The sequence below is a fragment of the Aotus nancymaae genome, unplaced genomic scaffold (assembly GCF_030222135.1).
Source record: "Aotus nancymaae isolate 86718 unplaced genomic scaffold, 86718_ANA_hifiasm-v0.15.2.pri h1tg000008l, whole genome shotgun sequence".
In the NCBI taxonomy this organism is placed as follows: domain Eukaryota; kingdom Metazoa; phylum Chordata; class Mammalia; order Primates; family Aotidae; genus Aotus; species Aotus nancymaae.
In genome coordinates, this window is record NW_026988419.1 from 45,302,720 (window position 1) to 45,879,435 (window position 576,716).

The window sequence follows — 576,716 nt, forward strand, 5'->3', positions numbered from 1 at the left end:
TAAACATTAAAGTAAAATGGAGTGTACTTTGAAAACTATCCATTAAAATTTATAACAGTTGTAAAAATGACTTTTTTGCATATTTTCCTTTGTATTTTATATTAGTTAAATGATTTGATAGAATTGCATTTTAAAGTACAAATGTTTAGTTTCTACTTATGTGCAGAATATGGCTATTTGTTTGTTGACTTATTAAGCACTGGATTTTGTTTTCAGTATAGTTTTAAGTGAAATAAATTCTTCCAATTCAATAAAGTGTGAAACTTCCAATAGCAGAACACAATTTACAAATATACGTATTTAACCTAAGTAATTTGTATTAAAATTTGTGTTTTCTTGCTCTTTTTTTATTTACCACAACTAACTTTATGTATTTCACTAATGCTAAGTAATTTATATTATTTAATAATATGAAATGAGAATCTTTATTAAAGCTATTACAGCAAGTTCTCAAATAACATCATTTTGTTCAATTCCCTCTTGCGTTTGGAGTTGGAAGTGTGTGGAATTTGTATGTTCTTCCCATGTCTGAGTGAGTTTCATCCAGGTACTCTGACTTCCTCTCACATCCCAAAGATGTGCACATTAGGCACATTCATGTGTCTAGATGGTCCCAGTTTGATTGAGTGTGGGTGTGCATGTGTACACCCTGTGATGGGAAGGCATCCTGTCCACAGCTGATTTCTACCTTGCAAACTGAGCTGCAATTTTGAACTGAAATAAGCAGGTGAATAGTGATCTTATTTGTTCTTGGTAGTCTTTCTTAAATGTATGTATAGCTCACATTTATTTAAATATTTGATACTAGAGATGTTTTGAGCTCTTAGTTTAAAGTTTGACAATGCTTTTGTGAACAGAAATATGATGTAGGAATTTGTTGTTTATATAGAGTAGCTTTTGATAAATTGTTCTGTTAAATGTTTCTTCACTTAATGCCACAGTGTCCAAAACCTTTTGATGATGTTAAGAGAAGACTCACTGTATATATTATAGCTCATCAATTTTCAATTACATATGCCTTTCTAGTATACATAAAGAAATATAAATTTCCATTCTCATTTATTACATAACAATTTCATTGATCTTATTAAATATTGCCTTGCCTATGTGATGCTAAGTACATCTATTGCCTAAGCTTTGTGAAATAACAAGAAATGCCCATTATCACAGTAGTTAATGACAGGAAAAGCCATGATTCTTTAGGTAGCATGGAACATTTGTTAGGAAGATAGACTCTGCAGTCATAGTGCCTGAACTTTATTTATTTATTTTTTATTTTTTTATTTTTTTTGAGACGGAATCTTGCTTTGTTGCCAGGCTGGAATGCAGTGACATGATATTGACTCGCTGCAACCTCTGCCTCCCAGGTTCAAGCGATTCTCCTGCCTCAGCCTCCTGAATAGCTGGAACTACGGGTGCATGCCAGCATGCCCAGCTAATTTTTATATTTTTAGTAGAGACGAGGTTTCACAGTGTGGCCAGGATGGTCTCGATCTCTTGTCCTTGTGGTCTGCACACCTCGGCCTCCCAAACTGCTGGGACTACAGGTGGGAGCCACTGTGTCCGGCCAGTGCCTAAATTTTAATACTGACTTAATTGCTTACTAGATACATGACCTTGGGCAGGTTAAACAACATTTGAGCCACAGTTTCCTCTTCTGTAAAAGATAACTAATAACATCTATCCCAATAGGTTGTTGGGGGTTTAAATGAGAAAAAGCACACAGAGTATTCAAAAGCCTTTAGTACATGTTGAAGAATCAATAAATATTAGCTTTTTTAAAGTAAACACTGGAAGTTTTAAGCATTCTAAATAATCATAATTTCTAAAGGGTATGGACTAATTTAGAGTTTACAAATGCTATCCCATATATTGCATAATTTTATCCTGTTTGATAATCTTATGTGTACGTATCAAAATTCTTATTGAAGGGAGGAAGGATTAGTGTATTAGCCCATTTTCTTACTGCTACAGAGAAATACCTGAGACTGAGTAATCAATAAAGACATAGAAATTTAATGGACTCAGACGTCCACATGGCTGTGGTGGCCTCACAGTCATGGCAGAAGGTGAAGGAGAAGCAAAGGTATGTCTTATATGGTGGCGGGCAAGAAAGCATGTGCAGGGGAATTTTCCTTTGTAAAATCATAAGATCTCATGAGATTTATTCACTATCACAACTAGAGCATAAGAAAACCTGCCCCCATTCAGTTACCTCCCATTGGGTCCCAATAATCCCATGGGGATTATTGAAGCTACAATTCAAGATGAGACTTAGGTGGGGACACAGGCAAACTATATTGATTGGATTAAGTTGCTATACTGTACTAAGTATCAGACTAAGGGCATTCATATAAGGCAAGTGCTATTATTAATATGATTTGGGAGATGAGGAAACTGTAGATTACAGAGAATAAGAAGTTTACTCAAATACCCAACTATTAAATGAAGAAAAAGGAAGAGATATATAGTCTGAATTTTGACTATTTCTTTGTGATATTGTTACCAGGAACTGTGGGAATCCTCAGTCCTTGTCTAACTTGAAAGAAAAAATTCAGCCAAAAGTCACAGCAAGAGTTAAGTAGCAGGTTTTGTTGAAGGAAGATAAAGCACATTCCTAGAGTGAAGTGAAAAATAGCTCCAGGCTGTTAAGTTTGGAAAAAATAGTAGCAGTCATGTTTATTTATAGAGACAGTACACTGTGAGAGATGGGACCGAGTCTGCTTAAAAGAATGATGCAGCAGCAGCTAGTACTGGAGGACTCTCTTTATGAAAATCTTACATGATTATTTTTGAAGGGCCATGAAGGGATGTTACTTGCAAGCATGTTGGAGTCCCCTTTGAACACACAGGCTCTGTGGTTGTAAATGCAAGTAGTGTACATGTTGCATGTCTTACTAGCATTTAAAAGCTCCATTAGGCCAGGCACAGTGGCTCATGTCTGTAATCCCTGCACTTTGGGAGGCCGAGGAGAATGGATCACCTGAGGTTGAGAGTTCAAGACCAGCCTGGCCAACATAATGAAATCCAGTTTTACCAAAAATTAGCTGGGCATGGTGGCACACACCTGTAATCCCAGCTATTCCTGAGACTAAGGCAGGAGAATCACTTGAACCCAGCAGGCAGAGGTTGCAGTGAGCTGAGATTGCACCACTGCACTCCAACTTGGGCAACAAGAGCAAAACTCCATCAAAAAAAAAAAAAAAAGCTCCACCCAGGGATGTATTTTTTACTATTATAATGGTAAAAGGGGCTACTCTGGAGTGAGTTTTTGGAGGAATGTGCATGCTCTTCAGCGGAGAAAATCCCAAGTGTGGTCTTCTCCAGGTAGGGCCTGATAAATTCCTTTTAGGGCTGAAGGAGCCAAACCACAAGGTCAGAAGTAGCCAGCATAGCCATGTATATCATTCAGTTCTCATACTGCTATGAAGAAATACCCAAGACTGGGTAATTTTTAAAGAAAAGAGGTTTAATTTATTCACCTTTCTGCATTGCTGAGAGGCCTCAGGAAACTTATAATCATGGTGGAAGGCAGTCTTCACAGGGCAGCAGGAAAGAGTGAGTGCTAAGCAGAGGGGGAAGCCCCTTTTAAACCATCACGTCTAGTAAGAATTTATTATTACCATAAGAACAGCATGGTGGAAACCACCCCTCTGATTCAATTATCTCCACATGGTCCCGCCCTTGCAACATGGGGATTATTACAATTCAAGGTGAGATTCGGGTGGGCACACAGAGCCCAACCATATTATTCTGTCTGTGGCCCTTCACAAATCTCATGCCCGCACATTTCAAAACACAATCATGCCCTTCCAACAGTTCCCCAAATTCTTAATTCATCCAGCATTAACCCAAAATTCCAAGCCCAAAATCTCATCTGAGGCAAGGCAATTCCCTTCTACCTGTGAGCCTGTAAAATCAAAAGCAAGTTAGTTACTTCCTAGATACAGCTGAGGCATTAAGTAAATACACCTGTTCCAAATGGGGGAAATTGACCAAAACAAAGGGGCTACAGGCCCATGTAAGTCTGAAATCCAACAAGGCAGTCACTAAACCTTAAAGTTCCAAAATGGTATTCTTTAACTCCTTATCTCACATCCAGGTTACACTGATGCAAAAGGTGGGCTCCCACAGCCTTAAACAGCTCCACCTCTGTGGCTTTGCAGGGTACAACTCCCCTCCAGGCTGCTTTCATGGACTGCTGTTGAGTGTCTGTAGCCTTTCCAGGCACCCAGTGAAAGCTGTCAGTGGATCTACCATTCTGGGGCCTGGAGGATGGTGGCCCTCTTCTCACAGATCCACTAGGCAGTGCCCTAGTGGGGACTCTGTGTGGGGGCTCCAACTCCACATTTTCTTTCTTTGCTGACCTAGCAGAGGTTCTTCAGGATGGCTCTGCACCTGCAGCTAACCTCTGCCTGGACATCCAGGTGTTTCCATACATCCTCTGAAAGCTAGGTGGAGGTTCCCAAAACTAAATTCTTAACTTCTCTGCACCACAGGCCAAACAACACATGGAAGATGCCAAGGTTTGGGGCTTTCATCCTCTGAAGCAACAGCCTGAGCTGTAGGTTGGCCCTTTTTAGCCACAGCTGGAGCCGAAGCAGCTGGGATACAGCACACCATGTCCTGAGGCTGCAGAGAGCAGTGGGGCCCCAAGCCTGGCCCAGAAACTACTTTTCCCTCCTAGACTTCCAGGTCTGTGATGGGAAGGGCTGTCACAAAATTCTCTGACATGCTCTGGAGATATTTTCCCCCATTATCTTGGTGATTAGCATTTGGCTCCTTATTATTTATCCAAATTTCTGCAGCAGGCTTGAATTTCTCCTCAGAAATTTTTTTTTCTATCACATCATCAGGCTACAAATTTTCCAAACTTTTATGCTCTGCTTCCTATTGAACACTTTGCAACCTAGAAATTTCTTTTGAAAGGTGTCCTAAATCATCTCTCTGAAGCTCAAACTTCCACAGATCTCCAGGGCAGGGGTCAAATGTCACCAGTCTCTTTGCATAGCAAGAGTGGCCTTCAATTTCCAACAGGTTTCTCATCTCCATCTGAGACCACCTCAGGCCAGACTTCATTGTCTACATCACTATGAGCATTTTGGTCAAAGCCATTCAATAAGTCTCTAGAAGTTCCAAACACTTCCACATTTTCTTGTGTTCTGAGCCCTCCAAGTCTCTAGGATGTTCCAAACTTTCCTACCTTTCCCTTTGTTCTTCTGAGTCCTCCAAACTGTTTCAATCTCTGCCTGTTACCCAGTTTCAAAGTTGCTTCCATATTTTTGCTTATCTTTACAGCAGCTTCCCACTCTCTGTGGTACTAATTTACTGTATTAATCAATTCTCACATTGCTATGAAGAAATACCTGAGACTGGGTAATTTATAAAGAAAAGAGGTTTAATTGACTTACAGCTCTAGATTGCTGGGGAGCCCTCAGGAAACTTAGAATCATTGCAGAAAGCACCTCTTCACAAAGCAGCAGGATAGAGTGAGTGCCCATCAAAGGATGTAGCCCCTTATAAAACCATCAGATCTGCACATGTACCCCAGAACTTAAAGTATAATAAAAAATTAAAAAAAAAAATCAGATCAGATCTCGTCAGAACTCACTCACTATCATGAGAACAGCATGGTGTAAATTGTCCCATGATTCAACTGTTTTGACCTGCTCTTGCCCTTGACACATGGGGATTCTTATGATTCAAGGTGAGATTTGGGTGGGGACACAGCCAAACCATATTACTACCATTATTTTTGCTTACTGTTAATGTGCAGCTCCGACTATCAGTGGGTAGCATCTCTAGGACTTCTTTTCCCAGGGGGCTTCCTTGCCTTCTCATTTCTGGCTATCTGCCCCGTCTAACAATATGTTATTTTATAATACATATAAAATAATACGGGTTTTGTCTATTAATTCCTGCACTGGTTTTATGTATGGTAAGATTAAAATGTATAGCCATCACATTAATGAAAGAACAAGCACAATATTCCTTGAAGTAAAACTTACAGTTTTTATTATGGAGTTAACAATGTGCTACATTCAGTAAGTTTTCTGAGCAAACAAAATTTCTGAATTACAATGAATTAACATAAATATAACTTCAAATATATATAATATAATTTTAGCAATTATTTTAGTCTTTATCTATTAATAAAAATCTTATTATTTTTTACTTTTTAAAATTTATAAAGTCAAATTACTAAATTTTTGGCTCTTGTATTTACTTCTACTTTGTAATAGATTTATAATGGTAATAAGTCTCAATTTCTTTCTGGATGTAGAAGTGGTATAAGTAATAAATATAAGAAATTGAATATTGTCACAATAGTGCTTAGAAACATGCTGAAGAGATACCTGCATTAGTCTTTCCTTTTGGAGTTTTTGAGAACTCTTTAAAAAAGAATTAGTAAATGAAACATACTGTAACTTCTTAAGCTCCTACTAGATTCTTCTATGATGTTGATCACTGCCCAGAGCCCACATTTATTTGTCTTTACTTTATGTATACTAATTTTATGTGTACAGAACATTTTCTAACATCAATAGGAAGTCTTTCTCTAAAGCTATGTAATAAATTCTACATACTTTTTTTTTTTTTTTTTTTTGAGACGGAGTTTCGCTCTTGTTACCCAGGCTGGAGTGCAATGGCGCTATCTCAGCTCACCGCAACCTCCGCCTCCTGGGTTCAGGCAATTCTCCTGCCTCAGCCTCCTGAGTAGCTGGGATTACAGGCACGTGCCACCATGCCCAGCTAATTTTTTGTATTTTTTTTTAGTAGAGACGGGGTTTCACCATGTTGACCAGGATGGTCTCGATCTGTTGACCTCATGATCCACCCGCCTTGGCCTCCCAAAGTGCTGGGATTACAGGCTTGAGCCACCGCGCCCGGCCTCTACATATGTTTTTATGTTAAAATCATTTAAAACACGAACTGAAATTAATTTATATGGCATGTTACTATTAAAATCACTTAAATCTAGAATATTCTTTTTGCAGTAAAAACCTGATTATTTGCTGTTTACGTGGATATTGAATGATATAACTTTTTAAATGCTTTAACTTTTCAAAAATGAATATATGTTTCAGATAAAAAATCTTTTTAAATATCTTACTGTCACTTCTCTGAGTTACTGTCACTTCTCTGACTTTATCTTACTGTCACTTCTTGGGTAAGTTGCACTGGAGTGCATGGGGCATGTTTGATGATTAAATATCTTTTGGTGATCCTATATCATTTTTCCTAGCACAGCCTATAGGAGAACAGTAAACTAGACTGAGGTGAATGCAAGGCAAATGTTTTTTGTTACAATAGTTCATATAAAATTACTAATGATGACTTTTATGCCTAACTAATCAATTGCAACTCTGAGTTTATCAAATATTAAGAATATTCATCTGTGGTATATTATTAAGCTGAGTTTATCTTTTGCTTGCAGTTTTTAAATCTATGGTAGTATAAAACACACTGTTTAATTTAAAAAAAAAAAAACCTTTCATTGGGAAAAATCTCTTGACATTGGTGTTCGCAAATACTTTTGGGATATGACCCCAAAAGCACGGGCAATAAAAGCAAAAATAGACAAAGGAGATTGCATAAAATTATAAAGCTTCTGCACAGAAAAGGAAGCAATTTACAGAGTGAAGAGACAACCTGTGGAATGGAATAAAATATTTGCAAATGATACATCTGAAGAAGTTAATATACAAAATATATGAGAAGTCAAACAACTCATAGCAAGAAAACAACCTGACTTAAAAATGGGCCAAGGACAACAAGAGACATTTCTTAAAAGAAAACATACAAATGATCTGCACATATATTACCAAATGCTTAACATCACAAATTTTTAGGGCAATGCAAATTAAAACTACAATGGGATATAATGTCACACCTGTTAGAAAAGGTTTTACCAAAAAAGACAAGTGATACCAAGTATTGGTGAGAATATGGAGAAAATAAACTATCTGTCCATTGTTAGTAATATGTAAATTAGTACAGTGATGATGGAAAATAGTGTGGATATTTCCTCAAAATATAAAATAGAGCAATTCCACTTCTGGGTATATAGCCAAAGGAAATGAAATCAGCATGTCAAAGAGATGTCTGCACTCCCATGTTCATTGCACTATTATACACAATGACCAACATATGGAATCAAGCTGAATGACCATCAATGGGTGAATGAATAAAGAAAATGTAGTATATACACACAATGAAGTACTAGTCAGCCTTTAAAAAAGAAGAAAACATCATTATCTGCATGGATGAACCTGAGAAAGTTATGCTAAGTTAAATAAGCCAGGCATAGAAAAGAAAAATTACTGAAAATTTTTTGTGTATTTACCAAAAGATGTCACTTATATGTGGAATCTAAAAAAGTCAAACTCACAGAAGTAGAGAGTAGAATGATGGTTACCAAGGGCTGGAGTGGGTAGGAAGAGATTGGTAATGTGGAGTTGTTCTTCAAAGGGTAAAAAGTTTCAGTTATGCAGGAGAAAAACGTTCTGGAGATCTAGTGTACAGCATGGTGATGATAGTTAATAATGTACTGTATACTGGAAAATTGCTAACAGAATAGATTTTAAATGTTCTTATCACAAAAAAATGGTAAATATGTGAGATGTTATTTACATTAATTAGACTGATTTAATCATTCCACAATGTATACATGTATCACAATATCACATCGTACCCAATAAATATATACAATTTTCATTTGTCAATTAAAAGTAAACACAATTTTTGAATAATCTGTTTTAAGTTGTCTTAAATAGTTGTCTTAAGTATATAAGTTTTCTTAAATATATAAATAGTATATAAAGGCTATATACTATAAGCCTATGTGGTGACATTTAACTGTCATGCTAGCATGTTTCTCACAGGATTTTTCTAGGTATAAAATGAAAGTAGACATATGAGTGTTCTTGTTAAATAAAGATATAATATCTATTATTAACATTTTGAAATTGAATGTTTTAGTAAATATGAGTTCGTTGAAAGTTATATATGCCAAACTCTAATTTTATAGTGTTCTTGGATAAAAATATATTAAATGCTATTATTTTATTTTTATATATTCTATTGCATTTTAGATTTGGGGTACATGTTAAGAACATGCAGGATCATTACATAGGTACATATATGGCAATGTGGTTTGCTGCCTTCTTCCCCATAACCTATATCTGGCATTTCTCCCCATGTTATCCCTCCCCAACTCCCCATCCCCCCGACCCTCCCCTAGTTCCCCCACCCACAGACCTCACTGTGTGATGCTCCCCTCCCTGTTTCCGTGTGTTCTCATTGTTCAACACCCGCCTATGAGTGAGAACATGCTATTTTTGACAATTTATGTACATTTCAAAATGTAAAGCTATTATTACTCAGACAGGGTGGATGTAGGAAAATTGTGTATGTGTACATTCTATCTGCTCCTATATATGTATGTGTTTGCATATTTATTATATATAACATTTTAAAATACATAACATATCATATTGAATGCATTTCATTTCATACATAACATTCATATATATATAAACAGATGAGTAGTTATCAAGATATTATTGCAATCATATTTTTGGTATCACAATATTACATCTAATTTACCCATATCTATTTAATCAGAGTTTTCATTTGTTCTTTCCAAGAATGTAAGAGTATATATAAGGTAATTTTTCCCATTTTGTGCATGAGGAATTCAAGGCTTAGAAAACTTTGAAACTTGCTAATAGTCACAGCCATTATTAAAATTCAAATTTATCTGGTTACAAATACTTATTTTTTTCCACAATATCCTGCTATTTTGACTTTTTAAAATGTTAAAGCTTACAATTTCTTTTCAGTTAATGATTTTTCCTACTTTCTTAATATATCACACTAGCGGTATATTCATTCCAATCTATAAAAGTAGAGATAAAATACTTAGTGATTTTATTGTAATAGGTGGGAGTTGCTGTGGGTAAGAACAGATTCCATGTAGGGAAGTATCAGGCTTGTTTGGTTTGAGATATATTATGTTCCATATGCCTATCAGTTTTATCAAGTATGCTGTTGGATATATAAACTGGAGCTAAAGGAAATGGTCTGGACAGAAAATGTGGGGATAGTTGGCATTAGAGATAGTATAAAATATCAGAACATTGAATGAGACTAGCCAAAAAGAGAGTGTAGTTAGAGACTAGAAAAGGGCTAATGACTGAGGCCTGGATCACTCCAACGTTGTGTTCTGAGAGAACAGAATCAGGAAAAAAAAAGAATCCCAGTGAACCAGTGAAGCAGGATGAAAATTAATGAAGTGGAGCTTCCTTAGAAGCCAAGTGAAGAAACTTTTATAAATGAGAGTATGCTGTAAACTAAAGGAATTCCAATGGGTTCAAAAGAGTGAATACCTTTATTGGTGGTTGAAGAGAGAAATAAGAGAAGAGGAATTAGAGCCTGAAAATGTAAAGACGTCTTTTTGAGTTTTACTACAATGAGAAACAATGAAGTACAACAAAATTTTATGGTGTTTTTTAGAAATAAAATAATTTAAAAATTTTTGTTTATATGCCAATGGGGCATGGTCCAATAGAGACGGAGAAATTTATGATGCGAGAGAGGTTAATTGTAGAACTAATATCCTTGAGTAAAAGATGAGTTCATGTTCTTTGCAGAGACAAGGCTAAAGCTGGAAATCATCATTCTCAGAAAACTGACACAAGAACAGAAAACCAAACACCACATGTTCTCACTCATAAGTGGTAGTTGAACAATGAGAACACGTGGACACAGGGAGGGCACATTACACACTGGGGCCTTTCGCGGGGTGGGGGCCTAGGGTAGGGATAGCAGAGGGTAGAGGGATAGGGGAGGGATAGCATTAGGAAAAATACCTAATGTAGATGATGTGGTGATGAATGCAGAAAACCACCATGGCACATGTATACCTATGTAACAAACCTGCGTGTTCTGCACATGTACCCCAGAACTTGAAGTATAATGAAAAAATAAATAAATAATAAAATTAAGTAAAAAAAGAAGAAAAAAGAAGAGGATGAAATCTAATGATCAAATGAAAGAAATGGCTTTCAATAAGATCAACTTTATATGATATGTTTTATAATTCTATCTTTAAGTATACACCCAGAAGTCTTAAATTGGTTTCTATACATTCAAACATATTTCTAATTTAATGCAAATTAATAACTGTCTATAAAATATTTTGCTCATATTCCTTTTAAGTTAAGATCCATCCCAACAATATAGCAATTCAAATTTAATAGCTGAGTACAATTAAATGGAGTTCAGTGTTTAGACATGACACATGCATTAAAATGATTCATTCAACAAATACTGGCTGAACATTTACTGTGTCCTTTAGTTCTTTTCTAATAAGGATTGCTTCTTGTCAAGAGCATGGACTAAAATAAGGTTAATGAGAAACCATTAGATTTTTTATCTGTGTATAACTGCTTTAAGATTTTGACGGGACTACACCAATGAAATAAGAGTCAATTCATAACATCAAGAGTGAGACAAATTTGCAAAAATACGTTTTTAAATTAAAAGATTTAAAAGTACAAACTAAAATTATTTGGGTTTTTAGGGTAGTTACTGTAGAGGGAATTATGATATAATTTCACAATGTCTGATTTCTTAAAGTATCAGAATTTCCTTCAAGGTTAATTTTGCTTCCTGGAAAGATGTCAATAGTTTCATTTTATATGTGCTATGAATTGATTCACACAATATCCAGCCATCTCTTCATTATATAACAGTCAAAACCTATTTTCCAAAAAATTTAAGCAGATATACAGAGAAAATAGATAAAATTTATCCTAAATTGTCAAAGGACTATTTTCATAAAAATAAGATAGTGTAAATATTGGTCAGAGTCAAAATTGAACACTAAATAAGTACATACTAATACCAAAGATACATACTAACATCAAAGGTACAAAGATACATATGTGTACAAGTGTTATCTTGAAATATTACACTTTTGTGTAGTTGTACTTCTTCCGTAGATGTTAAATTGCATGTTTGGTATAAAAACATAACAGTCATATATGTCCACTCTTGTCCAATTAATTCGAATTTTCTATGCATTCATCAAATAGCACATTTTATATTTTCTGATAGCTTTATAATTTTTATTAAATACTATATTATATTTAAAGTAATACAATATGTCTAAATTGGCTTAATATTTTACATCTGTTGTCTCCTAATTTACCATTTATATTTATTCATGTGCATTTATAAATATGCACATCAATTACTGAATGTCTCTCATACCACAGGAAAGTTATTTTCACTAATTTGAGGCATTTGATTGCCCCTCATTCATTTTGCGCTTGTGACTATCCTTTCTGACAGCACAATATCTTCAATACTTTTATTCCCTTCATATGTTATTATCTAGTTCGTATATTATTATTTAGCATTTTTATTTCTCTTCTCTTCAAGACATATGCACCTTCTCAAAACCCCAGTTTTCTCATGGTCCAACTTGAGAAGCTATCTGCAAGAAAAGTTTCTCTTTATTACAACCTGCTTTTAAATTTCATATGTATTTATACCATATTTGCTTGTATCTGAATATCACACAAGAGTATAACTACCAGATTATAAGAATCTGCTGGCATATATTGGCTTTCAGTAGATACTGGCTAATTGAGTGAATGAATGAATATTTGTACTCAGATATAAAGCTATGTTCTACATTAATGAGAACTAAAATTCAGCTGCTGCAACAAAGAATCAGAATGACAGTAATCTGAGATATAGTGAATATCAATATGTCAAGAATTCAGTCTCCTTTTAATTTATTACTCTGGCCTTTTGGGGGGCATCACTCAAATCTACCTGGTCCACAAGGAATCTTAACTGAAGCTGTGTTCTAGCTATTTTGAAGGTCCATTCGTTACAAGGTCATGCATTTACCTCTTGATGTAGCATTAGTCAGAATTAGTGACATGTCCTCCACCTCCTGCAATAAAGTGTGGAATTCTAGTCTTTGTTCTTGGTAGCCCACCATGCAGCTAAAATTTATGGTTCCATCACTAAAGCAAGAGAGAGAGAGAGAGTTGCAGCAACCTCTATTTATTCACTTGCTTATAATCCTTGATTTTCTTTTTGCATATTTCTTGACCTTTGAACTTTGAAATTTGGAAAAAAAAATACATTAACCACAGTATTGAGAGTCTTAATAAAAGGAAAAAAAAAATGCAACACAATTAACTCACTTGACCAAATGATAAAATATAGTAAGTTAAATTGTGAATGACTGCACTGGAGAAAACCAAAGCATTTTTCTTTGTATTTTTTTCTAATTTTGATTGATACTAATCACGTTACATAAATACAAAGAAAATAACAAAATTTTTATATACCAATATTCTAACATATATAGACATTTGTGTATATACACATATACATACTATATATGCAAACACACACACAAATACACACATGCTGCTTCTCTACTCTAATACCTCTTCAAAATTCCATTTTTCTAGTATCCCAATTTGTGAAGTTTGTTATAGCTGTCTATGTGAAGCACTCTCATTTATTATTTTTTCTGGATTTCCTTCTAATAGGATGTTTTAAGCTTCTCACGTCTACTGCAAAAGATAGGTCATGCACCTATCCATACATTTTTATGAAAAAATAAAGGAAGGCAGAAAGTAGGAAATTACTTCTAAAAAATAGAATTATTTAAATGGGTGAGGATATGAAGTCATTGGTTATTTTTGTATGATGATTTTGAAAACATATAGATGAAATAATGTAATATTTTATATTATTTTAAAATATTAAAATTTATCACAAGATTATATAAAAACAGTAATGAAATTAGGAATATGCAAAAAACTTCATGCATTTTTAGAAGAGACTTGTGGCTCATAATTCATAAAGTTTATGTACAAAGCCATAAATCATTTCCAGCATTTTTTGTTATTCTTCAAAATCAGTCTTAAATAAGAATAGGTAGAGTGTCAGCCTGCAGCAAACACATATGATACGGTGTTATTCTGTTGATCAGTGCTTTAGAAGACCGACTATTTTATCTACTCCTCAAGGGGGCTTTTCTGACCTGTCATGCATGATTGAAATACACTGCTTCTTCAGCCTGGAAATTAGTTTACTGTGATGCCTTCTTTAATGTTGTACAGCCACAAATCCTCTAGGAAGTTAATAAAATCATTCTTAGCTGCTGCTGGTCCAGTCTTATTGCAGGGATTAAACTGCCCTGTTCTTAATTGCAGAGTACAGATTGCTGTGGCAGCTTTTTCCCTTGTAATAAAATGAAGTAGTCTCTGAAGAATAATGATAGAACTAGGCAGGAATCATTCACCTCTTGTCTTCTAAGGGGAATGCTTTTTGTTTCCATGGAGATGCATTTTATATATGATGAAGGGTACATGGGAGAAAGGGAAAAGTTAATAGGTGCAGGGCTTCATTCAGAGGGGTTAATACGACACATGGACTCATTTGGTTTCACTGGAATCACTGTTAATGCAGTTACATAAGTAGCATTCTCTCCCAACAGTCAATTAAACATCAACAATTTCCCAGCAGCATAAAACTGGTGTTAAACATATACACTTGATTTTGTTTTCTCCATTTAAAGCTATAATTAAGATGCTTGCCCCTAAGTTTTAGTACTCAGACTAACTTTACCAACTACAAACTAACTATAAACTCTTATCTTTGGTAAGAGGAAGATTGTTTATATTCACATTAAAATAAAAAAGGAAGATAGACTAGAGTGGCAAAATACTGAGATACTTTAATAAATGTATACATGTTTATATATAATCAAATTTTTTTCTCCCTTCAAGACTAGACACATCATAAAATAATGTGCTAAAATGACATATTTAATGTTAAATATATAATGATAACTTTATCATCATCAACATCAATATTGTTATAATCCAAAATATTGAAACCTATTCAAAAGTATCACTTAATGGGTTGCTTACTATATTCTAAGCATTTTTAAAGTTTAAAATATATATTCTCATTTAATCCTTACAATAACTCTACAAATGAGGTACTATTATCTTAAGTTTTGCTCTCACTGTAAAGATGCAATGTAACTTCACCAACATCAGAGCTAACTTTTACAAATACCTTCATCTTATACATAAAATAAATAGACTGTAGTTTTACTAATTAACAGTGTATGGATCATCCACTTTACAGTTATTTTTGTTGACATGAATGATTCCACCTTTTCTTTTTGCTAGGATGCAGCACACTGTAACTGGGTTTTTACTTGGGTGCTGGTGAGGCACAGCTCCCCCAAGAGAATGCTGTGGGTTCTTGGTCTCCAACGTCTTAAAGAATAAGCGATGGGAACACTGCAGGTGTGTTGTATGCTTGTAAAAATCAATATCAGACCCAAGAAGTGTTGCCGAAAGGTGATTGTATTTAGGGAGAGAAAAGAGAAGGAAAAGAGAAGAAGAGAAAGACTTCCATGAAGAGTGTGGAAGGGGATTCCAGAGGGGAAAATTCGGAGGGAGCTCCCACCGTGTGGGAGGGGATTCCAGAGAGCTGGAAATCTGGAATGGGTGAAGGAGCAGGGGAATTTATCCTGGGAGAAATTCCCACCTTCCCAAGTTCCTCTGTCCAATGAAAGGAGTTCCTTTAAACTTCCGCTGGGGCGATTGGCTCTTAGTTTCTTCCTGCGCCCGCGAAATTCAAACATAAACAGTTAAAACTCCCAGATGGAGAGAGACGGGAGAGGACATGGCGCTGTGAAATTCTTGCCCTTAAAACTATTCCCCCTCATGGACCGGGAAAAAGAACACATTCCCTCAACATTAGACATATTCTTAGCAGAAGCTTCAGACAATGAGGAAAATGGAAAGTAGTTTGGTTGAAATCTTAAGACTTTCCAGGCATTGAGATACTACTTAATGCCTTCAATGTTATTTCAGTTCTCTATAAATCTTGGAGACAAGATTTCTCAAATGAGAAAATGTGTATGCAACAAAAATGAAATTCAGCATATTCAAGGACTAGTGCTTGAAGCCTATTTCGAACATAGGACTGTACCCTTGTGACTCTCTCACAACACCTCTTCAGATTATCCAGGTTTGTGTTACGATGCCATTTTATCTATTCCTCTTTTAGGTGGGGTATTGGGTCATGGTTTCAAACGACTGTGAAAATTGTTCCTGATTTTCTACATTCCGTTCTAATGCAACTATTCTGTGGTTCACATAATTGAAATATTATGTGTTATTTTAAATCATCATATTTTTTGTTGTTTCAATATCCTATAAAAGTATTTTAATATAAAGTATTTGTTTTGTTCAACAGTATAATAATACATAGTAGTATGTATCTTATTTGACATTTGACAACTAATACTCGAAAACACGAATTTATTTGTTTGTTCATTTATTTATCTATTTATTTTAGACGGAGTCTTGCTCTGTCATGCAGGCTGGAGTACAGTGGTGCAATCTCTGCTCACTGCAACTTTTCACTCCTGGATTCAAGTGATTCTCCTACCTCAGTCCCTTGAGTAGCTGAGTTTACAGGTGAATGCCAGCACATCCCTCTAATTTTTGTGTTTTTAGTAGAGACAGGGTTTCACCATGTTGGCCAGGCTGGTCTCGAACTCCTGACCTCAAGTGATCCACCCGCCTCAGCCTCCCAAAGTGCTGAGATTACAGGCATGACTCACTGCACCCAGCCAATACTTGAAAATATTTACGAAGATAAAACCAAATCATTTAGAGTTCTTATAGGTCAATAAAAACTGAAATACATTATCAAAGCAATAATATTTGGTTCTTGAAAAAGTAAATATTGGGTTTCTTCTCAATTTTCTTATTTTAATGTGATGCTAGAGTTGAACAGAAAGATGGGTTAGATGATGACTATTCACTTTTAAATATGATCTCTCTGAAAGGTTAGACTCCGGTAACACCTCTCAGCTAAAACGAAGCTGATTACACTGCAAAGTGAATTTGCAGCACATTAATCATAATTTATGAATATGTTGTAGAGACTATTTTTATAATGACTCACTGAAAAAAGAGAAACCCCGAGTCCCTACCTCATTCATCTTTCTGTGTTTATGAAGCTCCTAAAGTAAGAAAATTAAAGGGCATCATAGGGAACAGAAGCAGCTGTTTGTGCTCTTGTGCTCACAGTTAATATAGTCATGACTCTCACTACTCCTCCAAATTATGGAGTTTTTTCAGTATTTTAACAAGCAACCCATGTGTACATTACTTTTCCATATCAGCATACATACCTTATGCTTAGTGAGGTTTAAAAAAAAAAGAAACATACTAAAACTTGATCATTATATATCAGTTTACATTAGCATACTTGGTCATAAATGTCCAATATTTTTCTTTATAAATTATCAAACATATCTCTGTAATACCAAATTTGCAAATTGTATGTTATGATATATCTCTGTTTAATAAATAGAGCTGTTTTAAAAATATGTAGCTATTTTAGATATTTTAAAAAATTTTTTTTACTAGGTATAGCAACATTTTGATATTTGTCAATGCAGAAACAAAGTGGTACTTGGGCCAGAAACTTGAGTAATGCTTAAATGTTTTCTAGAAAGACAAAGAAAAGAAAAAGATTTCAGCATGGTGAATAAATTGCATTAATATAGGCACAAATGTATGGAAAAGTGAAGTATAAACATATTGTGCTTCAGGAAGGTGCAAGGAATTTCCGGGGAATTAATCTAAAGTTACAAACTGTGACAAGAGTAAAAGAAATAGGAAATCTTTTAAAAACTGTTACGTATTTTGAATATTAATTCTTCATCCGATACATAGGTTGCAAATATTTTCTCCCATTTTTTAGATTGTCTCTTAACTGTTGATCATACTGTGTGCTTGAAAACTGCTAAGGTAGTATATTTCACGTTTTCCTACTAAAAAATAACTATACGAGGTAATGGATGTATTTACCAGCCTGATCCAGCCATTCTACAATATGTACATAAACCTAAACATCATGCTGTACACCATAAATATACAGAATTTGTATTTATCAATTTTAAGAAAGCTGAATAATACTCTTGCTGGTTTTGAATCCCATTAATCTTTTTTGAAGACTTTGGGGCCATCTTTTTGAAATGTGGACCTCAGGTTGGAAAGGGTCTGTTTCCCCTATATCTGGGGAAATTTGGCCTCAATGCCTGGCTCCAAGTTGTAACTTCTTGCTTGTTTTGGAGATATGAGAAGCTTTACTTTTTTCTGGATAAAACAACTAAGCTGTATTTAATGAATCATATCTTCCTGGCATATAAACACGTGAGATTTCTTACTGTCTTGCAGTCTCTTTAGTGGATTGCCAGTGAGGTACATCACAATCAGGTTTAGTTCTTATTTAATAATAAAACTATTTTCTTTCTTTTTAACATTTGTCAAGAAGATTTGTAGAATGGCATAATATTTTATTTTTATTTCTCCGATGCAAGAATATAAAAAGCTTTGTATGCCTTACTTAAGCATGTTGAAGTTAATCATTAGAAAATCTTGTTGAAGTTCTGAAGAATGAAAATATGAATATATAGGTGTTTTAGAAATAAATTATGGGCATAATACAGATAATTGGTTTTATAGGAAAGGCTAAAGACAAAGAAATACTTTAAGAAATAAAGTAAGAGCTTATACAAAAGGTTAGAGACTAGATTAAGCTAGTGATTCTGGAGACAGAAATGTCTAGGATAGATATAAAAGTCTATGCAGGTAAATTTGACAGGATACAATGGAATAAACACCGTGAATGTTATAAAGTTACCAATAATTTGTGATAAATATTAAATGATAATAATTTACAGTTATTTAATGACCATTATGTGCCAGGAAACTGCTGTGATTACTGACATATATGAAAATCACTCTCACCACAATTCTTTGAAGCAGATTCTATTACTGTGTTACAAATTAAGATACTGAGACAAAGAGTTTGAGACATTTGCTGAGGGTTACAGAAGAGACCTGAGACTTCATGGTAGTTATTGCAATAAAGATTGAAATTAAAATAAATATATCAATTAATTGAACATAAATAGAACACTTAAGAAAGAATAACATGGGAATATGAAACTAAGGTGTTACTTTGATCAGGTCTGCCTGCCTGCTTGTTTTTGGTCATTTGCCTCTTGTTAATTTTTTTCCCTTTTCTCATGAACTTCAAGACTGCAGTAGTTGAGGGACACACCACTAAATGCTGAAACTTTTCACTGGCTATGTTATAGTTAACATTCATAAGTCACCATGGTAACAGTGGCTTCACTTGCTTTTCAGAAACTGGCCAGCTCCTGGTGAGCTCAAACAGGTTGAGACCACTGATCTTTCAACTGGGCCTGCACAAGTGCTCAAGAGATCACGTTTTTTGTTGTGGGAGAACTAAAAACCCCACCCTCAGATCATATTGATGCCACCACTTTTTGTGCATATATTCAGTGAAATGCCATGAACTCTGGCTATTTAGTGTCACGAGGGAGATCACACAGACAGCCTCATTCCCTTCAGTCACTAGCACGAGACTGAAAAAAAAATCAAGTCAGAATAGAGATGTACTGAGAAGCCAGACCAGAAACCCGACTGGGAAGCTGCCGTTGTTTCTTTTAAACAGAAGTAGTGAAGAGTTTTTAAGAGTGATGGAACATACTTGAATATTTGAGAAAGTAATAAAGCTATTAACAGCTGTGCAAGAATCTAATACAGTGGAATACTGCACATTAAAAGCTGAGCTGGCACATACAGATTAGGATGAAGGTCTCCTATCTTTTTCTAAATCTACATTTTGAGATTTTGTGCTATTTGGATGGTCATTCTACTTCGGCAGAATGAAGTTGTTACTTCATTTATCCCCACTGACAATTACTTTTCCCCATACCTTAGACCATCCCACTTCCCTAACCCATAAATGTCCCTAAGCCTTATCTTCAGCAAGGTCGATTTGGGTGTTATTCTCCCACTTTCTTGCCTAGTGCCCTTGTGAAAAATAGACAAAACCTTTTCTCTTTTACAAAACCCATGTCACAATAATTGACTTGCTGCAGGCAGGTGGGATGAATCTGGACCTGGCCAATAACAAATATGAATAAACTTGGAAAGTTGATGTGTATTAAGACCAAGTAAGAATGAATGTCAACAGAACCACTAATCCAAGAATATTCTTTCACATAGAATAAATCTTGGAAAATTGACTTACTTAAAATTCTACAGCTGACTAAAAAGAATGTGAGACGAAGAGGTATGGGGTGTATTCACTGGAACATAAAATACAAACAATTAGTGTGAATGAGAGACATGCAAACTAACAAATAAAGAGCCAAGTAGAGATAAGAAACTCTGGGAAAGAAACTCATAAAACTCATAGTAACTTTGAGGACTTTTGTCTTATTTTTTTAGACAAATCCTAGTAAATACTTCAACATCTAGATAATTATAAACTCTGTTGCAGAAATAATACTTGAATGTATTTGTAAGTGTGGATATATGTAGGTATGCATATGCATGTGTCTGTGAGTGTGCATATACACAGAGGCACATATATACACATGTGTATATACATACATGTATAATGTGATATATATAATATTATTCTAAATCTAAGTGAACATCACATACTGTGGAGGAACATACCTGTTAGAAATCAAAATTTCATCTCTGTTATTGTCCTCTCCGGATGTTGCCTCCTTGAAATAACAGCAAAATCTGTTTTTTCATGAGTTTTTAATTAGTTTTATTGGTTATCTAAGACGTCATTAATTAATCTACCTTGTGGCACTATGATGCCTAAGGGTATTTAAAAATTTGATTTTGTTTCCTTGAATAAATGATTCATAAAATCAATAAAACATTGTTATCCCTATATGACCAAAGGAGACATGCTTGCTACAAAGTAGTTTTTTTCTTTCTAGAAATTATGTCTCTTTAACTTTTATTAAGTTCAGGGGTACAAGTGAATGTCTGTTACATAGGTAATTGTGTGTGGGGGTTTGTTGTATAGATTATTTAATCACCCAGGTAATAAGCCTATTACCCATTGGTTATTTTTCTGAATCCTCTCCCTCCTTTCACCCTGTACACTCTGAAGAGCGCTAGTGTGTGTTGTTTCCATGTGTGTCCATGTGTTCTCATCATTTAGCTCCCACTTACAAGTGAGAACATTGGTTTTCTGTTCCTGTGTTAGTTGCTAAGGAAACTGTCCTCCAGCTTCATCCACGTCCCTGCAAAGGACATGATTCATTCTCTTCTATGGCTGCATGGTATTCCATGGTATGTATCATGAAAATGAATATTTTCATGAAGATATACTCTAGGATGTCAGCTGAGGAGCACATATATAGCATATAAATCATCAAATATGAGCAAAAGTCATTAAATATAAGCAAATTGTTATGTAATTTGTTATGAACAATGGAAAGAACATCTACATTAAGTTTAAAAGATAAGATATAGAAAGGAGTATGACATCAACATCTCAACTAACATCAAAAGAAACATCAGTCTTATCCACAAAAATAGCCACATGAGTCTAGTGTAATTTTATTGCGCCCTGTAACTTACCAGTACAAAATTTACCCACTTTTTTGCAGATACTTTAAATTAACCTAACAAATGAAAGGCATACTTTCAGAATTTGGAATAACAAATATATTGCCAGCTCAAATTAAATTACATATACTTCACTAAATGAGTTTTAGAGAAACGTCACTGGGAAATAACAGGGAATATAAATCAGTCTTCCCCTTTTTAGTGAGGCAAAAGAAAAATAATAACATTACATTCCAGAAAGAGAGCAAGTCTCCACTGTTGATGGAAACATTTAAAGAAAGTAGATCTTTGGCAAAGATCAGAAAAACTTGGATGAATCACTACACATAAAATGATGCCTTTTTTACACAACAGTCATAGGACTAATTAAAAACTGTTGATAAACTATTGATAGCAGTTAGTAAAGCGTATGGCTTTATATATACTTTTGTAAATATAAAAAAATTAAATAACCTGAAAGCTGATCTGCTGAAATTTCTACAATACTGGCTAGAAAATGAAGCTCTAACTGTTAGAGAGCACGTGTGTCTGTGTGTGTGTTTGTGTGTGTGTGTGTGTGTGTGTGTAGGTGCATGGGAATGTGTTTAGGTACTTGTCCTACTTAGTAGACCAGAAAATTGGTATTTCATGCTCATCCAGGAATGGGATAAATGTCCTTGGGTTCATTCAGGGTCACAACTGGAACTGAGATTGCCATATGAAGGAAATAGTTTTAACAGAGCTGCCTCCAGTGTTCTAGAAACGAGGAAACCCCTGGCATGTAAAATTAAAAGGGATCATTTTCTAAATCTGTCCGGGATATGAGAGGGAAAGTGTCTCTTCCTTGGGGCTAGCATTCATATTATCCATATAGTCTCCAAACTTAGACGTTGACAAATGTATATAAAGTGGTCCCAGGCTGTGACAAACTAGGATATTTGCCAGACATTACTCCAAAGGGAAACAAGTTCATGCAAAGCTGAACTTAATTATCACAGGTGCAACTTATTTGATGAAGTCATAATTTCTCACACTATAAAGCATATGAGTAATAACTCACCATAGAATCAGCAAAGTAAACAGGAAATTTAAAGCTAAAATAATGTTTAATAAATAACACAGTCTTATAAAGGTTTAAATAAACATGAAAATAAGTTAAAACTGCAATAAAATAACAACTATAAAATTATAATAGGAAAATTTGGAAAAAATCAGAAATTGCAATTATTTAAATCACTGAATTAGAATTTTAATCCATTAGGTTAACCTCAGGTTAGGAAGATAAAATTAGTGAACTGGACGATAGATTAAGGAAATTTAACTAAGAAGAAATTGAAAGACATCAAAGTAAAATGAAAAAATTCAACAATTTATTAAGTGTTCCAGAAAGAGACAAGGAGGAATCAGGTTTTCAAAAATGATTTTTGTTGTTATATAGAAATGCTACTAATTTGCATATGTTGATTATGTATTCTGTAAATTTGCTGAATTGATTTACTGGTTCAAAACATTCGTTGGTGGAATCCTTAGGGTTTTCTATATTTTCTATATAAGATTATGTCATTTGTAAACAGGGACAATTTACCTTTTTCTTTTTCAGTTGTGAATTCTTTTATTCTTTCTGTTGCCTAATTTCTCTGGGATTAGGACTAGGACTAGGACTTCCAGTATCATATTGAATAAACAGTGGTGAGAGTGGGCACTTGTGTCTTGTTCTAGATTTAGAGAAAAAGCTTTTAACCTTTCCGCTTTGAGTATGATGTTAGCTGTTGGCTTATAATATATAGCCTTTTTTGTGTTGAATTACAGTCCTTCCTTATCTAAACGTTGAGAATTTTCATTATAAAAGGATATTCAATTTTGTCAAATGATTATCATCATCCATTGAAACGAACATGGTTTTTGTTCTTAATTCTGTTAATACAGTATATTACATTTATAGATTTGCGTATGTTGAGCTATTCTTCCAACTAAGGCATAAATTCCACTTAATCATGGTGAATGACCTTTTGAATATACTGTTGAATTTGGCTTGCTAGTATTTTGTTGAAGACTTTTGTTGAAGTAATGCTCTAGAAACAATACTTCATATATATCAGGGAAAGGGCCGTTGGCCTATGGTTTCTTTTTGTAGTGTCCTTGTCTGGATTTGGTATCAAGGTAATGCTGGCTTCATGAAATTAGTTTGGAAGTATTCTCTCCTCCATAATTTTCCTTAAGTGTTTGAGAAGGATTGGTATTAGGTCTTTAAATGTTTGGTAGACCACAGCAGTGAAGTTATCAGGTCCTGGGCTTTTCTTCAACGTGAGACTTTTTATTACTGATTCAACCTTTTTACTCATTATGGGTCTGCTCAGATTTTCTATTTATTATTCAATCTTGGTAGGCTGCATGTGTTTAGGAATTTATCAATTTCTTATATGTTATTCAAATGCTTGGCATATGATTGCTCTTAATTGCCTCGTGATTTTTTTATATTTCTGTTATATTAGTGGTAATGTCTTCTTTTTAATTTCTGATTTATCTAAATTATCTGTTTTTTTAATTAGTCTAAAGTTTTATCAATTTTACCATTTCAGAAAATTAGCTATTACTGTGAATGATCTTTTCTATTGTTTTTCTACCTCTGTAATATTTATTTCTGCTCAAATCTTTATTATTTCCGTGCTTCTGCTCACTTTGAGTTTAGTTTGTTTCTCTTTCCAGGATTTATTTAAGATATTTTTATTTTTATTTTATTTTTTTTTTATGCTTTAAGTTCTGGGGTACATGTGCAGATCATGCAGGATTGTTACATAGGTATACACATGCCATGGTGGTTTGCTGCATCCATTCCCCTGTCATCTACATTAGGTGTGTCTCCTAATGTTATCCCTTCCCAACCCCCACACACCCTGCTAACCCTCCCCTAGCACCCCCACCCCCAACAGGCCACAGTGTGTGATGTACCTCTCCCTGTGTCCATGTGTTCTCATTGTTCAACACCCACTTATGAGTGAGAACATGTGGTGTTTTGTTTTCTGTTCTTGTGTCAGTTTGCTGAGAATGATGGTTTCCACCTTCATCCATGTCCCTGTAAAGGACAGGCACTTATCTTTTTTATGGCTGTATAATATTCCATAATGTATATGTGCCACATTATCTTTATCCAGTCTTTCACTGATGGGCATTTGGGTTGGTTCCAAGTCTTTGCTATTGTAAACAGTGCCACAATGAACATACATGTGCATGTGTATTTATAACAGACCAATTTATAATCCTTTCAGTATATGTCCAGTAATTGCATTACTGGGTCAAATGGTATTTCTATTTCTAGTTCCTTGAGGAATCACCACAGTGTATTCTACAATGGTTGAAATAATTTACACTCCCACCAACAGTGTAAAAGTGTTCCTATTTTCCCACATCCTCTCCAGCATCTATTGTCTCCGGATTTTTTAATGATTGCCATTCTAACCAGCGTGAGATGGTATCTCACTGTGGTTTTGATTTGCATTTCTCTAATGACCAGTGATGATGAGCTTTTTTTCATGTTTGTTGGCTGCATAAATATCTTCTTTTGAAAAGTGTCTGTTCATATCCTTTGCCCGCTTTTTTGATGGAATTGTTTACTTTCTTCTTATATATTTTTTAAGTTCTTTGTAAATTCTGAATATTAGCTCTCTGTCAGATGGGTAGATTGCAAAATTTTTTTCCCATTCTGTTGGTTTCATTTTTCTTAATACAGGCATTCATTGCTATAAACTTTTCTCTTAGAACTGCTTTTGCTGCATCCCATAAGTTTTGGTATGCTATGTTTTCATTTTTATTTGTCTCAGGAATTTTTTTAAATTTCCCTTTTGATTTCTGCTTTCCCTGAATGGTTGGTTGTTCAGGAGTAAATTGCTTAATTTTGACATATTTGTGAATTTTCCAGTTTTCCTCCTGTTATCAATTTCTAGTTTCATACCATTGTGATCAGAAGCAATACTTCATATACTTTCAGGCTTAAATTTGTTAAGATTTTGTTTTGGCACCTGACATATGATCTATCCTGTTGAGTGTTTGAATATACCACCTGCACTTATAAAGAATGTGTATTCTGCTGCTATTGAATGGAATGATCTGTATGTCTCTGTTAGGTTTATTTGGGCTACAGTGTCATTCAAGTTTGTTGTCTTCATATTGATTTTCCATCTGGGTGATGTACCCATTGTTGAAGCTGGGTTTGTTTACAAGTTTTTAAAAAATTGCTATTTCTATGTTTTTTCTATGTCTAAGTAATAAATATTTTAAAGTAAAGCAACTTTAAAGGATTACAATGGAAGTTTTAAATAATCCCAATGTTAAATTATTATTCTATAACTTGTATTCAAGGGATTAAATGAATAAGCACATCATTGTAACAAAAAGAATATGAAATGAAATATACAGGGCTGACTACAAGCTTTGCTTCTGGATGTTCTTAAAGTGCTGCAGTAGACAATATGCTTTTGTAATACTAAACAAATTGCTGATATGTAATACTCAAAACAAACTATAAAATGAAAAGTCCAAATTGAGGCTTCATGTATTATATAATATATCAGTGTATGCCAAGTTTTTTCAGTGTGCCAGTATTTTCAAATGAAGAATTTTATTTGAATGTTTTGTTCACATATTTCATACTTCAATTTAAATCCCTCAGAGCACAAAAGAAGGAATTGGACTAAGACAAAGTGTAATATCACAATAGGGCAGTCCCTACAAAGAGGAACATTTAATACCTCTGAAATTTCGGTATACTCTGAAAGCAATGTGAATATCAAAGTTTTGTTAAATGTCATTATAAACATTTAAGCTGCTACAATCATGGCTTTTGGCTATGTATTCATTTTTCTCCTACCATTTGGCTATTAAACTTTCATTGCTATAATTTCAAAGGCATTGAGTTTAGAAATCTCAATATCAATATAAAATTATAGCAAAACAATGATGTACAATAATTTCGGTTAATGTGAACTAAAAGGGTAATGTTTCTTTGCTAATTTAAAGGGTAAGAGTTCTGTAATTTTTTAGGATTTAAATCTATATAAATTTACTTATGTAATCTGCTATAGTTTTCTAGGTATTATTTTTTCTCTGCAAGCAGTGAGAAACTTTTTTGAAAAGCACACTTCAGATTTCATATCTATGAATTCAAAAGTGAAACTAAACTATGATTATGAAAAATTAGAATTTAGTTTACAGAGATATTCACTCAATGTTTATTAATGTTACCTTTCAAAAGTTATTTTAAATTCTTTAATATTTTCAGCCCACTGTTGAGACCTGCTGCTAGAAAAAAAAAAAAGATTCCTTTCAAAATATTACTATTCTTTGGGTGGGCACAGTGACTTACACCTGTAATACCAGCATTTTGGGAGGCTAGGGTGGGAGGACCACTGGAGGTCAGGAGTTTGAGATGAGCCTGACCATCATGGCAAAATCCCATCTCTAAAATTAGCTGGGGATGGTGGCATGTCCCAGCTACTTGGGAGGCTGTGGCAGGAGAATTGCTTGAACCCAGGAGGCAGAGGTTGCAGTGAGCCCTGTTGGCACCACTGCACTCCAGTCTGGGTGACAGAGTGAAACTCCCTTCTAAATACATATATATATGTGTGTGTGTGTGTATATATATATATATATATCTCCCATATGTATACATGTGTGTATATATATGTTTCCCATGTGTATATATACATATATACATACACACATATATATATAAAACTATTCACTGACAATATATTGTTCCATAATTCCAAGACATACTTGGAGATATTTCAGGTTTAGTTCCAGAACAGTGGTATAAAGTGACTATTGCAATAAAGCAAGTCATGGAAATTTTTTGGTTTCCCAGTGCAGTATACCATAGTCTATTAAGTGTGCAGTAGCTTTGTATCTAAAAACACAATATGCCTATCTTAATTTAAAAATACTTTAAGATTAAAATATTCTAATGATCATCTGAGCCTTCTGCAAGTTATAGTCATTTTGCTGGTGGAAAATCTTACCTCTATATAAATGGCTGCTGACTAACTGATCAGAGTTGTGGTGGCTGTAGATTGGGCTGGCTGTAGCAATTTCTTAACATAAGACAACAATGGGCCGGGCGCGGTGGCTAAAGCCTGTAATCCCAGCACTTTGGGAGGCCGAGGTGGGCGGATCACGAGGTCAAGAGATCGAGACCATCCTGGTCAACATGGTGAAACCCTGTCTCTACTAAAAATACAAAAACTAGCTGGGTGTGGTGGCGTGAGCCTGTAGTCCCAGCTACTCGGGAGGCTGAGGCAGGAGAATTGCTTGAACCCAGGAGGCGGAGGTTGCAGTGAGCCGAGATTGTGCCACTGCACTCCAGCCTGGCGCCTGGCAACAGAGTGAGACTCTGTCTCAAAAAAAATAATAATAATAATAAATAAATAAAAATAAAAAAATAAGACGATGAAGTTTGCTGCGTTGATTGACTACTCCTTTCATGTAAGATTTCTCTGTGTCAGTTATCTCAAACTCTGCTGCTGCTTTGTCCACTAAGTTTGTGGAATATTCTAAATCCTTTGTTATCTCAACACTGTATACAGCATCTTCACCAGGAGTACATTCCATCTCAAAAAATCACTTTCTTTGATCATATATACTAAGAAACTCCTCATCTGTTAAAGTTTTGATGTGAGATGGCAACAATTTAGTCACATATTAGGCTCCACTTCATATTTCTAGTTTCCTTGCTATTTCTGCCACATCTACAGTCACTTATCCCACTGAAGTCTTAAATCACTCAATTATTCATGAGGTTTGAAATAAACTTCTACCAAATATGATAATATTGATATTTGGACCTCTTTTCATAAATCACAAATGTTCTTAATGACATCTAGAATGGTGAATCTTTTCCAGAAGATTTTCTACTTACTTTGCACAGATCCATCAGAGGAATCACTAACTATGGAAACTATAGTCTAACAAAATGTATTTCTTAGATAATAAGACTTGAAAATCAAAATTACTTTTTCCACTCATGGGCCACAGAAAGGATGTTATGTTAGCAGGCCTGAAAACAACAATAATCTCCTTGTACATCACCAACAGAGCTCTTGGGTAACCAGGTGTCTTGTTAATGAGTAGTCATCTTTATAAGGAATCTTTTTTCCTAAGTAATAGGTCTCAATAGTAGGCATACAATATTCAGTAAACCATGCTGTAAACAGCTGGGCTGTCACACAGATTTTGTTGTTCCACTTACAAAGCACAGGCAAAGTCGATTTAGCATAATTCCTAAGAGTTTTAGGATTTTCAAAACAGTAAATGACAAATGGCTTAAAGTCACCAGCTGCATTTGTTTCTAACAAGAGAGGCAGCTTGTATTTGAAGCTTTGAAGTCAGGCATTGACTTCTTCTCTCTAGATACAGCAATCCTAGATGGAAACTTCTTCCACTAAAGGTCAGTTTTGCATACATTGAAAATTTGTTAGATGGGTAGATTGCAAAAGTTTTTCCCATTCTGTTGGTTGCCATTTCACTCTAATGATGGTTTCTTTTGCTGTGCAGAAGCTCTTACGTTTAATTAGATCCCATTTGCCTATTGTGGTTTTTGTTGCCATTTCTTTTGGTGTTTTAGTCCTGAAGTCCTTGCCTATGCCTGTGCCCTGAATGGTATTGCCTAGGTTTTCTTCTAGGGTTATTATGGTGTTAGGTCTTACGTTTAAATCTTTAATCCATCTGCAGTTAATTTTTGTGTAAGAGGTAAGGAAGGGGTCCAGTTTCAGCTTTCTGCACATGGCTAGCCAGTTTTCCCTACACCACTTATTAAACAGGGAATCCTTTCCCCATTGCTTGTTTTTGTCAGGTTTGTCAAGATCAGATGGTTGTGGATGTATGGCATTACTTCCAAGGCCTCTGTTCTGTTCCATTGGTCAATATCTAGAATCTACGAAGAACTTAAACAAATTTACAATTAAAAAAATAAACAACCCCATCAAAATGTGGGCAAAGGACATGAACAGACATTTTTCTAAAGAAGACATTTATGCAGCCAACAAACATATGAAAAAATACTCGTCATCACTGGTCATTAGAGAAATGCAAATCAAAATTGCATTGAGATACCATCTCACACCGGTTAGAATGTTGGTCTTTAAAAAATCTGAAGTCAGCAGATGCTGGAGAGGATATGGAGAAATAGGAATGCTTTTACACTGCTGATGGGAGTGTAAATTAGTTCAACCATTGTGGAAGACAGTGTGGTAATTCCTTAAGGATCTAGAAATAGAAATACCATACCATTTGACCCAGCAATGCAATTACTGGGTATATACTGAAAGGATTATAAATAGTTCTATTATAAAGACAAATGCACATGTATGTTCATTGCTGCACTGTTTATAAAAGCAAAGACTTAGAACCATCCCAAATGCCCATCAGTGATAGACTGGATAAAGATAATGTGGCACATATACATCATGGAATACTATGCAGCCATAAAAAAGGATGAGTTTATGTCCTTTGCAGGGACATGGATGAAGCTGGAAACCATCATTCTCAGCAAACTGACACAAGAACAGAAAATCAAACACTGCGTGTTCTCACTCATAAGTGGGTGTTGAACAATGAGAACACATGGACACAGAGAGGGGAAGAACATACATCAAGGCCTGCTGGGGGCTGGGGGAGCTAAGGGAGGGATAGCAGGGGGTGGGGGGATTGGGGAGGGATAACATTAGAAGAAATACCTAATGTAGATGATGGAGGGATGGATGCAGCAAACCACCACGGCATGTGTATACTTATGTAACAATCCTGCATGATCTGCACATGTACCCTAGAACTTAATTATAATTAAAAAAGATTTTTAAAAAAGAAAATTTTTTAGTTCAGCCGCCTTCATTGGGTAGCTTGGCTAAATCTACATAATTTGTCTCACCTTCTACAGCAGCACCTACTGCTTCACTTTGCACTTTTATGTTACAGAGATGGCTTCTCTTCCTTAATCTCATAAAGCAGGGTCTGCTAGCTTCCAACTTTTCTTCTGCAGGTTCCTTACCTCTTTCAGCCTTCATAGAATTGAAGAGTTAAGCTTCAATTAGTTTTTTGGATTAGATTGCTCTGGATTAGGTTTTGGTTTAAGGGAATGTTGTGGCTGTTTGATCTTCCATTCAAACCACTAAATCTTTCCCCATATCAGCAATATGGCTTTTTCAGATTTTTTTTTTTTTTCAGACAGAGTCTTGCTTTGTTACTGAAGCTGTAGTGCAGTGATGCAATATCAGCTCACTGCAACCTCTGCCTCCTAGATTCAAGTGGCTCTCATGCCACCATTCCTAGCTAATTTTCTTTTTTTTAAAGTAGAGACAGTGTTTCACCATGTTTGCCAGACTGGTCATGTACTCCCACCCTCAAATGATCCTCCCACCTCGGCCTTCCAAAGTGCTGGAATTACAGGCGTGAGCCACCACCATGCCCTGCCTACCTAGAGTAGCACTTTGGATTTCCTTCAATACTTTTTATTTGCTTTTACAAGTTGGCTAACCAGTACAAGAGTCCCAGCTTTCGGTATATATTGGCTTTTGACATGGCTTCCTCACTAAGCTTCATTATTTAAATTTTTGATTTAAAGTTATAGATGTGAGATTATTCCTTTCACTTAACCACTTAGAGGCCATTGTAGGGTTATTAGCTGACTTTATTTTAATATTGTTGTGTCTCAGGTAATAGGCAGCCCTGAGGAGAGAGAAAGACAGTGGAATGACCAGTCAGTAGAGCAGTCGGTACACACATAACATTTATCGATTAAATTCACCATCTTATGTGCCATCCCAAAAAAAATTATCATAGTGACACCAAAGATCACTGATAACTATAACAGATATAGCAATAACGGACAGATCAGAAATATTGTGAGAATTAATCACAATGTGACACAAAGACATGAAGTGAGCACATGCTGTTGGAAAAATGGTGCTAACGGACTTTTCGAACACAGAGTTGCCACAAACCTTTAAATTGTAAAACATGTAGCATCTGAAAAACACAATAAGTGAAGCACAATAAAATGAGACATATCTGTACTACGGGCTATTTATATAGCTTTACTCGTAAGTTGTGTGTTCAATTTCTTACACATTTTTATTTGGTGATATCTTTTTAGAGTTTAAGAGTTTATGATATTAAATATTCTAAAAGTTGTCTTAGGAAAAGCATAAGTTTTAATTTGATAAAGTTCTACTTACCAATGTTTAATATGCCTAGAGGTTTCCTTTTCTTTCTAAGATAATTTTGCCTACTTGAATCATAAGGATAGTCTTTTATATTTTCTTCCAACATTTTATAGATTCAGATTTAATATTTAGGTTTGTACTACAACCCCAAATAATGTTTGTATATGGTGTGAAGTAGGTTTTTCAAGGTTTATTCAACTTTTTTCATCACTTATTCCAACACTATTTCTTTTCCTTTTTTTTTTAAAGTGAAAGGAAGTTTATTAAGAACATAAAGAAATAAAAGAATGGCTACTTCATAGGCAAAACAGCCTCCAGCACTATCTCTCATTGAATTTTCCTATTGAATTTTTCTGGTGCCTTTGTCAAACACAAATTGACCACATATTGGTGATTCTGTTTCTGTGCTCTCTACTCCCTCCATTGTTGTACTTGTCTATCCTTACGTTAATACTACCTTGCTTGAATTTCTGTATTGTTATAGTACTAAAATCAGATGTTGTTATTCTTCCAATTTTGCCTTATTTTTCGATGTGGATTTAGCTATTCTAGGACCTTTGCATTTTTATATAAATTTAGAATCACCTGGCCACTTCTATGGCTGAACGGGATGTGGTTTTGACTGGTATTACGTTTATTCTGTTGATCAGTTTGTGGAGAATGAGTGAATTAACAATACTGATTTTTCTAATTCAGAAACATAGGATACCTCTCCATTTATCTAGGTATTTAAAAACTGCTTTCAGTAATGTTTCTAGTTTTAATGTGGGAATTTTGTGTATCATATGTTATATATATCCTTTTATTCTATTATAAACATTATTTTTTATTTTTATTTTCAAGTATTATTCATATATGGAAATATGGCTGATATTGAATCTCTATACTGAGATCTTGCTTATTTCAGTTATTAGTTTTAGTTGTTTTGTATTTGTAGATTCCATGAGTTTTAAGTAATCAGATAGTCTGGGAATAAGTATAATAAGTTCTCTGCTTTTTTATACTCTATGCCTTTTGTTTATTTTTCTTGCTTTATGGTACTAAGACATCTTTCAAATGTAAATAATTTTAGTAAGAGTGTATATCCTTAAAGTATATCAGACAGTGATCCTAGAAGGTTGTAGTAAACATTCATGATACCCTTTCCCCTGTGGTTACTGTTTATTCTTTGTTGTTTATTCTTTTTCTCCCCACTAGCTCCTAAAGCTCCCCAGTCAGCTGTTCCCTAATTTCTTTTAAATTATTTAGAATGACGGTGCATACAACTATATAATACTTAATTAACTCTTCAAATTAATGGTAATGAATTCCCCTATTTATTCCTTTGTCTAGAAATAAAGCTTACTTTGGTTTATTGACAACATTTGTAAACGCAATGTAACGGTCTGAGTAAGGAATATTACCACATTCATGTGTCCAGCTGACCTTGAGTAATGAATACACTGTATTTTCGATGATTAGTAATATGTGAGAATGCCAATGGTTACTCCAAGGTTATCATCCCTGTTCTAGTAATCATCACAGAGACCTGCTTCTGATGGAAAAGAACTGATGCTGGTTACCAATTTCAAAACAGTAAAAATATAAGTATCCAGATCTTAAAAACTCATTGAGAAAATTTAAGTTTCCGTTGGACACCTTGATTCATTAGTTTGCTTATGTATTTTTAAACTCAGAGTATATCTAAAAGCCTGTTTCTGCTTAGAAAGATGAAAGAAAACATTTTCTATACCTTTTTATAATTTAAGTTAGAAACATTAAAAACAGATAATTTAAAGATTTATCTAAAGTACTTGAAGTTGTAACAGGCGCAATGCTTATGCCATAAATTTGGGTGAGCAACTAATGTCATGTTATTTTATATCCTGCAAGCAAATTAATTCTAATTCTAAGAGTCCACTGAACCTCTCTGCCTTTATGGTCTTAACCAGCTATGGTAACAATGATGAAAAATTCCTTAGATTTTTCATCATAGCAAAAAGAGAGGTCCATCAGCCTTTGTTCATCTCCTCTTCACCTGTAGCCTCTGAAATGCCCTTTGGCCAAGGCTTCATCACCTTTGAAGTCTAGTTATCCAGTTGTTTCTGCATTCAGTTTGAACAGTGGACTCTTTGCTGATGCTGAGAAGTAGGGTGCCAAAGGTTGAGCTTCTCTGAGCACATCAGGCATCATCTTTCTTCTTCTACTTAATACTAGAGTACAACTGTGTGACACTACAAAGCCTCAAATGTGTACACAATCTACTTTTACAAAAATTCTTTCACGAGGAAGATACAGTTTCTAAAACTCTATGTGTAATTCAACACTAGCCTTTTTTAAAATGAAGATGAAAGTATTTAATAGTTAAATGTTAGGCATAGATCTTGAAAGCTGACAAAAATAGATGGCATATGTCTATGAACAAATGAATAGAAACTGTTTTACTTATATTAACATGAATATAGAATAAACTAAAAATATAAAGATAAAATATAATCACCAAAAACTCCTTAATATTAAGAGATATATATGAATAAAAAATCTTAAAACATTAAGTCATGCAGATCAGTTATAACATTATTTTTAAATATTTTACATGTATAGTAATAGTGATTGTGGTATTAATATTGTCATATTATATTTACAGCTATGGATTAGAGCTCTAGCAGGTCAGCTATGACTAAGTGTAAAAGACTACCAATAGTCTTTGTAATTGGCAGCAGTTATTTCTTTGCAAATATATAGAGGACATGATTTAAAAGCTAATATATGGATATTATACTCTGTATGCTGAACAAATTTGTCTTTGAACAGTCACATATTCAGCCTTATCTCTTCATCCCCCATTCTCATTCTTCCACCTGGAGGTCCTGGCCTCAGAGCCATGGCAATTATCTCTAATACTGATGAAATGATCCAGGCGTGTGGTTTACCTGCCTTCCAATTCCCTCAATCATTCATCCACAGACCTTTAGCTTTTCTCTTCCAAAAATATTTTATAGCATGTCAGTTAGACATATTATTTGGGAATGATAAATTGTGAAAGTTAAATGAAATGTGAAATGCTCTGCTCTGGGATCCATATCATACATAGAACAAAAAGAACATTGTTCCAAGGCTTTGTCATGTAAAGAGTTCCAAAATGAAAATAATTTTCCCAGAAGGCTGTGTGTATTTTAAGTCCTTATCCTTCATTAAATACTTCACCCAGACATATCTAGTTATGATAATGTCAGAGATTGATCAGATCAGAGTATGAGACTAGGTACCTTGAGCCCACTATTTTTATTATCAGCGTCCATTTTCCCTTAAGACCATAGTCACTCATTATCTTGCACCATATATACATACACTTAGCTCCAGGTATTTGATTACATGGTTATTATACTGCTTGCATGATGGGACAAAATTGATTCATACTGGACATGTCATCATCTTATGTTTTAGACCCAAATATATTACAACAAAGTAAATCTCTAGCTGTGAATTAAGTTTATATGCACATTATGATTTGTCAGAATTTGTGTAGGAGAGAGATAGATCTTACAGAACTTATGTGGGATTTGTTAATACTTAGCTGTGAGTAGGACATTGAAAAAGTCAATAATTTTGTCTGATTTATTAGACTTGGAGCAATAAGCTTCTTGCTTACAGGCTGAATTTAAAATGGAGTCAAAGCCTCCTTGAGCCATGAAGTTCCTTGGAACTAGATACCTCCTACACAGTGGAACAAAAAAAATAAAAGAATCCTGGCTTCTTCATACAGGGAACATCATGGTGTGCTTGCTGGAGAGAAGGAAAGAAGGCTAGAAGAAAGCTTCAGGAGCAAATCTGAGGTTAATCTCTTACCTCAAGGGCCAACTTTGACCTCATTGATTTTAGGTTCTTTAACAAGAAGTTTCCAAAATATTTAAAGAGTTTACAAAAGTGAATCTCAAGGAGTGGCCAAGATGCCAACTAGAAGCAGCTGATTCGCATGGCTATCACAGAGAGAACAGAAGGGACAAGTAAATAAAGCACCTTCAACTCAAACATCCAGGTATTCACATTGGGATTAATCAAGGAAACAACTTAACCCACAGAGAATGAAGAAAAACAAGACAGGACACTGTCCACCTGGGAGAAACATGAAGCTAGGGGATTCTTCCCTGCCCAGGGAAGTGATGAGTGAATGAGCAACCCCAGGAAACCTGCTTCTCCAACAGAACTTGGCAACGCTTAGATCAGGAGATCTTGTGAACTCACTCCTCCAGGGTCTTCAGTCTTTAGTCTGACAGACAGCTATGTGGAGTCTCGGCAGAACAGCCCCTCAGGCATGCATGGAAACACTGGAGACTTAGATATCTGAGCTTTCCAGCAAAAATAACTGCAGCTCCAGCAAAGTGGAAGGTTAGACTCCCATACATAACACACAGAAAGAGGCTGAATTAAAGGAACTGAGCAACAGCGGCTTGCAGGCCCCACTTCCATGGCACCTCACAAGATAAGACTCACTGGCTCAGAATTCCAGCCAGCTACCAGAAATGGCATTGCACTTCCCTATGAAGGAGCTCCTAGAGTGGGAGGCCTGGGCTACCATCTTGCTGTTCGAATTCCTTAGCTATTCTGGTTCCTTAGCTGTTCCAGCCTTCAGGCTTTGGAGAGTCTGAGCCAGCCCATGGCAGAAAGGATCCCCCAGCACAGAACAGCTGCTCTACCAAAATTTGACTTTAAGCAGGTACCTGATCCCTTTCCTCTTCACTAAGCAGGACCTCCCAATCAGGACCTCCAGCCACCACTGCCTGAGCTACCTACCCAGCCAGCAGAGATCTGAATTCCCCTGGGACTGGCTCCCAGAGGGAAGAGCTGACTACCATCTTTGCAGTATGGGTAATTCAGTTGTGCCAGCCTTTTGGCTTTGGAGTGTATGAGACAATCAGGGGCTGAAGTGGACCCAGCACAGCACAGCTGTTCTACTAAAACTTGACCACACTGGATTTTAAAATGCTTCCAGATTCCATTTCTCCTCACTGGGCAGGACTTCCCAACTGGGGTCTACAACCTCTTGATTTTATTTTTTTAAAATAAGTTTTAAAAATACATTTTAAAATATTTCTTAAATCGAATCAATTGGCAATAATAGAAAAATTGGAAATTCACATTAAAAATTCACATTTCCAGCTTTACTTCATAAATTGGATCCAACAACAGGAGCCCATGTTGCTGCTTCTGAGTGAATGCTTTGTTGGATGGCAAATTAATCATGAAGCTGAATCAGGGATTATAAATACCTTACATTATAAAGCTGAAGCAGGGATGAAATGAAAAAGGAAAAAAAAATTAAATGCCATTGTTGCAGGACTTTTCCTTTGTTCAGCTAAAGACAGGGTCCTTGTCCCATGGCCATGAAAATTTAGGCTTGCAGACAATTTGAAAGGTGAGTAAGGCAGGGTTTTATTAGGTAAAAGGAAAAAAGGAGGGAATCAAAACTCTCCAGAAGGCCAGAGTCCCTGCTGGTACACTTCCGGAATTGCAGCTGAATCCCAGTTTCCACACAGGAAGAGAAGGGGCCAGCCTCCTCCTGCTGCAACAGCATGAACTTCTGTGTCTCCACCCCAGTGTGCAGGCCTGGTGGAGTTTTTCTGGGGACCCCCACCCACCTGTCTGTCTCACTCTCCTCTCTAAAGAAGTTCATCTAACTGACCTTATAAGCATAAGGTTAAGGATAAGGACGAAGACTGGTCTTAACTGCTTCCTGCTAATAGGGGTAGTGTTTTGGGGAAAGGCAGTCAGAGTTCCCTCAGAGACTCATCTAAGGGTACCTGACAGAAGGCTCAGGTTGCATGGCCATTTGGAGTCTGATGGCCTGAAGTGAAGAAGAGACAAACCAGGTTATTAGAAAAGACAATTTTGAAACTGAAGTTTGATTTTGGGAAGGCTGTTAAATATCTTCAAGGTTTAAAGTACTTGATATTATGAAATAGAATTCTAAATTACCGTAAGTTACTTATTTTGCCAAAATGATGACTCAGAAATTTTAAAGAAGCAAAAATCTTTTATAACCCTTTACAAATTTTGCCAAATAAAATAATAACTTAAGAAAATACTGTTGTACTTTTATTTCAATGATCTATTTACAGAAAAATCATATAGTAGTTTTTTGAATTTAGTCAATATGTGCACTCAGAGAACCTCTTCTGCAAGATTAATTTCCATACTCCTTCCACCACTTGTTTGAACCTTCAGCTTTACCTTATCTAATCCAAACAATCATTTAACCCTATGCAAAAATTTACATTTACATTTCTTTTTATAACTTTTCACCAAAAGAAAAATGCATTTCACTCTTCTTACACACCTTGCATGTAAATCTATTTCCAGTAGTCTCAATTACGTGTTATAATGGTAAGTCCTAGCAATTTTTATCGTTAATGTAAGACCTGCTAGATTGTGTGCTAGGTGCATAATTCAAGGTGTGGTTAATTCCATATGTCCCCAGGGCTTACCATTTGTAAAGCTGGCAAGTCAAATGGTTTTCAAAACCCAGAATAAAACCATAAAATGTTTAGTAAACCGTGCATCTGTCCTGCATAGTTTAGTTCACCTGCTTACATTTTAATGACACCTGCATCTTACTAATAATCTTTAAGGCTGTTTTTATTTCTCAAAGATTAAAGTCACATGAACTAAAAGGCACCATAGCTTTTATCTTCCCTTTAAAAAATATTTGATCCAAGCACTTGTCTTTCTTAGGCCAAATTAATTAGAGCCCTTTTTACAGTCATTACACACATCACACATACAGGAAGGAGAAAGTCCATGTCCCACAAGATTACTTTTCACAACCAACACTTTACAGAGACTATAAAGTGTTAGTTGGGGGCCCTGGCCTAATAAAAAGTCTTCTAAAAAGAAAAAAAAAAATTATAAAAGTTAACTGTTGATGGGGTGGAGAAGAGTCAAAAAAGAAACAGTTGTAAAACATCTGGGGAGGAACCTCTTATTCTAATGCAAGTGGTTCCTCCACCAGAGAGACAGGTTTAATTGCTGTGGGACAGAGCTGGCCTCAGGAAGGGAAGACTCCATGGGCATGTGAGAGAAAACACCAGCCAGCCAACCGGAGTGGCTTGGGCCATGTGGCCCAGCTCTGGCAGGGATTGGAGAGTGGAGAGGAGCTGCTGCTCACTGGTCCATCCCAAAAAAGAAAGGAAAGTCCATGGAGACCAAGCTGACATCTCCACCCACTGGGAGAGACTGGGGTGGGGCCACTGTTTCCCTTATCTTTAGAAATACAAGGATGAAAAAGCTTAGAAGTAAGAGTGAGATGTTTTGCATTCCCATTTCACTCATCACTTCTCAAGTATATGTTGTATGCCAAAAATGTTGCAGGATTTTCCTTAGTTCACCAAACGATGGGGATTTTGTCTCACAGCTATGAAAATGTAAGCATGTAGATGATCTGAAGGGTGAGTATGGCAAGGTTTTATTAGGTAAAAAGGGAAAAAAGGGGGAACAGGGACTCTTCTTAAGGCCAAAGTTCCTGCTAGTGAGCTTCCCATCTTGCAGCTTGAATCCCAGATTCCACCGAGGAAGAGGAGGGGCCAGGCTCCTCCCCATTGCAAATAGGTGTGAACTTCTGTGGCTCCACCCCAGTGTGCAGGTTGGCTGGAGTTTACTAGGGAGCCCTTCCCATCTGTCAGTCTCATTACAATGGTACACAGTAAAAATTAGCTATCATTATTGTAAAACCATAAGGAGAAGCATAGTGCTTCTTTCAAAGAGTAAATAAATGAGTCCACTTCTATCCTTAACCACCACCAACTAGCCCTGTCACCCTACACCCACCAAAATAAAGGTTGACAATAAGAGTAGAAGAATAAGCAAAATTAAAGATATATTAATATTTAAAAAATTTAGTCAGTGATATATTGTGACTGGATATGAACAATTGTGTCATGTAATATTTCTGGACTTCTGTAAAATTGCATAGCTGCAGAAGGTGGTTTCTAAGGTCTCTCTTACACTTTAAAATTTAAATTCTGTCTTTCTCTCCGAGGATATAACATGAAATGCTAGATAAAGGAATAGATCATTATTCTTAAGACTAAACGAATAAAAGAGCAAGAAGAGAAAAAGTATTAAATGATTTCACTGAAATATATGTCTAAATTTTTATTTTAACTCTATTTATATACATAAGTAAAAATGAACAAGCTAAGCTATTGGAATAAAAGTTAATGATTCCTTTTATTTGCATCTTACCAGAACCTGAATTCCATTTAGTTCAATAAAAATGATATACATTGCCCCCATAATTAGAAAAAGCTTGGATGATAGTAGCCATGGAAATAGGCTTTTATTTCCTGTTAGGACTCACTTGGTCTCTCATCTTGCTTCTCTCTATGTGTTTCCACACTGGGGACAGGACCACAAACAACTTTACACTAACATGTTGAAAATCCCCTTGACAGATAATAAAGGAAATCTTATTACCATCTAGAGTATGAAAAAATTCATGATTGAACTCCAGTGTACCAGCAAGGTTCTTTATAGTCAATTGTCTGTTACCAGAGGAAAATTCCACTAATGGTGATTCAGGGAGTCATTGAGAATCTCTCCCATTACATGTTTATGGTGTTTGAACTAAATGCCTTTACAAGCCAGAAAGGTAAATTGGTAGCGTGTCCATGAACTTTACTACCTAAACTGGGACACTAGTGAGAATGAAAGTGTTGGCATTTGAGAATGAAATGTAGTGACAAGGGTACAACAGGACGGTTCTAGGCCAGCAAGGATATATGGTCACTTCATATATGACTGAATGAGGGAGACAATTGTTGTGGAGAAGTAGGAAAACATTTTCCAAAGAAAAGGGCATTCCCACCAAAGCAGCAATGTGGGCTGCTTGTTATAGCTAATTTGTCAAGAAAAACTGAGAACATGAATTTTTTATATGTAAGTTTCCAATTTCCATTTGCCCTGTAAGTTAATTTTAGCAATAAAAATATTCAGATTATTATTATTTTAATTTTTAAAGGCTAGTCAAGTGAAGCAGTGGGAATGGAGAAGGAACAAAGAAATCTGTAGCTGGTTGTGATCAATTAGTTGTAAACACCACTGCACTCGGACCAGCCCAGATTATTATTTAATATAAATTATTCTAACAAAAACTTCTGATATAAGTATAGTCCATATTACTAAAAATTATTTTCTATAGGTAGTTTTGCCTATTGTGGATATTTTCATAAGATAGTTAACAAGCGAGTGCATTTTAGAACAAAGAAATAAGTGTTCTAGGTCTTTTCAGTCAGAGTTCACAGTCTCACTTGGCTCATAAAAAACAATGTTTTGTCTAATTGTGGACAATTATACAAGCCTATTATACTTTACGTTTCTTGTCCTCCAGGTAAGAAAATCTTCTTCATATGGCATAACTCTGAATTATGAGTATGCTACAGATTGGGTTCTCTGGGAAAGAGATTCTGAGGTATTGGTTTATGTGCTGGATGTTGTTTATCACGGAGCACCACCTATAAAATAGCAAGAAAGGTGTCCAGATGGTTCAGAGGGAGAAGCTGGGCTGTGATGTAGATCTCAGCCTCACTTAGCCCAGTGGGAGAGATCTGAAGATGAAATGGCCATCAGTGTTGTCTGGTGTTGGCCTTGATCAGTCATTGAATCTCAGCCACCTAAGAGCTTGACCGGAATGAGCCTCACTCTACATCGCTTATTAGGTAGTCCATACTTTGCCCCTGATTTGAAATGCCACTTTCAATATTTATGATGTTATATGTGTGTCTGCCCATCATTAGGTCTCAGTAGTTTCAGTTCTCCCCATAGTTGTTGTACATTTAAATTCTGAACAGAAAAAGTATTGCTTTAATTTTTTGCATATATAAAAGAAACATAATAATTGTATATGTTAATCTTTTATAAAGCCCGTTTTGTTGATCTGTCTTAAAGATTATGGTAGGCTGTCATTTAATTGCTTATTTAATTCTCATATAAAGTAAGTTTCTTGAATTATTTGAATAGATTAGAAAATCAAATGCACAAACTATTTAAATCCTAAATACCTATATTTTCTCATGAAATAATGTATATGTATATATGTGAATAAATATATCGATGTTACTTATTAAAAATTCCACATTTTGTAAAATTTCATGCTGCCTCTGAATATATTAGACTTTTATATTATAACAACACATTTTTAACTTTCTAATCTCATTGCAACTGCCGATTTATCCATGTTTGGTAGTAGAGTTTTAACATATGAGGTTCATACCACAGAATAAAAAGTTATAGGCCTGTTGAAAACCAAAGAAATAAAATTGGTATTAACTGGGTGTGGTGGTGTACATTTGTAGTTCCAGTAACTTGGAAGGCTTGAGTCCAGGAGTTTGAGGCTGCAGTGAGCTACGATTGCACCGCTGCACTACAGCCTGGGAGACAGAGTAAGACCTCGTCTCTAAAAGTAAAAATAAATAAATAAGTAAGATTGGCAGTGACTGATGTTAACTGGCCACTTAGTAAGACTGTCAATAAAGTGTGATATGTAGATTAGTCCTTGATTAGTTATGTTAATTGGGGTCAAAAATAGCAGGATCTGTTTGAACCCAAAAATACATTTATAATGTTTAATTATGCAAATAACTCTCTTTCCCAATCTAACCTTTTAACAGAGACTCCTAAGAAGTTTTATTTTTAAATGTGTCATAATTCAAAATGCAGTCTATCTTTCTACCCCATCACCATCTTTGTGGAAGTCTAAAATCTGTTATTTGACCATAGGCACTCAGGCAAGCAAATAAAAGGGTATAGGAATGAACAAAGGAAGTATAAAGGAGTGGCAACTCTCTCGAGTGAGTTTAGGAACTGGACATAATTTAACTAATCTCTCCCATTCATTGTTGCCCTGTTTTTCACAGAGGGTACTGCATGACAGGTAAGTCTAACAAGATGAATTATTGATGTTATGTGTTAGAAGACCAGTTTATTGATTGTTTGTCCATCATTGTCCTGACAAGTTCACTAAAGTTTCAGAGAATAATGTGTTCAAGCAGTAAATAATTTCTTACAATAGATTTACACAGCTCTAAAGATTTTCCTATAGAACAGCCTCAAAGCCATTTTAAAAAATATCATGTCCACAAAGTTCATTGCTGCTTTAGACTTTTGTATCTGCTGTCTCTTTTTATGGAATACTCCCCCATGCCTTGACCCTTTTTAATACTCAGCTTTAAATTAAATATTGGCTGCCTAGAAAGACACAATCTAAGCTAATGTAGCTTCGCAACACACAATTAAATCTGTAGCCCAATACCCCATAGAATTATCAACGAAAGAAGTGTCTTATGAGCAGTCATCATGATGTGGAATTATCTTATCTGGTTGTTGGCTTATTCACTGTCTAACTCTCTACAATAAAATGTGAAGGCATGTCCATTCTGAAACCCTTGTTCCTAGAACAGTGTTGTCAGTTGATGTCATAAAATTTTCGTAGAACAAATAAAGGAACACAGAAGAGAGATCTTGCCAAAGTAGAGAGATCATTGTTACACACCCAGGAAAGTAGCCACAAGCCTATACCTTGCTGGCTGTGACTACACATTGTGGGTTGCTGGCAGAAAGATTGAAAGCATCGTTATCCATTGAATTAAAATAAAAAAAAAACTGTTGTCCAAGATATATAGATGATCACATCAGAAAATCAAACATAATATTATAACTATATTTTTAAAGTTTAAAAATTAAATGTAACAAAATTTTAGTAGTATTTATTTATACTTACTGTAATTTTAATATTATTTTTAATAACTGTGTCTATTGTTTTTATAAATGGGACTAATTGTCTAAATTCAAGAATTCCTTTTGACTGAAAAGAGCAATGAAATGTAACTTATTTGGTAAATAAAAGTCTAAGAAATTTATCACATTTTTGAACTATATTTTAACATTGTAACTTGCTAATTAGTGTGAGTTACAAAGAAATTATCTCACTATTAATTTTATTAGAAAATAATTTGCTTTTTACTTTTAATTCTCATTTCAGATGATAATGGAAGAACAAAGATGCTACTAGCATTTTATTTTAAACCACCTCTGCAGTGGTTTTATACAATAAATATTTTGACATTTTTATTCCTGGAACTGGAATTGTTTATGATAGTCTTTTTCCTTAAGCATGACAAAGTATTCACTTAAGTTGAAATCTGACATTTCATTAATTTTTTGAGAGCAATAGAAGACATAATAAATATTCAAACATGCAGACTGCAAGGAAACCCCTGCACATATTTGGACATTCTTTGGACCTACTGTAATATGAGTAGAAGTAATATGGTAACTTTAATGTGTGTTGAACATGGACCTAATGTTTGCCCACGACTTCAATAAATACATTTATTTTAAACTATAAAATAATATTTTTAGCATTAACGTAGAAAATATTATTTTATCAAAATTATTAAAAGTGCTTTAAATTATTAGCATAATAAAAAGTGATTAGGCCAAAAACAGAGTATATAATATTTTGAATAAATTATATGTTCGTTAATATTCTAAGTGTAGATCTATTTTGGATATAATTTTAATGAATACATATTTGTCACTTTTAATATAATTTAGATTTTAAAAATATAATAAAAATACTTAATTATAGAAAAGCCTTTTACTTGAGGGATATTTCTATTTAGAGCTGCCTATTTGTCTGTACTTTGTGCTGTCAGTCCTACTTATATCTGGTATTCCTGTGGTAGAGCTGTTCGTTGTGGAAAAGTCTGGAGAAAATCTGAGAATTCTTATAGACACTCATTGTATCAATTAAACACAATCAGTTTTTGAATGATAATAATAATGAAAATAATATTAATTGAAATACCAAGTAACATGATTGCATAAAAGAGAGGAAATCATTCTATCTTTCAAATGAGTGTTATAAATGTCAATGGAAAAAGTATTCTCTTATACAAAAAACTATTTGTCATAATTATGTCACTTATTAGTTTGGTTCCTTTTTATATGATAATTTCTTTTTGCAATATTTGTTGTCCTGGACTTGGTAATTGCCATTTTCAGTGACAGAGGAGACATTTATATCTCCTTTTGGAAAACTTTCATGGCTATTTTTTGATCAAATCATGAGATTCTGTATACACTCCCTATGTTAAGCTTCTTATACTTTGATCTTTTCAACCATCCCTGCTTGGACATAGCTGCTTTCATTGGAGATTTGTTTCCAAAGGCAGCTGACTAGGCAAGCATTAGAATTCTGCCCAAAGACTCAGGGACTTGCTAGCTAACCCATTGTGCTTTTGTAGTTCTTGAGCAGAAGTTCCTCACATGGAATACAGCTATGCAAATACTGATATAGACAGCAGAAGGCCAAATATAAAAGGAAGCAGACTACAGAAGGGGCAATCAACACAGTTATTAGAAAAAAATTATAGAAAAGGTAGAAAGAAGATACTTAAGAAAATTTAAAAACTTTCAAAGTTGGATTTGCATTTTCAGAGTTTTTGTGGCATCTCAAACATGCCCAACAATACTTGAATGCAGACTATGCCAATAAGATTATTTCCTAGAGTTCCTAACTGTTCTCTATATCCTTAAAATAAAACTCCACCTTCTAAAGTAACCTATGTCTGTTTAATGCAGAAAATTAACAAATAGCAAGCTAATATAATCAACCATTCGTATTTTATGTATATTCTTGGTGATCCCTAATTATTTATAATTTAAGGCCTGTGATGAACAAAGAAAGATATAACTGTTATTGATCTCAATAATGAATAGATAATATTCTTGCTTTGCTGGAAATAAAATTTTAATGCTATTGAACTCAGTTCATCCATTTGGCATAAGTACTTCAGTGTATTTTGGACAATTTTAGATTTTCCTTCAAAAATAGTGCATTTCATTACAGCAGCAACTTTAATTTTTTATCTACAGTTATATACATTCAGAAAATAAATTATTTCCTAAGCAATATTAGTTCTCATAATTTTCTTACATATGCAAAATTATGTCATTTGCTATTTAATTGACATTGCCCTATTTTATATGTACAAATATCATTCATTTTTATTGAGCCAATTTGTCCTATATAAATAAAATTACTCCCTATAAGGCAATTTCAGAGGTCATATAATTTTTTTTTTCAGAACTTCAATGGAGAATCTAGAATACTTCATTAGCAACTCATTTGTAGTAATTTATTTATCTGAAAATACATCCTTAGATTATAATTTTTTGTTTTTAGTTGCACACAGAGTATTTCTTTGATTTCCTATTCATGATAAATTATGCATTTTATTGTGTCACATGGTGGTAATTTTGTTTAGAATTAACAAATATTTACAAGTATAAAAATAACATTCTTACAAAGCAACTTAAGTAGTGCTGGAAATATCAAGACTTACATTAGCAGCTGCAAATAAAAAGTGCTTTTAAATGTGAGGAGAGAATCACATGGAGCATGTTATTGCTATATCTTGCAACACTGTGGCATTGTCTTAATTTTTCTAACTTGCCAAACTATTAGTACCTTGTATGGATTCCCAGTACACATTGCTTTTCAATCCCAAATTTATTGCAAATTTCACCAATATGTCATTTCATTGTTACCACTATCATCATCAAAATCACCCATAATTGATACTAAAAAGATATTGAAGAAAACATCTCAGTACAATATATTTGTAATTGATCTCTATTTACCATTTATCTCATTTTATTTGCCCCCTCCAAGCAATTTTCTTATCTCCTAATATTGAAATCTTGATTTTTCTTTCCTATGGAGGTCATTAAATAAACTTTTCACTTTCCAGAAATCTTACCTTCCAAATTTTGTTTATACTTCCTTTATTACTTCTCCAAGTAACCAATGCCTCAATAAGGTTTTTATCTTACAATGCACAGATACACAGATTTTATTGTGAAATTCTAGTGCTTATACATTTTATATCTATTATATTTTGCTTTTACTTATTTTACACATATATTTGTATGGTGTGTGTATGTTAGTGTGTTTATATACACATATATTAATATTTAGATGTGTGTGGGTGTGTGTGTGCACATGTGTGTGTATTTGTGTCTTTTTAACTAGAGCATCCTTTCACTTTCTCTAGTATTAAGTTCAGGTCCAGCAGAGTGATATGGTCCCATATTAAGCAGGTAATTAATAAATGGATATGGAATATGGAATTAAGACTTGATCAAAGAAGAAAAGAAGTAGGCACATGAAAACTAAAGTCAATCTCCAGATAATATTGTCTGTGAGTTTATGTATGTGCATGCATATAATATTGTTTCATTAGATTCAGGGAACATTCTTTCAGTGACACATCTTCTCAGAGATGTCATATACATGTTCCATATATGCGTCTTTGAGAGCTAGCAAGAAGGGTGCAACACTTGAATTTGACCTGGAATGTCTAAGCATTGTTCAGACATGCACTCTGTGATCTAGAAGAAGTACTGGCCACATGGAACTTTTCTAATTGTAGACTATGGCATGTGCTTGCAGCCCAAACTTGCACTCAGGACTACATATAATGGAATCACACATTGCCACAGAAGGCATTTTTGATTACTCTTAGTTGATAATTCCTATCCTTACATATATGTTACCAAGATATTTTTTAATCAGGATTGTATAGCATCAAGACTAAAAAATTTAAAAATGGAATTATTATCATTCTTGTTATATCCTTCTATGACACACTGAAATGTCATTTAGGATTTGTCTCCCAAATATTATGTCTGAAAAAAATCACAATAGAGAAATTTTTCTCCATAAGTTTTTGTTTCAAACCCTTGATAACTCTGTAGTTTTTCACTAAATCCTTTTTGGTTTCTTCAGATTACTCTTAAGAACTTCAGTCTATTGTTTAAATGTATAATTGACACTCCATTAAAAAGTCTACAGGCTCAAAATGATTTATTTATAGTACAATTTTCTTTCTTTTTTTAACTTAATGTACTCGTTGTTGTTTTATATATATACTTTAAATTCTGAGGTACATATGCAGATCATGCAGGATTTTTACATAGGTGTACACATGCCATGGTAGTTTGCTGCAACTATTCCCCTGTTATCTACATTAGGCATTTGTCCTGTTATCCCTTCCCAATCACCCCACCCCCTGCTATCCCTCCCCTAGTCACCCTATCCCCCAACAGGCCCTGGTGTGTTATGTTCCCCTCTCTGTGTCCATATGTTCTTATTGTTCAACACTCACTTATGAGTGAGAACAGGCAGTATTTGCTTTTCTGTTCTTGTGTCAGTTTGCTGAGAATGATGGTTTCCAGCTTCATTCATGTCCCTGCAAATAACATGAACTCATCATTTTTGATGGCTGCATAGTATTCCATGGTGTGTATGTGCCACATTTTCTTTATCCAGTCTATCATTGATGGGCATTTGGGTTAGTTCCAAGTCTTTGATATTGTAAACAGTGCCACTATAAACATACATGTGCATGTGTCTTTATAATAGAATGATTTATAATCCTTTGGGTATATACCCAGTAATGAAATTGCTGGGTCAAATGGTGTTTCTAATTCTAGATCCTTGAGGAATCGCCACACTGTCTTCCACAATGGTTGAACTAATTTATACCCCCACCAACAGTGTAAATGAATTCCTATTTCTCCATATGCTCTCCAGCATCTGTTGTCTCCAGATTTTTTAATGATCACCATTCTAACTAGTGTGAGATGATATATCAATGTGATTTTGATTTGCATTTCTCTAATGACCAGTTATGATGAGCTTTTTTTCATATGTTTGTTGGTTGCATAAATGTCTTCTTTTGAAAAGTGTCTGTTCATATACCTTGCCCACATTTTGATGGGGTTCTTTGTTTTTTCCTTGTAAATTTGTTTAAGTTCTTTGTAGATTCTAGATCTTAGCCCTTTGTCAGATGGGTAGATTGCCAAATTTTTTCCCATTCTGTTGGTTGCTGGTTCAATCAAATGATAGTTTCTTTTGCTGTGCAGAAGCTCTTAAGTTTAATTAGATCCCATTTGTCTATTTTTGCTTTTGATACTATTGCTTTTTTTAAATTAAGGTACTTGTTGTTTTTTTATGTACGCTTTAAGTTGTGAGGTACATGTGCAGATCATGCAGGATTTAGTCATGAAATCCTTGCCTGTGCCTATGTCCTGAATGGTATTGCTCAGGATACAAAATCAATGTACAAAAATTACAAGCATTCCTATACACCAATAACAGACAAACAGAAAACTAAATCATGAGTGAACTCCCATTCACAATTGCTATAAAGAGAATAAAATACCTAGGAATGCAACTAACAAGGCATGTGAAGGACCTCTTCAAGGAGAACTACAAACGACTGCTTAAAGAAATAAGAGAGGACACAAAGAGATGGAAAAACATTTCATGTTCATGATTAGGAAGAATCAATATCATGAAAATGGCCATACTGCCCAAAGTAATTTATAGATTCAGTGCTTTCCTCATCAAGCTACCATTGACCTTCTTCACAGAACTGGAAATAACCACCTTAAACCTCATATGGAACCACAAAAGAGTCCGCATAGCCAAGACAATCCTAAGCACAATTAAAGAAAAAAAAAAGCTGGAAGCATCATGCTGCCTGACTTCAAACTACACTGCAAGGCTACAATAATCAAAACAGCATGGTACTGATACCAAAACAGAGATAAACCAATGGAAGAGAACTGAGGCCTTGGAAGTAGCATCACACATCTACAACAATCTGGTCTTTGAAAAACCTAACAAAAACAAGCAGTGGGGAAAAGATTTCCTATTTAATAAATAGTATTGAGAAAACTGGTTAGGCATATGCAGAAAGCTGAAACTGGACCCCTTCCTTACACCTTATACAAAAATTAATTCCAGATTGATTAAAGATTTAAACATAAGATCTAATACCATAAAAACTCTATATTATAATTTTCTTTCAAAAATGTTTCCTCCCCTGAAGTTTTAAAAATATTTCTGTAATATTTCACTTACAATTAGTTTTAGTGTTCAATAGCACAGTAAGATCACCATAGTTCATAAGAATTTATAGTACATTTCAAAATAGCTAGAAGAGAAGATTTGGAACATTCCCAAAACAAAGAAATGATGTTGGCAGCTATGGATATCTCAATTCTTCCCCTTATTTGATCATTACATATTGTATGTATGTATCAAAACAATACCTGTACCTCATACATATGAACAACTACTATATATCAATAAAAACAGAGGCTGATTTAATATGAGTAATTTATATTTTTTCATATTAGCACTTTATTTAAAAATAAATGAAAAGAAATGATTTCTATTAAAGATTATCTGCGTTTTGGTGAAACTTGATTTATAGTCTTTCTTCATTTGTTTGGGTTGTCATCATTTGTAAGATATACCACACAGAAACAAATAACTCTAACTTAATCATTAATTCAATCAAATCTAAGTTTCATATCTTCACAGATTAGCTGATTGAATGTACTGGCTGATGTAGTCCATTATATCCCTGAACAGTTACCTGAAGGACAATATCTGTGGGTTTGAGGATAAGTTTTAATTTCAGTGTTGAAACAGAAAATTATCTACCTGAAGAAAATATGTGATGGGTCGTTCAAAAATTTAAATATATCTGAGTTTTCAAGTTAATAATTTTCAAATCAGACTTTTATAAACTAGAGTGTGTCCATTGGCATCACTTGCATTGTTTTATGAATATAACTCATGGCACTTTGTGTGAGCAACAAAATTCTGTTACTTTATTTGGAGGAAATAATACATGGAGACAAATTAGTACAAATAATACTGACACCTCTCTATCAACCTTCTGGCTTATAAGCCATCAGAAAATCAAACGTTGTGATTAATTTAAATAATACAAGCAATCTTGACCAACACAGTTGTCCATTATTGCTCATCATGTTGGAGCATCATTTCCTGGAAAAATATGAAAAGCAACAGCATTAAAACCATTTTGCCACCGCTGTTGATTCTTGCTGCTGATTGCCTTTCATTTTTATTTACTGATTCATAAATTCCTATCCTAAATGTTAAAAAAAGAAGCAATATTTTCACCATTAGTCAAAAATTTATATTATGCTAATACTTAAGATTAAAAATAACCAAACTTTTTGTTCCAGAAACTATTCTGAGCTTGAGATAATAAATAAAGAATTACATTCATTTCAAGTATGCCAAAAAGTATATTTTAATCCTGTTCAGAGTATGGCATAATTTTATAATATATGATTGCATTGTTATTTAAGGGCTATGAATTTTCCAATAAAGATAATTGATTTCCTTTAATGTGATTAAGGTCTTTCTTAATTTTTTCTGAGCCTATTTCCTCACAAAAAGTAAACAAGTTTCATGGTGATATATATTATAGTGACTAATGAAACAGGTATGTTATAAATGAAAATAATTTCATTCTGCCATGTATTTTTAAAAATCCATCATATACTTATAAATTTGAGACTTATTAGTGTGGAATGCCCAATATCAATCAAGTGATTCATGTGTATTTAGAAACAAAAATGTAGAAGACATTTTAAGAAAACAAGAAATTCAGAAATCTCTTTGATTATCTTTTAACTGCTTTATATGATTTTGAGTAGATTATTTAAAGGAATGTATAAGCATCTAGGCCATGAAAAAACATTCAAATGCTGAAATATATTCTGCCTCTTGTCTCAGATATTTTATTTTGTAGTTGCTTTAACACCTTAGTTCATTTTCAGCTAGTCTTTTCTTTTATCATAAAACATTTTCTTCTCAATTAATACTATCTTCATCAAACATCTCATACTGCCGGCCATCGATGACGTAAACTTGAGAAACAATTAATTTTGGGAAAAATGCATGGACAAAAACTTTAAAAGTGCTAAGACAAATCATAATATGCAAAATTCCAAAACAGAATGACAAAATAAAAACTCTCCTGAAATCTTCCAAAGCAGCAAAAGGTAATTATACAGAATAATGTTCCATTTGAAAGGAATATAATTTTTAGGAAGAATGCACCTCTAATGTGCTGGAAACAAGATGTTATTTTTAAGAATTTAGGGAGAAGATAAGCACAGCAGTGCTTATAAAGCACTTACTATGTGCCAGAAACATTAAAGGGCTTTACATTTATACATAGTGTAATCCTCGTAACAACTATTTAGTAAGATGTATCCATATTGTAGAGATGTTTAATGGTGGGGAAAATGCATATAAAATTTTATGAAATAGAGACAGATAATAGTGATTAAATACATTTAAATATATCTTTGTAACTTTTATAGGGCCAGATATTTAAAAATTTTATAGAACTAATTCTTCCTAGCCTGTTTTGAGTCTTTGCTCAATGTCCATCCTCAGTGGCACCCTCCAGAGTACTGTAATTTAAATTTCATTCTCACCACTCACTTACAGTATTTATAATTCAGTATAGTCTTTTCTGTTCCTCTTGTTTTCCATAGTTCTTATCACTATGTAATATGCAATAGAAATTATATGTATTTATTGAATGTCTGTTTTCACAGATCACTGACCTTTTACGATATAAACTCCTTGAAGAAAAGGAGTTTATATGTATGTTCTACATCTCTAGAACATACAACATTGCTCATAACATACTCAATATGTATCGGTTTGATGTCAGGAAATATCAATTAGTAAATCATCAAAAGATGAATTAGTATTTAATGATCAATGTTACTTCAAGATAGGGTTAAAATACATTTTCCCATATTCTTATCTAAAATATATTAATATTATTTTTCTTGTGTAGAAAAGGCATATGCATTTATGTATAAAATGTGACATTAGCACTGCCAATATAAACCATCGATGATCATCTAGCTATTGAATAATTTCTCTTTTAGTTTTCAATCTGGAAAGGACCTCAGTTTGTATTAAACAGAGATGGTAATAGTATTCACCGCACAGAGTCACTGTAAGAAATAAATGAGACAGTTTATACATAGCGCTTGCTACTCAAAAAAATATTTTAACTATTCTTTCATTACACCAGAAAGAGTGACAGGATCATCTGCATAGTTATTTTGGGGATATTTATAGAAGTACTGGCATTAATGTAGAATCATTTTCCAAGTTCATTCAAGTAGATATGTAACTACTGAATACTACCTTTTAAAATTCCCTAACATGGCAATATATAATGTATGTAAATAGACTATAACTGCATCTATCATGGCATGCTACCAAAACTGCAAAAATGTATCAGCACAAATATCTGTTTTCCCCACCAACAAAATTTCATCAGTCATTAATTCCTATGCTAGTTGATAATAATGCTTTTGAGAACAATTGAGGTCAAGAATGGCAATAATGTTGATTCTGTTTGGAAATGTGCGAAAGAATTTTGATAAAATCTAACCTGATCTTTGCATTTTTTTTTTCAGACTTCTTCATGGCAGAACAACGCCAATTTGGATGATATCATTATATTGTAGCCCTTAAAATACTTCTGTAAACAGAAGTTTGAGGTGCAACTTATAATATTTCTCATACAAAGAAAACGATAGGGCTATCTTGACAATTTGGCAACTCACAAGTGAAGACAACTTAAACCTGTCATTCTACAACAGATTTTATTGTATTTTTTATGTAAACTCTACTCAGCCACTATTTTTCAGCCTTTGATACAAAGAGATACACAGCACAGTTTAACAATTTAGTTTGTAAGCAAAAAGCTAAGTCAAACACAAAAATTGTTCCAAGCTTTTAAGGCTGTGAAAAAAGTTAAACATTTAATTTGTATCTAAAATAATGTTTATTGTCCAAGTTTTATAAATTTGTAAATCAACATTCTCTTAATACTAGAAATTACATGAATTGGCTGATACTTTAATGCTCTGAATAAATATGATAATTTTGTATGAAAGTATTCAGGAAGCTGTGATTCTTAAACATTGCTATATATTAGAAACATCTGGAGAACTTGTTTGAAATGCTTGTTTTCTGTGCAGCTACAAATCTCCTGTAATTCAGGTTCAGTAGACCTGAAATGAGGTTTTGGGGAAATCTGCATTTTTAATAAGCAAAGTCATTAATTGTGATGCTCTTGATGGTAGACCACAATTAAGAAAGACTGCTTTAATCCTATCATTCAACAATATAGCATTTTTCTTGGTGCAAGGAAACAAGAAGCTAGTGTATGTGAATAAAGATATATAGGTGCTTTTTAGACAGTAAATTTACCTAAAGTAAGAGCTTTTGACACAAAATATCTCTCCGTCAAACTAATATACCATTTGGAAACTTTATAATATATAAATAAATAAATAATGCATCACTGATTTCTGCAAAACAAATGCTATACTCTTAAGAATAGAAACCTGCTTTGAAAGTAATAGGTGAATCATTCACTGTAGTTATCTTACAATCAGGAACATCAAAACCCTCTTCAGTGTTGAGTTTTCCAGTTTGGCTTTCTCAGAGATTTCCCCTTTATCTTTCCCTTTATCTTCAGGAAGCCAATTCTCACTGAAGGGCCCAACATCTGTTTCAATGTGACAGAAGTGGGGGATTCATTTCATTGCATGAAGTGCATTTCCAATAGTCAGCTAAGGATATTTCAGGATCTTGTTCAAATGAATTTGTATCACTCTCCCCTGCCTAATACACAGTAACTCAATATACCTCATCATCTTCATCTGAGAGTCCTTGTCTTTGTTCACTAAGGCTATGATCTTCTGAGTTGAAAGATTCAACTTCAAATTCTACACTAAACTGATCTGAAACTGAATCCCAATCCAACCAATCACTTGAATGTTCACTTACACTAGTATCAAGATTCAGATTCAATGGCGTCCCTGTAGATTCACTGCTACTGCTTCTTTTACAACATATCTCCCTTGTTACACACAGAGCCAGGATTTCATCAAAGGAAAGGCCAACATGATCAGATTTTGGCATTTTCTTTGTCATTCACCAGATAATTAATCTGAATTTTCTTCTGTCTCACTAATTGTTCTCCTTCTAGATAAGGTAGATGGTCTAGAAACCAAATGTGAAGATGAAGGTTTCTTTTCCTGCAGCTCTTGCACAGGATCCTTTTGATCAGTCTCACCTTCAAAGTGACACCTGCAATGATTCCAAAGACTTGTGTGTTGAGGAAAATGATAAAATTACACAAACCTCACAATCACAAGAAAGTGAGGACTAGTCTCAGCCATCAACTTCTAGTAGCATTATTTATAGCAGCCAAGAAGATGTGAAAGAGTTTGAAAGGGAAGAAACACAAGACAAAGAGGAAAGTATGGAATCTAGTTTGCCCCTTAATGCCATTGAACCTTGTGTGATTTGTCAAGGTCGACCTAAAAATGGTTGCATTGTCCATGGCAAAACAGAACATCTTATGGCCTGCTTTACATGTGCAAAGAGGCTAAAGTAAAGGAATAAGCCCTGCCCAGTATGCACACAACCAATTCAAATGATTTTGCTAACTTATTTCCCCTAGTTGACCTGTCTATAAGAGAATTATATTTCTAACTATATAAACCTAAGGAAAAAAAAAAAGAAAATCTTAGGTGATATGGATTTGAGTTGAGAATTATTACAGTAGCGAACAACACCCAGCATCTCAGAGGCTTTAAACAACAAAGATTTATTTCTTGTTTATGTTCAATATGCATCATGGGGACTTTGTTTATTACAATCACTCAGAGACTTTGGATGATGGAGTGGTCACCTTTGCACATCGTATTAGTTCGCATGTCAGAGGAAAGATAAAGGATCTAAGAGTTCTTGCTGTAGCAAGTTCATGCTAAGTTCTGACTTCAACAATTAAATGTTTGTGCCTCATTGACCTAAACTAGGAATCAAACCACTTACAAACACAAGAGACAGCCAGGCCATACTACTCTGAGCCTAGAAGGTAGGAAGGTTGGGGGTTAGAGTATTGGAAATATTTGACAAACAGCAATTATGACTACCACAAGTAACCAACCTGGGAACTGCTCCATATCTGAATATCATCAGTGAACCATCATGCTGTTGGCAAAAGGCACTTGATGACTCAGAGAAATCTACATGTGAAAAATACTGTTCATTAGCTGGTTAGACATCAGCACTATGTCTACTCTAAACAGATGGCAGAAAATGTAAAATCTGCTGAAATGGAAGGAGGAAACTAATTATTGAAAGACGTTCTGCATGACATCAACAGCGAAATATGTCCTTTTGACTAATTTTTTTTACTAGATGATGAATTATTTTCTGACCAGAACAGCTTCACTAATTTTCGTGTAAACAAAATTTATCATCCCCAACTGCCTTTTGATTAGTTTAATTAGATTTTCTGCTTCACTGTCACTAAACAAGAGAAACTTAAGGAACGGGTCAAAGATTTGCCTCACAACTCAGTTACTCAAGACAGAATAATATTAAATGTATTCAGATGGTTGAGCATAACTAATTTCTGACAACATAAATCCTTTCCCAAAAATACAATCTATCCCCCCAAAATTTTAATAGATTCTCCACTTAAAGTTTTGTAATTATGCATTATCTTTTGGAGAAATATTTTCATCATCTTTAAAAAAACCCTATTATTTATGTAATTTTGTTTTTATCCTATCTGCCAAAACACTGCTTTTGCCCTATGCAATGAGGACACAGTATAGCAATTGTCTTGATTTTTATTATTTTATTAACATATATAATACTTGTCTATTCAATTCTTAAGGAGGAACCAATGTCAGTAGGCAGATGTTTATCAAATTGACAGAACATTCTTGTTTAAAAAAATGTTCTTGCAAAATAATGATTTTAAAATGTTTAGTTTAGAGAGGAGTTTCAGGTTCCATTTTTTAAGATTCCCCATGTCTAAACTATGAAATATATAGAAGTGATTTTAAGGAACTATTTATTTCAATAATCCTCTTTTATTGTTTTATGAATTACAAAGCAGTATTTGGCCTCAATTACTTATGAAAATGGAAAAACACAAGTTTAAATAAGACACAATGTTAATAATTACGAGTTTGAACAGATTATTGATGAACTGGTAATTCTGCCATATGGATAATGCATAATTTTGGTTTATGCTTTCCTCATGCTAATCAAAGTTCTTGTGCATTCTGACTTGATAATAAGTTCAGTTGCATGTGGGGCAGTTAATGAATTTGCAATACAGTCATTGTAAACACCAAGTAGAACAAAGTCGGTGGAGATTCTAGTCACAAATCATATATCACTGATAACAATTTTCTCACTTCATTCAACCCTTCACTACATACTCTACGAAATTCCACTTTCTCTGTGTCTCTGAGACTCAGAGACAATGCTTCATATTTCAGATTTCTGTTATGGCAGCACGCCACTTCTGGTATCCAAATCTGAGCCAGTTATCTATTAAAAAGTTCTTAAACTCCAGAATATTTTATTATATCACAATTTTGAAACTCAGAAATGAAAGTCGAATGTACTAGGAATGGCATGTTTCCATTCCTTAGTGACTTTTAAAAGTTAAAATATACAAAATACATCTTAAATTTAAGTTAATTAAAGTAAGTGTTCGTATGTATTTGCTTTAATAAGTGAGAAGAGTACCAATTTATATAGTAGATTCTAATCAGAGATATGACATGTAATTTCTAGCATAATCTTTAAAAATTGTTAAAGAATGTAAAGGAAAAAAGATAACAAAGAAAAAGCTGAAATCTAAGGCTAATTAGCACAAAAAAGATAAGATAAAAAAGATAAAATGGAATATAAGTCAGATGTGTAAAACAGCAAAAAAAGAAAGATGTTAAATTTATATAAATATACCAGTAACTACAATAAATGCAAGTATTATAAATATTTCAGTTAAAAGAAAAAGATTGTCTGCTCAAGAAAATTCAAGCTATTTTGTTCTCAAGAGAAATATCTTAAATATAAAATACAAGAATATGAAAGGTCAAAATATTTTAAAAGTATTTAATTATTCAACCAAAAGAAAGACAATAGCTATATAAATATCAGATACTTTTCCCATTTCTCATTGGGGAAAATTTTCCAGGCAAGCAAATACTTTTCTTGTTAGTAAATACTGCAATTTGTGGATGTTTTGTGATGGTTTTTAAAGTTAATAAATGTAAGGCCCACTAACAGCCACACAGTCTAAATATACTTGTAAAATCCACAAAGGATTAACAGGCTGCTCTGATGCTTTTGGTAGATGTAGAATTTGGTAATCTGTTAGTGATTATATTGCTGGGAAGCTACTAGCAAGACTATTTGTAAAATAGTAAGGACTATATATGTATCTAAGGCCCTATGGTAGACTTAGAAATATTGATTTAAATGAGTTTTAGGTTAGTTGACTTTAAATAAAAAATAATAATAAAGAATAGACCTTATACAAAAATTAACTCCAGATGGATTAAAGATTTAAACATAAGACTTAACACCATAATAACCCTAGAAGAAAACCTAGGCAATACCATTAAGAACATAGGCCTAGGCAAGGACTTCATGAATAAAACACCATAAGCAATGGCAACAAAAGCCAAAATAGACAAATGGGATCTAATTAAACTTAAGAGCTTCTGCACAGCAAAAGAAACCATCATTAGATTGAACCACAACCAATAGAATGGAAAAAATTTTGCAATCTACCCATCTGACAAAGGGCTAATATCTAGAATCTACAAATAACTTAAACAAACTTATAAGAAAAAAATAACCCCATCAAAATGTGGGCAAAGGATATAGAGGCATTTTTCAAAAGAAAACATTTATGCAGCCCATAAACATATGTAAAAAAGCTCATCACCACTGGTCATTAGAGAAATGCAAATAAAACCACATTGAGATACCACCTCACGCCAGTTAGAATGGTGATCATTTTAAAAAATCAGGAGACAACAGATGCTGGAGAGAATGTGAGGAAATAGGAATCCATTTACAATGTCGGTGGGAGTGTAAATTAGTTCAACCATTGTGAAAGACAGTGTGGTGATTCCTCAAGGATCTAGAAATAGAAATACCATTTAACCTAGCAATTCCATTACTGAGTATATACCTAAACGATTATAAATCATTCTGTTACAAAGACACATGCACACATATGTTTATTGCAGCACTGTTGACAATAGGAAAAACTAGGAAACAACCCAAAAGCTCATCAATGATAGACTGGATAAAGAAAATGTGACACATATACACCATGGAATACTATGCAGCCATAAAAAAGGATGAGTTTATGTTCTTTGCAGGGATATGGATGAAGCTGGAAATCATCATTCTCAGAAAACTGACACAAGAACAAAAAATGAAATATCACATGTTTTCACTTATACGTGGGTGTTGAACAATGAGAACACAAGAACACAGGGAGAAGAACATCACACATCACTGTCTGTTATGGGGTGGGGGGGACCAGCAGAGGGATAGCAGGGGTGTGGGGGTATTGGGGAGGGATAACATTAGGATAAATACCTAATGTAGATGACAGGGATGAAATCTGCACATTCTGCACATGTACCCCAAAACTCATAGTATAATTTAAAAAGATAAATATTTAATAACAGTAAAAAGACTTTAAAATTTTATGCACCTAATGATAGTCTTAAATACACCATTCAGGAATTGACATAGGTGACAAGGAGGAGGATGTAAACCTACAGTAATGTTGAAAAAACCACTTTCTTCTTCTAGAACTGAGGGAGAAAAGAGACCAAAATTCATTAACAATATAACACTTTTGAAGAATAAAATTAATCCAATTGACCTGGTGGATATGTACAGAACATTACACCAAACAACTGTAGAATGAAACCTTTTTCAAGACCACCAGAACATTAACCAGAATTGGCCAAATCCTGGGCAAGAATGCAAGCCTCAACAAAAGTTGAATGAAATGATGCAAATTATGCTATCTTACCACAATGATATTAAACTTGAATTCAGAAATAAATATCTATTAATAGTAAATACAAGGTTGAAAATTAAATTGTGAACTTTAAAATGAAAAGCTATGTGTTAATATGGAAATTTCAATGGAAAATGGAAAGCATTTTGAAGTGAATGCTGATAAAAATGGAACACATTTAAACAGAAGGTTCAGCACTAATGCGGTATTAAAGAGAATTTTATAATCTTTATTGACTACCTGAAAAAGAAGAGAAAATGGAAACCAGATTTAATCATTGATTCAAAAACTTAGAAACAGAGCAAAAATTAAACACTGTGAAATAGAAAGTAGGCAATAATAAAAGTAAAAGCAGAAGCTAAGGAAATATCCTATAATGTACAACAGAGAAAATCAATATTATTAAAGATTTTGTTGTTGTTATATTTTTAGCAAAACTGACATGAGATGGAATAGAAAATCTGAATTTTTCTTAATTTTGTGTTTGTTTATGTTATTTATTTATTTGAGACAGAATCTCACTCTGTCACCCTGGCTGGAGTGCAGTGGCGCAATCTTGGGTCATTACAATATCCACTTCCCTGGTTCAAGTGATTCTCCCATCTCAGCATCCTGAGTAGCTAGGATTACAGGTGACTGCCACCAGGTCCAGCTAATTCTTGTACTTTTAATAGAGACAGGTTTTCATCATGTTGGCCAGGATGATCTGGAACTCCTGACCTCAAGTGATCCACCTGCTTCAGTCTCCCAAAGTGCTGGGATTACAGGCATGGGCCACCATATTCCTCTTGACTGTTTTAAATACCTTTGCCCTACCTCACCTCCATGGGGTTAACCTCTTTATAAAATCATTACAACCATCTGTGCCCAGACATGTGGTGATAACACCTTGACTCACCTACACAACTCATCTTTGCTTTTTGCCTTGTCCTTTATCCAAAACAATAGTCAGGACACAGCAGAAACCAGCTTAGCTTTAAAGTGTGTATAGCTCAGAAGTGTAAGCCTGAGGAAGTTAACATCACATATGGCAACCTTTGACCAATGGGCACACAGACACCAGTTAATGAACATTTATTATATCCAGGACTAAGACAGACAACTTTCAGGTGCACTCTTCACACCAACTTAGCAACTTCCAGGGGATCAAACTACAACTATCTAGAGTGGTTAACAGCTTGATTATGCAGATTTGTATCAGTTTTCCTCTTTCTCTCTCAATTTCCCTAGTCCCTCACTCCTGTTCTATGGACTACCTGACCTGTTTCCAAGTCACTGTCCTAAGATCTCCTTTTCTTTCTTCCTTCCTTCCTTCCTTCCTCCCTGCCTCCCTCCCTTCCTCTCTCTCTCTCTTTCTTTTTTTCTTTCTCTTTCTTTTCCTTCCTTCCTTTTCTTTCTTTCTTCCTCTCTTTCTTTCTTTCTTTCTTTCTTTCAAGACTATCCAATACAAAATACAATTTTAAGAACTTTGGATCTGTAATTTTAAACATCTCACCGAAAACTCCAAGACATATATCTTTATAAATGAATGCTGCAAATTGTAAATAAATTTTCCCAAAGAATAGAAAAAGAGGAAACATTATCAAACTCTTTATTTTTATGTATTTATTTGAGACAGGGCCCTGCTCTGCTGCCCAGTAGGCTCGAGTGAAGCAGTGCAATCATGGCTCACTGCCTCAACCTCTCAGGCCCAAATGATCATTCCACATCAGCCTCCCAAGTAGAAGGGGACCACAGTCAGGTGCCACCATGCCCAGGTAATTTTTTGACCTTTTATGGAGAGGGGATCTCATTATGTTGCCCAGGCTGGTCTAGAATTCCTGAGCTCAAGCAATCCTATCACTTTGGCCTCTGAAATTGTTAGGATTACAGGCATGAGCCACTATGCCCAACTAAATTTTCAAATTCATTAAAAAATGTGAACATAACCTTGATATCAAACCTTGACAGTAATAAAAGAAAACTTTAGGCCAATATCTTTCACAAAAATGGATATGAAAAATTCTAAACAAAACACTAGCAAATTGAATTCAGAAATAAACAAGGATAACACATCACAACCTATTTAGAATTATTTCAGTAATGAAAATGTAGTTCCTTAAACATTTGAAAAGTTTATCAATGTCATTTATCATTTACCATATCAAAGGAAGAAGAGTCATACAATGAATCCAATATGCAAAATAAATATTTTTAAAAATTCAAAAAACTTCCATGATAAAAATATTTAGCATGCTAAAAAATTTAGTTTTTTTACAGAGGTGTCAAATTATGAACGTCCAAAACTTTTAAAGCAAATGGCATACATAATGATAAAATGTTGAAAACTTTCCCTCTAAATCTGAGAATAAGGAAAAAGTACCTGCTCTCATTAAAACAGAATCAATAATAGGAAAAAAATAAAATCATGTGTCAACTGATAGGATGCAATGAGAACACAGTGTCACCTTTGCAGTATTCCTGCCAAGATAAATAACCTAAAAATCAGACGAATACTATGGAAGGAACTTCCACAATAGAAATGCCTTATGATCTTCAAACGTGTAAAGGTAAAAAGGATGAAGGAAGAGATGAAGAATAAATCAAGACCAAGAGAGATTAAAGAAACATGATAAACTGTAACTAATTTGTGATTCTAAACTGGAGTTTTTTTAGAAAAGCCATTATTTGGACATTTGGTGAAAGCTTAATCGCATGAGTTTTAGATGAAGTAATATATCAATACTTATTTCCCACTTCTGATGGTTTAATATATTTGTTTATGATAAATTTTTTGGTAAGAAAGTATTCTCGCCTAATAGGCTTTAAAGTTTTGTTCTTAAATGGTTTGGAGACAGAGGTGGTAGCGAGTACTCTCTATTGCATGTGCAACTTTTCTATAAATTGGCGATTGTTTTTCAAAAGTCCTAGAATTATCAGGAAGGTCTTTATTGTTAAGGTGACTTTACTGTTTTAGTTATTTGAATAATTTATCAATTTCAAATTTGGCTCATTTAGAAAGAGTCAAAGTGTCTTTATCCAGTCTATCGTCAATGGGCATTTGGGTTGGTTCCAAGTCTTTGCTATTGTGAACAGTGCCACAATAAACATAAGTGTGCATGTGTCTTTATAATAGAATGATTTATACCTTTGGGTAATACACACCATGGAATACTATGCAGCCATAAAAAATAACGAGTTCATGTCTTTTGCAGGAACATAGATGAAGCTGGAAACCATCATTCTCAGCAAACTGACACAAGAACAGGAAACCAAACACCGCATGTTCTCTCTCATAGTGGGTGTTGAACAATGAAAACACATGGACACAGGGAGGGGAACATCACACATTGGGGCCTGTTGGGGTAGGGGACTAGAGGAGGAGTAGCAGGGGGTGGGGAGATTGGGGAGGTTTAGCATTAGGAGAAATATCTAATGTAGATGACAGAGTGATGGATGCAGCAAACCACCATGGCACATGTATACCAATGTAACAAACCTGTACGTTCTGCACATGTACCCCAGAACTTAAAGTATGATAAATAAACAAATAAACAAATAAGAAAGTGTCAATGTTTGTATATATGATCTTTTCCAGGATTTTAACTGAATCAAATTCATCAGTGTTTTAGAATCAGCTTTTCAGACATAAAGAATGGGTATTTACTTTTTAACTGCCTTACCTTTATCATTAAACAGATTTTTTTCAAATACTTTTGATTTTTTGCTTTATGCTCTAAAAATTTATTACAGTTATTAAATATATTCATAAATCCATATTTGTATAATAATGTAATTAGATATGATGCCATCAAAAAACATAAACAGTGCCTTAAAGATTTTGCTATTTAAACTTAATAAACTCTGTCCTTAAAGGTGTGTTTAATTATAATGACTATGTGTGTTCTAACATGTAATATGCTGACTTATCTTTTATCAAAGGCAGAATTTACTTTACAGTTTTCTTTATTCTTTTGCTAAATTTGAGGAAAACAATTATATGCATTGTATATTATTAACTTTTTTATGCTGAGAATGATATTGATGTTTATAAGACTTTACCAAACTCTTAAATATTCACAAATCAATCTATTAAGAATATTTCCGGCCGGGCGCGGTGGCTCAAGCCTGTAATCCTAGCACTTTGGGAGGCTGAGGCGGGTGGATCACGAGGTCAAGAGATCGAGACCATCCCGGTCAACATGGTGAAACCCCGTCTCTACTGAAAATACAAAAAATTAGCTGGGCATGGTGGCACGTGCCTGTAATCCCAGCTACTCAGGAGGCTGAGGCAGGAGAATTGCCTGAACCCAGGAGGCGGAGGTTGCGGTGAGCCGAGATTGCGCCATTGCACTCCAGCCTGGGCAACAAGAGCGAAACTCTGACTCAAAAAAAAAAAAAAAAAAAAAAGAATATTTCCCTCACATAAATTCTACATATTTATTTTATTATAAACAAGAATATTTCCTGATCAATAATATTGGGTATATGCTGTGGGAAATGAAAGCGGACTGTTCACTAGAATAATAATGTTATTAAAATTTAGAAACTTAGCTAATTGAACTTTGAATGCTCAGTAGGATCAGTATTGTCATGGTTATAATTACTTCCACACAATATCATTTCTCCTTTTAATATGCAGATTGTGTGAATGATATGACATAATTATCGTGAAATTGTTTTGGTTATTTTAACAACTATTGCATGAATTTCGCTTTCAATGATGAATGACTGTCATTAATTTATTAAGAGTATGTTTATAAAATGCTTACTATTTTCTACACATAACGCATGTGGGTGTTTTAGGTTGAACAAAAGCACTTTTAGGACAATCATAGAGAAATACTAATGTCTTCTTATGATTTTCAAAAAAGTATCTTTCCTTCTTCAAAACACCTAAAACTAAAAGTAATTTTAATTTTTAATTTAAAATAATTAAATATGTATTGAGTGCCTAACATCTACAGTTCTCTTCCACTGTATAATATGCAAAAAGAGACCAAGTGTACTAGTAGATACATAAACTTTTAGTTTTCCCTTATTTTATAAGAGAAACAGTATAACATCAGCACAATATGCACGTGATAATTTTCATAACAGTGAGGCAAGCCAATTAGTACAACTGCAGAGGAGGAAGAGATAAGATTATAAAGAAGGCATATGGCCTTGAAAACATTTTCAGGTCAAATCAGTAGGGTGACTTACTTGCGTTTTGTATTTCTAAATCTATGGAAAGAGAGTTGATGCTACTGTCTTCTCAACCCATTACATGAACTTCTCTAAAGCGTCTTGTCTAAATAATATTTTTAAAACATATTAAAAATACCTATTCATGCAAAGTTCATTTATGTGATCAAATTTCTCATCATATAATAATTGAACAATTCTGATTATATAATATATATTATCCATAATATAACAATTCTCATTATATAATTGAACATCAACAATTTTGATGTCAATATATTAATCAAAAATTAATTTAAAGGGGAGATTTTACATATAAAATAATGCAAGTTTTCAACAGATATAGCAAAACAAATTATGAAAGTGTTGAGTAGTGGTCATGTCAAACACGAAGATCATGGCATCAAAATGAATAAATAAGTTAGAGAGTCAGCAGGATTAAACTAATCAAGAGTAAGATTTGGTGGAAGAGTAACCAGACAAAGCAGGAAAAGTAATCCAGTTTGAGGGACCTCTGGGCGAGAGCCTACTGCCTCATGTAGGATTTGAGAGTTTGATTTATAAAAAAGACCAGTGTGGCTGAAGTGACGATAAAGAGCAGGATGAATGTGAAATGGAACACAATAGTAGGGGTTGGATTTTGTGGGGGAAACCATTGTATTTGTTTCCCAAAATACATTTGAAATGTTTTATTGAATTCTACCTTTAAAAGAAGAAGGCCTATACGTAGCTAATAAGGTTTATAAAAATTATATACACACATATTTTAAATAGGACCTATTCCTGTCTTTAAGGATTATAACATTTAAATCATGTTGTATTAGTCCATTTGTACACTGCCGCTAAAGACTTACCCAAGACTGGGCAATTTACAAGAGAAAGAGGTTTAATTAGACTTACAGGTCCACATAGCTGGGGAAGTCTCACAATCATGGTGGAAGGCAAGGAGGATCAAGTATCATTTTGCATGGATGGCAGCAGGAAAAAGAATGAGAAAGATGAAAAAGCAGAAACCTCTGATAAAACCATCAGACCTAGTGAGACTTATTCACTACCATGAGATCAGCATGAGGGAAACTGCCCCATGATTCAATTATCTCTCACCAGGTCTCTCCCACACCATGTGTGAATTGTGGGAGTACAACTCAAGATGAAATTTGGGTGAGGACACAGCCAAACCATATCATTCTGACCCTGGCCCATCTCAAATCTCATATCTTCGTATTTCAAAACCAATCATGCCTTCTCATCAGTCCCTCCAAAGTCTTGACTTGTTTCAGTATTAACTCAAAAGTCCACAGTACGAAGTATTATCTGAGACAAGGCAAATCTCTTCCAGCTACAGGTCTGTAAAATCAAAAGCAGGTTAGTTACTTTCTAGATACAGTTGGGGTACAGGGATTGGGTAAATACAGGCATTCAAAATGGGAGAAATTGGCTAAAACAAAGAGGCTACAGGCTCCATGCAAATCTGAAATATGGTGAGGCAGTCAAATCTTAAAACTCCAAAATGATCTCCTTTGACTCCACATCTAACATCCAGGTCATGCTGATGCAAGAGGTGGGTTCCCATCTCTTGAGCAGCATTGCTCATGTGGCTCTGCAGGGTACAGCCTCCTTCCTGGCTGTTATCATGGGCTAGTGTTGAGTGTCTGTGGCTTTTTCAGGCACACAGTGCAAGCTCTCAGTAGATCTACCATTCTGGGGTCTAAAGGGTGGTGACCCTCTTCTCACAGCTCCACTAGGAAGTGCCCCAGTAGGGACTCTGTGTGGGGGCTCTGACTCCACATTTTCCTTCTGCACTACCCTAGCAGATGTCCTACATGAAAGCCCTGCCCCTGCAGCAAACTTCTGCCTGGACATCCAGACATTTCCATACACCCTCTGAAATCTGAAATCTGAAATCTAGGTGGAGGTTCCCAAACCTCAATTCTTGACTTCTGTACACTCATAGGCTCAACACCACATGGAAGTTGCCAAGGTTTGCCACTTGTACCCTCTGAAGCCATGGCCCAAGCTCTACATTGGCCCCTTTCAGCCATGGCAGGCGCAGCTGGGAAACATGACACCAAGTCCCTAGGTTGCATACCCAGCAAACTGGGGACCCTGGGCCTGGCCAACAAACCCGCATTTTGTTCCTAGGCCTCAGGCCTGTGATGGGAGGGGCTATCATGAAGACCTCTGACATGCTCTGGAGACATTTTTCCTATTATCTTGGGGATTAATATTTGGCTCATTACTTATGCAAATTTCTGCAGATGGCTTGAATTTCTCCTCAGAAAATGTGATTTTCTTTTCTATCACATTGTTAGGCTGCAAATTTTCCTAACTTTTGTGCTCTGTTTCCCTCACAAAACTGAATGCCTTTAACCGTACCCAAGTCACCTCTTGAATTGTTTGCTGCATAGAAATTTCTTCCACCAGACACCTTAAGTCATCTCTCTCAAGTTCAACGTTCCACAAATCTCTAGGACAGGGGCAAAATGCTGTCAGTCTCTTTACTAAAACACCACAAGGGTTACGTTTGCTCCAGTCCCCAACAAGTTCCTCATCTCCATCTGAGACCACCTCAGCCTAGACCTTATTGTCCATATAGCTATCAACATTTTGGGCAAAGCCATTCAACAAGTCTCTAGAAAGTTCCAAACTTTCCCGCATTTTCCTATCTTCTTCTGAGCCCTTCAAACTGTTCCAATCTCTGCCTGTTACCTTGCTCCAAAGTTGCTTCCACATTTTTCAGTATCTTTGTAGCAACGCCATACTCTACTGGTACCAATTTTCTCTATTAGTCTATGTTCATGCTGCTATTAAGGACATATTCAAGACTGGGCAACTTGCCAAAGAAAGAGATTTAACTGGACTTACAATCCCACCTGGGTGGGGAAGCCTCACAATCATGCCAGAAGGCAAGGAGGAGCAAGTCCTGTCTTACATGGATGGCAGCAAGCAAAGAGAGAATGATGAGGATGCAAAAGCAGAAATCCCTGATAGAACCGTCAGATCTAGTGAGACTTAGTCACTACCAGGAGAATGATATGGGAGAAACCATTCAATTCTCTCTCATCAGGTACCTCCCAAAGCACATGGGAATTATGGGAGTACAATTCAAGATGAGATTTGGATGGGGTCACAGTCAAACCATATCACAAGTTAAAATGCACTTTGTTTCTTTTAATTTCACCCCTGTCATCTCTTTTTTAGTAATATCTTATCCTTCTAGTGATTAGACAGGTTGAAGGGTACTGCATGTAATATTTATGTGATAAAAACTTTACTTTTTAAAATATGAATTTAGAAATATGATGAAAGCTTAATGTTTTCTTAAATATGGATTTGGATATATCACAATTTAAAATGTGATGCATCATGAGTAAAATTTCCTCTTGTGGGTTTTAAAAGTATGTCCTTCCTAATTGTAATGTAAAATCCACAGTCAGCTGCAAGCTACTCATAATCATATGGCTAAGTATAAGTGATTGGACTGTTAGTCAATCTTACGTATGTAGAAAAATGCTTTGTATCACAATTATATTTCAAGAGCAATTCAATTATAGTCTTTTTCACAATCAAGGAAAGATGTTCTGAATATTCTGGATTATATTCAATAACTGCTTCTCAGCTTCACATTAATATAGAAGATAAATGCAATTCATCACAGAAAATTTGAATTTTTATAAATTGCAAATTTGGAAGGTTGTCTTTAGGTAATATATTTATTTATAGACATTATTTATCTAAATAGTTTCTAGTCATAATCACTGACTTTATATACTTCTGATCTTAATGAATGCTTATACCAATGCTATAGAAATAATAAAATTTCTATTAAAATTACAGAGAATCTTTCATATAAGAAAATTAAGTGGCTTGACCATGATCACAGATAGAAACTAGTAATGGAGAGAAAACCAATGTCCATTTTAAGATTGCTAATTCATTTTATTTATAGTAAATTTATTCATTCTAAATATAAATTTATACTAAATTTTAAAAATCAGTTTTCAATAAAGAAAAGAACTGAATAGGCAAATCAAATGTGTGTGGCTAAATAACAGTCAATACATTTATAATTTTTCTTTTCCCCAGGCTGGAGTGCAATGGCGCGATCTCGGCTCACCGCAACCTCCACCTCCTGGGTTCAGGCAATTCTCCTGCTTCAGCCTCCTGAGTAGCTGGGATTACAGGCATGTGCCACCATGCCCAGCTAATTTTTTGTATTTTTAGTAGAGACGGGGTTTCACCATATTGACCGGGATGGTCTCGATCTCTTGACCTCGTGATCCACCCGCCTCAGCCTCCCAAAGTGCTGGGATTACAGGTGTGAGCCACCGTGCCTGGCCCTTTTTCCCCTTTCTATGTCATTATAGATCTTCAGATTTGGTCATCTAACATTCTTGGCCTCAAAATACTGTTGATATATTATTTCATTTGAAATATCTTCATGATACTATCAATTGTTTTTTTTAAATTTCTTTTGATCCATTTTTAATCCAAGAGTATAATTTTCTGAAAATGATTTAGGATTAAATTGCTTTAAAATAATTTACATTTATAAACTACTGTATGTCAGACAGGACTAAAAGTCAATTGATGGGGGCATGGTGGCTCACACCTGTAATCCCAGCCCTTTGGGAGCCCGAGAAGGGCTGATCACCTGAGGTCAGGAGTTCAAGACCGACCTGGCCAACAAGGTGAAACCCTGTCTTTACTAAAAATACAAAGATTAGCCAGGTGTGATGGTGGGTGCCCATAATACCAGCTACTTGGGAGGCTGAAGTAGTGGAATCACTGGAACCTGGGAGGCAAAGGTTGCAGTGAGCCAAGATCATGCCACTGCACTCCAGCCTGGGAGCTAGGAGACAGAGCAAGACTCCATCTCAAAAAAAAAGTCAATTGATGGTATCTTCCAAGTCCCATCTGTTTTTGTTCAGTACCTCACATACCATACCAAAGTATTTATCCACGTGACATCAGATTATAATGAACCTTAAGGAGGGTTTTGAAGAAACAACAGGTGAATGAAAGTTTCTACTCTTTATCCTGAAGATCAAGATGAACTGCTTCTGCCTATTGTTTACATATGGCCTTCTTTTTTGACAGCTAATGTCCAAGTCTTCATAGTGTTCCCTTGAACTCTATGCTGATTTGTCAGCTCGAGAATTTATTACCAGATAAATTAATGTGATGATGGGTTCTTTAATTTGTGACTCACATGGCTTTATTGATCAGAATATACTTAATGCAGTACTAACCATTAAGAATAATGTCAAATTATGGTTAATCGTATCTGATAATAATTACAACAAGAAGAAAAACAAGAAGAAGGAAAAAGAGGAGGAGGAGAAATAAATGCAATTGTTCTTCACTCAAAAACTTTCCTAGAGTACACAGGAAAAAGAGGAATCCGTTCATTGCTATTCAGAATTCTGCTTGTCTGGGAAGGGTAAATGGATCTCCCTTTAGTTGACAAGCATTTTCTGTAGGGTTAGTCTGGGCCTCTTCCTCTGGATTAATAAAATAGATGTTTAATCCTTACAGCTCAGTTTGTGACAAGCAAAGATAAAACTTCCTTCGTTTAGAAGATATGAGGGCCTATTTGTGCAATATGCATTTCAGAGTAATTGGGCTTTGCAATAGGCATTCATATACACAGAGGTTTTAGAAAAAATAAGCAACATTCAAATATAGCAAGATTCTACTGCTTTAAAAGGGCATTTCTTGTGTTATCATCTATAACTTCAAAGAAGTTTCTTCTCTAGAATTTTAGTTTTACTTGTATTCACTTGTATATTCTCTTTCCATTTCTTGTTCTGTTTCTTTAATAAGTACTCCCTGTGCTTTATATATGCAATGGGTTTAAATGTCAATTATAAAGTCGGAATTTATGTGCTTTGAAGTAAGTTTTCAAAAACAGTTAACAAAATACAAAGATATTTGTCCTTAGAAGTCAAGAATTTAGACACTGGAATAGCCTGGGGAACATAAGAAAATAGGAAATTTCAAAAAAAAAATTAGTTCTTAAGAATGACATGAAATAAAGTTAAAACATTTTGCAATATTCATCCTCTGTATCAGTTCCCTTTGAAAACTTCCATAAGAGCCTTTTACATTTAATACGTCTCTAGATTTGATCAAAGAAAATGTATTTTAAATTACACAATTTTAAAGAGAATTTGATCACTTTGCTTTTTTTTTTTTAAATCAAACTACTAAAAGTTAAAAATGGTATCAAAAGAAATAAAGTTTTAGGAATTAATCTCAAGCCCGTTTTCAATTAATTGCTCAATAATGAGTTCATTTCTGTTTAAAGATGTTTGCAATAATTTAAAACTTTATTTTTTTTATTTTGAAACAGAGCCTTGCTCTGTCACCTAGGCTGGAGTGTAGTGGTGTGATTTCTGCTCATTCCAACTTCTGCCTCTTGGGTTCCAGGGATTTTGTGCCTCAGCTTCCAGAGTAGCTGTAATTACAGGTGTGTGCCACAATGCCTGGCTAATTATTTGTGTTTTTAGTAGAGATGGGGTTCCGCCACATTACCCAGACTGGTCTGGAACTCCTGGCCCCAAGTGAAAAAACTTTATATATGCAATAGGTTTAAATGTCAATTATTGGAGCCTCCTAAAGTGCTGGGATTTCAGGCATGAGCCACTGCACAGGCCTAAACCTCTTTTTTCCTGTTCTGAATAAATTTATATTAACTTACTCACAAAATTATTTTTAGATATTCTTACTCTTATGTTTACTTATTGTGATTAATTTAAATTCAGTATATGTTGAGAATGAGAAAATAATTTTAGGATCCTTTTATATAAAATGAGTATATATATATAGATTTGCATAGACATATTTAAATTATAAATCAGATGTTAGAATAAAGTTAAATGTAGAAGATTTGAGCCAATTTTACAACAATAAATATGATTTACCTATTGAATTTACTACTAAGGTAAACAATTGGCTGAACTTTTTCATGAAACTTTGTGAAATCCTTCTTTTCTCACCTTTGTGGTAATCCAAAGATACCGTTTTTTTAAATACATATATAATCAATTCACTATAGGAGTTGAAGGTACAGAATGGAACAACGTCTTAGGAATTTCAATTCAACTGTTTTTTCCAGTTTTAAGGTTATATAATCCAAAATTCCAAATTACCTTGGCTCAACCAGAAATCTGTAGGTTCTGATTTAGGACATTAATATAGCAAAGGTGATTAATTCTAGATACTTTAAGAAATTCTTTTAGTTGTACAATAATGGACTTAGGAGAGCAAACCTTTTGTTTTCTATTCTTGTTAGTTTTAGGAGAAATATTTTGCTCTTCATAGAAAGGGCAATTCTCATAGAGGTTAAGATCTCAGGATTAGACAGATCTACAGGATTAGAAAAGGCAAATGGCTAGAATTTTGGCCTGAAGAAAGTATTATAATACATGCTAAGTGTATGTTTCATATAGGTAGAGCAAAAGGAAATCATCATCAGATGATAGAAAGTTGTGCACAGAACACCTCCAAACTAAGAAGCCCCATATATATTCAGAAAGTGCTGGGTGTATAGGCATATTCCTGCTAAGTAGCCAGACTCAAAAGCAGAGTGCTCTAAGGATCTCACTGAGCCCAAGTTCAAATCATTAATCTCTCTGTAATCAATAACTAATTTAGACAGGCTAGGACAAAGTACCTTATATGTTCTTAGACTCCTGGTCAAAAAGCTACCCTATTAATATATTAATACCTTGACCAGAGGTCAGTACCATGTTTGTGTGCTTCTTATTTCAGTAGGAAAGCCAAAGCTAATTCCAGACCTGCTAAAGTTAACTTTCATAGCACACTTAAGCCTCTGACCAATCGATGGTCAAGACCATCTTATAACAAAAGTATCATTTTTGTTTGTCAGTATTTTCCTTGAAACATCATATAACCAGATAGAAAATCAAAAGTCCCCTACAAACTCCAAACATTTGTGCCACCCAGTGTTTAGGACTGGTATAAAATCAGACAGCTGAAAGATCCAATACCAGCACAAACTTGTTTGTACTAACAAAATATTTCTTTTTGTACTAGCTATAATTTTGCACCTTACTCTATTTATTTATGTTCTACATCTGCAGAATGACTAAGAAAATATAATTAATCTCTCATTAATCAAGTCTAAGTCTTCAGGCCAATTCTCTTTCATAAGGATAATATCATGAGCGGGTTTTAATTCAATCTTCCAATACATAATGTAAAGATTTCCCAAATTCAGATATCCGAAAGTCCTTTCAAAACTCACTACATTCCACAGGGCATACTCAACTAGGCTTTTGTTTAAAGGCAAATGATGCACTGCAAAAAGAGAAAGACAATATAGTCAAGCATTGGGTTCCAATAAGCATCTCAGCAAGTTCCCAGGGTTTTTATTGATACACACACACACACACACTTTAAACTTACTCAGTCTTTAGCTTGAACCATGAAGATATGTACAAGGAATTTAGCTTTGGGAGAACTCAAAGCAGGAGTTCCAAGCAGTACTTCTGTGCCTCTTTGGTGATATAATCAGCCTGGCGGACTTAGGCTGGTTGCAAACTATCAGTAAAATAAACTACATTTGCGAGTTTCCAGTATTGGAGGTAGTGCCTAATGAGAGGTGTTTTGGTTGTTGGGGAAGATCCCACATGAATGGCTTGGCTCCACCCTCACAGCAATATCCATTATTGGTATTAGAAGGACTTGCTCTTCTGGTTTTCCTGAGAGATGGTTGTGAAAAGGAACCTGGCATCTCCCCTCTCACTCACCCTTGCTTCCTCTCTCACCATGTGATCTCTGCACACACTGGCCCCCCTGCCAGTGAGTCAAAGCTGCCAGACGTCCTTACCAGAAGCAGAACAATGAGTCAAATAAACTTCTTTCCTTTGTAAATTACCAAGCCCCAGGTATTCCTTTATAGCAACACAAAAACAAAGACAGTTGTCTATTTAAATTTTCAACTAAAGAAAAATCATACTTTTAAAGAATTAAAGTTGCTGTATTCAGTCTTACTGAGGATAATAACCTCGGAGAGTCTTTGAGAGAATTTCTGTCAGCTCTGATGCAGCATTTTGCTTATAGTTTTTATTCAGGCAGTTAAAATTCAGTACATGCAAATTATATCAGAGCTTGAGTTTAAGAGTACATCTAGTTATAGTTTGCAGGAGCATAATTGCTAAACTTGGCAGGCACTTTTTTACGTGCAAGAAAAGGCAAGAAGCAGAGTTATTTCTCTTTTAAGGAATGTAGTGTCTGAGGCAAGAGACCTGGGGTACTGTGCGCTGTAGCCTGTTTATCATCTTCAAGGCATTCTTTCAAGGAGATACACCTTGTAACAGAGTCAGGGAGACAGTGAAATTATGCTGGATGCAAACTTTTCTTCTCATTTTTCTCAAAAAATCTGAAGTTTTATATTTCCTTACTTTATAAGTTTGCCTAAAAATTTTCAGATACTATAAATCCACTCACTCAACCTATGAAATTTCAAAGTGGTCATGAGTCCAACTCTGAAAAGGAAAATATTAAGCAGCAACAAAGTTAACTTCTGTGCAAAGATGCGTGTCCTGCAAGAATCACCCACAATGACTTTCATTTATTTTGACCTCATATCACCAGAGCACTGACCCAGTAACAGCTCAATATCAGAAAGATGAGCTGATCCAGAGGAAGTAAAGCACTAACATTGGCATCCAAATTGTTGTGCATTGAAACATCATCTCAGCTTGCACCTGGCACATTGGCTGTACTTGCTGATGCTGAAACTGGAAACTGCCACATGGCATAATTTATCAAAGTCTAGAATGAGGGACTTTCATTATAGGATATAATGCAATCAGAATCAGCCTGTAATTATGAGGGCAGTTCCCTGAATTCACATTGACACTGAAATGACAGTCCCTGTATTCACTCAAATATCTCACTCTAAAAACTTCACATTAAATGCTAAAATAATTTCTGTGCATTTGAAACATCAATTTCGGTGAACTTACTACCAATCATCCCTCAAAGGATATAAGAGGAAAAAAATCATAATTACAAATATGGAATAAACTGTAGTAATACTTTATTGTCAAGAATATAAAAATAATTGGTATAGGTCATAATAGGAATAGATGACGCTTGCATAGTATTTCTTCTTTGTCAGAAACTGTTCTGAGTGCTTTATACATTTAACTTCTTTATTTTCATGGGATAGTCAGTCTCTAATGATAGTTGCCAATGATCCTCACCTCCTGGTATTCACATTCTTGTTCAGTACCATCCTACATTTTACTGGGTTTATTCTGTGACCAAGAGTATACAGAAAAAGGGGTGGTATGCCATTTCTGTGATTAGGTTATTTTAAAAGCTTCCATCTGGGCCCTCACACACTCTTTGTGTTGCTTCTCTCATCATTCACTCTGGGATGAGCAAACTATAATGTGTGAGCATCTTTATGGAAAGGCAACAAGGAAAAGAACTAACGCCTGCAGTCAACAGCCAAGGAGTGTGAAGCCTTCCAACAGTCACGTGAGCTATGTAGGAAGTGGGGTCTCCAGCCCTTGTCGAGCAAAGACAAGATAGTAGCTTGAGCTGATAGCGTTAAATCTGTGAGCAACACTGAGTCAGAGGCCCCAGCTAAGCCAATCCTGGGCCCCTAACTCTAAGCAATGGTGTGAGAAAATATGAGTTTGTATTTAAGCTGTTAAATTTTTGAATAATTTATTACACAATAATGATAAATAATACATCACAGCAATTCTGAAAGGTAGTTATTATATCCTCAGTGTCACTTGTTGAAAGTTTTCTTTGCCCATTCAATTACCTTATCTCCTTTATTTTGTATCAATTGCTACTGTGTGTGTGTGTGTGTGTGTGTGTGTGTGTGTGCTTTGACTCTGTTCTCTTTCATTGATCTATCTTTGCATAAATTGATACTTTTAATCCATGAACTTGGTATAATGTCTCAATTTCCTTAGGTCTTTTAGGTTTCTATCAGCATTGTTTTGTAGTTTTTAACTTAGGGGTCTTTCGTTAGATTTAATTTGGATAACATTTGATTTTATGACATATCCCTCACTAAGGTTCTCAATCTTCTTCACTGCTATCAAATACTATGCCTTTCAGTATGTCTTTATATTTAATATTATTTGCTATTATTTAAGAGTAACATTTTTGAGAGAAATTCATAATGTTCACAGTTATCAAATATCATAATGAAATATAAACCTCCTTATATTTTAGTAAGTAAAACTTGAGAGCCATTAAACTGAACTATACCACATAATCTTTAAAACTAACCTCTTAAAATTTCATCTATTCTTTTTCTAAGCTGTTTGCAAACATATTTGATAGTTTGCAATATATCTAATATATTTATATATTCAGTAATTGTTTTGTTTTAAAATATTGGTACCTAATACTTTTAAATTATGTGTGTATTCATTATACATAAATTTAAAAGCTGGAATTCTTTGCTGATCTAGGAATCAGTGCTGACTCATTAATATGTAGGTATAGAACTCATTAATGTGTAATACGATGTTAAACAATCCATCCTTTGGTTAGGTGAGTGTTAAAGGACAGAAAAGGAATTAGAGTCAAGTCCAGAACTTGGAAGTGGTGAAATAACCAATAGTTACAAACCGATAACCATCACGTTGATAGATGGTGGTTAACTGAGAGTAGTGCAGAGCAAAGCTACAAAGTCAGAAGAATTCCTGTGCCAGCAACAGGATACAAGGAAATGCAATGGTCTCAAACAAAAAGTTTCCCTGATCTGAATCATTATTTTCCTTTGACATCCAAAAGTCTTAACAGTGGGCACAGGAAGGAGAAATAAAACGTGTTCACCTTTGTGACCTCCGTACCTTCATGCTTTCCTTCATTATGCATATGTTCACAAAATCTCCCAGGAACTTCTTTCAAAATATATATGAACAGACTCAATCTGCAAAGAAACTAGATCATGTGGATTCCAAGCACACGTGTGTTTACACAATAACCCCAAGTGGCAAACACTAACTAAAGAGTATTACAGCTGTTATCTAATTTGTTTAACCCACACAGAACCCTGAGAGAAGTATTACAAACTTCACTTTTCAAAATAGGGAAAATGACTCTCTATAATGTAATTGATCAGGAAATCTATCTAGTTCTTGAGCTTATAACCACTCTGCTCTGCTGTGCCCTTTAGTCACTAGTGGTTTACTTAAAGTCATATCATTATTATGGTGGAAACACTTGCAACATGAATGGCAGAATTCCCATAAGAAGAACACTATGACATCTGACCAGCAGAAGTCTCCCAAGAGGTGCTTTCACACCTGTTTCCAACGTGCTCATGGTCATATCCATACAGCTTCTTCTTCCAGCTCTGCCCTCTGACACCATGGGTGTGTGATAACTCCAACGCATCTAAGTACAGGGAGGTAGGTATTCCTTCTGGACCCTCTAAGCATTCATGGTGTTATGATGATTTTGGGGGCATCAACTTTCCCTTAAAACAGGGAACACAGTGGTTCACTTCACATTGTAAGCTCTCTGCTTTGGATGTTCGCTCCAGGAAGAGATGAAAAAAAAAAAAAAAAAAAAAAAAAATCATAGTTGTACCCTCATATTTTAGGGGAAAAGTCTGAAATATATCACCAGAGGTCTGCAGAATGTGTTCACTGTTAACAAATTGATGAGCTTAATTGGTTTTATTCTGTGATTTAAAAAGAAGTCCATTTTTGTCCATCTTAGTGACTCCACTTAACTTTTAATTTCACACTTTATTGCCTTTACTTTTGCTGTTTTCATCACTTGAACTATTCAGTTATCTTTGTTATGCTTGGTTAACAGCTATTAATTTTGTCAAGTCAGTCTTTGTTCAAGCAGCTATTCTCCCTGATTTAGTCAGTATATTATTCCATTTCACTTCATATTCCAATAAAGAACAATATGAGACACTAGAGAGAAGAGAACCCCCACATAAAAAATTGCAATACTAAATTCATGTTTACCACAATTCAAAACCAGGAGATAATTCACCTGTTAGGAAAAGTTGCATTGGAAAGCTACAAGGATCTCACTGATAAAATTATTGCTTTTATATTAAGTATTATAGATGTTGTGTACAAACAAATAGTGCTGAAACTTTTCAGCTTCTGACTGTTAGCCCTCATAATATTCAGAAACTTTTGTTCTTCTGTATAATGACAATTCCTGTAATATAGCTAGTTTTTAAAAAAAAAATTTTTCTGAGACATTGAGAGCTTTTTAGCTAGCAAGACATAAATTTATCAAAGTTTATTTGACACAAGTCATTATTAGAAAAATAAATTAGTTGTTTATTCAACTGTGTAAATAATCACTACTTTAATTTCTTTAGTAACCCTGGAAGTGTCAATACTATTAAAGCATTAAACTGAATCATATAACCTACAAAGACTATTTGATGAGAATTTACTAAGTAAAAAATAAATCTCTAACATAGCCTTCTAACTTAGTCTTCTAATTTCATACCTGTGATTTCCAGGGAAGAACTTACCTCTTCTCTTTCATAGTGATACATTAGGCTATATTCACACTCTCAAAGGAATTACAAGATTTCTTTGTTTTTTTTTTTAGACCATTTACTATGTGAAAAAGATTAACATTGACATAAAGAGAGTTTTTCAAGGACCTCTAATAAACAGGGATGTGATGTTTGTTGACAAATCTAAGTACCATTATATGTGTAGGACACCAGAGAAACTGGAGATACTAAGAATATAATTCATAAATATAAAAATGTCTTCAAAAATTTCTGTGTAGTATTTATTAAGGATCACAAAATAAATCCTTAACCAATAAATTACTAAAAACAAAATATTATTTTCAAATTGTAAGCACCTATTTATTTTTGCTGAAATATATTTGAAGAAATACACAATGTTATTAATATATTGATATTAATACATGTATTAATATAGAATTATTTAAACATTTGCTTAATTTATATTTTCATAACATTATTATGTTCAAAAATATATTAACATGAATAACCTACAAATTTGATTCATTGGTTTATTACACAAACCAAAACTAATCGTATGCCCACTAAGTGTATGGCTCATATACTCAACACATTATAGAGAAAGAGCACAAATAAGGTAAACGAATACAAGTTACAGTTTATTTTTAGAGGAATAAAACATTACGGATGCTCTGCAATTTTCCACTTGATTTTCACTGTCTATTGTCTTAATCTCTCTGATATTATTTCAAAAATGCTATTTACCAAAAACACAGAATAATGTTTAGAGGCCTTAAAAATGTTTGAGGTCATATATCAAGTAGGTTTTCTTTTTCTTCTTAAAAGCTAACTGTAGAGTATCTCTACTTGCCTTTTAGGTCTATACTATTGGACATATTGACCACTGGCTTGCTATTAAAAGCAGTCTGTTTATAAGTCACTTCTGAGCATTCTCCAGATCATTAAGGCCTGAACAGTATGGTATGCAGGAGTATCTGGTTGTTATACATGAAAGGAAAAAAAAAAGATTTACTCTACTAAACATATTCTGCAAATAAAAATTATTGCACAAATTCATGTCATAAAGGGTTAATTAAAAAAAAGAGAGGGGGACAAAAACTGCTAATGTCTCTCCAGAAGCCAGCACTGTTTGCTACCAAAATTCCCTTTTTTTAATTGAATTTTCATATTGAAATCTTTGACACAGGATACCAGAAACTAAGCCATGAGCCATGTGGAATGACACGCAGCTGGAAGTTCCTTGCAGACTTGCTGAAGCATGGCTCTTTTTATCAAAGGCATTTGGATCTTTTTTAATAAGCCTTGCAGTGATTTAAGGAATTTGATCACAGCAGTTATCAAGCTCACACATCATACAGTTTCATTAAAGTCCTTTTCACTGCCCATTAACATCAGGCAGACATGAAATAAGCATTCTTTGTGATTACTTAGAGAAATTTTCTCATTTATTCTAAGTGTTTTCAGTGGATTATGTCATGTGTCAGAGATTACTGTATAATTTTGGTGTCGTTTATTGTCTTAATGTGGTGACCCAAGGTATGTCACTGTTTCAGTGAACTGTGTGGCACCACAGAAGATAGGCTTCAGAAGAAGACATTTATGCAGCCAACAAACATATAAAAAAATGCTCATCATGACTGGTCATTAGAGAAATGCAAATCAAAACCACACTGAGATGCTATCTCATGCCAGTTAGAATGGCAATCATTAAAAAATCAGGAGACAACAGTTGCTGGAGAGGATGTGGAGAAATAGGAACGTTTTACACTGTTGGTGGGAGTGTAAATTAGTTCAACCATTGTAGAAGACAGTGTGGTGCTTCCTCAAGGATATAGAAATAGAAATACCATTTGACCCAGTAATCCCATTTCTGGGTGTATACCCAAAGAATTATAAATCATTCTATTATAAAGACACATGCACACATATGTTTATTGTGGCACTGTTCACAATAGCAAAGACTTGGAATCAACTCAAATGCCCATCAATGATAGACTGGATAAAGAAAATGTGGCACATACACACCATGGAATACTATGCAGCCATAAAAAAGGATGAGTTCATGTCCTTTTTAGGGACATGGATCAAGCTGGAAACCATCATTCTCAGCAAACTGACACAAGAACAGAAAACCAAACACTGCATGTTCTCAATCATAGGCGGGTGTTGAACAATGAGAACATATGGACACAGGGAGGGGAACATCACACACCAGAGCCTGTCAGGTGGTGGGGGGCTAGGGGAGGGACAGCAGGGGGTGGGGGGTGGGGGAGGGATAGCATTAGGATAAATATTTAATGTAGATGACAGGGTGATGGATGCAGCAAACCACCATGGCATGTGTATACCTATGTAACAAACTTGCACACTCTGCACATGTACCCCAGAACTTAAAGTTTAATTAAAAAAAAGAAAAAAATTTCTGTATTAACTGCATGTCAAAATAATAGTATTTGGGATACATTGCGTTAAATAAAAGATATAAAAATTTATTTATTCTCTCCCTTAAGCTTTTAGTGCCAACTGTGAAGAATCCTAGCAAAGGATATTGAGTATATTTTCAGATCTTCATTGCTTTTGATGAAAGAATCAGAAGAATAAGAGCTAGCATGAATTCTGAAGAAAAGCTAAGTAATTACATATTTTTATATATAAATACTGCTATTTATTGTAGCATTTTTAAAACTTGGGATGTTCTAGATGCTGTCTAGTTTAAACGTGAGAGATTATATGAATTACCAACTTTATGTTAGTTAATCATTTACACATAAACATATTTTTGTCATCAATATAGTTTTCATAATTTATCTTAAAATTTCTTGCTTCGCTTAGAAAACTGGTACTTTTTATTGAAGTTTTCTATAATTGAAAATATTTCTGTGAGAATTACTATAAGAGGAACATGTGTTTAAATTGGAAGCCAGTAACTCAGTATGTGGTCTTAACAACTGACAATTTATCTAAGCCTGTTTCTCAGCATTGGCGTACTTAACATGCTTTCCAACCTCTGTTTGATGTACATAGGCAGGAAAGTAAAAAGGTACATTTCCCAGATTCCTTGCAAGTATGGCTGTGGGTGTCACTGAGATAATTCTAAAGAGATGCATTTTTTGGTGACTTAGATTTAGGAAGTAAATCACCAGAGAAGATAGGTTAAGCCTAAGGTGCCTATTTTCTTTCAGTAGATTAAGTAGAAGCAAACCACAGGTCAGCAGCTTTCTGATTCCTAGTCTCCAGCCAAGGCAGTGAAGTGAATTCCTAGAGCCATCAATTTTTCTGGTCATTATCTTACTACAAGATTGTGACTAACATAGTGTGATTCTATAATCTGTGACCAAGTTACCCAGATTTGCAATTGTCAGAGATGCAACCCTCAGTAAGCTGGCTATCTGGTATTTTGCCAAAAGTGATTCTTTGGGACCCAACTTAATGATGGATCCTCCAGCCTTTTCCATAGTTCTATAATCACTCATTTTCCATATTTAATCTCTACTTAAATTACGTGGAAGGATTTCCTTTGTCCTCAATCGAGCTCATACTAAACATTAATTTATTGAGCTACTATGATGATTAAATGAGGGTGATAAATATAAAGCAATTATAAGAGTCAAGGCAGGGTGATCAGTGAATGTTAGAAAAATTAGCAGGACAACTGCTTAATGAACATATTTTATTTGTATGAATATATCTGTTTTATTGCTAGAATGAAATCAACAATACTCTATGTTTTGTGAGAATTTTGAGTTAGAGAAATATGATGTCAATAACTCATTTATACTTATGCTTGTTGAATTATGCTTCTCTTGATTATATCCTATTTTCACAAAAGCCAAATGCAAACACAGCCAAGCCAATTAAAATATAGAAGAATCAGTCTATATGCATCATTGCTGGTGTGTCAGCAATTGATTTACACTGAAAAAAATAAATTAAAAGTGTTTTATTCTTATAACTGATCAATATTAGTCTGCTGAAATTAATTGATTTCATAGTATATATCAATATTACTATATTTTTCTTTAAATTTTAAATTGAGTTTAAAACAAATATTTAAAATAACTGTGTTCGGCTATTCCTGAGCATCTAATGAAGAATTACAGATTGAAGAAATAGTTTCAATAATTGATGGGAAAATAAATAAATAAATTACTGTTTATATAATCTTACTACTCAGATTAAAGCTCAAGAAAAGTTAAAAAAAAGCTAATCACTAAGTCACTCAGGAAACAACTAAACAAAGAAATAAACATAAGAAATTAATTTTTTGAACAGTCAAATATTTAACATTATGAATCATACATATATACATATGTGAATGTCACATGTGTACATATATACACTCTCTATACATGAGTTATCATCATGTATAGAGAGTGTATATATGGGGCAGAAGTAAGTGTACCGTTCATCTCTTGCGACAATATTATCATCTATAAAGGCTCTTTCACTCACATTTAGTTGTTTGCCCCTCATCATTAGTTTTTCCCTGTGTACTTTCCTCCCCTCACTAACCACGCTGATGTGTTTAGTAAAGATTTTAATATGCCCATACTTTCATTTTTTAAAACAGTACTGTCAGTGATGTATATGCTTTTAATTTGGACAAATGATATTCACCTATACATTGTGTAAGGTTGGCCGCGTCATGGAGAGTTCGGACACGCCTCCTCCCCTCGCCGGGAGCTCGGACACGCCTCCTTCCCTTGCCGGGAGCTCAGACACGCCTCCTCCCCCCGCCGGGAGCCCGGGAAAAAAGCCCCGTCAGGACTTACCTGATACCATCCAGGCCCCACTCCCTTCCATTTGGGTCCCACTCCCCTCCATTTTGTCCCACCCACCTTGGCCACAGCCAATCGGATGCCTCCACTCCCTATAAAACCCCGTGCCTGAGCGGAGTCCGCGCGACTTCTCTGGCCCTTCCCGTGCGGACCGCAGAACCTCGTCCGGGAGCCTGAATAAATTCCCTTGCATTGGATTATTTTCGTGCTGGCCTCAGTTTCTCCGTCTCGTCTTTGGCAAAAACAGACCTTACACATTGTTTTTTTCAAATTTTAAATTCAACACCAAATTTTAAGATCTGTTTTGTATGTTTATCTAGTTCTTTGCCCTAACTTCTGCACAGTATTCTATTACAATCCATATTTCCATTTCCCTGTTTAAAGATACCTCAGGTGCCCTCAACAGCCATGGAATAACAGACAATGAGAATGTCCCTTGGCCACATGCTCTTGCAGGATTGTAGTGTCATAGGAAACACACAGACACAAATCCACTAAGGATTGGTAGTTTGCCATTTATAATAGCTTTTCTAGTTTACACTTATATTAGCAAGATAGCCTTGCTTTCAATTCTCTATATTCTCACCAACTCTTGGTGTTAATTCACTTGCTATTTTTTCATATCTGATGCATATGACATAATAACTGTAAGGTCTGTTCTCGCCGAGTTTAAAGTGAGGAAACTGAGGCCAGCACAAGAAGATCTGATGCGAAGGAATTTATTCAGCCTCCCGGACAAGGTTCTGCGGTCCCACAGGAGGGGCCGGAGAAGTCGCATGGACTCCTCTCAGACAGGGGGTTTTTTGGGAGTGAAACAGCTTGATTGGTTGTGGGAGAGCAGGACTGCTATTGGGTAAGTTACAAGCCTTTACCTAGGACTTGGCTTGTTGTTGGTTGGAATTACTTGGCTGCTATTGGTTGTTAAGACTTGGCTGCTATTGGTTATTAAGACTTGGCTGCTATTGGTTGTTAAGACGCTAGGGTTACCACACCTTGTTTGCATACTGGGCTCTTTTAAGGGAAGGTCAGGCTGTGTGAGCATGGGAGAAGGGAAAAAGCCTGAGCTCGTCCGGGCTTGTCCAAGCTTTTGAAAAGAAGTTGGAGTGGGGGCGGGGTCTGCATCTGTGCTCCCAGTGAGGCAACCGGCCTTACAATAACTACTAAGAAATCTTTTGATAATTAAGAGACAATAACTGCAAAGACATTTCAAGCATAAATTGAGATTAAGCAAACTGGATGAACAGTCACCCTATAACACTGATGTTTTAATTACATTAGAGACCGTTTAACATCTTCTCATAAACAGGTTAGCCATCAGAAAATCTTTCTGATAAGTATTTATATGTTTTGAACATTTTCCTTCTAGTTTACTGTCTTTTTTTTTAATTAATGGATAAGATTTTCCTATATATTTTAGTTTCTGATCTCTTTGTTTCAGTCATCCTCTCCAAGTTGGTAATTCATCTCTTGAATTATCTGGTGTGCCCTTCACCAAAGAGAAATATGAGCAAACCCATTTCATTCCTGAGGGAGTTAAATAAAAATACTTCTTCACATTATGGTAATAAAAGTAGTGTCTTTTTTTCTACTTAAAGTGTTTTGCCTTTCACATTGACTTCTTGGATCCATTTAATGTGCAGTTATACTGTTGTGAGATCCAGAAAAGCTTTATTTTTCTGCAGATAGCAGCTGGTTTCTCAATCCCACCTCTTGGACAAACCATTCTTTCCTTACAAATTTATTAAGACATACCAATCACATACAATTTCCCTATAGGGAAACCACAAACCACATAGTTTTTCTCCAACTTGCAAACCACTTATGTATGGGACTTTGAGCTGAAAAGTTAAATGTTTTATTTTTTCTAAGAAACAAAAATAATAATAACAATAATATTCAACAAAAACTTCATGTGGTCCACAGATAATTATGTGGCCTTTTAAAGAAAAAAGTTGTTGACACCTGTTTAATCCAATGTTTTTAGGTTGTTTGTATGAAGAAATATATAAAATGCACGCCAAAGCTTGAAACTTGCTTGTCAAACCAATCAAGATCATGTATGGATACAAAAACATTTTATAAATTATGAGATTATATAAAATATAAGGCATGGGGATTAATTCTGAGGGTAGAGAGGCAAAACAATGACTAGCTTTTGAAACATAGTAGATTGCATAGCAAAGTAGTCTTCAAAATAATTTAGCATTGATCTTATCAAAATATAAGAAAAGAAATCTTCAAGAATAACATAAGCTGCATTTCAAGATACATTACAATGCTATACATGTTTTCCATTGATTTACTCTTTATAATATGTAGTCAAGAATTAATCAGGGTAGTAATTAATTATACAGCATGAGAATCCCTAATCTGAAAATCTAAAATCCAAAATGCTAAAAAAATCCAAAATGTTTTGAGTCTAACATCACATCAGAAGTAAAAAATTTCACACCTGATTTCATGTGATGGGTTACAATAAAAAATGCAGTTAAAATTTTGTTTCATACACAAAATTATTGAAATAGCATTATAAAATTACTTTTAGTATGTGTGTATAAGTTGTATGTGAAAAATAAATGTATTTCATATTTAGACTTGGGTTCTATCTTCAAGATAGCTTATTATGTAGATGCAAGCATTATAAAATATAAACAAATCAAGATCTGAAATATTTCTTCTGGTCCAAAGCATTCTGAATAAGTGATACACAACCTGTATCAGCTACATAGACATACATGTTTGATCACATTAATTTCATTGAATTTATTCTATGCCATGTTGGATGAGTATGCAAATTTTCTTTTAACAACATTTTGGTCTTGTATAAATTGATAGGTAGATTGATTGATTTAGTTAGATAGTTACTCTTCAGTCACCATGATTTTCCTAAAACTAATACATTACTTAATATCTTATTGATTAATTTAATTACTTGGATTCCCAGATATATGCTTTCCACTTATGTCCTAGATTGTTACTCTAAATAAATTAATAATTATCTAAAACAATACATCTTACTCTTGCCAATAGTCTGAAAAAAATATTTTTACTATACATTGTTATTCTTTACATGTTCTGTTAGGCATATTATTATATTTTGTGTTATTTTTGTGAGGACAAGTTAAGTTGCAGATGGCAGACATATAATAGCAGTTTAAAAAGACATATAAGTTTATCTCTTGTTAAAAATTTCAGCTTTTATAGTAACTCTATTCCATAACAATCAGGAAAGATAGTTATGATATCATGTCATAATATGAAGCTCATTTCACACTCTTTGCCATTCTTAGTTCATGCCCTTGTCTATCTGATATAAAATAGTTTACCACCAAGGTATTCCAGCCAGCAGAATTAAATACATGGCTCCATATAACTTTAAGGGAAGCTGGAAAAAGTAATCTTTGTTTGAAAAGACATGACTCTGGTTTTAAAATGTCATTAGTATAAAATTAGTGGGGAATTAATCTTATGAGGGGTGACCACATATCCCACTTTGCTGCATAAGTTAAGCACACTTGTTCTTCCAGAATCTCTTCAGATTTAAGACCCTTTGACTTTCAGAGACCCATAAATTACATGGCTACCCTAATAGTGGAAGAAATTAGCAGTCTTTCACCAACTAGTGTTATATTAAAAAGTGCTATCACTAATACCAGTATCAATGTCTTATATTTGTATCTTACTATCCATGGTGAGTAGCCTGAATTCCCTAAAACCTTTCTACATCACCTATATTTATATATTTCTTATTTCTCAGATATGATATATCTGTGCTTTACTTTCCATAGTGAGTAGCCTGAATTCCCTAAAACCTTTCTCCATCATCTATATTTATGCATATATTTTTATTTCTCAGATATGTGGTCAATTTCTTTCCTTTGCCTTCTGTTATAATACAAATTTTTTCCTATTATTCTCTATTTTTTTCTACATAGCTATTACATAATTTATACCAATGGAAATATTCTATTAATAATAAATTACTTATAGATATTTGCAAGTCAAAAACCTCACTGTTATTTTGTTGTTAGTATCACTGAAATATATTCCAACATCTGCCATGACTAACAAGGCTGCAGTATGCAATAATTTTGAAGTCAACATATTACCATGGAAAAGATGGTGACCCAAGTCACTTTCTAGAATCTGTATTAAACACTACCTGTGAGTTCATGTCCTTTGCAGGGACATGGATGAAGCTGGAAACCATCGTTCTCAGCAAACTGACACAAGAACAGAAAACCAAACACTGCGTGTTCTCACTCATAAGTGGGTGTTGAAAAATGAGAACACATGGATTCAGGGAGGGGAGCATCACACCAGGGCCTGTCGTGGGTTGGGTGCTAGAGGAGGGATAGCATTAGAAGAAATACATAATGTAGATGGCAGGGTGGTGATGTAACAAACAACCATGGCACGTGTATACCTATGTAATAAGCCTGCACGTACTGCACGTTTACCCCAGAACTTAGAGTATAATAATTTTTTTAAAAAAGCCACAGGTCGGGCCAGGCGCGGTGGCTCACGCCTGTAATCCTAGAACTTTTTGGAGGCCAAGGCGGGCGGATCACGAGGTTAAGAGATGGAGACCATCCTGGCTAACATGGTGGAACCCTGTCTCTACTAAAAATACAAAAAAAAAAAAAAAAAAAAAAAAAAAAAAAAATAGCCAGGCGCGATGGCGGGCGCCTGTAATTCCCAGCTACTCGGGAAGGTGAGGAAGGAGAATTGCTTGAACCCGGGAGGTTGAGGTTGCAGTGAGCGGAGATCGCGCCACTGCACTCCAGCCTGGGCGACAAAGTGAGACTCCGTCAAAAAAAAAAAAAAAGAAAAAAGAAAGCCACAGGTCCTATTAGTGTAGATAAGATTTTTATCAGTGTGATTTTATTACAAAAAGGAAAAGAGTCATATTTCATGGCTACTTTTGAGTATACATATATACATTACTGAGGTTAACAACACAATAATTCATATGATTTTTATTTTCCTTTCTATTCCTTTTGAAATATTTAGTCTTTAAAATAAGCTCAAATATTCTATGTAACTGTCATAAAAACTTTAGCATGTATTACGAATTTTACAGCAGTCTCTTGTAGATAAACAACCGTGAGGTGATAGTTTTTGTTAGTTTAAGATGTAAGTGTTTGCCAGCATAAGTATTCAGTGGGACAAAAGCATCTGATTAACTGTGCATAAATATAGTTTTATAATTATGACTTACAGTATGTTAATTTTCTCAGTCTGTATTTTAGAAGACTTGTAAAAATCATCCTCCAAGGACCAACAATGATTGCCATGATAGATATTGCAGTGCACAGAGAGGACAATGTTTCATGTGTCTGTGGGTGTGTCTCTAGTGCACACCACAGACCAAGTTCACAAGCTAATTACTTGTATAAAATATTTATTAAAGAATAAAGGATCATAGAAAAGAACACATTTATGGTATGAGCGTGTTTTGAATCCTGGTGATTTTCTTTTGAAGTATTCACTTGTCTGCTTCATTTTGATTCTGTGTTTCTTTTATTATGCCAATTTTAGGTGCCCAGAAACCTTATAGAATAATGCAGTTCTGGATATCCCAGGGTGTTTTGGTTTTGTTGCATTTTTATTCAATATAGAGATCCATACTTGAGTTCCAATTCCTGCATGAAAACAAGAATATCTAAAAGCAACTTTGTATCACTTGGAAAGTTCAGTGTAACTCCAGCATTAATCTGTATTCTGAGGAACCTACAGCCCGTACTGCAACTGTTTCTGCTTTTGTGCCTAAAAAACATAAAACCGTTAGACCCTAGCATAAAGAAAGTAAGAAGATTTATTGTTTATTATATAAATCGTTAGGTGCCTAACAATATAACTTGTATACACAATTGCAATACTCAGAAATATTATGTTATGTAACTAATATTACACACTAGAAGTGCTGTTTATATCAGATTTAGGAATAGATATGTAACAGCAATAATCGTATCTTGCTTAACAAATATTTTGAAATTGAAATATTTCCAATGGAGATTCAAATATAGAACAGAATGTTTTCATATACTCTTCACCAGTGCTCCCTAATGTTAATATTTACATAACAATGTTAACCTCAATAACCACAATACTATTTATTTTGTAGACTTTTCTTAAATTTTAGACTTTATTTTTTCTACTAATGTTTTTTCTATTCTAAGGTCCAATCCAGGATACCAGATGGCATTTAGTTACAATGCTCTTTAGTCTCCTCGAAACCGTGATAGTTTTTCAGTCTTCTCTTTTCTTTCATGACTTTGACTCATTTGAAGAGTACTGGTAAGGTATTTTGTACAACATTCCTTCATTTGAGTTGTTCTGGTGTTTCCTCTTGATTAGACTTGGGTTGTAGATTTTACGAAAAATACCACAAAGGCAAAGTGGCTTTCTCACCACATACCAAGGGTTATGTGATGTCAACAGGACTTATTACTAGTGATACTAACCTTTGTCACTTGGCTAAGCGAAATCTGACAGGCTTCTCCAGCACACATGGAAAAGAATTAAGCATCATCTCCTTGTGAGAGGGATATCAAAGAATTTGTGGACATACGTTAAAAATCACCTAAGTAATTAATACATATTTTCAATGACATATTTTGAGCACTTGTAGATATGCTGTTTCTCTTTAAAATTTCACACACTGACATTGCTATGGTAAATTTCTATGTCTTTCATCCTATCTGTATTTACTATTTGAATATTATTCTTTGGTAAGAAAGCTTTGTCATTTCTCCCACATAGATCTATCTATTCTATCATTTATCTATATTAGTATGTATTTTCATACATTTATTTTATCCTTTGTGATACAATTTAATGCTGTTATTCTACTTAAAAACCAAAATGAACTCTGTGGTACTAATTTGGAATTTGTGATATTGGTGCAAACCTGATTTTCAAGATGATAGATTAGATAGATGGATACATAAATAAATAGATACATACATACATACATAATACAGTTGCATATGTACATGTATATATAAAAATGTACATTGTCCCTAGATCTTTGCATTGAGAGGACATTGAAACAATACATGTACTTTAAATGCCATACCCCAATTTAAGAAATGTGGCAGTGTGGAAACAAATGGCTGTTTCCAGGGCTGAGATACAAGATAAGCCTGGAACAACTTTTGCCTGAAGTCCAGGAAATTTTCAAAGGCAAAGAAAATAGAATATTTAAAATATAAAATCGTGCATTAAAATCATATTTACATTGATTAGTAGGCATATGTAAACAGTGTTTTATCATTATTTTCTCAATGATGGTAAATGTAGATCTATGATCCTAAGTAGGACACAATAGAAAATTCTGTATAAAAAGATGTGAGGTTTGATAGTCTCCCTATATGTATTCACATGTTCTTCAATACAGGGAATAGTTGAAAACCTATTTGACAAATGTAATTTATTTTAGATTTAGAATTTTATCCCTATCCTTCCCCTCAAAATTTTAGTAATATTTTTATGTTTATAAATCAGTTTTAGTGTAACTTTTTTTTACAGCACTACAGCAGTTATTGCTTAGCAAAATTTTACTATTTAACATATGTTTATGTATAATTTTTATGTGCTGTTGGATATGAGCAATCAATAAAGCAGATACTGTGCCACTTTCAGGAAGTTTACAGTCCAGTATTGTAAGTAGACATTCAAGTGGTAATGACCTGGGTGATAAATGCTAAACCAAAAAACTCCAAACACACAAAGATAAGTAAAAAGTAATGTTCTAAGGTGATGTAACTAACAATCTTCAGTATAGGAGTCCCTGAGGAAAGGATGTTAAGGTGAGAAGAGTTTAGCCAGACAGTGGGGTGGTGGGTGGGTCACGTTCCAAGCATGGAAGCACAAGTGTAGGAACAGTTTTAGCATTAAGCACTTTGCGAAATAAGCTGATCTGTACACACAGTTCTATCTGGTAGTTATACTCTCTTGTGCTCATATGGTAGTTGTAGTAAACTACTTTCCTTCAAACTTTTTTTGTTCCAAAGGGAAAATATTTTAACACAAAATTCTCAGTAAATATAACAGATTGAAGTAGAAAAAAACATGTCGAATAAACTTACTCCAATTTTATATTAAGTATATGTACTTCTAATATTTGAGTATATACGCACATGTGGTTTTAAATGTTTTATTTGTTACAAAATAATTTTTAATTTGTAAAATGTCATTCATTCACCACATATAACATAAAATCTATGCCTCTATTTTGATAAAAACATTGTTGAAAAACTTTTAAAATACTGTACAACTTTCTCAATGAATGCCCTTTTAAGCATGACTATAAGGCCTAGGAAGAAACAAATAGCATGTAAATTAAAAAATAAAATGTTTTAAAATTCTTGATATCTTGTGTGACTTTGATCTAAACATTATTGACAGGTACTTAAGATGTGGATTTGTTTCTTTGAATAAAGTGCTTATTCAGACAATATCTTAAATAATTGTCTTTACAAACAAAACAGTCGTATTTGGTAAGCAACAGTGACATCCAGTGACTACTCAGATTAATTCAGGGAATATTATTTAGATTTGCCCAAAACAGGGGGAAATTAGTTATTAAATAATTAGCTGCATACTTTTCTCTGTTTGTTTTAAATTTTCTAAGACATATCCTTAAAACATCACTCACTGAAAATAAAAACCAGTTAATTATTAAGACAATGAAAATAATAAGCTTCCAAGAAGCAAAGAATTATAGAGGAGACACAGCTCATAGTAGCCTTAGCTCTGAAATACCGCTTCTTCTTACAATAACTGGTTCTATGGTCTCAATCTAACTATAAGCAAGACTGGAAAATATGTGACCTATAATTAGTAAATATTTTATGGTGACTATGTCTGCAACAATTGTCATTTATTTAATTTGATATTTGTCTTTTAAATTAATTTACAGGACATACTTATAGGCAGTAATGACTTTGTGTAATTTATGATGATATACATATTTAGCTGTTATTTATTTGCCTTAAGCTATTTCGTGGTATCCTTTGCCATACAATAGAAAGTATACATAAAAACATATACACCTTTTGCTTTATAGATTCTGAATTACCTCCTTTGTTTAGGAAGATCTATAGCACTTCAAACTTTTACTATTATTCTACTGCTATTTACTAAAATTTAAATTTTTACTATTATTCTACTGCTTTTCTTTACATTTAGATATTAACTTGATTGACATTTATTCTTCAATGAGTCAATAAAGTAAAATTCTGGCTTTTCTTCGGCAGATAATTAAATAATCCCATCAACAACATTTATATAAACAATTCAGTTCCCACTGATTTGAAATATATTCTTTAAAACACTATATTAAGTTTTTTGTAGACTTTATATTTCTTCCAAAAGTGTTTTTTAAGCAGTTACTGTGTATCTTAATAAGGCAATATTCTCTTTTGCATACAATGTTTTCATATGCTTTTTTTTAATGTGTAGCAAAGCAAGACTAGAACATTGTCTTCGTATTCTCCAAATTTTAGTAGGTGTAATTCTTCTGAACTTTAAAATCCTATATACGATCTAAGGTAAAATAAAATTTGTATGGTATCTGCTTGAAATTATTCATTAATTTTGCAATAACTTTTATTCAGCTACATGGTTTCCCTTTCTCCATTTTGTATAGGTCTCATTATACATCTATTAATAATAATTTTTAAAATAAATATTGATGTGCTATTGTTACTATGAAATTTATTTCTAGATATTTTATCTTTTAATATTTAGGTATTTATTGTTGACTATCATAATGGGTTTTTTATTTCCATTTTCAAATAATAACAGTTAGTAGAGATAAAAAGTTGCACAGATTTTTGCATATTAACCTGAGTCAATGACATCTCTTTTTTTAAAAAAATTACTCAGTCTCATGTATGTTTTTATAGCAGTGTGAAAGCAAGCTAATACATTAAATTATTAAATTGGTACCAGGAGTAGGATACTGCTATAAGGATACTCAAAAGTGTTAAAGTGACTTTGGAACTGGGTAATGGACAGAGGTTGGAAGAGCTTGGAGGGCTCAGAAAAAGACAGGAGGATGTGGGATAGTTTGTAACCTCCTAGAGGCTTGTTGAATGGTTTTGACCAAAATGCTGATAATGATGAGGACAAGAAAGTCCAGGCTGAGGTGGTCTCGGATGGAGATGAGGAAGTTATTGGGAACTGGAGTACAAGTCACTCTTGCTATGCTTTAGTAAAGACAGTAGCAGCATTTTGACCCTCCCTTAGAGATCTGTGGAACTTTGAACTTGAGAGAGATAATCTGAAATTGAACCATATTTTTAGAAGGGAAGCAGAGCATAAAAACTTGGAAAATTTTGCAACCAGATGATACAATATAAAAGAAAAACTCATTTTTAGGGGAAAAATTCAAGCTTGCTGCAGAAATTTACACAAGTAAAAAGGAGTCAATTGTTAATCATCAAGACAATGAGAAAAATATCTACAGGGCAAGTCAGAGATCTTCACAGCAGCCCCTCCTATCATAGGCACCAAGGCCTAGGAGGAAAAAAACAGTTTCATAGGCGAGGCCCAGGGTCTTGCTGCTTTGAACAGTCTCAGGACTTAGTGTCCTGCATCTGAACTGTGGCTAAAAGAAGCCAACATAGAGCTTCGGCCATGCTTCAGAGGATGCAAACCCCAAGCCTTGGCATTTTCCATGTAGTGTTAAGCCTTCAGGTGCACAGAAGTCAAGAATTGAGGTTTGGGAACCTCCTTGTTTTCAGAAGATGTAGGGAAATGCATGGATGTTCAGGCTGAAGTTTGCTGCATGGGTGGAACCCTCATGGAAAACTTCTGCAAGAAGGCAATGTGGAAAACCTATGCAGAAGGCAAATGTGAGGTTGAAGCCCCCACCCCCACCCCACCCACAGAGTCTCCTCTGGGGCACTGCCTAAGGGAGCTGTGAGAAGAGAGCCACTGTCCTCCAGACTTCAGAACTGTAGATCCAACAACAGCTTGCACCGAGAGCTTGTAAAAGCCACAGACACTCAAAGCTAGCCTGTGAAAGCAACCGGGAGGAGGGCTATACCCTGAAAAGTCACAGGGGCGGGGCTTCTTAAGGCCATGGGAGCCCATCTCTTGCATCACTGTGACCTGGATGTGAGACATGAAGTCAAAGGTGATCATTTGGGAACTTGAAGGTTGAATGACTACCCTGCTAGGTTTTAGACTTGGATGGAGCTTGTAGCCCCCTTGTTTTGGCCAATTTCTCCCATTTGGAATGAGGATATTTACCCAGTGCCTGTACTCCCATTGTATTTAGGAAGCAACTAACTTGCTTTTGACTTAACAGGCTCATAGGCAGAAGGGACTTGCCTTGTCTCAAACAAGACTTTGGACTTGGACTTTTGGGTTAATACTGAAATGAGTTAAGACTTTTGAGGACTGTTGGGAAGACATAATTGGTTTTGAAATGTGAGGATATAAGATTTGGGAGGAGCTAGGGTCAGAATGATATGGTTTGGCTATGTCCCCACTCAAACCTCATCCTGAATTTTAGCTCCCATAATTCCCATGTATCACAGGAGGGACCCAGTGAGAGGTAATTGAATAATGGGGGCAGGTTTTTCTCATCCTGTTCTTGTGACAGTGAATAAGTCTCAGGAAATCTAATGGCTTTATAAAGGGCAGTTCCCCTGCACTCACTCTCTTGTCTGTCAACATGTAAGATGTGCCTTTGCTCCTCCTTCACCTTTCACCATGACTGTGAGGCCTCCCCAGTCATGTGAAATTGTGAGTCCATTAAACCTCTTTTTCTTTATAAGTTGCTCAACCTCAGGTATTTCTTCATAGCTGTATGAAAATGGACTGACACAAAAATCAACCTAGTTGGTCTTTCCTTATTAGATACCAACAATTCTAAATTATGTCAGTGATAAATACTCCTCCTAGGGAAAAAAATGTGTTGGCTTAGGGCCGGGCACAGTGGCTCACACCTGTAATCCCAGCACTTTGGGAGGCCGAGGCGGGTGGATCACGAGGTCAAGAGATCGAGACCATCCTGGTCAACATGGTGAAACCCCGTCTCTACTAAAAATACAAAAAAATTAGCTGGGCATGGTGGCGCGTGCCTGTAGTCCCAGCTACTCAGGAGGCTGAGGCAGAAGAATTGCCTGAACCCAGGAGGCGGAGGTTGCGGTGAGCCGAGATCGCGCCATTGCACTCCAGCCTGGGTAACAACAGCGAAACTCCGTCTCAAAAAAAAAAATGTGTTGGTGTAGTTGAAAACAACTTCTACACTTATTGCTGATATTTATTAATATATGTGACAGGGTGGCAGATTGTATTTTCCAAAAACAGATATAGTAATATGCTCTTCCAGAATTTTGTCACTCTCCTATCAAGAAGTGTAAACTTCTTCCTCTCTACTTTTCCTTGGGTGAACTTTTGTAACTACCTCAATAAACAAAATGCAGCAGAAGAAATGCTCTATTTGACTTTTTAGGTTAAGCTGTAGAAGCTCCTTCTTGAAAGGGAATGCTTGTTTTTGACTCCCAGCCACCCTTACTGGGAGGAAGCCAAGTGGTCACTTGCAGAGGACACATGTAGATGTTTCTGATGGCACTTGACCAAGATAGCCTTAAAACGCTATGTTCCCCTCGTCTTGACAAAACATTATACAGTTTTCTTATTAACTGCCAGCCTCTAATCTTCCTCTTCTTACAGCATTTACTTTCTTTGGGATTCAATACATGAATGGTTATCTGATATTAACAATTGAGAGAAATAAATTAGATGTAGTTATCAGATTAGCAGAAAGAAGTATACAAACACTTGGGAAAAATTGCAACTGATGGATGGGCAGAGAAAGAAGAACTTGAAATAAGACTGAGGCAGAGACGGATAATCAGGTGAAAATTTCTAGAAAGAAACAATGACTAATCTCAAGTTATATGAAGAGTTCAAAGTCTGGAGGTCAAGATGGTCATTGAAAACTGTCCATTTGACTTAATAAATATGAAAACTTTAGAAAGAAGAACTTCCAAGAACAATGTGAGTCGAAGATATTCAATATTTATGCCAGCTTCCCTTTATTATTTTTTTCTATGTTGCAGAGACAAGAAAGCTTAAAACAAATTCCAGATTATCTCATAGCTAGAATTTCAAATGTGTTTCAGGCTCCATAATCAAATGAGCTCATATGAGACTTGAAATTACAAATGAGATTATTGATTGACAAGAGAGGCATAGTGCATGGTTTTCTAATTGGTGGTCAGTATTGTAAAAGAGGCAGCATGGTTCTAAACCCAGCAGGTGTAATAGTAGGGTGTGTGTGTGTGTGTGTGTGTGTGTGTAGACAACAGCTATGAAGATAACTTATCAATGAACAGGCAAGTTCCTTATTATGGGAAGAGTTGCTGAGAAGTTGGCAGCACAGTTCTGCTATTAGATGTTTATATGTCTCTTTCTTAAGTCCTCTCAATGATTTATAATCCATTTAGAACACTGGATAAATACATTTACCCTTAAACTACAGTATATTCTGTTTGCTTCAACTCAACCATGACCTATAAACTGAGACAAAAAGGTATGGATAGAGAAAAGATTGCTGGTGGAAGTTTGGTGACACATTTTCTAGCTGTGTCCTTTTTCTCTCGAAATAAAATCCTCTCTTAAGAGTAAAGAGGAATGTGTTGGAGTAGGGGCATGAAGAATATTATAAACATTTTAACAGTGAGCTAGTATTCAAAATCTTTTGCCTGGTGGTTGTAGCCTCTTGTTTTGAAGAGAAATTTTAAATTCCTGAGTTAATGGAATGTAACTAAAATTATTGTGATGGAAGCAATATGGTAGAATCAGTTAATACTAAAGTTTTCTGCTACAAATGCCTTGAAGTGCTGAACAGAAATATACATTTTCTGATAAAATATATTGCTATGTTTAGAGAAAAATAATGTAAAATACTCAGGGTCAGGGGAAGAAAACAAAATGAGGAATAAAATGAAAATACTGAGCTGGTATTATGGCCGTGTCTGGGTATTAAGTTTCGTTTTACATACCCGTGGGGACAGAAAATATGTTTTGAGTCTATATGACACAAAACATTAGAACTGATGCACCTGTAAAATATTGAGACTCTAGGAAAGGTTACACAATTACTGAAAAGGAAGGTTAGGGAACTCTCTATCCACCTGCAGAAGTAGATCAGAAGACTATATGCTGTGGTTAGAGCCAGAAAACAAGTTTCCCTTGATAATTTACAGCAATGAGTATGTTTCTTAGGTGAGTTCGTGGTTCAATTTGCACAGTTCTAATGGCTTAGAAATGCCAGTAGGAGGGGAAAATAAGCTTAGAAGCTGGTTTCATTGAAAAACTTAAAAAACAGATAAGACTACAGCTTCATAAAATTTTGTGTAGACTTTGCACTGCACAATGGTGTTACTTTCAAGAGAAGTGAATCATATCTTTAACATTATAGTTGTATATTTTCTATTACTTTTTTTTCAGTTTTGGCAGTAAGTTACATTGTTTTAGTATATTATGACAATTATATGAAATGCGTTGCCTGTAGAAATGATAGCAAAAAGTTCCCCCTGTGGGTTGATAACAGTCATTTAGGATATCTAGCATATAAAAATGTATAATCTCTCCGAAAATATACAAAATCCAAGACAGAATTTTCACAAATAATGTCGCTGTGAAGGTGAGTACATTTCCCAATTATTAGCATCATAAGTATTAGCAGACATAGCCAACAGTCTTAAGAACTTCAAAAAATAGGAAAACCGTGTTTAGAAAAGACCAGAAAAATAATTTATATAGTTATAAAAGACAAAACAAGAAACTAAAATTATTAAGCCCAAAGCACCAAATTTATAGAAAAGTCAGATTTGAAAAGGAATTAAGTAGGACTTCTAAAATTAAAATATAGTTATTGTAATTATAAACGTATTGATCTACTCAAATTTCAGATAAAGCACTGAGAGAAGTAATGAACTGAATATGAGGCCTAGGAAAATAACCTAGAATGCAGCACAGGGAGAGAAATGACCTTTACTTTTCCATTTTTTTGAAAGATATAAAAGCCAACAGAAGAGAACTTTTATATACACTAGCCACTCTATCTGCCCATGTTTTGCAACTGTATCCATATACTTGCTAGGATTGTCTATAAAATATTGGGATCCAGTGTCAAATGAAAAAGTAGGCCCCTTATTATATTATATTTCAAGACGGTGACAACAGAGAGTTGAGCCAAGCACAGATCTTTTCTGAGCACAGCATCTAGTGTGACTGCAGGAGCCACAAGTTCATCAAGGTAATTGTTAGCGCAGCCTTTACTTCTGTTTTTATAGATGAGCTACCTTTCCACCAGCTAAGGTGAAGGCATCTATCTGGTCATTGATTCAAGCTCTTCTTATCTATCAACATTATTCTCCCAAAATTAATTTATTCATCCAGTGAAATACTAGTTAATATTTTTTTCAAAGAAAATGGAAAGCCAATGTTAGACTGCACATGGAAGATGTAAAAGGTACAAAAATAGCCAAAAAACTTTAAAGTGCTTAAAACAGAAGGCAAAGATGAAGATGTAAAAAATAAAGACTTAAAGGTAAGATTTCAGAAGAAAATGTAGAATTATATTCTTCATATTACGGGAGGTAGAATTTTTTAAATAAAATTTAAAATTCATAAATTATTAGGAGATGGAAATTGATACAGTTATTTACCGCAGTATTAATCACTACATTACCAAAAAAAAAAAAGAAAGAAAAGAAAAAACTACTCTAAACAAGCTAAAATGTCAAGACATGTATTTGGAAAAGTTATCTCCAAGTCACATAATCAACAAAGGATTTTGTCCAGAATGAAAAATAATTATTCTTTAAACAAGAATAAGGCAGAGCAGAAACCAAATTTTGTAAATGGTTAAAGAATATGAACAGGAACTTCTCAGAAGAGGAAAACAATAAATATCAACACATCCTCACAAGAAATCTGAGAATTGAAAATCAAGTAAAAAATGAGACATTATTTCTTAAATATTACTTTGGCAGGAATTAAAAACTCTCACCACAGTTTTTAGCAAGTATGTGAAGAAATAAATACGCTTCCAGAGTGCTGTGGTGAGAACACTTTGTAGAACCATTTAGCAACATGTTGTATAACTGAAAAATGACTTATTCTACAATCTAGCAATTCCACTCTTGTATCTATTCAAAAGAACAAGTTGCAGTAAAAATAAAACAAGTAGTAAATACATATGTATATATTTTTAAGTAAGTCACAAAAGAATAAGTAGAATATAATTTGTGTATCTCTTAAAACAGGAAAAATGTATCAATTATTTGTATAAATAGATAGTGAATGTACCTGGGGAAAATTCACCCCAGCTTCTGATTATTGGCTACTACTAAAAAGGGAGAAAGACTGTAGAATGGACTGGAGTTAAGGTCGTCAGACAAGATAAAATCAGTTTGGGTTCATATTGACTATAAGTGGTAACTGCAATCCACAAAGCATAAACAGAACAAGTATCAGCAGAAACATCTGAAGATGAAAAACAGCTTCTCCCGTAAACCCCATCTACTATAAAGGAATCTTCATACTCACTGAAGATTGTTTCCATACTTTGGGGCGCACAGGAAATTGAGCCCTAAACATTATCCTAAAGTAAATGCCTTAATCGGTTGTGAATATTTGTGAAAGGAAAGGTATAGACACTTCATAAATTTAAGATAAATATGAAAAATATGGATTAAGCTTGTGATTTAAGGATTTTATTACTTATTTGGGGGGTAGGAAGACCGAGTACTTCCTATATGCTTTTATTGTTTAGTGTGGCTTGAGTTATCATGAGTGTCACCTGGATTCTGAATGATTTTTACATTGAAAGAAAGAAAAATGACTGTTACCAAGGTAGTAGAAATGATTTTCTTCCCAGTCCAGGTGGGCTTTGGCAGGCATCCCACTTTCTAAGCTGTCTAATGAGTCACAAATATATGGATCTGACACAATACTAATAGAACTAGGAAAAAAAGTTATGCTGTGAAAATGCTCTTTTCTGAATTTATTTTGCTGTAAATGGAACTGAATTTGCAGGTACAGTACTTCTAATTAACCTTGCTTTTCTGTGCCTGTAAAGTGGACAGCAGCTGTTCATCACTTTGTTTCTATGGGGACATAGAGTATATGATTTTTTATTATATATTACATGTTATGGGATCGATTAATCAAGCATTTTCTGCTTACATTTTGTAATATTTTTCCGAAGTAAAACAAAAACTCTATTTAAATTTCAAGTTTCCTTGCTTCTTTCCGCTTTCAACTCTACTCATTAAATACTGAACATACTATTGGCCACACTGAAATTTTTATTCTGTTTTCATTTGCTCATTAAACATTTCCCCTAAGACCAAATTTTTCTTCAGTTTTCTGGTGAATCTATCTGCAGTTATGACTATATTCTTCTAAAACCACATTGATTCAGTCAAAAGTTATCATGCCAATAAAGAAAATTTGAGAAAGTTATGTGTGATACAAAATGAGCAAAAACTATGTCATATGTATGAATGTGTCTCCTTTCTTCTTTGGTGAAAAATATACCAAAATGTAAGTTCCAAGCAAACAGAATTTTTCCTTTGTTTGTTTACTGCTATAGTCCCAATAGTGGCACATAGTTGGCCAATAATAGCTGGTGAATGAGTGATTCAGTGAATTCACTGTTTGTATTATTGTGAGGTGAAAGGCAGCAGGCATTATGGTAACTATATGTTAAATATTAAAAGTTATTAATCAAGCTAGTATATTGTTACATAAAATATTTCCATCCCAATTAGACAAATATATTCCATAAAGGCAATTGAAAGATATGTTTAAAAGCTGTAATTTTTATGTTAGGAAAGTTGACAAAATACTGAGATACTTCACATTTTTTCTGCATATTTGAGTATTTAGTTAATTGGCCATGATACTTGGATTAATAATAAATGAAAATACATAGATAATTTATAAGTATATGTTCATTCCACAATGATCTTTCTTTACTTCATTTCAGCAAAATATAACATAATAATTATGTTGCAATCATGATTGTCACATAATTTTGTTGTACTTTAAGTGTATGCAATTTGAAATATTTTTTCAAAAATGTAAATTAAATCTAAACATTTTTAAACATCATCTTTTCAAGATGATTTTTCTTCTGAGGAATTCAGCATCACTTATGAAAATGCAAATGCAAATTGCAAATTTATTATGAATATGAAAATCTAAAGTAAATACCCAAATGAAACTGAAATTTCAATATTATTTTAAAATGACTATGTTTTATTAAATGTTTCAAAAAAAACAAAACTATCATCAGTTTTAATGTTTATCCAGCTGCCAATGGAAAGAATAATTACTATACTTCACATGCTGCTTATAGACTTACATAGTAACAATTTGAGTTAAATGAATCGCTTTGTATAGGAAAAGGTTCTTTACCCTCTATATACAACTGGTGCAAATACCTCACTTATTTGTGTATTACTTTAGAAAGGAATTAGAATCGGAGAGATCGAAGATGGCTGATCACTAGCAGCTCGGGCTCGTAGTTCCCAGTGAAAGCGCAGAGAACGAGAGGACGCCACACTTTCAGACGAATATTTGTTGCTCTCAGACCAGGAGATTCCCAGCAGAGGAGCCCCACGTGTCGCCAGGGCGACTCTTGTGGCCGGCGTGGCGGTTTTGCTGGTGCCTTAGCACGCCAGTTTTTGGTGCAGAGTCCGGAGATTCCCGGGCAGAAAAGCACCATCAATCTTAACACTGCTATTTTGGCTGGCACAGTGGATTGCTCAGATTTCGGCGCTGGGAATCAACAAGTTGGACGTCTGCTCAGAGACCTAGTTAGAAAGTTGGTAATTACAAAGACGACAGACGGATAAATATATAATGAAGGGAAGAAATCAGTGTAAAAAGGCAGAGAATACTCAAAATCAGAATGCCTCTCCCTCTACAGGGGGTCGCAATTCCTCATCAGTAACGGAACAAGGCTTAATAGATTACGAGTGTGTTCCAATAACAGAAGCAGGTTTCAAAACGTGGGTGATAAGAAACTTCTGTGAATTAAAAGAACTTGTTCTAACCCAATACAAAGAAACTAAGAACCTTGAAAAAAGGTTTGATGAAATGTTAATGAGAATGGACAATTTAGAGAGGAATATAAGTGAATTGATGGAGCTGAAAAACACCACACGAGAACTTCGCGAAGCATCCACAAGTTTAAACAGTAGAATTGATCAAGTAGAAGAAAGGTTATCAGAAGTCAAGAACCAGCTCAGTGAAATGAAACGAGAAGATAAGATTGGAGAAAAAAGGGTGAAAAGGAATGAGCAAAGTCTCCAGGAAATATGGGACTATGTGAAAAGACCTAATTTACGTTTGATAGGTGTACCTGAATGTGATGAAGAGAATGAATCCAAGTTGGAAAATACTCTTCAGGATATCATTCAGGAAAACTTTCCCAACCTGGCAAGGCAGGGTAATAATATTCAACTCCAGGTAATACAGAGAACACCACAAAGATATTCTTCAAGAAGACCAACCCCAAGGCACATAATTGCCAGATTTATTAGGGTTGAAATGAAGGAGAAAATATTAAGGGCAGCCAGAGAGAAAGGTCAGGTTACCCATAAAGGGAAACCTATCAGACTTACAGCAGATCTCTCAGCAGAAACCCTACAAGCCAGAAAAGAGTGGTGACCAATATTTAACATCCTTAAAGAAAAGAACTTTCAACTCAGAATTTCCTATCCAGCCAAACTAAGCTTTATAATCGAAGGAAAAGTTAAATCCTTTGCGAACAAACAAGTACTTAGAGAGTTCACCACCACCAGGCCTGCTTTACAAGAGCTTCTGAAAGAAGCACTATACATATAAAGGAACAACCAATATCAGCCTTTCCAAAAATATATCAAAACGAAAAGAACATTAACACAATGAAGAATTTACACTAACTAATGGGCAAAACAGCCAGCTAGCATCAAATGCCAGTATTAAAGTTATATATATTCTAATCAGATAAAAAGCCAAAACCCATTGGTATGCTGCATCCAGACCCATCTCACATGCAATGATACACAAAGACTCAAAACAAAGAGGAGGAGGAAGATCTATCAACCAATCAGAGAGTAAAAATAAACAAATAAATAAAAAGCAGAAGATGCAATTCTCGCCTCTGATAAAGTAGACTTTAAAGCAACAAAGAGCAAAAGAGGCAAAGAAGGACATTACATAATGGCGGAAGGATCAATGCAACAAGAAGAGCTAACGATTTTATAGATCAAAGAGACAGAAAATTAACAAGGACATCCAGGACTTGAACTCAGACCCGGAACAAGTAAACTTAATAATCATTTATAGAACTCTCCACTTCAAATACATAAAACATACATTGCCACCTCACACCTATTCCATAAGTGACTACATGGTTGGAAGTGAATCACTCCTCAGTAATCGCATAGCATTTCATTGGTTTAAATGAAATATTGGTTGTCTGCTTGTTTGTTATTTTCTTCCTTTATTCCTTCCTGTTTACATCAAGTATAATTATTGGTATAAAAGAGGTTTTCGATACCCATTACTAAAATGCATTCTAGCCTGGGCAAGAAAGCAATATTCCCATTCTCTCTCTCTTTTTCTCTTCCTTTTTCCTCCTCTTCTTTATTTTTTCTTTCTTTCTTTCTTTCAAAAAAAAAAAAAAAAGAAAGGAATTAGAATCAAACTAAGACACTCAGCACTTTTGGGAAAATAGTGCTTAACACTGTATGATCCATTCCATTATTCCTGCTACTTGGGACTAAAGATTTGACAGGGTAATTATTGATTTTTTTTTTTTTTTTTAATCTTAGCTGAGAACTTTTGCCACTGAAATCTTCTTGTACACAGAAGCAGGGAAGTGGTATAGCTTTCAATGAAAAAGCTTGAAACAACAACTTAATCCAGTGATCGAAGTTAACATTGATCCAGACAAACCAAAATGAAGTGCTCCCTTGATAAAAGAAAATAAGAACAAAACAACCTCACTTTCATAATAATCCTAGAAGATACAAATAACCTGAATTTAATTATGTGGAAATAACAAGTGAATCCAAATTAAAGGCATTCTAAACATGCCAGTTATCCTCAAAAGTATCAATACTAGGCAGTCATATTAAAAACTAAGCCGGCCGGGCACGGGGGCTCACGCCTGTAATCCCAGAACTGTGGGAGTCCGAGGCGGGCGGATCAGGAGGTCAGGGGATCGAGACCATCCTGGCTAACATGGTGAAAAGCCGTCTCTACTAAAAATACAAAAAAAAATTTAGCTGGGCATGGTGGCATGCGCCTGTAGTCCCAGCTACTCCGGAGGCTGAGGCAGGAGAATCGCATGAACCCGGGAGGCAGAGATTGCACTGAGCCGAGATCATGTCACTGCACTCCAGCCTGGCGACAGAGCAAGACTCCATCTCAAAATAAAAACCACAAACAAATAAAAAACTAAGCTACATCTCTATGTGGTTATATGGAATATACCTAAGATATATGTTTCAGGTTTTAAAAAAGTTAGAGACCAGTATGTTACTTTTGAAAAAGAAAAAACTATACGTTTATAATTCATTTCAAAACAACAAATGAACGGTTAGTAATTGTCATCTCTGGGATCAGGTAGAGGATAAGAAAAAGATGTTTATTTTCCACTTCCCACTTTTCTGTACTGCATAATTTATTTTAACCAGAATGTAAATTATATTTAAAATTTCTTAAATAAAATGTATTTTAAATTCTTTTGAGTACTATCAACCTTTGTTTTTGAGTCTCAGAAAATAGGAAAATATTGTCAGGCCAAAAATAATACTCTTGTCAATTTAGTCAACACAAGACTAATCATAGCTTATGACACTTGGAGTCTCATTCTGTCCCTGTAATTAAGTAGCTATAGGTGTTTGGGCAAGGCACTTGAGTTTTCTGAGATTTAATTACTCATCTTCATAAATGAGTTTTATTGTAATTTTAACTTTCCTCTTAAAACATAAATTACAATTTATCATGTTGTCAACAGAGGGCAGTAATTAACCACAAGTAATCCCTTACTCGCCGAGCATGCATGAAACATTTTAACAGAATTTAAAGGAAGATCATATTCAAAGGACAACCATTTTCTTCTCTATTCCTAAAAATTTTGATCACATTCCAATTTTTTCTTATCCAAACGAAGACTTCAACCAACCAAACACTTCTCATTTCAAACAACATCAGTCTTTTGGATTAGAAATAAAAACACAATAAAAGAAGAAAGACTATAAACATAATTTTGTGATGACAGAAGGGGCCTTGTCAATGGGAATCCAAATGTCACTCTCTGCCTTCTAATCACCTGCACAGTGGATGAAATGCATTAGTGCCCACTGGAATGATCACAGACAAAGGAGAAACAGATTTGAGTATGAACTATGCTTGGCTACTTACTGCCAGTAAGTACTAAACCTCTGGCCAATTTAATTGAGCTTTCTAATAATTCTCAAACTTATTTAGATTTAAAATAGTGACAATAGCTACTTTAGAGGATTGTTTAAGGATTAAAACAATTATTTGAAAAGGTATAACAGTACTAGGTATGTAATAGGTGTTCCATAATGTTTATTATTACCATGCTACTTTTATCATTATACAAGATTTATTTGTTTTAGGACAATAGTATCTAATAATAGAAAGAATATTGCATTTTATCATTAAGTTTTTGTGTATATACACATATATACAAAATATGTACATGTTTATGTAACATATGTAATATATATATACATATGCACATATGTTCATGTCATGTAAAATGAGCAAAAAACATAATTCGCACACACAAAAAGAAAAATATCCCATAAGAAAATTAATATTCAACTTCACTGTTACTCAGTGGACTGCAAATTTAAAATTTTGGCAGGTTTTGTCTATAAAACTGAGGAAAAAATCTGTGTTATTAAAAAAACTTACTATCATAAACTGCAAAGTGCAAGAGACTAGAAATTGACATAAAATATAATTATTCACCATGGGATTCCAATTTTAAATTTTTTAAGAAGTAAATCCAAATATAAGATGAATACAAATTTTTTTTTTACATTTTAATTATTGAACAATCAGTAAAAACCTCCCCAAAATACACCAGCACAACTCTGTATAAGTTAAAAGTCAGAAATAAACAGATTTTTACATGAAGCTTTGGAATCACTTATTTCTAAGCAGTTTTAAAAGGAGATATGTCAAAAGGTGAGACTTTCTGCAATTTGTTCTAATTCTCATTCAGAGTAAAAGTTACGATCATTGCTAGAATTCACTTTATTGTAGTAAAATAAAAGATGCAAGAAGAAAGTGGCTTCATTTGTCTTGTCCTTTGCTGTTTTTTAAAAATTCTTGAACAGTGTTTGCCATATGGTTGGTGCTCAATAATTATGTCTATGTGGTATGTTTATATGCTATTTTTTTAATGCTTTTTTATTTTAAATTTTTTCTAAGAAACTTTAAGTAAAAATATTTTAATAAAACATTTATAAACTTACAGGAAATTATTTTTAAATGTCTAAAATAAAGGTTATCTGTTAATATTTTTATGATTCTTACCTAAAATCAATCAAACTCTCTGTCTGCTTACCATTCTTGTTTTTGTAGATTTGTCTTGTATTATTAGACAAAGAGAGATAAATAATCACAAAACCATTAGCTTTGTGATTGATAGTGAGCCATTTTTTCTCAGAGTTCCAAAGGGCACCAGCCAATACCTTTTTTTTTTCTTCTGGTTCTTCTTAGAAAAGATTAGTGAAAACACAAATATATACTTAATAAAGAGAGACAAAAATAAAAATAAAATATTTTGAATAAAAATTATTATTTGGGCTGTGTACGGTGGCTTATGCCTATAATCCCAGCACTTTGGGAGGCCGAGGCAGGTGGATCAGGAGTTTGAGACCAGCCAGGCAACATGGCAAAACTCTGTCTCTACTAAAAATGCAAAGATGAGCCACGTGTGAGGGCCAGGCCTGTGGTCCCAGCTACGTGGGAGGCTGAGGCATGAGAATCATTTAAACCTGGGAGGCTGTGCACCCTAGTCTATGTAGCAGCATTGTCGGCCTCTATACACTAGATGCCAGTAGCAACTGCCCCTGATGGTAACAACTTAACATGTCTCCAGAATTTGCCTAATGTTCAATGAAGAACAGAATCATTCCCAATTGGGAAGCATTGTTCTACTTTGAGCCCCACTCTGCAAACCTGATTGCATCTGGGGGATTCTACTTAACTGTCTTTTCCTATGCTCTGTGTCTCCCATTCTCCCTTTGAAGTAATTACCTACGTGTTAGCTTTGGGGCTCTCAGGTAGCCAAGAACATGCCACTGTACTCTATCCTAGGTGACGGAGCGAGACTCTCTCTCTCTCTCTCTCTGTATACACACACACACACACACACACACACACACACACACACATGTATACATATATTATTCAAATTTAGTTACTCATAGAAGACATTTGGAAATTCAAGTGATCAGATAGAATATAGAATAAAAAAGACAAGGTATATTCAATTCTTTTGAACTCCTACTCTGGTATCATTGAGAGATATCATTGAGATATATGGTCATGAACATAACCTTTGAACTACAATACAGATACATATTAATATACCACTGTACACATTATATATACAAGTTAGTCCAATCCTCACTCAGAGGAATGTGTACTCTGGTCTAAGTCTTCATTTAGAATAAATTTACCCATGTCTGGCACATTTCTTCCTTTAGTCAATACTCAACCAATGCTACTCTGCCTCTACCACTTTTTTATGAGACTGTGGTAGCCTAGAGGAAATATTACCAGGTAAACATTTCTATACTTTTAAATTGTCCTGACACATTCCAAGAGAAGAATCTTCCTCCCTGGGAGATAAATCTTCTAATAGTATCAACTACTGTAGGAAGATGTAGCCATTTACATAATAAAATATAGAAGTCCATGGATCTGTGGCTACAACCTGACTGACTTCATAAGGTGGGACCAGCCTAATTCCTTCAAGGTAAAATATATTATTGATACCAGTGTGGTAGCAGAGATACAGGCCTTTTAAAATATATTGCCTATGAAATTCAGATATTTTATAGTTATTTAAAAGATGCAGCTTTCTAACAACAGATTGTTGGTTTAGTAAGTAATCAAACATATTTGCAATTAAATAACATGGAACTAATAAAAGTAATGTATTAGAAGACTGTGCAACAGTTTAAAAAAATATTAAGTCATTCAAAACGGACCACACACTGATAGACAAAATATAATCCATTAAAAAAAAAAAACAGAAACATGTATCTGTAGAGCTCTCCATGACTGAGAATATATGGAAGAATTCTTTACACTGCTTATAGTTGGGAAATATATATGGATAATATGTATTATTTGAATTTTGTCTTTATGCTTTTCTTATTTTTTATAATTAGCAGATATTCTTAATCAAGTATTTTATTTTATTTCATTTGAAATGAAAATCAGTTGAGAGAATGACAACATATCATACCCAGATAAACTTTTCTAAGAAGCTACCTGAGAGCCCCAAAGCTCACAGGTAGGTAATTAGTTCAGAGGGAGAACGTGAGACACAGAGCATAGGAAAAGACAGTTGACTAGAACCCCCCAGATGCAGTCAGGTGTGCAGAGTGGGGCTCAAAGTAGAACAATGGTTCCCAGTGAGGAATGATTATGTTCTTCACTGAATGGGAGGCAAATTCTGGAGACATGGCGTTACCATCAGGGGCAGTTGCTACTGGCATCTAGCATATAGAGAGTAGCAATGCTGCTACATAGCCTACGGCGCACAGGACAACCTACTGCAACAAAGAATTCTTCATTCTAAAATGTTGCTAGTGCCCAGGTTAATATATCTGGGGGCAATTATACAATTTAACTGCTGAGAAGGACAATACATTAGAGAAAGTCAGCTACATTTTTACCTGCTTTGCAGGACTGAAACCTTACCAAAATGAAATATTGTTCTCAACTAAAATGAACAGAGTCTAGAAACTGCGTAACTCAATTCAGTTGAAACTTTTGTGATGCTGAAGGTTAAAATCAAGGAAAGAATGAAGATGACTGGCTGGTCCTGTGCACTTGAGAATCTGGGCAGGATTGTTTTATCTAATCAGGCAGACTTTCTCAGGCCAGGATCCATCAAGGGCTTAGTTCCCTGCGTACAGTCTGAAACAATAGGAAGAGATTATAAGGGTAATTCTTCCTGAGGTCAAGGTTCCTTAAGCCTTCCTAATCAATAAGAGAGATAAGATAATCTAGGCCACAAGTAATTATCCCTCAAATTCAATTCATAAAGAGATAGAAATCAGCAAATGTGTATGCTTACAGGAGAGATCAGAGTAAAATGGATCTATCCTTACATATAAGTTTCCTGGGAGATTCAAAATGAAGTTGTTTTATATGAGAAGACCAGCATTTCATGCAATTTGCTACTGTCCTTCCTTGCAGGACAGGTAAATTTTGGTCAATGGACCTATGAAATTATTCAGTGCAGTGATCACAGAGTCACTGAGCACAATTTTGGCTAAGGGAAAAGTAGTCCATCCTAGGGGCTAGAAGGCTTGCTGCTATATTAAATAGAAGGAAAAAAAGGCCCAGCTTCTCTGGTTTATAACACGCTATCTTCAAACACATGAGCATCATGCATTATATATACATTCATACAGCACAAATAATAATACTTAAGACAGACATGACAAAAATGAGAGTTAAAATAACACTGAAAATAATAAAATTAGTTAAAAATAAAATATAGATGGGATTCAATATTAAATGCTTTTTAATGGCATACAAGTAATAGAGATTAAATAAATAAGAATGTGTTACAAAATAATTAAAACGCTTACTAAATGAAAAGCCTAAAACCAGTTTAAAATATAGAAAATAAACAAAAGCAAAACAATTCAAGTTTAAAACATTAAAGAATAAAACATAGAATTGTTAAAACTATAAATTCTAAGACATAGCATTCCAATGAAAAGGCAAACATGTAAAGATGTAGAAACCATAAAAGCAAAGACAATTGTCCCCTGAGACTTGACTTTCTTCGAAGGGGGTCTTCAGGCAGATATCCTAAATGAAATCTGTACATACTAAAACTCTGGTGAGCACAACAGTGGTTAATTTTCAGGGACAAGGCTGTGAATTTATTCTCAGCAGTTTTGCTTCTCCTTTCCATGGTCTTTTCTCTCTTTGTGTTCACTCACCCAAGATTTTGTGTGTATAAACTGATCCCTTACATACTGTAAAGAGAAAGGGATAATTAAGTTGCAAATCCTTAGTCCTAAAAAGTATAGTGAGACAATACTTCATAATGGTTAAACCCCAGGATTATAGAGTTGGACTTAACACTTGTAAAGTTATTTAAACATCCCGTATGCTATCTTATAGCTTTGTTAAGAAAATCAAGTGTGTTTACTTCATTAATTTTTTTAATAGCTTAGAACAGTTTTGGTGAATAATGGTTTTATGATTCTTTGTTAGGTAAAATGTTACTTTTCTCTATGAAAATTTAACTTTAAGAGAATATGGTGACCAGACCAATCAATCAATCATTCTTCTTTATCAGGTGCATTTCACACGTGCCAGAACCTAGGAGAAGAGATTGGACAAATGTTTCAGCACTTTTTAAATTGCCTATTGAATTCTCAAAGAAGGTTACTTTTTTTTTATCCAGACTTTTTTCTCACTTAGGAAAGTTCCCAGAAAAGATAAAGCAGCAAGCTGAGCAGGAAAACCATGTTCTGAGATTTCATCTTCCACACGGAGTTGGGGAAAGAGAGGAAGAAACGAAATTTAGTCAGCTAGTCCACCCTATCCCACATCTATCTTTCACAGAAGAAGAAAAAGCATACACAAAAAGGGAAATAACAAATTTCTCTTGTGCCGCAAAATAATTTGTTCCAAGATTTATATTTAATGTTGCAAGACTAACGTGATGTCAAGCTTACATATGGAGTGTTATCATAGCTTTCAGTTTATTTAGTTTACACGATTCACATTCTCTGTTGTTGTTTTTTTTAAATCAAGGCACAGCATAAATGAAGTTTGTTTGCTTTCCTCAAGAGAAAGAGAAAATACAGGCAAAAAGAAGCTTCTTTTGAGAGTGAAATTCGGAAGGTGGCATTTGTTGCCAGGCATGCATAGCACAGACAGCTAAAGAAAGTTGTAGGTTAAAATTCTTAAATCTTGCCAAAAATGGTCAGCTGCTTTGTGAGAAAAAGCTATTCAAAAAAAAAATCAGTACATTTAGAAAAAGAGTGCTGTTAGTTCCACATGGTTATTATATTAGAAGTTTATTGGTTATTGCATCTTATACAGATAACCAGGAAAGATATTTTTTACTTTTCATGCACATTGACTTTGGAAACTACAATATAAAAGAATAACATCATTTTATAAAAGTAAAAGAATACCTGCCCTTTTTATGATGTGATAAAAATGATCAAATGAAATAATGTTTAATTTTAATTCATTTTTACAAATATTATCTTGATAACAAACTGTTATTTTTCTTTCATTTAGATAGTTAGAATTTATAAAATTAAGCATTTTGGAAAGAATGAATTGTAAAAATGTCTCTCTAATGTTTTTCTATTGCTGTCACATGTTCTCATTTATTTTTAAGTACTTGAAATTGAAGAAAAGTGCACATTCTATTATATAGGATTTTATGTAAAATGCAATATTATTTAGTATTTCATGTAAGATATATATAATCTTGAATAGTTAAAGGCCACATTCTTCTTTATAGCCTTTCCCTATTGCATTCTTCTACCCTCCTTTCTAGAGGAAGCAACAAATGTAACTATGTGTCCTTTTATTACATATATAGCTATATGTAATTCTAAAATTATGTAAATAGTATTCTGAATTTTTACTCTGGTTTATTTTTTGTCCTGGCTATGTGTATATTGTATTTAATCTAAATGCTGTATTACTGTATTTTATCTAAATAGTCTTCTATCAAATGATTATGCCACAATGTATTTATTCAGTCCACATTGATTAATTTTTAAATTGTTATGTCATTCTATCATAAATATACATACACATGTATGTTTACTGCAGCACTATTCATAATAGCAAAGAAATGGATCAATCTGAATGCCCATCGACAGTATACTGAATAAAAAAAAATGTGGTTGGTGTATATACACCATGGAATACTATGCAGCCATGAAAAAAATCAGATCATATGTTTTGGAGTGACATGGATGCAGGTTGAGGCCATTACCCTTAGAAAACTAACACAGGAACAGAAAACCAAATACTACATTTTCTTACTCAGTGGGAGCTAAACATCAAGCACATATGGACACAAAGAAGGGAACAGCAGACACTGGTGCCTACTTGAGGGTGGAGGTTGGGAAGGAGGTGAGGACTGAAAAACTATCAGATACTGTGTTTATTACCTGGGTAATAAGGTAATCTGTACACTAAACCCGCATGACATATAATCACCTGTATAGCCAACCTGTGTATGTACCCCTGAATTATAATGTTAAAAAATTTTAATTGCTTTCAATTTTATGACTTTATAAAAATATACCAGATGTCCTTGGATAAGGTATAAGGAGCGGGTCCAGTTCAGTTTTCTGTAAATGGCTAGCCAGTTTTCCGTACATGGCTAGCCAGTTTTCCCAACACCATTTATTAAATAGGGAATCCTTACCCCATTGCTTGTTTTTGTCAGGTTTGTCAAAGATCAGATGGCTGTAGATGTGTGGCATTACTTCTGAGGCCTCTGTTCTGTTCCATCAGTCTATATCTCTGTTTCGGTACCAGTACCATGCTGTTTTGGTTACTGTAGCCTTGTAGTATTTTGAAGTCAGGTAGCATGATGCCTCCAGCTTTATTCTTTTTGCTCAGGATTGTCTTGGCTATATGGGCTCTTCTTTGGTTCCATACAAAATTTAAAGTAGTTTGATTTTTCTAATTCTATGAAGATAGTCAGTAGTAGCTTGATGGGGATAGAATTGAATCTATAAATTATTCTGGGCAGTATGACCATTTTCACGATATTGATTCTTCCTATCCATGAGCATGGAATGTTTTTCCATTTCTTTGTGTCCTCTCTTATTTCCTTGAGCAGTGGTTTGTAGTCCTACTTGAAGAGGTTTTTCACATCCCTTATTAGTTGTCTTTTTAGATATTTTATTCTCTTTGTAGCTATTGTGAATGAGACTTCACTCATGATTTTGCTTTCTGTTTGTGTATTACTGGCGTATAGGCATGCTTGAGATTTTTGCCATTGATTTTTGTATCCTGAGATTTTGCTGAAGTTGCTTATCAGTTTAAGAAAATTTTGGGCTGAGACAATGGGGTTTTCTAAATAGAATCATGTCATCTTCAAACAGAGACAATTTCTCAGAATCTACAAGGAACTTAAACAAATTTAAAAGAAAGAAAACAACCCCATTAAAAAGTGGGCAAAAGACATAAACAGACAGTTCTCAAAAGAAGACATTTATGAAGCCAACAAACATGAAAAAAAGCTCATCATGACTGGTCATCAGAGAAATGTAAATCAAAACCATAATGAGATACCATCTCATGCCAGTTAAAAGGCTGATCATTAAAAAGTCAGAAAACAATGGATGCTAGAGAAGATGTGGAGAAATAAGAATGCTTTTCCACTGTTGATGGGAGTATAAATTAGCTCAACCATTATGGATGACAGTGTGGTGATTCCTCAAGGATCTAGAACCAGAAATACCATTTGAACCAGCAATCCCATTACTAGATATATACCCAAATGATTATAAATTATTCTACTTATAAAGACAAGTGCACACTTATGTTTATTGCAGCACTATTCACAATAGGAAAGACTTGGAACCAACCCAAATGCCCATCAATGATAGACTGGATGAACAAAATGTGGCACCTATACACCATGGAATACTATGCAGCCATAAAAAGGGATGAGTTCATGTCCTTTGCAGGGACATGGATGAAGCCGGAAACTATCATTCTCATCAAAGTAACATAGGAACAGAAAACCAAACACAACATGTTGTCATTCATAAACGGGAGCTGAACAATGAGAACGCATGGACACAGGGAGGGGAACATCACACACCAGAGCCTATTGGGGAGTGGGGAGCTAGGGGAGGGACAGCATTAGGAGAAATATCTAATGTAGATGATGGGTTGATGGGTACAGCAAACCATCATGGCACTTGTATACCTATGTAAGAAACCTGCACATTCTGCACATGTATCCCAGAACTTGAAAAATAATTATACATATCAAAATAAATATACATTATATATAATATATAATTATAGTTTAATCATATATATTCTTTCTTATATATATGATATATAATAAGTGCATAAATGCAAAGTGTAAGTTTTTTTAGACTATTAGAGATATAATTTCTGGGTTATAGATTTTACATGATTTAAAAATTATTAGTTTTGGCCTTGGGAATTTTTTTAATTTAACTGAGAAGGACAATGGATATTTATTATTATGACTAATGAAATATATAAAAGATAACGTGACTACTGAAACAGAGGGTAGTGTGGTATAGTAGTTAGGACTGTATGCTCAGAATCCAACTATCAAGATTCAGATTTCACTGTTTTCTATTTCCTATTTGAACTTACACAAGTCATTTAAATCAGTTTTCTTCATCTATAAATTGGAAAAATGCTATTACCTACCTCACATGTTGTTGTGAGAATTAAGTAATTTTAAGGCATGAAGAACTGAGAAAGATGTCTGGCATTCTGTAAGCCTTCAATAAACATTAACTATTGTTACCATGCTTATTTGTATTATTGTTTTTTATATGTAACCACATTATCGTTATTATTGATTGTTGGAAATAGATGCTCAGTGCCACAAAGAAAAATTAGCACTGAGGCAAAGGATTTTTCAGCAACACAATTTTTACTTCCTGGACTGCAGGAAGGGCACTCTCACTAGCCATCTTGCCATGAGAGTACATAGAACAGAGGGAATACACACAAACATTCCTTACTCATTTGGGATTGTCCTTATTGCTGTGTTTGATTGCAGTTGCCTGGAGCCAGACCTCATAATCTAAACTAAAACCCGACTGGCTAACAACTTAAAACTTTTCTAAACAGGTACAAGCAATGGAGAGCTGGAACATGCCTGTGAGCATGACCAGCATAGAAATCTTGGTTAAAGTACAAGGACATAGAATGTACTACGTGCCTGTAAGCATGGCATGTTTAACAGCTACATAGGATAGGGCTTAACAAAGTTATGAGCACACTTATTCTTTAACAAGAAAGAAAACTTTAAAAAGGAACTTTTCTACTTCCCACATTCATCAAGGAATGAGAGGGCTAGAAGATTGTGAATAATGGAGGTAATTCTCCAGATCTTTCAATTTAGTCGAAGTGTCTTGACTAATGACACCAGTGTCAATATGTCTTCTGAGCAGCTTCCGCATACCACTCTCTGACACTCCTGAGAATGAGCACATACCCTGCTGTAGGGCAGCTTATCCCATCTTTGAAAACTACAATTGTTAAAGAGTTATCCAGATTGTAAGCTAAAATCTGTGTGCCCAATATTGTCACTCACCTAATTCTCTCTGGAGCAAAATAGATTACATTTACACTCTCTTCCACATACTAGCTTTCTAGTTACAGTAATATAAAATAATGTAATATAATATGTGAATACATACTCCCCCCACCTTCCAAGCTTATTCTTCCTAAAGTTAAATATCTCAACTTGCTTCAGACTTGTTTTGAAGTACATATATTTTTAAGGTGTCTAAATGTGTATCATTTAAATAACATGCCTTTTGACTCACTCCTCTGCACACACTCTGCTTTAACAAGGCTCTCCTAATGTTTGGTCCACAGATGAAAGCAAAAGATTGCAAAGTGCAGTGGGAATATTACTTTCCTTATGCTACATGATTTGTATCAATTATCATGACCTAAGAGTCTGTGATATTTTTATAACAGGTATGTCTTTGTATAGGACTTATTTATTAAAGGTAATCATATAGGAAACCCTTGTTATGCACCTTCAAAAACTAAATCAATTAATGTATATCAATTTACCTCTTTAGATTTCAGACATATAGATATACTTACAAGGTTCTCATAGAAAGAGGAAGAGAAATAAATAAAATAGTATTAGGAAGAAACCACATTAATAAAAGTGATATCTAAATAATATCACCATGCTGTGTAGTAGGATGTCTGATTCTACGCTTGAACTCGGGAGGCAGAGGTTGCAGTGAGCCAAGATCGTGCCACTGCACTCCAATCTGGCAACAGAGTGAGACTCCATCTCAAAAAAAAAATAAAAAATAAAAAAATAATGACACAACCTTGAAAGTAACCCATCTTCCAGGGGGTTCCTTAATGTTGCCACTCCTTTTTAAGGACAAACTGAGGCAAGGAGCGTGTTTTTTTGTTCTATACAAAATCTAACAGACTGTGGGTATTGGGTGACACATATGTTCTTGGTAGCTAAACTCAATTATGTCTTTTCCCATATATGTTGCTGATGGTTTTAATAAATATCAAAGTTCTCCTGTTGCTTCTGTGAGCCACTATGGGTATCAGCTTGGGAGTGGCCATAGATGACAGCAGTTCCATGACCTAAGTGGGTTTCACTTGCTTTTCCTTCCCTAGTGTTCTTGCCCCACCCCAACTAGTTCCTGCTGCTTTTGGCTTCTTAGAAGTGAAGGGCTCAAGACAAGGCTTCTAAGCACCCAGCTATCTCCATACGTGAACAGTCTAGCTGGGAAACTTAAAGGGCAAGGGCCACACCAGATGTCTCCTCTTCTTCTGCCAATTGTTGCCCATTTGCTGTGTTGAACTTTGTGTAGAACTTATGCATCAAACTCTCTTCACTAATGATTTTTGCGTGCCTTCTTCTCCCTAGTCCCTGGCTGCTTCTGCACACCCTGTGAACACTCTGTGCCTGTTTTCCATGGTTGTGGAGAATGAGTGAACAAGTCAGTACGTAAAACAGTTTTCCTTATGGTATTGGTCACAGTTATCCTAGTGTTTATATCTGCATTATTCTAACAATACTCTATAATTAAAAGTATAATTTTTAAAGTCAAAAAAAGTCTGATTCTAGAAAATTAGAATTTTTTAAATGTAATATCTCAGACAGAACACATTTTTTCAGCCCACAGAAGAAATGTTTTCTTCTGTGTGAGACATTACATTAAAAAATAAGTAGCAGTATATTATTGTGAAAAGCAATGCCTAAACACAGATCATATAAAGATTAGCTGCCCTTATTTTTTTAGTGAATATGTTCAATCTGATGAAAGAAAGTTTGCCTAAGATGTTTACCTTTAGTAAACATTATTGCCTTAAGGCAAATTATGACTAATACTTCTTTGAAAAATTTTCTGTGAGGGCTAAGTAACCCTCAAGCAATGACTAGAGTTTCATAGTACCACATGCTACAACTGCTTCTCAATAACCAAGCTCCTCATTTTCAACTTAGCAAGAAATGCCTTATTAATAATAAATATGGCATTGATCAAGCAAAAATTACAGTAATGCTGGCACTCAACCTTTGCATGTGGGTATTTGTTTTGATATCCCTGTCAAAATTTAACCCGTTGAAAAGATGGAATTTTCCTACAGATGGACTCAGCTTGCTTGTGAATAGGAAATTCCTGAAAACCCTTTTGCTACTACTAGGTTGCATAAAAAGAGTTTAATCTGCAACATATTTCAAATTGATCCTTGTTTACTTAATTGCTGTTGAAGGTTGTTGCTTACTATAGGTAAATTCAGGAAAGGATTCTTTCCCAGATTACTTCATATGCTGCAAGGAAATTAGTAGGAAGAAGATGGGGCACAGGGAGATGGAAGACATGGGGTCTAGCAGTCCAATTTAGTCCAGTGGTTCAGGGTTACATAATGTCATCATATGCGTGCAGTCAAGATAGAGAGTGTATTGTTCATTTCTGCCTAAGTTACGCTTGGTAGCAAACTACTCACACATTTACAAAGCTTTTACCAACAAAAAATTCATTTTCAATCACCTTTGTGGCTCACCCATGTTGGTGCTGCTTTTCCTCTTTATTATGATTCAGTATGAAAGAATAGCCCTAATCTTGGCCAGGCGCAGTGGCTGACACCTGTAATCCCAGCACTTTGGGAGGCCGAGGCGGGCGGATCACGAGGTTAAGAGATGGAGACTATCATGGCCAACATGGTGAAACACCATCTCTAATAAAAATACAAAAAATTAGCCGGACGTGGTGGTGCGTGTCCGTGGTACCAGCTGCTAGGGAGGCTGAGGCAGGAGAATTGCTTGAAACCGGAAAACGGAAGTTGCAGTGAGCCAGGATCGCGCTGCTGCACTCCAGCCTGGCGATAGAGCGAGACTCTGCCTCAAAAAAAAAAAAAAAAAAAAAAAAAAAAAAAAAAAAAAAAAAAAAAAAAAAAAAAAAAAAAGAATAGCCCTAATCTTGAACATAACAACCATCTGGCAGAAAAAGTGGAAAAAAATATAGAACATAAAACTCATAAACTTGCCATGAAGCTCATAAAAATTCTACCCACCTGTTGCGTATATATATTTCTGCTCATTGTATTTGCCAAAGCCAATAATGCAGCATGACCTTATGTTAGAGAGGAGGGAAATATTCTCTTCTCACTCATTACCAAAGAGGGACCAAAAGGGAAGGAAAGCAAATATGTATGTTTGAACAAATAATATAATCTACCAGGGAGAGGAGAAGGAAAAGAGGCTAAGTATGTCCCTTCTCCCTCACATCTATCTAATGGTTCCTGATTTCCTGTGAGATGGATTTTTTTAAATTCTTAAGAAATATAAAAAGTTGAGATACTTAATGGTTAAAAAAAAACTATCTAAAGAGAAATTAATCATGCAGATAACCTGAATGATATACTTAATAGTAGATATCTCAACTATTGTTAAAATGAACATTATATTAAATTTAGCTAAAAATGAGGTGGCTGGACTATAGTTGGTAATATTTTGATTTACTACGTGATACATTTTTTTTTTTAATTTCTTTTTGTCCTTATCCTTTATCCCTGGCAGATAAAGATAAGAGCAAAAAAGAACTTCATGTGGCTTGCCAAATGGATGTTTCAACCCACAGGAAAGAAGATTTTCTTGAAAGGCAAGGCTTTAAATTGCAAGAAATATGATCTGAAGTGAGAACATATTTTTAATTTTAAATCTTGTCTATAATAGACACAACCAAGCTATAAGAGCCCTCTTATCAGAGGACAGTCAGAACAGAGAGCAGAAAATGGGCCAGGGGTCTTTCCCAATCACTCCCAATGGTTCAGATGCTCTTAAGAGAAGGGAAGGAATGACAGCAGGACATATCTGAATTACCTAGATTTGCCCCAAAGTGACCAAATTTTAACTGATAATTTAGCTAGTAGTAAATTACCTAGAAAAAGCAAGATTGCGCTTTCCATATCAGCAAATGTAGAGATATGAGAGCTAAATAAATTTCAGTAATGATGAAATAAATATAGAGGCACATTTAAAACCATGTTTGCATATGTCTTACCTATTACATAGAGTTTTGATAAATATAATCTGATATAACCTAGCTGTCTTTCTTTTCTACATATGAAATCTGAAAATGTCCATTTTTTTCATTTGCTGATCTGTTTTCAGAAATCCATTTTTAGAAAAAGTGAACTAGAAACAGCATACGGCTCAGATTCTGTATGTAAGGATGAAGACTGGAATAAAGAGTGAAGCTCAAGGACTCACCCTTCACCCAATCCAGTTAAACATCTTTGCAGTCACATTTTGTATGAAAAGTAATTGTTTAAAATATGAAATAATGGAATATCTAAAGTTTTACACTTTTTAAGTAGGCAAAAATGCATGAAATGACTATTTGATGTGATAACATTTAATTTTGTTTTGGATATTTATCAAAACCTCTGTCTAAAGTTCTAACATCCTTCCTAGTCTTAGTGTTCTCTATCCTGCAACAATGTGTACCCTTCTCACCACGATCAGTCAGAATTACCTAAATTTGCTGAAACATCAGATATGTTTTAATAGCCAGCATTCTTAAAGGATAAAGTTAGGAAATGTCTCCTAATAGGCAGGGCAAGTAAAGAAAGAAAAGATTATTTTTATGTCTTAGTCAAGAGATATTAAAGCTCATATTAAGAGCTGAGAATGTTATTTGACATATGTGAGTTGGAAAGAAAAAATAACAAAACGTAGTGGGAAATGAAAAGATCCAGATACTTATTAGATACAGAGAGGTTTAAGATACAAAGGCAAATAGGCAAATTGTTGGTGAGAATATTTGTTTTATCCAAATAAATAAGACTTAGAGTTATATACAACAGAATAGTAAACTAGCAAAAAAAAAAAAAACCCAGAGAGGAGCTGAGTCTACAGGGTCCATAGTTACAGTATCAGGCTAACCTAACAATATCGTAACAACATCAAGTTCTCACATTATCTTGAGCACAAGCATACTGAAGTTTTGTAAATTACATTTAAAAAATGGTAAGTTTTCATTGATGCTAAGCATAGCTTAACTATGAAATGGATGATCTCTGGAGTTAAAAATATGGGTTTTTCAGATAGGGTTCTTAACATTAAAAAGAAACCTTTTAAAAATAACTTTAGGACAAAAAGGGATTTATGCCAAGGATGCCTGTTCCTGAGTACTTTGGAAAACTTGAGCTAGGCCTGGGGATGTACTGCCACTGCAGAGCTCGGGCATCATGCTCACATCACGTGCTTCTCACTCTTGCTCTTGCTTTCACTTTCTCTCTTGTTCTTTCTTAGAAGTTACCTGTTCTCCTCCCTTTATTCTTTTTCTCGATGCCCTATCAATTAGCTTTCGCCATATAACCATCTTACACACAGACATGTGGCTATCAGCCCTTTCTCCATCTGGCTTTTCAGTTAAGAGTCTGACATTTACTATTGTCAACCTAAAATAACTAAAAGAGTCAGAATCTAGTTTAAAGAGAATGTATTCAAACACGAAGTTTGAGAACTAGCTGTTCAGGAAGTACAGATTCCAAAGAATGAAAGTCAATGTTCAGAAGTATAGAAGTTTGGGATCACTTAAAGAGTCAAAGTTTAGGGAAGCTTAACAGAATTTCAGCATCATTCTATGTAAGCGTTAATGGCATAGTTGCAATTAGGTAATTGGTCCAGGTGGTGCTTTTGTCTTGGGAAATGTATATTTAACATTCCACACTGAAGATGTAACTGTCATGGAGTCTGAGGTGCCATCTGGTCTGAATTAGGTACCAGGCAATAAAGGAGGCAGTTAATCTATAACAAAGATGAGTAATTGGATATAGGGCCAGGTTTGATCTCTTGTCTCTCCAAGTCATTTTTAGAACAATAACTATAATCCCAGCACTTTGAGAGCCTGAAGTGGGGGGATCAGGAGGTCAGGAGTTAAAGACCAGCTTGGCCAACATCAGGATACCCTGTCTCTACTAAAAATGCAAAAATCAGCCAGGCCTGATAGCACACACCTGTAATCCCAGCTACTTGGTAGGCTGAGGCAGGAGAATCACTTGAACCTGGGAGGCAGAGGTTTCAGTGAGCCAAGATCACACCACTGCACTCCAGCCTGGTGACAGAGCAAACTCCAGCCCCCAATAAAAAGAGAGCCAATCTACAATCTAAGGGGCAGAATTGCAAATATGCTACCTGACAATCTCCGGGGCTTAACTTTTCTCTTGACATAATAAATTTAAATGGTACTGAAATTTTATTTTATTTTTACACAGTGTACTTTTTCCATAGATCTCATTTCATGCTTTCAAGAAAGAAAAACTGACTGGCTGAGCTTGTCTCTACCTGAGCTATAGATTGGTCAAAAGTTTAATCAAGATCCATTGTGGAACAACAACAACAAAAAAGGCAACATTCCTCCACAATCTGAGTGAGATGAGAGCTTTGATTGTGGCTGAGGGACAGGGCATGAGGTAATAGGAGATAAATTATTAACATGTTATCAAATCCAGAACATGAGTGAGAAGGCAGCATAGAGGAGGATTTAAGCATTTGTGCTCTAAAATCAGACTGCATGATTAGAATCACAGCTCCACATACTGAACTCAATCTTCCTAGACCTGGGAAATGGGCATACAAAGAGGATCTTCTTTATAAGCTAAACATGAAAATTATATAAGAAAACTTATGTTCCAGTCACCTAATAATTATTCAATATGTATTAAAAGCACACAAAATGAAAGGTTACCTTTTACAGAAAAGTCTAAGGCAAGCAAGAAAAATTGAAAGCACAAAGCATCTGAGATGGAGAAACAAGAAACTGGTATATTTTCTGACCAGATGTCTTCAGTGTTGCTGGCAAAGTAGATTCTGCCTACTAGATCTCTGGTGATCTTAATCTGATATGACCATAATTCCAATACAGAAACAGTAAGGATTAACCTTAATGATAGGGGCATACAGCAGAGAGACTCTGGTTGACACTTTTAAATATTTATGTGATGTGTAGAATAATAATAGAATACAACAGTCATAATGATAGTCAAGATTTATTGGAGATTTGTTGCATACTGGGGTCTGCCTTAAGTACTTTTTATGTATTAAGCCATTTAGTACTTATATCAAGCTCAGAAACTTTTATTATCAACATTTTAGGAACAAAGTAACTGAGGTATAGAGAAGTCAAATAACTTGCTACGCTAGCAAGTAGCTAAGGTAGGGCTCAAAGCCTGACCTTCTGCAATAGATAACGCATTACACTGTCTCACTAAGAGAGACCTCCGATAGTAGCCCTCAGACTTTTTAAAAAAACAAATATACTGACAGTGGGTGAAACAAATGAAATAACTTGAAGAGAAACAAATTGCAAAACAGTTTATTTATTAACAATGTAATAATAAATATGTAATTTTATAAAACACCCTAACTCTAGAAGGAAAAAAGCATTCTTTTTAAACTGATTACAAAAACAATCCTGGAATGTGAAAGAAATAGTTATTCAAAATGATTGTATCTGAAATCTTGGGTGTAAGCTGTTTCCTTCATCTGTTTCCGCCACCAAAAAAAAAAAAAAAAAAAAGAGGTTTGTACTATATAGAGTCATCAGAGTTGCAGTAGTGACCTAACAGGAAGCTGGGCTGTTCCCAACTGCCAGTGATCTCAAACAGACTCTGAGGCTCCCTCTTTGCTCCAACAGACAGCAGCGTCTTTAGGCTGCATAATAGTCAAATTCTTACCTCCCTCTTTCACTGCCAGTAAGATCAGATTGCATTTCTTTCAGTATTCTTCAATCCCCAGTTTCTTGATCTGTTTCTAAAAGAAGAAGTAGAGAAGATAAATCATCTCTTCAACACCTGGAAGGAAAAAGAAAATAACCTCAACTCCGTTTTGAAAAAAACATTCCAAGAACTTTCATCAGAGATTTTACTTGTGAGTACATGGCGATATACTGTCTAGCCCATGAGAAATAACTTCAATTTCCTTTTCTTGGGGGAAAAGCAGGGTGCTGAGAGACAAAGAACTGATAGGGGAGGATCACTGTTTATTTGCCTAAAATGAAAATCAACCCTTCCCTGTAAACAAAGTAAACTCAAACTGCAAAGAAAACGAGTTCTCAGCATTTTGCATTTAGTTCTTAAGCAAATTTATGTGCGATGTTTATGACTTTAAACCAGAACATTTTTGTGACTAATTGGTGTATGTAGCTGTTTTAAAATTTGAAGATTACAGGAGAATTCAGTACTAATTGTGCTTGGTTAATTGGAAGTTTTTGAAAGTTTGGTTTACCTTTCCATTTTATTTCATGACATATAATAAGGAGACTGTCACTCTTCTGTGTAAAGAATCTTCCTTCAATACCATTAGTTGATGATATTTAAAATGATGTGTAAACATTCAAATAATTATAATCTAAATTGAATACTTTATGCCAGCATTAAGTAATCTCTCTAAGGAAATATTTTACAAGTCTCCAAAGACTGAAGTTTTACGAACAAGTCTATGTTGTGCAATTTTGTAAATTAAAACAATAGATAACATGCCTACATGATGTACTGTTATGTTATGTTGGATATAAGATGTTTGATTCTATTAAGACAGGAAAGCATGTAATGCAGCACTAAACAACCACAGAAATATAATGAGACAAACTATTATTTAATTATAAAAAAGCAGTCTTTAGTATAAAATAATTGCCAAATATAAGGGCCAAGAGTACTACCATGTGGGAGAGGAGAAAAGATAAGCAACAGCCACACTGTGACTCAGTGCCCTGGAAATTAGTCACAAAATGACTTTGTGTAAAGTGAGATAATATGAATACAAAGGGCAAAACTCAAGCAGGAAACATACCGCACGTAGAGTCATATTTCTTGTGTAAAAGCATAATATTTACATGAAAGGGGGAAGGTTGTGACAATTTTGAGAGATATTGCAAAAGTTTTGAGCATGACAAAATCTTCATAACACATTTTAAAAACTATTTTAAATCTGTCATTCTGGTGCATGACTATTGGAATATATAGTATCCATATCTCATCTAATCCATAAACTAAAGAGGGAATAGTCCCTGAAATTTATTTGAGTATGAAATGTTAGTTTATGGCCTCTAGCTTAATAAAAGTATATAAACTATAAATAGGGATAAACAAAGATTGAAAAATATTAATGTAAATACAGATAACTGACAATAAAGTAAAATTTTAAAATAAGGGTAAAGCTTTAAAATACTTATTTTTACTGATTTGAGTAGTCATATTGGAAAACCATGTTTTTCTATTTCAGATGATCACAGAATCTCCTTAGAAAGGTTTAATGGCATACATACTACTATTTGATTCCTATTTCTATTATGTATACTGAATTGGACAAGTTTTTGTCTTGTTTTGGTTTGTTTGTTTGTTTTTAAGGTATAGTCTATTATCTTTCATTTTACCTCCAATGACTAAATCACATTCCTTTTGGAAATGTGGTTTCTGTTCACATGGAGTCTGCCACCAACTGGTATTTGATGGTCTGATTGATTGACCATATATCATTTGCTTGTTGATTGTACAACGAGTTTGACTAAAATCTGTCATAAAAATTTATCGTTAAATTAAATAACTACATAAAATGAGAATGTATTTTGTAATAAACTCAAATTTTCAAAACATTAATTCTCTCAAAAAGTAATTTTCTAATCTTATTGTAAAGATTTACTTTAATGCCAGAATGCCTATCCATGTAACCAAATAGTAAATATGCTATCAATTCCTTAGGAATGGTTGGTTGATTAAATTCAGTGTCACAAAATTAGATATATTTCAATTGATATCTCTACCTAATACAAGAAAAAAATTCAAAATAAACATCCTTACAACATATAAAAAGGAAGAGACAATATAAAAAGTGAAAAAAATTATTCAGACTAGGATTTTCAAAAAAATCTTATTTTTCTGTATAAATTAATTAAATTGAACTATAATATAAATTAAAATGGGCTAATTATATCATCAATGTATTTCAGTATGTGGACATGATCTAAGAATTGTTCTACAATACAACTCATCTATTCCCAATAAATGCCTTCTACAATCAGCCATACTTTTGTCTTCTATCTACAGCAATTAACTCATTTGAGGAATTAAATTTGGCTGGTTGCCTTTTCAAAACACAAAAATATTTTCATGCATTAGTGTCAAAGGTAGATTCTGCTGTCTTTTGTAGAAATGTAGCAGCACTATAATTCTTTCTGATTGCTACAATGTGCATTAGGAGAAATTTGAATTCCGTAGACATGTGTTTCTGGATATCAAATCTCACCAAAATTAGGGAAGGGTTCAAGTATTTCCAGCAAGTTTTCTTCATACTAGACCATCTCTCCTGGCTCTCTGACATCCCCACTGACTGCTTTCTAAGTGTTATGTATCAACTCCAGAGGCCCAGTCTTCCCACTACCTTCTGCCCCTGTCTTCGCTTCTCCAAGGGTCAGGTGCCAAGTAGAATCATAGCCTGAGATTCAACTACAAGCAACTACCAGTTGCTGAGGGCAACTTCATCACCTCTACTTTTCTTCTTCCTCAAACCAACAATAACAAAAAGTATGGACCCTTGTCAAATCCACGGTTTTCTTTTCTCTTTAAGCCTCCCTTGGGATGTTATGTCCTTTCTTAGTTGGAACAATGAGTTGTTAAAATGATTTCAAAAACAAAAGAATGTAAGGACACCATGACCCATAATAGAAGCCCCAATGCTGCAATACTACTTTCACAATTGTTCCATCTGATGGGCCACAGGTCTCTGTGTAGACTTAGAATTATTGCAAGGAATTCCCCAGTCAACATGTGAGTAAAAATTATTATATGTTATTGATTAGGACATAATAAAGCTATTTCAGCATCAGAAATGTGAAAGTATTCATCAGCGGGACACTGCTAAAATGTAAATACTGTTTTTATTACCAAGCATGATGTGCCTTTGACACCCTGGAACTAGAGCCATCACCATGCTGCTGCCAAGCTAGTCTATCTCTCCTCCTCTTCTTGATCCTTATCTGTTTCTGTTCAGTCCTTGAATTCTATGATAATTCATCTGTAAGCATCACTTCCTTCCTCATTCCTCATTTCCCAAGGCTTAAAAACAGAGTAAATCTCAGAAACAGGTAAGTCTCCAGAGTAATGGTATTTATTATTAATATTTTGGTAATACTTAAAGTCCACTTAGGAAGCTTCAAAGATTAATTTTCATCTCAGAAAATGAATCACAATGGTTATATTAAAATTTAATACAACTTTTCTCTAGTTTTCTGAACACATGGAAAATACTTCAAATTAAATTTTTACTATTTCTGTCTGCTAATTCTGTTTTTGATGTCATTTAGACTTTTCTCATTATGAGTTATATTCTACTACTGAGCACCTCGTAATTCTGATGTGGTTTCCTAATATTATGAATTTTACCTTATCGGGTATTGTATTTGTTGTATTTCTATAAATATCCTTGAACTCTTTTCTGGGATGTAAATTACTTGAAAACAGTTTCGTATTTTGTAGTTTTGCTATTAAACTTTGTTAGGTAAGACCAGAGAATTGTTTATTCTATGGTTAATGTTTTCCTACTACTGAGGCAAACAACTGAGTATTATACTTAATGCTTCATAAATTGAGAGTTTTGCAACTTGGGAACAAAAAATATTCCCTACTTTACATGTGTAGGCCCCTCTAACACTTTTATGTGGTGCTTCACCCTGTCTTTAGACTTTTATGAATGCCACAGACCAATATTGAGCTGAAGATTAGAAGTCCCCCTGAAGATCTCTGGATCTCCCTTTCTGGATAATTCTGTCTTTTCTGATGCTTGGTCCTGTATACCCTAACTACCACCTGAGACTCTTGTCTAAACTCATAGAAACTAAACTGAGTCTCTTCAATCAGTCTGCTGGAACAATGTACAAATGTGGGGCTAAACCCTTGTTTCTCATCTCTGTGAAATCACTTCTCTCCACTGACCAGTATAATTTCTTATATTTTTTTCTTTCTTTCTTTCTTTTTTTTTTTTTTAGATATTTCAGGTAGGTAGAAAAATCCAATCCCTGTTAATACATGGCAGTTAGAAGTAGAAGAGCTTTTAAAATTGTATTTTCATAACATCTTAAAAAACAAAAGATGAATATAAATTTAAAAAATTTAAGGGCAAAGAGCCTGTAAATTTAATTTGCCTAAATAAGATAAACATATATTTATTGTTTATTGTAGCCCAGGAGCTATCTTATATGAGTACATATGTGAGTACATATGTGTTTATACAATGAAGAGCATAAGATCACTATTTCTAAAAAAATAGTTATTTCATCTTATATAAGGATTTTATTGGTTCATTATGTTTTCTGATAACAGCCATTCAGGAAGCTAATTTCTCACTCTCTTCTATATATTAGATGACAAATGAGCTCCACATGCTTAAAATCAGTCAAGTAGTCACTTGTTCAACAGGCACTTCCCACTTCCCAAACCATGAGTGCTCATTGTTATTTACCTAGATCGTAGAGCTTTTATCAGAAATTAATTGCTTTTCCTAATAGTTTCCTATCACAATTTCTTGTAATTATATTTTCTCCCCTGCTTCCTGGCTACTTTCATATAAAGAAAGCTGAGTAAAGTGAATACAAATTAAAATTTTCTCTTGTTGTGAAAGGAAAGCTTCAGGTGCTTCCTATTCAGTTTTTTAAACCACTTGAGGCAAACAGATAATCCCAAATAAATGACAAACATAGTAGACATAATTTATATTTATATTAGCATTGGAATTTGGTTTTATAACTATATGACATTATTCCAGATCTTATACATCTCCTTTGAGTTACGTGATTTTAATCTCATAATAGCAAAGCTATTTAGCCAATGAAGACAGGAAATCGGTACACATTAAAGAAATGATCTGGTGCTAATGTGGGTTTTCAAAAAAATTAAGGTAAGCATTTTTCTTAGAAATATCCAGGCCTTCCTATTAGTGCCAATAATTTCAATCTAATTCTAGATTTCCCAGAATCTAACTTTTTTAGTATGTTTTTCTCTTAAGGAACTGCTGAAGAATGTGTCCAATGAGAAAAGATGTTTAATCAGGGGGAATTTGGACTATCCTCATTTCCCATAACAAGAGAGATCTGTTTTTCTATATGTGGTCAGTTATGGATAAAACTCTTTTCAAGCCTTTTTAAAGTTTGCAAATATTAATAAGAGCCCTCAAAAAAGCAAAAAGTTTCTGAGGTGCCAATGTTTGCCGTATCACTATTCTGTCAATATTAGTCTCCCCACCACCACTTATCTGCATTCGATATTATAATCTAGTATAGAGATAAGGGAGATCCAAATGACCATTTGGTTTCCATAATAGGTGCTGGAAGCCTCTTCTGTAAAAGACATGGGGAGACCATGGATGATCTCCCAGAATGTAAGTGAAAAAATATCTCTCCAAGTATATACTTGCCCTTCAGAAGGGAGATCATACCTTTTTTTCCAGATCTCTCAGAACCTTTACACCATCATGAAAGATGTATTTGAGACCTACTTTAATATCCAAGGATAACAGTATATATAACTAGAATCAAAAAGAGTGTCAATCAATGATATATCCTGAAGAAGTCAACATGAATATTTTAAAAACAGATAAAACTTGACATGGGGAGGAAGTTAGGACATGGGACATTAAGATATTCTATGGAAAAAGAAATCTCCAATAAAGAGTAAGACTTTATCTTTTTGAAAGCCAAGGAAGAGATTAAACCATTTTAAGATCTCTTTCAGTTCTATCATTATACTTGAATAAGCAGATTCAATTTTCATACCTTTACGCTGAGCATTAACTGTACTTTTTACATATTAATCCTTTAAAAGATATGAAAAGTGTACCATGTGATAAATTGTAATCATTTATAAATTAACCTAGTAATGAGGATTTGATGTAACTTACAAAAAAAAATCAAATCTCTGATCACCATTCCCAGAAAATTGCAATTGAATATGTTATGCAGGGCATTAAACAAGAAAACCTTATCTAATTTCTGATTATATGATTATGTGTTGGGTAAGATTTTGATAGGAAAGAGATGAATGTAATTTAAACTAAGTGGTCTTTATGAAAATGTAAAATAATGAGCATTAAGTATGTGAAACAAAGAGAAAAAAGTTAACTATTTATTGAATTCTGTGATAAAGTGGCACCAATTGCCTGTCATTCTCAGGACCCCTAGTTCTCATCTTTCATGGCTTTTTTTTTGGTTTGAATGAAAGTGGCTGAAGATAACTTCTTAACAGCTCCTGAGGGACCATGACTCAGCTGTCAGGGCTCTTCATTCCTTTAGAGTGATTCAGAGTTTATCAGGATGTCATCTGGGCAGATGGTTGCAGTCACCAACAGCTGTAGTTCCTCTCTGGAACCAAACTCAGACCCCTCCCAGATACTTGTCATTAGAAGCAATCATGAATTCTTAGCTTTTTCATATTAAGGGTTATTTTTACTACCACAAATACTCTCCTTAATAGGAGTGAAAACGTTGACTATTTATTTGTCATGTTTATTGTACTTAAAGATAAAAATTTTAGCTAATATTTGAAACTATTACATTTTTTCTAATCAGAAGGTTTTCTAACTCATCATAAATCTAAAACCAAAAGGTTCTAGAAATCCAGTCTCTTTTCCCCAAATATAATATGGTAACATTTTTGTGAGAAATTCCCATACCTGGGCTAATATTTGGATCTCCTTTTGTTATATGACAAGTTGAGATCATCAGAAGCAGGAAGTTGAGAAGTCTCCAATATATTTATCTAGGCAGAGATAAAATCTGATGGAAACAGGCCTTCAGCGGAAATGAAGAAACTGACTTGATATTTTTAGTTACTGATCCTTAAAATTTTTAAAAAGGTAATATCAACCTGAATTCCAGAACCTGTTAGGAAAGTCTCAACTGTCCTTCCATGTCTTTGCAAACTGTCCTTCCATGTCTTCCATCTCCGACAAGATGTCCCATTCATCATTAAGAGATTAATTTTAATTAAAAAATTAATTCATTTACCAAGAGATACATAGGTAGCTAGGTACATAATTGGAGGAGCAACTCCTGAGGAAACAGATGTTTTGCTCCTCAATTGCCATTTGCTTATGTAACTCAATAATGGGTATCTAGAAGAGCAAATACAAAAAGCAGGTAAAATAGTCAAAAGTAGCCACAGGTCTCTCTATCTCTCCAGATCATTCTCATTTTTAATATGTGTGGTAATTATACTAGAGAAATACACATTTAATATTTTTTTCTCCTGTCACACCAAAATTCATTGATTTAACTTGCATTCATTTTTCATTCTATTTCCTTTCATTTGGAGCTACTAGCTTTCACAGTTATGCGAAATTGTATTCTTGAAAACCTCCATTTGGTTCAGATATATAATAATAACTTTTATTTGTTTTTTTCCCCTCTTGGAGAAATGCCAATAACATAATATAAAGAGCTTTTCTCTTAAACAAATTGATATGTATGGAAATCAGAGTAATTATGATGAAGAAAGGTGAATTCACTCAAAGAAAACAATGTGAATTCACTCAAAGAAAATTATGTGTTTCTTTTTTATTTCATTTTGTTCATTGTATTTTTAGTAGTGAAGATCTATAGTCTATCACATTCTCTTCATATTTCAATTGCAAATTTTAAGAAATGTGTTTACATGTTTACATTTACCTTGTTCTTCACTTTCTAATGATCTCTTTATACCTGTCTCTCCCTTCCCCTTATTGCCTCTCAGTTTTATTTCTCCACTCCCAGGGCTCACACTCCTCTCTTAACTGGCAGCAAATATTAATATTCCCTGTTATTATGTAGGAGAACATTATTTTTACCTATCAAAAATATGAACACCAAAAATAATTTTGTTTTAATTAAGTTTCTTAACTTTGGCTCAAAACATTAAATATAAATTTGTTTTAATTAATTTTCTTTTTATTTTCTGTTTTAATTAAGTTTAAATAGGGTTCTTAACTTTGGCTCAAACATTAAACACTTCCTAGTTATGGTTTAATGAAATGCTAATCTCTAGAGATTGTAAGTAATCTGAAATTGACTTTAGGTGATAAAAATGAAAATATTTGTGAGAACTGTATGTCTGTCTGAAGCTTGCAGTTGCCCTTTCCTAGAATGGTCCCAATTCCTATGTCTGAGTTAAAACCCTGCCAACATACAAATGTGAGACTCGGGGAGGGGGGGAATCAATTTCTCAGCTCCAGTTTTCTTATTCAAAAAACCTGGATATTTCAGATACTTATTTCTATGATTGCTTTTAGCTCTAGCATTATGTAAATGTGTGTCCTTGCCTCCATTTCAGTTTTAAAAATATTTAAATAAATAGTTTGCATATGCCTATATGCTATTTGGTGGTAATATAAAAATACACACTCTTTTTGCCTGGTATTGCTATTTCCTCTCCATGAGACTTTGTTTTGTTTTGTTTTGTTAATACTATGAATAACAAAAATACTAGCTCTATGCAGTAAACAGTTTTATTCTTAGAAGAGACTTCCCTCCTTTATAAAACCATGTACAATTACTTTTGTATTTCTTTTTTCTTTCTTTCTTCCTTTTTTTTTTTTTTTGAAACAGTTTCTCTCTGTCACCAAGGCTGGAGTGCAGTGGCTCGATCTCTGCTCCCTGCAACCTCTGCCTCCCTGGTTCAAGCAATTCTCCTACCTCAGCCTCGGAGGTGCTGAGATTACAGGCATACACCACAATTGGCTTATTTTTGTATTTTTAGTAGAGACCGGGTTTTGCCATGTTGGCCAGGCTGGTCTCAAACTCCTGACTTCAGGTGATCTGCCTGCCTTGGCCTCCCAAAACGCTGGGATTACAGATGTGAACCACCACACCTGGCCAATAGAAACAATTACTTTTTCTTATCAGTGAAATTATGACAATCTAAAATGTAGAAAGCATTGTGATTTGATTCATGAACTGACTGAGGTTAAGAAATTTTACATCAAATAATTCTCCAGAAAATTATGACTTCCTGTTAAAAAGAGTCAAATCCAAAAAAGAAGTTTCCCTTTAGCTAGTCTTTTTTTTTTCTTTCTCTGAGATGGAGTTTTGCTCTTGTTGCCCAGGCTGGAGTGCAATGGCGCGATCTCGGCTCACTGCAAACTCAGCCTACCGGTTTCAAGCCATTCTCCTGCCTCAGCCTCCAGAGTAGCTGGGATTATAGGCTCATGTCACCATGCTCAGGTAATTTTTGTATTTTTAGTAGAGATGGGGTTTCCTCCATGTTGGTTAGGCTGGTCTCGAACTCCTGACCTCAGGTTATCTGCCTGACTTGGCCTCCCAAAGTGCTGGGATTACAGGTGTGAGCCACTGCGACCGGCCAGCCTTGTTTGTTTGTTTGTTTGTTTGTTTCTTTGTTTTCAGACAGTCTCACTCTGTTGCCCAGGCTGGAGCTCGCAATGGCATGATCTCGGCTCACTGCACCCTCATCTCTGAGGCTTAAGCTAGCCACTCTTTTAGTAAACATGAGTAGTCAACAAATCTGCAATTACTTAGGAGATTTGATTCTTGTTGTTTTTAAGTCACTCTTTGTTTGCAATATTAATTTATTTTTCAAGTTTAGAATGTTTTGCTTCATTGTTTCCTATACTTTATTTTAATCTGAGTATATCTTTATAATCTCAAAATTTAACTCTTATGGTAATAGTAATAATAATAATAAGCATTGCTTTAATGCCAGGACAATTTTAATGATAAGAAATGGGAATTTGGCATGGACTTATATTATCAACATTATCTTCTCATTTCCTAAGCACGCTTCTATCAATTTTTTAAATTGGTCAATAGTTCATTTATGAAAGCAAAAACAGCAAAACAACTGTCAGGTAATATTTGGCTGCTAATAGAAAACATCACAGCACAAGTAGCATAAATAATTACCTTAAATTTATTATCCCACATTATACAAAATACAGAAGTAAGCTGCTTCAAGACTGGTTCCTTCAACAAAGAACCAGGTTTTTCCTATGTTTTTATTTCCATCATTCCAAGCAGATGAATTTTATTTTTAGGCCATCTGCCTCAATGTTACAAGGTAGCAGCTTCAGCAACAGGTGTCGCTTACAGACAGGACAAATAGGAGGAGGAGCTACCCTGTGGTTCTTCCCATATAGCAGCATTCATAGCAAGGAAGATTTTCAAAATCATTCATCCCCAAGCATGCAGCTGCATTCTCAACTTATTAACCAGAGTTCATATAGAAATATCTAAATAAACACTGTAAAGTTAATGGAATCACTGTGATTAGTGTGATTCCATTAATGGTGATTTACCAACTAATGGTGATTTACTCCTTAGGTGGGCATAGGCTAACCTTCTCTGAGAGTTGGATTTATGAACATATTAAGGAGCCTTCTCACTGTCTAATGTAACAGAGAATGTTTCATGGGCAAGCAAAAAAGATGACTAAAAATTTTCGTAAGTAGAAGAGAAATGATGATAATGTATTCATGATCTCACTGACCTAAGGTATTTCCTGTTACCAAATCATCTTTTTCTCCATGAACAACAATTTTTGCTTGGTTAATCTTAAAGTATGCATATATTTTTGTATACAGCATTTAAAATTCATATCACATGGATTATTCCCCAAATTATCTTCTAGTCATTATCATTGCCCATTTAATTTAGTGTATATTATATCGGGTAGATGGATGTGCCACCATATCTAATAACTTTCATTATGTTGGAAACCTACGTCGTTTAAAATGTAATTTTATTTTCTCTAGTAAAATAAACGTGAACGTGCACATAGCCATTTTAATATTTTAATTCTCAAGTGCGATATTACTAATTTGAAGTATTATCTACATTTCTAAGCACTGAAAGAACACATGTAGAAAAAATGATTAGTTTATGATTAAGTAATAAACCACTTACATATTTCCTCTTAAAACCGTTCTAAGTCTTGCCTCTTTTGTTCTTTATCTCTGTCCAGTTGATACAATCCAACTACAAACATTTGAATATGTAATTCCTGTATCTGGAGGGCAGAATTGTTGAATTTTTAAGGCACCAGAAGTTACTATTCATTTATGGTTGGGATGCCAGCAGTCCAGAAATCTTTTAGTGATAAATTATTAATGCTCCATTTTATTTTACCTAGAAAAAACATCAAACCTTTACATTTTTAAAAGTCTACTACTTCTTGTCATTCTGAAAAGAAATCTCAATCTCTTTCTCACATACAAAATTGAATCATGGTCAGAAATTTTTCATCTTCCTATCTGCTCTTCAGTAACTTTCTCATCTCTCTGTCTCTTTGTCCCCTGCCCCCCATCCAGCAAAACATGAACACACGCATTCATTACACACACTTTGCAAATATATTTGTATCCACCACCAAGAAAACCTATCTTAATGGAAAATAAATCTTTTCTTCAACCTGTAGTTAAATTCTTTTCACCTGTGCCTGGGATCTCACCTGCTATTCATTTTACTTTTCTTATAGCTTTTAACTCTCCCTCTTTAGCCATATAAAACTATAATCTTCACAAAATTTTTTCCTTCATATTCTGTCTGTTAATTTTCAGCATAGATTTATAAAATAACATCCAAAATTTCTGTTTTCATAGCCTCCGTTTCTGTTCCTACCCCATCTCACTTACTGGTGCATTGTCATTAATGGCATCACCAGTAAGCTTGTAAAGTGTTTATTAGTGTGAGGGGGCACCATTCGTGTCATTGTTAAACCCATGCATACGTTTACCCCTTGCCTTCCGGAACACTCTGTGCTGTAGACATTGGTGACTCATGACAATTTTTGGAAATACTCACTTCCCTTAGTGTTTGTGTAACTGCAGCCTCCCAGGTTTTCTCCTGCTTCGCTGGCCATTTCTTCTCAGTTTTCTCATACTTGTTTTTTCTTTGTTGTTCAGAGTTCACTTCTAGGATATTCCTTCCCAATCTTCACACTCACCTCATAGTCACTATCAGGCTTACATGAGTTAATATTTGTAAAAGCTCAGGAGTGTGCTTGCTCCATATCAAATGCTGTATACACTTGTTAAATAAATAGATCTCATTTACCCCACGAAATAATGATTGTTTATCTACTGATTCTCACGTTTTTGTCTCCAGCGGAGACCTCCATATCTATATATGGGGCTTTTTATTTCATGGTTCCACTGGAGGTTTCACAGATATTTCAAACTCAAACTGCCATACCTTGAATTAATCACCTACCTAGGGCTATGTGTTTTTTATTTTAGGCTCCCAAATCAGTGCCTGGAACCACCAAATGACTCTTTTGCTTAAGTCAGATGCTCACTGTAGGTGGCCTTGATTCCTCTCTTCTTTACTTGCCTCATCATTTTAATCATAAAAGTCTCTTGAATTTACTGTTGAATTATCTCAAAAATTAGACCAGTATTTTCATTATTGTATCACAAATCATAGATACTTCTCATCCTAAAACTTCTGGCTTTCTGATATTCCTGAATATGCTTCAAATTGCTCTGTAAAAACTTTCACGTATGCATGTTAGGATAACTTTTTAGTTTTATATCTTACAGTTTTTGAGTGCATGTGGTAAATATTTTGATGTTATGATTTAGAATATGGAGAAGATACATGATAATGTATCTGAATATTTTTATATGATATATTGCTTGTTTGGGTCACTTGTGCTTCAGAATCTGAATCATCTTGAATGATCTGTCATTATTTAATCCTATCTCTTAAATTGCCTTTTTTAAATTAAAGGTATATATATATATATGTTTGAGACAGAGTCTCAGTCTGTCACCCAGGCTGGAGTGCAGTGACACAATCTCAACTTACTGCAACCTTCACTCCTGAGATCAAGTGATTATCTTGCCTCAGACTCCCAAGTAGCTAGGACTACAGGTTCATGTCACCACACCCAACTAGTTTTTGTATTTTTAGTAGAAATAGGGTTTCACCACGTTGGCCAGGCTGGTCTCGAACTCCTGACCTCAAATGATCAGCCCACTTCAGCCTCCCAAAGTGCTGGTATTACAAGTGTGAGCCACCCCACCTGGCTGGTTTATTCATTTTTTTAAAGAAAATTTATTACATAAAAGAACTCATATCTTTATTTGACTTACATCTGTAAAATTTCTCAGATTTTGCTCATTTGTGTCCAAATTTATCATTTTCTTTCCAAGTTTTCAAAAGTTTTTGATATTTCATTTTACCAAGAATATATCTTCCAAATACTATTTCCTTCCAGTTTACAGCTGTCGTATTATTAAGAGCATTATTCCAGCTATACTGAATGTGCAGTGGGGCCTCTTTGATTTTGATCATAGTATGATACGATTTATTGACACACTATATATTTTCCATCTTATTTTGCAATTTTTTGCAAAGGAGTCTGGATCTTACTCTTTCTGTTTAGTATCAAAGCTCAAATTGTTAAGAGCTTAAATGAGGATGATGTAATGGGTGTTGGCTGTGGTGGTAAAGATGTCAGGAATTCTCTGAATAAAAGTGTTGAATGTAAAACATGTTTATTTAGTTTGAGGATAAACTAGATTCTGCTTTCACATGAACAATCCCTCCCCTCCTCCACCATTTCTTTATTTGCTGTTGTCTGATTTGGAGTAAATCACACCTAGCCTTTTGAAAACAAGTAGGCCATTTTTTTTCCTAGTTCTCTATCTACTTTCATCAAACCTTATCTGAAGGCATTTTCTACTTCTGGAAAAAATCACAGATGTTGGAGTTTCCAATCGTGGATTAAATTTTGCTGAGGAAAACGCACTGAAGGGGTATCTGCTGTGTTATTGACACGTTATCTTCACTCATCATAAACACAAATAAGTTTAATGGCCTCATTTAAAAAATGGAAAACTGAATCTTATAGATGGTTAGTGTATTTTTCCATTAAAAAGTTGGTAATCGAACTTAGATTTTTCTCATGCCTTTCCTGTGTCCATTCTATTCATCTCATTTTGTCATGCTACCTTGCCCTGTATCTGAAATAACATCAATATGTTTCTTTGCTCCTTCTCATTTTGTTTTAATTTTTAAGTTATTTTGAAAGAAAGCATACAAGAGCACACCTAGAATTTTATTATACCGGTCCTTACTTTGCATCCTCACACTCTGTAAAATATTTCTCTAATTTACTCAGAGACATTATACTGTCCACAATATCAGACACTTCAGGTTTACTGAAATCCCAATGAACAATTGATAAAGTTTGATAGAACATGTACACATGCACACACACACACACACACACACACACACACTCCATTTAGGCAAAGGTACAAATAAACACTTTCCTATGCTCCTAAAAAAAGTGTAGGTTAGCATTATATCTCCAAATGACAGTTTTCAATACCTACTAATATTATTAATGTTTAAATTTTAGACCCAATACTCCTTCTCCTGTTAATTTACTATAAACAAGTAAGTTTCAAAGTTTGTAAATATTAGACTACAAATATACTTTTGCATGAAGCTTAATAATTGCAAAAAATAGATATTACTTCATTGTTCCATAATATGAGAATGGTAACATAAATTTTAAAAAATCCAAAAAGATATTATGTAGCCATTAAATGAGGTTATGCAAGTCAATTTGGAAAGTTATCAATATTTTTTTATTATACTTCAAGTTTGGGATACATGTGCAGAATGTACATTTTTCTCACATAGGTATACACGTGCCATGGTGGTTTGCTGCACCTATCAACCCAGCATCTACATTAGGTATTCCTCCTAATGCTATCCTTCCCCTAACTCCCCAACCCCCACGGGCTCCCATGTGTGATGTTTCCCTCCCTGTGTCCATGTGTTCTCATTGTTCAACTCCCACTTGTGAATGAGAACATGCAGTGTTTGGTATTCTGTTCCTGTGTTAGTTTTCTAAATATGATGGTTTCCAGCTTCATTCATGTCTCTGCAAAGGACATGAACTCATCCTTTTGTGTGACTGCATAGTATTCCATGGTGTGTATGTGCCACATTTTTTTATCCAGTCTATCATTGATGGGCATTTGGGTTGTTTCCAAGTCTTTCCTATTGTGAACAGTGCCACAATAAACATACATGTGCGTGTATCTTTATAGTATAATGATTTATAATCCTTTGAGTGTATACCCAGTAGTGGGATTTCTGAGTCAAATGGTATTTCTGGTTCTAGATCCTTGAGGAATCACCACACTGCCATCTACAATAGTTGAAATAATTTTCAGTCTCTGATACCCTTTTTTCCACTTGATGGATTCATCTATTGATTCTTGTGTATGCTCCATGATGTTCTTGTGTTGTGTTTTTAAACTCCATCAGGTCATTTATGTTCTTCTCTAAACTGGTTATTCTAGTTAAGAATTTCTCCAACCTTTTTTCCAGGTTCTTAGCTTCCTTACATTGGGTTAGAACATGCTCAGAGGAGTTTGTTGTTAGCCAGATTCTGATGTCTACTAGTGTCAGTTGGTCAAACTCATTCTCTGTCCAGTTTCGTTCCCCTGCTAGCGAGAAGCTGTGATTCTTTGGAGGAGAAGAGGCATTCTGGTTTTTGAAATTTGCAGCCTTTTTGTGCTGTTTTTTTCTCATTTTTTGGATTTACTTGCCTTTGGTTTTTGATGTTGATCTTTGGATGGGGTTTCTGCATGGACGTCCTTTTTGTTGATATAGATGCTATTCCTTTCTGTTTGTTACTTTTCCTTCTAACAGTCAGGCCCCTCTGCTGCAGGTCTGCTGGAGTCGGCTGGAGGTCCACTCCAGGCCCTGTTTGCCTGGGTATCACCAGAGGAAGCTGCAGAACAGCAGAGTGCTGCCTGTTCCTTCCTCTGGAAGCTTCCTCCCAGAGATGCACCCACCAGCTGCCAGTGGGAGCTCTCCTTTGTGAGGTGTCTGTCAACCCCTGCTGAGAGACGTCTCCCAGTCAGGAGGCATGGGTGTCAGGGGCCCACTTGAAGAAGTAGTCTGTCCCTTAGCAGAGCTTGAGCACTGTATTGAGAGATCCACTGCTGTCTTCAGAGCTGCCAGGCAGGAACGTTTAAATCTCTGCTGAGGCTGCACCCACAGCCATCCTTTCCCCCAGGTGCTCTGTCTCAGGAAGATGGAAGTTTTTTTCTATAAGCCCCTAGCTGGGGCTACTGCCTTTCTTTCAGAGATGCCCTGCCCAGAAAGGAGGAATCTAGAGAGGCAGTCTGGCTACAGCAGATTTGTGGTGCTGCAATGGGCTCTGCCTAGTTCAAACTACCCAGCAGCTTTGTTTACACTGTGAGGAGAAAAATGCCTACTCAAACCTCAGTAACAGCAAATGCCCCTCCTGCCACCAAGCTGGAGCATCCCAGGTCAACTCCAGACTGCTATGTTGGCAGTAAAAATCTCAAGCCAGTAGATCTCAGCTTGGTGGACCCCGTGGGGGTGGGATCTGCTGAGCTAGAGCACTTGGCTCCCTGGCATCATCCTCCTCTCTAGGGGAGTGAATGATTATCTCTTGCTGGCATTCCAGGTGCCACTAGAATATGAAAAAAAATATTTTGCAGCTAGTTCAATGTCTGCCCAAATGGCTGCCCAGTTTTGTTCTTAAAACCCAGGGCCTTGGTGGCGTAGGCATCTGAGGGACTCTCCTGGTCTGCAGGTTGCAAAGACCGTGGGACAAACATAATGCATCTGGGCTGGAGTGCACCGTTCCTCATGGCACAGTCCCTCACAGCTTCTCTTGGCTAAGGGAGGGAATTCCCTGACCCCTTGCACTTCCTAGGTGAGGTGATGCCCTACCCTACTTTGGCTTGCCCTCTGTGGGCTACACCTATTGTCTAACCAGTTCCAATGAGATGAGCCCGGTACCTCAGTTAGAAATGCAGAAATCACCCACCTTCTGTGTTGATCTCACTGGGAGCTGCAGACCAGAGCTGTTCCTATTCAAACGTCATTAATATTATCTCATTCAATGACAAAGGAGTTTACCAAACAATATATGTTCAGTGATCATTCGCATATGCTCATATAAATACAATCACATGTATATGCACACTTACACATATTCATGTGCATAAGAAATCATACACAACAGAAGTTGTTTCTGAATAGGTAGATTGGTGGTTATTCTGTATTTTCTTTATTCTGCTTTATATTTTATGATTTTGGAAAAATGTATTACTTTTCCAATTTAAAAAGATGGTTTTAATTTTTTAAATACTTAAAGAATAGAACAGTTAAATATGTAGCTAAAAAATAAGCAGAATACTCCAATTTTGAAAAAAATTTAAATAAAAGCAGTTTGTAAGAAATCTTCATTCTCTCAATCCTTACTACCTTTGGAAGAAAGTATTTAAGTGTATTATGAATGGTAATAGTAAAATTTTGTTTAATTATAATGAATACCAGTTTAACAATATCACATAGAGTACTTTCTTTAGACTTATGTTGATACACCACTTAGATGAAAAATGAACTATTTTTTGTAAATGGCATCAAACATAAATAAAATAGACAATGTCTAAATGATTTCATTGATAAACCTTTTTTTAATTTTTCCCATTACAGTGATGAGAAAAAATAATATTTTTGGGTGACAGAGAACATGTAAGCTTATCATGGTCATATAAATCATATCAAAAGAAGAATATGCTATAGATATTTTAAAATAGAAAAATTGATATTATGAAAGTTATTTCTAATCAAAAGGTTGCAAAATATACAGAGAAAAAATTCTGCAAAAACATTTATTTTTCTGTTTTTGACACTTGTAATAACTGTAAAAAGAAACTAATTATTGCATCAATAAGGTGCCGATAAAATACATCACATTTTAATGATTTATTGTGGGACTGAATTCATTCAGACACAATAAACACCTTACATAATAAACCTTGAAAGCAATTTGGAATTCTTTGGTAGACTGCACAGTATATTAGAGACTCTATAGTCATGAGCTAAGCCAGAAACTACAATACAAACAACTAAGTTCATTGTAGCAGCCTCTCTAGTACTGGCCTTCTGTGCAACTCTATACCACATATCTCTCTACAGACAGTAGTTAACTCAAATCTGTAAAGATATTGACTCCTTAGCAAATCAGTTGTGGCCTGATGCTGATGTGACTCCATTACTGTCTATTTAATAGGAGTTTTGAGAATACACTTCATGATTACAGAATTCGGGCAGATTTTCTGAGAAACAAAGGCAGAAGAAAGGAAAAAGTGATTAATTAGGTAATAATTGTCTTCTCTATAATAAAGGATTAATTTATACTTGAGATCCATTACCCATTATATTCACTTTTATTGATACCATTTAAAATAATTTTAGCTTAGATATTTACTTTAAATTTCTCCAGTGACCTTTTGCTTTCTGTAAGAGAAAATACAAAATAAAACAATTTTTACTAAATCTTTAATTCATAAAAGATTTATTCCACAAATATCCATTGAGTTCCAGTGGGTACCAGAAAGAACAAACATGATTCCCACCTTTCAATGTGAAAGAAAAGACAGAGTAAGCAAATAAATATATAATGTGTAACACAGGAAGAGGCACAGTGATTTAAAAAGCATAGGAAGGAAGAGAACATAACCATCAACTATTTTATGCTCTGAAAGATACCATTTGAGTAGAGATTTTATACAGAAGCAGTATTTCCATTCCATTCATGAGATTAAGTCAGGGCAGGATGCCTCTCCAAAAGTGGAGAGATAATAATGACAATATGGGTAGGATTTATCAGAAATTTCTCTCTGCTGCCATTGGGAATATCTTTCCACCATTTTTCATATTAGTGGTAATGACTGATCATTTTCCTAAAATATTGTGATACATATTACATATTTAGATTGGGGCCATTAGAACGTTTAGTATATGAATTTTATTATGCACAATTATGAAAAAGATCCCCAATTTCAAAATAAGCCTTCTGGGTACTTTCATAGGTAGTCTGAACAATTAACTGAATCAGTAAGCAAATCTATTTCTCAATTTCAGGTTACAAGAATTGACTTCCTGGGCAATGTCTTCTGCTCTCTTACATGTGTTTTGCAATTACAGTTGAGAAATGACGGTAGAAAAAGAATTAGACAGTGAGGATCTGTTTTTCCTGCCAAGTCTTTCCTTCTTATTGTGAGCAAAAAATACACTTTCTTATTGGAGGACACTTCTAGAAAACATTCATCTTCCCAGACCAGTTCTTCGACTTTAAAAAAACAACCACAAACAAACAAACACCATAATTTGAGCAAATGATCATAAAACGTACAACATAAGAAGCTGGCGATTTCTCTATTTTCTACAGAAATGTGATAGGTATCACCAGTACTAAAGGTTAATAATGTCGCAAGAAACAGAATGGAAGTCTGTAGCTATGGAGAAAGGAAGGAATTGAATTGCACATAAGAAAGTAGACTCTAGGGTTAATATATCTTCAGCCCCAGCCTACTGATAGAAGGGCAGTAACCCTGCTTCCAAGACAAATTTACCAACCAAGTTAGAAGCACTTCCTTGAAATACTAGGAATGTTCCTGCTCTGAATTGTGTATCCCCAAAATGTTGGAGACCCAACCCCCAATGTGACTATATTTGAAGGTAAGACTTTTAGGAGATAATTAAGTTAAATGAGATAATAAGTGTTCAATTCCAATGCAAAAAGACTGATGGTCTTAAAGAAGAGAAAGAAGAGAAAGAGATACAAATTTCTGTTGTTTAAGCCACATGGTCCTTAATATTTTGTTATAGCAGTCCTAGTAGACTAAGATAGCTCCTGAGAACTTCACCCACAAAATCACTTGTATCCTTACCTGATGAAGATCCATTCTAAGACTTTGTTAGCTAGGTTGAAAGTGACAGCAAATAAAAGCCACCCTGAACTGGGTCTGATGCAGTACTCTTGACAAACCTCAAATCTGGACCAGTTCATCCTTATGCAGTGAGGCTTTTTTATTCATGTTTGCTTGTTTCTACCAGCTTGGCTGTCAACATAAATTTCATTTATAATATTGTATGTTCAGAGTTCCAAAAAACTGGTCCTACCAACATAGTTTAGAATATGATGCCGTTATAAGATGATGACTGCCTCTATCAAATATTTACGGCCTTTTTCAAATTCTTATCATTTTTATTAAAATCAATTGCACTAATCAATCTATACATCAGTGTTTAAATATGACTTTTACTAATTTTCTTTCACCAACACTACTTTTAAAAATCTGACAGCATAGAGCAGTGATTAAAGGCATTTGCTTCAGGGTCAGATATAGTTACACTGCCACTTACAAGCAGTTTTTTGGACAATCTATTTTGTTATTTTGAACCATTGTTTCTTAAAACGAGCATAAGATAACATTTTCTTAAGGCAAGTGTGAGATACAAATGAGAAAAACAAAATAATAATAAAGATTCAACAATGAAAACTATTTGCATTAAAGATTGATAGAATTAGAAGGACAAATTGTAATTCAGCCTCCCTATAGTAATAAAATGGCACCTACAGAGCACATCTAAATAGACTTAATCTACATATAACAATTAATTCCAGATAATTTGAATTGACTATGTTTGAAAGGAGACTCACATGAAACAAGATTTGCTCTTTTAAACTCTTTAGCCAAGATTTTTTAAAAACTGGGATATAAATGCTTTGTATTTCCTTTCATGTTTGAAAGGAAAAGAAATATAATACTTAGATTTTCAAGTTTCACTTTTGTTTTTTTTTAATTGTAATTTAGGTTCTGGGGTACATGTGCAGCTCATGCATGATTGTTGCATAGGTACATACATGGCAAGGTGGTTTGCTGCCTTCATTCCCCCCATCACCTATATCTAGTATTTCTCCCCTCATTATTCCTCCCCACCCTCCCCACTTCTGCTGTCCCTCCTCTAGCCCTCCAACTGACCACAGTGTGTGATGCTCGCCTCCCTGTGTCCATATGTTCTAATTGTTCAACACCCGCCTATGAGTGATAACATACAGTGTTTGGTTTTCTGTTCTTGTGTCAGTTTGCTGAGAATGATCATTTCCAGATTGATCCGTGTCCCTATGAAGGACACGAACTCATTATTTTTTATGGCTACGTATTATTCCATGGTGTGTATGTGCCACATTTTCTTTATTCAGTCTATCAATGATGGACATCTGGGTTGGTTCCAGGTCTTTGCTATTTTAAACAGTGCGGCAATGAGTCTTTATGTGTGCATGTGTCTTTATAATAGAACAATTTATAATTCTTTGGGTATATACCCAGTAATGGAATTGCTGGGTCAAATGGTATTTCTATTTCTAGGTCCTTAAGGAATCACCACACTGTCTTCCACAATGGTTGAACTAATTTACACTCCCACTGACAGTGTCTTCCACAATGGTTGAACTAATTTACACTCCCACCAACAGTGTAAAAATGTTCATATTTCTCCACATCCTCTCCAGCATCTGTTGTCTCCAGATTTTTTAATGATTTTGTAATGACCATTCTAACTGGTGTGAGATGGTATCTCAATGTGGTTTTGATTTGCATTTCTCTAATGACCAGTGATGATGAGCATTTTTTTCATATGTTTGTTAGCCTCATCGATGTCTTCTTTTGTAAAGTGTCTGTTCATATCCTTTGCCCACTTTTGAATGGGTTTGTTTGTTTTTTTCTTGTAAATCTATTTTACTTCTTTGTAGATTCTGGATATTAGCCCTTTGTCAGATGGGTAGATTGCAAAAATTTTCTCCCATTCTGTTGGTTGCTGGTTCACTCTAATGATCATTTTCTTTTGCTGTACAGAAGCTCTGGAGTTTAATTAGATCCCATTTGTCTATTTTGGCTTCTGTTGTCATTGCTTTTGATGTTTTAGTTATGAAGTCCTTGCCTATGCCTATGTCCTGAATGCTTTTGCCTAGGTTTTCTTCTAGGGTTTTTATGGTGTTAGGTCTTATGTTTAGATCTTTAATCCATCTGGAGTTAATTTTAGTGTAAGGCGTCAGGAAGGGGTCCAGTTTCTGCTTTCTGCTCATGGCTAGCCAGTTTTCCCAACACCATTTATTAAACAGGGAATCCTTTCCCCATTACTTATATCTGTAAGGCTTGTCAAAGATCAGATGATTGTAGATGTGTAGTGTTGCTTCTGAGGCCTCTGTTCTGTTCCATTAGTTTTTGTTTCTGTTTTGGTACCAGTACTATGCTATTTTGATTACTGTGGCCTTGTAGTATAGTTTGAAGTCAGGCAGAGTGATACCTCCAGCTTTGTTCTTTTTGCTTAGGATTGTTTTGGCTGCAGGCTCTTTTTTGGTTCCATATGAAGTTTAAAGTGTTTTTTTCCAGTTCTGTGAAGAAGGTCGTTGGTAGCTTGATGGGATAACATTAAATCTATAAATTACTTTGGGCAGTATGGCCATTTTCATGATGTTGATTCTTCCCAACCATGAGCATTTTGGAGATGTTTTTCTATCTATTTGTGTCCTCTCTTATTTCATTGAGCAGTGGTTTGTAGTTCTCCTTGAAGAGGTCCTTTACATTCTTTGTTAGTTAAATTCCTAGGTATTTTATTCTCTTTGTAGACAAACCAGTAAATCTGGAAGAAATGAATAAATTCAAGTTTCTCTTTAGACATTCCCTTGTTTAGACTTGTACTAATCCACTCATTCTGGCTTTGACTGTTGGGTGAACTTCTGAGCCCTATTCCCAGATGTGATATGCAAATCTCCAGGTTTCTAAACTTTAGGAATAATTTCCTTCTCTAATGAGGTTAATTAGGGTTTGGGCTGAAACCCAGATTCCTTTATATTTGCGGATAGAGTGATGTAGAAGTATTTTATGATAATAAATATAAATGAAATTTAGAGTTTAATCTAGAACTAGAAAACATTTAGGCAACTCACTGAATCAAAAATTGCAATAATGATCACACTTATCTTGGTAAATGAGTTCTACTTGTAGAATTAGCAAACCAGAGAAACCAGGTTTTATCCTGTAGTTTGCGTTGTGATAGTTCCAACATCTTCTTCAATCTGAATTAAAGTAATATTAAAAAAATATACACAGAGCGAGAAACTTAAGTAAATTATTTATTCATTATATTTTCCTGAGTTGGGCTTTGGCCTCTGTTTCATCTACTTTGTTTATTTTCAGGATGCTCTGGGATAACATAGTCGAAGTTCTAGTTCTACCTTTGTCACTTACTAGCCATCTACGCATATGATGCTGAAAAATATATTATGTAGCACTAAGATAAATTCAATGTACCTGCATAGTACTCTTCAAAATACTTGGACAGTATTATTGTCAATATGTAGCCTGACAGATAAGAAACCACTTTGAAAATAGTAAATCAGTCTCCGTTGCCGCCACTCTTCAGTTTGCCTGAAGCACGGGCGCGGTTTACGAATTCTAACAGAGAGGCCTTGAACATCAAAAACATCAAGCCATTGTTAAGTACCTTCAGCCAGGTACCTGGCAGTGAAAATGGAAAAAAAAAAAAAAAAATGTACCCTTGATCCAGCTTTCAGAGGTGTTCTAGAAAAAGAAATTATAAATCATTCATCATGTGAAAACATTTTAGCTATTATTTCTCTTGCTATTGGGGGAGTAACTGAAGCTTAATGGTGAAGAAAACAGACTGTAGAGCCAGACTGCCTGGGTATTTGTACCACATCGACACCTTTTGTATTGTTGGGAGATGTTTTGGATTGTCTTCCTTTGGATCAGTGTGACACAATATTTACTTTTGTGGAAAAAAACTGTTGCTACTTGAAAATTACATTCTATTCTGCTGGGAAAAATTACTTACTACATATGTGCAATGATCTCCTAAGAAGATTATCTAAATCCCAGAATACAGTCTTTTGTGGACAAATTCAGCTCTTTTGGGCTAGGCTTTTCCCTCTATCTGAGAAATCAGGTCTTAACTTGCAGAGTCAGTTTAATCTGGAAAATGTCACTGTTTTCAATACCAATGAGCAGGAAAGCACCCTGGGTCAGAAGCACACTGAAGATAGAGAAAAAGGAATGGATGTAGAAGAAGGTGAAATGGGAGATGAGGAAGCTCCAACAACGTGCTCTATTCCAGTTGATTACAACCTGTATCGAAAATTCTGGTCACTTCAGGATTACTTCAGGAACCCTGTGCAATGCTATGAGAAGACTTCATGGAAAATTTTCTCAATTATTCTGAAGAAGTTTTAGTTGTTTTTAAGAGTTACAAATTAGATGATACTCAGTCCTCAAGAAAAAAGATGGAAGAATTGAAAACAGGAGGAGAGCATGTATATTTTGCAAAATTTTTAGCAAGTGAAAAGCTGATGGGTTTACAACTGAGTGACAGTAACTTTCGTTGACACAACCTGTTGCAGTATCTCATTTTATTCCAATATCTCAAGGGGCAGGTCAAATTCAAAGGTCAAACTATGTTTTAACTGATGAACAATCACTTTGGATTGAAGAAACTACAAAATCAGTTTATCAACTACTATCTGAAAACCCCCTCGATGGAGAAAGATTTTCAAAGATGGTAAAGCATATAATAAACACTGAAGAAAGCTGGAATTCATGTAAAAATGAAGGTTGCCCAAGTTTTGTGAAAGAAAGAAAATCAGATACAAACCTATGAGAATAATTCGAAAGAGAACATCACCTGAGGACTTCTTAGGGAAAGGACCCAGCGAAAAAATTCTGATGGGAAATGAGGAGTTAATAAGGCTTTGGAATCTTTGTCCTGATAATATGGAAGCCTGTAAATCAGAGACAAGGGAATATACGCCCACTTTGGAGGAATTCTTTGAAGAAGCCATCGAACAGGCAGACCCTGAAAATATGGTTGAAAGTGAATATAAGGCTGTGAACAATTCAAATTATGGTTGGAGAGCCCTGAGACTATTAGCACAGAGAAGTCCTCACTTCTTCCAACCAACCAACCAGTAGTTTAAAAGTTTACCAGAATACCTTGAAAATACGGTAATAAAGCTAGCCAAGGAATTACTGCCTCCTTCTGAAGAAATAAAAACAGGTGAGGAGGAAGATAATGATGCTTTACTGAAGGAAAATGAAAGTCCTGATGTTTGGGGAGACAAACCTGTAATAGGAGAACAAATAGAGGTATTTGCCAACAAGCTGGGTGAACAATGGAAGATTCTGGCTCCCTACTTGGAAATGAAAGACTCAGAAATTAGGCAGATTGAGTGTGAGAGTGAAGAAATAAAGATGAGAGCTGAGCAGCTCCTGGTTGCCTGGCAAGATCAAGAGGGAGTTCATGCGACACCGAGAATCTGAGTAATGCACTGAATAAGCATGGATTAAGTGACTTTTCAGAAAATCTAACTAATGACAATGAGACAAATAGTTAGATTCTTTTTTTTCTTTTTATTAAAACTGTGATAAGATTTTGTTACCAATCAGCATTTGATAACAGGTCTACTGGTTTTAGTAAACAATAAACATTTGTATACCAACAACGACAAAAAAGCAAGAGAAAATAGTAAATCATTATAAAAATGATGTTTTATAACAATACATCTTTGCACTTCTAATATTATTGCTTTAAATGAATGTGGTATATATTCACCATATAGCCAAAGTACACAATTTCATCCTTTTAATTTTAAGTTATATATAATAAACTTAATGTCAAAATAATCTTTATAGTGATGACTCAATATCCCAAAAATGTGGGACCCAACAGGGGCATTAATAAAGAGATAAAGTAGGTTCTGTGCCAACTTGTCAGAATGTGGTATGTGGCGAATGTACAGTTACACAGCTTTAGACCTCCCTTGGGAAACTGCCCAAACATTTGCATTCCCACAGTGTATTTATTCAGGAAATACTCTTTTCCTGAGAAAAATCTGGCTCTCAAACCTCTCCCTGAGACTATGCAAGTTTTCCATTGGGGAAATAGAGTTGGAAATCTAGTAAAGAATGTTTATTAACCAAAATCTACTTGCAAATCCTAGTTATTGTCAATATTTTGTTGATTCACAACTGAGAATACTACTTACCAAAAGTAAACTTGAAAAATAGAAAACTATCAGAATTCCTGTAGAGTTTCTTGTCCCCCTCTCCTCCACCATAGTTTTATTCTAATATTTTCTTTCTTTATTCATTTTCTTTGCTATTAGTGTGCTGTAAACTTACCCAAAATGAAAAACAGTCCAAGTAAAATAAAATAAAACAAAATGAAAGCACATTGGTTAAAGATTAAAAAAAAAAAAAAAAAAAAAAAACAGGCTGCCAGGTTTTAGTGGACAGAAGGGTAGGCCCCCTGGAGATGAGCCAAATTCAGTGGATGGAAGTAATCAACAAGAGGACAACGACATTAGCCATGCTGAGCAGAAAATTAGAAAGATTCTTCAAGTTATTTTTTTTCTTCTTTTCTGGTTGTCAGGTTTTGTCTCTCCTGTCTTCCACTGGCACACCATAAATAAGCAGCTAAAATGAAATTTCTTTCCTTTAGAAAAGTACTCACTGAGCTTAGAGATTAATAGTAAAACTTTAAGAAAGAAAAAATTCAACAATATGCAATAAAGAGAGAAAAATCTGAACTGGAAACTTTAAATTATATAAGTACCATGCTTTTAGTATACATGTAAGCACCATATATTTTTTCAAGATTCATTTAAAGATGATAAAATAATGTGTATACTACAAAACGGATGATAAAATAGATCCATAACTGCCAACTAGCTGTATCATACCTTTCTCAAAATGTTGAACTAGAAATCTAACGTTATAATTTAATCCTATTACTCTCTTTAATTCTATGTGAGCCTCTTGATCTCTTTTTTTTTTTCATCCCATTCATCTCATTCTTGTCAATATCCGTTGCCGTTCCCTTTGAGGTTTTTTTCTTCAAACCACCAAAGCCAAATTGCCAAAATATTTTAGCTCCAGTGGATCTGAATCTTTAGAACATGCCTTTTATGTTGATACCTGTACTGCTTCACCTTACCACTTGCCGTCTTGCAGTTCTTAGCTCCCATGCTTAACCAAATTCAAACAAAAATGTCTCTCGGTTTGACCTTTAAACTCTTTCCAAATCACTGTTATGTTTCAATTATATTTTTAGACCTTCAAAAAGTCTGAGATGACATTCTTAACACAGAATAAGCTCTATAAATACTGAGCTTCTATTTCTACAGTGTACCCAAGAGGTTTTCAAAAATTACTTATAAAAATCGTGATAGCTAACATTATCAAGCTACTCTCCATTCTAATTCTTTTCTATTTAATCCATTATAATACTATGTGGTAGGTTCTAGTAAAGTACCCATTTTATAGATAAGTAAATAGAGATAGAAGCAAATATAGTGTCAAATTTATATAATTAGTAAGTTACAGAACTGGTGCTTGTATGGTCTGTTTTAGTTGGCTAGGGCTGCCATAACAAAGTGCTAAACTGAATAGTTTACTATTTCCTCATGGTCCTGAAGGCTAGAAGTTTGAGATCAAGGTGATCAGTAAGATTGATTTCTTCTGAGCCTTTGTTCTTGATTTAAAGATGTTCAGTCTTTCCTCTATGTGTGTCTGTGTCCTAATCTCCTGTTTTTATAAGGATACCAGACATATTGGATTAGAGCTCAACCCCAATGGCATTTATTCTTTTTTTATTATTATTATACTTTAAGTCCTGGGGTGCATATGCAGAATGTGCAGGTTTGTTGCATAGGTATACACGTGCTATCGTGGTATGCTGCTTCCGTTCCCCCTCCCTGGCCGTTATCTACAATAGATATTTCTCCTAATGTTATCCCTTCCCAATCCCCCCACCCCGTGCCAACCCTCATCTATACCCCCACCTATTCTTAGTAACCTCTTTAAAGGTCTTGTTTTGAAATACAGTTGCATTCTGAGGTACTGGGAGATAAAACTTTAACATATAAATTGGAAAGGGGACACAATTCAGCCCCTAAAACAGTCTTACTACTAACCCCCTCTTCTTAACCACTAAACAAACTTTAAAAAGAAAGGAAAAGCTAGAGAAAGAGAGAGGGAAAGGGGGAAAGGAGAAAAAGGACAAAGGCAGGAAGGGCGAAAGAAAGGAGCTACTTGGGATGGCAGCATGGAGCATTACATGGATTGATTTAATGGTTCTTAGTTTCCTGAAGGGGGATAGCCATCTCTACTACAGTAATGCACCTGCCAGGCAAACCAGAATAATCGTGAAGGCAACTGGAGGCAGAGTGCTTTCCTGAAGATGCTGGAGACAAAATAACTATTCTTAGGAAGGTAGCTTTGTGTGGCAAAGTGTCCATGAATTCTGGAGTCACTGAGATATGAGTGCAAATATTACTCTGTTTAATTCTATTTAGAAAAGTTATATCCCCTTTATGAACCGCAGTTTTCTTGAGATGTCCATCATACTTCTTATAGGCTAGGATTATTGGGGGAATTATAGTTCATATGAAGTTCGTAGAAGAGTTCACAAAAAGTGAAAATCTCAAAGTTCTTCCTTTTTCTTTCCTTTCTTGGGTCTCTCTTAGTAGATTCAGTATAGACCACTTACCTGTCTTCCACATATTCTTTCATTAATATTAATATTATAAAGACTAAAATAGCAAATTATGCATTTCTTCTACCTAATTACCTCTTTTCTAAGCACACATTTTTTTTTTTTGCTATCTTTCCCACAGATTCACATTTCTCTTTTGCTTAAATTTCAGCAATCATTCTTATGATGTCTTCTTTGACTTGAAAAATACCTATCATTTCAGCAAAATTTTAAAAATGTTAAATCTATGTCATTTGTGTTTCATTTTTGTTAAACATTCATTAAAACAATTTGAAGTATTTCATATCTTTAAAAAATGAAAGAAGCAATACAAGACACAATTATTAAAATATTTACGGCACCATTTCACAGTACTTGTTTCTCATCTCTTTATTTTTGGTGGAATTGATAGAAATAAAACACCATGCATATATCCAAAGATCTATACTGCAGGCTAATTTTAACTCACAAAGTTTATTCTAATTTATTAATTATTTATCAAGTATTACTTGTATCAGTCATTGTTTGGGGTATTGAACATAGAGTTGTGAATCTTACGTAAAGTGCCTGTGCTAAGAATAGAAAACATCTGAGTGATAAAGACAGCACACATGTAAGCCATAAATATATAAATGGTGATGAGTGCTATTCAGAAAATAAAGCAAGACATTACTGATATGAATGGAAAATGGTGCAGCTGCCTTGGAAATAGTCTGAAAGTACCTCAAATGGTTAAACATAGAATTGTCATGTGATTCAAGAATTTTACCCCTAGTCATATACCCAAGAGAAGTCAAAAAATATGTTCACACCAAAACTTGTCTACAAATGTTCATAGCAGCATTGTTCATCATAAGCAAAAAGTAGAAACAGCACAAATTTTTATTAACTGATGAGTGAATACATTTTATTATATTTATACTATAAAATATTTTCAGCAATAAAAAGAAACAAAGCAATGATACATGCTACAGCATAAATGGACCCTGAAAACATGCTAGACACAGTAGGCCACATATTATATTATTCCATTTAACTAAAATTTTCAGAATAGGCAATACATACAGATAGAAGCCAAACAATTGTTTTCTAGTGATGTAGAGATGGGGAAATTTAGGGGAAGATGGTGATGCCTAAAGGGTGGAGAATTTCCTTATGGGGGAATGAAATTGTTCTAAAATTGAATGTAATAATATTTGTACATATCTGTGAATAATTAAATTATTTTAAAAATTAAATTTGTCTAAACCAAAAATTAGTGCTCATTAAAAGACACTTGTAAGAAAATAGATAAGCCAAGAACTGAAAAAAATATTTACAATATATATGTATTTGACAAATAATTTATATCCATTACATATAAAGATTTTTCTACAACTCAATAATGAAAAGATAAGTAGTGTTTAAAAAAATTTAAAGGACAAGTAATATTTTTAAAAAGCAGATTATAGAGATAGAGAGGAACAAAGAAACCGATGGTAGTTTCTTAAATATGGTACTTGATGAACAACTTTTGGAAGAGAGAATATCTGACCGGAATACCCGACCAGAGGTCCTGAATAAGAAGGAAGTCTGCCATTTCAATGTCTTGTAGAGGCGTGTTCCCCGCATAGGAGATAGCAGTTTAGAAGTACTAAACCAAGAATGACCTTGGTTATTCAAGAATCAGCAGTTTCAATAGAACCAAAGGATTGATAGGTAGAAGTCCTAAAGCTGAGTGATTGCTGGAAAGGCTTACAGGAAATTAAGTTGAAAAAGTAGTTGCAAATGATGTATTAGAACTCTTCCCCTTGGTGAAATGATCCTGTCTCATAATGATGAGGATGATAATAACATAGTTAAACATTTCCCAGCTCCTGCTTCATGTGTCTACCTGCACTTACACAGTTAGAAAAGTTATAACGTCAGATGTAAAATCAGTGTAGGACTAAATTTACCCATAATAAAAACACCAATCAACACTTACTTTAATTTATCTAGTTGTATGAATAGCACAACTCATTCAGGATATCCTTGAATTCTCTTTCACATTCTTTATCTACTCAATTACTCAATTTTACCAATACTTTAAAAGTCCCTCATATCTGCTTTTCTCTGTAGTTCCACTAATAGCACTCTGTTCTTAATTTCAATCTAATCCTTTGCAATATTCTAGCTGTTAATTTTACTTATAACATTGTCTTCTCAATATCTCTCTGTGTATTCTTAATTTTAACAAATGAGCAAGCACGTTATACATTATTGTATTTTTATGATCCAGAAAATCGACTGACTTTATTTCTAGCATTATTTCTCAAGATGTGTTTAGCATAAATTCCTTAAGGACTCCAGGCTTTGTCTATATTTTCACATCTCCCTTAGTGTCTAACATGTCATCATGCACAACTAGTCACTAACACATTTATATAAAATATCCTTGCTTAAACAACATTTGATAAATTAAAGGAGATTTGTCAAGGTACTCTGAAGCCAATATATCAAAAAGAGGAGCCTAATGTAAGAATCAGTATGCCTGACTAATTATGATGGTGCAAAAATCATGCTTGATTTTTAAATACTATGAAAAATATATTTTTACTTTCATTTTCAAATATACTAAGTCAACTTTCCTCTAAAGTTTTCTTCAAACAGAATGTTTTTCTATGCTTGATATGTTTAAATAAATTCCCAAAGCATTATTGACTGAACTGTCACAATAAATCTTGATGAATCACACATGACAAATGATGTCTGAAGAAAATTTTGAAAAAAATCAGGTGTGAGATTGTACCTGTGATAGGTTTAACTAATTCAGAAAACTATTATTATAAATGTATCGAGCCACTGACTCAACAATCTTGTTTATCTATGAACTGAATTTAGCTGACTGGCTTCCATACCAAGAAAGTTTAAATAAATTATAAATACGGGAATATTGAACAGTTAGAAGAAAGAATGCACAATTTAAAAGACATACCTTTAAATTATGCTACAGTTGTCTGGACAATGAAATATCATCCAAATAGAAAGAAAGCAAAAGAGTAAAAATATTATTATTCTGTAGAAAAAAGTAAATATATTTTAAGGCAGGAAAGTACAAGTCAAACCATTAAATAAAATATTCTAACTGCACTTTTAAATTTGTGGACTCTGTGATAATGAACAGTTTGTTACACCTATACAGTGGCTTTCAAAAAGACACTTTCTTTCCAAACGATCAGCACAATGTAATTCAAGATCAAAAAAATCAAAGTCCACCAAGTCACGTGGTCGCATTCTGAAACTCACTAAAAACAAAATAAAAACATGATCCCTCGGACTGTATTTGCAAACATCCTATCTGATAAAGAACATATATCAAAATATACTAAGAATTCTTAAATCTCAACAATAAGAAAATAAACAACCTAATTTAAAAATGAGCAAATGATATGAATAGACACATAATCAAAGAAGATATACAGATGGTAAATAAGTATATGGAAAGATACTTATCATTCTCATCAGAAAATTGAGAGTTAAAACAATAATGAGATACTCGTAGACAAATGTTAAAATAACTAAAGCCCTAGAAATTGGCAGCCCAAATACTGATGAGGAGGCAGATCAACAGGAAATTTCCTTCATTGCTGGTGGGAATACAAAATGGTACAGACATTTCGGAAGAAATGATTGCTAGTGTCTTACAAAGTTAAGCATAGTCTTAACATACATTCCAGCAGTCATCCTCATACATATTTACCCAACTGATTTCAAAACATATGTCCATGCAAATAAACCACACACAATATTTACAGAAGCTTTATTCGTAATTACAAAAAAACTGGAAGCAACTAAGATGTTCTTCAATACATTAATAAACAACTGTTATAAACCCACATGACGGAATACTACTCAGTGATAATGAAAAATGAGAATGCGCTATCATGCCATGAAAAGATATAGAGGAGCCTTAAATGCAAGTTTCTAAGTGTAAGAAGCTAATTTGAAAGCACTACATAATGTATGATTCCAACTCTATGACATTCTGGAAAAGACAAAACTATAGATACAGTAAAAAGATCAATAACTTCAAAGGGAATAGAGGGAAGGATGAAAAGGATGAATGGATAAAGTACAGAGAATATTTAAAGCACTACATAATGTATGATTCCAACTATATGACATTCTGGAAAAGACAAAACTATAGATACGGTAAAAAGATCAATAACTTCAAAGGGAATAGAGGGGAGGATGAAAAGGATGAATGGATAAAGTACAGAGAATATTTAGAGTGAAATATTCTGTATGATACTGGAACTCTTCTGTGGATATGTGTCACTATGCAATTGTTGAAACTCATAGACAGCTATAGCACAAAGAGTGAATTTTAATGTATACAATTTAAAAGTATAACTTAAAAGGCCAGGAATGTGGAAGGAATGCAGACTGTGACAAGAAAATCTCGCTCTACTATGAATGTATAAGGCAACCTCACTGAAGGAGTTTGGGGTGGAGGAGGGCTGATCTAAATAATTTTGAAAATAAATGGAGCCTGTAAGTCTAAAGGGAAACAGAACTGAACACAAACACTGCCCTCTGGTTAATAATGCTGTATCTCATGGACATATGGGTTAACAATTTTCCTATTGCTGTACATGTATATTATAATAGAACAATTAATTAAAGAGTTGGTGGATGGTGGGAGTCAAGTTTCTCACTATTGGGAGAAAGTTTTACAGATAGGTCAGAGAGGGCTACAATAATTCATGTGTCGCATACATGCATAAGAACTAATGTTTGGCTTAAATAGACAAAGCTGGTTCCTTATTTATGTATTTATTTCATAGAATTTTTTAAACAACTTCATTGAGATATAATCGCTGTACAAAGAACTGCACAGACTCATCAAATTTTACACAATACTATGAGCAGTTCTTTGTATAGCGATTATATCTCATTGAAATATATGCATATCTTTGTTAGATAACATATTATGAGTTTGTGCATATGCAGACACCCATCAACACAATCAGAATAATAGACATATTCAATACCTTCTAAAGTTTTCCTTGCATCTCTGTGTTTTTATTTTGTTTTCATTTTCTGTTTGTTTTGTGATAAGAACACAACATAGATCTGCCTTTTTAAGAAATTTTGAAACACAAAATACTATGTTGTTAACAATAAACAATACGTTGTACAGCAGATCTCTAGAATTTACTATCCTAGAGTAACTAAAACTTTGTACCCATTGAACAACAAGTACTCTATTTTCCCCACTCTCCAGCCCCTAGCAACCACTATTACATTCTCTGCTTCTGGAGTTTGGCTACTATAGTTACTACCTGAAAATGTAAAACTTCCCGTCAAAAACATAGGGTAAATCTTTTTGACATTGGTCTTGACAATGACTTTTTTAATATGAGACCAAAAGTACAAGCAACAAAAGCAAAAATAGACAAGTAAGATTACATGAAATTAAAAAGCTCTGCATGGCAATAGAGACAATCAATGGAATAAAAAGACAAACTATGAAATGAGAGAACGTATTTTCAAATTATATATCCGATAATTTCCAGGATATATAAGGAACTTCTTCACTTCAATAGCAGAAACATTTTTTTTAAATGGACAAAGGAGTTGAACACATTTTTCTCCAAAGAAGACATACATATCAGGTATATAAAAAGATGCATAGTAGCGTTATTTACCAAGGAAATGAAAATCTAAAGAATAATGAGATATCACTTTATGCCTGTTAAAATGGCTGTTACAAAAAACACTCAAAATGTAACATGTTGGCAAGGATGTGTAGAAATTGGAATGCTGGCCAATTGTTGGCAGAAATGTAAAGTGGTGCGGTAGCTATGGGCAATAATATGAAGATTTCTCAAAAATTAAAAATAAAACTGTCATACCATCCAGCAATTCCACTCCTGGGAATTAAAACAGAATTAAAATCAGAGTCTTGAAAAGATATCTGTATTCCAACGTTCATTGAGATATTATTCACAATAACCAAGACATGGAAACAATTCAAGCATTCTTTTTTTTTTTTTTCCTTTTTTTTTTTTTTTAGACGGAGTTTCGCTCTTGTTCCCCAGACTGGAGTGCAATGGCGAGATCTCGGCTCACCGCAACCTCCGCCTCCTGGGTTCAGGCAATTCTCCTGCCTCAGCCTCCTGAGTAGCTGGGATTACAGACACGCGCCACCGTGCCCAGCTAATTTTTTGTATTTTTAGTAGAGACGGAGTTTCGCCTTGTTGACCGGGATGGTCTCGATCTCTTGACCTCGTGATCCACCCGCCTCAGCCTCCCAAAGTTCTGGGATTACAGGCGTGAGCCACCGCGCCTGGCCCAAGCATTCATTAATGAATGAATAAAGAAATGTGGTATACACATATATACAGTGAAATATTATTCAGCCTTAAAATAGGAGATCCTACTATTTGTGACAACATGGATGGTATAGTAAGTAAAATAAGCCAGGTGCAGAAAAACATGCTGATGTGTTCAAAGTTAGTATACCTGGCCGGGCACGGTGGCTCACGCCTGTAATCCCAGCAGTTTGGGAGGCCGAGGCGGGTGGATCACGAGGTCAAGAGATCGAGACCATCCCGGTCAACATGGTGAAACCCCGTCTCTACTAAAAATACAAAAAAATAGCTGGGCACGGTGGCGCGTGCCTGTAATCCTAGCTACTCAGGAGGCTGAGGCAGGAGAATTGCCTGAACCCAGGAGGCGGAGGTTGCGGTGAGCCGAGATCGCGCCATTGCACTCCAGCCTGGGTAACAAGAGCGCAACTCTGTCTCAAAAAAACAACAAAAAAAAAAACAAAGTTAGTATACCTTTACAGATAGGGTGGGATACACACATGTATTTCTTTAATATGCCAAAAAGAAGGCCTAAAATAAATGACATCCCAGTAACAATGAGCATGCCTAGAGCTCAGACCTAGATTTCTAATGCCAATCTCTAATAAAAGGAATCAGGGTTTCTTGGAGAAATGGCTGTGATTCTAAGAGTGGGGCATAAAATATACAATATGAGCCTGGGGCATCTAGACCTGACAAAAAGTAAAAAGTTACTCAGAGAAAATTAAAAACTCATATTGATGGAGCTATGGCAAAGAATTACAGGAGCCAACTGAATGCTTTCTCAAATTTGCCAAAGCCAGGGGACCATATGAACAACAATACAAGTAAAGTTATACTGAATTATAACACAAGGTGTAGAATAAATATCCATGAGTCCACACTGATATAAGTAAAGGATTAAATAATTTAATAAAGAGAGGAGACAAATACCTGGTGCAAAAGTATTCCAAACAATTTGTATAGATACTGTCACCGTAAGGAGAAGAACCATAATTCTACATTCTTTTTAAGTGTTGGCTATAGGTAGTGACTTTCTTCCAACCAGTACAGTATGGATGGCTGCCAAGATGGCCAAATAGGAAGGGCTCTAATCTGCAGCTCCCACTGAGATCAGTGCAGAATATGGGTGATTTCTGCATTTCCAACTGAGGTACTGGTTCACTCAGTGGGACTGGTTAGACAGGGGGTGCCATCCACAGAGGGCAAGCTGAAGCAGAGTGGGGCATTGCCTCACCAGGCAAGTGCTAGGGGTCAGGGAACCCCCTTCCCTAGGCAAGGGAAGCAGTGAAGGACTGTGCCCTGAAGAACAGTGCACTCTGGCCCAGATACTCTGCTTTTCTCAGGGTCTTCACAACCTGCAGACCAGGAGATTCCCTCAGGTGCCTATGCCACCAGGACCCTGGGTTTCAAGCACAAAACTGGGTGGCCATTTAAGCAATGATCTAGCAGTTATATTTGTTTGGTGCACCTGAAAGTGACAGGGATATTGAAACCAAGTTGGAAAACACCGTTCAGGATATTATCCAGGAGGACTTCCCCAACCTAGCAAGACAGGCCAACATTCAAATTCAGGAAATACGGAGAACACCACAAAGATATTCTTCAAGAAAAGCAACCCCAAAACATAATCATCAGATTCACCAAGGTTAAAATGAAGGAAAAAATGTTAAGGGCAGCCAAAGAGAAAGGTTGAGTTACCCATAAAGAGAAGCCCATCAGGCTAACAGCGATCTCTCTGCATAAACCCTTCAAGCCAGAAGAGGATGGGGGCCAATATTAAACATTCTTAAAGAAAATAATTCTCAATCCAGAATTTCATATCCAGCCAAACTAAACTTCATAAGGAATACATAGGAATACAAATCACAAGGAATGTGAAAGATCTCTTCAAGGAGAACTACAAACCACTAGTGAAGGATATAATAGAGGACACAAACAAATGGAAAAACTTTCATCCTCATAGATAAAAAGAATCAGTCTCATGAAAATGGCCAAACTACCCAAAGTAATTTATGGATTCAATGCTATCCATCAAGCTACCATTAGCTTTCTTCACAGAATTAGAGAAAAACTACTTTAAATTTCATATGGAACCAAAGAAGAGCCCATATAGCCAAGACAATTCCGAGCAAAAAGAACAAAGCTGGAGGCATCAGACTACCTAATTTCAAACTATACTACAAGGCAACAGTAACCGAAACAGCATGGTACTGGTACCAAAACAGAGATGTAAACCAATGGAATAGAATAGAGGCCTCAGAAATAATACCACACATCTACAACCATCAGGTCTTTGACAAACCTGACAAGAACAGGCAATGGGGAAAGAATTCCATAAACGGTGTTGACAAAACTGGCTAGCCATATGCAGAAATATGAAACTGGATCCCTTCTTTACACATTATACAAAAATTAACTCAAGCTGGATTAAAGACTGAAATGTAATACCTAAAACCATAAAAACTCTAGAAGAAAACCTAGGCAATACCATTCTGCACATAGGCATGGGCAAAGACTTCATGACTAAAATACAGAAAGCAATAGCAAAAAAGTCAAAATTGACAAATGGGATCCAATTAAACTAAAGAGCTTCTGCACAGCAAGAGAAACTATCATCAGAGTGAACAGGCAACCTACAGAATGGCAGGAAATTTTTGCAATCTATCCATCTGACAAAGGGCTAATATCCAGAATCTACAAAGACTTAAATTTGCAGAAAAACACACACACACACACACAGACACACACATACACACACACACATCAAAAAGTGGGTGAAAGATATGAGCAGACACTTTTCAAAAGAAGACATTTCTGCAGTCAACAAACATATGAAGAAAAAGCTCATTATCACTGGTCATTAGAGAAATGCATAACAAAACAACAATGAGATACCATCTCACTCCAGTTAGAATGGCGATCATTAAAATGTCAGGAACAACAGATGTCAGAGAGGATACAGAGAAATAGGAATGCTTTTATACTGTTGGTGAGAGTGTAAATTGGTTCAACCATTTTAGAAGACAGTGTGGTGATTCCTCAAGGATCTAGAAATAGAAATACCATTTGACTCGGCAGTTCCATTACTGGATATATACCCAAAGGATTATAAATCATTCTACTATAAAGACACATGCACACGTATGTTTATTGTGGCACTATTCACAATAGGAAAGACTTGGACCAATGCAAACGCTCATCAATGATAGACTGGATAAAGAAAATGTGGCACATATGCACCATGAAATACTACGCAGTCATAAAAAAGGATGAGTTCATGTCCTTTGCAGGGACATGGATGAAGCGGGAAACCATCATTCTCAGCAAACTAACACAAGAAAGGAAAACCAAACACTGCATGTTCTAATTCATAAGTGGGAGTTGGACAATGAGAACACATGGACATAGGGAGGGGACCATCACACACTGGGGCCTGTCAGGGGATGAGGCAGTGAGGGGAGGGGTAGCATTAGTAGAAATACCTAATGTAGATAATGGGTTGATGGGTGCAGCAAACCATCATGGCACATGTATACCTATGTAACAAATCTACACATTCCACACATGTATCCCAGTGCTTAAAGCATAACAATAATAATAATAATAATAATAATAAAGAGTACCATACAGAAAGTTGGGGGTAGGAAGTAACTTCATAGTGGAGAAACCTAACAATCGTTACCCCAGCCAGGCATTTAAGAGCAATATCAGCAGTCATAAATCATGTTGGTAGTATATATACTGTCTTAATGTGACAAAAAATGGCCTTTACCTCTGTGATCTTCTTCCTCAAACACCATAACCCTGGTCTAATTATGAGTAAAAACATCAGATACATTCTAATGAGGGGATACCCTGCAAAATACCTGACCAGTATCACTCAAAACTGTCAAGATCATCAAAAATAAGAAAAGTCTGAGGAATTGTCATAGCCAAGGGGAACCTAAGGAGAGATGACAACCAGAGCAATTTGGTATTCTGGATGGGTTGCTAGAACAGAAAAAGGATTAGGAAAAAACTAAGGATATTTGACTGAAGTGTGGACTTTAGTTAGTAACAATATCAATTTTGGTATATTAATGATAAGTACACCATACTAATGTAACATGTTAATAAGGAAACTGCGTGTGAGTTGTATGAGAAGTCTCTGTATGCTCTTCTCATTTTTTTTTTTTGTAAATATAAAACTATTTTAAATAATTAAGTTGATTTCTTAAAGGAGATGTTTCTATTAGAAAGCCAGGATTATGGGCTTATCAAGCAGATTTTTACATCAAATTATCTGCTGGTCTATCGGGGGAGGAGATCCACAGATGATGTTTTGTAAACCTCTGTTTACCAATTTTAAGAAAGTTGGAGTTTTCCAAAGGGAAAAATATTTTGTATGGTATATAGAAGTTGGTGCATGGATTCATCCCTACATTAAATCTGTTATCACCCAGGACCAGACAGAATTTTTGAATAAAAATTTGGATATTTAATTCCTCCTGTAATTCATGTACTTTATTTTCCTTTTGCTTATTTTTCTTTTTTTAAAATTACATATGCTATTATTTAGCTATGGCTTGCTATGGTATATAGTCATAGTTTTATCTGTCCAACACCCTTCCCTTCTGAAAGCAACAATTTCCTCCTTCTGGGAGTTAAACTTGTCCCCTCCACCACCCAGACCATATAGTTTCATGAATATTTGCAATGTGACTGCATTTTCTTATCCCTGACCCCAGAGTGGTTGTGAGTCCACCAAATCCATGAGGGTCTCCTACAATTCCCAGCTCAAATGGATTGGTCCCAGAGGTGGCCCTTGTTTCAGGCTGAAACTATCAGAGCTAGTCTCAAGCTCTTTAAGCCTGGGCTATAAAGAGAAGTAGTCACGCTATTTTGATGGAAAAACTCTTAAGGTTTAAAACCCAGAATAGTCCATTGATCATGCACCATGCTATGCAAGAAGATTGGGTCACACCAAGAGAAAATGAAGCTGTCTAAGGTGTGTAGTCACAATGAGAAATACCTGGTGGTGCTTGGCTCACCAGCTCTAGTTGTTTCTGAGAACCAGTGCAACCCTGACCTTGTCGTCTCAGATTCTTCCAATTATTCTAGAATAAATAAACTGATGATTCAGATTTGTCAGAGTTGGTTTATAATCCTAGAACCCAAGGAAAGTCTAAAGTACTAAGTTTATGCAGTATCCGAGGCTGCCATTTTTTAAGAGAGGAACTTCTTGGATTTAGAGGCCTGACTCTCAATTGCTTCAGTAGGCCCTCAAATGCAACCTGCTTCCTGAACTGTGTGATATGAAACATATTCTGTATTTTATACTCAAAGTCTAGCAGGATCGTATATTTCAAATAATCAAATGGAAACAAATAAATCACTGAAAAATATGTGTTCGAAAATGAGATAAGGATTAGAAGTTTACTTTAAAGATTCTTCAAAATCATGTAGCTATATAAACAGGCATACATATATATCTGTGAATTCAAATAGTTTATGGTATGATTTACAAGATATATGGCATCTCTAATGACTAAAAATCAAATGTATATTAACACTTGCAAAGTGCTGTGAGACAAAAAGGTTATTTATCTCACTAGTGATTTTAATGCAAATTAAAGCATAATAACATGTATTACTTGATTATTATATGGCTACCCACAATGGTGTATATTGCAGCTGTGATCTGCCACAGACAAAACCAGATAATTCTCTAGATTGTTTTTGATGGAGTTTCTGTCCCTGCATTTGTGAATATTTGCTGATAAGATCTCGCTTTCCTTCCTGACTGGAATGGCACTGGTGGCTGAGAACAGGAAGGAAACAAGTGTTCTCGGTTTTTCTTTTCCTGTGTTGGATGATCATTACACTTTTCCTTCCACCTTTAAATCCAAAGAAGAAATCATCTTTAAAAATATATTTAGAGGTGATTTCTTGCTTTCTTCTGCTTTTTTTTTTCTTTCTTTCTTTCTTTTGGCTATAGATCTTTAAATGATGCTGAAACAGGAAAAGTCTCGCTCTCCTACTGAAATCTGTTTCCTTCGGAGTGTAATGAGTGATGGCTTATCACTTAGAGTCACTTTTCCGTGAAACTCTTTTGAATCAGATAACTCCCCAAACTGGGGAAATAATGAACTGGGAAAAAGGACTAGCTGAATGTCAGACATTTCTTTAGTCTGCTGTTCTGACTGTCGGCTGTCTCATAGAAAACCTGGTTCCGAAATTGAGGTAAATAATATATTTTTTAAAGGAAACAAAGATGAAAATTCTGAAAATGTGTTTCCTTAAAAAAAAAAAAAAAAAAAAACAAAGAACCAGAGCAGAGGGAACGATAAATCAGAAATGAAAAGTTGCATTAAAGAAATAATTTAAAAAACGCAAAAAATATATTATTAGTTCTGACTCAGAATAGCTGTGAGAAAGATGTGGAAAGTGAAACTGCATGCGGAAATGGACCTTACTTAATACATTATTCGCCATATGATCAGTATTTACCCATGTCTTTCAATTATTGCCCTTTTTATTTATGGTTCCAAAGTTGAAATATAACCCGTTTGCTTGAATATTAATAAATATATGCACTGAGTGTGTTTGCCCATGATTCTGAATACTACATATACATTTTAAATATGACTCATGGAGTATGCACAGAGAAATGTATGTGTACACACATACAATGTCATAGAAATTTGCATTTGAAGTATGCATATGATGTTTACTAGCCTGTAAATGAGTCCATATTATGACTCTGTTTATTAGATATGCATGCGTTCTGTATTTCAGAGATGGTTTACACAATGAAGAAAGTACACGCACTTTGGGCTTCCATATGCCTGCTGCTTAATCTTGCCCCTACCCCTCTTAATGCGGATTCTGAGGAAGATGATGAATACACAATTATGACAGGTAAAATATTAGAAGCATTTATCTTTTTAAGCTAGTCAAAACTCTCGATTTTAATCTAAAATTATATTATATTTTTCCATTGTGGAGAGAAATTAGTTGTTATTGAAGCGATATTTTTCTTTGGAAATTTATTATACTGTGTGTGTGTGTGTGTGTGTGTATGCACATTCGTGTGTTCTGAACAGTCCAAAACCAAGTAACTTTAGCTGAAAGACTTCTCTGTTTTATTCAGTGTACTATGTTAAACACTGGAGTAACTCTGGGCTATTGCAAGGAGCAACGTGTTGTAAAAACAACTCTCTATGAAATTTGATGCCACCCTTTGACTAGGAAAAGTGTGGGGAAGGAAAGGGAACTTCAGACATCTGAGGCTTCAGCTGTCCTTCTGCTTCTTGCCTATATTTCCAAAATAAAAACTTACCAGTCGAGACTAATATAAAAATCTAGTCAAGCAGGACACCAAGGGATCTAGTAATAGAAGTTAGCTCCAATCCCATAAAACTCTGTGTCTAAAAATGAGAATATTAACAATAAAAATAGAGCAAAGAAAAGATGGTATGGTGATGGTTATCATGAAAAAATAACTTTCTTAAAAGTAACATTTTGTAGCAGATTAGTAAATTATTAACAGAAATCTCAAGTATTGGTTTTAATGAGAGAATATTAACAAAATGATAGCTTTATTTCACATAGCAGTTTAAGATGTAAAAAAGATTTCCATAAATGCATTCTTACTTTATATCTCTCATACTGCTTTAAAATGACTGTGTTCAGTGTGCTTTAGTAAAGTTTAAATAAATACATCTTCTGGACCTGAAACTGTGGAAGGTGCTAGAGAAACAGGTATGGCTGAGATGAGGTGCTGAAGAATCTCTCCATTTCCTAGAAGAGTCTGAAGGGTGGACAGTCTATTTCTGGATAATGTAGTAAACAAAGTGACAGAAGCATGCAGAGAGTGCTGCTGTTGATGGGAAGGGGACGGAGATTCATTCAAGCTTGGCTCTCCGAGGGCTCTTGCAAGGTGACGTGGTGTTACAAAAATTTCCTAGCGATGAAACATTATTTAGTAAAGTAAAACTCTAATGTGCCTTTTTGAAAACAGGAATTTGAACATTGAGTTGAGTTTCAATCCTTCATTTGGCTTTTTTCTCAAAAAGGGATAGGTTAAAGTTCTAACATTCTGGAGGTTACAGAAACAAGGAAGGTGGAGGATAAAATAAGTCCTAACAGGGAAAAAGCAGGCAACCTCACTTGAGGAAAGTGAGAAGCAAATTGATCCAAGTGTTCCCTGTATTGTCCCAGTCTAATTTTCCTCAATTGGACTGAGAAAAATGAATACTGCTTAACCAGGAAGTTCCTGAAATTGTTGCTGATGCCACTGTCAACCAATAACCCAGAATCAAGTCATCAGTAATTAAGCCAGAATTTAAAATTACTATAAGATAGCTGCCAAACCTAGATGGATAACAAAGAATTTTGATATTTAAGCTAGACTTAAAGACCTCTTGGCCGACTAGTTTCAGTTTTATCTGGTTTTGTTCTGTTTTTATTTTAAATTAATTTTTACAGTAACCAGATCTCACATCTGAAAAAAAAAATTCTATTTTGGTGATACAATTTGTCACATGATGCTAAGATCATACCATCATTTTATAGAAGTATATTATTTAATCGAAATAAGCTACTATTATTAATAGAAAAATATATCGAATTTTATTGCTTCTCTCACAATCAGCAGGGAGAATAATCCAGAATTAACTTCTAGATAAGACAAAAATGATAATAAAAACAGTGGTAATACGCTTTTTAAAACAATTCCATTGGGCTGGGAGAGAGAAAATTAAGAGTGAACATTTAGTGAAAGGTGGGTATCTTTTGTAGGATTTAGAATCAGACAGACCTGAGTTTGCAGGTATGGTTTGCCACCCAGTACCTTTGTGAGATTCAATAAGTTATTTAAACTTTCTAACGCCCAGTGTCTTAAGCTGTAATGAATAATGTAAATAACTAATTTCCTATAGTTTTAATATAAACAGTGGAAAATCATCTGGCACATTTTCTGACACAGAGAAGGCAAAAGGTATCTGCCTTTGTTCTTTCCTGTCAGAAAAAAAATCAAATCCTTTCATTAGAGGCAAGCAGCATGTGGACTCTTAGACATTAAGTTACCTGAAAGCCCTAGATTCACAAATAAGTTCTAAGAGGATGAGTATTCTTACAGTCAAGGGCATGACATGTTCTCAGGCATCAAATATTACAGTAAGCCTTCTATCCAACATCCCAGGACATGGAGTGGTGGGGAGGGGAAGGCAAGATTGTAACCTTCAGACTATGAGATGTAAAATTCATGGTATCAAGTGTGAATGATTCAATACAAACCATAATTCTATTTATATGGCTGGATCAAATTAAATTCCTTTTAGATTGCCTGTGTGTGTTTTGTTTCTCATGGCTGCTGTCAGATAATTATTACCTCTGTAAACACTTCCTTCAAGTCTCACTTTCAAGTCTCAAGAAAGTTATCGCTGCCCCCTTCAGGATAATTTAGGTATCCTATTGTTCACTCGCACAGCACCCAGGACTTTCAGAATATCTGTGTAAGTCCTGAGTGTCTGTATGCTCCACGAAGGAGGAGCTGCTGCACAGCGCCCAACACATGGTCAACACACAATTATTAACATCCAAAAGGGTTTATCCAAAATAAGAAATGAAAACCAAGGCAGATTTACATCCCTTTTGGGTGGGGTGGCATGGCACAAAGGTCACACACCAAGCCTTGTCATTGCTTGAGTCCCGGGATGCTGCGCTCAGGTGTGGGCCACAGGATCACTGCACAAAGAATATTCTAACACAGGATTTCTAAAAGAAATACATTAAAGTGTGAATAAAGACAAATAATCACCTAATAATTAACAAAATATAATTCGTAAAAGTTAATACTCGATGTTTTTCTTAGAAAATTTCTGTACAATTACCACCAACCTCTGTCATTTAAGCCATTTTTAGTTTCATAAAGGTGAATGTTTGAAAAAAAGAATGCTGTTGAGTGGAGATTATATAATTAAAACTGTATGCTTGATCCAAATGCTAGTTGAGGAATCTCAGTCACATATCTGTGACAGTATCACACAGGTATTAAGAAGGTGTGAGATATGGGTTGTAAAACCATATTGGGGTCAATTTAAAACCCATCATTTATGATATGAATTTAAGCCATTTACTTAATTTCTTCAGTGCTGTTTTATAATTTATAAAATGAAGATAGTAACATCTAACTCACTATTATGATCATTAAATGGTACAATTACAAAAATGTCCAGAGTATTGTAATTACTCCGTGAGCAACATTAACCATTATTGCTGCGTACGACTACTACAGCTAGTTTTTGTTCCTTTGGTTTTGTGGTGCACTGCCACCACCTGCTGGCCCAATTAGTAAATAGCAGATTGAACTTGGGTGAGTACATCTTTAATGCAGGAAATGGAAAAAAGATTTAGCTTGATGATAAACACTATCAAATATATCGAGAATAAAAAGTAGAGAAGTCATCAATTAATATCTGATAAAAATTATTGATTTATAAAGATTATTTTTCTGAATATACATGGCAACTGAGAAATTAGGTGAAATTCCCTGTGTTCTGCAGATACACATTTGTATTCAAGTTTTCTGTCTGAAACACTGCTTCAATAACTTGTTTCTAAAGTTCTAAAGTAACGTTAACTTGGGAATGAATAACATCACATTGTATGAGAAGTTCTACAGCGATTTGAGATCATGATGTATAGCTGTAAAATTTTAAATGCCAGAATATTTTTATTCATGCCTTGATTAAAATTATGTGAATTCTGAGGTCCAATATTTAAACAGCTGGTAGGTCATATTTTTATTGGTGTCAAAAACAAACATGCCTACAGTTGAGAAACCCATGATGCTAAATTCTATGATACTTACTGTGACTTACTGTAAGTCAGATGCATAGGGTCTTCATACCAAACTTCCTGGCTTCTCTTAATAACTCAAAATGTCAGCTTGGCATTCTAAAATCCTTAAGTAAAGACAAAAAAGTATAAACAGCATTTACAATTATTCACAAATGTGCAACTCAGAAAAAAAACTTTCATTCTTTTTAAATTCAAACTGACAATTTTTAACTTCAGTGATAGAGAAAATGTGTTTTAAGAAGTCATTTTGATTGATATAGTTTTCTATTTTTAGAAAACAATTTTATCAATTCTCAAATTTATGTTATTAATTTCTATTAGAAAGTAGAAAGTACTTGTGTATCTAATTTAAGAAAAATGAGAGAATTTCACCATGAAGTACCCATATTTATAGGCACCAGAAACTGTCTGTATGCTAGAGAGAACTTTTAAAGCAAATTATCATATTTTAGATAAGTTCATCAACATAAAATGTTAGATAAAGGATTTGAAAGAAAAATGACATTTAAACTTGTCAATGTTTACCAATATTTCTTAACTCATTTTGATAAAATTATTTGTATATAGAGTGTAGATATTTATTGAATTTAGTAAAACTGTTATTGGTTTAAAATTATTAAAATATATCATATTGGTAAACACAAGCATTATATTTTGCCAATTGAACATAATTCTAGAGAAAGTTGAAGACACACAAATGCATATGTTCGGTTGGGCGCGGTGGCGCACGCCTGTAATCCAGCACTTTGGGAGGTGGAGGCGGGCGGATCATGAGGTCAACAGATTGAGACTATCCTGGCCAACATGGTGAAACCCTGTCTCTACCAAAAATACAAAAATTAGCTGGGCATGTGGGCGCGCCACTGCAATCCCAGCTACTCAGGAGGCTGAGGCAGGAGAATCGCTTGAACCCAAGAGGCTGAGGTTTCAGTGAGCCGAGATTGCGCCACTGCACTCATGCCTGACGACGGAGCGAGACTCAGTCTCAAAAAAAAAAAAAAAAAAAAAAAAGAAGCATATGAACACAAAACTCAACTTTAGTTAAAGGTTTGACCAACATTCTTACTTGCTAATTAGCTATTTTATAACAACTGTGTTTGATGCTGAAAGTATCCCTGTATCATAATAATTATCTGCCATATGTTATTCTAACTTAAATTTTGGATCTGAAAAACATACTCTTCTATCAGTTCTGTCATCTAATTTGTATCAATTGAAAAAATAATTAACTTATCAAATAGATCAAAATGATTAGATGGCATTATGTAAATTTAACTGGAATTTTTAAAAACTAAAAGCAGTGTTAGTAGTTGAGATAAAATATACATGTTCATAAATAATTAGTGTCCCATGAATCAAACAGCAGCAAGTGCCAATTTATATATAGAAAGCTATAATTTTAACCCTTCCAAGATTGGAAAGACTACTTACAGTTTTATGACTCATATACAAAATTAACAATACAATTTCAATCATTTTGTTACAAAGAGTTTTAAAATTAGTAAAGTAAGACTAATACTTGCTATTAATTCAAAATTGATAATTAAAATAATAATACATTATGGGTGGAATGAAATTAATAAAATTATGTAATTTAACTTTTATTACATGCATATTTTCTCTTTCAAAAAAATTCATGTGTTGACATTACAGGAAATTTAAAATGGATTTCTATTTAGACAATCATACATCCACAAACTTATCCCATACTTTATGCTTTAAAAATATTTTATGTGAAAATATTAAAGTCTCATCCATTCTTTTTTTTGTTCAAAGTAAACTATTTTAGAGTGCATGAACACACTTTTTTTGAAGATATTTATACTCATCTGTTTAATATAGTATTGCTTCCCTCTAAAGGGAAAATTGGTTTAGGTCATTTACCAATTTCAATATTCCACATAATAATCAATTGCCAAAGACAAAGAAAATATATGGACTCAATATACAGAAAATATTCAAGCTGTATTATACAGCATTTTCATCACTATTCTTTTGGTTGCACCAACCACAATTTTCGTGTCTATCTTTACTGGTAAACAAATAGAATTTATTTAACATTAGATTTCTATTAATTTTATTGGACGTGAAAAAAATAAAATGTTTTTAAAATCTAGTTGAATTTATACTATGTGTATGCCCATTCCCAGGATAGAAAATTCTGTTGTTGCAATTAGTAGTTAAATGTTTAAAGAAAAAAATATGTAATTCGAAGTCAAAATAATTGCCTCATTCTATGTAAAACATAGAAAGCATTATTTATGTTATTTCAACATTATTAAAACCCAAGCATGGTATGGTAAGTAAAAAAGAAAAGCACCATGCAGTTTATGTTTTGTAACATCAAACACATAAATTTTCATAATTAGGGAATGGTTTAATATGGTATTATACACATAGATGTGTGTGTTTATATATATATATATATTTATATATGAATGTGAATATGCTGTTGATTTATGTATGAAGAGTGACACAACTATGGGTTAAGGAGAGAAACTCAAAGAATTGCCCATTGTCTGAGTTAAAAGAAGGGGTCTATTGCTGACACATCCACCTGAATGAAGTTACCTTACAAGTACTACTCAATTCCCTCCTAGTTTGCTTAGTGAGATTTAAGCAATACCTCTCAAACAAGAGTCTAGAAGTTGTGTCTCATTTGGTGAATGTATTAACTTTATCTACCTTTTTGATAACTGAATAACTTTTTATAGTTTCTTATCAGCATGTGTTATGGCATTTTTCCTTAAAATCAGGACATATTAAAAAGGAAATAAAGAACATTATTATAGTGTTGATGAAGGATGACACGTTATATCTCTTATTTTTACCTTATAGACACTGAGTTGCCACCACTGAAATTCAGGCATACATTTTGTGCATTTAAGGCGGATGATGGCCCATGTAAAGCATGGATGAAGAGATATTTCTTCAATGTTTTCACTCGACAGTGTGAAGAATTTATATATGGGGGATGTGAAGGAAATCAGAATCGATTTGACAGTCTGGAAGAGTGCGAAGAAATGTGTGCAACAGGTAGGTTTCTGGGAACCCTTATTACTCAATACCCTTTAGGACTACTGAGTCTAATTATGGACTTGATAATTTAGGGAAAAATGTAACTTCATGCTATTTTAACATTTCCAAGGAAGCTTTTATTTCCACATTACTGACAATTCTGAACTTTACCATGAATTACCCATATTTATAGGTACCAGAAACTCTCTATATGCCTGAGAGACCTTTTAAAGCAAATTATCATATTTTAGGTAAGTTCAACATGTATATTCAACTATCGTTTTTCATTTTTTCATATCAGTGATTACAAAATATATGAAGCCTCATTTATTGTCTTATACTCTTATCCATAATAAAGACAAAAAAAAAAAAGAAGAAAATCTCAACTCATGTTTACAGAATGGTGGCGTATTTTTGAAATAAAATGGGTATAATTCAGCAACCCAAAATTGCAATCTGAGTTGGCAGAAGAAGAACTGTTAGTCACATTGACTTAGTCTTTCCTTTGTCAACACAATGGTCTCATGATATCAAGATCACGAATCTGAAAATTGAAGTTCTATGGCTACTAATAATAAAATTCTAAGCTGCATGAAATAGTTGAACTACATATGAAATTTAAGGGTTTTTTGTTATTGGAACCTTGAAATACTACAGAAAATAAAAACAGAATGCTATAAAAAAGAAAAGTCATCCCTGATGACCTTTGTAGGCTTTACTAAACCCAACATTTTATATTAATATTACTAAGTTATAAATTTCAAAAGTACATCATATTATATTAAACATTTATTATGCATTAATCCTATTAAAATTTAACTTTTTTATAAATTTTGCTAATTACCTTATTCCATGTGATTTTATATCTTCTCACTAAGATAAATTAGAAATAATTACTGACCAAAATTTTGAATGCTTTTTTTAATCTCAGATTATTCTCCCAAATTGTAAGTTACTCAAGGAATATAATAAGTTGGGTTGCTTTTATTTCCCTAGTCTCTAGTCTAAAATTCTACCATAGCATGTTTGTAGAGCTGATTGGATAGAATTTAGGTGATACAGAAAGTATATCTCTGGTTAGTAACACTAGATGTCTTGTTTTATGCAATTCAGGCAGCTCTGCATGCTCACTCTGCTACTGCTTTCTAAACAGCTTTTACTAAACAGCCTTGGCATCACGGTGCTCTTGGCCTGTGGGAAAATCTCAATGTGGTGAAAAGAGCAAACTTCTCTCCTCTGTGACTCTGTAACGTCTTTTGTTGTATGCTCCAGAGCTTTCAAAAGAGAACAGACATGAATATATTTTTTTAACCTCACAGCACTGATTTCCCTATTTCCTCTCCATAGATGCCCTAGGAATGTTACTAACACAGTTTAGGCAGCTCAGTGGTCCTCAGAAGTGCCTTTGGTTTTTGTGATTGCCTGGTCATTTTCCATTCATCACAGATTTCTCTACCCCATTTTCTTTCTTATACATTGGGCCAAGTATCCTTTTGTGTTGAGTTGAAAATCATTCTTAGTTGTCAGTATTTTGGCCAGAAGCCTGGTTGCTCATCCTTAGTAATCCTCACTCTTTCATTTAGGAGGCTATTTATTTTCATCAGTGAGTCTCCTCTCTGAAATACACACCTGTTCTTTGTATATGTGTATAATTCAAGTCTTATGGTTTATCATTGTACAAAAGTTACTCTTTTCTTTAAAAGTTACTCAAATTTAATCATTTTGCTCATCAGTGATGGCCCTGTTTATCATTTAACATATCATTACTGGTCTTCATGTAAATATAACTCGCTTACCTCCATCTCCTCATTATCTATCAAAAGTCACTTGAGGTTGGGCATAGTGGCTCATGCCTGTAATTCCAGCACTTTGGGAGGCCAAAGCAGGTGGATCACCTGAGATCAGGAGTTTGAGACCAGCCTGACCAGCATGGTGAAACCCTGTCTCTACTAAAAATATAAAAATTAGCCAGGCATGGTGGCATGTGCCTGTAGTTCCAGCTACTCAGGAGGCTGAGACAGGAGAATTGCTTAAAACCAGAAGGTGGAGGTTGCAGTGAGCTGAGATTGTGCCACTGCACTCCAACCTGGGCAACAAATGAGGATTCCATCTCAAAAAAAAAAAAAAAATATCACTTTCTATTATTGCATCAATATCTGAGTGTTACATACAGCTCATTACTGTTAAGGATATAGCTGATATATAGAAAATGTATGGCTGGACTTTTAAAAACACACCTAAGAAGAGAATTTCATTTACAGCCATGACAGATAACTAGAACTGTACTTTTCTCTCACAATGTAAAGAACTATGAAACTGGACAAAATGTAAAAAACTAGTGTTTGTAAATATCGATCAAAAGGCAGTGAAGGATTGCAACCTCTGGGAGAAGGTAAATACATAACATAAGCCCTCCAATCTCCCCTGCTTTCTGTATGAAGGCATTCTGAACAAGAGTTATGGGTAAGAAATCCAAGTATATAATGGTGGACTCTCTAAAGAGAGGAGATGGCTATTAGAGATTAGAAAGCTGAAGTGGTTGTGGTTTTTCTAACAATGTGTGTGGTAGGGTTTGGCTCTGTGTCCCCACCCAAATATCATCTTGTAGCTCCCATAAGTCCCTCATGTTGTGGGAGGGACTGGTGGGAAATGATTGAATCACAAGGGATGAGGGAGTGGGTGGTCTTTACCATACTGTTCTCATGATAGTGAATGGGTCTCACAAGATCTAATTGTTTTAACAAACAGGAGTTTCTCTGCATAAGCTCTCTTTGCCTGCAGCTATCCTTGTAAGATGTGACTTACTCACACTAAATTGGTACCAGTAGTGTGGGGTGTTGCTGAAAAGATACCTGAAAATGTGGAAGTGACTTTGAAACTGGGTAACAGGCAGAAGTTGGAATACTTTAGAGGGCTCAGAAGAATACAGGAAAAGGTGGGAAAGTTTGGAACTTCCTAGAGATTGTTGAATGGCTTTGAGAAAAATGCTGATAATGGTATGAATGATAAGGTCCAGGCTGAGGTGGTCTCAGATGGAGATGAGGAACTTGTTGGGAACTGGAGCAAAGCTGACTCTCATGTTTTAGCAAAGAGACTGGCAGCATTTTGCCCCTGCCCTAGGTAGAAGGGACTTGTCACATCTTGGGGGAGACATTGGACTGTGGACTTTTGAGTTAATGCTGATATGCATTGAGACTCTTGGGGACTGTTGGGAAGGCATGATTGGTTTTGAAATGTGAAGATATGAGATTTGGGAGGGGCCAGAGGTGGAATGATATGGTTTGGCTTTGTTTCTTCACCCAAATCTCATCTTGTAGCTCCCATAATTTCCACATGTTGTGAGAGGGACCTGGTGGGAGATGACTGAATCATGAAGGCATCTTTTCCATTCTCTTATCATGATAGTGAAGGGGTTTCACAAGATCTGACGGTTTTAAAAATGGGATTTTCTCTGCACAACCTCTCTTTTTGCCTGCTGCCATCCATGTAAGATGTGACTTATGCCTCCTTGGGGAGGCCATGATTGTGAGGCCTCCCCAGCCAGGTGGAACTCTGAGTCCAATAAACCTCTTTCTTTTGTAAATTGCCCAGTCTTCAGTATGTCTTTATCAGCAGAGTGAAATCAGACTAATTCAGTGTGGAATATGATAGACCTGTGTGAAGAAACACCCTAGAAATCTGGATAGGGTAGTCTTCGAGTTTTTCATTGAATAATAAAAAATTAATTAAGTGAAATTCTGTGAGTTTGGGAAAATAATTATCAAGGATCTATAAGTGGAACAATTGGTAAAGGGCCCACATGACTAAGTAACATTTAGTATTTAATTTAGTACTAGGCCTAAATTAGACCTAGAGTAAAAGGTACTTTAGGCTTGCCCTAACAAAGCTTAAAAACAAACTTAAAGGATTCGGTTAATCCACAAGTAACTTAACTACCTGCAAAAATGAACTTCAACATTCTTTAGCCAAAGACAATAAAATTCATCAACCAACAGTATGACATTCAAAAATATCCAAAAATACTTTGAAATACTAAACGTTCAAAGAAGAAGCAAATTGTGATCAAAACGTGGAGAAAAATGACTCAATTTAAAAAGACAGAAATAACAAAGGTGATTGAATTGGCAGACAAGGACTTTAAAATGGTTGTTATAAATATAATAAATGAAATAAAACATGAACATAATATAGAGATAAATTGAAAATATGAAAGAGAACTAAATGGAAATTCTGAAACTGAAAAATATATAAAAATTTTAAATCACAAGATGTACTTAAGACCATAGTAGACACTACAGAAGAAAAGATTAGTAAACTTGAAAACAGAACAACAGTTTAACATCAAGCACAGTGGAAAATAACAGACCAAACAAACAAGCAAATAAGCATATGGCCTAGCAATTAGTGACACAATATCAACAGGTCCACCAAAATGTATAATTGAAATCCTGAGAGTCACAGCAGAAAAAATATGTGAACAAATAAAATACCAAAGAATTAACCATACTGGATAAAAATTATAATATATAGAACCAAGAGCCTTTACAAATAATAAATGATAAACAAAAAGAAAATAAAACACATAAATAAATATTGGAGTTAAATTGCTGAAAATCAGAGATAAAAGTAATCTTAAAAGGAGCTGGGGAGAGAATACATTAGATGTAAGGGAACAAAGACCAAAATAATTACAAATTTCTTACAAGAAACAATTCAAAAGAGAATAAATTTCTTAAAGAGTTGAAAGATTCTATCTACCAATAACAATAAAGCTGTGAAAACAATCAATAAGTCAATTCTATTTGCAATAGCTACAAAAAACCAAAATGCCTAGGAATACATTAAAGTAAGAAGGTAAAAGATCTCTACACAGAAAACTACAAAACTCTGTTGAAAGAAATTGTAGATGACATGAAAAAATGAAAAAACATTCCATGTTCATGGATTGCAAGAATCAATATAATTAAAATAACCATAATCCTTAAAGCAATCTACAGATTCAATGTAATTTTTATCAAAATACCAATGTCATTTTTTTCACAGAATTAGAAAAAGTAATAGAAAAATTCATACAGAACCAAAAAAGAGCCCAAATAGCCAAAGTAATCCTAAGCAAAAAGAAGAAAACTGAAAATGTCAAATTACTGGAATCCAAATGATACAAGGCTGTAATAACCAAAAGACCATCATATTGGTATAAAAATAAATATAGATCAATAGAAATAGAATAGAGAACTGTATTAGTCCATTTTCACTCTCTGATAAAGACATAACCGAGACCAGGCAATGTGCAAGAGAGATTACATGAACTCACAGTTTCATGTGGCTGGGGAAGCCCCACAATCATTGCAGATGGTGAAAGGCACGATTCCCATGACGACAGACAAGAGAAGAGAGCTTGTGTATGGAAACTCCCCTTTTTAAAACCATCAGATCTCCTGAGACTCATTCGCCATCAGGAGAACAGCAGGGAAAAGACCTGCCCTCATGATTCTGTTATCTCTCACCAGGTCTCTCCCACAACACGAGGGAATTCAAGATAAGATTTGCATGGGGACACAGCCAAACCATATTACCCCACCCTCAGCCCCTCCCAAATCGCCTTTCTTCACATTTCAAAATTGATCGTGCCTTCCCAACAGTCTCCAAAAGTCTCAACTCATTTCAGCATTAACTCAAATGTCCACAGTCCAAAGTGTTCTCCAAGAGGTGGCAAGTTCCTTCTGCCTATGAGCCTTTAAAATTAAAAGCAAGTTTGTTACTCCCTAGCTACAAGGGGGAGACAGGCATTAAGTAAATACAGCTGTTCCAAATGGGAGAAATTGGCCAAAACAAAGGGTCTTCAGGTCCCGTGCAAGTCCAAAATCCAGCGGAGCAGTCAAATCTTAAAGCTCCAAAATAATCTCTTTTGACTCCATGTCTCACATCCAGGTCATGCTGATGCTAGTAGTGGGCTCCCATGGTCTTGGGTAGCTCTGCCCCTGTAGCTTTGCAGGGTACAGCCTTCATCCTGACTGTAACAGTTATTTATATTTATTTACAGCCAACTGATCTTTGATAAAATCGACAAAACCACACACACTGGTGAATGGGCACTCTATTCAATAAATGGTGTTGGGAAAATGGATAGCCATATGCAGAAGAATAAATGTGGAACAGTGTCTCTCATCTTATACAAAAATTTAAATAGATTAATGACTTAAATGTAAGGCCTAAAACCATATTAATTCTGGAAGAAAAATCTAGAAAAAACTCTTCTGGATATTTGACCTAGGCAAAAAATTTGTGACTAAAACCTCAAAAGCAAATTGAAAATAAACAAAAATAGACAAATGAGAATTAAAGTTGATCCACAAGTAAATTAAAATCTTCTGCACAGCAAAAGACATATCAGAGGGAACAGATAACCTAAGGAATGAGAAAAATATTTGCAAACTATGTATTGGACAAAAAACTAATATCCAAAATCTACAGGTAACTCAAACAATTCAACAAGAAAATAACAAACCATTAAAAAAAATGGACGAAGGACACAAAAAGATATGTTTCAAAAGAAGCATACATGCAGTCAACAAGCATATAAAAACTGCTGAAAATCACAAATCATCAGACAAATGCAAATTAAGATCACAGTGAGATATATTACCGCAATCAGAACAGCTATTATTGAAAAGACAAAAAATAACAGATGTTGAAGATTAAGAGAAAAGAAAATGCTTATATATTGTTGCTAGAAATGTAAATTTGTATAATCTCTATGGAAAACAGTATAGAAATTTCCCAAAGACCTAAGAAATAGAACTACCATTTATCCAGCAATCCCACTACTGGATATCTACCCCAAAGCAAAGAAATCATTATATCAAAAAGATAACTGTATTCGAACGTCTAGCACAGCACTATGTACAATAGCGAAGATATAAAATCAACATAAGTGTCCATTAACAGATGATTAGGTAAAGAAAATATGATATTTATGTATACACACATACCCCCCATGGAATACTACTCAGCCATTAAAAATAAAAATCATGTCTTTTATAGCAGCATGGATGGAACTGGAGGCCATTATCTTAAGTGAAATAACTCAGAAACAGAAATTCGGAGGGCAGCCAAGGAAGCTCCGGGAGGAGGAGCAGGACCACGAGGAGGTGGGAGGCAGCGGCCACCTGGGGACCCGCTCCGCGCCTCGGCCTCTTCGCCCCTTCCCCAGTCTTTCTCTCGCCCGCTTCTCTCACACTCCCGGCCGGCGCCTCGGCTTTGTGCGAGGAGATGTTGTAGCCCTTGGCCGTCGAAGGAGCTGGACACTTGTCTCCCATCTCCTAGCTGCTCCCCGCCCCTGGAGGAGAGACGTCCTTCGGCTCGGCGCGTCCCGCGTCTCCCGGCTGCTGGGGAAGCCTCTGCGCCGCCGGCACCATGAGTGAACAGAGTATCTGTCAGGCAAGAGCTGCTGCGATGGTTTATGGTGATGCCAATAAGAAGTGGGTGCCAGCTGGTGACTCAACTGGGTTCAGCAGAGTTCATATCTATCACCATACAGGCAACAACACATTCAGAGTGGTGGGCAGAAAGATTCAGGACCATCAGGTCGTGATAAATTGTGCCATTCCTAAAGGGTTGAAGTACAATCAAGCTACACGGACCTTCCACCAGTGCCGAGATGCTAGACAGGTGTATGGTCTCAACTTTGGCAGCAAAGAGGATGCCAATGTCTTCACAAGTGCCATGATGCATGCCTTAGAAGTGTTAAATTCACAGGAAGCAGGGCCAACATTGCCTAGACAAAACTCACAACTACCTGCCCAAGTTCAGAATGGCCCATCCCAAGCAGAAATGGAAATTCAAAGAAGACAACTACAAGAACAGCCACGACAAAAGGAGCTGGAGCGGGAAAGGCTGGAGAGAGAAAGAATGGAAAGAGAGAGGTTGGAAAGAGAGAGGTTAGAAAGGGAAAGGCTGGAGAGGGAGCGACTGGAACAAGAACAGCTGGAGAGAGACAGACAAGAACAGGAACGGCAGGAACGCCTAGAGCGGCTGGAACGCCTGGATCGGGAGAGGCAAGAAAGACAAGAATGAGAGAGGGAGAGACTGGAACGGGAGAGGCAAGAAAGGGAGCGATAAGAACGGTTAGAAAGGGAACAGCTGGAATGGGAGAGAGAGCGCAGAATATCAAATGCTGCTGCCCCTGCCTCTGTTGAGACTCCTCTAAACTCTGTGCTGGGAGACTCTTCTGCTTCTGAGCCAGGCTTGCAGGCAGCCTCTCAGCCGGCCGAGACACCAGCCCAACAGCGCCTTGTCTTGAGACCACTTGCACCTCCACCTCCTCCACCACTCCCACCAGGGCCTGCACAGGCTTCAGTAGCACTTCCTCCTCCCCCAGGGCCCCCTCCACCTCCTCCACTCCCATCCACTGGGCCTCCACCACCCCCTCCTCTCCCTAATCAAGTACCCTCTCCTCCTCCACCGCCTCCTGCCCCTCCCCTCCCTGCATCTGGATTCTTTTCGGGATCCATGTCAGAAGACAATCGCCCATTAACTAGACTTGCAGCTGCAATTGCTGGAGCAAAACTTAGGAAAGTGTCACGGATGGAGGATGCCTCTTTCCCAAGTGGAGGGAATGCTATTGGTGTGAACTCAGCCTCATCTAAAACAGACACCGGCCGTGGAAATGGACCCCTTCCTTTAGGGGGTAGTGGTTTAATGGAAGAAATGAATGCCCTGCTGGCCAGGAGGAGAGGAATTGCTGAAAAGGGATCAACAACAGAAACAGAACAAAAAGAGGACAAAGGTGAAGATTCAGAGCCTGTAACTTCTAAAGTCTCTTCAGCAAGTACACCTGAACCAACAAGAAAACCTTGAGAAAGAACAAATACAATAAATGGCAGCAAGTCACCTGTTATCTCCAGACGGGATTCTCCAAGGAAAAATCAGACTGTTTTTGACAACAGGTCCTATGATTCATTACACAGACCAAAATCCACACCCTTATCACAGCCCAATGCCAATGGAGTCCAGACGGAAGGACTTGACTACGACAGGCTGAAGCAGGACATTTTAGATGAAATGAGAAAGGAATTAGCAAAGCTAAAAGAAGAGCTCATTGATGGCAGGAACTGAGCAAGTCAAATACTGCATAAAGAAACAGACTAAGGAGAGATAGGACTTTAATTTGGAGAAAAAAAAATCCTACAAACAACAACTGTTCACAACAGCAAACCCCTACATTTTATGAGCTGTAAGAAGAAAATGTAGACAAACAGGAGGGAAAAACCAACCGACTCTGAAAGCCTTCAGACATTATGACTCTGGCGATAAGCTCTTTCCCTCTCAGTTTACTGCTTTTTTCTGGCCTTTACAACAGAATGGAAGAGAATCATATAAGAGTTCCTGTAACAGTTATGCAGAAAATACTAAAACACATCAGGCAAGATCATCGCGCATTGAAATATTTTCATGTCAAGATAAAATCGCACATTTTCCGCAATTCGTTGCTAAAATAAAGAGGAGAAAGGCTTAGGAAGTTTTTTTGCAGAGAGTGCTGATGAAGAATTGAGCAAGTTTGCTATTGTATTGTAATGTTTCTCTCAGGTTTGCTCTTCCTATCATGTTTGATATTCCATGAATAATTGAGATCAGCCCTGTGTAAGTTAAGGTCATAATACGCGGAACAAATGGAATCATAAGTGCTTTCAAAGGTTAATATTTATAAGAAAGTGTCCTAAAAATGATTTGTTCAGCTTGAGGAATTTTAGAATGATAGGAAGTCTCTCGAGTTAGCCTTCATGCAATTTTGTAGATTGAAACATAAAATTTGTCCAGAATTTAAAGATTTAGATGCCTTCCTAAATTGTTACAATGCTTTACCAAATCTATGACTTCTACATAACACAAACCAGTGGTCAAATGTAAACAATATATTGTAGATTTACTGTAGGTTTTCAATCTTTTTTAGATTTATGCATGTGGACATTTTTATAATGTAATTACAATCACCGCAAAGTTAGCTCTTTTAATTGCAGACAGTAATGCATGTCACACTAATATGTAGTGGCCTTTTCAGGGCCTAGTCCCAGGGAAAACATTTTGTAGAGTATAGGGGAGTGGGAGGAAAGGGAGGAATAATTTTTTATTTAAAGTTGATTTCTGCACTGTTTCTCAATTACCTGCATGAATAATAATGAGGAATATTTTGTGACTTTAATTGGTAAATATGTTACAAAACCAAGTACTTAATCTTTTATATCATGTCTTCAGCTATTTGTATTTTAGCCAGTAATTTCAATGGTCTGAAACATGATTCTGAGCTTCACATAATATCTTACTGTGGAACTCAAAAGTTTGATCACTGAATCTGGCAGTTATTATTACCTAGGTACCCCTGCTGTTACACAGGTGTTTAAATACATGGTCCTGAATGAAGCTGCTTTTGAATTTTGTTATGTTGAAATACAAGAAATAACAATGACGGCAGCAATTAAGGTCACAGAAATCATTAGGTAAAGAAAAACCAATGAGGAGTTCGGCAGTTTTCTTTTAATAAGTAAAATGGGACTTGGGTGGTGGGAAGAAGGAATTAGACGCTCTACCCGCCATCCTGCGTGTGTGTGCACTCGCGCACGTGCTGTCTATATGTAAGCCACTCCCTTTTCTTTCCTTTGAAACTGATGAGGTTAAAATAGGGGAGAAATCCTATATATTGCAATGATAGCTTTCTGGAAAATATAAGAAATCAAACTCTTGGGGCCGGGCGCGGTGGCTCAAGCCTGTAATCCCAGCACTTTGGGAGGCCGAGGCGGGTGGATCACGAGGTCAAGAGATCAAGACCATCCTGGTCAACATGGTGAAACCCCGTCTCTACTAATACAAAAAATTAGCTGGGCATGGTGGCGCGTGCCTGTAATCCCAGCTACCCAGGAGGCTGAGGCAGGAGAATTGCCTGAGCCCAGGAGGCGGAGGTTGTAGTGAGCCGAGATGGCGCCATTGCACTCCAGCCTGGGTAATGAGAGTGAAACTCCGTCTCAAAAAAAAAAAAAAAAAAAAAAAAATCAAACTCTCCAGGCTCTCCATCCTGATTTATGCTTGAGTCGTTATGTGCCATATTTGCTTTGAACTCTGATTATCAGAAGTTTTACTAAAATTTTGAAGAAATAATTCACTTTCATCTTCTTTCCAGATTTTGTACATCTCAGTTCATAAAGCAAAGCTTGTTTATAATGTAGTTTTCTAAATGCTGCACATCTGCAGCTATTACCACTACCAAGACGTTTGGATGAGGGATTTTTTTTCTTTGTTAAAGTAGTTCCTGTTTCTGTAGAAATTTCATTTTTAGATTAAACTGTGATGGATGAGCTATCATAATTCAAGTATACATTTCTTTTTTCTATCAGATAGGCATTGTCATGCAGTAGCAGTAAAAACATCAGAGGCGCAGCAAGCTTATGAAGTTCTGTTTTCTAAAAGAAGTAGGAGGCATTTTCATCTTTATTATTGTACTTTTGGTTATGCAAACACTTTGATAATATAAAGTTGTATCCCCTATAAATCTGGTCAGAAACCTCTTTTGATTTTGTTGGGTACGTTAACTAGTCTATAGTAGGTAGAGTACTGGGTACAAGTGGTCCAAACTAAGATAAGAGACTAAAATAAAATGCTAAATCTTTAACTGGGTTTATGCACTAAATGTTTTGTGCCTTGGTCTAATATTAAGATGACGTCTGTGTAAAATGACAAAAAGAACCTGCGTTGAATCACGCTATATTTTCCGTCATCCCAGATTGCTAAATGTGTTCTTTCCAAGAAGTCTGAACGAATTATTATATACATTTTCTGTCATGTGCACATGACAGTTGTGTCATTGTTAGAGATTTCAGTAATTAAAATGGGAAACAGAAGCTTAAGTTATTTTCCTTATCAAAACTATGTTCCTTGGAACCACATTATTATGATGGTTTTTGTGCTCTTGTACATTGGATGTCTTAAGCTAAGTACAGTTTAGGGGATCCTTTCTAATTAATTACAGGAAGGTACTGCTTTCCTCAACACTGTGATCTGACCTGTGACAAATCTGTACTATACACTATGTAAATGGCTAACAAGTCAATTGCAAACAAACTGTACAAATCTTAGTGCTGGTGCTGAAATCTCTTCAGAATAGTTATGATTTAAAAGTTTGTTTATAAATTTGCAAGCATCAAGTGTCAATCAAAACTGAAGATGAAACACTAATGAATGTTGAATTCTTATGCTTTTAGGTATACTTCCTTTTTAGAATTTTCAGTTTTCTACTATTTTTACTGTAACTATTTCATTTAAATTTGTTTCACTTAAATTTCCTACACGCTAACTTCATTTATGCGATTGAAATAAAATTGCAGTATATATACATTGCTTGTTTGTGACACTTAGATAATCTTCTGAAATAATTTGTTAGTAAGTTATATTGGATGTGAAAAACACCTTTTAAAGTCCAAGACTTCACTGCTTAAAAGTTTACATGTCACATCACTATTCTTTAAAGATTTCATAGAAGTCATGAATACTAAGTAATGTATACAAAAAAAAAAAAGAAACAGAAATTCAAATACTACCTGTTCTCATTTGTAAGTGGGAGGTAAATAATTTGTACGTGTGGTTATAGTAGAATAATAGACAAATAGACAATGGACACTTAGTGGGATATAAGGATGAAAGGGGAGTGAGGGATCTAATAGGTACAATGGACACTATTTGGGTTATGGTTACACTAAAATCCACTTCACGACTATGAAATATAACCACATAACAAAACTGTAGTTCTATTCCCTAAATCTATGAAAATAAAGAAGAAATAAATTTTTAAAAAGAAAAAGTAAAGAACTAAAGGAGAAAAAAACCTGCCAATCACTAATCTACTCCTTAAAATAAGCACTTTTCAAATCAACATTATCTGCGGAAATTTATTCCTGGTAGAGCAGCAGTACAATTAGTATTAAAGGACTTAAAATTAAAGCACACAGGAAAGAAGGCGGAAAAAAATGAGATTATTGTTACAGGTGACAATGACATAAGTTGCTTGACACTAGACTGTAATGGATTAGTACATTATAATCCTTAAAACAACCTTTAAAAAAAACGAAACAGACAAAAATAGTGAATAGGCCCATAATGAAGAAAAAAGTATCATTAAATACTCAATTACAATAATTCTAAAGAAGACATAAAAAGAGGGAAACAGAAACAAAGAAGAATTGAGAAACAGAAATCAAACAGCTAGTGATGTTTATACTAAACTTTAATGGTAATTAGCCTAAATTAAAATTTAATGGTTCAGTCACTCCAATGAAAAGGCATATATTATCAGACTATATGCAAAAATAAATCAAGAACTATGTGTTGTCTATAGGTAAGGCCCTTTCAAAATAAGGACAGAGAGATTAAAAGTGAAATAATGGAAAAATATATACCATGTAATCACTAACTATAAGAATGATTAGTAAAAGTAGACTACAGGATAGGAAATACTACCAGGTGGAAGAAAGATATTTATAAGAGGGCCCATTAATAAAACATACATAACAATCCTTAGTGTCTATGTGCATGGTCCTAATTATAGAACTCCAAAATTTTTAAAGAAAAAATTGGCAGAAGTGAGAGTATACAATTCCTTAGTTCAGTTTACATACTTCAAGACATGTTTTTCAGTAATTGACTGAAAAAGTAAACAGACAATCACTAAGGATATAAAAGATTTGGACAACGCTCTCTACCAACTCCACACAATTGATATTTATCTGACACTCTCCTTGCACACCCAGATGAGCATATCATTATTTACATATGGTACACTTTTGAGTAGATTTAGAAACAAAAATCAGTAAGTCAGTTTGAGGTATAAGTATTATATGCCAATGTCTATCAACCAAATGCAAATTCTGCGATGTTTTCACTATCGGTCTTACATCTTAATGTTCATAATGAAATATTAAAACTAATTCATATAAGTGGAAATTCAAAACAGTACTAGATTGGAAATTAGTCTAATATTCTATCATTACTCCTTAAAAAGCATGGATAAAGTGTTTGTCCTGTCTAAATCTAAGAAAACTTGATACTTTGCTGCAAATTTTTTCTATTAGTTGCTCTCATACTGCTATTGGCATACAAATTATGGAAACATTTATGTAAGGCATTTAGATATTCAATTTTTTTGTTTGTCTGCTTGCTTGTTTGTTTTTTCTGGTCCTTGATTCATTTCTTAAATTTCTCATGGACAAATTAGAGAGCCCATTTAAGAAATATTCATTTCTTAAATTTCTCATGGACAAATTAGAGAGCCCATGGTTATTATTATTATTAGATTACACAGAGATAATTATTGGTATTATAAGTACACTTAAAATCCTAGTGTGCTAACCCACATTGAATTAGTTGGCATGTATATTAGCTAAATTAATCCTATTTAGAATGAAAAATAAACCAACAAAATAGATGTTCCCTAAAATATTGTATGAATCAAGTATTCATGTTTCCACCCTATGACTATTGTCCATAGGTAAATAAGGAATCAAAATTGCTTGATATTCTAGTTTTATGTACTCATTATATGTGTATATTCCTTTCTTCTCCTTATCAATTAAATCATAACATATTAGTTTTATATTTAAATATTTTAATGTCATATTATATGACAGTCTACAATCTATTTCAAAGCATTAATATTAAGTTGGTTAGTTGCAATGAAAACAAAGTAAATAAGCTTACCTCAATAGATATAGCTATATACACACAAACACACACACACACACACATAACCTCTTTTTAAAAAGGCTATTGAATAAAACATAGTATAATTTGAAAAGAAGTTTGTGTCCATTTATTTCCCTTTCACAGACATTTTACTCTTCATAGAAGAACTATTTCAAGAGAAAAAGGATGATCCAGTGACTGAAAGAGGCTTATAACCCAATTCGTATTCTTTCTCTCTTTCTTCCCTCTTCTTGCTCTCTCCCTTTCTGTCATATAACTAACTAACCTGGCCATATAACTGGTCTCTGGTTATATAACTAATTGTAACCTGCCTTGACCAAATACTTTATCTGTAAAACAAATGATTCCACAGCAAAATAAATATCACTCAACTTTCCTAATGTCTATGTGAACAAATTAAAATTACATAGACTTATTTTGTCAATTTGATTTTCGTTACCTATCATTTAAATTAGAACTTAGAATTCATACTTGGAATATGGTAGGACAAAGACAACTAGCATTCTAGGTTTTGAAGGAAATGATTCTGTCAATTCAAATGTTAAACCAAACAATGTGTCCCAGATGACTTTTGTTTCATTTTTTCTCTACCTTAGTAATAATAATGAAACTTGCAATTGGGTTGAGACAATGAAGCAGGGGAAAGAAAAAGGAAAGGAAATAATTCTGGTTAATTTCACTCTTATTCCCAGGTAACTAACAAATTATTTCTATATGCAAAATAAGCTGCTTGAATTACTTTCATATTTCACATATTTAAATAATTAGTTTAATTATAGATATTCTGAACAGTAAACTTAGTCACTATGAATTCTCAGCTTTGTAAGTGTGTTAGAAAGTTTTATCATAGTTCCTAAAACATTGCTATATTGAAATGAGGTGGCTTCATGATTACAGGAAATAGAAAAGATGATTTTTTAGAGTAAAAAAAGAAATTTAATTTTTATTAAGACATTCTATATAAGAAAAATTTTAATGGTGATAAATACATCACTAGTTTGTTAAATTCAAATTCACAGTATTACATTATAAATTGTGGCAATTGATATGCATATGTTCTTTTGATTACAGGTAACGGAAAGATGATAAAGACAACATTGCAAAATGGTAAACATTCATTTGTCTGCAAATTTGAAACATTTATGTAAGGCATTTAGATATTCAATTTTTTGTTTGTTTGTTTGTTTATTTCTTCTGGTCCTTGATTCAGTATAGATATTCAATTCTTAAGTTTCTCTGAGGTTGATCAAAAACCTGTTACAGAGATTCTTCATAACCAATATGAGAGATGGATCATAATCACTCTTGAAATGATTTATTGTGTGTTTCAATTGACATAATCAATAATAAGAAAAATATAAACATTATTATTTGTCAGAGGAGGCTCTAAACACCATATTTACCCTATTTCTAATGCAGCATGATATATAGCTTTAGTTCAATCATAGTCCAGAGCCACACATGCTATTTTAACATCTTCCAGATAGAGATTTATATGTTCTGAGTCTTACTTTATTTCTCTGGTCTCTAATCACTTGTTAATCTCAGCATTGTATGGCTTTAGCAAGTTTTATCAAATATTCCCTTGAATGGATGCCTGTCTCTGAGTTGCCAGCAGTTAGTTTTACATGCAAAAGTACATGAAGATATTTAAAAATAAATATCTAGCATTTATGTGTGCATTTAATTGTGTAATTTAAATCATATTTTTTATTGTTTGTAGCCTAAAATAATTACTTTTTCACAAATATATCAGCACGAGAAAAAATGTTATCAATGGATCAGGGAAACCAACCTTCTTTTAATAAAGGTCTAGAAACTGATTTGGTCCAATTGTCATTTATGGCATTTACATTTCAATGAGAAAATACTGAACAAAGAGATTAAATGTTTAAGAACAAAAAGACCACAAAACTCAAAGTGCATTTTAGTTTTACTTATTTTCATTTATTTATGTGGGAAAGACTTGAAAATACCTGTGACCCATTGATAATCTTTAGACTCAATTCACTGACCAGAATTGTAATCAAAATTTATAAAATAAAGGTAATAGCAAAGTTTGTACAAGAAACATAAGTAAATGTATGTACTCTTACTTACAATTTTTAAAAACAGTTCCTATAAATATTAAACTAATCTTGACAAAAATGTTTAGTACTTCAATTAAATGAAGGCCTTATCTGTAATATCAAATAAAATGGCATATTTATGATAAAGAAGTTTTTGTCCACAAAGTAAAAGAAGATATTTTTGTGAAAGAAAATACCAATATCTAAATATTAGGACCTTTTACCAAAAACATAGAATTAGAAAAAACGTAAATACAGGTAATATTTTTATGTACAATTATGCTATAAATTATTTATAATTCAAAATTCAATCATTCATAATTCATATTATATATTAAAGTTATAGAATAAAGCTGTATCTACATGAGTGTTCAAAATGCTTACATGCTAACACCTATTCATAAAAAAGACTTCTATCAATTTCAAGTTAACTTTGTATTATGCTTCCTAGCATTGGACCATTATACAGAAATTTGAGATTTAATACAATCCCTTTGAAAGAAAGTTTGGTCCAAGACAATTACCAAGTATTCAGATCCAAACAAAAGTTAGCAGTAAAAATGCTGTGGCTTATCCAGTCTGTGTTACTCAATTTCAATTGAGCACCAACTTAGAGCAAGGATTATGTATGCAAATACAGTAAGACAGTCAATTTGTTTACCTGAGGAATATGGAAAATTAATTTCTTGATTCACAACTGTATTTTAAACTGCAGGCCAAAAAAGAATTATTTTGCATGTGTGCATTTTCAGCTTTGTCTTCAAATAAGTTCATGTTTCCCAATGGGGCTTCATATGAAAAATAACAACATTCAGCTGTACAGTTTTTTTTTTGTTGTTTTGTTTGTTTTTAATTTTTGTGGTTACATATTAGGAGTTGTACAGTTTATTTTTTTGTTGTTCTGTTTTGTTTGTTTATTTTTAATTTTTGTAGGTACATATTAGGTGTGTATATTTATGTACATGTACAGTTTCTTAATTATACTTATCAGCATAATCTGTTAGACTTTTATGTTCTTTATATGCAATATTTTTCACCCATCCACTTTTGGCAAACAAAATTCTTGCATCTTCTGTTCAGGTCATTTAAAATTTCATAAAAAGTACAAATTAAGACTAAAACAAATCAAATGATAGTAATTGAATGTATTTTTTACCTTATAAAATGTGAAAAAATTTTAAAGAATTGTTTTACTCTTTTCCCCATATATTATTACACTTTGCTAAAAATCATAAGAACGGTCACTCGAAAGAACAAAAGGCAATAAAGAAGACACAAAGTTAACTTTCAAATTAATATATTGAAAAGTTAAATAGACTTAAAAGTATATTATAGTAGAAAATTTTACTTAATAAAATATCTTTCAATAAGGAGTTGGTTCTTTTGTAGATCTGCAACTGTTGCAGAAATCATTAATATTATTAAATACGTGTTTTTTTTTTTTTTAAACACTCATGAGTATTGCTTCTCTGATGTAGAAGAACATGTTCCTTTAAGATGAGAAAGGTACCACAGTTCATTTTTGCCTATGTGGTAATATAGTCGCAGGAATAAAAAAATTGAGAAGAAATTCGAGTTCTGTTCTAAAACATTCAAGCACTGTGCCTTGTGAGCATAATAATTTTGAAAATTAGCTCACTTCTTTTCACAGTCCATGCATGTAGACAGAGCTGGTGATGTAGATCACAGTGGCACAAACCTTTGTGACAGCTGAGTTTAGCCTGTTTTGGAGCACTATCAAAGAAGAGGTATTAGTCCTTTGCAAAAGCCTCTCCAATCCTTGAACATGTATTTCGTTTCTGCCTCTGCATTACTGAAGTCATTCCAATGCCAAGAAGCAGGAAAAATATGACACAGCAGTAGAGGATGTCCTACCTAGTACAGATATTAACTCCCACATAAGAACTCAGGAACTTCTAAGGCTAGCCATGAAAACTTCCATACCCACAAATCTTCTTTTCAACTTTTAAAAATTTAAACCATCCTTAGTGATGCAATGCACCACACTGCTTTTTCTGAGAAGCCACACTCAATAACTTAAAATGTTCACAGACCTTTCCTAAATGTTAATACACATAAACATATTAAAAATAATTAAACCACATTTTTGCCACAATATTTTTTAATTTCAAACCAAGAGTGGTACATAGTAAAATAATCTTTTACTCCTTAAATTCATAAAAATGTCATAGTTAATTTCCTATTAATTTACTATGGGAAATTTAGAATTTGAAATGCCAATCCCAAAATATGATAGGCAATTTTATTAGTGTATAGTTGTGAATATAGTTTGATTTTTGCTTTTAATTTTTTATACTTATGTCTTAAATAACTTAACCAGTTATTATAAATTATATTAAACTCAGTAATTTATTTACAAAAAAAAGAATATTGCTTTCTGACATTTTTATGATTTATAGGAAAGCCAGATTTCTGCTTTTTGGAAGAAGATCCTGGAATATGTCGAGGTTATATTACCAGGTATTTTTATAACAATCAAACAAAACAGTGTGAACGTTTCAAGTACGGTGGATGTCTGGGCAATATGAACAACTTTGAGACACTGGAAGAATGCAAGAACACCTGTGGAGACACTTGTAAGTTTGTTTCTCATTTCATTTTAGTTCATTTATGGACATCCTTTTAAAACCAAGGCATCTCAGATGATGTTCAAGTTTACTCTGGTTTTATTTTAGCCATGCAAATTAAGATATATTTGTGTTCATTCAATCTGAGATTTGTGACTATATAGATTTTTAGAAAGTATAGAAAAAGAAAATTAAGAGATTATTTTCATAGCTCTAATACTTTTTATGTTACATTATTTAACTTTTCTTCCTGAAAATACTACAGTACAATTTTAGCAAAATATAATTCTAAAATCTTTCACATTTATACAAATATGAGAGCAAACAGTAATTGAATATCACCTAAAATCAATTAGTTTTATCTGCCTATAGCATTTATTTAAGGGATGACTTAAACATCAACTGTTACGCTTTTTTGACAAAGAACTACTGTTACCCATGGAAATACTGCCTTACAATATATTTAAAGATTCACTGTTTGCTAATTTGACATAGCAATGTGAATGGAATCGCCAGAAGTCTTTTTCAACATTGTGCTATGCATCATGAGTACAAATATGAGATTTTGACAATGTTTATCTGTTTTAATTGGCTGTATTTTTTTCCAGTGAATGATTATGGAGCCCAGGTCAATGCTGTGAATAACTCCCTGACTCCACAATCAACCAAGGCTCCCAGACTTTTCGGTAAGAATTTTCTGGATTTTATTGCTTCCAGGAAACTATTGTCATGGTAACAATGAAGTAGATTATGTATTAGAAATACATTTTTAAATATATTTGTGTGTGTGTGTGTGTGTGTGTGTGTGTGTGGTTACTTAATGAGTTTGTGGAAATACTGAGATTCAAATTGTTTAAGACATTTAATCCCATAAAAGCAACAATTTTCCTAATCTATTTTAAAGTATGCCTTGAAGTAAGCTTTTGATTATGTACCACATGAAAAACTTTCATATGATATTTAACTCTATGCCAAATTTATTTTGCAAAATAGTACTAGGAATTATCATCGTCAGTGTAAAATGGTAAATCATTGTACTGGCAGCAGAGCATCAAAGGCAGTCTAAAGTACTTTTTTTTTTTTTGAGACAGAGCGTTGCTCTATCGCCAGGCTGGAGTGCAGTGGTGCGATCCCTTCTCACTGCAACTTCGGTTTTCCGGTTTCAAACAATTCTCCTGCCTCAGTCTCCCGAGTAGCTGGGACAACAGGCAGGCACCACCACGCTCGGCTAATTTTTTGTATAAAGTACTTTTAAAGTCAGTATGGCACTAGGCAAGATCTCTAGTGTTACTCACAAGGAAGATTAGAAATTAATTGAATAATCATACCTAAATGTTATGTCATTCTGGAGATTATTTTTTTGAATTCTGCAGGACTCTTTTTTATGTTCTAGTCTGTTAACCTATTTATCAGATTTAAATGAACATTCAGGACATATTTCCACAAAAACGCAGAGCTGAGAAAATAGTGAAAATACTGGGAAACATAATCAGAAATCACAAATATCTGGGTGGTTAGAAATAACATAGAAAGCTAAAAATTATCATTGTAAAATTATTAGATCCTAGCTAAATTATAAAAGTCACATGTTCTTATTCAGATATTGAAGATTTTGCTTAGAAGCAGTCCGTGTGAACGTGTCAAGTGTAAACTTGGCATATTTACATATAAACTTAGTGTGAATGTAAGGAATTCTGTAGCTATTAAAATTGCAATCTTAGGATTAAAATAGTAATAATAATAAAGAAACACAGTGTCTGGGCCAGGAATTCTGTACCCTGGCCATTTATCAGAATTAGACTGACTTTGAGCTACTCCTCTTTACAACAAGCAAACGAACAACTAAGCAAGCAAGCCAACAGAACGCAAACAAAACTGCCCCGGTGGATTTGACGTATTAAAATGTTGACTGAATTATCTAGAAAGAGTCTGTGAATGTCAGCTGAGTCCCACAGTGATCTAATCATTTGCGCGTCTTGCTTCAGCACTAAGGTCACACCTTGGAAATCACAAAGAGGATTTGAAACATGATTAAAGAGGAAATGGAAAGTGTAAAGAAACATGAGATCTATTAGGGAGCATAATATGTGCTTTTAATAATTGAAACACTATTATGTGAAAGAACAATTAAGTTCTGTACATGCTTTACCCTTCAGTCTTGCCTATTTCTGACCCTCCCCAGATCCTCATGTCTATCCTCTCTTATCCCCCTCAACGGAGGGTAAGCATGAGGATTAATGTGTGAGGGCTAAAGCATAAATACCTTTCTATAATATGTTTCTTTCTTATGTGAGATCTTTAACAAATTGATGGCTCAGGGATTAATAAATTCCCTAACTTGTAAGCATTCAATTAGTGTTCAATTAGCACTTAAGAGGTCATTAAGTAACTGCAAACTTTCAGTGGGAGTTGGAAAATACGATGCATTCAAAATGGCTTCAGGTTCTTAGATTCAGTAGGTAGAGAAGTGAATTGAATGCCAGATGAACTTGAGTATAATTTTTAAATACTACTTTGTTTGTAATAATTAATACCTTTGTGATTCTGATTTTTTATCTGAAAAATTAAGCACTCTTATGTATTGTTTCTTTATGTCTTTCCAGCTTTATATTTTTCACTCATACTCTGTTTTACTCAGCTAAGTATGACATCTTCAAAAACATGTTAAATCTTATTGCTGTAAAAGAAAATTTAGAGTGATGAAATCATTAACAGGTTTAAATATACGTGTGACATAGTGTATCAAAAGGTATAAAAATATATAAAATCAGATTGCAACATGTCTGAATATTTTTGTTTGAGTTATTTTACCAATTTAAGTGGAGATCTGCAGTCATTTATCATCAAAGTGAGTAGAATAGGTTAGGGAATAGTTTTGCCTTAAGTTTTTTGAAATATAAAATTTATAATTTTTGGTAAGCATACTATCAAGTTAGAAAGAGCAAAGCGAAAATAAGTGTGAGAAGTTAATATTAGTGAGTTTTAAATACCCTCTGACGTGTCTTCTCTAGTTTTTCATGTAGATGCACATTGAAAATTATAATGAATAAATAAATGCTTGTAAAAGTAAATTATTAACAAAGTAAACAGTAAGAATTGACAATATGAATTTAACAATATTAATAAATTTTATTCAAAATAATAGACATTTAAGGAATAATATTTTCATAGTAACTGCATTTAAAATTAGGGCAAATGCCCCCTTTATTTGTCTAGAAAACTGTTTTATTTTTGATTGTGTAAGTTGCCCTCAAAATCCACATTCCTCTAGCCTATTTGACCCCTTTTCCTCTTTTACTAGGAGCCTAATGTCTTTCTTTTTCTTTCTCTCCTTCTTTCCTTCCTTCCTTCCTTTCTTCTTTCCCTCTTTCCCTTCCTCCCCCTTCCCTCCTTCTCTACCTCCCTCTTTCCCTTCCTTTCTCCCTCCCTCACTTCCTCCCTCTCTTCCTTCCTTCCCTCCTTCCTTCCTTCCTTCCTTCCTCCCTTTCCTCTTTCCTTCCTTCCCAATCTAAAACATGAAACAATGTTGCAGTAACTAGGAGACATTTGATATTAAGGACGGCTTAATGTGGATTGTCAATGACGCTATGTCTCCATTCTTTTTAAAACCTACATGATTTCTAATCTGCCCCAGCCAAGATGCAGAAGTGGGAATGCAGATGTCCCTGTACAGTCTAAAACCTAGATGACCCCTTGTCACTTCTGTCTGAGGGGTTTGATGAGTTCTGTAGACTCCTCTTAATTTGCCCAATCAAATATAATTATATCTGTCACTGCTTGCAATTATATTATTACATTCTAATATAATTTAAGAGAATGAAATTCTTTGTTTACAAAGAACATTGTTGTTCAAGGGTTTTATCAAATGTGCACAGCTGTCTGTGGATATCAGTTTATTTTGAAAAGCTGTAAATCCTTTAAAGTTTCAATTCAATGTACAAGAATGATAATCTGTCCCACAACACAAATGGAACAGCATTCTTTTTAAAATTCTTTCCACTAAATAATAATCTTTAAGTAGCATATTTGAGTATTCTAAAATTCAATTCTCATTAAGTGAAATATTTATAAATATAATTTTAATGTTTTTCTTCATATTATAGAAACATTTTAGAAGTTTTGTTAAACATTATTAGAATATAATGTTTCAAAAATTGCTATTTATTTTTAATTGGAATGTTGTAAGTGGCTTTCAGAATATGTTTTTCCAGTAAGCTTTCTTGATTCAAGACACTCGAATACTTACTAAACACATCTCAGGTTTAATTTTTCTTTGTATTTCACATTTCAATATTAACAAGTTATTTAGGTAATCTCAAAGACTGAGACTTACTCTTCCTTAAAGAGATTTTATGTAATGATTTGTAGGCATATCCCTGAGTGTAAGTGCCTTATTTCGGTTTAATTGGCTGTATTGAGTATATCCATGTAGTTAAAATAAATGTGTGTTCTCTTCCATGTGTAAAAGAAATATTTCTAAAGCAATTTCCCTAAATGTGTGCAATTCTGCACATAAACTCTAGAATTGAAAATCATCGCAATTGGCTCCTCTTGGTTTACCTGATGATTGAAATAATGATATAGCAGATAAAAAACCTTTGAGCCTGAAGGCATGGGTTAAATTCCCAGCTCTTCAATTAATAGCTGTTCTACCCTAAGATATTTCTTGACCTCTCTGAATTTCATCTTCTCAATGTAAAATGAGGATAGTAATACTATAGTACTAACCTGATAAGTTGTGTTATGAGGTTAAATCAATCAAAATACATAACTTTCTTAGGACAGTGCCTGATATCTAGTCAGTTAGTGTAGCTTTGCTCATTATTATTATCCATGTGATTCAGAGCAATACACTTTACTCACCAGGCTTTAGTTTCTCATTTGTAAAACAACTCCTTTGTAAGTTCCCATTTGCAGAAGAAATTTATATTTCAGACACTCGTAAAATCTCTGGTTATTCAGATAAATGCATCAGTAAACATACAGTCTTGAAATCATGGCTAATATTTTAAGAAGAACTCATAATAGAACTAAATTAATGTATATATGGAAGCTCAAAGAGTTTGAATGTGTTTATTAGAAACAGTTGAGATTATTGGCACAGAGAAGTATCATGGGGCTTCAAGGTCAAAAGTTGTTTATTTGTATAATTGTTCCTTATCTCTTCAACACCTCCAACTTTCCAAACTTTTTGAGTTCTGTCACTGTTTTTCTGATTGTTCCAATTTGAACGATTAGTAATTTTCTTTGTATCACTTCTATTCTTCTGGCCATTCATTAAATTTCATTGCTTTTTATGAAACATTTATTTCTGTCTCTTCCATTTTCACTCCTATTTATTGTGTTCAGATCACCAATCTTTCATGGTTAGATTTCCTAAACAATCATATGTCATCTAATTTGGAACACTAATGATAGTTAGTGTTAGAGAGTGCTAAAAAGTTAAGATATATGTCTATTTTAAATATAGACATTACTGATACAATGTTGCAGTAACTAGGAGACATTTGATATTATGCATTGACATAAAATTGGAATTGTCATTTTGGTGACTCTACAAAAATAGTTTTATATTTAAAAGTATTTCAATATTTTTTAATTACATATATATAGAGAAATATAATATTCTCCCAAAATAAGCATAAACTAATAGGGGCTTAGGCAAAACAGGCTGTATAGACATGAGACAAACAGATAAATAAATAGATATCAGAAAGCTGAGATATAACTCAGATATATTTTTATATATATTACAAATAATGTAATCATCTATCTAACATAAGTAAACTAAAGCATATTGGAGAGAGAGAAAAAAAGGAACAGTCATATGTAACAAATTATATATGACATTTTTATTTTTAACATCACTGTCCTATTTCTATTCATCTATCATGTAGTAATTTAGCTTCATCTATTTGCATAAAATTTGTCTGCATCATCCATTAGTCCTCTATCTATTGCAGATATTTTCTGTCCCTTAAATATAATTTTTTCTGTCCTTTCAAATTGGTCTCTTCATTATCTACACACAAGTTATTGACTCTCATCTAAAGGATGTTTTATGTGATTTTCCCACCTAAAATTCACTGACCCTCCTCATCTTCTTAACCAATCTGCCTTTTCACTATCAGAAGAAGGCCTCCTTTCTGTCTTTTTCCCCTGGCTTCCTATTACGATTCCTTTAATACTTGTATTATTAGATATTTTGTTTGCTCTGCCTCACTGTCTAGATTACAAGATTTTTTGGAAGAAGATAATGTGTTATATAGTTTATAGACTGCCCCCACTCTCAGCATTGATCATAGTGTTAAGCATATAAAGATGACTCACATTTTTTATTTATTAATTTTGTGATCCACAGTTACAAAAGAAGGAACAAATGATGGATGGAAGAATGCGGATCATATTTACCAAGTCTTTCTGAACGCCTTCTGCATTCATGCATCCATGTTCTTTCTAGGATTGGATAGCATTTTATGCCTATGTTAATATCTGTGCTTTTGGCATTTCCTTAATATTTATATGTATATGTGATGCCTTTGGTAGCATACCGTTAATAAAGTTTTATATTTTCATGCATAGTAAACATAGTCTTCTCACTGCATCTCACTGGTAAATGTCTAACTAGCAAAGAAAAATGAATGTTCTCAGGAGTTCATACTAGTTGCAAGCTTTTGACTGGACCTAACTATTCATGAAAAAAATAAGCCATTTTTTCTGATTTTTATACATCCCTTTGCTCCCATACATCAACTCTTTTTTTTCCCTTCAGATGGAGTTTCACTCTTACTGTCCAGGCTAGAGTGCAATGGCATGATCTTGGCTCACTGCAACCTCTGCCTCCCAGGTTCAAGCGATTCTACTCCCTCAGCTTCCCTAGTAGCCAGAATTACAGGCACCCCCCACTCCCCATGGTTAATTTTTCATATTTTCAGTAGAGACGGGGTTTCACCATGTTGGTCAGGCTGGTCTCGAACCCTGACCTCAGGTGATCCACCCACCTCAGCCTCCCAAAGTGCTGAGATTACAGGCATGAGCCACCACGTCTGGCCCCATACATCAACTCTTAAGAGCTGCCTTGGAACTACATCAGCTTTACAATATTCTGGGGGGAAAAAATCTTTGGGTAGACCTAAAAAGCTACTGACAACCCAATTCTGCTATTTGCTCACTGACTTTGAAAGGGAACACCTATATACCTGACCCAGTTCCACATGGCCTTCTGCCAGCCTCCAGGTCTAGGGAAAGTAATTGGATGACATCCTGAAGATCTTTTGCTACTTGAAACTCTATCCCTCTCCTAAACATATTCAGTGTATGACCTCCTGGCATACATTCCATTTATGTGCAAAATACAGAAAATAAAATCAATGCATCTATAAATACATTTTTAAAAGGTTTTGGTTATCACTAGCCTTCTGAAACAGGTATTATGTTCACAAAGGGCCTAATGGACAGCCAAACACCATCACTGGTACAGCCAATTTCTAAATCTTCTTGAGATTGTTATTACCTCCTTGCCCTCTTGTGGAAGACGTGATTGCACCTAGAGGAATACTGCAACCCTGAGAACTTTCCGGAAAGAAACTATACCCACCAGCCAAAGAGTTCCACATCCAGCTGCATACCACAAGTCATCACAAGTACTGTTTACAGTTCTTAAAAAAGCAAAACAAAACAAAACAAAACACTTCATCCACAGTCCACTTATGTAGTTGTAAAGAAGTATTTTGCTTTTTGTAATGTGTTCTAAGACCAAGAAGCACAGGAATATCCCTCATAAACTAAAGATGCCTGTCTAGTAAATCTGGAGCCTCATACTCTGCTTTTCTGACAAGTTGGCTTTCCAAAAATAGATAACAACTTTTGGACAGCACCCAGCAAGTTTTCTACTTCCTGACAGGAATGCTGATGAGAAACAAAAATGTGACACTTCATCTCTGCCAAAATCAGTGCCATCCAAATGCAGTCACCCTAGATGACCACTGTCTACCTTTCTAATCCCTTTCTTCCTGGACCATCTTTAGTCTTAACAAAGATAGTTTGTTGCCCCAGTAATAAAAGTCCTCCAGAGAAGTGTTTCTCAAGCTTGAATAATATACAGATATCTTTAAAAGGAAAAAAAAATCACAGACTTTCAAGTTGTAAACCAAATTACTTAAAATAACATTCATTTTGTGTGAACCAGTAACACAGAATAAATTCATTATGATCATTATACAACTATAAATCAAAAATTGTTTACATATTGATACCATGCAAACTACAAACTAATAAATTAATAACACTAATTTGATAAGACTTCTTTTGCTTAAGAAAAATAAAAATCCTTACTGTAATATGATTTTAATAGTGGCTGGTATAGGGCAGATTAGGAATGTGGTAGGAATAGCTTAGACAAACTTGAACTACTCTATGTTGTGTTAATTCTCTACCTTTTTTCTCCTCGAGTAATGGAAAATCTTTGCAGAAAAGAAGTTAAGAAGTATCAATACAAAATGGTGGCTAGGTGCAGTGGCTCACTCCTGTAATCCCAACACTTTGGGAGACTAGGTTGGGAAGATCACTTGAGCCCAGGAGTTCAAGACCAGCCTGGGTAACATGCAGAGACCCTGTCTCTACAAAAAATAAAATAATTAGCCCAGTGTGGTGGCCTGTGATTGTAGTCTCATTTACTCTGGAGGCTGAGGCGGGAGGATTGCTTGACCCAGAGAGGTTGAGCCTGCAGTGAGCTATAGTTGAGCCACTGCACTCCAGCTTGCATGACAGAGCAAGATTCTCAAATAAATAAATAAATAGATAGATAGATAAAATGTGTTGATTATGAAAATCTCAACCTTGCCCCTTCTAGGAACACAGTGGAGTGAGGGTTCTAGTTTTCTATTATATCTAATACCATTACACAGATCTGAGTGACCAGTGCAAATGTGATCACATGGCTGCAAGACTGGAATTTTGGTGTGGATATTTCTAGAATCAGTCTATAATGACCGTGCCAACTCAATAGCTGTTGCCGTCAAGTGTTCAAGCTCTCTAAATACCGTTTGAATCAGTACTGTTGCTCCCAACACGTTTTTAGCTTCCTTCTGGGGTGATCTATTTCCTGTTCAAACTTAGGAAACTCCAACTTCATGCTTGTAACTGTGGACTATGATACATTTAGCATTTTCAGAACCTGAGCTTCCGAAAAGAGGGAATTGGGACGTCAGTTCTAAAGGAGAAGTTGTGACAATTTTCTTTTTATCTGATAAAATTATTAAAATATTTTTGCTCACGTATTATTATTTTCTTAATTTTCCTGTTAGTTTTCAGAATGACGTATTTTAGTGGTTGAGTGCATTGACTTTATGGAAAGAAAGACATGGTTTTTAATTCCAGTTCTGCTATTTGCTGACTCAGTCTGTGGCCTTGAAAAAGATCACAAAACTTCCCTTGGCTTCAGGTTCCTCATTGTTACATGTAGCAAGAAATATCTCAAAACAATTTGTAAAATGGTAATGAGACATAAAATTCTTAACCCAGTGTTGGGTACACAATTAGAGCACAAAGTATTAATTTTTGAGGTTGTTTTTAATGATGATAATGATGATGACCCAGTTTCATCTGAGGTTTATAGCAAACAAAAAATTCAGGAGTATTATTTGTATACATTTTATTATTGATCATTTTTAATGCAGCTGAAGTCTGTAACCTTTATCTGAGGTATCTGCATTTAACATATTTTATGCTAAAATTATTTGAAATAACATAATTATTTGAAAATTCAAACATAATTATAAAATACATTTTTTTGTCTTTGGATCTTATATCTAATTGATGGATTTATAAACCTATATTTTCAACTTTATTTTATGACCTAAAGTACAGATCTGTGTATTTCCTAATTTCAGTTCATTGCAACAAACATTGAGTGTCTCCTACATGGGAGTAACTACCATAGGTACTGAGAGTATAAGAATAATAGGAGTGCACTTTTGTCCTTTACAGGTGTGTTTGTCAAATAGGGAAGGAGATAGATGAATAGATGACTTCAATGTGTATATTACATGCTAAGACAGAGACCTGCACAAGGGTTATGGGAGAAGAGAGTCACAGTAATATTTTTCATTCGTTAAACAATGTCAAAATTAAAATAGTCTGTCTTCTCAAAACCTGAGCTCTATCTTCATTTCCACTTCGAATTTGTTTGCCTGGATGCTGGCTAATCCATGGGCATAGTCTACAATTTTATCTTTATATTCAGATATTTTTCTAAGTAAAGCCACAATGAAACAAGCCACCAAAATATACAAAAAAACACGACTATTATAAATAGAATTTATTCTTTAATGTTTTATAACATATTAGAAAAATACTACATTTTCTGAATATAAAAACACTAGAATTATTTGATCTCTAGCTCCCTCCCTGCTCAAATTCAATCTGGTGCTTCATTTTAGCTACTCCCATGGTAACTGCTTTGGTTATGGTAATTTTATATTCTTCTTAATTGAAAGTTACTGGATTCAACCCAAACATACCTGTCTGAGTTTGCTTCATGTATTCAAAAAGATCAGAACTTCTCTCTTTGATTCTTTAATAATTTCAGTGGCTCATTAATGTCTGCATTATATAATCCAAATATAATATATTCAAGAACCTTCTTAATTTGACCTAAATGTGTTTTTCCAGCGTTGTATACCACTATCCTCTCTCTATGTTGTGTTATCCAGATAGCCTGGAGTTTAAAACGTATTCCCAAGCAAACCAGAAACATTCTGACCTTTGTGCTTTTTCCTTTCTTCACCCATATGCTTCTCTGTATCCTCTGCTTATTAAAATCCCATTCTTCCTAAAAAGCTGATAAAGAGACTAAATATTAATTTTTACTTTTAATAAATTTTGTAGGGTTTAAAATTTTACACGTCATGAAGGAAGTTTTCCTAATGCATTATAAGACATAATTGTCTTAGGATAAAGTATACTCAATAGCTGTATAATATGTAATTTTACCATGGCTTTTTTTGTGGCTTTGCTTAGAAAAGTCCCTGAATGAAATTGACTTTATGAACTCTGTCCATGGATTAGGCAGTATCTAGGCAAAGAAATTCAACCAAGAAAACATCTAACCAATTTCTTTCCTTCTCTTTTAATATGTGGAGGGAGTTTCTGTCTGGGCAAGGTTTCACTCAGTCTATTTCTCATGACCTTTCCATTTCAAGTTCACTGGCAACCCTCCTTCTACATTTTATCCTAAGGTAAGTGGCCCAGTATAAAATGGGGGAAGAAAAAGCTCCAGAGTGCTTGGTTTTCCATTCCCTGCCCCATTTTCTTTTCTTTATAGAATATTGATTTTCGCGAATTTAATGCCACTTCTCCTGATCAGTGAATAGAGATACATACTCTTTCTTGTTTACAGAGAGAGAGACAGGTTTACCACATATTCCTATTCAGAAACAGATTCTAACGTCTAATCTCTAGCCTTTTATCTATTGCCTCAGGACACTGGACTCACTCTAACTTATTTCTGTTATATATCTTGAGGATTATAATTGCAGACAATTTGAGAAAAAAAGAAATTAAAAGAAGAAAAACTGGCCATATCCACATTAGGCAGAAACAATCACTGTTGGCATTCTAGTATATTTCATTTTACTATTTCCTTGTATATTTTTTTCAACTTATCACAAACTAAATAAAGTTCAAGACTGGAAGTAGCTGCTAGAGAAGCCCTAACAATATGGAATAAGCTCAGCATGAAAGTATCTTTTTGTAAAATTGACCTAGCAAATGTTTAAGCTCCCCACCTAATAAAGCTATCTCTTTAGTAATCATCCTCACAATTGATTGCATATCCTCTTAAATATTTGACCAGTGGATACATATATCATTTCTATTCTCATTTATGTGTGTTTGTATATGTATTTGTATGTATTTGTGTGTTGGCACAAAAATATATATGATTATATTTTGTCGATTCTAACATGCAGGTTTTTCTACATTTTAACATAGTTTTAATCATGATGTAATCATAGTGTATAATAGTGTAATTATGTTTTATTTATTTATTTATTTTTTTGAAGTGGAGTCTTTCTCTGTCACTCAGGCTGGAGCACAGTGGCTCAAACTCAGCTCACTTGGAACCTCCACCTTTGGAGTTCAAGTGATTCTCCTGCCTCATCCTCTCTAGTAGATGGGACCACGGGTGTGCAGCACCATGCCCAGCTAATTTTTGTATTCTTAGTAGACACAGGATTTTACCATGTGGCCAGGCTGATACTGAACTCCAGACCTCAGGTGATCCACCCACCTCGACCTCCCAAAATGCTGGGATTACAGGTGTGAGCTACCACAACCAGCAGTATTTTTCTTTCTTCATGAGCAGTACATAAAATAATAGTGCATCTTCAAATCAATGACATTGAGACTTTATGTAAGTGATATTTCACAGAACATTTGGCAAGCTATAAGCAATTTCTTGTCCCACATCATACTCTTCTACTGTTGTTGGTATGGGGAGGAAAAATGTGTTGAACAGTAGATAAATGTATAGCAGTAAGGTCCGTGTCTTGCTAAATGGTGTAGGCACTTTAAACGTGGTGGTAGGTATATAAATTTGTAAAACCGTTTAGTGGAAAATTCAGCAACATCTGCCAAATTATAAATTAAATATAGATTTTGCATAATTCTAATTTCAGAAATATCTCCTCTGGAAGCACCTGAACCAGTATACATGGGTGCTCATGAACTGTTGTCTGAAAACAATGAATTATAATAATCTGTATGTCCATTTGACTACATATACTCATAGTCAACTCATAAAATGAAGTACCGTACATACATTAAAAAGAGTGAGGTCTATATAAAAATGCAGAGACACAGCCACAAAATATTATCAAGTATAGTAATAAATATAGAATATTATGCTAATACATTTACATATGCAAACAATTTGGACATATATAAATCATTGGTAGTGATTAAAGGGCAAGAATCAAATTATCGATAAATTTTTTTACATTTTTTATACTTTCATACTATTTCAAAGTTTTACAAAGATAATTTACAGTAAACATATTTCCCTTTAATACAAATTATAGAAAAGTAAAACCTAAAAAAAGATTTGCTAACCAACTTCCTAAAAAGTCTCAGAAGACAAAAAATAAATGTACTTAACAAGTTGTAAGATATTTCATAAAACCTCATTTGCTTAGTAAAACAAAAGGCTAAGTAGGCATGCCCAATGGGAATCATCAAAAAGATACCACAGTAAGGATTCAAAGTGAACATAAGATTCAAAGTTTATTGTATAAATCTCAAAGCAAATGTACGTTAACAACCTTGCCTGTAAAACTGAATTTAGAGCACCGCCTTGCAGTTTAGCAGTCACACTGGATCATGATAGTTCCTCATTTAAAAGAGAGAAGAAAAAGTGGATCCTGAATTCTGAAACTTATCGAAAACCCTCTAGAGAAAGGTACCCAACTTGTAATTAATGGCCAAATCAAGACAGAATGCATTTGATTATTAAATTCTCTTCAGGAAAAAAAGCAAAAATCAGGTTAGTATCTTTTTTATTCTATCTTAAATTTTTGCGAATAATTATAATCTCAACCAAAAAAACTCACATTTTGCAAAACCTTTATATTTTCTTTGATTGTAGATAGCAAAGTCTGGATTTTAAATAGATGAGTGCCCATCTATCTATCAAGTTTCTCTCTTCAAGAGGTGAAAACAATTCAAATGGAGCTAAAATGTTTTTTAAAAACCATTTGCTTCATTATTTAGATTTTATTGTGATTTATGCCATAGCAACCCAATGATAGTCTTACTGCTCACAGTTAAAATGATCTTAGGTGAAATGAATTTGTTTACATATCAGGTAAAATTTATGTTCTGAAGAATAATTGCCTTATGATTCCTTAATTGACAATAATTTATCACATCTTTAAAAAACTTCTAAAAGTTAACTACATATAATACAATATTATTCATTCTCTTTCTCTGGATCCTTCTCTATTTTCATTTAACTTCAAATTTTAATACACTATTGAAATACCATCATTTCTAGAGGTTAGGAACCTTACTGTTGATCTGGGTCAAAACTCTGTTGGGTAATTTAACTAGTGAAATTTTCTCTGCTGGCATCTAATCTGGTCAACTGTCTGTTTGCTCTCAAACCAACCCCCTGCTTTCACCCTGCCTCGTGGTTTTATGGGGAATCTTTCTCCTCTAGCTTTTGAAAGGATTTGGTAAATGGTAGGCATTGTTGGGTGACTGGATAGTCAAAGGAAGACGGAAGCTAGTAATGTCTCTCCACCACATCTGTGGTATATCTTCCATGGTTTCGGCTTCAATGGAAAGGGCCATATGGTTCTAGCATTCACCTTGTGTTCTTGGTCTACGAGGCTCCTCCTCTCATATCTCCAATGTAGGGACTATAGCCCCACATTTACTAGATTTACTAGGCTAGCTTGTTCTCATTTTGAAATAACCTTGATGTTATGATTGGGCCATGTTTATTATAGGTCATATGTGGGGAAAAGAGAAGAAGTTTGCTCCCTGTCATCAGAACTTTCTCTGTTCTGGAATAAGAGGGCTTGACATCTGGCATTGCTATTAAGACATAACAACTAACATTTGCAAAGGATACAACTTACAAGCACATTCACACATACTATCTGCAGCTTACTATGGGCAGATACATCTTATGTACAAAATGCTAAAATGAAATTGATGTATAAGTCATACATCATTTTATCATACACATCTATTTGGAAGTTACTGTGGGTGTTTAAACAGGAAAAAAAAAGATAGCAATTTCCTCTGTTTTCTGTTTCTCAAATTAGGCTAATTGCATCTAGTACATCTCTTTTGTTTCTGAACATAGGTGATAACTGGAAGCTTATGAGATCAAAGTGGTGGCAATTAATAATCATTTTATATTCTATACTGTGCAAAGGAAATAGTCCATATCACATACATTGGAAAAGTTTGTACAATAGTACAACTTCATTACAATGTAACTCTCCTAGACCACTAGAAAATTCCTCTTATATGAATGATTCTTAAACACCAGAAATGTCAACATTTTCTAGAATATTTAGCACACATTCTCACCACTCATTTTAACTTGGATTTATGATGGCATATTGCCATGTAAAAGGATACAAAATACAGGCATGTAGTATAAATAAGGCTAGAGATCTAATGTACAACATGAAGACAACAGTTAATAAAATATATTGTGTTATGGACTTTTGTTATATATGTAGATTTTAGCTAATCTTGACACATACAAAAAATATAACTCTGTGAGAGATGGAAATATTAATCTGCTTCACTGTAGCAACTATTTTACTCTTTATATCTATCCCATAACATCATTTTGTAAAGCTCACATATACACAACAAAAATTATTCTTAAAAATCATGCATTATAATCCCCACATAGGATAAGGTAAAACAGAAAGGGTGACATAGGATTTAAAATAATATTTTCATTTTACAAGTCCTAAGATGTCTTCTTAAAAATCACTGCATATAAGGAGGCTGAGCAGGAGAATCGCTTGAACCTGAAAGGTGGAGGTGGCAGTGAGCTGAGATAGCACCACTGCACTTTAGCCTGGGCAACAGAGCAAGACTCCATCTCAAAAAAAAAAAAAAAAAAAAATTACTGCATGTATAACTAGTCAAAGACCTAAGTAAAGCTAAAGATTCTTTATCTGATTATAGTTCTTAAATTTTGGAACAAAAATATCACCGATCTCAGATTTCTTCTCATAAATTATTCTCATAGTATTAATTCCCTTATATTTCTCAGAATAATTTTTGGTATTTGAGTTACTATATCAAGACACTCTAGTATTTATTTAAATATCCAGAAGGCAGGAGGTGGTAAAAAAAAAATGCTTATATCAATTTGAGATTTCTTTTTAATTTTTCTCACTGTTTTATTTCTTTTTTCTTTTACAGTCTGTTCATCTGGGGTTTATTTCCCAAAAGACAGCTTCCTGCTTAATGCACAATCTATTCACCTTCATTAACTACTGGATTCCTCAAAGTACTATTTTCTATTAAGATTGGACATTTAGCAAATCTTCTTCATCTGTATTTGCTTGTATCACATCTCACCACTTGGCAAAGCCATTGAAGTTTTTTTACATTGATTCCATGACATACAACAACTTTCCTGCAGTACGGGTTTATTAACATCAAGCAATTTAACCATGCTACTGAAGAGCACCCAGTGCCTCTCACTGACAGTAATTCCCAAAGAGCTAAAAGCTAACACTGAGCTGAAATTAATTTTCTCTTTGATTTAGCAAATGAGTGTTCTTTTTATTGCCCTAGTTGTATTTTTCTCTTCTGTTTTTGAAAACCATTGATTGATCCCATTGACAAATCAGCTTATCTGTCTGATCCAAATCAACCTTGCATTTCACTGGTTTTAGCAATGTTGCTTCCTTTGTATAAACATTTAACTCATCTGGAACTAAGCTTCGATTTATGAGAAAAAAAAATACTACCAAGACAAACATCTCATCTGGACTCATTCCTTGAAACTTAAAACTTGTTATGGCTTAATTCCTTCACTTTAAATTATGATTGTATTACATCATTCATGATGTGTTATTCAAGACAAGAAACTTCCTCAGCTTTGGTGTTTTTGTTACATCACAAATAAAAACTTTGCTTATTAGAATTTTTTAAAGCTAAATATTTGTGAACAAATGGTATGTGAATGTACGTGTGTGTGTGTGTGTCTGTAAGAAATTTTCAGCAGTTACGTTGTTGAATAGTGGTTTTTATTATGTACAAATTGTTCATATAAAGAATAATCATAACACTTCTCTTTGGCAAATGAGATTTTTTAATTCATTGGAGAAAGATCTCAATATAGAGGACACAGGGTTTTGTTAAGCATTTTCCTAGAATTGAAATGCATGAATTTTATTAAATATCCCTTTATTCATTCCGATTACTGCTTACATATGCCTGCAACAAGACTGATCTATAAACAGTATCAATATGAAAGCCTCAAATTCACTTTCATATATGGCTTACCGTGTTTTCCTGATGTTTTTAGAATTTCATGGTCCCTCATGGTGTCTCGATCCAGCAGACAGGGGATTGTGTCGCGCCAATGAGACCAGATTCTACTACAATTCAGTCATTGGGAAATGCCGCCCATTTAAGTACAGTGGATGCGGGGGAAATGAAAACAATTTTACTTCCAAAAAAGAATGTCGGAAGTCATGTAAAAAAGGTATAGAAGATACTCTTCCCATTAATCGATTAGTTTTTAAGATAGCAACTGAATTGAAATTATAATCTATTAAACTATGAAATTAATTATCTTTATTATAAGAAAATATGATCCAGCTAATAAATGTCCTCTTCAAATACATTTAGATAATATTGCTAGATATGTAACTGTAATTTCTTTTAATGTCTTCATAGAAAAAGAATCAATTTAAAACAATTTAAACATACTATTCTTTTTTTTTTTTTTGAGACGGTGTTTCGCTCTTATTACCCAGGCTGGAGTGCAATGGCGCGATCTCGGCTCACCGCAACCTCCGCCTCCTGGGTTCAGGCAATTCTCCTGCCTCAGCCTCCTGAGTAGCTGGGATTACAGGCACGCGCCACCGTGCCCAGTATTTTTAGTAGAAACGGGGTTTCACCATGTTGACCAGGATGGTCTCGATCTCTTGACCTCATGATCCACCCACCTCAGCCTCCCAAAGTGCTGGGATTACAGGCGTGAGCCACCGCGCCTGGCCAACATGTTATTCTTTTAATGTTGAAATACTCACTTTGGGAGGCCGAGGCGGGTGGATCACGAGGTCGAGATCGAGACCATCCTGGTCAACACGGTGAAATCCTGTCTCTACTAAAAATGCAAAAAATTAGCTGGGCACGGTGGTGAGTGCCTGTAATCCCAGCTACTCAGGAGGCTGAGGCAGGAGAATTGCCTGAACCCAGGAGGCGGAGGTTGCAGTGAGCCGAGATTGCGCCATTGCACTCCAGCCTGGGTAACAACAGCGAAACTCCATCTCAAAAAAAAAAAAAAAAAAAAGAAAGAAAGAAATACTAAGCATTTATTTTAAAAGATTATACCCAATTCCTTTAAGCTTTCTTGAAATGCACAAAATGTTAACCTGTTTATTGATGTCTTCTGAAATATAAAAGTGATGTATGTCTATAATAGAGTCACAAGAGTATAAAAATGCAAACTAATACTCTCTGTAACTCCATCAGCCATATACAGCCACATTTCTACTTTTTAAAAATAAAGGAAGCATGGATTTGTAACAGAAAATGAACTAGTAATAAAAATGAACAGCATGCTTATCCATTTTTATTAACTCATATATGCAAAATAACTTCTTTAAAAATAGATTGTTTTACACAAATACAGAAGCAAAGTAAAGGCTTTTAAATCAATAACATCTTTTGGATTTAAATGTTGAAAGATACTTTGAGAAGATTTTGGATAAAATGTTTCATTGTGTTACTTTATCACACATTAATTTATTCCTCTTCCTCTTATAGGTTTCATCCAAAGAAAATCAAAAGAAGGCCTAATTAAAACCAAAAGAAAGAGAAAGAAGCTGAAAGTGAAAATAGGATATGAAGAAATTTTTCTTAAAAATACATAAATTTGTTATAGCAATTTAGCGTTAATTCTTAAATATTTTATATGAAATGTTTCACTTTGTTTTCTATTTTTCCTTTTACTAAAATAATTTTAATTAATATGGTCATTAAATTTTCTATGGTTATTGCACATTTGTGTCAAAGTTGCTTTTCTAATCTTGTGAAATTGCTTCTTCTAGGTCTATAATTTATCAACTGGCTACTGTGAAATTACTCATTCTCTGAATTCTTCTCTATTTTCATTTAACTACAAATTATCATACTGCCGGCTACATCAAATCAGTCCTTTGTTTCCATTTGCTCACCATCTGTTTGAGAATATGATCTTGTAAATGATGATCTCCTTTATAGCCTGTAACCAGATTAAGGAATACCGCTTTACAAAATCAAGCACTTCTTGAGTTTCACATCTAAAATGGTGACAAACCCCTGCTTCTGATAAAGCTCATTCAATTGTGTATTTGAAAAGACTGATAATAACAGAATTCTATTATGTGCATCCTCCTTATACATAGTTCTTCTCCTTTGTACTAACCAGTACTTCCATCAATATTCAGCCAAACCGCTTTGAAAAGTCAACTCTGCATAATATTCCTGCCTGATTTGGATTGGTTTAACATTTTTTGTTTGTTTGTTTGACCATAGCCCATTCTATCAGTCAAGATGATTGAATAATTGGGTGTTAAACACAACTCATGATAAGGAGAAACTTTATGGAAACAAGAAGTTTTATAGCAATCAAAAGGAAATTATTTTTTATGTACTTCCTAATATTATGCTTCACAATATTTTCTCTTACTAAAAATAACAAAAATATTTAAACCTGCTGAAACCTATTCAGTTATCATTAGGATTTGCTCACAATGCAACTAATAGTTTGTGCTAAAAAAAAAAAAAAATAGGTTATTTCTGTTGAAGAGAATTATCAGCGAGAAAGTCTACTAGAACATTCATGTGCTGGTCACTCTTGGGGAGTTAATACTTCTCTGGAGTTAATTCACTATATCCAGATCAATATCTTTCCTCCTGAGCCATGTGCAGCCTGGTATCTCAACAACTTTCAAGACATGTCAGTTTCTGTAGTGTTCACCTCAAATTTGACATTCAAATCTGAACTGATTTAGACACAGCCACCTCATTCATTTGGTATAGCTTCGTGACTTCTGGCTAGCAATGATAATTCTGCCTGTTCCTTAGGCTTGAAATTTTGAACTCAATTTGGATTTCTTGTTTTCCCTCATATACCACATCTAAACAGTCTCCAAATCCTTATGCCTTCTTTTTCAAAAAAATTTACCCAACCCTCAGGCTTTTTACTCTTTTTTTTGTTTGTTTTGAGACAGATGAAGGGCAGTGGTGCAATCATGGGTCACTGAAGCCTCCCACCTAGCTGAGACTACAGGTGCAGGGCACCATACTGGCTAATTTATGTAATTTTTGTAGAGACAGGTTTTGTCATGCTACCCAGGCTTGTGTTGAACATCTGGGCTCAAGCAATTTTCCAGCCCCAGCCTTCCAAAGTGCTGGGATTACAGGAATAAACCACAGCGCCCCAGTTTTACTCTTTCCTGCATCCTTCCTATCAGTATTAATTCCTCAGAAATAATTCCTCCACCATTTCAAAATGCTCCCAGAACTCACACTAGTTGGTACTTAACTACAACCTTCAACCTCATCATTTAATTTTGATATATATTTTTGGAATTACCTACAATACTTTCTTTCATGGCTACTTTGATTTAGTTAAGAATACTCGCTGTTCACTGAATGTTAATCACTCAGCTTATTCAAACAGATTTCCTATTTAAAAATATGATCCCCTCCAGATCATTCATCTGAAGTCAGGGTCCAGCTGATGCCAGCTACAGATCACTGTGTTTCAATATGGAATATGAAAAGTCCTAACATACAGTTACAAATCATTATCTACTGTGGTATAAAAATTTCATCATTACATACTAGTGTTAGCTTTGTTTACTTAAGGAAAGTATTATATCTTGATTCAAATGTTCAGTACATAAATAATTGCCTTAGATGGAGTCTTTGCTGTGGAATTTGAGACTTTCGGAAATCAAAAGCCGTTGTGAAACATTTCCTGTTGTCATTTATTTAGAGATAGCAATAGCTTCGAATAAGTGGGAAAGTCTACTTAGGTTAAGTGGTAAATAGTCACCAAGGTTGTATAAATAGCACACTGGTGATTTGCCTAATTCAAACAATAACCACTGGTCCATTGGTTCATTACTTACTCAAGAAAGATATATACTGAGATGACTTGCAATGTTTAATGCATGTGAATGTTGTTTTTACTGTGTTTTGAAAAAAGATCTTGATGGTATTGTCTTCCTTTATTTTGCATAATCAAATGCATCTAACTGCGAATTATATATGGAATTACATTATACAGCATATACATATATTTACCTTCTTTGTTCATTCTCTGCATTCAAAATTAACAGGTAATGCTGAAAATCACTCAAATGATTTTTTTTATATTATAAGAAGTAAAAAATATTATTCTAAATAATGAAACCTGGCTGTTGGCTGTTGTACAAATAAAGATTTTTTTTTTTAGTTAGAATCTTACTCTGTTGCAAGGTTGGAGTGCAGTGGTGAGATCTCGGCTCACTGCAAACTCCCAATTCCCTGTTTCAAGCGATTCTCCTGCCTCGGCCTCCTGAGTAGCTGGGATTTCAGTCACATGCCACCACATCCAGCTAATTTTCGTATATTTTCTTTAGTAGAGATGAGATTTCGCCATGTTGGCCAGGATGGTCTGGATCTCCTGACCTAGTAATCTGCCAGCCTCAGCCTCCCAAAGTGCTGGGATTACAGGCGTGAGCCACCATGCCAAGCTTATAAAGATTTTGCTACATAAAAAAGAATTCAATGATCAGTAATTATCACAAAAATACAGAATCTTAAAACAAAAGAAGTGTTCCCACACTCTGCTTTTATTTCCTTAAATTGGAATTGTTAACAATTGCCTTTTAAGTATACAACCATATATTGTAATTTATTTGTCAAATTAGTACACTATGTTTTGACAATCTATACATTCTACATTTACTCCGCTACATATGTATTTTCCTCACTCACTTCATATATAATTATACAAATAAAGACATGTATATTTAAACATATATCATATAACTATACTTTACATAACTTCCAATCCTGACTATTGTATTTTGTCTAGCACATCTCTATACCAGAAGAAAGAAGATAATGACATTAAACTAGCTAACTATTTAGGCCATTTGTTAGATTCTTTCACCAGCTGCTCCTGCTCTTAACTGGTTTTAATCAAATTAGCATTTTTATTTAGTGTTTCCAACTTTTGACTTTAAGTGCTTTCTCAGGGACTTTAGCTTAGATGTAATTTAATCACTTTTACCACCTTTTGCTAAGGTAGAACCGAAAACCGTGCTTTTGTTGGTCCTGCAGGCCCAGCTTCTGAACTACTTTCAACCGTATAGCTAGTTTCTTGGTTAGAAGGGCTCAGAGTACTCATAAATATAGAAAGGATTTAGATAGTAAGTGCATGGTAATTTATTATACAAGGTGGGGGAGAGAGAGAGAGAGAGAGAAAGCATTTTAACCATATAATTTAATAAGTAAAACGGAGCATTAGGACAATGAATAAGATTTCCTCATCAATTTTTGTCACAGAATATAAAATTTCTAGCCCAATCAATTTGAAACAAAACAGGGATACATTTAAATCATAAAACTGAAAAGACCAGAGGTATTTGACTTTAGTATAGATAGATTCAGAAGTGGCAAGTTAGGTCAATAAAACTCAGTCTATCTTTGGCTCATGATTCTGCTGCCCAATATATTTTGCTTTTATTTTCTAGTTGCACAGGTTTCAATATGACTTTCAGAATTTAAGGTCCACATCTTTTCAGGGTAAAGTCTTCTTAAAAATTTTGGATTCTCCTACCTCAAAGAACTGAGTTAAAGTTCTGACTTCAGGCTCATTTACCCAAATGTCTCATGGTCAGCCTTGAACCTAACATCACGTTCAGAGAAATATGACTGTCTGATTGACCATGTTGATTCACTAGTCCACTGATAAGTATCTTTTTGGTGTAAACACTATCCGAAAAGTGTAATCTGACCAGCAGGGATAGGACTACTAGAGTGAGGCAAGTGAGGTAATCTCTTCAGGCACAACACTTAAGGGAACATTAAAAAATCTCAGTAACCAAGATAAATAATACTGTAATGCAGCATGTTAAAAAAATTAAAATTATAGCAAAAATCCATGAGGAATAAAATATCAGAATTTTTTAAAAGAGGATCAATAACCAACTCATATTGGAATCTAAGGCAAAAGGAAAAACCAGTAATACTAACTTTTAATAAAGAAAAATTATTTGATAAAAGTTAATGCTTGTTTCATGTTTAAAACTTTTAGCAAACTAAAATGAGATCTGATAATATGAGGATACATATCAGCCAAAAACATACAATAACGTGATGCTAAGTGTTAAAATTTTAAGAATATTCTTATTAAAGTCCACTACCTGTGATACAGCATATTCAAGCAATCTTAATTTATAACTAATGCAAAACGGCAAGAAACAGAAATTAGATATAAATATTGCATATTTTAGTTATCACAATATGCTTGTCATAATTGAAAATGCAAGATAATCTAAAGCATAACAATTAGAAATAATACTGGAGTTTAACAAGATGGCTATATGAAAGTTCAACATATGAAATTGAAATGGGAAAAGTTCCCCCGTCCCCCTCGGGGCGTGTGACAGGGGGAGGGGCTTGCTTCTTCAGTGTCTCGCTGCTCAAACCTCTAGGGGAGCACACAGACTGGCAGGCAGGCCAGGCAGTGGGGCTCCAGTCCCACAGCGGTGACTATGGTTGGATGTTTACAGCTCCTGAAGACCCGGTGGGCATGTGTTACAGGGAGCTCTTTCAGATCTGCTTTTTTACTTTTGCTGTCTGTAAGTGTGTGTTAAGCAGCTCCTAGATCCCCTTACTTATCACAAGGACGGAGAGATTTGTGTATCTCAGGGTTTCTTGCCTTAGTGTGCTGCAAGAATCAGATCACATGTGGGCTTGGAGAATGAGTGCAAGGTCTCATTGAGTAGAAGTAGCTCTCAGCAGATGGGGAAGCCAGACAGAAGATGGTTTTCCCCTTGCATCCGGCCATTGGCGGCCTGCACTCTCCTCCTACTGTTCTCGCCAAACTCCAAACGGTTCCACCAGTGGATGGCTTGCCGTCCTGCCGCTGTGTGTCATGTGCTCTTCCACCTGCGTGCTCCCCTCCACGTCCAGCCGTTTCTGTCTTTTTCCACCGATCGCTCCTCTGGACGTCCAGATGCTTGTGTGTCTGCCTGCTAGGGCCTCAGAAATTTTTATAGGCCCTGGATCGGGGCGTGGTGGGCCAGGGTAGTCTTGGAAAAATGCAACATTTGGAGCAAAAGCAGGAGTGCTTGTTCTCACCTAGGTGGTGGGCACAGGCCCAAGGGTGAAGCCTTAGCTTGGGACCCGCCTTCCTATACCCAGCACTTCCCTGTCCCACGCTCCATATCATGCTCTGCCCTTCCCAGCACTCCTGTATCAAAATCAGTAGCATTTCTCTACACTAGGGAAAATGTACTAGCCACAACAGAACAGAAATCCTAATATACCAAACAGTAAATCCCACGAAAGATGATTTTAAAAACGTTGAGAAAAAAAATGTTATATAGAAAATTCAAATACATTATTGAAGTACATAAAAAGACTAAATATTTCCTATGTATTATAACATCTATAGATACTATTCACAGGGAAATCAGTCAATGATAACACTACATTATAAGAAAAAAACTGTTGATAAACTAAAATAAACATTTTTTAAAAAATCAAGACATAGACGATAAAGTTAAAAAAAATCTAAGCTACAGAAAGAAAAAGTTATAAGGATGGAAACCAAGATACAAAACGTAAAAGTTGGCCATTAATTCAAGTGCCCCACCTTGAAGGGACAAAAGGATCTGGAAAATAGCAGAGGTAGAGGGGAGGGACATCTCACAGAAAAAAGTAACAGAGATTCCCTTTATGGAAATGGTGCATTGTGTCCAACAAAGAGCAACCACCTGCCACACCCCCTCCACACACACATGAAATTTCAAATACTAGCAATGAAGAGAAAAGTCCTAAGGACAGGGAAAAATGTGGAGGGATAAGTCACACACAAAGAAATAGAAGGAAAAAGGAATTGTACATTTCGACCACAATAATGGAAGCCACAAGGTAGTTGGATGCAGAAGTCTGAGGGATGAGGAAAGGCTGTTTACTTGCTAGAAGTCCATTTGTACTAACTGATCTTTGAATTATGTGTGTGTAGTGCTTTGCTGAAAGACAGGAAAGAGGCTTTGGGAAAACGTTTTAGAATACAAACTAAGAGAAAAAGTTTTATCATATAAACTAAGAGATACTGTTTCTAATACCAATAATAACCTAGTGGATGAATTTTCTTTTGACCATTTAATTTCGCTGGCCCCATATTTACTTATACTTAGAACGAGTGTTTTGCACTAGACTGGCTATAAAAACAAGTTTTTTAGTTTGGGGAATTTTAAGATTTTATGGCAATGCTCTCTATTTAAAAGTATCTAATATCAACATATGATAAGGCAAAAGAAAAATGGAGAGATGTTCTGTGATTAAAAAACAAAAATCAACATTGGCCGGATTCTACTGTTAGTAATATCCATAACCCCCTAGCATAAGGTTGTCATTTATAGCAGTCTTCTGTATTCTTCAAAACTAGCCTATGTTGATGGACCTTATCTTCAAACTGAGTATAGCTGCTATTTCCTCTTTCAGTGCCTGATTAATTCCCAAACATCAAAAGATTTTATGAGAAGCTTCCAAGTAATTACTTTACAGGAGGTCCTACATACTTCGAAGTTTTCTGAATGCCTTAATAATGACTTTTATAATCAAAAAACAGTTTCTGAATTCATTAACTTTTTCTTTTTCAATATTATATATATTGTAGGGAAAATAATATATATGGATCTGATGTATTCTAACTCATCAAGGCATTTCAAGCTCATGAGAAGTTTTAAAATAATTTTTAGACCCTTTAGTCTCTTAATTATTCTAAAGAAGCAAGCCAAATTTAAGAATAATTAACTAGAATTAAATTTTTCTAGCACAAAATGTTTTATTTCAATCAACAATTTATTCTAATAAATTTTAGACAAATCCTAATTGTAGCCAAAATCAACTCATTCCTGTCAACATTACTGATGATTTGCTTTTCTTTTTCATTGTAAGATAAAATCAGCCAAGTCAATTATGAACTTGAATGTTTTTAGGGACATAATCCATATTTAATCTGTATTTGCACAAAGGGTAAAATTCTAATTTACTGAATGCTTTTTCTAAGCTGCAGGTGCTCTCAAATTAGAAGCCAGAGGAAACTGCTACTTCCTTCTTCTTAGTCAATATTTGGAATCAGAAAGCAAGAACTTTGACTTTCCAAGAGTCTTTTTTTAAAACATATTCCCCACTCTCAACAGAATGTTCCACAAAATTTGTAAATCACTCTAGGGAAATTTCCAGAGTTTCAAGATGTGAACAGCTGTGAGCTACCTAACTGATCATCTTGCCAAGAAATTGCTGCTCCAGAGATGACAAAATAAACAATTACCATTTTTTCTTCAATATGTCTGCTACTGTTCAATGAGAAAATATTTAAAATTCTAAAGCTAAGAACTGTATATGTTAGGAAATTTTTTATTTAGCTCTTTACATATTCTTTATTAACTATTTTCATTCTTCACAAGCTAAACACACACACACATACACATACAAACACACACATACACACACACACACACATACACACACACAGAGTCATTTAATTAGGGAGACAACATTTAAAACCATTGCATTCCACAGTTTCTGTCATCTGTACTGGTTGTTAATAAACTGGAAAATGCACATGAAGACTATTTTAAGACTATAGTGGGAGAAAAATCAAATACCACATCAAATATGATTATATTACAGGGTTTAAATTCAAATCAGCTTAGATTTGAATTCAGTAGGCCCTGATATCATTAATCCTCTTGCTTTGTCTGTAAAATGATTGGGAGGAAATGAGAGAATACATACGAAAGGACTTAGCACTGTACTACATTGTAAGGATTCAGTAAAATGGTAGCATTTGGTTTATACAATTTACTATTTAATGTTTCAATGGTTTAGAATACAGTCTCTGAGCTGTAACAACAATTATTCAAATAAGCTAGGCAATTAACAAATCAAAGTCAAAAATTTGAGGTAAATTGTGTCTGCTAAGGTAATTCTATAAAATGAGAAATGAACATAAATATGAAGTGGTTTTACTGTTAACAGGATTAAATGAGGGACGTAAAAAAATTATGCATTAGATAACTTTTAATTTTTGTAAATAATTTGTTTTTGACATAATTGTTTAAGAATTGCTAATGGTTTTTTAATATGAAAAGTTCTCTAACGTGGGTTTTAAAAGGGCAAAAATCAGTGAATTGTTCTTTTTATTTACAAACATATAAAATTTGTCTTAAAATATTTGCATATGTCTTATGTTCCTGAGAAATTTTAAAAGTTTAAAAAATGAACATCATTATTGCTTGTCATCCTCCCAAATATTCAGAATCTATATTATTATTCATACATGAATAATATGGGCAATTTATGATATGGATAGACATCAGAATTCAAAATAGAAAAGTAACCAAGTTAGTTGTCAAAGTTTCAATGTGAACCTGCTGAACATTGTTATGTTTTCCTATTTTGCTAATATTCACTATTTTCTTTTTCTTAATATGGAATTACCTAACTTAAGCCCCAATAGTCCATATAATTTGGCGTAAAGTCCATATAATTTTCTTCAAAAAATATCTGAAATAGTTTACCAAATTAGATATTTTTCAAATAATGAAAAAATTGGTGGTAACATGTTGTAAAGAAGGAAGACAGGTTCAATAACAAAACAACTAAAGCTCAGTTCTACCAATTTCCAGTTGAATAAACTAATAAGATTCCATTCCCTCATCTAAAAAGTGGAAATAAAATCTCCACAGAATTAAATTTTAAAAATATAAAAAGTATAGCATATTTTTGGAAACAATCCTGGTTTTCAACAATGTTACTTTTCTGTCTCAACTTTCCCTAAAATAAAGCAGAAACCCTTCAGTGCTACCAGATATTAAGTACTTGAAAATATTGTCATGAGCTGCATTTCGGTCAATGATGAACCACACATATGATAGTGGTCCCATAAGTTTATAATGGAGAAAAAATTCCTATCCCCTAATAATTTCCTAGCTGCTGTAATGTCATAGCACAACAGATTACTCATGCGTTTGTGGTAACGCTGATGAAACCTACCGTGCTACCAGTCATATGAAGGAACAGTACACACAATTGTGTGCAGTACATAATACTTGATAAATAATTTTTATGATAATAAAAATTAAGTTGTGGATGTATGCATTTATTATACTACATGTTTTACTGCTATTGTATTTTATTTTAACTTACATATTCAATTTGGAGTTTTTCTGAGACAGGGTCTTGCTCTGTTTCCCAGTCTGTAGTGCAGTGGTACAATCATGACTCACTGCAGCCTTGAACTCCTGGGCTCAAGCAATCTTCCCACTTCAGCCTTCCAAGTTGGGACTACAGATGTGCACCACCAATTTTTAATTTGTGTGTGTGCATGCGTGCACGTGCGTGTGTGTGTGTGTGTGTAGACAGTCTCACTATTGTCTTGAACTCCAGGCCTCAAGCAATCCTCCTGCCTCAGTTCCCAAAGTGCTAGGGTTACAGGGGTGAATCACTAAATCTCACCTTATTATTATTTTAAAATGTGTTCCTTCTACTTATTAAAAAAAAAAAAAGTTAGCTGTAAAACATCCTCAGGCTGTTCAGAAGAAGGACATTCCAGAAGAAGGCACTGTTATCAACAGAGATGATGGCTTCATGCATATTATTGCCCCTGAAGATCTTCCAGAAGGACAAGATGTGGAGATAGAAAACAGTGATATTGATTATCCTGACGCTGTATAGGCCTAGGCTAATGCATGTGTTTGTGTCTCTGTTCTTAACAAAAACTTTAAAAAGTAAAAATAAATAAATTTTAAAAACAGAAAAAAGCTTATGGAGAAAAAAATATTTCATACACCTGTGCAACGTGTTTGTGTTTTAAGCTAAGTGTTATTACAAAAGAATTCAAAAAATTTTAAATTCAAACTTTTTACATTAAATTCAATTTTCTTTAAATTAAAAAGTTTATTGAATAAAAGACAGTAAGCTAAAATTAGCTTATTGTTTCAGAAAAAAATATATGTTTATTACAAATTCATTGTAGCCTAAGACAACACTATTCATAAAGTCAACAGTGGTATGTAGCAATGTCCTAGGCCTTCACATTCACTCTCCACTCACTCACCCAGAGCAACTTCTAGTCCTGCAAGCTCCATTTGTGATAAGTGCCCTATACAGTATTCAGTACAGTGACATGCTGTACAGGTTTGTAGCCTGGAAGCAACAGGCTACACCACATAGCCTAGGTGTGTAGTAGTCTATACTCCCTAGGTTTGTGTAAGTACACACTATGATGTTCACACAATGATGAACTCACCTAACAACCCATTTCTCAAAATGTGTCCTAATTATTGACATATAACTATAGAATAGTTGACATAATTCAAAATCAAATTTGTTTTTATGCTTCCTTACAGTTAATCCAAAAAAGAGAGTCTTTTAATGGTAGCATTTTTAATTTCTGAATCTAAAAATGCCATGAGAAATGAGTTTTAAGAGTATCATATATAGGGGAGTGTGATTAAAACTAAGGATATTAACTTCAACTAATACTTTGTAGAAAGTCATAAAAATATTTTCTAGAAAAAGTTTTTGGGCTTTTGTCCTTACCCAAACCTCCTCCAGACCCACCAGCATGTTCCTAAAACATGCTTTGGATTATATGACCCATTGCACATTGAGTAAAATACAAATCCCTTACCACAATCAACATGGCCGTACATTCCATGTCTTCATGTATGCATGTGTGTCTCTCTTCTTGCTTACTGGTCTCCAAGCTCCAGGAGCAATCCAAGTATAGCACTTGAATAAGTTTTGTCTACCTGCAGCAGCATTTTTAGTAGACTCTGTTTTGATGTCTTTCTCACATACTTAAAAATTGATGTATAGTAGTCATACATTTTATGAGGCACATATGGTCTTTTGTTAGGTGCACAGAATGTGCAACAATCAAGTTATGGTGTTTAAAATATCCACTAACTTGAGTACTAACCATTTTCCTATGTTGGGAACATTTCTAGTCCTCTCTTCTAGGCATTTTAAAATATACGATACATTGTGGTTAACTATAGTCACTCTACTTTGCCCTTGAACACTGGAACCTATTCCTTCTATGTAAGTGTATGTTTGCAACCATTATCCAATATTTTTTTTTAATCCCCCACTCACCCTTCCGAAACTCTGCATTTGAAATTTGATGAAATACATATTCTCCTTTGACTATATGGGCTTTAGTTTGTAGAGTCTGCATTGATTACCTGCCCCTTGTAACTATATTTATCAAGTAAATCAGAATGTTTTCTTAGAAATCTTCCCTAGTTGGTGAGATTTTTTTCATTAGAGAAAAGGCAATAGAATTTCATTTTTATTCTGGTCAGAGAACAACTTTTTGTAATTTGAGAATGTCTAACACTAGATGGCAGGATGACACTATAGATTCCTCAAAACTGTAAAAAGAAAGATGTGACACTTTCTCAAAGGTGTTAAGGGTTCTGAGGCAAATCAATTGTCTAATACTTTAATATACGCACTACATGCACTACATACAGTAACATAGTCATTTATATTTAAAGTCTCACTGTACATTGAGTGATAGTAAATACGAATAAGCCTTTAAAGAAAATACAGAAAAATATCAGTTTTTAATGTTTTTAAAAGTTATGTAAATATGATAATAGCTGAAGAAAATAGTTTGTTAATACCGGAAAGACATGAATACTATTTGGCATCTTTAGAACCTAACGATTAAATTATTTATGTAAAATATAGGGATTGGTCATTTAATCAAATACTACTGAAGTGAAAATGCCTAAATGCAAATTTAAATAAACCTTTTATTTTTCATAATCAAGATTGATATTCAGCAAATAAACATTTCAGAATAAATCCACATTAAATGAATATCTATTTAAAAGGGAATCTTTTTTGATGCCAACTAAAACCATCCTAGAAATAGTAAGAACTATTTTAAACTCTTCTAGGAAAAAAAATTTGGGTTTCCCAAATAAATTACTCACTCACTCTTAGTATTTATATGCTACTTGTCATTGCTCCAGGGATAATATGGCTATGTTCACCATATACTGTATAATTTTTTTCTTCAAACCAGAGCACTTTTGAGTTTGAAAGTATGAATTAGGACTGCCCCAGAAAACTAGGACATATGATCACCCTATTGAAGGTATTTCCCCTCAGAAAGTTCATCGTGTACTCCCATTTAAAGCATGTATAATTTTGTTGTATTTAAAAATCCATTTGAATTAGTCCGTGACATCACTCATTTGCCAGTACTAACATTTTATTCTAACAATAGCCACACCTCTAACACTCATGAGGATCTGTAAGAAAATACTAAATTCCCTGGAAGAACTTAATCCATCAGGCTATACGAATTTTAAAAATAGAAAATGTTTGGCCAATTATTTTTTATGTTACTTGACTTTCATGAGGAAATATATTTTTAAATACTAAAAGAAATTCTATATGTAGGCTATAAAGTAGTTTTATTTATCTGTATATTAACCTGGTATACATTTCTGCATATCTGATCTGATATATATACTGTTCATTTCAAACATAGTTTTCTGCACTTTTCAAATTCTTATTCATAGTACATGTTTTTAAAATAATATTGTGATTTTCTTTAAAATGATAATTATGTGCACAATTAAAGTGAAAATCAGTCCTGATTTTTGTAATAGATACAGCATATTCATGCTCAACGTCCCAGACATTGAAACCAGATTCTTTTACTAAATGCAATTTATTTTTATTTGTTTTGAAAAGCAACTTGAAAAATGCTGACAGCAATTCCTAGGTAAAATAATAAAAGGTCAAGTCAACTTATTTCCTTGCTAGAAGTAGTTTTTTAATGTAAATCTTGTAAACACATAAGCTTCTGATATAAAGTTGATGGGTTTCTCCTCAAATTATTGGTGCATTTTTCATAAAGCAAGTTATGTATAATTTTGCTGGCTGCGTAAATTATCACCAAGTATAAGTAATTACTTTCAGACAATTAAAAACACAGAAGAATTATTAACATAAAATAATAACTTAAAAACGTCATAGAAATCATTTAAAAAGTCTTTCTTTTGACTTATTCTTACACTCTCACCAGGGAAAGTCTGTACTTAATGTATTTCCTGTAAAAGTGTTCTGTTTTATTTTGTTTGTTCTTGTGGCAGAACTATACTCCAAGGCAGTATCCATACAAATTCAAAATAAATGGTCAGTTCGGTCAGTAGAAAACTAAATTTGTCAAATCACATTTTGGTCTGGTTTAACTAACATATTCAATATAAACAGTAGCCCAGAAACTTGGAGTTAGCTGCCTCCTAATTCTGAGTCAACATGCATTTCACATAGTAACCAGTTGGAAGAAAATGGTGCTTGTGAGCCTTACGTGTGACCACAAATAAAAGAATAAATCTTGCACATAGGATTCTAAAATGAAAATGTGTGACTGTCATTACATGTATATATTTCTACAGTTGCACACCATTTCTCACTTCTACAGAAAATCTTATTGCAGTGCTCTGCATCATTACATCTAGACTCTATGTTAGCAGCATCAGTGGCTAATTTCGTAAAATTTGACCCTTAACTTCTCATGTGCTAGTCAACCTGTTCACTAAAATACTAGCTAGCAGGACACATTCTACTTTTCCTTATCTTGCTAAAACACGGTTAGCACATTACCTAACTTAAAATACAAATTTGATTACTACTAATTAAATTATTGCAAGTGACTTCTGAAGAAAGATTATAACACATAAATCTACATAATACCACATTGGCTCTCTTGATTACTGAAATATTTTCATTTAGTTCTGCTACAGCTTTCCAAACATTTGCTTTCATATCTCAGTAGGCATTGCAGAAGTTTTTATGATCTGCCTTTTCATTTGCTCCTAAATAACATAGAATACTCTGAATGCCTTCCTGGAGGTCCTTGTACCATTTATTTCTTCTGAAGTGTATAAAATGGTAACTTTTAAGAATTACTAGGATGCAATTTTCTTATTATGTCTAAATAAGGCTTAAAGATGATATTAATAAAATTTAGTAGTCTTCATGGACTACAACCATGGGCCCATGTGTCCATCAATTTAAATGTAAATAATACAACTTCTATTAGACACCCCATCAAGTATAACACTTGATATAGAGTAGAAGAGAAAGAACATTGGATTAAGGATTTTCTGACATGAACTCAAACATGGTTTTTTTTTTCCTTCAATAGACTTTACTAGTGTTGGGCAAATGAAATCAATGAATCTCACCAGGTACAGTGGCTCACGCCTGTATTCCCAGCCATTTGGGAGGCCAAGAAGGGTGGATTACTTGAGGTCAGGAGTTGGAGACCAGCTTTGCTAATATGGTGAAACCCCGTATCTATTAAAAAAAATACCAAAAATTAGCTGGGCATGGTGGCACACACCTGTAATCCCAGCTACTTGGGAGGCTGAGGCAGGAGAATCGCTTGAAACTAGGAGGCAGAAGTTGCAGTGAGATGAGATTGCACCATTGCACTCCAGTCCTGGCTACAAGAGCAAATCTCGGTCTAAAAAAAAAGAAATTAAATAATCTTTGGAAAGACAAAAATATCAATACTTTTATAAACATATTGGTAAACGTTTTAGTTTTCCACAAATTAATTAAATTCAAAAACCATATATTAATCTCTTTATAGGATTTATATATTATATTTAGCATGGGAGATGAGACATGACCCATCATTACTTGCATATTAAAATCCAGTATTTGTTTTGCTCTGAATTTCAAGATGGATACACCAAGCCTAGAAAGCTTTGTCAACATCACACCACAGTATCAGACTGGAATTACATGTCTTTTAGTTCTTAGTACTTTTGACTTCTTTCTTAGTGGTTCCCCAAGCAGAGTGCTAGCTCAACATCAGAACTGAATCAAGATTTCACCTAGATATATCCACATTCGTTTTCTGATTGAAGAGTCATTGTTTGTGTAGCCAGTAATAATTTGCAACATTAATCTTTTCTTCTCACGGGCTGAAGGAAACAGTTCAAAAAGAAGTACAACTCAACAGCCCCCAAAGCAAAGCAAAATCAAACCCCTATCACAAAATAAAATATTTTATAACTTGACTACTTAAATCTTCTGTTTCTTCCCCCCCCCCCCCCCATCTCCCAATAACCACACTGGTGTAACTCAGTTTCTTACAAGTCTTTTCTATTACCATAATTATAGAGATTAAGGTATATCCTATTTTTTTTTTTTTTTTTTTGAGACGGAGTTTCGCTCATTACCCAGGCTGGAGTGCAATGGCACGATCTCTGCCCGCAACCTCCGCCTCCTGGGTTCAGGCAATTCTCCTGCCTCAGCCTCCTGAGTAGCTGGGATTACAGGCACGCGCCACCATGCCCAGCTAGTTTTTTGTATTAGTAGAGACGGGGTTTCACCATGTTGACCAGGATGGTCTTGATCTCTTGACCTCGTAATCCACCCACCTCGGCCTCCCAAAGTGCTGGGATTACAGGCTTGAGCCACCGCGCCCGGCCCCTATTTTTACATGTCTGTTTTTTTTTAATGAATATTGCTCTTACTGGTCTTAAAATCAAAGATTGTATAAACATTTTCTTCCACTAATCCAGACAATAAAAAATGTCAACATGAGCACCCTGCTTTAAAAATATGATATTCCTGATTTTATTTTGCCTTTATATCCTTTGTTTGCCTACTGGGTGAATGGGCACCTCATTTTATCCTGGAATTTCAGTAACAATTAACAATTTACTATGAGCCTTACCATAGCTTATCTATTTCCAAATGTTATGAAACTTGTAAATTCAAAGCCTTAGGAATGAAATCTAGCTCTTCTAGTTTATAGATGAGAAAAGTTATGCCCAGATAAATTAAGTGACTTTTAGTGCTGTTTAGGTTACAGGGGCAATGTATTGTTTCATATCATACGTTTACCAAGTTGTAAAAATGAAAAAACCATTTCAAATTTACGACATTTTCCCTGATCATATCCAATGATTTATTAAACATATTAAGGAAAAAATTATGTTTTGAGATGAAATTTTGTCTAAAATAAAAAGTACTCTATGTCTTTTATATTACATTATAATATTATGTTTATAGCCTATCTATATTTTCTTTAAGGTTGTTTTGATTTACAAATATTGTAGTATAAATTATTTTTTAGATTATAGAAAACATAATTACACCAAATATTTTTAAATGTGTGCAACAATTTTAAAATTATGAATTATTTAGAAGGCTCTTTTGTCAAATATATATACTTATATATTATAAAAGAAACACTCCATACACACACATACACAAGTTGAATTTATAACACACACACTCATATTCTTATGAATAAAGTAAAGGAAAAAATAAAAGATTTTTAAAATGCAGGATAAAGTTTATTGATCGACTTAACTGATTAGGAACTGATTGAAGAACAGCACCCAATTAGCAGCGCTCCAAATTAAGAAGAGCCAAACCATAGAACCAATTATGATGAAGGCAGTTAACTTTTTTCTGTATTCTGCTATAAAGAAAGATTTGTTAGATTTTTTTTTCCTGGATACTTTGTAAGCTATAATTTAACACACACACACACACACACACACACACACACACACACACTCCTAACTCCTTTGATTCTTTGAGCAGAATATTATATTCAGATTTCCTTCAAATCACAAGCAGCTTGTTTGGCAAGTTCTAACAGAACTCAGTCAAGGTGAAAGCCAGCCAGCTTTTTACCGGTAACAATGTATTCACACAGCCTATGATCTCTCTCTCTTTCAGGCTGCTTCTTGCTCTTGTCTCACAATAAGAAAGGAGTGCTGCTTTCCTGGGGTATGCTATTTCAGAAAGAAAGTAACCTAACACTAACGGCAGGCGGGGTCAGAGTGATGTAACAGGAAGCTCTGATGTTTCCCTTTTGCTGCTGATCACTTACAATCTGACAACACTTAAAATCCACTCAGAACAACCTCTCTCCAGCAGAGAGTGTCACCTCCTGCTTTAGAAGCATCAAGCTCTGCTAACTGGATCTCATCCTGATTGCAGGATCACATTACAAAGCTTTCACTCTTCCCCACCTTGCCTGGGGGTAAATCTCTTCTGCGGAATCTCAGAAAGTAAAATTCCATCCTAAGAATATTTCACTAAGAATTTCCTTAATAGCTGGACTGGGTAAGTGCGCTATTCAAAATAACTATATTTATTCTAAGTAGTATTCTTATATAGTTTGACAATGTTTCTATTATAGAATTTAGTAGGTAGCATTGAAATAATGTTGAAATATATTCTCATTTATTTCACATGCTTGAGAAAATACAGCATATTACCCCAACATGAATACAAAATCTGTTACTACTGGATAATATTGTTTATCATGGTGTTCGAGAAAATAAATTTAGCCAGTATTAAAAATCTAAATAGATTAAAAGACATATTTCTGATCAAAGAACAGTGCCTTTAAAAATTAGCTCTACTATTAGCTAAGTTTGAATCTTGAGAGCTGGAAAACATTTTCCCCTAGGAAGGGTCTTTAAACTTTCCGTATAATCAGCTCTAAGAAGAGGTGAAAGAATAACTACCTAAGGGGTCTCAGAGTCTCACTTACTCCGTGGCTGAACACAATGCAGAGTTTTGAAAAGTAATCACTTTGGATTTATTATATTTGCCTTTATTTGCCTTTCATCTCTATTTACACATATATCTCTAACTATTAAACTAATTTTTGTTGTTCATTGTTGCCAGATGTGCTAAATCTCTCTTCTGCTAACCCCGAACCGTTTCCTCTTTTTTTGGATCATGGTGTCGGCTACAAAGAAAAAAAAAAACTAGAGTTTAAGAAATGCAGATTTTTATAACAATTCTTAATTTTAAAATCTTTTAGAGAATACTTCAACTTGACTGGCTCCCCTCTGCAAGCTTTTGGAGGAGGGTGGGATATGAAGACATTTGTGGATAGAGAAACGTGACAGCTTTCCCAAACAAGTATATTAGATGATTAAATGAAGAAACTGAAGTATTTATTAAAAAAGAATTTCCAGGATAGAATTTGCTGAAATGTTGAGATAAAACATCGGTTAATGCTCATTCTGATAGTACAGACTGTCCTGAACAGTTTAAGAAACTAGTGTCTGCTTAATAAAGTGTTTCTGTAGATATACCACAAATTTGTTGTTGAAGAAAATTTGATGTAAAATTTTAAATTATGTTGATAGATATAATTTCTAAGTTATATATTTTCTCACCTAAATGAAATTATACTTTTCAAGATGTCCTGCAATAGAAGCATCCTGTACTTAATCACTCATATCTGACACATTAACAGTAGACTACAAACATCCTGAGTTAACTCCTCGGTAATTTTCAACTCAATTTTTCCACAAATTCCTCAATATAATGAAAATTTAAATTAATTCTTAGTTTTGTGATTCTTTGAAAGTATCATGGCTGATTTCTCTCTCTTTTAAATCTTCAATTGTACTGAGTTTCCTGACACGCATGTAGAAATGGGAAAAGTGTTTTTAGAATGTGACTTTAGTCATTATATAAATAGGGGGAGGGGATGGAGTAGAAACAACACATTCAGTAACCCAATGGCATGGGTTGGTAACAAAAATTAAAACAATATTTTTTACTTAAGATTATTTTTTAGTAGGTAGTATATTATGATCATATTATATAATGAGTAACTTTCCAAACTTCTTTAATTTTTATTTAATTGCCAGCTCAAAACCCATTATTTTCTTGTATAATTTGATTAAATTTGTATGACTTTGGTAACAGTATGGTTTACAATCTTTATTTTCCAAAAATACTTTTGAAAAACACTAGGTGATGGACATTGAAGGTCATTAGGCAAAGGAATTATTTGAGAAAATAACTGGAAGTTTGAAATAAAACTTCATATGAATGTATTCAAAATGTGCTTTCTTCAATGATAAGAGAATGTCAGAATATCAATGCATGCTTTTAGCCATAAGGAAATGAATTTACTTTGCTAGATGTTTCCTTGTAGCATCATAAAAAATCAATGCATTGAAACTACAGTCAATTCTAAATATGTAAGATGAAACATAGAATTGAACTATTATGTGAATAATGTGAGCTGAAACATTTTTTACCTGAAATATTCTCTTTCTTAAAGAGATAATAGCTTTGGCTATTGTTACGGGATTTATTTTCTATCTTACATGCCAAAGCATTATACTAACATTTAAAATATGTAGATTTTTATAATATATGAAACTATTCACGTTGAAAAATTGGAATAACAAAAACATTTTTAAAAATAAAACTGGGTCTGCAGTTTTTAAAATTATTTTAAATGAATGGCCAAGACGTATATGCTTTTCTCACTGGTGATTCCAAACATATAATGAGTTTTAAGTGAAGTCAATACCTAGCACATTTGTAAGAACATTTAGGTTCACCTGCACATATTATAATATGTTTTCATGCATAAAAGAAATAAAATTTAGTAAATTGAGAATAATATAAAGGTAAAATGATTGCCTTATTTGCTTTACAGATTAATGTGGACAAATTATTTGATAAACACATAAAACCTAACTGAATTTCAGTTAATAGCATTATTACATATTTCTAACTAGATCATATTTGGAAACATTGTAAAAATATTTTGTTATCAATTTTATCTACATGACAAAACTTTGATAGTAACTTTATTTTTAAAGATTGTTCTGGACCTTTATAGGAAAAATAAAACGAACTTTAGAGGATGAAAAATGTATTCACTAAACAAAATTTATTTCATATTTTACATATGACCTTGAATACAGACTTAACAAATAATTCTGTTTTTGGAGATATAATGATACGGTATCAACTTTTCAGAATATAAATATGTTCAAGAAACATTATTTAAAAACTTTTACTTTATTGCATATCTTATGCTTGGCACTGAGAGAAACTATTAAACCATAAACACGAGCTGTATCATTGCAATGGGGTCAATGAAAGGCACTCTTATGAGAGTCAAGTGTTTAACGTATCTTAGTTCTTGACTTAGAATTCTGGAGGATATACTGAAGACGGAAAAATGGTACACGGTTATTTAAATCATTTCTCTGTATCTGGTTTTCAAATACATGGGTGAACTATAAACATTCACATTTCTCAGGTATGTTCTCTTTTTCTGCCAAAGTACATGTACCATGATTGATTACAAATTATTTCAAGACATCTTCTTATGTAATATACAAAAATATTATAATGCAAATAGGTGGAAAATAAAATCTTACCAGAAATACAAAATAAACTCTATCTCCTAACCAGATAGATCAGTCCTTTACCCATTTGGTCACATGGACCATGTGAATTAGATTAGGTCAATTAATCTCTGCATTTTTCTATATTTGAATAATCTTAAAATCAAATTAATTTAATTTTAATAAGCTATTTTACAAAAAAGAGAAGAAATGTATTCAATTCTTAAGGACACAGTAAGGTCTTACTGCTTAAAAAATAAATAAAATAGTGTCACTGCCTGTGAACTGAGTTAGGATCTATGTTTCCTAGGTTACTAGAATTGTTATCAGGGAATAAGTGGCAAATATTTTCCCAAGACACATGTCTTCCATTTTTTTTTCAATTAGTTTGTTTACTTAAGAGACAGTATTATTCAAAACTGACACAGCAAAATATTATTGTTTGCAAAAGTGTTCAAAACAGCATATTTACTTTTGAAAGATTAAAGAAGTTTTATTTTTATTTTTCATGGATTAAATCAAATGTATTATACACTTTTTACATCAGTAAAAATTAAAACGACAAAAATTCCAACCCTGTTAAACATAGCATAAGCCAAAATGAATAAATAAGTAACCCCTATGGTACGGAGGTGATAGTTTTATATTTTATTAACATTGCTTAATGGAGCCCAACTTTCAGATAAATCTTATTTCCCTTAACATAGAATGTATCTTTTTGAATTAAAAAACTGTTAATATGACATAAACTTTTATATAAAACTGTAGTAGTTTTAACTCTACTCAGGCTTAGGCTGACCTAAGCTCATTTGCTTTTCTCATAAAATCATAGCGAACTTTGAGCATATCATTTGGTATATTAAATTGCAATGATTTAGTTACATAGCAGCTAGATGGTTTACAAGTACCCATCTCCTTATAGAGTAGTGACATGGAGGATCAATAGCATATTTATGAGGAAGCAGGTTTGGTTTTATTAACCAAAATGAAGATAAATTTTTCTTGCATCCAACTACTGAATTCATAAATTTTACACGAGTGTTAATTTGAACCCGTGTCCATTAATTAATCTGAGACCAATGATTATGCAGATATTTTGCATATGCACCTCAATTTTGCCTTCCCTCCAAGGATAATTTGAAGGAAAAATTGAAACTTTGTTAAGTATCAGAGAGCAATAAATAACATTACAATATAAAAACAGGGTTAAAACCATGGGAAAAGAATGTCATCAATACAAAACTGTGATTTTTATTTTGTACTTAGTAATGGAAAGTTAATATTAGAGTAACATGTTTAATGTTTTACTAGTCAATCTGCATATGTCTTTAAAATTTTACTTTTAATGATATATTTGTTTTTGTCTTTTCTACAGACATACCCCAATATACTTTATTAATTAAGACAAAAAAACTTACACACTTATTTTAGAAATTTAGGTATATGTTATTTATAGAAGTGCACTGTGATGGACTTTGGATTTAGATCATCCACATATGAACCCAGAATCTACCACTTCCGCTTTCTCATCTACAAAGTGGAAGTGATAATCATACTGCTTTATAAGGTTTTGTAAGTAATCCATGAATTAACACATGGAAATTGTTTAGTACTTGGCATTTAGTACATATTTAATAAATTTTCATGTTCACCATAAGTCTGTTGTGAGACTGAGTATATAATTTGTTTCTATGCAAAATCTCATTCCAAACAACCATCATACATACAGGTAGACAGAATACAATCTATTTATAAGACGGGAAGAGTGAAGAAGTGTGATTTATAATTACAGTTTTTAGGGTGACCATCTTTTTGCCTCATATAATACATGCCAGAACCCAATAGAATTGATGTTGATAATTACTATCTCCATGGAATGGAGCACTTAAAAATACCTGCATGTTAACAATTTTGAAAGGTATATTAAACAAAAATTGTGTTTCTTTCTTTACACATGAAGCTCAGTGAAACTCAAAGTTGCACAATCCTCATTGACAAAACTGGTATTATCCTATATCTAATATGACTCAAAATCTGAACTATTTCATTACACTTTTGTGTATTATCTATTATTAGACCTCTCAATACTGAAGTTGTGCAAAGTTGAACAGTGATATGATTCACCAAATCCAAACCGAATCTCTTCTAACACAAGAAAACAAAAGTAAATTTATTTACCCAAATTTACATGCTACTTTTACTACTTGTATGAATACACTACAGTAGAGATAAATGTAGACATCTGTCAAAAAAAATTTGGTTTTGATTATTATAGCAGCTGCACAATCTCAAAATGAGAACATTGAGAAGGATCCAATAAATTCAATTTTTAGGTTTCCCAGTTGTTGACTATTTTGTTTTGGGGGAAAAAAAAGTCCTTATTATAGGAACTTATTACTGCCACCTAATGGAAGACATTTATATTTTCTTATTTTTCGAAAATACGAAGAAAGAGTGCCTATACAATAGGATGGCAAAAAACATTTAGGCTTTGGCTTAACATAATTCATTTTAAGAATTTATTGTTGAATATTTAATAAATTAAGATTCACATTGAAAAGGTAATGAAACAAAGCAAACTTTTTCCATAAATAAACAAACAACATTTTGCATATAGTTGCATTAGTTTCAAAGGGACCTCTTTTTTGATAGTTATGATAAGAGTTCTTCAACTCTCAGTTTAAAAACCCACGTATCAGGTAATTCACATTGACAGTTACTCTTATAAGATAAGGTAAATTATATGTATGTGTTTTAAGCCACCTCAGATACTTTTATAGATCAGAGAGTAAGGGATAGCATTCAAAAGACAGACATGGACATCAGAAACAAATGACCTATGAGAATTTTCCCAGCAAACAGAGGATATGACTTGCAGGACTCTAGGAAAAACTATACAGTAAGCACAATTTGCAGTTGGTAATTTTCCATCTCTCTTTTGGTATCCCTCTTCTTCCACTACGTTTTCTCATTTAGCCTGTCTCACGTTCACTTTTTTCCAAATCATATGCCCAGTCGCTACATTCTGGTCTCAGGTGGTCAAGAGTAGCATGTTTTCCTGCATGCCAAAATTGCTCTTTCTCTAAACAAATTAAAATCTGGTAATATTGCAATATATTTCATTTGGAAGAAGAAAGCAGGCTGATTTATTATTATTATTATTATTATTGTTTTGAGATGGAATCTAGCTCTGTCACCCAGGCTGGAGTGAAGTGCAATGTTAGCTCACTGCAACCACTACCTCCTGGGTTCAAGCAATTCTCCTGCCTCAGCCAACTGAGCAGCTGGGATTACAGGTGTGCACCACCACACCCACCTAATTTTTGTATTTTTAGTAAAGATGGGGTTTCACCGTGTTGATCAGACTGGTCTCAAACTCCTGACCTCATGATGCACCAGCCTCAGCCTCCCAAAATGCTGAGATTATAGGCATGAGCCACCATGCCAGGCCCAGACTTGTTTTTTATCCCAGAGTTTATTCCTGTCAAAACATTTACATTTTAACTAATATGTCTATACATTTATTTATGTTAGGGGACACTAGGATTAAACAATATGGTCCATCGTTTAAGAAGTACTTCTGAGGTGCTTAGCCCTATGCTATGTGTCAAAGGTAAACAAGACCGATCTGCTCTGGACAACATCACCACTGGTTCTATGCTATGATAAGACAATGCCAATCAAAATGTGAACTCTTCATCCCTACCACTGGCTGCCACTCTTTTTCATCTTGTCACAAGATCAAGACTCAATATCTTAACAAGACTGTTTTCTAAATTGACAAAACCTGATAAATCAGATCTTTTAATGTCTGATAAATCAAATACATATGATAAACTGTATATATTTATTATTGTAGCAAACCTTCAGTTATTGATGAAACATCAAATAACCTGAAATAAACAACGTCCAAACAGATGCACTGTGTTCACAATTTTATGTTTTCCTTGGTTAAGATATTCTAAAATGTCTCCCTTTCAATTGCTTTTAATATAATTTTTACCTTTCCTACTTTAACAAAAATTATTTTCTTGTGTCTAATTCTATTGCAAATATCATGGTTAAAGAAAGTGATGTTTGTAAGAATAAAGCGTTGAAGAATATTTATCTTCATTAATTTGAATAGGAAGGCCTTCAAATGAGATATGAGCAAATATTAAGGTCTGGAAAAACCTGGCATGAGTGAAATTCATATAATGATTTTCCTAAATTTGTTTAATTTTTAAATTAATTGAATTTCTCACAATAGCTAACTTCCTTAATTATGCACTTTCCAAAAGGATTTCCTGTTCTATGTTCCATGTTATTAGCGTGAAATTCTTTCTGATCATAAAATTAATATATGTTTATATTTAATGAACCAAATTCCAGCCTACTTCCTTCAAAATAAATACACACCAAAATTAACAGAGTTTATATTTGAGTTTTGATATAACACAAGTGTTCTTTAAAAACATCCATTAAATGTGTAATTTTTCATACTAATCCTGAAAGCTAAGTTTGTTCAGCAAGTTCTCAACTATCCTGACTCCAGTACCATAAAAGACTGCATATGCTCCAAACCTTAAATGTGACATGTGGCTTCCTGTGACATGCGGCTTCCTAAGCTAGAGGCCTGGATAAGTTAAATAAATTTAGTTAATGGATTCCTAACTTAGAAAAGGGAGACTCCATCTCAGCATTTCATTAAATCTATGGTGTAGGTCTTGAAATGGCATGTGCTTTTTTAAAAGAAATAAAAGATGTTAGATGTTTGCACTCTTACAGCATTCTATCCCTAATTACGCAAAATAGTTTAGACTTCAAGGCTTGTCCTACATTCTGGTGTACATTTTCTTTACAGAAATAATCGTATGATGTTATCATTATGAAAAGGCAACAGCCTTTCTAACAGAATTGGTTTTTTTTCATCTGGACATCTTAGTTCAACCTAATATGTATATGGACATCAGTTATTACAGTGTATTTGTTCCAGTTTAACAACTATTTGAAATGAAATGAAATTTTTGGTAAGGAACAAAGATCATTGTGCATCATAGAATTTTATCAGTTTAAGATTATAATAATAATCAAAGGGGGCATTTATTTGAATAATTTCTAAGTTTTATCATTTGTCTTTTTCTCTACCGTGCATTCCATAAGCATCACATTAGTATCTGAATATGAAAAGAATGCTAATCTTCCTTATGGCCTTATGGATCTTGTATTCTAGGTTTAAATTTCTCTTCTTCCATTTATCAAGTCCTTCACCCCCAGACAAGTTTACTTATTGCTTGTACTTCTGATTTCAATTGGCACAAATTTAAAGAAAGACACGCACATTTTCTAAAGGAGAATTAAGAATTACCTGTAGGTTTCTTTCAACTAGCATAAAATGTTCTTCTCCCAGATATCCATATAACTAAGTCCCTCACCACCCTGCAATCTTGCTCCAATGTGAACTCTTCTAAAGAGCCTACACTGATAATCATTTAAAATCAACCTACATCTATATCACCACAGCCGTCTTTTCTTTTTCATCTATTTTAGTTTGTCCTTTTCCCTCTAACACTAATCACCTTGCAACAACTTACTATAAATTAAATATTTGCTATTTTTTTTTTTTTTTTTAGCATTTAAAAAAATACTAAATTTGAAACAGAGTCTTGCTCTGTTGCCCAGGCTGGAGTGCAGTGACACGATCTTGGCTCACTACAACCTCTGCCTCCCGGGTTTGAGTGATTCTCCTACCTCAGCCTCCCCAGCGGCTGGGATTACAGGCTTGCATGACCACACCCAGCTAATTTTTGTATTTTTAGTAGAAACAGAGTTTCGCCATGTTGGCCAGGCTGGTCTCAAACTCCTGGTCTCAAGTGATCCACTCACCTTGGCCTCCCAAAGTGCTGGTATTACAGGTGTGAGCCACCGCGGCCAGCCTTGCTGTTTTTATTTTCCATCCATCCCACTAACACGTAAGCTCCAGTGCAAGGATTTCTGCTTGATTTTCATTTAACTAATATATATGAAGCACCTGGATAAGTGCCTGTATATTAGGTCCCCCAAAACTGTTTACTAAATATTTAAATGAATACATGAATGAATGTTTATTTATACTAGAGTCTGATTCACAGAAAACTGGATATTGGCTTCATGTGACTTTGTGTGCAGTATACAAGAGACACCAGAGCAGAAATTCTGAAGGTGTTAGAATCACTATGTATTTCCAAAAAGAAAATATTCAAAATTTAATTTCATTTTTAAATTTTTAGTTCAACCTCATATGTATTCCTTCACTGACTTTGAAAGGAAAAAAGTCAGTAAAGATGCTTACTGTAGCATACTTAGTGTTCAGATTTTACTAAATTCCAAGGAATGACCTTTCAAATTAGGATAAATGAGAAGATCGCTCAGTATTTTAACATAAAATGTTGAAGCCTTTCCCCAAATGGCCACACAATGGCTAAAACTGGCAGAATTTCTTGTTAAAACTGGCTGACTTGCTGACTCCTGCTTCCCAACAAAAGCTTTATTCCATTACTTACTGCCTTTCAGGATAATAGCACTAAAGAGCCTATATAGGAAAAAAAGAAAAAAAAAAAAACACTTAGCAGTGAAATTAAAGGAAAGCAAATTAATCTTGTATAAAAATATATATAGTAGAATACATATTCTGTTTAATTGCCAAAAAGTTTTACATCTGTTTGGTAAACTATAAGTTACATATTTGTTAGTCTGTAATTTATTAAGCTTTTTAGTGTTGAGTGTAAAGATAATTTTAAAAATAATGCCAACTGTCAATGACCTTACATTATCATATGATCACAGAAGTTTTCTAAACTTAATGCTAAAGGACTATTTTATAAATTAAAATATATATTTGTGATTAAGTAAATCATAATTTGTTTGAAAGCCTCATTATGGATTTTCACACAAGTTATCTTCTGAATGCACACAACTCATATAAAATGCACCTTTTATTTTCCAATTTAGATTCACCATTTGTTTGAGATTCAGTGTTAACTTTATTGTTTTCTTTTAAAACAGAATGCTAATTATTCATTTACCTAGAAATACCACTATTAAGGTTTTCTTTCTTCTGAGTTCAGATATGTATGCCATTCAGTGAAACAATAATTTTACTTTAAGAAAAATACTAATTGTCAACATATATACATAGTATTCAGGTAAAATATCTATATCAAATATGTCAAAGTTGTAATTTTACTGTTCTTCAACATATTCTCTGATCACACCACTGGCTGGATTTTAGAACATAAGTAACGCACTGATTTGGATTAAACAACTCTCTGTCCTAGGTGAACTATTATTCAAAACATATTTAAAATTGTCAAATGGCTTCTTTTACCACCATCCTTCCCTGTCTCTTTCTTACCTCTTATCCCTAAACTTTCTCACTTTATTTGTTGTAGTCATTATCAAATAGCATATGATAAAGTTATTATCACAAAACATAAAGATAGACATGCCCTTTAAAAAGCTATATTTTGTTTTTAAAATTAGTCAATTTGCTTCTGGTAATTTTATATATGGCAAGATAACTCAGTATTCCACAACAGTTTCTTTATCCTAAGGAGCTTAAAATAGAAAAAAATAATAATAATTAAATAAGGCTGTCTTTAAAAAGACAAAAGAGTAGAAATTTCTCATCTGAACAAAATAATGTAAAAGACACTTAAAATAAATAATGAAAACACGAAATAATGTAAAAGACACTTAAAATAAACTTTACATAAATAAAAGCCTTGAAAGAAATTTGAGTTTCTATACTTTGCCCTTAAAATTTGAGTGCAACAATGACTAATTTTTCACAGTAAGGAGACACTTCACACTTTCTCAAGCTAGTACCAGTCCCTACAATGACAAATGGTTACTCCCAGTATTCCTGTTTAGAGAAAGGCTGTGCCAAAATATTTGTTCACTCTCATCTAGATTCAGTGGTGACATCAAATATTCTTGAGAGCCTTTTCTCACAAAATACTACTTGTAGTTTGAAGTAAGTTTATTTTGAAGTCTGAATAATTGTTTGATCCTAAATTGGATGTAAAAACATTCTCTATAAATTTTAAGTAGTTTTACTAATTATTACAATTGCTCTTTATTGCAGAGTGGATTTTAGGGTATGTATAAAATTCAAACCTTTTTTAGTAGTTTTTTTTTTTAGCTCTCTATATGTTGGATTGTCTTGACTGTGTTAAGCATGTCTATTCCAGAGATCGATAGGAACACCAGCGATATAACTGGAGACTCTACAGCATGAAATATAACCTTAAATCAGTTTTGTAATTCATGAGGTTTACAAGCAAATGTCTCTGATAAGTCCTGTTTTAATTAATTCCTATTGCTGACCAGTTCCTCACTTCAGATGTTTCTAAAGTAGATGTGTTCTCCATGTTTATATGTATCTCAGTTTACAACTCTATGTTTTTAAAATCGAATTTAACATTTTAAAATGTTACACATCCTTAACTTTGCTCTTTTTGAGTAAATCCAGAGCAATACATTTTGTTTCAGTGTGGCAGTGTGAAGGCTTGGGAGATTCACCCAAAAGTTGATGAAATTAGAAATGGAAGGAACAAGATTACAGAGTGAAAAGCCAACCAGATCAGAGTATATCCAGAAAAATTGTCATCTGTAGAATAGAAAGATATGACTGTAAGAACAAAATTAACTTAGTAATTATTGCTTACCAAGTTAAAAGACCAGAGAGAGATTTAAAATTTGAAAGTAAAAGAAACCAGAAAAGAAAAGGGGAGCAATGAATAAAGGCAGGAAAAGAAAGAGAAGACAAAAGGAGAGCCTGTAAAAGAAGATATTAGTCCATTAAGTCATTTTATTTGCTAGAAAAGTTAGATTATAAAAATCCAGTGCTGAATCTCATAAATTAAAATGAGATGCTTTGGATAAATAGCCGTAGACAATGGATACTTGAATGGGTACCATTTTTAGTTGGTATGCAAATATCTTCCAGATATTTGTTCTAAAATTTTGGATGGTAAATCTTTATCTGCCTTTTTGATTGGAACATGGTAAGTGTTAAGACTCTGTATTATTACTTCTGATAAGAGCTGAAAAGTATTTACTTAAAAAATTGTAAAAAGTAAATAGCACCTCCTGGGTGGTAATCACTGCCTTGTGTTTAAGGATTTAACCCAATTGGTCAAGATAATTACTCTGCTTTTCAGTGGAGGGGTCATAAAATCTGACTCAGTCTCTCAGGACCTCAACAGGTTGGGCTACATTGATCATAGCACATTTGAAGCAGCAGTGCTGTTTGGTAAAGTGAAAATCCCTCAGCTTGTTCTGAACCCACTATATTAGTCTGGGGTGTCTCAACAGACAGATGGAGATGATGCTTAAACGATGCATATGTGTCCTGAGGCAGTGTTCTCTTTCCAGTACTTTGAATGTTCTGTGAATAAGGCATAATAACACAATAGAGTCAAATTTATGATAACAAAATAAAACAGTAAATAGAACACATGTTTAAATCAAATGATTGTCTTTATAAGTTACTAAACAATAACTATAAATGTATATTGAACTACCCATGAATAACAATAAGTAGGTAATACTTTCCATTAAAATTCTGGGCTGAGAATGATTAGTTCTGTGACTTGGTGGCACATTTTTTCTGTCTGAATCATTTTAACTTAAAAGTCTTAGGAGCTTGGTAATAATCCAAATTACAAATTTGTAGACCCCTTTCACCTTCATCAGATTCAGGGGTAAATACACACACACATGCACACACGCACACACATGCACACACACACACCTCTTGATTCAAGGGTTAGTCATGACTGCTGTTCCAAAAATCCTTTATATATATAGGAATATAACTGGAAATCAAATAGAATTTATACATTTAAATCACATAATAAACTTTCAAGTAGGATCAGTACAGTATAAGGCAGTTCTGTCTCCAACCCGGGTCCCTTGACCTTTCTCTAATAAATTGCATTTCATATGTTTTGCTCCATAGATTCATGCCAAATACATCATTCCATAGGAGGGAATCATACTCTGCATACTTCTCTACAAAAACATTTTATAACGAAAAAAATTTCTTATATGTCGAATACTATGTATAGCATACTGATACAGTTTGGCTGTTTGTCCCGTTCAAATCTCATATGAAGGTTGAATGTCGAAATGTGATTCCCAGTGTTGGAGGTGGGGCCTGGGGGAAGGACATTGGATCATGGGGACTGCTTCCTCATGAATGACCTAGAACCATCCCCTTGATGATAAGGGAGTTCTCCCTTAGTAAGTTCACACAAAGTCTGGTTGTTTAAAAGAGTATGGGACCTTTCTGCTCCCTCTCTTGTTCCCTCCCTCATCAAGAGAGATGTCAGTTCCTCTTCTTTTTTGTCATGATTGTAGACTTCCTGAGGCTCTGCTGGAAAGATGCTGGAGGCATACTTACACAGCCTGCAGAACCATGAGCCCACTAAACCTCTTTCCTTTATAAATTATCCAGCCTCAGGTATTTCTTTATACCAAAACAGGAAGGGTATATCATATATACATATACTATTTAAATAAATCAACTCCTGTACACCTAGACCCAAGATTTTCCATCATGTTCTTCTCTGATTGACTCATATGGACATCCTCAGAAGTAAACCATTACCCTAAGCTTGTACTAATCATTTCTTTGTTTTACTTTATGACTTTACCACATATGGTCTCTGGGCAAACTATTACTTTATTTTTCTGTTTTCATTTATACTTTAATGAAAGTGGAATTATCTTGAATCTATTCTTTGAAGACTTGCTTCTTCCATTCAGCATTATGTTCTTGAGATAAATCATTGTTAATGGGTATTCTTTCCTTTCACTATTACAGTGTTCCATTGTATGAATATAACACAATGTATTTATCATTTCTCCTGCTGAGGGACATCTGGATTGCTTCCACAGTTTTGCTATTACAAACAATGAAGCTATGAACATTTTGTTAATGTATCTCCTGGTACACATATATCCATGTTTTTGTTTTTTTTAAAAAAAAAAAGGATTTATGAGTGGGATTTCAGGATCCTAGCAATTCAAAGTGCTTATGCCAATTAATACTTCCACCAACAGTGTATGAGGTTTCCATTGCATCATATCTTTTCTAATACTGTGTATTATTGTCAAACTTTTTAATTTTTGCTAGTCTGCTGAGTGTAAGGTAGTAACTCATTGTGGTTTTAATTTGCATTTTCCTTATTATGAGTCATGGTGAATTTGTAAGCTAAATGAATTAAAATTTTCCTCTGAAACATTTGTTTCTGATTTAACGGCAGTGACTTAATGTTGCAGGGTTATAGTTAAGTCACTTTTTGCTTATAACTATGTAAGAGAAGGATTAACTATCTCTCTTTGGTTGGTGGTGCAGGGAAAGGAAAACATATGTTTTATTGCTTTTAAAATGTTATGAATAACATTTCTCATTATGAACAAGAACACAGATAAGAAATGTCTTGAATCATGGCCCTAACTTTCTATTTATCTTTATTCAAAAACTACATCAAATATCTATCAAAATCTCCTTTGAAATCTAAAGAGAGGAGGAAACGAATATTTCCATTTAGGGGTATATATATGTCCTATTTTTAAAAATTGACTGCACATTTACAATAATTTTGAAGTTTACAAATCTCCTGAGAGTGATTGTGTCTACCTCCTGTAAAAAAATTATTTCTTACATATCAAAACATCATAGAAAACATTGAAGTTTGTGTTTTTTCACATAATTCCTCATTTTTGCATTCACTTGATTGCCTTTATAGCCAATAGCTGAATATAACCAGTATATTTCTTCAAGGTTCTGATTTTCTCATCATATATATACTTAGGTTTATATATTTTTTCTTCAGCTAAGTTGTTATACTTCACCATGCCAGCGTTATGTCAAGAAAGTCTCGGTATTATCCCTATTTGCTCTATTTCTTTTCTGTGTTTTCCCAGTTTCGTTGATTAGGATTCTATTCTCCAGTCACTTCAGCCAGTTTTGCTACTTGAACAAAATTAGCTCTTTGTTTTGAGTTTTCTCTAGGTATTTTTATCATTTACATTGGGGCTCGATAATGTTTTCTTTGTGTCCTTTCTTCTTGAACATTAATCTATTTTTAGTACATAATTTGATACTACAGATAACTGGTATTTTTAAGAGAAAGACTAAGTACATGTTGACACATACATTGTAACTGTATTAATATATGCGACATACTTGTTAACCAAAATCAACTCATCAATAAATTTTCTGATAGCCAGACGTGACTGTTTACATGTCCCTAACCCCCTGGAAACATTCTTTCATAGCATTTTAGGCTAGGATGAAAAAGGTACCATGCAGGAAAAAAAATAAAAAACAATGCTTCTCAGTTATTTCTACTTCTAGTGGTATTTTCTAGCAAGTTGGGAAAATACTCAAAATAAACTTCAACTTTGAACCTGCTGAATTCCATATGTATGCCAAGAAAGGCTGAGACTAACAAGAACTTTTATTTTTTCCAAAATAGCTTTCAGAAAATTCAGATTCTAAATATAGTCAGGTGTTGCATAAAGATCGGGATATGTTCTAAGAAATGTGTCATTAAGCAAGGTTGTCATTGCTTGAACAGTACAGAGTATACTTACAGAAACCTAGGTGGGATAGCATACTACACACCTAGGCTGCATGGTGAAGCCTATTGCTAGTAGACCGCAAATCTCTACAGCATGTTACTGTACTAAATACTGTAGGCAGCTGTAACACACTGAAAGTACAGTAAAAATACAGTATTAAAATCCTATGGTACCACAGTCATCTATGTGGACCATCTTTGACTGAAACATCTTTCTGTAGTGTATGACTATATATGCAGCCTTTTTTGCTAATGTAAAAATATACATCTGATTAATATGACCACATCATGATTCTAATTATTACATGTATTAGGCAATTTTTAGTGATATAAACACATGAAGGTGTAAAAATTTACAAGGTAATTTTTCAAAAGAAGTGGTTTTTTTGTTTACAAAATATTCTGTTACAGAGATTACTTTTAATAACAAGCTTTCTAAGTACTTCTGAGGGTTTACAAAAACATCTCTATTGACTTTTTAAAAATTATTGGCAATAACTCAGATTATTGTTAGGTATAGCAGAAATTTGATGCTGCATAAGTTCAAGGTCACTAAAAGCCTTTCAAATGGCAATATGAGTTAATTGAGATAAATAATTCACAAAATGTAATTCTGACATTTTTCAAGTTCTTAAAATTCGAAAGCGTGTAAACACAAAGCAAGGTAAACTAGATATATCTTGCTTTCAACACTAGTTTGAGCCTGAAGAACATATGTAAACTACATTTATGTAACTTCAATCTTTGTTTGGCAGGGAACAAATTTAACTTATTAATAACATCCTGAGTTTATGAAGAATTAAAACTTACTACTGACAAGATCTGGCCTCTGGTTCCCTCTTTGACCAAGTTCTTGCATTCTCTTTGCTGTCATTCACTGCACTATAACCATACTGACTTTCTTTTTGTACTTTGAACTAGCTAAGTAATTCCTGCCTCAGAGCCATTGACTCAGTCATCCTTTCTTCTAGAAATGACCATTCTCCCGAACATTCCATGGTGTGCTCCCTTACTTCAGGTCACCACTTTTCAGAGATGCTTTTTATGACTATTCTATCTATCTAGTATACCACCATCATACATTTCTCCATATCTTCCCTTAGCCTGTTTTATTTTCCTTCATAGCATTTATCAACATTGTGCATTTTAAAATTTATTTGTTTTTTTGTTTGTTTGTTTGTTTTCTCCTTATAATATAAGCTCCATGAGAGCAGGGACTGCCATATTCCCAGCTCCTAGACCAGAGCTATGCATACATAGATTACACATCTTCCTAAGGCTAAAACCTTAAACAACAGGCACTATCTGCCTCCATGTTTGTGCCCCTTGAAGTTCCCAATCTTAGGACATATGATGCCAAGAACAAAGTTACTGATTACTTTCAGGTTAGCATGGTGACAACCTGAATATAGTTGACATGTCTTCTCTCAACTTTTCTTTCAAAGGTATCATTTGAAATATATATGTTTATGATTTTAACAAATAAACACACTAGTATTTAACTTTAAATTCTGAGAAATCTCCCTATCCATTAATACTATCACCAAATTCACAGAAATGTTCTCTTGTCATCTAGGGTCCTACGATGATACACCAACCACTTGTGCTACCACCTGTCAAAACTTTGGATGGCCCTACTTTCAGGTATTGCATATATTACAAAAGAACTTTCATGAACTACTGAAAGTAACATGTTGCATTTCCAGTAAAGCTGAGGAGAAGACCATGTTAACAATAGTAAGAAATATTTCATAGAAAGGTATATAGTTAACTTTAGAATAAAAGAAAATCTTGAAAGGCAACCCAACAAAATACTGATAAAGATGGAATTATGAACATTTCTCAAACTTAAAAATGATTTCCTTGGGACCTTGGCAGTGGACTTAGTCACCATATTGTTTTTCCCTTGGCCAGACTACTGGGAGTGTTAAATTAATTTGAATGTGTCCTATTAGATTGATTAATATTAGTTATTTTGTGAAATTAGCCACAGTCATCATATATTATATGTATATATGTACACCATATAAAACATACTATAACTGTAATTATATGCATATACACCAAAATATATGTTTAACATTATAAAATAGTAGGGCAAAATTGCTCACTCGAACTAAATTCCTTTTCTCTATAGAGTTCTTTATTTTATATTCATATTGTCACTGTTACATTCATATGAATGGATGTAAAACTTTCTCATACTTGGAGCATAAGATGATCCCTTATTTATAAACAAAGGAAAAAACTTTAAATGACTCTAAATATTTTTGGAACTCTCTGGCAATATTGGGAGTTTCATTCTCAATCCTGGGCATTAACTACAGGCTTTGGGGGCATTGGTGTTTCAGATGGGTTTGTCTCGTTATTTGTGTTTGCCATTATAGTACCATGGCAAATAAAATATTAATTATGCAATTATACCTCATCCTCCCTTTTCCTATGAAATTAAATGTTCTGCCTAATTTGTTTTTAGACTGCAAAAGTTTAACAATTCAATAATGTATCATCCTATTAAATGATAATAACATAAATTAAAGCTAAAGGCTACTAAATTATTTTCTCTTAAATTCAAAGCTGAGTGGCATCATTCCTCTTTCTGTACTTAAGCTGTGATTTTCAAATTCCTAGTTCATACTGCTGGACCCAAAAATAGCCCCTCTATAATTGTTCTTTCTCCCACAGCATGTCTTTGGGAACTCATCATTGTTGTTCGGTCCTTTCATGTGTCAGCTTCCTTTGCACATTACATTTCACATGACTCACTGTTCCTTAGAGAAGGTTTGAATGCTCAAAATGCCTGCTTATATCTGACAGCTGGATTTGTCTTCCTGATATTTTTTATGTGAAGCAATGCCAGATCAATTTTCAAAAGGTTCAAGTTTTGCTTAATAAAAATATATAGGAAAGAGAGAGCAATGGGAGAAAATTCACTTACTAGGAAAGAACAAGATTTGGCCTCCCACTATCTGTGTGTACCAGTCACGTCTTCATGTAAACACTGAGAGGAATACACTATATTTTTTCGAAGTCTGTTTTCAACTTATAAATTATAACATATATTTGAGAGTTTGAAGGAGATAAATTGGAAATAGCTTAAAATGAAAGGTCCAAGTTTAAAAGTGCACTGTTTTCATTAGCCTAGTCTCATAGGACTTGCAGAGCATTGGAAAGATTTTCTGTGAAAAGTCAATGGCTGCCTTTTTAGTTCTTTTTCTTTGAAAGAGTGCAGTTTAAGGTGTAAATTAACTTCAATTCCAGTAAGAAAGAGGTAGAAAAAAATAATCTTTATGGAGATTAAAAATATAAATGAGAACTATGATTGCAGTTTGCCATCATATTAGTTTGAATTATATATGTTTCCATTTTAGCATAATAAAAGGAGTACAGAACGGAGACTTAGGAGAGGGAGCTCCCAGTCTTAGCTCATCTACCACTGCTGTGGAATATAAAGCATATCACAGAACCCTCCTGAACTCCTAATTTCTGTCTCTAAAATAAGAAGATTTTTCTACAAGATTTCTCAGGTCCATTCCAACTCTGAGATTCTGAAATAGCTGCCTGAAACTCTCTGACCTAAAGATAAGAGCTGGAAATAAAACATCATCTGAAGTTCTTCGTAACCAACTATGTGATGTGTAATAGTTCAATTCCTCTAACTACAAGTTTTTTTTCACATGGTTTTATTTATATAATCATTCAGCTGACAGAAACTTGACAGATGGGTAAGAAGTAGGACAGAAAAAATATAAGGGGAAATGTCTCTGACTAGACAGAATTTTGGCAACAGAAGCATCTATTTCTAGTTATCAGTAAAGTTTAGCAATCTTGTGGAGAGTTCTTTCAGATTATAAAATAGTAAATATATTAACTTATAAATTTCTAATCATTTAATAGGTTAATTTTTGCATTTAAATTTTAATCCAGCTGATACTGAAGCAATATCTACTATATTATATAAACTCAATAAATATATTTATAAATTACATGAAATACTTCAGAAAAATTATGCTTTTAGTGTTTTAAAATGTGCTTCATAAATCAATTTTATAAATGATCATCTTATTATCTGTTTGAAATTTTGTACCATACTGTCTTGTTGCTCATAGTTCAAATTAGGTATACTACCCTGTGTGTGAGAGACACAGTTAATGACTTGTAGGTGATAATTAAAGATTCAAAAGATTCACTTTTGTAACAGAATGTTTACAAAATACCTATTCTCGTTTTGCTGTGGAATGAACAGTGTTCCCAATTAAAGTAATTCAAATTCAACCAAATGAGGTCAGCATAACTTGCCATCTATGTTAGCTTACATGTACCACAGCACAATGAAGCAGGGACCTAAATGTGGCACTTGCTTAAATAAGTAAGTGTGGGTAATGGTACTTGATCATGTGTCTTCAGGGTCTCATGTTCAGTGTCATGAAAGTCCACCAGTATTCCTTCATCATTAAAAGATTTCCATATTATTATTCTTCCTGTAAAATGGTAGAAATCTTCATGAATATGCTTACAATGTCCTTGTTAATTTGCCTTTAATCAGACTCTTCCTTATTGCATAAAATTGTTCTGCTTTGCATTGATCCCTGAAATAGCCCTGGTAAAAAATTCCACTCACACGGATAGTAGACTTCATTAAAGATTTCTGCGATAGAAGATATGGGAAGATATGCACATACTACCAGTGCAAACAACGTCAAATCAAATAGTAGAAATGACCATTTTTACATATCACTTATTTCTTCCAATAATCTATTCTGGCCTCTCTCTATCTTTTTTACTTCAGTCTGCCTTTACCCTATTCTTTCTTTTTGTCACTCATTTTTCCAGATTCTGTTGCAGGAGTAAAAGTAACACATTTTTCAAATTTGATTCATGAGAGGAGACTTCTTCCCCTGATATCTGAACACCTGATAACATTTATGACCAAGAGTCTTCTCTTCTCTAAGTAGATTTTTAATGTATTTTATCAGAAAGAACAGTTCCTCTCATAAGAGGAATTATGATGCCAGTGTTATAATTATTTAATATGTAAGTAGGTAAACATAAACTGTCATTGAAATTTAGTAGAAAGCATATTATATGCAGTGACAATAATACCTTCATGAAATTCTTTAGTTATCCTCTATTCTTTTCAAATTTGTTTTACATTAAATTAGGATGAATGTCTTATTTATCTTTTTTACTACATTACCCAGGATAATGATTCTCAAATGTAACAACATTTTCATTTGTAGTAGAATTGAATTTCATCATTCACTCTGTGTTACACTTTTCCCTAGACCAAGGATCTAAGAAATGAGTTATCCATACCCTTACCTCATAGGCAGAAACAGCTTGTTTTACAGAAATCAGTTTCCTGATCCTCAAACTGTATTTGATCTCCTTCCAAAAACTGATCCACCACAGAAAATTTTGAAATTACAAGCTTCCAGCTAGTTATGTTTTTCCACTTCTCTTTTCACAACCTTCCTTTCCTCTTTTACCTACCTCTCCCTCCCCCTACGAAAAACACAAGTGTTGTATCACCAGTTCTGAATCTTATTACAGAGCATTTCTGTAAGGTGTAACAATCTCCTGGGCCACAAACAAAGGGCCAGGGATGGTAGATATATAATGTTTGCCAAGCCTCCTTTCAAAAGGACATGTGAGCTTCCCCTTCTTCATCTCATTAAGGAATATAGGGCAAATAAAATTTTACTTGTGTTTAAGATGAATTTTGAATCAAATTATATATCAAAATCTATAATAATGCATTTTGATCTTGAGTGTAAACTTTAAATCCAGACTGCCTGATTCAACTCTTGAATTAACCACTTTTTAAATACTTGGTAAAGTTAATAAACTGACTGCACTTCAGGTCCCTCCTAGGTAAAACTGGGTTAATCATAGTACCTACCTCACATGTTCTTATAATGTGATCATAAAGTCTAGAAAATCAAACACTGCTTTTGAAAAGCATTACAATGTAATATAATATCAGTGAATCATTTATTATGTATCATTTGTGTTTCCAGACTTGGTGGTCACTCTATATAAACAGATAGCTACAAGTAGATGTAAAAATAGTTAATGCTTAGATTAGTGCTTGAAGCTTAACAAGCCTTCCAAACGTGTTAGCTCCTATCATTATAAACATGATCATAATTGTCATTATTTTTGATAAAAATTGTAGTGGTAATGCAATCTGGAAGAATTTTTTAAAAACATTCATTTGTTGCCATTTGGACAGGATTCTTTTAAAATAAAATTTTAATCTATGTGCAAATCTTGTTGCAAAAAAAGTGTTAAAACAGAGTAAAGGTTTTCACAAGAAAAGATTAGAAGAGATTTACATCGCAGCTATGCACACATTTGCAAAAAAATAAAAAGACAGACACCATAACATCACAGATTTTAAAATGTTACCTGCTCATCTAATGATCTATTTCCATGTCACTTTATCTTCTTTCTGACTCTGTGCTACGTTTATTCCTTTTTATTCTGTCACTCACAGTACCTATGAATGGCCAGATGATTTTAGACTTGTTGCGTTAAGGTATAGGTCCTGCTAATATAATTAACACTGTATTACTGCTATTTCTACTGGTTAATAAAAACAAATGAAATAATATTTGCATTTGTTGATTTCTGTTAAACTGAGCAAATTTCTATGTAAAGTGTTTGAGAAACGCCTATGAAGGGTGTGGCTTATAAGAAAAGTACAGTCATTTACTATGATTTTACAGGATCTTTCTGTAACTAAATGTACTCGCTGTGGCTAAATATACTCACTGTCTCACATGGCTGTAGATGTCTCACAAAGGAAAACCCAACACAAATATTTGCAGCTTTTAATATGCCGGATCCAAAACATTGCTGCAATGAGAAACAGACCCCCACATTTAAAGGAGGGTAAAACTTTGATTCAATAAGGATGGTAAATGAACCTGCCAACAATTAGTTAAGCAACACTTTTAACCATTCTTCTTCTTATTTATTTATTTATTTTTTGGCTGCTTTATATGACACCCATCTCCAGGGGTGGGAATTTGAAACTTCTAAATTTTTCATCTATACAGCATCAAATATCTACTAAACCTTAAATGAGAGAAATTGGATAACCAGCACCTAACCAGCAATTCCCATTGTAAAGAACTACCTCATTAGGCATAGCTATATTTTGAAATCAGATGTGGCTATTGTCAATCAGGTTTTAAGCATGAGAGCTCCTTATCTATAAAGAAAAAATTATGGTCATGGTGAAGTTTTTTTAATTTTTATATCACACAAGGTAAACTTGTTTATCACATTTACTGTAAAACTACTACTAATAAAGTATAACTTCAAATCATTTGGGATTCTATTACATAGAATAATCTTAGTTATTTATTTCTGAAAAAGTTCATTATTCTCTATTTATCCTAAATTTCTCCAAAGCGTTTGGACATGTCAATAATTGATCCAGAAAACAGTGCCTTGACACATAGGTTTCCAGTACACGTAGGTTTCCCTGCCACTTCAAACACTATCACACACAGATAATTGCAAAATACTTGAGTAAATTTTGCTATCAAAGAGTAAGTTTTCTAAATCCTAAGAGACCTTAGAATTCACCTTCATAGCCAGATAATTAAAATATTCCTCAACAATATCCTATTAAGGTCAATTTTGTGTTTCCTTTATGGAGAAAATATGATATTGAATGCATTCATAACATCTTAAATTCTAAATATTTGATACCATATTTGGTGGGAAATTACAGACATATGTACATTTGGTGAAAAAAAACATGCATACATGTAACTTTGAAGCATATTGGCTTAACTTCAAAGGCATTCCAACTAAAAGTTTGTGCAGTGAAAATGAAGAGGAAGAAGCATGTTTGTTGACATAGATACATTAAATTAAAACAGTATAGACCATACATTCTGGTTTGATTTTGAAGTGATTGTTGGAAAATGTCTATTTCTTTGCAGCCAGAACAATTTTTCTATTATGTTCTATTTCTATTGTTCAGACTTCTGTCTTTGAACATCAAATTTGTCTGAAATTTTAATCGTGAAATAAGGAAGAGACATTTATTTCTCTTACAGTCCTATCTAAATATTGGAATTGTAATTCATTTGTCTATTGGAATTTTGTTCTGTATTTGAACACAGAGCTTTCAAAATACCTATATTAAAATCTTCTAATAGACTATCTTCATAGCTTATTAGGACTACAAAGATCCTTTTATATTTTTAATACAACCTCCCTCAGATTTTAGATAAAAAATTGAGAAGCAAGAAAATTAAAAGAAACAGAATAGTAATCTAGTGTCACAACCAGAATTACACCATTTGTCTTCAATATATTTGTACTGATTATTCTATAAAATGTCCAAAAACTACCTAATCTTGTCTCTTAGAAGCTTTTAACTTTAAGAGACAAGATTAGGTAGTGTCTTCTGGACATTAATGTGTTTTCTGGACATTTTCTTATATGTTGAACTTCAAATTTAACAAAGCATTCTGTGATATTTGCTATAAGAGCCTCACTATTATTAGACAAATGTGAGGAACCTTCTCTTTCACAACGCCTCAAAGCAAATTGTCACATATAGTTAAGTCTGGACTTCAGGAAACCGCCTCATTCTAGATTCATATCCAATCCATTGTCCATTGAATTTGTCAAGTTATTTTCTAACTTAAGTAACTGAGCATATAGTAAATGGAAAAAGATTGAGAAAAAGATATTCTGTTTTACTAGATGAAGCTGGATTTGGTAGTGGGGCATCAAGGCGGACTTGTTGTTAGGGACATCAAGCTAGCATGTTAGCAAAGAAAACAAACAAAACAGAAAGTGCAGACTCTGTTCACTAAATGTAACTTTCGAAACTCATTGATTTTTTAATCTGCTTGAACCCAGATATAAATATCTATTTTCTAGAAACACTAACTTTTAATTCGAATTTTAGTAATAAAAACACTGGACCTGTAGATATAATTGTGCCAGTCCTTCATCTTATTTCCTGCTATCTACTTTTGCTCTTTTGGTAATAGATTTTTGAAGGACACGTCAATGAATTCCTAACAAATTCTGCTTTCCTTTTATTCATAATGTGGAACCAGGATAAAATATTTGGTCCAAATAGCCTTCCTTTTGTCCACTCCCTACTATACTCTGCCAGCATCTGTATGCTTGAAATAATGTGCCAGGGAGCTTTGAATTTTGTTAAAGAAGGAAAAAGAAAGTTGGATGGTTTTCTTTTGTTTTGGGAGACCCAACTTTGATGATGAGAACGTAAAGGCTCAAAGGGTGGCATGGTGTCTATGTATTACTGGTCACTTGAACTGGTTTGGAGCTTCTAGAGAGCTGAAGATGAAAACGGCCTTTTCATGAGGGAATTAATAAAACTCTTGACAGAAATTGTGCTGCCATAGGGCCCAGACGGCAACACAGCAGAGGGTAAAATTGAAGGCAATTTTTCACTACTTGTTCACTGAATGTGGCAGGACTCTGGCACCCCAGGAGTTGATGACTTTGAGAGCATCAGGAGATAGTGTCAGGATAAAATAGTACATAGTAGCGAGAGTAAAGTCACTCCAATTGACTCTAAGGGCCGAAGTCATGGACAAATTCAGTCAGAACGTTAGAGAAAGAATGGTGTATGGTGGTCCCATGAAAGAGCCTGGCTTGCAAACCATCCCTTTAAAGAATTTTAGAAACACTTGAAACTTGAAGGATGCTGGAAGTCTCATGTTCTGAGATACAGATAAAAGTAGAAATTTATGAGTCATTTTGATATCCAGAGGCTTCTGAGGCCTAACAAGCTTTCAATCACAAGAGTAATCATGAAAGAGATTACTTAAATATAATTAAGATAAATATTTACCTACCAACCCTAGGTTTCAAAGTGTTCAATCTATAGGATTATGTAGCTGTCAGGTATCTTGTATTTTCCTATGCATCACCTGGCAATAAGGAGATATGTGATATTTCCTAGTAAAGTTATTTTCAGATGGGAAAAAATGAATTCAGCTACTTCCACATGGGAGGTCTTGCTGCTGATCTATGTAACCCTAAGGATTAATCTATTCCTGGCATATATAGTTCCAGCTAAGAAAGGCAACATGTAAATTTTTATAAATCAGCCATGATATAATAAATCAGCATTCACAGATACCCTTTAGTGTGTTCAAAGGAAATTCTAAAATGGCTTTGATGGCTTTAACTCAATCCTTTCTTGAAACTCATACAAAATATCCAATATTCAGATATGTTAAATCTATTTGAAAATAAAACTCTAGACATGGATCATTACCATATTTATGCATCAATAAACCAAGACTAGATAAAAAAAATTTACTCTTTCTTCCTCTGTTCTGAAGCTAGCATTCCCACACCTCTACTGTCAGAAGAGGACATCTCTAACATGCACATTTCAAAAATTTTATTTTTACTCACAATGCATTTGAATATATATTTTTTCTGAAATGTAAATTCATAATATAATATTTACCATCAATTATGTACTTCCAAATAAGTTTCATGAGGCCCTAATGATTTATATTTTTTCCTGGCAGTGGTGGGCAATAATTTATAACTGGTTTTAATGTATCCTTTTAAAAAACTTAAACATTTTTTCTTTTGAAAAAAATCAAAAGAAGAAGAAATCTAATATATTAGTTATAGGATAACTAATATAATATAACTAACTAATTAGCCTATATGAGCTATACCTTTGATGAACTTTATCATAATGTTTTCCTTATGCCTAGAAAAAAAAGGTTCAGTAAATATGAGATGTTTCCATTATATTAATTATTAATATTATGTCAGAATCTTATAAAATAACTTATTTCTTCCAGATGTAGTTCATTAAATGATTATATTAATAAAAATAATACTTGATATGAAAGACAGAAATCTCTCTTTTAAAGATACTCACCAGCTTGGAAAGCTATGATTGCTTAAGCACATGAAATACCAGCAGATCTGATTTACTTCAACCACTACATGAAAATGATTTTTTAATGTTCTTGTTCTGAAGACTTTCATGAAATGTTAGCATCTGTTTCGTTTCTTAGATTTTGGATTAATTTCTGTCAGGAATTTGTAGTTCATTGTGACAATAGCAACTAGGGGTTGAATTATTAGTAGGGCAAACAGAGGTTGTCAGTATATGAGCCAGCATCTGCTTCCACAAAGATTAACATATGGCTCCAGAACTAACAGTTATTAATCATATCATTTTTAAACGCTATTTTAAATGGCATAATATGCTATTTATATTCATTATGCTATCATAGAACGTTTAGAGGCAGATTTATGCTTCTAGCTAAAATAATTTAAGGAAGGTTCTTTAACACATTTCACTTTAACTTCACATTCAGTAAGCATTTTCCTCAATTAACATAAGTTGCTCTTCTGCAAATTAAAATATATTTCTTTGCTTTTATCTTTGAAAAAAATGAAATGGCCTACTAAATAATAAGTATTTAAAATTACATAATTTTAAAAATTCCACTTATAAAATTTTGAAAATGTTTTGACAACTTTTATTTTAGAGTTGAGTTCTGTGAGCTCACCCAAGCTATTAATTTACAAGGGCTGACATAATGAAAGTAATAGACTAGAAGCCTTAGACAACTGAAATTTATTTTTCAGCAGTTCTGGAAACTGAAAGTCCAGGATCAAGGTGTTGGCAGGTTTGGATCCTCCTCAGGCCTCTCTTCTTGATGAGCAGATGTCCACCTTCTTACTGCATCCTCACAGGGGTGTTTGCATATCCCTGACGTCTCTTCCTCTTCTTATGAAGACATCAGCTATATTAGATGAGGGATATGCACTTATTGCTTCATTAACCATAATTACTTTTTAAAGGTGTTACATCCAAATATAACCATATTGAGGGTTAGAATTTAAATATGTAATTTTGGGTTAGACACAGTTTAGTCCATAATATCAAGTTTCTAAGAAATTATTATAAAGAAGATAGAATTTTCTAGAATATGGGAAAAGCGGAATAAAGACAAAGAAAAGAACATACCTCTGAACTGTAATATTATGTAATCTTGAGAGAATACAAAACTATAAGTCAGCTTTGCATAGGTTGGTAACTTACTTGAACAATTATATTTTAGGCCAATTAAATAGCAATTTAACCAATCTTCCAATATCTACTATGAGCTGTCTTAAATACTAAAACAGAAGGTAAGGTAAGAATGAATAAACCTTCATCTATACACTTGGGAAGATTCAAAATAACAATAGAAGTCAATATTTAAGACATGATTAGTTTTATTTACTCTAATGAAGAATAGATAGGCTAATGAAGGAAAAAAGACAATCAACATGATACAGTGTCATCAACTAGATATTATAGGAAGGTACACAGAAAAATAAATATTTCATATTGGTGTATAGATCCAGTAAAAAGAGGTTAAATTTTACATGATTCTCAATTCCTTTTAGAATGCTCTATTTTTATAAAATTATATGCTCTATTGAATATATTCTTTTTATTGCATTTTAGGTTTTGGGGTACATGTGAAGAACATGCAAGATTGTTACATAGGTACACACATGGCAGTGTGATTTGCTGCCTTCCTCCCCATCACCTGTATCTGGCATTTCTCCCCAGGCTGGTTCAACATACGCAAATCTATAAACGTAATTCACCACCACATAAACAGAACCAAAGACAAAAACCACATGATTATCTCAATTGATGTAGAGAAGGCCTTTGACAAAATTCAACAGCCCTTTATGCTAAAAACCCTCAATAAACTAGGTATTGATGGAACATATCTCAAAATAATAAAAGCTATTTATGACAAACCAACAGCCAATATCATACTGAATGGGCAAAAACTGGAAGCATTACCTTCGCTTGAATATTTTTAAACTTCAACTGCATCTCTAAATATTGGCGTGAAGAATAACTTTTGAAATGGATGCAGAGAATGATAATCATAATTTTTTTCTTGTAATGACCAGAATTCCCGGATTACCATGAATAATCCCAAATTGTTAGTGAATAGAAGTCCTGGGGGGTGGGGGAAAGGTCAGAACAAAGCCTTCTGCAAGAGGACTCCGATAACTGAAAGTGTCAAAGCTTTTTACAACATTTAACCTCAAACTAAGCTGGATTGTAACTTGACTGCATAGAAAGACACTGGTTAGAGTGGGAATTGGGCAAAGATGTTAAATAACAAAAATGTAGGCAATATTGATAAAGAAGTAAACACTTGACACTTTGTAAATGTGAACAATTCTATACTGAGGATTACTTTTCATTTTATAAACTGTTACATTAACAAGTAACTATTAAAACATCATCCTCTTTCCTATGGTGGTTTTATAGTTTATGCCCTTAAATTAACTTTTATCATAAAATCTAGATTTAAATAAAATTATTTCAACATAAAAATATTTCCATAAGACAAAATATTGAAAAGTGTTTAGACTTTGTGTCTTCCCCCATTCCCATCACCTATTTAAGTAGCTTTAATGTAGTTCACATTATTTTTAAATCAATATTTTACCACAAATAATACTTACGTTACTACTGAATCTTTAATCATCTTTCAGTTTCTGTAGTTGTTCATGACAGGCCAAAGGCATGTTAAAATGGTTTTAAAAATTATTAAAAGTTATGCTTAAATTGGAAAATAAATAAGCATAAACATATATTTCATCAAATGTTTTAAATGTATATTTGATTTGGATTGAAATCTACTGCAGTCACATATAACAATAAACCTCACTGGCATAAAAGTCACAAGTTGTTTATTCTGGAAGCTATTCCAAAGGTAGCTTTGCTTGGGTCCATTGAAGCTTTTTGTATTTCTTTTCTTTCCTTCGTGTGTGTGTGTGTGTGTGTATGTGTGTGTGTGTGTGTGTGTGTGTGTGTTGTGGTAGTTGTTAACTACGCTACTTTGAATATACCTTTGGAACATCAATTGGCTTTTTTCATCTATATATTAATTTTCAAAAATGTTGCATTGGGAATACTTTTTAAAATTAACTTGAGTATAGAAAATAGGTGGCCTTTATTTTCAGACACAAAAACTTTTCAATCTTGTTCCAGTAAGAGAGATTCACCTTCATTATTTGTCAAGATTTGTATTTATCAAATAGATAAATCTCTTTCAAAAGAAAGAAGATAGAGTCAGGATTACTCAAAGGATATTTAGTGCATTTATTTTTTCAGATTATGTCTGAAAAAAAATCAAAGTTTATTCTTAGATGAAATCAAATCAACAGCTTGAAGGACGACATTATATTTAATTGCTATAGAGTACTTTTTTATGCGTGATTATAGGTCTTTATTGGTGAACATGCTAAGAAACAGCCCTTTGCAACTTGTCAAAGTTTCCGTTATTGAAATTTACTTGATAAGCATATACATTGAATTGCAGAATGTTCTCTTTGAGAGAATCCTACATATTCTGTTTGCAGTTAGTTCAGAGTATAATAGCACTTCTTCCTAGAAATTGATTAGTTTCATTCCATAGACCATACGCTTGGCAACTTGATCTGCTAGAAGAATTAGACTTAAAATTTTAGACCATCCCTCACTCACAAGAGTTTTCAAAAAAATACCTCATCTTTTAACATCTTATTTCTAGTTCTTCTTTACATTTCCAATACTTGTATTTTTTTCTCCTTTTTCATGTATGTCATGTTCTCTGTGTATAGTAAGTTTCATTTAAGTGAAAGAAACAGGGAGACTCTTGTGCCTATCTGGATATGTTACTAATGTAACAGGAAAATTAGGAAAATAGAAGGTATTCTATGTCACTCAGTATGACATGGTAACTCTGTGTCATTCAAGACAAAAAATTTTAGATACTTATGCACAGAAATTATAAGTATCGAATGTCCTGCTTAAACATTACTTTATTAGGTGATGATTAGTAAATTTGTTTATTATGATTGTTTGACAGATAAAATTATACACATTTATTATGTACAATGTGAGGTTTTGATGTATCGTCTATAGATTGTGAAATGACTAAGTCTAGTTAATTAATATCTGCATTACCTAACAGAGTTGTTATTTTTGTACTACAAACAATATCCACTCTCAGCACTTTTCAATAAAACTTTGTACCTGTATTATCATCATCATCATTATTATTATTATTGGCTGAGCACAGAGGACTTTATTGATGGTACATGACAAGGTGGGGCTTCCTAGGCACCTCCCTCTTCAGGGGGTCTGTGTGGAAACTATGAGGAGGGGAGATACTCAGTGTGGTAGGGGACTGAGTGTGGCAGGGACTCCCCAGCAGTGAGGGCCTCTCATCCTCTGTGCTCTTCTTGGGGTTGGTGGTCTAGGGGTTTTACTCCTTGGAGGCCATGTGGGCCATGAGGTCCACCACCCTGTTGGTGTAGCCAAATTCATTGTCTTGACAAAGTGGTCGTTGAGGGTAATGCCAGCCCCAGCATTAAAGGTGGAAGAGTGGGTATCACTCTTGAAGCTGGAGGAGACAACCTGGTGCTCAGTGTAGCCCAGGATGTCCTTGAGGGGGCCTTCCAATGCATGTTTTACCACCTTCTTAATGTCATCATATTTGGCAGGTTTTTCCAGACAGCAGGTCAGGTCCACCACTGATTGGCAGTGGTGACACGGAAAGCCATGCCAGTGAGCTCCCCGTTCAGCTAAAGTATGACAGTGCCTTCAGCCTTGTTAGCACCAGTAGAGGCAGGGATGACGTCCTGGAGAGCCTCACTGCCGTCACATTACGGTTGCCTGGAGGGGCCATCCACAGTCTTCCGAGTGTCAGTGATGGCATGGACTGTGGTCATGAGTCCTTTCATGATACCAAAATTCTCATGGATGACCTTGGCAAGGGGCACTAAGCAATTGGTGGTGCAGGAGGCATTGCTGATGATCTTGAGAATGTTGTCATACTTCTCATGGTTCATGTCCATCACGAACATGGGGCATCAGCAGCGGGAGCAGAGATGATGATACTTTTGGCTCCCCCACTGCAAGTGAACCCCTGCCTGCTCCACGGTGGTGAAGATACTGGTGGACTTGATGATGTACTCAGTGCCAGCATCACCCCATTTGATATTGGAGGGATCTCCCTCCTGGAAGATGGTGATGGGATTTCCATTGCTGACAGCCTTCCCATTCTCAGACTTGACGGTGCCATGGAATTTGCCATGGGTGGAATCATACTGGATATGTAGACTATGTAGTTGAGGTCAGTGAAGGGGTCATTGATGGTGACAATATCTTTACCAGAGTTAAACGCAGCCCTGGTGACCAGGTGCCCGATACGACCAATTTCCTTGACTTCTACCTTCACCTTTCCCATGGTGTTTCGGGGATGTGGCTGGCGATGCAAGAGAAGATGCGGCTGTCTGTCAAACGGGAGGAGCAGAGAGCAATACCTGTATTATTATTATAGTCACCAGTTATACAATGGCTCCCTTGAACTTATTCCTCCTATTTAACTAAAATTTTATATCCTTTTGCCAACATCTCTTCCAACTGCCCTAGCCCCTTGTAACTACTGTTTCAATTTCTACTTCTTTAAGATCATTTTCAGGTTCCTCATATGAGTAAGAGATGCAGTATTTGTCTGTTCTAGGTTTATTTTACTTAATATAATTGCCCTTAGGTCCACTCATGTTGCTGCAAATGACAGGATTTCCTTCTTTTCTTGTGACTGAATACTATTCCAATGTGTCTATGTCTCATTTTCTTTATTCATTAATGGACACTTAAGTTGATTCATATCTTGGTTATTGTGAATGATGCTGGAATATACATGAAACTACAGATAGATAGCTCTGTAACATACTGATTTCATTTTCTTTAGACATATACCCAGAAGTGAGATTGCTGAATTTTTAATTTTTTGAGGAACTCTTACACTGTGTTCCATAAAGTCTATACTAAATTACAGTCTCACCAACAGTATGCAAGGGTTCCCTCTTCACATCCTTGCTAACACATATCTTTCGTCTTTTTGTTAATAGTCATTTTCACACGTGTAAGTTGGTATCTTATTGTGCTTTTAATTTGCATTTCCCTGATGCTTAGTGCTGAATATTTATTCATATACTTGGCCATTTATATATGTTCTTTTGAGAAATGTCCATTCAGGTCCTTTGCCCATTTCTTAATCAAGTTATTTCTTTTCTTGCTGTAGTTATTTGAGTTCTTCGTAAATGTTTACTTCATAGAATTAGTTTAAATAACATTTTTATGAAAACATATTTTAACTCTGTGAACATTAAACAATTATTTGTTGTGTTTATTCTTCCCCAAATTGTTTTATTTACCTAGTGCAGGTTAAAACTTAGAATTCTAGAAGTTTAGCTATAAATAAGAGTAGAAGAAAAATAAAGGAAGATGAAAACCAAAGAAGTGGTTCTAGAAATAAAAATATCCAACTTACAAAGAGAAATGATTTGTCAAATAATTTTTCAGATATAAAGGTAAACAGAAAGCGTCATATTAATCTACTGCCCACATTTTCTCTTCTGTCATAACTTCAAAAAAAAACTCTAGGATTATTTTCCAATTTAAGATCCATTTATATACAAAATTTTCTTGTGCTTTTTTTATCAATACTTTCAGAAAAATTACTTCTGTTATATTCAGTCTGTGCAGTTAAGGTAACAGTAGTGTGTATGTGTGTGTGTGTGTGTGTGTGTGTCTATGTGTCTGTGTATGTCAAATTACATCTTATACATGTGCATACTTCTATATTTTATGTTTAGCATGCTTTTATATTTATTGAACATGAATTACTTGGTCATGTCTTTGACTAATTTTTGACAGTATGTGGATGCTGTAGTTTCTCTTTAATAAGTGGACACGTAAGATCTTCTTACATATTAGCCATTCAAAAGAATTTTCAGCCAAATAGTTTGTAAAATATAAATAATTAAAAACCCCTTCGTATTTGAATGTCAAATTAAGTCAGAGTTTCCTGTCACAAACACTGTTAGATACCACAAAAGTTTATATAACATTTATATATATATATATCTGGAGTGCAGTGGCACGATCTTGGATCACTGCAACCTCCATCTCCTGGGTTCAGGCAATTCTCCTGCCTCAGCCTCCCAATTAGCTGGGACTACAGGCGCGCACCATCATGCCCAGCTAATTTTTGTATTTTTTTTTAGTAGATACGGGGTTTCACCATGTTGACCAGGATGGTCTCGATCTCTTGACCTCGTGATCCACCCGTCTCGGCCTCCCAAAGTGCTGGGATTATAGGTGTGAGCCACCGCGCCCGGCCGGCAACGTTTCAATATTATTAAGTACACTTCGGATGTATATTTTTCCTCTGATTCTTTTGTGTCTTGATAGTTTTCAAGCATGCCACCTTTTAAATCTCTTTGTTTTATTTTGTTTGCTAATCATGGCCTGTAGACAAATCTGCTTGGCCAGGACACGTTTTGTGAATTGCCTTGGCTATGCTCACTATTCGCTAAGCCCCTTTTCATGTGAGAAGTTCAAAAGCAGACATACAAGCACAGATTTTAGCAAAAGTCCTAACATTTAGGAAGCATTTGTCTAAGCATTTATCTACTGTGGACTTTTCATATATCCTATATCTCTTTTATTCTATCATCTGGAGTTCTCACACTTTTAACTATAGGATGCATAAAAAATTCCTTCTCCAGGAACCTTCACATATTGCTACCAGGGCTCCTACTACTTCATTCCCTGTCTATTTGGTTTTGATTAGTGGGATTAACATTTAACCAAAGAGATTATTGTGACAGCACCAGTGACCACACCTAATCAACTCAATCAATCAACAAACAAAATGTATTTCTTGATTTCTGGGAAATTCATTTTCTGGATGAATGGGGGGAAAACATTTGAAAAAAATAGACTGTTTAAAAAAAAACTTTAATTTCCTGGTGGGCACAGTTCAATGCTCTGAGCATCAAAGAAAATAGTAAATTTGGGATGATGTGTGTGCCAATGTTTGTCTGGTGGGTAGACACTGGTTGTTTCTAAGTCCAGTTCCACATCAATAAGAATGCCTCTGCATTCTTAAGAAAATCTGTCTTCAACGTCAGTATTTCCATAAGTTTTTCTTCAACTTCTGTGTATCCCTGTAGATTTGGCATAAAGACAGACAATGGAATATCATAAATAGGATGCCAGTCAGATGTCATTTTTTAGCCAAGATTCATGTATGTACTTTGAGTTTAGGCATTATATATTATGAAAAAAGAAAGGTTATGTTTTCCATCTCTTTCAGGCTTGGCAACTAATCATTACAACACTTTTTAATGCAAAGTAAATTTTAAATGAATCCAGTATGACATGCTGCTGCCTACCTTAAGATGTGAGTGATGGGTTTAAAATGTGACCATGCATTTATATTTTTAAAATTTAAAGTTATTTTTATACTTGCAAATGGAGAAACTCAGAAACCTTTTAGATCAAAATTTCCAAATTAACTTTTTAAGGCAATTCTAATTACATGACTTTCTCATACTCACATCCTAATAAAACATGGTAGACAAAAACTTCCTGCCTACAAATAAAATATGTATGTAAATAAGATGTTTATTATGTTGCTGTCCCAATTTAGATATGATGCTTTCCTTTCCTCCTGTTAGATGACAAGTAACGATATCCAATATGAAATTTGCATTATAGTTATGCCTAAATTTTACTGAGCGTTGTGTGCCAGAAAATGTTTTGAGCTCTCTTCATTCCATTTTTTTCAAGTTATAGTCTCAAATAGGACATAATATGAAATATAATATATTATCCACATTTTATTTATGTAGATATTGAGGTTAGAGGAGTAAAATAATTTGCCCAAGTTACACAGATACAGAAAAAGCCTGTTTCCATCATAGCTTAATACAATACAGCCTCAATCAATGTCCAGCTCCATTATTAGATGCAAATTTCCAGTCTTTGTAAATGCCAAATGACTCTCACTTCGCTTAAGATGTAAATGTGACCAAAGCAACTCTGGATTTCTCTCTCTGGTATTTTATATCTACTGAAATATAAATCACAGTTTTTTGTGTGTCAGCCCTTGTGCTGCCAAGATACAAGTTATAGTTTAAATAAAAAGGATTATTTCAAAGTCAGGCCATTAACAATTACTTTGCAGAGCTTTTCTATCAGAATTGCCAAATGAAATAATCATTTCTATTGTTTGCTGGGGACTTAGTCTTCTCCTAGGTTTGTCTTTTTGACCTGTAAATTACAACGTCTTATGTTATAGTCTTATCTCATTCTCTTGCTTTTCTCATATGGGAGGGAAGATGTAATTAAATTAACTGGTAAAATATATAACAGTTATAGGTAGAGCAACAATAAGATAGAAATAGTGATTCACGTATAAGGTATAAAATATAACAGCTGATAATTATCACATATAATTACATATGATATCAAAGAAAACAATGAATGTTTCAGTCTTGTTGAAATCCTCAGATGTAAGTGCTATGCCCATTTAATAATGTTCACTCTTTGTTTCCCTGTGTTTTGTCTTTGCTCATGTTACCTCTTCTACCTAGAATTCTTTCTCTCCCTCTATCTCTTTTTTTTCTACTTTTTCTTTAAGGACAAGCTTAGATTTCCTCTCCATATGCTCAATCCTGAGCATTCCAGCCTTCTTTGATAATTCCTTTCATGAAAACGTACAGAGATTAATCCTTATACACCAATAAATTGAAGCCTTATCACGCTTATTTGGCCTTCCTCACCAAACTGTAAGTTTGTAGAAAACAAAGCATATTTGAATAACTATAATAGTACTAGTTGAGAGAAAATGATCAATAAAAACTAATTAATTATTGATATGTGTGGAATTAATCACTAAAGGACAAATATTTTTGAGATGTCCTAAGTTTTAAAACCTGAAAGCTATTTACAGTATTTAAATATTCCATTTTGCATTAGCTTAAGCCTTAGGGCCTCAAGGCTTGATCTAAGTCTCACTCTTCACACTTGTATCTTCCACCTGCTATTTTAAAAAACGCTTTAAAATAGTATATCAAGCAGAGGCTGCCCTTAGCTTGAATAATTCAGATAATAGTCTATGATTTAAATTCCAGATACAGTCATATCTTTTGTGAAGATCTGCTTAATACAATAAACAGGAGATTTTTCATGTGAAACCAGAAAGAGTTGGAATTACAGGGAGACAGGGATTACTTCACTTAAATGTTTAACTTCAAAGATGAGGAAAGAAAAGTCAGAGAGATAAGTGAATTTGAAAGGTTGCTCAAGTCAGATGCCATAGGAAGACTGGTGTCCATGCTCTTGACCCCCTTTTTCATTACTTGGTTCCAAGTCCACCCTATGGGTCATTTCTCTTGTCCTTGGGCCACTTGAAGAGAAAAAGCATGAGCATTCCACACAGACTACAGATTTTAAGAAATAACACCCATTCAAGCTAACCTGACAAGTGGAGATAGGAAATACAAGAATGTTTCTGAAAATCGGGAAAGATTTAGAGCAGTATTGCACACAGACTGAAGCTCAATTCTAAAACTGGAAGGATCTAGGAAGACTTTCCCACAGTAACTTCACTCCAGTCTTTCCCTAGTAGATGAGGACTCAAATCTCAGATATCAAGTGAGTAAAATACCACTTCCTCTGGGAAACCATCCTTAATCCTCCAGATTAGGTCATCTTCTTCCTTCATAGGACTTGTCTTCACTTGTCATTTTAAATTTGTATGAATGTTTGATTAATACCTGTCTCCCCATTATAATTTGATAAGGGCCTGCATCTAATCTTTTATTCACCATTATTTTCCCACACTCAACCAAGTGGTAGGCACGTAGCAGTGGCTAAATAAGCATTTGTTGAATGTGTGAATAAAGTTAAACTTTTCTAGAGTACAGCATGACATTTAATAATTTGACTGCAGATTATGCTTCGGACAGTTGCTGTCTTCAATGGTGTATGCAGTCATGGCACTAAACTTATATTACTATAAAGTCAAATGTTTCCTACCAAATTTCTTTTGCCTAAAGTTATTTGAGCCTAGTATTTTAGAAAGAAAATATCAGAAAATAAATATTTCATAAATATCTTCTGACAGATGTTTAGATCATGGTAACATTTCCTTTATTGGTCCAGAAAGAAATCCTGACACCGATCAAAGCCAATATATTTGAAAGGCTGACCCAGTGGAGGGAGAAAAAGTGACTTGATGTTGTAAACACTTTCCCAGGGAGATCAAGGCTATTATCCATCATTATTTGGTAAAGGGAGTCAATTAACGGCATTCACATGTAAAACATTTCTTTACAAAAAGCTTACAAGGACTGTTACAGTCTTCAAAGAAAGAAAAGAGAAGAAGGAAAGACTTCAGACCTCTAACCAAGAGTAGTTGTGAACATTTTATGTGCTCTGAGTTAATTTATTCATGCTCCCTTTAAAATGTGATTGCGACTTATTTTTAGGAAAAAGCAAGTTCCATATTTCTATAAAGTATTACACGGCACAGTGTGACTGTAGAGAGTTCAGAGAAAAGGAGAATGAATAAAAATGATTAAAACTGCATTTATAAATATTATTTGTCTTGGTGTAGCTGTTCTTTTACTCTGGCTGGAATATAATTATCTCACTTCACTATACAGTTACTAAATTACTTAATTTATTTCATTAAAGTTTTCCTGGTAGCTTTTCTGAGATGTGATACTTTGTACATATATTACAATAAAATTAAAATCCTTTCTTAGTTAATGAACAAACATAAAACCAGCCATAGAAGGGGGTTTTATTATTTATTATTATTTTCTGTACAGAATAGAGGACTCTAGTACAAGAATAAATACATTTATTTATTTTTGCAATAGGCATTTCTGTATCATTGTAATGTTTTATAGGAAAGATATATAGCACATAATATAATTTTATGAACATCACATTAAACATCATTGGGTTTTATTTCTAGATTCTCAATTTCTTAGTGTTTTAAATAAATTTTAATATATATTGTCATGCTTCTCAAGAATGTTACCCTATTCACTTATAAATAAGGCATTGGAAGGAGAAAGAAAAACCTCACCCCAGCTGAAAACAAAATCCAAAAATGTTTCACAAATATATAAATAAACATGAAAATAGTGCTGTGCTGCAAACCGTAGTATTTTGTTTCATGTATATCTGAAGTAAATTAACCAGAAAAGTTTTCTATTTTTTTGAATTTGGCTTTCAATACTTAATGTATTTGCATTTTTATATATGCCTTGAATGCAATAATAATGACATTTTTTCCCCTGAAAATGATAGACCTAAAGAACAAAAAAAGACCTTGAGAATCTAATCCAATACCTTATTTTACAAGTTAAAGAAAAGTAACCTGAGGTTGTCAAAAGTTAAATGGTATGGTTTACTCAAACTATGTAGAGTTTGCTTAGTAACAAAAACAAAGTTAACATATAGAGGTGGGAACATTAGCAAAGCTTAATGCACCATGCAAAAGAAGTCTTAGAATCACACCTGTTGCTGCTGGAACCAGCCTCAATTCCATCTCCTCTGTAATCCCCAGGTTTAGTTAAAATTAGAAGTGGATTTATTCATATTCATTGTAGTGCTATTTGAATTTTTTAAATGCAATATGTTGCCTAAATATATACTTGTTGCTAAAGAAAGATTTAGTGTCAATGCTTTGCATATTTATTTTTCAGTGCACATCAGTCCTTATCTTATGCCCAAAGACTTTTCATTCTTTTATTATTAAAATTGTAGTTTTTCTCTCATAAAAGTCAGTGTCAGAACAAATTTTTAAGATTAACAGGCAAAAATACACCACTAAAATTTTGAATATGCATTATTACTGAATTAAAAGAAATAATTCATTAGAAATTGTTTACAATGTTTACACTTTAACTGCCATAAAATTATTGCCCACTATTTTTTTTCTTGTTTTCTTCCAAAGTGCACGAAAACACTTCCTTTGAGTAGTTCAAGTGCTTTTTCTTATTTATTTCACAAACGAACAAAACAAATTATCTTAACCAGTCTTTATTCTCCCTAAATACATATAGATTTTATTGTGATTAGACTTCGTAAAGTATAAAACAATGTTAATTATCATCACTATGGATGCATATTTGTAATAGATATTTATTTATTCATTAAAACATTTACTAAAGATTAATGAATACCAGACAATACCTTGGAGAATCCCAATGATTGAAAAGGCAGTGCCCTGAAAAAGGGTTTCATTTAGTGGGGAAGATAAAAAAGAAAAGAAAACAAAACAGACCTAAATTTATCTAGTGTGATAATGTGCTGTTGGAAGGCACGTATAAAAGGTGCCCTCAGCCTATTTGTGCTGTAGGCATAAGGTGGAATGAAACTATAGAAGTTATGGTTCAAATAAGATTTCTTGGGAATGAAAGTTAAGTCCTAAAATGATAATTGGTAAACTTCACAAACACTACTAGCATTATTGTACAAGATAGTTCTATTTTTTCCAAAGTTCTGCTCTTCATACATCTCAAAGATTTTTCAGTTAAATAGTTAATTTGTGTGTAGTTAATAATGTTGATTTTATCACTCCTATTCTAGTAGAAAATAAACCAAGTAAGACTGTCCTTCTGTCGTCTTTTTTTTTTTTTTCAAGACAGAGTCTTGTTCTGTCTCCCAGGCTGGGGTACAGTGGCACAATCTCAGCTGTATTCTTTTTCTTTCTCATATGCACACCGCAAAAAGTAACCAGACCACATCTTTTTCAAACAATTATTGGATCTTTATTTTGAGTACCAACCATGGCATTACCAGTAATGATTGGTTACAAAGACCATAGATAAATATAAACAAATAAATATAGTTAGATTTCTCAATACTTCCTTTTATTTTCTTTATTTACTCGCCTTTCCCTTTTTCTCACCAACTGATGTTCTGCATCTTGCAGAGATAGAATTCACCTAGGATATGTTTTATGATGAAGGTATTTAGTAGAAATTTAAATTTGAAATGTGTATTGAGTCTATTCTGTACATTTACACGAGTACATTTACTTCTATTTTTTCAAAGAACATGGTTTTTTTTACAAATAACTTTTATAAAATAGAGTTAAAACAAAATATATGCAATATTACAGGCCAAGAAATCATTTGAGTTGTTCTTGAGCTTCAAAAATAATTTTAGAAAAATGATGAACTGATTTTTTTCATATACAGCATATCAGGTTTTCGTTTTTGTTTAATTGGTAGGTTTTGTTTTGTTTTGTCTTGGTTGGGAATGGTGGTTGGGTGGTCTGGTGACAAATTTTGACAAGTCATTCTGTGAATAAGGTGATAATACCCAACTGCTTCGGAGGCCCATATTGGTACTATTTCATATTAAAAGACACAACATTGGGTTGCCCCAAATGATTAAAACATACGCACATGTAAATGCACACACACACACACACACACACACATCCCTACATACAGACAACACAGGTGTATACGCATACAGTCCAATGGCAGTACTTCATAAGAACAGAATTTCTTAAAAGATTTCCCTAGTTATTGCATGTTAAGTGTCTCAGGAATACAGCAGCCATTCCTCCCAACTACCAAACTTTCTGCAAAACTTAACTGCTGCAGGTTTTTCTTTCTTTCTGTTTCAGCCATTTGTATCTTATCTCCTTGCACTAATTTATCTCCAACTAGCAACCTAGTGCTAATTATAGGTAATGAATCCCTCAACTTCAGTTTCACTGTTTTTCCTCTTCCTCTAGGAATTGATTAAGCAAATAAAAATCAAGAGTTATAATGCAAATACGCAAGTCATTTCAGAGTCTGTGTTTGTGACAAGGCATAAATGTCTTCACCTCTTTAATAATACTCTCCTTGGGATGATGAGAAACAATGACAGACTCTAACACTGGTGTTTATTCCACTCTTAGAAGGGAGGGTTAATATATATTTGAAAGGTACTGCATGACAGAGCAGAGTGTTACGCATACAGAGACAAGTAGTTTTGATGAGAAAACAAGTGATTTTGGAGGCAATGCCCATCCTTACTCAATCTAAAATATGTTAAAATCCTACCATGTGTTCATGAGCTCACAAAGCCTCCTTTACAGAAAGCTGGGAAAGTTGGCATTGTTAAATGTCCACATATAATTTTACTCAAAATTATAAGTCTTGTAACTGGGCCCAATTAAAGCAAACCAAAACATTCCATTTCTGCTGCAGAGGAGAGACCACCACTTACTTAGCAGTTATCACTTCCTAGTCCTTGTGATAGGGAATTGTGTGGGTTATTACATTTAATCCCCGCAATATACTTATGAGACATGTATTACCCCATCTTAGAGCTACAGAAGGTAAAGCTTGCAGGTTAGGTTTCTGCCTACCTTCCAGTTAGTAAATAACTGCTGTTCCACAGCTGGTATCCAAACCCTAGTGTCCGAACCCTGGTATCTAAAACCAGAGTCACTCTATGCGGAACCTGTGCTCTCTGCCCTGTGTTTCGCTTTCTACTGTTCTTTTTATTCCTCTGGTACAAGTCCCTACTGCTATTATTTTTAATTGTTGCTATCTCTTGTCTAAAGCAGCATATTACTCAGCCGTACTGACTTGGCTCCAGAAAGCCTCATTCATGTGAGTTTTCCGGCCATAGCCTCCACCCATGTCCATCAAATAGTGTTTCTTTTTTACTTATTTTCATCATCTTTTTTTTTCTTTTTCTTTTGTGATTGTCATCGTTATTGCAGCTCAGAATTTTTTGGTTTTTTGACGGATTCTCGCTTTCTCGCCAATCTGGAGTGCAATGGCTCAGCTCATTGCAACCTCCGCCTCCTGGGTTCAAGCGATTCTCCTGCCTCAGCCTCCCAAGTAGCTGGGAGTACAGGCGCAGATCTCCACACCATGCTATTTTTATGTACCTTTAGTAGAGAGGGGGTTTTACCATGTTGGCCAGGATGGTCTGGATCTCTTGACATTGTGATCTGCCCGCCTCGAGCTCCCAAAATGCTGGGATTGCAGGCGTGAGCCACCTCGCTCCGGCCTCAGAAAGAATTTAGTGAGGAAACTCCTCACTGGGAAGACAGACATGAACAGTAAACTACAAGCCAAGTTGCAGTTTGAGAAAAAATACTCCAGCAATGCATGGGATTCATTTTGAAATGACCAAGACAGACCTCAGGATGGTTATTCTACAAAAAATTAAAGTGTTTATAAGATACCTAGGGAACCATTTATATAATTAATTTTTAGGTGATTGTAACTTTTATAAAAAATTTATTTTCTGTAGTGACTTCTTTCTCTTTGTTAGGAAAACGAAATCTTACTTTGGTGGACAGATTTTTCACTAGATGTCTTGATTTAATGGAGTAACTTTTTAAGATACTATTGCTTCTTTAGTGTCTTCAGGGTATTTTATATTTTGACAAAAATGTACTGTGCTAAGATTCAGTGAGGGAGGGATAGTCACGTTAGGAAAATGTTTCGCTGTTGTTATTAAGGTTTATTAAACCGTGACAGGGCTTTTTTTTTTTTTTTTTTAACACATCCTGGTCCAGTTAAGGCTGCAAATCAGAAAAAGTGCTTGGCACAACAGTTTAGCAGGAAAGAAAGCTATTTTAAAAGTCTTTTGGGAACATGTTTTTGAAACAGGAAAAAACATACAATTGAGTTGATAATAGCACTCGGTAAAGGTTAGGCTCACTGAAATGGATTTGCCATCTTTCTTCACAGGGAACGTGTTGTTCTTAAGCAGCAGTTCTCACTTAAGCACAGCTTAATTCAGCAAGGAGCTCCTTCCTGTGCAACTTCTTTTGCACTGGAAGGTCTATTTATAATTATAACCCAGACTTAGTCACAGGAGTAAATGATTAAAAATAAGCTGTGTTTGGTATGTGTAAAATTACAGCAGTTCATAGAGTGCTTAATGGTACTTTGTCTAGCAAATGTCTGAAGTCACATTTCCAGTTTTCCACTCGTTAATTTACCAAAAAGTCTCAAGCTTCTCACAGGCCTCTAGTCATACAGCCATGCTCACTTCTGTACCCATGTCTTTGTATTTTGAAATTTTTGTCCCTAGCAAAGCGTACCCTTTATCCAGCTCACCTTCTTTCTCACTTTGAATTCCTTAAACACTAATGTTTTTGTTATAATTCAATTCCAATACACATGTCTTAGCATACATACGCTGCCTTTCCAGACAAAATGTCACCTTTCTTTTAACTACAATTGCATCCTATGACGATGGGTGTGAAACTTCTATTTCAAAGCCCTCCTTTGCTTATCTACAGAACTGTGCAGAAAACGTTCCTGTACATTTTTCTTCAAGATGTGTGAACTGCACTCAGATATTTCCCCATCACCCATTCATTATGCTGTATTCTCTATAGCAGTGATTAAAACCTACTCAAATACCTATGATTGAATTTCAGGAATCCATTTACATTACTTATACTTGCTAAGCTCTCACATCCTTACACATGAAACCTTTTAAAATAACTCTGATGTTTAAATATTTTTCTGCATCATATCAGTTTAAGGCTGCTGTAACAAATTGCCACAAACTTGGTGGGTTAAACAACAAGCATTTATTTCTTACATTTCTGGAGACAGGAAGTCCTAGATCAGGGTGCCAGCATGATTGTATTCTTAGTGAGGGCCCTCTTCCGGATTGTATCTGCACATGACCTCTCCTTGGTGCATGCATGCAGAGAAAAAAAAATCTCCTATTTCTCTCTTTGTAAGGGTGTTAATCCCATCACTTCATCTAAACCCAATTACCTCCCAAAGACCCCACCTCCAAATACCATCAAATTTTATATTTCTAAAATGAAAATCTTGTCATATGGCATTACTGCATAATTTTCCTACAATTATTACTCATTTTATGCAGCAGCATAGCAAATATATGGAATGCATGCCATTCCTTCTCTGGATGCTGCCATGGCAGATATCAATAATGAATCAGGAGACTTTTTCTGACTCACTGGACTAGAATAATTTTAACATTGCTCAGTGTAGCAGTTCTGGCTGCCACTACCAGTAAATCAGAGTAGATATTAAAAATGAAAATATCCTAGAGCATTAAATCAGAGCTCCTAAATACAACAGAGTACCATTAATTTGCTCTTCTGTCTTACTAGAAAGCCTCATCTCTCATCCCTGATGTATCCTGCATGTCGCAAGCACCTGGCATGCCCAAGCTACACATAAGTATCATGTCTCTCTCTCTTTCACACACACACAGGCACTCACACACACTCACATACATACTTCCTCCATGTAAAATGCATCATTCCACTGAACAATTAGACACAGAAAATATTTATTGACTACCTAAATACTTTCTTACCTATATTTGTAAATATCAATCCACCCCTACAAAGTTTTAAGTATCTCTGAAAACAGAAATTTTAGCATGTCTGAATCCCTAGAACTTGATATACCTTTTGGAACATATTAGGTTTTAAATAAATATTTGAATGAATAAATACATTAATATATTAAAAGGCACTAAGATGGAGTTATATCTGAAATGAGACATACTAGAGAAACAAATTTTAGTTTATCAACATTTTATTTGCTTTTAATAAAAATAACAGGAGTTTTTTTAAAGTGTGCATTTACCTGAGACACACATATTGATCTTCCTTCTTTCCTTCCTTCCCTTCTTCCTTTCTTCCATTTTTCTTGTTTTCTTTTTTCCATCTTTAGTTTTCTCTCACCTTATAATAGCTCCACAGAAGGAATATAGTTAGGATATAAAATTTCTAATCTAGGTTAAGTTCCAAAAACAAACCAAAGTTCAACATGTTCTCATTGTTTTCTTGCTAATATTTCTCTGGCATCTTTGATGTTGCTGTTTGTAATAACACAATTAAAATGTCACAAATCACAAATATAATAATTTATCTACATTTTTGTATGTAAGTCATCAGTGCTCCACTCCTATAAGAAATTAAAATCTGTAAAGTGAAATCACTGACAGGAGAAAAAGATAAACAATTATAGATCCTATCTAAAATGAAGGGAAATTTTCTAAGTATATATATGTGTGTGTGTGTGTATATATATATATATATATATGTATGTATCTTTTGCCTCAACTATATGTACAATATTTTTATAAAATAAAATGTATTTATCAAAGAAAAGAATATTTTGTGCATGAATTAAAAATTAGTTGTTGAAAATAAATTTCAAGAAAAATGTATGTTTTACAAGTCAAAACAGTTCTATGCATATAAAATAGAATTAATTTGTTCTTGAACATGAAATAATCTATCAAATTGAAGGAACAATTCAGAGTTTACGTGCATGATATGCTGTGCTAGCTAGGTAGTTTCTGTGGTCAATGTGTTTTGTTTTACAATGTGAGTATCATCTATCTCTTAACAAAAGAAGACAGGAGAGGTAAGAGAGAAGACTAAGTGTTTTGATCAGCTTTAAGTCTTTCCTTAGATTCACATGCCCTTTTGGTATTTCCTTTTTGAAAAACAGCTTTACTAAGCTATAAATTATATACCACACAGTTTATGATAACACCCACTTAAAGTGTACAATTCACTGTTTGCTACTTGGGCAATAGGATCATTAGAAACCCAAACCTCAGCATTACACAATACACCCATGTAACAAACCTGCACATGTATCCTCTGAGTCTAAAATACAAAGGAAAACAGAACACAATTCAATTTTTTGTTTGCTTCTTTGTTCATTTGTTCATTTTGTTGTTATTTGAGATGGAGTCTCACTCTCTCACCCAGGCTGGAGTGCAGTGGCGTGATCTTGGCTCACTGCAACCTCTGTCTCCCAGGTTCAAGTGATTCTCCTGCCTCAGCCTCCCGAGTAGCTGGGACTACAGGTGTGCGCCACCATGCCCAACTAATTTTTGTATTTTTAGTAGAGCTGGGGTTTCACCATGTTGGCCAGGATAGTCTCTATCTGTTGACCTCATGATCAGCTGGCCTTGGCCTCCCAAAATACTGGGATTACAGGTGTGAGCCACCGTGCCCGGAAATTCAATGGTTTCTATATATTCCCAAGGTAGTACAACTATCATTTAAGAACACATTCATCATCCTGAAAAAAATCTGTACCCATTAGCAATCACTCTTCATTGGCACTCTCCCTGAATCTGAGGTAACCCCTAATGTATCTTCTATCTCTATAGCTTTGCCTATTCTGGTTACTTCATATAAATGGGAATCATATAATATGGTTCTTTTTTTTTTTTAACTGTCTTTTTCCACTTCGCATAATGTTTATAAGGTTTGTTCATGCAGTAGGTCGCATGTATTAAGTACTCCTTTCTTCTTATTGCCAAATAATATTCCATTTTAGGAACATATCATATTTTGTTTATCTATTCATAAATTAATGAATATTTGAGTCGTTTCCACTTTTTAATTATTATAAATGATGCTAACAATATTCATGTGCAAGTGTTTGTTTGGATATATGTTTTTATTTCTCTTGAGTTTATACCTAAAGAAGAATTGCTGAGTCTTGTAGTAACTTTATGTTTAACATTGAGAAAAACTACTAAGATGTTTTTCAAGCTGGTTACACTATTTTACATTCCTATAAGCAATGTATGATGGTTATAATTTCCCATATTCTTTCTCACACTTGTTATTATCTATCTTTTTTATCACAGCTATCCTAGTCTGTATGAAGTGGTATTTTATTATGGTTTGGGATTGCATTTTCCTAATGATTAAGAATATTGAACATCCTTTCAGGAGCTTATTGAGTATTTGTTAGATCCTTTGCCCATCAATTTAAAAAAAAAATTTGACACATAATAATTGTACTTATTTTATGGGGCGATATTTCAATACACACAATGTGTAGTGATCAAATTAGGGGTATTAGCATATCAATCACCTCAAACTTTTTATTGTTTCTTTGTGTTCAAAGCATTCAAAATCTTCTCTTCTAGCTATTTGAAAATATAAATTATTTTTAACTATATTCACTCCAAAGTCTATAGAACACCAGAACTTATTCTTCCTATCTAGCTGTAATTTTGTATCCTTTTATCATCCTCTCCATATCACTCTCTCTCTGTTACCCATCCTAGACTCCAGTAATTAACATTCTACTCTACTTCTATGAGATCACCTTTTTTAGCTTCTGTATATGAATGAGAACACACAGTATTTATCTTTCTTTTTCAGGTTTATTTCACATAACATAATGTCCTTCCAGCTCTTCCATGATGCCACAAGATTTCATTCTTTTTTTATGGCTGAATCATATTCTGTTTTGTGTCTACCCCATATTTTCTTTATCCATTCATCTGTTGATGAATGCTTAGGTTGACTCCATATCTACTCTGCCCATTTTTTAATTGGATTTTTTTTCTTTTTATTATTGAGCAGTAAGCTCTATTTGTATATTCTAGATATATAATTGCAAATCACTTTCAAAAATGTGATTTGCAATTTTTTTCTTTCATTCTGTGTGTCTCTTCATTTTCTTGATAGTATAATTTGAACACAAAGTTTATAATTTAGATGTCTTCTAATTTACCTGTTTTTTAAATCACTTTTGCTTTCAATGTCATAACTATAAAGCCATTGCCTAACCCGAGGTGACAAAAATTTATTCCTATGTTTTCATCTAAGAGTTGCATTTACATTTTGGGCAGGGTATTAATACCTCACCATAGATATACATTCGTTGTATATTATGCAAGAACATATACTGCTAAGTCTGTTTCATATTTTTAAAAAATACTTTATGGATGTATTTGGATAAAATAGTTTTGAACTCCTATTGGCTGGGCATGGAATGTGTTTTAAGTATAAACAATGATGTTCTTATTTTGTGAAAAAGAAAACAATCTGTAAATATCTAGATTACAAGATGAAAATATGCTTAAAGCCATCTCCTTTTACATGTCAGGAAATGAAGACCCAGCAAAGTGACTAACCTAAAAATATTCAGGGCATTCAATCATATTCAGGATGCAAAACAGAGCCTTCTTATTCCACATATAGTGAGTAGTCCGCTACACTGCTCCAAATAAATCAGTTATGCATAAAACGTAATTTAATGGCTACTTTGATGAGAAATTCTAGAATTGAATCTGTCTTCAAATATGGCAAATTAAAGGGCTCCAATGTTGTTGGATTCTCCAGCAATCCTCAGCTCTCAGCTGATTGTACTTGACTCCATTTTTGAACTTTTTCTCTGTATGATAGGAAGGACGCATGAGAATGGTCTGGTATTCATGCCCTACTTGCTTTGCAACCCCAGCAGAAAGAAGAAAGCTTCCCTAATCACAACAATATAAATGTCCCAGGGAGAATTCCAGCGGTGTCGCATGGACCACACATGTCCATGGCCAAGCTAAATTTAATCAGAGGATTGTGCTAGTCTGACCAGATTTCAATCAGTTCCTAATTCAGTGGTCAAAAGGGAGGTCTCATTTAAACCAGAGAGAATGGATTCTCTATCAGAAAAAGGTTCATTTTATTAGGGGAAATGAGATGTGCTATATAGACAGTATCAACAGAGTTCCTCTACCTCCTAAAAAGTGGAATGTGCTAGTCAGTGCCATATAATTTTATTTTGAGAATGATTGGAAAGCTCAAAGTAACAAGAATATCATAACTTTGCTTATGGGCTGCTATGCAACTTAAAATTCCAGCAGAATTATATATTTTCTGATTATATTGTTGGTAGGAAAAAGAAAACAAAACATATTTTCATATAGTATTTGACTCCTGACTTTGTGGAAGGAAAATAGGTATAAATCTCTTATTCCAAAGAGCTGGAAAGATGTGTTTTGTTTCTGTCCTCTTTGAGCAATTAATTCTTTCCATATTAGATCTCCTGGAGGGAGAGTGTTCCATCAAGTACAAAGCATTTTTTTCAGGATCCCTTCCACCTTTTACTAATTGGGTTGAGATTTGGCTGCTTGCCTCTTTCAAATCAAAAGAAGGTGACCCAAATCACCGGAAAATGGCTAATTATGCCCACAATGGGAAAATTAGTCCCGTGAGTAAGTACTTTAGAGTCTAAAGTGAAATCCCAAACTTAATCATAAAATTATCTCTCTTCAATAGTTATTCAACTGTTCAATCTGGAATGTTCATTAAATAAGCAAGTAAGCATAGAGTCAATGTTTTCCTTTGTTGATCCAGTACAGTGTTAGTGAAGGGTATAATAGCAGAATTAAACTATCTTAAGTGAAACAACTCAAAAAGCCAAATACTGCATGTTCTGACTTATAAGTGGGAGCTAAATAATGTATACACAAAAACATAGAGTGTGGAATAGTAAACATTAGTGATTTAGAAGGGTGGGAGGATTGGAGCACAGTTGTAGGATAAGAAATTATTTAATGGGTACAATGTATATCATTCAGGTGATAGTTACACTAAAAGCCCAGCCTTCACACTATGCAATATATGCATGCAATAAAACTGCACTTATACCCCTTATTATACAAACAAAAAATAAAAAATTAAAGTAAAATTTGGCAGGTGTTGCATCATATTTTTAACTGGCTTAACATTATATTCTTTAAGAAGTCAGCATTTGATTACAACGTTATAAAGATTTGCTAGAGCTTTGGATTATATATAGGCTCAGTCTTAGTAATTTTGCAGTCATATTAACTACATTGACATCCTATCGAGGAATATACTTAGAATTCACTTTATTTGATATTTTCGCAACTACTTAAATGACAGAATAAATGACTATATTATTTCTGCAGAAGATAAAAAAATATAAGATGTATGTGACCGCCACCTTAAAATACAGTGTTAGTTTTCCACATACAGTACTATTGAAATTATGGCAAATAAATGAAAACATATAATAAGCTTATTTATATTTATAAAATTTTAATGTTGTATTATAATAATAAGTAATACTGAGTGAGTTCTAAGAAGTTCATATCATCTAAGTTTATTTTTACAATAGCTTTCTGGTTTAGGATTTATTTTGCAGACAAGAAAATGATTCTTAAAGAAGTTGTTTAATTTGCTAGTGTGTGACTGAGTTAGATTTTAAAAACAAGAAGTCTGACCGGGCGCAGTGGCTCATGCCTGTAATCCTAGCACTTTGGGAGGCCGAGGCGGGCAGATCAGCTGAGGTCGGGAGTTCAAGACCAGCTTGACCAACACGGAGAAACACTGTCTCTACTAAAAATACAAAAGTAGCTGGGCATGGTGGCACATGCCTGTAACCCCAGCTACTCCTGAGTCTGAGGCAGGAAAATCACTTGAATCTGGGAAGCAGAGGTTTCAGTGAGCTGAGATCTTGCCATTGCACTCCCACCTGGGCAACAAGAGCAAAACTCCATCTCAAAAAAAAAAAAAAAAAAAATCTAATTCACGTTTATAACCAATATAACTACTGTTTCTACTTGTAACTGGTATTAGACATCATCTCTCAATGATATGAATTATTAAATATCAGTTGGATACTACTTTTAAAATTTCAATATATCTCTGGAAAAAGGAAAACTGTGTCATTAACCAACGAGAAAATATTAACAATATATGCTTTCTTATATATGGATTTTAATGCAGATTTTAATAGTTATAATTAAATATAAGCATCTCTTCAAAAATAAAATACTTGCTAGAAGTTTTCGTGAGAGTTTTTAATGACTTTTAAAAATCGGGAATTTATATACCAGGTCATCCATAGGAAGTTAATGGGTTAAATGTAATAATTTTATTTTTTTCTATTACCTTGTAGAGTTTAGGCATTGTTGAATCATTTCTAATTGTGTCTCACAGTTTTTGTTACTCTGTATATTTAAAAGTCTTGGCTTAGTGACTTCCTCTTAAATGCAAATAAGATAAAAACTCAATATAGCCCAAATTCAGAAAATGTTAATTTCTAGTCCTACGAGCATTAAGACTGTTCCAATGATGATAGTAATAGGTTTAGCTTAGGGTACATGAACTTACCAGATTCCATTCTGAGACATCTGGCAAGGGGGCTAATGAAGATATGTGTTTTATTTTCTAATTTGGACTTTCTGCAATGGAGAAGAGACAACTAGACAATCCTCAAACGGAATTTCAAAAGTAACAATAGCTCTAAAAAGAGGCAGTATATGAAAAGGTGAGAGCAAAATTAGTGATTATTTTTCTTTTCTTTTCTTTTCTTTTTTTGGCCTAGATATCTTTTCCTCGGATTCTCATGCAATGAGAGAAAAATTATCTAGCCAAATGGTCTGCTTTTTCCCTTGAGCTATTAGGTAATAGGAGACATAGGAAAAGTTTTCCTGAGCCACAGGAAAAACAAAAACAAAAACAAAACAGTGTCAGGAGAGATTTGGTTTTAAGGGTATTTTGGCTTTAGTTTACTTGGAGTAAAAACTGTTTCTACATAACAACCTTTTATTTTCATGTAAATTTTGAACTCTCACCCAAGACTTAAACTTTTTACTCTCATGCTTTGTTTGATGAGTAGGAAACACCTGGAAAGGCATGGAATGTGCCCGGGGCCCACTGAATGACAGAGGTAGGACTGAGGAAGACTACTAACTTCCTGTTATAAATGTTGATAAAATCATCCCTCATTAGAACCTTGTGAATGAGTTCTATATAGGATGTTTAAAATCAATGAAATAAGCCTCTAAAAGCAGTAGATTACCATTCTCCCACTTGATAAATACTTTTATTGAAGGCAGAAATCTTAACATATATCTCACTTCCTTCACCCTACCAAACTAGGTAAAAGTAGATGCTCAGTAAATAGGGTAGGAAGACAAATTTAATTTCCAGAAGAAATTTTCTTCATTTAAAATGCATTTTTTAAAGTGCTAGAAAATGAGACAATGCATGTGTTTTTATTTTGGTCCCTTGCCAGAATAGCAAGTGTGAGTTTTCAAGCCATTTATTATGTAAGCTTTTTTAAAAAAGTCAAATATGATGCTAAGAAGAGGAATGGAAAGAAGGAATTGTTGGGAAAAAGTATAAATGTGTTTGATGAGTACAAGTGAAATGTAAAAACTGGTGGTTAAGAAAAATAACTGAATAAGCTAAACAGAAATGTGTCCTTCACTTTATGCAAATAAGTAACTCCACTGTCTAAGTCAGTATGATACAGGGCAAAGGGTAGAAATTTAAGCTCAGAGAATCTGAGTTCTGAACTTCGAGTCAGACCCACACTTACACATCTTTGTGACTTTGGTCAAGTCGCTTAACTGTGCATGCTGGGTTTATCTGGTTTGTTCAGTCAACATTATTATTGCCATGACTAAAAGAATTATCGAGGCATACAGAAAATAGTAATAGCTAATGCTTACTGTGTATTTATTATGAAGCAAGTTTTTTATATCTATCATGTAATTTAACACTTGAAATAATCTGACAAGATTAGCTATGATAAAAGTTATAGGCAACACTGATTTAGCCAGATATCGATTGGCATTATCTCATTTACGAGTCACATTAACCTTCTAAAAGCAGCCACTACTTTTATGCACATTTTAGGTCAGAAAATCAGTTTAGAGAGTTTATAAGAACTGGAGTTGAAGATATATTTCTGCGACTTTAGTGTACTTCTTCTAATAAGTATGCAATAGAAAACAGGAAGCTCAGTTAACGATCAAGTTTTATACTCATTCTCTAGTTCAGTAAACCAAGCAGAAAATAGTTGAATTGATTTTCTTAAAATTACACAGCAATTTAGAAGCAGCTTGGGAGAAACACTTCTAGCTAATGGGATTGTCTTTCTGGAGAATGAATGTATTCTAAGGTTAAGAGGAATGACTGGCTAGTGGGAAGCAGAGTTTCTACTTTGGTTTGATGGAAAAAAATGTAATTTTTGTCAGGTAGGGATTTTTATTAGTTTTCTAACCTAGCTGTAACAAATGACCATAAATTTAGTAGCTCAAAACAACACTCATTTACTATCTGTCTCACAGTTCTATTGGTCAGTTCTGTTGGCTTGGCTGGTTTCTTTGTTTCAGGTGTTGCAAGGTCAAAATCAAAGTAATGGCAGGGCTGCATTCCCTTTTATAGACTCTGAGGAGAATCTGCTTCTAGGCTCATTCAGGTTGTTGACAGAATTCAATTCCATATGGTTGTAGGACTGAAGTCTCCATTTCCTTGCTGGCTAGAGGCATCTTTCTAGTCCTTCCGTGTGGGCTCCTACAGCAGAGCCAGCAACAAGAAATCAACTCTTTCTTGTGTTTCCATCTTTTCTGCTTCCCCTTGTACTGCATGTCTTTGACCCTTCACCCTTTCTTTTCTTCTTTTAAGAACTCAAGTTATTAGCTGAGGCTAAGCTGGATAATTCAAGGTAATCTAGGTCAATCGCTCTATTTTAAGATCTGTAATCTAAATCATAGCTGTAATCAAAGATTCTGGTGAATAGGGTATGGAAATATTTGTATGTCTATTATTCTGCCTGCTACATGATTCTTCTTTCTCTGTCAGGTATCCTCAACCCTAGCTATATATTAAAATCACCTGGGAAACTTGAAAAAAAAATACTTATTCCTGGGCCCCAAGCAAGATGAACTGAATCAGAAATTTTTGGAGTAGAGTGGAGGCAATGGCCTTTTTTAATGACTCAGAAAATTATACTAGGCTTGAAAGGGTTAGGAATAACTAAAAACATCAGGTTTCTTCAACTTGATCAAATTTATTTTATAAGTCATCTACTTTAAAAACACTTTCTGTATGACTTCTTTATGCAGTCACTTTGCTAGGGTGTGTAGCCATGGAGATGAATATGCTGCCTGCCCTATTCTTACTGTGCTCACAATCTCATGCACAGACACATAAAGAAATAATTATAAGATTATATGATATGTTTTAAAATAGATACTTGAATAACTTGCTCTGGGAGTTCTGTGACATTAATTATGCCTGGGAATACTGCAGAATATTGATTGGCTTGATTTAAACTTTATGGTTCCTTTTAAAATCGTCAGGCTGGTACCTAGAAACAGTGAAATACAAGTGTGTTCAGGTTTTGACATGGCCCAGTGAGGATGAATTATTCATACTGTGCTTCCCCAAGTTTAACAGGCCAAGAATTTACTTGGGTACCTACTAAACATGCAGATTCCTAAATTATTCTTCAAAAAGTACTGTTCCAGAGGGTCTTTGGTGGGGCCTGGTCACCCTAAAACTTACTTAACATTTTCAGTAAGTTTTGGGGGTGACTGGTGCAGGTGGCCCACAGCCTCACACTTCGAGGACGCTGCTATGTACTGCATCAGTGATTTGGCACCTGCTCACTCAATAGCTTAAAAAATAATGCATAACTCAAATAACATCCTAAAGAGGACATATAATTTGAGTTTCTTATATCAGTAACAGATCTTCAGGAAAGTGAAGCTTCTTTATGTTTTGTTTTGCTAATTGCTTTACATAGTAAAAGTATGGGCTGGGTGCAGTGGCTCACATCTGTAATCCCAGCACTTTGGGAGGCTGAGGCAGACAGGTCACCTGAGGGGAGGAGTTCAAGATCAGCCTGACTAACATGAAGAAACCCTGTCTCTACTAAAAATACAAAAATTAGCTGGCCGTGGTGGCAGGCGCCTATAATCCCAGCTACTCAGGAGGCTGAAGCAGAAGAATTGCTTGAATCTGGGAGGCGGAGGTTGCAGTGAGCTGAGATCATGCCACTATGCTCCAGCCTGGGTGACAAGAGTGAACCTCTGTCTCAAAAAAATAAAAAAAAAAAATTGTTAGTGGCATTCCAAGCTAGGTTGAGTGGGCACTAAAACCTTACATTGGCATTTATTTTTTATATTTTATTGGAGGCCAGGTGCAGGAACTTATGCCTGTAATCCCAACAATTTTGGGAACCAAAGTGGGAGGATTGCTTGAGACCAGGAGTTCAAGTCACCAGTGAACTATGATCGTACCACTGCACTTCAGCCAGGGCAAAGAATGACATCCTGTCTCTAAAAAAATAAAAGATAAGAAGACTCTATTAGAAGTAAAGATAGTAATTTGCAATGGCAATTCTAGCACAAAGACTTAGGTTTTCCAAAAATAAGCAGTGAGAAAAGTAAAAGTTAACCAGACTCTTGCACTTTGACCTTTTTTAGATTGTGAACAATGATTGAAATAAGTTTCCATTTTCCATGAAGGTTGGAACATTGGGATTGCAGAAGAGTGTTTATTCCTTGTTTTGATTTCAGAGATATGTAGCTTGTGTAATACGCCATAAGAAAGGGAAAACAGAAATAAAAGATTAAGTTAGCATTTTTCTTAATCTTGGAGTGAACATACACTTTCAATACTAGGGCTAGGTGACTCAGTGAAAAATAAGAATTATTATAAAGAAATATAAATTAATAGAAAGTATGTATGGGAATAATACTTATTTTAGAAAATAAGAAATAGGCTTGAAAGGCACTGGTATGCATGTGCAGGATTTATGGTTTTTTTTGTGTTCCTATAAATATTGATTAAGTCACATTGGTTTCTAATGCTTATATACAATAAAACATGCTTTTACACTATAGTATGTCAAGAAGATTGCCCTCTTAAAATATAAGTATTTGGGAAAATTGTCTTGGAGGGCAGATGTATGATATATTAAGAAATGAAACCAGAATGGTAAGTTATATACATTCTTTAGTGACTAGGCAGTAATATTTCAAAAGTTGTTTCAGGTTTTAAGACATTTTTAATTTTTCACAGTTCTTTTTATGATGAAATATATCATTTTTATTTTAATGTTGAAGATGGGGGCTAAAGCACAGAAAACATTTAGAAATAAATGGCTTTTAAAATTCTTATTGTATACTAAAAAGTATCTCATTTCTAATAATAAACCACTTTGTTTAATTTTGAAATTGGAAAATAAAATGGTACTCATAGGAACTATGAGACTAGCAGCTCGTGAAAATGTCTGTAACTACTAGCAGTACCAATGTGATTACACATTTACTTAACAGTATAAATTAGCGCTTTCATAACTCTGAAGTACTTCTCCTGCTAAGCAATCCTTAGCATACATGGAAAAATCCTCTGGCAGGCTTAATCACTTAACTTGACCTCTTTTCATTATTTGCTTGGTCTCTCCTTAAAATTAAATGGAAACTATTATATTTCATGATGTAACATGTGGTAAAATTATCAGTAAATAATTTAACAAGATCTGAAAGAGATTAAAAATGATTTGCTTAACAGCTTTAGTCAATTAGCGTCAATTGTATCTTAGTGAAGATATATTTTAAAAAAGCTAAGTATGTGGAGAGAAGTACTTGCTGAATCAGCTAATTAAAAGCAGTATGCAGAGAACGCAATGAGCTAAAACCAAGGATTCCACTTAAACATATTTCTCCTGAGAACAATCTCATCATTTCATCTCCCAGTATGAGAGTTTATCTAAGTTGACTTTCACCTATATTTGCAATGGCATTATGCACATACCTTTCCATGATTCATCTGTTATGGAACTTGAGACTTCTTGATGAAAGGGATGAGTCCTCCATAACTACCACTCACCACATGTGTCTGCTGGCAAGGAAACTTTGATAGGTCCTTTGCAAAGTAGATGACTCAAGTGAATTGCACTACCAAATGAATTGGTCATTACTGGATCTCATAGAATGTACAGGTGTCCACTATGTGTTTGAGTGGCTTTAATTATTGATGTCAGGATGATTAGTTACCCCTAAGAGATATTTCAATAAGATATTTTTTGGAACTCAGATTTTGAGGTCTATTACATAAGCAACAAAAATAATGGTAATGTTGGGTGAAATGTTTTTCAAATGTGTTGGTTTTGGAAAAACTTCAAACAAGATTTTTGAGGCACTTTCCCCCTCAAAATTTGGAGTTCATGTGCATATTAAAGGTAGTTTAATCCTGACTAATGTGTAAATCAGAAAAAGTTGTTTTGTAAAACACATCTGATTTTTAAATAGAATAACATTTATTTATATTACTAGCATATTTAAATATATATGCTTTTATACAGAAAAATATGAACTACTAACATCTTAAATATGTACTACAGTGTCTCAAGTTTGGCTTAACCTTTATGTCTTTCAAATGCAATACAGAAAACTACTGTTTATTTAACATCTAAGCAATCACAACTTCAAAACTGAATCATTTTCACGATTTTGTTTTGTAAGGAAGTAGACATGTAGGTATAAGAAACACCCCCACAATTTTCATTGTCAGTACATATTCCAACACTATCTAAAATTTTCTAATGAAATAGATGACAATTAGTAGTTATGATCAGTGTTCTTTAGGATCCTAAAGTAATTTACTGGTTTATGTTTTAATTCATTTACTCATTCATGTATATGATAAACATTGATTAACTATCAGTCACCAATGATGCAAAGATAAATCGATTATGAAACCATATCTTCAGGGGAAATAGATACATTACTAATAATAATCATGTATTATAATAAATTAATAGATAAAGTTAAGCAAAGTAAGATTAAACTATAGTTTAATTCAGAAGGCTTTTTGCCATACTTTAGTTCTTTAAAACGTAGTTAAATAAAATATTCAGCTAGACTACCCAGTGTCTCCACCATCCTGAAAAAATGAAAATTGATGTAAATTTCTCCATCTAATAAAAAAACAACAAACATTTGTAACAAAATTATAACCAAATATTAGAATAAAATATATCTGGAAAAAAAGAGTTGCTATGCTTAGCTTGTTTGGGATATTTTTGTAACTTTTCTAATATAGATTATTCTTTATTCTTTAAGTTCTAGATGGAAAAATGTGATAACTTCAGAAATATGAGATCTACTTTATTGGTTTCTATATATTTAGGGAAAAAATGGTTAAGTTTCCTACAGTAATTTGTTACTATCTGTCTTTATGCATACTAAGAGACGTTTTAGTGATTATTAAATAAGTAATAGAGGCCAGGCACAGTGGCTCATGCTTGTAATCACAGCCCTTTGGGAGGCAGAGGTGGGTGGATCACCAGAGTTCAGGAGTTCGAGACCAACCTGGACAACATGGTGAAATCCTGTCTCTACTACAAACACAAAACTTAGCCAGGTGCGGTGGTGGGTGCCTATAATTCCAGCAATTCAGGAGTCTGAGGCAGGAGAGTCTCTTAAACCTGGGAGGCAGAGGTTGCAATGAGCCAAGATTGTACCACTGCACTCCAGCCTGGGCTAGAGAGCGAGAGCAAGACTCCTTCTCAAAAAAAAAAAAGAAGTAATAGAGAAAAGTGTGATATCCTCAAATCCCTACTAATCACTCATTTTTTTAGAATTGAATCTCTTATTTCCTTAGCAAAAATTTCTTGAGCAGTCATTTTTTGTCAGGTACTATGTTAAACACCAAATAGTGATTTGCAAAAGCAATTTTGCCTATATAAGACAGTGAATACAAAAATAAATTACCTTTCATATTTATGGATGGATTAAATGATAATTTTTTGCAAAATGAATAATTATAAAGAATGTGATACTATTTAAAATAATCAGTTTTAAATAAAATATATCTGTGCATATAGAAGTTACTTTGTATACAGAATCTATAATGTAAATTTTTATATTAATCTAACAATGCTGAATAGACTGGTGTTTCATTAGGTTAGATTAAATTGCATGGGAAATAGAACTTAGCCGAGAGTATGCCATGAGTTAGGAACTTTCAGGGCTCCACAATATAGTGAAAATTACTTAATGGTCACAACAAATCTGTAAAGTGTGCAGTATCATTGCTTATCACATTTCCAGGTGAAATGTACATGGAAGAATGTATCTAATAATGAAATTTAAATTGCTTAAATTTTTTGTTATTTAATACAAATCCTAATAAATTATCATTAATATGATAAGGAGTTTTAGGAATTACTATATCTGTTAACTATTTTCATTCTTCAACAAAAATGTGTAGAAAAATGAAAATCAAAGCCAAAAAAGCCCCTCCTTTCTTTCACCTTATATTAATACTTGATGATAGTGAAAGCTCCACTGAGAAGATTAAAACACAAAATTTATTTTTAAAGGGTATGAGCATAATTTAGAATGAGTGCAGAATTATATGACTATAAACACAATAAATATTTATCTAACATAAATGCCTGAGGAAAGCGTTTTAGTAATTCTATCAAAAAAATGTAAATATCTAAAATTTAACAATTTATCAAGTGAAAATGACACAATAAGTCTTTAAAAATTAGTTACTCATAGAAAATATGTACATTTTCAGACCAAGTGTGTTCTCATAATCTAGATCTATAATTCATATTGAAACATCACATGCTGTGAATATGTTAATGCTATATAGTAACTCAAATCTGTTGTAAGCAAAAGAGGCTTTCAAAAGTTGGAATCGTTCAATAAAAATATGATTTTAGTAACAGTATTTACTTTGAAATTTTAAATTTATCATGGAAATAATTTTGGTCATTAGCATAATATTAAATTATTACATTAATCAATATTTCAGGTCTTGACCCCTGAATTTAAGAAATTCTTAAAGACAATGTCAAATATGATGCAAGAGAAAATGTGATTTGAGTCTGGAGACAATCGTGCATGTAAGTATTGGGAAATTAGATTTTCTCATGGTAAAATGTAATAAAAATGAAAATATTTACTTATTAATTACTGAAATGAAGAAACTTTGATTCATTGTTTTCTGTCTATAACAACACTAGTTTTATTAAAATTAATAGAGTGCTTCATGATATTTTGGTTATATTTTCCTCAAGATCATCTAATAATAAAAACCCAGGCTAGCCGATAGAAGAGAAAACAATATTCAAAAGATTGCTGCAACTAAAAAGAAAACGACTGCAACTTGACAAGATTGCGGCAAACTTCAATTTGTCAACTACAACTTGACAAGGTTGCAAAACAAGATTGCTGCAACTTCTAGGTGAGTCACTGGTGAGGGCTACCAATGGCACATATTCTATGTGATAATTAATGATGTGCTCTCACTGAATGTCATAATAAAAATATGAGCAAAATATGTGAACATGTAAAGAAGGTTTTTAAATTGTTTTTCCCACATTAGCTCCATAATAAAAACCATCACTAGTTTCCTAACAAAATTAAATCTAAGTTCACAATTCAATGGCAAATATCTGTTGATCAGAATTTTTTTCTCTCCTTTCAAACTATTGTTTGCATGTTCAGTGTACGTCCATTTCATGCTGCTGATAAAGACATACTTGAGACTCAGCAATTTACAAAGGAAAGAGGTTTAATGCACTTACAGTTCCACGTGGCTGGGAGGACCTCACAATCATGATGAAAGGTGAAAGGCATGTCTCACATCATGGCAGCCAACAAGAGAAACTCCCATTTATGAATCCATCAGATCTTGTGAGCCTTATTCACTGTCAGGAGAACAGCAGTGGAAAGACCTACCCCCATAATTCAATTGTCTCCCACCAGGTCCCTTCCACAATACATGGGAATCGCAGGAGCTAGAAGATGAGATTTGGGTGGGGACACAGAGCCAAATCATGTCATTCAGTCAAATAAATATTATATTCTATGGCTACACCCTGACAGTGTGTCAGAGTAGGTTGCTCCTGGACTTCACAGGGTGTAAGCATTTGGAAATACACTACAGCAATTCTTGTCGCTCAGAACTAGGAACTAGTTTTTAGAGGCCATTTTTTATTAGCTCAGACTTGTATGTAGCATTAAAAATATTCAAACAAATATTTTATTTAATACTGTTCATTCTCTGTAACCTTATTTCAATAATGTGGATGATTTAGGGAATCTTATTTCCTAATTTACAAAAAAAATTGATTTTCACTAGTGAAGAATGATTTCTATTAAATTGTAAGGACATTTTTATCAGGTATAGGTGTTGATTCTCAAGAAATTGGTTGAGAACAATTTCCTTCCTTAAATTACTGAAGAGACAGAAAATTTTAAATTAGATGAATACTTACAGAAAATAAAGGTAAACTTTATAGTAAAATATGCTATCAAAATTGTTTATGTCCATGCAGAACTCTTTAATACCTTTATAATTTGTTTTCTAATTACTAAAATATCTATCTATCTATCTATAAAGAGCATTTCTGTTTGTAAGTCTAATTAAATTAAATTAAAATGTATTTATAAGCTCCTCAATACTTTAAATTATAATGCTCTTAAACATTTGTAGTTTTAATCTATTTTAATCTGCTGGGCAGGGTGGCTGACACGTGTAATCCTGACCAACATGGTGAAACCCCATCTCTATTAAAATACAAAAATTAGCTGGGTGTGGTGTGTGCACCTGTAATCCAGCTACTTGGGAGGCTGAGGAGGGAGGATCACTTGAACCTGGGAGGTCCAGCTGCAGTGAGCTGAGATTGTGCCACGGCACTCTCGCCTTGGCGACAGAGTGAGACCCTGTCTTTAAACAAACAAACAAAGCCCCAAAACCATTAATAAAATCTTTAAGGTAAAATTATTGAATTAATGCATAGTTTTCAAATGAATTCTCTGTTGAGAGCCATCTACGTTTATTTCATAAATATTGATGAATTATATTTCTTTTTTTTCTATTGCAGTTTATGCTATATAGCATATTTCATTTTGGCTTAATGATGGAGAAAATGTGTACCCAGTATTTTCTGGTTCTCTTGCCTTTTTTTATGGTAAGCATAAAAATATATGATTATTTCTGTTTTTGCTTCCAGTATACCTGCAATTGATAAAGAAAATTAAGGAAGTTACTAGATACGTAAATTAATCACATTTTTGTATCTAATTGATACAGCAATAATGTGTTTTCATAGTGTATGATTTTAGTCCTATAACAGGTATAGAATGAGAAGGGAGTAGAGGGAATCAGAATGGGAAAGGTCAATAGACACAAATGCATAAGACACCAGAAGAAAGTAATCAGAGATACAAACGGAATGACTCTATAGTACAGGTTTTACGTTGTAGAGAAAATAGTTTCAACCAGACTTGTTGATTCACAGTTAGATCTGTTTTAAAAAAGTGATTCCCCATTGATATTTCTCCCATTCTGCCAGTTGATTGACATATCTTGATTGCAAGGCAATTTAGAACCATGCAGTGTGTTTTAAATTAATTTCCTCAATCATTCATTCAAATAAGCAGACATTGATGTTAAATTTGGGGCATGTGTGTGCATAAGTGTGCATACTCATCTGCCCCTCCACATGTATACACTGGGGATATGGTGCCCAAGGTGGAAGGTAGACAAAGAAGACAAAAACTCAATTGCTCTGCTTGAGAATCATATACTTCATACACTTAATTTTATTTTTATTATAATAATGAATTACCCATATTTTTCTCTGCCTCAAAATAAAATAGTGACTGTGCTCTTATCTCATTACAAACATGAGAAACCAAGAGACATACTCTCATTTAGTCCTGTGACAGCAAAGAATTTGCTTGAGGTATTTCTAGCAAACACCACAAAGATGGAAAGATGGAAACAAAGAAACCCAGAGAATACAGAAAACCTAAATGAGAAAAGGAAAACAAACAAACCCAAGACTACATTCCTGTCAGCATTGGTATTTGAAAACATTTTCAAGTCTAGGAGCAGTCCAAATTCTGCACTTCTTAGATAGTATCTTTAAGTTGACTTCAGCTCACACCCTCCACTGAGCAAGCTGCACAGAACATTACTTTCCTGCAGGCAATTCTGTAATAGATTACCAACTGATTATTGTAATTTAAGATATTATGACTGTTCCTCTTGAATTCGTGTAAGATAGTATACAAATCAGAGTCTGTATTCCAAGTAGGGATAAAAATGATATTGATTTATGCAGAGGGATAAAAATGATATGGATTTATACAATTCTATAGACTTTTTGAGAAGAACAGCAGTTATGTGTTTTTCAAATATATTAATTTTCTTTACGTTCCACATTTCCATTTATTACTTGTGCAGCACTACCACTCCATAAATTTTTACTTGGAAATAAATAAAGGAATGAAAGAGTTAATGATGAATGGTGGTCACACAATGGTAAAACTTGACTGGTGCTACAACAGTGAGGGAATGTCATTTTGACTTTACTAAATTCAACTTCCTGCTAAAAAAGAGAAATACGACAATGAGGGGACAAAGGAAGGATAGGAAAATAACAGCTTATGGAATATAGTTAATATAAGTTATGCAAAAATTACTACTAGCAATCGGTTAAAAAGAGGTTTATTCAGGCTTCATATTCTAAATCAGAAAAAATGTCATGTGGAAATTAAAGTAGAATTGAAGCTTAAAATAGTGCTATTATATTGAAAGAAAATAAATATATAACTTGTCCAAAAACTTTATTGATGTGCATAGAAGAAAAATTTCTATTTGCCAACATCATAAATGAGGGTGCCATTATTTTTATTATCAAAATATCATAACAGTGGCCATAAATTGTGAGTAGTTCCACGTGCCAGATATATCTCCTCTGTCATCTTAATGTTATTTTATACTATTTTACAATGAGGAAGCAGAGGTTTAAGGGGAGGGGACAGACAATATCTTGCCTTCATTCACAGAGCCAGGAAAAACACTGGGGTCAGATTGGAAGACATCTCTGTCTACATTCCAGAACGTGTATTAAGGAATGTCCTGGAGCTGGCTACCACAGGCTTCTGAGAACCAACTGTGCTTTCCCACTCTGCCAATGGTGACATCTTGTTAGTGTTTTGAAAGTGGACATGGTGGGGATATTTATACCATGAAAATACCAAACACTACAAATTGGAGATTTTTCCCCAGAGAACAAGTTCATCTTCCAGTACATCACTGCACTGACTGCTTTCCACTGCGACAGACTGCCTTTTACAAAGACATTTTTATAATCCTTTTCATGAAGTTGATACTGTTTTTTTAATCCCTTAGATTCTTGTTACAGCAGAATTAGAAGAGAGTCCTGAGGACTCAGTGCAATTGGGAGTTACTAGAAATAAAATCATGACAGCTCAATATGAATGTTACCAAAAAATTATGCAAGACCCCATTCAACAAGTAGAAGGTAAGCATGACTACTTAATTGTAAATGCATTTGACATATTTTTAAAGGAAAACTACTCCCATTATATCATTATAAGTTCCTTAGGTCCATTATTAAAAATAGATTAGTTGCTACCTTTTTGTATATGTGCAGTTTTAATTATGTTTGAAGAACATCTTATGACATCATGTTATATCTCTTTTTTAAATTTTTTATTATTATACTTTAAGTTTTGGGGTGAGTTCTGGGGAACATGTGCAGATCGGGCAGGTTTGTTACATAGATATACATGTGCCATGGTGGTTTTCTGCATCCATCACTCTGTTATCTATATTAGCTATTTCTCCTAATGCTATCCCTGCCATAGCCCCCCACCTCCTGAAGCCCCAGTGTATGATGCTCCCCTCCCTGTGTCCATGTGTTCTCATTGTTCAGCTCCCACTTATGAATGAGAAAATGTGGTGTTTGGCTTTTTGTTCCTGTGCTAGTTTGCTGAGAATGATGGGTTCCAGCTTCATCCATGTCCCTGCAAAGGACAAGAACTTGTCCTTTTTTATGGCTGCATAGTATTCCATGGTATATATGTGCCACATTTTCTTTATCCAGTCTATCATTGATGGGCATTTGGGTTGGTTCCAAGTGTTTGCTGTTGTGAATAGTGCCTCAATAAACATACATATGCATGTGTCTTTATAATAGAATGATTTATAATCCTTTGGGTATATACCTAGTAATAGGATTGCGGGTCAAATGGTATTTCTAGTTGTAAATCTTTGAGGAATCACCACACTGTCTTCCACAATGGTTGAACTAACTTACACTCCCACCAACAGTGTAAAAGCATTCCTATTTCTCCACATCCTCTCCAACATCTGTTGTCTCCTGACAACAGATGATCACCAAACTAACTGGCATGAGATGGTGTCTCATCATGGTTTTGATTTGCATTTCTCTAATGACCAGTGATGACCAGCTTTTTTTCATATGTTTATTGGCTGCATAAATATCTCCTTTTGAGAAGCGCCTGTCCATATACTTTGCCCATTTTTTGATAGGGTTGTTTGTTGTTAAAAATTTAATAAAAATATGTGACAGTGATCTGTTTAGTATGATTCTTTTTATGGTACAAAGATATTTAAATCAAGTAAGTATTAATATTAACACAAAAACACAAATTTTAATGACAATTGACTTTCAGTTTATGTAATTGTATATTTCTTTTTTATTTACAACCTGCTTGATAGGAAGTTGCATAATAATATGATGAATACAAAAGTATTGTTTTGGATAATACACACAGTTTGCATAGTACATTTGGTAGCAAAGTTAATAAAATCTAAGTGCTTCTGTTTTCATTAAGATATTCTTTTGTTTTTTTGGGTAACATTTATTAAGAGCCTGCTAAGAACCAGATATTTGCCTAGATTCTGAAGATAAAAGATGAGTAACACAAGCAAAGTTGCCAGATAAAGCAAAACAAAAATAGGTCCTATATTTTGACTGGCAACCCTAAAGAAAGGGTTATTTTCAAAATATCAAATGTAAAACTCACAGTAAAATAAAATTTAAAAGACTCTTTAAATATTTCTAACTTTTAAACCTTTCCAAACCTTCTTGCTATATATTATATAAAAGTAGATTTCAACTTAATTGTTGAACAATAGGAATATGATTTCATAATAAAAGTATTCTGTGGGAAAATAAGTTCAGGATCATTGTATAATACATCGTCTTGAAGTTTTATAATACACTTTGTAATTTTAAATACTCTAGAAAGTCTTGCAATAAAGAGCTATTTTTATTTCAACTTTGTGTCTCTAAAATCCATTTGATCAGAGAAATTTTTTTCATAGAATACCCAGTCACATCTCACTCAAATACCATAAAACACAATTTCAAAAATTCTGGACCTTGCAGTCTCTCACACTACCAGTGCTGGAGTGAACTAGATAGGTTCTTTTGGAGCTGTGATATGGACACATTTGAGATGCTTTCTAACACTACATCAAGAAATTTTTTTAATAGGCCATAAAATGTATTTTATCTAGAAATATATGAATTCAAACTATTTAAACAATTGTTTAAAAAATCACAGGACAAAAACATCATCTGGAGTGACATTAAAATTTTGGTGTTTTTATTTGAATTTACCTGAACTTACAGGCCGGCCATCAGAATTTTGTTCTGTTTTCATGAGGGCTAGATAAATTTTGATATGTCTTTGTAAATCTGTTAAAGATAATAAACATCTCATGTAGCATTCAAGATTCTCTCTGTACAAGTTAGGAAACAAGTCAGAAGGTGACAAGTTAGAAAACTTTGATTATAGACTGTTACGACATTTGAACATCAGTCGGTTAGTTTACCTACCTCTCATAAAAAAACTTTATGTATTTTAATGTAAGTTTTTTCTTAATTTTGGAGAAAAATGTAAGATTATTAAACATTCTACTTTATTTGAAAAGAAAAGGAATGAAGAGCCAGAATTTGGTTGAAGGGCCTCAATAAGTATCTTTTGGGGTTACAATGGCATAATAGGAAATACTGGACTATTTATTTGTTTGCTTCAGAAAATATTAACACCTTTCCCTAAGCATATAGTTTCTAAAATTAAACATGTTCCTAATTCCCTTTTCTATTTTTTAATTTTAAGTGTAGGGACACTAATTAATCACTACATTATGGCTAAGGACAACTAGCAAAGACCATTTGATTTATTAAATAAATGACTCTCTTTGACAATTAGAATTAAATCTAAATATTATATATTTAGATATTTCTAAATTTAATTTAGAATTTAATTTAGATATTATTCTAATATTATTTGGTAAGAAGCCAAATAATTTCTGTACATACATTTTAATATAATATCTGCATTTTCAGTAGATAGCCTTTACACCGCATCAGTGTGAAACCACTTTTAAGACTATGTCTTCACATATAACTAGAGGAAGTTAATTATCCCTAATTTTATTTCTTCATTAAGGCGTTTACTGCAACAGAACCTGGGATGGATGGCTCTGCTGGAATGATGTTGCCGCAGGAACTGAATCAATGCAGCTCTGCCCTGATTACTTTCAGGACTTTGATCCATCAGGTAAAAGCAGTAATGTATCTACATATCTCCTTGACATCCATTTAATAAACTCTAGGTTAATTAAATTCCTGTTTTCCCTTTTTTTTCTTTTTAATTTTAAAGAAAAAGTTACAAAGATCTGTAACCAAGATGGAAACTGGTTTAGACATCCAGCAAGCAACAGAACGTGGACAAATTATACCCAGTGTAATGTTAACACCCATGAGAAAGTGAAGGTATGTCATAATTCTGAACTGAAATTGAATTTACACTACCTAATTAAACAGCTAGTTGTCCTTTACTGTATTGAAGAAAATTCAGTCATTATTCCATTCCCTTATAAAGCCTTTTCATAATATAATTTGAGAAGAACAATTAAGAAATATATCGGAGGAAAAAAATTATTATTGATTTTGTCCTTACACTGAAAAAGCAATCCTGTTAGGTAATAGTGTAATTTACAAGTCAATGTTTCAGTATTGGGGTTTCAAATTTTCCAAAGAAAACATACTTTAAAAGTGTAAGAAAAGGAAAATCTTTCATTTGCAGTAGAATTTCTAGAATGACCTCTGAAACTGTGCTCAAGTAAACAGGATAAGCCCAGCAGGGTTTAAACAGTCCTGTCTCTCCCTCAGCAGAAGGCTCTCATTCTGACTGACTCTTAGGTCACATGCACTCAGGATCGCATTCTTAAATACTACATGTGAAGTCAAGATTAATTACAATTTGGCACCATAATATAGCTTCAAGAGAAATCACTTGCATGTATTTGCATGTTTTTGGAATAGAGGTAGTTTGTCACAGTGATTACAACTGCGAATCCTAAAACCTGATTTCCTCTTTCTGCTTCTTACCAACTGTTTGACCTTGAAAAAGCCATTTTACATCTCTCTGTTTCAGTCCCCTCATATGAACAGATTTTATCCTTATTATTTTCACAGGTATTGATTTAACACAAAAAAACTTAAAAGATTAGCATATAGTAAGCTCTTGATAAGTACCAGCTATCATTATGTTTATAAATAATATATTCCCGGCTTATTCAGAGAAGAGCTGGAAGATAATTATACAAATGCACAATAAATGGAATATAGACAAATAAAAAGAAGAAAGTGAAAACCATGAGAATGAACACATTTGTACAGATGATAGGATCTTCTAAGTTAATAAACTGAAATTTGTCTCTGAGCTTCAAAGTTGTCAAAGAAAAAAGAAACTCAGTTGGAAAAGAAACTTTTATCTGGGATTTAAGTCTGAACAAAACAAATCATCAAGCAGCATTTGTTTGAAGGTGCACAAAATATAAAATACTAGTTTCATATAGTATATAATCTAGATCAATCAAAATGTTGCCTCATAGATTTAATATTTGACTTCTAATTTTTTAAAAAATTATTTTTAAAAGGGCATACAATTTATAAATTTTGATACTGTAGCTTGATAGGTATTCTTCATTCGAGATGTGTTCAAGTATTTCTTGGTTTGCAAACTAATCATTGTAAAACCATCAGATCACATTAAAAAATATATTTTATTCAATTGAATTTGAACTTCTACATGTGTAGGATTATAGATTCTTATACTATTGATATGAACCAAATTTTTTTTATACAAATTACAGACTGCACTAAATTTGTTTTACCTGACCATAATTGGACATGGATTATCTATTGCATCACTGCTTATCTCTCTTGGCATATTCTTTTATTTCAAGTAAGTAAATTTAAAATATTTTAAGAAAATTACAAGTTGTCTTGGGCGAATGCCCTGTCATGTGCATATTTATGTCATGTGCTGACAAAATATAAAAATATTGACAATGTATAATGTTTAAAATGAGTTGATCTTAGCTTTGTAAGATATGTAGGGGAGATTGATGAAATATCTTAACCCCAATTTTACAAAATCAGTAGGCATATAAAAATGAAGACATATAATAAGAAGGGAGCCCAAACCAATATACAAAGCTACATGTATTTTTTTTTGGAACTGTCAAATACTATAGACCATCTTAATTTATGTTTAACTTTTGGCTAATTTTAATGTCAGAGTAAATATGCATTATAGTAACTGGAATTTTGTGTAAATAATAGCAATGATATTTAATATATGTTATTGAAAATATAATCTAAATATACTTTGTTTGGGGTTTTTCCTGGTTTACAGGGACATCATTAAAAAGGTTTAATTTACTATCAATTTTACTTGTAATTCACTTCTTTTTGAGACGGAAGAATCAGTTCCAATTTTTTGAACAAATCAATCAACAAGCCATTTAAAATTTGTAGAAAGTTAAATTCTAAGTCATGCATGTCTTATTTTATGCCTTCACATGGTTTTCATAATTTTGATCATCAGCAATAGTCATAGAATTCAGTATGACCAGAGTAAGTAGCTATGTTTCATTGTATCTTCATCAGCATTGTCGTCATCTTCTGCTTTTTCTGCTCCTGTCGCTGCCACTGCCGCCGCTGCGGCTTCTCCTTTTCCTTCTTCTTGTTCTTCTTTTTCCTTCTCCTCCTCTTCCTTCTTCCTCCATGTTCCTTCTTCTACTAATTTTAAACAAAGAAGATATATATAAACCTATAATTCTAATATCTTATTGAGCAATTTCTTATATTTTCTAGTTTTATTTCATATTGTTTCTACAGTTTTAATGATACTATTTAAAATGTTTTAACTATTTTTATAACAGAATTATATAATTAGTAATTTACAGGTTACTAAACAGTTTTTAAACAATCATTTGAGCAGCTAAATAATTTTTTATTTAGGTGTACAAAAGTTTATATTATAAGTTCTCTATTTTTGAGTATTAACATTGCATTTATTTTTTTCAATTAAAAAACACTGCAATGGACATTTTCAACTATAACTTTTCCCATATTTTGTACTATTTTCTTAGGCTACATTCCCAGAGTCTTTGGATTTCTTGGTCAAAGGATATATATCTTTATGGCTCTTGAAAAACATCATCTCAAAAATATCTCAAAATGCTCATGTTCAAAACAAATTCATAGCATCTCCCTCCTCCTAACCCAAGCTAGTTTTCTTCCAGAGTGACCCATCTTCACAAATGACAACACCTGAAATCCAGTCACATTGGTCAGAAATTTAAGAGTAATCCATGGGACATTTCTCTCCTTTTTCTTCTCGGTCACTCTTCCTTTTTACCCTGTGAACTTAACCTTTTGAATTCCTTTTAATCTGTTCCACTTGCTGATCACTGCTGCCGTCACCACCAGGCTTGTTCATCGAGCCTTAGTAAATTCACTTTCTGTCTTCATTTAATTAGAAACAAGGCAGCCAGAATAATAGTTTCAATGATTTAGATCAAATATAGATCTGATTTTGCCATTCTTTGCTTTACAATTTTTAGACTTTCCATTGTATTCCATATAAAATCAAAACTATTAACTTGCCCTGCTTATTCTCTTTGCCTCCTCCCTAGTCTAATTAAATGTATTTATCTTTCAGATCTAAATTTTAGCATCACTTCCTCAGTGAATTCTTACAGACTTACTTATTGTAATATTTCTGGAATTGCAATTAATGATAGTAGACATAGGGTAAAATTTTAATTTACATTTGGAAGACCACTATCTCTGCAAATTAAAAACTAATATAGCTGAGAGTCTTCAGATTAAATGGTCTATTTTTATGTTGCGTGTCATAAGTCAAAATATCCAAGCTCATTAAATTTTTGAAGAAGATAAAATTAGGAAGTATAGCAATTACATTTGCCTGCCAAAACCAGTAGCTAGAAGGAGGACAATGGTCTTCTAGAATTCTAAGTCATATGGTCCCAAACAAGTTTGAATTTAGTAAAGATAAATAAAGTCCTACACCAATTTCCTAAAGTCAAATGCAAAATTAACTATGTTTTTGCATGTGAAAGAGTGTAAGATTTAATGGAAAATCCTTGCTGTGAACTAATGAGGCAATAGTGGGGCTGCCAAGTGAAAACAATGCTGCAAGACAAACCATTACCAACAAATGTACAGGACTCAATTTTAAATCTCTAATCAGAACACTTACTCACCTGCTCACTATGTAAGAGCAAAGCAAAAGTTGGCTTATCAAGTGAAGAAATTGAAGAAAATATCAGCTGATCAGGGCATCAAAGTACCATGCTAAGAGTGTTAAACCAGAAAAGGACAAAATATATAAGGTACAATGTATGACTTCAAGAATCCAAATGACTATAATTGAGAATACAATTGGTATAACATATAACAGATTAAAAAAAACTCAATAAAAAGTTAAAAAACAAATATAACTAAACAAAATCTAATGAACCTTAACAATTGGCCTTCTTGTCACTCAGGGTTTTCAGAGAGAAATTAACAGTTAACCTATCAAGAAAGTTGAAGTAGATGGCTTATCTATACTGGGTTCTTAGCTGGACATGACGATCTTTAAGGCTCTTTCCAAGCCCAAGAATCTGTGAATGAAATAGGAATTTAGTAAAGAGGATTAAAATGAAAGAGTTATCTTTTTAATCAAAATATATAATCTTCATATCAAGGACTTTGGTATTTGCTAAAGTATTTTGCAAGATTAAAGCAATCTACATATGTAAACTGTAATTCTTATTGATAAAGATTGGAATAAAATCATGTTCAATATTTTTATATCTATATTTATGTATGTTTTATTCAAGAGCAAATACTATTCAACTGATATTCACAAGTAATTTTAAATTTTGATTGAAGGGTTAAAATTTAAAACAATAGAATGTTTATTTCATCTATAGAGACGTGCTTTTTAAAAAATGATATTATAGGCTGGTCGCGGTGGCTGACGCCTGTAATCCCAGCATTTTGGGAGGCCGAGGCGGGTGGATCATGAAGTCAAGAGATCAAGACCATCCTGTCCAATATGGTGAAACCCTGTCTCTACTAAAAATACAAAAATTAGCTGGGCATGGTGGCACGCGCCTGTAGTCCCAGCTACTCGGGAGGCTGAGGCAGGAGAATTGCTTGAACCCGGGAAGCGGAGGTTGCAGTGAGCCGAGATGGCACCACTGCACTCCAGCCTGGCGCCTGGCGATGGAGCGAGACTCCGTCTCAAAAAAAAAAAATGATATTGTGTATATATTTACTAAGTTATTAGCTTTAAAGATACAACCTGTAGGCATAGTCCTCATTCCAAAAGAAAGGCCAGAAACTTCATTCTCCCAAATACTGTCCTCAGGTTTTCCATATAAAAGACCCATTTTTTTTTTAATAAATTTTTTAAAGACGGGGTTTCACCATGTTGGTCAGGCTGGTCTTGAACTCCCGACCTCAGGTGATCCACCGCCTTGGCCTCCAAAGTGCTTGGATTACTGGCGTGAGCCACACCATGCCCAAGAGCCATTTTTTAGAAAAAATAACATTTTTAAAAATAAAGACTACTGCGTGCAATAAACACCAGCATTTGCTATTTACTAAAATGTCCACGCTTTTAAACAAGATGCATAGCATGCTACATAGGCCACATGTTGTTAAAGCAAATGAATGTCTTGTCAATATAAGATATGTGACCTCTATATAAAAGAAAAAATAAGGTTTTCAAATAATTATCTTACTTCTAGTTGAAGATTTTACTGAAAATACAATTAACTATTTTGTATAGTGAACTGAGAAGAAAAAAAGAATTTTTCAATAATGAGTTAGTATGAGAGGTATGCACTTGAATTCAGACATAACTTAATTTTAATGTTTAGTATAAGACAGTGATTAAAACATGGTATGTATTCCAAACTTGCCATCACTACTTGCTAATAGTATGGACTTAGCCTGATTTTGCTTTACATATACCTCAGGGGTGTGTGTGTGTGTGTCTGTGTGTGTGTGTGTGTGTGTTTGTAATGTGTCATGATGCTTTTTTAAAACACTGGGCAAAGTAGACTCATATAGTACCTGGCATTTAGGAACCTCCTCACTAAGCAGTAAGAGTTACTAACTTTTCCATTAGACTATATCAATCATATAGGCACTCAAAATACATTTACATAGTCATATGAAATACTCACATGTAATAGTAATACAAAGTAAAATACAAAACAAACAAAATAAAACAACAAAAACGAGGGTTATTGTGGAGCTACAAAGACCTGTGGGAACACATAGGAAGGAAAGAACCATTCTAACTCATAAAATCTGAAGATTCCTGAGGTGATACTCTCATTGAAACAAACACTTCAATGACAGGTAAAACTTCAATAGATAGAAATTACAAGCCATAAGCAGTGAAGAGATTGTCTTGTCTCACACCTAATTTTACTTATTTTCTAATTAACATTTTCAAGATGTCTACTAATTTGTGTTCTAGTTCACTTAACTTTTTGATTGACTCTACAAATCTTTAAAAATGAAGAATTTGAAAAAGAAAGAAGCAAAACTACAAATTCTCCTTTATTATTATACATTCTCAGGCCTTAGGTAAAACATGAGAAACCCTCTTCAAGAAAAACTCATGTATACCATTTCAAAGTTTTCTATATGTCTAGAGGTCATTACAGGAGAGTGCATTCTTTCTTTCTTGTTTTAGAGCTAGGCTCTCACTGTGTCACCCTGGCTGGAGTGCAGTGATATGATCATAGCTCACTACAGCCTCAGACTTCTGGGCTCAAGCAATCCTCCCCCATCCAGCCTTCCAAGAAGCAAAGACTACAGGCACACACTACCACACACAGATAACTGTTAAATATTTTTTTCTTTAGAGATGAGGTTTAACTATATTGCCAAGGCTGGTCTCAAACTCTTGACCTCAAGTGATCCTCCTCCTTCAGCCTCCTCAGCCTCCCAAACTATTGGAATTATAAGCATGAGCCGCTGTGCCCAGCCTGAGAGTGTTCTTTAGACACTCTCAGGCAGAATTGGTCTCACATTCCACTTTGTCACTTACTTGCTGTGTAGGGTGGAATACACTCTTTCCTTTTTCTAATCCTCAGTTGTACATTTAATATGCCGATCATATTAGAATCTACACCATAGATTTGCTATAAGGTGTGAGATAATGTCAGCATTATCAGTGAGATGCAGTGTTAAGCAGAGTATCTGATACAAAAAATGTTTTATATGATTGATATTGCTCTCACTTCTTATTAGTCCATTAAAAAGTTTGAATATAAATATTTAGCCCTGGTTGGCATGTTATACCAGTAAGATTTTTAAAAACAAAATTGAATAATACAAGTTCTAGTTTTAAATGAAGCATATTTATAAAGAAATTGTTATAATATTCATGTTGAAAAATAAGTAAACATTGAATGAACACTTTTATAAACCAAACTAATAATATAATTTTGTTAGAAAAAAACTATGCTTAAGTAAATCAGTCAAAAGAAATAAGATTTTTTAATGACCAGAAGATACCATGTAGCTTACTCCATTTTTGAATCAATATTAAGATATTTTTAGCCTTTGAATTTAGATACTTCTAACATTTATTTCATAGAACTGTCTACCGAATCTGCCACTAGAAGTAATGAAAATAATGTTACAAAGTTAGCTTTGTGAGAGCAGGAGTCACTTCCGCCTTGTTTCTTTACACATCTCAGGGCTTACCCTAGGATCTTGAACACAGTAGGCACTCAATAAATTTTTAAGGAATGAAGACATGAACTGGCTTTGAAGCTTAAATCTGAGGACTGACTTGCCCATGTCTTATCTGTGACCTTCAACATGTCTCTTAAAATTGTCTGGCCTTATTTGTCTCCATCAACAAAGAAAGGCATTAGACTAAGACTCTAAAATTCAAATCAGTAGAAGCATCTGTGTAAAACAAGATGAAAGACTCTGCAGCTAGATCCAAAGAAGAGTACAGCCATCTCAGAAAATACTGAATTTGAATGGTTCATGAAGTATGTTCTCGTAGAATCAGGGGCAAAAGAAATTACTAACTTTCTTCCAACTAACCTGAAAACAATTCCTAGAGGAGCTGTTTCACATAAAATCATTCATTGTGTATAAAAATATCTATTAGCAGATCCTTTCTGTTTCTTAACTCAGTTCCTCATACTGTAGTTATTCTTGCTTACTCAGTATGGGAAACTTTTCCTCTCCTTTGGTAACTGAGGGTCACTGACCCACCCTAATCAAAACCAAGAACCACACAAAAAGTTGATTTAGGGTACTGTTTGTTATTTTTTATTTAGAGAGAGAAAAGTCTATCACTCATCCATGATTTAAATTAGAAACAGAGAATGTGAAACAGTATTCACCAGATATACTTCAGTTTTATATTAGAGTCAATTATTAAAAGAACAAGTCAGAGCAGGAGATAAAAAGAAAGGGAACAGAGAGGGAGGGGAAAAGAGAAAGAGACATAACTTTAGGGTTTGCCAAGCCCTGAGAGGCAATGACTCTTACTCATAATGATCCTTGTAAAAACAAAGAGGAACCCTTTAGATAAAAAAAACAAATAAATAAACTTTACTGAAATTAGTTACAAATTATGTGTTAATTACTGTGTAAAATCAGAGAGCAGAGCAAATCTCGCTCTAATTTACAACCTAGACAAAAAAAAGGCTTCATGTTTTTCCACAGAAAAGAGAGCATATGATATCTATCCAACTTTTATAGGAAAAAAAAAAGAATTTTTTTTTAAAAGAACATCTTTGCTAACATTCAGACACTGATCCCAAACAATTTAAAAGCCAAGTTGCGTATTTGGAACTATGTAGACAATAATGTCTTTTGTAGGTACTTGCCATAGACCCCAAATAAAATTCAGAAAAATAACCTCTATCCAATTGGTGGACCAAAGCATTCTCAATGTAACTTAATAAAATAACCTATTAGTGCTTGTATTTCTCCTTCTCAATACAAATGATCAAAATTCTCATTTTTTTCTTAGATCACATCTGAATATATTTAAACAGTATTGTGAACTTTTATCTCATTTCCAGTTTCTTCATATTTTTCTTGAATTAGAGCACGTATAGTTTTTCTTTAAGCTATAACTTTTCTCCTGAAAATTGTGCATGATTAATCTTTATGTGTTTGTTTGTTTGTTTGTTTGTTTGTTTTTTGAGATGGAGTCTAGATCTGTCACCCAGGCTGAAGTGCAATGACGCCATCTCGGCTCATTGCAATCTCCGCCTCTTAGGTTCAAGTGATTCTCCTGCCTCAGCCTTCCACATGATTAATCTTTAAACCATATTTAAACACAGATAACTATTAATGAAATCCTACATTGAAACTTATAGGGTTTGCTCTACTAATTACTCTGATGTTGTACCTGTTTTGACAAATTCCAAGTTTCACTTTTCATTTATTTAAAACCTGACAACTGCACTGTCAGAGGTTTGGCAAGGACTGAGTTCAAAAGGAGTCATCTAGGGTCCCCTGAATAGCATGCCTGTCACCGCTTACTCAACATCGCCATCGTTCTCTTAACTCATGCTATGTTCATTTATTCATTGTATATTTGTTATATACTCTGGTCCTGAGATATATCCTATTCTGTGGTCTGTGTCTCAGGTTTCCTTCAGCTTAACATTAGATACTATTTATTTAACTATAGGCTTTCTTAAATATTTTATTGGATCATACTCACTGAGTCTATCTCCAAGTTAATGAATTTTAATCAATCAGTGTACATAAAAATCCATCCCCCTCAAACTGAATGTTGTGAGAGGTGAAAATATTCTTATTCCATAATGTGAGATGGTGCAAAAATGTTTAAAATACATCCGTTTAGTTATGTGATAAAATAATTGCATTTCCACATAGAGTATAAGGTTTGAATGAGGACAGAGTAGTGCAAGAAGTAATGGACTTGCTTTAACATTAACCTGTTCTGCTATAAGGTCATAGCTATTACTGGCTTATGGAGAAGAGTCCCACGTATGGAAATATAAAGTAAATACGGTAATTGATTTAGATATTTTGGACTCATTTTAAACAATATATTTAAAACATAAAGCTATAAATCCACATTGAATGTTGCATATTTTTATTCCTAATGAAATATTTGATAAATATGCAACCTTTGAGTAGTGATTTTCATTTTTTCTGTTTTAGCTAATTAAAATATGTGCTACTTAAGCATAAATAAATTTTCATGGGAATAGAATGACAAATTATGAAAATTATATCGTAACTTGAATAGATTAAAACTTTGTTACTTGAAATAAAGAATAGAAATAGATAACATTCTTTCTCTTAAAAGTCATCATATATTTTGCAATTGGGTTTTCCATTCTTACAGACAGCTTATTTTTCTAGATCATACACACAGATGTGACCATATCTGAGAAGAAAGTCAAAGTACACTCTCATAACTGTAGCATATTTTTAGTATTTAGGGAAAAGAAAAACCAGAATGACTGGATATTATGCTGCTAACATTTGCTGATAAACCATTAAGATGTCAAAAACCAAGAAAGTCTTACATGAAAGAGATGGAGATAATTAAAAAAAGAATAAAGTAAACAATTTTCCTTAATTGTTAAGAAGCTATATAACACAAAAGAATATGAACTTCAGAATCAAACAGTCATTCAGCAAGTTAATTTCTTTGAATTTAATTTACTTATTCTGTAGAATGGAGGAAAAGCCCACGTGGACTTTTACCTTGTAATCTGTCACAAGGCCTGTTCTTGTCCCTCAGAAACTTTAAGCTCAGGGCTTGGACTCAGGGTGTCTTCCCTATTTGGCACACTTCTCTCCTCTATATTATCTTGTTTCAGTTGCATGTTAAGTAGTCTTCTCACCCTTACTGCATTCTTTTTGTATCCCTTACTCCTGTTTTAATTTCTAAAAAGCATACACCACTATCTGGGATTACATTGTTTAATTTATATGCCTATTTACCCTCCACTATAATTTAAGTCATGTGAGATCAGGGTTTTGCTTTATATTATTCACAACTGTTTCCCCAGTTCTAATAACAGTGCCCAAAATATTACTATGCAATAGTAAGTAACTAGATGGATAATAAAGTAGTCAGAAGCCTTATTGCTACCTTGAGAACTTCAAAATTCAAACTCAATAGATCACTTATAAGAGTGTGACCTTGAGAAACTTACCTCCATTTTATTAAAAGACAATAATACTTCAAGGAGTTGTTAAATATGGTAATGACTCTAATGTGCTTATCTCTGTGCTGGGGATATTCTAAGGATTTCAAAAATGGTGGCTGCTATTATTATAAATGTTGCCTCTTAAAAGATTTTGTTTAGTTGGTTGGTTTTGGAGCCAAAGAATCTCAGGGATTCAGAAAAATTTTCTTCTTTTGGTTTCCTGCTCACTGGAAGACCAGGAAAAGCACTCTCACCAAAGCAGTTCACAAATGGTAGAAAACCAGTTGACCATACAAAATGAACATGACTGTTCCTTATGCAGCCTGATACTCCAATATTGCATTAAATAAGCAGCCCTGAAAGTCAAGGGCAGGAGAAGAGAGAACATAATGGAGGAAGAACAATCATTTCTCCTCTGGGACTTTAATTGAGCATCTTGGTTGAAATACACTCTTTCTAATCTGCAGTAATCTAATTTGGATCACCAGCAGCCTCCAAAAGAGAGGTATTGATAGAGATTATATCTACTTCTCATATGTAAACATGTGATTCCATCAACTTAAGAGTTTCCATTGAGTAGACAAAAAAGAGTCATACTTCTGATTCTTTTAATATATTTGTTGTTTTCTGCCTATTGTTTGTGGCAATGTTCAGATTGACAGGGCTTTTCTTGTGGATACATTGTTAGTGTTCTTTGAGGAAAAGATCTGAGGATTTGGGAATTAAATTAGATAAACTAGAATAAGAAAACAATACTTTGTGCTATTCTTACATTGCTTGTACTTTCTCCTTTCGTGATTCATTTTGCTTGTAGTTACTAATGGGAAAAGTAGTTTGGAAATCTTTAGCTAATGTCAAAAGCAAATGGAAGACAGAGGCAAGGTTATTGTCCATGCTAGTGGCAGAACTTTGAAGATGGAATACTGTAACATTTGGGATCTGCATGAAAGTGAACCTGTTAATTTGCCAACATCTACAGAAAAAATGAAATTTCTTGGGAAGATAATTTAGGTTGCTTTATCTACTGCCGTTTATCATATGGAAATTCTGTCTAATGCTAAATTGTTTGGTAAGAAAAAATGACTTTTTTTCTGTTTATTTGAGTTACTTAAAACATACTTGTTTTAATATAGAGGAAGTTTTACATTACTGAGGTAAACCTGGATGCTATTTTATTATTTGTAGCTAAAACACATTAGAGCATTTGACTAAAATCAGCCATATAATAATTATGTTTAAAAACAACAGCTAACTTAACATGGAGTGTTTATCATGGGTTAGATGTTATGCTAAGATTTTAAGTGATTTATCTCCTCTAACTCTCAAGCCAATCCTATGAGGTACGATTGTTATCCCTAAATTACAGATGAGGAAATTAAAGATTCAAGATCTTAAATAATTTACCCAAAGTCATACTGTCAATAAATGCAGAGTTCAGATTCACTTACTGAACTACACATAGTGACTTGATGCTACTTTCTTCCGAAATTGTTCCAAAATTGAATTGAAAGACATGATTTCATTACACATGAAGTATATTTATTTTGTTGACACAATAGCATCAACTGACTCTGTAACTCTGCTTGCCAAAATTGCATATTGAAATAGCATTTTAAAATAATTATATGTAAAAAATATGAAATAGAAACAATCTGGACCCACAAACCACATTTTCTGTTCTGTGGTTATGCTGGGATAGAAAGGAAAATTATAAAATTCAAAGAAAGCAAAGAATTTTTATAAACATTTTCTAAGGCTGCAAGATGATTGCTTTTGCTATTTTGAATAAAATAAGAATATTTAAAAATTTAAAGTAGGTAAAATTGGTTGCAGCTTAATATCTGAAAAAGCATACAATTATTTTAGGGCTTCATTTGAACAAATCATGTTTACCAATTACATGTTTTTGGTTTTCATTTACAAGTTGCTTTTATTTGTACCAATCTACTTACATGTGTTAATGAATATGTTTAGAAGAAAACAATATGCATCATCAGAAAAATCTGAGCCATTTTTCCACTAGACATTGATAGAAACCATATGTTAGTTAGCATCTGTCTGCATTTGTTTAAGTTGCACAGTGCCTGGAAGTAGAAATGGAAGAAATTAAAGCAAAAGATTAGTACTGTAGACAGTAAGACATATTTACACAACAAAAAATGAAATGATGTGGCAATGGTCCAGTTTACTACAATTTGGGCAGCTAATCTGGATATCAGAGTTTCCAAAGCAGAAGTATTTGGTCTGTTATATAGGGTGGATTATATAGTTTGACCACATTATTTGGATAATTGTTTAAAACACTCTAAAAAAAACTTCAATGTCTTTGTAATGAAATAATGCATCTTCTTAAGAACTTGTTTTATCTCGATATTAAATTTCAAGGGAATTTCATTCTATTATTTCAAAACTTTGTCCATAATGATATTGTTGGGTCTTAAAAAGGGAAATACGGTATATCCTTTTGTCCCATAATAAGAGAATAAGAAGTCATTTGTGTGTGTGTGTGTGTGTGTGTGTGTGTGTTTGTACTCACAATAATAACATTTTTGGAAGAAAATATATACCAGCAGCTCATTTTTAAGTACTTACCTTTCAAGATGAATTGAGGTGGAAGCAGGGTTACAAAACAGGGAATTCTGAGAGCAACAGAAATACAGACCCTTATAGAGGACATTTAACTTTATATAAAGAGGATTAAACTTTAACTGTATACAAGAGGATTAAATTTGTTTTCAACTAACTACAGTTAGCATTTTATTTTACTCCCTTCCAATCTTTACACATGTGAATATTATTAATATAAAGTCAAAATATAAATATTTGTATTATAGGTTCCTACTTCCTTTAAGCTCTTCTATCGTGTATTACTATTTATTTCATTTTTAATTGACATACAATAATTATACATATTTATGGGATAATAGTGATTTTTAGCAATCTATAATATATAGTGATTAGATCAGGATAATTAGCATATCCATCATCTCAAATATTTATATAAATTCTTTGTTTTGGGGAAATTCAATATCCTCCTAGCTATCTTTTTTTCCAATTTTTGTTATCATGCAATATTTAAATCCTTCTAGCAATTTGAAACTGCATATCATTGTTAACTATATTCATCCTATAGTGATATAGAACTCTAGAATGTATTCCTCTTATCTAGCTGTAATTTTGTATCCTTTAACAACTTTCTCCCTTTCTCCACCTTCCCCTTACCCTTTAAGCATCTAGTTCTACTTTCTCCTTTTATGCAATCAACTTTTTTTAAGCTTTCACAAATAAGTGAGAGCATGCAGCCTTTCTTTCTGTTCCTGGCTTATTTCATTTAACATAGTATCCTCCAGTTACATCAATATTGCAGTGAATGACAGAAATTCATTCTTTTTCTATGGCCAACTAGTTCTGTTTTTGAAAGTCTTCTTTAATGTTTGTTTTCGTTTATTCCAACTTACTTCTTACAACTATATCTTATTTGCTGTCTATACAAACCTTCTCAATCTTTTCATCATAGTTTGAAACTATGAAATTTTGTTGTTTATAGATATGTCTTAGCCAGTGGACTTAGATATACGTGTGTTCAGCAGAAAATGATAAAATTGCCCAGTTAAGAAAAATGCTTTATTTTTATTCCCCATGATGGTAGCTGAGTTACTTATATTGTATTACTAAAAACATCTATATTTGCATGGATAAGCAGTTCCTCTCTAAACAGTACTTGAGAGCAGTTCCTCTCTAAACAATAGACATAGGGTAAGCTCAAAGCAGGCATTTTAAAATAAGACCATGTGGGCCAGGAGCTGTGGCTCATGCCTGTAATCCCAGCACTTTGTGAGGCCGAGGTGGGCAGATCACGAGGTTAGGAGTTCGAGATGCCTGGCCAACATGGTAAAACCCTGTTTCTATTAAAATTACAAAAATTAGCTGGGCGTGGTGGTGCATGCCTGTAATCCCATTACTCAGGAGGCTGAGACAGGAAAATTACTTGAACCAGGGAGGCAGAGGTTTCAGTGAGCCGAGATGGTGCCACTGGACTCCAGCCTGGGCAATGAGCAAGATTGTGTCTCAAAATAATTATAATAATAATAGAAAAATAAGAACATGTGAACAAATTTTATATGTTCATAACTTCCATCATGGAACAGTGATTAATTACAGAAATAAACCACACATAATATAACTAATTTGAAAAAAACATTGCTTACTAGACTTTTTCTGATATTCATTAATTATCTTCATGCTCAATGAACAGAAAGTAATATGTCACTGCTGTGGCATTTTATCAAAAGTAGGATTGTCTTTCTCCCAGGGTTGAATTTCCCTAAGTAATAGCAGAAATCATTCTACTCCTTTGTTCAAAACATTCAAAATTTTGTTTTTTCTATAGAATATCATCAATAATCTGTAGATAAGATTTGATGACTGCCTGCCTTACTACTCCTATAAACTGTAAGAAGTCAAACCAAAGTAAACCACTATTTAATATGAAAATACTAGCTGGTCCCAGTTGTTTCTATTTTGATGGATTCCAGCTGGATTTCACATATTTATTGTTATATGACTGTCACACACACTCAGCAATCATTCCAAGAGCCATTGTGCCCATGAATCCTTTCATAGACTTGTAGAAGACAGACATTGACAATTTATAAATATTGATTTGGATTAAATATCTCTCCAGACTCTTTACTAGAGCTATATATAGAATCACAGACCTATAGTTGGAAGAAAGGCAATTTCAGAGGCAATATACTCTAAACTGCATTTTTTTAAACATAGAAAACCTTGGCACCCCATCCTAATTCTAATATCCTGGGCACACAGTCTATTTAAGATAAAGCGATGCAGTGATAAAATTGGGTAAAAATCTCCTCAAAGTTTCCAAAATAGAAGGCTTTGAATTATATATGGTGGATTATATAGGTTGACCATATTAATTGCATATTTTTTTTAAAAACACACATCATGAAATTTTATGCCTGTCATGAAATAATTCCTCAGGTCTTCCTTCATATGAGTTCACACTTGACATTAAGTAGTCAGGTTCAAATGGATCCCATGCTATTATTTTAAAACCTTATCCATAATAAGCCTTTGAGTAAATGTTTTATGAAGGAGGTAGTGCAGGTAGTCATATGTGCACAATCTTCTTAGAGTCGAGATGGATTCAATCTAAGAGTGACGCCACTTATCATTAATGATGTTTATTCTTAAAGTCTACTTCTATGCAAACTACACACAGTAAACTCTTTTGTTTTATATAAGAGGAACTCTAGTAAAAGGTGGTCTTATTTTTACCTTATATATGGCTGCACCAATTTCAAAAATTCAGTGAAGTTAAGAAAATCTCGTTGGTTGCTACGTTTATATTTTTACAAATTCATTTATTCTGAATACATTGTTATTTTTTTCCAGATCGGTCTGTGTATCACCGCCATCACAACAAAACACATAATTATATTTAAACAGAATAATATATATGGTGTAATGAAAAAAGGATTATCCACATGAGAATCCAACAGCAAATACAGTGTTCAAATTAATTATCTAACTTTACTAAATCTCAACGTTTGCAAAATGAATTAAACTATTCATTGTGTTCAGAAATTAAGACAAAAAGTCATGTAGAGGTCTTGTACAAGCAAATTTTCTATCCCTATGTATATTTACTTCTATTGAAACAACTCATTTGTCTCTAGGTTTAAGTACTTACATGTTTTCCCTAATTAAGATTTCGTAATGAGTGGATCTTAGGGAGAAAAAAAATTCTTTCAAAAGTGGAGCAAATGCTGAGTTGGGAATGTATCTCGTTTGAATAATGATTAATATAAAAATTTCATTATGTCAACACATTTGTTTTTCTTGCTTTCTAGGAGCCTAAGTTGCCAAAGGATTACCTTACACAAAAATCTGTTCTTCTCGTTTGTTTGTAACTCTGTTATAACAATCATTCACCTCACTGCAGTGGCGAACAACCAGGCCTTGGTAGCCACAAATCCTGTAAGTAAAACAAGATTGTGCCCTTGGCTCCAGGGCCTAACGGGAAAGGGGGAACATAGGTAAACATATGCATGATGTGTATAATTAAGTACACATGGCCGGGTGCGGTGGCTCACGCCTGTAATCCCAGCACTTTGGGAGGCCGAGGCGGGTGGATCACGAGGTCAAAAAATCGAGACCATCCTGGTCAACAAGGTGAAACCCCGTCTCTACTAAAAATACAAAAAATTATAGCTGGGCATGGATGGTGGCGCGTGCCTGTAATGCCAGCTACTCGGGAGGCTGAGGCAGGAGAATTGCCTGAACCCAGGAGGCGGAGGTTGCGGTGAGCCGAGATCGCTCCATTGCACTCCAGCCTGGGTAACAAGAGCGAAACTTCGTCTCAAAAAAAAAAAAAAAAAAAAAAAAAGGACACATATATGTATATTTTCAAGTCTGACACTTATGTATATTTTCAAGTCTTTAGTTCTTGGGGAATATTGGGAAATGTTTACCTTTCTAGATTAGAATATAGCTACATATACTCTACAGAGTAGTCCCCTAGAGTATTCTCAATATTCCCCAAGATATAAAGAGTGAACATCAAAAAGTATATTTCTTTGCTTCAGTTAAATAATAAATAATACATGTGCATATATCTTCACTTCATTTTAGAGCTGTAAAGTCCTGCTGCTATGGGACATAACAGTTTATTGTTACATAATATTTATTCAATCCAAATGAAAAACTCAAAGCAATGAACTCTGTGCAGTTAGATAAATGGTACATGCACATGGAAAATTTAAATAAATTGCATTTTTGGTATCAGGCTGACTTTAAAAAGTCAATAAAACCAGTAAAAGAATGAATTGTACATATCCTACATAAGCTTAAACTTTATAGCATAACATTTTTAAAAGAACTACAGTGTTCAGTCTCAATAAACATTTATAAATTGCTGCCTTACAGGCCATATTTTTAAAACACAGTTTAAAATTTACTTATTCAAATAAGGTACATTATATAAAATTAAATGTTATATATACTACAGATACATTTAATGAATAAATAGGTTTTACAAATATCCTTTAGTTAGGAGGCATTGTGTATAATGAAAACAAAATTGGAATTTTAAGATTATGTTCAGGTTGTAGATTTGATTGATGTATAAATGTTGGAAAATCATTTAAATTCTCTGGTTCTAAGTTTTTTATCTATAAAATATATGGCTAATGAGAATGTACACCTCATAGGACTACTGAAAGAATTAAATAAAACAATATATGCAAAAATATTTTTAGGCCAACTGCTATGCGAATGCCATTATTACCATTCTGTGATAAGCCAATATTAACAATCAGTGCATTTTCTTTTCAATTTTATTTTTGGTTAAAAAAACTATTTCTAAAATAATGATAATTACTGTTAAACATTTTTTCATTACCAGACTAGAAACTGGAACCAATAGGAGTAACGGGCCATGTATTTCTGGGAAAGCTCTAATTGTTTTCTCCTCTTTAAGCGAGTAAACACTCTGTCTTACTCCTTTGTTTGTGTGTGGTTTTTTTTACTCCAATTTGAATGTGTCTCTTCCTGCCTCTTTAAAAGCAGATAAGCAAAAGTGGAGATCTCAGGAAAAGAAGAAGGGAAAACATAATTTTGTCCTGTTTTTACTTACACAAAAGCCCTCAAACCCCATATTTGGACAGGATAACCTATGGACATACTAGATTATTATTTAATAAGCATTTGCATGGGTAGCATGTAATATGCAAAACTTTTCAAGTATTTGGACACTTTTAATGAATTAGTTTTAAAATTACTATTACTTCCAACAGAATGCAACAGTCAAGGGATTCATGATGATGTCAGTGTAAATAAGTGTAAAGTTAATTGTGTGTGAAACTTTTAAGCTTATAATTACATAACAAAAACACATTCAGAAAATACACATTCACTAAATATAGTAGATTTAGAATTTATACATTTTTTCTGGAAGATATACCATTATAAATATTTGGAGTCTGTGGCTATAAACTTTAAAGGCATCATTAGATGAGTATGAAGACTGGCATTCCACAAATCCTAATCATTAACATACAGGATTTTGTGTAGAGAAGACAAAGTTCTATGTTTCCTGAGCTAAACTAGACTCTTGTTTTACATGTGAATTCATAAACAAGTAAATATTGTTTTGTTTTATTTTGTTTTGTTTTCTCATAGGTTAGTTGCAAGGTGTCCCAGTTCATTCATCTTTACTTGATGGGCTGTAATTACTTTTGGATGCTCTGTGAAGGCATTTACCTACACACACTCATTGTGGTGGCCGTGTTTGCAGAGAAGCAACACTTGATGTGGTATTATTTTCTTGGGTGGGGTAAGTGCCATTACACATATCTGCTGATTCAATGGATTAAAAAAGCCTTTGGAGGATGCCAGGTTCCTTTGTAATATAAACATACCAATGAGCAATCATTTTTAAAGAATATCAGGTGATTAATTTTTGCCTATTTTTGTAAATTGTAACATTTTAAGCAAAGTATCACTGACTCATCCATTGTTTTCAGTAGTCACAAGTCAACATATAATAGTGTCTTTTTTTCTATTGAATATGCCAATGAATAGTGTATCTCTGCTGAATATGTAGTGACTAAAACAATAGAAGTAGAATCATAAATTAGAGATTTAGTCTTTGTACTGTTCTGAATATTCATTTTTGCCAGGTGTACAATTAAAGCCTTGCTTTTAAGTGTCTTGGAAGTTTCATCCTAAAACTATTTGTTTTAAAAAATTGTCATTTTATGATAAGAGTAGAGGGATTCGTAATTGCATAAAGGCAAACAAAAGGTTTATTTTTTTCCATACAATCTCCTGATGTGGTATTTTTCACAAAGCAAACAGTGATATACTTCTGACATATTAAAAATAACTGGAATGATACAAAATATGAAGTGCAGAAATTAACACTACTAGTTTCTAGAAACAAAACTGAAGTTGTACTTATCTATTATCATCTATTTACCTATCCTCTCTCTCTCTCTCTCTGTCTACCTATCATCTATCTATCCAAGCTATCATCTATATCTAAAGATAAATAGATATACAGATATATATATGTGTATACACACACACAATTTTAGTGTATTCTGATTACCTTTATAAAGTGTTGCCTAATTTTATATTCAGAAGAGCTAATTTAGAATGTACCAAGCATGCCAAATTTTTGGTACATAAATTAATCTCTGTTTTTCTTCTTCTGTTCTTCAAATAATGGATTTTTAGTAGTAATCTCTCTGATAGTAGAAGTTCTTGTGATTCTCAGCTTTTTTCCACATCTGATAATGTGCCAAACATTGGCCATTCCATCTCACAGAAAGTACATGAATGCTGAATTTCTTCTAATCCTTGGGGCTTAGGAAATACATCTTTAGACTTAAGCTCTGAAGTCCACTGATTTAAAATGACTTATGACTTATATTAGAAGAAAACACACATATATACACACAAACATAAAAATGTAAATACCTAATACTTTATAATGTGTATTGTTGACTATACAAATAATGTTCACTCAACAAATAAATAGTGAGTACTTTGTTTGCTCCTGGAATATCTTTGAATTTTTCTATTTCATTACATATTTTAGAAATACCATCTGTAGAAAAAATCTTATTTATTTTCTTTTTCTTTGGTATTACAGGATTTCCACTGATTCCGGCTTGTATACATGCCATTGCTAGAAGCTTATATTACAATGACAAGTAAGAAAATCTCTTTTTATTATTTCTACTGGAACAAAGCAAAATAAAAATTTTTAACATAATATTTTTATGTTTTCTCTAGTTGCTGGATCAGTTCTGATACCCATCTCCTCTACATTATCCATGGTCCAATTTGTGCTGCTTTACTGGTATGTAATAAATTCTCCTTTCCTTATCATTGCTCACATTTCAACTTTATTTCTGGATCATCTGGCCTATGGTATCCTTCAGGATTCCAGTGGACACAGACATGCATGCTCACAGTGCTTAAATGAACAGGGTTTAGTGAAGGTATCATATTTGATGTAAGGGCAGGAAAGGCAAAGGAACTAATTAGTAAGGGATGGTGAGCCATTAGGGACCAACAGTGGGATGCTGTTATCACAGCTAGACCCAAAGAGAAGACTGTTAGTGCAGTGGGATAAGCATTGAGAGGAGTCACCCAATAAGAGATTTGATCTTAAGTAGAGAAAAACAACCACTAGCAAAACCACAGCCTGGCAGAAAAGAAGCAGCAGAAATAAATACTCAAATTTATCTTTATTCCCACACTCTTATCTTTTGGTTTTTCCCATTAGCCAGATGCAGCAGATGTCACAGGGCAAGGAAGTCTGGGTGATACTGTCCACAGACATCAGCCTCCTGTGGTACAGAGAAGAACAGAGGATGAATCTAGCAAGGAGGGGGGGAGATGGCAAACAAGAAAAACCAAAATATTTATGTAAATTTTACTTTATAATTATTATCACTTAATGTGAGTGCACCAATTAGACATTTGAGTGTAGTTGCAGGAAAACAGAACTCACGTTAGATGCTTTTATTATACTATTATCATTATTATTATTGTTTTAATTGAGACAAAATCTTGCTCTGTTGCCCAGACCAGAGTGGAGTAGAATAATCATAGCTCACTGCAGCCCACAGCTCCTGAGTTTGAGGGATCCTCCCAACTCAGGCTCCTGAGAAGCTCAGACTATAGGTATACATTACCATGCTTGACGAATTTTTAAAAATTTTTTTTATACAAACAGGGTCTCACTATGTTGTGTATGCTGGTCTTGAACTCTTGGGCTCAAGTGATCTATCTGCCTTGTTTTCCAAAAGTGCTGGAGATTACAGGTGTATTACATTATTTGAATGAGAAAGTAAATTAATACAAACAAGCAAACTAGCATACTGTGTCTAAGAGAGTATTAGAGATCATAATGCAATTACAGTCCTTGGAGATTATATTTTAGTTACAGCTGCTATTAATTTTTTTTTTGGTTATACTTTAAATTCTGGGGAAAATGTGCAGAATATGCAGGTATGTTACATAGGTATACATATGCCATGGTGGTTTGCTGCACCCATCAACCTGTCATCTGGGTTTTAAGCCCCATATGCATTAGGAATTTCTCCTAATGTTATCCCTTCCCTTTCCCCCAACCCCCAACAGGCCCTGGTGTGTGATCTTTTCCTCCCTGTTTCCATGTGTTCTCATTGTTCAACCCCCACTTATGAATGAGAACATGTGGTGTTTGGTTTTCTGTTCCTGTGTTAGTTTGCTGAGAATGATGGTTTCCAGCTTCATCCATGCCCCTGCAAAGGACATGAACTCATCCTTTTTATGGTTGCATAGTATTCCATGGTGTATATGTGCCACATTTTCTTTATCCAGTCTATCACTGATGGGCATTTGGGTTGGTTCCAAGTATTTGCTATTGTGAATAGTGCTGTAATAACCATATGTGTGGATGTGCCTTTATAGCAGAATGATTTATAATCCTTTGGGTATATGCCCAAAAATGGGATTGCTGGGTCAAATGGTATTTCTGGTTCTAGATCCTTGAGGAATCACTACGCTGTTTTCCACAATGGTTGAACTAATTTACACTGCCACCAACAGTGTATAAGCATTTCTATTTCTCCACATCCTCTCCAGCATCTGTCGTTTTCTGACATTTTAATGATTGCCATTCTAAATGGCATGAGATGGTTATCTCATTGTGGTTTTGATTGGCATTTCTCTTACAACCAGGTACGATGAGCTTTTTTTTTTTTTTTGTATGTTTGTTGGCAGCATAAATGTCTTCCTTTCATAAGTGTCTGTTCATATCCTTTGCCCACATTTTGATGAGATTTTTTTTTTCTTGGATATTTGTTTAAGTTCCTTGTAGATTCTGGATATTAGCCCTTTGTCAGATGGATAGATTGCAAAAATTTTCTTCCATTCTGTAGGTTGCCTGTTCACTCTGATGATAGTTTCTTTTGCTGTGCAGAAGCTCTTTAGTTTAATTAGATCCCATTTGTTCATTTTGGCTTTTGTTGCCATTGCTTTTGGTGTTTTAGTCATGAAGTCTTTGCCATGCCTATGTCCTTAATGGTATTGCCTAGGCTTTCATCTAGGATTTTTGTGGGTTTAGGTCTTATATTTAAGTCTATAATACATCTTGAGTTAATTTTTATATAAGGTGTAAGGAAGGTGTCTAGTTTCAGTTTTCTGCATATGGCTAGCCAGTTTTCTGAACACCATTTATTAAATAGGGAATCCTTTCCCCATTGCTTGTTTTTGTTAGGTTTGTCAAAGATCAAATGGTTGTAGATGGGTGGTGTTATTTCTGAGGCCTCTGTTCTGTTCCATTGGTCTATGTATCTGTTTTGGTACCAGTACCATGCTGATTTGGTTACTGTAGCCTTGTAGTATCGTTTGAAGTCAGATAGCATGATGCCTCCATCTTTATTCTTTTTGCTTAAGATTGTCTTGGCTACAAAGACTCTTTTTTGGCTCCATATGAAATTTAAGGTAGTTTTTTCTAATTCTGTGAAGAAAGTCAATGGTATCTTGATGGGAATAGCATTGAATCTATAAATTACTTTGGGCAGTATGGCCATTTTCATGATATTGATTCTTCCTATCCATGAGAATGGAATGTTTTTTCCATTTGTTTGTATTGTCTGTTATTTGTTTGAGGAGTGGTTTGTAGCTCTCCTTGAAGAGGTCCTTCACATCCCTGGTAAGTTGTATCCCTAGATATTTTATTCTCTTTGTAGCAATTGTGAATAGGAGTTCACTCATGATTTGGCTCTCTATTATTGAAGTATAGGAATGCTTGTGATTTTTGCACATTGATTTTATATCCCAAGACTTTGCTGAAGTTGCTTATCAGCTTAAGATTTTGGGCTGAGACAGTAGGGCTTTCTAAATATACAATCATGTCATTTGCAAACAGAGACAATTTGACTTCCTCTCTTCCTTTAGAATACCCTTTATCTACAGATGGTATTAAATTCTCTGTGTGTGTGTGTGTGTGTGTGTGTGTCTGTGTGTGTGAGGGAGAGATACTTCTCATGTAAAATTCAAAGCTTCCTCACTTTTATTTTCAGACTCTTTTTCTTTTTTAATACAGATATCCTATTATTTAACTATTTTTGGTAGTTGCAGTTTAGTATATGGTTGTGTTGGAATGCTGTTCAAACCATTCTCAAAATGTATCTCTGTTAAGTCATTCTTACATAATTTATGATGACTTTTATAAAATTTTTGATATACCTTAAGTTATAGTGAAAATTTCAAAGGCAGAGGGACTTCCTTCCCTTCCATCTCCTACATTCTAAGGGCATGAGTGACACACTATGTTTAAGTGTTACCCTGAGACTGCTTGGCTTTGCATTCTGTGCTCAAAACAGTCAGCACTGAATTGTAGACCTACCACAGCTGCCTGTGTATCATCTCAGGGCAAGTTTTCTGTTTTGTTTTGTTTTGTTTTTAACCTCTCTGTGTCTTTGTTTTCTCATCTCATGAAATAATAAGAATATATAACTCATAGGGTATTATATGGATTAGATGAGATATTTTCTGTTAAGTGATTTAGCACAGTTAGTACATAGAATATTATAAATTCTTGAAAAAATAAAAGACCTTCAAAGTTTCTTCACTTGTAATTTCTGCGTGATAACATGCTTCCATTCTGAGGAGAGCTCGAAGCAATTATGGTGTATTGTTTGGGCTACCTAGGAGATTCCAGAACAAACACAGGTCAATATTTTATTACAAAAGATCTGGCTGCACAGAGGGATACATGATTGAAACTTTTAAATCAGTGAAATTCAGGAAGTAAAAGCACCTAGCAAACGCAAAATATAACAGTATCTACACAATCCTAGGAAAAGTCTGTTCATGTCAACTTTGAGGAAGAAGAGTAAATGATGCAGCAAGGATGAAATATAGGAATATAGCCCATCAAGCTGGTCAGCAGAAAATAAGTGAAAATTCACCTTGGTTGCCTAAAACTTTCCTATCTTATTGGCCTAAAACAAGATTAGAAACCTATTTTTCTACCAGGATAAATTATTCTGTCCTTGTTTAAGCTCCAGAGCTCCTCCTTGGTCCTGGCCAATTCTAAGCTCCTGGGAGGAGCCCTAGTAATTGTTCTCATTGTGATCATACGTTTTTGTACAACTTTTATAAATAAGGTATTTTAACCACATGTCATTCCACTCAAACTTCCTCTATTACATTTCCATGTCAGCAGGGTGGTATTGGAGTGACTACAGCATTTTTGAGATCCTACTTCGGGGAAGTTGAGAGATGATACATTTAATTTGGTTTCAATGACAGATATTTAGGTGACCTGAGTGCATAGTTAGGTGATTGTTTGGGAACGACTTCCAGAAACTCTCCTACAGTCACTGCGGAGATTTACCCTGCTTTCTGTCATGACCCCAGCATGGTTTTGTTGTATGAAAATAGCCTGATGTGCTACTAGTTATGTGAACTTTACGAGCCAGTTTAAGGTTTCTTCTCTTCTTATGAACTAGTTTTGCTCTAGGGTGAGTGAAATTCAGACATAGTTCTTCTAAAATTTAAAATTCTTTTTCTATTTTTGTTTAAAGTAAATGGAAGTATTTACAGAAAATGAAGTAGGATGAGAATTATAATTCTCAAAAACTATGTTTTGTTGAAAAATAGCATGGAAAACAGCATCCGATTCACTCTAAGGCAATTATTTATAAAATAGCTAATAGAATAATTAATTCCATTGTCAACTCTAGTTTCTAATTTCACATTTTAAATCAAACTTGCCATTTTAAGAAGCACTTTGCATTTTAAAATTTTCATATAATTGGGATCTAAATTGCTACATTTCTACTGTGATTTTATAAATTATTATTTAATATATTAAGATTATAAAATATTCTATATTAAGCAGATAAAAGAGCATTATTATCTTTTTAAAAAGAGCAATGGATGCTCAGGAAGAGAATATGTTACAATGAGTGGAATCACAGCTGACATGTTGGTTCATCACGTTTCTTTCTCACACCTGTTGAAATGGCTTATTCTGCTTCTGTCTTCATCACATTTCTGTGTCTGCAAACATTGCTTTTTATAGATATGTTTCCATTAGGAATATAGTGAGCTGTATATTTTTGAAGCATATGTTCCACTAACTTTTCTAAAAATAGTAGTAGAATATTTTTATGCCCAGTTATTTTTATGATGCGTCAACTTAGCAAATGGATGCAATTTGTTAATTCTTCTCTATAAAAAATGGGAAATAATAAATGGACGTAAATGATATTTGATTAATAGTTAGTAAATGTAAGATTATTACACAAAGGGCAGATGCCAGAACTAAGGGTGAGGAGAAAGAAAAGAAAATAGCAATTAGCCCCTATGGAGTGCTTCTGGAATTAATATTCAAGACTCTATGGAAGGCATAAGGAATGGGCATACGGAAAATGGACTAAAGTAAAAGTCCATTTTAAAAATTGACTTGGGTGAAAATAAGAAAGCGATAAACTCTGACTTGGATGAAAATAAGAAAAAGATAAACTTGTATTCAGAGAGCGAAAGAGAAATAAATATGTTTCGTAGGCCCTGTTTGCTGAGTAACATTATATTGCCAAAGGTTTATGTCTCCCGTCCAAAGAAGCTACCGTGTCTTTGGGAAAGTTGTTAAGGCACAAAAATAGTGACTATATGTCATTACAGACAGTAATCAACAGGAGGACTTCTAGAATGCCAAATTACTTTAGCTCTACAATGACCTGGTTGAATATTAGCTTGTTCAATTGTATAACTCAGTTCCCTCATAAGTAAAAGAGGATTACAGTACTATTTTGGAGAGGTGTTGTAAATATTATTGTTACAAAAAAAACAGGAAAGTTTTTGGTTTAAAAGATGAAAATGGTTATTATGGTATAATATACATTTGGAAAGTATATACTTTGGACATGATTAAGAAGTAATGGTTTAAAAATTAGCATTTTTCTATAAACATTTATTTTCTTTGATATGAAAATCTTCAAAAGCTTTAGTTTTTAGACCACAGAATTTTTTTATTGTATGTAAAAATGAGCTGAGAAAAACACTGAAATATTCCTTAACTGAATATGTTCCCCAATAATTCTATCATAATTTAATTTTACTTTTCTAAAACTTGTTTATTAAAATTGATGTACTTGTTAAATGGATAAATCACAATTCCAGAAATATAAATTCATATCTTAGGCAATCATACCCTTTAAAATATTCTTGTACATTAAAAATGTTTTATGATTTTTACAATTGAGATACTTGAATATTTCTTAATAGTAAACATGAAATTATTTTCAGATGCCATTTTATTTTCTTTTTAGGTGAATCTTTTCTTCTTGTTAAATATTGTACGTGTTCTCATCACCAAGTTAAAAGTTACACACCAAGCGGAATCCAATCTCTATATGAAAGCTGTGAGAGCTACTCTTATCTTAGTGCCATTGCTTGGCATTGAATTTGTGCTGTTTCCATGGCGACCTGAAGGAAAGATTGCAGAGGAGATATATGACTACATCATGCACATCCATATGCACTTCCAGGTATGGCATTCTTTATAAGAAGTCGGCTTGAGAAGTTTGGTATTATATATACATATAGCTTTGGTTTTACTTCTGACTACTTGTACAGCTATTTGTTTACACATACATGTATCTTTCCATTTGGATTCAGATCATTCTATTTGTCTTTTACAGGGTCTTTTGGTCTCCACCATTTTCTGCTTCTTTAATGGAGAGGTATGGTAATTGATTTGATTCCTTCTATTATTTTATATTTACTATCTATCTATACATGTGTTTAAATAAGATAAAATCATAAATTCCCCCGGAACAGCCATTTTAAATTTCTATCAGGAAAGAACCATATCATCTCTTTTCATAGGTTTAAACTCTCCTTCTCAAAAGCTCAGGTCATAATGGAGTTCAAAGGTAGGGAAAAGTCAGCCTCACTTCAAAATATTTCAAAAGGTATTCATCTAGTCTTTTGAGATACTTTTTGAGTCCCATTATGTCTGAACTTTTCCCCAGATACAGTGCTAAGTAATCCCAAAGCTCAATAGAACATACACTCTAAAAGGAAATAAGAAATAGGATCATCTCGTTTCCCTCCTTCTCTTTTTTGCTTGTCTTGCAATGTAGCCTGTGGAAACAATTTTATGGTGAATATCAAAGCATTTTAAAAATTAAACTCTTGGTTATACAGGGAAGAAATTCAGTGGGTTAGGAAATTTAGAAGAGAATGCTCTAATTTATAACATGACCATGTACTCTTCAATACTTCTAGATTTTTATTCATGCATTTCCTACTTGGAAAGTTTTAGGCATTTTGAAAACTGGTAACATATTTCTTATGCATACAAATGTGTTACAACGCAGTAATTTGAACTCTACTGACTTAGTTCCTTATATGTTTTAATCTGCTGGACATAGTTTAACCTGTAGGAAGATTCTGGCAAAACTGAACAAAGTTTAGAACTCCAGACAGCAGCTGAGTGAGGCACAGACACTTGACAGCTGTAAAGCTTATCATAAAGCTTCAGATGGGGAACACATGAGACCAGTTGGTATAACCTATGACAACCATTCCTATAAAACAAATGAACATTGAAAATCATGCACACATCATGAAAAATTATAACATGTTATTTACTCTTGCTTAAGTAATATTTTACTTCTTCATCTTGGCATATAATAAAATTCAATGTTTAGTTTTTAATTAAAATATATTTCGAGTTAAACACATAGGTGTTTATTTTATATATTTATTTGTTTATAATGAGGTATAGAACTCTCATACATTGTAGACTATATTTCATACCTTTAATTGGTACTTCCATAATTATTCTGCTATACAGAAGACAAGAGAAACTTTTTCTGAAATCAATGAGAAGTATAGACAGAAAATGCGGTTACAAAAAATAGATAAATCACTTGTTTGATAAGTAATTCAAAGATTTTATTCTATATCTCTATAAATTTAGTTTATACCCCCTGAATTAGATAATCCTTAATGCTACTTGTATAAGATGTAATGATTAAATATAGATGAGCGTGATATGGATGACATGCTAAAGAACATGCACGAAATAGGAAAGGTAGACTCTGTAGCTACAGAAACAGATTTTAACTCTATAAAGTAAATTTTAAATATTCAAAACATACTCACTAGTAAAATATTTTGTAATGGGAGGCAGCGTAGAATAAACACAGCAAAGTGTTTAAATACCAAAGATGCTACTTTTCTTCTTGGCTGTGATATTTTGGAAATGACAACCTTCAGGAGTCTGGGAGTCTGTGTTTTTTTTTGTTGTTTGTTTGTTTGAGATGGATTCTGGCTATGTCGCTAGGCTGAAGAGCAGTGGTGCAATCTCAGCTCACTGCCACCTCGGACTCCCGGGTTCAAACGATTCTCCTGCCTAGCCTCCCAAGTAGCTGGGACTACAGGTGCTTGCCACCACACATGGCTAATTCTTGTGTTTTTAGTAGAGTCAGGGTTTCATCATGGTGGCCAGGATGGTCTCGATCTCTTGACCTCGTGATCCACCCAGTTCAGCCTCCCAAAGTGCTGGGAGTACAGGCATGAGCCACTGCACCCAGCCTGCATCTGTCTTTCTTAAAGGGAAATAAAAGCAAGTTCTCTACATAGGTCTCAGAAAGATAAATACAAGCTAAGGAAGATAAAGTTTTTAGCATCATGCTCCACTTCATTAGATACTCAGTATACACATTATTTGATTTGTTAAATCACTCATTTTCAAAAATACATGTGCAAACAGGAACATTAGTCATTTTAGATCAAAATCCCCAAATTGGCCCTTTTGTGTAGAAAAAGTGCCCAGGGAATATCTAAAGTAATACCTAACACTCCTGTTACACTCTGTGTAAACAAAAGGGACACAGAACCTTGATTGTCTGCCATGTCCTAAAATTGAGAAAATTTTGACATTGGAAAATTACAATAATACAAAATCTTTGAGCTAGGCAGTTGCCAAATCCTTTGGTTCCTCACAACATTTCTAATATCCGTCCCTTTTCTTCATCTCTAGAGATAAAATCCCTGTTTGAGTATGACTCATTTTTCATCTTAAGAAATACTATAATCCCTCCCTTTTTGTCTCAATGCCTCTTTTTCCCACTCTCATAACATGAAGAAACAATTGCCAAATTCATTTTGTTCCAACTATGTCATGTACTTCTTAGAATCATTTGCTCAGGCTTAGTTTCCTTGTTATCCATATTAAGTCAAGTGCCTGCCTTTAGCTTAATATTTGTATTTTTTTCTCTCCCATCTTTTATGTACTTTTCAGCCATCATCTTCCTATTAGCATTTCTCACTAGTTAAATAAATGTGGCTTGACAAGTGCTTGGATTACTTTCATTTAATCCCTAGTGCCCTTAGACAAAAGTGTGCACTGTGATCATAAACTAGGGACTCTAGTCATCAGAAGAGTATGTTTAACACCTGAAGGTAGATACTCTATAAGATGAACAAAAAGATTTGTTGAAAACAATCAAACCCAAATTATTTAATGAGAACTAGGTAGACTCTTTATAAAAGCTCTGTAAATATTTTAAATTGATTCACATTAAGGAGTATAAAGTTAGTTCCTTATCTGGTGTTAATGGGTATATAAAGTTGTAATGCTACATTCTAAACATTTGCCTTACTACTTATATCATGCTTATGCATAAACCAATAAAAACATATTCATATCTGTAATAACACTCAGCTATCTCCCCTTACAATGGAAATTTGCTTGTTTCTCTTCCCCATTAATATTTTCTCATTGAAAGTTTATTAAGAGTAGTCACTTTAATGTCCTATTTAACAGGTGTGATATTGTATTAGAGGAAGCAGAAGAAACATGTAACATCCTTAGAGCAAATAACATAAACAATCAAGACTACAAGGCCTGTGGATCTTTAATTAGGTTTATTTTTAACTATAGTAAGACCCCACAGTTCAGGAAATTGGCTTTTTATGGTTTTTCTGATTTAGTTGCAAGGAAGAAATAGAATGATGACCTTAATCAAAGGAGATATTTTAAGAGCAAACACTCATATATTTCAATAGCCATTTTCCTTCCAAATTGAATTTAAGCTTTCCTTTTTAAGACTTTAAGTAGTAGACTCACAGCTAAGATATGGCTTCCTGTCAGCGTTTTTTCAACCTTTATATAAAATTTTTATACAAAGCTATATTCTACTTCCTCTCTACCAGAAACTATATTATTTATGTACTCAACCAATCCAGTATTTAGTAATAAAATGAGAAATTTATGAAACAAAAAATAAGGATCAGAAAATTTCTCATCAGATGTATCTAGATAATTCATCAATGGTCATTTTTACTTTGAATCTCTGAATATTTACTTAAAATTCACAATCTGAAGCCATTCAATTTGTAGTTTGCTCGTGATCTTGAAGTTGTTACATATGCAGATGTTAGTTCAATCCTGCGTGATCTGCACATGTACCCCAGAACCTAAAATACAATAAAAAAAATCTTAATTTAGATATTCTATGTGGAGGATTTAGAATATTACTAAATTGAGAGGAAAGTTTAATTTTTGCAAGATGAATTTTATTGCCTTATAAATGCTTTCATTTTCAAAGCATATTTACGTGAATATGAATTATTTTCTTCAAATATGGTTACCATATATTTTTTAAATTAAGCCTGAAAGTCCTGAATTTACTGAACTTCATCATAATGTAACTTTTAATACCAAGTTATTTCATTTTAATTATATAATTTTTGAACTATACGGTAGAGAGCAACTAAATGGTAATTCTAATACCTCATGTTGAGTTCTACCTAAATAAATTGTTGGCTTTATCTTTGCTCCTTCTTTTTTTCCACATGTAATGAGACAATAAAACTTTAGGTTTATTTTAAACGACAGAATATAAGATACTTTAACAGGAACTTTGAAGTATTCTGTAAAGCTACAGACGTCCCGGAACACCTATTTTCCAAAGAATGTAATTGGAGAAATTGAGGTTTTGTGTGTGTGTGTTTTTTAAACCGATTAGACTAGGAAATAACAAGAAAGAAGTAAGCTCTTTTTTAAAGATTTAATATTGATTTGTATACATGAATATAGTGAAGAGAAAGTTGAGAAATTCTGTATAAGTACTAGAAAGTTAAACAATTATTATATGAGTATGTAGAACAAGAATTACCAGAAAATTGCTGTGAGACGCTCAGATTCCCTTTGGAAAAGTCCTGAAAGAGCCAATGAGCAATAGAGAGCTTGGGGAAGATCATTTAAAGCAAACGCACTTTGGGTCACAGAGATTGGGCTAACACATTCATAACCTAGAAGCAGCTGCTTCAAGCCAGTGTGCTCACTCATCAGACCTGGAAAAGTCCAGGTACTTGAGCTAGAGATATATTTAAATATTCTCATTGTGCACATTGACTGACACTGAAGAAAATTGTCAGTCCATGGGCACAAATGAGAATATTTAAATACATACACTTCAGTGCCTTACATTCCATTAAGACCAGTATTTTTACTGCATATGACCACCTACCCCCAATCTCTACCTTCAGCATAGGGGAAGGAAGTCATTAAACTCCAAATTCATTCAGCAGAAGAGGATTCAAATATGTAAAAGTGGAGTTGTTACATTCCTAAATATATTTTTTATACTGTTCAACACTTTTCTTTCCTCTATGTAGTAAACTCCATGAGGACAAATATCATGCTACTTTTTTTAGAATGTAGCACAATTTCTGGCATATGGGCATTACTCAAAAATAAAGGTTGCTGCTACTGCCTCTGCTGCTGCTGCTGATGATGACTTGTATTCTTCATATTCTAACTTTTCTTTTGTATATCTTTCTCTTCTTTTATGCTGTTACGAATTGTCTCCTCATTCTTTTAATAAAGACATTAATATAAACTAGATACTGTACATGAAGTCTTGTAAATGGGGGTTCTGATTACCTATTTGTTTGCCAACAATAAATACATAGACATTATAAAAGCTTTGAAGACAAAACGTGGCATGAAAAATATTAATAGAATGTAAAGTACAATGTAATTGTAATATATTTCCTAATGTAAAGATGGTACACTTAATTTTTAAAATGAAGTAAGAAAATGAAGGTATATTATTCACTAATTAACATAACATTTTTTAAAAAAAGCTCTTCTCCAAGACCTGTTTAGTTGTGCTTCAAAAACAGTGTCTTCATTTCAATTAATGGGTTGCTCTTTTTCTGTTTCTTTTTGATTGATAGGTTCAAGCAATTCTGAGAAGACACTGGAATCAATACAAAATCCAATTTGGAAACAGCTTTTCCAACTCTGAAGCTCTTCGTAGTGCGTCTTACACAGTGTCAACAATCAGTGATGGTCCAGGTTATAGTCATGACTATCCTAGTGAACACTTAAATGGAAAAAGCATCCATGATATTGAAAATGTTATCCTAAAACCAGAAAATATATATGATTGAAAATAGAAGGATTGTTGCTTGACTGTTTTGTGCCACTCCTAACTCAAGGACTTGGCTCCATGACTCTATAGCTAGAAGACTTCAATATCAAATGACTTTTTGAATCTCATAAAGAAAAACCTCACATGAAATTAGTAGTGCGCTGATAAGAGTGTAACAACCAGCTCTATGTGGGAAAAAAGAAATCCTGGTTTGTAATGTTTGCCAGTAGATACTCCCACTATGCCTGATGTGACGCTACCAACCTGACATCACCAAATGTGGTATTGGAGAAAAGCACAATCAACTTTTCTGAGTTGGTGTAAGCCAGCTTCAGCACACCATTGCATGAATTCACAGATAGATGACTGCAAAAGTTCCTATACATGTTGGGTATGATTCTACTTTTATTGCTCAAAGAGACCTAGCTAAGACCTATAGACATAAAGGGAAATTAGCTTTTAGTTTTAAAACTCTTCATCCCATCTCCATTGGTCCCTTTGACATTTTTCGCCCAGAGAGTGCTGTGGTTCTTTTTGTAATTACCCTTTCAAATGGACAACACCAGAAGTTAATTATCCTTGTTGGCTTTCTTTTCTCTATGAAAAGCAACTGAGTACTATTGTTGTATCTACTCATTTGCTGACACATCAGTTATACCTTGTGGCATATCCATTGTCGAAACTTGAAGAACAGGATGTATAATACACAATCCTACTTCTATATCATTAGGGAAACATAGTTGATGCTAAAAACACCTTGTCAGCTTCTTCCTGTCTTACAGTGAGAGGGAATTCATTTCCCTGTACCTGTAAATAGAAATTTTGTCCGTTCCATTTCTACTGTATAAACAAATTAGCAATCATTTTACACAAAGAAAATCAATTAAGGATTTGTTATTTTCTTGGAATTTTGTAAAAAGAAATTGAGAAAAATGAGCGTGTAAATACTCCATTGTTTTATTTTACAGTCTCAAATGAAATATATACAACCTAGGTAATTTTTAAAGCAAATATATAAAGCAAAAATGTTTGCATGTTAATATCTGATACTGTATCTGGGCTGATTTTTTTAAATGAAATAGAGTCTGGAATTCTATATTTGGTGAATATTTTAAAGACAACCAGATGCCAGCATCAGAAGTCTGAGAACTAAGAGAACAGAAACATCTATAATAAGATAAAAGATATTTATTTTAAAAACACAAGATCATTATTATTGAATTTATTTGTTTTGATGACTCATACCTTATTAATAGGTGTGTTTGACATATTTCTTTTTTCATTTTGACAATGAACTCACATTCTAATCCAGAAATTTTAAACAACTACTGTAATAAATGCCAATCTGCTACTTTTATAGATTTTACCCCATTAAAATATTACTTTACTGACTTTTACTATATGAATTTATATAGCTTTGGAACTGTCCCAGGTTATTCAAGAAAAAAAAAAACTAAAGGGATACAATATGTATTATATACAATGCTTTTGTATTTTAATAGAGCTACTGTATATAATACAAACCAGGGAAATACCTGAATACATCATTGAGAAAGAATTATTGTCAGACCTTATTGAATTATAGTCAGACCTTATTAAGTAAAGGTAGAAGAAAGCCTTGCTAATGAATTAAAGTGACATTTATATGGGATTCAGTTTCTCTAATGTTATTTTCCATTGAAATCTCTGAAGAACAAGAATGACTTCAATTAGTAAAAGTCAATTTTGGAAAGTCAGGTGTATCTGTTTTTTAAGTGTGTCAGTCTGCTTGAAATAAATGAAACTAGTGAATTACTCATCAAAAGTTATTTCTTAAGCTATCAATAGATGGTGAGTTCAGAACTCATTTAAAATTGCTAAGAAAAATTATCTAAATTAGTAAGAATTAACATATTTAATGGTCTGGCCAGTACATTTATAATTTATGCATGAAAACGTACTGTTTTGTTTCAAACATGAAATAATAAGCTGCCATAGAAAGGATCGCAGGCTGTTTTGGAACTTCAACTGCCTAAGTTATACAAAAATTCATTTTAATAAACTCAGTTATTAGATATTTATTATTCAAAGACACATATTTAAATCCTTTTCTGACCTTGTTAAAATACATCAGCCTTCTTCTAGATAAACTGTCAAGTCTCAACCATCTTGACGGTAGAAGTGACAGTAAAAAATGGTGAATTATCAAAGATTATATATTAAAATGAACGTATAATTTTCAAGTATTTTTGTTGTGCTTTTATAATATTAATTCTAGATCAGATTTCTTTTATAGCCAGGGTTTATCTGTTGTACAGTCTTGAGGTGTAACAGTCATCCATGATTAATCACTGTTAGTTATGTACCCATATATTTTTAGAATTAATATTTTTAAGTGTTAGATTCCTCAAAAGCTGAATGCTACTTAAGATTTTTGTATCATACTTGTAAAGCAAAGTAAATCTGACACTTTTTAAAAGCAAACTTCTTTGTTATCAAAAAACTGATTTGGGGAATTTCTAGTTTTAAAATGTAGATCTACCATTTTACTGTGATTAGTTGTGAAAGTCATATTTTAATTTTCTGAATTCCAATTTGTTATTTTCTTTCCTAAAGTTAACTTCCAGTGCATTTATTCGTAAAATATCCATTCTGGAATGCAGTGTTTGTTTAAATGTAATCCAATGTACATAGAATTACTAGTAGTGTTGTTCTGTATTTATTGCTTATAAATTTTTTGAATGTGAACTTACTTTTAATATTCTCTTGGTTTTAATCGGCTAGTAGAAACCACTAGTTATCTGTAAAAAATATATTCAAGATATTCTGATCAATTATAACAATTTATGTTATGCCTAAAGTATATCTCCAGTTTTTGATTGTATGAAAATATTAAAGTTATGAGTTAAAGTTGATTTTCATTGATATATACTAGAGTGCCAAATAATCTAATTTATAAACATGACTTATACAGTAATCAGTGGGATACTTCTAAAAAAATTAACAAATGTATCTCTTTTGCCCTCTTTAAAGTCTTCAGTAAACCAGTAAATGAATTAAACAAACCAATTAAGAAAAAATTGTGATTTTTCAAACTAAAAATATCCAAATATACTACAATGGATGCAAACTCCTTCTTATGCTGAAAGAAGAAAAAGGATGTCTCAAAATAAGAAAATGTTCAGAAAGTCATCTCCTTTCTCTCATGTATTTCATTTTGTAGTTCTGTATTAAATATTAGAAAGAAAAATAAGAAAAAGAAGTATTTAAAGATAATTTTTAAAGAAGACATAATCATGGCTCTCACACAAATATAAAATGAAAATGCTTCAAAGATTTTGTTTAACTCATTAATTAATGAAGGAAAAAGTAAGATGTTATAACAATTCAAAGGAGAATTCAAAATATCATACTTACATGAGAATACTAAAAATTCTAAAAAATAATTTCATAAATAAGTGCAAAACCACTCTAACCTTTGGGCAAAAATCAGTTGCTTTCCACTTAATAACTAATGTTTATTTTTATAATCAAGAATAATGTATGTTATTATTAGTTTTCTCGAAAAAAATGGCCATTTAAAACACTTTTGCAATTTTTTTCTTACACTGTCTTCCTTTTGAATATACTGATCTCAAGGAAAAAAAATCCTTGATTAAAAATATTGCTAGTCTCATAATGTTTGGCCTATAGTTTATATAGATACCTGAGAGTGTTCATTTACAATACAGACCTCTTCAAATTGGTTTTACAAATCTAGAACCATACTGCACTTTTCAACAACTTCATTGAGATATACTTCACATATCATATACTACTTCATATTCAAAGCAGTTTTTAGTATATTAGTAAAGTATATTTTAATACATCCAAAGAGACATTATACCATCACCACAGTCAATTTCATTATATTTTTATGACCTTGAGAAAAAACAATATATCTTTTAGCCATCACTGCTCTATCCCCCATCCCTACTTTAATTCTAGCTATAAACACCACTAATTTACATTTTGTCTCAATAGATTTCCCTATTCTGGACTTTCATACAAATGGAATAATATAGTATGTGACCTTTTGTGACAAAATTATTTCACTTTTTTTTATTATTATTATACTTTAAGTTCTCAGGTACATATGCAGATTGCTCAGGATTGGTACACAGGTATACATATGCCATGGTGGTTTGCTGCATCCATAATGGTTTTAAGAGTCATTCATGATTTGGCCTGTCAATATTTCTTTTTATTCCATTGTGTGAACACACCACATTTTATTTCTTCATTTGTCTATTAATGGACATGTTGTTTTGCTTTTACTTTTTGGTTATTATAAATAATACACCTATAAACATTTGTTTGCAAGATTTTGTTTGTACATAAGTTTTCATTTCTTTTCAGGACATCTGCAAAACAGCCAGATCATTTTACATTTCTACCTGCAGTGCATAAAGTGTTCTGATTTCTCCACATTTTCCTCAACACTTGTTATTATCAGTCTTTTTTATTTTAGACATCCTAATGGATATGAAATGGTATATTGTATTTTAATTTGCATTTCTCTGATGGTTAAAGATGTCAAGCACCCTTTCATATGTTTATTGGTCATGTGTAATCTTTTTAGAGCAATGTCTATTCAGATTCTTGGTCCATTAGCAATTTGGTTGTCTTTTTATATACTCTCCCACGCTTATATCTGCAAACATATATGTACAGGTCTCTTTTCAGATAATTAGCAAATACTTTCTCCCGTTCTGTGAATTGTCTTGTCTCTTTCTTAATTCCATCATTTGAAGCATAAAAGTTAATTTTTTATGAAGAACAATGTTTTCTTTTGTTGCTCATGCTTTTAGGGTCACATCTAAGAATCCTTAGCCAAATTCAAAATCATGAAGATTTACTCCTATAAAATCTTCTACAGAATGTATAGTTTTTACGTATATATTTAAGTTATTGACACATTTTGAGTTAATTTTTGTATATGGTGTGAGGTAAAGGTCTAGCTTTCCTTTTTTGCTTGTGGCTATTTTGTTCTAGGATCATTTGTTGAAAATATCATTTTCCTTGTTGAAAGGTCTTGGTATCCTTATCAAAAAGCAAGCCATAGATTCATGGGTTTAGTTTAAAATTCTATTTTACTGATACAAATATATGTCTATCTTTGTGCTCAAATCACTGTCTTTATTACCTTTGCTTTGTAGTGAGTTTTGAAATCAGTAAGTATGAACTCATCTATTTCATTCTTCTTTTTTAGGATTGCTTTTGGTATTCTGGATCTCTTGCAGAATATACTAAATATATACTATAGTATATACACTATAGTGTGTGTGTATGTGTGTGTTTGTGTGTGTGTGTGTGTGTATGTGTGTATTAAGGATTTCACTATGTTGGTCAGGCTGGTCTTGAACTGCTGACCTCAATTGATCCATTAGACTTGGCCTCCAAAAGTGCTGGAATTTGTGTAGTTTTGATATTAGAGTAATACCGACTTCATAGAAAGTTATGGAAAGTTCCTCCTCTTCTAGTTTTGCAAGAATTTGTGAATAATTGGTATTAATTATGATTTGATAAATTCAGTGGCGAAGCTATATAGGCCTGACCCAGATGTAGGTAGTTTTCTGTTTACTATTTAATCTTTACTTAATATAGGTGCATTCAGATTGTTTATTTCTTGTTGAGCTAGTTTCAGTAGTTTGTTTTCTTCTAGAAATTTGTCCATTTCATCTAATTTATCTAATTTGTTAACTATAAATTACTGAGCAACCACTGTGGTCACAAATTCAACTTCTGCCTGAAAGTTTTAAAATGGAATATTGAATTGGATTTTTGAAAGCCTATATTATTTGCTATCTTGACATTACTAAACCATGCACAAAAAGTCTATCAGATGTCATCTGCTATGTCTATAAACTTGGATATATTTCTCTTTTCTCAAAGTCTCTGAAAGTTTTTGTATTCTGTAGCATTCCCAAAATTGACCTTTCTTATCAACAGTTGTAAGTCTTATCTTACAGTTGTAAGTCTAGGACATGGAGCCAGTTATTTAGATACCAGGCCAGTTTTCCTGGGGGAAAATTGTAGGCAATGGCTCCATAAAATAGCCAAACTTTGCTTCCCAATATAAGTATAGTTTGATGACCATTATTCTGATATGACACTCCAGGTAAGTCCTTTAGTCTATAATCCATTTCTCCTATTATATACTGGTAGAAAGGAAGATAATTCTTACTGGGCCTATGCAATTAACTATATTAACATGAAAAGTAAGGATATTTTTAATACATGTTCTCCCCTAAAATTCTGAGAATAAGTTAGAATCTACTATTATTTCTAAATGTATTGTTTCATTTTAAAAATAATATTTATAAAAATATTGTGGATTAGAGATCTTAAGATTACACAGAAGAGGTTGAGCTATCTATCCAGTAAGTAGAATATGAAAACATAATCAACACTTCACACAAATAACACAAGAAAATTGTCCTCATCAATTGTTTTAGTCTTATGAAATTATTGTTCAGCTGGATCTCAGATTAGTAATCTCATGAAGCCATCTCCTGTGCAACCTGAAAAAGCCAGATACCAAAGAAAAAGTGTTCTCAAAACTCCAGTTCAGTCCACTTGTATGGAATGTTCAAGTGTGTACTCATGCATCTAATTTTTTTGACATGCCAACAGTTTGAAGTGCCTTATGTGTTTATCCTTCAGTATTGAAGACAAAACTCTTGTCTATAGCTTATAGCAGAGTGTCAGGGAAAGCATCAGTGTAAAACAAAATGAACAGATATAATATGTGTATGACAGAAATTCACAATGTCTGTGGTTAATTTATTAGAGAAAATTTTCAAAAGTAAAAGTTTTAATGCAGGTTCATAATAAGAATAATAATGTGACTGAGAAGAAAATGTAGTTGGGTGGAGCAGAGTTGTGGCCAAGCCCCAGTGCTGTCACAACCTGACAGGGTGTACGTGCACTCAGGGCAGGGCTGACACACTAACCCCCTGCCACCTCTGTCCCCTCTGGACTTTGGGTGCCAACAAATATGGGATGGAGGCAGAGGTGGGGCTGAGGGTGGCTGGACATGGGCATCCAGGTGCCCCTCAGAAGGAATAGCCTTGGTGCTGTGGACAGCATGTTGATGGCAACAGGAGGCAGACAGGCTCCTGGGCAGAATGGGTTGTATCCCTAGAGAAACCCCACCTTCAAAAGACTGGGGACCAGGCAGCCAGTTCTGGGTGGAGTTCACAGCCCAGAGTGAGAACTTACAGCACTTTTTCCTGCCTGCCCATGGCCACACATGAACCAATCAGCATGCCCTTCCTCCCTTCTGATCCCAGAAAAACACCAGACTCAGCCAGACTTGGATAGACATCAGGACTACCAGCCATAGGAAGGAGCTACCCACTTCTTGTCTCCTGGACTTATGAGGATTACCTGCCTGTAGAAAGGACCTATCCATTTCAGGTCTTCTCTCTGCTGAGAGCTGGATGCTTGTCTGGACCACCTGCCTGCAGAAAGGAGCTACCCACTTTGGTTCTCCTGAGAGCTGTTCTTTTGCTCAATGAAGCTCCTCTCTGCCTTGCTCACCCTCTAGGTGTTTGCATATCTAATTGTTCCTAAACATGGAACAAGGATTCAGGATTGACAAATGTCAGGACTGAAAGAACTGTAACACAAATAGGGCTGAAACACCCCTCACCCTACCCCCCACTGCTTGCCATGTTGTGGGCTACGAGAAGGAGAGAAGATTTGTAGCTGGGAATCCCAGACCTAGGGGCTTTCTGACCCAGGGCTGTGAAACTGTGTTTGGAGCTTTGCAGTTTCTGGCATCTCAAAGCTTCTGGATGCCACTGCATTCCCCTTATCCAGGCATGGGTGCCTATAGCGGAAGCTGTGTGTGATACATCTGGTCCAGCTACAGCCTCGCATGGAGCTGGCACCTGTGCCTGCACCTGGAGCTGCCCACCCTACCACAGAAGCCAGTGTGCCTGGCTGTGCGCAGTGGTTGGACCATGTGCTCAGTCACCCAGACACCCCTAGCTGCTATGCACCTGGCTTGCCCTTGGCAGCTGTGAGATCTGGGCTGTTAGCACAAGCCGGTGGAAAAAACCCATGAGAAAAATTCAGGTAAAGGCACCACTGGCCACAGAGGTTTACAATTGGAAAAGCAACACCCTAAAGATTCTATGACTGCAGGAGGCTAACATTAGATTGTAGGAGCTCGAACCTTTATTATGAACTGCACAAGTGAGAGATCTAGGTTGTGAGTTCCCTGTGAGAACCTAATACTTGATGATCTGAGGTGGAATAGTTTCATCCCTTCATCCAGAAACCATCCCCCATCCCATCTGTGAAAAAATTGTCTTCCACAAAACTGTTCCCTGGTGCCAAAAACATTGGGAACCACTGGTCTAATAGATACTAGATTCAAATTAAAGGAGTAAGACTGTAGCCAAACAAAGTTTTAAATAAATAATACTGAAATTATGACTGATAACATTTTATTGTTGTCTAATCTCATCAGGCAAAACAATGCCAGAACAGTGATAACTATAGGAAAACTTGGCAAGTTTTTTTTCAGTGTTTCTTCGAAGATTAAAACAAATTATGGAAATGGGGTGTATTGATAAACTTCTTTCCATAAAGCAAACAATTAGGCTGGAATACAGTGACGCGATCTCAGCTCACTGCAACCTCCACCTCCTGAGTTCAAGTGATTCTCCTGCCTCAACCCCCGAGTAGCTGGGATTACTGGCATATGCCAACACACCTGGCTAATTTTTGTATTATTAGTAGAGACGGTGTTTCTCCATGCTGGCCAGGCTAGTCTCGAACCCCTAACCTAAAGTGATCTGCCTGCCTCTGCCTCCCAAAGTGTCAGGATTACAGGCATGACTCACCGTGCCCAGACCCTTGCATCTTTTTTATCCAGTGAAGGAATACATTTTTGCAATTTCCAGAGCATCCCCAAAAGTCAATAGTAGTTTTAAATGTAAAGTATGTCTTGACATTTTATTTTACTTTTTCTATATATATATAATCAGATTTTAGAAAGGCAAAAATTTTAAAAAGATATCAAATGAAATTTGGACATATAATATATGATTGTGGGAGCCTGAGAAATCAAAGGAACAGTACGTATTTTTAAATAAAATCCCTGGTAACACATTTTAAAAGCATTTTAGTTTCATCATAATTGAGGAAATCTTATTGTCATTTTTATGGTTTTGTTATTATTTTTGTTTGATCAAAGATATAAGCAAAGTCAACCTAAAGTATAAAAAATTAATTTGGTAAGACTTGAAATCTGTTCTGTCTAGGCAGATTACACTAAAATTAAAGAATATACTGTTTCAATATATTGAATGTATTCAGTAAACCAAGGAACCAAGCCTGAGGGCAAAGAAGAATTGCACAAACTCTGCTAACATTTTAACATATTCCATGGTTTCTTTGCAGACAGGTCTTATAAACTAAGGGAAATAGAATTTATTTTACAAGTTTTTCTCTTCATTCTGTTCTTTATTATTCTGTATGAACTAACTCTTTAGAAGAGATCTCAGGGAATCCAGGAGGTAATAACCAATTTTATATCATCACGAAGATATTAATTTTGTTAATTTGCAATCTGCTCCTCATGGCTATTTTCAAATAGATTAAAATATAAATATATTTTTAAAATTCCACTTTTACTCACTAATACAATAAGTACCAATAATTATAATCTACAAAGAGAAGCTCTTTGAGATCCTCAGTAAGTCCCCGAAGTATCATGGGAGCCAAAAACAAAATAAGCAAATACAAAGCAAAAGTCTGAGTTGCTACTGCCCCTAACTGTAGTCTTGAGCATTGTTCTTAATTATAACTTTTAATCAAAGTAACCAACTTATATTTCAAAGAAAACTAGGGTATGAAAATTGAGAACTGTCTGTCATATGCAAGCAATTTAGCAGATAAGAAAAGCTTATGAATACAAATAAAATAATTTTCTACAGCTACATACATCTCTTTTACGCCATTACAAAGTGGCAAAAATGAATGTAACCCAAAAAAATATTCTATATAAAAATGTCAAGCAAAAACTTAAAATTATGCTTAAAAGAAATTGTTCAATATTTTCTTATATAGAAATTAACCATATATCCAATCATTATCCATTAACTCAATGGGTATCAGTCCAAGATTTAATATCAGTTCAAGATTTTAAATTGCTTAAAGAGCTTGAAAATCTTCTTTAAGTTGATGTACCACAAAACATAATTACTGCTGAAATTAAAAAAATGAATCATGACCATAATTCAATTCAGTAGAACACAGATATATATTTATGATCTTAAACATTATGTAGAAGTAATATTAGCTTACTGGATCAGTAAGCCTAAATAAGTGTATGACAAACAAACCCATTTTAATATAATGTATGCTCTGGGATCATTAATACTAATAAATGAGAAAAAAAGAAAGTTGTGTTTACTGAACAGAAATTAATACACTAATCTCATGTGCCAAAGATTTACTTTAATAAGAAACTTGCATTCTTTAAATGTTTCTTAGTCTCTTGGATTATTAATATGTTTCTTAATGAGTATAGATACTAGGTATAGCACATTTAAAGTATTAGAAGTTCAATTTCATTATTTTCTGAAATATTAATTTCATATAAGTACTTATTTTTGTAAGCCAAAAAAAATTGAGCTACTTAAGAGATTTCTGTGTGTTATTAATAACCCCCAAAGACAAGCAAATATTAAACACTCAAACAAGGAGAGGTAAAGGCTATGCAAATTATATGTAGACACAAAAAGAATGTATAGATTCAGGCTACAATTTTAGCCACAGTTCGAAAACACAAGCAACTCAGAACAACAAAAATTCATTAGTCTATCAGAGTCCATCAGAGTCATTCTCCTTTCAGATGGGCATAAAATTTTTAAACAATTTGGGGTTAATGTAGACAAATAGACAAAAACCAAAAATGACTAGCAAATCAGAATCTCTTTAACTCTCACCCAATAAAGAATAGAGCTCTATAATTTTTAATCCATTCACAATGATCAACAAATACCAGAAAATAAAACTAAATAACCAATCACTGCTGCTACCAATGCAAAATAATTTCTTTTTAAAATTTTTTTTATTGTACTTTAGTTTCTGGGATACATGTGCAGATCATGCAGGATTGTTGCATAGGTACACACATGGCAATGTGTTTGCTGCTTCCATGCAAAATAATTTCTTAATGCAAACAAACCAGAACTCTAAACAAACACAAAATCATTAAAGGGAATAGGTGAAAGTTTTTTTAAAAAAGAGAAACAAAAAATGAAAAAATGTCTGCTTCTTAGGATTCACTTCTCAGAGCCAATAAGAAAGACACACCTAACATTATACCATTCAAGAGGCACATTACTCTGTCAAAGCAGATAACACTGCTCTATCAGGTGAATCCACTGTACATCTTCTTGAAAAATATCCAAGACTTAAGAAATCCAAATAAACTACATTGCATGCAAATTCCTTTTAATTTAAAAAGAAGGGGAAGGAGCCCAGAAACTTGAAAATTTATAGTGACTTATATTCATTCTCTATTATAGATTCAATTATGTATTTTTATATCAAATGGTAGAAAGAAAAAAAGAGAAAGAAGTAGTTAAAGAGAATCTATTTTATTTTGTTTTATTTATCTTTAATTAGGGGTACCAGTGTAGTTGTGTTACATGGATGTATTGCGTAGTGGTAAGTCTGAGCTTACCACTACTATCTCATGGTAGTTTTCATTTTCATTCCTTTGATAATCAGTGCTGTTGAGCAATTTTTTTCATATGGTTGTTGACTGCTTGTATGACTTCTTTTTAAAAATGTCTGTTCATGTCTTTTGTCCACTTTTAAATAGGGTTATTTCTTTTTTCTTGTTAAATCTTTTGAGTTTCTTGGAGATTCTGAATATTTGCCTTCTGTTGGATGTATTGTCTGCAAATATCTTCTCCTATTCTGTAGGTCGTCTGCTTACTTTGTGGATTATTTCTCTTTCTGTGCAAAACCTTTTTAGTTTGTCTCATTTTTCTATATTTGGTTTTGTTGTATTTCCTTTTGAGGACTTAGTCATAAATTATTTGCCTAGGCAGAAGATTTTTTCCTAGGTTTTCTTCTAGGACTTTTATTTATAGTTTCATCTTACATTTAAGTCTTTAATTCATCTTTAAAAGAAGTTATAATTATGATTCTCATACAAACATAAAATGAACACATTTCAAAGATTTCGTATAACTCATGAGCTAATGAGGGAACCTGTAAGCTGTTGTAACATTACAAGGAGAATTCAAAATGCCCCACATATACAGGCAGACACGAAATGCTGAAATGGATTAACAAATAGATTTTAAAAAGGAGTCTATCTGTGGGCAACAATCAATTGAATTCTACTGGAAACAAGGAATTTGCATTTCTATGAAATGAATTATTTGCATTATTATCTATTTTTTCACAACTTAGATGCAAAATGTCTTACAGAAAATAGACAAATAAAAGTCGGTAGCCCAGAAGGTTGCACTAGAAGTGATACTCAAAACTTTCTAAATTTTACACCATTTTAAAGACTTACATTTTAACTCACAGAGGTATATATGGAAAGGACAGGAACAATGTAAGAATATAAAAGCTCGATGCAGATAGTAAGGGCAAGGGTTTATTAAACAATGCTTTAAAAACTCTCCGATGTGGATATAATCTTTAGCTCCCAGTATCTGCAGTATGATAATGGTTATTTGCAAGATGTGACACTGTGACACTATTCTTCTTTGAAGTTTTATTTCTCCCATTCTGCCTAATTTACCCATTGATTTTCATATATTTGTAGATGATATAAGAAATGGTTATGTCTTAGGCTTTTCATAAATCTAATGTTTTACTTTGAGAATATGAAGAATATTCTTTTCAGATCTATTTTATAAGTTTGAAATGTCATTTTGGCATATTCAATATAATATAGCCACAATATATTGATATTTACTATATTTTTGACATAGTATTAAGCTTGTTAAAATATTATATTCTTTTCATAGATAATAAAACTGTGGCTTAAAAACATAAGGTATTTTATCAAGCTGACAAGCTCTAGGAATCTTTGAGAATAAATGCCTCACTTCTCAGAAGACCATGATTTTTCTTGTATGTACATCAGACATTCACATCTACCATTATTATTGTTTATTTTTAAAATAAGTCCTAAAATATCCATCAGTTTATTACATGGAGAATTATTTAAAATAATAATATCATAAACTCAAGAAACAAATCTGAAAAGATATCAGCTTAAATATAAACTTGGTACAAGTAAAGCATAAAACATGTGAGCATTATTATTATCTACCCAGTTGGGTTTGGATGTTTATTTTTAAGATAAACATCATTCTGACAGCAAAATAATTATAATATTCGGAATTCAGGAAACATTTAGTACATACTGTTATCAAGAATGTTAGATATACTTTTCTATTAAATTAAAGTAGGCATTAAATATAATTATAATTAGACTATAAGCACTCAGAGGAGACAGGGAAACCATTAAAATGACATCTAAAACTGATATTTGATAAAAAATAAGACAAGAATAACATCACATATGAACAAAGTACATATATTTAGTTACAAAACCAAAAAACAAAACAAAACAAAACACTCAAGCATTCAGAGGGTAAAGTAAGAATGTTTAGTAGTATTAATAGGGAACAACTAGTCAATACAGATGCTACCCATTGTGTATTTGCTTTCAGCCATGAAGGTATGTCATTTGTAAAACAAAGCAAAACAAAACAAAAAACCAAAGTATAATATATACTAACAAATGCTGATAAATCCCCAATGTCCAGCTAATGGTATTATAACAGAGAAGAGATTATTAAATAAATTCAAATCAATAAAGTGTACTGAGCATCTTCTATTTCAAAAGCACAATACTAGGAACATTGCAATATAAGATAGCATTCCTTCAAAGATTTTAGGCGGTTTAAGTGGTATTTACAATCTAATATGTTTCAGTTTATTTTCAAACTGACATTTCTAAACTAAATCCTTTGCATTATGCAACTTTCTTTTTAATCTATGAAAGATAGTATTCAAAGCTACAGTTCAGACTACAGAAATAGTTTTTCAACATAGCTCACAGAAGCAGATGTAGTTATTTAACGGAGATGAGTTAGATCTGGTATTATTGCTTTCAAGCACAAAATGAAATTTTCTGTGTTCCAATTGGAGGCTTTATCAAAGAATTTCAGAGTATGACCCAGATACAACTCCTCCCTTGGATCAAAACTCCCATGCTATATTCCAAAAGTGTTATAAACATTATGCTAACAAGCTTACAACTAGCTTACAGCATGCAAGAGACAAAGGATGAAATTAGAACAAGATGACAGCAATCCACATCTATCTCATCTTGCCCCCACATGGACCATTTACTTCACTTGCATGTGTATGGTCAGAACACTACAGCTCTCACAGTGGAGCCATGTATCTGCTGACTTCAGAGAGTTTTACAAAGTCTGCATTTCTGGCTGCACATCCATGCTTTACAAAAGCAGGATACACCCAACAAGCAAGCAACTTATTTCAACTCAAATGCAAAGGGAATTTCTTTTCTTTTTCTTTGATTTTTATTCTTATTTTAAAAAGTGTGGTGGGATAATAAACAACCTTGCTTGAACTCTAGATCTACCTACAGATTCATTCAATCACTCAGCAAATACTTATTGTAAAGTAGTAGTATTGCCAGTGATCAGGTAGGTTCTCTGATGGGGTGACAAAGAAGCAAAGACATGAATAAAAAGACTAAGAGGGCTGCAGTTATAAGGTATGATTATGGATACTAATCAATAAAAAAGTAAAGTAAAATACTGGCAAACAGAATTTAATACATATTACCAGAATAAAAAATACCAAATAACCATGACCAAAGATAGTGGAAAAGCATTTGACAAAATTCAACTATATAATTAATGTTAGAAAATAAAAACGAGTAAAGAATTTACTGAAACTTGGTTACATGATCAAAGATACTTAAATCAGCCCCAAAGTCAGTATTATATCAAGAGAGAAATACTGAAAGCTTTGTTCCTGGAGTTAAGATCACGACGTGAACACTTATATATCATAATTAATATTTAATATCAACTAGATAAAACAGACAATGTAATTAGACAATGTAAAAGAAGCTAAACAAAATAGAATTATAAAATTGGGAAAGGAGGTGAAAGCACTAGAATTTAGAAATATATCAACATATAAAATAAATGTACACAAATTAATATTTTCATATACACATATAACAATTAGAAGATACAGTGAGAAAGAAAGAAGCAAATATGACACTAAAGAAGATAAAATATATAGGAACAAATTAAACAAGAATGAGTATCTATATAAATTATATCTTAAATATTACTAAAGGACTCAGCAGAAGTTATCAATACATGGAAAGATACACCATGTTCTTGAAAGAAGATTATAAAGATGTCCATTTTCCTCTGTATAAATTATAAAATATACATGATCCAAATGAAAAAAGATAGTATGTAATTATTCTGAAACCACATGTGCTGATTTTAATTTTCATAAGAAGAAATAAAAATAAATAGCAAAGAAATCTCTAAAAAAATAAACAAGAGAGGAGGGGGAGATAAGCTTTGTCAACCATTATGTAATTCAATAATTAAAACAATGTGGCAATGGCATATGAATAGAACAGAGAGAACAGGGGAGGGGGGCATGTAGACAACAATTTTGAGGTAATTTGCAGTGAAAGGAAGCAGAAAATGGTCACTGGAAGGTGAAGTAGAATGACATTATTCCCAGGGATGCATTTTTTTTTTAATTTCTCATATTTTCTTCTTTAAAATTGTAAACTTCTGCAATACCAGGAGTAAGAAATGGGCTTACAGGCAAGGCTCAAAGCTGCTTTGTTTTCTTTTTACTTTTATTTGAGGTTCAGGAGTACACATGCAGGTTTATTTCATGGGTAAATTGTGTGTCTCTCAGGTTTGTATATGAATGTTCCTGTCACCTAGATAGTGAGCATAGTACCCAACAGTTTTTCAACACTCATCCTTCTTCCCTCCACTTTCCCCTAGTAGTCCCCAGTGTCTATTGTTCTCATCTTTGTGTCCATGTGTACTCAATGATTAGCTCCCACTTATAAGTGAGAAGATGCAATAATTAGTTTTCTGTTCCTGCATTAATTTGCTTAAGATAAAGGCATCTAATTGCATTCATGCTACTACTGCAAAGCACATGATTTTTTTTTTCTGTTTTTTATGGCTGTGTAGTTGTCCATTTTATTAGTGCATTCTCACACTACTACTATAAAGAACTACCTGAGACTGGGTAATTAATGCAAAAAAAAGTTTAATTGACTCATAGTTTCACAGGCTTAATGCGAACCATGACTGAAAGGCCTCAGGAAACTTACAATCATGGCAGAAGGGCAAAGGTGAAGCAAGCACCTTCTTCACATGGTGGGAGGAGAGAGAGCGAGTGAAGGGGAAAGTGCCACACAGTTTTAAATCATCGTATATTGTGAGAGTTCACTCACTATCAGGACAACAGCATAGGGTAAATCCATAAAGAACTACCCGAGACAAGGTAACTTATGAAGAAAAGAGGCTTAACTGACTCACAGTTCTGCAAACTTAACAGGAAGCATAACTGAGAAGCCTCAGAAAACTTACAATCATGGTGGAAGGGCAAAAGAGAAGCATGCGCCTTTTTCACATGGCAGCAGGAAAGAGAGAGAGTGAGGGGTGGGATAAGTGCTACACACTCTTAAACCATCAAATCTCATGAGAACTCACTCACTATCATGAGAACAGCATGAAAGAAATCTGCCCCTATGATCCAATTACCTCACACCAGGTCCCTCCCCCAACATTAGGAATTACAATTTGACACATGATTTGGCTGGGGACACAGAGACAAATCATATCATCTATAATGTATATGTACCACATTTTCTTTACCTACTCCATCATTGATGGGCATCTAGGTTGATTCTACTTCTTTGCTATTGTGAGTACTGATGTGAAGAACAAATTCCTGTATGTATCTTTTTGGTAGAAAATTTGTTTTCCTTTGGGTATATATGCAACAAGAAGATTGCTAGGTCGAATGGTAGTTTCAGTTTAAGTTCTTTGAAAAATCTCTAAACTGCTTTCCACAGTGGCTGAACTAATTTACACTCCCACCAACAGTGTATAAGTGTTCCTTTTTCTCTGTAATTTCACCAGCATCTGTCATTTTCATTTTATTTATATTTTGATTTTTGAATAATAGCCATTCTGACTGGTGTGAGATATGGTATTAATTTGCATTTCTCTAATGATCAGTGATGTTGAGCACTTTTTCCTGTATTTGTTGGCTGCATGTATGTCTTCTTTAGCTGTTAATTGTTGTTCTCTTGGCTCTAAAAGGTCAAAATGCTTTAAAATTGTCACTTGTTAAGTGTTGCACCCTATAGAGAAAGTCATCTGCCTTGTTAATTTTTGCCTGGGAAAGAGGTAACAGTTTTTTGTTTCTTTAAATTACAATTGTAAGCAAATAAAAGATTTGCATATAATTTCAGTGACATAATAGATTCATGGATACTAAAGCTCATCTCTGGCCAATCTGAGAGTACTTAAACCACAACTAAAACCCTCAGCCTACATTTTCAGCAAAAATGAACAGATATTCTGGTGCCTCTAAACTCCATCTATATTCTCTTTTCTCAAACACCAACTAGAATAGATCTCTCTTCCCTCTTGATATTTCAATTTTAATCCTATAATTTTATAAGGTGGTTCTTGAATATTTTACTATTTCAATTTGTCCTTCACATTTTCATTTTAAGTTTTCTTTGATCTCTTTCTCTTCATCTTATTTCAAGCTATTTGTTAGTTTCTATCTATTATTATCTTAAATCTTCTGAAAATATATTTATATATTCAGTCCAGTCTCTTTTTCTTCATGTCTTAGTCTGTTCTGGCTGTTATAGCAAAAATGCCATAGACTGGGTGGCTTAACCAAGATGAATTTATCTCCCACAGTTCTGAGGGCTGGAAAGTCCAAGATCAAGATACTTACAAAGTAAGTTTTATTCTGATGTCCCTTCTTTTAGCTTGTGGTGGTCAGCCTCTCACTATGTGCTTACATGACTGCATGTGTGGAGAGAGAGGAAGCAAGTTGTCTGGTATCTCTTCTTAAAGACACTAATCCTACTTGATCAGAGTTTCGCCCTATGAATCACCTGTAATGGTTAATTTTATGTATCAATTTGTCTGGGCTAAGGGAGTCCCAGTGTCTTAGTCTGTTTATGTTACTATAACATAATATTAGAGACTGGGTAATTTATTTAAAATAGAAATTTATTCCTTATAGGAAGCTGGGAAGACCTTCTCTATCAAGGAACCAATGTCTGGCAAGGATCCTTTAACTGTGCCATTCCATGTTGGAAAAAGAGAGTACATAAGAGACTGCAAAACTCATTCTTAAGTCTACTGTCTCAATAACAAATCACTCCTGTAATAACAAAATTAACCCATTCATAAGAAGACCTAGTCACCTTTTAACAATCTCACATGTCAACTTTGTTGCATTGGGGATTAAGTTTCCAGCACACGAACTCTGAGGAACACAGTCAAACCATGTCACCCAGATAACTGGTACAACATTATCTCTAGGTATGTCTGTGAGGGTGTTTCTGGAAAAGATCAGCATCTGAATCAATAAACTGAGTAAAGAAGCTTGCTCTCAATAATGTGACTAGGCAACATCCAAATCATTGTAGGCTTGAATAGAACACAAAGATGAAAGATGGGCAAATTCACTCTCACTGCTTAAACTGGATCATTCATCTCCTATCCTGGAATATCAGTGCTGCTGGTTCTAGGTATTGGACTGAGACCGGAACTTATACCACCAAACAACCCTCTTGTTCTTGGGTCTTTTAGTTTAGACTGAAACTACAAACCTACCTTTCCAGGGCCTTCAGTTTCCAGATACAGAACATGCAACTTCACAGTCTCAATAATGGTGTAAGTCAATCCCTCATAAAAAATTTATTTGTTTCTGTGTGTATAGAAATTACAAATGTGTGTGGGTATAAACACACACACACACACACACACACACACACACACACACACACACACACGTAATATCCAGCTGGTTCTATTTCTCTGAAGAACTCTGACCTAATACAAATTTTTATACCAAGAGTGGTTCCAGAAGAACAGAATTTTAAGGATGAGTTTTCAGAATTGGGTCTAGAGTTTCTGGAACTGGCTCTACAATCAGATTAGACATAAAGATCACAATGATTCTATTTCTAGTAAGGAAGAGACTACTGATAGTGTATGGCTTAAAATGTTTATAGAGATATATAAAATGACTACATTGGATACTTCTAATCAACCACTATAAGAAGCAAGGAACTAAGTGACTTTATGATACTTTCAAGCATTTTTGGAAAACTAAAAATATGATAACATTGGTTGGTTGCTCCTTATGTTTTATGACAAAGTGGTAAAAGAAAAGAATAAGCGAGAAACTCAAACTCCCAGATTCTATGCTGCATAAATGACCTAAGAGCTTTTAGGTGTATCCTGAAAATCAAATGCAGAACCTCATCCTATAATTTGGCAAATTACAACAGAAGTTAAACTCCCAGCTTTGAAGAATGTCTACTGCTAAAGTGACAACATTTCTTGGAATAGAATGGGATCTTGTAAGAAGAGATGGAGACCTGTTAAAAGACCCTGATGAAGCTGGGGACACTGAGCCTCTAAATTCTGTTACGTATTCGTTGCTAGTGGAAGATGCCTCTCCACTCTTACTGAAAGTGGCCTTCTTACTCCAGCAAAAAGGCCTCTCCATCCACTGTAATATTGGTTTTTCTAGTTTCTATGAGGGAATAAATCCTGCATTCCCTGAGGAAATGGTAATGGTATCTCCCGTGGCAGCTGACATGTAAGATAATGCTAAGTCTCTTCAGGAACCACCCCTACCATTTTCTCTGCTTCTGGATCTATAACTAGACTCAAATTCCAGCACAAAAATCTTAATCACTTCCTTTGAGACCTCATCTACCTCATCTGCAAATAAGCCACAATCGAGTAAGGGCTTTGTTACGATTTGAACGTTTGTGTCCCCTCCAAAAAAAATCATGTTGAAACTTAATGCCCAATGTAATAGTATTAAGATGTAGGGCCTTTAGGAAGTAATTAAATCATGAGGGTGCTGCCTGTAGTCTTCCCTACAAAGGTTGAAAAGAGAGGATCCCTTGACCCCAGGATGCCAAGGCTACACTGAGCTGTGATTGCACCACTGCACTCCAGTCTGAATGACAGGGCAAGATCCTGCATCAAAAAAATAAAAACTCATGAAGACAGAACCCTCATGAATGGTATTAGTGACTTTAAAAAAGGGCTGGAGGGAACTAGCTAGCTCCTTTGCCCTTCTGCTTTCTGCCATGTGAGGATACAGCAATAAAGCAAAAAGGCATCTGAGAAGCAGAGACTGACCCTCACAAAACACTAAACCTGCCGGTGCCTTGAATTTAGACATCTCAGCCTCCTGACTGTGAGAAATAAATTTATGTTCTTTATAAATTACTCATTCTCACTTATTTTGTTACAGTACTACTACCAAACCAAAACAGGCTTCAACATATAAATTATGACAGCACATACACATTCAATCCATAACACTCCATTATTTTATTAGAAATTTTCTGTGTACCCATTACCTTATAATGAAACCAAGTAATGGACAACCAAACTACACATTCTTCCTCTAAATCAAATACTATTTCCTTTTCTGAAATAAGTGTTCTGCAAAAGTTGTCATCTTGCTTAAGTCTATTCTGGATCATTGTTTATGACCATTTGCTTTTTCTTCACAGATATCAAATACAAGGAAAACTGCAAAACACTGATGAAAGAACTTGTAGATGACACAAACAAATGGAAAAACATCCTGGCCTCATGGATTGGAAAAATTGTGAAAATAATCATCTGCTCAAAGAAGTCTACAGATCCAATGCAATCTTTATCAAAATATCAATGTCATTCTTCATATATTTAGAAGAAAAAGATTCCACAATTTATGTGGAACCAAAAGAGAGCCCAAATAGCCAAAGCAATCTCCACAAATTTGAAAACTCTCTCTTTACAGTTCACTTTGTTCACTTTAAACTTTTATTTCTTCATGTTCATGTAACAAGTGCAGCCAGCATCATTTCTGTCCTTCTGATTTTGTGTCCAGAAAGCTCACCCAGACTGTGGTTTATACTGCATGTGCACCATGAATTTAGGGTGACTATGCATTCCAGTTTCCCAAGAGTCTAGGTTTGTTGCTTGTTTTGGCACCAATTCCAGGTTAGCGTTTGAAGTATTATCCTCAGATTCATGAAAAAAGGACCCCTGCCTTTGTCTCCGCACTTTAGAGATCCCCCTTGGTCTTCCTCTAGCTGGCCCTCACTCCATGATTGAGGTATTCGAAGTGAAGAAATCTGTCCACCTAAAGCTTAAACCCACTCTTGTAACCATATCCTTGGTACCTGAGACCCCAGAGCTTAAAACCCAAATGGTTTATTCTCAAATTCAGAAACTGCACGCATGTTTTGTCTGATTCCCCTTTCTAATAATGAATGATGCCTCTTCCATATCCACCCCTAGTTTCAAGGAGTGGCCATAAGATGGTTGTTTACACAAAGAAATGCATACCACTTAAGATACATAGGCTGAAGTGTCGACTTACATACACACAAGAGGCCTCATCAGTGCAAGAAGGAGGTGGTTGGACAGAAAGGGGCCGAGGTAAGGGAGTAGCATGTTCTTGTATAAAAATCCAAGGATTCTAAGGATTTTGAGAATTCTAAATTTGATATGAATTTTCTTGGGTTTTAGGAATAATTATTAGTAAAGATAGAAATAGAAAGCTATGTACCCCAGAACCTAAAGTATAATAAAAATAAAAATAATTTAAAAAAGAAATAGAAAGCTATTTAATGATTTTGTTGCTGCTTGTATATTCTTGAATGAAATACTTCAAATATATGAGCTTCCATTTGTACTCTTGCCTCAGTTCCCAAAGATACTAAGGAGGAGCCTGAACATTTGTGCCAAATAAAAGTATCCAGTTTTCGGGGGGGGTGTGGTGGCTTATGCCTGTAATCCCAGCATTGGGAGACTGAGGCAGGCGGATCACAAGGTCAAGAGATCGAGACCATCCTGGCCAACATGGTGAAACCCCATGTCTACTAAAAATAGAAAAATTAGATGGGTGTGGTGGCACACGCCTTTAGTCCCAGCTATACAGGAAGTCGAGGCAGGAGAATTGGTTGAACCCGAGAGGCAGAGGGTGCAGTGAGCCAAGATCGTGCCACTGCACTCTAGCCTGGGAGACAGAGTGAGACTCTATCTCAAAAAAAAAAAAAAAAAAGTATCCTGGTTTAGATAATGAATCAGATGTTCCCATATTCACTTTGGCTACTCCTTCCTGTCCCTAAGTAAAAACTGCAGATTAAATAGTTAAGCTTTTTTTCTTTTCTTTTCATCTATCTCATGTTTTCCTTATGTGTATTAAATCTCACATCTGCTATTTTAGCAAGACACAACTTAATTCTTAGCAATATCCATGAAAATAGCCAATTTTACCATGTTATTCTAATAAATATAGCTCAAATATTATATTGCATGGTCCTGTGAAGCATGGTTCACTTCTGAAAGTAACTAACAATCTTTATCTTTGATTTGCTAAGTGATATTGCAAAAAATTTCCTCCAGTAGTCATAATAAGCTTCTTTAATGGACATATTTTTGAGTCTGGCTTCACTGTTGTTCTACAGGTCATTTCAAATTCTTTATTTCCTGGCATAAAAATAAAAATAAATACCTGCTGTATTCCTAAGCATTGAATTAAACATCAGAGTGTGTGGGTCAGTTTTTCTTTCTCTGGAGACACTGGTTCTCATGAAGAGTTTCTTCACTTAAAGGGTCCTCCCACTCCCTTCCGCATAGAAACTGCAAAGTTCTCCTTTCTGCTTTTGTCTGATCTTCCAAATGTAGATATTACATATGAAATACAGAAACTAACAGTAAATGTGGCTGTCCATCCTCTTTGTCCTGTAAGAATGCAGCATCTGTTCCACATTAGACAGATTTTCTGTCTTCCATCTTTCTTAAATTTTCCATCAGCCGCTGTCTGCAGACATTTCTACAGCCCCAGAAAAAGCTAGAGAAGAAAACTTGGCACCCTGCATAACAAAAATACTTTGGCTGATTCTTGCTACCACTGAAATTTTGCAGACACTTAAACCCCAACAAGACAATCATGAGTTCTTCCTGTACCGTGGTCTCATTGTTTCTGCACCTCCTCACTGTTGGCATCTGGCTCCCTGAGAGCTGTAACATTTACAGAGGTTTATTCTCCTTTCTTCTACCTCTGCCTGCCCAATTAGATGTGTTACCTTCTTTGCTGTTTTACACTGCTTCTTCCATATTATGAGAGCTTGGCACATAGTAGATGTTAAATAAATACTTTTTTCTCTTCCCTCTATTTGAATCAATAAGGCAAATATAATCCTCAGCTCAAAAATAATAAAATAGATAATTTGAAAATTTATGTCAATGTCACAGTTACCAAATTATAAAGTTAAGACTAGGAAAATTAGTGTCCATATCAGATTATCAGGCTGCGCATTCCAGCAAGAGACAACATGCTAAGAAACATTATAATAAAGCCCTTCAAAGAACCTCCTATTGCCATTTGATAATCAGGGTTTGGGGAAAGAATCTGGAAAATTAAACAAGCTTCAAGATTAAAACATAGTTTAAAATAATGGTTTCTGAAAGAAGGGATTGGCAAAAACAAAAAATCCTATTATACAAGTCTCATCTATAGAATCTAGATCTCCTCCTTTTCTGACAGTCTATTGTCTGTTCTGTCCTGTGATGAAAGTAGTCCATACTTTTATACTCTGCTTCCTGTTTAAATAGTCTGTCTGCAGTAACTCATTCAGCTGATTTGACAGTCAGCTATCTCAAATGGTGGTCAGGTCTCACTGGCTCCCTGCCTCTTTGCAGCTATGGCCAGTAAGTCCAGAACACAGAACCAGAAATGTGAAACTGAGTGGGAGTCATGACACTGAACTGTGCTTCATGACCTTGGTTTGTTTTTGTGATCTTTGAACATCCGTTTCCTCAAATGGGGTTGGCACAACAACATGAAGACAGGACTTGAAAACTTACTGTTTCTAAATGGTTCTAAAGAACCAAGAGTTATCAATTAATACATAACATGACAAGTAGAAAGTTGCAAAGCATGTGGAAAGAAATTTAAAACTATAATGAACAATATGTATGATGACTCAGGAAAATGGAGTGTTGTGAGTAATTTCCAGTAAACCATTAGATCAGCTCCGCTTTAATTGTCACAGGTGTTAGGCTATGAGGTGTCCTGGGGGAGAACAATTTATTCTATGGTTTCCAGAACACATTTGATTCATATCCTGTCTCCTATGTTCTACAATGTACCATATTTATATCAGGTTACAAGATAAGCATTTTTTTCTAGATGAATTAAGAATGATCCATCTTGCAAGGGTCTCTTTACCCTAGAAGTTTATGGACAAAATTCAAGGGAACCATAAACTTGATGCAAAGAAAAAACATATCTTTATTTTTATTAACTGCTGGCTCAAATTCAGTTTCTCTTTCCATTATAAATGTGGGCAAAAACCACAATATTATTTGTAATATCTGTGAATATGTCACTAGTATAAATCATATAGTCGTATCACTTTGTGATTATTACAGTAATCTAAAAACTTTTTTTATCACCAATATTTCAAAACTATATAGCTATTAGACTTGCCAAGTCTTGTTAGTCAAATGTGTTAATAAAGAAGGACATGTATTATTGTATCACAAACTTAATATTTGGATAACTGAATTTACATATAGCTTATTTCCTTAGTAATCTATGTATTTCATTTTGGATTTTTAAAAACACTATTCTGAAAATATATCCATGAGCTTCACCATACCACCAAAGAGATTCAGGACACACAACACAGTGAAGAGCTCAGTTTAGAAAAGCGGTGATTCTCAAAGTTGAGCATGCAACCTTGAGAATGTGCAGCTCCAGAATCTCCTGGAGATCTTATTAAAACACTACTTACTGAGTTTCTCATTCATCTAGTCTGGGGGAACCTGAGAACCTGCACTTTAAACAAGTTCCCAGGTGATGCTGATGCATCTGGTCCAGGGTCAACACTTTGAAAATGACTGCAGCAGCATTGCTCAAAAAAAAAAAAAAAAAATCAGCTGTTACAATCAAAGCCTAGAATTGTTTTAAAAATATTATAGGAATAGTGGCAAGTAATAGTTCAGAAGAACTTGGAGATCATACACATTTAAAAGAATGCTCAAATTATTTTTTGCTTTCAGAGGGTAGCAAGCTCATTGTAGGAAGATTTATATCTTTAAAGTCTGGTCTACAATAATGATAGCAATACAGATCAATAGAAAACATCTTTAGCATCTTTATTAAGAATGGATTCATTTTTATGTTGATCAAGGAGAAAAATCTGCAAGTAATCAGGATACTATATTCAAGATATTAACCCAGAATAAGTCCGTCTTTTGATATTTTTAAATGTACATGCTTCAAAGCCTAGTGTCTCTAAGTGTACCATGCACATGAAGTCTCCCTTCTGAGTTATGAGTGATTCATTGTAATGATAGATAACATATTCTATTCCCCTTTTTCCCACCCAGGACACTTTTCAGAAACCTGTTCAAGATAGAAAAATTTTAAATTCAATTGTATAGATACTGATGCAAACCGATGAATCCTGAAAGGATCTTTGCATCTATAATTGATTTAAATTCTAAAGGTTGATTTTGTGTTTATAATTCAGTTAGTCCTGATCCAAATTAGATTAGCTGCCTCTGGGTCTTTCATTTCTTCTTGAGCATATCTATTGCTTTCCAGGCAAAAGTATTTTTAAAAAGTTCTATGGTCATAAATTCTCATTTCCTTTTGACTATGGATTTTTAATTCACATTCCCCACTGAATTATACTCGTGAGTGTTAATAGATTATACATTCATGACTCTGTCTAAAAAAAGGAAGAGACATGCACAAGTTTGAAAGAAAAAAAAAAAGTAGCGTAGCTGTGAATCAATATACATGGTTTCTCTACACAATTACATTGTAGAAATTGATGTCTGCTCAGAGGTAACATCATTCCATTTTTTTTATACCTACTGTATACATGTTCTTTGCCCAACAGCTATTCCATTTACGTTTGGTTTACATATTAAAGACAAGATAATATTTGACTAAACATAGATAGCATAAAAATGAAAAAAAAAATACAAGGACCCTGCTTTAAGTATATATGTTAGGCAAAGGACATTTGGATACTCAAACAATTTTTCCAGGATAATGGGCAGCTGACAGAGGTCAGAACAGAGCTACCTTGCTAAATATAAGTGAAAATCAGCTATCAAATATGTTTTGTAAATTTAAGTAAATCTTACTAAATTTGACTGCAAGCTTTTCTAATTTGAGAATCTGAATCTGAGTAAAAAGTGACTTTGATTTTTCAAAATATAGGGTCTCAAACATTTCATCTTTAAACTTTTTTTTCTAACTGATGAAGCAGCAGGGAGAATGATTGAAATACAGATGCTAAACTATAAAAGAAAGTGATTTCTTAGTTTTCTTTCTACCAAAATAAATAAAAGCTTTCATCAGCATCCAAGATCTTCAAGACGTTCCAAGATTTACTCTAGTTCAGAGAAACAGCACGTGGGAAAGTATTAGTAGAACCTTTGTCATTTCTAACCTTTTCAAGTGCAAGGCAGGATGAACAGATATTAAGTAATAGATTATAATATCCAAACACCTGATTAATTTGACATTGCTCTCTTTCATATGAAATCTAAGAAAAAAATGTAGCTTTCAAACTTGAATTATTAACTTTGGCTTTAATTATAATTTTTCCGTCCATGGGAACCACTTTTTAAGGTGACTGCTTTCAGCTACAATAAAAGATTAGTCAGTGTATCTGTCAGAAAAGGAAAAAAACTCTTTATATTTGAAACTCTTAGATATATCATTATTATTATTATTATTTTTTGAGACAGTATCTCACTCTGTTTCCCAGGCTGGTGTAATCATTGCTGACTATAGCCTCGACATCCTGGCATCCAGCAATCTTGCCACCTCAGCCCATGGAGGAGCTGGAACTACAGGTGCACGTCCTCATACCCAGCTAATTTTTTCTTTCTTTTTTTTTTTTTTGGTAGTGACAAGGTCTCATTATGTTGCCCAGGGTGGTCTCCAACTCCTGGACTCAAGCGATCCTCCCCCTTGGCTTCCCAAACTGCTGAGATTACCAGTGTGAGCCACCACTTCTGGCCTCACATCTTAATAAATCTAATTTAAAAAATGATTCCCTGGAAGGGTTTTATAGTACAGTATCCCTTATAGTCAAACTGTAAGCTGTTTCCCAAGTGACTGAACTGTGGGGCAAGCATACACTGAAGGAGTTTTAGAAAACGAGTTGCTTTCCTGGATGCCTGGTAACAACTGATGAGAAGTAAAAAATACAAGAAAATAGAATGAATCAGAAAGTAGAGGAAGAAGTGGAGGTGAGGAGAAGTTTTAAAAGAGAAGCAGGTGGAGTCACACAATGTTTAGTTGCACAGGATTCTGAGTTAGAAAGGCCAACATACAAATTATACTTCTGTCGTTCCTTACCTTAGTCAAGTTGCTTAACTTGCTGAGTCTTCATTTCTTTTGTTCTCCAGCAAGGAGGCAAGCATAAACATTTTTATAAATTTTGAATGAATTAAATTAGTTAAGATGTTTATAATGCCTAGTGGGATATTAAGTAATGAAGGCATTTCAAAGAACATAGTTTTAGGATTAGATTTGTTAAACAGCTACTATATATTATATATCTTACTAAGCACTTTATGTTATACTAATAATCACTCCTTATTAATATTTTATGTGCCAAGCTCTTTCTTAGCTGTTTCTTAAATATTAGTTTATTTTCTGTTGATGTACCACTTTGCAAAGCATGTATTGTAATGCCCAGTTTACTTATGTGGAAGTAAGAGAACTTAAGTCATTTGTCTAAGAGTCATATAGCCATAAGTGAGAATGTGAGAGATTTTATCTGAGGTCAAAATTTTATATTAATTATGACTGAACACATCATTTGTTTTTAAATATTACTAGCTAAAATATGAAGGAAACATTTGTGTCTCTAATTGTTAAGTCTAAAAGTTCAATTGTACATTTCCTATTTTATCCAAGAATTTTAGGTAATAATGTGTGACTACTGATAATGGGTATGTGTGTGTTGGGGTGAGAGGGATCAGGGTGAAGATGAATGGGAGAATTTTCTGTAAAAAAATTATTTCAAGTATCTAAATATTAAGTAACTACTTTGGTAGAGATCCTCATTTGGCTCATGTCTTTCATTCATTAAGAGGTTATAGACCAGAAAACAATAGGTGCCATGTAATGAAACACATATTTGATAAAAACATCATTCTTAAAAAAAGATTGCAATGTAAAGCCTGCATGTAACCAAGATGGTCTACCCACAATGGACTACTTTGCTAGAAAAGCTGTTGATAGAATAGACATATCCTTATTTCATTGTAATATACATGATAATAAGTATAACAGAAATTTGTGTCTCAAGCCCAAGTTACATAGAGGACCTTTCACAAATGATTGTCAAGTGAATAAATGAATGAATGAATTCAACTCTTTCACCCTACTGCTTTTGCCAAGGTTGCCAACGTTCTCTTGCTTTTTGGTCTCTAAAGAATTTACAAAAGCTGGTGACTTGACTTCAGGAAACTTTCCTCCTTAACTTCTAAGACATCACTGAATTTTTGTTTCCCCATCTATCACTGTCACCTTTACTGACTGTTCGTCTTTTACACATCTCTTAAATGCATGTTACCTACTAGATTCCCTTGCTCACCTCTTCCAATTATAGTCACTTGCTCTGGGGGATTCCAGTCAGTATCATGGCATCAAATGTCAAATATGTTTATATTGAATAAACATAAAGAGAGAGGGAAGAAGGCAAGAAATAAAAAAAAAAAAAGCAGGATTACCTGTTGGAAATATCAACCTAATATCCTAATATCATCTCATATCAATATGTTTAAAATAGAACTATATACTTTTCCTACTGATCTTGATCTCCCCCAGTATTCTATAGTTAATGAATATTACTGTTTTCTGTATTTGCTTAAGCCTAATTTTTAGGACTCCTTTTACATTTCTCCCTTTTTCTGAGTATCCATGTTCAATTAATCTCTATAACTATTAATTTGTTCCCATTAATATCTGTTGTCTTCCTTTCAATTGTCTTAGTTCAGTCCCTTAAAATACTTCACTTCAGGCATTATTTCTCCCTCCTATCTGAACTCCTCTGGCTGAGGATTCCTCTCCCTCTGTAAATACTCACATGCTGCCCTTAACTTGTAATATTCTTTACTCAGATCATTTTACTTTTCTACCTAAAACCTCTTGGCCTCACCATCACCTGTAGTGTAAAGCTTGAAATCTTTAGCCTGGAATGTTAGGCCTTTTGTAACCTGGTCACGACTTATTTCTCTAGTCACTATTTCTCCCTTTAGAATTATGTGCCAAGCACACTGAACTCTCTGTTCTCTGAACACACCAATTGCTTTCAGAACACAGAGCCTGAAATATCCTGCTCTGCCTCCTCCTCTTAAGAAACCGTTGTTCATCATTTAGCAGCAGTTCAAATGTACCTCATCCACGGTCTTTCCTCACTCCCTGGGGCAATTAGTTGTTCTGCTTTCTTCTCCTAAAGGACTCATATTCACAAAGTGATTACAGCAGTGATAGTAATAATTGGCTTTGATATCAGTCTTCTCCCCTGTACTGTTTTATTTGTCCTTCCATCCCAAATATAATAAATGCACAAAATTTGAATTTATGCAAGCAAAAATGAATGTTACATGTCAGAATTTTATTAAAACATCTACTTAAAATTATTTTATATCTTCTTTCAGTTTAGAATTATAGTGATCAATGTAATAATGATCTACACTAGTTCAAAATGCTCATAAATCCTATGTAATTTTAATCGGTATGTGATGATAATGTTATATACAGTAAATATTCCTCAAGGAAGAATCCATTGGCCTCTGTTAGTAAAATCTATGACTTTAGTAATGGAGTTTTCTGAAGATATTATGGACATTTCAAATATCTCTTCTACTTTCTTTCCAATTTCCACTTCAGTGTACTAGGAACAAATGTAATTAGCTTCTGTTCTAGCAATTGTGAAATTTTTCCTAGTTTTGTAGTCATGTTTTCTTTAACTCATTCATTGATTCACTGAGTTAATGGAGTAAACTCTTTCAATGGCTATACTGTAAGAGCCCTGAAAGAGATGCAATTCACAGTGATTAAAGGCCACAGCACACTTCTCATCACAGTAGTTACAGACTTCTCACACCAGGTTTCTTTCTCTTTTTTTGTTTTCATGGAGTCTTACTCTGTAGACCAGGCTGGAGTGCAATTGCCCGATCTTGGCTCACTGCAACCTCTACCTCCTGGGTTCAAGCGATTCTCCTGCCTCAGCCTCCCAAGGAGCTGAGATTACAGGTGCCCACCACCATACCTGGCTAATATTTGTATTTTCAGTAGAGACAGGGTTTCATCATGTTGGCCAGGCTAGTCTCAAACCCCTGACCTCAGGTAATCTGCCTACCTCCACCTCCCAAAGTGCTGGGATTACAGGCATGAGACACCACGAATGACCCTCACATCAGCTTTCTGTTGGTCAACAGATTTTCAAGGCATTGTGTTACTAAAAACACATCTTAAAATTTTTTTGTAATGAACAAATTTTAAATGAAAAATAAAACCAGTATACTGAGTAATGAAAAAGAAAGAAGGTAGTGAATTCATTACCTTCACTATTAGCGAAGATAAAACTGCTAATAAATAAATGTGGTATAAAAGTTCTAAAGAGTATATAGGATGAAATTTGGAAAACATTTTTATGCAATTCCATTATGAAACTGTCTATCTGGAAGAAAGGGCAAATTTCACAAATTCAATAAACTTTTATTTGAAATGTATAAGTAAAAGGAGTTGTTTTTCTTGTTTTTTTTTTTTTTTTTTTTTTTTTTCCCCCCTAAACAAGTGTCCTCTGACAGTGTGAGTATATATGCAGGATACCACCCAGAACGAAATAGTTAACCAAAAGTATAATTTTCAAGTCTATTACAATGAACAGGATCATCATGACCTTTCATTCTGTGGTTTTTATGGTTGATTTATTTTACCTTTAAATAGTATTTAGGTAGAAAGGTGAGAAAGGAAGAATATTTGTTTAAAAGTATTCTTAATGTGGGTACCATGGAGAGAATTTAGGATTCACAGCATTATTATTGTTATTGTTATTATTATTATTAAGACAGGGTCTGACTCTGTCACCCAGGCAGGAATGTAGTGGCTCAATCACCACTCACTGCAGCCTCAACCTCCTAGGCTTAAGCGATTCTCTCACTTCAGCCTCCAGAGTGGCTAGAATATAGGAGCCTATAACCATACCTGACTAATTTTCATATTTTTTGTAGAGATGGGGTTTCACCATGTTGCCCAAGCTGGTCTCGAACTTCTGTGCTCAAGAAAGCCACCCACCTTGGTCTCCCAAAGTGCTAGGATTAAGGATACAATATCTTTTTAGATGAGAATACAGTAAATAACATTCATCAGATTCTCAAAGGGACCCATAATCATCCCAAAATTTAAGATCCTAAGAAGCAGGAGGTGGGAGAGAATGAATGAGATCAGAAAGACCATCATTCTGAGTCAAAAATTAAGAGTAAGTTTGAAGCCCAAAGTTAAAAATAAAAAGTAGAATTCTAAAATAAAAAAGTATATTAAGAAATTAATTAGCTCTCAAAAACATTGCTAAGTGTTTTAATATTTGAAATACAGATAAAGGTATAATTGAAATAGAGCTTTTTATCTATAATTTAAGTGTTCTATTACTAACATTTGCTGCAAACAACTTTTGGGGAAGTTAGTTTTAAATCTCCACCTAACAAAATCATCTCAGTGGAGACTGGCCTTCTGCGTATTCAAATAAACTTTATATTGAAATCTGATTTTAGGATGCCTAAAACTGTAATTTGTATTCTTTACCAATATTGGATTTACCATTGAGGAGAAGTCTATATATATATATATGCATGCTTTACACATACATGTTTGTAAATACATACACACGTGTATCTCTCCTTTGCTCATACTGTACATAGATCAATAAGATGATTCAGAAACAAAAGCAAAGACATTAAAAACCAATTCACCCATATCTTCATGACCTTATTTTCCCAAATGATTTAGAAAAAGTGCTAGCCAAATCAACTGCAATGAATGTTTGCATTAAAATTATTTAGTCATTTTTAAAATATAACATATGAGCCATTCTTCTTAGAGTTTTGAGAGTTTACTTAATAAATGAATTACAGCTCCTTTTTACTGAAGTCATTTCCTGATAAACAGCCAACATGAAGAAATAAATAAATATAAAGCAGTTTGTGAATTCCAGGCTTCTTGGCTAGTCATAATTGGTGTGTTGTTATCTTGGCTTAGGGACAAGAGTTGTAATTACTTATTTCTAAACAGCTGAATTCAATCCAACTCAGAATGTCATAAGTTTATGGATCTGTTATAATAAAAATTAAGATTAGCAAAGAAGGCAAGTGCAAGTGGAATAACATTTTTTAAACCTTTCGTTTTTCTCCACCACTCTTTCTTGTTTCATCAAATTGGAATCATCCCTACTTTAAAAAAATCACAGAGTGAATTGCACTTTCCCAGCCACTGTTTGTCCAACAAGTTAAACAAGTACATATGCAGCCAGAAAATGTCTTTCCTTTTTCATATGTGGCATTTTTTGTGTCTTAAAATGTGAATTAATTTGCTTAAAACTATGGTTATTCAACATTATAAATATATCTATGTACCATTATAGTAGATAAGTCTCTAAGACATATTTTAAATGTCATAATGACTACATGTCTTAAATTAGAATTTTACTAGATTTGAACAAAAAAAAAATTGTTGATCATTACATTGCCTTATTTCAAAACAATATTAATTTAATATAAATTAAAATTATATTTATAGTATTTGTTACTTCAAAATGATCAATAATCCTGATTTTTAAAATTATTAAATTTATAAAAGAAAATTAAAGAAAAAAGAGGGGTATATGCTAAATTAGAGAGAAAAAGAAAAGTCATACAGATAAGGAAAAATCTGAGAACGTCCAGGTCTTCAGCAATGAATTTCAAATTTCAAGTATAAGAGAATATGCAAGTTAAGTGGAGAATTTTTAATAGAAGGACAAAGGAGCACTGATGTGAAAAACAAAACCAAAACATTGTGATGTGACTAACACTTTCACCAGGAATTCTTCTCATAGGATAGATAAGAAGGGGTAAATGAAATCAATTTTCTCTCAAAGAAATATGCAGGGATGTTTTGCAACAGTTTGTTTATGAAGAGAAGAAGGAGGGGATAGGGAAGACTGAAATTTCATGCTCAAGGGTCTGGAAAGATGATAGCTGAAATCATACAAGAGAAGGGATATTGAGAGAACATTTAAAAGAAAACAGATGGTCTGAGATCAAATATTGATAATCCATAGCAGAAAAGTTATTAATATTAATTATAAAATTATAAGGTGAGTATAGTGTATTCTGTGTCAACAGCATTTTCATTTGCATGTTGCCTCATTTAACCTGGTAGGTAATAGGAATGACCACACAAGAGCAGTAAGAAAAGCTGAGGTCAACCAGACAGTAAATTATAATTTAGACAGGAAAAAAAAGACAGAGCATTTAATACCACTTATTTAATACTACTCTGTGCTCTGTACCTGATACTATCTTTTCTAAATCTATCTTTTTAATCTTCACAATACATATATATTTTTAGATAGGCATTATGACTCCACTTTGCAAGTTCACAGAGCCTGAAGTTCACAGAGCTTTTCTAACTTGCTTAACATCACATAACTAGGAAATAGCAAAGCTAGCATTCATCTCAGATGTGACTGGATAGAAACACTTAATATACTAAAAGGTCCTAGCTCAATAAAGGCTGAGATATCTTTCTGCAATACTAAAACTCAAATTTCTTGGTCACTAATTCCCCTTTCAGCTCTGTGCTCTTTTCGTTAAAAAATAAATGAATCAAAAATAATCAATACATTCTATGAAGTCAGAAAAAGATATAGTAGGTAAATTCACTTATTTAATGTGTTGTATATATTAGATACTCTTCTAAGTACTTTCCAATGTAATCTTCACAACTTCTCTTATATTACAATAATTTCATTCCCACCCTTGCCTTTGCAATATTCAGGGTCTCAAAGACAGAAGTAAGACACAAGGTCTACCTATTTCTCTCCCCTTAGATGGAGGAAAGTGACAATAATAATAGCTGTTAACATTTTGTGTAATGCCTCTATTACCAGATGTATCCTAGGCACTCCACATACGTTAACTCAGTCAATTCTCACAATGACATTATGAAGTGGGAATAATATTATAGTCTTTATTTTATCAATGAATTAAACAAGGTATAGAGTAGTTAAGCAGTTTCCAGAAGGTTACAGAGATGAAGAGCAACAGATCTAGAATTTGAGTGGAGGAACTCTGCCTCTGGACTAACTGTTCGACTTATCTAACTAGCGTACCAACATGGTATCAGAAGCCTGCTGAGGTCTGGGCTACAGAAAATGTTCATTTAAAGAAGCAAAACATAAAAACAAGATAAAGAGCTATATTTTTGCTTGTACCCCACTTCGTACCAACAAAACCAAAGAAAGCATAGAGAAAATTTATGTATGCTTATATTTATATTTCACTCATTTTTGAAGTGTATAAAGGAAAAAGAGATTTTACAAATATTAAAACAAGGAACAGATAAACTAAGAACCACAGATAACTCTTGTTAATATTTTCATATCTAGCACTGAAATGACAAGAAAGACTACGAGAATGTCTAAATTTAGATATTCAAAGCATGAATTTACCTAAATATTCAGACAAACAGAAGAGGAAGAGAAAATGCTCTTTTGTTTGCTGGTGAAGTATGAGAACTGCAGTTCTGAAAATACAAGTATCAGTGAAATGTATACTATCTATAAATGCCATATAAAATTTGTCCAGGATTTTTTTTTTTTTTTTTTTACTTTCTGAAGGCAAAGAGGTGTGGTTTTATGATTATATCTATGCTTTTCATTATTAATTGATGTTTCTTCCTTGTGGTGCAATAATGATATAAAAATTTTGAATCACAATTTTACATGGGTCTAACCAACGCATTAAAGAATGACCCAACCATTATAAAAATTCTTATAAAAATTCTTCTGCTAAATATAGACTGACAATTGAAACATAGTATGTAACAACCGTAATTTCATTTACAATTAACGCTTAAGGTCCAGACAAATATCAGGCAAAGCAACACTACAAATATCATCATTCAATTCTTCCCTAACTTATGTACTGTGAGAAGTTCCCTTAATGCTACTAATTCCACATAATCCATATTAAAGTGACTCCACTTTTAGCAGTTACTAAACTGAACTAAGCTCTTTCATCTCCTGCACTTTGCACATGACAACTAAACAAAGCAAATTCCAGAAATGATAACATCTTTATTCTTGGTTGTCTATATTTAAGTAAAAATATTTTCCTATAGATGATAACAAGGCTTTCTGGGAAACACCAAAAAAAAAAAGAAAGAAAGAAAAAGAAAGAAAGAAGAAAGAAAGAAAGAAAAAAGAAGGAAAAGAAAGAAAGAAAAAAGAAAAAGCTGATAATAGTATCTACACTTTATATGAAGGAGAGTCTCTTTCTCCTTCTCTGTCTGCTTCTGTCTATTTCTATTTTTATTTCTCTGTCTCCTGAAATCTACTGTGGTTTAGTACATCTTGCATTTTGCCAGTATCAGATTTTGAAACAAACATAAAGAAGATTTCTTACATTCTCTGATATGATCCTAAAAAAATAATTTTTACCTACTTTAATTTATAACTTAACTCATACTTTTACATTTATAATGTATTTGTATTAGTACATTCTTACGCTGCTAATCAAGACATACCCAAGACTGGGTAATTTATAAAGGAAAGAGGTTTAATGGACTCTCAGTTTCCCATGGCTAGAGAGGCCTCACAATCATGGCAGAAGGCAAAGGTGGAGCAAGGTCACATCTGACGTGGTGGCTGGCAAGAGAGAGTATACAGGGGAACTCCTCTTTATAAAACCATCAGACCTCATGAAACTTATTCACTATGATGAGAACAGCAAGAGAAAGATCTATCCCCATGATTCGATTACCTCCCACCGGGTCCTTCCCACGACATGTAGGGATTATGGGAGTTACAATTGAAGATGGGATTTCCGTGATGACAAGCCAAACCATGTAGGTATTACTTACAGGGTTCTCTTTGACAAGCCATCATTTATAGACTAAATTAAAGAGTATCCTTGGCTTAGCACAGTGGCTCACGCCTGTAATCCCAGCACTTTTGGGAGGGTGAGGTGGATGGATCATGAGGCAGGAGTTCGAGACCAGCCTGACCAACATAGTAAAACCCCGTCTCTACTAAAATTACAAAAATTAGCCAGGCATGATGGTGTGCACCTGTAATTCCAGCTACTAAGGAGGATGAGGCAGGAGAATCGCTTGAACCCAGGAGGTGGAGGTTGCAGTGAGTCAAGATGGCGCGATTGCACTCCAGCCTGGGCAACAGAGAGGCTCGATCTCAAAAAAAAAAAAAAAAGTATCCATGTGGTTAATGATTTTCTTGAAGATACCGAAAAAGTTGGATTTTATTGACATACCCATTTCATTAACTGACTCCTCATGAATTAGGGCAAATATTACTTCCTCAGAGCAATCTTTTCAAACACCTTCTTAAATAAACACCTTTTCCTGTCCCTCTTCCTCATCCAGTTACCCTCTATCCTATTAGCCTGTGATATGATTTGGCTCTGTGTCTGCTCCTGAATCTCATGTTGAATTGTAATTCCCAATATTGGAGGTGGGGCCTGGTGGGAAGTGATTGGATCATGGGGGTGGTTTCTAACGGTTTAGCACCATCCTCCTAGTACTGTCTCATGATAGAATTCTCATGAAATCTGATTGTTTGAAAGTGTATAGCACCTCCCCCTTTGCTGTCTCTCTTCCTCCTGCTCCCACCATGTAAGATGCACTTCGTTTTCCTTTTCCTTCCACCATAATTGTAAGTTTCCTGAGGCTCCTGATCCACGCTTTTCATACAGCCTGCAGAACTGTGAGTCAATTAAACATTTTTTATTTATAAATTACACAACCTCAGGTAGTTCTTCATAGCAATGCAAGAATAGACTAATACAGAAAATTAATTTTCTTCAATTATTTTTATTTTTAATTTATTTGCTTTTATGTTAATGATCTGTTTGCACCTACTAAAATGTAACCTCCATAAGATTAGGAATATTTTCTGCTTTACTAATTGCTATCTCATTAGTATCTTATGATAGGAGCTCATTTGAGCGCATAAATGAATAAATGAATGAAAATATTAATTATTTGTGATTATGATGTAGGATGCTTCTTTGTTTTAGGTATCTGATGCCATTTGTATTTGCTTCACATGGCCATAATTTTTCTACCTATTATCATAAGCTTCACCATTTATTGGTGGCAACTTGTAAAGATGTGCCAGTCAAGATAAAGTATATGAGGATAAAACTAAAATTAATATAAGAAATTTTGTTATTCCAATGGAAAATACTAAAAACTTCATGTATTTATTCATTGACTCAATGAGTATTTGCTGACTACTTCATGCCAGTCAACTGGCTAGGTGCTGTGGTTACAGTATTTATAAAATAGGTAAACATGCAGGCAGTGCATACCTTTATGGAGCTTAGAATTTGTTTTGAGAGGAGTGGAATATAACTACCAATAAAATAAATAAAATTGTAGAGTATGTTACAAAATGGGGAAGATAAGTGGTGTCTTACCTTACCTAGAGAAAGAGGAAGGAAATTCAATAAGACCTCTCTGAGAAGTCACATTGAGAATCAGCTCTCAGTCAGCCAAACCAACAAGTGAGAGGCAATAGGGAGATTGTTCCAACAAGAGAGATCTAAATTTGGAAATTTAGTTAAACCTGAGATATACTAATGAATATATCCTCAATAGTAAAACAATTTACTGTACATATACTATACTACATTAAAATAGTTTCTCTAAATAATTAGGCATAGACACAAGTACATTATAGAGAACCAAAATAATTTATCACTAGTATTTTCCAACTATCCTACAAAAGATAAAATGTTTATAAATGTGACTTAATCCTTTTGATATATTTGTGCTATTATGATAAGGATCATCTAATGGTATAACTTTAGAACATGTAGGATACTTTTATTAGCAGGAAGTCTCCTCTCTTTAGAAATGGATCTGCTTTCATTTTCACAAAGGGAGAATATTTTAGAATTCCCACAAAGTTATAGGAAGTCAGAGAATTCTCATTATTTGAGAGTTTATCAAGAATAGTCATTTGGACAACATTGGGTTAGGAAGATAGATGCTGCCCATTTTACGTAGGTACCTTAGCACAAACTGCCAAACAAGGACTATGACCTGCCGTGGTGATTGAAATGAATCATTTCTACTCCTTTGAGTTATTCCTGTTTTCATAACCAAATGGTTCCCAGGAAAGATTGTCCTTCTGGACATCTTTCAATGAAAGATGTCCACATTGCTAATATTATTTAAATTATTTAAATTATCACTCATTTAAATCACCATGGTAGTCCATGGTCCTTTTTTGGCAATTTGTGCTAAGTTGCCCACATAAAAGATTATCCTTCTGGACAAATTTTGATGAAATAAATTAATATTTGAATAAAAAATAATTGTTTTACTATTTTTAATTATGACTTAAGCAAACAAATCCATTCTCACTTACTAGAAATTAACATAGATTTCAGATAATTAGTAACCCTTACTATGAAGTATGGGGAAAAGTGAAGACAAAACTTTCAAATTTTGTATTTTAGGTTGTGTATTAAAGTGTGGGAACATTCTTGTCTAAAGAAATCTGAAAATACGCTATGATATAAATATAGTTAACATTTTTCTGACATATATGAGAATATTTCTTTTTCACTTTAAATGTAGTTAAGATTTTAACACAAAAAAACACAAAATTGATGAATATTTTAATATTTAAGAATTCAACCCAGATTTTTATAAGACAGGTATGTTTCCTATAAGGCAGAAGTATTCCACTCCCATTCATATTGTCTACATATAACATAAGATATGGGTTAGTTCAGAGTCACATCTTGTTTAAAAGAGAAAAAATATTTAGCCTTCATCTAGATCCCTATAGTACAGCAGAAAAGAAATAAAATTAAATTAGTATAATTATGAGATATTCTTCCCTTTTGACATTTTATGATTAGCTTAGAAAAACCTAAAAACTAGTTTTTTATTAAATGTATATATTCTTCTAAAGTGTATGAGATATTTTTTCTCCTGAGAATACTTTTGTGAGTTTATCTTCTTCATCCTTTTTGATACGGATAAATAGAGGCTTTATCATTTTTCCTTTCCTTTTGGATTAGAGAACTGAGGCACCTTGCAAAGATTTGCAGCTGGCAAGTCTTTTCTTAGGTTAATGAATATTCATCACCATTAGCGAAGATAAGAACACCCTCAGTTCTTTTAATGCATGAAAGAGTTTGTCTTATTGCTAATGACTGCTTCTTGCTTTTGAACACTGAGTTACACTGGTAGGGAATTAATGAAAGAAAACTTCCCTATAAAGTAGAGACAGAAAAAATGATTGAGTATGAGCCAGTGCAATTATAAAAACCGTTGGATAATTTAATTTTTAAAAATTTTACAGTTTTAAATAATATTCTGTTCTAGAATTTTGTTGTCACTTACAAATACAGTGTATTGCATTAACATTAATATGTATTCATCTTAAAATCACTTGAATGAACCCTAAAGTAGACTAAAAAATGTGCACTTTGGACTTCAGCAGAAGAGACTAGTAGAATACAATACCCTTAATTATTGAAATTAAGGTGTGCTTCATTGTCAACATCCCCAGAATTTAATGGCATTCATGTTCTTATTTGCTCTGCTGAGTAGAGTCACCAAGTAGATTATAATTAGAGGTGTGAAACAAGAAGCTTTTAAAAAACTCTTATTATGTGGATACTGTGTCTAACATCACTCAGGCATTTGGCTAATGGTATTTTTGAATTAAAAAAAGATAGATTAAAAAAACCATTGCTGTAATATAAAATTAAGTATAATCTTACTTAAGGCAAACAATCACAAGAGAAAACAAATATTTTTAAACAATTCCTTATTTGATTGCTTTGTCTTTTTTGTGATACAGTGTTTTATATTGCAAAAAGAAAATTATTCCCCAATGGGATGTTGGTTCACGTAAAATATACAAAATTTAGTATACATCAAAAGAGAAAATTATAAAATTTCAAGTCTGTACTTAAAAATATAACCAGGTTATTACTAATAAAATAAATTACATAAAGAAGAAAAACGTATTTAATTGTAAATACTAAAGATCGATACTCAAATTAGATAACCATTATATATACAAATTAACTTATTCTTTTGTGTTTCTGATATCTGAAGCCATTAAACAATTCTTCAGCACATACTGCTCAACTATACACTATTTAGAAATGTTATGAGGCTGCTGTTACACACACACACACACAAGATCTTTAGACTTTCCTGAACAGTACAACAACAAACTATTTTTGCTCAGACACTTTATACTGGGGAAGCTATTTTTAGAGTGAATCACATCCTGGTCTTCAAAAACAATGGGATAAAACTGGATACTAAATACAAGGGCAATATTTCTACTGTGAAAAGGAAATGTGTCTGTGTGTGTGCACACATGCGCACAAGTGCAATATCTTTCCAAAAAGTTGTCAAAGATTGACTGAATCCACTATGTATTTTATAATCTGTTTTGTCACCTGTATACTATGTTTTCATAATACAAAATTACTTGTTTTTATTTGGTTCTTCTGAGTTCTTTCAAAAATAATGTAATTCTACCTATTAGTGGTTTCATTTTTTTCAAAGTACAATTCTTGTTATTACCAAATTAAGAATTATTAGTATGCACAAATAATACACACTAAGAGTGTGTTTTACTACAGGTATCCATTTCTCCTGAGCACCACTGAAATTTCTTTTAAAATCTTAGAGAAGTATGTATGCCCTTTACAAAAGGAAAATGGAATTTCTGTAAATCAAACAGTTTGAGACAGCTTGCAAACAGATGGGAAGTTCCTGCCGCTTTTGAACTGTTGCCATGCAAAGTTAGTACACACAGAAAAGCACTCTTCTGTGGCCACTTCTTTGTGTTTTGTTTTGTTTTTTTTCCCTAAATGGCTATGCAGTTGTCCAGATGTATATTCTAAATAATTTTTGCTTTTTAAAAAAATACAAAGAAGTCTTGCCAAATCATAGCTCTAAAAACAATACAGATTGTAGTGAATGCCTGTTTCTAAGTTCAAAATAACATTTGTAATTTTTACTGACTTTTTCATGATAACAGAAAAAATTTTAAATTACTATACAAGTTGTTAATGGAAAAAACATGAGCATGTTTTTCTTTCTTCAGGTTGATTTTTCCCTTTTATTTAAAACTGTGTTGCAATGTTAAAAATATACTTATGAAATTAATAGAAAATGTAATGTATTATGTCATGGTCTATAGAAAACTTAGAAACCAAGTATAATAATAATAAAAAAAAACAAGAATATTTTCATTCCAGTTGGAAAAAATTCTTCCAATGTTTAGATACTGGAAGTGGAAATTATAAACAGTATATTTCCAGAGTTTAAATTATCCTTAATTTGTCAACAAAATTTCAGGAACATTATACTTGAACATTTCATACTTAAGCATACATTCATCAGTGTATTGTTATTAAAATTGAAAGTCCTTTTTAGGAACAAAGTGCAAATTTTGATAATGCCATTTAAAAATGTAAATTATATGGCTGTTTTCCATATAATCACTAAAAGCATTATAGACTTGGTTATAACAGAAAATATTAGGGAAAAAAATGGTATACTATAATAATTACTTTTTATTAATTTCAGAACTTTATGTTACAACAGCTAAAACCAAAATCAAGCAAAATTTCTTCAATAGAAGAATGAATCTATAATAATTTATGATATAGTTTTAAAATATACATATGAAATTAAGCAATGACTTCAGAAGGTTTATTTTTGGTACTTAAGTGGTTAAAAAAATATTTCTCCACAAAGTCTTTCAACCATGATATTGGTATATAGACTCTGTTATTAGATAATTTAAAATGAATGATTGATTGCATAAAGCTTGCCTTCAGTAAGTAATTCTCCTTTTAATTGTAAAAGAAATATTAATTTTCTATCTTGAACCAATATTCATATGAATTTTCTATCTTTAAGCAATATTAATTTTTCTCTCTTTGAATCAATATGTTTTAGACATGCTTCTTCACTGAGCATAATACACATTGATTAAAGTTTAAGAAAAAATGTAAACAAATGTCATAATAATTAGAAAGCCCTGAGTGTGACTCAAATAATTAAAATAATAATCAAATAAATAACTAACAGTAAATATTTACATTTTGTATGTGTCAAGGGAAAAACGTGTTTATTAGTAAAAAAGAAACCAAAGGGATTTCATCTAGTCAGAACAATTTTCTCTTTGTCTTTAGTGCTTCAAAAAAATAAAGAATGGGCCGGGGAGAAGATGGGTAGGGAAGCAATTGTAATGTGTATTTTAACTGTGGCCTTCTGATTGTGCCAATGTGCAATTATGACTAAAACAGTAGAAATGTTTAAAGTCCTAACAATTGGCAGTTTTTTGACAGACTTTTGGGAATGGTAGAGCTTTTTAGCATCTATTTCCTCTAATAATAGGGCCCCAATTCAAAGAATCCTTCTGTCATCTCAATAGGAAAATACTTCTCCTAATTTTGGCTGTAATGATCACTTTAGTTACAAGTAGACAGTGAACTATAATTTGGTTGCAAAATGTCATGCTCTATGACAGTGCAAAAAACATTCTATATGAATTCATCTGTAAGATAATCTATAAGATAATTCATCTATAAGATAATCAAATAATTAAATAACAAAGTAAATGAATTAGGTACTAATAATGTACTTATTCAACAAAAATTCCTGGAGAGCCTATTACACTATTCTACACCTACCCTTGAACACAAGCTCAGTAGAAGATGGAAAGAAAAGATATATAAACCAGAAATTTAATACAATGTTTTAAATTTTTCAAGGGAAGTAGATAAGAAATTCTGTGAGTGCACTAAATAGGAAGAAGGCAGTAAGACTGGAAATAGCAATGTTATTAGATCATCCTCAACTTTAAGTGCCACACTAATGACTTTTGAGCAATGATATCAAAAGATTTTATTTCCAACAGGACAAATCTCTTAGCCATGTGAGTTCTTACACTGATACTGGGCCTGACAAGTCAACTTTAATCAGGAGGAATTCTATCCAAGAGTGCAGAATTAATCTCCACCATCTCATCCAAAAGCTATCATTTATCTAGGATCTCAATCTGTCCCCTAATTCTGGCTTCCTGCTGTTCTCCTTTGGCTGTGATACTTGGACCCTGCCCTTGGCCTTTGTTCTTTAACCTGAAACGTCAATGACTCTCCCTCTACTCAACCTGACATTCCTCATGCTCATTTAAACTGGGTTATCTAAGAGTAGTCTTGGCTCTGGTCTCTCCTAGTAGTTCTTTCTTTGAGTATTGTTCCCCACAGGCAGTATCTAGTTATCCATGCCAAGGAGAATTGTTTCAAAGATTAAAATGTGATAATGAGAGTGAAAACAATACTGCTTTTATATTCTTATAAAATTTCATCTATTATATTGGCTACTGCCCTTGGTACAAAGACAGTGGATTCTTTTTTGGTTCTCCTACATTTCTGTATTGCAAAATGTTGCACTCACCCTCCAGGGGTCTTTAGTCATACTTTCATCTCACATCAGACCACTTGATCAAGTTCAGATTTCTGGCGTGGGCTGCACTTTGCTGCCCTCTTCTGATACACAATCATTATGCTTTTGATTTGACAAAGTAATCAATTTTCAGATCTCTATGGATTTAACTATTTCCAGGTTTCTACTGTCACCATCTTTTATATTCCTGCCTGTAGAAATTATCTCTATTTCTATAATATTTAAGCACGCTGAAGATGAATACTTATAAAGCACCATAACTGTCTACATTTAAATTAATGGCAGCAATAAAAGCTGACCTATGTCCATGATTATCTCAACTATGCCAAGTTACCAGAAATGATGAATAACTAAATGAGATTCAAGTTAAAAGCATGGCTATACACTAATTACCATAAATACATTTTTAAAATTTTGTTTGCAATAAAACCTTCTGATATACCTTTTTATTCATTCGTCTACTCAACAGATACTTATGTTTATTTTGTATCTGCTCCTATCCTGTAGAATGGATAATTTATTCATTCATTCACTCAACAAAATTTATATTTGCTATATTTCCACTACTAACCTGGAGTAGGAGAGGCACTGACTCAAATCAATTATAGTCTAGTGGAAAAGATATACATGTTTTAAAATATTTGCATTTCAAAAAGTGGTACTGGGGGTATGGGAAAAAATTTTAGAGAAAGACTAATTAGCCTGCAAAAGTCAGAAGAAAAACCTTTCTGGATACTTACAGCATATTATCAAGAAAGAATAGAAGATATAAAAACAGACAAAGCAAGGAAAACCATTCTGGGCAGAAACAATGGCAGATTCAGAGATATGAGGGCATGACATTGAAATAAATTATTACTTAATGACTATTACAAAGAAAAAAATCTGAGAAGGATGAGTAATAAGGCTGGAAAGAAAGACATGAGTCAGATCACAAAGGTACTTAAATTCTTAGTAAAAGTTCTTGGATTTAAACCTGCAGTCAATTAAACAATCGGCAGTCATTAAAGGAGTTTGAGTACAGGAGTAATGTGGTCAAAATTGCGTTTTGGAATTGAATATCTAAATACTTCTTGACTTATGTTCTGAAGTAGAGGATGATATGACAGTGGAAATTATAATAGGATAACAAAAAAGCAAAATAATTAGGACATATTTGGAAAGTATCTTGAGTCTTAAGTAGAACAATGGAGAAAGTCACAATAAGATCAGAAGCAAAGACTGTATTTTGACTACAATGCAATAATGAACAGAAGACTTAGAACTCTTAAAACATACCACGTTTAGACATATCCATGTAGTTTTCTAAATTTCAAAGATACCAAGAACATTTCAGACATTTTCAAGTCAGAAGATGTTCCTAAAGCTTATCTTATATGACAGCTGTTCACATTCTTCACATTCCTGTTTGCCCACTAAAATTCAGGCTTTGAGTATTTAGACTTCCCTAAGATCTCTTCTCATTTTACTCTTCCACGATTTCTTTGAATCTTTTATGTTGACCAAAGTGGATTTCACTTCCCCCTAAAATCACTGTTTTTTTCTACTTCTCCTCTTGAACCCCATTAATTTAATTTCTATCAATTTTTATGAACTATTTTAATTTTACTGGTTTCTTTAATCTTTTAGTTATGCCTGCATATGCTCTATCCTTTCTTGGTATTGTCATACTAACTTGATTATCCTCTATAAGATTCTTAACGTGTTTAAGTTGTATCTCTAGTTCTTTTTGTGCATTTCTGAACCCTCTATCCTGAAATTAAAATATACTTGAAAATATGCTTCATATGAATTACTTGTTTTTTAAGTACTTGAATTTTCTGGCACAAGTCTGTGTCCAAAAGAATTTTCAAAAAATAATAACAAAGTGATAGAGGAAGGAGGCAATTTACTATCCAGTTTTAAATAATTCTGAACAATACATCAATATGATGAGGTTAATAGAGAAAACGAACCTCTTTGTTAGCTGGAAAGTTTCATTGTTTTGACGCATAAGACTTCATTAGTAACTATTTTCTGGTATGTAAAATCTCATGTATTATATAACTGTGACCAAGTAGAGTAAATGAAATTGAAGGTGAGTTACATAAGATTACCTCGGAAGCAGAAACATCATGAGAGTTCAATTTGAAAATATGTTTCTGCTATGATGAAATGCTATAGCACCATCTTTGATGAATGAACAACAGAAGCACATTCTCATACAAGAACAAGAAAGCCCTAGGGGGCCATCAAGTCACACTAATGTACCATTCAGGCACTGTTTTTCTCATTCCCATGATATCTAGCTCCTGCATTCTTGAGCAGCTCTAGTAACAGAAGCTCATTTTGCTGAGACGTATCTCTGGGCAGTCTAGCTGAAGCTATTTCTTTCTCTCTCTCTCTCTCTCTATGCTATTAGTCAAGAATATTTTGATATTTTATTGCTCTTTTTTTCCAGACAGCATTATTGAATTTCTCATCAGTACCTCATGTACACCAAAATCATCCCCCTCTTTCAGCTTTATGAGAATTGACTGTATTCATCCAAGAGATATTTACAAATGCTTGACAGTTTTAAGCCACTAAACTCTACACTTGTGTTTAAATTTTAATTAGTTTGTAACTGTGGGACATATTTTAATAGATAAAAGATTACCAGATCTTCTGATAATTAATTTAAGGCTATTTATTATTCAGATCTCTTACCTGAAAGAGTCATAAAAGGCTGAATGTTGGCTTCTGTAGAGGATAAGACTATACAATTTTTTTAAAAAAATGTGACCTAAATACATTGATATGGTTTGACTCTGTCCCTACCCAAATCTCATCTTGAATCCAACTCCCATAATTCCCACATGTTATGAGAGGGACCTGGTGGGAGATAATTGAATCATGGGGCAGTTTCCCCCTTTTTGTTCTCATGACAGTTAATAAGTCTCATGAGATCTGATGGTTTGATAAGGGGAAGCCCGTTTTGCTTGGCTGTCTTTCTCTCTTGCTGCCACCATGTGAGATGTGCCTTTCACCTTCCACCATGATTGTGAGGCCTCCCCAGCCACATGGAACTGTAAGTCCAATAAGCTTTTCTTTTGTAAACGGCACAGTCTTGGGTATATCTTTATCAACAGTGTGAAAATGAACTACTACACACGTTTTGCAAAAATGTACATCCTCACTGATAAATATGCAAAATAAGCATGGAATTTCAAATTTAGTATATAAAACAATGTTATATAGTAATTATAGATTTATATAAAGATTATAACAGGCATAGGAGTGATAAAAATGAAGCTCTTATCACCTCTGGGGAGAGACAAAGGGGAATAAATTAGGAGACTTTAAACTGCATCTGTTTTAATTCTTAAAAATGAGACAGAGATCTAAAGCAAATAAGATCAAATATAAAGTTATCAAAACTAAATTATTTTGTAATAAGACAGCTTCTATGTATTAAAGTGTTAGTGTGGACTAACACCATTAAATCTTTTGCCTCTTTTATTTTATAGAATAAAAACTGCAGCAGAGAGGTTAAGTAAGATAGCCTAAATTACTCAGCAAATAAAGACAGAACACGGTTGGAATCTGTGTGTGTTGGCTTATGAAGCCATGTTCTTAGTTACTACATTACACTAACTTTACATTTATTTATTTATTTTTCTGCATGCTTAATGTGGTTGTTAAAAATACAAAAATAGAATAATCAGAATATAAATTAGTCTAGAAAATTCTTTTTTAAAAAATATTTACATTGAAGCTTGGAAAATTTGTGCTATGATGTGTGAATAGATAGAAGGTTAGTATGGACGTTTGTAATGACTTTCATTCTCATGACATACATTAGGCACTGTTTCACAGAAGTATATCTTTACAAGACGTGAAGAGTAGAAGCTTAAGTATTTTTGTAAGAAGTGTCTAAATTCTGATTATTTAACATGTTGATGCAGATATCCTTTGGACTCAGAACGATTAGGATATTTTTTTCCCACCCTGTTTATCTCTTTTAAAAACAATGGTTTGAGATTTTTCTCAAACATCAGAGTAGGAATGAGGAGTACAATACTTAGCAAATGTTCCAAATCCAGAAGGTTAGTATTTCTGAATTATTTTAATGTAGAAAATTGTTCAAATATATTTTTACCTGTGGGATGTGGTTGATTTAAATATTTGGAGAAATGTATGAAATTAATAGCAGAATGACTTCTTGTCCTTAGTATTTATGTTCTCTGTAAAATTTCCTTTCCATTGATATCCCACCAATTCCAGACACTTCAGTACCCATAAAAATCCAATCTGTTTCCTATTCTCAGCATGAATGCCATGCTTTTATTGGGCTCCAATCTCTGTGTTAACATTCAGAATGTGCCTCCAAGCAGAAAACAGGATTCTGGGGTTTATCTCATTCATTTCCTTTATTTAGGTATAGCTTTGCGATTTTTTTTTTTAAATCTGAAAACATTTATTTTATATATTTTCTCCAGCTTTTTAATTATTAATGGTGGAATGTCAATTTAACTATTTGTTATTTCCAGAAACAGAATTGCTATTATAGATTTGAAATGATCAGAAATATGCATCTTTGATATATGCTTACTATGTATACATGTATATGTAACATTTATTAAATTGAAATTTATGGAATGACTAATAATTTACAAAGTTATTTTTACAACCACTGTCTAATCTTGGGCATATACAATATCCATTAGTTTTATTTTTTACTTTCTTTTATGGAATAAGATTCTTAGCCCTTCTGACTGGTGTGAGATGGTATTTCATTGCTGTTTTGATTTGCATCTCTCTCATGATTCATGATGATGAGCATTTTTTTCAGATGCATGTTGGCTGCATGTATGAATTCTTTTGAGAATACATTTTGAGAATCCAATTCTGTTTATGTCCTTTTATTAATGGTTTTTTTTGTTTTGCATATTGATTTAAGTTCCTTATAGATTCTAAAGATTAGACTTTTGTCAGATGCATAGTTTGCAAGTATTTTCTCATATACTGTAGGTTATCTATTTACTCTTTTAATAGTTTGTGTCACCAGGGCTATTATCAAAAAGTCAAAAAACAACAGATGCTGGAGAGGCTGTGGAAAAAAAAGAGAACACTTATACACTGTTGACAGGAATATAAATTAGTTCAGCCACTATGGAAAGCAGTTTGGAGATTTCTCAAATAACTTAAAACAGAGTTACCACTTAAACTAGAAATCCCAGAACTGGGCATACACCCCAAATAAAATAGATTATTATACCAAAAAAAAAAAAAAAAAAACCACATGCACTTGCACGTTCATCACAGAATATTCACAATTTCAATGACATGGGATCATCATATGTGCCCATCAATGGTGAATTGGATAAAAAAAAATGTGGTACTTATATACTATGGAATACTACACAGCCATAAAAATGAAAATATATTCTTTGCAGCCACATGGATGGAGCTGGAGGTCATAATTCTAAGTGAATTAATACAGAATTAGAAAACCAATTACCTCGTGCTCTTAATTATAAGTAGGAATTCAACATTGAGAACATACATACATAAACATGGGAACAACAGACACTTAAATACCAAGAGAGAGAGGGATAAAAGGGAACATGGGTTGAAAAACTATCTATTGGGTTCTATGCTTACTATCTGAGTGCAATATACCTATAGTAAAACTACACAGGTACCCCTGTATCTAAAATAAAAGTTGAAAGAAAAAACATTCTTAGCCTAAAGTAGTTAAATTATTTGCCCAAGACCACACAGATGGGAATGGAATATAGGCATTTTAATGCTAATTTCTGTGTTCTTCCAAAATGGCATAATGCCTTCTTAGATGAAGAATGTGAAAAATGAATCTAGAGAATTAAGGAACATCTTCCCATGCATGAAAAGCTTTAGGAAGCTTAGACCTCAGTACACATACTGATATTTCATCAACAGGTTTTAATTCTGACATGCAAAGATACAGGAGCCATCTGGAAAAAGAAAAGAAATTTCTCCATCCATGGCTCCCCACTGACTTTAATTTGACCCATGAATACTGCCAACAAATAGCAGCTGTCTTCCCCACACAACATTTCACTCCTATTTGTTTGTCTTAGCTTTTTGTAACTATTTCAGGAGGAAAAATGAATTAGTTATTGACATCCTGATATACTGAACTAAAATTAATTGGATTTGCTTTATTTTCAGCTTTTCAAAGTCACTTATAATCCTTTACTTGCAAAGAGTTAGAATTATCAGCCAAAATAAAAATAATAAATATTAATAATACATAATAACAATTGCTAAGATATAGAAAACAGCATTTCAGATGCTGTATATTATTTAAAAATATACTATAGTTGCACATAAGAGAAGTCATGTACCAGAATTACTGAATAACAACTGGTGTTTTCTTAAAGTTTTATTTACTAGATTAGGAAAATAAATTTTTGTCTCTTGGTGTATATTTGTAAAATTTTTCAGACTGTTTATAACAGTTTCTTTATCTGTAAGATGAGTGGGCTGAATCTTTGAAGTCTTTTTTGTTCTTCATAATTCCATTAAGAGGTTCATTTTTATTGAAGGCAGTCTGCAGGCATCAATGTATTTCTCACCTGCCCCTGGATCTTTTCCTAGGAAACACATAGAGGGCCTAGGATCCACTCAAAAAAACTCACACTGAAGTGTCTTCTTTTCTCTTAGGTAGTCTTTTGCTCTAGGGTAAGTTTTTAACTATGTATGAGAAAGCTATTAATATATATTAGTTTCCTCATTAGGAAAATGAGAAGAAAATACCTACATTAAAATGGATTTAAAGAAGAAACAAATACACGAGAAAATACTTTGCAAACTTTGAAGTACTACACAATATGAGGAATCAACATAACAGTAATTAGGAAAAAGAGAAAGATATAGAATAGTTTCAGCTAGGCTACACAGACATGTCATAGCAAAATCAGCTTCTGCTATGAGTGCTGTTTAAGAATGCAGAAGATAGGTCATGAGAATAAAAAGATAATGCATACCAACAAGACAATGTTGACTTGCTCTAGTAAAGAGGTCATATTTAGACTATTACATACAATTTGACTAATTTTGTGATAATTAAATGTCATTTTATAAGACTTACCCAGCATTTCTAAATGCCAAATAATTGAATAAAAAATTGAAATATGATTGTTATTGCATAGGCACATTTCAAGTTTTCAATGATGACACTCATTCTTCAATTCTATCAAAGAAAAGGCATTGTTTTTGGTTTGTTCTTCAGTAGGGAGAGTCATTTCAAAAGTTTTTATTTAATCTTTCATTCTTTAATAGCTCTCACTTCACAGAATAGGAAACTATGTAGATATTGTGTTAGTTATTAAACATGATCTTCCAACAATTCACTACAGATAGGGAAAAGAGAGGCAGTTGCCATCCATAGACCCACTAGGTCCACTAAAAGATGGAATTAGTACTAATCAACATTTATTATCTGTCATCAATAACTCCTCTCACTGACCAGTGGGCCATAATTATGGCTCAGATTCCCAGTGAATAAGGTTAATTCAAAGCCATTTTACTAAAAATCCCATAAAGGTCTGAGTATTTCCATTTTCTAATGCACAGTAATTCTGAAAAATGGCCATTGGTATCTTCAGAAAAAGCACAGAGGAAAATTAATAGTACATACTTGTGGTCACATTTCAGGTATCTTCTCTAGGTTACTGGCCTCACCTTCATTCAAGAAGGTCTCTTTGTACTGGCAAATGAATGTAAAGACTAAATTAAAGGTTATGCCTATTTTAATGACTCAAGTCATGTCGTATTTAGAGGTTTTTTTGTTTTTTTGAGATACAATCTCGCTTTTCACCGAGGCTGATGTGCAGTGGCACAATCTCAGCTCACTGCAACCTCTGCCTCCTGGGTTCAAGCAATTCTCCTGCTTCAGCCTGTTGAGTAGCTGGGACTACAGGTGCACACTACCACACTGGGCTAATTTTTTGTATTTTAGTAGAGACGGGGTTTCACCTTGTTGCCCAAACTGGTCTTGAACTCCTGAGCTCAAACTGCCCTCCACAGTCTCCCAAAATTCTGGGATTACATGCGTGAAGTTATTATTTAGTATAAATTAAAATATTTTTGTATATTGTCCATATATTTCAGTTCTAGAAATTGAACAAGTAGCCAGTGCCTAAGGAAAATCACTCTGGTCATGACCCAAGTCCTTCCCTTTACGGTGACTATGCTCCTGTGCTCGCCTTGTCTGTTGGTTAAGCACTACCATTTAGTCTTTCCCATTTCAATCATCTCCATTGAAACAAAGGAATAAATTTTTTAACTGGATTTTGCATCATCCCCCAAATTTCAGAGAACAAGCAATGCAAAGGTGTCCAAGATTTTTTAATTCACTGGTAAAGAGAATGTTCTCTGGACCCACTGTGAGATAGGAGGAAAAGTGACACATGTTAAATTTATTCTAACATCTCTATCACCATAAGTCTTTGGATGTGGGATCTAAGCTTCATTAAATATGTAAAACCCTTCAGTCAAAGACTGTCAATCAACCAAGTACGGTTTTAGAGCCACTCCTAGCTGCTGCTTAAAATAACACATTGACCCAAAAATTTTTGTCCAGTGTACTAGTATTTATAAATTTAATGCAAATGTTGATTTTCCCTCTTTGATCTAAACTCCCATATATATTCTTCAAATTTCTGCCAATAAAAATTGAGAATTTGTTTTTCAAAAATCAGTGCAATTATACTGTGTATAAGTGAGCTCTTCCTGGGTTAGATTTTTCATATAAAAACTAGCAATGTTAATTCAATTTTTATGGTAAATTTTTCATCCACAATATCAAACTTTTGGTATGAATTTTACTTACAGCAGCCTTGGGGCTATTCAAGAAAATAAATAATTTTAGGACAATTCCAGAATTGTTCTGGTTGTCTGACAATGATTTAAGCTGATTAAAATATTCAGCTTGACATTTTTCTTCCAAAATCTTTCCAGTTAAGTAAAAGGCAGCCATCCTAACACTCCATGTATTCCTTATTTACTCAACTATGATCAAGTGCAACAGACCCTTGGCTTTCCAAAATTTTGTCTTCAACAGGCACTTCATACCAAATAACGACAGCAAACAATGTGAATGCCTATTTTGCTACTGCCTGCTTCTGACTACCGACTTTCAATGCTTCACTAGCTATTAGGCTGTCTCTACATTTAAATTCATAAAAGCACAAATCCTAGATAGCTATCATTGTAGATATGTTTCCTGACCTAATTCATGATACCAATATCAGTCAATGATCAGTCAGGGGTAAAACAAAGTTCTGAAAAAAAATTTTTTTTTTCTTTGAAAGAAAGAAAGAAAAAGAATAAAGAAGAGGAGGAAAAAGGAAGAGAAAGAGAGAGAGAGAATGGGAGTATTGCTTTCTTGCCCAGGCTAGAATGCATTTTAGTAATGGGTATTGAAAACCTCTTTTATACCAATAATTATACTTGATGTAAACAGGAAGGAATAAGGGAAGAAAATAACAAACGAGCAGCCAAACAATATTTCATTTAAACCTATGAAATGCTGTGAGATTACTGAGGAGTGATTTACTTTCAATTTATGTAGTCACTTTTGGAATAGGTGTGAGGTGGTAATATGTGTTTTGTGTATTTGAAGTGGAGAGTTCTATAAATGTTTATTAAGTTTACTTGTTCCAGGTCTGAGTTCAAGTCCTAAATGTCCTTGTTAATTTTCTGTCACGTTGATCTATAAAATCATTAGCTCTTCTTGTTACATTGATCCTTTTGCCATTATATAATGTCCTTTGCCTCTTTAGCTCTTTGTTGCTTTAAAGTCTACTTTATCAGAGGCGAGAATTGCGTCTCCTGCTTTTTGTTTATTTGTTTATTTTTAGTCTCTGATTGGTTGATAAATCTTCCTCCTTCTCTTGTTTTGAGTCTTTGTGTATCGTTGCATGTGAGATGGGTCTGGATGCAGCATACCAATGGGTTTTGGCTTTTTATCCAATTAGAATATATATAACTTTAATACTGGCATTTGATGCTAGCTGGCTGTTTTGCCCATTAGTTACTGTAAATTTTTCGTTGTGTTGATGTTCTTTTCTTTTTGATATATTTTTGGAAAGGCTGATATTGGTTGTTCTTTTATATGTATAGTGCTTCTTTCAGAAGCTCTTGTAAAGCAGGCCTGGTGGTGGTGAAGTCTATAAGTACTTGTTTGTTCACAAAGGATTTAATTTTTCCTTCGATTATAAAGCTTAGTTTGGCTGGATATGAAATTCTGGGTTGAAAGTTCTTTTCTTTAAGGATGTTAAATATTGGTCCCCACTCTTTTCTGGCTTGTAGGGTTTCTGCTGAGAGATCTGCTGTAAGTCTGATAGGTTTCCCTTTATGGGTAACCTGAACTTTCTCTCTGGCTGCCCTTAGTATTTTCTCCTTCATTTCAACCCTAATAAATCTGGCAATTATGTGCCTTGGGGTTGGTCTTCTTGAAGAATATCTTTGTGGTGTTCTCTGTATTACCTGGAGTTGAATATTACCCTGCCTTGCCAGGTTGGGAAAGTTTTCCTGAATGATATCCTGAAGAGTCTTTTCCAACTTGGATCCATTCTCTTCGTCACATTCAGGTACACCTATCAAACGTAAATTAGGTCTTTTCACATAGTCCCATATTTCCTGGAGACTTTGATCATTCCTTTTCTTCCTTTTTTCTCCAATCTTGTCTTCTCATTTCATTTCACTGAGCTGGTTCTCGACTTCTGATATCCTTTCTTCTACTTGATCAATTCGACTGTTTAAACTTGTGCATGCTTCGCGAAGTTCTCGTGTTCTGTTTTTCAGCTCTATCAATTCACTTATATTCCTCTCTAAATTGTCCATTCTCATTAACATTTCGTCAAACCTTTTTTCAAGGTTCTTAGTTTCTTTGCATTGGGTTAGAACAAGTTCTTTTAATTCACAGAAGTTTCTTATCACCCACGTTTTGAAACCTGCTTCTGTTATTGGAACACACTCGTAATCTATTAAGTCTTGTTCTGTTACTGATGAGGAATTGCAATCCCCTGTAGAGGGAGAGGCATTCTGATTTTGAGTATTCTCTGCCTTTTTACGCTGATTTCTTCCCTTCATTATATATTTATCCATCTGTTGTCTTTGTAATTACCGACTTTCTAACTAGGTCTCTGAGCAGACGTCCAACTTGATTCCCAGTGCCGAAATCTGAGCAATCCACTGCACCGGCCAAAACAGCGGTGTTAAGATTGACGGTGCTTTTCTGCCCGGGAATCTCTGGACTCTGCACCAAAAACTGGTGCACTAAGGCACCAGCAAAACCGCCACGCCGGCCACAAGAGTTGCCCTGGCGACACGTGGGGCTCCTCTGCTGGGAATCTCCTGGTCCGTGAGCAACAAATATTCATCTGAAAGTGTGGCGTCCTCTCGTTCTCTGTGCTTTCACTGGGAACTATGAGCCCGAGCTGCTAGTGATCAGCCATCTTGGATCTCTCTCCCTGAAAATTTTAAGTCTTGAAATTGGTTACAAAGCTTTTGGTTTGCTGAAAGACCAAATGGTAAAAATTATACTGGAAAAGCCAACAAGAGTAGAGGGTCTTAACCTCTACTCCTGGGTTGGGGCATATAATAATTTGTTTTCACAAATGCTTAGACATGTAGGTTACTGGTACCAGTTTAGCTAAAACTAAAGAGATAATGTGTTTCCCATTCACTGCTACTCATTGGGCTTCACTTCTTTAGAAAATGATGTCAGGAGAGAGGGACCTGGAAAAGCAGGATTTAGGCATATCAGAAATCTAGTCAAACCCTGTCAACCACCATCAAACAGCACACTTATACTCAACAGTTAACAGTAATGAATTCTACTAAAAGTTCAAAGAGGAGGATAATTGAAGGTAAAGCAGATTACACATTCAGAAATTCATTTCAGTAGAGAAGTGGTCATAAATGTCAAATTAAAGAGAAATATAAGTTATAAAAAGTATAAATAAGTCTATCAGAAGCCTTCAGTAAGAATAGTTTACTTAGAATAGGATTACAAAAAAGTGTTAGAAAAAGAAAAATATTTTTTCTTTTCTTATTCTTTTTTTTTTTTTTTTTTAATCTTAGCATGAGCATCTTAAAAAACATGTTTGGTTTCAGAAGAGAGACTAGAGAGTGAGAAGTTCAATACTTTGACAAGAAGATACCTGGTTTAATGAATGCTTGAAGAAAGCAATTGAAGGAATCAATCAAAAATAATTCAAAATCAAAAGATAAGCAATTTTTCTTTAAGTCAGATAAAGGAAAGGAGAAAAAGACATAGGGGAATGTTGAAGGAAAGAATAAGCAGCTCCTTGAGCAAGGAATTAAATGTTTAGTTCATGAGACAGTTTTAACTTTTAGAGACGTTAATATGGTCAAGTATTATTAATTAAATCTCCCTTATAAATATTATTATACTTATTCTCTCCTTATTAGGGAAAAATTGTAGTGGACAAAGTTTGGGTTATTTTTTATTGATTTGACAAATTTGAGAAGCAAAACATTAACTCATACTTATTATAACTTCTCTTGGACACTGTAAGGTTAAGAAAGCGAAAAGATATTCTGAGCCAAGGTTTTCATATTACTCTTCAGATTAAATAAATCCCAGCATCCCTTGCTATAATACAAACAAATTGATTTAAGGGAAGATGATTGCAAAGTAGAATAGAGCTTCCCATTTTATAAACAAGTGACACTGCATTATTCACAACAATCATGTTTTTCAAATTCTTTGTGCTTTGAAAAAGCTTTAGGAAACATTTATTTTCCCCATACATCATGTATAAGCAATATAAACTTGCTTATAATTTACAAAGTACTAATTTATTTCAAGAAAATAATGCATTTATATAATTCAGTCTTATAAGAAGATATTTTCTGTATAGTATTATTAATTACAGAGCTCTCTCATTCTAACCTAATTCCCTGATTGTGAGGTAGGTACCATTATCATCAGTTTGCAGCTAAGGAAATGGGAACTGTGATGGTTAATATTGAGTGTCAACTTGACTGGAATGAAGGATGCAAAGTGTTGATCCTGGGTGTGTCTGTGAGGCTGTTGCCAAAGGAGGGTGACATTTGAGTCATGGCCTGGGAAAGACACATCTACCCTTAATCTTGCTGGGCACCATCTAATCAGCTACCAGTGTGGCCAGGATATAAAGCAAGCAGAAAAAAATGTGAAAAGGCTAGACTGGCTCAGCCTCCCAATCTACATCTCTCTCCCATGCTGGACGTTTCCTGCCCTTTAACATTGGACTCGAAGTTCTTCAGCTTTAGGATTCAGACTGGGTTCCTTGCTCCTTAACTTGCAATTGGCCTATTGTGGAATGTTGTGATCATGTGAGTTAATACCACTTAATAAATTTCTCCCCCCCATTTTTTTTTTTGAGACAAAGTCTCACTCTGTGGCCCAGATCGGAGTGCAATGGCACAATTTTGGCTCACTGTGACCTCTGCATCCAGGGTTCAAGTGATTCTCCTGCCTCAACCTCTTGAGAAGCTGGGACTACAGGCACCTACCACCACACCCAGCTAATTTTTGTATTTTTAGAAGAGTTGGGGTTTCATTATGTCAACCAGGCTAGTCTTGAATGCCTGACCTCAGGTGATCCACCTGCCATGGCCTCCCAAAGTGCTGGGACTACAGGAATAAGCCACTGCACCCAGCCTCTAAACCTTCCTTTATATATACATCTATCCTATTAGTTCTGTCCCTCTAGATAACCCTAACTAAAACAGAGTTTGGCACCAAGAGTGGTTCCAGAGGAACAGAATATTAAGGACAGAGTTGTATCACTGGTTTTGGGGTTTTTGGAGTTGGCTACTTAATATGATTAGACCCAAAAATGCTAAGGGCTGTACTGCTAATATTATGGAGAATACTGATAGTCCTTGGAGTGAACTATTTAGAGAGCTATGCCAAATAAATACATTTGACCCTCCTGATTCACTGCTTGTGAGAGGCAAGGAGTTTAGTGACTCTCTATATAACACCTTTGACTATATATATAGAATGAAGGAACATAATGAAGTTGGTTGGTTGCTCCTAAGTTCACTAGACAAAGTGGTAAAAGAAAATGATGAACTCAGAGATTCTAACTCCTGGCTTCAGAAGAAGATACTGAGCCTCAAATCTGCTAGGATTGCCCTGAGTGAGAGTTTTATCTCCTGTAGAGAAAGAGCTGAAATGATGGAAAGGCAGAAACAAACTCTTATCATGTGAGTGGCTGACCTGCAATGAAAGGTGCATGCACAGCTTTGTCAGGTGTCTACTCTTAAAGTGAGGGCATTGATTGGAAAAGAATGGGACCCTGCAACTTGGAAAGGGGATGTATAAAAGTCTCCTGATGAATCTGGGGACACTGAGTTTATAAACTTGGATTAACCATTTCTACCAGAAGAAACACCTTCCCCATCCCCAGTAGAGGCAGCATCCCCTCCCCAACCCATGATGCCATCAGTCTTCCACATTTGTCTGAGGAGATAAACCCTGTGCTGCCTGAGGCAACAGTGATGGCCTTCCCTGAGGCAGTTGCTAGCCAAGATAATGTTGATTAACCTCAGGAGCCACCCACAACAACCCTGTTTGCTTCTAGACCTATAACTAGGCTAAAGTCCTGGTGGTCCCCTAGAGATGAGGTTCAGAATGTGACCCCTGAGGAGATGCACTACACTCAAAAAGAACTGCTTGAGTTTTCCAATTTATATAAGCAGAAATCTGAAGACCAGGCATGAGGATGGATATTAAGAATGTGGGATGATGGTGGAAGAAACATAGAATTGGATAAGGTTGAATTTATTGATTTGGGCCCACTAAGTTGGGATTCTGCATTTGTTGTTGCAGCTCAGAGAGTTAAAAAAAAACGGTTCTAACAGTTTATTTGCTTGGTTAGATAAAATACGGATTAGAAGGTGACCCACTGTGAGTGAACTGGAAATGCCTAACCTCCCTTGGTTTAATGTAGGGAAGGGATCCAAAGGCTTAGGGAGATTGGGATGGTAGAATGGATTAGTCTCTTTAAACCTACTCATCCCAGCTGGGAATGTACAGAAGATATATCCTTGACCAATGCTTTACGAAATACATTAGCAGAAACATTGCAAGCCAGAATGGAAAATAATATATTCAAAGCGCTAACGTTTTTTTTTAAACACCCAGCAAATTGGAATCATATGTCTGACCAAACTTTCCCTCAAAAATGAAAAAGAGTGGGAGGCAGAGCAAGATGGCAGAATACAAGCCTCCATTGATTGTCCCACTGAGAAGGACGCCAATTTAACAACTACAAAAGGAAAGCACCTTCACGAGTACTAAAACTCAGTACTCACAGTACCTGATTTTAACTTCACATCACTGAAAGAGTTACCGAACAGAAAGAAAAAACAACCTTGAACTGCCAAAATCATCCACCTCCCACAACCTCAGTTCTTTACTCCTCCACAGTGGTGACATGATGCATTTCTGTGCACTGGGTGAGGGGATATTTCCAAAATCATGCTACAAATCCAGTATTACCCTGATACACACCTACATAAGAAAAAAACCCAGCCTGGGGAACATAGCAAGACCTTCTCTCTACTAAAAATTAAAACGATTAGCCAAGTGTGGTGGTACAAACTTGTATTCCCAGCTACTTGGGAGGCTGAAGTAACAGCATCACTTGAGTCCACCAGTTCTAGGTTCAAGTGAGCTTTGATCATGCCACTGTGCTCCAGTCTGGGCAACAAAGTAAGACCCTGACTCCAAAAACAAAAAAATAAAATAAAAAAGAAAGTAAACAATATAAAATGGCAAGTTAAATTAAAAAAAAAAAAAACTAAATACAAAGTTAGCAGAAGGAAGAAAATAAAGATTAGACTTAGGTAAGTAAAATAGAGACTAGAAAATTGAAAAAAAAAAATAATGAAACCAGGAGTTGAATTTTCGAAAACACATACAAAAATGTAAGAATGCTCTAGCAAAACTAAGAAAAATAAAGAAGTCTTAAATAAATAAACTCAGAAATGATAGAGTAGACATTACAACGTATTCTACAGAAATAAAAAGGATTATGAGACTAGCATGAATAATTATTCTCCAACGAATTTGATAACCCAGAAGAAATAGATAAATTTTTAGAAATATATAATCTACTAATACTAAGTAATGACTAAATAAAAATCTGACTAGTAATTACATAGACTCAGTAATCAAAAATCACCAATAAAGAGAAGTTCAAGAACTGATAGCTTCACTGGTGAATTCCAACAAATACTTGAAAAACTAATACCAATTATTTTCTTCCAAACCCTTTCAAATAATTGAAGACGAGAAAACACTTTCAAACTCATTTGATAGAGCAAACATTATCCAGATATCAAAGCCAGACAAAGCTACTATAAGAAAATTACAGGTCAATATCTCTAATGAAAATAGACATAAAATACTCAACAAAATAGATCAAACTGAAACTGAATTTAAGAGCAGGTTGAAAGAATCACACATCTTGATCAAGTAAGATTTATCCCTGGGATGCAAGAATGGTTCAACATACAAAAATCAACATGACATACTATATTAATGAAGGATTTTTAAAAATCACATCATAATATTAATAGATGCTGAAAAAAATTAACAGAATTTAATACCCTTTAATGATAAAAACATTCAACAAACTAGGAGTAGAAATAAACTAGCTCAATATAACAAAGGGCATATATAAAAAACCCATAGCTAACATTGAACTCAAGAGTAATTCTGAAAGCTTTTCTTCTAAGATGAAGAACAAGGTAGAGATGCCCACTCTAGCCACTTTTATTAAACAGGAAGTACATATGAAAAAAAAGGGCATCTCAAAAGAATAAATAAAATTTTGCCTGCTACTCTGCCAGAGCACACGCTCCTACAGTCCCCAAACACCATTGTGTTGGCATGCACAAGCAGACCTCATCACCCAGCCCTGACTAGCATACATGAGCATGCACCCCACCCCCACACCCCCACCATGACCAGTATGAGTGCATGGTCACAAACATTATTGCCACTCTCACACTGGCAGTCACAGATGCTGCTACCTGGTCTTGCCCTACCCCATTGATGCTTGAGGACCCACCCTGCCTAGTCACCACCATCACTAATGTACACTTACATGTGGATGCTGCTGCCCAACATGCTCAAAGTACTTTTGGCAACATCTCTCATTGGAGTACTGTTGACATGGAGTGGGCACACCTTGACCCTTCCAGCTCAGCAGGTACTTAACCTAGAGGGGCCAGAGAACAAAGCTTTGACTGGCACAAACCCCACCCCCAAAGTTAAAGCATACATCCTCAGAGTACTCAGCTGAGTCTTATCCTCTGAAGTCTTCCTGAAATGAAGCCAGTTGACTGAACCCACCCTATATGACAGTCATACCCTCAAGGGCATCAAAGAATATAAAAGTAAAAGCCCCATCCAAAAGACAGCAAGCTCAAAGATTAAAGGAACATCAGCCCACACACATGAGAAAGAACCAGCACAAGAACTCAGGGAACTACAAAAGCCAGAATATCTTCTTACCTCCAAGCAACTTCATGTCATATGTTCTCACCTATTTGTTAGATCTAAAAATCACAATTGAGCTCATAGAGATAGAGAGGAGAAGGGTGATTACCAGAGCTGGGAAAAGTAGTAGGGGAAATCAAGAATAGAAGGAAAAGTGAAAAAGATTATAAATATGGGGAAATTAAACAACACACTCTGAATAATGATTGGGTCAAAGAAGAAATCAAAAGAAAATTTAGAAAATATCTTGAAATAAACAAAGATGAAAGCAAAACATATTGAAATTTATGGAATACAGCAAAAGCGTACTAAAAGAGAAGTCACAGTAATGAACACCTACATAACAAAAGAACCAGCTTGGGGAATATAGCAAGACCTTCTCTCTACTACAAATTAAGCCTTTTTAAAAATTAAGCCTCTACTAAAAATTAAGAACAATGGTTCTTAATGAGGCTGAAATGACAGGTAGAGTATTTGGAATAAGAATATGAATGATGATCATCGAGATTTAGATGAAAGTTGAAATCCAATCGAGAGAATCTAAGAAACCCAATAAAAAATGTAAGAGCTGAAAGGCAATACACTCATTTTTAAAAATAACCAAACTGATTGACTGAGTTAAAAAACTCACTATAAAAATTTCATAATATAATCAGAAGTATTAACAACAGAATAGACAAAGATTACAAATCTTAGAGCTCACCAAAAACTGGCTCTTTGAATCAACTCAGACAAAATAAAAATAAAAAAGAATAAATGAAGCCTCTGGGAAAAATGGCTTATGTAAAGACCCCCAAGCATACTACTCATTGGCATCCCTGTAAAAGGAGGGACTTTAAAAACATATTTCAAGATACTGTCCATGAAAATTTCCCCAACCTAGCTAGAGAGGTTGATATTCAAATTTAGGAAATGCAGAGAATCCCTGAGAGATACTGTACAAGATGACCATCTTCAAGATACACAGACATCAAATCCTCCAAGGTAAAAATGGAAGAAAAATGTCAAAGGTGGCCACAGAGAAGAAACAGGCTGCATGAAAGGGAGCACCATCAGGCTAATAGCAGATTTTTCACCAGCAACTCTGTGAATCCAAAGATCATCAGGGGCCTATATTTAGCATTCTCCCTGCCCCCACAAACTTTTTAATGGGATTATATATTTGTTTGTTCGTTTTTTTCCTGTTGAGTTGTTTGAGTTCCTTGTACACAACAGATATTAGTCCTGGGTTAAATGAATAGCTTACAAATATTTTCTTCCTTTCAAGAGGTTGTCTCATCACTATATTAATTGTTATACATATGCTTTTTAGTTTAATATTGTCCCATTTATCAGTTTTGTTTTTGTTGCCTGTGCTTTTTGAGGTCTCAATCATAAAATATTTACCAGGAACAATGTCCAGGAGAGTTTTCCCTGTTTTCTTTGAGTATTTTTATAATTTCAGGTCTTAAGTTTATGTCCTTAATTCATTTGAATTGATGTTTGCATATGGTGAAAGACAGGGTCCAGTTTCATTCTTCTGCATGTCACTATCCAAATTTTCCCAGAACCACTTATTGATGAGGGTGTCCTTTCCCAATGTAAGTTCTTGTTAGCTCTTCTAAAAATCAGTTGGCTGTCAATGTGTGGCATTATTTCTGGGTTCTCTATTCTGCTCCATTGGTCCATGTGTCTATTCTTGTACCAATAACATGCTGTTTTGGCTGTATCGCCTTGCGATGTATTTTGAAGTCAGGTAATGTGATGGCTCCAGTGTAGTTATTTTTCTTTACACCTGCTTTGATGATTCAGGTTCTTATATGATTCCATATGAATTCAAGAATGTTTTTTCTAATTTTGTGAAGAATAATGTTGGTATTTTGACAGAGATTGCATTAAATCCATAGATTGCTTTAAGCAATATGGTCATTTTATTGATATTAATTCTAAAACATGAGCAGCAAATCTTTTTCCATTCATTTGTGTCATCTTCAAATTATTTCATCAGTATTTTGTGGTTTTCCTTATAGAGACCTTTCATTTCCTTAGTTAAAATTATTCCTAAGTATTTTATTACTTTTTTGTAGATCCTGTACATGGGGATGCTTTCTGGATTTCTTTCTTGGTTAGATTGTTATTGGTATATAGAAACATTACTAATTTTTGTATGCTGATTTTGCATCCTGAAACTACTGAATTCATTTATCACATCCAATTTTTTTTGGGGGGTGGAGTCTTTAGGTTTTTCTAGATACAATCTAAATACAAATAAATATAATTAGAAATGGCAATTGAAACATTACCACTGACCCTGCAGAAATAGGAAAACACCCTCAGAGACTATTAAAAATGCTTCTGGGCACACAAACTAGAAAACCTAGAAGAAATGGATAAATTCCTAGAAAAATGCAACATCCCAAGATTGTACCAGGAAGAAATTGAAGTATTGAACTGATAAATAACAAGTTCTGAAATTTAGTAACAAAAAGCTTACCCACCAGAGAAAATCTGGACCAGATGTATTTGTAGCTAAATTCTACCAGACAATGAGGAAGATTTGATATAAATTATATTGAAACTATTCTAAAAAATAGAGCAGGAAGATTTCCCCTCAACTCATTCTATGAGGCTAGGATAATTGTGGTATCAAAACCTGGCAGAGGCACAATGAAATAAGAAAACTTCAGGTCAATATTCCTGATCAACATAGATGCAAAAATTCTCAACAAAATACTAGCAAACTGATTTCAGCAGTAATTCAAAAGGCTAATCCTCCAGGATCAAGTAGGCTTCATTATTGGGATGCAAGGTTGATTCCAGATATGCAAATCAATAAATGTGATTAATCACATAAACAAAACTAAAAACAAAGCCACATGCTTATCTAAATAGATGCAGAAGATCTTTTGATAAAATTCAACATCCCTTCATGTTAAGAATCCTCAACAAACTAGACATTAAAGGAATAGACCTCAAAATAATAAGACTCTATGACAAACCCATGGGCAAATCATACTGAATGGGTATTTCTCCTGAGACTGGAACAAGATAAGAATGCTTCCTTACAATGGCATTTCCCTTGAGACTGGAAGCATTTCCCTTGAGACTGGAACAAGATAAGAATGCTTACTCTCAACACTCCTATTCAACACAGTACTGGAAGTCTCAGCCAGAGTAATCAGGCTAAACAAAGAAGTAAAAATTCACCCAGATAGGAAGATAGGTAGTTGAACTATCTCTCTTCACAGATGATATATGTAGAAAACTCCATAGTTTCTGCCCAAAGCTCCTAGATCTTTTAAACAAATTCAGCAAAGGTTCAGGATACAAGTGTACAAAAATTAGAAGTATTTCTGAGGGAGTGTATTCTCTTTTGGGGTCCACAAAGGGGGCATAGTTTCAAGGCCAAGAACTTCCTAGCACCATGCCCCCCTCCCATCTCTCTTCATCCAGGAGATTTAATGGTTTATGTTTGAATTTTGTGGTCATCGGAAGAAAATAAGAGTTAATCACTCCAGCGGAAGTTCTAAGGAACTCTTTTCATTGGCCTGGGGTCTTGAAGAAGGTGGGGGTTCCTCCCAGACTAAAAGTCCCCTTCTTCCACACCCCTTCAGACTCCACATTTGGGTCCCCTTCCACGAACACTCCCTTCATGGAAGCCATCTTTCTCTCTCCTGGATTTTCCCTCTGGAGTCCCCTTCCACACTCTCTTGTGGAAGCCTGTCTTCTCCTAAACTCCATCTCTCTCTGTTCCCTTCCACTCAGTGTGGAAGCTGCTTTCCTCTCCTGGATTCCATCTTTCTGGATTCTCTCACTCAGTGTGAGAGTTAGCTGTTTCTTTCTCTCTCCTTCTCCTGTTTCTCTCTCTCTTTAAATAAATCACTTTCAACAAACACTTTTGAGTCTGGCATTTACTGCACACTGCACCATGGTCCTCTGTCTCATTCTTGAGAGTGTAGGAGACTAATATCCTGGAGAAACGTTCTCTCAGGGGAGCTGAAGGCACAATGAAGTTTCACCCTGTACCCCAATATTACATTTTGGTAAGCCAGCCAGGAGAGGGGTACACTAGAAAAAGAGATATAACCAGAAGAGAGGTACAGCCAGAAAAGGGGTAAAGCTGGAGAAGAAGACTTCAAAATCGTGAGTAAAACTGACCCCATTCTGTCCTGTCTCTTTAAGAACACCTGAAGTGACCGCAGCCGGGGAACCAGAGTAGCAGCATGGCCCAGCCCATCTTAAGTGGTACAGTCCAGCTGGAATTAAAAGCACAGTTTTTCTTACCTCCAAGCTCTCTCTCTGCTTTCCCTCTCCTCTATCCTTCCCTCTCCTTCTCTATCATATCCTAGGATATGATCTCTGGGACCAAAACTTGCAGGAAACTGAGGGGTGGAAAGGGTGAACACCCTCCCTTTCTGCTCCTTGCCAGCTGGGAACAGCCCAGCACTGGGGGTGGAATCCAGCAAGCAGAGGTCAGCCAGAGAAAAACAGCAGGGAGGGGCAAGGTACAGCCTGAGCCTGCAGGGGCCTGGGGAGTGTGGCAGCCTGGTGCATGGTTCTGGCAGGCCTCTCCAGCATTCTCCAGTCCCAGGAAGCAGAGTAAAAAGGCTCCCCAGGATGTTCGCCTGCCAGGCTGGGGGTCCCTGTGTGGGCAGTGGCTCAGGGAGTGGCCCAACCATGCACATGGTTCTGGCGGGGTCAACATGGCGACCAAAAGCCGCAGGGGTGGGGGAACTCACTGCTGGCCCAGCAGTGGCTGTGAACAAGGCTTTTTTTTTTTTTTTTTGGAGTCAGAGTTTCGCTCTTGTTATCCAGGCTGGAGTGCAGTGGCGTGATCTCAGCTCACTGCAACCTCCATCTCCTGGGTTCAAGCAATTCTCCTGCCTCAGCCTCCCAAGTAGCTGGGACTGCAGGCATGCACCATCATGCCCAGCTAATTTTTGTATTTTTAGTAGAGACAGGGTTTCACCATGTTGACCAGGATGGTCTCTATCTCTTGACCTTATGATCCACCCATCTTGGCCTCCCAAAGTGCTGGGATTATAGGCGTGATCCACCGCATCCGGCCGAACAAGGCTTTTAAAGTGACTGCAGCAAGTGGCTTTTTTCCTTTGCTGGTGCGGCTGAGGGAAAGGAAGTGGCTAATGGGCATCAGCCCCGCCCAGCTTTTAGGCAGGCCACACCACCTCAGGGTACAGCATTCTCATTCAAAATACAGCTTAAGAAAGCTTTCTGCCTTTCCTTGATACAAGTGGCCTATTTGCACAGTTAGTTAAGGCATAGGGCCTACATGACTGATGGAGTCAGTCTTGAGTTGGTAGAACCTTTCGGGGAAATTCAGAAGCTGAAGGCTATGGGACTTTGTGTTTGGTGTATAATTTGTCTTGCTTAGGATTGGCTTTCTCTATGGCAGAACTTTTCCATCTAGAAGATCATAGTTAAACTGGTTCCAGGCCCCAAATCATCAATGGCATTTCTCACAACCTTAAGAGCATTTTCCTACAAGATGGGTTAGGGGAGAGGAGGTCTGGGTCCTGAGGGTATTGTTCCAGCCTCAGCCATGTAGCCTGCCTTCTTCGAACTGTGTGCTCTAATGGCCCCTCCCTAGAAGCTTACCCTTCTGGGGCAGTTTTATAAATTGGCCTGTATAAATTGGACTTTTGCTGGGAAATATTGGTACCCATCTCCTGAGACTCACTGGCCTTGTTGGGGCTCTTTGGTATGTGACTACCTAACCCAATAGCTCCTCTCGTTCCATGCCTCTATGGTAGTCACTGGAGGTCATGGAGTGAGAGTGGTCCCATGACACTTGTAGGTCATGATTGAAATCCAGTACATGGGAGGCCCTCCGATAAGATGGATCATGCATTGTGGGCACATGAAATTTCAGTGTACTGACTGAAAGACGTTTCATTTCAGTACCTGTTTTACCTAAGGGACGCCTTAGGTCAAAGCAGCTGTAATTTCTTTAACCATGGGTGTGGGCATCCCTTGTGTTCAATTTCAGATGGATGCCAATCTTCCCAAGCTCAAGTCCCCATTAAAGTGTATACTGGAAAATTGGGACCAATTTAGCACACAGTCTTTAAGGAAGAAGTGGTTTATTTTTCTCTGCCAAACAGCATAGCCAAATTACCCTCTGCCAAGTGGAAAATGTAGTCCCCAAAGGCAAGGGAAGAAAACCCAACAGCTCTCCTTGAGTGACTGTGGGAGGCTTTAAGAAAGTACACTCCCCTGTCACCAGACTCCATTGAGGGTCAGTTAATACTAAAGGACAAGTCTATTACTCAGTCAGCAGCAGGTATCAGGAGGAAGCTCCAGAAACTGGCCTTGGAGCCAGAACAGAGTCTAGAATCATTACTGAACCAGGAAACTTCAGTGTTTTATAATAGAGACCACAAGGAAGAGGCTGAAAGGAACAGGAGAGAACAGAGAAAGGCTGCCGCCTTAATCATGGCTTTTGGGCAAGCTGACCCCAGGGGCTTAAATGAGGGAAAGGCTTGGGTTAGCCACCAGTCTGGCAGAACTTCTTACCAGTGTGGTCTGAAGGGATACTTTGTAAGAAATTGTCCCCAGAGAATGGACCACCATCTTGTACATGCCCTGTGTGCCAAGGGAATCACTGGAAAGCACACTGTACCAGGGGATGAAGGTTCCCAGGGCCTGAGGTGTCTAAACAGATGACCCAATGGCAGGACTGAGGGTGCCTGGAACAAGTGCCAGCATGAGCCAACACCCTCACAGAGTCCCAGGTAAAGCTGACCACAGAAGTCCGGGAAGTTAATCTTCTCCTGGACACTGGCATGGCCTTCTCAATATTTCTTTCCTTCCCTGGAGACTTGGTGCTTGTTAATTCTCTCCCCTCAGACTCTCCCTCTCTAGACCCGTCCTGGGAAGGACTATTTTCAGTTATTCTGTCTACCCCAATTGCAGTTAAGGTAGTAGAAATTAACTCATGGATTCATCACACTCAGCTGAAGGCTTGGATACCTCCTGAAGAAAGTCAAAAACCCTCCACTCTGCAGCCTGAAGTTCCAGGAGACAACCCTTCATATCTCTGTGAGCCCTTAGAAGATCTACATCTGTTTTTCCAACAAGATCCTCAGGGAAGTAACCACACATAAGTGTAACTTATAACCTGGCATTAACAGGACTATAACCCTCAACTTTGCTATCTCTCAAACTCTGAATATCCTTTTCATAGTGGGAAGGGAACTAGTCTCTTTCTAGGCAAAATGCTGCCATTTTGTAAACCAGTTAAGTGTTGTGAAGCTTGTTTAACAACTGACTGTCCTGGCTCTGCTCTCCTAGTCTTGTTTATAACCAGTCTATATTTGTTGGCCTCTGGAATTTTCATCTAACCACCTTGTCATACTTGTTTCTTATAGAACCATAAGATCACAAATAATCCTGCTGCTGGAACCCTGGATGTCTTTGGCTTGTGAGCTCTATCGTGGACCTCAGGATCAACCTGCACCCCTGAAAGACTCCTCTCTGGAGGAACCCTCAACTTTAGGGATCCTTCTATGCCCCATTTCAGCAGGAAGTAGTTAAAAAGGATTGACATCAATAATTCCAACAGAAGTTGGGCTTTCCTGTTCAGAGTAGGGTATAAGGGAATGTGTACTCTTTCCAGGTCCATGAGGGGGTGTAGTTTTAAGGCCAAGAACTTCCTAGCACCATGCCCCGCTCCCATCTCTGTCCATCTGGGAGATTTAATGGTTTATGTTTGAATTTTGTGGTCATGGGAAGAAACTATGAGTCAATCACTCCAGTGTTAAGTTCTAAGGAACTCCTTTCATTTGGCCCAGGGTCTTGGAGAAGGGGGGGGTTCCTCCCAGGCTAAAAGTCCCCTTCTTCCACACCCCTTCAGACTCCATGTTTGGGTTCCCTTCCACGAACACTACCTTCATGGAAGCCATCTTTCTCTCTCCTGGATTTCCCCTCTGGAGTCTCCTTCCACACTTTCTGATGGAAACCTGTCTTCTCCTCCTAAACTCCATCTCTCTCTATTCCCTAACACTCTTATGGAAGCTGCTTTCCTCTCCTTGATTCCACCTTTCTGGATTCTCTTACTCAGTTTGAGAGTTAGATGTTTCTTTCTTTCTCTCTTTTTCTCCTGTTTCTCTCTCTTTAAATAAATCACTTTCTACACACACTTTTGAGTCCAGCCATTTACTGTACACTGTGCTTGGTCCCCTCTCTCATTCTTGAGAGTGTAGGAGACCAAGAACCTGGAGAAACATTCTCTCAGGAGAGCTGAGGGCACCCTGAACCCCTGTATCCCAATATTACATTTCCATACACCAACAATATCCAAGCTAAGCAGCACATACCCACACACAACAGAAACATAGCTAACCAGAGAAGTGAAAAATCTCTATAATGAGAATTACAAAACACTGCTGAAAGAAATTAGGTATGACACAAACAGATGCAAACACATTTTATGCTCATAGATAAGAAGAATCACTATCATTAAAATGGCCATGCTGCCTAAAACAATGTAAAAATTCCATACTATACCTACCATACTATTAATGACATTTTTCACAGAATTCTAAAATTCATATAGAACCACAAAAGAGCCTGAAAAGACAAAGAAATTCTAAGCAAAAAGATCAAAGCTAAAGCATTACATTACTTGATTTCAAACTATAATAAAAGGATACAGAAACCAAAACAGCAGTATAATAAAACCGGCTCACAAAAGTAAATATATCCTACACAAGTTGGTACTGTAGCTAATCCCAGAGAAGAAGCTCTCTTGTTTCGGTGTGGGCTCTAGGGCTATGGATAAAGCATATTTACCTTAGTGAAATGAATGAAAAGGGAGCACTGCTAAGAAGGGAGGGAGGTGGAATAAGATGGCCACATAGGAATAGCTCTGGAGTGCAGTTCCTAGTGAGATCTGTGCAGAGGGTGAGTTATCTCTGCATTTCCAAATGAGGTACCAGGTGCATCTCAATGGACTGGCAGCACAGTGGGTGTAGCCCAGGAAGGGCAAGCCAAGGCAGGGTAGTGCACTGCCTCACCCAGGAAGTATAATCCCCGGAGGACCCCCTCCCTACCCAACAGAGGCCACTGGGGGCTTTACCATCCACTCCAGCACTCCAGTTCAGATACTGCACTGCTTCCACAGTTTTTACTGCCCACAGACCAGGAGATTCCCAGGCCAAAAGGCACTATGAGTTTCCAGCATGGCTGTTTCAGACTATGCCATGGGTTACTGCACAAAAACTCACACAAATCTGGGCAGCCATTTAACCCGGCACCTAGAACACCTGGGAGACAGAACCACGCATTCAATTAACAAAGAGGGAGCCAAAAGCAGAAAGTCAGGTAATCTGGCTGGGTGAGTCCCACCCCCACAAAGACCAGCAATGGGAAACACTCTTACTTCAGAGTTTCACAGCAAGTGCAGCTGGACATGGGACAGTGGAGATCTATAGGGGGAAGGGCATCCGCCATTACCAAGGCAGACCACCATTACTGAGGAAGACTGCCACTACTGAGGCAGTTCTAACTGTACCTCTGTAAACAAAGCTGCAAGGAAATGTACACAGCAGCTGCGCAGGGCCTGCAGCAGCTCAGCAACACCACTGCTGGCAAACTGTGACTAGACTACTTCCTTCGTGGGCAGGGCATCACTGAGAAAAGGCAGCAGCATGTCAGGAACTTATAAATAAAGCCCCACCTTCCCAGAACAGAGCACCTGGGGAAAGAGGCAGTTATGAGTTCCACTGCAGCAGACTTAAATGTACCTGCCCAGTAGCTCTAAATGGAACAATAGAGGTCCCAGAACAGCACCTGAACTCTGATAAGAGACAGACTGTCACCTCAAGGAGCTCCCTGACCCCTGTATATCCAAAGAGGCACCTCATAAAGGAGAGTTCTGGCTGACATCTGACAGGTACCCTTCTAGGATGAAGATAACAGAAAAAGAAACTGGCAGCAACCCTTGCTGTTCTGCAGCCCCTGACAGTGATTCCCAGGTAACCAGGGTCTGGAGTGGACCTCCAGCAGTCCTGCAGCAAAGGGGCCTGACTGTTAAAAGGAAAACTAAAAAACAGAAAGAAATAGCTTCAACATTAACAGAAAGGATATCCAGTCAGAGACCCCCTCCAAAAGTCACGAACTACAAAGACCACAAGTAGATAAATTCCCAAATATGGGAAGAAACCAGTGCAAAAAGGATGAAAATACCAAAAACCAGAATGCCTCTCCACCTCCAAGAGATCACAACTCCTCACCAGCAAGGGAACAAAGCTGGATAGAGAATGAGTCTGATGAACTGACATAAGCAGGCTTCAGAAGTTGGGTAATAACAAACTTCTCTGAGCTAAAAGAACATATTCTAACCCAATGCAAAGAAACTAAGAACCTGGAAAAAAGGTTAAGAAGAAATGCTAACTAGATTAACCGCCTACAGAAGAACATAAATGACTTGATGGAGCTGAAAAACACAACATGAGAACTTCATGAAGCATATACAAGTTTCAATAGCTGAATCAACCAAACAGAAGAAAGGATATCAGAGATTGAAGATCAACTCAATGAAATAAAACAAGAAGGCAAGATTATAGAAAAAAGGGTGAAAAGAGATGAATAAAGCCTCCAAGAAATGTGGGATTATGTGAAAAGACCTAATCTACATTTGATAGGTGTACCTGAATGTGACGGAGAGAATGAATCCAAGCTGGAAAACACTCTGCAGGATATCATACAGGAGAACTTCCCCAACCTAGCAAGGCAGGCCAATAACCCAGTCCAGGAAATACAGAGAAGACCACAAAATATTCCTCAAGAAGAGCAACTCCAAGGCACATAATCATCAGAATCACCAGGGCTGAAATGAAGGAAAAAATGCTAAGGGTAGACAGAGAGAAAGGTCGGTTACCAACAAAGGGAAGTGCATCAAACTCACAGCAGATCTCTTGGCAGAAAACCTACAGGCCAGAAGAGAGTGGGGGCCAATATTCATCATCCTTAAAGAAAAAACTTTCCACCTAGAATTTCATATGCAGCCAAACTCAGCTTCATAAGTGAAGGAGAAATAAAATCCTTTATGGACAAGCAAATGCTGAGAGATTTTACCACCACCAGGCCTGACTTACAAGAGCTCCTGAAAGAACCACTAAACATGGAAAGGAACAACCAGTACCAGCCACTGCAAAAACATACCAAATGGTAAAGACCATCGACACTATGAAGAAAATGTGTCAACTAACAGGCAAAAAACCAGCTAGCATCAAAATGCCAGGGTCAAATTCACACATAACAATATTAACCTTAAATGTAAATGGGCTAAATGTCCCAATCAAAAGACACAGGCTGGAAATTGGATAAAAAGTCAAGACCCATCAATGTGCTGTATTCAGGAAACCCATCTCACATGCAATGACACATATAGGCTCAAAATAAAGGTATGGAGAAAGATTTATCAAACAAATGGAGAGCCAAAAAAAAAAAAAAAAAAAAAAAAGCAGGAGTTGCAATCCTAGTCTCTGAAAAAATAGACTTTAAACCAACAAAGATCAAAAGAGACAAAGAAGGGCATTACATAATGGTAAAAGGATCAATTCACCAAGAAGAACTAATGATTCAAAATATATACACACCCAATAGGGGAGCACCCAGATACATAAAGCAAGTTCTTTGCTACCTACAAAGAGACTTAGACTCCTACACAATAGTAGTGGGAGACTGTAACACTCCACTGTCAATATTAGACAGATCAATGAGACAGAAAGCTAACAAGGATATCCGGGACTTGAAATCAGATCTGGACCAAGCAGACCTAATAGACATCTACAAAATTCTTCACCCCAAATCCACAGAATATACAATCTTCTCAGCACTGCATGGCACCTACTCTAAAACTGACCACATAATTGGAAGTAAATCACTCCTCAGCAAATGCAAAAGAATGGAAATCATAACAAACAGTCTCTAGACCACAGTACGATCAAATTAGAACTCAGAATTAAGAAACTAACTCAGAACCACACAACTTCATGAAAACTGAACAACTGTCCCCTGAATGTCGACTGGATAAACAATGAAATGAAGGCAGAATAAAGATGTTCTTTGAAACCAATGAGAATGAAGACATAACATACCAGAATCTCTGGGACACGTTTAAAGCAGTGTCTAGAGGGAAATTTACAGCAATAAATGCCCACATGAGAAGTGAGGAAAGATCTAAAATTGAAACTCTATCATCAAAATTGAAAGACCTGGAGTAGCAAGATAAAAAGAAAAAACTGAAAAGCTAGCAGAAGGCCAGAAATAACTAAGATCAGAGCAGAACTGAAGGAGACAGAGACATAAAAAACCCTTCAAAAAATCAATAAGTCCAGGAGCTGGTTTTTTGAAAAGATCAACAAAGTAGACAGACTGCTAGCCAGATTAATAAAAAAGAAAAGAGAGACAAATCAAATAGATGCAATGAAAAATAATAAAGGGGATATCATCACCAATTCCACAGAAATACAAACTACCACCAGAGATTACTACAAACAACTCTATGCACATACACCAATAAACCAGGAAGAAATGGATAAATTCCTGGGCACTTGCAGCCTCCAAAGACTAAACCACTAAGAGGTTGAAACTCTGAATAGACCAATAACAAAGGCTGAAGTTGAGACAGCAATAAATAGCCTACCAACCAAAAAATGTTCAGGATCAGACAGATTCACAGCCGAATTCTACCAGACGTACATATAGGAGCTGGTACCAATCCTTCTGAAACTATTCCAAACAATACAAAAAGACAGAATCATTCCCAAATCATTTTATGAGACAAATATCATCCCGATACCAAAATCCAGCAGAGACTCAACAAAAAAAGAAAATCCCAGTCCACGATGATTTTGTATCATGATGAACATAGATGCAAAAATCTTCAATAAAATACTGGCAAACTGATTGCAACAGCACATCAAAAAGCTTATCCATCACTATCAAGTAGGCTTCATCCCAGGGATGCAAGGCTGGTTCAACATACACAAGTCTATAAACGTAATCCACCACATAAACAGAACCAAAGACAAAAACCACATGATTATCTTAATAGATGCAGAGAAGGCCTTTGACAAAATTCAACAGCCCTTTATGATAAAAACTTTCAATAAACTAGGTATCGATGGAATGTATCTCAAAATAATAAAAGCTATTTACAACAAACCCACAGCCAATATCATACTGAATGGGCAAAAACTGGAAGCATTCCCTTTGAAATCTGGCACTAGACAAGGATGCCCTCTCTCACCACTCCTATTCAATATAGTATTGGAAGTTGTAGCGAAAGAAATCTGGCAAGAAAAGAAATAAAGTATATTCAGTTAGGAAAGGAGGAAGCCAAATTGTCTCTATCTGCAGACAACATGATTGTATATTTAGAAGACTCTGTCATCTCTGCCCAAAATCTCCTCAAACTGATAAGTAACTTCAGCAAAGTCTCAGGATACAAAATCAGTGTGCAGAAATCAAAAGCATTCCTATACACCAATAACAGACTAACAGAGAGCCAAATCAAGAGTGAACTCCCATTCACAATTGCTACAAAGAGAATAAAATACCTAGGAATACAACTAACAAAGGATGTAAAGGGCTCTTCAAGGAGAACTACAAACCATTGCTCAAGAAAATAAGAGAGGACACAAACAGATGAAAAAACATTCCATGCTCATGGTTAGGCAGAATAAATATCATGAAAATGGCCATACCGCCCAAAGTAATTTATAGAGTCAATGCTATCCTCATCAAGCTACCAATGACCTTCTTCACAAAACTAGGGGGAAAAACACCTTAAATTTCATAAGATACCAAAAGAGAGCACGCTTGGGCAAGGAAATCCTAAGCAAAAAGAACAAAGCTGGAGACATCATGCTACCTGACTTCAAACTATACTACAAGGGTACAGTAATCAAAACAGCATGGTACTGGTACCAAAACAGAGATGTACACCAGTGGAACGGAACAGAGGCAATGCCACACATCTACAACCATCTGATCTTTGACAAATCTGACAAAAACAAGAAATAGGGAAAGGATTCCCTGTTTAATAAATGGTGTTGGGATAACTGGCTAGTCATGTGCAGAAAGCAGAAACTGGACCCCTTTCTGACACCTTACACTAAAATTAACTCCAGATGGATTAAAGACTTAAACATAAGACCTAACACCATAAAAACCCTAGAAGAAAACCTAGGCATTCAGGACATAGGCATAGGCAAGGATTTCATGACTAAAACACCAAAAGCACTGGCAAAGAAAGCCAAAATAGACAAAGGGGACCTAATTAAACTCCAGAGCTTCTGTACAGCAAAAGAAACAATCATTAGAGTGAACTTGTGACCAACAGAATGGGAAAAAATTTTTGCAATCTACCCATCTGACAAAGGGCTAATATCTAGAATCTACAAAGAACTAAAACAGATTTACAAGAAAAAAACAAACAAACCCATTGAAATTTGGGCAAAGGATATGAACAGACACTTTTCATAAGAAGACATATATGAGGCCAACAAATATATGAAAAAATGCTCATCATCACTGGTTATTAGAGAAATGTGATTCAAAACCACATTGAGATACCACCTTACACCAGTCAGAATGGCGATCATTAAAAAATCTGAAGACAATAGATGCTTGAGAGGATGCAGAGAAATAGGAACACTTTTACATTGTTGGTGGGAGTTCAAACATTGTGAAAGACAGTGTGGCACTTCCTCAAGGACCTAGAAATAGAAATTCCATTTGACCCAGTAATCCCATTACTGGGTATATACCCAAAGGATTATAAATTGTTCTATTATAAAGACAGATGCATACATATGTTCACTGAGGCACTGTTTACAATAGGAAAGGCCTGGAACCAACCCAAATGCCCATCGATGATAGACGTGACAAGGAAAATGTGGCACATATACACCATGGAATACTATGCGTTCACAAAAAACGATGAGTTCATGTCCTTTGGAGGGACATGGATGAATCTGGAAACCATCATTCTCAGCAAACTGACACAAGAACAGAAAATCAAACACCACATGTTCTTACTCGTAGGTGGGTGTTGAACAACAAGAACACATGGACTCAGGGAGGGAAGCATCACACACTGGGGTCTGTTGCGGGGAATAGGAGAGGCACAGTGGTGGGTGGCGAGGTAGGGGAGGGAAAACATGGGGAGAAGTGCCAGATATAGGTGAAGGGGGATGGAGGCAGCAAACTACTTTGCCATGTAAGTACCTATGCAACAATCCTGCATGATCTGCACATGTACCCCAGAACCTAAAGTACAATAATAATAATAAAAAAGAAACCAAAACAGCATGGTACTAGTACAAGAAAAGACACATAGACCTATAGAACACAGAAGAGAACCTAGAAATAATGCTGCACACCTACACTTGTCTGTTTTTTGACAAAGTTGACAAAAATAAACAATGGAGAAAGGAATCTCTAATTAATAAATGGTGCTGGGATAACTGTCTAGTCATATGCTAAAGATTGAAACTGGACCCCTTCCTTATACCATATACAATGATTAACTCGAGATAGATTAAATACTTTAAACCTAAAACTATAAAAACCCTGGAAGATAACTGGATTAGTCTGTTCTTACATTGGAATAAAGAAATACCCATGATGGTGTAATTTATAAAGGAAGGAGGTTTGATTTATTCCACCTAGGTGGGAAGGCCTCAGGAAATGTACAATCATGGTGGAAGGGGAAGAGGAACATCTAATGTGGTGGTGGGTGAGAAAAACAATGCACATGTAGGAGGAATTCTCAAACAATTATGAAACCATTAGATCTTGTGAGAACTCAGTCACTATCATGAGAACAGCATGGGGAAAACTACCTCCATAATCCAATCACCTCCCACCAGGTAATACCCTCTTCATGTGGGGATTATGGGGATTATAATTCAAGATGAGATTTGGGTAGGGACACAGAGCATAACCACATCAATAACCTAAGAAATACTATTCTGACATAGAACCTACCAAAAACTGTATGATGAAGATACCAAACATAATTGAAACAAGAAAGAAAACTGACAAATATTGCCTAAATAAACTAAAGAGCTTTGGCATGTCAAAACAAACTATCAACAGAGTAAACAGACAACTTACAGAATGAGAAAAAGTATTTTCAAACTATGCATCAGACAAAGGTCTAATATCCAGAATCTACAAGGAATTTAAACAATTTTATAAGCAAAAAAAAAAAAAAAACCCATTAAGTCATGAAAAAAGAACATGAACAGACACTTTTCAAGGGAAGACACATGTGGCTAAAAAGCATTTTGAATGTTCAGCATCACTAACCATTAGAGAAATGCAAATCAAAACCACAATGAGATAGCATCTCACCTCAATCAGAATGGCTACTATAACAAAGTCAAAAACTAATATATGCTGGCAAGGTTGAAGAGAAAAGGGAATGGTTATATACTGGTTGGTAGAGTCTAAATTATTTCAGCCATCATGGAAAGCATTTCAAAGACTTCTCAAAGAACTTAATACAGAACTATCATCTGACCCAAGAAATGCATTATTGGATACATACCCAAAGGTAAATAAATTGTTATACCATAAAGACACATGCACGTGCATTTTCATTGCAGCATTGTTCTCAATAACTAATACATAGACTCAACCTAGATGCTGAACAGCGATTTGATAAAGAAAATGTAGTACCTATACGCCATGGAACACTATGCATCGAAAAAAGAATGCCATCATGCCTTTTGCTGGTAGCAACATGGATGCAGCTGGAGGTCATTTTTGTAAGCAAATTAATGTAGGAACAGATAATTAAATGCAGCATGTTCTGGCTTATAAGTGGGAGCTAAACATTGGGTACACATGGACACAAAGAAAGGAATAATATACATTGGGGACTATTTGAGGGTAGAGGATGGGAGGAGGGTAAGGATAAAAAAAAATTATCAGAACTATGCTTATTACCTGGGTGACACAATAATATGTACACCAACCCCTGTAACATGCAACTTACCCATATAACAAAACTGCATATGTACCCTCAAACCTAAAATAAAAGTTGGAAAGAAAAAAGTTCTTGTTTGCACATGACATGATCTCATATGTAGAAAATTCTAAAGACCTTTTAAAATCCTGTTAGAAATAATAAACAAATTCAGAAAACTTTCAAGATACAAAATCAACATACAAACATCAGTTGTATTTCTTGCAACAACAAAAAAAAACTAAAAGGGAAATTTAAAAAGCAGTCCTATTTACATTAGCATCTAAAAAGATGAGCATTTAAAAAACAGAACACAACAAATGTGGGTTTTTTGTTGTTTTTTGTTTGTTTGTTCATTTGTTTTAACAAGATGATAGATTAGAGGCTTGTAACAAGCTTCAGCCACTTGGAAATGGTAAATTAAGAGTAAATTTATCTGGAGATGTGAAAGGCTTGCATATTGAAAATTACAAAACATTATTCAATTAATAAAGAATACATTAGTAAATGGAAAGAGATACTGTATTTGTGATTTGGAAGAACTAACATTGCTAAAATATTCTTATACATAAAGCAATGTACAATCTCAATGCAATCCCTATCAAAATCTCAAAGACTCTTTTTTCAGAAACAGGAAAAAACAATACTGAATTTAATATGGAAACATTAAAGGTCTCATAGAGCCAAAACAGTCTTGAGAAAGAACAATCTTTGAGGCCCCACACTTCTGAAATTCAATACATATGACAAAAATATAGTAATCAAGAGTATAGTACTAGCAAAAAGACAGACATGTAATCTCATCAAGTAGAATACAGAGCCGAGAAATAAACCTACACATGTATGGTCAATGATCTCCAACAAAGACACCAAGGATACACAATGAGTAAAGGATAGTCTTTTCCATAAATAGATTTGGTAAAGTTGAATATTTACATGCAAAAATGAAACAGGAATTTTATCCTATGCTATACACAAAAATTAAGTCTAAGTGGATCAAAGACATAAGACCTGAAACCATAAAAATCCTAGAAGAAAACATGAAGGAAATTTTTTATAACACTATGTTGCCATCAAATAGTTGGATGTAACATCAAATCACAAGCAACAAACCCAAAATTAGACAATTTGGAATATGTCAATCTAAAAGTTTTAGTGCAGCAAAGGAAACAATCAACAATCAACAAAGGGAAAAGGCAACCTAGAGAATGAGAGAAGTATTTCTAAGCCATATAAGTGGTTAATATCCAAAATATATACGAAAACTATACAACTCAATTAAAAATTTAAAACAAGCAAAATATATGAATAGACGTTTCTTCAGGGAAGACATGCAAATGGCAACATGTATAGGAAAAGATTCTCAATATCACTAATCAACAAGGAAATGAAACTGAAAATGATAGTGAGATATCACCTCACACCTGATAGGATGATCATTTAAAAAAAACAGAAAATAACAAATGTGGGTTTATTTTGTTTTTTGTTTGTTTGTTCATTTGTTTTTACCAAGATGATAGATTAGAGGCTTTTTAACAAGCTTCAGCCACTTGGAAATTGCAAATTAGCATATAAAGATTAAGCCAGTGTGCTTTAATTCAAGAAGGAAAATGGGAATTTACCAGAAGAGCAAAGGAAACTTTAGATCCCAAGAGGAGAAGGTGGGAAAGCAGGGTTCATCTGAGAAAAAAATCAGCCCTTTTCATAAGGCAATAGAGAGTTTCTCCCAGCAAACAGGTTTATATATGTACCAATCTGCCACCAGTTGCTGCCAAATCTTACTTATAAGTACCACCTACTGGCCTAGAGGTTGAGTGGCACAACACAGTAGAAAATCTGCTGACATAAGGGCACAGTAGTAGTGAATAAGATAAGCATCCTGAGACTTCTGCCACCCTAGCCCCACTAGAGGCTGTGAGCCTGCCCTCATGCCCCATATATCACATGCCCTATACCAAGAATACACAATGGGGAAAGGATAGTCTTTTCTATATTTAGATTTAGTAAAGTTGAATATTTACATGCAAAAAGGAAACAGGAATTTTATCCTATGCCATATATAAAAATCAAGTCTAAGTGGATCAAAGACATAAGACCTGAAACCATAAAACTCCTAGAAGAAAACATGAAGGCAAATCTTTATAACACTATATTGCCATCAAACCACTTACAGAGACTCTTTGCTGCTGAAAGTACCCAGAACCAAAGCCAAAAGACCCTATGCAACATACATTATAGACATCTCCTTAAGAGAGGGAAAATTCCCATCTAAATGAAAGCAAATTCAACACATAAGGAGATGCATCTTACTCACATGAGAAGGAACTAGAGAAACAACTTTGAAAATATGGAAAAACAGAGGGTTACATTTCCAAAGGGTCACACTAACTCTCCAGAAAGGAATTCTAACCAAAATGAAATATTTGACATACCAGATAAAGAATTCAAAATATTGATTTTAAAGAAGCACAATGAGATCCAAGTGAAAGTTGAAGCCAACACAAATAAATCAGAAAAGGAACTTAGGATATAAAAGAAGAGATAGATATCATTTAAAACATATAACTTCAGGAAATAAAAATTTGTTGAAGGAATGAGAAAATACAACTGACACTTTTTTACAACTGGCTAGATCAATGGAAAAGAGAATTTCAGAGCTCTTAGACAGATTTTTCAAATTAATTAGGCAAAAAATCAATAAAAACCATTTAAAAAATGAAAATATCCTTTGAGAAATATAAGAATATGTAAAGCATCCAAACCTATGAGTTGCAGGTATTGCAGAGGGAGAAGACAAAAAAGTAGAAAGCATGAGATATATATTTAATGGAATATTTCAGAAAAACTTCCCTGGTCTTAGGAAAGATTTAGTCAACCAGATACAAGAAGTTTAGAGACCTCTTAGAAGATACATTTCAAGAAGAACCTCATGAAGGAATATAGTCATCAGACAATCCAAAGTCGTTATGAAGGAAAAAATCCCAAGATCGGTAAGCGAGAAGTGATGAATCCCTTCAGAGGCAATCCCATCAGACTAATAGCACACTTTTCAGCAGAACTTATAAGCATATGATATTAGGAGCCTATGTTTAGTCTCTTTATCTATTAAAAATGCCAGTCAAGGATTTTATATCTTACCAAACAAAGCTTCAAAAATGAAGCAAAACTAAAGTCTTTCCCAGACAAACAACTACTAAGAAAATCTATTACCATTAGACTAGTCATACAAAAATCCTCAAAAGATTTGTAACCTGGAAACAAAAGGATGATATTCACCATCATACAAGGATATATAACTACAAACCTCAGAGGTCTTAGAAAGCAATTACACAATTGAAACTCCAAGGCAACTAGATAGCCACACTATGACAGGAATAAAACCTTACATATCAATATTACTCTTAAATATAAAGGCCTAAATGCTTTATGTAAAAGATATAAAATGACAAATTGTATTTTAAAGGAAAAAAAGACACAACCAACTACTACCTGTAAGATAGTTACTATTGGCTAAAAACTACTACAGACAAAGTAAAGGGGTAGAAAAAGACACATTATGCAAATGGAAAACAAAAATGAGCATGACCAGTCACCTTCATATCATGTAAGACAGACTATAAGCCAGTATCAGTAAAAATTAGACAAGAATAGAAAACCAAACACCACATGATCTCTCTCACTCATAGGTGGGATTTGAACAATGAGAACTCATGGACACAGGGAGGGGAACATCACACACGGAGACCTGTCGAGGGGTGGTGGGGGGAAGGGATAGCATTAGGAGAAATACCTAATATAGATGATGTGTTGATGGGTGCTGCAAACCACCATGGTACATGTATACCTGTATAAAAACCTGCATGTTTTACACATGTACCCCAGAACTTAAAGTATAATTTAAAAAATTAAATAAATTTAAAAAAAAAAGGATTAAAGGAGCTCTGCTATGTGAAAAAAGAAAAGAGAATCAAATTAAGAACTCAATTCCATTTACAGTAGTCACAAAAAGATGAAATACTTCTAAATACATTTAAGCAAAGAGGTGAAAGATTTCTACAAAGAAAAGTACAAAGCACTGATGAACAAACACATCCAGGGGCATCATATTGCCTAACTTCAAATTACACTACAAGGCTTTAGTAACTAAAACAATGTGGTACTGGTACAAAAAGAGATACATAGATCAGTGGAACAGAATAAAGAACCCCAAAAAAAGCCACATACCCACAACCAACATCAATAAAGTTGACAAAAATAATGAATCTGAAAAGGACATCCTATTTAAAAAATATTCCTGGGAAAATTGGCTAGCCATATGCAGAAGAATGAATCTGGACTCTTATCTTTCACTTTAGACAAATATTAAGTCAAAATGGATGAAAGACTTAAAAGTAAGACCTGAAGCTACACAAATTCTAGAAGAAAGCTAGAAAAAAAAAACTGTGGAAATTGGTGGACGCAAAGAGTTTATGATGAATACTCCAAAATCAAACGTAACAAAAATAAAAATAAACAAATGAGATTTAATTAAACTAAAAGCCTCTGTACAACAAAAGAAATAATCAACAGAGCAAACAGACCACCTACAGAATGGGAGAAATATTTGCAAATTATGCCACTCACAAAAGACTAATATCCAGAATCTATAAGGACTTCAAAATCTCAATAAGATACAAACAATCAACCTCATTAAAAACTGAGCAAATACATGAACAGATATTTATCAAAAGAAGAAATAATAAATGAACAACAAACATAAAAATTGTTCAACATCATAAAACATCAGAGAAATATAAGTTAAAACCACAATAAGATGTTATCTCACAACAGTCAGAATGACTAGAATTAAAAGTAAAAAAAAAAAAAAAAGACAGATATTGACAAGGATGCAGAGAAAGGGAATGCTCATACACTATTGGTGGGAATGCAAATTAGTTCAACTTTTATGAAAAAGAATATGGATGTTTCTCAAAGAACAGACAATAAAACCATTCAACACAGCAATTCCAACACTGAGTATTTATGCAAAGAAAAATAAATAATTGTATAATGATTTATTTATAAAAAAGACACCTGCACTTGTTTGTATATCACAGCACTATTCACAGTAGGAAAGTCATAGAGCCAACCTAAATGTCTATCCAATAGTTGACTGAATAAAGACAATATGTGTGTGTATCACATTTAATATGGTATATCACATCAATAATGGTGGTATTTATTGATGTAACATACATATATATATTACAGATATTCAATACCATATATACACATGCACATGCTCATGCACACACCCACCCACACACACACATAACATGGAATACTACACAGCCATAAAAAAGAATGAATGTTCTTCACAGCAAAATTGATGGAGATGGAGGCCATTATCTTAAGTAAACTAACTCAGAAACAGAAAATCAAATACTACCTGTAATCATTTATAATTCAGTGCTAAACAATGCGTACACATGGCCATAAAGATGGAAGTGATAGGCAATGGGAACTCCAAAACAGGGGAGGGTGGGAGGACAGGAAAAACTGAAAACTTGCCTATTGGGTACAATATTCACTATTTCGGTAATGGGTAATGAGAAGCACAATCTTCACCAGCACATAATATAACTATGTAACAAACACTCACATATAATCTCTTAATCGAAGTTAAAATATTTTTTAAAAGAAAACAAAATAACAAGTGTTGCTGAGAATGTGGAGAAATTGTAACCGTTCTGCACTGTTGGTGAGAAATTAAATGGTGCAGCTGCTATGAAAAACAATACATAGATTCCGTAAAATTTTAAAAACAGAACTACCATATGATTGAGCAATCTCACTTCAAGGTGTTTATCTAAATGAATTGGAATCAGGATCTCAAAGAGTTAGTTGTACACCCATGTTCATTGCAATATTAAGTCACAGTAGCTAAGATGTGGACTCAACTTAATTGTCCATCAAGAAATGAGTGGGTAAAGAAAATATGGTACTTATAGACAATGGAATATTATTCAGTTTTACAAAGGAAGGAAATTTTGTCATATGCTACAATATGAATGAAACATTAGGATATTATACTAAGTGAAACAAGCCAGGCACGTATGGAGAAATGATGCATGATTACACTTACATGGGATATCTAACGTGGTCAAACTCACAGAAACAAAGTAGAATGGTGATTGCCACAGCCTAGGAGGAGAGAAATGTGGAGTTGTTGTACAATGTGTACAGACTTTCAGTCAGGCAAAATGAAAAAACTCTAGAGGTGTGTTGTGCCACAATGTGCAAACAACAATACTGTATATACTGTACACTGAAAAGTTTGTTCAGAGAGAATTCATGCTATGTCTTTTTTTTTTTTAACCACAATAAAAAAGTCACGTGAAGATGTGTGTTTTGTTCACTGTTCATCTCCTGGTCTTGGGCAGTGGCTATCAAATGTTAGGCCCTCCATATATATTTTTTGAATGGACTGATGAATGAATGAATACACATCCTGGCCCCAAAGCCACTTGAGACTGATAAAATCTCAAATTACCATTGCTTTCTTAAATGCCTGGTGGTGTGGACCTGCCTTCTGACCCTCATTCTCTGGGTAAACTTGCACAAGCGTCTCTGGAGCTGTTTCCTCATTATCTTCGGGATAATAATATGTATCTCCAAATATGGGGCAAAAGCCTACTGGATGATATGCATAGGGCTCTGAGCATGCTGCCCTGTGTGGAGTACATGCAACACTCCTCACTCCCTTAAACAGCAGCATCATGTTCTCCATCACCATCAACATCCATGTTCTCATCAATAACCTGCAACACCCTGACCCTGATGACAAAGCTCTGTACTCACATGATCTCACCCAATCACTGTAGCAGAAATTTTAGAGAAATAGGGGCCAAGGGTGTCTCTTTTTCTCATTTTAAAAGCACATCAACTGAAACTATAAAATGTTTACTCAACATCACACAGGGGAAAGTAGGAATAGTTGGACTGATGGATACCAAATCTTATCATTTTGTTCTGGCTTCATTTCTCAATTTCCCCTCCCACTAATCCAACTACCATCAAATGCTGTGGACTTTACCTGCTAAACAACTCCAGAGGCTTCTACCTGCTGGAGCATGCCAGCTCCTCTCTCACCAGGCCTCTTGACTTCCTACTATGTATTCACACTACAGTCTCCAGGAACTTTCCAAAACATGAATCTCACTATGCCTTTCACTGCCTTGAATCCTTTGTGGCTTCTTGCTGCTCTGGTTAAGATCTTTACATAGCGGGCAAGGGCCTCTGTATTCTGAGCCCAAGTGATATATCCAGCCTTGTCCTGCATCTTGTTCCTGGCTGTCTCTTAGCTTTATCTGCATGCATCTCTCACCGGCTACTGGAGAAATGAGACTTGCCTGATGTACTCCATCAGAGTGCAGTTGTGGGTTCACTGTACAGCCATGTGCTTGCCTGTCAGCTTTTTCATTATGTCTTTTCCATGAGGACATGGTCCTTGCCAGGCTGGTTTACTATTATATAAAACGGTACTCAGCATGCAGCAGCTGCTCATTGTGTTCACTGAATACACGAATGGATGAACATATAAATAAATGAAAGCACACACGGGCACATGCACATATACTTCTGCACTTGAAGCCTCTGTGCAGGCATCTACAGGGCATTTCCTGCAGCTGACAAGAACAAATTCCATCACCCAGGTTGGCCTCAGCCCCTACCCACATCTTCTTGTTCCTTTAACTCTCAGGCCCAAACAGCTACTTTCTTCTCAAAGACAGCATATAAAAATGCCTGCCTGGCATTTGTTGTTGGCTGGGTTCCATGTTACCTGGGTGGAATTCTGTTCCATAACACTAGTCCCTTGGGAGACATCCAGGAGGGCAAACTACACAGGAAAAGCTTCCTAGAAAATTATAAGATTTGAAAGTTGGTTCTTTTAGTGAATTGAATGGAGAAGAAAACTCATGAAGAAGGATAAAGCAGTGAGGACTTTCATCACTCTTTGGCCTTTTAAAATAAAATGTATTTTTTAAATTGTGGTAAAAATATACATAGCATAATATCATCACTAGCCATCTCCAGAACCTTTTACCTCTTTCAAAACTGAATCTCCATACCCATGAAACATAACTCCCTATTTCCTCCTCCCCCAGTAGTCTGCTTTCGGTCCCTATGATTCTGAATATTCTAAGTAGATTCTCTAAGTGAAATCAAACAATATTTTTCCCATAGTGTCTGATTTATTTCACTTAGCTTCATGTTCTTGAAGTTCATCTGTGCAATACCATGTTGTCAAAATTTTTTCCTTTTGAAAGATGAATAATACTTCCTTGTGTTTATATCTCATTTTGTTTGTTCATTCATGTCAATTGCAATCCACACTTGGGTTGCTTCCACCTTTTGACTGTTGTGAATAACGCTGCTATGCACATAGGTGTACAGATACCTAATCGAGTCCCTGATTTCAATTCTTTTGAGTATATACCCAGAAATGGAATTGCTGAATCATGTAGGAATTCTATTTTTTATTTTTTGAGGCACACCGTTCTGTTTTCCACAGTGGCTTCACCATTTTACATTCCCACTAATACTGAAAAGGGGTTCAAATTTCTTCCATGCTCCCCATCACTTGTTTTGAGACCATCTTGGTCAACATGGTGAAACCCCGTCTCTACTAAAACTACAAAAAATTAGCTGGGCACGGTGGTGCATACCTGTAATCCCAGCTACTCAGGAGGCTGAGGCAGGAGAATTGCCTGAACCCAGGAGGCGGAGGTTGCGGTGAGCCGAGATCGCGCCATTGCACTCCAGCCTGGGTAACAAGAGCGAAACTCTGTCTCAAAAAAAAAAAAAAAAGAAAGAAAGAAAAGTCCTTTACCAAGTTAAAAAAGTAATCATGTTTACTTCATGGTCCTTTTTATGATTTTCTTTGAATCATCACTGATGATACTTAAAGATAACTATAATGTTATTTGCAGTCTTCAGTACATTGCTATACTTTCAAATTTTTTAAATAGCTAAATTTAATGACCTATCCTAAGTTTTTTCTTTTTTCTCTAACTTTACCCATGTTTTTTCTAACCAACATATGCATCTGCTTTTCTTAAACAGAGCAACTCGTTCAATCTATTTACACCAGTTTTTTTCTTCCTTTTGTTAACTTCATAATTTCTTATTGGCATTGACCTCTCTCATACAATATTTTTATACTCCACTTTCTTATTTGTAATACTTATGCTATTATAAAATGTGTCTATTGTCATGGTTGTAAAACATATTTTATTTTACATGTCAAAAAATAACTCCTGCCTATTTCACACAAAGAATATTTTTGTATGGCATTGAAATTAAATTCTCATATATTCTCAAGGTTGACTAGAGAATTGTTTCTTCCCATTTAACTTCTTGAACTTATAGTATGATTTGAACCATTAACTTACTCAAGTGTCTATTAAAAAGTAGGAAAAATAGGTCTATTACATTCTTACTAGTGTTATCAGAAGTGTTATCAGCGAAACTTCAGGAAAGAAAGTGATAGGCGATAAAGGCCTAGCGATATAATTCTCACTCACTAGTTCCACTCACACCCCTTTTCTCTCTCTTCAGTTCCCCTATTTCCCATACTAATATGCCCATCCCCACGAGAAAAAAAAAAAAGGCAGGGGAAAAAGGTTTCAGTGAACAACGTGTAATGTAGCTAGCTATTGAAGGAACCTGGAAGACTCAGGCCTGCACTATCACAAGGAAACAAATGTGAGAAAAGATAAGAAAACTCAATGAGAATGCAATAGGAAGAAACAAAGAAAATAGTCTAAGCAACAGAATAGCACAAGAAAACATTCTTAATAGGAGGAAACAGGCACAGCTCTTGAGCAGTGATTAATAGGAATTACAGGCCATCTAGGTTTCTGATTTTGGAAATGATATTTTGTAGAGTAAAATTTAAAACAGAAACCAATCATTAAAAACAAGTTTCTTCCCTCCAAAAGCTTTTTGCTGGGCTCTCTGCAATGCTAATGTCATAACTGCCGCCTCTAAATCTGCACCTCATTCACTAGTGTTACCCGCAGCACATGCCTTAAGTGAGCCCCAGAGTACAGTTTTTCTTGCAGCCCTCCACCCCGCCCCACAACAGAATACTCACACTCTGAAATTCCACAAACATAAGGCTGGGGAAATTGCCTCAGCAGAAAGTGCCTGCTGTCCAATCTATGCTGTCAGTCTAACTAACAAATGGCCATGTTACAGGACCCTCTTTCGATTCTTCCTCTACCTGTGCTCAAACACCATCCGCTCCTATATCCTCAAATATTTTATGGCATTAAATATCTCTTCTTCATAATTAATTCCTCTTTTACTCTTTCTTTTCCTTTTTGTTTTTCTTTCTTTTTTTGTGACTATTTCCTTTGGAATCGGATCAAGCAAAAAAAACAACTCCCACAGTTTTATGATTTCCTATAACGTATTTCCATCTGTTTCCGTTCCTCATAGTTGAACATCTTGAACTTTCTACATGCATTGTCTATAGTCCCTTTTTCTTATTCAAATCTCCATGCACTGCAGTCCACCTTCTTCCCCATTACAAAGAAACTACTTCCACACACTTTTCCAGTGACCGCCTGGATTCGAAGTGCAATGTACGTATTTAATTACTGTTCTTCTTTCCCTTCTCTAGGATCTCTCTTTTCACTTTCATGATGTCTTGAAGAAACAGCATCTTGGAACCCACCCAGCCCTTGATTTTCAAGACACTATTTTCTATTATTTGGATTTTTTTTGTCGGTTTTAGGCTTAATAGTATCTTTGGTTTGTTTTCCCCAGCATTCCTTAAAGATAAATGTTTTGCTCTTCTATCCTTGGCTTTTTTGTGTTATTTACATTCTCTCTGGCTTTAACTAAAATGTGTATACTAATGATTTCACATCTTTTTTAATGGTCCAGAAATTTTTTTCCAAAATTTAGAGCTATGTTTCCAAATTCCTGCCATACTTTAACACTTAGAAGTCACATTTGCACTTCAATTCAGCATGGCTAACACTGAACTTGTCATCTCTAATCCTGTTCCTCTTTCAGTTGTCTTCATTTTGGGTAATTGCATCATCTACTCAGCCAAGTTGAAAATGATCCTCAGTACTCTCTTTACTAAGTCCTTCCCTCAATAATGTATTATTAAGCCCTGTAGATTCTACCTCCTAATTATCTCTTGAATTGGACACCAGCCCTGCTGCTTTCAATTCATCATCAATTTATTGCTAATGTTTGAAAAAAAATCATGTTGAAGGTGATATGGCAAAGGCTTTTGTTTATTATCATCATTATTAACTTTACTGCTATTATTATCACTCACCCTGTTTTAAACCCATGCAATTACTACAGATTATCTTTCAGTGTTCGTCATCATCAAATTACTGACTTCTCTAGCCTCATTATCTTATACTGTCTGACAGAAGCCCTACTTTTAGTGATGTGCTTTTTCTTCTTGTTCTTCTAACATAACTACTAAATTCTTGTTCTTCTTATGTAACTACTCAAAAGTCTGTTAAAAGCTCATTTCAACAATTACCTATTCTAGAAGGACTAGCAGGAAAAGATGCAAAAGGAAAGATCGCAAAGGGACAGGAGAATTTCACAGAATGTTGAGACGTTCTATATCTTAATTGAGTGGAGGATTCACAACTAAATGTCAAAAGTCATCAATCTGTAGAGTAAATGTGTCCATTTTATTATATGTAAATTATACCTCAATAAATTGATTTAAAAATTATTTCATACAGAAAATTTTCAGTAACTCCTTTCTTCCCAGACTGAGAAATGTGACCATATGTGAGCGTCCAGAACACATGCATATAATCTCTGCAAGTGCCGAACATATTATGAATCTCCCTATAAATTCTAGGACACTCTTTTCTAAATCTTTAGCTCCAACATCTAGTATAAGACCTAAACACAGCAGGACTTCAAAGCATGTTTACGGAATGAGTGAATTAATTAATTACACATTGAGTATTTAAAATATCTATTACCCACAAATGTCTTTTACTTTCATAATCTTGACAAATTAATATTCATTTTTCAAAATTTCACTTGGGTATCTTCTACATGAAGACTTTTCTATCCCCTTCCTCATTACACTACTTCTCTTTTTCTTTTATTTCAGCTTTTATATATGGGGCAACTTCGGGGAATGGTTGGGGAATGATTAGAATATGTTATCAGAATACTGGGATCAACACAGATGAATCCAGGAATTAAAAGGAAGATCCAAGTAAACAGTTTAGACTAAAATAACCTGAAGGTTAAAAAGAAGTTAGGCAAAGTAATGCTTTAGCTTAAGGCTATACTATCTTACTGATAAGTGTATTATTGGTAAATAATTTACTCAGTTGATAGTTTAGGGGTGTGAGAATTAGGAAAGACTGATTCATATTATAAATTCAGATTGAAATTTGGTAAATTGTAGAAATATATGAGTAAGCAGTTATAACTGATGGAAGGATTAAGATCACATGTTGTGTGACATATCTAATTCATACAATCAAATATGAGAATGCTGCATACAATTGCTAGTTAATAATCATTGTATTTAATCGTAGGATTAATAATCATATTAATGTTCTGAAATTAAAGTTTAAAAATTGTGCATATTGCATACAAGACTTATTCTCACTCTGTGGGAAACAAGTTTCCCACAGGATCAATTGTAGATTGTCATCCATTAATAACAAAGAATATTAGGCAGCAGTGAATACCACGGACATCTGGAACTGGAAAAACTGTGATGACAATATGGTACTACAAATATCAACAGCATGTCCACCACCAAGTACACCAAGAACCTTGACCAGAAAGACCTATAATGCCCACTGGACAGAGATATTTACAGGGCCTATTACTAACATATACCAGCCTACAAAGTGCCAAGGAGTGTGATCCTGTAAGAAATACATCCCTACTAGCAGGCAAGGCTCCTGGGGTTATAGATGGGCTAGGAGAACCATTTTATAATGTGAGGAATATAAAGTCAAGTGACCTGGCCTCAAGGGATCATATAAGTAGTCATGTGGTTGACAGTCTGCTTTCATAATCCATTCACATAAAGTACCTTTGTTCTTGAATTAGAAAGAGATACAAAGTGCAATATATTCTCCCCTATATTAGTTATATATATATTACATAATATATATATAGTATCAATTGAATGGTCAAGTAAGTTGTAAATTAATAAATGATACATATTATCGAAGAATGGTTCCATTAGAGAAGACAGGTTTTTTTTTTCCAACTTTTATTTTAACTTCAGGGACACATGTGCAGGATTGCAGGTTTGTTACATAGGTAAACATGTACTTAGTGGATTGCTGCACAGATCATCCCATCACCTAGGTATTAAGCATAGCATCTATCAGCTATTCTTCCTGAAGCACCCCTCTTCTCACCCCTCAACAAACCCCAGTGAGTATTGCTAACTATGTGTCCATGTGTTCTCATCATTCAGTTCCCACTTATAAGAAGCAACACATGGTATTTTGTTTTCTAATCCTGTGTTAGTTTGCTGAGATAATGGCTTCCAGCTTTATCCATGTCCCTGCAAAGGACATGATCTTGTTCCTTTTATGGCTGCATAGTATTCCATATTGTATATGTACCACATTTTCTTTTTTCAGTCTGTTCTTGACAGACATTTCTTTGCTATTGTAAATAGTGCTGTATGAACATACATGTGCATATATCTTTATAATAGAATGATTTATATTTCTTTGGGTATATATCCAGTAATGGGATTGCTAGATCAAATGGTATTTCTGCCACTAGGTCTCTGAGGAATCACCATACTGTCTTCCACAATGGTTGAACTAATTTACACAACCACCAACAGTGTAAAAGCATTCCTTTTTCTCAACAACCTCAAAAACTTATCTTGGTTTTTTGACTTTTTATAATTGCCCCTCTGATTGGTGTGAAATGATATCTCATTGTGGTTTTGATTTGCACTTCTCTAATGACCAGCAATGTTGAGCTTTCTTTCATATGTTTGTTGGCTGCATGTATAGAAAACAGAATTTTTGAAATCTCAAATGTACCAATTATTGTTTATTCTTAGCCTATAGTTTATCCTAAAGGAAAACCTCTGGATCTCCAACCGATGTAATTTTAACTCATATTTAGACCACATGATCCAGCCTGTGCAACAGATTGAACTAAATAAAAATGGATAAATCATCCAAAGGCAGCTAATCCTCAGATTGAACAGTCATCTATGATGTCTAGCATGGAAGTGAGATTGGCCAATATAATTATTAGCTTTGGACCTGACATGTCAAACAAGGGTATCAAGGTATTTGATAGATGTTGAAACTGAATAGTCATTATAAAGAGAAAACTGAGTGACAAAATGGTTGTAAAAGGTTTGATAAACTGAAGCTATAAGAGTATCAAAATTGCAAGTAAGAAAAATAATAAGATAGAGAAAAACACAAAGAGGGTGAAAAAGCTAAATGGTAAGCACAGGAGTATGGAAATATGCAGCTATGTATCCGTTATTTTAAAAAGCCACCAATTCTAATATCTATATTCAGCTCCATTCTAATAAGCTGTTTTTGTATCCAGCTTTTTCTGTATTCCTCATTTACATGTATCTTCGCTAAAACCCTACAATATCCTAAAGTAATTAAGACATAGCTTCTTGAAACAAAAAGAAACCTATATATTTTAGGCATCTGCATACACAGTGGCTGACTAATGCTTTATTTATATAAAATATAGTATTTTAAGTATAAATTTTTTTCCTTCACTGAAGAAAAATGAAAGCAAAACCAATTAACTCCCATTACTGTCTTCTTCTAAATGACATAAAAGTATGCACACAGAACTTTAACTTTTGTTATGTGTATTTTAAGTTCTGGGGTACATGTGCAGAACATGCAGGTTTGTTGCATGGGTATACACATGCCATGGTGGTTTGCTGCACCCATCATCCCATCATCTACTTTAGGAGATTTTCCTTATGCTATCCCTCCCCAAGACCCCCAGCTCCCGACAGGCCCTAGTGTGTGATATTCCCCTCTCTGTTTCCATGTTCAATTACCACTTATGAGTGAGAACATGCAGTGTTTGGTTTTCTATTCCTGTGTTAGTTTGCTGAGAATGATGGTTTCTGGCTTCATCCATATCCCTGCAAAGGGCATATAAACTCATCATTTTTATTCTACCTTTTATCATTTAAAAATTTTTTGTTAAAAATTAAGATAAACCCCACGTTGTGCCAAGCTTACACAGGGTCAGAATCATCCACATCACTGTCTTTGACTTCCAAAGCTTGTCTCACTAGAAGGTTTTCAGGGACGATAACAAGCATAAAATTCTCTTTTCCTTTGATGACAATGCCTTTTTCTGGAATATCTCCTGAAAGACCTATGTGAGGCTGTTTTATAGTTAACCTATTTTTAGTAAGTAGGAGTACACTCTATAATAATGATAAAAAGTATACTTTAGTAAATGCATAAAACACTAACATAATGGTTTATTATCAAGTAGTATATACTCTACATAAAGTGTATGTGCTATTATTTTATAGGACAGGTAGCATAGTACGTTTCTTTACACCAGTATCACTACAGACATATAAATGTGATGTGTTACAATGTTACTGAACCTACAATGTCACTTGATGATAGGAATTTTTCAGCTTGATTATGATCATGGAAACATCATCTCACATGTGGTCTCTCATTGACTGAAACTTTGCTGTGCAGTGCATGAGTATATTAATGAGTATACTGATTGCATCCCCTAGAAAATGTGCTTTGTATATATTGCTATTAATGGTAATCTTGTTTTAAATATATGTGTTAAGGGAGGCTTTCTTGAATTTAGTAAGTTTGAGGGTCCCTAATCCAATAATTTGAAATAAAAAATGCTCCAAAAACAAAAATGTAAGATCTGAATCATGTCTGGTTGAAGCATTTCGGATAAGGGACACTCTCCCTATACAATGATTAGTCCAATTAACTCTATGCTAAGTAGGAGCTATTTGAAATTTTTAGAGCTTTGCACTTCTAGATATACAGAGGGTTAAAATACAAACCAAAAGTATCATAATTACACAGTGTCTTTTAAAAAATCTTTTCTCAAAGTTTGAGACTATATTAGCTTAGCACCAAACCCTTCCTGCCTCACCCTTCTGGATAGTGCTCTGTTTTCTTATTTTAAAGTGTTTTGAGCCGGACATGGTGGCTCTCCCCTGTATGCCCAGCGCTTTGGGAGGCAGAGGCAGGCGGATCACGAGGTCAGGAGATTGAGAGCATCCTGGCTTACACGATGAAACCCCGTCTCTATTGAAAAAAAAAAAAAAAAATTAGCCGGGTGCGGTGGTGAGCGTTGTAATCCCAGCTACTCGGGAGGCTGAGCAGGGGAATGGCTTGAACCTGGCAGGCGGAAGTTGCAATGAACCGAGATTTTGCGACTGCGCTCCAGTCTGGGTGACAGAGGGTGATGTTAAAATTTTCTCAATGAAAAAATAATTTCACAACTATTTATTTATTTATTTGAGATGGAGTTTCCCTCTTCTCACATAATATAATTAATTTTCATTTCTAAATTTTATTATTAATAATCAGTTTTTAAAAGAATACTTGTTAAATATAATAATTTCTTCAAAAGTCATTTGACTAGAGCTTTCATTTCTCTAATTACAAATTATGACATACGGAAATGAAATTTCTTACTATAAGAGGAATAAAAATCAATATGTAAATAATGTGATTTGTGAATAATTTAGAAAATTACAACTTATTGCATAAGACTTATAAAATAAATTGAAACATTATTTTTGTACTGCCAGCCATGACATTTTCAACCTGTATAACCCTCTAATCTGTGCTATACAGTGTTGCTGTTAAACAGTTTCCTGTAATCTAATTGTTTCTATAGTATCACTAGATCATGTTTTAGTTACAACTAAAGTCATATTAATATGCTCCCTGTGTTTGTGTCTGCTGAATCGTAAATGATTCAAACTAAACAGCTAGTAATATTTAAAATATACCATAATTTTTAAAACCCAAAATATCTACCTTTGTGTTAGTTACATAAATTGACAACTTTTAAAAAGGTTTTTATTTAAAACATCCTAGACCTAGAATTTCATTATCAACAACGATACTTTGTTGTGACTCTCCCTAAAGATATTGCAAAATATAGAGAGTATGTGATGATACTAGACAAGGACCCTGATCTTGGAGGATTCAAAGACAAAATAAATAAATTAGTTCTTAGTTATCTTTTCATCTCCATGTTTTGGCAAAAAGGAGTCAATAAATGCTAATTGAATTAATAAATGGTGACTAGAAAGACCAATAACAAATACAATGTAGCACAACTCAAGTGTAACTAAATTATAGACTCTAAAATTAGTCATCCTGCCTAGGCTGTCAACGCTAGCCTCAGGAAAGTAATGGAAGGTATGGTAGACTCCAAAGGAGGTAAAGGACTTAGATCAACAGCAAAAAAAAAGAAGATAATTTTAAGGGAAACTCTACAGGCAAGAGTGTTCAAACAAACTCCATCCAGTTTGGCTGGAGCAAAGGATGTACTAAGGAAAATAATGGAAAATAAATTCAATGCATTCCCTAAAACTATCTAGATATCTTACCAAAGAGCAGTTACAGACAGTCTCCAATTTATGATAGTTCATCTTACAATTTTTTGACTTTATGGTGGTGCGACAGCTATATGCATTTAGTAGGGACCATACTTCCAGTACCCATACGACCATTCTGATTCATTTTCAGTGTGATACTCAATAGATTACATGAAATATTCAGCACTTCATTATAAAATAGGATTTGTGTTAGATGATTTTGCCTAACTTTAGGCTAATGTAAGTGTTCTGAGCATGTTTAAGATAATCTGGGCTAAGCCATGATGTTTGCTAGGTTAAGTGTAATAACTGCATTTTCAACACAGTATTGTAAACTTATGACAGGTTTATTGGGATGTCAGCCCATTGCAAGTTGAGAAGCATCTGTACACTCATTTGGAAGATTTTTTTACTACAGTATTTATTTGTCATACTTTTAAATCATATAATATGCTTTGTGTTTCTCAAAGGGACACTGAGCAAGCATGTATTTGTTTTGTTTTGTTTAGTTATGTTTCTTTTCCTAAGTATGCTTGAAGTACTGAGTTATGAGATGGAAGTTGGACTGAAGAGGGTTTTGAATATCAAATCCAAGAATAGGGTAAGATCCTTACACAATAGGGAACCATTTCAGGGGAATCTTATTGGCAAGGTTATTCTGTGTCAATGCATTTGTTAAAGGTATTGTTTTTACAGTGGTGGCAAAAATGAATCCTTGGCATGGATAAAGTCCAATGTTTCAGAACATGATTCAAAACACATTGAAACTATTTCTTGCCCAATATGTTTAAAGCACTTGGATGAGTATTTATTATTCTCTAATGACAAAAAAGATTTCCCATTTCAATAATGTTAAATTTCAATAAATATTAAAATATTTGCCAAAATAGAAACCTAAATTAAATGAGAATAGCCTGTTTCTCTCTCAGCTATGATGGAGTTGACTATAATCTTAGCACCCAAAGTTTGCATCTATAGAGACATAGGTGATTTGCTGAGATAGTACAACATTGCTGACAAACATCTTATAAGGGGTAAATAAGAAAATGAGGCCACAAAGTATTGTTAATAAAATTATTGTCTTGTATCTATTATATGGTATTTTAAAATAGCATAATTCATTACAATATTTTCTCCATTTACTTAAACAACAGTAACTTTTGCTTTATCCTTTAAATATGTATATGTATACTTACATATAAAATTTTGAAAAAATTTATAACCTTAGATATATTTTTACAATAACCCATTAGAATTCCCTTTGTGTTAGAATACAATTCTCTACTTTCTAAAATTATCATTCACTTTCAAAATATATTTTTACCAGTGTATCTCTTTATTTTATTTCAAAATACATGACCCATGGGGATGTTAATCCTCTGATGGTAAGTCACTATTAGAATGAAGAAAAAAAAGGAATTTTTATCAAACACAGTTTTCTATTCTTTTCCTAGAGAAGGAGCTTTGTCATTTTTGGATTCTTTTTGTTCTATTCATAAACACTACTAGGGTATTTTCCTTGTAAAGCAACTTTGTAAATATGTATAAATGAACAGAAAGAACTCTCATCTAGTCCTCAGACTGATATAGAACTTCAACTTTTGTTGTAGAATATGATTAAATTAAAGTAATCCCCCAGGGAAGAAATTTAGTGGTTGTTTACCTAAATATATTTTTGTGAAGATCAGTAGCCAGAGAAAGTTAAAACTATCCACAAAATAACAGTATTGAGATATATACAACTTAAAAATTTTAAAGATAAGAGTTTTGAAATTCTCAAACATTAAAATATACTATGTGGACTATAAAGTCAAATCCTCTAATTTAAGATACAGAAATCTAATACAATCTTTAATAACATAAATTTTATTTTGTCATTTTCACAATTCCTTTACACTGATTAATGTAATTATTTTAGTTAGATATGGAAGCTTTTTAATACAACATAATGCATGACTTTTAAGTTTTTCATTTCTTTAAACAAGTTTTTGTTGCACATGCCCTAGAAATTGGACACCATGAATTATAAAATAATAAGGCATTGATTTAGCATTCGAGAAACACCAAATCAAGCAGTGGGGATTAGAAGTTTACTAATAACCACAAGTCAAGTCAGATATGAATTAAATGAATGTAGGTAAAGTGACACCAAGATTGGAGAGTGAAATTATTTCCAACTGGGAATCAGAACAATTTTTGTGAAAGAGTTGACATCTGAGGTGACTACTGAAGGCGAGACCAAAACACTTAGGGATGAAGGTCATTTCATACAGGACAGGAGAAAAGAGGCAGAAAAGAAAATGTGGAAAGATGGAAAAACATACAGGGAACATAAAGTTATTCATTTGGGTTTGAGAACTGGATTCATAAAATGCATTGCGATGCGAGATGCAATTGGAAAAGTTGGTTGGAATTTGATTTTGGATGGTATAACTATATAACCTAAAATAATACACTTTTGAGAGTAAAAGGGGCACTGTTAATAATTATACCAGGACAAAAGACAGACTGAAATAGACTACTTCAAGCATACCAGGGTGTATGGATATGCTATTTATAGGAGGTCTTTAATCCCAGACTGGTGTGTTTAAACTTAGCTTTATAGGCAATAAGGAATAAAAAAGTACTCACATATATATAAGGTGCTTTAAAATGAAAATTATATATAATGGGAAAATAATATAAGCATGAAGAATAGTTAGTAGTCTATGGAGGGTAATCACCACTCTTTCTGAATATAGTATATTCATAATCTATTATATAACATTGATTCCATAGATCATTTAGCAGCCATGAGTAATAATTCAAATAGATTGGCCAAGAGTTCAAGAAAGTGGAATTATTTGACCGAAATAATTTCTATCATAACACATGTTTCTATCCACTATATAGAATAAATAAGAAACAATCTTATTTTCATTTTCAAATGTTGTTTTCAGATGAGGCAATTTCTGAAAACCTCACATTCTTTCTTGCCTAATATAATTTATCAAAATTTAAAACATAACAAACTAGTGTAGAAATTTATCACAATTTAAACCATTTATTTTGAAGACTAGTTATAAAAGATATAATTAGCACCAATGCCCCAGCCTGCTTTCCTGTTTCTGTAACTACATGTAATGTATTCCACTGATATACATATATCCTTCAAAATTCTAAGGCAGCTGAGCTATTGGATTTTACATTTAATTTTCTATTTACCTATATTTGCTCTTTTAAAATGTTTTGTGGCTTGTACAGAAGAGACACATAAAACTGTAGATATCTGAAAGCAAAAGTAATTTGACTCCTTTCAAGCCTTGCTTGACTGCCCACCTTATTAAGATATTGAGTGGCTAATTCTTGTGACAAGTCATTTGATCTATGACTAAAATAGTTCGTGGAAGAAATCTGGTAGTTCAAATGAAATTCAAAACCATGGGAAATCTCCTATAATACTAAAAAGCAAATATAGATGTTATATAAAACTAATAATGCATAAAAGGAGAGCTATTAACACCTAAACAAATATGAACTATGTTTTTCACATGAAGAAAACTAAATTTGTTAATTTTACAAGTTCTCGAATTTTAATGCAATTATTGACTTGTTCCAAAACAAATATCAACAATGAAATTTTGTAAGAATAAATAGCTGTTCTTTCTTTAATAAAAATGTATTAAGAGTAAATCTTACAGTTTGCAAAAATACTTTGTACTTGGAGCAAATTAACCTTGAAAGATAAGCTTCAGTTATTGTATAAAAAAGTGCTGTCTGAATCGAGAGTTGTTAAACTATAGAGGATTTAAATAATGCAATTAACATGCTTGATCTAAAAGACATGTATAGAATAGTCTACCCAATATCTTGAAAATATTCATTTGACTCAAACTTGAAATATAAAGTTGATCATGAATAAGCTATAAAACAAGATTTAACAAAATTCAGAGAATTGGTTTTACAAACAATCTATTCTTTGCCTATATGCAATGGTTTGATCCTAATAACAAAATGATATTAATATGTAGTTTTAAAAGGCATAAAATAAAAACATTTAAAACACTCCTAAATTAATTTCATTTTAAAATAATAATAAACTGGCAAGATTAATAATTTTAAAAAGCAATCAGAAATTATATAAAATTTATATGTTGTCAAATATAAATATTAATTACTTAATTAATTGATACAAGTTACAACTAGAAGACCATTTTATGCTCATGAGACATTCCAAATTAGAAAGTCTGATAATACCAAATATCAGTATCGGCCACGGAGCAACAAACACTCTAATAACTGATTGTGTATCTGTACTACTTTATATCATGCCCTGACATTATTGATCACATTTTACTGATTTTAAAATGCATTTTTTTCATCTCTGTAAAGATAAAATATGCCAGCAATCCAACTGTAACTTACTATGGCTATAGAAATGTTTGAACATGTAATGAGGCATTTATACAAATAGTCATAAAAGAACTGTTTTTAACAACAACAACGACAAAATTCAGCTGGGCGCGGTGGCTCAGATCTGTAATCCCAGTACTTTCAGAGGCTGAGGCAGGCAGATCATGAGGTCGGGAGTTTGAGACCAGCCTGGTCAATATAGTGAAACACCATCTCTACTAAAACTACAAAAGTTAGCCGGGCATGGTGGTGGGGGCCTGCAGCCCCAGCTACTTGGGAGGCTGAGGCAGGAGAATAGCTTGAACCTGGGAGGCGGAGGTTGCAGTGAGCAAAGATCACATCACTGCACTCCAGACTTGGCAACACAGAGAGACTTCCTCTCAAAAAAAAAAAAAAAGAAAAGAAAGAAAGAAAAATTCTTCAAACAACACAAATGTTTATTTACAAAGGAAAGATAATTCAATTTTGCAAGAGTACAATAGAAACTACAGTATAGTGAAAAGAAATTAGTGGCACTTGTATTTCATGAATAACTTTCACAAGCACAATGATACTGAACATTAGTAATACTAAAGTAACATAAAATGAATACTTTCTGGTACTTTTAAAAAGTAGCAAAAGTAAACAATAGTTTAGGAGTATATATAGAGAGAAAAAATATATATAGAATAAACATACATATATATATGTATATACACTACAAATACAAAAAAGAAAAAATTCAGGAAGGAGGATACATCTAAAAAGTAGAGGGACAAGATATGCTTCAGTAAACTTATATTGATAAGTTCTACTTAAACTCTGTGATGGGTTTTTAACAGTTTGTATTTGTGATATTATTTTTACATCATTTTGATGGTATTAAATATTTAATGATACATTTTTAATGTTTAAAAAGGTTACTGATTTTGGCTTAAGACTACATGTTGCCAAAATATGCAAATGTCAAGGGTTTTCAAATGCTCATATTGTAGCATTATGAAAAGAAAACGTCTGAATGTTTACTTGAAAAATTTTATGTTTTATACCTTTTTGTTCAAAGGATTTATCAGTATAGCTCTTCTACTTCAAATTACATTGCAAAGACATCTGTCTTCTTGCTGTTTTCTTGTCATTGTACTCTTAGGATTGTTTATTTAAAAATATTGCGCTTATTGAAAAAAATCATCTTTAAAAATGCACACTTCATGAAAATGAAAGAGCATAAAATAAATCTCCTCCTAAAACTCATGCCTTAAAGGTAACCATAGGCAGCAGAAGACATTTTAAATAAAATTCCAGAAATTTTCTCTGCTTATGAGTAGATATGAATATCTTTTTGTAAACCTAAGAGCATACTATAAATACATTATTATTTTTTACTTATCTTAATGACCCTTAATAAAGAAATATATCTATTTTGCTTACTCTTGAAAGAGTTAAAATCTCACAAGTTTATTTGTTTTTGAAGTTTTCATATGACTAACTATAAAATATTTGAGATTGGTGTATTTTTAGGGATATAGCACTTTAATGTATTTTTCTTATATAACAACTTCTATTTAGAATTTCTCTCTGGGATCAAATTTGTTTACTTATGTTTTCCTCTAATTAGTTAATTATTTTAAAATTTAAAATATGTTTGCTAATATTTCCATCAATTTTCTCTTTTTAGTAATCTTCTAATTACTATTATTAATTTCTATGTGAGCTTTCTCTCCTTTTTCCTAATCGTGATAGGTGGTGGTATGCCTAGTCACTCCAACAAAAAGCCGTTCATGATATATGTATCAGCCTAAGAATATAAATGTAAATTTTCTGCTTTTATCTTACTTTTTGTGATTTTCTTACTTTTTCTAATGGTTTGAATAGAACACTTGCTATTGTTTTATTTTTTTACTCTTTTTTCTGTTTTTGAGATGGCATCTCACTCTGTCACCCAGGCTGGAGTGCAGTGGCATGATCTCCGCTCACTGCAACCTCGACCTGCTGGATTCAACCAATTCTCCTGCCTTAGCCTCCCTAGTAGCTGGAACTACAGACATGAGTCACCTTGCCTGGCTAATTTTTGTATTTTTAGAAGTGACGGGGTTTCGCCATGCTGGCCAAACTGGTCTTCAACTCCTGACCTCAGGTGATCTGCCTACCTTGGCCTCCCAAAGTGCTGGTATTACAGGCATGAGCCACAATGCTCAGGCCTATTTTTAATTCTTAATTTTATAGATTAACACTATCAGTTTTCCTCTGAACATTTCCATTTAAACCACATTTTACACAGTGTGGAATGTAATTTTAAAAATATTTCCTAGAACATATATTTACATATAATACATAATATAATGTAAAATATACCCTAGGAAATATGTATATGCAATGGACTGAATGTTTATGTGACTCTAAAATTCATATTCTAAAAATTTACCCAAGTGTGATGATATTAGGAGGTGCGGCTTTCAGAAGATAATTAGGTCATGAGAGTAAAGTGTTCATAAATAGGATTAGTGCCCTTATGAAAGAAATTCCAGGAGCTCTCTCTCACTCCTTCAACTCGGTGAGGATGCAGCAAGAATACGACTATTTATGAAAAAGGAAGTGTGCCTTCACCAGACACCAGATCTGCCAGTACCTTGATCCTGGACTTCTAAGTCTCCAGAACTGTGAGAAAACAATGTTTGTTGGTCAAGCCACCCAGTTTATCATATGTATGTTTGTTATAGCAGCCTGAACAGACTGAGATTATATATACTGTCATATATATATTGTGTGTATGTATGCTGTCTCTCTCTCTTAGATTTTGTACATTTGTGTTGTTTTAACCTTTAATTAGCTAATATTTGGAAGAGAGTTGGGGTTATTGTTTTTGTTGTTGTTTTAATTTGGGTCTTTTCAAATGATTGTTGGGGCTCATTTGTTGGGGCTCGTAAACTATAAGATATAGTTTCTAAGTTGAATTTCAAATGCATGTTGATAAAAGAATATGATTTGGATAATTTGTGTTTGGTAGATATAAAATAAATGAAGGCATAAACCCTTCAAAAGATAAGTGCAGGGCTAAGGGCCCCACAGGGTCGTGGGGTGTCCCTTATGCTGTGTTGAGGCGCAGGATCTGAGAAATAAAGAGACAGGACACAGAAGTACAAAGAAAGCACAGCTGGGCTCAGGGGGGCCATGCCACCTATCAGTGGAGAGAGGTGAGGCCCCGAATGTTGATTGGGTATAGGTTAGGGGGCAGAGTAGTGAGTGAAGTCATCTTTAAGGAGAGTGATAGGGTCATGAGCAATAAAACAAGGGGTCCACCCCCATTAGGTCACCTAGGCTAGGAGGTGGACAGTGCACAGCAAAGGGTCCACCACCATTAGGTCATTGAGGCAACGAAGTGGACCGTGTGCAGTAAGGGGTCCACCCCCATTAGGTCACCGAGGCATGGAGATGGGCCATGCACAGTGAAGAAGGTTCAGTGTGCAATCCCTCTATCTATGGGCATGCTACTCCTAAGAATATCTATAGGAGGATACTTAAGTCACACAGCAGTGACAGAGCTGTCAGGGTCTACTGCCACCTGCTGGCAGCTTCCAAAGAGTTCTATAGGAGGATGCTTTTGAGCTAACACAGTAACAAGAGCTGATAAAGTTCAGTCACCAAGGTGTGATTATCCAGAGGGGTTTTGAGCCCTCGGATGCTGGAGGGATTGCCGGTCTGAGGGCAGCCTTTCACAAGAACTGGAGCAAGGTCCTACAACTCTTTTATCAGGAAGAGTGGCTCTTGCCCCAAGCCTGCCATACAGTGGTTATCTTTATGATACTGAACACTGCAGCCTGGGCCATGGATTCCTGTCCTGGTATAACTGTTTTCCCTTAAATCATGCTCTGCACCATGTCTGCTCCAGACATTCCTCTGACTATAAGCTGCTTATTCCTTAATTCATGCTCTGTACTGTGTCTACTTAGGCATTCCTCTGATTATGAACTAAGATATAGTTTTATATATATATATATGTGGAAATAACTGAGTGGTAAGATTCTTTAGGCATTCATTCTATGAACAAATATAATTATATAGAGAGGATTATATAAAGGGAAATAACTGAGTAGTAATACCATAAACTGAGATATTCTTCAGGCAGTAATTGTGCCAGGATTCTGCTTAGCTCTCCTTCCTCAGTGCCTATGTGGGGGGTTACCCACAGATAATACTATATTTTCATAGTATTGATTATATATCTTAGTGACAATCAGTATCATAGTAACAATGATAGTCATTGTCTGGCTGAAGCAATGACACAATCACAGCTCACTGCAACCTCTATTTCCCAGGCTCAAGTAATCCTCCTGCCTCAGCCTCATGAGTAGCTAGGACTTCAGGCATGTGCCACTACATCCAGCTAATTTTTAAAATTTGTAGTAGAGATGAGGTCTCACAATGCTGCCCACATTGCTCTAAAACTCCTATGCCCAAGCTATTCACCCACTTGGGGATCCCACAGTGCTAGGACTACAGGCATGAGGCAACACATCCAGACACCACACATTAATTTAGATTTGCATGTTTAAGTCTTCATTATCATTTTTCTTACAATGTGTCTGTTACTAAGATGTAGCTGTGCTTCTTCCATAGAGTGGCACAGACTTTCAATCATATTAATTAAGAGCTAAAATTCTTACTCTAAAATTAGTTTTCCTAGTGTTTAATCAATGTTATATCATCTGCTAGCTATAGACATTATAAAAGCGATGATAAAAAGATAAAGACAAAATGAGACAATAGATTTAAAAATTGTTAGATCGGTATATGTTATCTAGTAAGTGTTCAAAATTATTTGTGTATGTTTTTAAGCAGCTTGTATTTCTTTCATGCCGTCTAAGAGGGAATTTTCTAGTTTAATATTATTTATGTGCTTATATATTTTTCACATGTGAAATACATTTTTGGTTTCTTTGGTTCTTCCCTACTCAAATAATTATATCATTATTAACATGATATTTAATTTCTGCATAAGAGGCAGGGAGAATTCACATTTTAATAGTGTAGAACAAGGGTTTGCAAACTATAGCCCATGGAACTTAACTGGCAAATATTCTATTTCTATATAACCAGTGAGATAGGAATTTTAAAAAATATTTTAAAGGATTGTTTTAAAAAATCATGTGTTGAAAGCATAAAACATTTACTTTCTGCTCTACAACAATGAAAAAATTACCAAACTCTGATTTTGGAACCTTTCTATCAAGTAATATAGCATAAATATTCATTTGCTTAAGTCAGTGTTTGAAAGATACTAGGAACATTTAGATCTAGACTGGCTGGATTCAAATGCCATTTCTGCCACCTACCATATATGTGCATTGGCAAGTTTCTCTAAAGCTCAGTTAATTTATCTATAAAATAAAGATAATAAAATAATTACAGAATTCTTGTGATGAATAGTTTTGTGCTAAAATATGCAAAAAACTCAGAGGATGAGTGAAACAAAGTAAGAGCTTGATAAAATCTGTTGGTTATTCCATTGTGTTGCTCCTTAAAGCAACACATATTATTAACAACAAAAGGAAATTTCATAACATACCTTCAAAAGATAATACATTTATCTCAGTAATTGCTGGAACAAGCAGAACAAATATTAATATTAAGGTTAGAGACTTGTTCATTGGTTAATCAACTTTACCCAATGAATATATGTAGAACACTCTACTTACAACAGCAATGTATTTTTTTTAAGTACATTTCAAACATTTGCCAAAATGGACCATGTGCTAGACCATAAATGAAGCCTCAATTATTTTCATAGAAATAAAACTATACAAATGATGTTCTCTGACCACAGTGGAATTATTAAACTAGAAATAACAAAGATAACAAAATTTTCGCGTTTGGAAATTCAGCAATATAAAAAATCCAAGAGTCAAAGAAAGAATCTCTTAAGAAATACTTAAATATTTTGAACTGAAATGTAATGAAAAACAACATACAAAAGCATGTAGGATGCTGCTAAAACAATGTTCAACAGAAAATGAAAAAGGGTAAGAAAAAGTCAGTAATCTCAATCTTCCACCTCAATCTCAAAAAGAAAAAAAAGTACAATAGAAAAGAAACAATAGGAATAAATACATAAAGTATTAATATACAGAAGAAATAAAAAGTCAATACATCAAAATTTTGAATTTGTCAAAAATATTAGCAAAAGAAATAAATGAGAGAGAAAATGCATTAAAAATACAAAAAAAAAGTGTCTATCACTACAATTTCTACAGAAATTGTAAAGCCAGAAAGAGGCTATTATTAACAAGTGAAGATTTTCTCATAAATTCAACGTTTGTTTAACATTTGAAAATAATGTGATCCATTAACAGAGAAAAAAGAAAACCATATTTTCATCTCAATGAATAACAAGAGAACTCTGTTGGATGGTTTGTAGCACAAAGGATATATGCTTGAGGGGACGGATACACCGTATTCCATTATATGATTATTACACATTGCATGCCTGTATCAAAATGCCTCATGTACCCCATAAATATATATACCTACTGAGTACTCAAAAAAAAAATATTTTTTTAAAAGTGAACATCCGATAAAATTCAACATTCATTCATCAGAAAAGAAACAAATATACTACGATATAATGGACCTTCCTTAATTTGATATAGTGTATATACTAAAAATCAACAAAGAGCATCATAATAATGATAAAATACTATACTTTTTCTTTATTAGATGATGAACAAAATAAAGATGATAAATACTAATCATAATGTCAATTCTGTTTGGATAGAGTTGAGCCAACTAACCTTGTTATTCATTTTCAATTATTTTGGTAAGTTTTGCTTTACCCTCAACAGCTTTCCATATATTTTTGTATGAAATTAGTTAAATGTTTGTCTAATTTATAATCTGTATTGCCAAAAATCTCTTCTTGAATGCATTTATTATTTTGGATATTTGTTCATTGTTTCATTATGCTAATACTTTATAATTAATCCTTATTTATTTCTGTTCTCTTCAAATTTATATTGTAGTTCTTTTTCTACCTTCCAGGTTAGAATTCTTAATTCACTTAGTTGTTTTTATTTTTCATTTCATTTCTTTTATTTAAATGTGGATCTTTTCTGAGTAGTTGTGTGTGAGAACAAATTATTTTGCATTCTTTTTTTGAGCCAGCAGAGGTTGGCTTCTAGAGAGCAGTTTACCGAGCAGAGTTCCTTTTACTTCCTCAGATTGCAAACATATCTAATCTGCGTGAATTCTCATTCATTTTATTTTATCCTGATTCCTTCGGGTCAAATTAGAGTAGAGAAGCTCCTAACTTCATCTGTTCTCACTTTTCTATTTTCATTGTCCAAAATATAGTATTGCCAGTTTTGTTGCAGAGTATAAGTCTCATACTAGGGAGAAATTTGCTTTGCAAAATTTGTTTTAAACCTTCACTTGGGAAAGCATAGTTAGCCATATTTTCTAACCTGTTTCAACTTTATTGCATTTACCATTTGGGGTTACAGACAGGCCTTTGTTGTGTCTAGTAATTGCAATGTGGATCAAGTGGCAATATCATATGAATGTCAGAATTTATTACAGGTTAGACCAAAATATCAGTATTAATACTGGAATATTTTAAAGTCAGTTTTGAATATATAAAGAAATAAGTAAAACTAAATAGGCAATACATTTCTAACAAATAAAGGCATAAATACATTCTAAATAATCAAATAAAAATGAGTAAAAATGTATTGGTAAACTAAATGGGTAAAAAAAAAAAAGCATTGGCCTATGGAGCAGAAGACAAAGGTATGTTGGATTGAGAGCATGCAGATCATCAAGATCGTGACTATGTGCAATGGCCTTGCTGATCTGGTGTAGTCTCTTCCAAATAGGTCTGTGCCTCCTGCTTGACCAGGATGTCCTGAGTACCATTCTCTGACCAGCACTCTTACTGGAACTCCACACAAGTAGCCAGTGACGATAAAATGGGTTTCCCTGCGACCTGTCCAGGATTCATTTGTGGAAAAATATTTCAGTTTGTGAAATTTTAGAACTGGCCACACATCCTTGACCCTCACCTTGACCCCCTACTCTCCATAACACCACACTCCAAACTTGGCTTAAAAATTTCCTTTTAACTAAGCTCAGTATTCTCCAACACCATTTACCTGAAAACTTTTGCTAATTTTTCAGGTAAATGGAAGTAGGATGAGAATAAGCAAAGTACGGGAGAGTTAAGAACAAAGGTAGTATGAAGACAAAAGAAAATAAAGGGGGAGGGAAAAGGAGATGGATTAAGGTTATTTACAAGTAATTTCTGCTGACTATCATTTTCAAATAATTCTTTCTTATATTTGACAATTTGGGAGACATCTTTATGAACATTTTAAAGAAAGATGAACAATGTGCCAGTAGTCAGTAACAATTTCACTATTTATACCCTCTCCGCTATTACAAGAGCCACAAGCCTCGAAACCACATTTCTCATAATAGTTAGCAGCATGGTTCCAGGATACATTTTTCCAATGAGAAGCAATTATGCAAAATTTGGAAAGAAAAGAGAGGTAGAAGCCATTATGAGAAGGAAATAACTCAATCTGATGGTATGAACAACTGATATAAACCATTTAGATTTTTTCCTGCTATTTCTATATTTTCTGGATCCATTCTGGCTTACCTGAGTTTTGCTCTAATACTCTTCCAGTATTTTTATTCATTTCTAATTTCCTATTTTAAATTACTTCCTGTTTGGAATATTTGGAGAGGTTTCCATTTTCCTGACCAAATCATAGCAGATACAGACTGCAATATATTTATTGACAGAACTGCTGAACTTTCTTTCAAGAAAATCATTTATTTTTGTTCATCTTAAGTTCTTCATATACACATAGAAGTTCTGATGTTAAATGTATAAACTGTAATGCTATATTATTATATTTCATATGTTTAGAAAATATTTGAATGACAATAAGAATTATATTGCCATTTTAACTTGCAATAACATAACATAGTTACTTAATGCAATTCTATAAAGCACACACCTGTCTGGAGTTTAAACTGCCAATTCTTTTACAAATAACAAAATAGTTGGTCTTGAGCTACAGATGTAAATGATTTAGAAACTAAATTTTAAATTGACAAAATAAGGTTATTACACCAAAAAAAGTACATTTTTCAATGCTTAAAATATCATGTTCTTGTGAAATGCTTAAAAATGGACAACTGTTATTGCAATCACTAGTTTCCATGAAAATAGTTTGTACATTTTTGTAATTCTCCCAGATATATACTGGTTATTACTAATAGAAAAAAATGGATAAATTATATCTTTTTGCTTAATTCTTTCTAATCTTTCCCTTATTCAGCAAATCTTCACCTATTATAACCCAGGTATCCCATCATCGTTGAATAAAATTAGATAAATGTGGAACAGAGTTTTTTTCTGCACCTAATTTGAAGAGTTGTAGTTTCTTTGCTACTAAATTGGTAATTACTTAAAGAATAATGTAAAGACGTTTGTCATTCTTTTTAAATTGTATTTAAAGCTATTTCTTCTCTTAACTCATAATAAAACATATGGCAAAGAACACTGTATTAAAAGGGGAAACTTGAAACCACAGTCTTTAGAGAATCATTTTCTCTCTCATACTCTTTACAAACTTTAATTCAAAGTGTTATCAAACCCAACGATTAAACAGTGAAGACAATCATTTATGTAGGAATAGTAATTTCCGTTCTTGGAAAAATGGATAATTTATAGCTATTTGTATCTAAAAATATGTAGTACTCCATTTTAATAATATATTACACTTTTATTATAAAAATAAAACAATATATTTATTTTTCTGTAACAAATTTTTAACATCTTCATATGATTCTTTAAAAAGTGTTTCGTCAAAGATGATTGTCTGATAGAAACATGAGAAAGATTAAGAATTCTGTTGGTAGAACCCAGCTGAGGAGCTTGAGAGAAAAACGAGATTAGAATGATTTCAGAAAGCATGAGTTTAAGAAACAGTTTTACACTTTTTTCGTCTATCTCAAGGACTAAAACATTTGTTTGAAATTTGGTTATTTTAAATATAGAAACTCACTAATTACATTGCAGAACACAATATTGCAGTGACTCTTTTTCACTGGATACAAAAAACAAGGTCTTCTGAGACACATTAGTATGGTTTCAACCTGTTACCTTGGCTACCTATTGAAACCATGTTTACAGATACTAAATTTATTTTAGAAATATTGAGTGGAATATGTTGTTTTACTAAGGAAATTATTAAGCAGAATATGTAGGGTGTTTTTCTATATAGTTTTCCAAGAAACAATAGAGATGTTTATGAAGTGGTTTTGATAAATGAATATTATTTGAGGCACTTTATTTTATCAGTTTAGGAAAAGGACATAAAATGTGGGAAACATAGTTTAAAATAATACGCCTTTCATTGTTTTTTAAAAAAATTGTTGAACTCTCCAGGAAGCATTGTTCAATGACAGATTATTTCTGCTTGTTGAATATGTGGTATTCTTAACATTTTCAACTTTCCCCTTCATATATTTATCTAAACTATTTTTTCCTATACTTGAATTTCTATTGAGATTTCAAATAATCTTTATTTATTTCATGCCTCATTAAATTTACATTTAAAGAGTTATCAAGGCAATTCTATTCCTGTTATAACTCAGGAATGTATCAATTTACCAAAAAAAAAAAAAGAAGAAGAAAGGAAGAAAGAAAAGATTTAAATCTGTAGATAGAAAGCAAGGAAGACCACTCCTTAGGCCAGCCTGGTGCATAGTACACCAGGATTGGTAAAAAGTAATTAATAAAAACTGAAATAATAAAAACAGATTATGTAAAATACCTAGGGTTTTAAAGCCACTCTTCTCAGATTTAACATATTTAAAAACAAAAGGTATATTTGTGGCATTACTATGAAAACTAAGTTTTCCTAGCAATTGAATTCTGTGATAGAAATAAAAATAAAATAGGAGATATCATAAAACATAAAAATATTTCTCAATTTTTTATTACACAGGTTGTGTATTTAAAATAGAGAACACAGCCTTGGCAACATAGTTAGACTTTATTTTTATTAAAAAAAATCAAAAAATTAGCTGAATTGCTATGTATATACCTATATAACAATCCTACATGTTCTGCACATGTACCCCAGAACCTAAAGTGCAATAAAATATATTTTTTAAAAAATTAGCTGAAAGTGGTGGTGTGGACCTATAGTCCTAGCTCTTCAGGTGGCTGAGATGAGAGGATTTATTGAGCATGGGAGGTTGAAGCTACAGGTCAGTCCCTCTCTCTCTCTTTCTCTCTCTCTCTCTCTCTCTCTCGCACGCACACACACACATTGTTTTAATAAGGAAATTTCCTGTTTTACTAAGAAAATTATTTACAAAGAAAATTATTAAGCAGAATATGTAGGACATTTTCCTATATAGTTTTCGAAGAAACAAGAGAGATATGTATATATATCTACTATATTTTCTCTCTATATATATATATTCTCTCTCTATATATATATATATTAGATATATAGATATCTATCTATCTATATAAATATATATATATATATAGAGAGAGAGAAGCTCCATTGACATTTCTCTCTTTCATATATATATATAAAATCATGATATCATTTATGTTGGCACCACAAAAAGAAGATGCACTTAGGAATTTAACTGTATATGCACAATATCTTCATATGGAAAATTATAAAACTCTGAGAAAAGATATTAAAGAACTAAATAAATGGAGAGAGATTTCCATTTAGGAAGATGCACTTAGGAATTTAACTGTATATGCACAATATCTTCATATGGGAAATTATAAAACTCTGAGAAAAGATACTAAAGAACTAAATAAATGGAGAGAGATTTCATGTTAATGGATAGAAAGACTTGATATTGTTAACATGTCAGTTCTTCCTAAATTGATCTATAGATTGAACACAATACCAATCAAAATCTCATCAGTTTATTTTAAGGATATTAAAAAAATGGGTCTAAAGTTTAAATGTCCTAAAGTTCTAAAGTTTTGCAGAGCCTAAAACCCAGAATAGTCAAATGGATACTGAAGGAAAACAACAAAGTTTACATGCTGACACTACCCAACTTGAGGATGTAGTATAAAGCTGCAATTATAAAAAGAGTTTGGTATGGGTGAGAGAAAAGACAAACAGCTCAATTAACAGAATAAGTTTTCCAGAATTCAACTACAGGAAAATAATCAATTGATCTTTGACAAAGTAGCAAAGGCAATTCAGTGGAAAAAAGATACTCGTTTCAAAAAATGGTGGTATAAATACTGGATATCTACACGCAAAAATCAATAAGTGAATGTAGACACAAAATTTACTCAAAATTGATAATAGAAATAAATACAAATGGCAAAACTAGCAAAAAGTCTAGAAGATAACATGATAGAAAATCTAGATGAGTTTTTAGATATGCCAAAAGAATGATCCATGAAAGAAAAAAATTAGTAAGCTGGTCTTTGTTAAAATTAAAACTACTTAGAGAAATACAACATTTTTTTCTTTTTTCATTGTACTTTAGGTTCTGGGGTACATGTGAAGATCATGCAGGATTGTTGCATAGGTACACACATGGTAAGGTGGTTTGCTGCCTTCATCCCCCCATCATCTATATCTGGTATTTCTCCCCTTATTATCCCTCCCTCCCTCCCCACCCCCCCGCTGTCCCTCCCTGGTGCCCCCCCCACTGACCACAGCGTGTGATGCTCCCCTCACTGTATCCACGCGTTCTAATTGTTCAACACCCGCTTATGAGTGATAACATGTGGTGTTTGGTTTTCTGTTCTTGTGTCAGTTTGCTGAGAATGATGGTTTCCAGATTCATCCATGTCCCTATGAAGGACACACACTCATTGTTTTTTACGGCTGTGTAGTATTCCATGGTGTATATGTGCCACATTTTCTTTATCCAGTCTATCATTGATGGACATGTGGGTTGGTTCCAAGTCTTTGGTATTGTAAACAGTGCCGCAATGAACATACGTGTGCATGTGTAGAAATACACCACTTTGAGAATGAGAAGACAAGCCACAGACTGGGAGAAAATACATACTAAACACATATCTAATAAAGAATTATATCCAAACAATATAAAGTACTCAAAATTCAACATTAAGGAAAGATGACAACTTGAAAATAGGCAAAGATCTGAAGAGACAGTTCATCAAAGAAAATATACAGATGGCAAATAAGCATAAGAAAAGATGTTCAACATAATATGTCATTAAGAAATGCAAATCAAATAACAAGATACCTATTAGGATGGCTAAAATGCAAATTAGCTGACAATGCCAAATAATGCCAAAGTTATTGAGCAACAAAGTAATCATATATTATTAGGAGAAATGCAGAGATATATAATCACTTTAAAGGACAATTTGCAGTTTCATACAAAGCTAAACATAATCTTACCACAGAACCCAGCAATTGCTTTCTTAGATTTCAACCCATATGAGTTAAAAGCCATATCCACATAAAAACCAGCACATGAATTTTTATACAGGCTGTATTTATAATTGCCAAAAACTGGAAGCAACCAAGATGCCCCTCAAAAGGGCAAGTGGATAAAAAGTTGTACATTCAGACAACAGAATATTATTCAGCAATATAAAGAAGTGGCCTTCAAGCCTCAACAATATGGAGGAACTTTAAATGCCCATTGCTAAATAAAAGAAACCAGTCTGAAAAGGCTACATTCTGTTTGATTCCAACTACATGACCTTTAGGAAAAGACAAAACTACAGAGACAGTGAAAAGATCATTGGTTACCAGTTGCTCAAGTTGGAAGAAAAGAGATAAATAGTTATATTCAAGCTTTTAGTCTATTTTATTATACATATAAAAATATTTTGTAGGCCAGGCGCAGTGGCCCACACCTGTAATCTCAGCACTTTGGGAGGCTGAGGCGGGCAGTTCACAAGATCAGGAGTTCAAGACTAGTCTGGTCAGCATAGTGAAACCCATTGTCTACTAAAAATATAAAAAATTAGCCTGATGTGGTGGTGTGTGCCTGTAATCTCAGTTACTTGGGAGGCTGAGGTTGGAGGATCAAGTGAAGCTAGGAGGCAGAGGTTGCAGTAAGCCGAGATAGCAGATGGGAGAAACATGTTAAGATAAATAGGTAAAACACAGGGGATTTCTAGGGCAGTGAAACTAGTCTACAAGATACTGTAATGGTGGTTATGGGATATTATACATATGTCAAAATCAATAGAACTGCACAACTCTAATTATATTAGAGTTAACGCTAATATAAACTATGGATTTTAGTTAATTAATATTTCAGTATTGGTTCATTAACTGCAAGAAATGTACCACAGAATGCAAGACATTAATAATAGAAGAAACTATGAGCAAGGGAGAATGAGTACATAGGAATTCTATATGATCTGCTAAATTAAAATTGCTCTAAAAAAATTCTATTTAAAAACACTAATCTGTAAACAACATAAATAACTTCACTGAAAAGTTAGTTTATCAACTAGGATATACTTCCCATATAAAACTTTGCATACAATTTTCTTTGTAAACAATGTAACAAATGGGAATTTGTAATCAGTAAAATAAAATTAAATCTATGTAATGTCCAAATAGTTTGTTAACTATATATATATACACACACACACACACACACACAAAGTATATATATAGATATAGATATATACACACTTTTTTTTTGAGATGGAGTCTTACACTGTCACCCAGGTTGGAGGGCAATGGCACAATCTCGGCTTACTGCAACCTCTGCCTCCAAGCTTCACTTGATCCTCCTTCCTCAGCCTCCCAAGCAACTGGGATTACAGGCACACACCACCACATCCAGCTACCGGTAAACCTACCAAGTAGCTGGGACTACAGGCTCCCGCCACTACACATGGCTAATTTTTCTATTTTTACTAGAGACAGGGTTTCACCATATTGGTCAGGCTGGTCTCGAGCTCCTGAACTCAGGTGATCTACCCGCCTCGACCTAATGAGTTGCTGTGACTACAGGCTCCTGCCACCACACCTGGCTAATTTTTGTATTTGTAGTAGAGACAGGGTTTCACCATATTGGTCAGGCTGGTCTGGAGCTCCTGACCTCAGGTGATCCACCCACCTCAGCCTCCCAACTACTGAGATTACAGGCATGAGCCACCTCGCCCAGCCAACTTGTACATAATTGCAATAATTATGTACAAGAAATATCCATAATGACTACATTTTCAGCAGGCATTTTTCCTGAATCAATTTGAACACATTCTTCTTCAGACATTTTCAGATCTCAGACCTGTGAATTCAGTATCTAGTAACATAATTTAATTCTTTCTTCATATCTCAAAAGGCAAAAAAATAAAGTAGGTAAAATGTTCACTAATTATTCCTATTCTCAGAGGTGGTAACAGTATAACTTATGATCATCACATTCAGAATATGTTTGTTTTCTATTTCTCTGATGGGAAGAAATTTATCAAGAAACAAATTAAATTCAATTACAAAAGCCCACTATGTACCCCTATTTTAATAAAATACATTGAAATAATTACCTGAAACCGGAAAGTACAAGTTACATATTTAGAGAAATAATATAAAATATACACATGCAATTTTGTTTTCTTTTAATCATTTTTGATAAATGAACTTGTAGAAAATATTTTTTTCAAGGACAAATTTCATGGAATTAACTAGTGGGATCAAAGTCTATTTTAAACTTAGGTAATATTGTGCAGCAGGACAGGAAGTCCAGCAGCCTGGAATATGAATCAGGAAACAGTGAGGTTGCAGAGAGAGCAGAGTTGGGAGTTGGGGGAGTTAGTAAGGCTTCTTGCCAGGGTTCATAGTCCCAGGCTTAATTAATCATCTAACTTTGTGTTTTATCCAACTTTGTCTGTTTCCATTGTCATTACCTCTTTTACGTATGACCTGCATTTCCTTCCTTACCTTTTTGAAATATAAAAGAGACTCACAGTGAAGTAAATAACAATCTCCTGAAGATGTCCACATCCTAATCTCCAAAACCTATGAATATGTTAGGCCGGTGGTCCCTAGCCCTTTTGACATCAGGAAGCAATTTAGTGGAAGACAATGTTTTCCATGGATGGGGGTTGGGGGTGGGGGTGAATGATTTCAGGATGAAACTGTTCCATCTCAGATAATCAGGCCATTAGTTAGATTCTGATAGAGATTGCATGACCTAGATCCTTTGCATGTGCACTTCACAATATGGTTCACGCCACTGTGAGAATCCATCGTCACTGCTAATCTGACAGGAGGTGGAGCTCAGGTGGTAATGGTTGCTCACCTGCCATAGGCCACAAGGCAGAGGGAAATTAAGGTTGCTGATGGAATTAACATTGCTTATTACCTGTCCTTGTTTTGTTACAACTGCTAGAAAAAAGAATGAGGGGAGAGAAAAAGGGGCATGTTGTCTTGTAATTAGTAAAATCATCAGCTAGATATTTTTAAATGATGTTCCAGTTCTCAGACACCAAGTAGTTGTATTTTCTCAGGGTTACCACAAAAATTACTATTTGGTGGCTTAAAATAGCAGAATTTTTTCTGTCATAGTTCTTAAGGACAGAAGTCTAAAATCAAAGTGTTGGGAGGGCTGCAGTCCCTCTGTAGTCTCTAGAGGAGAATCTTTGCTCATCGTGTGACTTCAGATGTTCCTTGGCAGGGGGCTGCATAACACCTGTCTTCCTTCTGTTTTCACATGTTTTTTTCCCCTGTGTGTCTTTTTCCCTGCTCGTCTCTTATAAAATCACTTGGCATTAAATTTATGGCCCATTATAAGCCAGGATAATCTCATCAAGGCATCGTTATCTTAATTCCATCTGCAAAGACTCTTCTTCCAAATAAAATCACATTCACAAGTTCTGGTGGACATAGCATTTGGGAGGCTTATTAAATCCACTACACCAGCTTTGTGTCCTGTATTCTCTATGTATTATTTAAACATCAAAAGAGATTGGGGAGGGGGCAAGAAGTAAGAATAGTACATTTAGATAAGCATTAAGATAGTTTTTGACTTTTAAACACCCCAGTTTACAAAACTTACAAAATCTAACAATAAGTGATGTTGGTAAAGATTTGGAGCAGTAGTAACTCTTGTGGACTGAGGTAGGGATTGTAAATATATACAATGAATTTGGAAAACAGTTTGGTTTCATCTACTAAAGTAGCAGATGCACACCAGTAATTCCATCCTGGGTATATAAACAAGGAAAACTCTTCTACATGAAGCAGGAAACATACACAAAACCATTCATCATAGAGATGGCAATAAAAATAATTAATACAGAACCTTATAGGGCAAATCAAATATCATAAACATTATATGAAGTGAAAAAACACATATAGACCATGAAATATATGTATAAAGTTGCAAAATAGGCAAAATTAAATCATATTTATTAGGGCTCAGTATAAGATGATGAAACTGTAAAGAAAAGTAATAGAATTATTATTTAAAAATCATATGTCTGGAAAATTTTAAGAGGAAAAGTGGCCTTTGGAATTGTAGAGAGGCATCTGGGGAGCTTCCAAGATGCTGGTAATGTCTTATTGATGACTTCGGCACTAACAGGGGTATTTTCTTTATCATTATTCTTCCAAATAAACATATATATTTTATAAACTCTTTTTTGTGTAGGCTGAATCTCATAATAAAATTAATAAAATAATGAATGAAAGAAATAGAAGACGAGATACTACTCTATGCTTTGACGCTTTTGAATGTGATAGAAAGGAAAGAAGATGGTAACAACTACAGAGAGGCAGGGAAATAAGAGAAGATTTATTTTTCTTGCATTCAGATAATCTGGACAAAGTTCCTAGCATGTCAATAAAAAAGGGAGAAAAGAGTAATGTTTTAATTTCAGTTTAAGCATCCTATTAAACTATCTATAATCCTCTAAGAATCACAATATAAAGAAATAGAGTAGTGCTGAAGATCCTCTCTGTGACTCCGGTGTCAGAGTAGGGTTACTACAGCACTGGACAGAAGGCTGGACAAAAACCTCCACCTGGGGCTTCTTCTTTCCTCTTATTAGAAGTCTGGCCACCCTTTTGTTATCAGACAATAATCTAGGATGTGCAGGAATAATGCTGAGATAAAGAATGAGGACTGACTGTTTTATGGATAAGGTTTGGAAGAACTGGGGAGAGAAGACATCATTGGCTTTTGCTATGTACCAAAAGGAGAAATGGAGAGAGAGCAGAACAAAATCACAACTGGAACAATAGGGGAACAAAGAAGCTCGTATGGTCATATGGAAAGAGATAAAAAATGGGTTCCTGAGCTCTCTGTTCTGCAAAATTGAAATATACTGCAGTCATTAGGCTGTCAGTAAGCTGTAATGAAGTTAGGAAATTTTAATGCAATACATTAGCTCAATTTAAAACAGAAGTGTCAATTTTATTTTAATTGATAAATAGCAATGGGATATTCTTCTGAAATGGAAGACTAATGTAAACTTGGTTTAGAAGTTGAAATACAAATTCAATTTCTGTCATACTTAAATCCTCTTCTGCAGAATAAAACAAAGAGCCAAGTAGCAAGGTAGAGTTTTTCAGTACATTTATTTGTTCAATAAACATTTACTGGGCATTATTTGCCAGGAATTCCTTAAGGTCCTAGGGATTTACAAAAAAATAAAAAAATTTAAACAGACACGGTCATATGTGTTGGTTGGATAAGAGGAAAGTTGGGCATTCATTAGAGGTGAGCAAATGCAGTCAATATAATATGGTAAATACAATGACAAAAACTACTATCAGGCTCTAAAAGCAATCGTTACACACACCTCACCTAGGACTGGTGCATAGGGGAATTAATAATAGTAGTTATACTCCATGACAGGAAAAATGAAAGTATATTCTAGGCAAAAGAAGTTGAGTAAAGTGGAGGTATTGAAAAACACTGCAGTGTGTTTGTAAGAGAAATATACTAGCTATTCAGTGTTATTGATACATAAATATTAACAGGGAAAAATGATAAATTAGTTTGCAGAGTTAGGTATGGGGCTTCATCTCAGAGGGCTTTACACAAAATGTTAAAGACACTGTTCTTTACACTGTGGCCAGAAAAGATATTTTTAGCAGGGACATGGCATAATCAGATCTATATCTAAGATAGGTAATTCTGAGAGCTGTGTGCAATTGAGAGGTCACAGAAAATATTAATACTTGCTGAGAAATCAGTCATGGGGCTTTGGAGCAATCCGAGAGAGAGATGAAAATCTCAACTAAGGGGAAATGTTGGAGACTGAAAATCATGTGATTGAGTCAGGAATCCCTCAGTTCCAGCTGACAGAGATTTCATCCCAGAATGCCACAAACAGAAGAAATAAAAAGCCTACATAACAGCACAAATTGATAAGAGGCATAAATTATGCCATTATGCAATCCCTGGCTTCTGTATGCCAGTTGTGTTTCTCCCAGTTGAGCTCTATTTTTAGGCATTTTCTTCTCCTGTGGTAACAAAGTAGAAATGACAGCTCCAATCTCATAGCTAAACAATTCCAAGCAAGCCCAATAAAAGTAAATGTTTTGTAACAAATTTTATAAAAATCTTAAGATTTTCTTTGGTTATACCAGCAAAAATCACATGCAGAACCATGAGCAATTCAGTGACAAATGGTATACAACTGATGGAAAAATAGTAGGCTGGGCATGGTAACTCACTCCTGTAATCCCAGCACTTTGGTAGACTGAGGCGGGTGGATCACAAGGTCAAGACCATCCTGGCCAACATGGTGAAACCCATCTCTACTAAAAATACAAAAATAAGCTGGGCATGGTTGCATGTGCATGTAGTCCCAGCTACTTGGGAGGCTGAGGCAGAAGAATCACTTGAACCTGGGAAGCAGAGGTTGCGGTGAGCTAAGATTGCACCAATGCACTCCAGCTTGCCGACAAAAAACAAACAAACAAACAAAACCACCACAACAGAATTGAGTTTTCTAGCACTAAAAAAAAGGTTCATAATGAATGCCAAACAGTACGGCATGGAGGAATTAAAACTTGAGTTCTTTTGTCCTTGAGTAAGATATATAAACATTCTAGGAAACTTTGGATCCAGTAAATAAGATAGAAAGATGCTCAGTTTCTAACCACTACAATCAACAAAAATCCCTATTATTGCAACCATTCATTTTATTTCCTAGCCAAAAAAATATGAATTCATAAGGATATGAAAAATGAGTCTAAATCTTAGAAGATATCTAGATTGGAGATGGTTTGGTTTGAGTATTATCAAAATATGTATGGTAATTAGACTTGTATGGGATGACCAGGAAGTGTATAGGATGAAAAGAATGGCTAATTGCATAAAATGTTGGTTTATAGTGATAATAATTATTATTGTGCATCACTCTATTCCTCATTATCCTCATGCACCATTTCATTTATTTCTTAGAACACTTCTAGTGAACTCCATTTAAAGCATGAAAAAACCTAGGCCCAAGAGACTTTTTCATGTTACTGCTTTTTTCTTTCCTAGGTCGATATTAGTAGGAATAATACAGCTTAAGTTGTTAAATTATTGGGGAAGAGTCTCAGCCCATGTTACTTGTCACAACTTATCAAGATATAGAATCATCAATTCAACTAATAAGGCATTTATTAAAACAACAATCAAAACTGCTTTTGGGATTTTCCATTGCTGATTCAACATTATGTTCCACAAAATGAAAACTGGTCAATGGCGTCACCTCCCATAACATTGGTAGAAGCTGCCAGAGGTACTTAGGCAGATAAAGAATACATTATTCAACAAAGTCATTCTTAATTCTGTTTACATATAATACATTAATAAAATGTGAGAGTAGTCATCAGCAGGCCCAGAATCACAATATTTTCAAAAATAACTTTGTAAACTTCCTTACATTTTTATAAATTTGTTATGAAAGTGCTGTTACTGAATATAATGTTTTGAAAATGTTACCATTTCTCATGCTTGGACATTTAAGAAAAAGTAGAGTTACAGGAGATGTTTTCTGTACATGCTCGTTGAGTTTATGTTAGAACAGAGAAAATAAAGTATGCTTATTAAAAGATAGGGGCGTAATTTTCATAATAAAGAGTAGAAAAATTAAACAAGAATTATTTGTTGGATTTACCATTATTGAATGTGAACTGACATCAGCTAATTTTAACACAAGAAACTCTTTTATTTGTTTTGGGGGTTGAGAATTTGTTCTTTTTTTTCCTTGCCTGTATGCATTCTCACCAGGGGTGCACATTCACTATGAGTTTCTATTATTTTTATGCAGTTATGATAAAGAGGGAAAATCATGCAATATACCTCCCAAAGAATGAGCAAGACTTGCCCTCCCAAAAGCTGGTATTACTTCAATGCTGCTGGAACATTTTCTCCTTCTCTGTACTGTGCCTTTTTCTTCTCTATAGTAAAATTAGGTGTTTGAAGAGTAGAAAACATGCCCAGGGGGTCTCGTTTCTTCTTGTCTGGTATGTTTTGTTCCACATCACACCTCACACATTTATTATAAATTAATAGAACTTATTCTTTAGGGTTTTTCTTCTGTTGTCACTTTAACATATTTTCATTAATCATAAAAAATTATATTAAAGGCTGAAGGGAATAACAAATTATTAGCTTCCAAAAAAAAAAATCAGAAATACAGTGAAAGTATTCTGAGACTAAATATGTACTATTTTCACTAAATAAATTTTGAAAATATGAACACATAATTAGTGAAAATAGTACAACAAAGACAGCTCCTTGAGGACATTCTCAACTTCTAAGATTTTTTTTTTTTTTACTGAATATACTGAATAGTACAGTATTCTTAGAAACTTCTTGTAAATCTGTAACATCTCTGCTTCACTATCCTCACAGATGAGAAAATTATCTTCAGATGACCCTAGTTGATGACCTTATCTTCTTTCTCCTGATTTATACTCTATGGAAATTTTTTACATGTAGCATAAGTCCTTTAATGTTTTGGAAAATTGAATTTTTTAGATGACATGTGTTTGAAAAATATGGTACGCATTTGAGAATTCATAATGAACATTAGTATTCTTCGAATTCTGAACACTTGACTCACATATTTAGATCAATATCCCAACTTGGATGCTTCTGTATGCAAGAATACTCAAAATAAGTAATTTACAAAACTAAATAATGCTATCAAATTAAATGTTATGAAATGGCACCATTATCTACCACAGTATACTAATGGTAGCAAGAATTCTAAAAGGCTCTGATAATCTAGACCCTTTGATAATCTTCTCTCCCTGACTATGAGAAACCTTTAAATATAATGGGACATTAGTCACACAATTAGGTTATTGAATTAGTGTTCTCTAGAGGGTCAGAAATAATGAAAGATTGTATACATACATATATATATGTGGGAAATTTACTAGGTGTTAACTTACATGATTACAGCATCCTACAATAGGCTGTCTGTAAACTAAGGAGAAAGGAGAGTTAGTCTGAGTCCCAAAACTGAAGAACTTGGAGTATAACGTTCAAGGACAAGAAGCATTCACAATGGGAGAAAGTTGGAGGCTGGGAAGTTAGGACTGTATAGACTTTTCACATTTTTCTGCCTGCTATATATTCTAGCCAAGCTGGCAGCTGATTAGATGGTGCTCATCCAGATTAAGGGTGGGTATGCCTTTCCCAGCCCACTGATGTTAATCTCCTTTGGCAAGACACTCACAGACACACAGAAAATCAATACTTTCATCCTTTAATCCAATCAAGCTAACACTCAGTATTAGCAATCAGGAGTAAATCCCTTGTGAACTAAAACCTATATACATCTGTTGGAATTCACTAAGGATGGTGGCAAAAATATTAATGGAAAAATAATATAGAAATTTACAGAATGTAGTCTCAAACCCTTTTTGAAGGCCTAAGGGTTTTATCATAGTTTCAATATAAGGTTTGGCTGAATGCAGCCTAAATCCCCTCTACATTTAGTTAATAAGTAAAGCATATATCTAGTGTATGTGGGGGAGTTTAACTAACTTGTTTCCTCCTATGGTCTTCAAAGTAACCTTTGAGCTGGATGGCAATCTCGAGGGGAGGTTGACCAGGAATATTATCCTCTAATTGTGTTTGTTTTGGGCACCGGATCCTGTGCTTTAATCTTTTATCCTTCTGGTGTTGACTCAAGCCTTTGTCAATTAAACTTTAGTAAATAAATACAAGTCTCACTGAGTGGTGGGGGCCTGTGGTTGCAACTGTTTACAGGACTCTCCAGGGTGTCTGTAAAGTGGCCTCGGACCCTCAGGTGAACTGGAAAAGCATAATATCTGTGTGTCAGTGTACTTAATTCATCTTTTACTAAGTCAGGGTCTGCAGGGCACACCCCTGAATGTGGTGATGACCCTGAAACACATCTCCTGAGATCATACATAATCTTGAAAGACAATAAAAAAAGTCATAACTGCACCTCATATAATACAACTATCCTTTGCACAACTGGAAATACACCAATCCCCAAGCCAATTACTATTAAAGTTTACAATATATAAATGCTGATATAAAGTCAATAAAACTTATATCCAATGACAAAGAAAAAGGGAAATTAAATGAAAATATTTTCATTGTACAAGTGTATACATGCACAAACATATTTTTAACAAAAGAAGGAGGAAATACTTTTAAGTGTTATACTCCTTGTTTCTGCAGCTGGCCATGTGGTCATACTTGAAATTGAGGACTAACTTCTTCTATGACACATTTTGCATTCCCTTTGCCTTCAGCAGGACTTCAGCAGGTCATGTTTTTTTTTTCTTTTATGATGGAGTGACCCAAACCTTCATTCTGAAGGGTCTGGGCCATTTCTAGTCTTGTCTGGACATTGACCTTAATCACAGGGCATGGTAATACAAAGATATACCCTAAGGGATCTCCTGTATTCCATGCATACTCTTCCTTACTTCCCTTGTGGAATAATAGACTGACTTCATCTTGATAGTCTGGGTAAATTACACCAGCCAAAACTGTAACTACCTCTGTAACTTGTTGACTTAAAGGTGGGAAAAGACCAAAGTTTACAGGTGGCAATCTCAACATTCAGTTTAATGGAATCCTTGTTGTGTCTTGCAGTGGCAGCGTTCCTCTCACTGGAACCAAAACCTCTAGACCAGCAGAACATAAAATCACAGAAACAGGAAGCAAAAATTCTGCTAGTGGATCACTAAGGGTAATGGTGTGTGGTGCCACTTTCACTTCTACCCCTTGATTCCTGGACCAGTAAATCCTGGCTATGGGAAAAAGAATACTATATACTGTACACTGATTCAGAGCATACATGGTCCTCTAAAGAACTTTGTCCAAGCCCGGCAAAGTATTGTCAAATACTTGGCAGTGTAATTGTGACTTCAAAAGGCCATTCCACCATTCCATCAATCCAGCTGCTTCAGGATGATGTGGTACATGGTAACATAAGTGAACTCCATGAGCATGAGCTCGCTGTGGCACTTCCTTAGCTGTAAAGTGAGTGCATTGGCCAGAGGCAATGCTGTGTGGAATAACATGACAGTGCATAAGGCACTCTGTGAGTCCAGGGTTTGTGGTTTTGGCAGAAGCATTGCATGCAGGATAAGCAAATGCACATCTGGAAAAAGTGCATATTACATTGAAGACAAACTTCTATGTTTCTATGATGTAAGAGGTCTCATATAATCAATCTGCCACCAGGTAGCTGACTGATCACCTTGAGGAATGGTGCCATATCAAGAGCTCTCTGCTGCTAGCAAATTGGGCATTCAGCAGTGGCCTTAGCCAGGTCCGCTTTGTTGAGTATAAGTCCATCTTGCTGATCCCATGCATAATCTCCATCCTTGCCACCATGAACACTTTGTTCATGTACCCATTGGGATATGACAAGGATGGCTGGGGAAAGAGGCTCAGTAGTGTTCACAGAATGTGTCATCCTATCCACTTAATTATTAAAATTCTCCTCTGCTGAGGTCATCTCTTGCTGAGCACTCACACGGGATACAAATATCTTCACAGTAATTGACCACTCAGAGAGGTCCATCCACATACCTATTCCCCAAATTTCTTTGTCACCTGTTTTTCAATCATGCATTTTCAAAGTCCCTAACCATCCAACCAAACCATTGGCTCTAGCCCATAAATTAGTATAAAATTGCACATCTTGCCATTTCTTCTTACATGCAAAGTACACAATCAGGTGGACTGCTCAAAGTTCTAACCAATGGGAAGATTTTTCTTTACCGCTGTCCTTCAGGAATGTCCTAGAAAGAGGCTATAATGTTGCAGCTATTCACTTTTGGGTGTGGCCTGCATATCATGCAGAACCAGCTGTGAACCATGCCGTAGTCATCTCTTCCTCTGTCAAGTTACCATAGGGAACTCTGCATGAGGCCATTGTCACAGGCTGGAGAGAGAAGGCAGGGTGGCAGGAATGGAGAACATGGGCATTTGACCCAATTGCTCATGTAACTTACTTGTCCCTTCAGGACCTGCTTGAGCCTGATCACATATATACCACTTCCATTTCATGATACAATGCTCCTGTGCATACACCATTTTGTGTTTAGATGGGTCACAATGCACCCAGTTCATCAGATGCAATTCAGGTCACATGGAGACTTGATGACCTATAAAACATTCAGGTACCACCACAGCCCAGTGACAGGCCAAGAGATGTATCTCAAAAGGAGAATAGTTATCTGAGGAAGTTGGCAGGGCCTTGTTCCAAAATCCCAGAGGCCTCCACTGTGATTCACCTATGGGGACCCACCAAAGGCTCCAAACAGCATGCTTTTCTGCCACTGACACCACAATCACAATTGGATCTGCTGGGTCATATGGCCAAAGTGGCAGAGTAGCTTGAACAACCACCTCGACCAGTTATAGAGGCTTCTCCTGTTCTGGACCCCAGTCAAAACTGACAGCCTTTTGGGTCACTTGATAAATGGGCTGGAGTAACACACCGAAATAAGGAATGCATTGCCTCCAATATACAAACAGGTCCAATAGATGTTGTATCTCTTTCTTGATTGTATGAGAAGCCAAATGCAGCAACTTATTCTTCACCTTATAAGGGCTATATTGACAGGCCCCACACCATTGGACCCTAGAAAGCTTACCGAGGTAGAAGTTCCCTGAATTTATTCAGATTTATTTTCTATTCCCTGACACGCAAATATCTCACAAGTAAATCCAGCGAGTTTGCTACTTCCTGCTCATTGAATGCAATTAGCATAATGTCATCAATGTATTGGACCAGTGTAGAAGCAAAGAGTGATCAAGGTCTCTGAATGAGATCATAACACAAAGCCAAAGAGTTGATATACACCTAAGGTAGGACAATAAACATATATTGCTGACATTTCCACCTGCAGCAAATTGCTTCTGGTAAGGCTTACGGACAGTAATGGTGAAAAATGCATTTGCAAAGCCAATGGCTGCACACCAGGTACCACCAGCTGTGTTTATTTGATCAAGCCGATCTAGTACAGCAGCTGTAACTGGAGTCACCATTTGGTTAAGCTAACAATAATCCACTGTCATTCTGTCCTACAGACTCTATCATAGAACATCAGTTTTACTTCAGTTTTGAGCCTGATGGCTTTTGGACTACAACCTACACCATTGGTTCTCCTGGTACTCAGGTCTTTGGAAACAGATTCAAAGTACACATCAGCTCTCCTGGGTATCTAGCTTGCCAACAGCAGATCCTGACATTTAGATTACAAAACTTTATAAACCAGTTCCTTATAATTACTCACTCTCTTTCTGTGTGTGTGTCGGGGTGGCGGCGCTGTATGTGTGTGAATGTATACACATGCGATCAATTTTCTTTCTTGGAAAACCTTGCCTAATACAAAGCCTTTTCCTTTAATTTATAATATCCACATTTCTTCAAGCCAGAAATATGTTTTCATTGAGATTTGAAGACAATGTTCTCAAATTCCTTTTGAAAAATAGGCATGATTAATCCTCCTTCATGATTCAGCTAGACCATGAAAGCAGATACCATCTTCAGAATTGCTGTGGCAGCACGAAGACAGCAAAACACAGGAACAGGAGCCAAAGGTTTTCATCCTTGACTTTCTGTGGAACCAAGCCACAAGCTCTTCAAGGATGATGTCCTTTGAAATATTAGTGTGAAGACCTCTAAGACTACTTCATTTTGAAAGGCCTATTCATTATCAATCATGTATTTAAACTCCACTTTGGTGATTGATCACCATTCTGTTTGCAACACAACTCTATAAAATATTTTTCCACTGCTCTCACACTACAACCAAACAACAGTCAACACAGAAGGAGACGTCTGTGACAAAAAGTTTGGGGGTCTTTCTCCACAAACCAACCGACAGACACCCACTGGGTGTCCTTCAGTTCAATTCTGACACTATCTATTTTGACATCCCAAAGGTTGGGGCCTCAGTCCGCAAGGATACCCCCCACTCAGACAGCATTCAAAAATCTGGGCTTCTGGAACTTCTGACAGACTACTTCAAGTTGTGGTTCCATGGATCCCTAATTTGGGCTTGATTATCTGGCTGGGGCAGGTCACAGTACTCCGAGAAACAGTTATTAATGTTCGTGGGTTTATTATAAAGGATACTACACAGGATAAAGATGAAGAGAGGTGGAGGAAAGTATGAGGGAACAGGCATGGAGCTTCCCTGCCCTTCCCTGGGAGAACCAATACAGAATCCCACCCTGTTTTTGTTTTTGTTTTTTTGTTTTGGTTTTTTGGTTTTGGTTGTTTTTTGTTGGTGCTGTTTTTTTCTGAAGGCTTCATTACCTACGTATGATTGGTATCTGTGTGGAAATATATCTGGACAAAAATCGCATGATCTAAGCCTAGCAAGGCCTCTCTATTTAGAGTTATCATGGCCTCTATGTAGAATTTCTTCCCCTAAGATATGGTGCAGGATCCCTTCTGGAACAAGAGTCTTTTGATCCACAATCAGATAAGAGTCCTGTCATAGGCAAATAAAAGGATAATAGGAAACTGTGAGATATAGACAGACAGACAGAGAGAGTGTGTGAGAGAGAAAGATTCTGTTTCCTGAGCCAACTCCCAAGATCTAATATATCCAACATTGTAACAAAAGACTGCAACAAGGGCCATGGGAATTATAAGCAAGAATTGTGAAACAAACCCAATACATATATATAATCATAATGTCACAGATTCTTTACTATTCTCCTTGCCATTTCACAATGTCTCCAACCCCTGCTTATTACAGTATTGGTCTGCAGATCGGCACCATCAATATCACCTAGGAAGGGATCAGACACTCAGAGTCTCACATCCTAACCCAAACATGCTAATTCAAGTCTGGATTATTTAAAAGGGCCAGTGTGTGATTTGTCTAGACATTAATATTTAAGATTTTTTCTGGCCCAAATAAAAGGAACTATGCTTCAGTGAGAAAAGAGATTTAATTGCATTAATTAACATAGTATATTTTTATATTTCATGGAGATCTTTTAGACCATGAACTCTGCAGAGAGCCCACTCATTTCACATTTCAACTTTGCCATTTTTTGTATCCAAAAAAAAAAAAAAAAATAGGACTGAGAATATGATTTGGTTTGCTTTGAACTGGGTAACATATATAAAGGTTACAAGAGTGTCTTTCATATGTGCGTTATATATTACCTTCATTTCACAAACATTCTACATAACCCATCACCACACATTCTTGGTTTCGAACTTCAGTTTTCCAAGCCCCTTCTTCTTATAGGAGAATGTATCTCATTAATATTCAAATAATGTCTAGTGTGTCTAATTTTTTCACACTTTCACTTCTCTGCCTTGTTTTCATCTTTCTCTTTTTGTCTTTTCTCCTTTTCCCCCTCTTTTTTTCCTTATTTCATTTTGCAAAGTTGAGCACTTGTTTGTCCCTCCTACCAGAGTGTGCACAAACATTTTTGTGGTGTAAACCTCAGTAAGATGTATGTAAATATTTGGCTCCAAATTGTAATTCTGTTGTAAGCCAAGGCTAAAAATGAGTGCTGGAGCATCCCAAAAGCAAAATAAAAGTAGCTAATGGTTTAAATTTATTATTCCTTTTAGAATTGAACCACCCTATGGAAGACCCTTGGGGAGACAACAGAGCAAAGTCATTGGCTCTGGCTTAGGAGTTGAAAATTAGGCATACAAATTCTGTCTTTACTAACTCTTACTAGCCACGTGGCCAAGAACAAGTTTCCTAATTACACTGAACATTAACGTACTCATCTGTAAACTCTTACACAGGTACTCTGAGTGTTCCAAGATACAATGCATGTAAACTGCTTAGCACAATTCCTAAAATAGTAAATTCTTACATATGTTAGCTCTGATCATCACCATTTTTATTATTATACACAGTTTGAATCAATGAAGCAACAAGAGATTAATTGCTCTAGGAAGGGCAAACCCCAAATACATAAGTCTAACTCGTATTAAAATGACTTATATTTTCTCCTTTTTTCCTTTGAATTTTTCTCGCTTGAATTTTTCACTTGAAACTCTCCATCTTGCACAGACTGGAGTCAGTCTTTCCCAACACTTTTTTATTCCTCACTTTTGCTGTGTATAACTTTCTCTAATTCTTTCTTCTTTAATTTGCTCTTCGCTTCCATGCCATCAAATTATTTTAGCTTTTCTTGTCTTTCTAGAAATTTTGAATTAGTTTTTTGAATATATTTTTCTAGGAAAAAATCTAAAATAATTTTTATGTGCCTCTATGTCATTCAATAAATTACTGTGTTCATTGTTATATGTGATATGTCTACAAACTGGTTATTTTGATAGTTTAGTGATCCTTCAATATTCATCAGTCTTAATACTTTTATGATTTAAATTATTTTACCTTGTGTGATGACATATTGTAAGAGAGGTTAAAAATCAGTTCTTGGGCATATTTGATGATCTCTTAAATAGATAATTTTATTTTGCCTTCGTACATTTAATATCCATTTTCAAAGTACTTCTATTTACTATAATAACTCAGTTGTGTCCAGGAAAATGTGGTATAATTTTTTTACAGATCTAATTCAAATTTTTCACTATGTAGAATAAACTGGTAATCTAGAGTTCAAATTATACATGTATTGAACTATTTACCTAAGTAACATAGCTATCTCCTTTTAGGACTTATGTAAGTATATTAATACCTATTGAGAATATAAAGCGTTACTTCATATTACAATAATAAAATGAGTTGAATTTTTACTGAAAATATAATCTCCAATTTCCCTAATGCTTCATCAAATAAATTCTTCATTTTCTCAATTTACTTTATGTTGCTAATGATTCTTTGAAAAGCCTAAAATTAAACTCAAATTGCTTCTTAAACAAGAAAATGTGAGCTAAGTAGTATTGGCATGTGGTGGCTAAACACGTACACCACAAGAGAAAAAAAAAGAGTGAAAATTAGCCTTGGGGATAACAAACTCTATACAGTTTCTTTCTTAAGCAATAAAATCTCTCTATTTTTGTATTTTTGGGATAAGTACAGAAGAAGTCCAATGATTTCTCTCAGTGACCTCTCCTGGCCTTTCTCAGAGGTATCTGAAATCAAAGTGATCAGTTGGCTGAAAGAGCAAGTGTCATACTCATAAAAAGTCATAATTTAATATTTTAATGTCATATTTTACATGATTATTAAAATAATAACATTTGAAGTAAATTGAGATATTTCTATATTGTTTAAATTGGCCAAAATGTCTTGAAACAATGATTCCTTATATGTACTATCATTTCACTAATGCTATTCTCATAGAACACTGCTTTTCAAGTAACCATTTTATAATCACACAGAAATCATCTACCAAGCTCATTGCTTATTTTTCTTTCTCCATCTTTCTGAAATAAAAGGTCATGGTAAGTATAGAATCCCCAACTTAGCAACACTTCCTGTAAATAAAGGAAATGGTGTTTCATCCCAAGTGCTTCAGAGCTAGTATTAGAGTAGTGGAGAATATAAAAGAGAAATCTTTTGAAATTAATCAGTAGCTTTGGGTGGAAACATATAAGATGTCCTTACCTTTCTGTATTAGTTCTTAGTTAACAAATGTAACATCAGTGCCAACTGGAATGTTATAAAATGTTGTCCCTATAAACACACTTAGGTCTTATGTCATAATTAATTATATATGAAATAATATATATTTTTTCTTGCATGCATCCTGTTTCCATGCACTAATTACATTGACTGAATGACAACAATAATTAGTATTTACATTAAAAGTAAACTATGTTTTAGCATTGTTTGAGGTTACAAATACTATTCTTGTGTAATTTAAGTTACTCCTTTCCCAACCTATAGCCAGGTCTTAGACAAAGATTAAAAAAAACCACATTTAATTTCATTAATAATATGATTTAACAAATTTTTTTTTTAATGTTTAAGTTCCTAGATGAATGTACAGTTTTCTTATGTACATAAATGACTGTTACAGGGGTTTGTTTTACAGATTGTTTCATCACCGAGGTATTAAGCTTAGTACCCATTAGTTATTTTTCCAGATCCTTTCCCTCCTTTCAACCTACATTTTCGAGTGGGCCACCATGTCTAAGGTTCTCCTGTGTCCATGTGTTTCTCATAAATTAGTGCCCACTAAAAGTAAGAACATGTGGTATTAGCTTTTCTGTTCCTGCATCAGTTTGCAAAGGATAATGTTCTCCAGCTGCATCCATGTTCCTAAAAAGAACATGATCTCATTCTATTTTATGGTTGCATAGGATTCTGTGTTATATAGGTATTAAATTTTTTTTACCCAGTTTACCGCTTATGGACATTTACGTTGATTTCATGTGTTTGCCATTGTGTATAATGCTGCTATGAACATCTGCATACATGTCTGTTTATGATAGAATAATTTATATTGCTCTTGGTATATAACCAGAAATGGGATTGCTAGGTCATAAGGTAGCTCTATTTTTTGGTCTTTGAGGACTTAACTCATTGTTTTTCCCAATGGCTGAGCTAACTTACACTTCCATTAACAATGTGGATTACTTTATCTCTGCACTCTTGCAAGCACCAGTTATTTTTGGACTTTTTATTAATAATCCTACTGATTGGTTTGAGATGGTGTCTCATCGTGGTTTCAATTTACATTTCTCTAATTGTCAGTGGTGTTGAGCTTCTTTTCACGTGCTGAATTGGGTGCATAATATATATTTAGGATAGTTAGGTATTCTTGTTGAATTGAATGCTTCAGTATTATGTAATGCCTTTCTTATCTTTTTTGATCATTACTGGTTTAAAGTCTGTTTTGTATGAAATTAGAAATGCAAACTGTTTTTCTATTTTCTGTTTGCTACTGATATTTTTCTCCATCCCTTTATTATGAGTCTATTGGAGTCATTCAGACGGATCTCTTGAAGACACGACAACAGTATGTCTTAGGGATCTTTATCTGGCTCTCCATGTAGTGCCTCTCAATTAAGGCATTTAACTCATTACATTCGAGATTAGTATTGATACTTGTAAATTTATTACTGTCATCATGATGTTACCTGGGTATTATGCAGGCTTGTTTGTGTGGTTGCTTAATAGGATCACTGCTTTTCATACTTAAGTTTGTTTATATAGTGGCTTGTAATGGTCTTTCCTTTTCATGTTTAGAATTTCCTTCAGGAGCTCTTGTAAGATAGGTATGGGGGTAATGAATTCCCGCAGCATTTACTTTTCTCATAAGAATCATATTTCTGCTTTGCTTATGAAGCTTAGATTTGCTGAATATGAAATTCTGGGTTGAAATTTATTTATTTAAGAATGTTGAATGTTGACCCCCAGTATCTTCTGGCTTGTAAGGTTTCTGCTGAGAGGTCTGATGTTAGTCTGATGACCCTCCCTTTGTAAGTGACTTGACCTTTCTACCTGCCTTTAACATGATATCTTTCATTTTGAACCTGGAGAATCTCACAATTATATGTCTTGGGGATGAACTTCTTGTGGAGTAACTCAGTGGGGTTATCTGCATTTCCTGAATTTGAATCTTGATCTCCCTAGCTAGGTTGGGAAAGTACTCATTGATAAAATCCTCAGGTATCATTTCCAAGTTGCTATACTCTCTTCATCACCTTCAGAGACACCAGTGAGTCAAAGATTTGCTATGTGTACATAATCTCATATATTCTGGAAGTTTTGTTCACTTTCATTTATACATTTTACTCTATTCTTGTCTGACTTTTTCATTTCATAAAGCCATTCTTCAGGCTCTGTATTAGTATATTTTTATACTGCTGATAAAAACATATCTGAGACTAGGAAATTTACAAAAGAAAGAACTTTCATAAACTTATACTTCCATATGGATGGAGAAGCCTGAAAATCATGGCATAAGGCTGGGAGGAACAAGTCACGTTTTATAGGTATAGCAGCAGGCAAAGTGAGAGAATTTGTGAAGGGGAACTTCTCTTTATAAAACCTACAGATCCCATCAGACTTAATCATGATGATGCGTACAGCATGGGAAAGACTTCCCCCATCACTCCATTACATCCCACTGGGTGGCACATAGAAGGTATTGGAATTCAAGATGATATTTGGGTGAGGACACAGCCAAATCATATCATCCCACTCCTGACCTCTTCCAAATCTCATATTCTCACATTTCAAAACATACTATTCCTTCCAAATAGTCCCCTAAGTTCTTAACTGATTTCAAAAGTCCATATTCCAAAGCCTCATCTCACAGAAGGCAAGAACTTTCCACATATAAGCCTGTAAAATCAAAAGGAAGTTAGTTACTTCCTATATACAATGGGGGTACAGGCATTGAGAAAATCCAGCCATTACAAATGAGAGAAATTAGCCAAAAGAATGTTGCTACAGGCCCATGAAAGTCTGATGTCCAGTGGGTCAAGCAAATCTTAAAGCTCCAAAATGATACCCTTTTACTCCATGTCTCTTATGCAGGTCATGCTGATTAAAGATGTGGGTTAATGCAAAAGACAACTCCACCCCTGTGGCTTTGCAGGGTACAGCCTACCTCCCAGCTCCTTTCATCAACTGGTGTTGAGTGACTACAGCTTTCCAGGTGCTTGATGCAGCCTCTCAGTGGATCTACCATTCTGGGATCTGGAGGATGGTGGCCCTCTTCTCACAGCTCCACTAGGCTGTGCCCCAGTAGTGACTCTGTCTTGGGGCTCTGACCCTACAACTTTCTTCTGCACTTTTCAAGCAGAGGTTCTCCATTAGGGACCTGCTCCTACAGCAAAATTCTTGCCTGGGCCTCTGGGCATTTTCCTACATCTTCTGAAATCTAGGTGGAGGTTACCAAACCCCAATTCCTGAACTCTCTGCACTTGCAGATTCAACACCATGTGGAAGCTGCCAAAGCCTGGGGCTTATATCCTCTGAAGTTATGGCCTGACCTTTGTGTTGGTCCCTTTCAGCCACAGCTGGAGTAGTTGAGATGCAGGGCACCAAGTCCCTATGCAGTGCACAACATGAAAACCCTGTGTATGACCAATGAAACCATTTTTTCCTTCTAGGCCTCCAGGCCTTGGATCAGAGGGGATGCCATAAATAACACTGATATGCTCTGGAGACATTTTCCCCACTGTCTTCAGGATTAAGAATTAGCTCCTAAATACTTTTCCAACATTATGAAGCAGACTTGAATTTCTCCACCAAAACTGGGATTTTTGTTTCTGTTACATTATCACGCTGTAAATTATCTGAAATTTTAAGCTCTGCATCCCTTCTAAAATTGGGTATCTTTAACAGCACACAAGGCACCCCTTGAGTTCTATACTGCTTAGAAACTTCTTCTGCCAAATACCCAAATTCATCTCTCCCAACTTAAATTTCACAAACCTCTAGGGGAAAGGCAAAGTGTCACAATTCCCTTTACTAAAATGTAACAAGAGTCACTTTTACTCCAATTCCCAAAAATTACCTCATCTCCATTAGATATCAACTCAGCCTGTACTTTACTGTCCACATCATTATCAGTATTTTGGTCAAAACCATGCAAGAACTGTCTAGGGAGTTCCAAACTTTCTGACACTTTCCTGTCTTCTTCAGGGCCCTCCAAACTGTTCCAACCACTGCCTGTTACCAAACTGTTCCAACCACTGCCTGTTACCAAACTGTTCCAACCACTGCCTGTTACCGACTTCCAAAGTCACTTCCACATTTTCAGATAGTTTTTCAGCTGCACCCCAATCTACTGGTACCACTTTACTGTATTAGTTTATTTTCACATTCCTGATAAACACATACTCAAGACTGGAAAATTGACAAAAGAAAGAAGTTGAATGGACTTACAGTTTCATGTGGCCTGGGAGGCCTCGGAATCATGAAGGAAGGCAATAAGGAGAAAGTCACATCTTAAGTGGCTGGAAGCAGGCAAAGAGAGAGAACCTGTGCAGGGGAAAAACTTTTTATAAACCCATCAGATCTCATGAGACTAATTCACTATCACAAGAACATCATGGGAAAGACTTGCCTCTATGATTCAATTACCTCTCACTGGGTGCCTCCCACAACATGTGGGAATTGAAAATGAGATTTTGGTATGGACACAGGCAAACAATATCAGGCTCTAAGATTCATTCCTCAGCTTTGTTTATTCTGCTATTAATACTTGTACTTGCATTATGGAATTATTGCAGTGTATTTTCAGCTCAATCAGGTCAGTCATGTTCTTTTATATACTGGCTATTTTGTCTGTAAGCTTCTTCCTTTTCTTCTTTTTTGACTGTTAGCATCCTCAATTCCTTTGATTTGAGCTTTCCTCATCTCTTTCACTAATACTTAGAGAATAGCTTCAGGGATTATTCCTGTCTAGTATTCTCCAGTGGTTCATAAAGTTTTAGGAAATCCTTTAAAGACTGCATTAAAAGAACTTGTTCTAACCCAATGCAAAGAAACTAAGAACCTTGAAAAAAGGTTTGACGAAATGTTAACGAGAATGGACAATTTAGAGAAGAATATAAGTGAATTGATGGAGCTGAAAAACAGAACACGAGAACTTCGTGAAGCATGCACAAGTTTAAACAGTCGAATTGATCAAGTAGAAGAAAGGATATCAGAAGTCGATGACCAGCTGAGTGAAATGAAACGAGAAGACAAGAATGGAGAAAAAAAGATGAAAAGGAATGAGCAAAGTCTCCAGGAAACATGGGACTATGTGAAAAGACCTAATTTACGTTTGATAGGTGTACCTGAATGTGACGAAGAGAATGAATCCAAGTTGGAAAATACTCTTCAGGATATCATTCAGGAAAATTTTCCCAACCTGGCAAGGCAGGGTAATATTCAACTCCAGGTAATACAGAGAACACCACAAAGATATTCTTCAAGAAGACCAACCCCAAGGCACATAATTGCCAGATTTATTAGGGTTGAAATGAAGGAGAAAATACTAAGGGCAGCCAGAGAGAAAGGTCAGGTTACCCACAAAGGGAAACCTATCAGACTTATAGCAGATCTCTCAGCAGAAACCCTACAAGCCAGAAAAGAGTGGGGACCAATATTTAACATCCTTAAAGAAAGGAACTTTCAATCCAGAATTTCCTATCCAGCCAAACTAAGCTTTATAATCGAAGGAAAAATTAAATCCTTTGCGAACAAACAAGAACTTAGAGACTTCACCACCATCAGGCCTGCTTTACAAGAGCTTCTGAAAGAAGCACTATACATATAAAGGAACAACCAATATCAGCCTTTCCAAAAATATATCAGTAAGCAAAGAGCATTAACACAATGAAAAATTTACACTAACTAATGGGCAAAACAGCCAGCTAGCATCAAATGCCAGTATTAAACCTATATATATATTCTAATTGGATAAAAAGCCAAAACCCATCGGTATGCTGCATCCAGACCCATCTCACATGCAACGATACACAAAGACTCAAAACAAAGAGAAGGAGGAAGATTTATCAACCAATCAGAGAGTAAAAATAAACAAATAAACAAAAAGCAGGAGACGCAATTCTCGCCTCTGATAAAGTAGACTTTAAAGCAACAAAGAGCAAAAGAGGCAAAGAAGGACATTATATAATGGCAAAAGGATCAATGTAACAAGAAGAGCTAACGATTCTACAGATCAACGAGACAGAAAATTAACAAGGACATTCAGGACTTGAACTCAGACCCGGAACAAGTAAACTTACTAAACATTTACAGAACTCTCCACTTCAAATACACAAAACATACATTACCACCTCACACCTATTCCAAAAGTGACTACATAATTGGAAGTAAATCACTCCTCAGTAATCGCATAGCATTTCATAGGTTTAAATGAAATATTGGTTGGTTGCTTTTTTGTTATTTTCTTCCCTTATTCCTTCCTGTCTACATCAAGTATAATTATTGGTATAAAAGAGGTTTTCAATACCCATTACTAAACTGCATTCTAGCCTGGGCAAGAAAGCAATACTCCCATTCCCTCTCTCTCTTTCTCTTCCTTTTTCTTCTTCTTCTTCATTTTCTTTCTTTCTTTCTTTCAAAAAATCCAGAAAGTACTCAAGAAATGTAATAAGTTGGACATTTAAAATTTAATAGCTCACACTTATTGTTTTACAATTTATTGAAATATTTTTACCTGATAGTTCAATAAAAAAACATGCCAAGTACAAAGTAGCTCACATATTAAAACACATATAAATCACATACCTACACATTTCTTTATTTGTTATTTTTAAACTTCTCCAACAAGCAATAACAAATTAACATTTAGGAATTCATCTCACTTTATGTATGGATCTCATAAGTAAGATGAGAAAGTAGTGTATTTACTGTTTTATACTTTAGTAATTATTAATATGTACATATTTTATCTAAACATAGGATTAATTTCTCTTAAGAATGGAAGAATATCACATATTTGAGCACATTCTGTGCCCTTAATTAGCAATTGCAAAATCATCCTAATTTAGGGAAGTAGTTACCAGACAAAGTATTGCCCTTTATACTTTATTCATTGATAAAGATACTTGAATGGAGTGATTCGACTTGGTTACCTCAAAAACAATGCCAGAAACAATGAAACTAATCTTATTAACATAAGTACAGATCCTTTCAAAATGTATTTATATTGCTTTAAAGAATGTTAACCACAATTTTGGGTGAAGAGATAAAAAGTAGCCCTTATTTTCTCATTTCAATGTGTTTTTTGTTGTTAAATAAAAATTATCATATCACATGATGGCAATACACTATTTCCCCTTCTTTTTTTTATTCTCAGATAAAAATAAAGAACACTTTCTCTTGGTAGAGTGACAGAACTTAATCACACTATAATCAAGTAACCTAGAAAACATGTCACATCTTTTGCAAATGAAGGGGCTATATCTCCTGTAACGTTTCCAGAGCATTGGCATGGAGAAATAAAAGTTGAGGAAGAAAAATGGTGAATATTACCAATCTCATAAAACACAAAATACTTGTGGTTAGCTTCTATTTTGCAGAAGACTCTTTGCCTTTTGTAGTTGAGACTATGCATGGCATAATGTATTGTGGTTGCCTCCAAATATGATTCGTAGATTGAAAAGCAAAAGCACAGAAGATATGTCTGTTCTTTTCATGGAGTCATATAAATATTCGTCATGATAATATACTGTCTTCAGGTGGTCTTGAAATCTTTGTCATTGTACATAAGGGAGTGACTATATAAATGGAACAGCATTATCAGAAACTTAAATAAGTCCATCACCTAGAAAACATAAAGACCAAGTGCTTTAAATCCCTGAAGGTAATTTTTAGGAGGATTGTGCTAATTTACCACAGTAGAATATTAATTGTTGTATTATACACATAATAGACATTCTACTACTGAGACAGTAACCCAATCAAAATTCATTCACATATCTTTTTAAAATTGTATATTACAAATCACATGTGCTATCTAGATTTTGTTTTTATGAGAATATTTTAATAATACCATCTGAAATGTGATACTTTTACATGAATGTACATAATAAAATATGACAAACATTAAGGCATTATATTTAATATAAGATATATTTTCAGCCACGTAAAATTCACTGTAGTTTATATAAAATTTTCTTCATCTCACGTTAAACTTCTGTTAAAATGTAAGATCAATGAAACTGAAACATGTGGACAGCAAAACATCTATGACCTTCAAATGTACTTGTTAAGAAAACCATGTTGTGAGTCAGTATAAAAAGTTGATAACTAGATATGTTTTTTGCTGTGGTCAAAAAAGACTAAAAAATTTAAAATGGAAATGAAAATTGTTTGATTTAGAAGGAGCCAAAGATGTTCTAAAAATATGTTTTAAATAAGATAAAATTGTTCTTACATAAAGTTCAACAGGCTTTAACATATCAAAAGTATAATTTTAAAGCCCAATATATATATTAGCTACATTAAAATATAGGCTTAAAAGATTTCATCTGTGTATATGCTGTAAAACTGCTATAATTTTGAAAACTTTATTTACGTATGTTTAATCCAATTTTAGTAAACTATTTATATAACTGTGTAGATTCTATGCTCTGCCAATTAAAAAAAACACAACTCTAGTTCATATTTTTATTACTATAAAAAAATCTATATTTTGAAAGTAAATTGCACAGTAGGCCAAGATAAACATCCAAATTTGTATGATTTAAAATTTTGATAATTTAATTTAAAACCACATTATAATTTTACACACGTGAGTAGGATTTTTGTTTTTAATGAATCACTCTCTCAACTATGGACAGTTACCTGTAGTGTACAATGGCAAACATATTTGGAAATCATCAACCTAGTATGTAAAAATATAGAAGCAAATGAATAAAATAATTACCAAAAAAAGGAATTATTAACTGCACAGATCAAAGTTACTCCATGTGACAAAGAATCACCTATATTTTTATCCTGTCCTTCTCATTGCACAGTTGCTTGTGGAAAATGGCTATATTAATGGAAATGGAAAGCTATAAATAATAAGAAATAGGAAATGTACCTTCACACCACTAAAACAACACAGTTACAATCATGATCTTTTAAGAATGACTAATACAGCAATTTTTGTTAAGTAATCAACAAATGAAAGCATTAACAGTCAGTCATTGTCTTCCAGCAGAATTTCCAGTTAAGATTCCAGCTGGCAGCTCTAAAAAGCAATTAAGTTTATCCCTTTACAGTAATTCACTCTAATTCAAAAAAGACGTTTCAAAAGGCTATCACAGAATTTCTGTGTTGCAGAGAGAGTAGTGTAAAAAAGCACTATCCTCATAGTGCACCTGGCTGTTACTTGCTTACAGTTTTCTTGACACTGCATTGGAAAAGATAAACTAGATATCAAACAAGTACAGTAAGTTTAATATATTCAACTACCTTTAAACTGAACGCACATAATTTCCTGCCTATATATTCAAATTCAGACACCCAAGCCAGAAACTTGGTAGTAATATTACAAGACTTCTAAATAATAAAATCAATAATAGAAGAAGTGACTGCCGTGAAGTGACTTACTAGAAATGAATAACACAATATTTGGAACATCAGATAAGGACATTTCCACCTATTCTACTTCCAATGATTCTATTCCTAACATTTATATGCAATAGTTGTGGCAGAAATTGGAAATAAGATTTTCATGTCAATTCAAATGTTCCCATTGAAAAGCTGTCTATTTATTTGTGGTAAATTATTTTACCTTCCCATGTTTTAATTTTCTCATTTGCATACTGCAAAAACAAGACTAAATTTTTAAGGTTAATGTGAAATGTTGATAAGCCACCTAGTACAAAGCCTGATACCTAGCAAATGTTCATGAAACACAGGCAATTTTTCTTATTACTACCACCTAGGCATTCTAGCCTGAACTGTGGTAGCCACAGTTACAGAAATTTATAGTGCAGTAAGAGTACATAGGTATAATCAACGGGTTACCTGTCAGCCTCAGGTATGAGGAAAGTGTGATTTGACTACAGACAGGGTACTCATTTTGTGACATAATTGCATAGTACATACCAAGAGGCACCCAGAGGAAGTCCTTCTTTATTAGCCTAAGGTAGGTGAAAGGTACAAATTTAAATTCATGTGGAAATATTGTTTGGAATGGAGTATTTGTTTTGTGATGAAATTATGTATTTATGACAGTTGATTTTTAAAATTCCTGAAGTGAAATCTTTATTGAATGCTGTAATATATTTTATCATTCTAATACTGAAAAAATTGTACAATCTTAAAATATATGGGCCAACATTCTGCTATAAAATGGCAGCAACCATTTGTTGCTGTTTTCTTGATTTATTTTTTCCAGGTTTGGCTTGAAACACCTAAAAGTTTCTAGCAGTATACAGAGGTCAAAGAAATTAAGAAATATTACTGTATGTCGTACTTAGGTTACAGTAGCCTTTTCTGACAAGTCCAGATATCATCGATAAACACGGAAGGTAGGGAAATTCTGGGCAGAAGAGGGATGGTCCCTAGTGAGGGCCCTACCTTCAAACTGAAAAATCTGAGATCATGGACCAAAATGAGAACTTACATGCCTGTTTTACACTCAAATGTTGAATTTTTCAAAATCATCCTGGCCCAACTCTCACCCATCCTGCACCCAGAAAAAACCTGGCCTCAGCCTGCAGAGAGAGGAGAAGCAGCTGGACACTAGAGACTACAGTTGGGTGTCAGAGAGAAGGGGCTTGACTTCAGAGGTACAGCTTCACATCAAAGCTTCAGAGAGGAGTCTGGCCAGGAAGATTATCTTCATGCTCTGTCCCCATTTTATCTCACCTTCCCAGTGAGAGCCACTTTCATCAGCAATAAAATTTCCTGCATTTACCGTCTTGAATTTATTTGTGTAACCTCATTTCTCCTGAATGCTGGACAAGAACTTTAGTGCCAAAAGTATGGAAACAAAAGGCTGTCTGATGATTAATACTGACTGTCAACTTGATTGGATTGAAGAATAAAAAGAATTAGTCCTGGGTGTGTCTGAGAGGGTGTTGCCAAAGGAAATTGGTATTTGAGTCAGTGGGCTGGGAAATGCAGACCCGCCGTTAATCTGGGTGGGCACCGTTTAATAAGCTGCCAGCAGGACTAGCATATACAAAGGAAGAAAAATGTGAAAAGAGAGTTTGTCCTAGCCTACCTGCTTATATTTGCCTACTGTATTGGATGCTTCCAGCCCTTTCGGAATCCAAGTTCTTCAGTTTCGGAACTCACACGGACTCTCCTTACTCCTGAGACTGCATATGGCTTATTGTAGAACCGTGTGATCATGTTAATTAAAACTTAATATACTTCCCTTTATATGCATATGAAATTATATATATATTATATATATATATTCCATTAGTTCTCTCCCAACAGAGAACCCTAATACAGATTTTTGTACCGGGAGTGGTTCTACAGGTAAAGAATATTAAGAATGAAGTCCCTTCATTGGTTTTAGGGTTTCTAGAGCTATCTGCTTAATAAGATTAGACCTCAAAAATGCTAAGGACTCTACTTCTAATTGTATAGAGAACACTAATACTCCTTGGCATGAACTGTTTAGAGAGTTATGCGAAATTAATGCATCTGAAACTCCTGATTCATCGCCCATGAAAGGCACAGCGTTTAGTGACTCTATACATAATACTTTTTACCATAAGTGTACTACTAAGCACCATAATGAAACTGGTTGGCAGATCCTAAGTTTAGTGGAGAAAGTAATGAAAAAAAAAATGAACTCAGGGATTCAATCTCCTGGCTTCAAAAGCAGATACTGAACATGAAATCTGCTAAGATTGCCCTGAGTGAGAGTCTTATCTCCTGTGGGGAAAGAGCTGAAATTGTGGAAAAACAGACACCAACTCTTATCATGCAAGTGGCTCACCTGCAATGAAAGGTACATGCACAGACTCACCAGGTGTCTACAGTTATAGTGAGGGCATTGATTAGAAAAGAATGTAACCCTGCAACTTAGAATGGGGACATGTGAAAGGACCATGATGAAGCTGGGGACACTGAATTTGTAAATTCTGAGGAATGTTTTTTCCAGAAGAAACAGCTGTAACATCCCCATTAGAGGCAACATCCCTTCCACAACCCAGGCTGCCACCAGTCGATCCAACTTTCACTTAAGTGCTAAACCCTGTGCTACCTGAGGCAACAGTGAAGTCCTCCCTTAAGGCAGTTTCCAAGCAAGACAATGTTAATTCTCGGAAGGAGCCACTCCCAACAGCCCTGTTTGCTTCTGAACCTATAATTAAAGTTCCAGTGGGCCCCTACAGGTGAGGTTGAGAATGTAACCTATGAGGAGGTTCACTACATACAAAAAGAAACACTTGACTTCAAATTTATGTAAACAGAAATCTGGAGAACAAGCATGGGAATGGATATCAAGGGTGTAGGATACTAGTTGAAGGAATATTGAGTTGGATGACGCTGAATTTAGTAATTTGGGCAACTAAGTAGAGACTCTGCATTTAATGTTGCAGCTCAGAGAGTTAAAAAAAGTTCTGATAGTTTATTTACTTGGTTAGCTGAAATACAGATTAAAAGATGGCCCATGGTAAGCAACCTGAAATAATTTTTCTACATCTTTCTAAAGAACTATGAAATGACCCATTGTAATCACGCTTAAAATGCCTGATCTCCCTGTGTTTAATGTAGAGGAAAGCATCCAAAGGCTTAATAAGATTGGGATGTTGGAGTGGATTAGTCACTTTAGACCTACTCATTCCAGCTGGGAGGGTATAGAAAATATACCCTTTACCAACACCTTGTGAAATAGATTTGTTAGGGAAGCACCTGCACCTTCGAGCCCTGTAATTATTATTCTCTGTATGTCAGATCTAACATTGGGAACCACAGTAACTCAACTGTAAAATTTAAATACAATGAAATTAGTCCTGCCATGGCAAGTGCCATGTGACAACACTCAACCATCAAAGGCAAGGTTGGTGTAGCTACATTAATGGACAGCAGAGGCAAAGCAGCAATCAAAATAATATGACTTGTGTAGAGCTCAGATATTAGCTAATTAACCATCTTTCCTGCAAGTGAAATAGGAAGCCTACTGCATTCCTACTTAATTTATATAAACAGAAAACATCTGGGTCAAAACGAAGGGAGATTAATTTCAAATATAAAAAAAAGAGAATGACAGCCCCTCAATCAATTTCCAGACTTCAGCCAGTTAACAGACCCAGAATACCTTGAATCAAGGGAAGGCCAGGTCCCCTTGAGGAAAAAACCCTCTACATGACCGACAATTTATGCAGTGAATCCTTCCCGAAGGAGACTTCTGAACTTTTACAAGGACAACTGTGCTTTGGAGACAGGGAAATTATCAGACATTTTGGACACCACCGGACACTCGCTGTGTGATGATGTAATGCTCACCAGAAGCAATTTGCCTTCACCTGGCAAGGCCACCAATATATCTTTACATTCCTATCTCAGGGGTATATCAACTCTCCAGCTTTGTGTCATAATCTTATTCAGAGAGATCTTGATCAAATGTGCTTCTGCAAGATATTACATTTACCCATTACATTTATTACATTATGTTGATTGGATCCAATGAGCAAGAAGTAGCAAACACACTGGATTTATTTGTGAGACATTTGTATGCAGGAGATGGGAAAAAAAAATCCAACTAAAATTGAGAGACCTTGTACCTCAGTAAAATTTCTAGGGGTCCAGTAGTGTGGGGCTTCTGGAGATATTTCTTGAAATGTGAAGAATAACTTGCTTCATCTGGCCTCTCCCAAAACCAAGAAAGAGGTACAATGTGGCCAGGAGCACTGGCTCCTGCCTGTAGTCTCAGCACTTTGGGAGCCAGAGGCAGACAGATCAGGAGATCAGGATATCTAGACCATTCTGGTCATCATGATGAAACCCCATCTCTACTAAAATGCAAAAAAAAAAAAAAAAAAAAAAATTACCCAGTTGTGGTGGTACATGCCTGCTGCATGGGAAGTTGAGGAAGGGGAATCACTTCAACCCAGGAGACAGAGATCACAGCCGAGATCATGACACTGTACTCCACTCTTAACAACAGAGGGAGACTACATCTCAAAAAGAAAAGAGGCACAATGCCTAATGAGCTTATTAGAATTTTCAAGGCAAGACATTGCTAATTTGGGTGTGTTACTCTTGCCCATTTATCGAGTGACCTGGAAGGCTGTGAGTTTTGAGTGGAGTCCAGAACAGGAGAAGGCTCTGCAATAGAACCAGGTTTCTGTGCAAGCTGCTCTGCCACTTGAGCCATGCGAACCAGAAGATACAATGATGGTTGAGGAGTCAGTGGCAGATGGGGAGCCTTTGGCAGGCCACCATAGGAGAAGCATAGTAAAGACCTGTAGGATTTTTAGAGCTTTTCGTAGGTCCCCAGAGGTGAATCACAATGCAGACCTCTGGGATTTTGTAGCATGGCACTGCTATCATTTGAAGATAACTACTCTCTTATTGAGAGACAGATCTTGCCCTGTTACTGGGCTTTAGTGGAAACAGAACATTTGATTCTGGATCATGAAGTCACCAGGTAGCCAGAACTGCCTATCATGTACTGGAAGCTTTCTGACTCATCAAGCCATAAAGTGAGGTGTGCAGAGTAGCATTCCATCATCAAATGGAAGTGGTATATACATAATAGGGTTACAGTAGGTCCTGAAGGTACAAGTAACTTACATGAGGAAGTGGCTGAAACGCCCATGATCTCCACTCTTCCACACTGCCTTCTCTCTCTCAACAAGCACTGATAGTGCCATGCAGAGCCCCTGTGATAAGTTGACAGAGGAAGAGAAGACTACCTGGTTTACAAATACTTCTGCATGATATGTAGGGACCACCCAAAAGTAGACAGCTGCAGCACTAAAACCTCTTTCGCTGACATCCCTAAATGACAGCAGTAAAGGGAAATCTTCTCAGTGGTCAGAATGCTGAGCAGCACACCTGATTGTAAACTTTGCAAGGAAGGAGTAATGCCCATATATGGGAATATATACTGATTCTTTTGTCGCCAATAGTTTCACTGCATGGTCAGAGATTTGGAAGAAACATGATAGGAAATTAGGTACCAAAGAAATCTGTAGAAGACGTATGCAGACAGACCTCTCTGAGTAGTAAAAGACTGTAAAAATATTTGTATCCCACTTGAGTTCTCAAAACTGGGTAACTTCAGCAGAGGAGGATTTTAAAGATCAACTGAATAAAATGACCTGTTCCACAGACAACACTCAGCCTCTTTCCTATGCCACCACTGGCATCACCCAATGGACCGGTGAACAAAGTGTCCATTTAGCCAGCAATGGAGGTGGTGCATGGGCTCAGCAATGTGGACTTCCACTAACAAAGGTTGACCTGGCTATGATCACTGCTGAGTGACCAATTTACCAGCAGCAGAGACCAACAATGAGAGCTTGATATGGCACCATTCCTCAGGGTGATAAGCCAGCTACCTGTTGGCAGGTTGACTATATGGAACGCTTTCTATCATGGAAATGGCAGAGGTTTGTCTTCACTGGAATAGACACTTACTCCAGATATGGGTTTGCCTATCCTGCATGCAATGCTTCTGCCAAGACTAACATCCCTGGACTCATGGAATGCCTTATCCACCGTCATGGAGTTCCAGGCAGCATTGCCTCTGACCAAGACTTTATTACTTTACAGATAATAAAGTATGTCAATGTGCTCATGTAAATGAAATTCACTAGTCTTACAATGTTAGCATCATTTTGAAGCAGCTGTATTGAAAAAATGGTGGAATGGTCTTTTGAAGTGACAATTACAATACCAAAGCAAACTGGTGGCAATACTTCACAAGACTGGGTCAAAGTTCTCCAAAAGGCTATGTATGCTCTCAATCAGCATCCAATGTATGGCACTGTTTCTCCCATAACCAGAATTTAGAGGTCCACGTATCAAGGGTTGGAAGTAGAAGTGACACCACTCACCATTGTGTCTAGTGATCTGCTAGCAAAATTTTTACTTTCTTTTTCCTCCACATTACATTCTGCTGGCATAGAGGTCCTAGGAGCTACAGAGGTGGGTGTGGTGATCGATTCACACTATCAAGATGAAATGAGTCTACTACTCCACAAGGCAGGTGAGGAAGAGTATGTATGAAACAGAGAAAATTCACTGGGGTGTCCATTAGTACCACCATAGCCTATGATTAGAGTCAATGGGAAATTACAACATACTGATCCAAGAAGGATGAGAAATAAACCAGACCCTTCAAGAATGAAGGTTTGGGTCACTCCACAAAGAAGAAAACTGTGACCTGCTGAGGTGTTTGATAAAGGCAAACAGAATATAGAATGGGTAGAAGAAGACAGTCATCAATACCAGCTATGACCAAATGAACAGCTACAGAACCAAGGACTGTAATTGTCATGAGTATTGCCTCCTTCTATTCAAAATATGTTTGTGCATGTATACATTTGTGCCAAGAAAAGTCTTCATTTCATTTCCCTTATCATGTGACATAAGATTTATTATGTCATAAGACTTCATATCAGGATTTAAGTATTTTTATGTAACAGTAATTGGGTTGGGAATTGGTGCATTTCTGGTTGTATGAAAGATACTTGTATTATGTTAGAGATAATTTTGACCTTAATATTGTCTTTATTTGAAGATTATGTGTAATCTCCAGGAGATGTGTATGTGTTTAACTTGATAAGCAGTACACTTATGATGATTAATACTGATTGTCACCTTGATGGGATTGAAGGATGCAAAGTATTGATTCTGGGTGTGTCTGTGAGGGTGTCTTCAAGTGAGATTAACATTTGAGTTAGTGGGCTGGGAAACAGACTCATGCTTAATCTGGGTGGGCACCATCTAATCAGCTGATAGTGCAAAGAGTATACAAAGAAGGAAGAAAAACAGGAAAAACCTCGAATTGCTTAGCCTTCCAGTCTCCATCTCTGCCCTGTGCTGGATGCTTTCTGCTCTCAAAGACTGGATTCCAAATTTTTCAGTTTTGGAAGTCAGACTGCCTGCCTGTCCTTGCTCCTCAACCTGAAGACTGCTTATTGTGGGACCTTGTGATCATTTGATTTAAGACTTAATAAGCTATTTTATATATATATATATATAAGTTTATATATATATATTAGTATATATATGTTTATATATGTGTATATATATTAGTATATATATGTATATATATTAGTGTATATATATGTATATATATATTAGTGTATATATGTATATATATGTGTATATATATTAGTATATATATATATACACACACACACAAAATTAGTTCAATCCCTCTAAAGAACCCTAACTAATACAGGCTATCATACTGACCCTCCGTCGAGCTGTTAACATTTAAGCTATGTACAGATAGCAGAGCTAAAAGAGTACTGCAACATTTATTCTGGAGTATCAGGGGTCACAAGCTCCACCCTCAGAAGGTGTCTCAGAGCCGATAACAAAGGTTGCCCCGGCCAATACCCTAAAATCCTCACCCTAGCTCTACACCGACTAACCTCCATACTCCCCATCCTGTGAGTGGTGAAATACAGCAGATCCGAGTGAGTGGAGTTTGCCCCTGCTGGAACCAAAGCCGCCAGTTAGTTCCAGCACCTTTTACCTCCAGTTTCCCCCAGCGAAAGGGTCAGGGAAAGATCCTGCTTCATTTGGGGTCTGCCTGGGATTCATTAAAAGTGTAAGTGAATGCAGATCTGTCAGATCTCTCTCTTCTTCTCCTCAGAATATTGTCTTACCTATGCGACTTGCAAACTACAGGATGCAACCCTACCATCTCTTTCTTTAGAGTGAAAGGAATGCTGGCTCTATTTTCCTTTCTGAAGGTCTAGCCATCATGTGAGACAAGAATGAAGTTCTGCATCAAATGAAAACATCTGCCTGAGGCAACTCCTCAGTGTTGATGAAAGGCCCCAAGACTGAATCCGGTTCCTGACTGTTTCGTTAGGACATGGCCCACACTTCCTGACTTTTCTATGGGAATTTTCCTTTCTTCTTCCATGACTTGAAATGTGTCCTACCTAATCATTTATAATATTAAGTGTTTTGACACAAACTGCAGAAATATATGTAGAAACAATAAGAATTTGGCCCAACTATCAGATATGCAATTCAGAACAACATACTTTCTTTCTATTCTTAGAGGTGCCATCCCAACCTCCACCAAAATAACTTCACTTGCAGGCAGTGCAAGGCGAACACTCCTCACCCTCTCCCAACCCAGCAAGAGCACTTCAGCATGTTGGCAGCATGCACATGCCAAGCTCAATGGCACGCTAGGTGGGAGAGAACAGCGGCTGCTGCCAGTGACTAAGGGAAGTCTAAAGAACCAGAGACACTACACAGCACCTGGCCGGTGCTTCCCACTTATAGTCCATTTCTACCACCAACCCATAGAGTATTTCCTCCCCTGGCCATGGGATTCAGCTGGTATAAACCAGAGGAGGGATACAATGATTAAAGGAATTCATTTGCATAGTGTGAGAGGTTCTTCCACCATTTTTGAGCTGTTTTTCTCTCCTCTTTTTTTCTGTGCAAGAGAATACTTTTCCTACCTCATCACTCTGCTTACAATAGGGAAGTAACAGATGAACGACTCCAACCAGCAAATAACTGAAAATTTGGCAAGGCCTGTCAGAAAATTAGTCTACATAAATCCATGCTAACCCTGAGACATCTTTTTATCCAAAACACAATTCTACATTTTCAGCTGACCCCCTAGAAAGGAAAATCAGATCTGAGGAATCCAAAGCCAGGCAACAAGCGCTGGTATAAATGGGAAGGACTGATTCCTGCTGATGAACCTCCTGGTTAACTAGCCCCTGCATAAGGAGGCCACTTTCCATGACACAGATAAGACCCAGGGAACCCAAAGGCTGCCAACAATAGGGGGAATGGAGGCACTTTCCGATTCTTGAGTGCAGGCCTCAATGGCACTGATAGAAGGTATCTGTCTAAGGTTGCCAGGTTTTGGGGATAAAAGAGAGACAAAAAATACTCTCCCCTGGAGAGTATCCTGAATGACTGGGACTACTTTGACTCTTGGACTCTAGAGGAAAATCACCTCATATTCCTTTGCAGAAAGATTTGGCCAAATTATAATCTACAGGAAGGACTGAATTGACCTCAGGAAAAAATAATCCTGAAGTTGAACCCCTTTTCTATAAATGTGAGGACCAATGATATGCAGGCTTTCTTTACCTTGCAGGGTAATTCAGACTTTTGCCGGCAGGATAGGAATGATCCAGCCCTCCTGCTTGCTATCTAAGGAAAGGCTGCAACTGTAATCCCAGAGAACTAAAGAAATAAACCACCTTGCATGAATGTACCTATGAAATAATCTTGCATGATCTGTACATGTACCCTAAAATCTAAAGTACAATAAATATAAAATTAAAAAATAAAGAAAAGAAATAAACCCTACAGGTACTTCTAAGGGAGCCAGCTCTCTCCAGCCTTGCTTCTCTGAGTATAACTAATCCTTCCTATCCAGTTTGTCTCTCTTGCCTGAATCCTCCTAGAAATCCTCAAATTAGACAAGCCCCAGTCTCCCTCTTAGCCCTCGAACAGATGTCTGGTGAATCTGACACCAGTAAGGTCCAGGTACCCATTTCTTAACAAAACTGAAGAAAAATTAAATGGGATCTTGGAAAGTTTTCAGATGACCCTAACAAATACTATAGGGGCTTTCCAGAATGTATCCCAGGTATTTGAACTCTCCTGGAATGACATTATGTTATTTTTGAATCAGTAACACTGAGGAAACACATTGCTCTGCAACCGGCAGAGATTTGCCGATTAGCTGTGTCTTACACATAGTATCAGGCAGAAAGTCAAACCTTATTCAGCTGTAGGAGAAGCAGTATCATTGGATCACCCTAAATGGGATCTCCATGATGAGATGGGAGAATGGAAGAGGAGATACTTTCACGTGTGCATAACGGACGGCTTCTATAGAACTACAATGAATCCTCTAAATTATACCAACTTATCCATGATAGACCAGGGACTTGGGGCTTCAGGGGTCATGGGCACCCCCACCTCCAGATGCTGCCATGGGGTTAGTACAGAATTCAGCCTTGCCGTCACTCAAAAGCACTCCCTCCAGCTCCTTCACCCACACACCTACATATTTCCCTTCCCATGAGGGGTGGAACACAGCTGGTTGAATGTCTGGAGTTTCCCACTGCCAGTGAACATTCGGCTGGCTAGTTCCAGCACCCGAGCGTTACAGTTCCCCCCCGGGAAGGGTTCACAGAAATATCCTGCTTCACCCTGGCCACATAACTCAAGCCTCATGACCACACTTTAACACTAAATCCACTATATATGTTTGACTATTGGTTTAGTTCAGAACTATAATTTTATTTAACAAATATCACTGACACTTTTTTCATTAAATGAGAATTATAACAGGGATTTCTTGAATTAAAAGCAAATAGTTTTCAAGCAAAATTTTAGGAACCATGAAAAATAAATCACTTCCAGACATATTGAAACCATAACCTAAAAAAAATCTTACGAAGTTTTTGTCTAGTTTTGGGTTTGTCTGGAAGAAACTTCTGAGGGATATTTTACTAGAGAGAACAATTTTGTTTATTTTGAACTTGCAAAGTAATTTTATCCTGACACGATATATAGTTTCATGTAAAGAACAGAAAAATAACGACATGTGTAATAGAGAGAAGCCTGAGGTCAAACGTTAATTGCAGATTATGAGGCCCTCAGTAGTGAGGCCTCTGGGGCTAGCTGCACACAGAGTGTTCCTAGAGAGGCAGCTGGTGTGTTAGTGGAAGAAGTTAAAAAAATAATTTTTGCTTTTCAGTTATGTAAGCCTCTGAAAAGACAATCCTCATCTATTCCTCAATTTTTTATCTCAATTCCTTATTTTAATTTTTTGATAATAAAAGGTTTTCCTTTGTTTACTTTGTTGCCTAGGAGATAGGTGACAAGAGGAAATGAAACAAACGAAGGCTGTTGAGAGGGGAGAACACTGGTAATTTTTTTTCCTGATAATTTGTAAACCTAAAAATACCTGACTGAAAAAAAAATTAAAGTTCAAGGGAATGTCAAATTATTGTTTTGAAGAGATATCAACAAAAAACAGATCTATGTAAAATGTGGTAATATCAATTGCAGAATACATATTCCTATCGTGTCTTTTGATAAGTTACATTCATTTTAACCTGGGAATTTTTTCAAACTATTATTTCTAATATTGAAACATGGATTATATTTATGTATATTTGGCTATTAAAATTATCTAGCAGTATATTGAAAACTGGAAGTCTAAAATCTAGCTAGAAAGAGAAGAGATATATTTTGTAGCTATTATTAGTCAGTCAGTTTGCACACAATACTTTCCCTCTGTGAAGACTGTTACCAACATTTTAAAAATGAGAAAATTGAGGCTTAAAGACATAAAAAAAAACATTAATGGAGCCTGCATCTGAGAGTCAATGTTGACCTAGTACTAAGTAAGTAGCAGTACTCTTTTCAACTGGGACAGACCTATGACATAATCCAGACTTTCTTCCTAACTACCTGAATGGCAGGGGTGCTGTGATGCTCGATAATTGACTAAATCTCTCTAAATCTTTTTCTTATCTAATAACCATGTGTTATGCAAACTACTTTGAGTTATTCCAAAGATATATGGTAATGCTGGCACAGTGCTCATAAATACTTATTATTTGAAAATAGCTGTTATTTCTATACTATTATTGTTATTATTTCTAGGTCTATCTGATTCCAATATTCTTCCCTTACCACTCTGACATTCAAATTGAGTTCCAGACTTTATCATTTGCTATTTTTATTTCTGTATTCTAGTAGATTACCATAAGATAGATTTGCCTCTTGAAATAACAGTAAATAAAAGCCTCTTTGACCATTCATTTTTAACAGGTAAATCTCATTCCTCTGATCTTCAATAAGAATAGGAACAAAAATGGTACTCTGATTTCAAATTATGAGCATAGTAACTATCATAACTGGAGCTGGGTAAACTTGTAAAACAAAATAAAAAGCTTTGTAAACTTTTCCCTGTTCTCTGACATTCTTCCATTTAACTTTAAGCATATCTGCAGTTACATTTTACCTGCAGTTATATTTTCTAAAAGCCCTTATTTTCCTTTTAAAAGAAAATTAGTCATTGCTAAGTAACTGGACAATGTATTTTCTGGTGGAAGGAGTCAGATACAACCACACAAAAATTCTGAAAAATGATTTTAAAATAATGGCAATTAAAGAAGCATGACAAACGCAATCCATGATACTGAATCATGAAATAATGTTGCTATACAAGACAGTAATTTGAACAAAATGTTCGAATTTGGATATGTCAGATATTAAATAATTAGTATATATTAAAGTAAAATTTCTGAATTTGATAATTGCATTGTGATTATACAAAAGAATACACTTGTTCTTTGACATTTACACTGAAGTGCTTGGAATGAAGGTGGAGATTTCTTGCAGCTTTCTCTAACATGGATTGTGCAAGAAAAAAAGGAAATCATAATATGAATATCCACAACAGTGTAGCTTCCAAGATCGCTGAATGGGAACAGCACCAATCTGAAGGTCCCAGCGGAATTAACGCAGATGGTATATGATTCCTACATTTCCAACTGAGCTACCCAGTTTATTTCATTGGGACTAATTGGATAGTGATGCAGTCAACGGAGGGTGAGCAGAAGCAGGTTGGAGTGATGCCTCACATGGGAAGCACAACATGATGGGGCATTTCACTATACTAGACGAGAGAAACCGAGAGACTGTACCAGAAGAAATGGTGCATTTGGACCCAGATACTGAGGTTTTGCCAGGCTCATTGCAACTGACACACTAGGATGTTCTCTCCGATACCTGGCTCAGCCGGTCCCACCTCCACGGAGCACAGCAAGGTAATATCCACTGCCTTGAAATTCTCACTGCTACCACAGCAGTCTGAGGTTGACACCGGACAAGAGATGGGTGGGAGGAAGGGTATCCTCCATTGCTGATTATTGAGCAAGGAATTCCATCCTCAAAATGTAAACAAAGCTGCCCAGAAGTTAAAACCGGGTGGATCCCACTACAGCTCCCTGGGACTGACCAACTCGGGAAAACAGCCTAGATGGGTGCATATTCACAAAACATAAATGTTCCTGCTTGACAGCTCGAAAGAGAGGAGTGGTTCTAACATCACAGTGTTCAAGCTTTGTTAAGGGAGAGACTGCCTCCTCAAATTGTTCCCTGACCCCCTATGTATCCAGACTTGAAGATACCTCCCAGTAGGGGAGGACAAACACCTCACACAGAAGAGCACTCGCAGGCATATAGTGGGTACTCCTCTTGGATGAAGCTTCCAGATGTAGTAAAACACAACAATCTTTGTTGTTCTGTAGCCTCTTCTGGTGACACCTAGGCAAACAGGGTCAGAAGTGAAACACAAGCAATCTCCAGCAGATCTACAGCAGAGGGATCTGACTGTTCGAAGAAAAACTAACAAACAGAAAATAATAGTATCAACATCACCAATATCAAAGACAAAAGGGTAGATAACTCCACAAAGATGGGAGAAATTATCAGAAAAAGGGTGAAAACTCCAAAAAACAGAATGCCTCTTCTCTTCCAAAGGATCACAACTCGTCATCAGCAACTGAACAAAACTGGTCGGAGAATAAGTTTAACGAATTAACAAAAGTTGGCTTCAGAAGTGGGTAATGACAAACTTTTTTAACCTAAAGGAGCATATTCTAAACCAATACAAGGAAGCGAAGAACCCCGAGAAAAGGTTAGAGAAACTGCCAACTAGAACAAACAGCCTAGAAGAAAACATAAATGACCTGATGGAGCTGAAAAACACACCACGAGAACTTCATGAACCATACACAAGTATCAATAGCTGAAAGAATCAAGCAAGAGAATGTCAGAGATTAAAAGCAGCTCAATGAAATAAAGAGAGAAAACAGGATTGGAGGAAAAAAAGAGCGAATGGAAATAAAACCCTCCAAAAAATATGGGACTAAGTGAAAAGACCAAATCTACATTTGACCGATTTATCTAAACATGATGATGAGAATGCTATCAAGTTGGAGAACACTCTTCAGGATTTTATGCAGGAGAACTTACCCAACCTAGCAAGGCAGGCCAACAATCAAATTAAGGCAATACAGGGAACATCACAAAGACACTCTTTAAGAAGACCAGCCCCAAGACACATAATTGTCACATTTGCCAAAATTGAAATGGAGGAAAAACACTAAGGGCAGCCATAGAGAAAGGTCAGATTATCAACAAAGGGAAGACCATTAGACTAACAGTGGATGTTTTGGCAAAAACCCTATAAGCCAGTAGAGAATTGGGAGCAAATATTCAACATTCGTAAAGAAAAGAATTTTCAACCCAGAATCTGATATCCAACCAAATGAATCTTTATAAGCATAGGAGAAATAAAATCCTTTACAGACAAGATAATTCTGATTTTGTCACTAGCAGACCTGCCTTACAAGAGCTACTGAAGGAAGCACTAAACATGAAAAGAAACAACTGGCATCAGCCACGGCAAAAAAGTAACAAATTATAAAGTCCAACGACGCTGTGAAAAAACTGCAAAAACTAACGCACAAAATATCCAACTAGCATCATAATGAAAGGATCAAATTAACACATGACAATATTAACCTTGAATGTAAACAGGCTAATTGCCCCAATTAAAAGACACAGAATGGGAAACTGGATAAAGAGTCAAGAATCATTGGTGTGCTATATTAAGGAAAACTGTTTCACGTGCAAGGACACATAGAGGCTCAAAATACAGGTTAAGGGAAGATTTACAAAGCAGATGAAAAGCAAAAAAAAAAACTGGGGTAAAAAAAAAAAGCTGGGGTTACAATCCTAATCTCTAATAAAACAGACTTTAAACCAAAAAATATCAAAAGAGATAAACAAGGGCATTTCAGAACAGAAAGGGGATCAATACAACAGGAGGAGCTAACTATCCTAAATATATATGCACCCAATACAAGAGCACCCAGATTCATAAAGCAAGTTCTTATACACCTACTAAGAGACTTATAATCCCACACTCCCACACAATAATAGAGGGAAACTTTAAAACCCCACTGTCAATAGTAGATCCATGAGACAGAAAATAAACAAAAAAAATCCATGACTTAAATTCAGCTCTGGACCAAATGGACCTAATAGACAATTACAAAACTCTCCACCCCAAAATCAACAGAAAATAAATTCTTCTCAACCCGATATTCCACTTATTCAAAAATTGACCATATAATTGGAGGTAAAACAATCCTCAGCAAATGCAAAAAGAATCGAAATCATAACAGTCTCTAAGACAACAGTGCAATCAAATTAGAACTCAGGATTAAGAAACTCACTCAAAACTGCACAACTACATGGAAACTAAAGAACCTGCCCCTGAATAACTACTGGGTAAATGAAAAAATCAAGGCAGAAATGAAGATGTTCTTTAAGACCAATGAGAACAAAGATGCAACGTGCCAGAATCTCCGGGACACATTTGAAGCACTGTGTAGATGGAAATTTATAGTATTTAATGAGAAAGCAGGAAATTTATAGCATTTCCCACAAGAGAAAGCAGGAAAGATCTAAAATCAACTCCCCACCATCACAATTAAAAGAACTATAGAAGCAAGAGCAATAAAATTCAAAAGCTAGAAGAAGACAAGAAATAACTAAAAACAGAGCAGAATTGAAGGAGATGGAGACACAATAAACCTTCAAAAAAATCAAGGAATCCAGCAGCAGTCTTCTTAGAAAGAGCAACAAAATAGATAGAACACTAGCCAGATTAAGAAGAAAAAAAGAGAAAAATCAAGGAAACTCACTAAAAAATGATAAAGGGACATTACCACTGATCCCACAGAAATAAAAATGACCATCAGAGACTACTACACAGTCCTGTATGCAAAAAAAAAAAAAATAGGAAATCTAGGAGAAATGGATAAATTCCTGGATACATACCCTCCCAAGACAAAATGAGAAAGAAGTAGAATCCCTGAATAGACAAGTAACAAGTATTAAAATTAAAGCAACAATTAATAGTCTACCAACAAAAAAAAATTACACCACCAGACATAATCACATCTGACTTCTAACAGAGGTACAAAGAGGAGCTGGTCCCATTCCTCTTGAAACAATTCCAAACAACAGAAAAATAGGGAATCCTCATTAACTCATTTTATATAGCCAGCACCATCCTAATACCAAAACCTGGTAGAAACACAACCAAAAAAGACAATTTTAGGGCAATATCTCTGAGGAACATCAATGCAAAAATCCTGAATAAAATACTGACAAACCAAATTGAGAACCTCATCAAAAAGCTTCTTTCAAATAATCAAATTGGATTCATACCTAGGATGCAAGGCTGGTTCAACATATGCTACACAGTAAGCACAACTGAAAACACTCCTCAGCAAATGAATGAACAAAACCAATGAAAAAAACACATAATTATCTTAATAGATGCAGAAAAGTCTTTAGAGAAAATTAAACAGCCCTTTATGCTAAAAACTCTCAATAAACTAGGTATTGATAAAATATATATCAAAATAATAAGTGCTATTTATAACAAACCCACATCCAATATCATGATAAATATGCAATAACTAGAAGGATTCACATTGAAAATCAGCACAAGACAAGACTGCCCGCTCTCATCACTCCTATTCAACATATTATTGGAAGATCTGGTTAGGGCAATCAGGCAAGAGAAAGAAATAAAGGGTAGTCAAATAGGAAAAATTGTCTTTGTTTGCAGATGATATGATTGCATATTTAGAAAACCTGATTGTCTAAGTCTCAAATCTCCTTAAGCTCATAAGCAACTTCAGCAAAGTCTCAGGATAGAAAATCAATGGGCAAGAATCGCAAGCTTTTCTATATACCAATAACAGAAAGAGAGCAAAATAATAAGTGAATTCCCATTCACAATTACTACAAACAGAATAAAATACTTAGGAATACAACTTACAAAGATGTGCAGGATCTCTTCAAGGAGAACTACAAACCACTGCAGTAGGAAATGAGAGAGGTCACAAACAGATGGAAAAACATTCAATTCTCATGGATAGGGAGAATCAATATTAACAAAATGTCCATACTGCCCAAAGTAAATAATAGATTCAGTGCTAGAAGATACCATTGACTTTATTCACTAAATTGGAAAAAAAGACTTTAAATTTTATATGGAACCAAAAAAAGGACCCACATAGTGAAGTGAATCCTCATGAAAAAGAACAAATCTGGAGGCATGAAGCTACCTGATTTGAAATTATAGTACAAAGCTACAATAACAAGAACAGCATGGTGCTAGTACCAAAACAGACATATAAACCTATGCGACACAACATACCCCTCAGAAATAACATCACATGTCTTCAATCAAGTTATCTTTGACAAACCTGATGAAAACAAGCAATGGGGAAACGATTCCCTATTTACTAAATGGTAATAATTTAATGAAGTAAACTAAAGAGTTTCAGCAATACGAAAGAAAATATCAGAGCAAACAGGCAACCTACAAAATGTGAGAAAATTTTTGTAATCTATCCATCTGATAAAGGGCTAATATTGAGAATCTTCAAAGAACTTAAATTTAAAAGAGAAAAACAAGCAACCCCATCAAAAAGTGGAAGAAGGATATGAACACACACTTCTCAGAAGAAGACATTTATGCAACCAACAGACATATGAAAAGACACTTATCATCACTGTTTGTTAGAGAAATGCAAATCAAATCGACTATGAGATACCATCTCACACAACTTAGAATAGGGTTCATTAAAAAGTCAGAAAACAACAGATGCTGGAGAGGATGTAGAGAAATAGAAACATTTTTACACTGTTAGTTCTACAGTAAACTAGTCCAACCACTGTGGAAGACAGTGTGTCAATTCCTCAAATATCAAGAACTAGAAACACCATTTCACCCAGAAATCCCTTTACTGGGTATATACACAAAGATTTATACATCACTCTATTATGAAGACACATGCACACGTATGTTTACTGCTGCACTGATCACAATAGCAAAGATTTAGAACCAAGCAAAATAACAATCAATGATAAACTGGATAAAGAAAATGTGGCACATATACAACATGGAATATAACGGAGCCATAAAAAGGATGCGTTCATGTCATATGCAGGGACATGGCTAAAGCTGAAAACCATCTTTCTCAGCAAACTAAAACAAGGACAGAAATCCAAATCCTGCATGATCTCACTCACAGGTGGAAAATGAAAAATGGAAACTCATGGACAAAGACAGGGAAACATCACATACCAGTACGTGTTGGGGTGGAGGGTTAAGGGAATGATAGCATTAGTAGAAATCCCTAATATAGATGACTGGTTGATAGGTGCAGCAAACCACCACAGCACATGTATACCTGTGTAACACACATGCACCTTCTGCATAATATACCCCAAAACGAAAACTAATGTCCACACTGATATGTCTTGAGGGACATAAATGTGGCAAAATGTTAACAACAAATGAATCTAAGTGAAGGGTATATGTAATCTTAAAAGTTTAATTTAAGAAACATCAACACCAAAAACGTCTATAGAATAATAAAACAAAAGCAAAAGTGGAACATGATCAAAAGATTATTTGGGCTTTAGCATAATACATATGATAACAGATTATGAAAGGAAAAGAAAATTCCAGTCTTCAGAAAGTTACAATCTAGAAAGTCAAATGGGTATACACAGAAAAAATGAAATATTACAACAGCTTATAAAACACTTTAAAGTGTAAGATAACGTTTCATTTGAATATCAGTATTTTATAAATTGGGTTGTTTTTTCCAGGTGATACTCCATACTACCACTATTACATTGATAGAAATAAAGTAAATTCTAATTATTAACAGCTAAAAATTTATGCATACCATAGAGACATAATACATACAGCTTAGGAATCCAACAGACCTTGGCTAAAATTCTAGAACTACCACTTACTAGTAAGTTGGGGATGTTACTGGTCCTCTCAAAGCTTTTATTTTTTTCACTTGTAATTATCCTAAATTCACAAAGTTATTGAAGAAACCACACACAATCACAAAACATTGTGGGCATTTAAGAAACATAGCATGGGCTGAATAAATAACTGACATTATTATTGTCTCTTTACCTACATCATCTGTCTCAGGACACGACAGACTTAGCATTCTATTTAGTAGAAGATTACTCTTGATCCTAACTCTTCTAATCATGCAAACATCGACAAGGATTTTTATATATGCTTTTATCTTACCTTATGACAAAAGAAAGGCTCAAATTACTTACATTGCATTTAACTTTTATAAAACTATAGAAAAGACTAATTTTTAGAGCTCTGGGTTCAAATTACAAGAGCAAATGTTTAAGACAGAAAACAGTTATTATATTTTTAGTTATTTAAAAAGCTTGACTTTAAATATCAAGACTGAAAGCATGTTTAGACTTGTAATGCATACAGTGGAAATAATAAGTAAGTAGACAAGAGTTGTTTCCTGTCTCTAACTGATAAGATTTGAACAAGAAAGCAAAGAAGAGAAAATCAGAAAGATGACTGGATTTTAAGCCCAGCTAAGTATCTCCAAAAAGACCCAATGACCTAAGCTCAAGGCTAAGCTATCAGAGTTAACTGGGACAATAGAAACCCTTACATATATGTCTTTCCCTTATAGGATTGGAAGATCTACAGCATGAGAAAACTGTACCTTAGCATCCTAAATTGCTCCAAAAACAGCAGTCTTACAAACAGTTACCATTTACACCATGATTGCTGGCCAGTAGAATAGAAAGGCTTAGAGAAAAATAGGGATAGCTGAACCTCAGTGTTTTATACAATCCAGGATAATGAGGAAACAGTGTCTGAGATTCCTTGATCTTCCCCCTCTAAAAAAGCATAGAATAACTGAGAAGATTAATGGACATCAGAAGTTTTGAGGTTGAGACGAAGAGAAATATATGTTCCGATAGAGTCATTATTACATTCTAGAGCAGTGTCTCTAGAGAAGGTAAGAGGAAAACAGCCCAGGTGAGAGGTTAAGAAGCTGCAAAAAAAATACTATTTGCAGTCTCTCAATGCTAAGGACAAAAATTGAAACTGAGAAACAACTAGGAAATTGGAGTCATATTATACACCCTGAATATTTACTTTGTCTGCAAAGGATACATGCAAATATATATATATACATATACATACATACATACATACATACATACATACATACATACATATATGACCTGGAAATAAACTAAGTCTCACAGTACCAATGCCGATTTTCAATCAGTTAAAAGTGTCATTAGATTAATCTAAACCAGCTACAACTAAACTGCTTACCAGAAGGAAAAAGAAAATCCTGTCTAGAGAAAGATAATTTGATCTAAAAACAAAATCACATCTAATGATTTTTACATACAATACCACTCAATAAAAAACAGGCAGCAGAAAAAAATACATAAATGTAAGTGAAAAGAAATAATTAACAGAAAATAAAATGAAGAAAAAATCAGCGAATATATCTACTGGAGATCCATACATTGAAATTTGGAATACATAATTTTAAAATAATGGAGGTGAATACGTATGAACATTAAATTACAAAAAAAAACACAATTTCAACCAAGAAATAGAAAGTATACAAAGAATCAAATAGTAATTCTAGAACAGAAAATATCTAAAATTAAGTACTAAACAATGTCTAATATAAAAGATTAGACAAATCTCAAGAGAGAAGCAGTAAACTGGAAAGTATTTGAGAAAATAAATCCAATCTGAAGCACAAAGAATGGAATATGAAAAAAATATATAAAGATATGTGAGTCACAGTGAAAGAGTCAACCAACAGGTACTTGGATTTCATAAACAATAGAAGATGAAGAATGTGGTAAGGAAATACTTGAATAAGAAATGGTTTCAAATTTTTCAAAACTTCTAAATGTATCAGGAAGCACTACAAAGTAGCGGAATAAATTCAAATACAACAAGTTATTTACATACCCTGGTTAAAATAACTAAAAATCATATACTAAAACAAATGTGAGCAAATATAAGACAGAAAAAAACAAACATGACAAGACATGCCTGTTTAATAGAAAACACAAACAAATTGGAAAATAAAACATGCAAATTACAACAAATGTAATTGGATTGTATCATCCACTAAAACATCCACTAATTCAATTCTTGGATTGAATTAGGAAAAAAATAATTCTTTTACACACTCTATCAAAAACACACTTAAAAGAAATACTAAATAGAAAACAGGTGTTGGGGAAAGCTATAACAGGTGAAAACGAAAAGTGAAAATTGTCTCTCCAAAGTAATATTTTATGAGAGAATATAAGCAAAAACAATTTTAAATGGGAAATTTTCGAGTTACACAATAAAAGTTTTCAGTTTAACACACCAAAATACATATTCCTTCGCAGTTACACAGAAATTAACCCAACGAGTCTAACATTTATAGGATTCTCTAAGTGTTAAAAGGACAAAGAGGGCTAAGAGCAGTTGCTCTTAAATCCCAACATGTTAGGAGGCTGAGGAGGGAGGAAAACGAAGTCAGGAGTTCAAGACTGGCTTTACCAATATGATGAAATCCCATCTCTACTAAAAATACAAAAAATTCGCCAGTAGCTGTGATGCACACCTCTAATCTCAGCTACTCAGGAGACTGCAGCAGGAGAATCACTTGAAACTGGGAGGCAGAGGTTGCAGTGAGAAGAGATCGTAGCACTAGGCTCCAAACTGGGCAACAAGGTGAGAATTCATCACAGAAACAAAAAAGAAAGAAGTAAAAAAGGACAAAGGATGCAATAAACATATGTTATAGAAAAATCGGCCTTCTGGCATTGAATGCCGGCTGAATTTGAACAGATAGCACTAGCAATATCTGCCTTAATCTTCTTTAATACTTTCTGCAGAGGTTTCTTGTGAGGATTAAATGAGTTAATGATTATAAAGCACTTAAAACAGTGATTTTTATGTACTGTTTGTTCAATAAGTATTATATATTGTTGTTATTGTTAGAGTATTACCCTCTAGGATAACATTTCCTAGAATAAATATACTAGTTCCAATATCTTCATATGCTGCAATTAAGGGATTTAAACAACATTCACGGTGAGACAGTTTATTTCCATGTGTTCTAAAATGTGAGGAGAGAGATCAGAGATTTTTAATATAATCTCAATTCCAGCCACCATTTTGAACAGAATCTGAATAAGAGGAACTTTCAAAATACAATAGTTAATTTATAAAATAAGCCCTCCAAATCACTATAAATCACTAAGGAAGGTAATATTATCCCCATTTTGCAGATGTAGAAACTAAAGTCAGAGGGATCAGCAGATTAGGCCAAAATTATAGAAAAGAAAATGGCCAGACATTAACTCCTATCTATGTCTACATCCAGTGGTCTTTGAAAACATCAACCCTATTAGAAACACACAAAAAGGAAGTATAACATAGACAGGGAAATGAGTAGCTGTATCAGGCAAAAAATAATAATAATGAAATTTTGATACCGATTTTAAAAAGTAAAAATATCAACCGTAAACCTTCAAAGACTCAGAATCTCAGAATAGAAAATAATGTAATGATAAAATAGGAGTATTGAAAATCATACATATAAGGAAAACATATTTACATAAGTGAAAGCTATTCTAGGATCAATTATATGTATTAGGAGGAAGAGTTTTGTTTTTTCTTTAATTTATTGAACAAGAGTAGGTGAAAAATATATATAAAAATCCCCTTTTTAGAAGTTTTCCACCAAAATAACAGAAGAATTAAAAGATATAAATTAACAAATATATTATTTGATTGAGAATCATGGGACAATACTCTAAGGAAAGAAGGTCATTGCAACCACTCTTTCAACTTATAGTTTAATATCTTACAGAAGGTCAGGATGCCTAAAAGGTGGTATTTTAAAGAAGTGGGTGGGGTACCACATTGTAGGCAGGGTCACTGATTAGCATAGAAATGTTATTTTATTTTGCTTTGTGGGCCTAAGAACATTGTCCAGTAATATAAATATACTTTTAATGTAAACTCTACAATCTTGTATTAAATGTACTGGTTGTGATAGACTTTCTATTTATAAACAGACAGTCCCGTTGTTCAACTGATTATAGACAACCTCTCATAGATTACTTATTCTTCTATCTGAACTCTTAGGAATATAAAATTCTCAAACTATCACTATTGGTTTGTTTTCAGTAATAAACAGCTGGGGAATGGGAAAGACTTCTCAATGTTGAATGTTTTCCTTAAGTCATTCGACTGTAATGCAACTTTTAATATGTCAATCAGAGAACCTCCAGAAAAATATGTAATGATAATTAGTGCACACAGAGCATACTTAACTTCTTGAACATCTATGATTCTTGTCATTGTTTTAACTTAGCACTGCATTGTTCTTTGCCTGTTATTACTTAGTAACTTTGGTATTCATTTCTCTGTTACTTGAAATTGAACATTCATTTCAAATTAACACCTCTCTTGTATTAACTTACTCATATAATCTTGCTTAATTTCAGTCATTATTGCACTCTTATAATTATGATTATAAATTGACACTAATTTAAGTACCTATTCATGGCAAAAATCTGTTATTGTTCACCAATGTCTTTTCTTCTTTTTTTCCTAAGAACCAGTATCTAGTTTGTAGCTACACACATAATCAAGTAGATAAACTAAAGAAGACACTTTGTAGCCACTCCTTCTACTAGACATGCACATGTAATGGACTTCTGACTAGTAGGATAGAAATGGAAATGATGTGTACAACATAAAGTGACACTCATAAGAGAAAGGACTTTGTCCTCTGGCTACAAGACTTCTAATGAGCCTTCTTAAACATGGGAATTACGGCAATTCCCAGCAGCGTGCTGGAGCTACTTATACCAGAGCTGGAATGCTGCAATCTAGGGTTTCAACCACTGGCACCCTAAAACTGGATATCGTTGGAGTATTTATGCAACAAAAATCAACAAATAACACAAATCAGTATTATTTTCTCAAAGAGCCATTTTACTTGCACAACTCTAGCAATACACAATGTACAAGTAAAGCAACAACATAGACCCTGGATTTTTGTATACTCGTAGATCAGTTTCTCGACTTCTTATGCTTACGGTATGCATGAGTGAGAAATACATTCTAAATTTTTAAATACACTGCTATCTGAGTATGTATTACAGCTGCTAAAAGTATTACACAATCAAAACTATTAAAATGTCTTCATTTATAGACCAATTAGGGGCTATAATCTTCTTTGGGAGCCAACATAGTTTGACAAGGCTGATGTACATTTTACATGCTTAACAAATTCTACTTCTCGAAGCTGAAAAAGTATATTATATACATACACATACATATGTATATACACAAATCCAAGCACAAATAAAAAGACACATATATATACTTATAAATATATATGTATATGACAAACTTCACTTGTATTTGAAATGGGATTTACACTATTGGTTCACCAGATTCAAATATATGTATACATATGTATACACTTGGTTTGAACCATCTAGAAGCCCAGGGAAAAAAGCAGCACAAAGACCCTAAAACTCTATACCCTATCATTAAAATATGATTTGATGAAGATAAATTAATGAAGCTATCTGTCCCAAATTTTAGCATTTAAGAAGTCTAATTTAATGATAGAATTCTATTTTCGAATTTGATGACCTATATTTTTTACAAGTTGACTTCAATTAATATGGAGTGTTTTTCTAATTGGAATCTTTTTTCAAGAGTGGATATGTTTCTGAGGTTAAAGTAGTATTAACCTTGTGCCTCAGACCAGAATTCAAGAAGTAAACAGTATGTTTGACACACTTATTAATAAGGCAATGTAGTTAATTGCACAATTAAACATCACATAACAACGTAAAATTGTTTAATAATTTAATCTATCTAAAGAAAATATTAACTTTATTTAAAATATAAGCCTTTATAAACTTTAGTATAGAGTGGATTTCATGAGAAAATTACTTTAGTGATATAAATAGTTTTATAAATAATATTCCTATTTAAAAAGATAATATGATGGTTAATTCTGTGTGTCAAGTTAACAGGACCACTAATGTGTTTGGGCATCATTCAATTCCTTGAGGACCTAAATAGAACTAAAGGTAAAGAAAAAATTAATTCACCTCTTTTTTTTTTATTGTACTTTAAATTCTGGGATACATGTGCAGATGTTGCAGGATTGTTACATAGGTACACACATGCCATGGTGGTTTGCTGTCTCCATCCCCCCGTCACCTGGATAGGCCACTTATCCCAGTGTTATCCCACCCCAACCTCCAGATGCCCTGCTGTCCCTCCCCTAATCCTCCGCCTCCCAACATAACCGTGTGTGTAATGTTCCCCTTCCTGTGTCCAAGTGAACTCATTGTTCAACACCCACCTAGGAGTGAGAACATGCGGTGTTTGATTTTCTGTTCTTGAATTTACCTCTTTTTGCTTCTTCTCTTCGCTTTAGATGGAACATCCATTGTTGCTTGTTACTGGACTGGGATTTACACCACACGTTTACCAGAATCCTAGGTTTTAAAACTTAGACTAAATGACACCACAATGTCTTCTATGCGTCCAGTGTGCAGACAGCATATCAGCAGAGAATGCTAATCCTCCACAATTATGTGACACACTTATTATAATAAATCTCTCCCTAAATATTGTGTTTGTTCTTTTTCCTCTGGATAACCATAATACAGGTAAACAGCAGTGTTAGCTAGAGTTTCGTTGTACTTTACTCAGGAGAATTTTTTATTACAAATGATTTTCGAATTTCACAGTAGCCCTAATAAAATCATAGTATACTTAATTCCTTCAAAAAACTGTGACAAAAATTATCTCTACCATTTACTTCTAACAGCTAAATTCTCCTTATTATACACAATCCTGAATTTGGTGCATATTTTTACATTATATCTTATATTTCTCTAGGAGGTTAGTTCTGAGCTTTATTCTTTTCAACAATGCATTACAAACATTGTATTATTTTATAATTAAGTAATATTGCCCAAATTTTCTATACTTGTTAATATATTGAAACTCAAATTTCAGTAATTCTCTCTCCTAAAGTCCCCATTTTTATTTATATAATCTTATAAAAAGCATGCTAAAGCCATCTTTCTTCCCGAGAAATGTCAGAATTACATTAATCACCGCTCAACTGGAGCACCTACTCCAAATGATAGAAACCAGTTCATCTGTTTTGTTGCATTAACAATTAAAAGCCTTTTTCTGAAAGTAATGTTGGCAAGAGTTAACGTCCAATAACCAGTGGAAATCATTCTAGCACATGTTAAATACATTACTCAGTAATAAAACTATTTAAATTTTTCATCTCTGGAGAGAAATCTAACAATTAAGGGGGCCATGTGGTATTCTTGGATGTGTGAAACCCTCTTTGATGTCAAGGCAAATTGATAAAATTAATTAATCACCCTAACAAATATTATGACTTTTTTCTTTGAATCCTTTCCACAAAGCATTTTCTTTTTGATAAGGGAGATCATTTTTTGTTGTTGTTGAAGAAAATGATAGTAACCATCTGCTGAGTTGAGTAACTATTTGGACTTATTACTAAAATCAGAATAATCTTATATCTCAAATACACAGAAATATGATTTAGGGAGAAAGATTGTTGTTTGAAAATAAGGAATGAGATAATGAAAGATACTTCCTTTCATCCCCTATAAGAAACCGGTATTCCAAAGTACAAAGTGTCCTTTAAAGCCCTTTGAGAATGAGGATGATAATTTCATTGTTTAAATCCTGGCAGAACATTAATAAGCAAATCATTTTATTCAGATTTGTATAAAAACAATAGTTAGCAACCAGAAAGAAGAGGATAGAAAACCACCAGCATTGTTTGGGAAATTTGAGGGGGAGAAAAGTGATCTGAGTGACCCAAATAACTCATTCACTTCCAGTTCAGAAACCTTCATATTTTGAAGTCAAAAGTGTTTTTCCATGAAGCCACAATAAAACCGGATTTGTCATTAAATGTTAAAAAAGTAATAAAGCATTAACAAGGATTTGTTAGCCAAATGCAGCTGTGGGAACAGAGGAAATGGAGTAGGGCAAGTATATCCTGATGGGTAATTAAGGAGGAAAGGCCCAAAGCGCTCAGCTGGAAACGATAGGCTAACCGTGGTGTTTCAGAGGCAAAGTCTAGCTTCTAACTACCTGTAGCAGTAAGAGCGGGTGCTAACAGAATGATAGCAGAGAAAAGTGACACAGAGTGTTTTAACACCACCACCACAACAAAAAGCCTTGATGTACTAAAATTTGGCCTAGAAGCAGCCCCACATAACATATAAATCTAGAGAATATACACCCTGAAAATAAGGAGAAGTGATGCATCCACAGTGTGCATACCTGGAAGGAATTTCCTCTATTGATTTTATGAAACTCAATGATATAAAAACCATGAAATTAAAAGTATAAAACATGGAACTAACACAGATAAACTCCAAATAGTTTATTTGACATATGAAAGATTTCCTTTGAACATTTTGAAACAGAAGTTTCTATTAAGTATTACATTCCCAACTAATCTAGAATGAAATAACAGGAACCAGAAAGAAAATGCAGCCCCTGACATACAGACAACTAGCCTTGGTGCTCTCCTATTGAACGTGAAGTTTCACAGAACATTAATACGAGACAAGGAATTTCTCTGATCGTGATATATAAAATCAAAACAAGACTACTTCGTAATGATATTTGAACACAGAAGAAACTCATTGAAGTGCAAAATCCCAAACATTCTCCACACCCAGCAAACAGGAATGCTTTATCAATCCCAGGTTTAAAGATATGATCTGTTTATGGCCAAAGATTAGGTACATTGGGATGTTTAGTTCTTGATGATTAGGTACATTAACTACGAGAAGTAGTCTTCCTCCCCATATTAACACCAAATCTATAGGAAACCCTCAATTCCTTGGGACCTTCCCTAAATCACCCAACCAAATCCCAAATCAAGTAGTAACTCTTTTTCTCTTCATTTCTCTCTCTTTTATTTATGTATATTTACTTTTCTTAAAGATAAGGTGATGCTCTGTTGCCCATGCTGGAGTGCAGTGGTAAAAACATGGCTCACTGCACCCTTGATGACCTCAGCTCAAGCGATCCTCCTGCCTCAGCTGCCTGAGTAACTGCCCCACAGATACATACCACCATGTCTAATTAATTTTTTCCTTTTTAGCATACATGGGGTTATTTACTCTCTAAATAAGTTAATATTTATTTAAGAGTTACTTATTTAATCTCTATCACACTGTAATGATGAGAGATTTAATTATGCCCCCAAAAAACTATTAAATTCATGATTGCTCTCTTCTTTAAGTAATTTCCTTAATAAGATATTTTTGACTTCAGAGCAGTAGGTTAATGTGTCCCTTGCAAAGGAATTTTGAAGGTAAATAACATGTGACGCATGACTGATAGCACAGAAAAGGAGATGACAAGAACAATTATGTAAAAAACAAATAAAAGATTGTCAAAAACTATTGGTTTCACTGAGTTGTAAATACATCTTGTCCAGTTGGCTAACTGTTGATGGAAACCTGTTACACCACATCTCCAAGCTTCTTACCCCAGTATACTGGTCTACCTGCCAAATTGACTCTGGACTTGGCCATTTATCCTGCTTTACCAAATGAAACATGAGAAAATGTTATGTACTGAATTAATCAAACTTTCTAAATTCACAGGTTGAAGCCCTACCCCCAATGTAACTATATTTGAAGACTGAGCCTTCACAAAAGTGTCTTAGTCCACTTTGAATATGATAACAAAACACTTTAGACAGGGTAATACATAAATAGTAGTACTAATTTATTTTTCTCTGTTCTGGAGTGGAGACAGAGGTGCTATATTCAAATAGGACTGGGGTCCTTATTAGAAGAGGAAGAAATAACGGGGATGTGAGTGCACAGAGAACAATCATGGGCAGACAAAGAGAGGATGGCTAACTACAAGACAAGGAAACAGGTCTCAAGAGAAACCAACCTTGATGGTACCTTGATCTTGAACTTCCAGAATCCAGAAAAATGAGAAATAAATTTCTCATTTTTACACCACATCACCTGTGGCCTTTCGTTATGGCAGCTAAAGCAGACCAATATAGCAAACATAATGCAAGGAGAGTCTTGATAAGTGCTTCTATATTCAAACCTTCTTAACACACCGAAATGACTATACTTTGAAGAGGTTCAAGTTTGATACACTGATATATAGAAAAGAACCAAGGAATCTAGCTGTCATCTGGGACTGAGGCCACAAACACATGGTCTAAATCACACCATTCCAGCATAAGCCATCCATTTCAGTCACCCCAATTGTAGAATTAGGTATCATAGAGCCGAGATAATGCAGGGCTGCAATCTAGAAATTCTTAACACACAAATCGTGAGCAACTAAAATTTTTATTATTTTAACCCCATAAATTTTGAGATGATTCACACACATATGTAAATGAAACAAAAATTGACACTGGAAATGAGATACTACTATAACAAACAACAAAAATATATACCACTAACTCAGGAATTAGGAGGTGGGTTTGTGTTGGGTTGCATTCCTTGGGACTCTCCAGAGAAAAAGAATCAGTAGGCTTAATTATTAAGTACTTCATTCATGCAATTGTGAGGGCTGGCAAGTGTGAAATCTGAAGAGCAGTCTAGGAAGATGGGGACCCACAGAAGAATTGGTTTTCCAATTCAAGTCTACAGGCAATTTGGAGACATAATTTCCTCTTCCTCAAAGATCTTAGTCAGTTTTTGTTAAGCCCTTCACTAAGTAAATAGGGCCCACCGACATTTTGGATAGAAATAATATATTAAAATCCTATTAATTTTAATACTAATATAACACAAAGAAGCACAGAAAAGGAATAGAGAAATAACAAAAGAGCATTCAAGAACTGTGTGACTACATCAAATAGTTCAACATTATGTGCAATTGACATCCAAAACACAAAAGTGAACACAGGAAAATTTGAAAACATACTGGCTAAGAATTTTCTAAAGGAGAGGAAAAACAACAATTTATAGATGATAAACTCGACCGACTCTAAGCAAGATAAGTGCCCTTTTAAAAAACTGGAAATACAGAGCAAATTATACTGTAAAAAAAAAAAAAAGCAGAAGGAATAAATTAAAAAATAAAAGAGCTTGTAGCCTCGGTGAGATTGAAAACAGAAAATGTTAATGAAATCACTGAAACTAAAAGCTACCTATTTTAAAAGATCAAAATGTTTGATAAGTTTCTAGTCAAATTAATTAGAAAAAAATAACAGGGAACACAAGAAATATATAAATATTGGCAATATAAAAGGAGAATCTCTGCAGATACTCAGATGTTAAAAACAATAATTTAGAAATATTTTGAACAGATTCATGTTACTAAATTTGATAACTTAGTTTGAAAGAGAAAATTTCTTTAAAGATGCAAAGTGCCATTACTCCCTGAATAAGAAATTAAAAACTTGCATATCCCTATAACAATGGTCAACAAATTTTTCATCAAAGATTTATGGTAAATATTTCAGATTTGCAGATCATAGAATGATGGTTCCAATTTTTATCTCTGCTTAAAAAGCCATAAAAAAATTCACAAACTAGTGAGCATGACTGTGTTCAAATGAAATTTTATTTACAAAAATGGAGGGCTGGCCCAGAGCTCATACTTTGCCAACCCTCATATTACATCTATCAGTTCAATCAGCAATTACTGAATATCAGGCATAATTATACATTCTAAAGATACAATACTGTACAAAATAAATTTTTAGATCTCAGAGAGCTTGAGGTCTTATTACTGATACAAATAAACAAATGGACAATTAAAATCTAATCTGGGGACCATAACTATGGAGGTCGAGCAATTTTTGTATACAAGCAGGTAGGAAGGTCACCTAAATCAGGTCTGAGGACTCAAAAAATATTATAAATAAGTTATATGTAAGTTGGAAAATTCACCATTAGCAGTGGATATGGTACCTCATTAACAAAAAATAAACCCAAGAGGTACAAAAATATAAAAATAAGAAAACTTAGGGAATTCTAAAAACTGAAAATCTATTCGGTATAAATTTTTGTTTACTTGTTTGTTTTTTGAGACGAAGTCTCACTCTGTCACCCAGGCTGGAGTGCAGTGGCACGATCTTGGCTCACTGCAACCTCCACCTCCCAGGTCATGGCAATTCTCCTGCCTCAGACTCCTGAGTAGCTGGGATTACAGCCATGTGCTACCATGCCCACCTAATTTTTTTTATATTTTTAGTAGAGACGAGGTTTCACCATGTTGGTCAGGCTGGTCTTGAACTCCCGACCTTGTGATCCACCCGCCTTGGCCTCCCAAAGTGCTGGGATTACAGGCATGAACCACCATGCCCAGCCTCTATTCGGTATAAATTAAGTTTAGAAGACAAATTTAGAATATCAGAAAATGAACGGACTCAACCTGTGATAACCATTTGCAATAATTTAGAAGTGAAATAATAGTACTCTCAACTATGATAATAGAGTGGGGATGCAAAAAGTGGAGAAGTTCAACAAATGATTGAATGGATACGGAGAAAAACAATAAGGAGCAAATGACAGCAAAGTAACCCAGGATTCTGGTTTAAGTAAGCTGGGTAATGATATAATTTTCTGGGATAAAGAACACAAAAACTAATTGAAATATATGTCGTCAAAATAATAAATGAATATGTTAATTATCTCTTATGGACAAGAACCATATTTTGTATATATTAGGCCAGCATTTTCTATCTCATAAGTCCAATATACGGTGTTTGTATTTGTCCTACTTCTCCAGGAAAAAGTGATATTTTTAAAGGAATGTGTTTCCTATGTTTGCTTCATTGCAGTAAATGACTAAAAGGTGTTCAACACCTAGAAATAGATCACCGCCAAGTTAAATAATTAGAAACCATTGAAATAGTATCCACGCACACTTTCTACACATATATATGATTTTTACAAAAAATTTTACATTTACTATTTAACCCACTTCAATATCATTATTCATGTGAACATACCAATGGATGAAAGCATTCAAAATAGAAATGTAAAGATGTAACTAGTCATACTGCATCCAGTGCAATACCTTCAGACCACAGAGGAGATAATTAAGGATGATATCCATTAAAGTGACCAAATTTTTATATAAAAGAAGTGTAGAAATAGGATGGGATTAGAATACAAAATTTGATGGAGCATTGCATAATATTTTACTCAAGAGAAGGATAAGTTTTTGATGCAGTCATATATGTGACTATATATGTATGTACATGAATTAGGTGAAAAGTGCCAGTGAAAATTGGAAAAAGTCTAAAATTTCCTTAAGGACCACCTTGAGTCTCTACTGAGTGACTTCCTTATTTTATTTTGACTTTGCTTTGGAATCAATTTCACATAGTTTGATTTGCATTGTGACAGCCTTTTAGGTATCAGAAAACTTTCAGGCTTAACTACAGTATGATTATCTTTATTAAAAACAAATTGAAGCAAAATAACTTTGGAAACATTGAAGGACTGAAAAACAAGCTACAAATGCTGTAAATAGTAAAGACTGCGTGCTGGTTGAGTGATAAAAAGCTGATTAGCCAGAACTGATGGATATGTTGAAGATACATATAAATGAAAGAATTTTAATTTATTCTGTTTAAGTCCGAAAGAAAATAGTTTTTCCTCTCAATGTTATGATATTACTGAATGGATAATGGATTTCAAGAATATAACACTGGGAATGATGACATAAGTCACAGAGGTAACCAATAACTCCGCTGACACTGGCTAAATGAATGGCTTTTACTGCCTGTGGGTGACCTTAGAGAGGTGTTTCTTGCCACCAAAGTAAGCATAGCAGGAGACAGCTAACACAAAGGCAAAACAGATGATTCTTTTAAATGGAGCACACAAAATTTTATAAAAAATGTGAGCACTCTGAAGCCATACTCTATCAAACAACGTTAGGCTATTTCTAGACTAAATGCAGGGAAACACCTCATGGAATTTCCAGGATAATATCGCCCACCAATAATTATTGAGGGAGAAACCATAAGGATAATCTGAATATCTACATTTGTAATATTTAATGTAATACTATCTAAGTCTTCACAGCATGAAGGAATAACTTTAATGCCATAACCAAAAAGCAGGACAGCAATAGAGTCTATACAACCCTTTCTAGAGTAAAGTCAATATATTTCAAAAAAAAAGCACTCTACATGTACTCTTTAACAATCCAGGTTCTAAATTTTATGCATGAGAAAACATAAAATCTAACCTCAAACTAAACTCTTAATTGTAGAATACAGTAACAGAAGATGAATTCCAAGCCAGGTGCAGTGGCTTATGCTTGAAACCCCAGGACTCTGGGAGGCCGAGGCAGGTGTGTGGCTTGAGCCCACAAATTTCAGATCAGCCTCAAAAACATAGAGAAATCCTATCTCTACAAAAAATAAAATAAAAATTGGACGGACTTGGTGTGTGCCTGTAGTTCCAATTACCTGGGAGGTTGAAGAAGGAGGATCGGGAGGATCATCTGAGTCCCTCGAGGTTTAAGGTGCAGTGAGTTGTGGTAATGCCACTGCACTCCAGCCTTGGTGACAGAGTGAGACACTGTCTCAGGGAAGAGAAACAAAGAAAGAAAAGAAAAAAGAAAGAAGATGAATTCATCAACTGTAAGTTTGCAAAAGCTAATTTCAACAAAAGTAAGTTCAATTATACATATATATCTCTAGCAAATAGGAGTTAATCTCTTGTTGAAGGAGTAGTGATAACATCTTTTTGAGCTGAGACTAGATGAACCAAGTAACCTAAAATGAGTGCTAGGATTTTTGTTCATTTTTAAAGATTGGAAACTTCAGGAATCAGTAAATTCTTTCTCTATCTACATTTTCCCAAGTACCAAAGAATATTATTTGTTCTGTTTTGCTACTTGTTAATTAAACATGCTTTAAATTACTCCTCTTACAACACTTCACCTGAACCTCATACACTGAAGGAGACCTATTCAGATTCCATTTCTCCAGAACCTACAAAAGAATATTCGTTAGAATACGTGAAAGTTGTTAAACACAACCTTTATTTAACAATCTTCTAGACACGTACATCGTCACAGTAGTTAAGTGATTATTTGAGAGGTAAGGGATTAGAAAACAAATGACATCAAGAGATTCTATCAAGCTTATGTATTGCATAAGCAGAACTGTAAAATAACTAACATTAATATAATTCCAGATCTTATACTTCTTAATTCACTGCATATAAAAAAAATCACAAACATTTCTGGAAATGTAATTTAAATATCTTCTGATTGTTTAGCTAGAATTACTTAACCATAGTTCAAAAATTCACCATTCATGTCTTGAAATGTCTTCTTATAAATTAAACAGTGTTAGGCCTAGAAGGAGATGGGAATGAAATGTATTGGTTACAGAAAGTCACAAGACCAACCCAAGTTTAATTAAAGAAAAAAAAGATGATGAAAAAATCAAAAATGAAAACAATTTGTGGTTATATGTTATTCTAAACAATTCATTTAAGTATTTTCTTATGACTTTTAGTGTTTTCCTTAATATTATTTCTATTCTAAACAAGTTCTCTTTGTACTAATTATAATTACAACTTACTGCATCTTGGACTGAATTTTCTACTATGTGCATGGGTCCAGTGAGAAGGAGCATTCACACAACAAATTAAACAAAGCAAATCTATTTCTCATAGGTAGGGAGCAAGGAAACCAGAAGCCTATGATTCAAGTGCAAGCAGGTTTTATCAGGCTCATAAAAACTATCCTGGATAGGTGAAATCTTGTCCGCATTTGCCTCCCTTCCATCACAGCTGAGGGACTCAAAACGACAACCCATCTGAGTTTTATACCTCTGGAGAAACATAGCATGCTGAGAAAAAGCATTGAAGCAAATTCTGTTTCTCAGAGAAACAGCATCAGAGGCCAGGTTTTTCTGGACAGTTCGCCTGTCTCAAAATGTTGCATTTCCAGCACAATGTACAATTATCCATAAGAACTACAGGAGAAATGAGGGAGAACTGACTTGGTCCAAGGCCACAAAAAGAACTGTCTTAAACTCTAGAAAGAAATTAATTCTGTGACAATAACAGTTGCTCAAAACTGAATTAGTATACTTGCTGACCATAATCTTAAAAAGTTTACATTGTTATTAATATCTTTTACCAACCTATGTCAATCAGGCCCAAACACCAGAAGACTGGCCCTTTTTTTTTGTGATGAAGGTTATTTATAACTATGGAGAACTGATTTAAAAATAAACAAAAATTGCCAGTAATATTTACATGTTATTTCAGTGTCATACTAGGACATTGTCTCACAGGACCACCCAAGAATGATTTAACTTCCTAGTATCTAATTTTGCTTGCTTTACTATTTACTATTTATTAAAGCTAAGACTCTATAATGTTACATGTTCATTTGCAATTTTTGTCCATTAGAGATATAAAACTTCTTTCTAGAAGTTTATTGCTCTGCGAGGTATTATCCAGTTTTGTCCATTAGAGATATATAACCTCTTTCTAGAACTTTATTGCTCTGCAAGGTATTATCCAGTTTTGTGCCCAACCTAGCAAATTTATTTCAGTACACCTTTACTAACAGTCTCTGTACTCCAAATGCCCCTTGAACTACCTTTATCATCCTGCAAATTCCCTTATTAATGATTTAAACCAATGTTTAGCATATGCTTACCAGATATTTGTAAGAAAGTCATGTTTCTAACTTTAAAAATTATATTTTGTCTCTACAATGATATAAGTTGAGGTAAAAAAGGTAGTTTCAGGATTTGTTGATGGATTGGAAGTGAATACTGAGGAAAACAGAAATATGAAAAATAACTTGCAAATTTCCTGACTTTCACAGTCGTCTATGAAAGCAACTTAATATATAAAACCTACAAGGCTCCCAGGGTACATTTTAAATCTCTTGATGAATTAATCTCACCTATTTTTGATCAAAAGCAAAGATGTTCTGCCTTTGTATCAAATATGATTCACTAAAAACTGTAGGAACATTTCTAAACATTGTTTTAACATTTTTGAAAATAATATTCCTGGAAAAATCACTTTATAGCCATCAAAACTGTGGATAACATTTTTAATGGCAAAAAACACACTATTCACATATTGGCAAGAAAATAACGGAAACTAAAACCTATATTTCAATTCTGTACGACAATACTTTGACACTGTAATACACTTCAAAATATAGTCAGTAAAAGTCACTAAATACTAGGATTATAATATGAAATACTTTATCCAAATATCTTTAATCCTATTACTGTAATTTTATTGAGAGTCAAAAACCATCTAATACTTTTTAAGGAAAAATTTCTATTTGGAGTAATAAAATTTCAACACTAATATATTGCCTATAAAAAGGAAGACAAATAAATTTTAACCTATTATAATTTTTATTTAAAATTCCATCTATATCAAAATAAAACATGATTATCCAGGAAAACTAAAAGTACCCATACTGATAATGCTAAAATGAACCACAGTTATTCATTTGCTTTATCTCTCTAAACACGTTTATTCGCACTTGACAATATGCACACTTTTCTTACTAAAATAGGTCTATATTCTTTAGCTTTTTCTGAGTTACAAACCATTCAGAAACTCAGAAGCATACATAATCAACATTCCTTTCTTGTGAATTTCAGGGTTCAGCTGCTCAGGGATAGACAGCTCTGCCAAACTCCTCTTACACTGCTTATTCTTCCAAGGGTCACGTAGAGTCTTTGGATCTATGTAGAATTCATCTAAGGTGAATTGAGACCACTATGAGCTAAACTCAGCGAGCTCTTCCAGTTGCAATCACAGACATGCAAGATGGAGCAAGGGTAATTATACAAAGTTACCTAAAGACTAAAAAAGGGCACACTGTGACTTCTGCCAAATTCTCTGACCAAGGTAAATTACAAAGGGTGGGACCCCTTCACAAGAGATTGAATACAGACATAAAAGAAATGGGGTATTAATGCAATTAATCTACCACATATTTATACTTAATAGTATCAGTAATCTATTAATTTTTGTACAAACATTTTTGTATCTTAATAAATGTACAGAGTCTACTGACAATCATTTACAAATTATTTTAAATATGTCAAATCAGCGCCTAATTACGTCCATGGTTTCTGATGGGAAATCATCTATCACATTAATTGAGGATTCTCGTGTTGATGATTTGCTTCTCTGTGCTACTTTCAAAGTCCTCCATTTTCCTGTACTTTGATTATCTGAATATCTTTTAGTATATTCTACTTGGAGTTCATGGGCTTTATTGGTTGTGTAGGTTGCTGTTTTTTTTTCTTTTAATCAACTTTTGAATGTTTTCAGTGATTGTTTCTTCAAATATTCTTTTGTCTCTTTCTCCCCAAGAATGCGCCTTCTGGAATTTACATTTTGCCCAAGACTGTAGACTTTATGGTGTCACATAAGTCTCTAAGACTTGATTAATTTTTATACTTTCTTTTCTATTTCTTATTTAACATGGACAACATAAATGGACCAATATTAAAGTTTGCTGACTCTCTCAACTGAAATATGCTTCAGTACCTCTAGTGAATTCATTTCAACCCTACTGTTTATCAGTATTCTGTATTTGTGCAGACATGGCTTTCAAATTTTCCTTCAATTCTTAGACACTGATTTGCTTAGTTTTTGAATATATTAAAAATAATTAATTTAAAATATTTTACTAGTAATTCTAACACAGGTTCCTCAAAAACTGTTTGTATTTACAACATCTTATGTAGAGGCCATTCTTTCTTATTTCCATATCTAATAATTTTTTTAATGTGCATTTTTTTGGAAAGTAGGCACTTTAAATAATATAACATGGCAACGATGGAAATTAGCTGTGTGTGGAAACAACACAACTGTGGAAAATAGGTGTGTGGAAACAACAACACACCTTCCAAAGGGTGTGGTGGTGTTTTTCCTGTGCTGTCATTGGTTGTTTTCATTGTTTGTTGCTGTTATTTACTGACAACCCTGAACTAATTCTGTAAAATCACTATTCTTTATCAAATTGGCCACTGATATCTCTGCTTAGTTAACTTAGTGGTCAACCAATTCTTGTATAGAAAGAATTGAAGGATAGTTATTTTTCAAATAATTACTCATGAATATTAAAGTACGAGTGAGGGTCCTTAGGAACATTCTTAGATTTATAATTGTATACTCCTTATGATTGCAAAGTCCTGAAGAATAATAACAGATGTAACATGTTTTAGGGAATCTAAAACCCTCTGTGCATGTATACAGGTGGCTTAAAATAATTATATCCTAAACGTATTTTCTAAGGTAACACATGAATTTCTAAATGTCAAACTATTTTAAAAAGGCACTTTTATTTCAGTTAGCATCGGAAATTCTAATTACTTTTTGACAGTAATTTTCTTGATTTTAGCAAATTGTCTAAGATCATTCAACAATATTTGTATAATTAATTACTCATGAATATTAAACAACGGGTGAGGTTCCTTGGGAACGTTCTTTGATTTAAAATTGTATACCCCTTATTATTTACAAAATCCTGAAGTATAATTATATTTCAAATTACATGGAGTAGAAAAGGATAAGATTATGCATTTATAAACAATGTTAACATTTCAAATCAAATTCATAAATATTTATATTTTATATATAAAAATATATTTATATTATATATATAGATTTATATTCAAGTTTTAAATTTCTGATAACTTTTGGATTATCCTTGAAATTCTAACAAAAATAGAATTGTACCAAGATTATAAATATTTTTCCAATACACATCATATTGCCAATATATGAAGATTTTGTGTTTAATTGAGATTGTTACTTTTGTGATCAAATACCTTAAATATTCAGCTAATTTTCAGATAAAAAGCATTATACTTCCTCATTGTCATTTTCCCCACATTTTACATTTTACTTTATTCCCATGGTATTCTTTTTTTTTTCCCCCTCAGTATTGCACTAGTGTTAACAAGTGCTTTGGTATTTTCTCCACTTGTGGATATTTCTACTTCTCTCTCTTTTTTTTTTTCTGGCACTTTTTTTTTTTTGTAAGAAAGAAAGAGAAAAAGAAAAAAAAGAATGAAGGAGAGGAAGAAAAAGGAAGAGAAAGAGGGAGAGAGAACAGGAGTATTGCTTTATTGCCCAGGCTAGAATGCAGTCTAGAAATGGGTATTGAAAACCTCTTTTATGCCAATAATTGTGCTTAACAATGGAGACAGGAAGGAATAATGGAAGAAAATAACAAACAAGCAGCCAACCAATATTTCATTTAAACCTATGAAATGCTATGCAAATACTGAGGAGTGATTTACTTCCAATTATGTAGTCACTTTTGGAATAGGTGTGATGTGGTACTGATAAGAATGCATGTTTTGTGTATTTGAAGTGGAGAGTTCTATAAATGTTTATTAAGTTTACTTGTTCCGGGTCGGAGTTCAAGTCCTGGATATCCTTGTTAATTTTCTGTCTCGTTAATCTGTCTAATATAGACAATGTGATGTTAATCCCATGGTATTCTTAATGGTTTGTAAGGTTTTTGTGTATGTTCATGTTTCATAATACCTTAGAAACTTCTAATTACTGCCCTTTTAATCAAAAGCCAGTAATTAAATACCTTCCATGCCTCAACCATTATATATATATAAATCTTCATCAAGTCAAAAATTTACCAATAAAAACTTAGAGAATTCACAATATATATGTTTTGTTTGTAACTATTTAACTTCTTCTCTCTAGTTTAAAAGACAAATTCATAAAGCCATAATTATACTTGTATTGATAGAGATAGATACAGATATAGATATAGATATTGTTATCATTATGCTGATGTATGAAGGGGATTAAATTAATGGCCTCTCTCTCTCTCTCTCTCTCTCCCCAATATATAATCTCCATATGTATATTTATATATTGGAGAGAGAGAGAGATTAATTAATTAATACATATACATATGTATATGTATATATACGTATATATATATAAATGGGGATTAATGGGGATTAAATTAATGGCCATTAATCTCCATTTATATATATACATATATACATATATATACACATTATAGATATATACACCTCTCTATATATCTATATATATAAGTCTCCATTTATATATATATGTGTGTGTATATATAAATATTTACACATATATAATATGTACATGTATGTATATATATAAATGGCCTCTCTGTATACATCTACATCAATATAGATATATATAGAGAAAGACAGAAAGAGATATAGGTATTAAATTAATATATATTAAATTAATGGCCTCTCTCTGTTTATATATATATGGAGAGAGAGAGGGAGAGAGAAGTCATTCATTTAATAGTTTTATATATATCTATATCTATATCTATATATATATATATAGAGAGAGAGAGAGAGAGAGAGGCCGTTAATTTAATCCCCTCCATACAACAGGATGCTGATATAGAGAGGCCATTAATATAATCCCCTCAAAGCATCACCCATTTTATATATATAGAGAGAGAGAAAGATTTCATACTATATTTTCTTACATTTAGATATTTATGTTTTATATAAAGATACATTTTTCATAAGAGTTATGCTTTCATGATCATTATTGAAAAACTATTACATGTTCTCTAATGAATCACATGAAAATTTATATGCTATACCTAATAACATAGTTGCAGGACAAAAGTAGACAAAAATTTTAATGTAAATGAAGCAAAAATGAGAGGTAAAATTGAAAATAAAAGGCAAGTGAGATCTCACACTCACACACACAATGTTAATAACAAAATAAAAATTATGAAAATAAATCTAGTAAGACAAATACTACAAGTAGAGGGAATTAATGAAAAGAAAAAACATGTATACGCTAAGGTAGTTAAGAGCGAGCTTCCCAAAGTCAAAGGTATTCATGCACTGAATTTGGCCTCTGTCACTTTCAGAGAGTGAAATTGGAAAACTTATTTTAGTTATAAGTAAAATGTGTTACTGTATGTAACAAGTTCCCCTTCTGGAGAAAATTTAAGAATTTGGTGCCTTTACCTTTGTAAATCTGTACCTTTATTTTCTCTGGAGCAATGCTTAAACAGGTGCATTTAACACTTGTATTATCTAGATTCTTAAATATCTACCCTAGTAGAACATTCCATTTTTTTCCTCTATGCTTAACACATTCAAATTGTATGTAGTACAAAATAAAATTTCTGAACTAAGTCTTAAAATGAAATGTATCAAAATAAAATCAATTTTCCTTAAGAATATATGACATTGTATAAATTGAAAAAGAGTCTAGAAACAACATTATGTGAAGTTAATTCATTTAAAATTGCCTGAAGACATTGTTCAGTAATTCTCAGGAAATAAAATGCTTTGAGCACAGGGTAAAAATAATTTGTATATTGACAATGTTAATATTCCTAAGATTATTTTATTTTGTTGATCAAATACATTTTATTGAAAAATAAAATTAAATTTGCTACAGTGACTCTTTCTGGATGGCATAAAAACTAAATTTGAAAATGTGGTGTTCTTTATGTCCATGATCGTGACTAGATTTGGATTCTAACTCATATCTTAGAGCATAAATATAGTGTTCAAAATAAACATAAAAAGTTGAATAGAAGATCTGTATCAATTGAATTCAGTAAGGAAGATTTCATTGTCTGCTTGGGCTTTCTATGCAGAACAAAGTCAAATTATGTCTAAATTCATTAAGTTGCAAACATTTGTAGAACCAATGACTTAATAACTCTCATCTTTTGTTCAAGGACTAGTTATAATCAGTATCTGATATCCATTTAGAGACCAATAAGATTCTGTGAGATGCAAAAAATTCCAAAAAGAAATGAACATTTTTAGAACTTGTCAATTATTTCTTGTAACCATGGAACAATTGACCTTTTCTACAACTGACAAATTTTTTTTTAAGAATCAAATCCATATTAGGTTCTGTGCTATAAACTTTAAGTCTGTATTCTCATTTAATCCTCACAAGCATTCTATGAATAAGCACTATTAATCCCATGTGGGAGATAAGGGTAAGTAACTTTTTCAAGTTAGCTAACTGAAGTTGCCAGCTCAAGTAACTTTACTTGCACAATGCAGAGCTACACTCTTTCCTTAACTTGTGATGTTTACATTGAACTGCAGGTTAATTTTTTAAGTGAGAAGGTTTCTCATCATTAGACATTTTTATCAAAGAAATCTATTGTCGATTTCTAGGCAATTCCAAATTCTCACAATAACTACAGCAATATTTCTATAAGCTCCAAGAAATCTACTACTAAAAATGGCATTATTGTTTTATAAAAAGGTTGGAAAGTAACAAATATTTACAGATATAAATGTATATATTTAGTTTGAAGTAAGTACTGGTATTCAACATTCTATAATATATGTATATTACCTTTTAAGAATTATACTTTTTATGGCTTAATAAGCATTGTACAAATTTGATAATAAAATAAACTTTTATCCTTGTTATTTTATTCTTAATGTCATACACATATACATATTCTCACCCTTTTCCCCAGATCATTAAATTCTTAAATAACTATAAATGAGTCAAACATCCATTCTATGCCAGTATCACATCCCACATCATTAATCCTGATTCACAATAAAATTTGACATCCACTGTTGTAAAATAAAAATTAAATCCGTGAAGCAATAGTCACTTTAAAACACTCACTTACAAGTAGAGAGTAATCTGTACTAAGACATTATCAGGTGAGTAACCTACAAAACCTTTGGTTAAAGCGTACATTCCCTTTGTCTACATAACTTCCTTGGAACTATTGTAAACATCATCATTAAATTATCTGAATTGCATTTTTAATCTATAATTAAATTATCTTATCAGTTGGTCAACTCCTAATAGCAGGGTGAATGATAGCTACTCCAGTATATGAAGTTGAATCCATGTAACCTGTAAATATTACTTTATTTAGAAAAAGGGTCTTTGCACACTAATTAAGTAAAGATCTTTGGATGTACTGTTTATCCAGGTGAGCCTTAAATTCAATGACATGTGTGGCCACAAGCCAAGGACTGCTGGAAGCCAACAGAAGCTGGAAGACACAAGAAATATTCTCTCCCCTGGAACCACCCAAGAGAGAACGACCCTGCCATAACCTTGATCTCAGACTTCTGGCATCAAGAATTGTGAGAAAATAACTTTCTGTTCTTTGAACCACCCAGTTGGTGATAATTTGCTACACCAGCCACGGGAAATGAATACACTCTCCTGTGAGGGAAAGAACTTTTCACTGTTTTCATCTTGTAGCCTCACTGCCTAAAACAATTGTTGGTTTAAGCAGGCGTACTAAATCTTGATTACAATTCAGAATAATCCTATTTTTTTAAGTTACTAACGGCAACACGAAATCTCCCCAATAAAGAAATTCTGAGTTTATTGCTCTGAAATAAAACTTGAGTATTGATATTATTTTTAAATCTTCAGTTATGTCCTATGTAATCAAAGTTGAGAACCACAGGTATCAAGAAGGACTGAATGAAAGGGGAGTTAGTACAGCTAGTAGTAGCTGAGAGCATTAACTGGAATCACACAGCTAGGATCCCAGTCCAGCTCCACCATGAACTAGCTCTGTGAACTACACTACCTTGCCTACTTCTCAGTTTCTTCATCTTTTAAAAATGCTGAGAGCATTAACTGGAATCACACAGCTAGGATCCCAGTCCAGCTCCACCATGAACTAGCTCTGTGAACTACACTACCTTGCCTACTTCTCAGTTTCTTCATCTTTTAAAAAATGACATAATCAAATTATCTTTATTATAGGATTATTTTGAGGTTTACATGAGATTATGCCGATATTCACAAATATGGTGTCTCCCTGATTGGAAATTTTCTGTAAATATTATATCTCAATGTTGGAAAAAAATTTAATTTCATAATTCTTTAATCACTCCTTTTAAATTTAGGTTAATTTGAAAGACTAACGATTTTAAACAAAATAAATATTTAAAGTTTATATAAACATTTCTTACAGTTATTAATAAATTTTTTCAGTCATTTAAATTTGCTTACCCTCGGAAAGTGTTAGATAAATGTTCATAACCAGGAATGCAGAGACGTTGACAAGCAAATTCTTTAAAATCTTAAAATTCAATTCCTTCTATTGACTCACACAAAATGTTCTCTTTTAATGTAATTACATTAGACTTCCCATGTTTAAGTTGAAATTTGAAATGCTTTGGATGATAGAGTATGGAGAAACATTCCGCATATAGTAGAGACATGGCAATCTTTCTAAAGAAGTTTTTTCTTTTTTTTTTTTTTTTTCATTTCCAAACCCCATCTGTTTTGCTGATGTGCCAATATCTGGGGTCTGTTTTTCATAACATCATTTTGTTTGTGAGGATGTCTGTTCCTAAGAGTTCAGAAGCTGGCTGACATAAAAAAAAGTGATCCTAATGAGGCCAGAAAATATCTTTAAAAATGAAGCAAAAGCCAAGAAAGACACTGCACCCTGCTGGCCAGTGGCACAGACAGCGTCAGCAGGAGAGCAGGGACAACAGTTTTGGACATTACTGTAGAGTCCCTCCTTCGTGACTGGAGACAATTCTAAAAAGGAGCAACTGAATATGAGAACTGCATCAAAACTACTGATGTCCCCTCCTGCACTCATGAGTGCTTTAAACAAAACAAATCTTTCTTTAAAAAAAAAAAAAACACAACTGTTCCATTTCACAAAGAAATAGAAGCAAACAAGAGAAATGTCAAATAACATATACTTTAAAAAATATCTAAGAAATATCAAAAAAAGGCAAGTAGGAAAAGGGACAGAAAAACAGAGATTAAACACTTTGAAAAACTATTTAATAGTTTTGTGACCATATATAACTAAAAGAGGACAGTTTGAGAAATGCCCAGAATAGAAATGTTTATATTTTCCTCTCCGATAATTTTGCACAACTGATAATTTTATCAAATCTACTAAAAACTAGTAGAATAACTCAAAAAGTAGGATTTTCTTCCCTTGTACATTTATAGGAGAATCAAAATTCTTAAATAATTTTCTAGTCAATTCATCTTTGCTGGAATTTTACAAGCAATTTTCTAGTGTTATATATGGCTGAACATTATTACTCTATGTTGTAGATGCTACAAAGAAGAGCATATAATCTTTAAGTTTTACCTATACATGAAAATTGCCAATGGAAAGAAATTATTATAACAAGGGTAAAAATAATTATCCTTCAGAATCCCCACTTAGCATTATACTAAATAGATAATGTTTAATCTTATATAATTTTCTATTTTTATACTCAGAGAAAGCATGGATGCTATGAATTTATATTGGCATTATAGCAAGGGCTATCATTAATTGAAACATTATTTTCATTCTGAGGGAAAATAAGTCTTTTTTTCTTGGTTAATATGATAGTGTGATCGGCTTATGGGAATTAATAGATGGAGGATTAAAAAATGCCTACAAAGCAGCCTATGAAAATTCTTATGGTAGAAGATAACTTGGAAGAATTCATGGACCACTGTTTTGTTAAAACCTCCATTTTATCACCAAATACTGCAGAAAGGACAGATGAGTCCAGAGTGCCTAAGAATTGTGCAAACACTCTTTGTAACAGTCCAGCTAAGACTCCAAATTTCAGGCAATCAGCTGGACAGCCATTGAGCTGGGTTTTCATTTAGCAAAAGAAAACCAAGAGGAAAAAGAAAGAATGTGATTCCACCCTAGCTCTGTTTAGTTACGTTAAAATAAAGCAACTTGGCATTCGACAAATATGTAACGAAGGTGCAGTGGGGTGAAAAACTGTCAGGACTATTATAAACCTAACTTTGGAAATACTAAATTTACTAATTAGTTCTATGTCTATGCAAATTAAAGCATACATTCAGGAATTAGCTGTAAGTTTCTAAATCTTTTTGTAAAATTCCATTTCAGTGGAGATATCATGATGTGCTATATCCCTTTCCCCTCCCTCTGGCTTTAATTCAGGTGATAGACCGGAAAAGGAGAGTTCCAGAATCCTGCCTTTTCCCAGCTAGGCATAGCTTTTTCAGCTTGAGGTATAACAATTGTAGGAAATGGTGAATGATGGAAACATTTTCCTAGAAGGGGAGTTTGAAACCTAGGAGAGCCACTCCTATTTGAGCTATTACTACTTACAGAGGCATGAATCGGAGGAAGCTTGCCACACTCAGAAGACCTGCACACACCAACTGGACAGAGGACTAGATTGTCCCTTCCTGAAAGTGATGGACTAACACCCTCCCAGGATGCACCTTCCTCTGACATTTCCTGAGCTTGGCCTCATTATTTATCTACTCGTAGGTTTTAATGGAAGGGATTACAGCCTACATTTTTTAAAGAATACATATAAAAAGCAGCGGCTAATAATACTCTGAAGCAACACACTGTATATGTATACAACTTGCCTTGTGTGTTAGAAATTCTGACAAGAAGCAAGTTGCAAAGGAAACACATAAAAGATGGCCTGATATTTTTAGGTACTCAAAGAAATTCAACTGCTGAGAGGCTTGAAGAAAAATCATATTACCTTTAATTTGGAAAGAACTCGTATCATTCCTCATACATTAAATTTTGAGTCACTATTCAAATGAGAGTAAATTATTCAGTTGTAAGGATTTTCATTTCTCAGAAAGTAAAAACAAATTGTATTAGTTGTTCTCTTTTAGTTCTTTTTATTACAGTTATGAAAACAATTACATATGAGAAGCAATTTGTATTCAAGATGACTTAAAAATTGATATTGTCATGATACTATGCAAGGATATCATTAACAGGAGGGAGGTAGGCAGACTTTTAATTCCATTTTGATTTAAATACCATTGAAACAAATGTAATATTCTACAATTAAGGAATAAATTAATATATATATTTTGTGGGTGTTTCAGGATTCAAAAATTTTTCCTCCAGGACATGTGTTTGGTAAGGGGGCAAGTGTATCACTATGAGGTCATAGAGAAAGGCAATTTATGACAGATGCCTCGACATTAGTAATTAGCAAAAGCAAAAAGAGATAGCAGATTAAATTCAAGTAAGGAACTTTCATACACAATAATAATGAGGATACAAGGCATTTCCTGAGGATTCATCTTTGATTAGAAGTTGTTGAAAGCATTTGGCCTTTAATTATAGTCAGTCCTTAATCTCAAGGAAGTTTCCGGTGCCTTCACTTTATTGCTATTTTAAGATATTTTAAAAGGTTTTGTAGAAAAAATAGTAGATGATCAGCTTTTTAAAAAATCATAATTTGGATCAAAGATATTTAGAATTCTTTGACCATTTCTCATCATTTCATATGATTCTGAATAGCTTATATATATTATTACTACATAGAGTATTTGATTTAGAGTAGAATGGTTAAGTGCAGGCCTTCTTACTCTTACGCGATACCTCTCTATCTCAGTTCCCAAAGTATGGCATAACTTTGAAGAGATTATCTAATTTCTCAAAGTAAGTATTTTCCACACTGTAACATGGGAATAGTATCTTCTTAATTAATGGCAATTCAATGAAATGTTAAAAATACTAACTTACAAAGTACTTATTACATCTCCTGGTCCATAGTTCAGTTTCCACATAGGTATGGCTAACATACCCAGAAATTTTAAAACTTTATAGAAAATGTAGATTTGTGTCTTTCATCATAATTACTTCTTACATGTTTTTCCATAATAGATTATGAAATAAGTTCTATATTTACACTCTCTCAAACAGTACGTTACTAATTCAGTTATGTTCAAATACTCAAAGAATGTACATAGACTAATGTGCGATTGTCTCTAGACTTTTTTGTGAACATTTCACAATAAAAGATTTCTAAGATCCAACTCTACAAAACCTCTTTGCTTTTACAGCTCTAATGTAACTAAGCATCAAGCTCAATTTTTGTGTAGAAATCTTGAATTTACTATGCAGTTTGTGAAAACAAAATTAAAAGTCTGGTAAATTTTTTTTGCTTTTATTCAAAAGCCTATTTCCCCTAACATGATGGCTCATGCCTATAATCCTAGTATGTTGGGAGCTCAAGGCAGACAGATCACTTTGGGTCAACGGTTTGACACAGCATTGCCAAGATGGGGAAATACTGTCTCTACTAAAAGCATAAAAAACAAAAAAGGTAGCCAAGCGTACTGGCGTGAAACAAAAAGATGAACAGAAACAGTGCAGACAGGGTGAAAGGAGACAAAAACCACTCTTCATTTCCAACTTTTTTTCTAAAAACATGCAATAAGCTTCTATGTACTATACAAATCAAGATGCAGTTTGAAGGGATAATAATATAAACACCTAAAAATATAAATTAGCCCTCTATCATTGAATGATTCAGGTTCTGACAAAGACAACAGAAACTCAAACAAATATGCAAAATGTAGAAGAAAAAGTATTATAATCAAGGGAGGTAAAAAGTGAGTTAGGACACAGGAGGAAGAAACAATCAAGAGGAAACCAGAAAATTTACACAGAAATTGTTACATTTAACTGGAATATTGAGGAATAAGTGAACGTATTCTAAAAGGAAGAAAGATGGAAAAGGACTTCAAAAAAACCGGAAAAACATGCATTTTTACATAAACATGTAAAAAAGTACAATGTGTAAGGAAAATTTTGAGAGGCTCACAAGAAAAGGAAAACAGAATCTCTTAAGACTGAGGCCAAAAGTTGAAAATGGGACAAACTACAAACTCCTCCTGTGTCTTGCCAGAAGGCTAGACTTTTCACATGACTTATAAGAAGCTACCAGAAAGTATTAAGACAGGGAAAGGAATGAGTAACAAGAGACTATCAAGAGGATGGCTAATTAGGAAATTATTGCATATATCCAGAAAGACTTGCTGCTAATATTTATGGGCCAGGGAGAAGGAGAAGATAAATGTTGCCTCCTCCACCTCTCCCTATCACTACAAGGGAACTCACGCAAAAAACCATCCACTACTACGACCTCCAATTCCCATCACATCCAGACAACAAAGAAGGTTTGGCCATACTCAGTGATGTAAGTCCCCTCCCAACACCTGGGAAGAGTCCCTGGAAGAGTTCTGTGTTCCTGCAGTGTAGTGTGGAATGGTGGAGGACACAGATAGAGGTAAGCACATTCCCCTTGGTTCCACAGATATTTCACCCATTGGAGCTTAGCGGGGAGAGGGCCAGAAGGTATTCCACTACAGATTGCAGCCAAAGATGGGTATATAAGTCCCTTTTAACAGTGTTATAATGAATACAACTTCAGACTGGGTAATTATTAAGGAAAGAGGTTTAACTAACAGTTCAACAGGCTTAACAGGAATCATAGCAAGGAGGCCTCAGGAAACTTACAATCATGGCAGAAAAGGCAGAAGGCACCTTCTTCACAATGCAGCAGGAGAGACAAAGTGTATTAAGGAGAACTGTCAAACACTTACCACATCATCAGATCTCGTGAGAACCCACTCATCATCACAAGAACAACATGGGGGAAACGTCCCCCATGATCCAATCATCTCCCTCCCTTGACATATGGTGATTACAACTCCAGATGACATTTGGGTGGGGACACAGAGCCAATCCATATCAATAGGGGTCCTCTGGGGTGGCTGGTATTTGTATAGACATGAGATGGTGTGGGCCCAAACTAAGTAACAGTGGAATAGAGGATAAAGGCCAGTCTTACATAATGAGATTGATTCACAATAAGGTGATGACAGATAAAATAAGGCAGAACTGTGTATATGGAAAGGGAAGAAAGTTAACACGTGAAAGCAATCAGTGAAGGAGGACACCAAAATTTCTGTGTTTGTAGATATGGCAAATGTTATTAACAAACACAAAAACTATTAGAATGATGATGCTATCTACTGGAACTATTATCACTAATTCATTACCATGTACCAGGCACTCCTCTAAATGCTTTAGTCACTTAAGAAATAGAAGAAGAGAAAGGACAGGAATATGAGGAAGCAGAGCAACATTGAGGAGGATGATGAGTATAGATTTTCTTCCTCAGTAAGGTAGATTAAAATTATACAACTAATTACACTCAATAGACTTTCAAAAGCTCAGTAGCCCAAGAAGTCTGCTGAAGTAAATCTAAATTAGTAAAAAAAATATAATTTTCCTTAAAACATAAGAGTAACAAAACCTGAGGACCAGAATATATTTACTTATTTATGCATTACTTTGTTCTCAAAAGAATATGTGATTCAAAAGCATGACCTAAAATCAAAGCATATTTAACTCATTCAGTTATAACATGAAATTATCTTACATTTGCTAATACTGTTTACCAGCAGTCCTCTGTCAAACCAGTTTTATTATGAAAAGAAGTATTCTAAAAAGACTTGGCAGTTTCATTTTCTAACTTTTGTAAAAGCAGGCTAATTCCAATTAATTGTACGTTGTCATATTCATTTAAAAGCTTCACTTTCATGATCAATTCAAAAGGAAAAGGGCATTTAACATTTTTGCTGTTGGTGAAGTGGAAATCTCTGCACTGTAAATCATCACTGCTGACCAACTGCTTACCTACAGAACACAAGTGTTCAGCTTGACCTCAACAGGCATCATTAGTGAACAACTGAATTCCCAACAGCTTCCTTAAGATTTGTTGGTCCCGGAAAAGGTGAGGTCACATCTTGCAACTGATCCCCAGATTATGACACCATATAAATTCCACTTATGCACAAACTTCCTTGTGGTGATCAATATGTAGTTCTTCTGTAAATGGTCATAATTTATCTTCTGTATATCTATGAACCCAGGAATTTAAGTGAGGGGCCGATCTTGACTCACTCTATCAGAATGAGCTATTAAATGTTCAAAGGTCTCTCCTCCTATTCTGATATCATGAGTCAGGTGAGCAATTGTGGTGGATAATCAGTCATTCAACTGGAAAGTAGATGTCAACATAGTTTATAACTTATGTTTTGGGAATTTTTCAAATGGAAACAAAGGAAGGAATCCTATTCACAATCATGAATATCCTCCAAAAGGCTGCCTTTATCTCCCTTAAATTGGTAATAACAGACGCTGCCAGTGCAGTGTGTATGACTAAAAGGAATGATGAGTCTCATATTGAGAATTGGCCCTTCTTCAACCACAATCTTAAGGAACCACAACCACAACCACAATCTTAAGGAGCAAAAACATTGCTCTCAATACTTACCCTGGAAAACGAGATTAAGTCTTTACTTGAGCACTTACAGAAATAGAGTACCTAACCTCTGTGCTTTGTGACATAGGGATATTTCACATTTTTGAAATTAGGAAAACAAAAGTACCTATGAAATACTGTTCTGAGAGTTAACTATGTAAACAGATACACCGGGTTTACCTCTGTGTGTTCACAAAAATCAATGTCTACTTTTCTCTCTTACTCTGTGCCCTGGGAGGCTGTCATCTAGATTACAGCATCAAGCCTCCCTTGCCTTTAGACTTTGAATAGGCTTCAGTCAATGACTGTTAAAAGGAAAACTATAAAACAGAAGAAAAAAAACAGCTTCAACATCAACAGAAAGAACATCCACTCAGAGACCCCATCCAAAAGTCAACGACTTCAAATACAAAAGGTAGGTAAATCCACAAACATGATAAGAAAAAGTGTAAAAAAGGCTGAAATCTCAAAAAATAAGAATGACTCTTCTCCAAGGGATCACAACTCCTTACTAGCAAGGAAACGAAACTGGATGGAGAATGAGTTTGACAAATTCACAGAACAAGGCTTCAGAATGTGGGAGATAAGAAAATTCTCCAAGCTAAAGGAGCATGTTCTAACTCGATGCAAGGAAAATAAGAACCTATAAAAAAGGTTATACAAAATACTAACTCTAATAAACAATGTAGAGAAGAACATAACTTGATGGAGCTGAAAAACACAGTACAAGAACTTTTTGAAGCATATACAATTTTCAATAACCAAATCAATAAAGCAGAAGAAAGGATATCAGAGATTAAAGTCAACTCAATAAAAAAAAATGAGAAATCAAGATTAGAGAATAAAGAGTGAAAAAAAATGTACAAACCCTCCAAGAAATATTGGATTATGTGAAAAGAACAAATCTACGATTGATAAATGTACCTGAATGTGACAAGGAGAATGAAATCAAATTGAAAACACTCTTCAGGACATCATCCAGGAGACCTTCCCCAACATAATAAGGCAGGCCAACATTCAAATTCAGTAAATACAAGAAACACCACAAAAATGTTCCTCCAGAAGAGCAACCCCAAGGCACATAATTGTCAGATTCACCAGGGTTGAAATGAAGGAAAAAATGGTAAGAGCAGTTAGAGAGAAAGGTCGAGTTACCCAAAAAGGGAAGCCCATCAGAATCACAGTGGAACTCTTGGCAGAAACCCTACAAGCCAGAATAGAGTGGGGACCAATATTCAATACCCTTAAAGAAAAGAATTTTCAACCTAGAATTTCATATGCAGCCAAACTAAGCTTCATAAGTAGAAATAAAATAATTTACAAAAAAGCAACTTCTGAGAGATTTCATAACCACCAGGTCTGCCTTACAAGAACTCCTGAAGGAAGCACAAAACATGGAAAGAAACAACTGGTACCAGCCAGTGCAAAAATATACCAAACTGTAAAGACAATCAACACTATGAAGAAACTGCATCAAATAACACACACACACACACACACACAAAGAGCTAGCATCAAAATGGCAAAAGAGCTAACTAGGATCAAATTTACACATAACAATGTTAATGTGAAATGTAAATGGGATAAATGCCCAAATGAAAAGACACAGACTGGCAAATTGGATAAAGAGTCAACACCCATCTGTGTGCTGTATTAAGGAGACCCATCTCATGTGCAAAGACACACATAGGCTCAAAATAAGAGGGATGGAGGAAAATTTAACAAGCAAATGGAGAGCAGAAAAAAGCAAGCGTTCAATCCTACTCTCTGATAAAACAGACTTTAAACCAACAAAGACGAAAAGAGACAAACAAGGGCATTACAGACTGGTAAAGGGAACAATGTAACAAGAAGAGCTAACTATCCTAAATATACATGCAACCAATAGAGGATCACCCAGATGCATACAGCAAGTTCTTCCTGACCTACAAATGGACTTAGACTCCCACACGATAATGGTGGGACACTTTATCACTCTACTGTCCATATTAGACAGATCAATGAGACAGAAAACTCACAAGGATATTCAGGACCTTAACCTAAGATCTGGGTGAAGCAGACCTAATAAACATCTACAGAACTCACCACCCAAATTCACAGGTTATACATTCTTCTCAGTACCACATCGTGCTTACTCTAGAATTGACCACATAATTGGAAGTAAATCACTCCTCAGCAAATGGAAAATAACGGAAATCATAACAAACATAGCAAACAGTGTCTTGGACCACAGTGCAACTAAATGAGAACTCAGGATTAAGAAACTCACTCAAAACTGCACAACTACACAGAAACTGAACAATGTGCTCCTGAATGACTACTGGATCAATAATGAAACTAAGGCAGAAATAAAGATGCTCTTCGAAACCAATTAGAATGAACACACAATGAAAGAGAATCTCTGGGACATATTTAAAGCAGATTCTAGCAGGAAATTTGTAGCACTTAATGCCCACATGAGAAGCAAGGAAAGATCAAAAATAGACACCCTAACGTCATGATTAAAAGAACAAGAGGAGCAAGATCAAACAAATTTGAAGGTTAACAGAAGGCAAGAAATAACTAAGATCAGAGCAGAACTGAAGGAGATAAAGATACAAAAAAACTCTCAAAAATATATCAATAAATCCAGGAGCTTATTTTTAAAATACATCAACACAATTGACAGACCAGTAGCCAGACTAATAAAAAAGAAAACAGAGAAGAATCGAATAGACGCAATAAAAAATGGTAAAGGGGGTATCACAACTAATTCCACAGAAATATAAACTATCATCAGAGATTACAACAAACATCTCTATGCACATCAACCAGAAACTCTAGAAAAAAATGGATAAATTCCTGGACACTTACACCCTCCTAAGACTAAACCAGGAATAGTTTGAATCCCTGTATAGACCAATAACAAGGTCTGAAGTTAAGGCAGCAATGAATAGCCTACCGACCAAAAAAGAGTCCAGGTCCAGATGAGTTCACAGCCGAATTCTACCAGGGGTGCAAAGAGTAGATGACACAATTTCTTCTGAAACTATACCAAACAACAAAAAAGGGGAAAACCTCCCTAACTCATTTTATTAGACCAATATCATCCTGATACCAAAGCCTATAAGAGAATCAAATAAAAAAGAAAATTTCAGACCAATATCCATGATGCACATAGATGAAAAAATCCTCAATAAAATACTGCAAAACTGAATACAATAGCACATCAAAAAGCTTATCCATCATGATGAAGTTGGCTTCATCCCAGGGATGAAAGGCTGCTTGGACATATGCAAATCTATAAACATAATCCATTATATAAACAGAACCAAGGACAAAAACCACATGATTATCTCAACTGATGCAGAAAAATTCTGACAAAATTCAACAGCTCTTCATACTAAAAACTCTAAATAAACTAGGTATCAATGGAACGTATCTCAAAATAATAAAAGCTATTTACGACAAACCTATAGCCGGTATCATACTGAATGGGCAAAAACAAGAAGCATTCCCTTAGAAAACTGGCACAAGACAAGGATGCCCTCTCTCACCACTCTTATTCAACATACTATTAGAACTTCTCAACAGGTCAATCAGGAAAGAAAAAGGAATACAAGGTATTCAATTTGGAAAATAGGAAGTCAAATTGTCTCTATTTGTAGACGACACGATTGTATATTTAGGAGACCCCATCGACTCAGCCCAAAATCTCCTTAACCTGATAAGCAACTTAAGCAAAACCTCAGGATACAAAATCAATGGGCAAAAATCACAAGTATGACTACACACCAATAATGGACAAACAGAGAGCCAAATCATGAGTGAATTCCCATACACAATTGCTACAAAAAGAATGAAATACATAGGACTACAACTAACAATGTACGTGAAGGACATCTTCAAGGAGAACTACAAACAACTGCTCAAGGAAATAACAGGACACAAACAGATGGAAAATTATTCCATGCACAATGTTAGAATCAGTATCATGAAAATGACTATACTGCTGAGAGTAATTTATAAATTCAATGCTATCCCCATCAAGCTACCAAAGTGACTTTCGTGACAGATTTGTAAAAAAACACCTTAAACTTCATATATAACCAAAAGAGAGCCCATATAGCCAAAGCAATACTAAGTAAAATACACAATCATGGAGGCATCATGCTACCTGACTTTAAACTATACTACAAGGCTACAGTAACTAAAACAGCATAGTTCTGGTACAAAAACAGGGATATACACCAATCAAAGAGAGCAGAGACCTCAGAATTAACACCACACATATACAGCCATCTGATATTGAACAAACCTGCCAAAAACAGGTAATGGGGAAAGGATTCCCTATTTTATAAATGGTATTAGGGAAACAGACGAGCCATTTGCAGAAAGCAGAAACTGGATCTCTTCCTTACACTTTATATAAAAATTAACTCCAGATGGATTAAGGATTTAAATGTAAAACCTAACACCATAAAAAACCTAGAAGAATACCATAAGATGGCCGCTTAGGAGGAAGTCGGGATTACAGCTCCAAGAGAAGGCGCAGAGGGTGAGTGGACGCCGCATTTCCAGATGGATTTTTACTGCCCACAGACCAGGAGATTCACAGGAGGAGAAGCCCCATGGGTCACCAGCGCCGCTGGTTTGAACGGCGTGGCCGCTCAGCCTATGCTCTGGGACGGGGGGCAGCTGCTTCTTATGCAGAGCGAGAGAGACAGAGTTCCCTCTGAGCCAGCAAGGGGAGCTGAAGCAGGGAGTCAAGCCAGGAGACTCCCTGGCAAAGGCGTGCCACGAATCTCAGTGCCGCTGCTTCGGCTGACGCAGCGGCACACAGGGCAGCGGATTTTAACTGCCCACAGACCAGGAGATTCACAGGCAGAGAAGCTCCACGGGTTCCCAGCGCCACTGGTTGGACCAGAGCAGCCGCTCGGCCTGCACCAGGGGCAGGGAGCAGCAGCTCCTTGAGCAAAGTGAACGAGACTGTGTCCCCTCTGGGCCAGCAAGGAGAGCTGAGGCAGGGAGTCAAGCCAAGAGATTCCCGGGCAAAGAGGGTCCCACTGGAAACTCGGCTGAACCAGGGATGATCCAGCTCAGTGGGGGAGGGGCATCCTCCATCGGGAAACACCCTGCAGTTCCCGGGGCAATTTGCCATAACCAAGACAACCCGCCACTACAGAGACTCCGTCACTACAGGGGCGGGCCAGCATAGCGGAAGCAGTTCTAACTACACTCATATAAACAGGACTGCAGGGAAGCTCACACGGAAGCTGGGCAGAGCCCACAGCAGCTCAGCGAAGCCTCTGCAGGCTGAGTGTGACTAGACTGCCACCTTGTGGGCAGGGAAAACGACAGCAACACAGATGAAAATCATAAAGCCCTAACTACTCCCTGGGCCAGAACACCTGGGGGGAAGAAAAGGGGGTTTATGAGTTCAGCTGCTGCAGACTTAAAATTACCAAAATCAGAAAGACAGCAACTACAAAGTCAATAGGTGGATAAATCCACAAAGATGGGAAGAAACCAGCGCAAAAAGGATGAAAACACCCAAAACCAGAACACCTCTCCTCCTACAAGGGAGCACAACTCCCCACCAGCAAGGGAACAAGACTGGATGGAGAGTGAGTGTGATGAAATGACAGAATCGGCTTTCAGAAAGTGGATAATAAGAAACTTCCGTGAGCTAAAAGAACATGTTCTAACCCAATGCAAAGAAACTAAGAACCTTGAAAAAAGACTTGATGAAATGCTAACGAGAATGCACAACTTAGAGAGAAATATGAGTGAATTGATGGAGCTGAAAAACACAACACGAGAACTTCGCAAAGCATGCACAAGTTTCAACAGCCGAATTGACCAAGCAGAAGAAAGGATATCAGAGGTCGAAGATCAACTCAATGAAATAAAACGAGAAGGGAAGATTAGAGAAAACAAGGTAAAAAGGAATGAACAAAGTCAACAAGAATTATGGGACTATGTGAAAAGACCTAATCTTTTCACATGTGTGATAGGTGTACCTGAATGTGATGAAGAGAATGCATCCAAGCTGGAAAATACTCTTCAGGATATTATCCAGGAAAACTTCCCCAACCTAGCAAGGAAGGCCAATATTCAAGTCCAGGAAATACAGAGAACACCACAAAGATATTCCTCTAGAAGAGCAACCCCAAGACACATAATCATCAGATTCACCAGGGTTGAAATGAAGGAGAAAATACTAAGGGCAGCCAGAGAGAAAGGTCAGGTTACCCACAAAGGGAAACCCATCAGACTCACAGAAGATCTCTCAGCAGAAACCCTACAGGCCAGAAGAGAGTGGGGGCCAATATTCAACATCCTTAAAGAAAAGAACTTTCAACCTAGAATTTCATATCCAGCCAAACTAAGCTTCATAAGTGAAGGAAAAATAAAATCCTTTGTGAACAAGCAAGTACTCACAGATTTCATCACCACCAGACCAGCTTTACAAGAGCTCCTGAAGGAGACACTACACACAGAAAAAAACAACCAGCACCAGCCACTCCAAAAACACACGAAATGGTAAAGAGCAGCAACACAATGAAGAATCTGCATCAACCAATGGGCAAAACAGCCAGCTAGCATCAAAATGACAGGATCAAATTCACACATAACAATATTAACCCTAAATGTAAATGGACTAAATGCCCCTATCAAAAGACACAGACTGGCAAATTGGATAAAAAGCCAAAACCCATCAGTGTGCTGTATCCAGGAAACCCACCTCACATGCAAGGATACACAAAGACTCACAATAAAGGGATGGAGGAAGATTTACCAAGCAAACGGAGAGCAAAAAAAAGCAGGAGTTGCAATTCTCATCTCTGATAAAATAGACTTTAAAGCAACAAAGATCAAAAGAGACAAAGAAGGACATTACATAATGGTAAAAGGATCAATGCAGCAAGAAGAGCTAACAATCCTAAATATATATGCACCTAATACAAGAGCACCCAGATACATAAGGCAAGTTCATAAAGACTTGCAAAGAGACTTAGACTCCCACACAATAATAGCGGGAGACTTCAACACACCATTGTCAATATTAGACAGATCAATGAGACAGAAAATTAATAAGGATATCCAGGACTTGAACTCAGACCTGGAACAAGCAAACCTAATAGACATTTACAGAACTCTCCAGCCCAAATCCACAGAATATACATTCTTCTCAGCACCACATCACACCTACTCTAAAATTGACCACATAATTGGAAGTAAATCACTCCTTAGCAAATGCAAAAGAACGGAAACCATAGCAAACAGTCTCTCAGACCACAGTGCAATCAAGTTAGAACTCAGAATTCAGAAGCCAACCCAGAACCGCAGCCTCATGGAAATTGAACAACTTTCTACTGAATGTTGACTGAATAAACACTGAAATGAAGGCAGAAATAAAGATGTTCTTCGAAACCAATGAGAATGAAGACACCACATACCAGAATCTCTGGGACACATTTAAAGCAGTCTCTAGAGGAAAATATATAGCAATAAGTGCCCACATGAGAAGAAAGGAGAGATCTAAAACTGACACCCTATAGTCAAAATTGAAAGAGCTAGAGGAGCAAGATCAAAAAAACTCAAAACCTAGCAGAAGACAAGAAATAACTAAGATCAAAGCAGAATTGAAGGAGATAGAGACACGAAAAACTGTACAAAAAATCAATAAATCCAGGAGCTGGTTTTTGAAAAGATCAACAAAATAGACAGACCACTAGCCAGACTAATAAAAAAGAAAAGAGAGAATAACCAAATAGATGCAATAAAAAATGATAAAGGGGATATCACCACAGATGCCACAGAAATTCAAACCATCATCAGAGATTATTACAAACAACTCTATGCACATAAACTAGAAAACCTGGAAGAAATGGATAAATTCCTGGACAGTAGCCTCCTCCCATGCCTAAACCAGGAAGAAGTTGAAACCCTGAATAGACCAATAACAAGGTCTGAAGTCGAGGCAGCAATTAAGAGCCTACCACCCAAAAACAGCCCAGGCCCAGATGGGTTCACAGCCAAATTCTACCAGACATACAAAGAGGAACTGGTACCATTCCTACTGAAACTATTCCAAATAATCCAAAAAGACGGAATCCTTCCCAAATCATTTTATGAGACCAACATCATCCTAATACCAAAACCTGGCAGGGACTCAACAAAAAAAGAAAACTACAGGCCAATATCCATGATGAACATAGATGCAAAAATCTTCAATAAAATACTGGCAAGACGATTACAACAGCACATCAAAAAGCTTATCCACCATGATCAAGTAGGATTCATCCCGGGGATGCAAGGCTGGTTCAATATACGCAAGTCTATAAATGTAATTCACCACATAAACAGAACCAAAAACAAAAACCACATGATTATCTCAATTGATGCAGAGAAGGCCTTCGACAAAATTCAACAGCCCTTTATGCTAAAAACTCTCAATAAACTAGGTATCGACGGAACGTATCTCAAAATAATAAAAGCTATTTATGACAAACCAACAGCCAATATCATACTGAATGGGCAAAAACTGGAAGCATTCCCTTTGAAATCTGGCACTAGACAAGGATGCCCTCTCTCACCACTCCTATTCAATATAGTACTGGAAGTTCTAGCCAGAGCAATCAGGCAAGAAAAAGAAATAAAGGGTATTCAATTAGGAAAGGAGGAAGTCAAATTGTCTCTATTTGCAGACGACATGATTGTATATCTAGAAGACCCTATCACCTCAGCCCAAAATCTCCTGAAACTGATAAGCAACTTCAGCAAAGTCTCAGGATACAAAGTCAATGTACAAAAATCACAAGCATTCCTATACACCAATAACAGACTTAAAGAGAGCCAAATCAAGAGCGAACTGCCATTCACAATTGCTACAAAGAGAATAAAATACCTAGGAATACAACTAACAAGGAACGTAAAGGACCTCTTCAAGGAGAACTACAAATCACTGCTCAACAAAATAAGAGAGGACACAAACAGATGGAGAAACATTCCATGCTCATGGTTAGGAAGAATTAATATCGTGAAAATGGCCATACTGCCCAAAGTAATTTACAGATTCAATGCTATCCCCATCAAGCCACCAATGACCTTCCTCACAGAACTGGAAAAAACCACCTTAAACTTCATATGGAACCAAAAGAGAGCCCGCATAGCCAAGTCAATTCTAAGCAAAAAGAACAAAGCGGGAGGCATCACACTACCAGACATCAAACTCTACTACAAGGCTACAGTAATCAAAACAGCATGGTACTGGTACCAAAACAGAGATATAGACCAATGGAACAGAACAGAGGCATCGGAGGTGACACAACATATCTACAATCACCCAATCTTTGACAAACCTGAAAAAAACAAGCAATGGGGAAAGGATTCCCTGCTCAGTAAGTAGTGTTGGGAAAACTGGCTAGCCGTATGCAGAAAGCAGAAACTCGACCCCTTCCTGACACCTTACACTAAAATTGACTCCAGATGGATTAAAGACTTAAACATAAGACCTAACACCATAAAAACACTAAAAGGAAACCTAGGCAAAACCATTCAGGACATAGGCATAGGCAAGGACTTTATGACCAAAACACCAAAAGCATTGGCAACAAAAGCCAAAATAGACAAATGGGACCTAATCAAACTCCACAGCTTCTGCGCGGCAAAAGAAATAGTCAATAGAGTGAATCGGCAACCAACAGAATGGGAAAAAATTTTTGCAGCCTACCCATCTGACAAAGGACTGATATCCCGAATTTACAACGAGCTAAAAAAGATTTACAAGAAAAAAACAAACAAGCCCATTCAAAAATGGGCGAAGGATATGAACAGATATTTTACAAAAGAAGACATCCATGAGGCCAACAAACATATGAAAAAATGCTCATCATCACTGGTCATTAGAGAAATGCAAATCAAAACTACATTGAGATACCATCTCACGCCAGTTAGAATGGCGATCATTAAAAAATCTGGAGAAAACAGATGCTGGAGAGGATGTGGAGAAATAGGAACACTTTTACACTGTTGGTGGGAGTGTAAATTAGTTCAACCACTGTGGAAAACAGTGTGGCGATTCCTCAAGGACCTAGAAATAGAAATTCCATTTGACCCAGCAATCCCATTACTGGGTATATATCCAAAGGATTATAAATCGTTCTACTATAAGGACACATGCACACGAATGTTCATTGCAGCACAATTTACAATAGCAAAGACCTGGAACCAACCCAAATGCCCATCGATGATAGACTGGACAGGAAAAATGTGGCACATATACACCATGGAATATTATGCAGCCATTAAAAACGAGGAGTTCACGTCCTTTGTAGGGACATGGATGAACCTGGAACCCATCATTCTCAGCCAACTGACACAAGAACACAAAATCAAACACCACATGTTCTCACTCATAGGCGGGTGTTGAACAAGGGGAACACATGGACACAGGGAGGGGAGCACTATACACGGGGGTCTGTTGTGGGGGGACAGCGGGGGGGTGGGGAGTTGGGGAGGGATAGCATGGGGAGAAATGCCAGATATAGGTGAAGGGGAGGGAGGCAGCAAATCACACTGCCACCTATGCAACAACCTTGCATGTTTTTCACATGTACCCCAAAACCTAAAATGTAATAAAAAAGAAAAAGAAAAAAAAAAAAAGAAACTATACCATTAAAAATTCTAGTTGTCAATGGCCAAAAAATAAATCCTTTAAAAAATATTTAGAGATCTCTCATTCTAAACAATTACCTTATATTTATGACAAGATCAATTTTTTAAAAGACACATAATAGTGTCATGCCTAGGCTTAAAAATTCTCTTAACTAAATTAAAAACCAAAAACAAAAAGCTGACCTAAATCAACGTTAAAATTCCCTTATGAAAAATCCCCTGGGAATAACAACAGAAGCCATGCTGCCTTGTGGCCTAATAATTACTATTCCACACTTTCACTGCCATTGCCTGGGTTTGATTCCTGGTCAAAAAATCCTACTCATTTAGCATTTGTGTGACTTTTAATGTTTTGGGGGTACCCATTTGTTATTAATCATTTTCTCTTCTATAGATAGTTTTTTATTTCCTGTCTTCCTCTTTCTGAGAAGACATCTGGACTTTTGGGTCTTTATGTATAGATGGTCAGCTATAAAACTAAGACCCTAAAAAATATGGTCAAACAAAAATGTGGATTATATATATTTCATTATTAAGAAAACTTTTCTTTCTTTAAGCCATCTTTTGGGATGGTTCTAGATCTTGTGGGGACTCTTTTGTACCTTTTATAGATGCCTCATGCATTCTTGGTTAAGTCATAAGGTTAACCAAGTCTTAACCATGGTTAAGACTTAACTTTAAAAGGTATCTATAGTTTAAATAACAATCACCAAAAAAAACTTCATGTTTGTTGATGTATAGACTACTCAAAAAGTTCACTAAAACATCTGATATAAACTACAAACCAGAAAAATTATCAGATTGCCACTATCTGCTCTCATTCCATCTAAAGATCCTTCCAGCCTAACATCTAAAAATCTTCTCAACTGGCTGCTCTCTGGACTCAAAAACTGAGTATACAGTTTATGCTAACCATTAATCTTTATTTTTATTTTGTTTCCATGGAAATGCGTCTTATCTGATTGTCAAATAATATAGAGGCCCGACTTTGGTGAAAGTCTATCTATATATAACATCACTGTCTAAAATGAGATACAAGTATTAATATTAACTGTTTAACTGAACTGGCCTATTATCAGGACTTAGAGACTTATTCATATGGCTTACAAGACAATCCACTAACCCAACTTCTGATTGCGAAACTTCTTGAGGAAGTTTCATACTGGGGAATATTGGGGCTCTGAAAACAATACCCCAAAATGAAGGTCTCAGAATCAGTCTCAGAAGCAAAAAAATTTCTCTAACCTTTCCCTGCCCTCCTACCTCTCAATCACATTCTCTCCCAAGGCTAGTCATAGAAACTAAAATCTCTCTTCCCCAAGGCAAGCATAGAAACCAGAACTCCTTCTCCCTAAAGCTAGCTATAAAACCTTAAAAAAATGAGAACACATGGACACAGGGAGGGGAACATCACACACTGGGGTCTGTTGTTGGGTGAGGGGCTAGGGGAGGGATAGCAAGGGGGTGGGGAAGTTGGGGAGGGATAACATTAGGAGAAATACCTAATGTAGGTGATGGAGGCAGCAAACCACCATGGCATGTGTATACCTATGTAACAACCCTGCAAGATCTGCACATGTACCCCAGAATTTAAAGTACAAAAAAAAAAAAAAAAAACCTAGAAGAAAACCTAGTTAATAGGCAATACCATTCAGGACATAGGCATAGGCAAAGACTTCATGACTAAAACACCAAAAGCAATGGCAACAAAAGCCAAAATACACAAATGGGATCTAACTGAACTGCACAGTGAAAGAAAGTAGCATTATAGTGAACCGGAAGCCAACAGAACGGAAAAATTTTTTTACAATTTATCCCTCTGACAAACGGCTAATAATCAGAATCTACAAAGAACTTGAGCAACTTTAAAAAAAGAAAAAACAACAACCCCATCAAAAAGTCAGTGAAGGATATGAGCAGACACTTTTCAAAAGCAGACATTTATGCAACCAACAAGCATATGAAAAAAAGCTCATTATCACTGGTGATAAGAAAAATCCAAATCAAAACCACATCGAGATACCATCTGATGACACTCAGAATGGCAATCATTAAAATATCAGCAGACAACAGTTGCCGGAAAAGATCTGAAGAAATAGGAACACTTTTACACTGGTGGTGGGAGTGTAAATTAGTTGATGCACTGTGGAAGACACTGTGAAGATTCCTCAAGTATCTAGAAGTAGAAATACCATTCAACCCAGCAATCCCATTACTGTGCATATACCCAAAGGATTAAAAATCGTTCCACTGTAAAGACACATGCACACATATGTATATTACATCACTGTTTACAACAGCAAAGACTTGGAACCAACCCAACTGTACGTTAATGATACACTGCATAAAGAACATATGGCACATATACACCATGGATTATTATGCAGTCATAAAAAATGATGAGTTCATTTCTTTTGCAGGAACATGGATAAACCTGGAAACTATCACTCTCACCAAACTGACACAAGAACACAAAACCAAATACCGCATGTTCTCACTCATAAGTTGGAGTTGAAAAATGAGAATACATGGGCACAGAGAGGGGAACATCACACACAACAGCCTATTGGGGGACGGGGGGTGCTGGGGGAGGGATACCATTAGGAAAAATATCTAATGTAGATGACAGAGGGATGGGTGCATTAAACCACCATGACACATATATACCTATGTAACAAACCTACACGATCCGCACATGTACACCAGAACTTAAACTATAATTTTTCACAAAATGAAAGAGACCAGCAGTAGACCTCACACTATTGCTTCCTATGTTGTTTTCTCCATGATTTTGTTTTATGGTCTGTCAGATAATGTTTCTTCATATCAACAGCTGTTTTCCCACATCCAAGCCACAAATTCTCATCCATGTCTAATAACATGGTTTGTTCCATTTGCCAATTCACAACTACAGGCTGTAGGTACTCCTACTGTAGCAGATCCCTCACTCCCAAGTACAATGACATCCAACATCCCAGTGTAAATAAGTACCTCACACTATCTTTCTACATATTAAGATTTTGATTGGATGCTCTTATTTTTAAACTATATTTTTACTGACATACTTTCAATGATTAGAAGTGTTTAGAGGATGATATATTTTAAATTATATCTACAAATGTATACGTATAATTCATATCCATACACAAACACATGCAACTAATCCACAATTCACAGCACAGAAATATTTTCTATACATGTCATATTACTGTTTTAACTAGATAAATTAAATGACATCAGATACATTATTGAAACTTCTCAATGGCTGCTCAAAGCATTTAAAATACAATTCAAACTCCTTACCAAATGTAACATAATTTCACTATTTGACTCCAAGCACTTTTTTTTTTTTGAAGATACAGTCTCACTGTGTCACCCAGGCTGCAGAGCAATGGTGCTATCTTGGCAAACCACAACCTCTGCCTGCCAGATTCAAGAAATTCTCCTGCCTCAGCCACCCACATAGCTAGGATTACAGGCACCTGCTACCACACTCAACTAATTTTTTTGTATTATCATAGTAGACACAAGGTTTCATCATGTTGGCTAGGCTGGACTCAAACTCCTGACCTCATGTGATTGACCTGTATCAGCCTCCTGAAGTGCTTCAAGTGTGCAACAGCACCTGACCGACTCCAAATACATCTTAGACCTCTCTCCTACTAACTTTCCTTTGCATACAATGTTCCAGCAGTACTGGACTTCTCATCATTCCTTGACTCCATCAAATTCACTAGCATAGTGTGGAAAATTCTTCCTGCCTCCACAGTGAAAACACTTTATACATCTTTCTATGACTAGGTTCTTCTCATTTGGCTCTGATAAAATGTTAATCAAATAGCACCCCATTGCAGTCACTTATTATTCCCTTCCTTACTTGCTGTTACACTTACTGCTATCTCAAATCAAGTACTTTTTACCTTATTCGTTTACCATCTGTTCTATGATAAGAACGTTAACTCCAAAATAGGGAAAACTTAGTCTTCTTTATCACAACAGTCACAATAACTACAGGTATGCTTCACAAACAGAAATCAGGTACATAGTAAGCAATCGATAAATACGTTGATTGAAAAATGTTGGAAAAGAAATGAACTTTATAAATTATGTAGTTTGTTTTTGATATTTTACATTTGCTGAAACTGAAACAGAGAGAATGAACATTATTTTTTAAAGATTCAATAACTTACAAGTGACAAAAATCAACCCATAAACCCAAGTGCTGTAACTTTTTGTTAAAGTTGTTTTTGCTGTAAATAATTTGTATTTTCAACTTAAAGGAATATAAGATGATAAATGAGTCAAAATGTTGATATAAATTGTGAAAATAAGCACTTAACACTGTCTGGTAGAGAACTTTTGGCCTCGTTCCCCAGTCATGCGGAAAAGGCCTAATTCCCAATAAAGGAGGCCCTTCCTCCCCCGCAGGGAGGGTCCCTTATCTCACTCTATCCTGGCCCGGCCCGAGGCCAGCAACCTTTCCGCCCAGCAACCCCCGAGACAATCACCATCCGCCCCCCGTAGCCTCCCGTCCCACAAGCTCCCGCCCGGCAGGTTTTCTGCCCAGCAAACAACCCAGCCAATCGCTAGATCAGCTCTCCTACCGCTTTTCTGCCCAGCAACCAACCTGGCCAATCGCTACCTGCCAGATCGGCCTTCCTACCGCCCCAGGCCCTCAGTCCCTATAAAACCGACCGAACAAAGCAAGCGCGCGCGATTCCTCCCTTCCCGCTTGAGTCGCCCGGAGATCCCAATAAAGCCGGTACCGGTCACCACGCGTCCTGCCTCGTGTCTATCGAGCGCCTGCCTCCATGGGTCGGGGTCCCACAGCCGGGGTCGCACAAACACTACAAAATTTTAGTAACTATTTTAAATCTATTAGTAAATGTACTGATGCCCAAACAGCCTATTTTAATAAAACCCTTCTTTGAATAGGAGATAAAAGATGATTTAACAGATAACAGCCTATTATTTCTTATATATTGCTGACTAGTACTAATAGTGAAGAACTTCTATCACAGGCTTTCTATTTCCTTAATAATTAATACATGTTTGCAACTCTTTACCAAATCTCTCTGTACATTACTTGAAAAGAACCTTTAAGTATAATTGACTATATATATACATATATATATATATATGCTTTAAAGAAATACTGGGTTATGATTTGATGTATGGACATATCATAGGATGATTACCACATTCAAATTCACACACATTCAGAACCACACCTAATTGTAACTATATAGGACTGTGTGTATGTAGGGGGTGAGAATGCCTATTATCTACTCTCTTAGCAAATTCTAAGTATACAATATATACATAGAATTTAGTATTAAGCATAGTCACCAAGCTGTACATTAGATCCCCAAACTTATTTCTGTTGTAACTGGCAGTTTGTTCTCTTTGACCAACATCTCCCCTCTTCGACGACCTCCAGTCCCTGGCAACCACCTTTCTACTCTCTGTTTCTGAGTTCAACTTTTTTAGGTTCTACAAATAAGTGAGATCACATATTAATTGCCTATGACTGGCTTATTTCACTTAGCAAAACCTACTTCCACCTTTACCCAGGTTGTTACAAATAGCATGACTTCATTCATTTTATGATGGAATATTACCGGTGTTTTCTTATATTTCTTATGATCCCCAAAATAGATTGCAAAGACATAATAGAATACTAGAAATAGTACAATAATTTGGACACTTCCTCCTGGGTGGCTTTTTAAAGTGTAATACTTCTACGCAAAATAATTCTTGAGGGAATTACTGTGGCTATGATGAAAGTTTCTAGTGTTGATATTAGATATAAAAACTGTTCCCATAAACTAACTCAAAGCCATTAAAATAGCATTTACCATTAGATATGCTTTGTTACTTCTATCATTAGAACATTTTCTTCTAAATTATATTTAAACTTCCGTGAAGACAATCAATGTTTATAGAAGGCAAGTAGTTCCTTTACTGTTTATCTTATTAATGTTATTCAACTATAAACATTGTGAAACAAAAATCTTGACCAGTTGTATTTATATGACAAAATAAAAAGATATGATTATTTTTTCAATGATAATAAAGACTGATTACATTAAGGAAGCCAAGAGTGTATGTGAGTGTGTGTGTGTCCTGAAGATATGCCATATATATAAATAAAACAGATATTCACAATAATATTTATCATTTGATACTTCAGACTTAGAATACATGTGGATCTCAATCTGAGTATGTATACAGTTACAAAATTATCAGTTTTGGACTTATACAAATACCATAATCATATCAGAACTATATGTAATAAATTACTATAAGACAAAATGAAGATACTTAAGGAGATGTTTCCGTCTCATATAGTGTCAATTTCTAAATACATATTAAACATATCAATTTACCATGAGGCTTTTCAAACAAAGGATGAAGTGCTTCTCCATGATACATGAGATTTTCAAACTCCAAAGCTCTAGCTAGTACATCTGTTACTGAAATAGCCAAAAGGAATCCCCAAAGACATAGTCTCCTTTTTCAGGCAGTCTCCTTTTCCTTTCTGCCAAAGGTTTATAATACTATAAATTTTACCCCATGCAGGTGTTGTCGAATACCAAACACAGCTGCAAAGTAGATATTCTGATTTTCGCCCCCTTTCTTTTCACTCTGTAAGTAATGCAACAAATATTGCCTGTGCCTCTGTTGAGGAGAATTCATAGATAATGTTTTTAAAAAGAATACTTTCTTTCTATTGCCTAGCAAACTTGCTGTTGAGGTTAGATGAAAAAGTACATATGAGTGAAAGCTAGCCAACCTGCTGATTTAACAGATAACAGCATCTAAAACTCATGATAACATTTAAATTACTATTATTTTACCCTGGATTTTGTAAAAAGACTTGCTGTCAGTTTAGTGTACATTTATGAATGATACATAAAGAAAGATGATTAATATTTCTTAAACATGCTAAAAGCTACTCAATTGGAAAGATACATGAATGTTGGACTCTCATGGGTTAATGTAAGCTTACTTAATACAATAATGATGTTTTCATTGTGTTCTTTTTTAAATATCCCAAAATTCTTACTTCAAAAATAGAAAATACAAGCCTTCTGTGTGTATTCATCAACAAACATATATTTAACAAACAGGTATTGTTTGTTAGCAGGTTTCAGGTTCTATATTATGTTTTTCAACTCCTAAGACCAAACATCCCTGATCAAAACCTACTAGAGAAAAAAAGGAGTTTGAATAAATAAAACACACTAATCAGATGTAAACAAACTTCTTTGAGAACTTGTAGACAGTAGTCAAACTGTATTTGAAGGACTGTCTGCACTGCTTGTTAAAATAATTAGTTCTTTACATAGACCTCCAATGTACCAGATCACAATCTTTGTGGTATGCCCGGGCATTTGTAGAAAATTTTCTAAGCACTTTACATCAATTCTACTGCACAGATAATTTAGTATTCCCTGAAGAGGTACTGACACTTGCCAAAGATTTTAGAGAAAGTTTTCTGAAGTAGATTATTGTGAATAAAGAGGGATATACCAAATCATCACATTTCCTTGACAACCCTCTTCAGATAAATGAAAAACCAAATTTATCTTTTCATATTCATTCAAAATCTGTTTAACAATTATTTATTGAGTACATACACTTTATAAGGGCCTTAAATACATGCTAACAATAGGCTAAGTAACATTGGTTCTCAGATTAGGAAGATGAGAGCAGGTATCTCTAACCTCATGGCAGAAAGATTAGGAAAAAAAACATGTCCTCTCTATCAGCCAGCTCCCACAATGAACGTGAGATGAATCGGCAGAAGCATAAGTGCCGAGCTCTTCCTCTAAAGCTCACCAATCAGAAGTCTTTCCATCTCTCCTTAGTGAGACAAGAGAGGGTGTAAGTAGAGAACATAAAAGTAGAGATTATTTTACAGATTATTCCACATAAAAAGAGTCAGCATTTGTAAGAGGTATTTCCTTTCCCTTTCAATAATGACATTTGAAAATGGGTCTTGAAGGAAGAGTAAGAGTTTTGCATGTCAAGGGAGATTGGGGTGGTAGAGAGAAATAAAGCATGGAATGGTAAACTTATTCGAATCTAAGTCTGATCAATACTAGAGCTTACTGTTTGGAATATCCACATAACTCAATGAGGAGCTTCAAGATAATTTTAAGTCAATGTACAGAAAGATCACCTTTGTCTATTTTGCATGACAACTCTGGGACAGAAAAGAATTAGTGCCAAGGAGACTAGTTGGGAGGATGTCACAATAATTTAAGGTAAAAACTACAAAGAAAGGATGAAGACCATGGCAAAAGAAAGAAGAGAATGTATTTTCCAGATGTTTCATGTGTACTGATGACCTACTACATCTGGACAGAACATGATAGAAAACAGGACTGAATTGAATATGGGATTCTACTTTGAGAGATTTGATGTAATGCAACAAGACATCAAAACTTAAGATCGACATGGGAATATAAAATGAGTTTTGTTCTAGATATGAATGACCCATTACATAACTAATACATGTCTGAGTCCTTAAGGGATGGTATAACAAAATACTATATACCAGGTAGAATATAAACAAATAAAAAAGGTATTTATCAATGGTTTTCATGGCTAGGAAATCTGAGATAAAGGGACCAGCAGATTTAGTGTCTGATGAGGTCCCATTTCCAGGTTCATAGACAGGGCCTTCCTGATGTGTTTACGTGGTGGATGGAGAAAAGATTGCTTAGGAACCTCTTTTATAAGGCACTAAGCCCATGCATGAAGGTTTTGCCATCATGATGCAATTACCTTAAAAAGAAGTCTCACCTCAGTCAGGCTCAGTGGCTTATGCCTGTAATCCCAGCACTTTGGTAGGCCAAGGCGGGTGGACCACGAGGTGAAGAGATAGAGACCATCCTGGCCAACATGGTGAAGCCCCATCTCTACTAAAAATACAAAAATTAGCCGGGCATTGGGGCACGTGCCTGTAGTATCAGCTATTCAGGAGGCTGAGGCAGAAGAATCTATTAAACCTGGGAGTCAGAGGTTGCAGTGACCCGACATTGTGTCACTGTGCTCCAGCCCGGCAAAAGAGCAAGACTCAGTCTCAAAAAAAAAAAGCAAAGTCTCACCTCCTAATAAAATCACCTTGGAGGTTAGTATTTTGTAAAAACATAAACATTCGACCATAAGAATACCCAAGAAACGACATCTCATTTCATACTTAGTCCTACACTGGGCTTTCTTTTCAGCAATAATTGAGGACTCAGATTCTTATATTTTTCTCTTAGACAGGACCATAAGCAGCTATCCCATCCCTTGGGAATGAGATTCAATACTGACTGTAAAACTTTATTCAATACAAAATAAAGGAGACCCTATTCTTATCAATATTCTTTTTTCTATGTAGTGTAAAGCAAACAAGGAACAAAAACAAAAAACACTGAAACCTTCTTGTTTTAAGGATATTAAAATATATCAGTGTGAGAAAACTCCTTTCAGAATAGTCGGAGGTAATTAGCCAAGGAAGGGTTTGATTCATGTCTCTATTCAAATCTTTTCAAAGAGAACAAAGCTAACAGTGTAATGTAAAATAATTGCTTTCACCACCCTAGACGCAAACAGTAGGTCTCCGGTCTTTTTAACTTGCTTTATTCTTTTCCATAACATTTAAAATCACCCTTTTGCCACTTCTCACTTTATTTTTCATTTTTTATTATTATTTCTCCCAATGCTGATGCAGGCTCCATAAGAGCAGGCAGTTTACTTTTATTTTGATCAGTAATAAAACCTTACACCCTAGAATAGTGCTTGGCTCATACTAATTGAATGTCACATAAAAACAATATTATTTGAATGTATGAATATCCAAATTATAATATAAATTTCCTTTTCCTAGTATTGTTGTGCATAACAATCTTGTAAGTTAAACAGATAAGGCTCCTGCTCCAGGAACTTCAGACTTAACTACTTTGTGATATTTCTCTTAATACACTCATGGTCTCTTCTAAACTTAACTTCATCTCATGATGTGAATCTAACATCTACAGTTGATTAGACTAACAATATCCAATTTAAATATTTGAATTAATTTCTAACATATTCTGATGCCAAAAGAGGAGTTGGGCAAATCAAATCCCTGTTGGAATTCAAAATGAGAAACCTAAAGAGAACGAGTCAGCTAGCATCAGGATCTAAAAGCTAGGAGAAAACCTGGAGTTAAAGTCATTAAAACTGCGTATAGTTACCTCATAATTCACAGGAGAAACTGTGAACAGGCAGAAACTATAAGAAATAAAATTTAATTGATTAGGAAGAAAAAAATCAGAAGTCAACAGGTCAGCAATAATGGGAGATCAGAACAGATAAAAAGAAAAAAAAAAAAACCACTGAAGAAACACACAAAAAAAATAGGAGAGAGAATTATTAACCACCGTGAGACAGAAACAAACAGGGTTGATTGTCTCTAGATCGAACACAGCTTCTAATGACTTGTGGGTTACAATTCTGCAATAATACATTCTGATTTCCTCTCCTTTGAACCTATGGAAATATACTTGCAGTCACATGGTTATCTATACTCATTGTTAATTTGTACATAAATATAAATACATGTCAATATCCATATACCATATAAACTACTATGGAACATTTAATTTTCTATAAAATATAATTCAAATCACATATAATTATCATGGTTCTATTAAATGAAACTAGAAATATTACTTGCAGAAAACTAAACTATAATGAATAAGAAACTGAAAAACAACAAATTAGGAGATACTCTTTCTATGAGGTTGCAACATTAATATTACTTTACCTCTACAAATTATTTCTTTCTACTCTTGACCATCACTGTTTCTTCCCCTTCTCCCTACAAAAAAGATTAGGAAAAAATGTTGTTCCTTATTGTTTACACATGTGAAAAGGGAAAAGACAAACTAAATAACCCAACTCACATTCATCTTTCTTCAGATTTATATAACACTCTCTGATCTGAAAATTAAGCTTTAAGATTTTGACAACAGTGGCTTCCTTCATGTGACATGACGAGACACTGCAAGTGGAAATTGACAACATCACAGAATTATAATTTACAATCTAACCTAAAAGAGTCTACTAAAAGTCGTCCATTATATGGGCTTCCTTAGCCATGGAATTTGATGTTCAAATGTAGAATTGAGTTGATCTAACCCTTCAAAAAAAAGATTTTGTTAACACCTAAAAAGTAATAAATTGCTCCATAGTTGAGCCTTTACAACAATTTTTTCATTAACTTCATAAGAAATAAATTCAAAATGTCCTAGAAACTTATAAATAAAAATCAATAACATGAGAATAGTAACAATAGAATAAGCAAAGGCGTTCTGGGCCTTGATTTCAGGTTCTTTGAGTTAAGACAAAAAATGGAAATCAACCTTGAGTACCATGTCGCTTCCTAAATGATAAACATTCATTACATAAAAAAAAAAAAAAACATAGCAATGGTGGATGAACAAAGATAAAAATGACCACTCTATTATTTTATATCTCTGTGAAGTGATTTCTAGCTCTTTAACTTGCCTTGTATGCTTTTCTCCCTTTCCTCGCTTCTGATCATGGGATCCTAAAGACTTTGTGGAAGGCAAACTGTGAAATCCACAGCTAAGAGAGCACTGACAACAGTATGATGAAAAATAAAACGATACTAAAATTCCTCAATTCTGGATTCTTTTAATTAAATATCTCTGATGTATAAGTGTTAAAAAAAAATACTAATATAAGCAATCTTCTGCTGGAAAAGAAGACTCTGTATCCAGTAGAAATAGAGACCATATTTTCTTTTATTTTGTTTCCAGATCATGTATTTTCTAGATAAAGTTAAATATGAAAAAAATGGCTATCTTTCTTTTATTGATAAAATGATTGACTACGAGAGAGAATTCCGGGATAGATACATGCATACCCTGTGGGTGTGTTTGAGTGTGTGATATCATTTTAATAAACACTACAATTTTAAACTCTGATAGCTCTGATAATTAACAATAGGACTTAGTCCATTGTAAACTTGTGTCTGGGTTTTCAGTCTCCTTCCTTGTTTAATTATAACCAAATTTCAGTATCACTGATGCCAGTTGGAATTAACTCCTGGGAACACAGATTATGTTAACTGATGTGAAGCCTTGTAATCCTGTTACATTTGTGTGTACCCAAAACGCCTGCACTGGTCTCAAGGCTTTTGCACTACAGGCTGACCCGCCCATGTAGAAATGAACTGTAGTAAACTCACTGACATCAGAGGTGAGTAGGGCTGATATCACTGGGTGTAACAAAAGACATCTAAATTTGTAAAAATTCAAATGTCATTCTTTTATGAATAATTTGTGAATGCAAAACACATTTCATAATCCTATTTTTTCTGACAGAAATATTTAGAGAAAAACTACAAGATATGCTTATTGAAAGGAGGAAAGATGTAATCTACTGAATTATGGAAATAAACCTTAACTAAGGACAATATACTTTGTTTGAATTCATATCTATCTACTAACTCTAACATCACTTATTTATCATATGAATATTTTATGACCAAAAATTATGCAATAGATGCATTAAAAATAAAATACTGAAAATGTGTTTGCTCACTACTTTTTCAACACAGTTAAAAAGTCCTTTGAAAACTGTTGGATGGTGGGTTACAAAGAATGCAATGATTACACAGTGACACTTCATCGAACCTGAGTCTTGAACACTGATCTTGGGGAAAACTGAGAAACTACCATTTGCCAAAAATAGACACAAAACAATGTTTAGGAAAGTACATATCCCCAAGACTGACAAAAGTATAATGAAGATGTGGGAAGACAGCAGAAACAAAGCTGAAGATGTGGGTGATGGCCAATTACAAAATTTCTTCTTTACTAAGTTAAGGAATTTGTAATTTATCCTGAAGTTGATGGACTTCACAAAACTTACACTTCTTGAAGACTAAGGTCATGCAACCTTTCTACTCTCACAAAATGAGTTTCACATTCTTCTTTGGAAATTCTTTTTTTCATATTCTGATAACAATATTATAAAAATACCACAGACCTAATTGGATATATTATTCTTAGATCATTCAGTATTTTAACTACCATGTGTGTATTCTCCTGCATAATTATTAGGAAGGAGATTACATCACTAGTTTTTTTTAATTTAAACTATTTTCATTAGTTTTAACAGACCTAAGACAGCCTAGAAAAATATTTTGTCTAATTTTTCCTTTGTTCTTGTCTCTTGTAACAAAGTTTACACTGGCTATTGAAAGAAATCAAGAAAAAAATATATGGATTTCCAAGAATATTTTAAAGCAGAACTAAAGAGATAAGCAATATCAAGTGACGATCTTCCATAACTTCATTATTTTTTTCCAGGAAATTCAATATCTTTCACGTGTTACCCAATTGATGCACACTATAAAACGAGTCACATCAGTTTTTTTGTTAGAAAAAAATGTTTATCTACAATATAGACAGCAGAAGTTATGGGAAATATACCGTATAATGAGGAATGGGTATTGCTTCATGTAAATTCCAATTCTGTTACACAGAAATAATAAAACTCTTGTTAATTTACTTACTAAGGAGAAACAGAATTAGACTTTAACATTTCATCTATAACCAACATGTAGGGAGCTATTAGCTCAAGATAAAGTGTAATCTCACAATTTGATGTTATATCATAAATTTTAGTTTAAATTTGAACCAAAAAAAGGCTAAAATACATATATAAGCAATATACTGCAGATATGAACCATAGTATTTGGTAAGTAAATATATCACTAATGAGAATAGGGTCTTTCAAACCTAGTAAGAAGCCTAGTACTTAAATAATTTAAAAGACCTCTATTTTGAGAAATTCTAGTATTCTAATCTAAATATTGGCTTAAACTATTTATACATTAAGATATGTTAAATTTTCCTTTCATCATAAAAATGTAGAACTTACTAAATTAAGATATTTTGATACTGGTACATGAATTCTATTTTATAAGTTAACATGTAGTTACAATTTCTTTGAAAAAAAAATCTAGTGTTGCATATGCATATTTGAAATTCAACTAGTTTACGTGATCTGGGTGTAACATCACCCCATTGATCACGAGTGTTGTTTTGGCTATTCTGTCTGGCAAGGCAGGCATCCCATTCCAACCTTTTGGTTCCATGTGTATCCCTCCTGAAACTGAGAGCTCAACTGAAGAGAACAACCTTCATGGAGGGAGGAGGACTGTTAGTCAACCAGGATATACTAGCAGTTGTGCTATAGTGCTAGAACCTCCAGCTAAGGTCTCAATATAAAACACTGATTCTAAGAAATAGTTACGTTAAAAAATGAAATTTTCTCCAGATTAATATATTGCTTTAAATAAAGATTCTGAGGCACATTTTCATCTTTAATTTTTGATATGTAACATGTAGTTCACAGGAAATACAAAATGACCCAATGAGAAATATTTAAATGAAACAAAATTTATTAAATAATTTTAGATTCACTTTTCAGTTTCCAGTAACAATGTTGTTTCATCTCTAAATTAAAATAAAAAGTAAACAATGAAAATAAACTGCATATGTACTAGAGAAATAATGATAATAAAAATATACATTAAAATACTTCTATAAAATAAAGACAAGTATGTTGCTTTTTTAATTTTTGACATTAAAATATAGTACTATCCAGAGTAAAGATGACTAGATTGCAGAAACTTAGCAGTTAGAAATTAAACTCCCATTCACAATTGCTACGAAGAACATAAAATACCTAGGAATACGACTAAGAAAATACGTGAAGGAGTTCTTCAATGAGAACTACAAACCACTGCCTAAGGAAATAAGACAGGACACAAACAGATGGAAAAACATAACACACTTATGATTAGGAAGAATCAAAACCACACTGAGATACCATCTCACGCCAGTTAGAATGGTGATGATTAAAAAATCTGGAGACAACAGATGCTGGACAGGATGTGGAGAAATAGGAACACTTTTACACTGTTGGTGGGAGTGTAAATTAGTTCAACCATTGTGGAAGACAGTGTGGCGATTCCTCAAAGACCTAGAAATAGAAATTCCATTTGATCCAGCAATCCTATTACTGGGTATATATTCAAAGTATTATAAATCATTCTATTATAAGGACAGATGCACGTGAATGTTCATTGCAGCATTGTTTACAATAGCAAAGACCTGGAACCAACCGAAATGCCCATCGATGATAGACTGGACAGGGAAAATGCAGCACATATACACCATGGAATACTATGCAGCCGTAAAAAACAATGAGTTCGTGTCCTTTGGAGGGACATGGATGAACCTGGAAACCATCATTCTCAGCAAACTGACACAAGAACAGAAAATCAAACACTGCATGTTCTCACTCATAGGCGGGTGTTGAACAATGAGAACACATGGACAGAGGGAGGGGAGCATCACACACTGGGGTCTGCAGAGGGGATCTAGGGGAGGGACAGTGGGGGGTGGGGAGTTAGGGAGGGATAACATGGGAAGAAATGCCAGATACAGGTGATAGGGAGGAAGGCAGCAAACCACATTGCCATGTATGTACCTATGCAACAATCCTGCATGTTCTTCACATGTACCCAAAAACCTAAAATGCAATAAATATATATATATATATAAAACAAATAAACTGCCTTGCAGAGAGGATTAAAAAAAAACTGCAAGTAGTCAAGATTCAATACACGTTTTTCTTAAACTTCACATCTGTTCATTTCAGCTGTTACAGATATTGTCATCTAATTTCACAGAACACCTATCAAACAATTCCCATTTCCATCCAATAACAGTAGGATGTATTGAAACAAAAATTACCCGTTTCCAGAATCCCAACATTACTTCCCAAGGACTCCCATACTACCTACTATGATATGTGAGTAACATCAGGGCAGTACTACATTTTGGCAACTTAGTACGATTCCAAGAGGAGAATGACATGCTAATGGATTTGCTAAGATACCTCTAATCTTTATTTTCTTAGGATTTTCCTATTCGGGTTTGATTCTGCAAAAAGCACCTATACCTTTTAAATAGAGGGAATAAATTCTCACTAAAATACGATTAAATGCACAAAGCCAATGACACCTCTATCTCTAACCCATCTTATTATAAATAGAAAAGAAGGTAGTAAAATATTGATTGGAGTCTGTCCTACCTTCAATTGGCACAGCTGTGAGGGGGTTACTCACACTGTAAGATGATTGGTGCTTCTGTTTGATTGAGGGGCACTTTCTGTTCTTAAACCTCAGCCAATGCAGTAATAATAGTAAAAATTCTAGTTGGCACTTTGGGGTTCCCTCGGTTATTACAGAGATTGGTAATGAAACATTATTCTAAGTTTCTAGCCTTTCCAACTTATCAAAAGACACATTTGTTATATTTCTTTCTTTAACACAAGGTCTCACTATCAACCAGGCTGGAGTGCACGGGGGCAATCCTGGCTCTCTCCAACCTCTGCCTCCTGGGCTCAAGGATTATCCGACCCAAGCCTTCCAAGTAGCTAAAATTACAGACATGCATGACCAGGAGCAGCTAAATTTTGTTATTTTTCAGGAGACATGAGGTCTTACTAAGTTTTCCAGGCTGGTCTTGAACTCCTGAGCTCAAGAGATCCACCTACCTTGGCTTTCTACAATGCTAACCTTACAGGAATGAGCCACTACACTTTCACAAATTTTCTCTTTTTAAGAGAAAGTTCTCCAACGAGGAAGTTCTTCATGTGTCTTTGATACAAACCTTGCAATTCCTTAACAACACAAAGAGAATAAAGTCCAAAATCCACAAGCCATTTTAGGCTTCCACAAGCTAGTCCCAATTTTTTATTATCATCCCTCAATTCAGCATACCCTGTGTGAAACTCCCAAGGTTCTACTTTCCCGTAATATCTATCGTCCTAATGCCTCCCCCATCACTGTTTTTCTAAAGCTGTTTACATTAATCAGACTATCTTTTCTCTCTCCTGAAAACCCTTCTATTGCAACTGATTACCTCTTCCAAAGAAAGGACATAATTCTACTTTCATCGTGAATATCTGTCATTCCTATCAGAATTAATATATATTTTATATAAATTTCCTTTTAAATTAGTTTATGTTCCTTATATCATAGTTTCCAATGGATCTTTGCTGCAAAAAAGTGAATCTGAAGTCTCTTACAGTTGATTCCTAAATCCTTGAAGCAGGAATTTTTCCTTTGTCATTTTTAAATCCTCACAACAAATTAAACAGTATATGTAGTAGATACTGAACATAATACTCAATAAATTAACTGGAAAATTAGCTTTGGTGAACAAACAGAAAGAAGCCAAGACAATTTCTAAATTTGTCTCTATTTGAATTATGAAGTAAAAACAGTAGTTAGGTCCTTATAAGAAAAAAAAAAAATCATTTATGGGAACATTCCTAATGGCACTTTGTAAATTATTTCCACATGATTAGAAGAATTTCCTATTTCCGAAGGGGAACTGTCATAACCTCACAGTAGGTTATTTACTCTTCCAAGAGACATGGCAGGAAACTCAGGTTAACTTTGTTACAACTTGCATTTTTCTGGTGTGACTAGGTAAGAGTGTAAATTTTGGTTAAGGCATTGAAAGTGTTGGATAATAAATGCAAAATAGATCTGATTTTCTGTCCTTTCAAAGTGGGAAATATGCCTGCTGCTCACCTCCAAAATGACCTTCTATTTGGATGATATTATTTGGATTTCCTACCATTAAACCTTATTGAATTTTTCTTTTACTCAGACATATGAGAATGTAAAATAAGTTCTCAATAAAGATAACAGAAATTAAATGTCACCTGAATGAATTAAGATTTTCCTTATTTAAATTCTATCTTGTCATCATTTTACATAATTCTTTGATATTCTATTTTAATTAAAATTTAAATATTTTAAACATTTTCTCCCCATTGATCTTTAGTGTTAACTACTGTTATAGGTAGATACATAGGCATGAGTGTGAAAGAAGAGGGCTCTCCTCCTACCCACTAGGAATGTCAGGTGTTGGTGGGAAGATTTTCCCAATGCATCTCTAAAAATGATAGTTCAGCAGCTGGAGGATATACAATCTCCTGATGCTCTACAACTATTAACATTAAACGTGATAACTGAATACAGATGCCAAGGAGAAAGAACTTCCAGGGCATGTATACAACTTTCTGAACATGCTGCACATGTTCCATTCCCAAGGGTAAGGAAGACACTGCCCATACAGGAAGCCCACACTAAGGGAATAATCATGGAAAAAAGGCAGCCTATACAATCCCAGGATCAAAGTTCAAGGCTCTCTTTGTTTTCAATCTTTGACATTAAGGAGCTCACTTGGATCTCTTCCAAGGGTTCTTTCCTGTTCTACAGCCCACTAAATATAATTCCACTCCTGCTCTGGAGCTTCCCTTAGCCTCTTTCTCTGTTTAATGCCCCTCCGTTGAATTCTTTCTTCTGAGGAGGAAAGAACTAAAGTTGCTTTAACCCCCTCAGGGTAACTCAAATTTCTTCTGCCACTAACAGTACCTCTTTTGTTTTAGTATGTGATTTTTTTCTGGCACATATATGAAATACATTTGATTATACAAAGATACTAATTTTTAATAAAGAAGGAAGAGAGAGGGAGGGAAAAAATGAAGAAGAAATTGAAAAGGGATTCAAACATACGTCTGTCTAGTAAGTTGGTATAATCTGAACAGAAATCTGTTTTCATTTGGATCAGTTAATACCCTGAGAGATAATCCATCCAGAGAGACAAAAAAAGAAAGAGCCAGACATGAGGAGTTTGACCCAGAAAGGACGAATCAGTGTAAAAATGAAAAAACAAGTCATGAATTTGATCACCAGCTTTGTCTCCTAGCCCAGATCTCAAATCATGTTTGAGTTCTAGTAAAGGCAAAGAAATTGTAAGTAACAATGGAATAAATTTCTTGACTAAAAATAGTAACCAACAATGAGAGTAAACATAAAGCTGTTTTAGGACCTTTCAGATTGTGTAATGTAAAAAGAGATGCAGCCTCCAGTTACTTTTTGACCATGAAACAGCTTAAGTGTCAGGGCAGTCATGCAAGAAAAAGAAATAAAGGGTATTCAATTAGGAAAAGAGGAAGTCAACTTGTCTCTATTTGCAGATGACATGATTGTATATTTAAAACACCCCATCTCAGCCAAAAATCTCCTTAACCTAATAAGCAACTTTAGCAAATTCTCAGAATGCAAAATCAATGTGTAAAAATCACAAGCATTCCTTTACACCAATAAAAGACAATCAGAGAGAGCTAAATCATAAGTAAACTCCCATTCACAACTCCTGCAAAGAGAATAAAATAGCTAGGAAAACAACTAACAAAGGATGTGAAGAACCTCTTCAAGGAGAACTACAAACCACTGCTCAAGGAAATCAGAGAGGACACAAATGGAAAAACAATCCATGCACACGGGTACGAAAATCAATTTCATGAAAATAGCCACAGTGCCCAAACTAATATCTACATTGAATGCAATCCCCATTAAGCTAACATTGACTTTCTTCACAAAACTGGAAAAAAATCACCTTAAATTTCATGTGGAACCAAAAAGAGCCTGCATAGTGAAGACAATCCTAAAGAGAAAGGAAAAAAACCCACAAAGCTAGAGGCATGGCTCTATGTCACTTCAAACTATACTATAAGGCTGCAGTAATAAAAACAGCATGGTACTGATACCAAAACAGAGATCTAGACAAAGATAACAGAACAGAAGCCTCAGTAACAATGCCATATATCTAAAACCATCTGATCTTTGACAAACTGACAAAAACAAACAATGGGGAAAAGATTTTCCATTTAACAAATGGTGTTTGGAAAACTAGCTAGCCATATGTAAAAAGCTGAAACTGGATTCCTTCCTTATTCCTCATACAAAAATTAACTCAAGATAGATTAAAGATTTAATGTAAGACCTAAAACCATAACAACCCTAGAAGAAAACCTAGCAATACTATTGAGGACACAGTCATGGGCAAAGACTTCATGACCAAAATACCAAAAGCAATGGCAACAAAAGTCAAAATAGACAAGTGGGATCTAATTAAACTGCAGAGCTTCTACACAGCCAAAAAAAAAAAAAACTATCATTAGAGTAAATCGGCAACCAAGATAATGGGAAAAATTTGTTGCAATCTACCCATCTGACAAAGGGCTATTACCCAGAAGCTGTAAAGAACTTAAACACATTTACAAGATAAAAACAAACATCCCCATCAAAAAGTGGGTGAAGGATATGAACAGATACTTCTGAAAAGAAGACATTTTTGCAGCCAGTGAACATATGAAAAAATGGTCATCAACACTGGTCATTAGAGAAATGCATATCAAAACCACATTGAGATACCAACTCATGCCAGTTAGAATGGCGATCATTAAAAAATCAGGAAATAACATATGCTGGAGAGGATGTCAGGCAATAGGAAAGCTTTTACACTGTTGATAGGAGTGAAAATTAAACCATGTGGAAGGCAGTGTGATGATTCCTGAGGGATCTAGAACTGGAAATACCATTTGACCCAGCAATCCCATTACTGGTTAAATACGCAAAGAATTATAAATCATTCTCTTCTACAAACACATGCACATGTATGTTTATTGTTCCACTGTTAACAATAACAAAGACTTAGATTCAACTCAAATGTCAATCAAAGATAGACTGGATAAACAAAATATGTCACAGGTACAATACAGAACACTAGGTAGTCATAAAAAAGGATTAGTTCAGGTCCTTTTCCAGGAACATGGATTAAGCTAAAACCATCATTCTCAAAATAATTGGCATAACAACAGAAAATCAAAAACCACATGTTATTACTGATAAATTTGTGTTGAACAATCAAAACAGGGAGGGGAACATCACACACTCGGGCCTGTCCAGGGGTGTGGGATTGAGGAGAGATATCGGGGGGATGAGAGGCTAGGGGAGTGATAGCATTAGAATAAATACCTAATGTAGATGATGGAGAGATGGATGCAGCAAACCATCAAGGCATGTGTATATTTACGTAACAAAACTGCAAATTGTGCACATGTACCCCAGAACACAAAGTATAATAATAATAATAAAAAAGAAAATCTATTAAAGGTATGCAGTGATCAGGGAAACGTGAAGTATTCATGAAGAGACTGCAGCATAGGAGCATAGGAACTGTAGTAGCCGAGACAATGGAGAGGAGCCCAGTGAATCCGGATGAAAGACATTAACACCCAATGGAGCCCGTGGAGACAGTTGTACTCCAGGAATTAATTGCAATGGTCAGAAAAAAGGAGTATCAGGAGTAGTACCAAAATGGCTAAAATGGTTGTGCTCACTTCTCAGTACATTTGAAGGGTATTGAATTAGGAAAAGAGGAAGTCAAATTGTCTCTATTTGCAGACAACATGATTGTATATTTAGAGGACCCCATCGTCTAAGCCCAAAATCTCCTTAAGCTGATAAGCAACTTAAGCAATGTCTCAGGATACAAAATCAATGTGCAAAAATCAAAAACATTCCTATACACCATTAACAGACAAACAGCCAAATCATGAGTGAACTCCCATTCACAATTGCTACATAAACAACCTAGGAATACAACTAACTAAGGATGTAAAGGACCTCTTCAAGGAGAACTACAAACCTCTACTCAAGGAAAAAAGAGAGTACACAAACAGATGGAAAAAAATTCCATGATCAAAGTTAGGAAGAATCAATATCATGAAAATGGCCATACAAACAAAACTAATTTACAGATTCAATACCATCCCCATCAAGCTACCACTGACCTTCTTCACAGAACAGGAAAAAAACCACCTTAAACTTCATATGGAACCAAAAAAGAGCCCATAGAGCCAAGGCAATACTAAGCAGAAAAAAAAAACAGAACAAAGCTGGAAGCATCACCCTACCTGACTTCAAACTATACTACAAGGATACAGTAATCAAAATAGTACAGTACTGGCACCAAACCAGCAATATAGACCAATGGAATAGAACAGAGGCCTCAGAAGTAATACAACACATCTAAAACCATCTGATCTTTGACAAACTGGACAAAAACAAGGAATGGGAAAAGATTCCCTGTTAATAAATGGTGTTGGTAAAACTGGCTAGCCATGCTCACAAAGCTGAAACTGGACTCCTTCATTGCACCTTATGTAAAAATTAACTCCAGATGAATAAAGATTTAAACATAAGACCGAACACCATAAAAACCCTAGAATAAAACCTAGGCAATATCATTCAGAACAAAGGCATACACAAGGACTTCATAACTAAAACACCAAAAGCAATGGCAGCAAAAGCCAAAATAGACAAATGGGATCTAATTAAACCTAAGAGCTTCTGCACAGCAAAAAAAAAAAAATCCTTTAAGTGAACCGGCAACCAACAGAATGGGAAAAAAATGTTTGCAATCTACTGATCTGACAAAGAGGTAATATCCAGAACCTACAAAGAACTAAAACAAACTTATAAAAAAAGAAAAAAAAAACCATCAAAAAGTCAGCAAAAGATAAACAGACACTTTTCAAAAGAAGGCATTTATGCCGCCAACAAATATATGAAAAAAAGCTTATCATCACTGGTTGTTATACAAATGCAAATCAAAACCACATTGAGATACCATCCCACACTAACTGGTGATCATTAAAAAATCTGGAGACAACAGATGCTAGAAAGGATGTGGAGAAAAAGAATGCTTGTACATTGTTGGTGGGAGTGTAAATTAGTTCAACTATTGCAGAAGACACTGTGGCAATTCCTCAAGGACCTAGAAATAAAAATACCATTTGAAACAGCAATACCATTACTGGGTATACCTAAAGGATTTCAAATCGTTCTATTATACAGACACATGTACACATATGTACACTGTGACACTGTTTACAATAAAGACATGGAACCAACCCAAATGCCCATCAATGATCGACTGGATAAAGAAAATGTGGCATATATACACCACAAAATACAATCCAGCCAAAAAAATATGAGTTCATGTCCTGTTCAGGGACATAGATGAAGCTGGAAATCATCATTCTAAGCAAACTGACACAAGAACAGGAAACCAAACACTGCATGTTCTCATTCATAAGTGAGTGTTGAACAATGAGAACACACAGAAACAGGAAAGGGAACATCACACACAGGGGCCTATCAGGGGTTTAAAGTTACAGGAGGGATAGCAGGAGATGGGGGGATTGGGGAGGGATATCATTAGGAGAAATACCTAATGTAGGTGACGGGATGATCAATGCAGCAAACCACCATGACACATATGTAGTTACATAGCAAACCTGCACATTCGGCATATGTACCCCAGAATTTAAGTAAAATAAATAAATAAATAAATAAATGTTACTTGGTATACTAGTAAAACATACTCTGAGCAAGAAGCACCAAAAAGAATTTAGAACTTTAGTATTCTTTTAAACTCCACACCCCATGCCCCTTCTAAAAGAATCTATAGTATATCTTATGATTTCTGAGTCTTAGCACTGTTTTAATATTTGTTATTCCTAAAAAGTAGATGCTAAAATTTCTCTTAGATCCTATTAAATAACCCAGTATCCTACTAATACTTTCCTTTGAATTTTGGGTGAGCTATCTGGCTTATTTTCTATTGCTTACACCCAAATTTAGACAATTTCTAAAATAATCCTGTCACTCTCATTAAGGCCAGGCCTTTTAAATGGGAATTAAAGGATAATTATTTTCCTTAATTGCAGAAATATGCAAGTTGATCTCCTCTTTTTACTCTGCATCAAAGAACAGTAGTTTATGAACAAACTGCAGATGATCAACCTATCTGAATAATAGCCTATGACAAATATAAGATCATAAATTATATGATGCTAAGAGTGCATTTGAGAACTTGTTAAAAGAACCAAGCAAATAAACATGAGCTGGAAAGATACTACCTTTAATGCTTTGAATTTCTTGAACTTCTTTGTTTAAAAATATTCCCGCTAAATTAGCGAATCTCTCGTACAAGAGTGTATAAATGAAGTAATATGTAAAGGAAAACAATACGCTTTGAAAAATTAAAAAGAATTTACTTAGAATTCTAAGGAAACTTTAAAGACTTACGGCTTTTGTTCCTTTACTTATCTAACAATGAGTTCGTGGCAAAACTATTTTTCTATAACTCCCTACACAGGAGAGAACTGCTTATTTTGAGTATGTAGGTGGAAAAAAATCATTTGACAACATTGACAGAAGAGCCATTGATTCCACTGTTTATTTTGTTCTTTAAAAACAGAGTTCTAGTTTTTTTAGTTCTTTTTAAATATCCTTTTCAGAGGAATACAGAAATACACACATGAGAGGCACTTATTATAGTAGTAAACTAAAGCTTTCTCACTTCAACTATATTATACAGTTAGCAGAATTTACCTTTCTACCAACCTGTATCTAAAATATTTGCATTTAAAATACATTGCCTAGGGGAGATGGTAGTAAATGTTATTAATGTAACAATATTATACTGATTCTGATATTTCCTTTGTTTTTTGGTTCAGTACGATGATTCTGATATTTCCTGCGTTTCTTTACTTCTGTGCTGTTTTCTATGTTTCTCAATTCACTCTGTACTTAGAATGCCTAGCACAAAGTAAGGGCTTATGAAACATTTCTTAACTAATTCAAAATCATCTCCTGAGAAAGATATTTAATCTTTCATTGTATCTTACAGAGAGACAAAAAGTATTACAAAATAAAAAATATATGTAAGAAAAAATTATTTGTAATTTATTTGATTTCATTCCTTGTTCAAGTTTTAAACCATATTTTACTATATTTAAGTTCTGCAAAGTGGCCATGTTAAGAATTTACAATCATTTTTAAAATGGAATGTCTTTACTGTGACATTAAACATTAATTTTCCTGACCAACATTTAAACTCTAAAAAGAAAAAATATTAAATGTATTTCTACAGTACAACTGCTCAATCTAAGTTATAAAAATATTTTATAACATATTTTGATTTTTAATATTACTGCTTTATATGCTTTTTTATTTTCCTTTTGTGGGTTTTATACTGAGTTTCAGTTAATAATTTACACATATTATTACCCAAGAAATGTATTTCCATTGACCAATGAAGAACATTGTTTTGTTTTGCTTCCTAAACATCTATTATTTTCTCTTTTTCACTGCCTGATACTCTACTAGGAAAAAAGCAATATAGACTCTCAATACTCATGTTCAATTTAGACCAAAATTTGCTATTATATTCATATTTAAACTGTTAAATAATATAGAAAATACTTTCCCAACTCCCTACATTCTGAAGTCCACTAGATTTCATAAGGAAGAAATTCAGAAGAAGGACAAAGGAAGGGTCTTTAGATTTGGGAATAAACGTTATCATAAAAGGGTATAGAATCAACTTTTAGATAAGAAAAATAGCGCCTATTAATGGTCAAAAATGTTGATTAATTTAAAAATACATATTTTTAAAATATAAAAGTACTTTATTAAACAAAGTGCCTTTAAAAACTCTACAGGCCGGGCGCGGTGGCTCAAGCCTGTAATCCCAGCACTTTGGGAGGCCGAGGCGGGTGGATCACGAGGTCGAGAGATCAAGACCATCCTGGTCAGCATGGTGAAACCCCGTCTCTACTAAAATACAAAAAATTAGCTGGGCACGGTGGCGCGTGCCTGTAATCCCAGCTACTCAGGAGGCTGAGGCAGGAGAATTGCCTGAACCCAGGAGGCGGAGGTTGCGGTGAGCCGAGATTGCGCCATTGCACTCCAGCCTGGGTAACAAGAGCGAAACTCCGTCTCAAAAAAAAAAAAAAAAAAAAAAAAAAAAAAAAAAAAAAAAACTCTACAATTCACAAGCAAAAACTACTACTGTAATTAAATGTATATTACTGAATTCCTAATTGCATTTTTATATAATAATATTCCATAGTTAAGAAAAGAGAAATCCAGTAAAATAATAAATTTTACTTTAAACGTACTGGAGAATTTGGTCACTGTATGACAGTCAGAAAGAACTAATATACTATTTAATTCAGAAACTTTTATTTTAATAATCACTAGTGTTTCTTGAAAGTACATTGTAACAAAAATTTTATAACAAACACAGATAAAAATAAAATTTTTATATTCAAAGAGCAGAATTAGATCATGGTTTGTTCATAAATTCTAATAAACCTCTTTTCTTACCCACAAATTATTGCATGTCGGTATTTTTTAATATTGACTTTAAGTCAATTAGTAAAAATAACTATATTCAAAACCTCTCTAATATGTTCCAAGATGGTCACAAATTAAAATAGTTCCTTTTCTTATAATAATTCATCTGGATTCAGTTATGCTTTCAGTTTTATTAAGTGTAAGAGCACCAAACATCTTTAATTGGAAAAAATAATTAAAATCTGTTCTCAAAGTATAAAACAAAAAGAACTAAGAAACCAAATGCATTTACTTAGAAATAAACAATAGTGCATTATGCTTGGCTTCCACTTCCACTTTAGATTTATTGACCACTTGGAAACAGAAATGAAAGTTACTGACAGCCCAGAGCTGGGAAAATAAAGTCTAGTTACATTATTTACTATTACTTAAAAAAAAAGAGTAATAAAGGATACAATGCCCTGCACTAAAGCACTAGATGTTCCTCTGGATATTCTGGTTTTCTGATGTAGAAAAGAAAAATAAAAGTAACAGATTTAAAAAATAATATCATTTTGTAAAATTGTTAGGACGCTAATTACACTTAGTTTATGGAATTTTCAGACTGTGCCTTTGGCTTCTACCACCATTGTAATATTTTTTTCTTCTTAGAGACACTACACAACAATCTTTTACATAATAAGTCCTGAAGATTTCTATCAATTTTTATGCTCCTACAACTGAATGCAGCATCTCATATTGACTACTTCTAAATAAATCTTTCACATTACTTTCACTGAGGGATTCCATGACATTGCTTTTTCTTACTTTTTCCTTCTGTCATAACTACTCCCTTTTAGTGACATATTTTTTGTTTTTTATTTTTTACTTGAAAACAATTTTTTTTTCCTTTCGGACCAAGTCTCAATGTATCGACAGGATGAACTGCAGTATTGCGATCTCGGCTCATTGCAACCTCCGCCTCCCAGGTTCAAGCGATTTTCCTTCCTGAACCTTGTGAGTAGCTAGGACTACAGTAGCCTGCACCACGCCTGGTTAATTTTTGTATTTTTAGTAAAGACCTGGGTTCACCATGTTGGACAGGATGGTCCTGATCTCCTCACCTCGTGATCTGCCCCCACTCCCAGCCACCCAAAGTGCTGGGATTACAGGGGTGAGCAACCAAGCCTGACTGCTACCTTAACTTCTAATGCTATGCTCAGTGCCAACCTTACTAAATTTTTCTTAATACACACCATGATGATTTTCAACTACCACACATTCATCAGTGATTTCCGTAACACTATCCAAGAACTACTTTTTTGATCTGGAAACATATGCATAACTGCCTTCTGCATATGTCCACACAATGGTCCCTTAAACACCCAAAATTCAATATGCAAAGAATTGAATTAAAAAATTGATTTACTTACCTTCTTTCCTACATTTAGTTTCTTTTTCTTCATTATTTATTGAGATAACAGCATTTTATTTTATCCATTTGCCAAAACAAGAAATATACATCACTTCCTTTTCTTCATACTCTTCATTTATCGTTCTTAAATGTCTATCATCTGCATTCTAAATCTAGAACCTCTCATGGCCCACATTTCCATTACAAGTAACATATTATAGACTTTTATCAACTTGTTCTGTGGCTGTTAACTTGCCTTCCAACTCACAATTCCACATACTATGCTTCAACCTAAGCATACTGAAACCAGTTCAATCTTCCCAAAAAAACAAATCTGACTGTTTCTTCTACTTAAAAGCTGAAAAAGTCTAAATTTCAATAAACCTAAAATCCTAAGTAATGCAAACAGGGCTTAAGTGATCATATTCCTTCTACCCACCTTGACACTCTCATTAATTTTTATTACACACAATAAGTACACACACACAAACACACACAGCCCCATACCAAACAGACACACATATACACACCCATACCAATCCACACACACAAAAACACATACTGCTCTTTTGCCATGTTGAACTATTTGTAGTCTCTTAAAAGTCTCTTCTTTTTTCAAGTTTACACTCTTTTCACTTGCATGAACCACATTTCTACATTTTTCTTATCAAACACATGAGGATCTCTAAAATATAATTCAATATGTCACTATTTAGGCAATTGAATAAATGCTCTTTTTCATGTTCATTATGATCTACATTATACTAATTTGTATTTTATTATAATTAGAGGTTTAGTTTCTTCCCTCTCCAATCTATATTATAGAACAGGAACTCTTCACCTTAATCTCTGTATCACACAACAAAGTGATAGACAGTTACTAAAATTATTAGGTCTTCTACAAACATCTAATAACTAGATTGATGAATAAATAATTCTTAAAATCATAAAAGGATATAACTAGTTCTATTATATTTACTTGAGAAGATACTAAAATATTATTTATGGATTTTTTTTATCTCAACTGATATCTAGGCAACTGTCAATAGACAAAAAAGTTTTGAAAAATCTGAGAAAAGAAACAACAAATATTGATGCATAATATGCCATTATCTAAATTTCAAAAACGTCATCCTTCTTTTGTTAATTTTTATTTTTTATTTTGTCAACAGATTTAGGGGATTTTCAAGAAAATGAGCACAAGTAACTGTGGGATTTGTATCTGGGTACCCCAAGAATCACAATAGTGAACGGAGCCCAAACAACTAATATACCATGAATACCATGGTGACATTTACTATATCTTAGTGGTTACTAAATGTCCACTAAATGTTTCGAGATTTGCTGGTAATGACAATTCTTACTGATTTACAGCTTTACTCCTCCAAAACTTTGAAAGTAAATTGGCAATTGCTTCAGTTGACAAAGTTGGGTGGTGTATTAGGAGATACTTAAAGCAGTTACTTCTTTTATTGTATTTTAAAAAGTTATCTCTAGTGTTGAGAAACATTAAGATTACCCTGCCCACATGGTTCCCTTGGGGAGAATACCTTTTATTTTGTAATTAGTGATAAGTGGGTAACAGCTGGCTACTTGGAATATTTTTAAGTTATAAGAAAATACAGAACACCAGTTTGTTAATAATAATCACCTGTTAAAAGAGAATAAATAAATGGGTCAGAATCAGCTCCAGGCCTTCACCCTGGAATGCTGTGAGACTGCCCACCATAGACCCACTCTGGTTGTTCTATCTGGGTGTCTCCCTCTCAATGCATACAGTGCTGCCTAGGTGGGGGTCTCAAGACGGAGCTGGTACTTGGCACTCTAGTCTGCAAAAATGGCAACTAAAAGTACTCAAAGAAGCTTATACAATAAGAATAAATCACCTTAGCTTATCATTTAGAGTTCAATTCATAAGATATAGCATACTAATCTTATCTATTGGCAAACAACTTTTTAGAGAAAAACAATTTTAAAAAGAGCATTTACTTAGCACCTTTTAAATAAAGTATATATTTATAAACTTTTTTACTCCAATAACTGAAAAACTTACAAAAAATAATAAAAATGCAAAACAGTTAAAGGGAAATGTAAAAAATAAACACGCACACTATGATAATGTCATTTTCATCTGATTTGTCAAGCAACAGTCCAATAACAAATCATCTGCACACTGTAAGATACTGACTTAGATTAGAAAGTTATCCCACAATACAGAAAATGTGATCAATTTATTCTTTTTTGGAAAAGTAAATGGATTTTTGCCATGAGTAATAATATATTTTGAAAAGGAGAATAATATTTTCTGGTCCAACATGACAAGTAAACTACACCTGATTGACATATTCTGAGGACACTGAAAACTCACAGGCAGACATTTAGTTTCTGATCCAAGAAATAAGGAACTTACAAATTGCCACTTTCTCAAACAAGTAAAAAGCTTCACAAACTTAAAAAAAATAATAAAGAAAAAGTAAACAACTCTTCTTAAATCCACAAGAAAACTGAGACAACAGGGCAAACTCTTAACACGTAAATGGGAGAAATAGGCAAATAAATACAGAGAATCACAAATTGCTGGAGTAGAAGCCTCTTCAGGAATCAGTGCCAGGTAGAGAATCCCAAACTGTAATTAAACATTGCTGAAGGCAAATTGTGAAACACCTGAAAATAAAAAAACTCTAGATGCACCCAGTCTCGTGGGATCTCCCTACTATTGCGAGAACCTCAACCAGGTTCTCGCAATAACAATAACAGAAAAACCCACTGATGTTTTCAAAAGGAAGGGGGAAAAACAACCATTTTAAATGTATTCAAGCATTTCGTTCTTCTTTACAAAGGCTACCCTCAGGAGAAACTATGTAAGCAGAGCCTAGCAGCTGGGGTTTTATTAGAGCCTAATAGACCTGAAGGACAAAAAATAACCAACTCCAGAATATTCAAGCTATTTTGTCTGACCAAAGGAAGAGGGATGTGTACACTGAGAAGCACTTACGAAATTCAAAATCCAGAGGCACAGGCTGACTAAGAGTGAGACCTACTCATGCAACTATAAAATACTTATCCTCCCCAAAAACCTTACCACCCCATTACTGAATCCCCATTTACAAAAATAGGGAAAGGTCTATTTAAGGAGTTACTTGTATTCAGAGATTCATGATCAGTTATGAAGAAAAAGTTATAAGACATACAGGAAGGCAATAAACATAATTTGAGAATATAGAGTCAGATATGACAGAAACAAACTCAGATATGACAACAGTGTTGGAAATAATAAAGCAGGAAAATTACCAAACGAGGAAACTTGAAATTGTGAAAGCAAGTGTTTAGAACAACTATGATTAATATGCCAAGACCACTAATGGAGAAACTACACAACATACAAGAAATAAGGGACATTCAAAGCAGAAAGACGGACATTTATGAAATGACAAAAAGAACTGTAAGATATCAAAAACACCATAAAAATAACAAAATACATTTGACAGGGTCCCATGTAGACGGAAAACTGCTTAGGAAGAATCTCTGAGCTTGGCGATATATCAACATAAATCTCTAAAACTAAAAAACAAAGAGAACAAAGACTTAAATAAAACTCCAGGACAGAATTTCCAAGGAATGTTAAGACACTACAACAGGTGTAGCATATGTGCAATGGGAATACCAGGAGAAGTAAACAAGACAAAGAAACATAAGAAATATTTGAAACAATGATGACTCATTTTCCCAAAATTCATGTCAGACTTGAAACCACGTATCTGGGAACATTAGAAAAGACCACCAGGATAAATGCCTAAATAAATAAATGAATAACTATAGGTATGTTATATACAAATTAAAGAAAATCAAAAATAAGGATGAAAATCTGGAAAGAAATCCGGGGAGAAAAACACCTTACTTACAGAGGATCAAAGGTAAGAATTATATCTAACTCCTCCTCAGAAACCATACAACCAACAACAGAATGAACTGAAACATTTGAATAACTAGGAGGAAAAAAATCACCAACCTTGAATTTTGCACCTAGTGAACTTGATCCCTTGCAAAACAGTAAAAATTAAGACTTTCTTAAACAAGCAAAAATTTATCAACTTTCTTGCCAATGAACCTACCCAGCGAGGCATGTTAATGTATACACACACACACACACACACACACTTACACACACCTCTATGTATATGAATTCTTTTGTGTTTTATTTTATTTGTTTCAGTTTTCATTGAGATTAAACTATATATAGTTATATAGTTTTATCTAAATAAACTGTCTCTGTATATAACTCTCTATATATAGTTTTACCTTAATAAAAACTGAAACAAAATAAAATCAAAAACTACCAATTTTTTTAAACTCCTAAAACTAATGAGCAATATAACAAAGTTTCAGCATATACGGTTAACATACAAAAACGAATCATTTTTCCAGTATATACTTGCCTTGAACAACACAAGTTTGAACTGCATGGGTAGACTTATTCATGGATTATTTTTTCTATAAATATATTTGAAAACTTTTTTGAGATTTGCAACAATTGAAACATAACCTGTATAGCCTGAAAATATGGAAAAATTAAGAAAAATTTAGATATGACATGAATACATAATATATATATGTTATTTGTTAAAATTTATTAAAATGCCGCACACGCACACCTACAGACCTAGATGATATCATTAGCACTTAAGAGAAATGTAAAAAAATATAAAGATGGAGTGTTAAATCATGACTACATAAAATTAACTGAAGTACATACTCCAATGTTGTAATAATTTTATAAACTCTAATGCTATTGCAATGAGCTCATGTTACAAGTCTCTGCTTTAGATGACATGAATCATATCCTCGTGAAAAATTACTGGACAGGGAAAATTTTATAGCTGAGCATTCTACTACACAAGGGACAAGAAACATAATCTCCTAATCAGATAGTAGAGAGAATCTCAACAAATGCTCATGTTTCTCCCATTTGCAACTTTCCTGTAAAGTGTCTTAGCACTTGTAAAAGGCAGAATTAAGAGGCAGCCATACAGCTAATTTGACTGATCAAATAAAAGTACATTTTCCTAACTTCTGAGAAAGAAGGTGGTTCATCAATGACAGTCTAAATTGATATATGTTCAGAATTGTCAATATTGTAAAACCCATGAATAAAATGTGTTGAACAGGCTTTCAAATGAAAACAAATAAAAATTTATATTCAACACAGTGAGAATTACTTAATATGAGAAGAATGTGTTAGGAAAATATAATTACCTGAAGCTTTGGGTTTCAGGGACCTGATTGATTACAAAGATTAAATTTTTTTCTATGGACATATATCATAAAATCAATACACAATACATTCAGGGGATGTTTTAGTTATTAAGCTAGCAGTTTGTGATGATCAACAGTACGTGGAAAGGAGGAGTGGTTCATGAGGGAAAAAAATTGGCCGATTCAAAAATCTTTTCCTTTACTTTTGTGGTGCTTTTCCTCTAGTAAATTAATTACGGAATGTCCAGAGCTCTAGAAACCTCACTACTTCAAACTATAAAATGCTGACATGCCATGTAGATCTCCACAGTCAAAGACAAAAGTGTTTTGATCCTCAGCATTTGACTTTACTGACAATAATAACTTTGTATTTTCTAGCATCACCTTCAGTGACCATGAACTCTCTGGGGTTTCTGACTATTCTAATTCCATATGGATAAGTATTTAAGGAATTGTAAATAATTAAAAATGGAAAAATGTAAGAGGTGCTTCTTCTCTTGGCTTGTAACCTTACACTTATTAAACCCTTGCTCCACCAAGATTTCCCTCTGCACAAAGGTTACTGTACTCACTCCCAAGCCTCCCAAGGAATAGCTTAGATTCTCTTACAACCCACCCCTAGTAACACAGGTCTCATATTATTTATCAATTCTTTGTTTTGTCTTGGAATCAATAAAAAGCATAGAAAATGATTACACCCAAAAACCTAAAATAAGTTGAGTGTAATTTTTTAAATTACATCCAAGGTTATTGTGTACAATTGAAATACATGTTTATTTTCCATTTGTTAAACAATTAACACATTATTTACGGACAGGTGTTTTTGTCTTTTTTACTTCCATATTATCTTTCCACATTCTCTGGAACAATTCACCTTCTTCATCCAAATCACAAAACAATATTCAGATTCAGATATCACTGTCTCCAATGTTGAAAATGGCTCATTGAATCAAATCTAAATACTCCCGTTATATGAATTCAACATCACTGCCAAATAACAAGTACCTCCTCACCATCCTATATCATCTTAAAATTCTAGTTTTTGCTCTTTGCCTCAGTAAGTCAGATTTAGATGATTTGAGATATATGATATTTTTATTGACGATAAATGGGAGATATGTATGTATTAAATATGCACTATGAGTGGATGACAAAATGTATATGTTAATTAATATGATTTACTCCTACATGTATATATATTTCAAAATATAAATTTATGGTATGCAGTTTGTTGAACACCATAAAAGTATACAATAGTTCTCCTTTATCCACAGTTTTGTTTTCCATGGTTTTGGTTACCTGGGGTCAACCATAGTCCAAAACATAAAATGGAAACTTCAATAAATAAACAATGTATATGTTTTTAATTACATGACATGTTGAATGTTCATGAAATCTCTGCCCCCCAATGCCAACATTCCCAGAATGCAAATCATTCCTTTGTCTAGCATATCTATGCAGTATATGCTTCCTGAACATCATTACGTAGTACTCTACATTACTAGTCCTTATATTAAACTAACACTTACTTTATTTAATTCTACTATTTTACTAGTATTCTAATTAATCTCTTCTTTTGCCTGATTTATCATTTAAAATTTATTGTATATATATATTTACAATATTAAAATACAAGTTATGTATACAGTTCCATACTATCTGAGGTTATAGGTATTTACTGCACATCTTGTATTCCCTACAGATAAGAGGGGGACCACTATATAATTTTATATTTCTCAATTTAAGTTATTTATTTTTTAAAATACAGTATGCTACTGGCATAAAAACAGAAACAGAAATGAATACAACAAAATACAGACCCCAGGGAAAAAAAAGTAGACAGTGCAAAACATTTAAAAATAAAATGAAAATATAAATAAGAAAAAAAAATGAAATTTTTCTACATGGAAAAAAACAATCTGTCCAACAGAGGAAAGTATTATTATTGCTTAATTAATTCACTCTACAGATTTGTATCAATTGCCTGCTCTGTGCCAGGTACTGATTTATATGCTGGAGATACACAAAGAACAAGAGACAATCTGTATTTGAAAAGAGTGTTTGTCACTTGCAATAATGTTTACACATCCTTGCTGAAGCCAGACTGTCAGATATATCTTACAAAATACAAACCTCAAAGAAGACAGCGATTTCTATTTGAGATGTACATAAATTCGGAAAGTTGCTACCTTGCAGGTTTTAAACTGGGGTTCAATTTACATTTGAGAAATTCATTAAATAAATAAAAATATATAAAACTACATACATCCAAAACATTTTCCTAAAAATTTTTAATGTCCAGTTTCTATACAGATATTTCCTTCTTGGTAATACATAATATTTAAAACTACATGGATCCCAAGCAAAAGAAAGAACCAGTAAGACAGACAGAACAAGTTATGATCACATCTATTTTCCCTGTGACAGTGAACTAGCTAAGGCAGAATTTCCTTCGGTAGAGATGCTTTCAAACTTCTTTTAAAACTTGGCTTTCAATATTATGTATCAGTAATGTCTATTGAACAAGTGAAAAATTACCCGAGACAAAATTATTGCAGCCATCTGGATTTCTTCCACAGTAATCCCAAAATAATACACTGTGAAACATAATAAATGCAGGACTGCTCTCCATCTCAGCATTACATAACAGATATTGTGTGATTCACAGTTTATGAAAGCATACCACATAAGAAATCTGATGAATAGTAAGAAAAACATGTAATAACACAAACACACAATGTAATAACACAAACACAAAACACATAGTATTCTTGGTAATTCTATGTTCTAAGTCAAATCTCCATAACGTTGAAAATGGGTTAAGAAGAGCTATGTGGATGCATTATCATTGCTTCCTAATTTACAATATTTATAATTTTCTGTAAGTACAGGTAACCAAATTTGACTAATTTTGAATTCATTTAAATAAAGGAGACAAAACATTTTTTTCCCAGTTCCATGGCCCTTTCATTTAGTAGAGTATGATTATGCACTGTTTAAGTAGAAGGACCCAGGCTAGCAGGTTTGAACTCTCTTAGAGCGAACATGGATAATACCATCTGCCACAAGTTAAATGAATAATGTACTGCAATTTTTAAGAATAAAAACTCTGAATAAGACAGCTAGACACAAATGCTACTTTTTCAAATTATTACCTAAGCAATCAAGGATAACTTACTTAATTTTCTTCTTCTTCAGATTATTTATACTTATTTTTTCATTTTTATTGAGGTACAATTGACTAATGTAAATTAAATATATTTAAGGTATATGATGTGGTAATTTGATATACAGGTACATTGTATAATGATTACCACAAAATAATTAACACATACCTCACTACAGATAGTTACCATCGTGTGTCTGTGTGGGGGGAGGGTGGTAAAGACACTTGGAATTTGCTGTCTTAGAAAATTTTAATCAAATAAGTTATTACTAATGATATTCATCATGCTAACCTATTTATCTTGAAAATGAAGATTATAATAGGACCTACTTCACAGCATTATAATAAAGATTAATTGACTTTTTCAACACAGAGAATTGGAACAGTGTCTGGTGAATAATAAGTTCTAAATAAAAGTTAGCAAACAAAAGATACTTAATTGGGTACAAGTAGGTAACTGCTTACAGAGCTGTTCTAATAAAAATTTAGTCATTTTCTACAAAAACTGACAGGAAGAAAAATGGAATATCAATTACTTTAGAAAATATCTTTCATCTTTGAGGATCACATTTTATTTCCCATGTATTTCGTTTTGCATTCACTAGATACACAAAGAATATAATAAATGTTTTCCTAGTGCTATATCTTATTTCATCATTCAAAAATGTCTGAATGGGTCTTAAATGAGTTTAGAAGATATGCTTATAAATGGCAGACATAGAACATAGGTTGTGTAGTATATTCCATTTTGACTGAGCAGAGGGAGACTTGGGACGAACTAAAAAAATTCTCGATTGGCCAGACACAAGATTCCAAGGTACAGGGATCAAAGTAGCTCACCCCTGTGATCCCTGTAATTTGGGCAGCGAAGGTTAACTGATCATTTGAGGTCAGGAGTTTGAGACCAGCCTGTCCAACATGTTGAAACCCTGATTCTACTAAATATTGCAAAACTTAGCCATAGGTAGTTGTGGGTATCTGTAATCCCAGCTAGTTGGGAGGCTATGGCATAAGAATCACTTCCACTTGGGAGGAAGAGTTTGCAGTGAGCCAAGACTGTGCCACTACACTCCAGCCTGGGTAACAGAGTGAGAATGTTTATAGAAAAGAAAAAAAAAGAAAAGAAGAGAAAAGGGAAGAGGAAAGGGCAGGAGAGGATAGGAAAGGAGAGGAGGGGAGGGGAGAGAAGGGGGAAGAGAGGAGAGGAGAGGAGAGGAGAGGAGAGGAGAGGAGAGGAGAGGAGAGAGGAAGAGAGGGGAGGGGAGGGGAGGGAGGGGAGAGGAGAGGAACCAGAGGAGAGGGGAGGACAAGAGGGGGAGGAGAGGAGAGGGGAGGAGAGGGGAAAGTAGGAGAGAGGAGAGGAAAAGAGGGGGGAGGAGAGGAGAGGAACAAAAGAAAGGAAAAGACAAGACAAGACACCTATGACATCTGTGAGCTTTGGTTTATCTTCTTACATTTTTTACCAAATCCCCGTCAAAAAAAAATTGTCACTCATCATCTAGAAAAACAAAAACAGAGATGAGGTGCACGCAAGGATTCTAAGAGAACTGTTGGAGAAATTTTATATGCAGAGTAAAACATCACAATGAAAAATGAAAGCATGGTTTTAAGTATAAACTGCAAATAAAATATAAAAAAGACAAATGTCCAAAAATAAAACTACTGATTTTTCAATAGAGGTGCCTCCAACAGGAAATCCTCCAAAATAACTACTAATAAGGGTTTATTTATTCTTTAAAGAAACTATATACAGGATAGTATGTTTTGAAAATTCATTAACAAATGAAATACACATTATTGCATTACTTTAACTACTTTAATTTTCCTAATATTTTGTTACAGGTACATTTAAGAGGGTATATAAACACAACTTTTCTGACACAGTAGTAGACTAGAAGTGAATATCGATAAATAATAGTAATGCCTGTCATAACCAAGCCTACCAAGATAAATGCCACCAATAAAAGCATAAGTTACCACCAAAATTCACAGTAATACAGAAAGGGATATGAATTATTTTTTTACATATATCCATAGTTTATTATGTCCTAAAGTGGGATTCCGAAAATAACAGCACAGAAATTCACCTTGGATGATTAAGATAAATACATATAAAGGTTCTATCTCAGATTTACTAAATCACAAACTACAAAATTAAAGGATAAGACTCTATATTATTTTTTTAAAGAACCACAGAAAATTTTAATATATCCTACAAATAAACAATTATTTCCCAAATTCTCCTTTGTTTCTAAAACAATAGATAACAACATCCTTCATGTCTGCCATTTGTTATTTTCTCAGAATAAATACAAGTGTAATTTTTTCCTGAAAAGCCTTAGCTATATCTCATATGAAAATAGGTTAAACGTCTGAATAAACAGCCTGAGCAACATGGCAATCCCCATCATTATAAATAAATAAATAAAACAAAATATATATTTTTTAAATTAGCTATCTATGATGGCATGTACTTGTAATCCCATCTGCTATGGAAGCTTAGGTGGGAAGATCACTTGGACCCAGAAGTTCAAAGTTACAGTGAGCTAAATGACTCCACTACACAACAACCTAAGCAACATAACAAGACCCTGCCTATGAGCAAAAACAAACAAACAAGGACCTCTAAATAAAGACTGTGGATTAAAAACCCTCATAAACCCTCACAAATTCCAAGAACCAACTGTTTTAAAACTCACAGGTATAAAGCTACAAAAAGTTGAAAGGCAAAAAAAAATTTTAAAAATAGGGAAAATGGGAGAAGAGTTAAGAATAAAATTTGGTAGTCAGAGAGCAGGTCACTAAGTGAATGCCTTCCAGTCACTAACTGGAGTGATTTAGCAGAGCCAAATGTCAGGAAAGCCAAAAAAATCTGGATCTGACTTTGGCAGTGAGAAAAGACAAGAACAAACTTCCAATGCACTGCAAAGGCTCAATCTTCAGGATCTGTGGCAATAGAGATCTCAAGTAGAGCATAAAAAAGAAGAGAGGGAAAGTTATAGGATTTTTTTAAGTCTATCTATAAAAGACAAAGGGGAACATTTTGGATCGCATAAAAAATTGGCTATGTCTTTAATCCTTCCCCATATAGCCTACTAAAAGAATACAGAACAAAAAAGAATGTATAAAACTACACAAACGCATACTCTTCACATAACCAAAGGACACCACATACCAAAGCTTCAAAATAATAATTCTTTTTAATTAAAAAAAGGAAAGCGGGCCGGGCGCGGTGGCTCACACCTGTAATCCCAGCACTTTGGGAGGCCGAGGCGGGTGGATCATGAGGTCAAGAGATCGAGACCATCCTGGTCAACATGGTGAAACCCCGTCTCTACTAAAAATACAAAAAATTAGCTGGGCATGGTGGCGCGTGCCTGTAATCCCAGCTACTCAGGAGGCTGAGGCAGGAGAATTGCCTGAACCCAGGAGGCGGAGGTTGTGGTGCGCCGAGATCGCGCCATTGCACTCCAGCCTGGGTAACAAGAGCGAAACTCCGTCCCAAAAAAAAAAAAAAAAAAAAAAAAAAGGAAAGAAAAAAGTCTAGTGAATGACATCTCACACTACCACGAAAAGCCTCTATAATGAAAAGGGTCATTTTGTGAAAAACTGCAGGAACATAAAGCAGTATAGAACTTGCAGGGACTATAAGTTTGCTCCAAAACTACAAAGAGAAAGTTTCAGCTTAATGTGAAACATTAGGCTAAATGTGAATACATTAGAAATGTATTCTGGTATGTAAAAGCACTGATAACAGAGAAGATACTTAAATAGCATAGTTTCAATTTTCAGGCTTTTCAAGGTATGGTTTCTGAAAAAGAAAAATGAAAAAAAGAAAGGAAAAGTATACTTTGGAAATTGTAAAGAGGAAGATGCTTTTTCAAAGAATTAGTAATCTGTAACATAAAAATAAAACACCAAAAATTTAGAAGCACACAACTCCTGCTACTATTACAATCAAAAAGTAAAATCAGCTAAAAGAACTTCATTTTACTCTACTGAGAGAAAGGAGTACCATTAAACTAACAATCTACCCCAAACCACTAAACAAACAGGAGAAAACTAAATAAATTACTGCAAAGTTGATACCAAAAAATCAATCAGGTAATGAGTTTTAGCACACCTCAATGATAGGAACCCAACCCTAAAACAACTGCAAGCAGAAAAAAATGTGTAAGACAACTGTCCAAGCTGAGAATAAAATATATTCCTACAAGCACATTGAGAAAACAAATACTGAAATCAAAACTTAAATAATTAATAATAAGATGGGCATAAAACAAAAAGAAATAAAAAGAATATTAATTAAGTTTAGGAAAAATATGGAAGAAAAAGAAAATATTTTTAGAAATGCAGATTTAGTTAAAAGACATCCATAGGACAGTGGTAAATAAGAGGTATGAAATAAAAGCATTAAAAAAGAAAACCAGAAGGAAAAAAAATAGAAGAAGAAAGAATGCATGGGTATAATTGAAGTCCCTTAAAGGAAAAAAAAATGGCAAACCAACATAAATACATCTTTAAAACTACATTTCAGTAAGATGTTCAGAAATGAAAAAAACCAACATTTGCCCCATCAAGTACATAAGAAAATAGTCTAATCACAGAAAAAACCTTGTAAAACTATTAGACTTCAAATGATAAAGACCAAACTTTCTCACATCCTCTAAGCCAAAGATCAAGTTTCATAAGAAAAAAAATGGTTTGACTAGTATAAGTCTTGTCAAACGCAACCATAGCAAGGCAAAAATGAAACAACATTGAAAAAAATACCCAGTGAAAGGAAGTATGACCCAAGGATGTTATATCATACAAGTTGATTATCAAATATTAAACATAATAAAAGCTTTAAAATTCTATACTCATGAACTTTTGTTAAGGAATTTCCTAGAGAATGAGTTTCTTCTAAAATTGACAAATGAAAACAATTTTTCTCAAAAACATACATACAGAAAGCATCACCGAAGTCTGTTGTGTGAAAAATAAACCAAATGTAATAAAAGTGGAGGAGAAGAAATAAAATAAGTTCCTTGATTGATATACATACTATAGTTGGAAATAAAGAGATACCATTAAAAATAGATACACCTAATAAACATTATATAACAGGGAACTAAAGGCATTATTAAAAGATGACATATAAAAGTAAGCACTAGAACAAAAATAAAAGCCTTCCTAAATGTAAAAGCAACTAAAAAAATTGTAAAGAGCAAAAAATATACATCTTGTAGAAAAAAATGACATTAATATAAAATCTATATAATGATAAAATAAAATGAGAGTTGGGAACAAACATATGAGTAGCATAATTAAAATGAACGGTTTAGTTAACCTATTAAAAGAAAAATGATTTAAATTTGGTGCAAAAAGGTAGACTCAACTATAAGCTGCATATGAGAGACAGACACAAAACAAAGGCTAAAAATAAAAAGATAGAACAAGATTGTACCAGGTGAATAGAAACAGTAAGAATAATGATCCAGGTGTCAAAGTACAACTTACAACTAAATGTGACAATTGAGATACTTTTTAATGCTAAAAACCATGATTCAAAATAAAGATATTATTAGTTACAAAAAATATTATAAATACCACAGAAAATACCTCTCCAGAATTAACCAAAAAAGCTACAAGAGATGGAGGAAGACATGAATAGAAGTAAGTTAATAAACTTAAACAGAACACTCAGGGTACAAAATAGATCAAGTGGCAGAAAAGTAGGTAAGGATATTGCAAGTCTAACCACTAACCACTAAAAAAATATTTATTAGTATTTCTCAACTATTTGAGAACTTCTACTTATACTAAGTAACTCTTTTGAAAAGGTAAATAAAAAGTAAAATTAAAGAATTTTAAAATTAATGATAATGAAAACACTGCTTACACAGGTTCTGAGACGCAGTCACATATTATTAAGATGATTAAAGACATGCTATAGTTAACAGGAGGCAAATAATTAATTTTTGTGTCAAAACTAGAGACAACAAAGTTATGCAAAAGGAAATATAAGGAAATTATAAAGATAAATTGAAATTAATGAGATACAGAATAGGAAAATACTAAACCTAATTCAACAAAATACTAATTTGCCAAATTTATAAATTTATTTATAAATTAACAAATTGAAAACACCAGCTTATTTGATTCAGAAAAAAAGGAAAATACAAACATACAAAATTACAGAAAAACATCTCAAGATAAAAATATGACATTAAATTATGAAAGTTATTTTCAGACTTCAATACAAATATCTTTGAAAATCTACATGATATGTCCAATATTCAAGGGAAAATACAGATTGCATACCACGTAGAAAGCCTAAACACAACAATTAATGTAGATTAAAGAGGAATACCCCTCCCTGCAAACACACACACACACACACACACACACACTACAAAACGTAGAAAGTTTCATTGTGGAACCCCTCCATCCTTTCCAAAAAAGGATAATCAAATGTTCCATAAGTTGTTTCATAACACAGAAAATGCACAAATATGTCCCAATTATTTTTAACCAAGAAAATATGACACTGATATATAAAGCTAACATAGTACAACAAGAAAACTGAAGCATAGATCAATATTACTTATGAATATCAATGCAAAAGTATGAAATAAAATATTAGCAAATGGAATACAACACTGCCTTGAGAAAATAACACTGCATTACCAAGTGGGATATTCCCAAGGAATGAAAAGTTCATCCAATATTAGTAAATTCAGTAATATGAGTAGATCTAAGGAGAAATAATTGTATTATTGTTTTTACAAATACTAAAGAAACCATTGAAATGCTACCTGATTTCTTTATTTTCTAAAAATTCTCAAGAAAATAGGAATTAATTGCTGTTTTCTTAAAATGACAAAATATGGGTATAACTTAATACTGTACTTAGCATCTTAATCATGACATACTAAATTCTTCTAAGATAAGGAACAAAGCAAGGCACAATCTGTAACACTGTAGTCGATACAACACTGCAAAAAATATAGATTTATAACTTAATACCAAAGTTAGCATTATCCTAATGATAGATTAAATTCATCTAAAATAAGAAACAAGGCAAGACACTATAATACAGTAAAAGAGGTATTAAATTAATTTAATTAGGACAGGAATTGGTAAATAAGATATAGAATATCTGTAAAATCAAGAAAATTAATAATAAAACAAGCTCAAACAAAAAAAGATTTTGATAAGGAAGTAAGATAAAGTAATACAGAGAAATCAGAAGTATTCATGTATGTAAACAATAATTATTTAAATTGCATTAAAGCAGAAAAAAATCCAAATGGCAACAAGATTAAATTTTAACAAATAAACATAACAAGAAGTGTATGAAACTATCTTAGAAAAATTTAGACAACTCCTAAAAAACAAAAAGTGAACTTGCTTACAAACATATCCACTGTTCTTAAGTGAAATGACTCAATAACATAAAGATGTAACTTATCCATAAGTTGATACATAATAAATGTAAGAATAGTAAGGAAAATACTAAACAAGAAAACCAATAAGTGTATCTACTCCAACAAGTTATTAAAACATACTATGAAGCCTCTATAATATGAGGAACGTTGTTCTAAAATGAATAGACAAACAGACCAGTATAATATAATAGAAATCCCATAAATAGACTCAAGTATATTGATATAAGACATTTCTCCTTGAGTCTCTCACATTTCTCTATGTCTTATATTGGCTTCTGTTTCAGTCTATCATTCATGATAGGATGTTTCAGACTATCTTTAAAGGATGTTTACATAGTAAATACCCTTGGAAGACAGAAATAATGTCTCCCTCCAGGACAGAGAACAGATTTCCTGACCAGTAAAATAAAGAAAATGTCTCATAGATTAATGAATGCATTTGAACATAACGATGGATATTTACACTTCTGATAGTGTTCGGGGATGAGTGAATAAAAGATACATAAACAATTAAAACAAAATACAAAACAATTATTATTTTGAGGAAACAGTAAGCTGCACAAGAAAGAAAATGTCTTTTAATAGATAGTGTATATGCAAATAATATTTATAAATGCATAATTTATACATGGAAAGTATTGACTTAAACAGTTTATTATTTAAACAATGTGTATTATTTTGATTAAGATTTTAAACATAATAGCAGTTCACTTCTGAGAAATTTAGTACATAGTCACAACCGACAGTGTTTGCAGGAAAGCAAACAACTCCTTATATGAATATTTTTTGATGTTGATCACTAGGGATAAAATTATTATTAAAAATGGAATCTACAGATTTTATGTGACCTTCGTTCACATTCACAGTTACTAATAGTATGAATTAGTATGATCATTTGCTATGATTGAGTATGAAGTGTTTTACTTTTCTCATTAATTATATACTTATGAATATAAGAACATCATCC

General features: G+C 34.4%; 2 protein-coding genes and 3 pseudogenes across 4 annotated transcripts; 4 read left to right on the forward strand and 1 right to left on the reverse strand.

The window, feature by feature from the left end:
• Positions 1–54,041: 54,041 nt before the first annotated feature.
• LOC105725128 (E3 ubiquitin-protein ligase Mdm2-like) lies at positions 54,042–60,404 on the reverse strand (annotated as a pseudogene).
• Positions 60,405–65,674: 5,270 nt separating this feature from the next.
• LOC105725127 (THO complex subunit 1-like) lies at positions 65,675–149,721 on the forward strand (annotated as a pseudogene).
• TFPI (tissue factor pathway inhibitor) lies at positions 123,202–210,378 on the forward strand. Of its 3 annotated transcripts, XM_064373272.1 has the most exons (8): positions 123,202–123,496; positions 165,119–165,241; positions 172,025–172,222; positions 188,021–188,056; positions 191,439–191,615; positions 192,215–192,292; positions 208,675–208,854; positions 210,144–210,378. In XM_064373272.1, exons 2-8 carry the CDS (start codon positions 165,121–165,123, stop codon positions 210,248–210,250), a joined length of 897 nt encoding a protein of 298 aa, XP_064229342.1. In that variant the 5' UTR covers positions 123,202–123,496; positions 165,119–165,120; the 3' UTR covers positions 210,251–210,378. The 3 variants fall into 3 exon arrangements, with proteins under 3 accessions (XP_064229342.1, XP_064229343.1, XP_064229344.1); XM_064373273.1 differs by lacking the exons at positions 208,675–208,854; positions 210,144–210,378 and adding an exon at positions 197,968–198,200; XM_064373274.1 differs by lacking the exons at positions 208,675–208,854; positions 210,144–210,378 and adding an exon at positions 207,561–208,644 and having other exon boundaries at positions 123,204–123,496.
• Positions 172,229–182,296, forward strand: LOC105725142 (protein enabled homolog; annotated as a pseudogene).
• Positions 210,379–227,549: 17,171 nt separating the features above from the next.
• Positions 227,550–331,743, forward strand: CALCRL (calcitonin receptor like receptor). The gene is made up of 16 exons (XM_012464078.3): positions 227,550–227,783; positions 245,027–245,094; positions 287,757–287,847; positions 288,022–288,188; positions 289,834–289,920; positions 292,152–292,284; positions 295,250–295,360; positions 295,463–295,575; positions 296,961–297,052; positions 312,233–312,359; positions 314,562–314,715; positions 316,039–316,099; positions 316,182–316,248; positions 322,724–322,942; positions 323,096–323,137; positions 328,653–331,743. Exons 5-16 carry the CDS (start codon positions 289,837–289,839, stop codon positions 328,866–328,868), a joined length of 1,419 nt encoding a protein of 472 aa, XP_012319501.1. The 5' UTR covers positions 227,550–227,783; positions 245,027–245,094; positions 287,757–287,847; positions 288,022–288,188; positions 289,834–289,836; the 3' UTR covers positions 328,869–331,743.
• The last annotated feature ends 244,973 nt before the right edge of the window (positions 331,744–576,716 follow it).

Coding starts and splice junctions, on each gene's coding strand:
- TFPI (XM_064373272.1), top strand. CDS start 165,121: ATGGTTTACACAATGAAGAAAGTACACGCACTTTGGGCTTCCATATGC. Junction 191,616..192,214: donor GAACACCTGTGGAGACACTT/GTAAGTTTGTTT, acceptor ATTTTTTTCCAG/TGAATGATTATGGAGCCCAG. Junction 208,855..210,143: donor TCGGAAGTCATGTAAAAAAG/GTATAGAAGATA, acceptor TTCCTCTTATAG/GTTTCATCCAAAGAAAATCA.
- CALCRL (XM_012464078.3), top strand. CDS start 289,837: ATGCTATATAGCATATTTCATTTTGGCTTAATGATGGAGAAAATGTGT. Junction 314,716..316,038: donor GTATTATTTTCTTGGGTGGG/GTAAGTGCCATT, acceptor TTGGTATTACAG/GATTTCCACTGATTCCGGCT. Junction 316,249..322,723: donor CAATTTGTGCTGCTTTACTG/GTATGTAATAAA, acceptor TTTTCTTTTTAG/GTGAATCTTTTCTTCTTGTT.